Source organism: Drosophila biarmipes, chromosome 3L (genome assembly GCF_025231255.1).
Source record: "Drosophila biarmipes strain raj3 chromosome 3L, RU_DBia_V1.1, whole genome shotgun sequence".
NCBI lineage: Eukaryota > Metazoa > Arthropoda > Insecta > Diptera > Drosophilidae > Drosophila > Drosophila biarmipes.
This window is the reverse complement of record NC_066613.1, coordinates 14,983,234-15,459,227: the sequence shown is the minus strand read 5'-3', so window position 1 is coordinate 15,459,227 and position 475,994 is coordinate 14,983,234. Positions and strand designations below refer to the sequence as shown.

The 475,994-nt window shown below is 42.1% G+C and overlaps 29 protein-coding genes and 1 non-coding gene across 63 annotated transcripts; 15 read left to right on the top strand and 15 right to left on the bottom strand.

Annotated features, from left to right (window-relative positions):
* The first annotated feature begins 52,687 nt into the window (after positions 1-52,687).
* Positions 52,688-53,807, top strand: LOC108035610 (ubiquitin-conjugating enzyme E2 E3). Its single transcript, XM_017111295.2, has 2 exons — positions 52,688-52,745; positions 52,801-53,807. The coding sequence occupies exon 2, from the start codon at positions 52,804-52,806 to the stop codon at positions 53,749-53,751; it is 948 nt and encodes a 315-aa protein (XP_016966784.1). The 5' UTR covers positions 52,688-52,745; positions 52,801-52,803; the 3' UTR covers positions 53,752-53,807.
* LOC108035609 (dendritic arbor reduction protein 1) lies at positions 53,767-83,935 on the bottom strand. Its single transcript, XM_017111294.3, has 6 exons — positions 83,152-83,935; positions 63,128-63,740; positions 61,614-62,314; positions 60,656-61,343; positions 58,283-58,342; positions 53,767-54,499 (listed from the first exon to the last, which is right to left on the bottom strand). The coding sequence occupies exons 1-6, from the start codon at positions 83,212-83,214 to the stop codon at positions 54,312-54,314; spliced, it is 2,313 nt and encodes a 770-aa protein (XP_016966783.1). The 5' UTR covers positions 83,215-83,935; the 3' UTR covers positions 53,767-54,311.
* A 5,489-nt stretch (positions 83,936-89,424) lies between these two features.
* LOC108034668 (uncharacterized) lies at positions 89,425-90,044 on the top strand. The gene is made up of 3 exons (XM_017109606.3): positions 89,425-89,596; positions 89,660-89,727; positions 89,782-90,044. Exons 1-3 carry the CDS (start codon positions 89,500-89,502, stop codon positions 89,995-89,997), a joined length of 381 nt encoding a protein of 126 aa, XP_016965095.1. The 5' UTR covers positions 89,425-89,499; the 3' UTR covers positions 89,998-90,044.
* Positions 90,045-93,929: 3,885 nt separating this feature from the next.
* On the bottom strand, positions 93,930-95,338 carry LOC108034565 (lipase member H-A). 4 transcript variants are annotated; one of them, XM_017109495.3, is made up of 4 exons: positions 95,073-95,338; positions 94,509-94,973; positions 94,262-94,454; positions 93,930-94,172 (listed from the first exon to the last, which is right to left on the bottom strand). In XM_017109495.3, exons 1-4 carry the CDS (start codon positions 95,299-95,301, stop codon positions 94,100-94,102), a joined length of 960 nt encoding a protein of 319 aa, XP_016964984.1. In that variant the 5' UTR covers positions 95,302-95,338; the 3' UTR covers positions 93,930-94,099. The 4 variants fall into 4 exon arrangements, with proteins under 4 accessions (XP_016964984.1, XP_043950792.1, XP_016964985.1 ...); XM_044094857.2 differs by having other exon boundaries at positions 94,262-94,385; XM_017109496.3 differs by having other exon boundaries at positions 94,530-94,973.
* Positions 95,339-95,442: 104 nt separating this feature from the next.
* On the bottom strand, positions 95,443-99,122 carry LOC108035642 (fibrinogen-like protein 1). 2 transcript variants are annotated; one of them, XM_017111347.3, is made up of 5 exons: positions 98,804-99,122; positions 97,790-97,920; positions 97,046-97,257; positions 96,756-96,939; positions 95,443-96,369 (listed from the first exon to the last, which is right to left on the bottom strand). In XM_017111347.3, exons 1-5 carry the CDS (start codon positions 98,972-98,974, stop codon positions 95,610-95,612), a joined length of 1,458 nt encoding a protein of 485 aa, XP_016966836.1. In that variant the 5' UTR covers positions 98,975-99,122; the 3' UTR covers positions 95,443-95,609. The 2 variants fall into 2 exon arrangements, with proteins under 2 accessions (XP_016966836.1, XP_016966837.1); XM_017111348.3 differs by having other exon boundaries at positions 97,124-97,257; positions 98,804-99,121.
* A 3,918-nt stretch (positions 99,123-103,040) lies between these two features.
* Positions 103,041-202,145, bottom strand: LOC108034893 (cyclin-dependent kinase 14). Of its 7 annotated transcripts, none has more exons than XM_050886469.1 (12): positions 201,737-202,143; positions 201,083-201,381; positions 159,094-159,171; positions 131,830-132,018; positions 120,106-120,144; positions 113,880-114,097; positions 112,562-112,653; positions 108,779-108,953; positions 108,045-108,306; positions 106,217-106,429; positions 105,953-106,132; positions 103,041-104,181 (listed from the first exon to the last, which is right to left on the bottom strand). In XM_050886469.1, the coding sequence occupies exons 2-12, from the start codon at positions 201,300-201,302 to the stop codon at positions 104,117-104,119; spliced, it is 1,731 nt and encodes a 576-aa protein (XP_050742426.1). In that variant the 5' UTR covers positions 201,303-201,381; positions 201,737-202,143; the 3' UTR covers positions 103,041-104,116. The 7 variants fall into 7 exon arrangements, with proteins under 7 accessions (XP_050742426.1, XP_016965593.1, XP_043950818.1 ...); XM_017110104.3 differs by having other exon boundaries at positions 201,969-202,143; XM_044094883.2 differs by lacking the exons at positions 201,083-201,381; positions 201,737-202,143 and adding exons at positions 166,420-166,769; positions 169,269-169,388.
* On the bottom strand, positions 113,544-113,608 carry LOC122819094 (U7 small nuclear RNA). Its single transcript, XR_006368545.1, has one exon. It is a non-coding gene; the product is annotated as a U7 small nuclear RNA (small nuclear RNA).
* Positions 202,146-205,868: 3,723 nt separating the features above from the next.
* Positions 205,869-207,544, top strand: LOC108034610 (20-hydroxyecdysone protein). The gene has a single exon (XM_017109545.3). It carries the CDS (start codon positions 205,956-205,958, stop codon positions 207,312-207,314), a length of 1,359 nt encoding a protein of 452 aa, XP_016965034.1. The 5' UTR covers positions 205,869-205,955; the 3' UTR covers positions 207,315-207,544.
* Positions 207,545-210,939: 3,395 nt separating this feature from the next.
* On the top strand, positions 210,940-239,776 carry LOC108035055 (uncharacterized). The gene is made up of 7 exons (XM_017110435.3): positions 210,940-211,959; positions 216,762-218,316; positions 234,913-235,031; positions 235,093-235,230; positions 235,644-236,241; positions 237,013-237,983; positions 238,044-239,776. Exons 2-7 carry the CDS (start codon positions 217,110-217,112, stop codon positions 238,308-238,310), a joined length of 3,300 nt encoding a protein of 1,099 aa, XP_016965924.1. The 5' UTR covers positions 210,940-211,959; positions 216,762-217,109; the 3' UTR covers positions 238,311-239,776.
* A 1,852-nt stretch (positions 239,777-241,628) lies between these two features.
* On the top strand, positions 241,629-255,275 carry LOC108035172 (circadian locomoter output cycles protein kaput). 7 transcript variants are annotated; one of them, XM_044095468.2, is made up of 8 exons: positions 241,629-241,860; positions 247,354-247,634; positions 249,178-249,338; positions 249,398-249,579; positions 250,953-251,169; positions 251,223-251,579; positions 251,639-252,264; positions 252,687-253,808. In XM_044095468.2, the coding sequence occupies exons 2-8, from the start codon at positions 247,597-247,599 to the stop codon at positions 253,662-253,664; spliced, it is 2,559 nt and encodes an 852-aa protein (XP_043951403.1). In that variant the 5' UTR covers positions 241,629-241,860; positions 247,354-247,596; the 3' UTR covers positions 253,665-253,808. The 7 variants fall into 7 exon arrangements, with proteins under 7 accessions (XP_043951403.1, XP_043951399.1, XP_043951400.1 ...); XM_044095464.2 differs by having other exon boundaries at positions 241,676-241,860; positions 252,682-255,275; XM_044095465.2 differs by having other exon boundaries at positions 241,676-241,860; positions 247,330-247,634; positions 252,682-255,275.
* On the top strand, positions 249,799-250,815 carry LOC127010898 (microtubule-associated protein RP/EB family member 1). Its single transcript, XM_050886472.1, has one exon. It carries the CDS (start codon positions 249,925-249,927, stop codon positions 250,696-250,698), a length of 774 nt encoding a protein of 257 aa, XP_050742429.1. The 5' UTR covers positions 249,799-249,924; the 3' UTR covers positions 250,699-250,815.
* Positions 255,261-258,095, bottom strand: LOC108035173 (protein henna). Its single transcript, XM_017110638.3, has 5 exons — positions 257,962-258,095; positions 256,190-256,862; positions 255,864-256,126; positions 255,571-255,800; positions 255,261-255,509 (listed from the first exon to the last, which is right to left on the bottom strand). The coding sequence occupies exons 1-5, from the start codon at positions 257,989-257,991 to the stop codon at positions 255,347-255,349; spliced, it is 1,359 nt and encodes a 452-aa protein (XP_016966127.1). The 5' UTR covers positions 257,992-258,095; the 3' UTR covers positions 255,261-255,346.
* Positions 258,096-259,465: 1,370 nt separating this feature from the next.
* LOC108034904 (fibrillin-1) lies at positions 259,466-304,077 on the bottom strand. 10 transcript variants are annotated; one of them, XM_050886461.1, is made up of 11 exons: positions 304,001-304,077; positions 300,784-300,877; positions 300,606-300,658; positions 264,871-264,973; positions 262,760-262,838; positions 262,223-262,482; positions 262,054-262,162; positions 261,649-261,774; positions 259,981-261,573; positions 259,793-259,908; positions 259,466-259,731 (listed from the first exon to the last, which is right to left on the bottom strand). In XM_050886461.1, exons 5-11 carry the CDS (start codon positions 262,812-262,814, stop codon positions 259,645-259,647), a joined length of 2,346 nt encoding a protein of 781 aa, XP_050742418.1. In that variant the 5' UTR covers positions 262,815-262,838; positions 264,871-264,973; positions 300,606-300,658; positions 300,784-300,877; positions 304,001-304,077; the 3' UTR covers positions 259,466-259,644. The 10 variants fall into 10 exon arrangements, with proteins under 10 accessions (XP_050742418.1, XP_050742423.1, XP_050742424.1 ...); XM_050886466.1 differs by lacking the exon at positions 304,001-304,077 and having other exon boundaries at positions 259,466-259,726; positions 300,784-300,875; XM_050886467.1 differs by lacking the exon at positions 304,001-304,077 and having other exon boundaries at positions 262,402-262,482; positions 300,784-300,875.
* LOC108034908 (heat shock protein 27) lies at positions 270,011-270,784 on the bottom strand. The gene has a single exon (XM_017110142.1). The coding sequence runs from the start codon at positions 270,652-270,654 to the stop codon at positions 270,190-270,192; it is 465 nt and encodes a 154-aa protein (XP_016965631.1). The 5' UTR covers positions 270,655-270,784; the 3' UTR covers positions 270,011-270,189.
* Positions 275,739-279,113, bottom strand: LOC108034907 (uncharacterized). Its single transcript, XM_017110141.3, has one exon. The coding sequence runs from the start codon at positions 278,826-278,828 to the stop codon at positions 278,073-278,075; it is 756 nt and encodes a 251-aa protein (XP_016965630.1). The 5' UTR covers positions 278,829-279,113; the 3' UTR covers positions 275,739-278,072.
* On the top strand, positions 284,448-294,489 carry LOC108034906 (sensory neuron membrane protein 2). 4 transcript variants are annotated; one of them, XM_050886471.1, is made up of 10 exons: positions 284,448-285,495; positions 288,899-289,056; positions 289,115-289,262; positions 289,350-289,482; positions 290,281-290,333; positions 290,831-291,091; positions 291,162-291,594; positions 293,741-293,859; positions 293,919-294,044; positions 294,122-294,489. In XM_050886471.1, exons 1-10 carry the CDS (start codon positions 285,385-285,387, stop codon positions 294,296-294,298), a joined length of 1,719 nt encoding a protein of 572 aa, XP_050742428.1. In that variant the 5' UTR covers positions 284,448-285,384; the 3' UTR covers positions 294,299-294,489. The 4 variants fall into 4 exon arrangements, with proteins under 4 accessions (XP_050742428.1, XP_016965626.1, XP_016965628.1 ...); XM_017110137.3 differs by lacking the exon at positions 290,281-290,333 and having other exon boundaries at positions 289,350-289,487; XM_017110139.3 differs by lacking the exons at positions 289,350-289,482; positions 290,281-290,333 and having other exon boundaries at positions 284,450-285,495.
* On the top strand, positions 295,486-300,117 carry LOC108034903 (uncharacterized). 2 transcript variants are annotated; one of them, XM_017110131.3, is made up of 2 exons: positions 295,486-297,131; positions 297,197-297,365. In XM_017110131.3, the coding sequence occupies exons 1-2, from the start codon at positions 295,832-295,834 to the stop codon at positions 297,229-297,231; spliced, it is 1,335 nt and encodes a 444-aa protein (XP_016965620.1). In that variant the 5' UTR covers positions 295,486-295,831; the 3' UTR covers positions 297,232-297,365. The 2 variants fall into 2 exon arrangements, with proteins under 2 accessions (XP_016965620.1, XP_016965619.1); XM_017110130.3 differs by having other exon boundaries at positions 295,509-300,117.
* A 122-nt stretch (positions 304,078-304,199) lies between the features above and the next one.
* LOC108034829 (tonsoku-like protein) lies at positions 304,200-308,895 on the top strand. The gene is made up of 5 exons (XM_017109941.3): positions 304,200-304,572; positions 304,637-304,808; positions 304,918-307,431; positions 307,481-307,656; positions 307,720-308,895. Exons 1-5 carry the CDS (start codon positions 304,302-304,304, stop codon positions 308,805-308,807), a joined length of 4,221 nt encoding a protein of 1,406 aa, XP_016965430.1. The 5' UTR covers positions 304,200-304,301; the 3' UTR covers positions 308,808-308,895.
* A 260-nt stretch (positions 308,896-309,155) lies between these two features.
* On the bottom strand, positions 309,156-311,736 carry LOC108034830 (probable medium-chain specific acyl-CoA dehydrogenase, mitochondrial). The gene is made up of 3 exons (XM_017109942.3): positions 311,571-311,736; positions 310,221-310,577; positions 309,156-310,158 (listed from the first exon to the last, which is right to left on the bottom strand). The coding sequence occupies exons 1-3, from the start codon at positions 311,586-311,588 to the stop codon at positions 309,274-309,276; spliced, it is 1,260 nt and encodes a 419-aa protein (XP_016965431.1). The 5' UTR covers positions 311,589-311,736; the 3' UTR covers positions 309,156-309,273.
* Positions 311,737-313,131: 1,395 nt separating this feature from the next.
* On the top strand, positions 313,132-383,677 carry LOC108034828 (ankyrin-3). 2 transcript variants are annotated; one of them, XM_050886459.1, is made up of 35 exons: positions 313,132-313,863; positions 321,054-321,155; positions 321,215-321,667; positions 321,744-322,508; positions 322,631-322,834; positions 323,186-324,113; positions 324,286-324,378; positions 325,225-325,507; positions 325,760-326,166; positions 326,229-326,440; positions 328,091-328,295; positions 329,406-329,432; positions 331,478-331,637; positions 331,700-332,538; positions 332,659-335,118; positions 335,187-335,285; positions 335,348-335,428; positions 338,205-341,441; positions 342,000-342,223; positions 343,898-344,119; positions 348,584-348,695; positions 350,928-351,151; positions 356,174-356,731; positions 358,397-358,681; positions 358,721-359,100; positions 361,618-362,068; positions 362,285-362,842; positions 363,959-365,074; positions 365,633-366,190; positions 370,043-372,812; positions 375,643-375,708; positions 376,069-376,509; positions 376,687-377,010; positions 377,476-382,583; positions 382,761-383,677. In XM_050886459.1, exons 1-34 carry the CDS (start codon positions 313,384-313,386, stop codon positions 382,455-382,457), a joined length of 24,306 nt encoding a protein of 8,101 aa, XP_050742416.1. In that variant the 5' UTR covers positions 313,132-313,383; the 3' UTR covers positions 382,458-382,583; positions 382,761-383,677. The 2 variants fall into 2 exon arrangements, with proteins under 2 accessions (XP_050742416.1, XP_043951151.1); XM_044095216.2 differs by lacking the exons at positions 313,132-313,863; positions 324,286-324,378; positions 328,091-328,295; ... (22 more) ...; positions 377,476-382,583; positions 382,761-383,677 and adding an exon at positions 317,830-318,356 and having other exon boundaries at positions 326,229-327,320.
* On the top strand, positions 373,064-376,137 carry LOC108028282 (uncharacterized). Its single transcript, XM_044095218.2, has 3 exons — positions 373,064-375,274; positions 375,643-375,708; positions 376,069-376,137. Exon 1 carries the CDS (start codon positions 373,064-373,066, stop codon positions 375,146-375,148), a length of 2,085 nt encoding a protein of 694 aa, XP_043951153.1. The 3' UTR covers positions 375,149-375,274; positions 375,643-375,708; positions 376,069-376,137.
* A 1,006-nt stretch (positions 383,678-384,683) lies between the features above and the next one.
* Positions 384,684-387,626, top strand: LOC108028635 (uncharacterized). The gene is made up of 3 exons (XM_017100558.3): positions 384,684-385,189; positions 385,341-385,967; positions 386,027-387,626. Exons 2-3 carry the CDS (start codon positions 385,349-385,351, stop codon positions 387,133-387,135), a joined length of 1,728 nt encoding a protein of 575 aa, XP_016956047.1. The 5' UTR covers positions 384,684-385,189; positions 385,341-385,348; the 3' UTR covers positions 387,136-387,626.
* Positions 387,162-388,265, bottom strand: LOC108028636 (peptidoglycan-recognition protein SD). The gene is made up of 2 exons (XM_017100560.3): positions 387,576-388,265; positions 387,162-387,466 (listed from the first exon to the last, which is right to left on the bottom strand). Exon 1 carries the CDS (start codon positions 388,194-388,196, stop codon positions 387,636-387,638), a length of 561 nt encoding a protein of 186 aa, XP_016956049.1. The 5' UTR covers positions 388,197-388,265; the 3' UTR covers positions 387,162-387,466; positions 387,576-387,635.
* Positions 388,266-397,501: 9,236 nt separating this feature from the next.
* LOC108028828 (transmembrane protein 70 homolog, mitochondrial) lies at positions 397,502-398,459 on the top strand. The gene is made up of 2 exons (XM_017100817.3): positions 397,502-398,080; positions 398,139-398,459. The coding sequence occupies exons 1-2, from the start codon at positions 397,583-397,585 to the stop codon at positions 398,349-398,351; spliced, it is 711 nt and encodes a 236-aa protein (XP_016956306.1). The 5' UTR covers positions 397,502-397,582; the 3' UTR covers positions 398,352-398,459.
* A 60-nt stretch (positions 398,460-398,519) lies between these two features.
* On the bottom strand, positions 398,520-399,912 carry LOC108028827 (cyclic GMP-AMP synthase-like receptor). The gene is made up of 2 exons (XM_017100816.3): positions 398,784-399,912; positions 398,520-398,729 (listed from the first exon to the last, which is right to left on the bottom strand). Exons 1-2 carry the CDS (start codon positions 399,675-399,677, stop codon positions 398,520-398,522), a joined length of 1,104 nt encoding a protein of 367 aa, XP_016956305.1. The 5' UTR covers positions 399,678-399,912.
* Positions 399,913-399,934: 22 nt separating this feature from the next.
* Positions 399,935-400,610, top strand: LOC108028375 (ubiquitin-related modifier 1 homolog). The gene is made up of 5 exons (XM_017100169.1): positions 399,935-400,036; positions 400,092-400,159; positions 400,222-400,303; positions 400,357-400,405; positions 400,461-400,610. Exons 1-5 carry the CDS (start codon positions 399,996-399,998, stop codon positions 400,527-400,529), a joined length of 309 nt encoding a protein of 102 aa, XP_016955658.1. The 5' UTR covers positions 399,935-399,995; the 3' UTR covers positions 400,530-400,610.
* A 224-nt stretch (positions 400,611-400,834) lies between these two features.
* On the bottom strand, positions 400,835-453,674 carry LOC108028373 (uncharacterized). Of its 4 annotated transcripts, none has more exons than XM_044095403.2 (17): positions 453,537-453,674; positions 441,934-442,647; positions 441,119-441,406; positions 427,334-427,457; positions 425,935-426,645; positions 423,327-423,410; positions 422,806-422,929; positions 417,851-418,169; positions 416,439-417,092; positions 404,608-404,733; positions 403,948-404,537; positions 403,731-403,892; positions 402,941-403,673; positions 402,484-402,697; positions 402,295-402,411; positions 401,816-402,232; positions 400,835-401,559 (listed from the first exon to the last, which is right to left on the bottom strand). In XM_044095403.2, the coding sequence occupies exons 1-17, from the start codon at positions 453,654-453,656 to the stop codon at positions 401,363-401,365; spliced, it is 5,694 nt and encodes a 1,897-aa protein (XP_043951338.2). In that variant the 5' UTR covers positions 453,657-453,674; the 3' UTR covers positions 400,835-401,362. The 4 variants fall into 4 exon arrangements, with proteins under 4 accessions (XP_043951338.2, XP_016955654.1, XP_016955655.1 ...); XM_017100165.3 differs by lacking the exon at positions 453,537-453,674 and adding an exon at positions 453,001-453,489; XM_017100166.3 differs by lacking the exon at positions 453,537-453,674 and adding an exon at positions 448,895-449,812.
* LOC108028374 (histone H2A.V-like) lies at positions 415,554-416,356 on the bottom strand. The gene has a single exon (XM_017100168.3). The coding sequence runs from the start codon at positions 416,215-416,217 to the stop codon at positions 415,774-415,776; it is 444 nt and encodes a 147-aa protein (XP_016955657.1). The 5' UTR covers positions 416,218-416,356; the 3' UTR covers positions 415,554-415,773.
* Positions 453,675-459,632: 5,958 nt separating the features above from the next.
* On the top strand, positions 459,633-462,191 carry LOC108028056 (gamma-tubulin complex component 2 homolog). Its single transcript, XM_017099694.2, has one exon. It carries the CDS (start codon positions 459,726-459,728, stop codon positions 461,853-461,855), a length of 2,130 nt encoding a protein of 709 aa, XP_016955183.1. The 5' UTR covers positions 459,633-459,725; the 3' UTR covers positions 461,856-462,191.
* A 1,503-nt stretch (positions 462,192-463,694) lies between these two features.
* LOC108028837 (dynein axonemal intermediate chain 3) lies at positions 463,695-467,584 on the bottom strand. The gene is made up of 6 exons (XM_044095286.2): positions 467,263-467,584; positions 466,535-467,199; positions 466,320-466,482; positions 464,966-466,251; positions 464,492-464,891; positions 463,695-464,437 (listed from the first exon to the last, which is right to left on the bottom strand). The coding sequence occupies exons 1-6, from the start codon at positions 467,514-467,516 to the stop codon at positions 463,804-463,806; spliced, it is 3,402 nt and encodes a 1,133-aa protein (XP_043951221.1). The 5' UTR covers positions 467,517-467,584; the 3' UTR covers positions 463,695-463,803.
* Positions 467,585-475,994: the final 8,410 nt, after the last annotated feature.

Sequence of the window (475,994 nt, the reverse complement as noted above, 5' to 3'; positions counted from 1 at the left end):
ACAAGTGCCATGCAAATGTTGTTCGACATTAAAAGCTACAAGAAAAGAACAATTGTTTTAGTAGCAATTGTTTGTGCTCGATTCGGGCTGCCGTCCCAGCAGCTCCGACTTGCAAATCTCGGCCAGTTTCTTGGGCTGCCGTTCACGATTCGCATTGAAATGTTACTTTTCAGTTTTTCAGCTTTTCAGTTTCTCCTGCGGGGCCCCCGAACGACTCCCCTTTGTAAATGCCGTGACCGTGAATTGTTTAGAATAATTTGCAATTGCCATAATATTTATTATGATTTATTAAACGCATTCCCAGCTCGATTGGCCGCTGGTTGATTGTCCGCTTTTTGCCGGTAAGGGCCCTCCACTCTGTCTGCGCAATTAAACTGTTTACTTTGGCTGGCAATTTATTAAAAATGCATTAAATAAATAAATCGCTTGCCATTCAAGATTTCATAAATTTCAGCCGCCAATCGAAAGACTTGGGCAGCGAACTCGATGGAAATGTCATCGGAGCAATTTGTCCGAGGAATTATCGTTCCGCCCATTGGGGTGCGTTTATATATGATATAAAGTGTTTAGTTATAATTATATCAGCTTATAAAAAGATTTTTTAATGAGATGGTAAAAATAGATTAAAGGAACACTTTTTAATGGAATACTTATACTTTAAATAAATAAATTAGTTTATAAATTTTAAAATGTGAATAAAAATATGTGACGTAAAGTGATAAAGTTGCCTTTTATGCATTACCTAAATATTTTTGTAATAAAATAAAAATATATTTAGTTGCTCATTAAAAAGATACATTTCAAAAGTTTTATGATTATACCTTCTTCTATCACTTCTTTGTGATAAAGTTTTAGTACGTAAAATAAGATACTTTTTAGTTAACCAACACTTGTGGGTGAATATAAAATATACAAGGATTCCAAAAAAGATTAAATAAAATGAAAATGGTGTGTAAAAATGAATTCCCAGGCTCTTCGCCACTAATCCCGCTGCGGACTTAAAAGCACTCTTTAATGAAGAGAGGTTAAATCCAGTGAGGAACTACTAAATCCGCCTCCAGGTGCATGCATCATCATTCGCAGTGGCAGAACCTCCGTGAAAATGACTAATTGCCTCGCGGACGGCCCCTGGAAAATAAAGGAAAAGCGCTCACGCGACGTTCGCCACTTGCAACCTGTCTCCGAAAGGCCATAGAAACGACAGTTTGTTTGGCAGCCAAGATGTACTATATGCTCCCTGGAGCAGGGGACTAATTAAAAAAGTGTCATCGAAGTGCGGCCACCTCGGAGGAAAATAAAACCGTTGCGTGTCCATGGATTTTACGATCTCAGAAAGTGTAGAGGGGAAAAAGTATCTTTGCCCACTGGGTGGGCAAGGCGGCTAACAGCCAAACAGCAGCCGCAATATAAACAAACACATGTTCGGGGACTCTCTGGGCTATCCGTACGATCCATGCGATCCATACTTTGTGTATCCAGGCATACTCTAGCTATGCAAAACCATATTCCCATGAACATGGCAACCACTTGCTACAAATTGTCGAACAAGAGCAGCGCGCTCTCGTAAAAAATGGCAGCGTTTTAAACGGATGCAGATAGCGATCGTCGAACACAAATGGTGCAGAAATAAACACGAGTGTAGATGCAAATGATATGATAACGAGGAGGGTTAAGGCGAGGGGGGTGGGGCGCAGCTCCTGTGCTTAACCCATGGCTGCCCCATGTCCATCACGAGTGCAGCATAAATTGGCACTATGCAAATTAAATTATCAACCTGGTCGGTCGGATGAAAACTGCACAAAAAACAAGTTTTCCACTTGGGCAAATTACCGTCAGCGACAAGTCGCCCCAACTAAAATGCAATGAATGCGTCCCCTAATCGAATGGGGCTCCTTAACCCCCTCGCAGACCCTCGGGGTCCGAGTGCGCCCCAGTCACCACTGTCAATTATGTGTAAGACGGGCAGCCTAACCAGCTGGTTAAGCACATAAACGATACCCGGCATGGCGCATCATTATAATCACGTGTTGATTGCTTTTTAAACTCTGCCAGCCGGTTTGCTTCTTTTAACCCCTGCCAGCCATCCTGCTTTCTGGCTCTCTGGCATTCTGGCCTTTAATTTCCATCTCAAGGAGGCGCCAGCTCCATCTCTCCCAGCGAAAAAACAGGGGCAAAAACAAGAGCATTCTGCATTATCGCCGCAGACGAGCAGCTTGTTAAGCAAATGCTGATAATTAGATCGGGGCTTTGGGGATGGGGAATACTGGTTCACACATGGGATAATGGGTCAGTCGACGGAGGAGCGAAAAAAAAAAAAAAAACGGGGGGCAGGGGCCCCGGAAGCCCCGTTGACATCCATAGTTAGGGGGATAATCGGTGGCTACCACGGCATTTATAACTAAGAACACATTTAATCACTCCAGATTGCTTCATTGAAAGTTTACAAGCTTGACGAAGTCCTCGCTAATTGTAGTTTATTATTATAAATATTGCTTGGACTTTGATATTAACTACAGAAAATATTAAAAATAAAAATTCAAAAAACAAATCAATTTCATAATGCGAACTAACAATTCCGTTAATTCCAAAAAAAAATCCGTTAAATATTATTCATCATCCATTTTTAAAGGTTTTTTAAAGAGCACCCATCTTAACCGCTTTCAACTTTCCCCCTGAGAATCTCAGCCACAATTATTCCAGTGTTTAACCCGTCCCTGACCCGAGCCAACTGTGGCCAATTGCCAAAATAAAATGTCTTCATCCCGGCTGGCGAAGACAAATGCCGAGCTAGCCGGGCAATCTAAAACAGAAACCGCCCCGAGTGGCGGTCCCTTCGCATTTGGGCTTAACCAATTTTCCACTCCGGCGGCCCACGCTCCTTGGCCAGTGAAATTGTTTCACAAAAAAGACAAAAAACCACCTCGTACACATATCAACATATAGAAATTATAATGAAGACATCAACAACGGGCCAAAAAACACTGAGTAAATCGCCAGCCAGCCCACTTTGATTTTTATGGCCAACAAACACACACATGGGAGTAGAGATCGCAAAGGGGGTGGGATGGCTCACAGGGGGCCAAGGGGGAGGTACGACCTCTCACCGGCGGAATGGAGAATCCAGGCTTTCAAGGGGTTTTGGAGCAGGAACCGAGTAGTAGGTGGTGCCCGAAACAAATTGCAGGCAATCGCAGAGCCGTAAGTATGCTAAATTATCAGGCGTCGTCCGCGCTGATGTGGGAATACCCTGTATGGGAAGGGGTAGGCTCGGTGGAGCGGGTAACATGTCAGTAAAATATTATCATTCAAGCCTTGAAACTGAAAGACTGATCTATTTTATATACCTACACAATTTAAAATTGATCAAATTGTACATTTATTTATTTATAATATGGGATCATCCGTATCTCATTTCTTAATAGTTTGAAATCTGAATTTAACTTGAAGACTATATTTAAAAATTATATGTTGGATGCATTAAAATAGGGAAATTACTTAATCATGACTTTCCAATAATTGTAATGATGAAAAATATTTTTAAGGTTTTGTAAAACAAATAAGTACATTTATTGGTAAATAAACTCTAGTAAAGAGGTACAACAATTTATCAGACAAAGAGTATCCCCCACATCTCTACCCATCCCATTGTTTGTTTTAACATCAATATTTTTCGGAGTTTTTCCGGGACTTTTCAATAATGGACTTTGAGTGCTGGCGGCCGAAAAAACAAACAAACCGCAGAAAAAGCACTGTGCGCGGATTTTTTCGTTCGGTCGGTGTATTATTATGAGAAGTATTAACATTATTATTGGACGCTGGACAATTTCGGGCAATAAAAGACGCAAATTGCTGCTAATAATGATGCTGAATTGATGTCCCGCATTGGCTCAACCCCCACCGGCCTCCCCAGCCCGGTCCTGGCCGCACTGTTAACCCACTCTTGCCCCAAAGTCTTCGCCGACTGCAAGTTCGTTGCCTAAGTCTTTTGTTTTGTCCTCCTTGCGAGCGCCTGAGTGTGTGTGGCTTTGTTATTATTTTACATATTTTACTTAATGCTACGATAGTTTCATGCTTGTCATGTTCTGCGGCTAAGAAATTGAACTTTTTTGCCGTTTGCGGCTGCACTTTTTTGGTCGCTGTGAAACATTTGTCATTTTTACCATTTTTAGCCAAGCGTGACAAGCGTTTCTTGGCCATGTTGTTGCTGGTTCGCTGCCGTGTTTGTTGGCTGCTAGTTTCACCCACTGGCATGCAAATGCAACGAGACACCAACAATGGTACAGAATGTGTGTGGATTGCTTTTCGATATGCGATAAAGATCTCAAATATTGTTAAAACAAACAAGAAATTTATTGAATATGCAATGTTTTCGTTTTTTTGCAGCTCTCCGCTGCTTTGCATTTGTCTCTGGCCAGGTGAACACCACACACACCAACAATAGCCGGCGGTTTATTGTTTTACTTATTGTAGGTGAGAAGTCAAATATTTGTGGGTGGCACAGTCACAGAAGCGATTCACAAATGGCACATCTCGCCATCTTGGCAGGTTATTTTTGGATTTATTTCCTTTTATTTTCGCCTGCAGCCTCAGTCGCAGTCAGTTTTTCTTTTTTTTGTCAGGCGGATATATGCTTGTTGGCCATATAAGTCATAGGCGTATTAACGGGTTGCCCAGGCCGTGGAAATATGACTTGGACCCGAGGTTAATTCCAGCATTAAAAGGCAAGACAAGCCTCGCATTTATATTGGGCGGAATGATGCAATCTGCGATCTGAGATGAGAATGCTCAGATGGAGTCAGTGGGGTTACGCCGGTGATATATTGTGGGGGAAGTGTTTTCGTTATAGTCACAGATCATCTCGGAATAAGAGTTGAGGTTGTCGGAGCTATAACCGATTGCCAGGCATTTTTGGGGATTATTTTGCATATAGTTATGTATTACGCATAAAATTTCTTTTTTAGGGCTCTTATTTTTGCTTTCTTAAGGAACAGTTTCAGTACCCCGCCTGAAAGGTAAGTAATAACCTCCTTCCTCTTTCAACATTGTTGGCTTGATAGTCGCAGATTAAGCAGCGATTTAAAACCCTCTAAGAATCCCCACACACATTGATCTTCCGCCCACGCGAGGATATCATCCTCTTCTCGATTTCCGGCCATCTCAAGACCCCGCAGCCCCCGTACTCCAATCTTCTGGCACTTGTCTCCATATAATTTGCTGCACTTATTTAGCACCCACGCACTCGAAGGCAAGAAACAAAAAAAAGCCAACTGACAACGGAAAACGCAGACAAATTAGCCTGGCCAGACTTTTGGCCAGAGTCTTTCACACATATTTTTGGCCAGCAGCAACTTGCAACTTGCAGTGTGCAACCTGCAACTAGCAACTAGCAACATGCAACACGCGGCAGGCTGGCAAAGAGGCAAAAAGGAGACCCCAGAGGCGAGGTCAAGCAATGGAGCATGGGAGCGGGACAGATGAGATTGCACAACCGAAACCCGATTTGCATATGGCGATTTAGATTTAGTTTTGCCTTTTTACCTCGCTTTTTGCCAAGCTTAGTTTTTTGTTCCACCGTTTTCCCTGACTTTTTCCCAGCCGATGTCGCCAATCCACCTGTTGACTCGTAAAAAGTGGCATACTTTGCATATCAGAGGACTGGGTTTAATCAATGGGGTTTTTGAGAGAACCAAGAGCGTCAGAGCTTCAAAGGAACTCGGCTGTATCGGTTTCTGTTTTTTTTATTGTTTTTTTTTTTGGCCATGTCTGGTGGGCGTAGACCTCAGATATAAAACAACAACAAGAAACACATTGGCGGCCTAAGGAAGAGCTAAACAAAAAGCCAAGCGACGACGTGAGGCTCACCATTGTCTGGTGTAGATAATCTGTGATTCGGAAACTCCCACAGGTCAGGCGAGCACATCAATTACTTTGGCACAAGTCCAAGACAAGTCGGCACTGGGGAAAAACAAGCAGGAGGTTCTAACTTACAACTTCTGAGGTATCAGCACTTTCGAGGGATAAACTACGATCAGTATAAGTTTTTTGAATTTGAAATAGACACAAAAGCGTTTTAGATTTTAGCATTCTTTACTTGTACAGGCATCTAAAAATGTATAAATATTATTATTAACTTCTAACTATTGATTAAGAAAATTTATATTATCATTTATATACTAAATTAAAAATGGTGGGGAAAGGACTTTAGCTTGTAACTGCTCTATTTTTTAACAGTGATGCAGATTGCCCTCCTGGGATTCCTTGGCGGCCAGGAGGAGGACGCAGCCAAAAGTCTCGCATCGTGGCATCGCATCGAAGCGCCAGCGAATGGCAGAGAATGACCTCTCAATTTATTGTGCAGCCTTTATCCTTTTGGCATATGCGATTTGTATCGACTTAAGCACACACACACCCCCCTTAACCCCTCTGCGAGGCCGCTTAACCCACCAGAACCCTTTCTGCCAGCAGTGTTCCCTCGCTACGAGTGCCTTACGTTGATTGTTTTATTATGATGATGTTAAATTATTGTAATCCAGGCGCGCAATCGCAATCGTTGTCGACATCATCATCTCGCCGGGAATCTGCAAGGGGAAGCATCCTCCCCCAGAAGAGCCCCCTTGGCCCTCTGAGGCCCCCATGCCTTTTGTAGGCGTTGCTCGGCATATCCTTTGCGTATGCGCAAAAAACAAATAAATGCTGCGGCTCCATCTCACTCTTTCGCGCTCCGAAACACTTACAGATTACGATCGAGAGTCTTGGCCAAGTTAAGACTACGGCTATAAGCAAAGCTACAGCTGAGGCTAAAGACGGGCCCGATGCCAGGTCCGTGATAATTTCGGGTTGCACGCTTATTTAATATGCGAATTTTTACAGATAAATGGTGAGAAATAATTTGCGCTGCTCTGTCTCTTGATCTTGGCCTGCTCTTTGGTCGCGCTTTTCAGCTCTGCTCTGGGCCCGAGTCGGATCTCTATGGCTATATCTTTTTGTTCAGGGGCGTGGGCGTGCTGTTTGTTCAGGGGGGCAGGGGGCGTGGCCGGGGCAGCCCATGTGTGCGAGTGTCTGCCACATGTGATCATTTCATTTCCGTTTGCGGAGCAGGGAGCGTTAGCTGACCACGGAGCTGGTGATGAAATATGAACAGAACAGATTAAAGAATTTATCAAAAATATCTATAAAATTATTATTTGACTTGGAAATGTATATTAAGAATAATAAATTAAATTAATTGACAATTCCGTATTTAAGTAATTCTTAGGAAAAATAATTATTTTCAAACTCTTTCTATGTATTTCCGCATAATTCCTAAAAGAGGCTGTTCATTTTACACCGAAGTAAATGACCTATAAAAACTGAAACCCAGATGCAGAACCATCGATCTTAATCGCACCTAACCCAAATCGCGGCTCAGTGGACATGTTCATGTAGCCTGTCCACTCTGAACTTGTCCTTAGACTGTCGCCCCTCTTGCACTCGCTGCACCACCATATGGACCGCCTTATGCACCACCTACTCCCATTTAACCGCCACTTCGATCCCAGTGACTTGTCCACCTGGATTGGCCTTTGGCTCGAGTCGCTACACTTCCAGTCGACTTGGTCGCAGTGGGCTACTGGTTTTCACTTGGCATTTGCCAATCTGACATTTACACGAGGCGACAATCGGCGACAAAACTCCGGGCTGCTGGGCTACGCAGCACCCACGCTGGAAAACCATTGATCTGGGAAATCGGGGGACTCTATAGGGGCTATGGGCTCCCAGATATTTGGCATTGACATTCCTGAGCGGCGAAGAGGCGCCGCCTGAGGAATTCTCTCGTCTCGGTGACAAAAAGGCATTTTAATTGTGAGAACTGTGCGCCAAATCGGTGGGCTTGCATGCCGCTTAGGCAAATGTTGCATTGCAAATATTTCTGAGATGGCCGATATGAAACAGTTACACTCGAAGAAATGCCAGCCAGCCAATCTGACAATCTGGCTGCGTTTGGCGCCAAAGAATCTCGCCACCCCACGGGCCCAAATCGATGCCAACTTCGACTTGCGACTCGGACTTGCGACTCGGACTGCGAATGCTAATCAAGATGCCGCTGTCGGCCGGCCAGTGTTTGAGCACTGAGAAAAATATATAAAGGTTAATAAAATTTCTAAAAATATATGTATATTGAACAACATCTAAGACAGGTTTAATATTGTATTTTACTTTAATAGAATATTTAAAAAACTTTCAACTTTAGACATTTTAAAAAGGTAATACCTTTTTAATATTTTTGTTGTTTTAGTTGTTATTTAAATAATTTTTATATAAATACATATTACTTATTTAAACCCGAAATTTAATGAATTCTTTTGGATCCTGTACCACAAATTTTATTTTTGCACTTTTATTTGTATTTAAAAAAACACTTTTTTAGACACTTATATTTTGTTAACTCATTTATAAAACAGTACTTAATAATTGCTTTTTTTAAGGGTCGACTGTATTTCATCTTTAAACCCTTTCATTTTCCCCTGACAATTTATACTAGATAATTTCTCGCAGTGTCTCCCTCGATTATGCAAAAGCCGGCTCGATCGACCCTCGGTCGCCGGTCAGCTTCATGTGTGTCTCGGGATCTGCGGATTATTCGCTGCGGGGGCTGGCGTTTGCTTTTGTTGTGCTGTGTGATGCCCAAATAATAGCACATAAAACTATAATAGTAATTTCCAAACGGAGGAGAAAGAGCGATGCAATCGCTGGCTGGGCTTTGGCCCCAGTCAGTTGGCCATTTGGTCGCCAGTTAGCCAGTTTTGCCAGCTGTGCGGGCTTAGTCATAGAAAGGCTGAAAAGCTGAAAAATACAGAAAAACAGAAAAACTGACCACACAGCGAGCTCGGGGAATCGATGAGCTGGACACCGAGTGCTGGGCCTTATTTATGACCAGTCAATGCCACAAGCTCCAGACCCGAGCCGCGATCCCCGAAAAAAGAAACCAAAGCAAACACTTTCATTTTTCAAACTACGCAGAAATAAAAGCGAAAAATGTTTTAATTTTTTCGAGGCGACCTCACCCCCTGATGCTAATTTATTTGCCAGAGCCCGCAAAAGGTTCAAGTTCGCTCTGGGGCTTGGGCTTTTCGTTTTTCGAGTCCCGACTTTTGGTTTTCGGTTTTAAGTTTTCGGTCTCAGGTGTAAATTAAATACACTTCGCCTGGAAACACGCGACAGATCCGACTTCATTAGAAGCGGAGAGCCTTGGAATGCCGCGATCCTCGCCATCATTTAAATAGCTATAAATTAATAAGCATCCATTAATTTGGCGCGCGGGCGTTGCGCATAAATTTCGTGATTTTCGGGCTGTATCCGATGACCGATCCGATCTGCTGGCAGAAGTATCCTTGGCCGGGACTCGGCTGGGGGGTCAAAGTCAGACAAATTATGTGGTTTGCGACACACGCGCCATAAATTTGTCACTTATGAAAAAGCGTGGGGTTGGGGGAAGATTGGCTGCGGAGGGATCCACTTGAGGTAAGACGATCAGGAACACTTTAAGCGGCTGTTCTCATGTTCAGATATATGCTTTTAATGACCCCAAGTAAGCAGGTAAGTGTCGTTAACACTTTATGCTCATAAGAGCTGATGTCGAAGAAGAATTTAATATACTTAAGGTACTAATAAAACTTACCTTTCCTAGACCGTCCCTATAATTCCAGCTGGCAGGGAGCCCCATTTAGCGCTGCCAAGCTGACAAATTGTATTTTTCAAACTTAATTGCAACCTTCTAGAGATGATGACACTCCGTGGACCCAAAATCCAACTGGGATTAACATTTAAGGAGTTGACAACAGCGGGAAGTCCTAGACGAAAGGCCAGAACCAGGAGTGAATTATAGCCACAATACACGACTTAGTCGGTTGGCAAAAAAGCCAACTTGGCGCCACAAAATCCGAGATCTAAGCCCGCAGTTTATTTTTCTAAGCAGGTGTCAAGCTGTGCGTGTGCCGCCAAAAAGTGGAAAATGGGGAAAATAAACTAACATAAGTAAGTACATAGATACCAGACTGTGGCATACGCATTCATGTTGTTCCCACGAGCAATTAAAACGCACACCGAAATGCATGTAATTAGAACAATTAAGTCGAACGTCATGGCAAATGCAATCTCATTGGCAGATAAGACTGGAAAAACAGAAACTGAGACTCCAACGCCGAGACACTTTTTTAGAAACCCGCCCAGAGATGCCAACGCCGTTTCGTCACTGCGATCCATGCCGCAGCGAACCGATCCGAGCTGAACTTAATTTGCATAATTGCTGCGTAAATATTGATATTTGAATTTTGATATTGACCGGACCGCGCAGATATAGCTTATAGTACGAGCATGGCCGCTAATGCCCCCCGACCAGAATGTCAGTCTGTCTGTTTGCATTGCCCAATCGACTGTCAATAATTTCACATATTAAATATTGAATAAAACGAGGCGTTTAATCAAATGGCCCAACTGCGTGTGTGCGACACTCGATAGCGCGTCAATTCCCACGCTCCGCTGTCCGAGGTGCGTGAAAAGCGACTCACGGCAGCCGAATCGGATCTCCGATATGAAGACATCACGGGATTCGTATGTGGTCGACGGATCTGAGTCAGAGGTGTCGGGTGATAGTTCAACAACTTTGCCTGGGGCTCGGGGAAGTAATGGGATCACAATAAAAGGGGGAGAAACAAAATGAAAAACTTAAAAAGCCCCTAACATAACTCGTATGTATTTTAGCATAATTTCATTCTTATATAATATGCTGACACCTTACTCTAAAAGGTCTTCTTATATAAATATTAATATATTTGCTTAACTTAATTGTATAATTTGCAATTTATTCAGACACATATCTATTTAATCCAGTTAGATTGTAGAGTTACTTTATATTGTTTAAATGTTTATACTGTTTAAATTCATTATTTATAATTTCTTAAGAACCTTTACTATTTGATATTAAAGCTTAAACAGAATTTACTAATATATCTAGGAAGGTATATTAAAGATACTTTACTACTATTAACACCAGTTAACACACCCTCTTGTTGCCAAACTTTATTTCTATTCTTATAGCTAAAGGTTACAAAGCACAATCAACCCAATATTAAATTAAATATTGTATTTTTTCTTCAAAAGTTCAAAATGAAATTTATGCAAAATGTATCTATATCTGTAGATTCTATCTATCTACCCCAGTTCTGCTAAGAGTTTCCTTTTACCTACACAAAAATACTTGCAGTTTCCGGTTATTTTCCGTAAGTACCATTTTCCTTGGAACATGTACTCTACCACAATTCGTTTAGTAAGAAGCTCTTAATGCTCTCCCGCTGAACAAAATAAGTTGTTTGAGCCTGAGAGCGTTGTTGCGGCAACAGCAGCAAAGTACTCCAAGTGGTTGCTGCTCCTGCTGCAGTTGCAGTTGCTGCTGCTGCTGCTGCATGTGGCAGGCACATGTCCATGTGCCTTGTTGGGGGCAGCCGAAAACACAACGTGTAAATTATGCTCTAACACAATTAGCCACTTTAGAAGTGGCCTGAACATAGCTGGCCTCCTTCTTCTGGCCACTCGCGCTTTTTTCCCATTTTTTGGCATTTTTTTCCTGCCAAGGGGGTGGTGGGCCATTTGCCACTTACATTTTGCAACATGAAACTTGGCTGAAAATTTGCCACAGTTACCTAATTAAAAACTGAAAAGCGAACAAAAAAGATCGCAGCGCGGGGCTGACAAACAGGATGCTATGTGTAGGTTGTCTCGTGTGCTGCCGACTAAAATTAAATCAAGCAAATTACTTTTATCTCTGGCACGCATCTCAAAACGCAAAAGCTTAAGCCGCAAAAATCGGTTGAGCAGAGGCTTCCCCGCCGCCACTCCGGGGCCTCCGAGCTCACTGCATAAATTAAGGCCAACTAAGTGGCGGGCTTTTATTATTAAGCCCGCTGAGCTGCCTCAACTGCCAACTGTGCAGCTGATCGATAGCTGTCTATCTCGCGACTCCGCTGGAGTGCGACAGTTCCAGTGGTATGGCATGGCTTGGTAGTGCGGAAAATATCGGGGCAACTGGGGCTTATGGCAGGAGTCCCAGTCGCAAAGCAGCCGGAGTTGTCTTTGTCACACAGCCCCAGGAATTCATCATGCGCACAGTGGGCTGGGTGGGAAGGAAGAGGCATAAAATAAAATCTATTTATAAAACCAATAAATAAAATGAAAAGAAATAAAGATGTGCTTGCCACTAGTTTCACAAGTTCATTTTAAGACAAATATATTTTTAATATGCCATAAAGTTCCTTTATATAAAAATCATATTGTATTGTCCCAATATAGATAAACACCATCCAAAACTCCCTAAGTTTCACCCACTGTGTTATTTCCCTGTCTCCGCGTCAGTATCTCTGGGGCTATATCAACATATGTGTATAAGGCTATCCACGACACTTTGTCAGGGGCTCTGAGAAGGGGTGCTGCATCTGGATCTGGATCTGGATGGAAACCGAAGCTATACTTTTGCTGCAGGAGTGATGGCGATTGCTCGCCGGCTGTCAAATTAGTGGCATGGCTATTGAAAAGTGAAAAGCGAGCAGCGGTGGTAATTGCAGCTCTGGGCGGCCCCGCCCTCCCACATGCCGCCCCCTTTCCAAGGGGGCCTTGCTCGAGACTTGGGACTGGAGCACTGCAAACTTCAAACTTCGAGATACGAGATGCGAGATTCGTCACAGCTGTGTCGACGATTTTGATTTTGAAATTCATGCGATCGCAGACGACGACGTCGATCGCCGATTGTCGCTGATCGTCGACGATTGGCGACGTAATCGCATGCAGCAAACGAGTTTCAAGAATTTATTTTTATAATTTTGTACCCTGCCGCCGCGTGCAAAAGTGTTGCAGGAGCCTCTCATTGGGAGCCTTTGTTTTTGCAGAGTGGTTGGTGGCGATATTTATGGCATATTGATTAAGTTATTAACATTTTATTAAGGCATTTCAGAGAGCCGACGGCTGTGGAGCAGCCAAAACCGATTTTTAATTGTAACTCTGCGGCGCTGTGGCTCTGTGGAAAAGTCGTCGTCGTATTGAAATTGTTGAAATGATTGCGGCTACATTGTTGCCCCGCTCAAATGCCAAGAATCCACTTAATTTAACTCAATTTGTTCGCCGGCTAATTGCCGCCGCTGCACAAATGCACAAATATATATATTATTTATAAAAGCTTTGTTTCTTTATTTTATTCGCAATCATGTCGCGCGTCACTCCATTTCTAACTCTCCGACTTGGCGAATTTATAATTTATGTTGTGTGTAAAATGTCGGGCACACCAAAAAGTGACAGCGAAAATGTCAAATTGCTGTTGACAGGCCAGCTCTGGACAATGGATTGTATATGGTTCAAATGGCGTACTATTGTTTATACATACCTCGGGTTATGTTCTGGCACACGGCTTATAGGGGGTCTATCGGGTGTCTGGCATCACCAGACGACATGCCGCATTATATAAATCATTTCAAATGCCAGCTCTTAATAGGGCCGCGGACACCTCGACACTTTGGACATGGCCAACACGTCTCGCACTCAAACTCGGAATCGGACTCGGACTCGGACTCAATTTGGCCCAAACGGTCGGATCGACCAGCTGCCGCGATTACGCTCTCCCTCTCTATGGGTCTCGGGGAAAACATATATAAAGCTGATCCGGTACTTATCGCCTCCACGTCAATCACCGTCGGAGCCAGCGTTTAGCTCGTGATCAGAACTGTCCGAATTCCACTCCTTGACCATTCTTATACCACTTTCACTGCACCTATGTATATATATTATTCGTTGAATAATAATATATCATAGTAACACTGGAATTCAGAATTAAAGGTAAACCTTAGGGGAAAGACAGGGAAAAACTTCGATTATAACGCACTTAAAGCTGACAAGAAATAAATTTTTTAATAAAAAAAATAAAGGAATTTGGAATTTATTTTTTTTTTAACTATAGAATTGTAAAGGCTTTTCGATTGAAGTAATTTATACATTTTTATTTGTTTAACCTCCATAGACCTTCATAATACATTTAATTACAAAATAGTAGCTAACCATTTTGTACATATTACCTGCTTATTATTCTGCGTGTCTGTCTGTCTAGCTCTCAAAACTTTTGGGTACCAAAAAAAAATTAAAGCATAAAAAAACCTAGCCTGCTGAAGCGGTACTCGAACACGCGACATAGAGATTACACATGGCCATTGGCAAATGGTCCTAAAATTAACGAAGAGCTAAGGATTAAGTATTTTAATGTGTGCGTGGTAATACATACATGGTAATATTCATAAATTGTAAAGAACGCTCTCTTTCATTGGATATACATTATTGCATAACTTAAATCGTTATGGTTCTCTTTCTCTTAAATATTGAAAGCACCCCATGTCCTGCGCCCCATGTCATCCCAAATTCCTACACACAAATCCGAAAGCCCACCCAATAGTTTGCCATGAATTTTATTTCACATGAAGCAAGTGACAAATGAGGGACTTCCAGTTAGGCCACGACCTCCTCGACTGGAAGGCGCCGGCAGGATCTGCTCCGGCTGGCCGACTCAGCCGAAAACCTGGTAGTTGGCCTCGTCGGCCAGGTCCTCGTATCGCACCTTCTCGCAGTCGTTGAGCTGCTCGTAGTTCTCCAGGGCCATGAAGACCACCTCGCTGACGGAGAACTCCAGGGAGTGCTCCACCACGTAGTGCAGGAACTCCTCCAGGTACATCATCACCGGCGAGAAGCCGCCGTGCGGGTTGGCCTGGTACTTCTGCAGGGCGGACTTGAGGATTTGCTCGTTGGAACAGAAACCGCTGTGGGCCATCCTGACTCAGTGTGAACTTCTGGGGATTGGGCTTAGGATTTTGTTGCAAGTTTTTCTTTGCGGCGAACCAAGGGAACACAGAACGGAACCTGATGACAACTCGGGCAGAAATCTTGGGGTCAGGGCCTGCTAGGTCTGACATTTGTGAACCTAATTGGTTCCGAACTTTGGAATCGGAGTCGCTATCGGAATCCAAAGTGCCGAGCCTAATGAAAAGCCTCGCAACACTATGTAAATCGATTTGTCATACGAGGCGAGTCAAACTCTGGCTTCTTCAAATGAAAATAAAATCCGAATAAAAACGAGAATGAAGCCCGGTCTGAAAATGAAAATGAAAATAAGTGTGAGGAGCAGTTGGAACACGCTTGTAGGTCGTCAAAGGTCCTGCCGTGAATTGTCATTGTCGTGAGTTGCATAATGCCGCACAAAATCGACACAACAATGCAGCAACTAGCAACTAGCAACTAGCAACCAGCAACATCAGCCACTAGCAACCTCTACTTGCAGCCACTTAATAGTGAAGAAAAATAGTAAAAATACAACGAAGCTCTGGTGGCCTGAGCCCAATTCTCGAGCTTGCCTCATTCCTTTCTGGCCAATTTCAAAGCAATTTCCAAGCCCAGAGACCCAAAGAGGCATCAGTCGTAAATCAAACAGCATTTCAACACCTTCGCTGGGACCTTGACTTCAGCACTATAGCAACAGAAACCGAAAACGAACCCCAGCCCAAAGCCAAACTAAAGAAATCCAACTCCCAATCCGAGTTCAAATCCGAAATCAGTAGCAAATGCAGGGAAAACAGTGAGTCTGCTAATTTGGCTCATTTTGTCTTTAAGTAATTTGTGCGCTGGCCTAAAGTGCAAATTTTAAGATTCCGCCGACTGGCCGTGTCTGTGCAATATAATTAAGTTTCTGGCTTAGACCTTGGCTTGTGCGATTCTGATAAAATTGGCCCAAAACAAAAAAAGCACAGAAACAACAGCAGGAAAAAAGTGGTAAGGCACCGCCGAAAGAGGGAACTGCAAAACATGCCATTGACTGGTAGCTGATTTTGTCTGTCAGGGCAATGCCAACCAGAGCCAAATTAAAATTCAAAACTCGTGACTTATTTAATTATAATGAGTTTAGATTAGAACGGTTTCAAACGGGAGTCGGCAAAATGGCACAAAGTAAATCGGAGTCGAGGGGTTTTTTGGCTTTTTCGCGAGGGTTATTGCCGCGGAGTATGTGACCTGCTCCGATAGCCATCGACAATATGGTAATTTGTTCGAAAATTCGGTGAGAAAAGGTAACTAAACAGAGAAAAATAATTCGCTAATAAATGCCAAACAGAAAGAAAAAGAATATAAATATATACATAATAAAATAAAAAAAATAAAATATATATAATAACACTTATATAAATTAAAAAATAATGGATTCGATATTTTATTTAATAAACTAAAATATTTTATAAATTTACCCTTTAAAAATATTGGCCTTGAGCTGAAGGTGACAACTCTGAATTGTAAGCCTGAAAAGTAAATGTGACAACTCCAAAGCGTGATCCTTAAAAGTGAAGGTGACAACCCTAACTTCGATAGGACGTTGGTGCCTCTTCGGACTCTCGCAATTTTCGAGTGACCGACTTCGAATCAGACTAAAAATATTAAACTGCACTTGCATTCACCCATAAATGCTCCACTTTTCGCCCGGGCCCAAACAATTGTGCAACTGCCACTGCAAACTGCGATTGTCCATGTTCGCTTCGAGGTCGCCAATTGCAACATCTTCAATCAAACAAGCAGCCACATACAACACCTACGTGCGACCGGCGACAAAAGCCATAAATCCAAATCCCATTTGTCAGCATTAGAAAATTATGCAGCCAACAAAGTACAAGCCACAAAATCACAGAATCACAAGCGCACACCGAAAAATCACAAGCGGCCCAGGCTCAAATTCATAAATTAAATTACACGACAAGCACAATAATAATAAAAACGATTTGAGGCCCACACGCAACTGCAGAAAACTGCAGAAAACTACAAAAACTACGAAAACCACTGCGACCTGCGCAGAGATTCATTAAAGATTTGCCAGCAAAAAATGGCAAATAAATAATAACGAAAAAAAACGCAGAACAAGCAGCAGCCGTTTTTTTTATTCGATTGTTGTAATCTGCACAGCGACATGCACAAACCGCTGGCAAATCCTACGAAAAAAATACACAATTAAAATAAAATAAATGATGATGAGGCAGTCGCAGCGGAGTCTGAGTTTCTTACCAAGAGCTGCACGCATGCGCGGGCGCCATCATCAGCTGCCATCAGGCCGTTTTATCTGTGGCCAAATTTGGTCAGGTTTGGCCAAAAGCGAGCTCCAAGCGGAAGCCGGCCTGCAGAAGTGTCATTCATTCATTCATTTGCAGAAGCCGAGGCAGCCGGCACAAAACAGAAAAGCCATGGGAATCTCTGGCCAGCGAGTGGGTGCCAAAAGCTGGCTATAAGGTGTGTGTTCTCTTGGCCAAATGACAAATGCTAGCCCAGGCTCAAATGCAATAAATGCAGTCGCACACTCAGCAAAAGAGGTTATAAAACTGTAAAATACTTCAGGTAGTCCGTAAAATTATCTCAAAAGGAAATGAACATTTTTTAGAACTGGAAAAAAAATTGTTATAATAAATATAGTATCAATGCGCACCAACCAATGTGCAATGGGACTAAATATGGGACTACATTATGACTAAAAGTTAACACACTGAAATTAGGTTAACCATCTTTTGATTTTAATTATATAAAAAATATCATAATAAAATGATTTCATACTTATTTTTTAGTTTATTTCGTAACTAAATTTATTTTTAAAATTTTGTATTGTTTTAAATTAAGCATGGTTTATAACTCTTTTTCATATTTTAAACGAACATTTGAAGTAGTGTATTTGAAATTAACCTTTTATGATACCAAACAAATAGGGTGTAGTACTTAAAATCTGATATTTTCTTTCAGTACAGCTGCTGGCGCTGAGAACCAAATGCAGTGTGGCATTAAATCAAACAATCGGCTGACGTCAGAGCCGCGATTCGATCTGCAAATGAATCACCTTTGGGCTTGAGAGACTCGAGATCCTTGCCTTGAACCAGTTCCGCGATTGTTTCTGCTCTCGAATCGATCGAACGAATCGATTGCAATTACCAATCAATCAGGTCAGCAATTGTACTTCCTCGCCGCATGACTTCCTAAAAAAAGGTACAAGAGCTCACCTGAAGACAAAAATCAATTATATGCAGAAGAAACGAAAAGTAATAAAGCCAGGCTGACGCGCGTCACTTGGCCAAATCGATCAATGTCAGGAAATGATGGCAAGGTTAAGACAATTATCAACGGACTGGCAAAAAGTCATGCTAATTATGGACATCATCGCTTCGAAGGCAATTGCCAGAGCTATTGCAATTGCAGTGGCTCTAATGCCGAATGGAAGTTGCCCAAGTATATTAATTATACGCCACGTTGACCCATAAAGCGCAGCGTAAAAAGACTGCGACAATTGTTGGGTGCCCACAGATTCTGTTCGTTTTTTTTAATGCTATATTGTGGTGTGCATTTTTCTTTGCCTCACTTTGTGACTCACTGACCCCCATTGCTCCCCACCCGTGGAAACCATTGTGCGTTGCCAACTTGCAACTAAGGTGCGTTTTGTTTAGAACCCGGTTTTCGAGCCAGGCCAGGCCATTTATTGCCTTCATGGCACTCAATTTGTTTGGCCGGCGGCTGGCGGAGTCGCCGCCTCAGCTGGCTTAATAATAAAATGTTTTTTATTATACAATTTAGTTGCTTTAACTTGCGTGTAAATCGCCTTTTGCATATTGACACATAATCATTGTCTTTGCCAGGCTGCTGGCCAAAAAACAGTGAGAAGAAACAATGGGGCGGGTAAGTTTATGCGATTGGAAGATACTCTTTTAGTTGGCTGCCAAGAAAACGCTTAGAGGTTTCACTATAAAGTCAATAAATATTACCCTAAATATTCCTTTGTTTGCATTTAAATTTTAAATCTTGGGAATATATTGAACTTTATTACCACTATATTATGCCTATTTTTATTTGCTAGACTACTTAACATTTTCAGAATACCCCCTATCACGTGAAGGGCATTGAATTGAGACAACACTTATTACATGTTGCGCTGAAAACCGTTGCAAATCTAATGAACATTTTCATTTTCGAGCCTGCATTGTGTGGGTGGACTGCAGCTCTAACTTTTGGATTGGCTTGGAATGGCTGGAAAAAATGGGTGAAACTGGGGAAAATAAGAGAGTGTAGCTGCAAACTGCCATAATTTAACGATTCTAATAAGCCGAATGCAACGAATCTGCGATTACGCTCTCGTATTTCGCATTTCGAATCTGCTGGATGCATTCTTGGCTAAAAAAAAAATGCAGCTGGGAAAAGCTAGGACATTTGCATGAGAGAGATGCCAACGAGTTTGCCACTCCGAAAAGGAGGTCAGGCAATCAGCAAATAATTAGAATTTCCTGCACTTAGCAAATCTAGTAAACTAAACTCGGATGAGCAGTTAATCCGGCAGGCATTTAGCCATTTAAAATTCCCAGAGGGGCTGGCACTAGCTGGTTTATTCCCCATTTTTCTCTCCATTTTCCGATCAAAAGTGTCTGCTGGTTGGGAGTCGCTTGTTGCAAGTTGCTGGTTGCATGTTGACCTCGCTGAGGGGTGAGCAACGTGCGTCTGCTAAGATTGTGCAAGCAACTTACATGCTGCAAATGCCGCATGTTGCAGGCTCATAGCTGCATGATTGAATTACATTTTGCAGCAGCAACATCGGAGGAGCAGCATCAGCAGCAGCAGCAACAGCAGTGCTGCCAAACGGTAGCAGCTCTCCTGCCCCTTGCACGTGTTGCATGTTGCTGCCTGGCTGTTGCTTGTTGCTGCTTGGTTGTTGCCGGTTGCCGAGCTTGGTGCAACTAATTAGACGTCATTGTCTGGCCAGCGGATCGAGCTCGTTTGCCATTTTCCGGGCTGTCCAACAGTCCCGGCTCCATTGTTATCGCGGCCAGCGCTAAAAGGGGTCATTATGTCAAGGATTTCGTTGTGATCCGGGCTCTCAGCAGCAGACACTCCGCGAAATAATGGCATCAATACGGTCCGCAATCACATATTTCGTAGTCTTAGTAATTTTTCACCATTTTCCAGTTCTTCAGCAAAATGGTAACCCGAATTCCTTAGAACATGGTGGACCAATAAAAACAACTATTCCTTCAAGTATAAGAAAACGAAAATTCTTCAAAACAAGTGCAACCAATATACATCATAAAAACCTTTATTTAGTAACTATTATTTAAAACCATAAATTAATTTAAAAAAAAAAACAACAGAAGAAATATTCTAAAACTATGAAAACGCGAATTCTTCAGAACCATAATGAATCGAAAAAAATATCATATTTCAAAGTTAAGAATATGCCAGCAGATAATTGTGGGCCAAGTAAATACATAAATAAATGAATATAATATTGTATATTGGCTGCTTTTATAGAATGTTATTTAACATTTTAGGCCCCTTCTTTTTGCTCAGTGCTGGTTTTTCTGCCGGATCTCGGACAGCAGTCGAGTAGCTGTTGCCGCTGATAGGTTCGCCGGCTTCCTGATAGCCACATGGCCACCATCCACCGAGTGCAGCGGCAACGGTGGCTCAAAACTGTGACTCATGCCACCGATTCAGTGTCATTGTTTGGCTTTGGCTGGCAGTTGCCCATTGCCGATTGCCAGTTTTATTCGAATTGCCAGCTGCAATTAAGCGGCTGACAAAATGACTGACAATTCAACTGTCTGCGTCGCCTCCTGCGCCTGCCATTTTGGGTAATTGCTAATCCCGCTAACGAGGCATTGAGCCACTGAACCACCGCACCACCGAGCCCCCATGGAGTCTCGAGTGTCCAGTGGGCGTCGCATTAGTTTTCAATATCTCAAAAAAAGGAAAACAAAACGCAGCCAAGAGTGGCGAGTTAATGTGGCCTATGATTGCGTCTAATGATTGATTGCCTCAGATATGCATAGATTTTTCAACTTTTTCTTTATTTTTCCAGCGAAACGATAGCGAAATTGCAAACGAAACCGAAATTGGTCCGAGACGAACCCGCAGCAACTGCAAGTTGCAACTGGCAACTGGTTCCTGTGGATTTCTGGAGTCGCGAACGTGACGCTGCTGACCCACTGAACCCACCGAAACAGCCGGTGGGTGATGGGTGGCACACTCACACCAAGGGAAATGCCAGTAAACGGCCAAAACGACCCACTACCACCGAAAGAGCGGTGCAAATTGCACTCGGCGGTATCGAAATATTGAAATATCGAAATAGAAAACGCTCGTGCATAAAAGTTTATTGATTTTGCGCGATATTAACCCCGAAGTTGCATAATTATTTTCAGCGTAATATCAATTTAAATATATGCATTGCAGAATGGGGATCAGAGAGCGGCAATTTAGCTGATCATGAGATTTGTCAATACCACCAACAGGTGTATATACCTAATGAATTTTTACTGAAGTAGTATGAAAGTGTTTTTCATTTATTTTTTATATACCCATTTATAAATTACCATTAAATTAACTAATTATACTTTTAAACACGTAGAAAAAGAAGTAAAGTAAAGTGGATCCCCTTCACATCCCTTCTTTTTTCCACTTACCCCATAAATAGCGCCGAGAACTCGATTGGCCGCCCGGCGACAACTTCATAAAGAGTGCAACTGGCAACGCCAACAGCTAACAACATATTGCAATTTGGCCAAATTGCTGCGGCTAATTGGCACGTGTTCAAAGAGCGACGGCAGCGAATAAGAAACGGCCCAAATACAAATGAAGAGAATTCACTTAAAATGCAAATTCGGTTTCGGTATCGCACGGCTCCTCCGATGTTGCTGCTGCACGTGCAACATGCGACAAACAACCGCCCATAGAAGGTGTTGTTTCTCGTAATTTGTTGCCAACATGTTTACGCAATGGGGAAGGATGAGGTGCAGGGTTTCGGTGGTGCGGTGGTTCAGTGGGTGGCTGGCTGGTGGCTCCTCCAGCTGGATGAAGACATAAAATCCAGGTAATTGCCTGCAGTGCGTGTTCTCCTTTTGCGGCATGTTAATGGCTTCATTTGCCATTCCAGTGGGCAGATATTGAAAAATAGCAGAGAAAGCCTTAAGCCCGCTCCTAACTCTTTTTCCTAAACTCCGCCTGGAACTTGAGCCGAAGGCAGTTTATGCACAATACGTGTAAATAAACCAAATTGGTCACGTTTTGGCCATTGGAATTAAATTATTCACACACAGCGAAAAACATAAATAGCCACAATTTATTTGGCAGCAAACATAAAAAACATTTTCAACTACTTCTTCAGTTTGTTTCTCCTTTTTTTACAGGCGACTGCAACATGTGTTGTGGATGTTGCTGCGGGGTCTCCAGAGGTTAGCGGCTTTAATAATTTACCGAAATTTAATATAAAACACTTTGACCGCCTGCCCCTTGCCACATTCATATGGAGTTATCGGGGTTGTAGGCAGCACTTTAATGTAAAATGTTTAGTGGGTAAAACTGGCTCAAAATATAAAGGAAAAATAATATTTCCAAAGCTTTGATCAATTATTTTCGAGCAGAAGATCTTAAGTAAAAAAGTGGTATAAACTAATAAACTTATTTTAGAAAAATTTGGACTTTGCTAATTTTTTTACATTTATTAACAATGTTGTCGAGCTATAACACTTTTACCATTTAAAGCTGGCTGCATTTTGTTTGCGGTTTTTTTGGCTAAGCCGTCACCCCGCACGACTGACAGCAACAACAATTGCTGATTAGTCGCCGACATATGCAAACCGAAAATAACATTTACCATGCTTACACAATTAGCCATTTTGTAGCCGGCAAAATTTTTGTCACTCAGCCCGCGCGACGCGTTGCATGTGTAGCAACAATGTTTGTCAACACAATTGTTGCACTCCTGCGACTGACTGCAATTCGAGCTCGGAATCGGAATTGCAATTGGAATTTATGCAAATGATCGTCGGCCAATATGCGTTGACAATATGTCACATGTCACTTAGCCGACACACACACAAGTCCCGGGCAATTCGAGTCGATCGATGGCCAGATAGATCGCTCGATTTTTTATGTGGCCAAAGCACCCGCACGTTCTGAACCCGAACTCGAACAAAAGCCATTGGGCCATTGAACAATTGAACAATTGAACAAATGAACAACCGTGCTGTGGAGCCAGCACAAAAATAGCAAAGGTAAAAATCTGGCAGGCATTTGACCTCAAAAAAGACAACTTTGGACAGATCGAATGGTTACCCTTTGGACGGCAGAGTAATTCGGGTTTTATTATGGCCATGAGACACTTTATGGTATAATTAAACTAATTGATTCAACTACAATATAATAAACTGATTTAATAAAATTTTGGATATATATAAGATAACTATATTAATTTAAAGATATTTCTTAATTTTGTAATATTTGTAAAACCTTTACTTCTGATTGTTACTAGTTAAATCCACAAGAAAATATTTGTTTTTGAATTTTTATTTTATATATATTTTAAGTCACTTTTTCAAAAAATATAGAAATATGTTGTGTGTTTAATCACTATAACCTTTTTTTTAAGGTATTACCCAGGCCCGTATTTAAATTTTCTTCTTGTCCCCCAAATCCAATGGCTGACTAATGCCCCATTGTGGCTGCTGTTGTGGCAATTGATTAATTGTCAAATTGCTGAAATGAGTGCAAAGACTTGTTCGCCTGTCGCCCCGCGTAAATCACTGCAGTCCGCGAGTTTTCCACCAGCTTTTCCTCGCAGCCCGATCCTAATGAAGTCGTACGTTTTCCGCTCGTTCCACTTTGCACCCACCGGGTGAACCCACTGGTTATTATCCTTAGACGCGCGTGCGTGCTGTCTTTTTGGATGATTGCAATCGACAATCGGCCCCACTATATATACCACGCTCTGGCCACAAATGCTATGGTATAGTCGAGAGCAAACGCGACCCAGCTCGGGAATGATTTATGGGCAGGCGCAATCAGGCGAACGCGATATCCAGCGCCAGTGTTAGATTTTGATATATTGTATGTTTTGGGGGCACGCGCAGGATGTTGTTTTTGCGGTCCCCAATGCCTGCTGATGTTGCTATTTGCTGGTCGGTTTCTCTGAGTGTTGCTGTTGCTGTCGCGTTGCTGCTGCTGCCCCATGCCAACAATTAACGCATGCGTGCCACAAACAGGCGATAAGCATCGACCGCATTCGAGTCAAATGGGGTTAAGAGAATGACTGAAAAGGAGACTCGAGTCCCAGTGTTCGGTGGAGGAAAGTATTGCAAATTTCGTAATTCTAAATATCCATATAATCCATATATACTTATAAATAATATAAAAAATCGTACTTTCCATATATAAATCAGATATTATAAAGGGAAGTTTTTATAATGTGAAAACAGACTGATCATTTGTTTTTAACAAGATACAAACTTCGTATGATCAATTGATATTACTCATACGCTCCGTTGACCATGCTTAGATAAATAAGTTACATTTTCCTTAATTATGATAATTTTTTGAATAGTTCTAGAGCAATATGTCGCGCTAATCTTATTTACAAGAAGTAATATCATATATTTTTCATGGGATATATAACCCTACGTAAGCCTTTTCCCTCAGCGACCTATGGAACTCCCTCGAATTTATGCAGTTTCTACCCCTGAACCCGCGGTGGAAACGGGTTCACCCATATCATTAGCCCCTTCGCTTGGGAGCTGCTAAACCTTGCGCCATTATAACACAAATATTTGCTAACAATACGGCCCGCGGAACACCATTAGCTGCGCTTCAAGAGTCGAGCTCTGCTCGGAGGCTCAGAAACTCAGACGGGCAGCTCAGAAAATCGAAAGACGAAAATCGAGCCGGTCCAGGCCGAAAAACTGAACTCTAACCCTCATTTGCGATCAATTCGTGGCGATTTTGCCGGCGTCTGAATATTTGCGCGCGCTTTCGTGCTGCGAACGTGCAGAAATCCCAGGCCGGCGAAAATTTAGTTGCTCACTTTTATGTAATTTCCCTTTTCTTTGTGTTGCCTGTAGAAATAGTTGGGGAAAAAAGCGAAAAGCCAGGGGCCGCCCGCTGGTCTAAACGGGCCCGAAAGTGATTGCCAATAATTGCATAATCAGCCGCACAGCATTCGGGACTTAGAGAATTCGGCCCAACAGGTTGCAGGTTGAAAAGTGAAACTCTGACATTGGCTGCAAGGGAGGGGAAATGATGAATAAAAGTAAAACGTTTGCCCGGTGAATGGACGGGTCAACGGCCAGCGGAAAGTAAAACCAAAGTGGCAACAAAGAACTTATTGAATACTTTCGGCCCAGGACAGACATTCTCACACGAAAGACAAATAAAAGCGGATTTATCACGCACCATGACTAATTCCCCTGCGAATTTACGACACCATATTATCGGTTATACACTCCAGCACACTCATGCTCCCGCGATCGTAAAGGCCAAAAACAAAACAGAGTCCGGCCCGAGTTCCAGTTGCATTTACATTTGTGGCAATATTTGTTCACCCTTTTTTCGCCGCATTTAAATTCAATAAATATTTTCCATATTTTTATGGGTCTCGCAATTTGTGATAAATAATTGCGCAAGCTTGTTTGAGCGATGACTGATGCAATCGAAGCATGCAATCGATAAACGGAATTACGCGGAATAGGAAATTGTTATCAAAAATATTTTGAAGTGCTTGAGGGATATGAGTGCTTAAGATATGCAATCGATAAACTGAATTACGCGGAATAGGAAATTGTTATCAAAAATATTTTGAAGTGCTTAAGGGATATGAGTGCTTAAGATATGAAATATAAAATTTAAAGTTACCATGACAGGGAGTCGGAAATGAAATTGAAAATTATTTTTAAGAAAGGTTCTTTATTTTATATGAAGAAAAAGTTTATAAATAAAATGTATATACGCATAAATATATTAGGTATATCTTTTAAAGGCAATGTCAAATGAGAGTTGATAAAAATATTTTTAAGAAAGCTGTTTATAATATATTATTTATTATAGTTATACCAATATTATTTAAAACTCCCCAAGGCAATTGCAAATATTTTCAGGCCACAAACTAATTATGTTCGAGCGGAAAAACTGAATGAGAAAACCACTTTTGGCGCGGCTAACAAATATTGCCAATTGCAATGAAACACAGCCAAAGGTTCGGGGACCTGAAAAAAGAGCAGAAAATATCTGTTCGAAAATTGAACATGATAAATTCATAATTGTCCATTCAGCGAACACGAACTATAATTCATGTTAGAATAATCGAATCGGACGCCATTCAGAGAGGCAATTGAGGACGGCGACGATGGAAACGAATCGCGGCGGCGGCCAAAGCCCAGCGGCAACACAAGAAACTGCGGCAGCCACCGCAACTGCAGCAGCAGCAACACCAGCCACTAGCAAGACCAGCAATATGAACAACATAGGTCAGGCGTAACGAGTCATTCATGTTGCAGATATTGTTGGTATAATTCCGCCCGTTTTCTGTGTACTTCTCTTGGCACCCGCATAAGTCACACTCTGTTTTAAAATGGCAAGACCGAACACCGAGATTAGGAAATCGCCAAAATCATTTGCTGGCATTTTTTCCTCGATTTCAGGCAGCATCTTGAAATCAATTGGCGAATGAAATGCTTTCGGAGGTAACTCTATCCACGCCAAGCTGTTTTCTTCAGGGTTCGGGTCGGCAGGTGGCGCCACTCGATGGCCGTCACGTTCGCGGCGATTGCAGGAGCAACACTGCGCAGCAGCAACACTGCGCAGCAGCAACATGGCAGCACAGCAACCGGCAACATACCCAACAGCAACACCACAACTACACAGCTCGCTGCTGGCGATTAATACGCAAAACGCTTTGGCATCTTAAATATTGTGGCGTGAGATATTTGTTGATAGAGAATCTGGGGAGGGAGTGCTGCGGATCGGGGGATTCGGGAGATTAATGTGAATATTGGCAATCAGCATTTGTATTTGCGAGCTTGGCATTTGCAGCGAGAGGAGTGGAGACCGAATTCCTCATGGGGTTTTCAGATCCCAAGATACACGAGCTCCCCCATCCTTTTCGGCTCATTGTGTCCTTTTGCGTTTGGGATGCTCATGTAAACAAGCCATTAATTCTGAAATATGCTGTATAAGGATGGTCACTCTCATCTTAAGCTCGATTTTCAATTAAGCAAAACTAGTTGGAATTAATTGCCATTTATATAGTTTATTTCACCGCCTCGCTCACTGCAAACACATTCAATCAATGCCTGCGTAGCTATAAAATACGATCAACACTTACACTTAAAGAAATATAATCGAATCTTTTTATTCAATTTTTAGTTAGGTCGTTAAAAATGTAAATACATTTTAATCCATTAAATCGAAACGGTGCAATAAAATTTATCATTTTTGTAATCGATAAGCTGGATAATCTTTATTGCATGGTTTCAATTGAGCCATTCCAAAGAAAATCCCACATTTGTATTTTGGAGATTTAGAAATAATGGGAAAACGAGGCAGTAAAATTTCCATTAGTAAAAGCTGTTTACTTAAATGAATGTCTGAGTACATAAAACTAAGTTTCGCATTTTAATCGTTCGATATTTTTTCTTCATATGTAATCGATTTACTTTGATATTCTGCACACGCTAATAAATTATAATTCCCGAGCTGGTAATTCAATTATTTTCCCACCAAGCTGTCTAATTAGACCCCAGTCTTTGGCTCCAAGTCTTTGGAGTGCAGCTGGAGATTGCCCGGTGTCTCGTGCATATTTATGAACTCAGCGGAATAACAAATTGAAATTGTTTAGCAGATTTATTTGCCGCAATTAGCGCCCATAATTAGCGACTTTGGCCGTCGATTTGTGGGCCATAATTTGATGGTTCTCCGCGCTTTTCAACGGCAGTCAACTTCTGTGATTAGAGGCGTGTGGGTGCCGTGCCGCGAAATCTCGGCTGTCTGCCAAAATGTGCAGTAAATCCGGGGCCAAATATGGCCATCGATTAAATGATTTTCATGTGCCATAAACGACGCGCGCCTTTAATAAGCCCGATTTTAACGAGCTGCAGTTTGCAGTCTGAGATCTGAAGTCAGCGAACTAAAACCGAAATTGCTGCCGCCTCGCTTGCCCCTCTTTTCATGCCACTAAACTGTCGCAGACGTCGAGTCTCCAGTCTTCAGTCTTCGGTCTACGGTCCACAGTCTTTAGTCTTCAGTCTGCGGTCTTCCGTCTCGGCTCTTTTTCCAAACCCCGAACGCGACATGTTTAGATATGCGTTTGAGTCGCTTAATTGCAACTTTTATGGACAGTTCGAGTTGCAGGAGGAGGGATAATAACTTTAATGCATATTTGATGGATATTGACTGTGTGCCGGGTGTAAACAGCGTCGTAAATTCAGCGGAGTCCCGCCTAATGAATGGAAAGAAAACCAAATTGATAGCGAATTTGTCGCATAATGAAGCTGATCTCTGCGAAATCCATAGGTCAAATCCGGCATAATCGGTTTGCTATCGACGGCCTGTCATTGAATAATGCCACGCAATAGAGGCCCCTGGGAAACCCATTCACAGCAGTGTTCAAAAATGTAATAGTATGTTATAGTCATAATTTGCTAATCGTATTCATGAATAAATATTTTAAAACATACCCGAAAACATGTTAGTTACTAACTTACTTGAACAATTACCAGAATATTTAAATCATTTTCATTTATTCAAGAGAAAAGCTCCTTGGCGGGCTATTAAAAACATTGATTTATGGCCTGTAAAGTATGTATTCTTGGACATTTTACAAGTTCCACAACTATTAATTTGAACACCATTGTACATATGAAAATGCAAAATGCTTTCAAAGCGATATTTCCACAATTTATTAAAAATTGATTGTATTGCCACGCCACAAAAATGGCAATTGCAACGGGCAAACACTTTGAGCCTGGCCAACTGCACTTGTTGAGCGGGCGAACATGGAAAAAAATCGGAAAAAATATATACGCGGCTGAAATATGGGAAAAATAAAAGAAAAACCGACACTCGCTATGTGAAAATGGCGTTTTAATAAATTCAGATCGGGCTCTTTATCGGTGCCGCTCGTTCGTTGTTCGTGGCCCGGCGATATGAGTTCCATAAATGATTTTAATGCGTGAGTGGGCCAATAAATTTGCGGCCAGCTCTCGAGATAAGGCCCCTATCCGATCCGATCCAATCCGATCCAACCCGATCCTCCGGCTTTAATTAAAACCCCTGCACTTGACCCGCTTGCGAATTTATCGGGCGAGATTTATCTCTCGACTTACCGTCGTCTAGTGCCGCTTGTCAAAATACAGAAATAATTTCTCACGTTGCAGCACCGAAAATTATGACAAAATATTAATAAACATTTCTGTCGCTTTTTGCCCGGTCTCGAGTTTATTTATCTGGGCTCTATCGATTTGACCCGCTCTAGAAATGAGCACAAATCTAAGTCCAAATGGAAAAGCAACATACAGTTGGACGTTTGCATGTACGAGTTTAATTAAAATCCGCGCTTGCGTGCATATTTCATAAATAATTATTATCGCCCGATTCGCTGGCTGATTTCGTTGTTTATATTATTTATGAGTCGGCGGCGGCGGACTGAGTCTAAATCATGTTCGGATGCTGGCCGAAAAATAATATTAATGAGAAACCGAGAGATTAAGGTTGTTAACACGGTCGCCGATAAACTTGATTCGGGCTTTTCGGCTTGATCTATTCGAGCTGGAATATCTTGAGTGGAGTTTCTAAGATCTGATCTGATGCACGGCGAAGAATGCAGTTCGATGGGATACAACTTTAAGATACTTTTGGTGTTAAGCATATACCTTACACCTATAGCAGGACCACCATTTATAGGGTTTACCTCAAATATACCTAAGAAGAAATGAATTGGTAAAGGATTTACTTCAACCTTATGACACCAGAATACTCAGATTCTGTTTTTTTGATATAATAACCCATCATGACTGTTTTCTCTGTGTGCTCAACTTCTAAGAACCGTTTTTCATGTTTTGTTTCAGAGCTGCTTCATCGATACCTGGCAGTCATGCGATTCCAATGCATTTAATTAGCCATAAAAAATGTCTTCTGGTATTTGGTAATCTTTCCACTCGACTCGACTCCGCTGCCAAGTCTGCTCCACTGGTAAGCTGGCAAATAAAAATGCCTCACTTGTTCAGTGCGGACGCCCGATTAATTATGAACAGCTGAAAGCGCGCCATTAACATGAAAAGTCAAATCTATCTAAATATTTGCCATGGGCAACGAGTTGGCCCGGACTGTCCGACATTTTTTCTGCGGAGTTTGGAGGCTCCCCCAAAGCCGAGTCCGAATCCGAGCCCAAATCCGCCAAGAGCTCTTGGCCAAATGTGCAAGTTGGCAAGTCATTTTTATCGCCCCGCAGTAATCTGAGCTGCACGAATGTGCCGACGTTGGGGAAAAATAAAGGAGGACGGACGGAAAATATATAACATGGCATCATTTGCTGCCAGGCGCGCGTTTGCTTGTTGTACAATAGTTGGCTAACCTCCGATCCGATCCCCCTTCGCATAAACATATATATAGATATATATACCCCTCCGTCCAGCCTCTTTTATCGCGTCTCCTCCACAATGATGATGCAACTTTTTTGGACCAACAAGTGCTGCGAAGACCAGTTCCCCTTCGGATCTCTGCCTTTGGCCGCCTGCTAGAACATGTTTGCCAAAACAAGTTGGCTCGGACCTTTAACTGGGTCACTAAGCCAGCCATGAGCCGGGGTTACGAGGTGGAGGAGGGGCGGCAACAGGAGGATCGGATGGGGAAGGCGAGGATGTTGAAGCAGGAGCCTCCTAATTAGCACAAAAGACTTGGACAACGAACTTGGCTGGGGATGGAGGGGGGAAACACTTGGCCAATACACTTTTGAAAAGGGTTCAACGAACTTGGTGTAAAAATTAGTTTTACCTAAAAGCAAAATTAATAATATTTATAAGAAAATTTATATTTTTATAAATTTATATTTTTATAATTTATATACTTATACTTAACCTGCACAATGCTTAAAATGGCAACTAAGATAATCAATTTTTTATAGCACAACATCAAAATCCCATTTCGTCTAAACCAGTTACCTTGATCTGTATATTTTAAAGAATTATGAGCACTTTGAGCCAACATTATGAACTTCCTGCTTATGAAGAGCGAGGGTATTCAGTGGGCTTCCCACCCTGTAGTTAGGCATGTTTTATGGCGGGCCGCGAGCATGATTGTCAATTGGCCAGCGGCACATCCTGTCCAGATCCATGAGATTCCATGAGCCAGATCCCAGATCAGAGAGCCCAGATCCCAGATCCCAGAGCCAAGATCCCAGACCTCGGCACGAAGTCGAACGAGCGGCCGACGGCCTGCAGCTTGTTGTCTTTATTAGCGTTTTGGCAATAAATCAAAGCGCCAGCTCTCAGCGACGACGACTCACCTCCAGCTCACATGTGGCCCTGGTACTCGTAGTCGCACTGGAAATGGCCAGTTTGAGGCAAGTAAATCTGTCCCCCCGAGACACTGTACCTTTCTACTCCTCCGCCCGCCCCGCTCCGCTTCGTTTCGTTTACTTTACATGCGCATAAACGACGTTTGACTGGCCGGCAATATTTCAAAATTAATCCAACTGCCAGCGATGACGAAGTGTGGCTCACTTTCCAAGCGTCGCGTATTTGTCTAGTTCCCCCGATATTGCCCGATAGAAGAGAGAATAAATCAATTGTGAATTGCGGTTTGCCGGTTAGTTGGGCTATTACTCAATCTCTGCGGTCCCAGGGATCTCCACGGAGCGGTGGGGGGAGGATCGTTTACCGCCGCAGTTCCCTTTTATGGCACTCGGAAAAATTAATTGCCCGACTAATGAAGCACAGCACTGAGCAGCGATCGCACAATGAGATCTCCGATATCTGATATGGCCGCAAACTGTCGAGATGGCTGCGAGTGCAGAGATAAACGGCAGTCGGGCCAATTGAAAGGCAGAATGTCTGTTTTATCTGGCCAAAAGGGGGTGGGAGGGGTCGATGTGCCTTATAAGCCTGGCAAATATTAGAATAGTTAAGAGATGACAAGAAAGGAATACCCGAAAAATGAGCAAATGGTTAATAAAAGCCAATTTCTCTGACTTTTTGAATCACATATTAGATTAACGTTTTTGAAGAAATATATACCTATCTTTATAATTAAAACAATAAACAAAATTTGTATCTTAAGATTATTAATTATTTAAATATATTTAATAAAATAAATACATATTTAAAGTATCCTTTATTTTTATTTTATAGCTACCCTCACCCTAGTTAGGTTGACATTGTAATTTGGAATCGGGAAGTATCATAGCTCTTTCTCCAGAACCTATCCATTCTGAACCCTCTATACCCAGTTCTTAACCGTTTTCTGTTCCACATTTTGGTTTTTCATTTCAGTTTTTCTTTCCAGTCATAGGGGATACCATGTAGTGGGTCGTTCCTGGGCCATCCATCATGGCCCTGCATACGGTGCCGTCAGTGCCTGCCTTCATCTATCAGCATACTTGAAATGCCCCAGCATCAAGACCAAACTAATTGCAAGCCTAACTTCAACGTCATGCCTTAGTTAACTCAACATCGAACCTTTCCACATACGAAGGGGGGTTTCTTTTTCGGGGGGCGGATATCTGGAGGCACCCAACTGCGTTGCCCATGTCAATGGGTCCGTTTGTCGTGCCTCGAGACATGAAAAACGAATTCAAGTCAAACTCCGGCTCAAATCCGAAAAGCAAACGCACGTGCCGCACAAGCGAAACAACTTCATTTTCTGATCATTTGTGGGGCTGCAGTGGAAAACCCCCATCCCCCATCCAATACCCCTCGGAATGGAGGTTGTAGAGCACTATTTTTGACATTTCTGTGGCGCCAGCTGAACAACAACGGCCAAGATCCAGCTGACATGCGTCAAACAACAATCAAAATACATTCGTTGTTTGGCTTTTTTATTTCGGTTTCTTGGGGGACCTCAAAACGTGAGCTTGCTGGGCCGGCCATTCATTAGGAACTCGTTTTTATTTCTTTTTCGAGGCCCGAGAATCCAAACAACACTCCAGCACACATGTGACTGAAAATCTTTGGGATGTTGTCGACTGCCAATTAACCGAATGACCAAAAATGCGTACAACATCGTAGACAGCTCCATATGGCGCGGCTGTATGTTGTGTTTTTTATTTTATCACCCGCCTTGAGATCTCACTTATGAAATCCCCGAAATCATTAGTCTCCTTACTTTACGTGACAATTTTTAGCCAAACGATTAAATCAGCAAGGTAGAAAACATATGTTGTTTACCGATTAACTTCTCCTAAAAATGTTGTTTTATTAATATTTATTACGATTCCTAAATAAAATATGTTGGGACCATTTTAGGTGACATATTTTCTGTCCAACTGATAAAAATCAAAGCCAAATTGGTGGAGCAAAAATGCAGTTTGTGAATTATTAAGTTGTTTCCTCTGGAACTGCGAGCCACAGACTTAAGTTAATTAAAACATTTTTGATTTAAGTACGAGTTTCTCCCCTCTTTTCTGCCATTTCAGGCTTTTAGGCCTTTTGGCGCAACACTTTGGCCAAACAATTTCGGCGGAGTAATTTTCTTGAGTCGAAATCAACTGGCAAGAGGCCGCAACTCAAATGCAAAACAGGCAATTTTTCTATAATATTGTTGGGAGGATTTCACAGTACCCTCACAAGAAGTTCGTCGGGTAAGGGATGGTCTTGGCGTTCCGATCTTGGGAATCCCAGAGATAGGGTATCTCTTGATCCAGTGATTTTGTTAATATTTTCGATTTTCCCTCTTTTGCTGCGGCAACCAAAGATATTTGACTTTCAAATGAGCTGAATGCGCGGCCTGCGGCAGTTTTTCAGTATCTGTTTTTTTATGAGTTTTTCCGCAACATTTCCAACTGCCGCGATTTCTGTGGCAATTTGCAATGCAAAACTGCCGAAAACAAAGAAATGTTTTTCGGTCTGCCAAAACGGACGACAATAAAAAGCGACAGTTGACTCGTGTTGCAAGATATATTGTTGTTCCCATTGTTTGACAATGTGATGGGCAAAGAGCCACCGAAGTTAGCTTGGCTTAGAGCTGGCAGCCAATAGGTTTATAAGTCTTCGATTATATCGGTTATGTGTTTTCAAGGCAAAGATCGATGGGGTTTTAGTCGTTATAACTATTTTTAATCGATGTTAACTTAGGTTAACATAGTCCCTTATCATGAGGTTTAAAGGAATGGCTGGCCAAGACCGAGGCTATTATAGGCATAATGTATAAAATAAAATACTGTTTTGCAATCAAAATATATTTTCGTATTCATTTACAAATAAAAAGACATGTCTTAAATTATCTTTTTTAAAAACAATGAAAAATGTGCATCTTTAACACAACATGATATTATTTAAAAGGACTAACTTAGTCTTTACTTCGATCTTATGACCATCTCTAGCCAAAGACCTAGCCGGGAAACCAACTTAGTGGGTCAAAACGCATTCCTTCGACAAAGGCGACCACAAAAATGAATAATTACGGGCGAGCAATGCCGGATAATGGCACATATTTATGGCCCCAACGATGGAGTTGTCCCCTCGCCAAGAAATAAGGTAGTAAGTTGGTGAAGTAGCAACTGGTAGCAGAAATATGTCCCGGTAATTTACCAAACATATTATCACAACAATGTTGGCGGCATTAACGGTGCTCGCCATACGTGTAAGGCCACTGAAAAAGCCGCCTGAGAAGATGTTGGCTGCCAAAAACCGAAAACCTGGCCGAGTGAAATATTTGTAGCACATTAGCGCAAAGCGATTTCTAATGGCCGCCGCATTTGTTAGCCCGAAGTCGGGGATTTAGTCGGTGAACCGTGCAGTTTCGCCGAATGCCTGGCCATAACTCATCTGTTCTCCAGTTGGGATCCGATAATTGATAGTTGGGTATCGCCGCTGTAATGGAGATATTTTTCCCGAGAAATGTGTAACTTAAATGATTGCAATTTTTGGATCACAACTGCGGTCGTTGGGCAAGCTGGATAAATCGATGGGTACTTTAAATTGATTTTAGGGAGTGCTAAAAGTCATAAGAAGTTATGTAAGTCTACGATCATTTTAAGTACTATTTAAACTAGAATAAATATTTTTAAACACCATGTTTGGGAGTGTGAATAATCACGGCTCTTTCCGAATTCACCTTTGACTGCCGAGTGAAAGCCTGGCGATTTCCCATCGAGCTGCACTGCGTTTAAGTGTCTCCAATTCGGTTGAATGCCCACTGCACATTCCACATTCCGTTGACCAACTTCTGTCAAACACTCTGAATGCCTGGCACTAACATGAGCATAATTAAACAAATATTTACACACTTTAGTTGCCCAGTCACTTACCGTTTTGCTTCTGCAGATGTTGCCGCTGTGCAGTGGATGTTGCTGCTGTGCTGTTGATGTTGCTGCCGTACTGCGTGGATGTTGCTGCTGTGACATTTGTTTTCGTTTAGCCGCCGACCGAGTTTGCTAACGAAGTCTCGAAGGTGGAAACCCTTTGGGTTTGATTTTCCCTTTTACTCGGACGAAATATCAATATGCCACCGTGGAAAAGACAAACAAGCTGCTTGTCTGCGACCATGGTTTTCCTCTGATTTTCATGGCTTTATGAAGGGTTTTTTACGACTTTTTATTGGCTCAATTAAAACGAGAAAGGAAAAGAGACATAGCTGACCAGTGAGTGATATTCATAACCGAAATTCCAGCACGCTTTATGACGTCGCCCGATTTCTGTCCAGATTATTCACGGTTCCCCGCGACACTTTTTATACGGATTTTGTATGATTTTATATTTTTTTATATACTTTTTCTTATTGCTCTTTTCTCTGGAAATCGGCTTTCAGTTGATTTTTCATTGTGCGCGGCTCAGAGAAATATTAAAATGAATCTCGTTGACGAAATCTTTATCGCGGGTAACCCTATATGGCACACTTGGGACTACCGTTGGAACGCCAGAGTGCTTGACATCGTTTTGGGTAGCGAGTGAAATCCATCCATCCATTGTGCCCATTAATTTGTCAATGATAATTCGCCGTCTCTTTATAATTGCTGAATGATATAACTCGCCGTCACAATCGATCAATTTGGCATACATAAATTCGCTTTGTCCGCACAGCTTGGATCGAGTGAGTTATATATCCCCGTGTTTATATATCTCTTACCCGGGCACGATCTGCGATCGCCGTCATGTTGCAGTTGCTGCTGCTGCCACTGATGTTGCTGCGGTGCAGCAACTTGAGTGCTGCACAAATTGCCTGTTGCCTGCTGGCTGTTGGCTGTTGGCTGCTGCCCGTCTTAAAGTAGCTTTAATTAAAGTGTGCGTTTTAAATGTCGACGTTTGGAATTTATTAGCTTTTTATGCTCGACTCTGGCCGGGCACTCTCTAATTTTATTTGCTTTTACGTGGCCACACAATTTGCATTGTCCGTGTTTAGTGGCTCCATTGCCAGCTTCTCTCCTCCCGACCTCTGATCCATTTCCAATGCGCAGACCTATCCAATCGTTCTGTTTTTTATGATATACTTAATTGAACTGCCGCTGCTGCCGATGTTAAATTCGCGTTTAATTGTTCAATTGCAATCGTTAGCCAATTCGCGTTTCCAATTAGCCGGAGTGGATGCACGCAGCTGGTGGCCCATTAACCCCTGGTTGGCCAGCAGCAGATCGCGTTTCCCAGGGGCTGGGATTACTACACCATATACCATCACCCCAAGTCATCCAGTACTCGCATCCATCCCGAGCACCCAGCTCCGAGTGTCAAATGCCCATATTGCGCGCACTGATTTATTGTGTGTGTAAAGTGTCACGCCGGCGACAACAGCCACCGCTGTGAATGTGACTGCGATTGTGACAGTGACTGCCAGAGGAAACTGAAAAAAATCATTTTTATAGATCAGAATTTCATGAGCTCTCAGACCGTTTTGAGCCTAGGTCCACAACTGTTGTATAAATGATTTTAAGGACCTAATCACTTAAATATCTTATTGAAAAATGTGAAAAAAGGAAGTTTTGTATTACTAAATTTATTTTATATTTCAAAAAATAGTATAATAATATAATTCTCAAAACGTAGTATTAAATTAATTTATTATTTATAAAACTTCTTTCGTTAATTTTTTCAGGTGCCTCTTTGACAAGAAACGGCAGTCAGAAACCGCGAGTCAGACTGACAGCTGGAAATGTCATATTGCAATGCATATTAAACGCTGGCTAATAGGAATCTAACGCTCCGGCAATTATGGCCATGGCAAAAGGTTGGCCCAGACAAGCGATTGAAATCGCCAGGGTTTCCATCTTCGGTGTTGGCGTATTTCTTCGCCAAATGTGCGGGTGTGTGTCAGAGATTGCCAGCCGCATGATTTGTGGATGATTTCCCACGATTTGCAAATGCTCCTCCGAAATGTGAGTCATTTTTCAAAACAATAACTTGTAAGACCAACTGGCAGTGAGCAGCCGAAAATCTAGGCTCTGCCGATTTTTGTTTTGTAAACACCGGAGAGCCCGAAAATAACAACAATAACCGAAACTAAACCACAGAAATCAATAAGGGAGCAACAGCGACGAATATTGCGCAGGCGTAGCCTTCGTGGGGTTAGGGGGACTCCGCGCGGGTCGTCAGGGGTTAAAGGGGCTAAAGAGTGTGACTAGCTCCACAATTGAGCAATTGAATTCGCACGCTTGCGCGCCTTTTTTTTGCCAGTTTTTTTTAGCCTAGGCTGCCTCAACGGATGTCGCAGATGCATCTCGGAAGTTTGTTGTTGCAGTAAAAAGCCAAACAAAAATGAGTGCCAGCCAAGATATTACAAAAATCAATTACCAACACCTCAAAAAGTTGTTGCCATTGTAGCCGTTGCTGTTGCTGCCAGCACAGACACAGCAGCAACATTAACAACGACGACAAGACCAGAGCGAGCTGCAGAGAGAGAAAAAGTGGGGTACTTAAATGAAATTCATGAGAAGGTTTCCCACACAGTTTATAGAAGCAGATAAAAGTACAAAAATTAAAAAGGAGTTTATACCATTATCGTTAAATTATTTTTGTGTTGCATTAAATAGGAATTAATAATAGTAATAAGAATAAAACTGAAGGTTATTATAATATGGAAAATATATTTAAGTTTTTAGGATCAGGTAGCTTAAAAGTTTACTGAGAGAAAAAATCTAGCTGTATATTGGAGAACAATATTTTAAATTTAAGAACGTTTTATTCTTGTACATGATTCTTAAAATAGGACAAAACGTTCTTGAAATCAGAATGAGACATTTGACTAATTACCCGTAAACAAAGTGTACTCTTTCTTAATTAAAATTTAACCACATTTTTATAAGAGTTATTTAAATTAAATGACGTAGACAAATATTACTTTTTCTGTGTAGAAATCAAAGAAACCCCAAGTTGGCAAAGGGAACCGTAAATACCCTATAAATCTAGTTCCTCGAGGAAGAAGCCCGCTTCCTTCAGGAGTTTCATCCAACCCATAACCCAGCCTCCAAGCGATCAAACTCGTTTAAAAAGCATCCATGCCCCGTGTCATTGGAGTTAATTCGCAATACGGCAAACGTGCGTGGTTGCTGGTAATAGACACAATCATAAAAATGAAATATATCTGAGAATCTGCCATGGGAGACGAGGCGAGGCGACTTGCGCAACTTTGTCTCCGCCGCTAAATAAAAATAAAAAATAAAATAAAAAAACTGTGGCTGCCTCATCAGCAGCCGGGAAAGAAGCAGAAGAAGCTGGCAGGAGTGGTTAATACTTGCAACTCGAGAGCAGAAATCGAAGCTGGAGGCTGCCCGCCAGCGCTCGTCGATGTCGATAGCCAAAAATGGTAAATGGGATAAGCCCGATCCAAGAGAGAGCCACGCGTGGGCTGTCAGAGCTGGATCCCCTCTTCGGGGAACCCCTTTTGTCCCCCCAAGCCCCCTGCAAAACCCATTGCATAAGCCACTTTCGGGGGTGCTCACTGTAGCCCCAACTGCGACTGCAACCTCCCGCTGCTGCCCGCAAATATTTAAATTATTTCATCGCATAACCAAAATGGCCAAAAGGCATGGCCCAGTGGTGGGTGATCGGGGGCTCGGGCATCCAGGGGATCGCAGATATATATCCTGATCCAAGCTTCCTTGCCCCGCAGACCCATAACTCATGCAAACGCCAAAAGCCTTGTGCTCCACTCGCTTCCAACTCGTTTAACAATTATTATTGGTGATTAACACGGCATGTACAAAGGCTACAGGTGTTTTGAGGGGGGTTCCAGGGGGCTCCGAGGGGGTGGTGGTGCACAGGTGGTGCAAAGACAACCTTCGACACCTGCAGCCATGCCACCAAAAGCGGCGGCGGCATGTGGAGCACTCGGTGGCTCCCAGTCGCGACTCACGTTTGCCTTTTAATTAAAATATTAAACGAAAATGCAACTGCAGAAATGAAATAGAAATATATGCTGCAAGTGGGGCAGAAGGGGTTAAGGCGAGGGGTGGTGTTTGTTGTTTTCTGTATGGCAAACAAATAGAGAACCACTTCGATGAGATACAGATAATGGGGTAGCTGTGAGAAAACGCCATGAATAAATCGGAATAGCTGACTTACTGCATAAATTAAATATGTATGTTCTACTTTGATTCACTTAGATGTTATTAGCTCGGTAAAATAGGTTAAGAAATTAATTTGGTATCATTTGGGATGAAGATAAAACTTCATTTTGTCTTGAATATATAAATAAATATAAATATGTATTATTTTCAAAAATACCCTTTACCTTTCGATTAGTAAAACATTTTAAATGTGATTTAAAAGTCCCAAATTTTGTAATCCCTATATATTTTACTAATCATCAACAATTTATCTGACTATGCCCATGAATTTTAAGGCTACTTAATTTATGATTTATGTTGGGCCATCTTTCACCTCGTTCCTCCGCCGCTTAACACCTAGGCCCAAACTAAAATTTCCCCAGTGATCTCATGGGCGAGTGTGTTAATTGATTAACCGGCGATCAGGTTCATCGATCGATCGCCCATAAGTTCTCACTCTGGGCCAAACACACTTAAGCCGACACTCTCTCTGTGGCCCCCCGATCATCTATGGCATATCGATCTCCGATTAACATGCGCCGACAACTCGACAACAAATTTCCGATGTCTGTGGCATGAATAATGCAATGATCCGGCCGGATCGCGCCAGATATGCGAGGCATTAACCCAGGCGCACAGCACTATCTTAATTTCGATCATAATTTCGCTGACAACACTTGACTATTTCTGTTTCCACTCGTATTCCTCCTAAGGGGCGATTAGGGCCCACGCAAGACCTTTTGTTCGGACGCCGATTCTAGCTTCGATTCGGGTTCGGATCTGTGCCAGCATTATGCAAATCGAGGTTGAAAGAACTCGCCTCGGCGACCCCTGCTCATCTCTTTTTGTTCTCTTCGGGGGATTCAATCAATAAAAATTATGCTAATTAAATGCCATTTCATTGAGGGAACATAAAAATCCACACGCCACGCCATGGGCTCAGTGAAACTCGGCTTTCGGTTTGAGTTCATTCACAAAAATATTCGAGGGGGAAGGCACTGGAAGAAATAATAATAATAATTTTTAACAAGATATAATTGAAATAATAATAATAAATAATGACTATAAAATATTATATACTCGTAAGTCCAGTTAAGTTTTTATTTTCTACTGAAATCTAAAGATATACGAGTATTATTAGTTTTACTTATCAAGAACCAAATGATCTTAAAGTAAATATTATAGTATATTTATTTTGAACATCTTTTATCATTTTTCATTTTATCATTTTTTCTTTCAGTGTCACAATATAATTGGTTTCCATTTGGTATCCCAGCTCCTAAACGCGACCGCTAACAAATTCTTACGCAGCGCACAAAACACTTCTTGGATATGCCAGGTCGCTTCGTTTGGCTTTTGGATTGCTTCGGTTCGGTTTGGTTCGATCACCAGCTGTTTCTGAACTTGGCCAACTTTGCGGAGTGACTCATCGCAGACCCACAGGCCCGGGTTCTCCACTTTGGGCCCCATATCCAGGTGGAACAGGCACGGGGGAAAAGCAAAAGTGTGCCAAGTGGTCAGCGAGTCAATGGGCAACGGAAGTTTACTTGCCCGCATTTTTGTCGGCCGTCGAAGGCCAAGTTTTGCACTCTTGGCCAACTCAATCAATCAGCTGGTAATGAAGAGAGATATTTCTGTGGCTGGGGGCAGTCTTGCCCAATTCAGGTGCCAGGGGTTAGCCAGGGATCATCGACAGAATCGGAGGAGAAACCCATCACAGCTTTCGGTTTCTATCAGTTGCAGTTCCATGTCTCATAATGATATTGAAATATTTTCGTGATTTATGTTCTCTGATCTCTGCCGCCTGCTGCAATAAATCAGCCGCGCAGAAAACTGGTAGCCAATTGGGTGAGTTGCAAGTGCTGGTTTTTCGCACAACTTTTGGGGATATATTTAAGGCGATAGCAGCTAAATTCCTTTTATTATTGTCATTTTTTAGCTTAAAATAACTGGAGGGTTTTTAAAATTTTTCCTTACATATATTAAGAAGCAAGGCATTATAGCATAGGTATTCTTATAAAAATCAAATAAGAATCATACAAATATAGAATTATTTAGTCTTACACCTCCTCTTTGAATTCCTCTAAAAACATTCTTTCTTTGTTTAGAATTTTCCTGCCAACTTTCGTTAATTAATATACCAAACTAAAATGCAAATATCTACAAATAACATCTCTTTCTCCACTTATCCCAGAGATGGCAATCTCCCGCAACAATCGCCTTTCCCCCGCCAGTTGGCCAATAATAGCGCGTCAAGGCTTCCACTTTTTTGTCCCACTCCCAGTCCCAGTCGAAATCGAGGTCCACCTTGGCCTGTCTCCAGTATTTCTGCATTTTCGCCTCGTTAATGTGTCACCTTTGAATTGTGTCTCTGCGGTGGAAAATCGGACGTGCACTACTTTTCGCCTCGGTTTATTTTTATCTGCCCGTGTGTCAGCGACAACACAAAACGCCGACTCCTGGCGGCTCCCAGTAGTGGCCACTGTACAGTGTCCACTCGCCCCATGCACTGCACTGCCCCCGTTGATCAAACGTAAATGTCAGGCCAACTGACAGCTTGACAAATATTGACGACGCTTCGCGCAAGGCGAACCTCACGACTGCGGCTCCACTGCTCCACTTTATAGAGGTGGCTGGGATGGTGATGGTGGTGGTTCCCCACAGGGTAATTAGTAGCCCCGACTGGAAGGCTCTGGACCCACTTGCCGCCACTGCCACTTGCCACCAGCCACTTGCCACCGATCCAGAGGCTTTGATCTCCTCTGAATGGCCGACCAGTTGGTCTGCCTAAAGTGTGTTTGCTGGGGGAAAGGCCAAGGATTGCGGATTAAGTGTGTTTTATTGGGTAATGCAAATGGGTTGCCATTTCGAGCGGGAAAACGCTCTCCTCAGGAGAAAACTTTGATTTACAGTCGGAATCTTCAAAAAATGTATCTGTATTTTAAGGAATTTTTTTAAAAATATAGAAATATCAATATATATAGATAGATATAGATAGGAAATCAAAAAATATTTGATCCTACCTTTGTATTTTATCAGGGATAATTAGTCAAGGATTCAAAAATCAGACATAGTTCTTTAGGAAAATCTAACACAACATTTAAAAATCTACAAAAATACTGAACAAATAAGTGCTTGGTTTTTGGATAGTTTCTTACCATGGTTAGTTTTTAGTTAGTTACAGGTACTGGTTCACTCTGTCCAAATTTTACTGTACTGCCTGCCTGCCTGCTTGGCCCACTTGGCGAACTGCGGCATTTCGCCTTCGGATTGGCGATCTGCGATTTGTATCTGCGAGATACAAACATGCTTTTAGCAGCCTTATAAACATTTTGTTGCCCAACATTTTTGCTACTATTTGTCATCGCTAACGCATTCCGCGAATCAAAATCAAAATCCGATCCGATCCGAGAAGGGGCATTTTCGGGGATCTTTAATTGCTTTTGATAAATCGCCGCTTAATCCGCTTAAGTATTTCGACTGGGTTTTATTTTCGACTAATTTTTCAGTGCACTAATTAAACAAAGGACACACATTTTAAGCTCGCCATGCGAATGGGTTTTTTATGCGCGGACCTCGAATAAATTGGAGTTTGTCTGATTGGATTCGAATTGGCATCGGGGAGTCGTAGTCGGGGTCTGATTGGACTGCGGCTAATTAGCGTGGGGGGCAATCCATCATCGGGCAAAAGACCGCATCATCACTTCCCCATAAGGAGACCTCACTTCACAACAAACTCCCCCATTAATTCGGCATTAAATTTCATTTTCAATTGTGGCCACGGCTGAAATCCAAGTCCAAATCGAATCGGATGAATCGATTATTGGGCAATTTCGAGTATGGAAAAAATTACAACGTGTCCATTAGATTATTAACCTGGCACGAAAGCTCCGAAAAATAATAAAAAACCTGCTGAGCGGCATGTGAGTTCGGCTTTTCGGCTTCTCGGACCTGGAGTTAGCTCATTAAAGCGCTCCAAACTGAATCGAAGTCGGCCGTCGCGCCTCCTTAGTTCAATTATAAAGCAATTGAATTAGCCTACGAGTATCCAAATGGCTCTCCGATCCCCGGCCAATCCATCAATCAGGTAATCCAACGATTACGCAACTCCAGACTGCCAATTTTGGCGCGTGAGTTTCTTGGGCTAATTGAAGGCGAAGTACGCGGCGGCGTGATGTGCAAATTCGGGCATTTGATTTCTGTGTTTTTGTCTGGAAACTGGGTTACCGGCTTAGTGGGTTAAATGTGCCGCGCGGGTTAGGAGGTCTGCACAACGGGGAGGCTCCAGAAATTAAGTTTCGCAAGTGTGCCATTTGGGGGCTTCTCATTACAACGCAATCAAATCAGACATGTTATAATTAAATTTAGAAAAAGATACTGCTTATTTAATTAGAATATTCATAAGCTGTTTTGGAATCTATAAGATACATGTAAAGGGACCCTTGACCCCTTCAAATCACACATGTTCCCCGTCACCTTTTATTCCCTTTTCATTATTCTACTCTTCGCGGCTTTGTGAACGGCAAGGAATATGGGTATTTTGTATCCCTTAGTTGGAATATTGCGTGCTTCGTTGGAGTAAAAACCTTGCCCACCTTTCAAGTCCACCGGCACGCGCCTCGTGAAAAAACATAAACTTCAGTGTCGACAAAATGCGGCGTAATCATTTGGCAGTGAAATCGGCGGTGGATGGGGTCCCAAGTTCCCGGTTCCATGGGTCCATGTGCCATCGGAAAGTCAGACGGTCGTAAAAACAACCCCAGAGGTCAAACAATTTTGTGGCACAATTTTAACACCTTTTAGACCGGCACACGAGCCAACTGTCCGAAACTGTGGCGAAGGATCCTCGAGATATTTATGGGAAATGGGAATGGTATATAGAGGTAAAGCAGGGAGGACACTGAAGAAAATATATAGAACAATGTTACAAAAAAGATAATATTTTAAAATAAAACACAAATATTTATTTATATATATTTTAAGGTGCAGTTTAATGCACTTATGTAAGACCAAAATAAATATACTCAGGTTTTTGCAAAGATGCAATACGAACTGTGAGACAACTTTAACAAAAATTCAAATGAAAGTGCTCTTCGATCAATACTTATATCTAAGAGTACAATCATGCACCTTTTCCCCCAGTGCATGCATGCATTTTTATGTATTTTGAGTCATCCGAAGTTGGTCAGAAATCGTGGCAGGACACGCGACCCCGAGCGCATAATTTAATTTTCAAGGATCCCGCGCTGGCAAGGGGGTTGGAAAATGAAAATGCGAGGAACGTGCGTGTGACATATGGTTAATGAAAACGTTAACTGATGATAAACTGGGTTCTAGTCCCTCTGCATATTAGTTCCTGACATTATCATTAATTAGCGGCGGAATGGGGCCGGGAAAACGCGATAGGCGTAGTGTGATAAATGTTGGTCGCTCTTGAATTTAGCAATGTTTAGCATGCAACAGTCGATGCCGACTTCCAAGTTGGGTTCCATACTGCATAGACCACTCAGCTGCAACTGCGCCTGAATAACCGACGTCCAACGCATCTTCCACGGTGACTCAGTTCGTGGGCTTTAATGTGGCCCGGTTCTTTTTTTTATATTTTCTCGGCTAATGTTTTTCGCCTGCCCGCCCATGTGCCATGTGTTTTGGAGTTCTCTGCGACACTTTTTTGCTTAGGGTACTGCCTTTTTGTAATAGACCGCATAGCACTTGTATATTAATTTTTTAATACTTCATTAATTTTAAATTTTCTGTTTAAAGAATTGCTAGAAATATTATTTTATATTTTATTGAATAGTCGTTCCTATAAAAGTTCATATTTTCTCAACTTATAGTTCCCAAAGAAGTGTTCTACATTCTGAATAAGTTTAAACGATATTTGGGAAGTATCTATATGCTTCTAGAAATTATTGTTAATATTATTTACTATATTGTTTTAACGTGACGTTCCAGAGGGTGTTTCCCTATTCGACTCTCCTTGGCAAATCTTCCCCGGTTGTCTTAAAGTTTGTTTCTTCCATGTAATTGGTCTTTGTTTACCATTTGATGTCATGTTCTCTGGGCTTTGGGTTCTCGGTTCTCTGGGCTGATGTGTAGGCTGCAGGTTGTCTGCCGTCTTTTTATTTTATTTTTTGAATTTTTCTTTTTAGCCCGCAACGATTGTGCAACACGCAATTGCGATTGCTTTCATGGGCGCTGATTCGCCGCTCGCTGGCTGCCATTTGCATGGAAATGGAAATGTTTGGCCAAATTACGCGTGCTCTTGGCTCAGTTTATGGCCAATACCCCCCTTTTCCACCGTCCCTGTTCGCGTTTATTCGCGCTATATTGGTGTAAATTATTGCGGCTCCTTTGCAGCTCTCAAGCGGATGTGCGCAATTTAAACAGCTAGTTGCGAGTGTTAGATTGTCACTCGAATGTGGCTGAGGTGTTGGTCGTACGTTGGGCCAAGTTATGGTACGACAAAAAACAAATAACATGTTTCTTTAGGTCATTAGAAACCTAAGAAACATAATAAACGCGACTCTCCAAGGCATGTATCATATATGTAATTATAAATAAATTATATAAATAAGATGATCACTAATTTGTACTTAAACGCTTAAAGAGTTAAGATATAAACGAGAGATGAGAAATAATTATTTATAGGTATTTATCTTCTGGACCTTTTTTACACTCAACTACTGATGTAGACCGTAAAATCATTAACCTTCATAAATACCTTGCAATCATTACATGGCTTCAAGGAATAAATCAGCCAAATAAGGCGACTCCTCCGCGCAGTAGCTATCAGTTTAATTGAGATTGATTGTGGCCAACTTCCGTTCCATTGCGCTCTGCCCATCGCGAGTACATTCCCCAGAAGACCCGATACTTGGCCCCCGATAAGGGACCCTGTGTGGGCACCAGTCGCAGTCGCCCCGTGACATCTGCGACTTCTGGGGTCGACCAAGATTTATGGCTCCTGTCAGCCGCCTCCCTTCCGCTCCTTTGCCACACTTGCTCATCTCACACATTGCAGTTGCATTGATTTTTGTCACTTGGGGCAGCCGATTGGCATCGCATCGTCGCGTGCCCCACAATTAATCACGAGTAGCCACGGGTATCCTCCGCCTCCAGGACCAGTATCGAGTATCTGTATCGAGCTCATAAACGACAATCCGCCTGACATATGAAGAGTGATGTCCAAGTCGCCGGCTGCAGGAAGCGATTGCTCATTGTGCAACCGCACTCGCAGATGCCAATCGTTGAGGTAACTCTCGAAAATGTTCAATACAAATGAATAAAATAGAAAAGAATATTTTTCCTTACAATTCGTGTATAGAATATCCTTGAGTTTATTAGTCAATTACATTACCAACCACGAAGCAATGTATTTATCTCTATCTATTTGTTGATATATCTAAATGAAAAGTACAATTTGGGTGGAACATTTTTCAAAGTTTTTAAGTTTATATAGAAGTTTCATTTCGTTATGGTGTTCCAATTCAGCCTTCCTAGAAGATTCGTTGAAGTTGAAGAGAGTTGACATCTGTATCTTTTGAAAAGTACGTTTTACATGGGTGATACGTTTTACATCTCTGTATACAACTAAGAATTTTCCTGGTCTCTATTGAAGTAAAATTTGTTTGTTTAATTTGTAGAAGCTAAAACATCTGTGGGTACAATTATATATCAGTTTTATATTGTGTATATATATATTCCAGTTTTATAGTTACTTTCAACATCTCTGTATCCCGGAGTAGTATAGAAATGGTTGTCCTTTTTAAGTGGTGAAGTAGTGCGCAACTCTTAGGATCAATGTGAGAGTTCGGGATGGGTTCCTACGCATCAATACATGCAGCTTAGGATCCACTATCATGGCCATTACAAGGCGACCGTTAGCGATGGCCGGTCGACGGGATCTTCTTCTAATTCCCGAAGGGGTCAGGTCCACGTACCTCACATAACGTGGAATTATTGGAGTAGCAGTAGGGCGTCGCATTAGGATAAACCGAAACAAGGAATATGAGTACGAGTTACAAAGTGGCATCATGCGAGGGGGAGCTCTAGACAAGGAAGTCGAGACTATCTGGAGCTCCATCCCCGAATTCATGCGGACCCTTCTGCGAAGTGATTCCCGAGGCCTTGTATACAGGAAGAAGAGAGCTCGTAGGCGCCTCCGCTCATTCCGGCGGGGTTGCTGGGACATGGTTTCAAGTTTGGTTTAGACTTTAAGACAATATTTTATTTGTCAGAAAACTTCTCGTAAAACACACAACCGATTGCCTAACAACACTGAGATCGAATGCAACAATCGATTGAACCAGTGTTGTAAACCTCAGTATTTAAAGGGAAATAGAAATGTTGTAAGCAATTAGAGTCTGGTCTAATATTTTGCTTTTTTAAAAAAGTTTTCTTTACGAATGGTAATAATCATTTCGGGTTGGATTGTGTCACAACAAAAATGTCGAACAGTCACGGGTTCTGAAATAAAACGGTTAAGAAACTGCTATGTTCACAGGTTCTATAAAGAGAACAGACCATGCCTGATGTTAGTTCAACAGCTTTTTCACTTTTGACCAAAAGAAAAACAACTCAAATCGTGTAAATGACTAGGGTTGCCAGCCCAAGTGTCAGATCCTCTCACTATGCAACACTGAAGCTGCCAAGGTTGACACAGATGTTGCCGCGAAGGATAGGATTGCCAGCTTTCGGCGCTAAATATGGTAAGTATGGTCATTAGTTTTGGCCAAGCACGACTTGGTTTATTCGCCCCTTGGCCACTTTTCGGCCCATTGAGCCTGTTTGCGCCTGATTATTATTATGCTTATGCTTATTATTGCGAAAAAGCGATTTTGCCGCAGCTGCAGCTCATTTATTGTTGTTGTAGGTGTTCAATTAAATATGCAAACAGTTTCGCAAATGTGTCTCGACTTGACCGAGTTCAAAGTCTAGACTTTTGTCTTTTTTTCGCTGCGAAAAGTTCATTGCCAATGCAGCAACCGTTTTCATTTTTCTGCTTTCTGAGTTCGGTTGCCAGAGCCTCGGCTCGGATCGATCGGTCGATCAACTGCAGCTGCATTGAGTCACAAGCCGGGTTGAAAAGCCCAGAAACGGACAAGAAAGACCGGCGGACAGCGGCCAAGTTCCCAACCTCCAACTTCCCAACTGCTAACAGCTAACAACGCTTTTTTGTGGGCGGACACTGGCCAAATGGCTTTGGGTACCCTTTTCTAGGGGTCTCTTGAGTGGTCCATGAACTAAAATCCAACCATAAGGGTGGCCTAAAAAACAAGATTTATTAGGTCCCTAATTGATAGTTTCGAAACCAATTAGAGGTTTTTTTCAGCCTTTTCACCTAAGAACTTTAGAATATCAGGTTTGCTATTATGTAAAATATAGTGTTATATTGATCTCTTTGACTGATAATTTAGAATTCATATCTTCGATATTATTTTATTTTAGATTAGTAGATACTTCTAAGTATTTTATCTTCTATTTATTACAAGGGCAATCCCCTGTCGGTCATCCCCCACCTTGAGCTCCTTCTGTGTTTTCGATTTCAGTGTGTTCTGGCCTTTATTTTCGTTATAAATTCTGGGCATAAGACCATATCGTTTTCATTTTGATTTTGATTTAATTTACGGTTCTCGGGCCACGGGCTCCCGCTCGGACACTTTGAATAATGTTTGTCTATTTATAAATATGAATTATTTTCCAGCAGATTAGAGAGACCCGGGCATTGTTGCTTGTGGGTCTGTAGCATTCGCTGTGCGCTGCATTTTTAATTGCTAATTAATTTCCCCGACACACGAAAAACAATGAGAGTAAGCGATAAGTGCGCTTTAAGTTTTCAATTACAGAGATATCTGGAGCCACACCCCCCGAGCGCCCCGAAAAACACCTGGTTAGGCTTATTTATCGCGTTGAGATTCGCATTATAAATTTAATTTAATTATACGTGAAGTGGTGCGTGGGCGTCTGTCTCCTTTTTTGTCTTTTGCAGGGGGACACTCGTACGACGGCGAAAAGTTGCCCAGACTCGCACTAAACAGCAATTAAGCTTAATTATAGTTGTCGCCGTTTTTAGCCAGCTTGTCTTGTGTTCGGCTGTCTTGTCTTGTCGCATATTGTTGTATGCAAAGCAGGCGCACGTCTGGCCAAAAGTTTTGCCATTATACCATTTTGTAGTGGATCGTAGACCAGGCCAACGGCGCAGACTAGTTAGCCGCCGTTCCTGTTTCGCGGTTTTCCGTTTTTTCGGTTTTCGATTTCGGCGGCCGAAGGAGGTGCTCACTGAAAAAAATACGGTCACTTCGAATCCGGCATGAAGGACCAATTTTGAAAATCCTTGTATATCCTTGTTATAATGCTGATTTACCAGAACATGATAAGTTTAATGATAAAGAATATTAAAAAAATAATATTTTTGAGGATCAAAAACTTTTTGGTTTGTCCTTAAGTGATTAAACAGAGCTGTTTACGTTCCAGTACTTTGAGACTGCTAGTTTATTCGTTTCTCACTGTTGGTCTACAATTTTCTCTAATGATTTTAAAGGAATATCTTTAACTTAATTACAAAAGGTAGTCAAAAGTTCTCGAGGTGTACTGGTAGATGGCCGTATCCCCCGTTCCACCACTTGGCCAAATGTCTGTCACGATTACCAGACGGGCACGAGTGATGGCGTCTGCTGTCTCCCCTTTCCGCCCCTACGCCCCTGGAAATACACCCCGGGGGGGTCCTCCCCCATTTGGCTAATGGGCGCTTTTATGTTATGGCCTGGCTTAAAATGGATGAGCCTGCTCAGGAGTTGCAATATACGTACATATATCTGAATGTGGGTTTTGAGTCACTGTGGGTGTTGCGGCAGCTGGACTCGTGGCCCAAACGAAAGTAAAAGGTGTTGCCAAATTGATGTTAGTTGTAGAGGAAGTAGGAAACACCATAAAATAAGGGGACATATTGTAGAGTTTTAATGGGTTGTGTGTGGCAGTCACTTGCTCATATAGCTAGGATCCACAGTTAAACAAAAATTAAGTTTGAATACTATTTTTTTGCATTTTCAACAGGTACTATGTTATGTTTGACTATCAGATTCATTAGGTAATTGTGCCATAATAAAGATTCAGTCAATCAATAATAATTAAATAAGAAAACGAGGGTATACTGGTATATAAACAATTTAAGGCAAGGCATTGCCATTTCGTAGGAAAACTATAAATCCACCCACAAGGAAGTGGAGTTCTTAATTACTGAATCACCTTTCGAATCGCTGAACATCTCATTCATATCCATTAATTTGTTATTCGCTATTCACAATTCCCTGTTGATTCGCCCGGAATCAATCAAAGTTCAGACGCGGGCTTAATTAGCTGCAAATTAAAACATATTCTGTGTATTTCATTATAAACTCCACTGACACATTAGCCAAGCTGGCATAATGAGTGCACTTCCCCTCGCATTTCGCTCACAAATTAATTGAAATCATAAGATTTATCGCATCTGCGATCTGACTGAAATCGAATCAATTTCATGAGGCTTTGTTGCCCTCGAACAATATCCCATGTGGCCAAGTGGGTGCTGTAGACAAAACCTTTGTGCGACGTACTATATGCATAATACATCCAGTTGTGGGGTCCCATTCCTACACGTACTTTAGGTTTATCCGGCGATCTTAAGCCAATTTAATAAGCGGTTGCCCCGTTGTGGCCGCAAAGTTGAGCTGTCAGTCGCCAAATGATTAATCAGCCCGAAACGCACCGCAATTGAAGAGTGGTGCTGGAATGGCACTGGATGGATGGGGCTGGATGTGGCTGGGGATCTGGATGTGCCAGTGGATGCCGAGATGCTGCGATGAATGAATGGGGGCATGCCAATGTCTCAACGCCCACGGGAAGGGCATAATCGAGTGCTTACTTATAAACTTCGGTATTACACTTGGAGGAAAAATATACATTGCAGAACTAATTTTCTTAAAAATAATGTTGCAATCAATATTTTTTTACAGCAATTTTTTAAAATTTCTGTGTTTAATTCGCTGGCATTTTTATTTTCATGAATTGGTTCTCAGGCATAAGAAAACATAAGAAAATTAATATCAACTCTTAGATGAAGAAACTGCCATCTCCAACTCACAGATCATATGCATAATCCCCTAATTAATTGCTTTAAAAGATTCCTTAATTTATGGTAAGTCAAACTGGTTCTCTCCGAAAAGTTCGTTTAGTTTCTGAACTCTCCCCTATAAATTAATACCCTCTGTAAAGGGGCAAAAGCGAAATTACTTTTATCATCGCCCCAATCAAAACAACATGACGCGTTGGAATCGAAATGCAGGCAGACAATTGAAATTATTATTGTTATTTTTTCGGGTCGCTTTCGAGGTTTGGGGAGGGGGCAAAGACATTTGCTTGACATGTTTGTTTCGTGTACAAAATATTTTGATAATGATCGCGAGCCCAGTACAACAAAACCCATTTGAGTTCCAAGACATTTCGTTCGGCATGGGGTCACACTTATCGGGTTTACGTTCTCATCTAAATGAAATTATTGTCTTTTTAGTCAATAGAAAAACTTATGACGGCCCTTGTGACGTGTGGAGAGTTTCGAATAGATTTTGAACGGGGAAAACTTTCAATGATTTGTGTTTGCCTTGCCAGGCACGTATTGGGGAAATGTTAATAATTGTTTAAAGTCCAGGTGATTGCAATAAATAAGTGACAAACAAATCAAGCCGTGAATGACTAATAGAATGAGCTATTTAGTCGAGGTACAGTCGCGCCAAAGTCTGTTGTTAGAAATGTGTACAGTAAAATTAACAAGCTGGGATAAGTAATAACTAAATTGTAGAAAACATTCTGGATATTCCCTAAGCTTTGGGTTTGTTTAAGTAGCTGTGAACAGTAAGACAATGTAATATCTAATTTTTTATTACCACTTCTTATCTAAATTTGTAATTGGGGTAAGGAGATCCTAAAACTAACAAATATGATTTAAGAGGGAGAAGTAAGATAAAATGACAGCCCTGGTTTTCACCGTTTCAAAAGTATCGAGGAATACCCCAAATACCTCTCTATCGATGCTTGCAATTTTCATAAAGGTGACAACTCAGTTATCGAATTTCCGGGTATAATAAGCACGCTTGGATTTTGTATTCAATATTTTTCAGCTGCTCCATCCCCACCAGTGAGTAGTGAGACATATAATTTATAAATTTATTATTATATTTTGTGTTTCGAAGAAAATGCCGGCCAGACGAAGTGAGCGGATTCGGCTTCAGAGGGAACCCGGGAATGCAGCAAATAGCCCTCGATCCAATTCCCTTCCTGACAACAGACTTCACCGGACTCGCACTGCGAATGGCCAGGCCTCAGCAATTCGAGGGGCCCGTGCAGCCACCAGGAGCAGTGTGCTACCCGCTCGAATAGCAAATGCAGGTCGGGCCTCAACAGTGCCAACTCGTGGAGGCAGACGTGGAACCTTGAGGGGAAGAAACATTTCCAGACCCCCACCAACTAGAGCCGCACCGGTGCCCATTGAAGTTGGTCAGGAGAGCACAGATACGGACCCACCCAGAAACCCAGCTGCTCCCGAGGATCCTCCGCGGCGTTTCAGGGTCGTAGAAATGGTGATGAATTTTTTACACGGCGATCGCCCGACGTCGAGCAATCCAACGAGTCAAAATATACCCCTGGTGCTGAGACTTCAACGCATGGGCACCCGAATTCCCACCCAAGGTGACCCCCTCTCCACAGCCAGGCTGCAAAAGGAGATCGCCGAGTTCTCCAAGGGAAGCATAGAGGGTTGTAGCGTTGAGGTAGTGGATAACAACCTCTTCCACTGGATAGCCTCCATACCTGGTCCCCCGGAAACGCCCTATGAAGGCGGGCACTTCAAGTTGGAGCTGGTCTTTCCCAAAGACTACCCGTTCCAAGCCCCGTATATTGCTTTTATCACCCGGATTTACCATTGCAACATAGCCATGTCTGGCCACATCTGCCTGGACATCCTCAATACCCAATGGTCGCCGGCTTTGTCGGTCTCCAAGCTGCTCATCTCCATCATCTCCTTGATGGCCGATCCGAACCCAAACGATCCCCTGGAGCCGGCAATCGCCGCACTCTATAAGCGCAATCGCTCCCAACACGATGAGCATGCCCGCGAATATACCCAGAGATTTGCCAAACAGTAAGAAATTGCATGGAAGTAGTTTTTCAAATACATTTATTGGATGCTTTTGTGCCAGCACTTTTTGGTGGTTTTGAAACGGTTTACGGTTTACGACACTAAGATACATACGATAGTGATATACAAGTAGAATACATGGGACTACGGCTACTTAACCCACCTAGGTTCCGAATTCTGATTAAACATCTATGTAGATCTAGTGTCCTATATGCAAAGAAATAAGTTTATACATGGTAACGTAACGCTACTTTAGCCTAGTTCAATTTGTGATTGTGGTGCCGACGGTGTTTTTGCCTTGTGGTGCGGGTTAGTTGGTACATTAGGATGTTTGTCAAGCAGGTGGTAATTTCATTTACTTAGCCTACTTCGCGTTTGAGTTAATCGAGTGGGTGATGTCTGCCGTCATCCCCACCCCCAATTGGTTAGCTGTTCCTAGAGTAGAGTGTGTGTACCATGTAGTAGTTAACCTTTCAGCTAAACGAATTCATTTTATCTACGCTAAAGTCCTTTGGATTGTGGTATAGTTGATTCTGAAGCTGGGCTCGCTGGGACCCCGCGCCTTCCTCATTTGTTCTTGGGCAGGTGGCGCTTCATGTGCAGCGCCAGGTGATCGCTCCTCGCGAAGCTCCGCTCGCAGACGACGCACTTGAAGGGTTTGGCCCCCGTGTGCTTGCGGTAGTGCCGGGTCAGCTCGTCGGACCTGGCGAACCTCCACTCGCACTCCGGCCACTGGCAGGTGTAGGGCTTCTCACCTGGAAAGAGGAAATCGAGAGTCTCGGATAAGTAAGACATTCATATAGTATTTTTTAAATAAATCTATAATATTTATGAGATTGTCTGAGAGCTACTTGGTCTTCTTGGAATTGGATACATATTTTTTTGTAATGAAATAATACTCAAAAACATACATCCCCCGTCTATAAAGCTTTTCGCAACCCAAATTGATCTGGAAACATTGTGTAAATAATTGAGAAATAATTGAAACTTCATTGTTTGGCCATAGCAAAATGACAACAGAACGGCAGCTGCAGCAGTTTGCTTACACAAGTTGGCATGTTGTGTATTTTGTATTTTGCATTTGGTACTTTGTGATTTCCATTACAATTCCATTTGCCCGGCCAAAGACATTCGAATAAATTCCACCGGCCGGTGAGCGAAACTCTTTTTTATTGGCACCGCTCTATGACTAACTCAGACCCTCCAAAGTCCCCCCAAAAACATTCGTACGCGACACAATATACACATTCGTGTTGAAATTTAAATTGAAATTGAATGAAATAATTATGGCGGCTGGAGATTTGTGAGTGAACTTGACATTTTTGGTTGCCTGGCCGGGTTTTGTGGAGCGAATCGAATGGTTTATCCATGGACATAATCCAATTGGATTGGTTGGGGTGTGCAGAATTGGGATTTCCATTTCGGTGCTGAAAGGCAGCGACTCGAAGGGGTCTAGGGAAAGGGATAGGGAAATATTCTATATATTCTGTAAAGTACAACAATTGTTTTAAACACATTTGCAACCCCAAACCTCTTCCTCCCCGAACTTTCCCCTTTTTATATGGTTTCCAGAGCCTCTTGAACCCATCTCCCATCTCCAGATCTCAGTCAACATCAAAGCGAGTAGACCTGTGATTGTTGTTTATTATTATTTTGTACATCGAACAAACGCACAAATTTTGTTTGGTTCCCTCGGCCTTTTCGGGGGCCCTCGAACCCAAGAGATCTCGAGTGGCACTCAGCTGACACTTCGCCGGGGCTTTTCGGATAGAAACCCAATGCCCCTCGACTCGTGGCGTGACTTATTGGTTTATTTAGATCTCTTTTAATGAACTTAAGTGCCTCGAGATGCGAACATAATCGCGGGGACGGGGATCGCGGGCTTGGACGGACACGTGGGGCATTTGGATTCCAAAATGGCCATTCCAGCCGGAGTGGGTGAGTCATGCGGCCCAGAATGGGACATTAAAGACCTCCCCGGCCGTGGGAATTTAATTTGGCAATGATCACGGCAGCCACACAGCCGCCAACAAGGCAACAAACAAACGACTGGCGAACAAACAAAAGTTATGTAAATGTTGTTTTGTAATGTGCGATGAACGCAATGCGATAAGAGCAGCGGAATTACTTCATAATTTTACTTACAGCCGCGATAAGGCCACGGCGGCAATATAAATAAATTCAGGCTCCATCGGCGACTGGAGCTCCGATCCGCCGACTAGAGCCCCCAGGCTGGGCCGCACTGGACCACACTGGTCCATAAAAGACCTCCTCCAGTCGCTGGGCATAAAATCAAACTAATTTATGGCAGCGCGAACGTATTAGCAAACAAATCAGTACAAAATAAGCCAGTTCCAGCCCGAATCCAAATCCGAGTCCTAGGGCCAGGCCACGGACACTGGGATACTGGCCTGCAGACTGGAGACTGGCTGGGAGATATGGCAAATTTATGCGTTCGCCGCCTGCATAAAGATTAGTTACCAAGTGATTTTCTAATCGACGCAGCCAGATAAAAACAAAAAGCCCAAATAAAAATGACAAATTTACGAGTCTCGAGTTTGGGCGATGAGGTGAAGATGCTCGGAGGTGGGGAAATGAAAATGGGAAAAGGTTGGAGGCCGAAATAAACAAAGAAGGGGGTTGATGTCAAGAATACATAGTGACCTCCTAGTTCCGAATATTTTTTATTTAAATATTTTCCTTAGCTTAAAATATTCTGTAAATTTTAAACAGCACTTCCACAGACGGCCAACAGAATCGAGTGTTGACCAATAGTTTTTCCCGCGCTAATGGACCTCTTCAGTTCGCGCAAGCGAAAGACTTAGGAAACGAACTGCCGCCGACAGCTCGATGACTTTGGCAAATGTTTGCGGTGGAAATCTCTTAATCTCGCCACCTAGCCACCCCGTTCTACCCCCCAAAACTCTCGAATTCTCAGCCCGGCGTTGCTAATCAGCAGAGACAACAGCCCGGTGGCGCCTCAGAAATGGCATGAAAAATGTGTGTGTGCCTTGGAGCCGAGGGGAATATCAATGAAATCTATGAATGGAATGGGCTGGGCTCTGCCGGAACGCTAACTAACTCGAAAGCCAAACAAACCGACAGCCATCAGACGGTAGCAAAGCGTTTCTGCATCTCGGCCTGCCACTCTGCCACTTTGCCACTCGAGGAATTGCGAAAGTCGGCTTGTTTAACTTAAATCCAATAAGCCGGGCCCGGAATTCGTGTTGGCCCGAAGCTGGCTGGCCGGGTGCTACGATTTGCTCCACATCGCATAGAGAACCTTTGGGGACCTCAAGGGAACTGGAACCGCGTACGGGGTTAACCCAGAGCTGCCGACCTCTTGCTGATGGGGCGTTAACTTTATCAGCTGAGTGAAAATCAGCGCTGCGCACAAAAATCATAATAATAAAAATGTTTTTAAGGCAGCGCTTTAAGTTGCGCATAAATCAGCTGGTCATGTGCGATTAATAAAACGGCGGAGAGATGGGATTCTGCCATTTTTTGCCCTCTTCCTCATTTTAGTATTATTTTTCCCTCTTCCTTTGTGGAGGCATTAAACGTGCGGCCCATAAAACGAAGACAGGTGATCTCGGTGATCGGTGGGCAGTGGCAGAAACAGCAACAACCTCGGCCACGGATCGTCAAGTGTAATCCGAGCAAGGAGGAAATGCAGGCCAAACGTGCGCCCAGCTGATGGCGTTGGCGATTGGCGATTGCTGATGTTGCAACTGCCAACTTGCAACTGCAACTGACCACAGAAACGGGAAAAAACGTAGGATCGGAAAAAACGGAGCCAGAGCCGCAAAAACAAACCGTACAAATCACGATTTTCGCTGCGGTTGCCTCCGTGGCGCAGAAATTGAAAATGAACAGCACACAGAAAATAATTCCACAGATCAACGAGATGAGATTTCATTATCAAAATATATCATGGCAGTTTTAAAAATTTCATTAGGTTGAGTTGGGGTGAAAAAAGAAATTGCGATCACGATCAAAATTACTATTTTCCTTTTCCTAATTACTTTTTCTAATATACTGTGATAATCAATAAAAAATTAAATGAAAAGCAAAAATAAATACTCATCATTATTGTTTTTAGAAGCCAGCACTTAGATCAATTTGCTATGAAATTTTAATCTATCACAAAATATTATGGTTTCCGATAAGCACATCATTAAATCTCACTATTTTTAGGCAAAGCTAGAAATTATTCCCAGTGCAAGGCACTCAAAAGAAGGCGCTCGAAGCTCTCTGGGCCTTGGCAAATTATGTGCTGGCAACTACAAATATGAGCGCGCGAATTAATCAAAAGGCGACGGTTGCCCAACGTCCCGAAAACCGAGTGGTGCAGCTGTTCGCCGGTGGCTCATCGGCGGTTCAGTGGTGCAGTTGGGTCAGTTTTTTGCTCAGTGGTGCGCAGCCCACATGCGAGCTGAAGGATCGCAGTGGGCCAGTCTGCGACAGGGGGTCAAATGCGGGGTCATCAAGTGGCTGGTTGGGTTTTCAGTGGGCCGTTTTATTGGAGGGAAACTCACCAGTGTGTATCCTTTGATGGGCCTTCAGATGCGAGCTCTTCGTGTACACCTTGGAGCAACCTGAAATTAAATTAAGGGAATCAATAAAGAAAGTTATACCAGGTCCGTAATCTAATTTTATTGATAGAAAGCCTTTCTCTTATACCTTAATTTGATAAATAAATTATATGACTTAGCAATGGCTATTAAATCGATGGGTAAGCAAACATATTAAGTGGTAAACATCGATATAAAACCATAAATAAATATTTGGTGCCTAAAAAGAGCTGTATGGGCATCTATCTTTTAATAATTATAATTGATATCTTCGTTAGATGATTTCTTCTAAGACACCAACTAAACCCAATTTATGGCCAATAATTCTTAATAGCTTCGAGGCAACTGAAAGCCACAACATTTTTCGAGTGCACTTTGTTGCTTTTCGCGTTCACCAAAAATATCAGATTTACAGCGAGGCACATCAGAGGAGCCTCGAATCTGGGGTCCCGATAGAAGAGCCATTCTTCGAAAGTGGGTCAGTGGGCGTGGGCCTTTAATTAGCGGGTGAAAGTTGCACGAGATTCACTTGCAGTCCGCAAGTGCCCACTTGCAGCTTGCAACACCGCAGAGCGAGTGACATTTATGAGGCACTTTACGGCGGCGGCATTAGTGCCCCTTGCCCAAAAAAGGATTTCCCGGGGATCCCCGCACGTACGGCTCTAATTGAAAGCTGCCTGAGCAACGTGCCACGAAACACAATGCCTCGCTGCCAGTGAAGAATGCTGCTGACAACCAGCTAGCAGCAACCAGCAACTAGCAACTCGCAGCTTGCGGACTGGCAACCAGCAACATACAACCTGCGACTGGCAGCGATCGCCGACAGTTAGACAGTTGGAGATACCAAAAAGCGCTGCCGAATCGGAGGAACTCCTCCAGACATATCTCACTGTCTGGTGCGTGCGCTTATGGCATAATAACTTCATTTGGACAGCGTTTCGGCCGGAGTTGCCTCAAAATGGCCATGGCCAACGTGTCAGACAATTGTCAATTATTTATTAGTGGCAACGCACGTAGTCGGTCTCGAACAAGCGACATTGGGACACGGACGGAATGCGTCTGGCCTGGAGTTTGGATTTCTAGATTCGTAGATTGGTAGATTTTTCGATTTTCAGACAGCTTTGCCTTAAGTGCTTTTGGGCCGGGGTCCGCAAAAGTGATCCATCGATAGCTAATGGATACTATCTGAAGCGGGTGATGTGATCTCATCTTTACGTCGAACTTGAAGATCTTTAGCTACCTGCGAGTAATGGAAAAAATCCAACGCTCAGGAAGCTTGTTTACTTTATAGGAAGATGTTAAAGTGATTCAAAGCTATATTTAGATCCCTAATCGCAAAGGTGCTGTTGTATTTTTTAGGATTAGTTGCGAGCTTTGTGATCTTGCAATAGAAAATATCAGTGAATAAAATTGTAATAAATCCTTCTATAACTTAATTCTTTCATCAGTACAGATCATGTTTCGCCCATCGATCAAAGCTGACTCAACGCTCTAACGCCCACCTCTGACATTGAAAACGCACTTGGCCGGGCTGGAAACAAAAAATAAAAAGCATGCAACTGTAACAAAAGGCCAGGGAAGGTGCCTCGGAGCTCTTACATAAATATGGCAATTGGCTAATTAGAATTACAAAGAAGGCAATTGAAAAAGCGCCACAACAGCGACTGCGACACCAGAAACTTGGCAGCGGGAACTGTCAGTCGCACAGCAAGAAAACAGCACAGCAAACTCAGAAAGATAATAAATAAATGTATAGATAAATAGGGAATAAATAAATGCCGATTGGAAAAACGCGGCACGCATGCGCAATGAGGATCGCACGTGGAGTGGAGTTTGCTGGCTCGAAGGTGGGCGCAAAAGGGGGCGGCAGGGGACTTTGTTACGAAAAGTGTCGCAAAGCGCGCCAAATGATAAACGATACAGGGGCATGTGAAGACTAACAACGAGCGACGAGGAAGCGCATCTCCAGAGATCTCGAAGAAATGGGGTCTTTACGAACAGCGGTATAGCACTTTTTGTATACTAAAGATCTTCCCTATATTTGTGAACTTTATGCTGAGGAAATGCATCTTCAGACGTCTCAAAAATACGAAAGGGTCTCTCACTTAAAAATAGTTTTCAACTTTAGTAGCATCTTATATGTAAAATAAATTAAAATTTTTAGAAGAAGAACTTTAAAAATCCTGATTTAATCTGAAAAGTATCTTAGTTGCCCCAATGGAAAACTAGAAAAGTTCTTTAAAGTACTTCAAGAGAAAAAAACTTAAGGAATATATATAACCTTAACATAATTTAAAAAATAACTTAGTGGATTTTCTGAAATGTATCTCAACTCACCCACAAAATCACAGTGGTGGATGCGGCGCTTTTCCAGCTCGGGATTGTTGCGGCGGTTGTAGCGCACCGTTCGCACGCTCATCAGGCTGGCGATGTGGGCCGCCGTTCCCGGCTGGTGGTGCGAGTGCCGGCCACGCCTCCCGCCCCCCGAAGAGCGGGGGGTGGGCGGTGGCTGCTGCTGCTGCACTTGTTGCACCTGCTGCTGCTGCGGCTGCTGCTGCTGCTGGATGGCACTGGCGGGCGTTAGGGTGGTCAGAGTGGTGGTGGCGGTGGTGCAGCTGCTCCCCGTGACTGCACCCCCCAAGAGCTGCAGTGTGGGCGGTGGGTTGAGTAGGCCCATCACATGGCCCTGCTGATAGGGCGGTGGTGGGGTGGTGCGACGTTGAGCGGCTGCCGCGGCTGCTGCTGCCACCATGGAGCTGCCGGGACTGCCGGGATCCGAGCTGGGAGGAGTCAGGGGTGGCACGAACATATGGCGGCTGGCGGAGGAGGCGGAGGACGAGGAGATGGACGAGGAGGAGGCCGAGGGGGTGCTGGGCGCCGCCGGGGGACACAGCTGCTGCAGTTGCTGCTGCTGTTGTTGCTGTTGCTGTTGAGCACCGAGTTGAGCTGTGGGCGTGGCAGTGGCGGAGGCGGTGGCGGACGCAGCGACTGATGGCGGGTGTATTTGGTATTTGGTGTGGAAGGTCTGGGTTTTGAACAGGCAGAAATATAAAATGTTTTAAAAGTGTTTAATAAATGGGTATTGAATCGAAAAATATTTAAAATTTATGTAATAATTTTCATTTCAATTAATGAATCTTTTTTAAATGTGTTCTATATGATTTTTAAAATTTTTAAAATGTTTTCTATGATATTTAGGTTCTACAATTTTAAATAAATGTAACATTGCTGTCTTCATTTAAACTAAGATTTCTCCAAGTATATTTTTTAGATCCCGTCACTTAAGCTCACTCACCTGACTGCTGTGCCAGCTGTAGCCGTAGGAGTTGCTGCTGCTACCGTTGAGATAGCCGCCCGATCCGGCGACCAATTGAGATGCGTACTGTTGCTGATAGGAGGAGGTGTTGCTGCTGCTGTCGCCGGGGGTCGCCAGCTTGGGGCTGTTGCTGCTGCTGCTGTGCTGCAGATGTTGCTGCTGTTGTTGCTGCTGCTGCTGCTGCTGTTGCAGTTGCAACTCCACCATCTCGACAGCGGGTGGCAGGCCAGGCAGCGCCAGGCTGGGATGATGCTGGTACAAGTGCTGCTGCTGATAATGTTGCTGATAGTGCTGCTGCTGGTATTGCTGCTGCTGCTGATGTTGCTGCTGGTGTTGCTGCTGCTGCTGATGTTGCTGCTGCTGTTGTCGCTGCTGTTGCTGCTGCTTCTCGGTCTTTATCTCCAGGGGACTGAGCAATGGGGTCGCGAAAGTCTCGAGCAGGCTCTCATCGATCGCCTCCATCTTGACCTGCGGCAGCTGCGATGTTGCAGCTTCGCCGCTGTTGCTGCCGCCGTTGCCACTGTTGCTGCTGCCGCTGCCATTGTTGTTGCTGCTGCTCAGCATGAGCGCGTTCTCCGGATCGATATTTTGGATTGAGGTAGTAATATCGTCCCAGAGCACGGGTCGCTGGTAGGGATCGTCCAGCGGATCGGCGTATAGAGCCTCTTTGTTTTTGGTTTCTGTGCAATCAAGAAAAGACGGGGAGAAAAGCGCCTTATAATTGCCTGCTAACACATTATGCAAATCGCGGCATGGGGAATTATTAATGTACACAATGAAATCTCGCATATGCATGAAATTTCTAAACAGCAGCTCATTTGTTTGACTATTTTTAGAGCTGCCATTTAGCGGGGGGCCCACAATCAGAATTGAAACTTTTCGTCTAGGGTTCAGGTGTTTATTGATAGGCTTTGGTTCACTGATTGATGGAGGTGGTAGCGACTACAGTGAAGCTCGAAAAAGATAAAATGGAAGTAGTGGTATTTGGTAAGCTGATGATACAAACGCTCTAACATTTAAAATACATGTTACCAAAGAAATGTTTAGTTTTGGCTATGTAAAATGTTGGAAAATGACTGGGTTACATTAAACTTGTTTAAAGGAAGGCTGATAATATCGAAGAAATTAAAAAATAACATGTATTATTGGATCATGAATAAAATACATTTTTGTAAAATGTTTTTCAAATATTCTTCGATGATTTGTATGTTTTTTACCACAGCTTATTGCCAGTTCGTGGCGACCTCAATCAGTTTTCTGAGCAGGGTCTCCCGCTTGTCTGCGTTTTTTATTTCTTTTGGGCGGTTTCAGATTTCACATTTCGGCATCGAGCCGCAAACACGATGCCATCGCTTGTTTTTCTCTACTTTGCTATTGACTTGCGAGATTTCACCATGCGTGTAATTTTGTGTGCCCATCAGATGGGAACCCATTCCTAATTCCAGTCCCCATCCCCATCCCCATCGCCTTTTCCCCCGTGTAGATGTACCCACCATACAGATACTCCTTGTCGCTGGAAGTCGCACCACCCGCTGACGCAACCACCGCACCACCGTAGCCGAGTGCCACCTCGTAGGGCGCTCCATCGTAGAGCGGGGCACAGCCGTAGGCTCCGTTCGAGTTGGAATTCGGGGATCCGGCGGGCTGCAGTTGCTGCTGCGCCTGCTGGTGTTGCTGCTGCTGCTGCTGTTGCTGCTGCGTGTGTGCAACATCGCTGGCGTACGAGGGGGCGGTGAGGTGGGGCCACGCCTCCGATGCACCACTTTCGCCACTCTGCAGGCTGTGCGAGTGGTGCTGGTGCAGATGGTGGTGCTGGTGGTGGTGCTGATGGGAGTGGTGGTGGTGCAGGTGGTGGTGGAATTGGTGTTGCTGATGGCCTCCGGCTGTCAAGCTGTTGTTGTTGTTGCTGTTGCTGGTGGGTGTTTGGCTGCCGTTGCTGTTGTTGCTGCTGCTGTTGCTGTTGTGGTTGTTGTTGCTGCTGCTGCTATTGTTGTTGTTGTTGTTGGCGGCTGCAGCGGCGGCTGCCAGAGCCTCAAGTTCAACATCGGCGGGCTCGATTTTGTGCAGACGACCCATCAGCTCGTGCCGATAGTCCAGTTCCGGGGACTGCCAAAGAAGAAGGAACACAGAGAGAAAATTATTAAGGGAAATATAAAAACAACTAATCAAAAATATATTAACTAGAAAAGGTCTGCTTTTAGTTTGGTATCCGAAATACTAGATTTATTTAGAGCAGAGAATATATTTTTATTGTTACTGTATAATGATTAGTGATTTATCCAATTTTTACGGCAGTGATGGGTATAATAATCGTATGTGTTTAATTTTATAATATATAAAACTGATTTAAGGTTCAGAAAAGTCTCTTTTCAGGAGTGGATTCTAAAAAGAATTTGTTTCCTAGCTGCAGTTACAGCTCATAGACGTAGTAACTCGTGTGTTATATGGCCCATTGGCAATCAGAGCTCCAAGCCCCCCTCCCCTTTCTCTTCCTCAGCATCCACCTCTATCTGCGATGCCGCTTCCCTGCCATAAATTTTGATTAAACTTTTATCGCCCTGCAACACTTTCTGCTGCCACTTGAGCAATCTTGTGGGTATCCACTGCCCCCTGTCCGAATCACTCGGCTCTTATCTTTACGTTCATTTCTTTTCTCCGGCTTTATTTTTATTGCATTCTTCGCTTCAATTTCGTTTTGCTCGGCACCGAAATTTGTTGTTTGTAGATTTGTCGTCTGATTTTTATTTTTATTTCGATTTTGATTTTTATTTTTATGGCCCCGGTCGGGATCTTAATGCTCATGCGCTTTTAGGGGAATGCAAGTTCGTTGTCTAAGTCATTCGTTTTGAGTGGGGTATTTGTCGAATTTGAATATCTCTCGGCGAGCTGCGCAAACGACAACAAATAGAAACGCGCTAAATTTGTGGCCTTTGTCATGCTAAGAGTGTATGTTTTTGTTTATTTTTGTTTGCGGACCCGGAGGCCTACGGACTGCTAATTCTGGAGATGATTTACACATCGAGTTTACTTCCTTTGCTCCAGCACTTTATGCAATTTTCTTTGGATGTAGTTAAATAAAGTTGGTTACTTGAAACTTCTTCTTTGTTTTATCGACCTGATTGGCTTTTGTTTTATATCAGTTTTAGAGAACAGGGAATGGCTAATTTATGGCAACACTTAAGGCGGTTTAGCCAAACATAATAATCGTTTGGCAAATTAGTGAAATTTTTTATTCGACAACGAGCCGGGCTTTTCACATGCAAATGATGGGGCCAAGGGCCCATATATCAAAGCGACTGTCGATCGCCAGCGAAGGCTGGCCATAAAAAATAGCAGAAAGCAACGAAAATCTGACTCAAATTCGAGAAATGCCCGACACTGACTCACTCCCCCGAACAACTTGGAAACTTCGAAACTCCGAATCCCCGGCAACAAATGTTGCCTCGTTTCTGTTTTATGAGCTGAAAATTTACGAGCGTGGCAAATTATTTTAGCTGCAATATTTTTGCGCCAGCATTTTTCATTTTATTGGCTGCGGTCGCTTTATTTTCTTTCCTTTTTTCGGGCTATGGATTTTTGCCAGACCCACACGGTACTATTTGTGCTTTTTTTTTGGGTTTTTGAGTAATGTTTGCTCGCCGCTGAGGTCAACATGGCGTGTGATAATTTTAATAGATTTTTGTGTTTCATTGCGGGTCGCATGAGTAATGTCTGGAGCTGCCATTTTCCACTGCGGTTTTCCACGAACCGAGTTTTCCACTTGGCAAACGTTCTGAGCGGGGCTTTTCGTGGAGTGGGTTAGTTAGTTGGGCAGCTAGGGCGCATTTAGTGGGCTCCCCACGCAAATGACCTCATAAGAATGCGTGGAGCGTCGTCTGCGGAAGCCTCGCGGAATCTTTAAGTGGCTTCGATTGGACTTTGGGGCACCACCACCACCAGCCGAACGGTAATTGTGTGACAGCCCCCAGAACCACAAACATGAATTTCAATTACGAACTTTTGGTTCTTTTGGACACTTCTTGTGGCCGCGGTGAAATTATGCTCAGGTACTTATAATTTCAACTTTTTTCCACACTGTCTGGCACGCCAAAGTATTTTTATTTATTTATGATGCTTTTTTTGTTTAACATTAAAATGCCGTTGTCAATAATCGCTTCTGACGGCAGCGTCAGCAAATGGGTATTTGCATAAATTGTACTGGAGAAGGGAGTTCAAATGGGCAGTGTGTATGGCCCGCTTTCGTCTGGGAGTTATTCGCCCACTTGTGCCGAAGTCTTTGGACATTTTGTGCTATTGTTTATTGATTTGACCCATTTGGAGTGTTGATGAATTGGGTTTAGTGTCCAGTTTGGAGTTTGCTGCAGCTGCAGCAGTTATGTGATTCATATTCATGCGAGCATGATTTATTCACTACGAGAAATTGTAATTATTGAAAGGGTCAATTGCCTTTACAATTACTCTTTGAGGGGTGTCATTTGCCTGAATAGGAAATTGTGATTTAATGGTTGGGAAAGAGAAAAGTTTCAAACATTTTAATTGTCAAGGTGTCACTTGCATGGCTATGGAAATATTTTTAGTTTTGGAGGTGTCCATAATTATGATTTGTGAAAATATTTAGGGTGTGATTGGGTCAATTGTAAAAATTAGATATATTTATCAGTTGAAGAGCTCACCTTAATGAATATTAAGTAAGCCATTAAAATGAATTTTTCATTCCGATTTCCTGTAACATTATTTACGATAATTTATCCTAAAAGCTACAGCCCTCGTTCCACTTTCCCTCCAATTCCACCTGTCTACAGTCGCAAAGGCAAACAAAGGCTCCGTTTTCCCCAGATGATTTTAGTGGATTTTCTCATACTCCGCGTCTCGAATTCGCCATGCCCCGTTTCGAGTGCATTTTGCGGCTGTTTAGCGATTCGTTTTGGTGATTTTTCATAGCCATCTCTGACTTTTATGCGGACTGACAGGCGACGGCGATGACTGGTGGCGGCTTCTGCCGCAGATGCAGCACACAGCACCCATCACCCATCGCCCAGCAACCTGCAACATGGCTGGTGCAAGTGCAACTGCAACTGCAACTGCGACTTCAACTGCAACTGAGGTTGCTGCTTTGGCATTTCTCAGGTGAATGGCAGCCGAAACGTGAGGAGTTGCTTGGCTCTTAATGGCCAAGAGCGTTAAGTGCACAAATAAAGTTGTTAACTATTGTTTAACGCCACCGCCGCCGCGGAAAACAAGACATTGCTGTGGCAACACATGTTGGGGGAGCCCAAAACAAGACACAAAAAGGTAATATTTATATGAAAAACAAGCAGAAAGCATAAAAAATAATGACAAACATAAATATCGGCTTTACGAGTGCAACGTGACTTCATTTAAAATCGAACAAAATATGCAAAATAATCCGCTGGCAGTCGGATACGCACAAATACACGCCAACCGGTCGCACGTGCGTGTTCGTGGTCAAGAACCTCGGACTCAGACCAAATTTGGCACTTGTTGTGAGAAATGGAAACAAACGGGGAAGCAGACAAATACCCCTCCGAAAAATAAAGCCCATAAAAATTAATAAATTTGATGTTCCATTATATTCGTTGTTACTTTTATTGTTTCTGTTTCTGTGGCTGCTTTTTGTGTCTTTTACCCACCTCGGCAGCCGCTTTGCATTTTAAAGAGCCGTCGCTGTCCACCGCGAACCCCGTTCGCCATTCAATCGGCTGACATTTCTTTTCAATTTAACTCTATCTATTAACGACCATCAATATGCCAAAATAACTATATAAAAAAGATGTCAAATTGCCAACTGTTTATTTGGATATTTTTACCTCTATTAATGCGAGGCATTTTCTCAGCCCCCCTCGGTATTGAGCCATAAAACTGGCCATTTTGCGTTCGATCTTGGCGGCTGCGACAGCTGCGCATAAAGTCGCTCATAAATGTCGCTCCATAAAACTCGTAAGAAATGGGTCCAAATCATATCAATAACAAAGGCAGTTGAACTGCGGGAAGCGATAAATTAAATGCCTAAATGGTTTGGCCAGAATGGGGTTATAAAAAGTCAAGAGATGATGCCCACACAAAGGGTCCCGCAGATAGCGATCTAATTGGTGCTGTAATTCCCGAAAAACATCCAAAACACCATAGTCTTTACACCGAGTTAGGGGCTTTCTAAAGCGATTGCCCGACTTCATTAACGGCACGTGCCGAATATCAGTTCATCAGCTGTGCTAGTAATTCCCCCCACACACACCCAGTGCAAAATTGAAACAATGAAAGCCCGGCTTTTGTGATAAGGCCAACAAAAGGCTGCTCAGAGCCAAGTCAGATTCGTCGGGGGGATAAGCAGAAGCGGCCTTCAAAGCCGGCCAAAAGTAATTGCTAGGCCAAGACAAAAACGCCAGAGAGCCAGAAAGAAAGGCAAGAAAGCAATGGTAGAAATGCTATAGCACCAAATAATCGTTAAATAATCGATGGCGTATTGTTCGCGAATCCAATTGCCAATCGCGCCCCAGGGCCAGGCTTCAATTGAGTGCAAAAACAAAAAGAGATATGTATGGGTATAAAAAATATATTTCCTGAAATTTGTTTAATGAAACGACGGCTAATGTTTATTATCGCTCGCCAGTGAAAGTTTCCATTAAGGCAGGAAGCAATAGACTTGACACATTCAAGCGGCCGAGCGAACGCTCTGGGCCAGAACAAGTTCGCTGCCTGAGTCTTTCGTTTGGGGAGCGCGGCCAGAGCAAGTTCGTTGCCAGAGTCTTTCGTTGGCGCGTTGAAGCCAATGTCAAGTCCCAGGGCTGACCCTCTTCAAAGCCCACGGATCGTCGATAAGTCCCGCCATCGCCAGCGAATTAACCCCGAGCCCCGGGCGCCATAAAAACTAAACGCTGGACTATAAAGCCCCCCAAGTCGGGTCCAGAAGATCGTAAAAATAGTTTGGTCCAGCACATATGCATATAGACGGTTTGTTTTGGCCATGACTCAGGCAAGGAGCGAAAAGCGATTTGCATAAAAAATCGCTGGCAATTATTTTATTGGACCAACCGCACATAAATCTTGGCCAACGAGCAGCGGGGCAAGAGAGTGATGGAGGGGCAAAACTATGCCAACTATGTTTTTCCGCATTTTCCGCCGGCCAAATCAGCATGGCAAATCAAATTTGGAACAGTAGTTGGATCGCTCTTTTCCTCGGAGGCCTGCGACAAGTGCAGCCCATGCTCGACATGCGTTTTGCATCGTTTCGTTTCGTTTTCTCGGTTGCGAAATGGCCAACTCCCTGGTTTTCCCTCTTTGATTTTTTTGGCCAACTAAATGTCACCAGGGGACTTGAGGCCCATGTGTCTCCTCCGCGCGATTTGCAGTCAATTTCTGGGAATTGAATTTTGTGTCCACTTTGCATTTGCTCAGAGGAGGCTTTCCGCTGGCCGCGCCATTGATTTGCATCGAATGTCGAATGGAAAATGCCCTGTGGGATGTGGACCCACAAATTTAAGTTAATTTTCTGTGGAGACTTACACGCGAAAAAGGAAGCTTGAAAAGTAGGTATTTTTACATCAATTGTCAAACTTTGCATCACTATAAAAAAGGAATAGTACAAAAATATAGGCTATTTAATTAGGCGATTAATCAATCAAGTACGATTACTATGAGTTCTTCAAAGATGAATAAAGAACTACAAAATCAAATTGGTATTTAAATAAGATGAGAACTACTTCATATTTTTTGTAAAATCCTGGTGCATTAACTTCTGAAATTGGCTGAGTGTACCCCCTTCCTGTGGCCTAGGCTCCCCGCCCGTGGCATGCCACATGGGCTCTCGGCCGCAGGCAGGCGTGTAGGTATTGACAAGCCAAGCGCTACCTGCTATCATGTATTACCGAGCGGTACCTGCGCCTGGCCACACCGCCTCTTTGGAGACTCGGAACTCTTTACATGGACATTCCCCGGCGAGAATCATTTACACGCGAGCAAATCGCGGAAGGGGGACTCTGCGGGCTTTGATTCTGTTTATTTGCTTGTCGCCAGCCACAATTTGTCGGCACAGCTGGACGCGTCTCCTCCGCTTTGCTTTGGCACCTGCGAAAGCAAACAGCCAACAGCCAACTGCAAGATGGTCTTCCGACTTTATGTACAGGGAGATATCTGTTCAGTCCACCGAAGGCCGAACCGACTTTAACACCTTTATCTGAGGCGAACTCATCAATTAGGTAGAAGAGCGCAAGACGGGCTCATAAATATTTAAAGTGTATTAGGCTGGGGAAAACGAAAGGGCGGAAGAAGCGGAGAGGGAGTGGAATTTGGAAACTCTATGGTTACACAGAAAGAAAAAATATATTTGGTTTGGTTAAATAGTCCTTAAAAAAAATAATAATACGATTTACAAAGTAAAGATTTTTAAAAGTGAATTGAAACTATGCTTTTCTTTTAATGTTGCCACAGAAGGGAGAATTATTAAGATTAAGTGTAGTTTTTCCCTGTGTAGACGAGGCCTGGAGAAACTGCTGGGGGACACACAAGGTGTCAATTTGACATAAATGGGTCTCGCATCTTCTACTCGAGCCACGCTCGTGTCGTTTACATAATTAAATGAGGTCCACCCCTCGCCGCCCCACACCACCTTATTTTCTCCGCTTTTTTTCTAATCGTAAAAGAGGCGCTAAGTGGAAGGGCAAACAACACAGTACAGCACAAATCTCTCGAAAAGGTGTTAAAAGAAAAGCATGAAGCGTTTATCTTGAGATGCCCCTGCCCCTGCCCCTGCCCCTGGCCCTGCCCCACTCCATTTTCGATTTCTCAAAAGTCCATTAAAAAAATCAAATGTTGCTGGTCATCTTTAATAGGGGCAGCTGCAAAACACAGCAAATAACTCAGGATCATTCATCAGCTGCGATCAAACTTGAGATCATCATCATAAATTTAGCTCAGCTCGCCCCCATATCATCGTTTGAAGGATCCGAGACCTTAACCCTCCGGAGAGTTCGTTGGCAGCCTTAACACCCTCAGTTCCGTGTCGCTCTTCAACTTTGACGTCATTCGCCGTCAGTGTCTCTTTCATTAGCGTTCGGGTTATTAACCACCTTAACCCCTGGCACCCCTCGTCCTTTGGCTGGCACTCTGCCCTTTGGAGCAGGCATTTTAACACCTTTTGCGAAGGTGTTCCGTTGGCATTGGCGTGTGCGGCCGACGACGCGTGCGCGTCTTTAAAAAAATTAACTCGCAATGTGCGACGCTGTGAGTTTTTTCCGCCGTTTAAGTGCCAGTAATGAAGATGGGGGATAATAACTATTAACTAATTCCAAGTTTTTAAGAATTGTTGTACTTTTTTTGAAAGGAATAAACTCCTAAACTAAGATCAATAGATACCTTTGCCAGCTACAATTTGAAAAATATTTTGCAATACCAAAAAACATCTAAACAAATCAATTACAGTTTTGAAATCATAAAACACACATAATCGAAAATAAATTCAATTAAAAAAAGCTTTATACATAAATGCACCATAAAAGGCGGACGAAGCTTATGGCTTTTTTATATTAGGAGTAATAAAGAGAATCACTTAGTAATTAAAGGCACAGGTAAATTAAACTTTTGATTGAATAATTTTTATAGGGAGTTAATATGAGTTTTACAACGATGTTGATTATTAAAATGCAGAAGTTAACAAATTTTAGCTGGGGGGTTTATTGCTTCAGTAATTTTCCAGTCTCCTTTATATAAAAACATAAGTTATGGCAAAAACTTTGACTTACATCAGAATGGCATTGGGGGCAATCTAAGAAACTACTTTATTTATTCAGAAAAATGTCTAGAGCCGCTAAGAAAAAGTAGAAGTACCGATTAAATTTCCCATTTCTCAATCTCCCACCAAATATGCCAACTTCTGCTGACCCAGATTTTATTGGCGTGATTCATTCGAAAAGCTGCCACATGTTGCAATGCCCCGGCCATATACAATCTGTATATTCTCGATTGGCGATTCAATGGTCCTTTTCAAATGCCATTCATTATGCCACTAAACTTATTAGCTACAAATGTGTCTCCGCAATGTGTCAGTTGCAGTTCCCCAACGGCGGCATAAATCACTTGCCAAAACGGCAGCTCCACCAGAAAAACAGAAAACAGCCAACAGAAGCAACAACAATGGGAGCCCGGCGGAAAAAAACAATGCCGGACAGCCAAAGAAATGCGTTAATCAATGCGAGACCCAAAAAATAAAAAAGAGCTGGCCCAAAAATGGTCAAAAGACCAGCCCACAAAAGTCAGTCGCACGTGAGTCCCAGATGATTTGCGAGGGGCATTCGAGGGGCTTTTTCGACTCCGAGGGGTATTTCACTTGCTGAAAACATTTCGACTTCCTCATTTGGCGAGACCACAAAAATAAGCTTAATACACATTTGCCGATCTCCTGCGCCCGCCTGCGATTCTGAATCGCACTTCATTAAGCCGCCGAATATTTGTAAAAATAACAAAACCCAAAAAAAGGAAACAAAACGAAATGAAAGCTTAAAATATTTGCGCTTTTGTTAACGAGTTGCAAAAAGGCAGTCACAATGCGGCAGCAACGGGCATTTTGCGTTAATGATGCACATTGTTCAGTGGAAATGAGAGGCCGAGTCTGAAACCCGAGGCTGACACCTGCGTAATGAAGGATTTCAGATGCGAAGCTTGATTTTGGATGTTGTAAGCAAATGTTTAGATAAGGAAAATGGGCAAGGAGAAATGAGAAGAATGTAAAATAAATAAATAAATCCAAAATTTAAATAAACATTTATAGAACAAACCGCCACTAAATAAAAATGCCTTAAATTAAGGGTAAGTGTATTGTTGAATTTTAATTCATGAGTATTTTCTTTAACCCCTTTTTGCATATTCAGGAACTGCAGATTTTCGTCAACACTTTATTTAAAAATGCATTTTGTGCTGGGAAACCTGAAATGATTTTTACTCGTTATGTTACTGCCTTGGACACTTAATTCTCACTTTGATTTATGCACATCTCAGCCCACTCTGACGTCAGATTTAGCCCCTCTGCTCGCCGTTTTGCAGGTGGGCGTCAATTGGAGCAGCTGCATCCAAAAAATACAGCCCAAAAGCCGAACGACAAACGGCAAAACAAGCCACATTGATTGCCCGCTTCCTGCTCAAAAAAAAAACACACACACAAAATAAAAGTACTCGCAAAAGGGGGCGGGCAGCGAATTATGCACTAAGCGATTGTCATTACAATAAATTTCGCATATTGTGCGCATAAATTTCGCGAGTGCCTCCAAGGAGCCCAGCCAGCTGGGACATCCAAAACTGGAGTTGCCGTGACTCATGGGTTCTTATTGTGCCCGGAACTGGGTCAAATTGCGGCATACGCGAGTGCTTAGAAGACAATGAGTCAACGCGGCGTATACGCAATGTGGGCCAGGCAGTAACTTCTTCGAAGTGACATTTGCAGTGGGGCTTTTTTGGCCCGTTTCGACTCTTTTCGGCTATTTGACCGTATTTCCAGGCAGCTGTCAGGCTGTCAAAACGTTTGCCTTATCGACATTTCAATTAGGTCTTGCAGCAGGGAGAAGTTTGCCACATTAACGATATGAGTTGATAGTTGGCCTGTCAAAATCTTTTGGCACATATCTATTTCGTCCGACGGCCGTTCAAGTATCAGCCGCACTGGCAGTCGCATATGCAGATTGTGTGGCAAGCTGAAATGCCAGCAGACATCAACTGTTTAACATTTCTCGACTTCTGTTTGGATCGCTTTGGCTGCCCCCATCCAAAAACACATATGTCGGCCATATCGGCTGCTCATTCAGCAGTCTATCTGTCCAATTAAGCATTTATTTTGCGACATTTAATTAGGCGAGATAGAGCGCTTAGTATTTGAGTGCGGCTGAGTGGAAATATGACAGGGTTTGAGGAGTGGGAAAACTAAGTCAATCAGTAGTTAGTATATACAAATATAATATCAATTTAAATATGTTTTAAGGTGCTAAAGCCTCATTTTTATGCTGATTAGCCTGCAATCTCCCCTTCTCATCTGCCGGAATTCACTTTCATTTTCGCCAGGCACCTATAATCCGTACTAACTGCGCTTTGTTTATGGCTCATTTAGCTAATTTCACTTATTACCCCTTACAGCATCCCGCCTTCAGTTTGATTTATTTTAACGACCCCCCAAATGAGTTTAATTAAGCAGCGCAGGAGTATAAACAAAACAAGAAATTCGCTTCCCAATTATTCGCGTCGAGTCTGCTGTTTATTTGCTTAATTCCCGTGTTAAATGCATTTAATTCAGCTGTGACATATAAATTATCGGCAACCTTGGGCAATCCGCGTTCTATGCAATTAAATAAATTGCCGGGAGAGGGTGGCGGGACATGCATTGTGTGTGTTTTAAAAACAAATAAACTGAAGTAAGGATAGCCCGGGGGCGCAAATATTTTGACGATCGGCTTGCACAATTAATAAACGAAATTCGTACGGAATGCAGAGTACGGATTACAGAATACAGGGGCATAAATTATAAGGCTAACATATGTCTGGCCTGGACACTGCGGCCCGTTCCCCCGGCAACTGCCAAATGCAATCACGACTCGCAGAATCGGTTGGTAAGAAATCATAGCTCCCTCGCCTGAGACAAATGCGGCATGATGGCCCGAGGGGACGGGCCAGGCAATTACCCACAACTGGGAAATTAAAATGCATGTGCAGTGATTTTGGCGGGGGGCTACCAAGGCAGGGGGCTGTCCAGGGGGCACCGGGATGCGTGTGGGGCTCGCTGACCCCTTGACCGGCGGCGTCCCCCGCCCCTGACTGAGTCGCATAAAATATGTGACAGCTTTGACACCAACAAACAAATAACCGCAGCAGCCCATGGAGAACCCCGCATCCCCAAAACCATCCAATCTTTCGTATTCGTATTCGAATTCGTGTTCACTCCACCCGAGGTGAACATCATGTCCGACAAGATTTTCGTTTAAAACGCGAACAGGTTTCGCTTTTATTTTCCCTCTGCGTATGCCGCCTTTCGGGGAACACTGTACTTCAGGGGAGAACCTTTCAGATACTTTTACTTTTCAGTTCGACAGAAGTACCAACTAAATAAGTAGGAGTTGATCTGTACAAAATATATTATAAATAAAAACCTAAAAATATAAGTAAGCTTAAATACAATACTTTTAAATATTAAAGTTAACTTGAAGAACTTATATCTATAATATCTTATAAAATTATAATAATTTTTTAACTACAAGCTGTGATAGATATTCTGAAAAATATGTTATCTGGGTTTTTGAAATTTAAAAATAAATTGTGCTTAGTTGGAGTTGCAAAAACAAAATATTTTCAAATTTCTACCACAGAAAATGTGTTTCTTGCAGCCCAGTGTAAGCCCAGCGAGAAAGGCTGGCGCAGATTATGCTAATTTTCGGCATTTCATTGAGGAAAAAGGCTTCGTATCTTTGTATCTATGAGTCTGTTTATCGGCCTGTGAGTGTGTGGAGGCATTTCATTGAGGCCAGGCGATATTTACGCAACCAGTTAACAGAAAACTCGAATCCCAAGTGGACATGGCCGGCAGAAGTTTTGGGGCAGCGGGGCCCGAGGGGCAGACAGGTGGGTGAGACCTGGACAAAGAGTTGAAACAAAACTCCCAAAATAGATAAAAGTCCAAGAGGCAAAATGAAATAAATCAACGGGCTGGGCCAGACGACGAGGGAATAAACAATAATTTGGTTAAATTAGAAAATCGGTAACAAAAATCAATGATGCTGAAAATTTTCATAATAATAGCGTTAATAGCCATCATAACAACGGCCGAGGACCGAACAATAGACCAATATTTTCGTCTGGGAGGGAAAGGTGGGAAAAGATACTCCGCTGGAGTTGTGGACTGAAGTTGTTTTCGGGTTTTGTTTTTTTATTCGGGAAGAGAGACTAATAGTAGACAAATTGCTGAATGAAATGGATATGGGAATGGTAATGGTGCTGGGGTCTAGGAAAAAACTGAGCAGCATAAGAGGAATATGCCTGAAATGCAACATAAAAGAAGATTCAGCAATCGGAATATCGGTGATATGATTAATATTTATCTGCTGAATATTGACATCAGAGAGGAAGAATAACAATACGTATTTAAAAAATATGTTTACTCATTTAATTTGTTAATTTAAATTCAATGCCTTAGAATTCACCTACAAAATGAAATGACTCTGGCTTCTATTGTCTTTTAAATTTCAGAATTGTAGATACTTAAATAAACGCTAGTGTAGCTATAAACTCGATTTCAAAAGAGACTGGTATTTTATTGGTTTTTTAATCCCTGTTCAATCTACTTTCTTTCATTTTAGAGGCTGTTTTTATTGCTTGGCCAAAATGGCGACCGTAAAAATCGACATTTTCCGTTCTCGTTCTAGCGGTTTCAGTGCAATTGTCTTCCTAGGTACACACTGCCACAAGCTCAGATAGCCATTACATGGCCATTATGTGCACCCACTTATATACTTCCCGTTGAGCGGTACATGCGCAGTGTCACGCAGTCGCTCGGCTGTTCGGCTGCTCAGTCCACTCCGCTCGGCGGCTGTTAAGCACCATTAAGCAGCAAAACTCAACGTCGCCATGTTGAGAAGGCCCCCCCCTGCTGTCCAGCCACTGCCCCACCCCCTGACTGCCACCCACCCCTCCCATTCACCGCCGAACCCCCTTTCACACCCGCAGGTAGCGCCCAACCAAAAGTCGGCAGAGCTGTAGCTTAAGCCTCGCAAGCGCAGCAAATCAAAACACATTTCATAGCTTGAAACAAAACAACAAACTTAAATGGCGAGAAAAACAGCAGCAAAAGCTTGGGGAGTAAGGCCAGAGGTGGCGGAAGGGGGGCGAATATGTTTTGAAAAATATTTTTAAGTTCTTTTAACTTTAATATTTTTTGAAGCTTGTATTTATAGTTATATTTACTTTGCAAACAATATTATAATCATTTTATATTCAGGGATTCCAAAAAAAAAAATTAAAAGTTAAAAAATTTTTAAAGAATTCTTTTTTTTTGTTTTTATTACTTTACAAAAATATTTAAGATAGCTTTATATAATTAAGAAAATTTGTTTTAGACGAGGTTCGATTCCCAGAGGTACCTAAAAATCATTTTATCTAACATTCTAAAAATCTTTTTATATTTACTTGGCACTATAATATTTTATCCCACCCCCTAGAAGATCTCCCCTCTACACCTCTGCCCACTGAACATTGAAACATGCTCATACTTATGAGTGTGGAGTGAATAAATAAAAACGCAATGTATTTCTATTTTTTCGCCGAGACAGAGTTAATAGGAGAAACAAAAGCCGCTAAGCGTGGCTGCCGAAGTTCATCGCTGGCAGTGCGCCTCTGTCTCGCTCCCACCGACCGTACAGCGCGTACCGCTCTGGCCCCACCCCCCGGGTGGTTGGACCCCAGCCCCCCTCAAAATCCGCCCACCCCTCCACTGGCTCGACGCCATTTGCCAAGCGCTTTGCCCCACAGTTGCTGCCGTGTCGTTGGTGTTGCTGCCGTGCCGGCGATGTTGCTGCCGTGTTGTTGCTGCTGCCGCCGCCGTTCTGCTCATGTGCGCATGACGAATGACCGCAATTTGCGACAGTTTTTCTCCCCGGCTCTGACTATTTTATTTTTTAGTTTGTTTGGCTTCGCATACTCGGCCTGGCTGACTGACTGATGTTGTTGACTATTAGCCATCGATTGTGCCGTCCGCTGGTGTGTGTATCTATTTTCATTATTGGCTGCCTCTAAATGCGGCTCTTATTTGCCTTTGCCTATATATAAGTTTATTTATTCTAATGACAAGTCACTCGAAACCGACTGATATTGATATGGTTATTGTTGTCGCTATTTACTGTTCCCGTCTAGCGCGCCATTTTGCCATTGGGAGCGATTTGGTTTAGTGGGTTCTGCGATCGCCGCTCGCAAGCGGATTTAATTGAGTCTATGTGCGACCTAGCTTTGGGTTTTTTATGGGAAAAAACCATCTAAAATATTTATGTTTGATTTAAGTTTATTGATTTACTTGAACTTTAACTTAACGGTTAGGTATAAGTTTTTAAGATTTTATTCTATTTAATCGAAAAGATAGATTTTCTGGGATTTCCCTTTCTCAAACTAGATAGTCTTTATAAATTTATTGATTAAATGATGGTAAGATATATAGGAGCAGCAAACATTTTTTATTAAAAACCCTTTCTTTACTCATCCCAAAAGGTGTTTTTCCACAAATATTACACACATAGGGACACTGAAAAACAGCAATTTTCCACCACATTTTAGCACTTTCCTGGAGCCTCCTAAGGGATATTCCCCATAAGGCATATTCATTTTCCACCCCCGCGCGCTCATTAGCATAAAACCATTCGCACAGCTATTGCATATCACTGGGATATTGAATATCCTTGGCTGTCCCTGCGAAGGACAAACAGGAATGCATAATAAAGCATTAATTGACGTCGATGACGCGTCGTTCGGGAAATATTCTCACAATTTCACGCTGGGCAATCATAATATGCGTCGATATTGGGGTGGCCAGCGAAGCTATGAATAAAATACTACAAATAAACGACGCACAGGAAGTGCCCTGAAACCCAGGGCCTACAAAACCAATTTCCGATCAGCGCTGGAAAAGCGCTCAGCCATGTCGAGGGGCTCTTGGCCCATAGAGAACTGGCATGCGCAACATGTAGATTGAGTGGATTCAATAAAAATTTGAATCGAAAACTGTTGAATAAATGCTGATCGGTCGAGCACAGGATTTGCGGGCAATTAATTTGTGCGCTTTTCAGGAAATTCAAAGGGGATGGCTAGAACCAAAAGTTCAATGGCCAAAAGGCGTTTATTGACAGGGCCTATTAGTGGGTCAATTGCCCAAAAGAGATCTCAATGCTGGCCACTCGTACCTGGCGCCTCTGCTCGACCTATACGGATTTCGTGTACCTTTCTGTACTCTGGCAATTAGCGATCGATCGATCATAGAAATCTCGGCCGGGTGATAAAAGTTAAGTAAGCAAATAATGTGAATTGAAGTGATTTTCAGGCGCATGTTCGGCTGCGGATGTCTCCCATCGGTCCAGGGATTTCGTATAATAGTAGCTTACGAAATGTGCTGCCATTTCCATTTCGATTTCGATTTCGGTTTCAATTTAAATTTGCAATTTGGCTTCAAGTCGGGATGGTTTGTTTGAACCTTTGCTGGGGCTTTACGACTGCTCGATGGAGACGACCAGGCGGTGATGGCTTTATCATCGCACCCCGATCAAATGTGTTTTTTCTCACCTCGTTGTGGAATTGAGCTCGAGACCGAAATTGAAATTTACAGCTTCGCCATTTGACATCGGCTTGGGTCAACTATTCGGAGATTTCACGCAGATTTTGTTCCATAATCAAATAATTGATCTTAATGCGGCATCGGGGCCTTAAATAAAATTTATTTCATTCCATTCGCTGTCATCCGCTGAGCTTTTGATCCCATCAAACTCGCGACGAATTGCGCTTCAATGTTGCGGGGGTTTTAGCACCTCGGTGAGCATAAAAAGCCTTTTTTATTTTTTTCGGCCAACTAGTTTCCGCAATAATTCGCTGAGCCCAAACATGTTTCTTGTTTGGGCCTCAGGCCCGGCAATCTATCAAAAATTTAAGGTGATACTTTTGGTGATTTGAGAAAAAGCCAAAAGGGTTTGCTCACTCACGTGCCATAAAATTGGGGTACAAAAAGGGGAGAGAAAGGTTCCAATTGGGCTAAATCAATGGTGAAGATTCTATGGAAAAGCTGTTAAGAAATATCAAACCACGAATGATGGATAGTCCCATTTATGGTTTCAGACATGGACTTATAAAGCTTAATAAGATTTTAAGGAGGTGTTCGTAAACTGATTTATTTAAAATATATAGTATACTTTGTAATCCTACTTAAAGTTCTGATACATCATAATATTTTCTACTCTTTGTTGCTTGCAAATCAGGATCTTACCCATTGCCTGTCTTCAAGACCACAAAGTTCTGCTTAAACTCACTGGCTTGTGAGTGATTGATTCTGTTGCCCCGGTTGACCTCCAACTTGGCCAGGCGGCGAATCAATCAAAAGTGGCTGTAAATGAATGATATTTTTGTGCCATTTTTGGCGCATTTTGTGTGCCGGGTTTCGTTTTCATTTGCATGAATTGGCAAAAGCGAAATATGGCAAAGACCAGAGACTAAAATCGAAAAACTTGGCATTGTGATGAAGGAAACCGAAATTACTGGCGGGATTTGCATAGGAATCGATCATGCGATCGATCGATCGATGGGCGATCTCCCACTGGGTCTTAATGAGATTTTGGCCAACTGTTTCCACGGCTTACTCCAGTTAATATTTACCTGCCATTGTCTAAGGCGGTGTGTAATTGGCAATCGGTGCTTTGTTCGGGGGTCGATCCAATCTTGATCTCATTTCGAAATGGAAAGTCGGTCTAGTAGGGACATCATTATCTTATCGGGCCATTATTCCGCCGTTTTCTATCTAATTTGCCACGATTTTTTATGGCTCAGATGAGCAGACGACGGAGCAATTGTGTGGGGCCGTAATTCTCGTTGAATTTCAGCACCGATTTCGATTCTTTGAAGGCGGCCGCCTTTGTCAGACGCCGATTCGCGAATGCAAATATTTCCTATTGATTCAGATTGGCCATAAACTCACATACGATTATTTTCGTACATTGGAAAATACACTTTATTGACAAATCACTGGTGCGATTGCGGGTTTCGTTTAGTCCACTAAAGTAATTTGCATAAATCTTGTTCCCGTGCTGACAGTAGTCCCAAACCCAACCTGTGAGTTATCCGATTTTTATCTATATTTAATTATTTACGATTGAAGCACAATGGTTCAGGGCCATTAATCAGAGCTGCAAGAGTCGGGGCTATAACCGCGTGCCTACGTGCTTGATTAGTTCCATTATTCACCGAATGTATCGGATACTCGGATACCCAGATACTTAGACACTTGCATACTCATTGCCTGCTAATTCTCTGTAAGCGATCGTAAACCAATTTCGTTTTGAGCCATAAAATACGAAAGTTTTTCGTCATAATCGCCCTGAGTCGTGGGAATTACCTTGTCCTATCTCGCCGTATCTGCTAAATCAGTGAAAAACGGAAGAAGTCCGCCCCCTCATCCCAGACCTGACACTATCTGGAGGAAATAGAGGGGCATTCGAGGGGCCGTCGAGGGGCTTTCAGGGGGCAACAGCGCTTTGTACTTTTGCGACTGTCTGTAAATATTTGACAACACATGCCTAATTAGTGCAGCCATTGATGGTGACAGGCGGAACAAGCACCAACACTTGTCGAACACCCAGCTCTTTTACGACTCTCATTTTTTCCCCGGAATCGCCAATGTCTCGGGTTTCTTCATACTCGTACGCTTTTCTGGGCAGTCTCTTATCTTCTCCTAGGGGAAGGAAGTGTTCTGAAGAGTGCCAGCCAGAGGCACTCAACCCGAAGCTTTGTTGAGTAAGCCTAGACTTCCCCAGGGGAGAAATGGAACTTATCAATGGGCGTAAGACAGGTAGACTTCGGCGTGTAAGTTGTAAAGTTAAGGTGGTGCAAAGGGGGTATGGAGGACATTGGGATAAAGTTTAGTTATTAATTTTTGGAAAAGGAAATGATACAGAGGAGCCTTCAGGATTAAGGTAATGATATCATATTTGTGCTACACATTATTAGGATATAACATGGTATAATTGGCGTGTGTCAGTTAATAAAACCACTTAGTAATAACAATCTTTATATCAGTTCAAGATAAATGTAGATTAATTATAAAAAAACTTGCATTACAGTATTGCATCCTAACCAATCATTGAAATAACAAATTAACCTGCACATTAAATCCCATTTATGAACAACACAGTAATATCTCACTGGTTATATAAAAACTCCCCCTTCAAGGTGAACTATACCAAGAACACTCCCCTCCCCTCGATCGGTTCCCCTGCACTGAAACACTTATTGACACCCAGCGGGGTATTAATAAACAGGATAAACACTTCCCCAGAAATAGTATTACTCATACGCACCCTGGCCACTTGCACTTATGCCATAGTGTCCAATACCGTCCATCAATGCCGCCCAGTCGATGATCGACTATGTAGCCATATATATCCCTCTATAGGAACCATGACGAAAGGCGCTCGTCAGTCAGCTGGTTTGGGTCCGTGGAGAGGGGACACTTGGCACATTGGCAAAGTGTTGTGGGCAAATATTTACCCGGAGCTTCGCAAGTGAGCGCGAGTCAAACAATTGAGGCAAACAGGCCGGGAAAACAGAAACACAGGCTGCAGCCACGGAGGTGTCCGACAGGAGGAGTGAGGATCAGTGCAGTTGGGATCGGATCGGATCGCATTGCAACAGTTTCCCCGAGGTAGGGAGCGCGTGAAAAGTGTGGACGAGTTCAAAAGAGTTGACCGACCGTGTGTTTGGACACGGCTTAAAAGGCCCAGAGTTCCTGCAGGTGATAACGAGATTTACAAATCGATTGTCGCTTTTGGCAAACAGAAAAGAGGGAGAAGAAGAAGGAGCCCCAGGAACACCTGAGGAGATCCGAGGTGCTAATCTCTGTGAGCACACACACTCGAAATCACAAATTCCGCAGCCCGAGTCCTCATCTCAATCGATAATCGAGCTAATTTGTTTTCGGCTTTATTGTAATTTTCGATTGCCGCGTGCGTTTTATTTATACCCGCACTCGCACTCAGAAATCGACAAAAATCTGGTCCGCTCAAGATTTGCATTTTGATAAGCGGAAGTCGTGGGGCTTAAGGTGTTTTTCATGTGATTTGTGGTCTCTCGTATTTGCTTGGTGCCTGCTGGCTTATTGTTTGTCAAATTTGGCCAAAATTAATTTGCAATTAAAGCGGCTTAATTAGCGCATTTTGTTATAATTGCGGGCAGTAATGGTTTACGATGATTTCGCTTGAATTGGGTTTGACAAGGAACAAGGGATCTCAAATTAATTGGCTATCGTTTGGGTATTAGAAGGCAGGTAAATACTTTGTTAAACACGATTTTCTATATTTTTATTTATTATTCAGCTACGAAAATAAGTTAGTTAGGTTTTAAGCCCTGATTTAAATTTCAATGATGTTGAGTAATTAGACCAATATTTAAGACCCCACAAGGATTCGGTAATCACTTGTAAAATGAATCAGCCGTATCTCTTGGATTATTATACTTTGAATTATATACCTTGTGTCCTTAGTAGGATTTTGTAGTCAGGGCATTTTTTATTATAAAACAATAATTTATTATATTATATGTAAATTATTAAAAAATTGTTTTTAGAGCTTACTTTCTGAAATTATTTTTTTGTATTTTCCCGTTCTTAATGTAAAGGAGATCCAAAAGATTATGGAAAATTCTAATTTCTAAAACAGCTTCTTCTGAACTTCAGTCTCTAGTGTGTATTTTAAGCTCTCAATTCTTTTTCACCTTACTTTCTAGCCACAAAACTCACCTGCATCACCCAGTAGTTGTTGTTGGCGGCAAATTGGTCACCAATTATGATATCCGTATGCATTTAAGCGGCGTTTTTCGCATGAAGCTTCACTCGACTGGAGGGGCCAGGGGTAGTGCCTGGCGGGGGAGGGGTGCCGCCGGTTCTACCGATATTCTACCAATATTTAAGCCGACAATTCGCAACTGGGCTGCGTACTTTTGTTTGCGGACAATTAAATGGCGCTGCTCTGACTCACGAGTCACGACGATCAGTTCAAGGCACAGTGATTAATCAATTTTCGGACTGGGATTTGGGATTGAAATCGGGCTTGGGCTGGGGTTTCGGGAATTATTACTGAATACTTCTGCTTGACATGGCACTGCGAACAACAGACATTGCGGCACGTTTTCTTATTATTCAATTGCTTTTTGTTATTAAATTAATTCAATTTGCAAGGATATGCAAATGAAGGCACTCGATCACTTTCTCTCACTCTTTTGTTTCCCTTTGTTTGCGCACACTTGTGTATTTTTTATCCTTTGCGTTAATTGCAATAATTAATAAAAAAGCCGCCGGCTTTCGCTCACTTCCGCATTCGATGAGCTTCGGCTTGTATCTTTTTCGTTTCTGTATCTTTTGTTCCTGTCGATGGGCTGTATATATATTGATGGGCAGTAAATTCGTTGCAATATTCTAGAGACTATGTTAAGGCACTTGTGTGTTTTGATTTCTTTACTTTTTTGTTTTGCTTAAGGCGAAAATGAAGGTGTTTCACGCGCTCGTCGGCGAAGTTGTTACTGCGCTGGCGGGAACCGAGTTCGTACTGATTGGACGAGCGCGGGTTTTGCGCAGACGAGCCTCGAAAGTCGGAAAGCCAGTCAGCTAGCTGCCGCTTAACCCCCGCCGCTTAGCCCTCCACAGCCCGCTCTGCGCCGCTCTCACTCGCCTTTCGTATCTTTCGGATACGGCACTCCACCGCTCACCAGGTGTTCCGCTCACCTGGATCTCTCTCGCTCTCTCCCTGGCTGCCGAGCAACCATAGCCCAGGTGATCTCTGCCGCTCTTATACCACACTCTCAGGTGGGTTCCACTGCAGCCAGCTGATCTTATTGGAGGTATAAGAGCGGCGATCGATTTTAATTGAATGAGCCGCCTGGGATTCGCCATTTTAGATTTGACCTGCACCAGAGGTGGTTATGGGTATTTCAAATAGAAGCAAATATATACAAGGATTGAGAAATGTAAGAATTGTAGAGCTGTCACACAGGAAATGTCTTCATTTTTCGGAAAAGTACCCAAAAATAAAAAAATAATAATTGGCCTCATACCAATCCCTAGAAACATTAATGTAGACAAAAGAGAGGATAATATTGTAAGGGTAGTTTATAAAAGCAACATCTAAAACAAATACATTTTAAAGAAATGATTAATGTAGTTGAATAAAATAACATTAAAAAATACTTAATTACCAGAACTAAGTTTCCGTCTATCCTTTAGTACAATCTTTATTTGTAGAAACTGTACAATACGGTGTTCGTTTTAAAGAAATCCTGGTTTTAAAACCACAATTAAGCCACATAGTCATTAAAAAATAGATTTTAGGGACAAAATGTATGTTTAGAACTCGATTTAAGTGCTCTCTGGCCTAGAATTTCATAGCCGGATAAACATTTAACAACCCAAAGGAGTAAAAAATTGGTAGCCTTTGCAAGGGTAATAAATCACGGGACATGCCAAGCATAATCCTCGAAAATCCTCCCCCGAACCTCCAAAAACCGCTTTACTACACCGTTCATTAGGTTTGACACATTTAAGATAGTTCCTAGCCAAAATTAAAACGGCCCAAGTCACACGCGAATCTTTCACGGACCCCATGCAGTTTTAGACGGTAAAAAAGCATAATTAAATAGAATTAAAGCATAAATTAAGTCAGCTTATGTGCTTTCTTTGGGGGAAATCAATAAAGCGACAATTAAAAGGTATCTGTATCTACATATTCCAGGTGGAGGGCAGCGGAGGAAGCAGAAGGAGGGCTGTCAGTTCGCCGTGTAATTCCCTGAATCATAAAATTACCCCGACGCACGCCACACATAAAAGCCATTTTCATTTTGACTCATCCCCCTGGTTTTATTTTCCTCTGGCCATTAGGGAGCCACAAGTTTATGTTTTCCGCGGGCGGCGGATGGAAAATGGGGGGCCAAAAGTATCTGGAATAACACGCAAACGTGGTTTTCGCCGGGGGTTTTAGAGGTGTGGCCTCTCCGGCAAGCGGCGCAGACTCAAAAGCCAGCCAATCGGCGGTCGACAAAAAGAGCGAGAGATACAAGGTACAAGATACAGCGAGCGAGCGGGACGGGGCATTCGGTTAGACAGAGAGAGCGAGACACTTTTGCGTACACGGTGGCAGTAAGTGGAAAACAAAAACAACACCACACAGGTGGAATAACAAAAACATCAGCGGACGCCTATGCAAGATACAAAAGTATCTACTCAGTGTATCTACGCGAATACACTTGCAGTTACTTTCGTCCACACTCGACGTTATTGATAATTGACTGTTTCCCCCTGTATTCGCTATTGACTTCGTGCAAATTTGCCATTAATGCCACCGCAGACGTCTCGAGATACATGTTGAGATACTCGGTGCTCAGATACCCAGATACCAGCAGATACATTCGAATTTGTTTGTCTTCGCGCTTTTGTTTGCTCTCGAGCTGCTTGACTTACGTTTGGCATCCGTGAGATATGCCAAAGACACATTTCCAAGACCGTACTTGACTCCGTTGGCCAGTTGACAAATGTCAGCCCATTCATAACGCTTTTGGCCTAGAACGAAGCGGTTGGGTGCGAAGATATGCACGCTCTGGGGGATATAAATATCGATATTATGGTTGGCGGGACTTGCAATATTAACGGTGTGCTGAATTTATTTATTCTAAAAGTATGGGGTAGCAGTTATTGCTCTATTGAAAACTAACTATCTGCTAGTGATAAAAGTAATTTAAATGTACCTGAATTAGGCCTTTAAAAAACCTCTATAAAAAAAGATGAAGGAGAGTTATAATACTGAAGTAAAAAGTCCACTAGCTCTAATTTGTTTTTAAGTATGCATTGACTTTACAACTTATTTTACCTTGACTAAATATACTTCTTGTGATTCGATTGTATCACATTAAACAATATTTAAACGCAGTTAAGCCATGTACTTCCCTTAAAAATATCCATCACTCTACCCAAAATGTAGTTTCATTATTTTTAACCCTTCCTGTAAACACTTCCCAAAAATTTCCTCCTTTCAAACCCTGTAACGTATCAACTTTGGCGCTTTTATGTCGAGATCTGAACGGTTCTCCATAAATATTCAAATTGGAAGCGCGTATCCTTGCAGGGTAATTGATTTTCCGCCAGCGATATCTCCGGGATTTATTGGTGTTCCATCTCTTACCTCACACAAAGATCGTGGACGAAGGGTAGAACCCGGCGAACTACCTGTTATAGCTCCGGATCGGAGATCGAGGACTCACCCTCTCCCCAGAAATTCACCGCACTCGACCGAGCAGAACTTATCGGCCAGCTCGACATGATTAATTACCCACCAAAGACCCTCGAGATCAGTTCGTTTGAATTGTGGCCAAAATATTGTCACGCTTCGGAATCGGAATAAAATGAGAAACACGACCAAGTCGAACCGACAGTCTCCAAGGAAATGGCTCTGCGCTTGATTGATTCCACTTGGCGGCACTTGCCGATAAAGAAGGACAAGTTCCCAAATGATTCCGATTTATTCGGGCCGTGCACCGTCAACCTGGAGTTCTCCAAGACCCAGAGATTACGCGGCAATTTGTTTTGTGTGCGCACTTTCTGGGAAATATTTTCATAATTTCTTCGGCTTAACCTTATCTCTCGAATGTATTTGTTTGCATAATGCGAGGGTAATTGAAATCCCAGCCGGCAGAGGCAGGGCCACCTTGAATTCCGTCTAACTCGGCGGTTAGATCGGTGATATGGCTTAGAAAAACCGAATAATCGGGGCCCCGAAATCGGCATTCTATGCAAATTCATCCGAGCTGCAAGATGCAACTGCGAAATTTATGCGAATGCTAATCAAGTTAACACCGCAGCCGTTGTCGTCTGACAATTTTTAAGTGCGTATCTGTGTCGCGGCGGCGGCTGCGGCGGCTGCGGCGGCAACAATTATTAATGATTTCGCTAAATGTTACAGAAAATAATGACAGCCCAGTGCTGTGCAGCTCCACAAATTACAAATGCACACAAAATGCCTTTTGGATTTGGGACTTCGTATTTCGGTTTTGGTTTTCGCTTTGCCTTTCAACACCTCGCAGCCCACATTTCGTTCCCAGTTGAATGAGTGATTCGACATGTTCCGAGTGGGCGGCCCGCCTGAGGGCGTGTCATTTTTCAGTTGGGGGCGGGGGGCGTGTCAAAGGGGGCGGGGGGGGCTTGACTACGAACAGCAGGCGGCTGATTCTTCCCCAGCTTCACGGGCACTTTTTTGACATTTAGCGCGTGCGCAAACGCAGAAAGAAAGAGTCATGGTCTGAGCATCTAACGATCTTTGGCACGGCGAGAAAAATATAAAAACTATATAAAAATAACTATATTAATTTTCAATATCCTATACATTTTTTATAGACCATAGACCTATCGAACCAATTTTACAATTATTATTTTTGGGTCCAAATCAATTCTCTATTAATCACATAACTATCAAATTATAAATTGAGCAATATCAACCATATTATTTATACCCCAAATAAACCTTTTTAGTATGAATACCACAATACTATTTTTGGAAAATGTTTATTTTTGCTTTGAAAATATTACCCATTTCTTAGATCTGGTAACCATTTGTGGTACAATCGATAGTCTATTAATATTATCACTATTGATGACAGAATGTGTCATTTATACCCTAAATAAACCTTTTTAATATACCATTCAAAATCATATAAAAACTTTTAGAAAATTTGGGCCATTGAGTCACGGATCACTTGGAATTAGGATCAGGGGCTAAAATTTTCTCCCAGTGTTGGGCCTCCATAATATTCCCGTTTCCCTATCCCACTTCAGGTGTCGGAAAGATGAGCCCCCAGTGCGGTACTCCTCCGACATCATCTCTATGATCGCGTTAATCACCTTTCGAGCCCACTCGAGGCGAAATAAAACGATATGGCACTCGAGATCTGGGGATCTCCGTGGTATGGGCATGGGGATGGGGATGGGGGCTCCTTACGAGCGACATCATTGCTTACTCAGCAGGTTTCGCTCTGGGTCGCAACTATTTTGGGGGGGCTCGAAGCTGCTAATGATGCGACTGCACAATTGAAATGAAATTAATTTTACGCGGCAATTAATTAAAGCGCGGCTGTGGGCAGCAGACGCAGAGAAAGCCAAGGCCTCCCACGCCAAGCTCATCATCTTCTGGCTCTAACTACGGCCAATCATAATTATTAATTGGGCTAACACGTCTCTCCGCTTTTGGGGTTGTGAAATCTGTTGAAAGCCTCCGCTTTGCCTTGGCCAAAAGCCATAAACCACTGATACACCATAAATGCGACGACGCACAAAACAATTGCACCGAAATGATATAAATTCGTGTGAAATTAAATCATAAACGTAACAATAATCTGGCCAAACCCTGAAACCCACCAGCTCAACACTACGTCAGACCTCGCAGACACCGGCCAGACTTCAGACACTATTCGATTCGATATTCGACACTGACACCGAAAGCGAAAACAAACACAAATGCGGAGCAGCCGAAAATTTCCATAGGATTTTCTATCGATTTTTATGGCGAATCGGAAAAGTTTTCCAATGCCGAGAACTTTTCTTCGAATGCGACATGCAAATTATGAAATTTGTTTGGTGAACCCAAATTCCCACTAAATTTCCATATAAGGGCTGTGTTTCTTATATATTTGCTTATCTTTTTTGTTGTGTAGCGGTGATAAAAAGCCTTATCTGCGCGTTTTCGTTTACAATGCTCCCCATCAAACGATTTTCTGTTGATTTTTATGGGCAATCGGAAAAGTTTAGTTAGCGCCAATTCGCCCTAAACTTGCTTTATGGTTTGATTTTGATTGGGGGCCTGATAAGAGTGGTTTTCTGAAGAAAGGCAGCTGAGATCTTTTGTCTCAATTGGGAACACGTTTTCAAAAAATCATACTTCTAATTGGTTTTCCTTCTTTGGTTTACTTCAGAAGTTAGGATTTTCCAATTTGGACCCTTTTTCAAATCCATTTCATTTTATTTAAGTACAAGGGGCCTTGATTTTAGTGCTACTTCATACTCATTTCCTTCACAACACCTTTCTCTCTAGTCTCCTGCTTACAAAATTCCAAAATGAGTCCAAATTCACGGTGCTGCCTTATATTGCTCTTCATCGCGGTATCTTTCTTGTTTCTCCAGCTAGCCGATAATTACATAAAACATAAGGAGCGTGAGTTAAAAACTTGAATATTTAGAATAAATATATCTTATAGATATTTCCTTTCCCAAAAAGCCATTCTGGTATCCCACAGCCAAGAGATCCAGGAGATCCAAGACGACTTGGTCCATCGGGCAGATAGTGTAAGTAGTGAGGCTTCCTAAGAGGTTTCTGTGGCATCGCTAATCCCCCAAAAGTGCACCATAGAGAAACTGGTGGTCGACGACTCCGAGGAGTATCTGCAGATCAGTTGCCATGTGGATGACCTGCCAGAGGGCTATGTGAGGAGGCTGAAGCCCGTCGACCATGGCCGCAGTTTCTTCCTGAACCAGCGCATTCCAAAGCCCCTGAAGCGCCAGTGGAATTTCCGAGTGCCCACGGAGGCCGTGAATGGACTCAGTGCGCTGACTTGATTGATTCGACGACCCCGCTAGACTGATAAAGAAAATGTCAAAAGCGAGCCTATCACTTTGATTTCTTCTAAGGGCCTGACCACCGGGGGATTTCAATTAATCCGCGGGGTCAGCATAGAGGGAGCCGCTACCGAATGATCGGCAATGATCGGTGATCCCGGGGCCTTTGTCTTTAATGAGCTTATCCATCATCGCGGTCACAGCTCCCAGCCACTTCAGCTCATCTGTCACAGGGCTAATAGGTTTCATTAGTCATCTCCAATCGTCCGGTTTATCAGCTGCTCTTTTCTGGTCATTTCTCAGCGTCTCCCAAAAGCCGACCGGGGGAAAGAAACGTATTTTCTGTTTTGGTTTTTGCCTCAGTTTGGCTTTTTACCTTTGCCACCTTTTCGCTTTGGGGCCTTGCGTGTCGACAGCAATTTTCACCTTAATTATTTTTGGTGGCAGGAGTCGTCGGTGGTGGACGAGGATGTGTCCAGCACGCGCTAATGTTTAATATCCGCCAGGATAATGGAGGGGGTTTCTCGCAATGGAGGGCAGGGGAAAAGAGCACCCCGAAGAGGACACCCAGTCCAAAAGCAGACCAGACAGTTATGCAAATTTCCGACTTTATTTGTACACCAAAAGGAGAAAAAAACCGCCCCGCCAGGGGAATACCCAGTGACGCCCAGCAGTTGTGGAAAATTTTCAATAATTTCTACTTACGCAAATGTAATAAGTCAAGGTGTCAAGCTAATAAATATGAACCATAAATATCCAAAAAATATTCAAATTTATATTGCAGTTCAATAAATTGGCGCCATTAAAGCACATCGAATTTGTTATATGGCGAAAAAAATAAACAATAAATCGGTATTTGAATATTCATAAAAGCTAGTGCGTAAATTCTATAAATTATTTATATGAAAAAAATGAAAACGTACTTTGAAAACCTTGAAAAATGTATTAAAAAAATTGAAAAAATATGGGTAGGTTTCTTACATTTTTATTGTAACAATATTGTAGAACCTTGGAGATTTTTATTACAGATTGAAAGGAAACGAAATAGAAATGAATATGGAAACAAGATCAGCTCTGTTGGTTTACTTTCTCCGTATGCCAGCCATACAATTCAGATAATCTTCATTAGATTATTTTTCGATACTTTAAATAAACATTTATACGAACTAAAATACACCCTTGGTCCTACCTAAACCTTCTACTATCCAAATACCCCCGAAAGTCACAGAGCATCTGCAAAACGGAAGCGAAGCGTGTGCTCGTAAATTATTGTGGCCTCACACAGATACAAAGCACACACACAGACAGAAGCAGGGACACCCACAGGATGTCAGCTAGATGTTCCCCTGTGTGTGAGTGTGCCTGTGTTTGCTTGCCCATTTGGGCCATCGTCCTTTCGTGTCCTGGCTGTCTAACATTGTCCGTTCATTGTCTTGCCATGGCCTGTTTTTTGAGAGTTGGAAAGGTGGAAATGCGGGAAAATGGGGGCTGCAGGGCTGGGGGTTTCCTTTCTGTTTGCCATTCAATATTGGCGCCATTGCGGCCGCCTCCCGCGACTCCTTGCAGGACCTGGCCTCGCTTTCCTCTCTGCCATAAAATGTTCAATTAGTTAATGAAAAATTTTCCAATTGGAAAACAACATTCGTGTCAGGATGTGGGAGAGGGGTCTTTCGCCTTTGTAGAATATGCCTTCAGGTCGGAAATTTATGCATGTGATTTATGCACAACAACGATTGCCAATTACAATATCATTTCTCTTCTTGTCTCCTCGGCTTTGTGTTTGCATTTGTTCATTTTGTCCGCCTTGGGGCTCCTTTTTCTGCCTTTTTTACCTGTATCTTTTGCGGCGAGGGTGCGTGTGTGGGGTGCCATTAAGAAATGTGTCAAAACATGTGAGGAATTATATAAGTTGAAATGCGACAGCGGGGGTTAGCCAGTAAGAGCAGAATGGAAAGAGGACGGGGAACTGGCCTCAGAAATAATTGATTTTTACTTCCTCCAAAAATGTTGGTATAAACATGATCTTTGCAAATTTGTATTTCAAAAAAATACAAATTTCACGATTTTACTGTTGGTATGTCCTTTGGAAATCCATCAAATATTTATAGATTTTTGTATGCCATCGTTATTCCCCATATTAATGGAGTTTACCTTTGTCTGAGCTCAAGCTCGTCTCAAATCTGAATTAGAGCAGAACATTGGTCATTGGCACGAGCCCTACCAGACCTCTCAAGCCCCTTTGACCCCACTTTAGCCCCCTTAACCCCGGGCAGCCCCCACTGCTCGAACCATCCAACCATTCAGACATCGCCAGAATCAAAAGTCAACAACTCTCGCTTTGTTTTACTTTCCCAGCAAACAGAAATTAAAGCCAGAGGAAGAGCAAAACGAGTGGCGGACAGGAAAAGCCAACGCATGACACAAATTTCAGGGAAGGAAGGTGGTGGCAGAACAAAAAGCGGACTGCCGTGGAAATGGGGAAAACGCGACAAGGCAAATGATGGAAATATTGAGAACGCATATGAGAAGAGCAAAAAGCCAAATAAAAATATAAAAAACAGTCGAGACTTTGGCGCGCGGCATTCGGTAAACAAAGGAAAAACATTCAGCAAACAGAAACGGAAAACAGAAACTCGCTGGTTGACCGAGCATCAATAGAGCGGCTAACTTGCTGGATTTTCACTACGGAAAAGCTGGGGAAAAACAAAGGAAAAGCTCGGCGCAAATGCGGGAGTTTCCTGTGCAGGGCGGCTAATGAAGCCTGAAATCGATTTGTGGACTGGATGCAGAGCTAGGTGGGGAGGTGATCTTATACCGATCGATTGAAGGGTGATCGCCGCCGAACCACTGAACCACTTTATCCACCTGAGCCACCTGCTACACCTGTGCCACCCACCTTTTCCGCGGGTCTCCGGTGGGTATCCCATCGACAGCCAGCTGTTGCCATCTCGAAATCCCCAAATTTACAGCATTCCTCCTCCTTTTAGTGGCTCTGGCCTTTTCACCGGGAATTTACGATCGCTGCCTTTGTTTACTTCTCCTCATTGGTGCTCTTTTTATTGGCCTGTCCTTCTATATGCTTGCCTCAAGACGTGCCACACGCATTCCGAGCACTGAGGGAAAATTCTACCAATCATCAAGAAAGTTTACACTACTATTTTTGTAGTCGTAAACACTTTTTTATAGTAACTTGTCTTACCGCAATGGAAGATTTCCTTTTTATGGTAGTGAACTTTTTTAAATTCAATCTGAGAACTGCCTTAAAATATTCTAATTTTATGTTATGATTTCTGTTTCTGGGAACTTTTTTTTTAGTGCAATTGTCTGATTCCAACGCACAGGAAACAAAAGCGGGCCACAAGCACCACCGATCCGCCGAACCACCGCACCACCGAACCACCGAGGCCGAGGTGTCAAGTGCTGCGCGTTATCTTCTGCGGTTGCTGCCTCTTGTTTGTAGGCCAACTCTTCCTCGGGTGGCAAGTTGGGATCCAAGGGGCCAAGACCGCCGACGAGTCTGCTTCTCGAATTGCGTCAAAAATTATCGCCATTAAATGTAGATGAGCGTTTAGTTGTAAAGTTATTGGCCCATAAATAACCCCCGGCTCTGTAGTTATCCGCGTCCAGGGATCTCGAAGAATCCCGGAGAGGGGTTTGTTTGTTCTCTTCATTCATAAAATGAATGTGATTTATGAACCGATGGGCTTGCGGATCTTTAGATTGCGGGCTCTAATAAGGATGATGGTCGCGGCAAATTGAAAATCATTTGCTGATTGAGCAGGAATTTAGAGAAATAAAATATGGCTGGTCTGTGGAGGGGGCGGTGAAATTTGATTACTCCTTACCTGGCGGAAATTAGTGTGTCGGCGGGGCCGAGGGAAATTTTGTAATGAATCGTAAATGTAAGTGCCTTTAAGTAAAAAAGATAGAAGTGCTTAGATGACTTCTTTTTTATTGAGTGATATCTGGAAGTTCTTATTCATTGGAAATTTGTTTGGAAGGGGGTTTCCCCAATGATATTGCCAGACGGTTTGAAAAATAAGGATAGTCCACACCTAGGGGGACAGCTGGCGCCATCTGTTGTTGAAAATCAAAGGGAATACTAAAGCCGTGAGTTCCTGCCCTGGCCGTAGGGTGGCGCTCCGTTAGTTGCCAAATAATAATACAAGGTGGCGCTAAGAAGCGTTGCCAGAAGGAAAAAGAAGAAAGAGTGGCGCCTTAATTTAAAAATTCAAATGAAAATATTGCACATTTCTTTACTAACCTGCGACTCACATTTTCACCCATAAAAACACTATCTGCATTATCCGTATTATTAGCCTGAGATTTTTCCCTTAAGCAATCCTCAACGTGTCGACTCTTAATGGCCTTCAAACTGCAACGAATCGCTGGAAAATTTTTGGACATTCCAATTGATTCAGCGTAAAACATAACAGCTCTGTTATGACTGCAACTATCTAATAATTATTAGTAAAAAATCATAAAAATAAAAAAAGGCTAGAAAATCTTACAAGCCTCATGAAGTAGCTTACTGGCTGCAACAACATCCACATTTTCGCATCCAGGTTGAGGAGCAAGCCCGAAATTCGGGTAAAAGTCCACAGTTCCTCGGGGTCTTATGTCCCCAAACAAGGGATAATCCGTGTGTATGACATCCACGAATTGGGCAGCATTCGAGTGCAAACTGTCGTCCGATCGACTGGAGAAAAGCGGAAGAGCAGGATCCAAACCTGTAACTCTGCCCAAAGTTCCATTGAAGTAACGTCCAATTAGTCCGGCGATGTGAGCCCCCAAGCTGTGACCTATGATATGGACTCCTTCTAGGTTTATGCCATGTCTCTGAAGGAATTCCTCCAGTAATTTCGCCAGAACTCGAGCCACTTTCTTCACTGCCAAGCGCGAGGTTGGATAATCCAAATTGGCCACTGGACCCCAGTCAGCCACTAGAACATTCTCAAATCCCTGGGCAGTGTAAGCTAGTGGATTTTGAAGTTGTAATTAAAATCAACAGATCAATAGTGATCATTTCACTTTACGAATTTCTTTCTTGATGCTGTTCCTCCCCAAATTCTTACCATTTCTTAGAGGCATAATAGAGCCATGGGTGCGCGATCCCAGATAACCGTGCACAATCAACTTGACCGACTCCACCGATTCCACATGATCCACATTCTCCAAGGTGACATCGGCAGAGGCTTTCAGATAGTAAATATTACTTTGACTTAACAAAGAGTCCAGTAAAGCAGCTTGTAGTCCCAGAAACTGGCAGATCATCGGCACCAGACAAAAGCTGGTCTTGGCCATGTCTGGAGAGAGCAACGAATCCCCATGGAATAACTATGCCTTCCAACCGAACCCCATCCATTTATACCCCTAAACCGGCGTGCGTTTCGCTAATCGACCGATTAGGGGAAATCTCCCAGAGATGACGTACTTCCAGGCGGGTAGTTGTAACACTACTGTATTAACTAGGTATTAAGTAATTTTCCATAAATATTACACACACACGCACGGAGAGATTCAAAGCTAAAGCTAGGGTTAAAATGCATGCAAACGATTGTGGATAGTCCCTGATGTCGGAGATGGCAGTTGGATACAGATGGTCGTCCATCCTATCGCCTGTAGTCGTCCGAGGATTCGGGCACGGGGCGTATCATCCAGCGGACGCTTTTTAGGGAATCCTGGCCCGAGAAGGTGTCCCACCACATGCCAGTTTCCACAGCTTGACCCTGGTTCCGGGTGATATACTGGCCGAACAAGTTGCTGGTGGCGCAGTTAACAAACCACCCGGCTCCCTTGTGCTTCAGGGCGCAGTTGCACTCGATGCAGTTGTCATTATCCTGGTCCACAGTGCTGAACCTGGCGCCGGCATGGTAGGACAGGGAGTCGCCCGCCGGCGTTTCCGAGCCCTCCTGGAAGTGGCCCAACACACTGAGGGGATACAGCTCCCTTTCGCTGCCGATGGCAAAGACCGAATATTGCGCAATCGCCTCGTTGCCCGCAAAGTCCTCCAAGACGATCTGCAGTTCGTGCAAAGACGAGGCGGTCAGGGCATGCAGCTTGTTTAGGCCAATGAAGAAGTCCCCGACCAGGTTGCCGAAGCCATCTCGGTAGTCCAGCCAGCCGCGCTCGAAGCTCACATTGTCGGAGCTGCGACTCATGATAACCGTCCAGTCACCATCGCACATCACGTAGAAGGACTCCGAGTCGGGGGACAGTCGCAGCTTCAGGATCCCCTCCTGGCTCTGGAAGCCGTTCTTGCAGCTGCTGGGCAAATTCTGGCCAGATGCAGGACCAGTTATTTCAGGCGGACCGTAGAGGACTGGCGGCTGTACTGCATTCGATTTTTTGCCTTTTCCCCGAAGTTGAATTCTAAAATATAAATATTTGTGTGGGACAGTTTTAGTATAAAATACATGAGGTTACATTTTACTTTTCAAAAAAGTACTGCATTTCTATACTTCCTTACAGTTTTCTTGATGATACATTTTTTATAGACTTTCTTAAATAAATAAAGAACGAGAGAGATTGGCATTCCCTATTTTTTTATTTTTTTCCCAAACAGAATTCTTTGCAAAACTTGTTACTATATTTACTTATTTCGTTATCATGGAAATTGGGCTGTTATTAGATAAGAAGCCCTCTTGATAACAACCGAAAATGAGTAAAAAATGTATAATATCGCATAAACCAAAAACTTTCCTTCATTGATTTAAAAAAATATTTATATCTTCAACTATTAATTTCTTGTTACTTACTTAATAAGCTTTGCAAGGTTGCCTACTTCAATCTGCGTGGCTCTGCCCTGCAGTGCAGTGGAGGTCAAAAGAGTGGCCAAGGCATCCAGGCGCTGCGCTACACTTATGCTGGATTCATTGAATACAGGGATTCCCGATTCGGAGTACTGATCCTGTGGAGCATCACGTTCAGTCCGCGATAAATCTGTTTAGAAATATTTTTGGTTACTAGAAATTATGATAATAGGAAAATTAAACAGGCTGGGAGACAACAACACAACATCTAACATAAACATCAGCTACTAAGTTACCCTTCATCTTTAAGCGATTGATTAGCTTGTGTTTTAGCTCCCTAACAGGCCGGGAACCGAACACTTTATCGGTTTCACCTTTAAGCTCATCCAAGGTGTTCCTCGAAAGTCGTTGGATGTGCTCAAAGCTGTCTAATCGCTGCTTGAAGTCCAGTTGCTGGACCTTCATAGATTCCATTCGTGCAGAACTGCTCTCCACCAGCCGGTCCAATCTGCAAAAATAATAATATATATAATACATATATAAATATATGTATAAATACATATATAAATAATCAAAGAGCTTTGTTTTCTATAAGAGTGCCCCAATTAAACGAATTCCCATGGGTCCAGAAACTGATAAAGCTATAGGAGATTTGTTTAAATGTTTAACATTTCCAGTTTTTTATTTCTAACAAAAATTATCGATTGGCGGACACAAAGAAAGTGATATATTAGCTAAACAATCTTAACGATGAGAACCAATGTATAAACACTCTGCGGATGCGAAAACAAGGGAATCAGCAGGGGATTTCTGCGAAGCAACCAATTTGACCCAAAAAGATTACCAGATGGTGCTCAACGATGACTTCATACGAAGAAACATAATTAAAAGACTGGCTGTTTGAACATCACTGCACACGAAATTCCTATGCCAAATTATTCGCAGTGTCACAGAAAAATTTCCAAAAGGAATTGGCTAGACGCTGTTTTGTTTTACCGGTTTTTACGAAAATATTTCTATGCTAAACCAGTTCCTCTCACTTCTGATCGATCACTTCCAGGCGATGGCGCTGGTCCTCGTCCAAGGTCACCAAGATCCCAACGCGATCGTGCAGATTGGTCATCATCTCCTTGTAGTCGCATTTCGGAGGACTCGTGGGGCTCGTATAACTCTGGAGTTTGGCGAAACAAAACAGGGAGACGATGTATTAAAAGCAAACACGAGGCCAGCGCATTGAACTTGTTCTGGCCCGGCCAAAACGAAACCTGCTGGCCAAAAGTCAGGCGAGTCACCAAGCTTGAAATTCACATTACAGTAGGCGATCGAAAGAGCCAACATCTCGTTATGCTAAATGGTTTTTTGCAATTCGAACAAAGGTATCATTTACTTATACGTTTCTCTCCAAGTTTGATGCTTGGCAGGCCACTTAAATAAAACACTTTGGCAAGCTTTTATATTTGGGTCTTTTAAATGATTTTGACGTCGTTAACATTGGTTATTCTTAGCTTTTTTCTTTCATCATTGTCAGCATTAAATATTGCTCAATCTTTGGACTTTTACGTATAACGTGGTAAATAACAAATAAACATTTCGGAATGAAATTTGAAATTATTTATTATTGTTTTTATTTTTTAAATGCATTATATTTTTTATAAACACTGGTAATTTATAGCCTTATTTCTTTTTTCTTCCATTTTTTTTAAACAAATACCAATCATTTCTATATAAAATTATACATTGTTTTTATTTCGTGTTTTGTATTTTAAAGCATTATAATTTATTTGTTTTATTCATTTATTATTTATAGCACTTTTTCTTTCATTATTGTCCGCATAAAATATTGGTTCAACTTCAGACTTTTATTTATCACTTGGTAAATAATAAACAAAAAGTTCAAAAGAAAATTTGAAATTATTTTTATATTTCCTAAATGATTTCGAAATTTGGTCGTTAAATTTGGTGACCTTTGGTGTTAATTATAATTTTTTGTGTTGAAAACACTATTGCTAATTAGTCTTCCGATCGTCTGCCTTTTGTGTATCACTGTAACGCACTCGGAAGTTGTTGCGCATGTGCGACCGTGTTTGGTTGAGTCGGTGGTTACGAGGTGGGAGCGGTGGGCGCTCAGTTGCCTCGGGGACTTCTAGCACGGATCCCGAGCCAAAGCCGCAGATGACCGCCAGCACCATGACGACGGCCATCGCCACTAATTGGGGCCTCATCATGTCACTTTGTTTACGTTTCGCTACAAACAAACAAATCACTGGCAATCATTCAAGACTTGGCACCTATCCCTGGTTTCACGCAAGATCTGTATAGAACAGGAGGTCTATACGACCGTTTCGGTTAGTATTCGCGAAGAAACTGATTGTTGTTTAACATTCATTCGATGATCGCAGCTCTTCGAGTGGAGAAGCTTTTCTCGCAGAAAAGCTTTTTTGTCAGATGTTTGAAGAGTAGGTCTTTTTCAGAGGGATCATCTTTGTTTATACACACCTCGGTCTTGCAGTCTCGGTAAAATCCCCGTGGTGTTTTGGCCTTTTTGGGATGTCAATCAGTCGGTATACTACTGAACACTTCGCTCACGGCATAACGATTCGCAACTCGTCTTGTAGAGAACTATGAACACGAGCTAAGAATTATAAATTGACTATGCAAAAACGAGGGGGATCGAAATACCTCTAAGAACTACTAGTCTTGAGCTCAACTTTACTCTTTAGTTCTGGTAAAATTTTAATGCTAATTAGTTAGGCCAAGATTAGCTCTTGCATCAGGTATGGTAATATTTCGTTATTAACAATTATAATTAGCTCGTTTAGCATCACTTCTAATAAAATTTAACGCTATTAAAGACCAGCTCTAAGGGTACAAAGAATAAGTGAGTATGTATAAGTGAAATATGATAACATATATTATATAATTATATATTACACAATATTATTTATTAAGAAATAATAAATTTTTAGAAATTAATCAGCAGATATAATATAAGTTGAGAAAAAAGGTGTGGAAAAATCTGCTAAGAGAAAAAGCAGCTACAAATTAATTCTGACTTAAAATGTAAAGTAGTATATTTTTTGCACAGACACCAAAGATATTATTTTGTACTCATAATTGTTAACACAAGTATTGATTATAATATTACAGAAAATCGGATTGTTTTAAACTTGAACTACTAGCAAGCATATCTAAAGTGTCATGCAATTCTGTAGATTTTTTCTTGTAAATTGGGTAAAATGCGTAAAATTTTTAACTGGCAGTAAACCTACTTTTAAAGAGCTCCTCGTGTTAAGTCATTAATGTTAAGTGCTAGATTATTTTACTGCATGCCACTGAAGCTACGGATATTCCTACCTCACCGTCAAGATTACCTACGCAGTTTGAATGCCAATAATATGCAAATCGCATTCATTGACCGTTTCAGTAAGCCTGCCTCAACTTGGCGTCACTTCCATATATTAAACCACATATTATAGAAAAGGGCATGCCGCAGTATGCGATGAGTAATCGGAGGTTGGGAGATGCATTCAGACACTCAAGACATCGCCCCCTGTGATTTTCCCAAGACGTTGACATTATATTAATAGATTTTATGCGTTTTGGATTTATACGGATTTTGGCCTTAGCCGTCATCGGTTGGAAATAATGAAAGACTCACGACGAGCAAAATAAATATGGATGCAATTGCCTTTTTCAATCGACTTTACAACTTGTTCACGAGCTTACCTTTGATTTTCCGCCTGTTCCGCCTGTGTCACTTGTAATTGTTCAGCTCAATTACAATGGTGATGAGTTTTGTGGATTTCTGAAGGTTTACAGCTGCATCGGACCTCGGAAACCTTTTCAGATGGCCAGCTGCGAGTAATTCGTGCTGCGATGAGATGCTCGCCTGCAGATACCAAAAGTCAGCCCCAAACCGAAGCTCATCCAAGTCTATTTGCGGCCAAGATGAACTGCCGGGCTGGTGACGCAATCCGTTGGGTGGCAAAAAAAGACGATTGAGAGAAAAAGTTTCTTTACATCATGTACAGTGTGCTTGCCATTTGGCAGTGCCCGAAAAAAAGAGTTGTGTCATTTACATAATTAATGCTTTTGGGTCCCATGGAAGCCACCCATTCTTCCCGCCGTCATCATTGCCTCCGACTTGTCAGCCTCTTGAATTATTTCAATTGCTCGAATTGGGGATGAGTTAATTTCAAGGCACGCCAATCAAAATGAATATAGCTGTATTTGTTTGTATTGTTATTTATGGAAGGAGGACCGCCCATTAATCAATCGACAAATTCTGCGAATGAAACACACTATTCGGTACTTTTCATAGGCCTCGGCCGCTTTTTATTTAATATTAAATTATTGTACAGGTTGAACTTATTCAAATTGTATTTAGTTGCCATCCATTTGTGAAATTATAAACATTCAATATTTTTTCCACTTCAAATACACCCACCTTGTGTCTGCTACTCGTTCCGAATATTGTTTTGTTCGTCTTTCGCTACTTAGAAATCAACTACAAATATTTACAAAATTCATCGTTCATCTTGGTTTTTTCTGGGGGCTTTTGGGGGCGCTTCACCCGCTTTTCGTTTAACTATACAAAAATGCTTACGAGGTAAACATAAAAATTGCATGCTCCATCTAAACTATCGCCTAACTGCATCGAGAGTTCGTAATTAGTGTTAATAGATTTATTTTGTTTTTAACAAAGGTACATTAAATATTTACGACAAATTCAATGCATTAAAAATATTTAAGTTTCATATCGTTCCAGCCCCCAGTTAAATGTTTTCTTTATTTTTACCTTTCGTTCCCCAGGGTTCCGAGGGAGGGATTACCCTGCCGCTTAGCTAATCTATATAGAATACGTTCTGCTAAAAACATTCTTAGTTTATTTACTCGTTTCGATTACGTTAGGGATTAGCTTAGTTTTCTCCAATATCTTTTGTTTGCCTGCTCTTCTCTCGAATGTTGTGCAAAATAATCAATTAGAGTTGCTTTCTTGTTTTGAAAATGCCTCGAAAAATCATTTCAGTTTGTATCTGATAAAATTGCATTCAACGGAAACGCAAACGAAAACGAAAACCAGTTCAATCTTGGCTAATTTCGTTCGATACGATTCGATTTGTTCCATTGGCTCATTGGCTTATAAACTATGGACGTAACCTTCGGGATGGGAAAAGTGCAAAAGTGCGTTGCCATGCTTCGTTACCTTTTGTTTCGCGATCCTACAATAATTGGGTAAAACTCGCGGAAAACTAAAAATATCTGAGAATGGGTAAACATCCTCGCTGCTAAATTTTGAGTGCGTGCAAAATTTTGTTTCGGTCTAAAGTACTTTGTATCTTGGCTAGCAAATAATTCTAAACAATTTCGCTGGTTCAGCTTCTACAATTTGCTTCTCTAAAGTGCCTAATTCTTTTTCTTTATTAAGTTTTTGTTTACTCTTCACTGTGCTAACCTTGCAGCAGTGTTTATTTTAGTGTGTGGTTTTCTCTCTTTTTTGCATACTTTTTTCATAAATCACAGAAAAAGTTTATTCATTTGAAATATTTGGTTTTGGATTTTAAATTTGACCTTTACCCTTTGCTACAAAATATAATCTGTTTGTGGAACGCTATTAAAACGTGGCCCTAATCGAGCTATTTTGCGGGCTTGATATCTCCTGGGAATCGTGTCTTACTCAGAGAATCTTAGCAATTTGATTGCCTACAACTCAAATTGGCTCGTCGTTCTCATAGATTTATACGATATTCATAATATATTTTGTTCTACGCTTCAGTTAGCTCTACTCAAATCGATTTTGATTCGTTTACTTCTTTCAAAACCATGTCAAGTGTCTTTGATTTTAATTTGCACATTTGTTAGCTCTCATTTGAACTTCTCTTGAATGTTTGTGGAACCCGGAGATGGCGGGCGTCCTCTCGTTTTGGCCAAATACGTTACGTTTCTTAGATTATGGAAATGGATTGGGCTTGGTTTCGATTCTTCTCGCTACGAACTCTATGTAAAATACTTGGTTAGGTTACTTTAGTGTTTAGTTGATGGCTATTTTATCTCGAATTTACTTCTGGTTGATTGCTAAAATTTGATTCTACTATTTTGCGTTCTTTGCTAGTTTAATTGTTTATCTATTCGCGTAAGTTTGCATCGAAAATGTTATGACTTATGATCCGCCAGCCTCCCTCCCAACCTTTCTTTACTTTTCACTAATGTTTCTAGGAATTCAATCATCATCCACGCGGCAGCAAATCACTGGGAAAAAACTGAAAATTTTAATAATAAACATAGGAAACATAAATGGTATAAATGGTTTAAATTTATTTGTTTTACATATCTTTTAAGATTGATTTACTTGCTTTTTACATAAATTCATTTAATAGGTATAAAATTATCACTTAAACAGCGCGGCGAATTTGATGTATTTCATAATGACAAAGGAAGCGTTACAAAATCATACAATCAAACAATTAAAAGAGCTGCGAGTGGAAATAAGGACTAAAAAATAATTTTGATTCTTTGAATGTTGACTGTGCTTCTCTAAATTTGAAAATATATGTAACTTTAAATTTGTATAATTGCTTGAAAATAATCGTACTTTTTTGAGCACTTTTTGTTGATTAATTGATTCGTTTTTTTTTTTGGGCGCATTACCGCCAATCCATTAATTTGTATTAATTGCACTCTATTAAAGCAGTTAACCAATCAAACATTTTTATTGACAATTTAAACAAACGCTCGACAGTCGAACATTCGCGTTGAAAATATCGACTAAAAACTAGGGTGAAAGAATGGACACGAAATACACACGATTGCTATTACATAATGTAGACATGATGATGATTATCTCTCACTCGTTGCAAACGAAAATATTGCGTAATCCGCAGAGGCAATCCACTCACTAAAAGCTACCTTTAAACGTATATGTCCTTCTTTTTTAGCTTACAAAAGAATACAGAAAAACATGTCTGCGCTGTGACTAAACTGAGTATCCTTTTCGACGCGGCTGCAGGATGGCGAGAAATCTAAACTAACTTTAAGCAATTTGACTGAAAATAAAATGCCGCCGTTGCTGGCTCTGTGTGTGTCTTCTTGTAAACTCACTGCCTCGGCTAAACTCACTGCGAAATCGAACTAATAACTAAAAAGTATCATAGAATTATAGTACAAAACTTCTGCGCGCGCGAGAAGTTCCTTCTTCTGCTGCTCCTTGCATTTTATATGGCTGTCGATTGCTGGATGATGGTGCGATACAGGTTGATTGATTGACGGATTGAGAGTCCGGGAGGATGGTGATTGGGTGATTGGTGTCGAGGACCGGGATCCTAACAGTAGAAACGTACGCCATCCACGGAGAGGACTTGCTTTAATTTTCATTTATTCTGTCGATTTGGCTCCGTGTACAGCTGCACGCCTTCCACGGTGAAAATTGAGGTTTCTAAGGGAGAGAAGGACATTCGTAATTAGTAAAAAATTAAAATAATATTTGTGTAATTAAAAAGTTTGAGTTATGACAACATGCTGCACTCTGACCATGACATAATTTAATTTACGGCCATCGACGAGCGAGCGGCAATTAAAATCGCCATTGGCGAAATTACATTTTCCAGCCACACAAGATACACGCACACAGTTGCCGGGCAGCCTAACCACTCACAAAGTTGACACGGATGTGTACAGTGGGACCTCTAATGAGTGGACAGGTTGTACAGTATAAGTCATTTGTTAAAAACTATGCTTATAATAATTTTCAGTCCCCTAAAGAGGTAATTATCTGATGGATACATTTTGTATCCTTAAGATACATTGTATTAAGCTGTGTTCGCCAGTCCCTACTGTACAAGCCCAGCGTGTGTATGCCAACCTAAACCGCAAAACCTCATGCGGGGAGTGATGACCTTTTCCTGGCAATGATAAATGAAGCGCATTAGTTGCGTTTTAATTGATTCTATCTGTCGGCGCTGCGTATACGCAATGTTTCATGGGCAAATACCAGGGAAAATCCCCACCTCTTCGTAATGAGCTAGGTTTTCAGTTTTTCCCAGCGACTGTGATTTAGACAGAAATTAGCATGGAAACCCTATCTGTGTGTAGGAAAAAATAGAACCAGTTCTGTGTAAACAAAACACGCGTTAATCGCATTTTAAGCACTCTTTAAGCTGCCCTCGATTAAGTGCAAGTCCTGCAAGCGGAATTTGCACTTCACTCATTTATATTCCGGTTTTCCACTGCACTCTCGAGTGGCTTTGTGCCCCTCTATATGTATATAGATGTATTTTTTAAACCCTTTCCATTGCAGCTCAGCAGTTTTTCCCCGGAAAAGCTTCCTGCATTGCATTTGCCAAATTGCATAGTCCACAACTAGATGCTGGTTTGTGGGGACTGACCCTTAAATTTCCCTCCTTCGGAAATGTTTCCATTTACCGAGTAGCATCCGATTGGAGGTCCTCTGCTAATGAATGCAGGCCCTCAGGAAAAACGGAAGTTAGTATGCAATTTATTTTCTCGAAAATGCAGGCAAGTTGCAGTGCAAGTGGTCAGGATAATTGGTTATAGATACACGGCTCCAAATTAAGTGTATAATGCATAAAATGTTTACTTATACCATGAAGATATAAATAAATATATAAATGAGAGAGTTAGGTATATTTTTTGTACATTTTTTCTATGGGTGTATGCAGATGGGTATCAGATTGTAAAGCTGGCCATTTTGTACTTTCGGCTGTTCACTTATCGCAATCTAATTAGTGGACCAACTTGATTTTCTGTAGCCCCGTATTTGTCCAACAAGTTTGTCCCTTGCATTCGGTATTTATTTAGCCCAACTTGTTGCAAACTTTTGCCACCACTTGAAATACAAATTAAAACTGGCAAATGCAATTACTGTTAACTACACCGCGGAAACACTCGCAAAGCAGGCCCCGCCGTCCAAAAGAAAAACTGCTCGAAAGGCAAACAAATTGTCGCGAAACTTAAATGAGTTGTCCTGCACAATGAATGGTCTACGCGGGTCTACCTTCACGGGAATTTTTCCCTGACTTCCTGCCAACTTTGAGCAAATGTTTCATCCTTTCTCTGCCCCTTCCTATACCATATATATATATGGCTTTGTTAATTGGTTTTCTTTCCAGGCAACACACAGACAATGGCCGAGGAAAGTTTTGGGGCCCGTGAATGTTTAATGCACTAATTCAATTTTCAGGACTCACCGTCTGGCAATTCGTAGAGTTTCTTTGGCAACTGCGCAAAGTACGGATGCTGCAGTGCATCATCAGCGCCCAAACGCTGCTCCGGATTCAGCTGCAGGAAGCCGTTCGCTATCGTCTCGCCCTCGATGATGTCGTACAGCCGTGGGAAGTTGTGACCCAGTTTCCGCGGTCGATAGAAACCTGAAGGTAGCCACACACAAATTAGCTTTCAGCTCCTGGCTACCGTATTTTTAAAGCCCCGTCCATGGAGGGCCAATTACTTACCCAGCTTGTGCGGCTTGTAGCCGGGAAAGTGGGTGACCCCCGGCCACGTGTCCTCGGTGGGCGTGCCCAGCAATTTGAATATCTTGTCCAGCTGATCGTAGGTATCACGTATGCCCGGAAACGTCGGCATCCCGGTCACCATCTCCACGAAGATGCAGCCCACGCCCCACATGTCCAGCGAGGTCGAGTACTCCGTGCTGCCCAGCAGGACATCTGAAATGGTCACGAACTCCGGGGTAAGTAAATGCACTTCTCTGCTCCTCTGTTTTGTTGCAAAATAAATTGCCATTTAAATAAATAAGTAGTGGGGGATGGCGAGAGAGTTCAGAGTGGAGGACCTGCCAGTCCAGGAAGAGATAGCCCTGCACTTCCTGTGCACCTTTGTGTTTATCTTTGCTGCCGCTTTTGGCCAGCAGCTAACAAAGTTTAGTCCTCCCAGGGGCACACACGAAATTCCGGGAACGGTTTGGGTGTATTTTTCTTTAAATAAGAGCAGTTAAAGTGACCTAGATCCCTCAGGGAATATTAAAGTTGCCTAAAACCATGTTTTACAAATATAACAAGTTCAAGATTTATAAATCCAACTTCAATATAAATATGTCCTGGTGTAATCAAATAATCTGTGATCTTTAATTAATAATGGCTAAAAACCAAACCCAATCCTTAAAATATACACATCTACTTAAATTCTAAACTAGATTTTCATAAGGATATTAGAATTTGGGAAGTTCATTAATGACAGTAAAATGTTTCTGCATTTTTAAAATATTATAACTTTAGAAAATGCCTATAAAAAATTTTCCTTACTCAATTATAATTTATTTTTTACTTTTGGTATGCCTAACACACCTATATAGTTTTTTAAGAGTACCAACATATGCAGCTGTTGGCCACCCACACCGATTTTTCCGAGCAGGTGGCGCGGGTGCCCATGGCAACCACATCCGCATCTGTATCCCCATACCCATCCCCATCCGCTCCTTGCCCCTTTGTTTTTTTGCCAGCTTCCGCTTTTGCCCGTCGGCGTTGTCTGCCAAGAAGTGCAGATTAAATTTGTTTAACATGCTTCCAAACTGTTCCCCAGCTGACGTTGATGGCGTCCCGGGCTCAGGGGTCAGTAGTTTGGGGCTGGTGAAGCAGCTCAGGTATTCCTTAACCCCACACAAAGTGTTTTTGCCCAGGGAATTGCATATTAGAAAGAAATTAACTTAATTCCCCTGGGTCTCTATGCTCTCTTTTTACCCCACTCGCTTTAGTTTTCCATTTAGCCGGCTCGCAAATTGATGGAAAAATCTTTGCCAGGCAAAATGGATTGTTTACCCATTGTCAAGGGCGGGGTCTTAGTGAGGCATTTTAATTTAATCCCACTCAAGCTCCTCTGGTGAGCTAACAATTTTCAGCCTCTATGGACGCCAATTAATTGGCTTCGAGTGCACAAAACAAACGAAATAATTTAATGCGATTTTCAAATTGGTTCGACTTTGGGGCTTGGGCTAAGCTTCAAACTGCAAATTGTTTGCGCATCCGAAAAGTGATTACTAGTTTTTCCTGTTTTTTTTTTTGTATGGTGGGCTGGCTGTGAAAAGCTTACATGGAAAGGCTCTTAAGTGTTTAACTTTAAAGGGATTAAAAGAAGGAAAAATACAAAATTCGCATGGCAAAATTCAAGCTCTTCTATGAGTCTTTGCAAGGGGAAACCGAAGTGTGATAAGAACAAGTTCTTAAATTGACTTAAAAAAACTAAATTGAGATAAAAATGTTACATTTTAGGGAACGAACTCTCCTCTCTCTGCCCAGTTCACCCAGCAAATCCCTTTGGAAAACCCACCTGGAGGGCGGTACCATAACGTGACCACCTCGTGGGAGTAGGTGTGGCTGGGCACGCTCTTGGCCCTGGCCAGTCCGAAGTCGGCCAACTTCAGTTCGCCGCAGTCGCTGATGAGCAGGTTCTGCGGCTTGACATCCCGATGGAGGACGCGCCGCTTGTGGCAGTAGGAGAGTCCACGGAGCAGCTGGAAGAGGAACAGGCGCACGTTGCGATGGTCCAGGCCGCCCGGATGCTTCTCCATGTATTGCGACAGATCCGTATTCTGGAATTGGGATGGGGAATATCTGGTATTAGCAGGGGTAACATAATTAAATAGGAAAAACGATCAGCAGAAGGAGTTAAAACCATTTATAAAACCTTTATGGAACTTTAAAAATCATGTTCTATTAAAATATACATAGAATTCATGATTTTACTTATTTCTATTAGCGCTGAGAGTTAACAGACTTTTAGGAACTTAATTTTGATTTATTTAATGCTTACAGAAAGCGTATGAAAGCGAGTTTTTGTAAAATATTTAAAAGAATGTTTTAAGACAATCCAATACATTTATGTAGGATTCATAAAAACAGTTGTATTAAATAAAATATTCTATATAACTTTCTTAAAGATTACAGTTTTTTGACCAGAATAATTTAATATTGATATATTTTTTCCATCCTACTACGCTTTAATGATAGAATCTCCATTCCTTTGATCGTTTCCCCTTCTTGGGGCATATCTCAGGTACTCACCACATATTCAAAGACAAAGGTCAGCGTCTCGCGCGTGTGGACGATGTCGTGCAGCGTGACGATGTTGCTGTGTTTCAGTTCTTTCAGCAGCGAGGCCTCGCGAATCGCGGTGAACGGAGCGCCCTCCTCCTCCTGCAGGCGGATCTCCTTCAGCGCCACCCGCTGGTAGGTTAATCTGTGGGCCACAAAGGAATGGGGGGAATTAATAAAATAAATACTGGAGCGGGAATGTCCGGACAAGAACAACAATTGCACAGCTGCCGGCGAGGCAACAAAGAATTAGGCTCGCAATTTGTGGTAAGAGCCCGCCCACAATGTCGTCCTTGCCAAAAGTCAGGATGTGTGGGGTGCTTGTGGGTGGGCTTTGTATATTAAACAGACATAACGACCCAACACGCAGAGAAATGTACGGCAAACACTTAAATTAGGATAAGGGACAGGCCACAGGACATGGGAGAGTGGAAAGGACACAGCAGCCCAGGCAGTGATGGCAGCCCAGCTTCTTTTTTTGGTCAAAAACGGTTCAGATTGTGAGGGGAAAATGCTTCTAATACCTTTAAAAACTTGAAATATAAAAAAACTTGGCTTTTAAAATTAGAAGAAGTCATTAAAAATTATATTTAATTCCATAAACACCTTTATTACCCTTCCATATACTCATTTATTTTATTAAAAATGTTTAAATACAGAAACGCTCTGTGAAATCCCTCCCAGCTAAAACACCTTATATCTTCTAGGAAAAAGCGTCAACACTTAAGGGAGGACTCGGAAAAGCACAGAGGAAAGGACACGGCGGAGGACATTTGAAGTGTCAAATTAGGTTAAATTATTTGACACTGCCGCACAGACGCTGGCAATTTATGCGGCTTTCTCGCATTGCCAAGGCAACATTCTAATTGGCAAGGCCAGCACCACCCAAAAAATAAGAAAAACCCAGCGCACAGAAGGAAAATCTTGCCATAAAGTAGATGGCTTTAAGGGCAGAAGCTAGAGTGAATTTGCGAAAGTTTTTTTATGGCTCAAGCACGCCGGCATGAAGATGTCACTCGAATATGTCAAAGTGCAAGTTTTTAGGAGCTAGAATTTATCACGCCACCAGCTAATTGGGCAAGCGAGGGTTAATGATGATGATGAGGAGCAACTCAGGCGCATCAATTTGTCGAGCAGCCTCGTAAAACGTTGGCAAAACCAAGTAAATATGCTCAAAATATCCTAAACTTTTTTATCGCATACATAAAAATTCACAGACTTCTCCCTATATTCCCGAACAATATCTTCGAGTTGCGGCGAATTAAACCTTTTATGCCATATCGAAATGTATTCTAAAACACACTCGGTTAATAAACCTTCATCTAGGAGCCCGGAAAAATGCCATAAAAAGCTTATGTCCTTACCGCATCCTGAGCAATTTCCCTGTAAACGAAAAACAGCTGCCAGGCAACGGGAGATTTTCCCATGAAAATTTTACACGAAAAAGAAAGAGATTCATTTAAGACATTAATTCTTACAATGTTAGAAAAGTTAGAGCACTTTTTTACCTTAAGTAGATTATATTTAATACTTTATTTTTCTAAAATATTAAATTTAAATAAAACATTCCTGAGCTCATCAGCTTTATTATTTCCTTCTGTGCCTCAGGAAAGCCCCTAAAATGCTAGAACATTTTTCAAGTGGCAAATGTTGGGGGATTGTGAAGAGGATTTGCTGGCTGAGGCAAAACTTTGTCTTGTTAATGTTAAAATAATACGATTTAGTTAAGCATAAACCGAAAATTGCGTGTGCCATAAAAGTTGGGGAAAACTTTTCGCAATCGAAGTTCCCCCCCGACAGATTGACGACTTTTTGTGACAGCTGACCTACTTAATGCTAATCAGCAACTTGACTTTCTGCTCCAAGGCTCTTAGCTTGATTTCTTGCCCTTTTCACAGTTTTTGCATAGGTAGGAAATAGTACGAAAACCCAAAAAAAAAAAAAAAATACTATGAGAAATACAAAGAAAACCAGGACAAGGCAAGGGAAAACGAAAGTCAAATAGCAGGGAAATCATTCATGAAATCTTTTACAATTGACAAACGGAGCAGGCTCTAGAGCTGGGGGACTTATTCAGCAGAGGATGGGGGCGATGAAAAAACAGTCCGAGAGGAAGCATAAATCTTGGAGAAGGAAAGTGACCTAAATTTCCATTTGAAAAGAAAAAAACAGCAAGGAGTCGCAGCGAAAAGGACTCTAAACAAAGCCAGGCCCAAGAAAAGTAAAAGCCCAAAACTGAGGGCTCACATTTCCATTTGGCAGATAAATTAGAGCGAATTAATTGCATTTCGCATAAACAAAGGCTAATTGGAACTCATTTCGCATGTAAGTGCCGTCGTGCATAGCAAATGAGAAAAGGAAAGCCGGGAAAACTAGGCGCTGTAGGGGAACAATAAGGAGGAAAGGCGGGGAAAACTCTTGGATCCAAAGAGGCTGTCAAACGAACTCTGTTCGTTTTTCACGTAATGCCATTGTTAAAGGAGGAACTTCGAGGCAACACCAGAGCAAATGATTGTCAAATAAATCAAAAACAAAGGGAGACAGCAGATGAAGTGAGTGAGGGATGAGGAAGTGGAAAATGGGGTGGGAAAACCAGGGGCAAGTGGCAGTGACAGGCGCAAAAAAAGGGGACTGGGTGGCATCTATCATCGGAAAAGCGGACAGGGCGAGTCCTGTCAAAAAGGTGACGAAGCTGGCTCCCCCTATCCCATTTCCCAGGCCCATTTGTCACAAATATGAAGGAAAGACCCCAGAAACAACAACTCCAAAGCGTTGGAACCAAACTCCAGCTCCTTAAACAACTGAAATCAGTGCCAGACGAGGCGCAAATGAGGCAGCATTTTGTAATGCCATGTTCTTGGGGCCGGGGTGAGGGAAAATAGGCTACGGAAAACCCAAGGAAGCCAGCTCAATTGTGGGGCAAGTTTTCAGAAAAGTGCGTGCTCCGGCACTGAGGGAAAATACTAATATTACATATTAAAAAGTGTAAGATAAAAAAGTAAGGATCACAATGTTGCAAGGCAAGGGCAAGCCTAAATAAACTAATTTAGAACTTTGTTGAAGGTAAAAAAATATTTTTTTAAATTTAAATACCCTACAAAATAGGGTAGTAAATAGGATAATCCACTTTAAAAATAAAAAAAAACTTGTTATGCCTTCGTTTGTTTACAATTGATGACTTTAGTAACTTGATTTTCTAGTCTCAGCCACGATTTACTGAACTTCTCCATAATTTATCCCAGTGTGGAGTTAGGCCAAGTTAGCAATTGGGGACAAAGGCAGAACAGGAGCCGGGAAAAGGACATTCCCGCTGATCCTGCTGCTGCCACTGCAATCTCCTCCTTTTTATCCCGCCGGGTGACCCACATTGCCCCCGGAAAACCCCGGAGCACTCTTTCCACTCCTCTGGCCGTGATTGATAGCCACATTTGCATGGCTCTCTGGCTGTAATGAGTCTGCCAACGGGGACAAAGGAATATGGTTTGGGTTTCGGGTTCGGGAGCCCAAAAAGGAGAGCTCCAAAGTAACCAAGGCGAAGCGACGGAGCACGAGGGAAACTAGCGAATAAATCAAGGCAAAATGACGACACACATTTTTTCTAGCTTAAAAAAGCGAAATCCATTTTGATCGGAGGGGTCCATCTCACAAAATTCAAGCTGAGTGATGTGCTGGCAATAATTTTTTATTTAACCCACTGACACGGCAACCCATTTCCGTTTTTTTTCTCTATTTTTTTTGGGGCGTGGTACTCACTTGCTAAATCCTTTGTAGACCGTCGCATAGGACCCTTCGCCCAGCGGTTCGAGTTTTACATAGGCCTCCTGCTTGCCAAATGGGGAGTCGCCCTGCGGGAAAAAAGGACGAAAAAATGTTGAAGATGGGCGGCAGACCAGTGGAGTTGAGTGAAAAATGTATCATGTTTGTTAATTAATTAAGCAAAGTTAGTTAGCTGTGCGGTTCGGAGTTCGCATTACATTAGCGCGTGATGTAATCAGCGGGAATGAATACCCACTTCGGGAAAGCCACATGTTTGTTTCCAGTTTGTTTTTCAATTACGCTAAAGCTTACGTTGTTTGGAGTGAAGGCATATACAGGGGAATATTTTCAGCCTGTTTAATTAATTACTTAATGTGAAGTTGGGCCAAAGAGTCAACAATTGTTTAAACTTTCCATTGTTTGTTATGCGTTTAAATTAGTTTGTATATTTTTCATGGACGCTCTTATGAAGCAGTCATTGGGGGAATATTTTTGCCTTTTTAATTAATTACTTAATATGGAGCTGGAAGAGCAAACATTTGCTTTTGAAAGTTAATTGCTTTTAATTTATGAATTTCAGTTGAATACATATTTTTTAGGGGCCCAAAAGTAGGCTGTATATTTTTAGCTGTGAAGTCTAGTTCACCAATTGGCCGTGGAATTTGCAAGTGGCGCAAGAATGAAGAAAAGTTTGAAAAATACTAATAGATCTGTCTGAAAACATTATAATTTTACATTTTAAAAAAATAAGAACTCTATAAGTTTCAACTTGTTAAAAAATACTATTTTACAGTAATTCTTCCTTAATCCAATAATGATAATATCAATCCCTATTTAGTTCTTAACGCGGTAAAATTTAAGAAGGTGCTCTACTATTTCAAAGTATAAAGTTACGATATAATTGGAAAGATTATTACAATTATAGTTATTATATTATATAGTTATATATAATTATAGTTTGGGTAATATTTATTATAGAACGGGAACACTCAATGCCTAGACAAAGGGTCCCAACAAGACAAATTTCAAAGAGAATAAAAATTTTCAATTTTATCCCCGGCTCGGCATGTTCGACTGCACGCAAACGCAGCCAGAAGCAGTTGGGAATTATAGGGGCAGTCGAGGCGAAAAACGAGAGCACACATAGGTATGCTATACAAAAGTAAACGTAGTTCAAACTAGAGGTGAGTTATAAAGGTCCTTAGACATCGAGTGCCCCGGATTAATTGGGAGTACAAAAAGATAGTATCTTTAAGTGAGTTTTTCTGCCTAACACATAATGTAAACCTTGAAATAATATATCAACCATACTTACACCAAATGCACTGAATCGTTTGCGTCGCGGATGCGTTTCCTGCTTGTTCAGAAAGACCTCGGACTTGGGTCTGGGCGGCTTCTTGGGACGCATGACCACGTGCGAATGGTACTTCATCTCCTCGCGGATGTCCTCGTCCAGCAATTTGCTGTCGGAGGACACGGAAAGCTGTCTCTGGACGCGATCATGGTGGTCGGTGCTGTCCGTGCTGCGCCAGTCTGTAAATAGTCGGAGAGGAGAAAACAAAGCGGAAACGGAATACTTGAGTAACAGGCCAGAACACAGTGAGGGCAGGTGCGGCAAGGACCGCCCAGCCAAAGGCTGCAATGCAAAGGAAGAGCCGCTTAATGAGCAGTCGCCGGAGCAGCAGCAGCAGCAGCAGACCCACTTAAAATCCAAATTAGTGGCCCCGACAACAGCCCACAAGTGAGTCGGAAGTGGATGGCACAGCCTGCTCAAAGGACTATTTATGTGCACTCGCTGAAAAAGGCTGTCTAAAATCGCGTTTACTGAGGGTTTTCAAGATGCTAGAGGTCTCGAAGTGCGGCATTAAAAGCGGGATGACTGTTTAGTCAAATATGAAAAATTATATCATAGTTCCCAAGAATTTATATAATATAAAATACAGAACAATAAAAATGAAACTCTTTTTGGGTACTTTTTATTGTACTGAAGAAGAGTTTAGTAGGTTCTATTATAATATTTAGGTACTTTTGATTTTATTACCTAAAAACAGGTACTTTTACCCTGAAAATTCCATAAAACTGTGCACAAAATAAGCAGAAAATTTTATATATTTTTATTGATTCAAGAATGTCTGACTCTTACCCATCTTCCCTCTCTGAATGCATTTTTGTCAGCGTAAGAAAATAATTGCTAGATGTATTCGGCATTTCTCATTTCCTTAATGAGCACAAAAGGTGCACAGACGAACAGGAAAAATTCCGGCAGCCAACTCATTATGCACATCATCAATATAATGAAGGATGGGAGGATGGCAGAGTTCCCGGGATATTTGGCTGAAATAAATCGAGTTTGGCCAACCTTGAAACGGCCGGATTGAATGAATGCGAAATCGGGCAGTGGAAAATGTGTCATGTTTACCTCGGCCGCCTCGTTATAATAAAATGTTTCAAAAGCCACCGCAGCGGCAGCTGGCGAAAGTTGGTCTAGGACAAAGTTTCAGCCAGAGGAGGTGGATCGGAATGGAACGCACAGGTGAGCTCCAGGTGCGAATTCTGGGACTGGGTCACCTAGTAACCTGCTGATGATATTTCTTCATTCATTGACTTTGCGGGAGCCCTGGGTTTTCCATTTTTTTTTACTTTTCTTTGGTTTACCTACGAGTTCACGCCCGCCCAGCTGCGCGCACTGTTTGTTTCGTTTTCTATTTGAGCACTAATTACATTTTAAATTATGTTTGCTTTTCCCCACAGTTGCAGTTCGCCACGTAACCGTGACTGACTTTTCCTAGTGCGGTAAATGGAAAAAGGGGTGGGGGGGGGGGGGGGGTGTACTTTTCCCAACTCAGGTGCTGCTACAGCGAGCATCATCTGCTTTCGTTTGCAATATTTGTATAACAAAGTTGCTGCAGCGCTGTAAATTGCTTGGCCTTAAAGAGATGGCTCTTAAAGATTGAAACTTTGCGCGAAAGACCCAAAGACACACATAGCAATAACACTAACATAAATACCGAAATATCTGGAAATATTTTCCACTTGTGAATTCGCAACATGTTTGCCATTCGGCTTTACTTTTTCACTTATTTCTTTTCAGCCGCCTTCTCTGCGCCTCCCGCCAAATCATAAAAAATTTAATATTCGCTCGCAAGATGTTCTTCCGGCAAGAGTTTCCTTATTCCTGCGGAATGCTTGAAAAATTACTAACATAAAAATTAAAAATTCAGCAGCAGCTGATTGTAGAAAAGCAAACTTTGAGCGGCCCGCAGAGAGCAATAGACGGGGTGGGGGCAGGGATTTTCCAGAGGGTACGGGGTGGAAAAGAAAACCCGACGAGCTGCCGCTGAAAGATGATCCAAAGCCCACGGCACGGAAACCAAAATAGTTTTCTTTAATTTAGTTAAAACAAAAGTGTTTGAAGATTTCATGAAAGCTAAGAATAATATTTCTTCCTTTTTATATATTAAAAAAAAATAAAATATATTTTCCAAAAATGTAATAAGGTTTTAGTTAGTTTATAAAGACCTAGATTTTGTTTTCAGTGTCCCTTAGAAGGATTCATATCCTTAGCCCCGCATGCTCTCTATGCTGACAGCGATTAAATGCGCAATATGTGCCATAAATGAGCCAAATAAAAGGAAAACTTCAATAAAACAGCATATACATTTCAAAATGTTCGCTGCTGTAGTCCTCCTAAAAGCTCCCTACTCTCTATGTATAGTATATCTTGTCTAGTCGCTCGAGTGGAATGGCATTTGGCATCGCCCTTTCATTTTTTTATATTTTTTATCCCAGCAAATCAGCGGAGGAAAAACAACAAACGATGGCAAGCATTTGATTTGCAAAATTGACTGAGCATTGGAAAAGTGCCTGTAAAATTGGAAAATGAGAGCGAGCTCAAAGGGGAAAGGGCAGGGCCCTAGGAGGTCCTTAAATTGAATGGCCACAGTGTGTGTGAGTGCCAAGAGCAGCCAGCAAGTGTCAGCCAGCGAATATGGCTTTTTGGCAACGATAATTGGATACGAGAGTGGCAATGCGAAAGTTGCCGTTTCTTGGCTTGGATATTTTCGGGTCATCAAAACGATTATTATTATTTCTTGGATATATTCTTGGATATAGATATCGATTTTGGATGTGGCAGCGAATTAGGGCAAAGAATGAGCTAAAGTGCTGTACGGGTTTTATTGTTGTGTGTGAAACTTGGCAGGGCGGTTTTTGGGGCATGAAAACTATGATTATTGTTATTATTATCTTTCTTTTTGAACAAGGAAACAAATGCTACATTTACATTTCCTCACGAAATTTTAATGCCTGAATATTTTGCGGAGGCCCCTTATCTGTACCTGACCCACTTTGGTTTTATCTCGCTGCTGCTCCCTTAGTTACCTTTCGCCACACCCCATAAAGTTATTTAGTATTCCATTCTCTCCACTCAACTCTTTTTATCGCCCTCGCTGACTGCTCCTCCCCCATATTATGTTTCAACGCCTTCGTATAAAGTTTTATTGCTGTTCCCTTGCACATATCTTGCCACACAAAAGAGGAATAAAATGTGAAAAATCTGTGACGCGAAAATCTTGAAATGCAAACAGAAATCAGCACAGGAAGCTGTCGCCAAAAAAAGTGGAGGAACTAAAATGAAAGAAGATAAGTTGAGGGAAATTCGCTTGTAAAATGAAAACAATGAAAATTATGCAAGCGCATCAAGGAGAGAGCACTTGCAAAAAAAGATAAAAATAGCACCGGGGATTCTGGGCGAGTTCCAGGGGATATGGGGGATATCTGGGGGGCAGATGTCCGCGGAGGCTGTCGCTGATGTCTGGTATTCTCCTGCCTCCCAACTCGTCCTTCGACCAGGGTCTCTTGTTGATATAGTTATGCAAATGCTATGCAAGGATGTCACGTCCTCCCGCTGACTTAAAGCCACGCACACATGGGACACACACAAAGTGAGTGTACCAGGGGAGTGGCGAGCTTTCCAGCCTCCTCCAGTTTTTGGTACACTGCACAAAACTTAGCTCTTCAAACATTTAGAGCATGATAAGAAAGCTCATGTGTATATTTTCTAGGCACCTTCTGTATATTCAGTCGTAGAGAAGTGCTTCAGTGTGACCATAGCTTACAAGAATATTATGCACCTACAAAACATATCCTCAAACATGAAGTAATTAATTCACACTATTAATAAAATACTTATGTTTTCAACTAACGGTCTCTATACAAATTTTAAGAACGTACAATTTGAATATTATTTATTGGGACTCCCTTATTCAAGAACATGGAATTCAAAGTGTGGTTTGGCCACACTGTACAATTATTCTAGAAAGTATAACCTATCTAATAGAAAAATCTAAAAAAAAAGCTTCCTACAAAATATGTTTTTTTTTTTTATTTTGCCAATGGTTATTCCTTAATTTCAATTGCTACCCAAAATAAAGTCATAAAACTGTTTCGAGTGCACCTTATTTGTTCCGAATGTGTGTGCTCCGAGTCTGCGGCCCGTCCGCTGTTGTCCTTTTGCATTATTGCATATTATTGTAATTTCTGTTTACTATTTGTTTTTGGCTTTGCAACAATATTTATGTCTCTCGGGCCTGTCTGGAGGCTGCATAAATGTCATAAAAAGAGCGAAATCACAGCGGCTTGTTGCATAATGCTGAGTGGGTCAGCCGGAAGCCACGCCCAGCCACCACAGTAGTGGTGTGCCATAAAAAACCATAAAAAATGTGCACATAAAAGTTTTTACTTTTCATTTGCGTAAGGATGAGAGATGGGGGACTACCCCTCCAAGTGTTATTCTCTTTTTTTTTATAAGTGCGACTGTATATATATTGTTATTCACATGCGCGTGTCGAGCATTTGCGTAAAAATTTAATAAAGCGACACTCGAAACTCGACACATCCGCTTCGCTTTCGCCCACTTCCGTTCCCTTTCCGCTTCGCAGGGTTGCCTTGGACAGGAAATGGCATTTCGATAGGAGCGATGGCAACTCTGGTCGGCCATCGGCAGCAAATTTGAAATTGCCCAAAAATAAAGGAATAGAAAATTGTTTTTTCCCTATAATTATTTTTTCCCCCAAAAAGGCATGTATCCATGGGGTTTTATCAGGCGACATCTCGGCCTTCTCCCTTTTTTTCGCTGTTTATGTTTGTGATTTATTATTCAAGCAAGAAATTAAATTTTCTCTTTTTACTGCAGTCCAGCATCGAACTCATCCCTTTGTGGCCCCCGCCTACAAACTGTCTGCACGTTTTGGCATCGCTTTGGACCCCCCTTTAACCCCCTGTTGCCGTTCGCCTTTTCCGTTTAGTGCCTAAAATTTATTGTGTTGTTGTAGAATTCAATTACAATACAGACAACGAAGACCAAAAGGCGGCAGAGAGACAAAAATCGACTTAAAATGGGGGAGTTTTTGGGGTCTTTAAGGGAGGAGGGATGTGCAATGTTGCATCCTCAAATATTTGCTTTCCATTTCCGAAGCCCCAATCATAAACTCAGTTAGAAATGCCTGATTAAAGTGAAATTAAATTCTGACAAAACTGGCATTTCGATATTTCTTAGGGAAACTCTCCTGCAAGTCCAATTATAAATTGCGTTGTAAAGCCTGGTTAAAGTTGAATTAATTTGATACCCAACTCATCTGTTGGGCCAAAGGAATGGTATTCTATGAGGGTTTTCCTGATATATTTGAATAAAGGTACTTTTATTTTTATGATTCTTAAAAGGAAAAAAGTTTATCCGATCTGTTAAAATTAGCATTTAAATTGAACAATTTATACTTTGTATATCTATTCATTTAATCTCCTTTAGAGGTCTTAAATTCTATCTGTATTTCCAGCAGATGTCTTCATAAATATTTATTCTCCATTTTCCAATATTAAACTTAACAAGCTGAGCATGAATTTAGTTCTAGTACAGCATAATGAAATAAGAACCAAAGTTGCTAATAAATTTCTTAACAGTTTTCTGAAAATCCTTTTCCTACTGAAAATATCCATTTAGTCTTTGGGAAACTTCATATTTTAATGGCCACCCCCTTGTTTAGTATGCAAGATTTATAGTCGTCCAGAATTCAATTACGGCGATGACAACCTTCTGGTGGACTCAAGCCCAGACTGCATCCTTGAATCCTCGGATCCTCGAATCCTTGAGTCCTTCGCTAAGCCAATGGGCTTGTGCAAATGTCTCAATATGACAATGGTGGCCCGCTGCGTTTTGTCATTACTTTTGGGTGTCGCCTGCACTCGTCCTTCCCCAGGACTCACTTTTATCGACAAAGGGATACGGATCCTGCGAGCACAACAAGCTCCGACTGCTTGACATCTATTTTAATGACATTCTGAAAGCTTTGCCGCATAAAATATGGCAATTTAAATTGCTGTCCGAAGAAAACTATTAAAAGTCTGGGATATTTCCGGTGTCAAGGGATGGGGCAAAAAAAGGGTTAAAAAGTCAAGTCAAGACGTGCTGCTGCTACTGCTGTGTGCAAATAAGAATATTCAAAGTAACAGATTTAAGGGGGGAATAATAATAAAAAGCATTTTACCTTGTGGTTTGTTATTATCATTTTTCGCAGACTCTTGTGCTAAAAATAAACAAAATAGAAAGAAATGGGGGGAAAGTATTAAATTAAAAAAGTGTTTCATTCAAGCAAGCAGCAAAAAAGTTTGCGCAACTACAACTAGGTAAACAAGTATTAAAGTGTAGGGGGTAAAAAAGTGGTTAAAAGTGCATTTCAAATTATTTATGGCTTAACCCAGTAAGGCTCTGGTTTTTTTTACCACGGAGTTTTTCAAAATATGTTTCAGATTTTCATGATTTACAATCAATTAAGTGTGTGGGGTTACGACGTTTACGAGGGTTTTTGCCCTCTGAACTTTGTTGACAAATAAAAGCATAAATCGCGCGTAATAATTGGCCGAAAACAGGAAAAGTCAAGCCAGCGAAAGGAAAGCACATTTAATGGCTTTTACACAAGCGCATTGGACATGGTCAGGAAAGGAGGACAATAAAGGCCAACAAAACAAGGAAAGTAAGCGAAGGAGCACATAAAAGTCGTTAAAAGATTTACTCTATTCCCGGTAAACACACTGGAAAAAACCACTAAAGTAATGCTAAATAAAATGAATTGTTGATTAAGCACATTCCATATTATTTAAAATTTATTATATGTAAGACAGGATATCATTTAATTGAAATTAAAATATATTTTTAAGATATATTTTAGTTTAAGTCACTTTAATATTGCTTAGGGATAAAAAGGTTTGTTTTTGAATATTTTTAAAAATTGAAAAGCAAAACTTGTTTTTAATTGAATTCCAATAACACTTTTGCACTTTCATTTATTTTTAAGCATGATTATTAAACATTTTTCTCTGTACACACAAAACCCACTGTAATACGTATTTATTCCTTTTTTCGCACTCTTCCTCTAGTACAGAACTTTTCTCGTGTGTTTTCGATTTTTATTGAATAAGGAATTGACATTTGATTAGAGATTTCGGGTTTTCTGCTGGGACTTGTTCTAGTTTCTGGGCGTGAGCGCGTGTCTGGGATTTAAGCTCCTGTCCCTGGTGTTCATCACTTCCAATTACATTCTTATTTATTGCCAACGAAAAAGTGCAGGAAAATGCTGGAGCTTCGGCAAATTGATTTGTTTGTTTGGATAAGCAGGGGTATTTTATGTCTGGTTGTTCAAGGACTTCCCAAAAACTCCTGTGGCTGCACACTTGTCACTCGATGGTGTGTTAATTACTCAAACCCGTTTGGAAAACAATCGATTTCGGTTGCGAAAAGCACTTTCCAATTAAGCAGAGGAAAAAGGAAACCCGGAGAATGGCAAACGAACACGTACAAACAATTTTGAAAACGTGGCAAATTATTAATTGCTGACACCGAAAGTCCCTTATTTTTTCGGATTCTTGAATTAATTACCCACTCCATCTACTTAGTAACTCTATTAGTGCGGGAGTGTGTGTGGGGAATGTGCCAGATTCAACACTTGAAACCATTTTTGGACAGAGAGATTGCCACATCAATGGGTAAATCCCTCACAAAAGGCTCAAGACTTCAGCTGCAGACATCGACCACTTTGATGTTTTGTAATTAAGGCATACAAATCCTTCCTCGTTCGAACTTTTCCTCCTTTCCGCACTTTTCCACACGCCACATCCTGGCGAGACGGGCAGACAAACACCCACGGAACTGTGTGTATTACTTAACAAATTACATACAAATTACTTTACTCCGTTTTCCTCATCGGAGAATGAGAAAAGCTTCCCCGCTCCACAAACAAAGAAAGTGGAAATCGCTTAGCGTTTATAGGGAAAAACGGCTAGTGATGGGGGTTTCGTAGAATAATAACCAAAATAAGCTAAAATTTTGTATGAAAAATCATTTTTAATGTGGTAGACCAACCATATGCTTGTTAAATTCGTTTTTTATCAAAAAATATTTAATATATCCGATGTCAGACTAAAACCTATAACAAAAACCCTATATTTTCTACAAAATCCCCTCACGATACCATCCCTAATATATCGTATATCGCTTAATATGCCGCCTGCCATGTCAAAATGTTTACTTTTGTTGCTCTGGGTAGGAGGCTTCAACTTATTCTTCCTTCATTCTTAGACATTTGTTTGTAATTCGCAAACAAAAACAAAAAACAATTGGCGGCTCATCATTCATCATGTCATGATGAGCTTTTTTCGGGGTATGCGGGGTGGTTGATGGAAAACATATGACAGCATATTTGTCTGAGAAAGGCAACCCTTCCACTTCTATGCAGACATTTAAATTGGCTGGGGAAGAACGCTGGGAAAAATCTGAGAGGCACCCAAAATGCCACGCAAAACTGACGTTGATGGTAATTAAAAGCGAGTGGTTTTCCTTTTAAAAGGGTTGAGTGGCGTCGGCGGCGGCAGTGTTGGCATGAAATGAAATTACTAACGGAAAATTAGCGGCATGGCACACATGGCGTATGCTTAATTTCCTGCCTTTTCCTTTGTCCTTTCGGTGTCCTGGCAAAAAGCGTGCAAAGGAGCGCGCTGCAAATTATGCTCATCATTGTGACACAATTAGCGGGGCGGCAAAAGCGGTAAAAGCTGCACCAGCGGCAGCAGAAGCGCCTTGCAACTTAACCCTAACGGATGTCGACGCGTCGCCCTGCGGTTTGGTGGCAACTCTGGTCAGAGGCACTGAGAGAAATCTGTTCAGATGTCGGAAAAAGTTGGTTAATCGAAGAATAGTAAAAATTGTTTTGGAATTTGAGGAATTTAAACTATGCCCTTCTTAAATGAGCATGAGTAAAAGTCTAATTCAAAATTCAGTTTATTAAAAAATAAATAAATATTATCATTAAAAAAAGTTCCGAATACTAATGTATAAATACAAAATTCTTTTTCTTTGAGTGAGTTTTCAAAGACAGAAGATCAATAATTTGAAAAGCCCCTTATAACAAAACTACGAAGATATACAATTATTACCGCTTTACGAGAGAAAATTTTAAATATTTTTTTTTATAGAAAATCATTTTTATTTCATCATTTATTTTGCCAGTGCATTTCCAGGAGACAGGAGAGGCCAGGATACGCTGGGCTAGGCCATTGCGCACACACTGCAATTTTGCCATTTTCCTATGAAAGTCATTTCATGCATGCGGAATTAGTTTATGTGCGCAATTTCAAAAGAAGTGCCACAACGAGGAAAATGGCTAGTGGTAGTGGGAAAATTTCACACTAAACGCTGGTTATTAGGCAACAATGTTGCCGGGTGTGAGGTGGCCCAAAAAAAGAGAAAGAAAAACGGGAATACGAGGTGAAAATGCCTTACAAATATTTTAGGAGTTGCCCACACAGCCACCAACCAACTTCTTGCCATTTTTAAATTAAACAGCCCCAGCCAATCAATTCTTACCCTAAGCCAGATTAATTCCAGCCAACTTCGTCTTGACCAAGCCTCTGCGACCAAATTGATTTGTCACAAATGCTCCGTCAGAGAAGATTTACAACCTCAATTTGTCGTCTATTTACTAGCCATTTCTACCCAGACCCACCTAAGACGTATCGGAAATTGCACAATAGAAGTGAAATGAATTGATTTCTAATGCGATTCTCTAGCCACACTCATTTTTCCACACAGGCTAAAGAAAAAGGTGAAAAGTTTCGAGGGCTAAAGACGTGGTAGCAACAGGAATCCAATTTATCTGCTGCAGCTGCAGCTCCTGCTTTCCTTTCCAGTCCTTTGTTGGTGCCAATATTAATAAGCAGTAAAATGGATTTTTCCTCTTCACTTATTGCCATCGGAGATAAAGATTTATCAATAATATTTTTACAACCGCTCGTAAAAAAATTAAGGGCCATGAAGAAGAGCTGCTTGAGTAATTGAAAACGCTGGCTGCTGGCTCTCGTTTTAATTAACTTCAAAAGGTTTGTGCTCGATAAACAAGCCCCGCAGGCATATCCTCTTGTGTCCTGCATATGTGCTGGAAAATCTTTGCCATCAGATTTCATCCCAGCTATTGGCCACTGATTTGCGGCAACTGCAAACAAAGGCGGTGGGCGTGGCAGCACTGCAATATATCATCCGTTGTTTGTCATTCAGGGCAGACGAAAAAAAAGGGGAGTGCAAAAAATGATATATACGCAAGTGCACAATACTCCCGATTGGAGTTACTCTCGTCATACAGATGAAAACGCCGCATTGTTTGCCCGCTGCGAATCGCTGAGGAAAATAGCAAAAATAGAGCAGGATCGCTGGGCAATAACACCCCGAGCTATTGAGCGGATTGGGACTGAGGTTTCCACAAAGGACACACGTAGACAATTTTAGCCCACAAAGCGGGCAATTCAAAAGAGATGTTTGGTCAGTAAATAGGCCTCGGTTTTGGTTGGAAGAGCACTCTCGCGATTGAAGTACCACTGATTGATCCACGGGAAGTGACCATGTAGAGAATGACAAAATACCCTTTAATATTCATGTTCATGTACCTAATAATTTACAATTTTTTTTTACCATTCTTTAAATTTCTAAGATAAGAAAAAAGAGAGATTCTAAATATAAAAATATTTATATTAGAAATTAAATATTTAGCATGCTTGAAATCCTTATTTGTTAGCCTTAAATTCCTTAAGTTATTTTCTATTGTTAGCCACATTTCAACCAAGTAACAACCCAATTATAGGCTAGTAATTTAAGTTTCTTAATGCAAATTTTCAGGGTTCTGAAATCAATACCAATAGATCAAGTTCAGCAAATTAAATGCCTCGACGTATCGTCTTAAACAATCCCCAGGCATTAAATATGCAAATGAAACCGCACATCTAATGATAAAATAATCGACGACTGATGGATAAATTATTGCAGAAATCAGAAACTAAGCTTGATTGCCCCATTGCAAATTGACCAACAGCTATTCCTATTCCAAAACTCAATCATCCAGTGAATGCCTGTGCCCTCAGCCTCTGCGAACCCCTAGTATTCCCGTTCCTATGGTCCTTGCCCTGCGAAATGTAAACGACAATCAACTTGAAATGCAGCCCTCCAAAAACGTAATGGGAATAATTTGCAGCAATTTCATTCGAAAGGCCGCTCACATAGATACAAACCCACACGCTCCCAGTCACGTAAATGACAATCAAAATTTGAAGTAGTCTGTGTGGCAGGAAGGAAACGGAAACGCCGGCTGACCAAATGAAATGCGTAGGCCATAGGTAAGCCAGTGGACCTGGGCCGGGGATGAGGATGGGGATGGGGGATAAAACCCGACGATGGCTATGGTCATGACTATATGACTGTGTGGCCATACGGGCGATGCATGGCGATGCCCCAAGGCTGTCACATTCAACACACAGAACGGACGTTATCTGCTCCGAAGGCCAGGACAGGCATATGACGAGCCCGGAGCGAAGGGAGGGGAATGGTTCCGAGGACCTGGAGGATATACTGAGAAAATTGGATACTAAAAAATATAATGGTATTTTCAAAGTCAATTTGTAACCATTATTTATTATATTTTATAGACATTATATATAAATAAATTGGAATATATATATTTCGAGTTGAAAAATAAATTTCTATTTAGGTTGATAAAATCATCTACCATTTTGCAGACTATCAAAATTCTGACATTCGTATTTCCCAAATTAATTTTAATAAGTTTTATATAGGTTCATTTTCCCGCTACCAAATTTTTCTCTCACTGCAGAGGTACAGAAGCCGATTGTCGGCCGGCTTTTCCCTGTGGACCAATACCCAAATGTATGAGAATGCCAGCCTGCGTGAGTGTTTGTAGGCGTATCTATGGGGACAACCACATTTGCAAGTTGCTTATAATTTACGCACACCTAGGCCATAGCTGTGAGAGTGCCTTCCGAATGTGTTTCAAGGATATCGGTTGGCACACACACACATACAGACAGCACAACCTTTAGTTACAATTTGGCTACCACCCAAAAGCAAAGCCCACCCCGATAAGCAAGCATTCGCCACCCAACCACTTTGTCATATTATGAATCCTAATTCTGCTTTTGGGTTGCGGGTTTTGGGGCTTATGACCCGAGGTCCTTCGATGACGTTATGGATACTTCAGCTGTCAGTCAAAATGCGCGTTGATTGCAACAGAAATGCCCTCGAGCTATCCTAATTCTCATGATCCCATTCAAAAGGTACACAGAGAATAATTACAATGATAAATATGTAAAATGTAAAACTTAAAAAAAATGAAGGCCATCATATTATTTAATAGATATTTTCTCCCTGTGCATCTCCATCGCATTAACAACTTAAAGAAGTAAAACCTTTTAAGGCTCTCTTGTCTATTTTTTGTTGTTTGTTTGACCATTATTATTTTTTTATTATATCTAGCCGTGTTGGCCAAGGAATTTATAATGACAAGCGAGAATTTTAATATTGTGCCACTTTCTTGGATCAGGGGGCGTGGCACTGTCCATGGGGCATTGTTAGCCACAGCAAGATGCAATAAAATAGAAATGCTCATCAAACCAACGGGGGTGATGTCTGGGCACTATTAAAAAGTTTTCCAGCACATTTTCAGGATCCGCCCTTCGGTTAAGAAATAATAAAGACCAAAAAAAGAGAAATAAAAAAGGATGTTCTCTGCGCTTCAAGTTGGCCATAATGAGCTTAGTATGCATAAAGCGGTGAATTGTCAAAAGATATTTTCTGGACAATTTTCTTCCTTTTTTTTGCCATACAAACGGGAAGCAGGGTTGTATGAGGAGTAGGACAATGGCGAAAATTGCCAGTGGTAAGCCAAAAGTTGGTGGGGCGTGGTCCGCCTTCTGGATTATTATAAAGCTTTCACTTTGCTTAGTTGGGCAGACAAAGTTTTCAAAGAAAATTGATTGCATTAGTAAAGGGGGTGTGCGGAAGCAGGAAAATTGGGTGAAATTTTATAGACATGGCATTTGAGTTTATGGTGGCGAAAGGAGAAAGCTATTTTAAAGTTTTAACTTTGTTTCATTTCTGCTTTACATCTACATACAAATTTAGGGACTTCTTAGGCATTCAAGAAACAAGTTGGCAACTTCTTTTTTTATCGAGTGGACAACAATTTCATTAGTCATTTTTGGCCAGTAGGCAGCTCCACTTTTATTTCAGATTGGAGTTAGTTTAAATTGGAATCCCATTTTTTTTTTAATTTTAAAGAATGGTTCCTCAAATGCGTACTTATCTAAAGTTGGCACCCCTATCCTCAGCTAATGAATTGAGTTTGCAACTCAAAGAGTCGTTATACTTGTGCACTTGCCACAGTTATCCACTGTGGCAGCTCTTTTTAAACAAGCCAATTAGCAAACTTTCCATTTATCAAAGCTTAAAAAAAGCCTTTGGCCTTTTGATAAGCTCACACTCCTTTCTCTCACCCCATCTCCCCAACTTCCATCCCTTCAGACGTCATGCAAATGCTGTGTAGTGGCCGGAAAAACACTCGAAAAAAGGGAAGAGAAAAATCAAACGAAGAGAAAAATGCGAACCGCAAATTTTCCATGTCATTGCATAAGTCGCTTCATTAGCCCAACCAAAAAACGACCGAAAACCGCCAAAAAATTGTCTCACGCAGAATGACATCAAACAAAAAGGAGAAACCAAGGGAAAACCAAGGGAATTTCCACCGAAAAAAATAAACTAAATCATTAAAAACAGAGAGAATGGTTTCCGAATGGCGGCGGCGGAAAAAACAAGTCGACGAAGGCGACATGTTTTTGCTTCGTTAATAAACTGCAACGATTCTGACAGGGGGTGGAGGTTATGACCCCAAAGGGGTGAGTGGGTGGTGGGTGGTTGGGTGTCTTCCTGGAAGCCACAAGAAAGATGCCGCCCAAACCGCAAGGCGTTGGGAAAATTCTGTGCAGGGATTCCGGTTGCGGCTGTCAGTTAGAATTTTAAAATGAACCGCAAGAAAGACCCTTAATAGACGTGGAAGGTATAAAAACCAGCACGAAAATTGTCAAAGGGTTGCTAAAAAAAATACACCACCCTCCCAGGACACGTTCACAAAACAAAGTGAAACAAAAAGATTTACTTTAAGTATTTTGCCAATAAATTTAAATCACAGACAGTTGCGTTGCCCAAGGAACGAAAAAAGGGTGGTAAAGAAAAAAAGGAGGGGCTACGAAGAGACCCCAAGCGGCATTAAAAACAAACAAACGCACAGGATCCTGTGAGTCAAAGTACAAAATAAAAACAAACAAAAGCTCAAAGGAGGAAGGATGGCCAAGGAAAGCGCGTCAGAAGGCAAATAAAGCGTTAAAAGGATTTATGCGCCAGTTGAGTAGAGTTTATTCCAGAAGGTCCTTCTTCTTTCACCCCCATAAAAGTAGCTTACAGGTGGAATTATGCGCCTTTAAAAAGAATCCGGGCTTCACACAATTTATCACCGAATTCAAAGTCTTCCTTTCCCGGGCAAATTAAATTTATACTTTGTATTTGTGCTTCACGCATAATTGTAAAACATGATTTACCCTCGCTTTTCGGGGTGGCATTAAACAGTTTTATGCGAATTCTTTTCGGCCAATATGTTTTTCGCCATTTTACACAACAGCCCATGCTCGCATAATTTGCGCATATAAACAATAATCTTTTGCGAAAGCGTTGAACATAAATTGTTCACATCCCCAGATTCTCCCCCTCTAATGGCAAACAGCGTTGTTGTTGTTGTTGTTTCGGTGAAGATAACTTATAAATCATGTAATCAGAACAGCAAAAAAATAAAATGGGAACAGCATGAAAAACTGAAATTGCTTTTTGCTGATAGGAGAGGGGCTGGAAAATTCCGGGGGAAGAACGGGAGGATGTTCTGTGCTAACTGTGGGGAATTTTCTCTGCTGCCTTTCACAACTCTGTAATTTATTGTGCGTTATATAACTTTATGATTGCGTGGGCAGTGGGTGGCTTAAAAAAACTTTGCAGAATTGATTTGGATGGATAAGGGAATTAAGAAGTTTGCATCGATAGTTTTGCGAAAAATGACAAAATAGTTGCAGAGGGTATTAAATTTTCTCATCTTTTATTTTTTTTTTTTACAAGAAAACTTATTAAATAAAAGTAATTTAATTGGCTGACCTAATAATTATTGTGCGAAGGTTTGACTATATTTATCATGCTTAAAGCTGTCTCCTTTTTAAAGCGGCACAGTTACGGCCCTGTTAAAATCGTTTAAAATTGTTCACCAACTCGGTAAATACCTGGCAGCTAACAACATTCGTGCCATGACTTTCCAAAAACACTTTCCCCGCCCCTAAATGCACTTCCCTTTCACAGGAATAGTTAAACGCCTTTGTTCCACAATAATCCCGACAACCTACCGATAGAATTCAATGTCAGACGGGGTCATAACTTGAAGGAAAAACGGGGAGCTGGAAAATGCTCCTCCATGGCAGTGAAACAATAATGGCATTGAGTTTAAAACCCCGGGAAAGATATATGGAGCATGCACAATTTCCATTTGGCTATGAATAATTCCCTTGTTGCTGTGCACTTGCTTGTTAATATTTCCATTTCCGTTGTTTTATGGCCCGATTCCGAAAGGCCTAGACATCGGGAAGACAAAGGATATATATGTATATCTACAAGGAGGTGTAAAAAGGGAGTATATTCGAGTTGAGTGCCCCGCTTTACAAGGACAATAACAAGGAGCAACAGCTTCAAGTGCACGAGCAACAAATGGAGCCATTACATTCACAGGCTTATCGGCAATGTCAACGGATCCACGGGGCTACCTCACATTTTGCGCCACCCCCTCACGGTCGCCGCCCATTGTTTGCATAAAATTGCAATTTACAATTATGAGAAAAACAGCAGAGAGGAAAATGATGACAGAGGGCCGCGCTTATCGGGGGAAATTTTCGCTTAGATAAGCTCAAGCGGCGAAATGGAACAGAAAAAACTTGTTTGCATTAGCTAAATGAGACAAAAATGTGATAAATTACTGAAGAACAGAAGTACACTTGAGAAAATTCGGAAACTTTATTTATCAAAAAGGAAATAGAAATGTGTTAAATGTCATAAGTAATATTACCTAAACAAAAGGTAATTTTGCAGTATAAAGTAACAATTATTTTAGGCGTGGAAAAATAACCCATTATACTTTTATTTATAGTAACTCCAGTCTGTTTCTTTTCTGTGTAATTATAAATGTTAAATCGAAGTAAGGGAATTCCCCAGATGCACCAAGGGAAAAGGAAAAGCTGGGAAACTGGAACTCGCTTCCATAATTAGACACGCTGCTCACACAAGATGGAGGCATAAATTATTGCCAGTCAGTCTTGGCGAAAATCGGAGTGTGAGGGTCCTGGCATCTTATCATTAAATTAGTTTCGGTGGAGGAGGGCAGCTTAAATGAGAGATTATTGCACAAGCGGGCGATAAATTACGCAAAGCCTTATGAATGAGCCTATTCGGGGCTTAGATTCGCTTTCATTCTGGTAAAATGTTTGTAAGAAAACAAAAACTGAAATATATAACTTCCCTTTCTTCAATTCTTTAATTCCATTAAAAAAAAAAATTAAAAATATTGTTTTAGTTAAACAAATCCCAGTGAAATAAAAATTGTTTATTTCTATGGAAAACTTTTTGGAAGTTTTGAAACCAGAATTAAACCACATACTGTTTGAGTTATAGCTAGGAAGAGCAGTTTTAAGTCACTATTCTGAAAGTCCTTGGATTCACGGAAAAATATAACAAGAAAATGGGTCAAAATGTTGATCCTCGTTAAATATATTATTTTAATATAGGACTGCAGAGAATGCAACCAAACGAGATCCAATTATTCAAGATATGGAATTTATAAGTTCAGTTTTAGGTCCCTGTTTGAAAGCCATTGGCATAACGAAAAAATCAAACATGAAAATAGGTTAAAATTTTGACTTTGGTTTTTAAGTGTCTGTTCTGAAAGCCATTTGCATTACGTAAAAATCAAACATGAAAATAGGTTAAAATGTTGACCCTCGATAGAGAGATATATTTTAATGCAGGTTTATAGAGAATTAAACCACAATCTCATAGAGGTATCCCTTATTAAAATCGGGTTTCATTTACTCAAGATATCAAATCTGGAAGTGCCATTTTAGGGTCTCATTTGAAAACTATGGAAAATAAATAAAAATGGAACATGAAAATGGGCTAAAATTTCGACCCTCTTGTAAATTAACAATTTGAATGCAGAATGATGGAGAATCGAAACACAAACTCATAGAGGTATCCCACGTTAAAATCGGGTTCCAATTAATAAAGTTATGAAATCTGGAAGTACCATTTTGGGGTTCCAATCTGGAATCCATTGAAAATACCTAAAAATCTAACATGCAAATGGGCTAAAATTTCGACCCTCTTGTAAATTAACAATTTGAATGCAGAATGATAGAGAATTGAAACACAAACTCATAGAGGTATCCCACGTTAAAATCGGGTTCCAATTAATAAAGTTATGAAATCTGGAATTACCATTTTTGGGTCCCATTTAAAAACCATGGAAAACACATAAAAATCGAACATGAAAATGGTCTAAAATATTGACCTTCTAATCAAAGAACAATTTGAATGCAGAATGTTAGAGAATTCAACCACAATCTCATAAAGGTATTACACGTCTAAATCGTTATCCAATTGACCAAGCTATAAAATTTTGAAGTTCAGTTTTGGGTCCCTGTTCTGATATAATGAATGATGATAATGGATTACAATATTGAATCTTTATATTTTACGGAATTAGTTTTCAGAGAGCTTAGCTTCAACAAATTGCATAACTCACCTCCATATCTGCAATTTGTCTTGTCAGCGGGTATATTGCCATTCGGTTCGAGTCGGTCCAAGTATTCCTCAGAATTGTAGCCGTTGTATGGAACTTTGTTACCGTGGTTGTGGTGCCCACCGTGTCCACCGCGATGGTGGTGGTGGTGATGATGGTGCGTCGACTCGTCTCCATCTTCGCGGGAAATTGCTGCAAGGAGAAGAAACAAAGGAAAGGCCACAGTTTAGTTCGAGTTCTCTTCAGGTTCAGGAGTTCTCCGGGGAAAAGTGTGCCCTAATTAAATTACAGGGCCCCGGCCATTGAGATGTCAATATCCATAAACGCTCAAGTGGCAGGAAAGCCACTTCAGTTTTTGGCCCGCCCACCCAACACTTCACTTTACAGTTTTCCCCTTCGAGCCATTAGCTTTGACAGTTAACTACTATAGGTGCTGGGGGAAAGGAGGAGAATTTCCGGGTTTCGGAATGCCAATCAACGCCTACTGGACAGCCTCCCTCTTTTTTCGGGTCAATATGCCAAGCTCTTTGTGGTCTGTGGCTGTGAAACCACAGGATTGTGGTCCTCCTTTCCTGACTCCTTGCCCTGAATCTGACATTTGCTTGCAAATGTTTACACTTTATTCCAATCAACTTGAGGCTCCAATAGCAAATTTATAAAATTAACCCCTAGGCACAGGGAAAAATAATTTAAGAAACAAAACACAATTTTAAAGTTATTTTTGTGAGAACTGTAATAAATATTTAAAATTAAAGTATTTTATTAAAATATTTTAATATTTTAAATTTTGAAATGTATCTTGGTAATTTCTTTTTGAAACCCTTTAAACCTTTTAAGGCAGCTTAAACCCAAAGACCATTTATAGTCACAGCTCATAAAAGGGAGAATGAGGATAAATGGTCAGGGCCTTTTTCGGAGGGTGTTCAGGGCAAACATCAAGGATATTTTGAATGCGCCTAATATGCAAATGAATCGACGACGAAGCTACTGGCAAACAAAAGGCGAAAAAATTGCCTAAGCTTTTGTACAAATTTATATGGCAGCGCCGGTAAAAAAAAGGACACGAAACGGGTGAAATCAGAAAGGACACTGGAGAGGCGGTACGCGGTGGTTTTTGCCTTCCAATTTCTAAAACGGAAACACAAAAGGCAGAACCAGCAGGGCCATGTTGGCCAAGTTTACCTGGTCTGAATGTATCCCCTTGACAGGAAAAAAAGGCAAGGAGAAAACGCGAAACGAGTCAAACGGAAATTGGTTGGATATTAGCTTACCGCCAACACACACTCGCAAATCCTTTTTTCGGGTGTCCTGGTGAGCCTGCAATTTGCTAACGATATGCATACAAGTGGGCGTGCAGCAAAGTCGCCAAAAAGGCAGGGAGTTGGAGGAAAAATCCAAGAGGATTTCCCTGGCCAAAAGTCAATAAATTCTAATCAAGCAGAGTGAGCGGCCACAAAGAAAGTACCCAGAAAAAAGCTTAATTTTCTCATCTGATTCTTTGATTTGGGCCGTATCATGTACTCCCAGTAATGGTCATCATCTGGCAGCAGGCAAAATAAATTATGGCAAGCCATAAGCTGCCAGTCAGAGCAGCAAATATGTATGTTTAATTAATAGCAACCCAAGGGAGACTAAAACACAAGACCTTCGGAGCCACCCTTGTGGCAAAGAAATGATGTCACCCACCACAAATCACAAAATTACCGCAAATCGTCGCTACAAATAAGCAATTTATTTGCCAAGTCAACGGGGGAATGAGTCTGGGGAGTCGAGAATGCATTGCGAAATGCCCCAAAATCATCTTGCAGGGGTGATGGCCAAAGAAATCTCATAAAGTTGTGCCAAAACACGTCGGAAAAGTGGCCGGAGTTGGAAATGTTGGAGCAGGGAAATGTAATCAATAAAATATGTTCAACATAAAGTACGAACCAAAAGGGGGTTGGCTGATTTTTGAAAAGCGGGGGAAGTAAAAGTTCAAGTCAGTAGCAATATAGTCTTCATAAACAATATATTATCATGCCAAAGAAATCAAAAAATTTATAAATTTCCTTTAAAGGTGTTCAAAAGTATGCAACAAATTTTTTACTTGGATCTTATTTTATTGCATATTTTTAAGCACCCTTATATGTGATTTTTGAACTGCAGTTCTTTTATTCTTTTATAAGTATTCTTATATTTTGCGCTATCATTTCAGCCCCAACTGTATGCACATTATGCAATCCTACCGCAAAACCCAACTTGCCACACAGCATTACATCAACTCTGGTTATGTTCTTCCCTCAAATTTATGGACCTCACTCTTTTCAGTCGGATCGCCAGGGCAAAATATGAAATGAGCATTTTGTGGCAGGCAAGTTGGCTTCGCTGCCAAACGGAAAATCCCTCTAGACGTATCCCAACTTTAAAAAGTGTTCTTCGCTTTAGAGACCCCGGGTGATTTAAACGCCAACACCCAAACAAATACCGCTGACGCATGAGTGACAGGACAGGGCGAGAACACAGGACTCGGACATTGGCAGCAGGACCTCAGGAAAGCCAATTGAACAAAGCTCGCAAATTGCAGAAAGAGATGGGGCCAACTGGACGGATAGAGACGGTGATAGAGACAACAGCAGCGGCCAGCCAAATTAAATCAAAGCAAAACCACAAAAGGAAAAGGCCAGCAGAAACGAAGAAAAAGTGTGGAAAACTTCATCGAGTAAATGCAATAAATTTGCAAGGATCTGGAGAAAGAGAGAGAAGCTGTCAGAGCGAAACAGAGATATATGGTTAGAAGGAGAGCACAAACGAAAACCTATTATGCCTGGGGCACATTGAATTCGCTTCTACTTCTATCCCAAAGGACTTAACGGGTACTAAAACCTAAAAAGCCCCCGAAAACTTCCAAAACTAGGAAAGTGTTGAGCTGGCAAAGGATTGCCAGCCTTAGATAGCCATAAAATCGGTATCGAACCGAAACGCCCAAAGATTATGACGAGCCAATGGGTAATCAACTGGTTAAGGCTGGGCCATTTCCGGGAATTTTATGCGATAAGTTTGCCACTGTAAGAGGGATTTACAACTTTACACTTGGAAAAGTGTGAATATCACACAAATTTCACAAATATATTAAGAGGAAGGAAGGATGGTTTTCATAAAATTTACAAGAGTAAATCTTTGAACTTGTAAATCTTTTGTAAAAGAGATTCAATCGATGCACATTTCAGTTACTTTTTGTATTCCCTATTTTCTTGTTGTGTATCTATGAAATCGCTTTTTCAGGATTAGACCGCACTCAAACCTCCGCTGACCGATGGTAACTAACGCAGGCCACGCAGACAATAGACGAAATCAGTAATTTATCCTTCAAATTGGCCACCGCACTCGAAAGCAGCAGACAAAGCTTAAATCCAATTGAGTCCGGAATCCAGGACCCGGAATCCAGAATCCGGAGCTGATGTGACACTTCAATTGCTGACAAAATACATCGCATTAACGAAGCTTCCTTGGAATCGGGCGACAATGGAAACAGCGGGCAGTGCAATTTGCCGAGTCAAATTAAATGTTAAATTTCAAGAGAGATTGCACTCGGCGTGACGACTGATGTGGTTCTGCAATTAAGGCTTTTTTGCAATTTAATCAATTTATCAATTAAGCAAAAAGAAAAAAGAATGCCCGAGGAGGACATTTTCAGCTGCTGTTGCTGTTCTTTATTTTTCATTATTCAGCTTGCAGCTTCTGCTTTAAAAGGCAATTTCATTAGCATTTCAAAGTGCCGCTTGTGGCTCCTCCCCTCTTTTCCACCCATTTCTCCCAATGTGCCGGCGAACAGAGTCAATAATGTTGTTAATTGCCCTCCTCCAAGTGGGCGTGGCTCTTGTTGAACAATGCTGTTGCGCGTCGGCAATTAACTTTTGTAAATAATGCATAATTGTCGAGCGGAATGTGAAAAAATAAAATAAAAACAGGGAAACAAGGGGCGAAAAAAGTATAAAAAATATATATAAAAACAAGTACAGCGTCCAATGAACTGTTTAAACTTTAAACTACTGGATGCCCGGGGCCAAAGGGTTCTCGGCTGATCAGTCTGCCGAGTTCAATTGAATCAGTTGGCCAGACGGGTTGGTTAATTGTTTAAATGATTTGCATATTCGAGAACAAAAGAAAGATGTATACATGTCGGGTTTCGAGTTGTCTATTTTTTGATGCACATGAAAAGCTGTTAAAGCCCTTTGGTTTATAAAAATTATTTGTAAAAAACATTTCCAAAGCTCAACTTTGCTCTAAAACTCCAAAACCGCTCTCAAACTGTGGCAACCTCCCACTTCAATTAATCCTCCATATTCCCAATTTTATTATACTTTTTTCACAGCATAGTTTGCATGCTGACGAGCTTATGAAAAGTGTGAATGGATGGGACATCCACGACAACGATGGCTGTGAACTTTTTAATTTAATTAATAGACGCTGCCGCTGCCAACAAAAACGACAAAGTACAAAAATGAGACACAGACGCCCGGGAAAAACAACAATGTTAACGGGAGGAAAGCAAAGGCAAAGGCATTGAATTACACAAAGTTCAGGGGGGTCAGGAAAATCAGGGGGCGGGAGTTATCAACTGAGGTGGGCGCAGGCTGCCATGCCAACGCACTTAAAACTTATTATTAATTAAAAATAATTTTTGCAGCCGAGGCGTGTGGTAATTTATGGATTCGAAGGATTTAAGGAGCTCAGTTTTCGGCGGCGCACCGCAGAAATGTCAACCACTCAAGCATTGCAGGTGTGGTTGCACAGAAAGAAATTTATTAGACTTTACAACTACAATTTTAAAGCTGACATTTAACGAACAACAAAATTAGCAAATAAACTAAGTCAATTTGATTTTTGAAGGATTTAAAGTACAATGTTAAGATGTAAACTTATTACTTAAGATTTTACCCTTTATGTACATTTCTTTCAGTGCCTTCGTAGTTGCCGCTCCTGTTTTGCTCTTATTCCCCACAATTTTCTTCACTACACAATTAACTTTAATGACTGTAAAAAGAGCCATGTACCGGGGCACTTAAGTGGAGAATTTTTGGGTGAGGTAGATGTACCACAGACGGCAGACAGTTGAAATTGTAAAATTGTTTGTGGCATTAAGTGCGGTTAAGTGGTTTTTACCAAGGTGTCCTGTCGCCTCCGTTCACGTTGGTTCTTTTTGACAGAAATTGAAAATTACAACAAGCTTTCATACTCGCCGTCGTCGTCTTCTATTCACGGCACATCAAAGTGAGTGAGCTTAAGTCAGTTGCCAGAAACCGATTTATGCTTTTGTCAGCTGAATTTGAATTGCAGTTCAGTTGCCAGGCCCCGAGGCTCCCGAAAAAGGTGAGCAAAAGAAACCAACGCCGACTTGTAAATCTTGGCCAAACAAGTTAACACTTCCCCGGGACATTTTGGATACCGAACGGAGTGAGGGTAATACGGAGTTAGACAGCCAGACAATCAGACAGGCCTGCCGGCTATATAAAGAGGATTTACCAGGAGGGAGGATTCGGCGACACAACAACGGGCAGAAGGTTCAAATACCCGACATCGAAAAGGCGCAAAATATGTATTTCAAAGGTTGGTGATAGACTTCTGTAAATACACTAAAGTTTGGTGCGCATAACAAGGAACCCTCATGAGAAAGGACCGAAGAAAGCACTACCTATGGAAAAGGGTTTTTAAAATATTAGATCTTTTCAATTTTATGCCTTCGATTTCAACTTTTATATTAATTCCTTAAAAAATAATAGTATTTAACCCTTTATCCAGTTTTAAAGAGCATTCCTTGTTAGACTTTCCGCAAACCCTTGGCTCCAGAGAACTTTATCCAATTCCTGTCAATTGAACACGCAACATTTGGGCTCCGAAAAGGATATCCATTGGCAAATAAAATATTTAAGCCAAACATTGCGCCAGGACATGGCCAAATTGAAGGCTCAATAAGGGCAACTTTTCCACACTTGCCAACTCCACTCCAAATTTTTCTCGGAAATTTCCCCATTCTCGCCACTAAACCGTTTTGCAAAAATTGTCAGAGGCCTTTGGCAAAACTTATCCCTTTGCCATAACAAATAAGAAAAGAAGAGCCAAGCCTTTTCGACAAAAATCAATAAATATTTGAGGAGCCGGAAGGCAGGGAACAATCCTCGAGATTGCATTTAATTTAAAACTCATAAATACGAAATGCGCTCGCTGCCTTGATAATCATAATAAAACTGTGAATAAATTGCAAAAGAGATTGCTGTGTAGCGAAAAAAATAAAACAATTTGTCTGGGCATCTCCCTCTGCCAAAAAATCAAAGATGAAATGTTATGGAAAATTATTGAAAATTCCTCAAGTGTAATTGAGTGTTAAATGCGACTCATCGTTCGTGTTCAAGTCATCCAAATGTCAGCAGGAAATAATTAAGAAAATATTTAGCCAGTTTTATTCGAGGCAAATTGAAATTGTTCACAAAACTTGAATTGAGCAGCAGGAGGAGCGGAAATTAGGGGGTAGAAGCCGAGGAAAAGTCCTCAGCAGACACAATTGCCGCTCTACTTGAGACACTATTTTCTCCGATGCTGGATGGGAATTATAATAGCTCCCTTACTGTCTGTTAACTTGGCAGATGAGCATGCTCCAGGATTTCATTTGTTGGAGCCTTCAACTTGTACTTCAACTTCAACTTGACTCGAACTTCCTTCTGCTCACGCATATTTTAAATGCACAAAATATGCTTGAAAGGGTTGAGAGGGGAGAAAGGGCTTTCTCCTTTGGTAAACATTTTTGCTGCAATTTAATTTGCTCCTTTGCATAACAATCAGCGGGGAGCATTTCTAGCTGGGATAATCAACGTTTTCACTCATATTCATTATCAAGTCGCTGACTTTTCTACGTCTCCTCTCTCGTTTTATCCCCTATATATATATATGGAGTATTTTCCTATCTGTATCTCCGCGCCTTGAAGTGGCCTCTAGGGTCTTCAGCTAATGGCCCGCGGCGCCGGAAGTTTTTTTGTGTAGACTCCGAGCTTCGTTTTACCCCAACTCCACTATTTGGGAGTCCATAGTGCACTTGCCTTTACACAATATAAGGCAACTCTTTCAAAGCACAAGAAAAAAAGTTGTTTATAATCAAATAAACGTAGAAAGATGCGTAATTTTTAATATTAAAATGTTTATAAATTACTTAATAGTGAATTTATTAAGTATACCTCTAAAGAAATTCATTCAATAAGAACTGTGTAAAATAAAAGATCTATAGATTAACATACATTTTATCTATACAGTTCGTTATAATAATTCTAAAATAAAAATCTCCTCATACTTTATATTTAACTCAATTATTTTCTTTTTTAAGAACTTCATTTATATTTTTTCCTGTGCATATTTCCTTCCGCCCTTTATCATTTTGGGTTGGAGTTTGTAAATATGAAGTTTGATAAGTGGGCGGTTCTGGAGGGGAGTGCCTAAGTGTTTGGCCTGGTTTAGGGGGAAACTTGGCAGCCTGAAAGGGAAAAGGAGAAACCGGGGAAAGGGTATCTCCACTTGACTTGGCGCAGACGGCAAACGTCGCCGAAAAAGTTCCTCTAGGTGCAGATGCTTTATGAGATTACTTGCCTGCCCAAAAGATATGAAAATGGAGATTCTCGCCCCATAAAAAAATGTGCAGTTGACAGGGGGTGCGGCACCGACTTTCAGCTGCAAATAATAATTTCAATGAATAAGAATGGCTGAACATTCCACGAAATCCGCGAATTATTAAAAGGAATTTATCTAATTAAGTTTTGGGCTTCTTGTACCACCCAGAAATGCTTCCTTCTTTTTTTATTTTCACGATTTGAGCCCACTGTGTTCCTAAGTTTCTTTGCCACCCAGTCACGCACTCACCCACACCAAGCTCTTATTGCCAAACAACTTTAGCAGAATGCTTTTGTTTATGTTCTCTTAAAATGGCAATCGCTGACTCCTCTGGCTTTTCTTTGTGTCTTTTTTTTGTAGGTTGCCACAAATGTCGTTACGTGCACAAGTTGCGCTTTTAAAATAATTACAAAAGGAGACAAGCTGAGAGTGCAGTCTGTTCTCCCTCAGCAAAAAAAATAACGAAAATGAAAATATGGTCAAAGTTTCCAAATAGCAAAAATGATGGGAAAAAAATGTAGCAAGCTTTTGTGCGATTTTTCTTTGGGGGGCAGGGTGAAGTTTGAGAGCCACTGCACGAGCAGCTGTTACACAAGAAAATGTCTAAAAAGACTGCACTGTATGGTTTATATCCATATAGATTGCATAACGACATCAGTTACCGGTTGACTCGAAGAGGAAAAAGAAAACCAAGCTAAACCAAGTGTGGCTAATGCGAATAGGGCGGAGATAGAGGCTTTCGGATTCAGCGTCTTGGAAAATATACTGCCAGCACTTCCTACCACATGTCAATAACTTCAGAGCCGAAAAAAAAAATAATACATATATTGCGTAAGAAAAATATGCAGCAACAGCTACAAAATAAGAACAACCAAGGAGCTTAGACAAAATGTATTATGCACAGACGATAAAACGTTTTGTGTTCGCGGGGCAGCAAAAAATAGGACAACAAAAAACGCAGGAAACAGTAGACAATGCAAAGCCTGTTAATATTTGGGGTGGCGGGAGGAAATGGCAAAAGGTTTCCCCGCATTAAAATGCCGCCAACGCAAGTTGACACTATTTCTTCAGGAAAGAGAGGAAAGTAATGGGGAGTTTGGGACAGGTGGTCCTTGCAAAAAAAATGGTTTAACTTTAAAGATGGAGAGGTAAGTTAAGAAGTTTTAAAAGTTATCCATATACCAAATAGAAGTAACCCCAATTTTTTAGATATTTAAAATCATTTTTTAAAATCCTAGAATAATTTTTTTATTAGTTGCAAAAATACTAAAATTATTATACAACTTTATAAATTTGCATTGAGTTGGTCTATGTTATTTTAATATATTAGCCTAGAACTAAAAAATGTTCATCCAACTTTTTAAAAGGCAACCTTACAATTTTTTTCAGTGTTCTCGGATTTGGACAACTTTCAGCCACGTCATCAGGCAAACATTAAGCCCAGCAGCAGCCAGAAACTGAACTGGGAACTGAGGCTGCCTTTTGTGGGGGCGTTAATGGGTTAAAAGTGCGCTTAGAGCGTGTATAGATTTTATAATGTGTTTGCTCTGAGTCAAACCCCCCTTTTTTCCCCACCTTTGCATCTTGCATGAGTTGCAGTTTTTTTTGCATCAGCCAAGAGAAAGGAAAAGAGGACGACACCTGCAAGCGGCATTTTTCTCACTCGTCCTTTGCCATTTTCACTTCCGCATTTCCGCTGAGCCGGCAAACTTTTTCCCAAGTGTACGCGTGTGTGTGCGTAAGTGTAGTGTGCGTACGTATGTGTGTGTGGGTTGATTACAAAATACAGTTTAATGTTGATTACACATGCAAGGAGCACAGCCTGCAGGCCAAGGAGCTACACTCGAAAAAAAGATTACTCGTTTTGTAAGTCCAAGAATGTATAGAATTAGAGTTTTATAATATTATTTTTATTTTGTATTTTAAAGCCACGAATAAATCGAAAGTGTGACTAACTAAACCCGAGATACAGTTTATTTAAGAATTTAAAATTGGATAAACGTTGTAATAACTTAAGCTTGTATTTTTTAAGGCCTACAGCTATTTGTGTATTTTTTTCTCTGCAAATACGGGCTGTTGCCGATGGTGACTCGACTTTTGCCGTAACAAAAGGCTTCTTCTGCCAGTGACTATCCATCTATATGTCCCTATCTCTTTCCGGCAAAGTCTTCCCGTCTCTTTCCCTGGAGCTCAGTTGCTCTTAAGCCTCATTACTCATACAATGTTGACACTAAACTAGTTGTCTGGCATGCATGTATTAATATAAAAGTGCGAAAAATGTCTGTTCTTCCTTGAAATGGCTCTGGAAATGATACCAAACAGCTTGAACTTGCTTTAAGTAAATCTGGGAAATGTTTAGGGCTCTTAAGCAAGTTGAAGAATGATAGAAATATCCGAAACATTTGAGGTAAAATGCAGCACAGATTTTTCATAGTTAAATATCTCGGTAAGCACAGTCAACAGTTTGACATTTACTGATCAATCAGACCCGTACAAAACAATCACGCAATCAACTTAAGTATGCAAATTATTATAAATTTGTTTTGTTTATGAACTGCTAATGATTTGGTTACGATTTTTATGTGTTTTGCTGTTTTTTGCTGCCGCTTTTCGTTCTGTTTTTGTGTGTTTGGCGTGTACAGGAAATGAGGAAAACTGTCGCAAATTTGATTTACAACACGCGAGCGAATGGGAGGAGAAAAAAATTGTTGCAGCAAAATTTCCATGTCACCCACAGAGTCTGGAAAGACTTGACAATTGTCATGACGGATTATTCATTATTCAACAATGCGCGGCGAACGTGATGTAGCGCTCGAAAGCAAATGATGGCGATAATGATAATGATGATGCCCCGCCGAACGAGCGAGAGTTGCAAATTTGATAATCACAAAATTATATTAAATTTAATGCGATTTGGCTAAGTTTTAACACACTTTCTGAGGACACACGTAAACAAAGCTACTGGGCCGCATGAAAAAGTGAATGTTGGCCATGTATTCGAGTCTTAACACCTATCCGCCACTCAGTAAGTTTATCTCGTTGGCTCACGAAGGTGTTAAATGGAAATCGTATACCATTTTCTTTGTCATGCAATGGTGGTTTTAATCGCTGCAGAAATATCAAAAATATCAAATTATATAAATGGAAAGTACTGGTCAAACCATGGTACTTTTTGAGGTACATATGTATAAAAGCCTTAAATATTTTTGTGGAATATATTTTCACAATTACCTTTCATAAAGTTTAAAACCTTTAGATATTTTGGAAACATTTTCTACAACTTTTTCACGGGGAGGATTGTACTTTTCACTCCCCTCCCATAAACGTCAAAATTTCCCTTATTCATTAGCCAACAATGGCCCATGAAAAAAAGAGGCAAAATCTGTTCGTATCTGTTCCTGAAACTTTCCCCCATTACCTGAACATGTCAATCTAAAAGGACCACCCAGGAAGCGAAAAAGAAAAGAAATTCAATTTCCAATCTCTCCACCATTTTTTGATAAATGAATTTAAAACTTTCGACAGCTTTAATGAAAATAAATATTAATTTGTTTTTCGGTCCAACGCAAAGCCTTCTAGCCCGGGGATTAGCTTGTCGGGTCTTAGGTAGCTGCCAGTTTCGACAACTTTAATGGGTTTAAAATTAGAAACAGCCCTCAAAGTTGAAAAAATAAATGCAAACAGAAGGTTAAATGGAAATGGATAAAGTGTGAAACAAAATATTTTGTGACAATTTCAGGAGTGGGATCTTTGTAGAAACACACCCCGAATTCACATCAATGGCTGTCATTGGCAACCGGGAAATTTTCTAAATAAATCATAGGCGAAAAAACGGGACAAATAAAGGGAAAACAAGGCAGGCGAGCTCGCTTATCGAGTATTTAACTTGGGTTTGGGCGTTTTGCTGGTTGTTTTCAAGAGGCTCAGAGTGGGGTTTCGTTTGGGAAATCCACCTTTGGAGCTGGTCAAACAATGGTGTGCCTACCACAAACTGCAGAGGGTTCCCTCGTATCGATTGCAGGTCCTGAAGCCCCCCAACTTACCCACCCAACCCACACCACTCGTACATTATGCAAAACCACCCCCAGCAACAAGAGCGCCGCCTGGCTGATAAGCAACAAGGCAACAAAATGTTGAATGTTGCAAATGCCAACGTGTGGCAGCTTGTGATAGCAGCGCGAAGACTCCCAAAAAGGGGGTTGCTATTTGCTACACTGGAAAAACAAGTTAACTCCTTTATATTTTATTTAGTTTTAAATTATGAAGATCCGTTGGATACCTTTTAAATCTAATGAAAATTTTTTGATTTCTAAAATTTGTTATATATTTCAAAGTGTTTATTTTAGATAGAATGTCACCACCAGTAATCAGATTATAATAAAATAAAATAATATTTTTTTTATACATAAGCCTTTTAAAAAATATTTTTTTACAAATAGGTTTTTCCTTCTGTGCATTTTGTTATGCCCATTTTGAGTGATGTATGGGAGGGGGGTTGGTGGTTTGGGATGGTGAGTGGTTGAGGTGGTGGTTTCAGGTTTTGTTGGCCATGCAAATCCGTCACGGTGCGTCCGCCACTGGTCCAAAATGAACCCCCGAAAATTTCCGGACCATGCGAAAAAGTAGAGGCGACGACAACTGGCAGGCCGGGTGTGAGCAATATTTTCGCAGCGACTGTGCGAATGTTAAACCATGAACCGTGGACTGGGATAAAAAGCCCAGCGTGGCACGTGTCTGCACTTTGAGCTCAAACGAAGCAGCAGCCAACTCCATTAGCGGTGTTCAGGGGCGCCGAGGATTAAGGGGGCTGCAAGATGCCTTCACCTGGGGCCACCGGTTATCGAGGGAGTCCTTGTTGCACGATTGCTGCCTTTTTTCCATTTTATTTTCGCCCAGTTCCTTCATTTTTTCCAAGCTGTTTGTTACCTACTGCACTTCAAATGCAGTCAGCCATAAACCGGATTTGGAAGAATGATATGGGTAGGGATAGCCTAGAGTTATTGCTTATAGGTAAGGGAACTTTAAAATGTTTGAAGCAATTTAAAAAGTATTTAATACCCTATTTTCTAGTGGAATATCTCATTTACTATCACAAAATTATAGTACATAATCATATAGCTTATCTATTTATTTCTTACTCTCTAAGTCTACCCTCAAATCCTGAAATATTTAACGAACTTGAACTATTTCCCATTCTTTTTTCCGGTTGTTTCACCAGCTTAAGTGCCTCTCCATCGATTCTCAATTTCGAAGATATTTCCTTTGGCATTTTCTCATTTTCAGCTTTGCTGCCCTGATTTCTAAGCGTTTTCCGCCCCTAAAATCCCCCCATCTTGCGCTCACGTCTTGGTTCATTATTTTTTATGGCCCAGGCCATTATCTATTTACATATGTCTTGGCTATACGCCGTGTCTCCTTGGCAGCTTTTCTTTTATTAGATTTCGCATTTCCATTTTATTGGCAATTCACGTGCAGTCGCTGTCAAACTGTAAATTCGCATTTAACGCGAGATATTCACACTTCTAGTTTGTGTATTAAACATCCTTCAGTGGCCTCCTCCCATGGCAAACAATTTAGCTTGCATTTCCCTTGCCCCATCGGCAAATGCTGGCTCTCAAACAGATTTACATGCGATTTGCATAAATTGAGAGCTTCCTTTGAGGCCGCCGCTGATGACGATGCGGATGTTGTCGTCCCAGCTCTTTGGAGTTGCTCATGTCCCGGTCCCCGAGGCCACTTCCTCGGATCTCCATCCCCGCTTAAAGAACTCCAGACAGGAGAGCTCCCTTTTCAAATGAATTTAAATCTCTGACAAAGAAATGGGCTGACGTTTTGCAAAAGTTAATGTTTCAATTATTCTATAAATTCAAAGGCAAAAATAAATCACTGAGAAAAATGTTTGGAATATATGAAATAAAAAATTGAAAATAATATTACTAATTTAAGGGATTTAAATCACATTACAATTGAATAACTATATTAAACAATTTTTAATACGCAGAAATGTTATGATTTATTCTGAAATCAAATCTTTTTACCAGATTTTAAATAAATATATTCAAAGTTATTTAAATTATGACAATTTAAAGATTACCAATTTGTATTTTCCTCTTTCCCAGCAATTAGTTATGAGCCAAATGGCCTCTTTCAAAAGCACCCCTATTGATTTCCGCCCGCTGGGAATTATTTTGATTGGAATTCTTCTTGATTTCGGTCACATTTTGTGGGGCCATTGAAGGGTTAAGCGTTTATTCTTTGCATTGAATTTTCCGGTGGCCTGAGAGTGAACAATTTGATTTGACATAATTGGGGTAAAGTCAAGCGGAAACGATTATTGTGTGCATGTGAGTTTGGTTTGGGGGAAAAATGGGAGGAGGTGTGGAAAGTGGGCGTGTGCACAAGCAAAGTAATTCAATTTCCTGGCTTACAGCACTCTTTTTTTGGCTGCTGGTCAAGGGAAAAGAGAAGGGTTTGCTTTGGCTGGCCATGTGTAGCCCGGGTTTTTTTTTGTACATTTTTTCTGCTGTCGCATTGCGTCAGCGAATATGAAGCCACCCCCATATCACCCACTTAACACCCTCTTTTCACCCACTCACCTGCTGCCACCCCATTTAACCCACCCAGGCAGTTAGTTTAAACTTGTTTGCTCCCACTTTTCTATTTTTTTCGTTGCTAGCTGGCCTTTGCATTAAAAATGCATGCGAAAGTCGTTTGACAAAAGTTTTCCACTACCAGATAGACAAAGGGGGAGGCGGAAAAACTGGGAGGGGGAAAAGGGGCCTGGGTGAGGAGACACCTTGAAGGCCAAAGGCAAAGTTGCCCTCAAGCAAAGCTGACAGTTACATGCGGGTTAGACAAGATTCTCCCAGAGATTTGCTTTAAAATGCAAGCACTTAAGGGAAAAGCGGAAAAGGGCAAAGGGAAGGGTTCTTACGACACAAGCCAGACAATCGATAATTTTCCAGCAATTCAATTATGGGTTTCCAGGACACACACATGCCACAACAAATCGAAATTCCCACGGCCATTGAAATAACTTCAAGGCGAAGAAAATATTATCAAATAACAGCGAAAAACATCCGAGTTATGTCACACAAATGAACAAAATGATAAAGAAAATTCTGAAGGGGAAAAATACTATGGAAAAATTCGTTGGCAAAATGTCAGGCAAAAATGTTGACATTGTTTGGCTTAAGATACAAAACACACGGACTGCAAAAAAAAAGTCAGGCATTGTTGGGCGAAGAAGTTGACAAATCAAGTTTTCCTCCTTGGTATTTTTCTTGTGCATAACGAGCTCAGAAATGTGTGTGTTTGGATTGCAGCGAGCGAAATGAAAAGCAAACGAAAAGGAAAATTATGAAAATGCACAAGATGCAGATTCTTCTAATGGAAAGGCTTAAAGCAAGCCAACTTGTCAAGTGGAAATGGGGAAAAGTCTATTTAGTTTGCGAGATATATGATTCGCATTTGCAAGCAGAAATCATAAAACTAAAATTTAAAATCCCCAAGCAAATGTAGCAAGGAATTTATATTTAAATAGGCGAGCTAAGTTAAAGATACTTGATAGTATGGATACGTTTTGACTTTAAAATCTCAAATATTAACACATAAATGTATCCTGAAAATGTCTATATTTTCTTATGGATATTTTTTAACACAGAAGTCCTTCAGAAGTAGACTAATCCGGCTAAATAAGCTAAGCCCAGGACTTGGGAGCTTAAAGTCTCATCCGCAATCCATTAGAGCCAGTCAAAGTGCCATAAATAATGCCCTCACAATGCATCACCGAGGGCAGACACAAATACAAATCGCCAGGGGCGAGGTAAAGGATTCGAGTTGGTAGCAAAGAGCACATGCTCACTGCACACCCATCCAGGCTTTTATTCAAATTGTCAACTCGAAAATGGGCTGCAAAACAAAAAAATATAAGGGGAAAAACTGAAAATCAGCACGCCAGAAAAGAACAGAAGCTGAACAGATCCAACTGCAGAGTTCAACTGAGCGTATGTGCAATGTTTGCGAATGACAATTTACGAGTGGCCAGGAAAGGACGAATGCCAGGACTCACTTGCTACGGCACTTCTCCGCTAATTGCCAGCAAAACAAGCTCTCAAATCAACTTTGCACACACAGAGAAAAATTCTAAAAATCTTATATAGCACTATAAAGTGCATTTAACTTCCATTTTAATACTTACGTAATTTTCTCTGTGTACCCTACACATATTTTACTGCCAAATAATAAGTACCAACACTTTTTAGTATTTATTTGCTATTTTCCAGAGCTCACAAATTTTTTTTAATTTTTTTTTTTTACGAAGCCCGATAGACTATGACTCTTATGCTAATTTCCAGCCACAACAAATGTTTGTGTCCCAACTTTGCACACCTCCAATTTAACCCACCGACAACACCTGTCCCGATGACATTGAACGATATGCCGCCTCGTTTTGCAGGTGAAGGGAACAAGATGTTGGCCCACTGGCTAGAAACCTCAACACTCCCTCTTTTCACCAACTTTGATTGATGGCTTTAACAACTTTTCCTTTGGTTTGTCTGGTTCTTTTGTTTCACGCTCTTCTTTTTTGTGGTAACACTCAAGGACATCCGAGAATAACCGGCGAAACACCAAAAAGCTTTCAGTCAAATGAGTAACGACACTCACGGAAATGCCGCAACACGAAAAAAAAGGAAAAGTAATCTATTTGAGGTGAAAAAGTTCGGCAATCAGTGCACATCAAAATTCAGATTTTAAAAAAGGAAGCCAATATAATACTTAATATATGATCTCTTTCCTTAGAATTTCAATTACAAACTTTAGAAGCCTCTAAATTTTGGTCTTGACAACTACAAGCCAAAGTTCCCGAATTATTTATCATTTGGCCAGCAACTAGTTCCGCAGCAAACTTCACTTTTTAATAAGCCCTAAAGTTTTTAGAACTTTTTTTTATGTAATTTCAAAATTTACGACTTCGTTGTCGAGACCTAAAACAAAACCTTAAAAAATATGCCCAAAGAAGAAGAGAAGTAATCCAAAAGGAGCACACACAAGTAAAATAAAAAGCAAAAACTTGTTTATGACTTGCAAATTTCCTGTTAAAGGCGAAACAAGCGCAGTCCTAAAAAAAATTGCTACTAGAAATGAGCAAACTTGTCCAAGAAGCAAATCCACTTTTTCGAACTGGGAGGGATGCGAAAAACGAGTGGCTGGAGGAGGACGAATGACAAACGAACTAGAAATCCCCGCACTTGGGTAAATAACTAAGACGGAAGTGTAGCCATTCGACCGGAGGCCAAAAGGCAGGACGAGATGAGATGAGGTGGGTAAATGAACTTTAAAATGGATATCCCCGAGGTGGAACGCGGATCCGGGGACTCGCAACTAATGTAATCAAATCAAAATGAAACGCCAGCCAAGCAACTAACCAAAGGCAAATTGCCAGCCAGAGATGACCGAGTTAGGAAAGAGTTTGTCAATGATATCTAAAATATTGTTAAAAAAAAAGTTCTCAAGTTACTTTCAGGACAGTAATTTTATCAAATATGGTAAACTAAATTGAATAATTTTTCAATTAGCTTTTTTTAAAACTAGAGGAACACAGTTGTTCCAAAACACTCACAAATGAGTAGTAAAATAAGTAACTTTATTGAGAAGCGCTAAGAGAGGGCCTATTTATCTGTTACTACATGGGCTAACGAAAATTCAAAGAATAATTAAGTACCGCATAATATTATGGTATAAAATGCGTCTTAAACAATTTTTCAATTTACAATTCGTAACCAAGCAATTAAAACCCATCAAATCCACATTAAAAATCGAATGACTAACAAAATGTATGATCTCATCACATTGTGTCGATAAACCAATTTCATACTTCCTTACGTAAAACAAATTAAATTGAAAATGTAATTCCCATATCGCTGGCCATCTCTGGCGACCGGAGAGCATTGGACTCGAGGCAATCGGAAGATGGCGAAAGGAAATATTGTCATTGAAATGCAAGTCCTGTGCCACCGCTCCTCCACCTGGGCAAATGCAAATTGAGCGGCAGTCGGGAGATGGAAATGGAGATGCAGAGACAACAACCATAATAATAATAATAAAAATAAAAATAATTTGCAACAAAAGTCAGTCAAGTGCTTGGCGGTCGAGTTGGTTAACCGCAGAAGAGACTTTTTGCTCCTTGTTTGTGCCATTGTCAATATTTGCCACCGCCGTCTGGTTTGTCATCATCATCGAAGTGATGACTTCTCCGCCCCATCTTCATCGATATGCAGACGACACAGAAATCTCAGGGCGAAGACAAATTTTTTCTGTATTTTCCTTCTCTGCGATTGCTTTTGAGGATATAACTGCGAGGCCTCAGTCTTTTGATAAGCAACCAACGCAGTGCACTTCATTTGCAAGCTATCATTTGTTTATTTATTTGTAAATTTACTCTGAGAGTTTCTGCTAATGGAAACGATAACTTTTTCCCAGAACCCTCTTGCAAGTTGCTAATTGAAGTAGTTGCCCAGAGGGAAGTTGAGTCATGGTTGGGCTCAGGTTTACTAATTGAAATTCGTCTTGGCTAGTAAATTTAAATCAACATTTCTTCTAACTTTTCTACCGAGACCTGAAACACTTTCAGGTTAGGAAATAACTGACCCATGGTCAAAGTAAATGTAAAAAAATAAAGGAAAATAATTTTCAATTTGCCTGGGTCCCTCGACTTTCCAACAATTTATTGGAATATGTTTCTCGACCCTTCCTGTTCTGTTTCTACTTTCCCCCACTCAAGATTTATATGCACAACGGTAATTGTAGACGCTTGGTATGCGCCGCTCGTGGTTTATTATTACCCCACACCACTCGACTTTTCAAGCTGCTTTTCCCACTCCAAGTGTGTGTTTTGCTCTTCTTGAGCCAGGCAGCCAGCCAAGCAAACATTTCCAGCAGAGGAAACACACAATAATATGTGAAAAAGGGAACAAATATATACATATATATAAAAATGAAAATAAAAGAAAAATGCTGGCCAGACCCTAACAAGCGAGACAATAGCCAAAAGCTGTAAATTGTGGGCGGGGCTGAGCGGCAGACCAAACAACAAACTAGAACAATGAACAGCATACCGGCTGTCTAGAAGAATGTCTACTGCCTTTTGGATCAGTTTCAGCAAAACTGTAATTAAAACTGTGCCCGCAAAACTGTGCAGCCCCAGAGTCAAGAGTGTCAAGAGCAAAGATATGGAAAAGCCATTTCCAAGGCGAAAGCTCACGGAGAACTCAGGCTAAGAAGGAAATCATTTTACGGCAGCATGACAGGCAATAAACGAAAGCAGGAAAACCAGGAGGGTTCGTTGGGCTGAAGGTTGATGGAAGAGGAAGAGTACAAGGAAGCCATTACCTCGATGCAGGTGCCACATTTGCTGTGAGCACACATGCTCAGAGTCAACACCTTGAACCAGTTTAAGTGAAAAGAAAGGAGAAATTATGGCAGAGTGAGAGGCGCTGGGAAACTCAAAATAATGAAGTGCGAGGGCGCCGACACTGACATTTTCCTGAAGACCGGGAAAGCCCCACGATGACAAGGAGGCGACCTGCCCAGCAAGCAAAAGTCATTAGCGAAGCACATGATACGGCCAGAAGGGCACAGTGGTTTTTGGGCTAAGAAATATTAACTGAAAATATAAAAAAAAAACTACAAAAAAAATAGATTATATAAAGTAAATATTAAAAAAAAATAGCAAAATAGATAACTTTATGAAACTCGCGGAGAGAGGCCCTTTCGTTGGATTTCTCACTGAAGCACCCAAAGTTCTTAATCAAACCAGTGTACAGCTGGGTGGGCTTTTTGGCTAGATTTGTGGGGTAAATGCCGACAGTCGGAGGTGTCAGGAAATGCAGCAAAGTTTCCAGAGCCTAAGGCTGAAGAAGAAATTCTAGACGTGAGTGGCGGCCACTCCTCTGCAATCTCGCCTCCTGTTGTCATGTGCCCCATGTCAAATATTTAACACTTGGTTTATTTTGCATTTGTTTCGCTCCCCGTGGCACATGGAAATTAAATGTTTACGCTTTTTGTGGCAGCAAGTGGGCGTCGACGTCCCCAACTCAAGGAGGCAGAGCTCAAGTGGATTTCATGGGGTCCCAAACAAAATGGCAACCAATTTGCAGAACTGCCCCCCGAAAGGTCCCCCTAAAACTCCACATTTCCATATACAGCTCCATTCGCCCACGCAATCAATGCGGCAGAAATATTTCACACTTGCAGAAATGCAATCAGAAATCAGGAATCGAGATCGGGAATCGAGCCAAATGCCGACCAAATCACGTAGCATAATATTTTGTTATTTTGTCGGTTTGCAGCACTATGTGTCTGCATTGCATTGACAGGCATAAGTCTGTGAGATATGCCACAGCATGGAAATCTATATGCGAAAGCAGATTTTCAAAGTCACGCGCCACCAAACAGCGGCGAGCATGGGTTAAGACCCGCGCCACCACAAATGGCTAAAAGTCAGACAACAATCGATGATGAGCATATAAAGGGGTAAGCGGCGGGGCTGTGCGGCATAACATAGAAATTTTCTGAATGCTCTTTGGCAAACGAGCTTTGAATTCAACTTTGATTAAAGTGGGAATAATTTGAAGAGGTTTATTTAAGGCTGCTGAAAGGCTAGGTAAATATTTTGAGAAGCGAAGAGAGAGGCTGTTAGTCGATAAAGTTTGTTGTAGAAGGTGTCTGTTTTGATAAACTTAATGTTTTAAATTTTTTTTTAAGAATATTTCCATGTATTTCTTTTTGAGGAATCCCACTGTGTCTTATTTCATATTCAATATACCCATAAACCATATAGTGTACCCTTTATAAACTCCCATCCACAGCCACAATAAGAGACATCAGTTGAGCCTGAGACTTCGTCGCCGCGCAAGACGCCAGAACATTTCTATTAAAATGCGAAAAGCCTTGTGGCCACCCCCCACCAATTTCTTTGTATTTTCCGTGTTTATGCGGTGTCTAGTCTGGCTGTGTTTATCGCTGAAGCTTCTGCTTTTTCTGCTGCTGTTGGCATTGCACTTTGCATGCAAAAAACATAATAATCGGAAAGGGAAAGAGATAGTTGCGGAGAAAGGGAAAAAGCACGGACGTGTTAGTGCCTTCCGATCACAAATGTCGTGAACGTTGTTTGACGTCAGCGTAAGCCACCGAAAATAAACAATACAGCTGGGAGAAAAAATGCAGCGGCATAGATAAACAATAAACAAAGACACGAACAGCATCAGCAGAAATGGCAAATTGAAAACTGCATTAAGAAATGGCAAAAGAAAGGAGAAGCAAAGGGAGGATCCCTTGACATTCAGCACAGAATTAGAGTCGTTGAACGAGCAAGTGACAGCAAAAAAAAATTCAAGAATAACCTTAAGATGCCAAAAATAAAGTTGTAGAGGAAATAATGGGAACCAGACAAACAGGCGGCTGGTTTCCCAGTCATACACTCTAAACTATTTAAGATTTATATTTGTTTAATTTGAATACAAATAAAATTTTGTCATGGGTCAATGCTTACTTGGATATTATGAGAAGCGCAGAGAAGAGTTTTCTTAAAACTTAATTCAGCAAACAAATATTTTGAACTATTTTTCTCTCTGCAGCTAATTGCGAAATGACTCTTAAACTATTCCAGCCTAATTGAATTCTACGCGCGTTGCCAAACAACAGACAAGAAAAAAAACAGTACACAAACGCCAAAGAAACCAAACAACGAACATAGTAAAAGCCGCATTGAAAACAGAATTTTTACGATTTACGTCGGTAGGTTGTGAATTTCACTTAAAATACTTTTATTATGGGCGGTGAGCCTCTAAAGAAAATAAAGAGGAAAAAACCAAGGGCCCCTGCTCGCATTCAAGGCACGTTTTCCAGGCAACGTTGACGCTTGGCCTGGCATAAAAAAGCTTTGGTTTTTTTTTCTTCAGCTCCAGACAACACATGTACCTGTAATGGGCCCATTCGACAAGAGTCGAAACAGCAGCAACAATGAGCCGTTTAAAAACAAATTATCGAACATGTACGAAACGCCTGTCACCGGCAGTGGAGTAAAATAATAAAATGGAAAAGGAGAAAAATGTTTATGGACAGTCAATGATAGTCGGCGAAATGCAGAATAATCCCAAGCACGATGCCCCAAGGGGTTAAGCTGTCTGAACAGGGAAAATGCGTTTGGGGATCGGGGAACAAAAGATAAACACGTATAATTGACAGAAGTAGAACAAAGTCAGTGATGTAATGCAACTCAGGGACTGCCAGGTAAATGCTTAAGTGCTTCTAGTTGTCTTTTTATCAGTAAGCAGAATTCTTATTTATTTGTAAACAAATCGCACAATAATTCCCGATATTACTCATTTTATTGTCTAAATTAGTTTAAAATTTTAAAAAGCTGGTGATATATTTAATATCTGCAACCCAAAAATTTTATAAATATTTTATTTCCCAACATTAAATAGGTCTACAAAAATCTAAATCAAAACTAAAACATGTAGTTCAAATTAAATTATTTTTTATTTTTTCCTAACCTTACCCAACCCATTTTCCATTGCCCCAACCTTTAACCCCTTCACGGCGCTGTACCATTAACCCCACACACAGTTCACTGCCCAGTGCCACTCATCAATGTCACAAGCATAAGCACGGAAAAATCGAGGAAAACCCTCCACGTTGAGAGGCCTCACTAAATTGCTCAGAAATTCAGAAATACAGAAATTCGCGTAATAAAACACAGAAAATACCCGCATAAATTTCTTTTCAACGCGCTGAGGGCGTAAAAAAATCTTCCGGTTTATGGATTTTGCGCTGGTAACATATATGAGAATTTTCCCACCTAACATGGTATTTAATAGTGCAACATTTAGTGGAGGGTGCGGATAGAACTGCATTAAATGTGCTTAAGCGAGCGAGAGGTCATGTGCGTGATTACTCGTACGACGTGTGGCCGTCGCGGATATCATCTCACATGCCGGAAAATAAAAATGAAAAGAACTGAAAGAGCGTTTCATATCAATGACATGACATATTAAACGGGCCACCAAAGCGGATTTGTCCACATATACGTACTTCAAATCTTCAGATAAGTTGGGGCACGTTGGGGCGGAAGGTTAGGGGGATGCTGGTGGGCGGGGCCGATGGCATCTGTAGCGTTCTCTGCTCTTCACAAATCAGAGCGTAAATACAATGCTGAAAGGCGATGAGAAAGCGAGACGAGAAGCGAGAAACGATGCGTGTTCTGATAGCGGAATCTGCTCAGTAGCACTTGAATGGACTGCGATGGTACAGTGATGAGTGGAGAATAGGAACAGGCAAATAAACTGATGTATTACAAATTTTAGGGTTACAAAAATTTTATTTTAGGAAGCATAAATAATTTTTAAGAACGAAAGAACAAAAATATCAGTTAAAAGAAAAGAAATTTCAGGGGATATTGTTGTATTAACTTGAATTTTTAATAATACCCGATGCTCGTACAATAAATAGCAATAAAAACATATTTTGTTTTGACTAACTATTTAAGATCGAATCATTCATTAAAGAGTTATTAGCAAATAAAGTGTTCAATCTTCGGAACAGTCGCTTTGCTGCTTGCATATCCCCATCTCTCTCGCACTCCCCTTAACGGCGTAACGGATAAACAGTCAATCAATTTATAATTGATTTTTAATCACTTCTAAGCGGTTTACCGAAACAATTTAAAGCTTAAGACCCGCATATCTCATCAGTGAAACCTTGCCATGCCATGAATCATTCGCAAAGCGAACAAGAGATCCACTCAAAGCGGTTATCACTGTGACAGCAGCACATATGCGGGCAGGGTCCAGTTTAGCCCATCTGTGGGCATTGAAAAGACTCGGGAAGTGAGTGGAGGAGATACTATACCATATAGATGGTGGGTGGTGCGGAGTTCTGGGAGATAAAAGCGAGGAGGAAGCATCAACAGTCGGCGGCCATTAGCTGCTTATCGCGCTTCGTCTTCGGCTGCTGATTCTTTTATATAAATTTTCTTTTTTCCATCTTGTTTTTTTCCACATTGAGTATACTCCTCCAATAGGACTGAAAATAGCAGCGACAGTGAGCTCAAGTGTAAAGTTATCAAGTGGCTGCGACTGGCAGCCAGATGGACGGACACCAGTCAAGGGTTAAAGCCATAGACAACGTCGAGTGTGTTTGGCCATGGCTTGTGACATAAAATGTTATCAGAAAGGATTATGACAAGCCTGCGAAAACGGGAAAAACATAGTAAAGAGCGAGGTGAAACACTGTCGAGAATTGTAGAGAACTGTATCACTGGCACAAAGAAATAGAGACGACGACGATGATGATGATGATGATGAGATGGCGACGATATAGCCGACAACCAAGTGTCAAAGTCGGACATTCGACGCCATAAAATATTTACACCGAATAGGAGCAAAGGAGCCTCGAGTTATCTCAAGAATCTCACTTCAGTCAGGAAAAGTTATCCTATCCTCTATTTCTTAGCGACAGAAAGGGGAAGGAGGAATAAGTGTCACAATAGTTGGTTAAGTAAGTTGAGAATTTCTCACTTCAGTTTGGAGGAGTCTGTTGCTTCTTCTAAGTCGAGTTCGGCTGATTTAAGTGGTTTTAGTGAGGTTTAAAACACAGATTACGAATTTGTGAGCAAGCAAAAGTGATACTTCAAAGGTTTAAGCTACACTACTTCGCTTTTTATTCTTTACGATGATTAATTGTACAAGTCCCTAGAATTCAAACAATATACAACTGCCAACATGTTTTCTTATCGTAAAACCACTTTATAGCCATCATCTGGGAACACGATCACAAGAAACACGACTCCAATGAATCATTGCCAGTTATCTACAGCTCAACGAGGAGAAAAAACGCAAGATGACAAAGAAATCTCGATCGCTGCAAGTAAACATACATATGTATATGATACACTAGTGTGTATGGGATTCCGGTCTTTACTTTACCGATGGAATGCACTCATCAAAAGCTGAAGAGGAAATGCTGTGAGTTCCCTAGTTAACGACAAGCTGCACAGGGAAAAACCTCGAAATAAATGTAATGTAATTCAAGAACAACGGAAAGCGCCCCTCTCCGCGATTCTCAAATTGTTTAGCTGATATATACACACATTGTAATGCAATCTGGAAACTATTTACTGATCAACTTCAAATTACATGCTAACATTAGATATCTAATCGTATAGTTGTTTTTCTCTACGTGTAGGTACTTAATTTCTTGTGCAACGTCTTATAACTTCATAACTTTTATGGCCGGCGAATGAAGCAGTTTAGAAGGAGCCACAGTGAGTTACAGACTCAGAGCTGGGTATAATTAAAAACGAGGGAAGACAACCGGCAGCTCGTGCGGCAATTAACGATAGTTAAGCTGCAAGTATCAGTTCGCTGACAAACAACCAAGACAAGTCCAACAACTAGCAACTACAGTTAGTGGGTTGTTGTAATGGCCTTGGCAGCCAACTTGCTACTTGCAACTCGAGTGACATTCTTTGGTTTTAGTTTTTGTTTCCCCTCTTTTCAGTTGCATCAACAGCTGCTACTGTACTGCACAATACTCCCCAATAATGCAATGATAACATTTAAACTTCAGCTGAAATAAAGTCAACTTTACTAGTTCTTTTTTTGGGGGTAATGCAACATTTATGAGCCGAGGCAGAAGCAGAAGCTCCCAAATGGCAAAATCGTGAGAAATTGTTTCAATGCAAGCTCAAGTTGCATTTGAAATTGTTTCCGCTTGAAGGATTGCCCAATTGTTGATGGGGTGGTTGCATCTCAGAGGAGAAAACGCTGACATATTGGGTGTGGTGGAGAAAATTCGCTGAAAATTTCATCTTTCATCGAAATGAAATAGTAAAATTGCTCACTGAACATGAGTTGAAATGTTGTAAAATGGGAGCAAAAGGGATTTAACGTTCAGGGTTTGATTGATGAAAGGAAATCAGTTGGTAAAATATGGCTTACCAAACACGATTTTGAATCAATAAATTTAAATAGGGGATGTATTTTAATGGTAATCTGTAATTACTTCCTTAATATTTTGCTGATTTAACAATATTTTTACCGCTACTATTTTACCGCCATATGAAACCATATATGGTGCATATTTTCGATATTTTAAACAAAAGGCCCGACACAAAATGTCAATTAAATACTCTGGCCAAATATGGATCGATTTCCAGCCAATCAAGACCATTAGTCAGCTATTCAGGGGCTTACCTATGGCGACCAAACTATATTTTACATTTTATATCGCCATATCTTTGACTGCGCCCCTGACTAGCCTGCCAAACACACAAAATCGCTCCGATTATGGGAAGAAAAACAGCTGTTCGCCGAACTAGTTTCTGGAACAAGAAATGAAGGCAGTAAAAAAAGCTAAACAAAATCGAAAATAAAAACCGTTTGCGTGGGCGTTGAAAGACAATTAGCCGCATGCCGCAAAACCAAGCAACCAAAACGGGTTTTTCAGTGAGTCAACATGGTGCAAACTATACGGGTTTCCATGTCATGCCCAAATAAACCATCTAAAAATGCATGGCGAATATTTGTGTGATCCAAAAATTAGTGGGGGAAACATCACACCACACACTCGCATTCGATCAAGTAATTCATCAAAATTTGTTTACACTTCCCGCAATTTTTTGGCATATTTCGGTCTCTTTTGTCTGTAAAATTGCATTTGACTGGGAACGAGTGCATTCAATTACCCCACCGAAAAGAGCTGAACTGACAAGCCATCAAAAATGTTTTTTAGACCATTAAAAGCTTTTGCCACCATGCCAACGCAGAAATCGATAAGTTTCTGTCTGAAAATGCGAATTTGTTTTGTATTTTGTATTTGTATCTGTTGCGGTCTGGGAAACAGAAAAGTTTTTTAACTAAAAATTGCGTTTTCTCTTCTTTTTTCTTATTTGCGAATTGTGTTTTCGGTCAGAAAAAGCTGAAGGACAGAGTAAAAGAAGTGGAGTTTTTGTTCGTTTAAATGCAAAAATTGGAGAAGGAATGAGTCGATGGGTTTTTTCGAGGGGAAGTTGATTGAAGTTGGGGTTCTTTAGGGCAGGAAATGTTTTGAATTCAGAAACAGCTATGAGAAAAAACTTGATGTTTTGAATGGGGAATATTGAGGCGGAATCGGTTTTTTAACGGTGCAGTTACAGGTATTAAAAGACAGCACTTTGTAATAAAAAAAATAAGTTCCAGTTGAGAGTAAATTAAGTAGAAATGGTTTTACATTTTTTAAATTCTTTTAATTAACAAACAATTACTGCACTTTGTTTCTTCTGAGCTTAATTTTTTTAAGCTTAACTTCACCTTTGTCATTCGACATTTTCTGCAACGCCGGTTTGATTAAAACAAGTTTTTTCCGAAGTCGCAGCTTCGATTGCATTAATACATACATATATATATAAAATTTATCTATAGACTATTGCATTACCATAACTAACTATTGTTTGAAAGAAACTGCACCCACATGAAACACAAATCACAGAGTGACTCAACTCATTGAAAGATTTTTCCTGGGAATATTGACAAATCAAGGCAACACTTATAGAAATACTTAACTATACAATGTATATTTATAGTTTCTACTCACTTAATCTGCCGAAACTGTGCGAAAGCCTCTTCTTGAGCTTTTGTAGGGCTCCTCCCTTTTTCTCGCGCATTGTAACGCCTGAAAATAAATGGGGAAAATAAACATAAATACATTAAAGCAAACAAATCACTTAATTGCGCTGAAATGTGAGAGATTTATTAAGTGACATTCAGTGATTGCATAATGATGGCTCCAATCAAGCTGTCTGTTTTCTATATTTATACATGTGTGTGTTGGGAAAACTTCAAAACAAACAAACAAACGGGGGAAACAAAACGCAGATTTCGTTGTTATAAACGAACATAAATCAGCCGAGCGTGGTCTCACATAATAAACAGGGTGACCCCAGAGATGGAAAATCGAGGGGACTGCATTTCCATTTCCCCCAAATGAATAATCAACAAATTTTACACCAACCAAAAATATTCGGCCGAAAATAGAAAATGCATTTCTCGGTTTATTTTGGTATTCGAGGGGGAATTTCCCATTCCCCCCTATAAGCCATCGCTATAATTAAGTTTTCTTTCTAATTCTGTTGTTTGTCCCAATGATCAAATAATAACATTTAGCAAAAAGCCCCTTTTTGAGTGTTCAGTGAGGCATGAAAATTGTGTTGTGTTTTGCTTGTTTTAAGAGGCTTTCAATGGGAGGCGTGTCTGGTTTTTCCTGGTTTGTTGATTGCATTAATGATTTCGGTTTTGTGTTTTTTATTTTTCGCTATTATTAGAACGCACAAAAAAAGAGTAATTTTCGTGAAAATAAAGCAAGTGGCTCAGCAGCAACGGCTTTATATTTATAATGACAAGCAATTATCAGACTTAAATAAAGTATTATCATAAAATATATCGCAACTCCCACATGTGGCATTCGAAGTTCCCCGTTTATACTTCCTCATCCAAGACTTCTTGATCATCCAGCATTTTCATTTGGCCTACCACCATACAAATAAGGAAATTGGCACTTGAGCCATCATTTGTCAGACTCTTCACAACTCTTAAGTCGCTGCATTGACACTGATTGAGATGACCACTCCAAAACGACCTCCACAAAGCCCCTACATCCAGTACGTAATATCCGCTCCATTCCCCGGCTGCCCACAGAATTAAACAACAACTTGGAAACCAGTTTTGTCCGAGAATAAAGGCGACTTTGACTATTGCATACAGAAAATAACTAAAAAATGTCTTTCTCCCTCACTCGCAATAAAATTCGTTTCTCGTTATTTATTTACCCCATATGTGTGAGTTGTGTTAAATCAGGCGACAAAGTGCAAGCTGCAGTGCCGAGATAACTTCTTGTTCGATCCCCTCGAGTATTGTTTGGGTTGTTGTCGAAAGCAATTTGGCCTAAACAATGCAAGAAGCAAGTCAAGCCCAAGCAATTTATGGCCATGGAGTGCTTTGCATAAGGCCCTAAGTACCTCCATCCCATTTCTCCCCACTCTTCGGCTGCAACTCAATTACGGGGGCCATCGGAGTCATAACTATAAGCTGTTGTTGACTTCTAAAATGGCTATTCAAAAACATAACCCGGGGCTCCAAAAAGGGGGAGGTGATTTGAGAACAAAGAACCGAGGGATACAGGGAGAAAACGGGGGAGTATCTGTTTCTTATGTCACAAAGGACAATAAAGATGTCAAATTTAAGTGTTGTGTAACAGAAAAAAATAGTATAACATAACATTCACTTCCAACCTCACACAGAATTTTAGTGTTGTGTAACAGAAAAACTTTCACCGTAGGGGATTACAAAAAAGAGTAAAAAAAGTAGCTCCTATAACAAATTGGTATGAGTTTTTCTCGGTGTGCATACCCAACAAAGAGGATCATATAGTTGGCTTGCTTTTGGTGTTGTCTATATAAGTGAACTGGAAATATGATTATGATGGCGATGCCGATGCTAATGCCGGTTGACAGAGCCAGACACGCCGAACCGGGCGATTGCATATAAATGACACTCACTGTGCACAGTGATTTGCATAAAATGGCGCCAGCCTTAATAGTTTTTGATAAATTGTTGTCAATATTGCAAGAGCCAAGAGCCCCACACCCAAAAAAAAGAAGAAAAACCCCAAGTTGTTAACACAAAACTTATTTAATTAAATGCGTGGAGGAAAAGTTTCTGCTCCCTGTGCAACGATAAAGTTGCAATGGCAAAAGTGGCATTGCATTAATGAGTTGCATATGCAAACATCAAAGTTTGCAATCAAAATCAATGTCAGCGCCAGACGACGACGACAAATTGTGGGCACCCAAGTTCCAGATCAAAGGCGAGCGATATGGCGACGATATACAGACAGGTAGAGTTGAGTGGCATTGGATGGGTTCAATAGCCCAGAGGTTCCACAACGCCCAATCGCCCCTGATACTCGATGATACTCGTATCTCTGGGCTGGGGGCGTGGCCAGTCAGGCGTGCCACGGGCAAAAATAGCAAAGGCACCGAGAACTGAACAGTCACTCCTGGAAATGTTCGTTTATGTCTGTGACATCTAATTAGAGAACAAATAAAGAGGAGACGCCGAGAAAAGGCAAAAATAAATAATCAAAAATGCAAAAGCTAGCCGAAGAGGTGGGTTCTATTGGGCGGGGAGTTCGTTCTATTGGCTTGCCATTCAAATAAGGAAACGGTTGGGCGCAACTGATGGATTGGATAACCATTCCCTTTTAGGATAATTATATTTGTTTAGGAGTTCTATATCAAACGCTACCCAAAATAGTTCTATAACTAAAAGGTCCGAATTACAAGTGTGCATACTATGTAGTTTTAAGTAGAGCACCTTAATAACGCACTCAAAGTCCTTCAAAATGTGCGGAAAACAAACAATGAAGCTAATTTATTTTACTACAATACACACACTTTGTAAACGTTTACGTAGAACTCTTTCCCGGAATCGCATTTCTCGAAAATATCTGCAGATTCTATGATTTAAATTAGCTCGATTTGCAATGCCTAATAGTTTACAATCTGGGCAAATAATCTGCTCGTCTTTGGCTCGAGCAAAGTGTCTCCTTTCGAAACGCATTTATTACCCCCAAAAGCAGACCGGCAATTACCCCTTGCAAAGAGCAGCAGCCAAACAGTTGACACAAGCCAAAAAGCAAATGATATGACGGGCACTTTCCAAATTTCTTGTTAATGACGTAATTACCTTCGGTCGAGCAAACAAAAGGAAAAGAAGAGCCAGCCGGCGAGGAAAAGTGGAAAAGCGCGAGACAGGCGTGAAAATCGTGAAGGAGGCGAAGCAGATTCGGTGGCAGGCCACACGACGTATACGTGACATTTTGGCCACGACACACGGCAGCTCATCCCACAGATATGTGCAAAATAATAGGACTAATATTGTTTTTTATCTAGTAAATAATAAATATTTTATTCGCCTTGAGAGCATTTACGCTTTCTATAATCTATAATCGTATCTTATCATATTAACATATTATGTCATACCGTATCAGACAATTTCTAATCAAATTATATCATATCAAATATTATTATATAATATCATATTATATTATATCATATAATATTGTATTATCATGTCATCTCATATGATATGATATATGATAACGTCTTGTCATTTCGTACCATAACATATTTTATAACCTATTAGCTGAACTATTAAATTTAAATTCTCAAAAAAGAAAAACATACAAGTTATGATCCTATATTTTTAAACACATCTGTAGTTATATATCCCCTCCCCGTTTTCTCCATCCCCTGGCTTTTGGCCAACTTGCACACATTCTCTGATTCAATGCAAGGGAAAATAGAATGCTGAGTAAAAAAAGACAAATAATAAAATAAAAGCAAATAAGGAAAGCAAATCTGTTGCTAGCAAAAATATTTTGACACTTTTCGGCGACAAGCAGCTGACTAATTGCGAGAGTTTTACTCTTTTGGAGAATGCCTGCAAAAAGCCTCTAAAAATAGAGGAGGGGCGACTAAAATGCAGTAGCGACAGCTGACGGAACTGAAAGTCCAAGAATGCTCGATGATTAAATGGCTTACAAATGCCAGCACAAAAAATTCTGGGCCAAAAATAGGTGAATGATGGCCAAAAAATTACGCAGACACGTGACAAGTGGAGGAGGTTGAGCCACAAAAAAAGGGCGCAAATACACAGACTCAATCGATTTCCACCCTTTGCCTCAGTTCATGACCTATGTAAACTCGACTGCAAATTGAATTCGAAACTTTTATAAATTTTAAATTTGCTGGACAAACAAGATTTTACACAAATTTTATTTGTTTTGCGGTTTATTTTAAATGCAGGGGTGGGGCTTCCAAAGTGTCTGTTTAATTAAAATGCATTTGTAACTAATTAAATGTGGAGTAATAACAATGGAATTTTTAAAGCGGCTAAAGCTTAAACTAATTAAAATAACTCTAAGCCAGAGGCAAATAATTAAAATATGAAAAACTATCAGGACTTCGCTTAACAAATTAAAACATATAATAAATTCATTAAAAAATATTCATTTCTGGAATTACTATCTGATATTAGTGCCTTTCAAATTTTATTTAAATGCACAACTTCACGCCAACGTAAATTTGCAGTTTTCGCTGGCCTTAACCCTTGCTGGCCAAGCTTTTTACGCCTTTGGCAGCCATCCATCCATCAGCGTTGCTATAAAAAACGCATCATTTATTCAGCAGGCAAATAATAAAATTAAAAAACCATCAAAAATACAGCCCCAAAAAGCGTGATAATTTAGCTTTTCTGAAATATTCATGCACGCCCGAGGGCTAAACACAAATTTTATTACCATATAGAACTATTTTTTATCGCCAGCCCATCAAATCTAATCAAGTTAAAGTCGGAGAAAGGGAGAGTTTCCTCGAAAGATGGGGCGTGATGGATAAGAAAACAGGGTAGGAAATTAGTCAACCAGTTGCATGTTTTCGTAATGGAAAAGTATATATGTTCAAAGTTGGGTGAGTGTATTGGCCACCTGTTTTAATAGTTTTTGCACACGGCAAAGTTGGTTTTTTGACTGGAGTTGCGTGTTCACGAACCGTTCATCTGAAACTTGCCAAAAAGCAGAAAACTTGGCCCCTGCCAAATCCGAGCTTAATTAAAATTGAGACGTGTATTTTTAAAGAAATCCCTTGGTGAAGAAAAGCAAAAACAGCTGGAGAACTAAATTACATTTAACACTGACTAATTAAACAAAAACAGATTTACATAATTAATTACACTTTTGACCGACTTAGAAACATGAAAAATGTGCTGATAAGAAAACATGTGGGTTGAGTTGCATGAAGATAAGAAAACAAACGAGGGAAATAAAATCTCTGGGCTATAAAAAACAGATTGAAAAAGATATAAATTGGGTAAGAGTTCATATTTCCACTTAGTATATTGATAAATGCCGTAAACTGATTTGCACTCATTTTTATTGTTCAAAATTTGAGTCGTAAATAAAAAAGCAATCTTTCAGATGCTAATCAACCCTAAAGCTACAATAAACAATTGCAGAGATTTTGTTATTTGAATTAAATGTTGATTTAAGTTTTAAATTTATTTTAATTAAATGTTTATTATGGTTTTAAATTGCCTCTGTTTGCCATTTCTAAGGCTCCTGTTTTATTTGATTAACCTGAAATGTGTACATGTGAGTTATACCTTTTTTTACTAAAATCTTTCAGATGGTAATCATAAACAGTTGCATACACTATATATTTTCATTACTTTAATTAAAACTTGATTATATTTTAAATTGCCTCCGGCTGCGCTTTTAAAAGCTCCTATTTTATTTAATCAACCAGAAATGTGCATCGTATGCAACAGATTTCAATATGGCCCGTAAATCTAAACTGCGTTTCGATCATAAAATAGCCACAAATCTCTAATTGATTTAGCCATCGGTTGGCAGCCTCAAAATGTAATCACTCTGACATTGTGCTCGGCGATGTAAAGGCGGCTCTCGTAACTAGACAACCGAAAGCGACTTGGGAAATAATTAAATTGTATTTAGCCTGAGAGCAGCACGAAAACTAGTCGGCCACAATCCGAACGAGTTGCACTAATAAATCAGACGCAGATAGGAGCCGATACTCCATAATGAGTTTCGGATGCGTTTGTTTCATGTTTGCTCTACAGATAAAATGGGCCTGGGTCTGGGTCTGGGGATTGGGCCAGGGGGCTTATCGCTGCCGTCCATAAAGCATAATGTCTGATTAAATAAATGATTTCGATTTGCCGCGGGCCGTGACGTCAGTGGCTGGTCGCCGGCCAACGTCTTGGGTTCAATGTTCCCTAATAAACAAAAATAAAGTTCAATTCGACTTGAATTAATATCAATTGAGGAAGGAGGAGAAGTCGCTTCTGAAACGGGTTCCCGAGAAAAACGAGGGAGATATGAAGGGCAGGAGAACTGGATTGCACAATTTTTCAATTAAATGCAGTTTCTGCTGCTGGCAGTTGCATTTACACAACTCTTCTCTTTTATTTCTCCCCTGCTCGTGTCAAAATATTTACGCTTAATTTTAATAAAATTTACTTTGATGCCTGCCATTCTTCTCGGCGTATTTGTATTGCATTTTAAACGAGGCTTTTGGCGCATATTTTAATTCATGCATTTATTTATTTGCTTTTTAAGGCAGTGCACCAAACGAATAAAATGTTTATATGCATTTTTGCTGATTTTTCAAGTGTGCATGGCCGAAAAGGATGAACGGCAGGAAGTTGGAGATTTTTGTGTGTGTGCTGGCATTTAAATTGAGAGCTGAATTTATGGCTGAATTCTTTTTTTATTCCGCCAATATATGCGAATGCACGAAGGGGGAAGTACAAATAAATTATTGACAACTCGCAGAGAAATATTTAAGCTTATTGGGGATTAAAAGAGTGACGAATACCTTTGTGGTCTTAAAATATACTTGTAAACGAAAAAAAAATAGTTTAAATAAAACCACAGTAAATAGAATAGTTTATGACCTCAAGAGGCTACTATTTGTTTTAACTATTTAATAAAATTCTTAAGTGCCCTCCCAAAAGTTTTCCGTTCTGTTTTCCAGTTTTCCAGCGCTCACAGAACCTGTTTATATTTTAAAAGTCTATAGAAACAAAATAAACAAACGCCTTTATTACTCTGTGAATTCCGCTTAACTAAAAATAAACCGAGAAACCATAACAAATGCCAATTAGAGCCAAATCAATATAAATAATTTATAAAAAGTGAAACATCAACTTTTTGTTTATGTGCGAAAGAATTCCTCTCGAGCAGGAAACTCAAGTACAGCCGAGGAATTTTGTGTGTGCTTTGGTGATCAAACAAAAAAGATACAGTCATGTTATGGGCATTATTTATGATGTGTATACGCACCGGCACCAAAATTATTGTTGTTAATTTTAGTGGGCTGACTGATTAATTCGGCCATTTTGCTGGATTTTAAGACGAAGAAACGCTCACAGTTCGGTTAGATTATTTCAGTGCTGTTCAATTGATTATTTGCTTGGGCCAACACTCCCGGTTATGGCACGCATTTCTTTGGTTTTTCTCTGGGCTACTCGTAAATTTCACTGGGTTCTTTGAAATCCGATGGAGATATATGAACTCCACTCCACGCTGCACACACAGAACACACTCTCGAGCGGAATATATGTGGGTTTATCAATATTTTTTATCAGACGACGACGACGCCGGAGTTGCAGGCAAACGAGGTCAAATATTATCTGCAGACAAAACAACAATAAATCCAGCGACCACAGACAACAACAAGCAGCACAGAAAAAGTTTGCCGCTCGAAAGACACTTTTTTCTGGGGTGGTTGTTTGTTAGGTGTGGTTGTTGATTTTCATGCTTTTCAAAGCGGACTCAGGTTCAACTGGAAATCATAAAAAACATAAAGCGGTAGTGTATTTCTAGCAAGCGCACTTTTTCACAGTCTATTTGGCAAATATTTGTAATGCAATCACTGTGGTATCAAGTGAATATTAGTTAAAAAGTCACTTGTTTTTACAATGTTTTTTTAGTTAAATGCTTCAAATAAATATTGTAATAAAACACACTGTTCTAAGCTCTCCTTTTCCTTGATAATAAATGCTTTTATATCACAAAATAAACATTTTTTCTTTATCTAAGCTCTCTTTTTCCTTGATAATGACTGTTTTTGTATCACAAAACAAACGATTTTTGCCGTACTGAACGTCACTTTATTTTTTACACAATTTTTATTTTAAAAAATCCTAATAAAAGTATAAAATATGCACTGTTTTTACACTTCTTTGCTGTCTAAACTTCGCAATTTCGGGTGCTTTTTTCGGGACCCTTCGCCGGGTCGCACAACCTGCCGCCTTGGATTTCGCACACGAAATGGGGTCAACGAGAAACGGGACAAAGGACGTCGACTGCGGCCGAGGCGGCAACGCCGACGCCGACTGCAGCGTCGGCGTTTTTACGTTACGCCTGGCGAGGAAGAAGAAGCAGCAGGAGCGGTGAAAGTAGCGCAAGGGCGACCACCAGTGGGCGGTGGGTGGTGGGTGGCTCCGAACTGCTCTCTCTCTCTCTCTGAGAGCTAGAGGGAGAGAGGGCGAGCGTACAAGCCGGCTTGTGGAACCTAAGAGCGAGCGAGGAACGCGCTCTCTTAAAAGGGGTGGCAAGTGTCCTGTCTTACACGGCGTATACGCGATATTACATGATTCAGGTCTTAAGGGTGAGGGCAGGTCGCGACTCGCAGAGAGAGGGCGAAACCCAAAGAGGGTGGCAAAGTTGCAGAGGCGCGGGGTGGGACTGCTTCTGCAGCCTAGCTCTGGGTCAAAGGCAAATCTCGTTAGGAGATCAAATCAGAATGCAGCTCGAGCTGCACAGTTTGACAGCCACTGCCACTGCCACTGCAAGCATTTGCGTCACACTTTTCCGGCGATGCATGCAAATTGCTTGAGAATTGAGGGGAAACAGCTCAAGTCAGCTGATGAATATCGAAGCTGGCACTCGCCTAGTGACTTGCTGGCATCCCAGCTTTGGTTACCAGTCGCTGCGATTATCTTTAATAGGTCTATTTCGGCTCCATCTCCCCTCTTTTTCTGAATTCTAGTGGCATTTTTCATTCAGCTTCTGCGTAGCCGAACACAAGTTCATTATCACGATTATCTCGCATTGCCGCCAAATGTTTACACTTCAAAGTCACGCACCGCCTTGAACTCGAGCGAATTATGATACATATTTATTTTTGGTACAGTGGTCACTTGGGCAAAGACAGTTACATGCCATGAATCATTTTAGTTGGGAAACTTTTGTGATGATAAAACTGTTTAGTCAGTGCTTGAATTTATAATTTTTGTAAGATATTGCCCTTTAGGAGCAGGTGCTTTTTTAAAACATTATTAAGTAACTAATCCAAACTATTTATTTAAAAAAAAAACTTTCCAAAAACCTCAATAAAACATTTTATCAAGCGGAAAACTTTGAATTTTATTAATGCAGATTGCTTGCAAATTATCGTAAATACGTTATCAAATATCTAATGGCCATAGACCATTAGCACATTTAATGACCCTGCTAAGTGATATTCATTTTTGCTTCGAGCACTTTACATACTGCTCTATAATTGTGCGAATTTCCAGGCATTCAAAGCTTTCTTTTCTTCTCCAGTGACCACTGTATTTAGGTTTTTTATGAATTGGCCCTCGCTTAACTGGGCGAATCGTAAATGCCAAAAGCAAAAAAAAACCCGAAGATAGCAATAATAATAAACTGCTCCGGCTTGAAAATAACCTTCAGTTTTGGTTTCCTTTTCGCAGCTGAACGCACTTCAACCCGTGCAAAGCCTCGCAAATAAGCGGAATTCAAATAACTGCGGGGGTGCTGTGTGGTCTCAAGGGGTTAGGCAGGGCGGCGCGGGGCGCCTACAGGGGGTTAAGGGGGCGAACTCGGACTTCTAATTGAAACTAGAGATCGTATTTGGTCGGGGTGAGCACTTCGCGGCTCCGGCTGCTCAAATAGCAAACAATTCAAATAAACAAACACAAAGCACACACACGAGGCAAACAAATGAATAAGCTGCAACACACACACGGCGGCAGCAACAACAATAAGGGTGCACGAATTATTAAATATGATTATTATATTTATTGCGCCCCGTTCTATTGTTGCTCTCGCCTGTTTGTTATTTAAGCTGTGATTTATGAGGCTGCGACAAAAATTCAAATTCAGCCAGCAGCAGTGTGACGTACAATATTCGCAGTTTGACAGCCACTGGCGGCGAGCGACAGAGAGCGGTAGACGGCGCGCGAAAGAGACGGGGACAGAGGGAGCGAGCGAGAGCGAAACGTCAGCCGCGGCGAACGTTCGACTGTAAACTGAAAGGCACGACAGCAGCACCAACGCTGCGGCAGCAGCACGAGGCAGCACGGCAGCAACATCGTAGCAGCACGGCAGCAACATTGCAGTGCCAGCAGCAACATCGCTGCAACACGGCAGCAACAACAGCACTATCGCGGCGACAGCAGCAACTGCAGTGCCAGCGACGCCGGCGACGACGCCGTGGTGAGTTTTCCACGCTGATTTCTGCTACTATGAAAATTCATTCAGCCAAAAAGAGGAAAATAAAAGAAAAGCGCAGCCGGCAAAGTTTGAACAGCTGAAGACGAGCTTTGCGTTCCGGTTTAATTCGCTCCGCTCGGCTTACGTCACAAACGAATACAGAGAACTAAGAATCGAAGCCGTAGATGCACTGAAAAAATAGTAAAACTTAAAAAATATATGATAGATAAATGTTCGTATTTAATAGAAACCTAAATGCTATGAATTAACTTAAAATACCATTTTTGTTTGATTAGACATCAAAAACAAAACCTTGTTCCGACTCACAAAAATGAAAGGAAATCTTAAAATAATTACTTTTATTGATTAAAAAATCATAAAATAGCTTAAAAATAAAATGTTCGATTTTAAGTGCTTTTAAAAAGTGGTTTGTTTAGTTTCTTCGGTCCTCAAAACATTATAAAAATCTGGTATGTTGCCCAATTCCGCCCATTTAGCAGTCGAAACAAAGCACAGCAAAGCAAAACCAAAAAGTAAACAAAATAAAATAATGAAAACAAAACAGAAGCGAAGAAAATAAAAGAAGGGAAGTACAGATAAGAAAGAGAGGGAAATGCTGATGTAGCTGCTACGAGGAAGTGTTGGCGAAAATAAATAATTTAAGAAGCAGCCCATTGTTTAATGCAGCAGTGGCCAAAAAGCATGAATCATCGGCCAAGAGAGAGGGAGACGGGGCTAGCCGGGCCGAGGGAGAGGGGGCTATGGCCAGAGAAAGAGAGGGGGCGAGTGGGACAAGTGCAAAGGCATCCACAACAGAGAAACAGAGGAGAACGGGTGTCCAATGAAGGAATGTGGCCACGCAACAAACAAATGAGAGTCTAAAACTCTCTCAAACAACTTAGCTTCCACAACGTTTTCACCACTCTACAAACGAAGAGAGAAAGAGAGTTTGAGGGGGTTGAGAAAGGAAGGGCACCACACATGGGGCATCGCATATTTTGGTGCTCTATTTTAAATTATTAATGAGCGGCTTGTTCAGTTATTAAAAGCCTGCGAATATCAGAGGGCTCCCCAAAAGAGAGGCGTTCTCTCTCTCTGCCTCACCCCCGGTTTTCTCCCTTTCTCTGGGCATTTCCCCAGCGAGTGGATTTTTGGAACAACACAAGCCAGGCCAGAAGCTCGAGTTGCCAAAAAAAATTCGTTTGATTATGTTTAGCCCTCGGTTTGTTGAGCTTTGTTGGCAATAAAAAAGGTAACAACTGCTGCAACATAGCCTTTCCAAAAAAGGATACAACCATATCATCCACTTAGGGATAGGTTAGGTTGTTATAATGTGGGTTTATTGGGTTGGCATAATATTTATGTTTTATTTGAGAACCATAGATTACATAAAGTTGATGGTTAAACAGTATAATCTAATGATTATAAAGAGCTCTTTAAGGTATTTTTATTTTTTTTCTTGACCATGGCATTTTTCTTTTCTTCATAATTCTATTTCCAAATATAATTTGCTTTTTTAAACCACTTTATAATAAAAATAAAATTATATTTAAAAGTTATTTATTAAAAATTTATTATTATTATTTATGTTCTTTTTCCATCTGTCTAGACCTCTTTTATAATAGAAATAAAATTTATTTAGATAAGTTTCCCCTTTCGGGACCCCATATCTTTCACCATTTTTCATTTCGCAATACTTTTTCCCCCCCGAACACATCGAAAGTCATGTAAACATGTCAAAGCCTAGCGGCTAGCCGTTTTCCACACCCTCAACGCTCGGGAACCCTTATCACGAGTTTGCCGCAAAAAATATCAATCATTTCCACCGAGCTGGCTTTTCACGCAGGACCTGCCCCCTCTGCACCCCCGCCGTCCATTTCAATTACCCGAAACCGGGCTAATTTGCATTTGGATCGCCCTGAGGCCTGAAAAACCGTACCGCAAAAACCGCACCTGGAAAAACTTTTGCGGCTGCCATGCGAGGAAAAATAAATTTTGTAGTCATGGTGTTCTTCTCCGCTTGTCGTTTGGGCCCCGAAAGTGTTGCATTTGTTTAGGCCGGCGAGACACGCACTCCCCCGCCCGAGAAGTCCTCCTCGATTTCCCGCCAGGAAAATGGCCTACTCCTGCCCCCACCCCAGGTGACTTTTCCCCAGGTGACCAGGAGCAAGCAGGGCGGAGCAACAGTCACCACCGGCTGGGCAAACAACAGTAGGCTAAAAATTGCGTGCGAAATGGTTTTAACTTTTGCTTATTATCTCCACTGTTGCAACGGCACGTGAGGGTCCTTCGGCGCGGGTCCTTAGAAGTTACGCATACGCCGTGTTAACCGACTCCTGCTGCCAGTTACCAGTTTATTCTGCTTTTATCGTATATGCCCTGAGCTGGGAAGGCGGAAAGTTTTCCCAGCACTGAGGAAATCAACAGTGGATATGGGGGTTCTTGAGAAAATGGCATACGAATATTTAGGGAACTGAATAAGTCAGGATAGTAAATAAATATTTTATTTTTTGGTATTTCACTGATACTAAATATTAAATTATATGTCATTGTAATTTATTATGTTAAAAAATATTTAAAAAAAAACTTATGACTGAGTAAAGGCAGCAAACACATAAAATAAAAGATATTATATCTTTCACATTGAAATATATTTATTTTTAGCATTCGTCAGATATTAGTAAATAATTCTTTTCTTTTTATTTTTAATAAATTTTGTAATGAAAAGTTTAATGAACTCTTGACTAAGCACATATAACAAGAAGTATTATAATATATTTTATAGATTTCTAAGAATAATAATTTTCTATTCTGTTCTATGTTTTTTTCCAGTGCACAGGCATGTTCTCAGGAAGCTTTTCTTGCTTTTTTCCCACTTTTCATCTGGCGTAACCCAACGAAAAGTAAATCTTCTTCCCCTTGTTGTTTCAGTTGACATTTTATTTCTTACTGTGCGTAGGTAAATTTAATGGAAAACGACGTGCCCTTCCACCATTTCCTGTCATGCTGCACAAACTTTCAGAATTCGAAATGAATTTTGTTTGAACTCGAAACGGATTAGGGGCACAAGGAAAATAAACTCCTTCGATAAACCAGCCAACTGGCCAATCAATTCGGGATCGGGGGCGTGTGTTCCAGGGGGCGGGGCAAACGGACCGGCCAACTTAATTGACTTTTGAAGTGACTAACCATCAATCCTGGACCCAAAATGCCCCCCACATCACATGTGGAGCCCATAAAATCATTTAAATAATAAATGCTGCTAAAAGTTTGTTCGGGGTAGCTTAGCATGTAATCAAAGTTGGGCTAATGAAAACATTTGCAAAATGTTTGCCCCAAATTCGCCCTCTCCTTGTGTCCCCATTTTATGGGTATGTGGGTCCATAAAATCAATAAACTTAAATAACTACAAATAACTGAGAAATTGGGCCACAGCCCAAATGCAATTACCTCCCGAGTAATCCTCCCTTTCCACAGGATTTTGTGGACTACGAGATGAGCTGCAATTTCCCACACGTACGCTTTCCACTTTATTTTCCCCCCTCAATATACATATATACGAGCATATTTGCTAATGAGATGGATTAAGGACCAAAAAGTTGTGGACAAAGTTGAGCGGACATTCTGCCTGCCCAAAAAAAAAGCAAAAGGAAAAACCGCAATAATAATTCATGTTTATGTCAGCCAAATAAATATGCTAAATAATGTTTGCTTGTGTTTGTTGTGGTTTAGTTTTGGCTTTTGCGGAAGATGGGGAAGGAAATTGACAATTTCCTGTGGGGAGAGTTTCAGCGGAGGGCATTAAATCGGATTTAAATGTGTGTGGGAAAATATAAACCAATTAAAGGCATCGGATTGGATTAAAAGCACACGAATATGAACCGGAATGGTTGGGAAAATCAATATACAATTAAATAAGGGTTTAAAATATATTTTTTCTATATAAAGGATGGGAATCCATGCCCTATAAATGTATTTTTTGACCCCCTTGACAAAGTTTCTTTTTTCTTTGCAAAGAAATACACCAAAGAACAGTAAAAACTAAGAAACAAAAATTATAGAAATTTATTTTAATTAACATTATATATTATAAAAATATTATAGGGAACCCAAAAAATCTCAACACCCCCAAGATCATTAAAAAATCATTTTATTCAAATCAATTAAAAGCATCACTTACATTTTATAGATTCTTATCGCTTTGTTTTATAGATTAATGCAGGGCTCTACTTTATAAATATAGGTTTAAGCCCCCTTGACAGTGACTATTTCGTAATGTAATTTAATATACTCAAGCCCATTAAAAATGAAGTGTTTTGTATTATAGTTCAAAACTTCACACACTCCCTGGAACCCATAAAATTCCGACACCCTCAAGATCATTAAAAGCCAGGCAATCCAATCGGAGGGACAATTAAAAATCCCACTCGACAAAGTCGGTTTATAATGTCATAACATTCCGAATACGCCATATATTCCGCACATGGGTTTCCTGCCCTCGATTCCTTTGCCAGCACAGTCGTCTCTAACATTTCCCTCTTGAATAAACCAATCGACCGTGAACTGCCCCTCCTCAAAGGCCCCCAGGCCCCCGACTTCCCATCCCATATCCCATATACATATAGGCGAGAATGCCCCTCCACAAATTCCGGCAATCAACAATGAGCGAAGCACAAACTTCCGGTCTCACTTTCATTCAATTCTGCCCTGCACTTTTATTGCAATAAAAGCAAGAAGAACAAAAAGCAGCAAAAACAAACGGACAAAATCGCATAAAATGCAAAACGTTCTCGGTTCCACTAAAAAGGTCTATAAACATTTTGAGTCATCAGCTTGGTTCTTTTTCCGCCGCGAGAAGAGTGAGATCCAATTTACAGCCATGCCCAAAAAGAAAACAAAATTAAAGCAAACAAACAGCACGCACAAGCATTTAATGGAGGCCAGAGACGAGGGAAAATCGCGTCTGATGATGATGGAAAAATAGGAGGAAGAACCTCAACTCGGCACACACATGTGTGCGAGCTGTGCAGCGAATCGAATTGGAATAAAATGGGGAAAACGGAAATCATCTGCCGTGGAAAGTGGCAAGTGTCTCAAGTGCTTTAATTGCCCGCAATCCGACAGATAGTTTTCATTACACACAAAGCTAATTTGAGGGCACAACTCTCGAGTGGAATTAAATATATGAAAAATCGAGGGGGAGAAGTGCTTGATGAATGTCTCAAGTGCTTCAATGGCTGGCTAATTTGTTATAGATAAAAATCTAGCAAATGCAGCATTCTGCAAAAAAATTCACAATTTTTAGATTAACTTTTTTAAATAAAAGAAGGAATGTTATTCTACAGAGGTCTGTCAAAAACCATTACTTAAAATTGCACAAAAAATTTCCATATTATTTACATTTCCAGAAAAAACAACAAATAATATTTAATAATGCTCTGTAAAATACCATTACTAAAAATGGCACACCCCGAAATTTCCATAAAATTCATTTCCATATAAATTGCCCAAAAACTAATTAAGTAACAAATATTCGCCGCACTTTTTGGTGCGAAAATCTAAAACCCCAAATGTTGTATAATGTTATTAGACAAGCAAACAGAAAGTTTGAGGGGGATATTTTATTTTTAGTTGGAAAATGTTCCCTATAATTTAATTGCCTGCAAAGATCTGCAAACATAATTTGGCCAAACTAATTTGACGGGCAACTTTGTCTTGCCGACTAGTGTAAAGTAAAGTTTAGTTCACTTTAAAATTTGCATAATTAGACAAAAGAGTTTTGGCCAGAGAGTTGAGTTGAGTTGAGTCAAAGTCCTTGCAAGGAAATGAACTTCCTTTTAACTACGAGTATCTACCAACCCCTTTTTCCCTGCTCTTCAAACATTTTCCATTTTGCATTCTGTTTATTTTGCGATTGAAGATGCAACTTTTGTGGCTCACAAATCTTTTTTGTTTCTTGGTGGTTTTTTGGGCGGTCCAGAGCTGCAGTTACTTATTTATTTGGCTTTTTGTTCGGTCTTCCAGCTCAGCCAACAGCAAAACTTGGCTGCCTGTATTGCTCGAGTTATGAAATTTATTAGCCTCAAATGCTACATTCCCATATTTCTCTAGTTTTAATTGGAAGTTGCTGCACAACATTAAAATAAATTTTCTTAAAACAGCAATTTCTCGGAATATCTTGTGTGTCTGTTTGCTTTGCCTTGTCGTTTTATTTTGATTAATGGATATGCGAGAACAAAACCCAAACATTTCTTGAGTTTCTGTTGAGGGGGGACGATGGTAAGGGATTTCGAACAGCGGGAGTTCGCATAGTTTTGATGTTATTTGAGTTTTCAGGTTGATTAGCTCCCCTTTAGAAAATGTTCGGCTCGGATTTAATTAAGTTATTTCAGGTTAATTACAAAGCAAACTCTGAGGTGATGTCATCAATGCAAAGCCATTGATTTAATTTGGCCAGGCCACTTGAATTCATTTGGCAGGCAGTTCGTTTGTCAGAAGTTAATTAAGCAACCGACCCAAGATGAGCAACGTACGTGTAAGTAAATTCTTCGTTTACCTTCATGCAGACCCGGGAATTTCATCCCAATGGCCAGGAACAATGGACAAAAAGGAACCTGTGGAAAAATGAAATAAAAACAGGACATGCAACCATGGCAATCCTGCTGGCAGGCGGCGAGCAAATTAAAACGCGTCGCAATGCACAAAAGGGTTAAATGGCTTAAGCGGTGGGCAAGTGGGCGGTGGGCGGCAAGCCTAAAGGGGGCGTGGCCGTTGCAAAGGCCAATAAAACTACGTGAGTAATGTGGCAAATGGCGGCAGTCGAGCGAGTTGCAGGTCATAAATTGATTGAAGCAAAATGGGAAAATTGATATAGCAAAGGAAAGTGCTGGAGAAAATTTGCAAGAAAAAGAAAAGGAAAAATATGCAAAGAAAAGTGCACCGAAAGAAAGTGTAGAGCTGCTATAGTATTAAAGAACTTTCTAAAATATCTCAAAAATAAAAATTGATATAATATTAATATTTTTTGTATTTATAAGCAATACTGAGCTTGTTTACTTACTGAAAATATAATAAACGCCAGAAATAATATTCGCCAAAATTGCTTAATTATCAAACATTCTATCTTTAAAACTTTATGGCTATTTATGTAATATAATTTTAACATAGCATAGAAAACACTCCATTAATTCTAAATATTACATTTTCTTTCCCTGCAGATTTAAACACCCCAGGCAGTTGGAAAAGCGAGAACAAGACAACGCCAACTGCCCAACACTTTATGTGTGTGCGATACCGAACTGAGCCCACGTGGCGTATGAGTGACGTGAATTTATGTAAGCTGTCCGAGGCAGGAAAGGCGGGGCGAAAGCCAGGGGAAAAGCGGGGAAAACTGCTTAACTTGCCACACGTTCTAATCAGTGAATGCAACTGCAAACATTTTGTTTGCCTGCCTTTGCTGCCCAAAGTTACTTCACCCGGGGAGCGTGGAGAGTGCCAAACCGGTTTCAGCTGCAGTTGTTCACCTTCAGCGTCCTTTAAGCCAGTCAAACGAGAGTGACAGGGGGAGAAGGGGGTTTGCAAGGGGGTTTCAGGGGCTTATGGGTGTTATGCGGACAGGGGGAGGGACGGCAGCCATCAGCCCGGCCAATGTTGCATGCCACACAAACCCAAAGCAAAGTAAACCAACACACAACTCACAAAGCGAACCAAACAACCAAACAACCGACAACTGAGACTGCAGAGCCGAACCAAAACAACAACGGCGAGAACAACAAAAATTCACCCAACGAGAAGAACAACAAGAAGTGTTTGGAATGCACAATTGAAATTGAGATTTATGTGGCCATCAGAGATACCCTATATCAAGGAGGCAAAAAATGGGTTTAAGAATATATTGTTCTTGATATAACTTTTGGATTTCTTATCCACATAACATATTTTTTATATTCAGAAAAAATAAACCATCGTGTTTTGTATAAAAAAATATTAATTATAAATTACTTAAAATTGACGACAATATTTTAATAATTGAAAAGGGATTTTTTTATTCAAAAAACAATTGTTTTCTGATTAAAATATTATCTATGTTGTTTTTAAAGTTTGAAAGGTATATAAGTAGCTCTCACAAGAAAACCAAAGAAACTAAAAACGAGGTAATGTAGCCAATCCAATTTTAAGACGAGATTTGCACCTGATAAATAAATTACTAGTGACACCTCTGACTGCACATGTATCTTTTATTTCTCCTGTGAAATACCCTCTTCTCACTGATGCCACCCCCCGAAAAATGCAGCTACCCTGCAAGTCACAAATCAGCGACTGCATTGGCCAAATGCTTGGCATGCTGCTGCTGTTGTTGGTAACTGCTGGCGCACAGCTTGGAAAACTCACAGCTCGGGGGGAAAACCCGGGGTCGGAAAATGGGAGGAAGTCGTTGGAGAGGGGGGAGACACAGCTGGAAAACACTGTGTATGCTGGTAAACCAGTTGAATGGCAGGCGGCTGGCGATTCTCATTCCGCTTCCAATTCCAAACTCCCAAATCGGTGACACAACAACAATAAAGCACTCTAGCTGCTTGATGGAAAGCGGAAAAGTGGGTGGTGGAAAAGCGGAGGTACAACGTCGGCAATTACAATTCAATTAATGCGCTTAGTGCAATTCTTCTTCGCCTTCGCTCCTGCATTCTTCGCCTACTTATGCCCACTTATACTTTTTTCGCAGCATAGTAAACACATGATAAGAAGCAGGAAAATTGTTCGAGGGGAATGGGATGGTGGAAAAAGGGGAGGGAAAACCAGGGAGGCTTGTGAGTTGGAGTCCAAGAACTTGGAAATTTAATCGCCGCCGCACAAAGTTAAACGACCGCGCAAGTTGCTTAAGACGCAAGGCGCAGACATGGAAAAGTGGGCGGCGGGAGGAGAGGCCAGGCGGACTGGGGGCGTGGCATTTGGCAGCCCTCGTTGTAATCAGCTCATGTGTGAGCGTCTTGTTTTCGCCAAGGGTCCAGGAAAATGTTAACCCCTGTATAACCATTAAAGAGCATTTTACAGTATACGAAAAAAATAAGTTATTTACTTCAAAAATATATGATTTGGAAAATATACTTTTTACTATTTCAATAAGTTTTATAATTTTAATCGACACCTTTCATCTACTTTTTAGTACATTTCTTTTCCGAGACAATACCATTATTTTTTAAAACAATTAAAATGTTGTATAAAATATTATTATACAGCGTTTAGTTTATTTTTAGACGAAATACTGCGTCTCTAAAATACAAAAAAAATTCTATCTACCTTCCTAAAAATATATTATTATAAGAAAGTTATATTCACTTACATATTATAAAGTAGCTAATGCAAATTCCTTACAGTTCTCAAAGTACTCAAAGTAAAGGTTAAGAAAAAGCACTTCCTACGCTCATTTTGCCCCCTAACTTCCAGTTAACATTGCATCCTTATAGGTGCCCACACGGCGAGTTCTTCTTCTTGTTCGCCTTCCCCACGTCATGGGTGTTGTTTTTCAGGTTGTTAAGGGGCGCAGAGAACGTGAGGTGGAAAGGGGTCTTTGTTCCTTCAAGAAAAGGCAGCTATTGCACAATGAACGGTTTTAAATTGCATTTTATTTAATTAAGCTGAAGGCATAACAGGAGAAATTGAGACGAGGCAGAGTCGGAAATATTCTTGAGAAGTTTTCCTTATTTTCTTTAAACAAGAGAAGTTCCACAACTTCCTTTGCGTCTGCAGAAGATTTGTTTTGTGGGATCGCTGAATTTGCTTTCGACTGCACAAAAAGTTAATAGGAGAAAACCAGAATAAAAAAGAAAAAGTCTACAATGAATTAACAATGTCTGAAAGGAATCATGGTGAGTCCTTTTATTAAAAAAAGTTTTTAGTGAGTAAGGATTGTTCAAGAGTGAAATAATATTAATTACGCTAACAAAGAGTTATTTGTGAAAGATTATATTGTGGGTTTTCCCAATTTATTGGGCAAAAAATCTAGCAGCCCCCAATGACCTTTAAGTGTTATAAAAACCATTTTCATTTAGTATTGCTCTACTATTTTTTTTTGGTTTGCCAAATCTCACTAATTAGCAAACAAAATCATTTTCTCATCTCAGTTGGCAAAGGAACGACTTTTCGCTAAAAATCCTCGTGTTGTATTACACTTTAAGCAAATAGAAAAGAGAGCTGGACCCTCCGTTTTTTTTCTTCCTTCCTCTCAAAGGTCACGTTAGACGAGACGAGTCCCCGAACTAGCATTAAAGTTACATAATAAAACTAATAATAATTATCAACGCCATTGTCAGGACATCAGCAGAACGGCAAACCAAAACAAACAGAGAACAGGCGAATGAAAGCCGTAGAGAAGAGAATAGAAAGTTGAATGTAGGCGGAGGGATTCGGATGCCAAATACACGGTAGAAAAATGATATAAGATATGAATTTGTATAAAAAAAGAAAACACCAAAATGAAAAGGTTTTAATAAACATAGTATCAAAAAATCATAATAAAATCACCTATGGTCTTAAAGTATTGGATGTACAAACAAAATAACGTATGATACATTCCCAGATCATTTTCCTCTGTGGAACCACTAAAACCAACTTTCAGTTGTCAGTGTTTGGTGACATGGTCTGAAGGAACCGCCAGCAGCCACCATTCGCTTGTTGTTGAGGTCCTGGCAGAATCCCCTTTTCAATTTTCGCCTTTTCCCGCCTCGTCTGACATTGCTGAGGATGCTGGAGATCCCGATTCTGGATGGCTTCGCCTGCCCATCATCATTGTCATTGTCTCCTGGCAACAACAGCCGGCGAATCAGCCACAATGAGCGGCGCAAATGGCAACCAGGACAATAAAATGTCATAATGAAAGTTTCCTTCTCCTTTTTTTTAATGGCATAAAAGGAGCGAGAGACGACATTTTCGAGAGTTATAAATGGGACAGACTAATGGGTTTGTTGACTGGTCTATATGGCGGCTATGACCGACTATTTTATGGCGCGTTGGTCTCCTGTTTCTGGTCTCTGAATGTCCTTGACAATGGACTCGAAAGGCTTACCAGAAAGTATGATATATTTATGACAGTTGAAGAAGTAGTTTGGTTCCGCAGAGGGATTGAAAACTTACCTAAAATAAAAGAAAGGGGAAATATTAGTATGAGGATATCATGCATGGATATTACAAATAGAAAGAGTTTTTAATAAATACTGTATTATATTAGCAATCCATCAACAGACTATAAAAACTAAACGGAATGAAAGACATCATTACAGCTCATTAAACTTGAAATATTAATTCTGATCATTCCATTTAATCCCTTTAATTAATGCCATAACAGCAATCTGTTCCATTAACATATACACATTGTAATGAATTTCCTTTGTGAATGACAATGGTTTGTCAGCAAAGCATGGAAAGCGTTTTATTGCTGAACAAAAATTGAATTACTTAACCCTAATTAGTATTGGCATGACGGTGAGTAACTGAAGCTGCAACTGCTACTGCTAACTGTGAAATTTTCGCAGTTGATTAATAATGAAAAGGCATCCCAAAACTTCAGTCATGCAACACGACTTGCAGAAGGCTTCTTTCCGCAGCTAACCTTCAGTCTTGGCTTAGTTCGTCTTCGGTTTGGTTTTTCCATCTCGGGTGTTGAGAGTGGAGTCCCAAGTCTGGGACTGCCTTCACATCAATTAGTGGTTTCATGTTGTGCATGACAGGCAAAGTTGCTCTCAAGATTTATATCAAGCATATGTATAACTTCCCTTACGATTCGCAGCTATCTCTTTCATGCACTTGAAGAAATTGGCGAATCAAAACTATTTTTACCCATTCCATTCAGATAAATTTACTTATAAAAAGGCAATTCTAATCACAGAAATCACTTTCGTTTCAAAATCAGTTGCAAAAGTATCTTAAAGTATGCTATAAAAAATGTATTCTTTCGGATTGCATTCACAGACCTTACGCAATTAAAAATTAAAATGTTGTATACTTTTTGACACTCCTTGATAAAAAAGGTGTTTGATTATTTGTTTGATTTCTTAAGATTTATTATCATTCTCTTTTCTACTGTTAGATGGTTCTCTAATGTTCTTTCAATAACTAAGTAAGCAATATTTTTGTCCGTGTAAAAGTTGCATGTTGTCTTGGCACTCAAGGACTGCATTCTGTGCCTCCGACGAGGCTGTCGTTCATCACCGTCTTTCGGCAAGGAGCGTTCGTCTTCGTTTTCATCTCAGGGATTTTTGGGTCTCGCAGGTGTTGCTCGCTGTCTGCGATTCCACCTGATAGACAAAGTGTCAAATGAGTAATGCAAATTGCAGGCAAAGGCAGCCAAAGGAGCTGCCAAAGGACCTGCCAGAAACGAAGGGTTGTGGGGCAGACATTTGCATATGTAGACCAGTGCCTTCTTCCTTTTGGCAATTTCTGGGTTCTCAGTGCTCGGCGCTCGGTGCTCTGGAGTTTCTGGTTAGTTAGTCAGTCACTTTGGCAGCGTTTTGCAGCTGTCATGCATATGGAAGTAGGTCGTAAATCTCTGCCACTTTCGGCTGGCTGCAACGCTGATTCTGATTCCAGTGCCTTTGCATATTTGATGAATACGAGACGGAGGACGCCCTTTTGATTAATAACTGCAAATTGCCATAATAGTTCACATGATTTGTTCACTCTTCTATTTATGTACGTCTGTTGTGTGTGACTCATGTGAATTGCGAAATATGACGTTTGTATGGTGTGAAAATTAGAAGCTGGTGTTGAAAGTTGGAAAATAAATCAAAGGCTTAGCAACTCGGTGAGAGATTTGTGGGAGGTATCGGAAGTCGTTAATAATAGATAAACATTTTTAACAATGCAATTACAAAGGCAATTAAAATGTCATTAAAAATGGATATATTACACCCTGCTTTAAATATTCCACTTTACATTTGCCAATAACAATAAAAGAATGATTAAAAAAATGTTCTTATTATACAAAGTTGCAGGGCGAAACCCCTTTATATTCGTCCTTCCCCACTTAATCTTTTTAATATTTTCCCATTTTCCTCTGCTCATTGTTTTCTCACGTTCGTAAAACAGTATTAAAATATTACTTTGCCCCATTACCTATTTATTTAAGCATTTTTCCCACAAAAGATTCCGTTTCAGCCCATCTGCCTTCCGCTCGTCGTTGCTTTAAGCTGCAAAAACTGTGTCAGTTCACTGGTTCAACATTGGCACAATCGACCTACAATCCGCAAAACCTTCAACATCCAGCTCAACCTCAAACCACCACCCATCCATCCGTCCATTCATCCATCCATCCATTCGGCCAGCCATTCGGCTTTCTCCTGGCTTGGCAATCATAATTGGTTGGACAATTTGCCTTCGGCAAACATTTACAACATTTTACATGTCGGACGGCTTCCATGACCTCCTCTTTTTGGCCCTCTGCGCTCCCCGTTGGCCCCCTCGATACTTTTTAATTGAATAAAGTGCACTTTGAACCAGCCAACCCAGAACTGCCCCTGGGCTACACGCCCATCCAGCTTGTGACACTTTCATTGTGCAAAATGTCCTGCAAAGGAGTAAAGCGAAAGCGAGCTACAGGGAAAAAAGGATTTTAAATTAAAACTGTTTAAAATTAGATAATAAGTTTTATAAGAGGAAAAAAATTCATTAAACCAAAGATTGCTTCCAACAACAAGCACATATATATTAAATTTTTAGGTAACTTTGGAACCAATGAGTATGGGTAAACAAATTTTTGTATAACAATTTAAAAATTTTTTTCATAAGATGTATGCTCACACAATAAAAAAACAAAAAAAACCGAGTAGTCTTAGTTAAAAATAATGTAAAAAACATTTTGTTAAAAAATGGGTTTCTTGTAAAAAATTAATATTTATTACAAATTATATATCAAAGCAGCAGATATTTTTGTAAGTGTATATAAAGCTGAGAACGGAAGCCAGGCCAAATGAAGCATGAGAAGTGAGAGAATCGTGCGACAAGCAATTTTTCTGGTAATAAAAGTGCGCCAATAACCCACTGCACTTTGCACCACTCCGCCCAGAAGGCCTCCTCAGAATCCACCTCCCCCTTTTCCTTTGGGCCCACTCTTCACTTGCCACACATAAAAAGCCAAGGAAAGGGAGGCGGCTAGATTGAGTTGTGTGTAGGCCACTCTGCTGATGCCCCCAGCCCGTATCCACCATTCATTTCTGTTAATTTATTGCCCTGTGATAGCCAAAAATGGCAAAAAAAAAAAAGAAAGAAAAGATGAGGGGCTAAAGCTGTCTTGCCGGGGGATGGGAGGTGGGTGTTAGATGGTGGGCGGGGTTAGGGGTTAGGATGAAGAGGAAGAGCCGGGGAAAACCATTGCACGTCGCAAGTGCCAATGCTTAAAACTTTTTGCTACGTGACTCGACAAGTGGCCAAGATGGCAGGAGAAGGCGTGAGGAGCTGAAGGGGGGAGTCTGGAGGTTCTGGCCAGAACGTGGCTTAAATATGCACGCACGCACACCAAGAAGCATGATACATTGAAAAAAAAATGTTATAAAAAGGTAAAATTAAAAGACTGAGCACTACAATATCTGTAAAATAAGAAGAACCACAAGGGAAAATTGTCTAACAAAGTTGTTAAAGGAATAAAAACCACAATACTTTCATTAATTATAAGAAAATATAATATTTTAAAGAAAATCTTCTTTTAGATCAATGTACGTAAAGTTAACATTTAAGCCGAAAATGTATACAGTTATTTTGTTTGACCACGATGACAGATTTTGTCGAGTTGAAGATAAGTTAAGATATACCCGAAACTTGAAAAAATATCATTCAAGGATTTGATATGAGGCATGATATTACATATACCTTTTTCTAGGAATCTTCACTGGGGTTTAACTTTATATTTTGTGCTTTATTTTGTTTTTTTGGTTATACTTTTACCTTGATAAATATTTATAGACGAGTTTATTTTCAGTGGAAACTCCAGCAGACTGTTGCCATCTTCGTGATATCTTTTCTCCAGTTTTTTTTTTTGTTTTTGGCCTGCCTAATTTCTTTCCCGCAGCTTCACCACCCTCACACAGATACTCACGCACGCACACATGTGCACTTGCCGGGAGACACCGACACGCATACATATACATAAAAATCAGGTCATGTTCGCTGCTCAAAGTAATGGAATTTGTAATGCGTTCTCCCGCTTTTCCGACCCTGCTTTTCCTCCCAGCCAACCCCCCTTTGATTGCCGCGGAATGTCGTTTTGTGTGCTCGTCTTCGTCTTGGTTTTCCCCGGCTCCCTACCGCGCAGCCCCCTTTCCCAGGTTCTCTCAAACTCCTTCCGTCCACCCGAAAAAAGCAGAAGCTTTTCCCCATTTGCCAGGGGAAACCCCCTTTTCCCTCTTGATTTTGCGTGCCCGTCGCTGCAAATTAACTTCTTCTTGGAGGGGGACGGAAAATGGAGTGGGAGGAGAGGGGCCAGGATAAGTGGGTGGGCATCTCAAGGTACAGGAAAATACGCCTGTCAATGCTCGAGTGGCAGGGCAAGAGTGGAAACTTCAGTAGCTTCGCTTGTTTGCCATTATTAACAATCTTTGTTGCCATTTTGTGCGCAGACTGCCATGTGTTTCAGCCAACTTGCCACGCCCCCTCCCACACCCACTGGCCCCCTTTTTCTCAAATGTATTCAATTAGTTGACTGAAGAAAAATTATATCATTAGCTGGGGGCTCGAGGGGTGGAAGGAGGAAAAGGAGGAGGACAGGAAACGCTCGAGAGGTTTATTAAAATTAATAATTGTCCTGGCCTGACATTAAATAGAAATGGTGATAAGGACCGGCGAAGATGGCCTTTAGGAATGGGAATACTTGGCAATAATAATAGAAATTTAATAGACTTGACAACGATGAAGGGGAGTTCCGAATTTTTGCATTTACATTTGTGATTTGCGACTCAAAGAACATAATTGAAACTTGACTTGATTGGGAGTTACAAAGGATTTCAATAATAAACAGATACAATGTGACATTAAACACTCAAGACTTAAGGTCACTTTTGATCTTCGGCTTTACTACACTGTAATAAACCATACTTGAGGTAATAAAAAGCAGTAGTTAACTCTCAAGAGGTTTATTGTGTGTAGTAAAAGATTTATTTGCTTCATTAATTATTCAACATTACAAAGGATATAAAAAATAATTTACTTCCAACATAAGAAATGTAAATGAGGTTTAAAAGAAGCAAGATGCCTGAGTTTTATTGATAAATTCTTTTCACTTTCCACCTAGTAAACCCATATATTATGTATAGTTCATTATACAGAACTCGATTTTGGGTCGCCCCAATTAGAATTCCTCCCAACTTCATTATGGTTGACTTCAAAGTTGATCAGCCCAGTTTCTTGTCAACTTCAGCTGACTTTCATCATAATTTAATTAAATCGAGTGAATGGAGGACATGTCCCGCCCGTCTTTTGTGGTGTCCCCGGAAAGTCCTCCACTAAGTTCTAGCCAATCGAGCGACACAAGCGACTGGGGCTCTTCATTATTTGGGTCATATTGGAGGGAAAATTCCGCACAAGAAAAAACTTTTCAATTGGCCTAATGACGAGAAACTTCCTGGCACGAGCACTTGACTCCCGACTGGTTGGCAAATTGGCCAGCAAAATGAGCAAAAACTTACTAAAAGTCGATATTCTGCAAGTACACAACGCCCACAGCTCCGCCAATTGCATTCAAGTACGACGAAGTTTCGGCGTTTGGTAAAATGTTTTAAAAATACCAAAATCCAAGTGCGGAAAGCACCAAGGAAATTAGGAAAGCAAACAAACAAACAAGCAGCAGCGGGGCAAACAACAAGAACCACGAAAACAAACCGAAAATGTTGCATTCCATTGCTGGGCAAAAAGTTTTCTATTTTCACACATTCGTTGGCCAAAATCCAAGAACTATAACCGAAATATGTGTGCTTTTTTATACATCTATATCCAATGTGGCATCAAAAATCGCGCAAAGTGCTGGGAAAATTGTGCAAGAAGCTCGCCAAGAAATAAATGCAATGGGAGTGGTTGGAGTTTGTGGCGAATTATATGTGAGACATGTTTGAAACTAGAACAACGATAAAGCAAACCCATGTCTCATGGTTTAAATAAGGGATAAATCAGAAATGCGAATAGCTTTTTGGACTCTGACCTTACAACTGGGGCCAAAACATAAGAAGGAAATATATGGCCCTTGTGAATATAATTAAAGGCTTATAAAAATGCATTATGCTTACGTAAAGTCCTATCAAAAATTCTTTAAAAATACCCAAAATATCCCAATTCATAATCAACCCGATTTCCCTATTCAACCTAGTCCATCTTAGTTGATCCTGCCGCTTTTAAATTTCGATTTTTGGCATTCATCCCAATAAAGATTACTCGGTTTTGCGCTCAAAATGCAATATGCATGCCCCTTAAGCCCCATCTAAATCAGTCGAATGGAGCCCCAATGATCACACCTCCTCGAAAAGTGCCAGACAGAGTCGCACAGACGCATCTGCTTAGCATATCAATGGGGAGCGATTTGCATTTAGAGCTGCCACCAACAGATATTAGCACCATTTCGGTGAGGGAGTCTCCTCGAAAAAGTCTTAGGTGTTTGTTATTTATGCGTCTGTTTGCACTAATTCCACTCGTACAGTAAAGCCACCTAAAGGGGGAACCAGCCAGACATGGACAAAGGTCAGTGAGCAGAGGAAGTACACGGTGTGATGTCCATGAAGTGAAGTGAAGTGTCGGTCTGCAGACTTAAGCGGGCTTATCAGAAATTCTAATTGAAATCAACAAAAGAAAAACAAAAGCAACGAAAGTGAAATATAAATTGAATTACATATTTTATGCAAACAAAGACAGGCGGACATCCCGTACCATAACCCCTTACGCCTCAACCTTTAACCCCTTTCAGTGTGATTTGCCAAAAACTTTTGCTTCGTGTCAACATGACGCCACATGCGGTGTCCGCAGGGAAACTGAGGAAAAAAAGGCTGAGAGAACATTCTGAGAATATTTAAAAAATATTTCAAAATAGATAAATATTATAAAAACCAATTTTTAAAAATAAAAATAAATTTAAAAGATTTAGTAATCATTTATAACACCATATTTTTCAAGAATATTTTGCGATTTTCCATCTTTCACACCGTATTAAAGAAATTTTGTATTAAAAGAACATTGTTTTTATAAGTGTTCCAGCAAACTGTTTCACTTCTTTGTGGAGGCAAAAAGTCAAAAGGCTACCCCTGGATTTTCCTGGAAGCACCCCATCCACTTTGGAACCCTTATTTGCCAACATGTGTCCTTGTTTATTAAATAGTTTCAGTGCAAATCCTTTGGCACTTGCTTTGTGCCTTGTTGGGGATTATTGTGCATGCTGATCTCCCGGACAACCCTTCTATCTTGTCCATCAATTAGTGTAGAGTGCAACTATTTTTATGGCTTACAGAGCAGTTTGTAACAAATCCAAGGACTTTGTTCACTTGTCCACAGCAGCAGGGATTATTTTAAGCTATTTTTTGTTAACTGCAACTTGACAATGCTGCTACTCTGGGATTTCTGCTCACGTAGTTGACATAAATTGAAAAGTGCAGAGGTAAAAGTAAATAGAAAGTGCGCAGAATGGTATTTGGATTGGTGCCTGCAAAGCTCTGGGAAAATTCTAAGAAAACAACCGTTTTATAAATTGACTCCAATATCCAATTCATAGCAATTCCATTTTAAAACCAACAAATCCCATTCACATATGATAATAAGGCACGAGTTCTCGCCCGTTTTTTATTTTCTTATCTAGCAACACCTTTTACATATAAAAAAGAAATGAAGGCATAAATTAAATAAAAATCAGATATATATCTGCATAATTTCGGAGACAACGTGAGGCGCCTGACAAAGCTCACAGCTCAATTTGCATAGAACAGAAATAACAGAATAATAATGAAATCAAATCAAGTCCGAATGGAGTGCAAAATCAAATTAAATTTACCTGCATATGGAAATATTTTACCCAACTAATTCAATTAACAGCACAATGCAAAAAGGGCAAAGATATATACGGTGTGTGAATGCGGTGTATATGAAAGGATACTCCTTTTGTTGGGCTTGTTAGAGGGGGGAACCACGACGAAAAGACGGTCGGTGGGGTCCTTGCCCTCGCCTCGATCAATGGGACTTCGCAGGACAAAGGGGCCGAGGCCAAAAAGAGCCGGACCAAGGTAAAATTTCCGTATACAAAACACGCGCCACATGTGCAACTGCCTGGATCCCAAGGATGTGGCTGGGTGGCGACAGGATGCTGGTGCCGCTTGCCAGGACGCTGATGGTGACTCAAGAGCACTAAGCTCCAAGCGGCAACATCCGTTTCATAAACGCAATAGTTAGAAGCCCGAGACCAAAGCCAACTTACAGTGGTGGAAAATGTAAAATACACATAGAAGTGGATTCAAGTGGATAAATTAAATGTTCGTTTAGAAAAATATTAATTATACATTCATTTTATATATCTATGATCGGAAAGCAGAAAACTACAAATAATTATAATAAATAATATTACAAAATCAGCTCTGAATAAAAAAGGCCCCACGTTGGGCGCCAGTTTCTATTCCAATGCAATAATCGTTCATCAAAGTAAGTCTGTCTCTTATGAGCATCATTAAAACAAAAACAAATATTTACTCATAAATTTTGTCATTAAAGTTATTTTGCATTTGCCTAAGCCCTATTCCACAGTGCAACTTCTTTTCACATCAGGCCAGAGGGCCAAACGACCTGCCACACAAAACCTTGCCCAGGAGTCTGTGAACTCTCTGCTGGCTCAAGTTCCTGTGAGCCTGTGTGACAATTTTCCATGACCCCTTCCTGGCTTTTCCATCCGCCTCCTTCTGCATACCGCCCCCTCCTCATTTTGCCCCCATCACCTTTTGTGTGCTATTTTCACGCTTTTACGCCGCAATTGTTGTGGCAACGTGGAGTCGAGAAGGAACTGCATTGAAAGAGCACAGAGAGAGAGCGACTTTGCCTAACCATATGAAAGAAATTATGACTTTAAAACTAACCTACAATTGCCCAGAAGCCGACAATTTGATGGAGTTCCATTGTGGCAACAGTTTGAGAGCGATTGCGGGCAGGAAGTCTATTTAGGCCGGCGTCTATTGTGCAGAGGTCACTGAATTTGTGTGCTTTATGCCAAAAGTTCATGAACTTTTTCGATGGCAAACAAACAGAACAAACGGCAATCGAACGCCGAAAGGCGGGAAAAACTCATTAACAAATTGCAGAAAGTGTTTGCTGTCAAGCCAATTTTCCTCCACCTGACCATGACGTGAATAAGAGAGCAGTTCTGTGTGTGTACGCCAGAGACAATCGCAGAATAGTCAGACATGCTCCACATTTGTCTCGGGTTAACATGTCACGAAGTCGCCACGTCACGACTATGACAACATTGATGGGAATGAGTAACGAGGAACGGGGACTGGGGACTGGGGACTGGGAACTGGGAACTGGGCTGGGTGTTGTTCTGTTGGGCGGGGATGCACAGAGCGTGATGGAACACTTAGAAACCATTAATAACTGGGTTATGTAATCGAGACAAGAACCCAGTGAATGACAGCCCTAGAGCCACGGGAAGCGAAGCGAGGGAGGTCAAGAGAAAGCTGGCTGCGGCTGTCAATGAATGAATGTGGAGCATTCAATTGTCAGTCTACACTGAAAAGGCTTCCTTAGAAAATTACAGCTAGGTAATTATTAAATGGCGCACCCGACGAGGGTGGTTTTCTTAATTATGTAATTTTTAATTTGTAGGAAATAGCAAGGAAACCTTTTTCTTTTAATGCTGTAACGTAGAGACCCCCAGATGGAAATTTGGTTTATAAAGTAAAAAATTCGTAACCAAAATATAACAAACACAAGAAGAATGGTAGTTCTAAGGTAGAAATTATAAATATGTCAGGTAATTTTCATGTACTAAGGTTTTATTCAAGCCCCAATCTTCTCAAATGCTTTGAGTTGAATAGACTTTTCAAGTGGGTTCTTTTTATATATCTAGCTTGTTGAAATTCTTCGTAACTTAATATATAAATACTATTCCTTCTCCAAGTGAATCGTTTGCAGTGTTGCATGGTTACCAAATGCAACAATCACCGACATTTGATTGCCTTGGGGACTCGGCCTGGCCACCGACTTTGATGACTTCCCTCCTTCCCAATCCCCATTATTCCTTCAGAACAGGCGTTTCCCATAATTACGACCATTTCAATTTTGATTGCCTAGGCAGAGGGTGTGACAAGTGTCAACAATTATCAAGTATACGCCACCTGATCACGACTGCAAGCCACACCAAAGTCCAAGCCCAATCCACGCTGCACGACACACGTGCGTCAATTGCCACCAAATTAATTGAGCGCACTCATGAGACTGTCAATTAGCAGAATCAAGCAAATTTATGGCCAACGAGCGAGGCAAAATGTAAGAGCAAAAAAATGTACGAACAAATAAAATTCAAATCAATAAATATCAATAGCCAAATGAAAACGGAACATCAAATGCGACTGTCGATTTGTGTGGACGACCAGAAAACGCGCGTCCAACCCATAAAAAAAAGATGCTAACAAAATTCTCAACGAAGAAATATGATAGAATTGGAGGCAAAAAATAAGAAAAGAAAGATACTTTTGTGAAGAGCAAGAGAATGTCAAAAATTAGCAACGAAAATAAATGAGCCTCGAGAGATAGAAAAAGACATTCTATAGAGAAAAGAAAACTTTTCGTGAAGTTTATTATTTTCTTCTTTTTTTCTGCCCTTCCAAGCAACTCTTTACACATTTTCGCTTTGGTCGGGCAATTTTAGCCTTATCTCCGCTTTCGGCCAACAAAAGAAACCAGAGAAGTGGTCCGCGCGCAAAAAAATATATTAAAAACTTGTCGCTAATTTTGACAACAATTTGCAATTTAGCCCTCCTCCGTAGCGGCAAGTTTGTTAAGGCGTCTTAATGATGGCTAATTAAAAATCTCAACTGCCACAAAGTTACGAACAATATATGTATCTATTTTTTCCATCTACCAGGCTAAAAATAAGAGAAATACGAAAAATATAAAACCAGATAAGTCTGTCATGGCAATTAAACAAAATCATTTTGTGTTGTACGCTTTGTGTTTGTTTGGAAAACAAAAGATTGTTTCGGCCGTGTTTAAAAATAGCTCGTCGAGAGGGCCGAAAATAACCCAAAAGTATCTCGAAGATATGTGCTGCGGCATGCGGATAGACAGACAGCCAGTCAGACAAGTGCTTTTCTTATTTCAAATGGAAATATGCTCGAGAGCAGCAGCTGAAAGCAAAAGTTGCCGTTGCCGTTGCCATTGCTGTTGCCCACGCTTTTTCCAGGAAAATCGGAGCAGGGAAATTGGGGTGTTCTGGGCGGAAAAGGAAGCCGCAAACAAATTACTGCCTCCCAATGACAGCTGCAGAGGAACAATTGCAACGACAAGCATGCCGCAAAATAATCTCGCCCGCCTGTCCAGAGAACTAGAAATCAAATTTTGTTTGGCATCGGAAAGTCAATAAATACTCAGCTATGCAAATACCCTAGAAAATTAGGGAAGTTACTAAATAAATATTTGAAGAGAGGGGGTGCTTTGCTTGCTTCAAAAAGAAAGCTCTCGGAAAATGATTATTATACCAAACAAACGGTGCTTGTAGAATTTTGATTTTTTTGTAAGAGAGAAGGATCTTTAAAAATCACCAATAAAATCGTCACAAATACTATAATTACTAATATTTTTGCAATTTTATACGTTAGGTTTAATAAATAATAAGAGAAAAAGTTATGTTTCTAATACAATCACCATTTTAAAATGTCAATTTGTTGTAATTAAAATATTTTTTAAAGAAACTATTCAACCCTTTCAGAGAGCAAAACCTTCCAACCGAAAAGCAACCTAGACTTTCTGTTTCCGCAAGGACATTTCCCCATTGAAAACTAGAATTCGTCCGGCAAAAACTGGGAAAAAACACAGAAGTACCCGAAGAGAAAGACCAGGAACACAATAACAAACAGAAAATGGCATAATAGGCTTTGTGGGCGTTCGCCAGTGGGCGTGACCACGAAAGGAGGCGCCGAGGGGAAAAGCGCAATCAAGCGTTTCTACATAGTTTTGCTGAGAAACAAAAAAATTACAACAAATTTTCTACTACAATGCCTGCAAAACACTACCAACAAGGGGGAAACAACTTTACACAAGGCCTCAACAGAAAAAAAGGTAAAAAATCATCAAAATTCCAACGAATGCGAGTGGATAAAACGCAATGCTCATAAAAATTGTTACGCACATTGAGCAAAAGGCAGCATGTGTGTGCGTCCCAAGGATCTCAGGGAAAAAGGACCCCACACCTGAGTTGAAAAACAGAAGGATGCCGGAAAGGCACCTTCTGTTGCGCTATGCAAAAATTGAAAAAAATACAAATTTCCCCATTACAGTTTCCCATTTCACTTCTGCTTCCCTCAATTTATTTTTTATTCTCTTGCAATGCCTGCAAGTGGCAGTAAAATTAAATGAAAATTTTAGCCTTGCGTGGCAAGCGTAGACAAACCGAAATAAATATAAATTATAAATGCTGGATAAAGGAAAACTAGATGAGCTGGCAGCAGAGATGAACATTTTACATTTGCATTTAATTAATGTTCATTAAATATTTACAAATTGTGGTAAATTACGCAAAATGTTAGGGGATGCGTCGGGAAATGGTGTGAAATGCTGGGAAATCAGAGGGCGTGGGCCAAACAGCAACTGCGGTACTTTGTCCATTCAGATGGATGTCAATGGACACTAGGGTGCTTCGCTGTTTGCACAAAAATATTTTCACAAAATTATTATTTTCACAATTTATTTTCACAAAATATTTTGGAGAAGTTTTGCAAAGTTTATTATTCTAATTTTATATAAATTTTAGATTTGTCCCAAACTATTAAAAAAAAAAATTTCTTCAGTTTTTTATATTGTTGTAAAATTATTTTGGAATTTTCGAAGATAATGAAGCTTTTCAAAGTGGTTGTAATAAAACCTTGTTTTCAGTGTATTTAATATTTACTTAGCACTGATTTTTATACTATTTAAGGCTCTGTATTTCAAAATCAATGTACTTCAAAATCAATGTAGTTCAAACTCAGCACACCCTACTGATGGTGCTTGAATACCTAAGTGAGTGTGTCCTCTGCTTTTCACATTCTGCCGTGGCATTTGGTTCAGGGCGTGCGAATTTTCGGTTCTATTTGGTTCGATTTGATGCGTGTTCCGCTGCGGTTGGCACTTGGAACCGTCATAGATGTTGGACATGGGTCCTTCGAAGGGTCGTGCGGGGTCAAGGGCCCGGGTGTCGGCTCTGTGCAGTGACAGTGGTCAGTGTTGTTTGAAATTTCGGTTTTCGTTATTGGATTTGCGGTGAAGGAATCTCTAATGGGCGAAAAGTCACAAGCAAACTGACCAAAAATTAAGTTCAAGGAGAGTTTCGTTTGGATTTAGAAATGGTAATAATATTTTAGAGAGATTTAGGGATATATAGAGGCAACTTGTGAGGTTTGGCAAATAATTTAAAGATTTAAAGTAGAAGTTTTTTCTTAAACCTAACCCACAGTTCATTGGCATTAGGCATTCGATACGCCTGGCATGCCTTAACTACAAGTTTAATTAGTTTGAGGAGGTCTGCACATGCAATTGACAATCTGCAGCATCCTCCGAAGGGGAATTAATCAATCAGTGTCCCTGGCAGGTGATCAAATAAATTAAATTTCTCAATTATTGCGGGGAAGCCGGAGCGTAGACAAAGGCCATAAACCGTAAACCATTTTGGAGTCAGAACCGTAGTAATTGCCATGAGTGAGCAGATTTTCCAGCCCATTTGGTAGTTGTGCGTCGCTCGCGAATGGCGAACTTAATTTGCGAAATATGCAAAACTTAATAATAAATACTGAATTTTGGTTCGCCGCGTATCGCAATCGATTCGCCACTCAAACTGAATGCGATGGAAATGAAAAACTGCCAAGGGAAGCGCAAACAGAACCGAATTGCGAGTTTCCCATTTTGGCATAACGATTTTTCCTTTTTTCCTTTTCGTTTTTTTTTTGGCATATTCTTTTTTGTCTTCGATGACAGGCAAAACGAGGCGAGCGACAATTAAAAGCGAAATAAAAACAAAAATTCAGTGAAATTGTTAGGCGGTGATGTCCGAGATGATTCCGCACGATACGTCACAGAACATTCAGCGTTATTCGAGTGGAAACTGTGCTTCACCTAATGAGAGGAGGTATTCCCCCCCTGAAAAAATGGTGGACCGTCTGTGGATACTTTGGGTTGGAGATCTTGGGTCTACAAGTGTGAATCATGCCCACGAAACTCGTGATCTGGAAGCAGGTAAGGGGATGGGAAGTGTAGGAAATCCATTTCCTGGTCATTGAAAAGGAATGTGGGTTCTAGGTAGGGAAGGAAATGCTTGAGATACAAATATAGGTATCTAAAGAAAAATGTTTTTAAAACATTTCAAGGCTCATTAGTGGTTAAAATAAATTATAAATAATTTATTACAAAATCCTATTACTCGAATTCACGTTGCCATCCCTAAACGGAAGGACTCAGGCAACAAACCGACTGAAAACAAATTTTATGCGACCACGCGCCATTTGATTTCCCTCGAAAAAAGGCGAAAAACCAACAGAGAGCCAACGAGTGAAGTGGAAATTCAAATGGAAATACTTGAAGCAGTTGCATCGACCAGAGTTTATCAAAAAGATGCTCCCGAAAGATTTCGCCCCCTCGAGTTATGCATTTTCTTCTAATGAACTCCGGGCCTTTCAGCGCTTTCTTCACAGCCTCCGCCCGTTTTTGTTTTATTTTTCCCCATTTCTGTTGGGCAATAAAATCGTAATGAAGCGGGCAACATAAAACAGAACGCCAGAATGGAGGGCAGGCGACTTTTGGAAGGGGCTAAGGTGAATTTTATGCGCGTAATTAGCAGCAATTAGGGCGGAGGGGGCGTGCGGATATTCAATATTCGGTAAACAGAGCTTAGCATGGACTCCAGGCCATTCATTAAGGTCTGACAGCAAATTACACTTTTTCCTGCGTTTGTGCTCGCCTTTTTGTTGTATCTCCCGGCTGGCTTTTTTTTACTTTTTATTCGCACGCCTCGAGTGGCATTTGCGAAATGCAAATTACGCTAAGCAAATTAGCGCGGAAGCGCCAAAGTGCAAGGTAAGAAAAAATAAAAGACATGTAGAAGAAAAGGGGGGAGTGAAATTCAAGCGAGGTGTGTGCCAGGGAAATGCAAGACAAATTAGCTGGGAAACGGAGGAGCCAGGCGCAATAATGCGCCATGTGTGTGCGGGTGTGCGGCTGTGCGGGTGCACAATGCCAAATGAGCTGCGAACGCCGGTGCAAATAAGGAAACTAAATACCCAAAGTGGAGATATTTATGGAAATTAACTCAGGTGACGCATTTGGCCAGGAAGTGGAGGCCTGCAGCTCGTGGGAGGGCTTAAACAGGGTTAATGCTTGGCATTTTGGTAGCCGCAGAACGAGTCTAGATCACATCTTACAATCGTTTCATATCATTTTAATAATTACTTCCTGACAACTTCGTGTTTTTTCTCATTATATAACAACTAAAATGCCCGAGTAACCCAAGCCAAAACTGCCACAATGCACTTTTAAAGCATTCCAGTGCTCTTGAGTTAACTTCTTGACACCTCGAAGTCGTTACAATTAAATGTGAAATATAACCGGGCGGCAGGCTGTGCAGCTCGCAGCCTCTGAAGGCCCAGTTAAGTTGTTAGAATGCACAATAAACTCATTCATAAGTCTGGCGAAAAGTCTCACAGCAATTTAGCCAAAGTCTTCACACCGCGACTGACTCGCCCACAAATCAAATTGCAATCCCCAAGAGCCGGGGCACAAACTGAGCCGGGTTGAGTTGGGCTTTAGCTGAGGTGGGTTATATTGCTGCACTGGAAAAAATAATTACAGCCAGAAGACTAAGGAGCAAATATATACATACGTTTGGAGAAAGTTTAATAACAATATTTTTATTCAAATATTGAGATTTTTTAATGGTAGTTAAAGCCAACATTTTTAAAATACAATTTCAAATAACTTATGACACCTGGTGTTTTAATGGTTAAATATTATTTTGTAATTAATATTTATTATTTTTAAATTTAAAGGAGACTTTCAATAAGCATTTTACATTTAGGAAACACCCTTTTTTTAATAAATAACCACTTTATCTTAAGAAAAGCATATATATACCTTTAAAATACAACATAGAGCGCTAAGTTTTCCGGAATTTTGAATAGGTAACTTTAATTTTGCAAACTATTTTTGCAAGTTCAGGGCTATTTATTTCCCGAGTGCAGCAAGGGGAACAGGAAACGCGATGAGCAGGCCGACACCTGGCCCCTGCGCTCATGACAAACTGCCACTCCAGGCGTGGCTGGGAAAGCGCTGGGAAAGCCGGGGAAAGCGGTGGGCAAGGGCGGTGGGCAATTGAAAAATGACGCCCGGCCAGCCGGTGGAAATGCATTCAGCAAATGAAGCCGGCCCAAAAGCACGTGAAGCGGGCAAACAAGACACGCAAAAAGGCAGCATCAGCAGCTGTGGGAATTCAGTTTGAATGCCACCGATATGTCAATATGCAGACTGCTGTTTGAGTTTTATTCCATTTTTCCCCCTTTTTTCTATGGCCCAACATGTTTTATTAGCGATCCACTAATTGCAAAAATTTGTTTCGCATTTATACGGCCAGCCAACGACAAATAAAAGGGCCACAGAGAGCTCGCGCGTGTGTGGTTTTGCTGCCTTATGATCATTAAATATTTGAAAAAGAGTTATCTGCGATTCGGGTTCTCGGTTACCTGATGCTGAAATAAAATTATAAAGCATTTCGTGTTGACCCTCAGGCTCTGGGCACTAATTGAAAATGGCAATGGGCTCGGGGAAAAAAATACCTCACTTTTTCCATGCTGTTTGTTTATGTTATTTGCCATGGGTAAAGTTGCATTTGCTGCGATAAGCAGCAAAATCACAACTGATAAAAGAAATAAAAGTCAAATGAATAAACAGCCCAGACAAACAGCAGAATGTTAGGTAAATAGTAATGAGATAAGGGTGGAGAGTTGGCAGATAAAGGAGTTGTTCTTCACTTTAAAAGGTCAAAATTAAAGGCGATAGACAAGGGTTTAAATGCTATCATTAAAGAAAATAAAAGAGATCTAACCATATTTTGTAAATTAAATGTCAAATGCTTACTAATACTTATTTCCTCTACTTGATCAGCTCTCACAAATATCGCTAACCCAACTTTATTTACCCATTTCCAGATCCCGAATTGAATATTTAAACAATACCCACTGTTATTTACTTCTCGAGGGCATTTTAAATGATTTTCCTTGTTGTGGGAAGTATTTGGCCTGTATATGCCATAAATATTTACCCTATGTATTGATTAATTTAAGTGAGTAACCCAAAGTCCACTCGCATTGTCTATTATTTGAGTTCACCACTCAAATGAATCACGTTTCCCGCTGTGTCACTTGGCTTATCAAACATTCCTCTTTGTTTTAGTTGATAAGAAATAACACAGAAAATTACTCCGAAATGAGAATGTTGGGATAAAAATGGCAACCAGCTAAATTGGCATTTGGGCAATGTTATCGTAGCAAAAAAAAAAAAGAGACAAAACAATAAACCAGACCTTTTGGCCAGGTTTTATCGAAGAAAACCGCTAGCTGACAACCGTTAGCTTTGATTTAATTAGAAGATTTTTGTTGGCCTGCTACAGTTTATCAAAACACGATTTTAGCATCAAGCTGCGACCATGGCGGGTTTAAGCTCTGTAGCTTTGGCTGTGGCCCATACCTTTTCGTGTGTTTCTCTTACTGGCTTTAAAGCAGGTTTTCCATTTGGCCTTTGGCATAAGCCACACACTACGCTGAACTACTCGAGTGCCCAGCAAAAGCCGCACAAGTCGCTCTCTATATGTTTGGCTTTGTGTGTCGGTGTTTGGGGCATACAAATATGAATAAGGGTACAGTGGGTGCCCGGTAAATCAAACTTTGAAAAAGGCAAAAAATATTCTCTTGAACAAAAACAGTATTAAAATGGTGTATAAATTAATGATGCGTTTTGTTAGCGGTTTATTCAATAAAAGATTAACAAAACCAAAAAAAAAATCTTCTTTAATGTCATTAGAAATTTTAATATTTTAATCTTCCTGTTATAAAAGCCTGTACAAATATTTAAAATTTTAAGACACTGTATGTGATTTGTTTATTATATTTAAATAATTATTATTAGACTTATTATACACACAAAATTTAGTATAGATTCTACAAATAAAAATTTTTTAAGGCTTTCCTTTACAAATTTGGCAAGTTTACAGTTCCCTAGAAGTTTTTGTTTGAGCGAAGGAACACCACTGATACACTATAAGTTACATATTTCGAATGACTACTGTACGAAGTAAGGTAAAACATTGGGCACAGAGAAATATGCATGATGTTGTAGCTGCTGTTGTCTTCTGTGATTATTCCTCTCTTTTTGCGGCTGCTGCGTGTAAAATCAATAAATTCGAGCGGGTTCAGAGGTGACGACGACGACAACAACGTCGAAAATGCCTGTGACCTTCAGGCCCCTAGCTGACCTTCGGCCCCGCCCTGCCCCTTTTTCTTGTCCCCATGTTACCATTTTCCCTGCCTTGGCAATTAAATTTTGTGTGTAATTTTTACACTTTTTGCTGGCCTAGCCGGCACTTCTTAATTATCGCTGTTAAGCTGGTTATGGTTTGTTTTGCTTTTGCTTTGCTTTGGCTGCTTTTATGCCTCGCTTTTTGTTGGAATTTATCCCCCAGCAGCAGCAGCAGGGGCATTCATTAATTTCTTGCCTTATTTGCTGCCCTCGCTTCGCTCTTATGGTTATTGATATTAATAAAACTTTTCTTCCTCCAAAAGGCCAGAAACAGATCCGCCAGCAATCGTTGCTCAACAAGTTACGTCAGAGGCGTTGGTGGGGATTTCTGAGTGCTTCTCTTTGGTTTCTGCCCGGATTCCAGAATGCTCGTACAAAACAAAAGATTAAGCTTTGAGGGATTAGGATTACAGCCCTTGTGTACCAGGCACACAAGTGTGGAAGTCTTTGGCAACGTAAAGATAAGCGAGGGAACCATGAAATTTTAGTTTTATAAATCTCTATTCCTTCGTTAAACTCAGTTAAATGTTTTACGTTTGGGGTTTAAATAGCCTATTAAATGTTTTTTCTTTTAAAATAAAAGTCCCCCTGATGCAAAAGTAATAATTATAATAACACAACTATACTTAATATAAAAAATGAATTTAATTTTTTTATAGATTCTATACTTTATGTTCTATTCTACATCATCTCACCTATTTTATTTATATTTTGTTTCAATATATTTCTTGTAATTACAATGTTATGACGTATTTTTAAGAGATAATTAGACTTTTATTGCTTTATAATTGCTGTCCGTTTTGTACTTAAAGGTTGTACCAAACTCTACGCAGACCAACTAACTTGGATTTCTTTAATTGCACAGTTTGACATTGACTGGAAGCCGGCACTTTAAAATGTTCGCCTGCCTTGAACTTTAACCGAACGATTGTCTTTGCATATAGACAGCCTTGCATTGGTGCCTCGGTTTTTTGTAGGTCAACTTATAAGTTTATTTTTTCGGGGATTTACTTGTCATATTTGGGGTAATGGCTTTATAAGCAGTGGGTTATGATTAATTACAAGAGAACTTTTTTCAATTCCGGCAAGCCAAGTAGAGGTACTTGGCTAAACACTATAAGATCATGATTTAATATCATTACTATAAGTTATTTAAGAACTGTTTACAATTCTGGTAGGTCAATACTCGGCTAAATATTATAAGATTATAATTTAATATTAGTATTATAGCATAAGTTATTTAAGAACTGTATTAAATTCTGGTAAGTCAATACTCGGTTATTACTATAAGACAATGATATAATATTATTATGCCATAAGATTTTTAAGAACTGTATTATTACTATAAGATCATGATATAAAGTGTTATTCCTTTTGTACCCCTGCATTATTAAATGTTTCAATCTTTAAGTTCATATAATTTATGTTTTCAATAGATTTTTGATAAGTTCCTAATAGATTTTTCCAGGGGATAGCTACTGAAAGTAAGGGGGTCACCAGCTACTCTCTCGAGGTGATCATATTGATCATATTAGTTATTTTGATAGCTTTTTCATTCTTAATATTAGTTAAAGAAGGATCATGGTCTAGTAAGGGTTCTATCTTTTTTAAACTTAACCATATAATAAGCTCCTCAGAAACCATTTATATAAGGAAAACCCTCTGCATATTTGAACACCATTTCTCAGGGCCACCTCTTAGGAACCTGCTCCCTATACAGTACTATCCCTAGATCCTTTGGGCACATATTACTTACCATCCTTAGCATTTGTTGCCGCCGTCGTTGTTGTTGTTGTTGTGGTGGCCATAGCTTTAGTTTTTGACTTTGTTATTGGTGTTGTGCAGACTGAGGCCGCTGCCGACGCCGACGTCGCTGCCCTGTAGAAGCCTGCTGTTGTTGTCGATGCGGATGACGTTAGCGTTGTTGTTGTTGCTTCCACGGCGACAGCAGCTGACAAACTTCGCGAGCAGTGCATTAGTCACCTGTTCCTTGCAGGTGCAGGGGGTGGGGTGGTTGGGTGGGTGGCAAGTGGGTGGTTTGTATATGTACGTCAGCTGATAAGGGGGAAACGCGAAATTCTTAATCAACTTGGGTAAGGTGGGGTTAAGTAAGCAGGAAATGCACAAAAATAATAGGAGGTAAACACAAAAGTTTAAAAAATATTCTGAATTTGTTATAAATTTTAATAGATTATTATATATTTGTAAGTTATTTTTTAATTTGCAGAGTAGGTTGGTTAATTTATTACTTATATTTGTCTTAATTTTTTCGATTATTTTTTGTTACTTTTGTATATATTTTTCCAATCTATTTATTTATTTATTTATTTTTGGGGCACTCTGGCTTCGTTACTTTGGTTCACTTTTTAGTGGGCCATAAACTTTCCAACAAACATTTTTCCGTTTTTACTTATTTCTCTGGCCCGCTGGCAGCTGCCTTTATTTATAATTGCATTTATCAAATTTATTTTTGTTATTATTTCGCTGCCTCCTCTTTGTTTTTATTTTATTTTTGTTGCATGTGCGTCGGTGTTTGTGTGTTGGTGTGCGCGCGTGTGTGTGCGTGCTCGTACGCGAGTGTTGGTGCACTGCGTGTTTGTTGTTGTTGCCAGTGACGCGTACGCGTGTTCGCTCGCTCGCACCTGCACGTTTCCGCGGGCCCGAACTGTTGCCGCACGCCTCTAGCAGCCGCTGCACATGTTCTCGTTAATTTTCCGCTTTTATTTGTTTAGCTTCTTGTGTAATTTCGCAATTGTTTTTTATACGGCGACTCGCGGAGCGAGCTCGAATTTGGTCACATTTTATGTGGCCAGTTTGGAGGGGGCCAATTATCCTGCCTTTTTACTTCCGCTCTCGACAGTATTTCCCATGGGCCGCGCTACGGTCACACCGAAATGTGTGACGTAACGAGAGAGCGTAAGAGTCTACGTAGTGAACTTGCGATTTGGTCACACTCGCCAGATTTGGATTTGTTTGGCGGGTAAAGTTTGAAAATGGCGGGAACTCTGAATTTGTTGTATACATTTTCCGGAGCTTTTATTGTTTTACTTTTATGTAAACGGAGAAAGGTATTTTAAATGACATTTATATTTACTAATGTACTATATAATTATTTTAGCCCAGTCAAAGCCAAAGCCCAGAATCATAGCCAAAAATACTAAAATATATGACTTGGAGAAAAATACTGATTGCGCATAACAGCACACCCATAACAGCATTCTTTTTGGCGGTTTTTTCAAATTTAAATTTGAAATTCTTTTGGGACTGCACAAGTACCAGTTTTTAAACACAATATAATTATAAGAATTAGTCATAGTGTAAGCAATTTGTATTGTTAATTTTAGTGTTATTTTATTATTGTAATTTTTTTTACTCATTAAACAATAATTTTTTGAATTTTTTTCATTGTGTGTTGGATAAATATTTAAATAGGAACATTTGAAAAACTTAGTAAATACTTTTAAAAAAGAGTAGTTTATAAAGCCACTTTTAAATTTGCTTACAATATATAACTTTTTTTTAAAAATGTTTGAATTTTATATTAATGACAGTAGGCACAATTTGGAGCCACCCAGAAAATATTCAAAATGTTTTAATGTAATTTTCTATAGTCTTTTCATAGGAATAGTGTTCTAGAAATCACTTTTTATAATGGTTAACATCTAGTATAGTATCAGCATTTATTATAAAATGTAGTTGTTTTCAAATATTTAGAAATTTTAAAGTTCCCATAAAATAAAACGACCTTGGTGGACACATTTTTCACACTTGTCCCACAATTGTCTCGGGCAAAAACCATATTATTTTACAATTGGCCAAAATCGGTGACCTTGACAGCAAAATATGGCACAAATATTGCGACAATAAGAAACGGCCACAACAAGCGGCTTAGTTTGATAAGTGAGGTAATTCGGATGACGAAGATCGCCCGACTTCTCCCACACACTCCCTGACTTCTTGTTGTTGTCACCCACTTGGCACGGGCATTTACTTATGCTTATTTTTTGTTCATTTTAAGTATTCCGCACGATTGTTGAGTGAAAGTTGCCACCGTTTAGAGTAATGCTTTTTGTTGCTGCTGCCACGCCCCGCCCGCCTTATCGCCACCTGTCGCTGGATGTGAGTGAGGTGCTAATTCGACAGTCAATTGTGTAAAAAAGAGCGCGGCTAGCAATTGCGTAATATCAGAGCTGAAACCGAAACTCGAGCAAATTTTAATTTGGGCGCCAGCAACAACACGAGTGGAGAAGAAACGATTAACCAACTCCAAGAAAAGCCATAAAAATCGTCAGAACCCAAATGAGTTTGGGGAAAAACGTGTTCTTCTCGTGCTTAAAATCGATTCGGCGCCGCAGAATTAAAACCCTCGAGTTGGGGGTCGTAAACAAGCCTTAAAAAGATCGCTTACAAGATCCCAGAGTCACAAGTCAATGTCCTTAGCAATCCACTGCGATCTTTGATTTCTTTCGATGCCCTCGAAGAGAGAGTTGGAGTTTGCTTAAAAAACTTGCACTAGTAGCATAACTTGCTATTTTACATTTTTATAAAAAAGGTTCCATTAATCAATTGGTATTAAAATTCTTTAAAATATATGGAGAATAAAAAATAAGATAACAAAGAATAAGTGATTCATTCTAGTACGATTTTATATCATTTTCATCACATATAATAAGAAATATTGTTTTTTAAATTCATAGAATAAAAGTTTTAAATAGATATTATATTATACCTATTATTAAAAGATAAAAAAACTATTTTATTTATTGTTGAGAATTACTGTTGATTGCTTTAAAATTGGTTATTTTTAACGCATTTCAGTGAACTAAAGCGAGGATAATATTTTTTATGAGCCTTTTTACTGATTTTTAAGGGTATCCGAGCCCTGTTCCCAGAATCTGTGCCTCCTTACCTTACCTCTTTTTATTATCATCGTTTGGTTGTGCACACATCGTCTTGGCCTCGCAGGTTTGGCCTGTTTGCAGAGCTCTTTTTAGCCAAAAGGGCCCGAGAACGAGTTCTGCCGCAAATGGATCGACCCATCGATCACCATATATGCATGTGAAGGTACCATACGAACAGGAGATACATTTGCCTCCTATTCACAGCGGCGTTTCTCCACTCCACAGTCGTTTGACCCATTTAACTACATTTAAATGCACTCATTTGCATAGAAGACATTTCGACTTTTGTGGGCGTTTTGGTTCGGTTTCTGTGCATTTCTAATGAATTATTAACCCAGAACCGGGGTGAAAATGCATCCCAGCGATGCATCTTCCCGGCCGCGACGGTCGGACCAAAGCTAATTGACTCTAAAAATAGCCGGAGCAGGTTTCTCCGTCCAGTCTGGGTCTGCATCTGAATCTGAATCGGAACGGGTTTCCACCGCAGAAGACCAAAGACCACAGAGCCAAAGACTCGAAGATGCACCATCAGGGGGCCCAAATGGGTTTCTTGTAGGAGCGTTTAGCCAAACAAGAAAACGAGAAAAATCCGCCGATCAAATGTCGCTGCCTGCCGCCGAGTCAACAAGGAATGAGAGTGAAAAAAGGTGGAAAAGTGGCAGGAAAAGGGGGGAGCTGCATATACTTACAAGTCGATGATCAGGGACAGACTGAGGCGAAGACTAATCGCCAATCGCTGCACAGTTGGACAAAGAGCTCTATTGTAGAAGGGAATATTTAAAATATATATTATAATTCTAATTCTAAATTTAAAAAAATTAAACGAGTAAAGGAACCTACAAAAACAGGTTATAATAAATTGTTACAGAAATCATTTGTTTGTTTAGGTAGATATACAATAAACGCTTCCACGAAATACCTTCTTAACGATTTCCTTAAATCCCAAATAAATAACTCAACCAAATCCTCAGCTTAATACCCTGAAAAGGATTAGTTTAACAAGTTGTTTATGAGATAAAATTGACAGTCACCAAATCAAAAAGGAAATATTTACTTAGGACGGAGTATCTACAAAATCCTGATTTAAAAACCAAGAAAAACTAATTTAAATTTATGAAAATTTTTGAAAATATTTTGTCTTTGTTTCAAATATAAATATATTTAAAAAATTTCTTGCACATCTTCAAATATTTTTTATTTTAGTAAAAATGTTGAGTTTTCTATCAGTCTAAAACCTTTCCAACTTAACAGATTGCCTTTACAATTCTGCCATCTGCCCTAAGTAAAGCAAACACAGATAGCCGATAAGGCAAACATGATCGATGATGCCCCCCGGTTTCGGCCCTTTTTCGAGCCCATCCCAACCACTTGGCCAATTACAAGTGCAGCTTCTTGTGGAACCTCTGGGCCAAGACCCTTTTGAATCCCGATCGCCGACTCCTGCGAGCCACTCGAGTCCAAGTTGGTCCAGTTCAATGACATTTAGGACAAGAATTGGCCAATGCGATGGTCGTTGATACCACCACTTTTCTCCAACTCCCGGGTTTTTTTTAGCCCTGCTCGCTTGTTTGCCTGTTGACTTGGCTTGTTGACTGCGACTGCGCAGCCGGCGGTTTGTATAAAATGCGTTGGGCCTAAAGAAATTACCAACAGTTGCGGCCGTGAGGCGCTAGTGAACGCATCTTAATATCGAAGAAAGTATCTGTAGAAAGTATTTGAAGCGCGAAGATGAAGCCCGTAGCCTTGATCCTGGTTTTTCTGGCCTTAAGCCAGGGCAGATCGCTGGATATTCGCAGGGATATTGATATCCCGGTGACCATTGTCGAGGACAAGGAGTCGCCAGTGGCCTTACCTCTGGTCAAGGAGGAGGCCAACCAAGAGGAAATAAAACCAGTTGCTCTGGAAGAAAAGGCTAAGGAAATTAAGCCAGAGATTAAGGAGGAAATTAAACCTGAGGTTAAGGAGGAGTTAAAGCCAGAAGTTAAAGAGGACATTAAGCCAGAGATCAAGGAGGAGCTCAAGGAGAAGATTGAAGAGCAGATTAAACAGCAGATAACCGAGAAGCTCAAGGAGGAGTCTCTGGAAATCAAGAAGGAAGCCCAGGAAATCGAGGTAGAAGCTCAGAGGCCAGAAATCAAAGAGGAGACTCCGGAAATCAAGGAGGAACCGGCTAAGCAAATTCTAAAATCTCTGCCAGCTGAGGAGGCGGTGGTTGTGCCCGCCGAGGAGCCTTCGCCCAATCCCTTGGACCAGGAGCAGTCGGAAAACCAGGATCCCGCCCATCCCCAGGTGCGCCAGGCCACCCAGGCCACGCCCACCCAGCAGACCACCACGCAGGGCAACTTTGTGCAGCAGTTGATCCAGAACTCGCCCATTGGCCAGTTCCTCAATCAGTTCCAGCCCCAGCCAGCTGGCAATGCCCCAGCGGCGGCTCCGGGCCAGGTTCAGGCGGATGATGCAGCTCCCGCCACTCCGGCTCCCACTGTTCCCGGTTTCCTCAATCCCCAGGCGGCCATCACCTCCGCCCAGCAGGCTGTCCAGAATGCCGCGCAAAGTGCCGTGAACGCCACCACCCAGGCCTTCCAGGGCATCCAGCAGTTCGCCAGCAACCTGGGCAATCAGTTCCAGAACACCCTGTCCAGCCTGACGGGTCAGCAGCAGGCGCCGGCGGTGTCCACCACTCCACGTCCCCCAGGTCCCATCCAGCAGTTCGTGAACAATGTTTTCGGCGGCAATAGCAATGCCACTGCTGCTGCTCCTGCGGCCCAGCAGAGCGGCAATCCGCTCCAGGGAATCATCAACTTCCTGGGCGGCAATCGTCCCCAGAATGCCCCAGCTGCCGCTGCAGTAACCCAGGCCCCCGAGCAACCCGCCGTCGATGATAAAATCGATCCTGCCCAGGATGAGGCGGCCGAATTCGTCCCCGAATCCGAGAATGAGGTGCGCACGAGTGGCGAAACCGTCGACGATTCCTTCGAGGAGGCCGGTGTGCCGGCCAACGAGGTCATCGTGGTCAACGACGATGCCGGAGAGGTCGCCGATCCTGTCCAGAATCATCAGCAGGCCACCGATGCAGTGGCTCTATAAGGGGCCTGCACAGATCCCCCTGGTTAAGTTCACACCACAAAACCGACTGACGCCATTTTCGTCGACATTTTTCGATTTAAATTGAGAATGAAACTGGAAAATGCTTCTTTAGTTTTCTAAGTGCATGCACCGCAACAAATTATTTATTTCATACTCAGCCCAGGAATTTATCTATAATAAAAACGAGACAAATCAAATCATAAATAAAACAAGTAACATAAAAAGAAAAAGCGTTTTTATTGGAAAAATTACAATAATAATAAAAACAAAAAGAATTTTTAAGATTTTTTGTCATTTTGGTAACTCTAATCACTACAGTATCTGGTAACTCCATTCTCGTCTGGATCAGCTCTCGCTTTCTGCGAAATTTAAAGCGAAAACACTTGTTCTTAGGAACCTTAAATATATACATACATATATCTAACAAAATACATACTTTTATTTTAATTTGGAGAATAGATGAAAGAAGTAGATTTTTGATGCTGGCCCAACTAAAACCCAAACTTTTTGGCGCGTAACTTGGCTTTACAACTTAAAGAAAAATAAACACGGCATACTTTTGGGCATTTTTAGTAAGTCTCATCAAAATGCCTTGACTTCGAGTTAAGCGTTGAACTAAAACCAAGATTACCGAAAACTAAGGCAAAATGACAACGAGTGGGCGATGAGAGATTAAAGTTAATTGATCAACGAAATTTTTTTAAAAAGAATTTATTTGTTTTGAGTCGATACTTAAATGCACTCGAACAGAAAAGTAGCCATTTGCTTTAAAAAGTCCTTCAAATCAATGGCTTCGTGAAATTTTAGAAAACAAGTGGGACATATTTTATATTATTTACTTGCGTAAAATAATGGCAAGTAGTGGCTATATAATATATATATATTAAATATATATATATAATATATCTTCATTATTTTTTTAAACTAAAAAAATATGGCAATAGAAAACTACTTTCTCCAATTACCTGAAACTATTGCATAATTTATGTATTTTAAAAAAGACTTTTCACTAAATAAAGTATTTTAAAAATGTAATTTGGACAAATAACAAAAAGAAATTGTTAAAAAATTTTTGGGGGTGACAAAAAGTTATGTTTTATGGCAAACTTTGTGACAGAAAGAACAAACAATAAAGGTTTAAATGCAAATTTTAAAGCGAGAGAAAACCGAGTAAAAAATTAATGCAAATTCTTTTAATTTCACTCGATTTTATGTGGTATACTCACAGGTAAGTAAGTTTTAAAGTTACTATAGTCTACCTTTTGGATGCATCCGCTGGTTAAGTGGTTGGCCTTCAAGGCAGCTGGAATACTTTTTTTGAGGCACTGGAGGTCAAGTTGATTGCATAATTGGTGAGTGGGTATCCTCTTTCCAACATACTATACTAAGGGAAACTGGATATGATATGAGCTGTGGAACAGTTGGCTGTAAGTGACAGGCTGTGTAAATAAAACGCCGGAAGTTCAAGAACGTAATGTGCTTACAAAAAAGGTAATATTAATATTTGTATTTATAAGATTTAAATTATGGTAAAAAGTTGTTCAAAGGATAAAGAAAGCTATAGTCTTAGTTATTATGCATTGTTTTTTATCAAAAAAAACTTGTAAAGCTTTTAAGGCCTATTCATTTCCGCTCCCTTTCGATCACAAATAAAACTCGTTCGGCTTCAATTTATATTCATTACCACTATTCACCTACGAAAAGAAAATGGTAAAATGATTTGTTTGCCAGTCGAACCTTTAATACGAAACGGAGATACACCTCTGTTATGCAAAAAACATAACAAACCAACGAAAAAAACTTCAAACTAATTTCCTCATATATTGCTTACAAAATAAACAGCTGAAACATGAAACTCGCAGCTAATTTCCGTTGATTAACAACAAAAGCAACAGCGACTGTTTGAGATATGGGAGCTGCATAACCAGTGCACAGAGAAAAAATATGGTTTCTTTTTTAAAATTTTAATAGAAAAATTTGTAGTTTATTTATATTTTTTGTTGAATAAACTTCATTTGTTTATTATTCTGAAAATAATATTTAAAAATATTTCGTTTTAATCTAAAAATAAATATCTGGAATTTGCTTTGGTAAATATCTATTGAAAAATTTTATTTTTGAAAATATCTCTGAAGTATTTTTGAGCAAATAACTATAGAATGCAAATTTTTGAATGGGATTTTTTTATGAACACATTCGTATGGTGTATTTTTTTGGTTTGATTGATTTTTTGGTTTATTTTGTATTGTTTTGAAAACCTTTTTGACTGTATATTTTTAAAAACAGCCATCTGAAATATATTTGAATACACATTTTTATTGAATATTTTTAGGAAAATATGTGTTGTTGTGGTATAAAAATCAGTTAGTATGTGTAGTATTATTTTAAAGACTTTTTTGACTGTTCAATATACGCCAGAGCCAGAGCTGAGGCGAGGCACTTCGATTACTTCCCTGTGGGGAAATGTGGCAGTAAATGCGAGCAATGCCCGAACATATGCTGCTTCCCCTCGCCGCCGCGCATATTTTGAGCCGGCCAACACTTACGAAAGCGAAAAGTGAGTTAACAACGACGGCCGCTGAAAATGTTAATGCGAGCCAGCCGCCTGAAACTGGTAGTGTGCAGGCAGCCGCCGACAGACAGCGTTGAACTTGAGCTTGAAATACAGCCGAGCGGAGCCAAAGGGAAAGACGGGTGGAAAGCGGCGAAAGGGGCGGGAGGGGGCGGCGCTTAGTTCGAGCCAAGTTTGTCGACAACTGCATTTGTTGATCAACCCAAATGAGGTCAACGCGTCGTATACGTAATTTGCGTTAAATGACAAAACCACATGTAAGAGCGGCACAAGGCTTATGAAACGCAGAAATTCGATTGCAGTCGAACATCTGCGGTTCCAAACTATTGGGACATCTCAAGTGTAGGGTGAAGGAGGTGGCGGGAAAGCTCTTCAAGTGCTTAAAAATATAATTAAAACTTTTTTTTAATTTTTTAAATTTGTTTTATTCGACTTTGTCATGATCGTCGTGATCGATGTTATAAATGACAGTCTTTTGTGTGGTTTATTTTAATATTTTTAAAAATACCTTTTAGATATATACCTTATTTAAATATATTTACTTTATATTTTAATTTTTGAGCAACAAAAATATGTTGTTACCCTTTATTATAATTGAATATTTTGATTTTGTGTTAAATTTTTAATAAATTTTACTTAAATAGAGGGTTTATTTTTTGGTTTTTACACTTTTCTTATTCATATTTAATTTTGTATTCAATATACTTTATATATGTATATAATTTTGTAATAAAACTTTATATAATCCCTTATAGAAAAAGTGCTGCTGTTAAATTTTTTAAGGCCAACCATTTTGAAGAACTAAATCTTATCACAATGGTAAATAATAAACCTAGATTTACAGAATATTTACTGTATTTGTTGTCGTTACTGATGTTTGCACTGCTGTTGTCTGCCGAATGGCGCCGGAAATGCGCATCATACGATAAATGACGCCCACTGGCACCACCCACTCTGCCCCCACCACCCCCCAGTTTTCCAAGCACCCCCTAGCCCCCTCCCGCCCATCGCTGTGCTTGGCGTCGCCTGTTTTGACAGTTGACGTTTTGCCGGCAAATTTTTCGAAAAAAAAGAGGGAAAACGAGCCCGTGAGAGAGAGAAGCGGCCCGAAGAGCGGCGCTGGCCCCAGCAATTGATGACGCAACAGCGGCGTAAGAGCAGCCAGCCCCAAGTGACATAATATTCGAGTGCAGGCGCGCTCTTGGGGCGCCAAAGAGAGCCGCGCTTGGGGCTGCCAGCGAGCGACTGGCCGTTCGCACCGTTCATTCGCTGTTGAGCAGCGGCCGTGGCAAGTTCAGACAGCGGAGAGGCGCACGCAAGGCAGGCGCCGAGCACAGACAAAAGGCCAAACAGTGAAAAGAAAAATTATCAAAAAGATGAATAATAAAAAAGGCAAATAAAAAGCAGCAAAGTGGAGCGCACCCCATGAGCAAATCAACGCCGAGACACTCGAACACGTTGCCCTGGCTGCTGCTGCTGCTGCTGCTGTCTCTTTCGCCCCGTGCGCGCCCCCTCTCGCTCTTTCGCGTCGCGTAACGTAAGCGTATTACAAAACAAACGCCAACGTAACCGAGGGAAATAAATAAAATAAAGGCGCTCGCTCGCGTGTTTCGCAGTGTAAATAAATGAAATAAATAAATTAGTCACAAATTATTGAGCGGGGCTCCAAGTGCAAGCGCCAGCGCCCCCACCACCTTCCCGGGTTGCCGCGCACCCCTTCGCAAAAAAAAAAATACAAATTAACCCGTGTGTGCGGCGGGGTTACGTAAAGCCGACGGACAAGCGCCGTTCCAAGTTCTTACAAAACAAAAAATAAATATTAGGGGCAAAAAAACACATAACAGCGAATGTATCTCCCAATTCGTTTTTTCGCACGCGTGTGGCTATAAATTTTTGGCAAACAACAAAAATACACAAAAAAATTTAAATAAATTGCAAGAAGAAGAGGGAGAATTCTGTGTTGCCTTTTGAGTGTGTGTGAGTGATTCTCGAGCAACAGCCTACCACCGCACCCCCCGCGAAAAACCGCCCCTTTTTTGGGGAAAACAAGGAGGCGCGGTTCAACAGCGACAGGTAATTGCCACGCTCTTCGACCCTCTCTTCGACCCTCTCTTCGCCCGCTCTTCGCCCGCCTTCGCCCGCTCTTCGCCCTCTCTCGGTGCGTGTTACGACATCGTGCCACAGGCCTTCCCCATGTGTGCGTGCCTCGCTGCCCCTGTGTGCGTGTCCAGTGTGAATGAACGCCCAACAAAGTTGCATTCTCCACAGATTGGCACATTCAAGTCTCTCTCTTAGCTGGCGCGCGCTCTCTTGTGCGGGGGAAAACAGCTTTTCACTTGCCATCTGCCGATTGTGAAAACAAAAGTGCAGCTGCAGCGGGGGGAAAATGGGGCGGGCGGCTCTTACGTGTTGCCGTATTTTTAAAGGCATTACTAAGCGTTTTTTCTGCGCCGCTTGTTGACGTTCTGCCTCTGTGGCCAATTGCATTCGGCCCGCACTTGATAGTCGCTTATTTTTAATGCGAGATAAAACCTTCGCGGAAAAGTGTATCTTACCGATTCGCGATAAACTGGCCCTGATAACCAGACAAACGAACTGTGGGCTCTTCGTATATTTGCTTTGATTTGGCTTTGTCAATTTGGGAAATTCCCTTTCTAAGTTATAATCAAGAGGTATATTTTTCAATTCAAAAATATATTTTTAATTTGAAAAATGTAAGCTTAGTAATTATTTTTATTTGACAAGCAAAAATAAATAAAAAAGTTTGAAAAAACTTGATTTGAATAAAAATTTATAACTACAATTTTGTCAATATTAAAGCGCTAAAAAGTTCAACACTCACATCGTAAATTGAAAATAAATAAAGTTATAATTCTTGTATAATTTAGAGGTTTTAAAAGTTTAAATTCATTTATAAGATAATTACATTTGTTATAGTGGGTTTTTTTTATAAAGGTTGTATTAACGTAAGGCCTCAAATTAATATAACAAAAAAGAATGTATTAATATTCTAATGATTTTTATATTTTATATTATACTTATCAAAGTTAAAAAGGAAAAACAAAAATTAGTTTTCAAATTAAAAAAGCATTTATTGCTATTTTAAATATATTTTTATTTGTCTTACATACTTGTTCTAAAAATGTTTAAGAAATGAATGGTTTAAAACTCAAATGTGTTGCCTTTCAAGGGAAGTTATTACTTTATTTATTGCTATCTTAAATATAATTTATTTTCCTACATACTTGTTCTAAAAAATGTTTAAGAAATGAATGGTTTAAAACTCAAATGTGTTGCCTTTCAAGGGAAGTTATACCTCCCATACACCTCCCTCGGATCCGTGACTCACTTTCGCCATTTTCTATCTTAAAGATGGCAGTTCCAGATAATCTACTGAAATTCTGCCCTCTTACCGCCACCACCCCTCTCGCACGCTCGACGCTCGGCGTTACGACACGCAATGTACTTCGAGTATTATGCGACGTTTGCTGCCAATGAACGAGCCATTCGGGCGGTTCGCCCACTTGGCCCAAAACGAAAGGCCCGAAGGGGGCGGGGTACAGCGAAAAGCGGCTGGCTGGGCTGGAGGAAAACCCCATTTGCATACGTCATCGGGCGAAAAGGTTCGTCATGAGTCAGAGTCGAGCATCGAGGAAGCCAGACTCCGGCAGATCGATGTTATATAAGCCAAATCAAACACCGCACTGGCGTTACGTAAGGCCCCAAGGGACTGGGACTGGGACTGGGCCAACGAGGGGCGGTTCTTGTGTAATCAGTGTGAAATCAAAACTAGATATTTTGGTGGCTAATTGGCTTGCCCCAATAAATTCTTCAGCCCGGTGGCCGTTTTAGTTGCTGAGCTATTTATACGAGCGTTTATCATCGTCGTCATTGTCGTCCGAGTCCGCATACAATGTCATAAAAAAAACGACAAAACAAATGGGAAACCAATAAAACAAAAATCAAAGAAAAAATCAAAATACACATAAACGAGCCAAGGCAATGAAAATTTATGCGATTTCGTAACTGCGAGTATGATTTCATAATTACCGGGAAAATTACCATCGGAGCATAATCAATCTATGGCGCACATTATTATGCAATTTAATGGCCTATGTGGGGTGGTGATAGGAGCGTGATTAAAGAACTTTATCGGAAGCCCAAGGGGATTTTTCAAGGGTTTGCTGGGGCTCAGAACGATCAGGGGAATTGGGTTCTCAACTGGAGAGAACTTTAAACGAACTCTTGGGGAGTAAGTTCTGGCTTGTATCCGAGAGATACGCCGTTTTCAATCAGTAATTTACAAGGTTCTGAACGGCTGGTTCAACGTTTGCCCACCATCACTTATCGTACTTAAGGCAAACAAAGCCTGCATTCAGCTGACTTAGAACACCAGAAAAGGCTGTTATAGCTATAGTTATGTGGCTATTACATGTCATCGCTTTGTCACCGCTGCCACTTAGTCTGGTTTGGGTGTGACATTGCATAATATGCTAAGATATATAAGGCAATCTGCGAGCTATAGTGCCCTGAGGGCGTGTTCGCCTGGGAACGCTTATCGGCCATCGGATTATGCAATGCCACTATAGCCCGGAGCCACGATTGCAGCTGGATACACGTGCAGTTATATGAGTCGTATACATAATTTGAACTTACGCAAAGCCAAGCCGAAACTATCAACGACAACAGGAACAATTAGAATCGAGGGCCTGCGAGCTTGTTTACCAACTTTTCCCTCGCACAGTGTACCACAAAGTTTCACAATGCCAACTGATATAAGCAGCTGGGGCTCCCTATCTCAAACGCCCTCTCTATTTCTATATATATTTATAAGGTTCCCAGCCCGAGAGTTCTGCTTAAAACAATCTGAAAGTGGTTTTCTCTAGTGCTATGTCAGTAGAAGGTTTTGAAAGGGAAATTTATAGGAAGTTTATTGAGTAATACATTGTAAATAAAAATGACATTAGGCAATAAGTTGAGAATAATGATCATGGCAGTTACTTAACATTATACAGATACAGATAGATAGTTTACACAGATATTTAACAACTTAAAAGTTCCATAACTTGTATTCTCTTCCTAAGAAAATTCAATAACTGCCCAGACTAACCCAACAAACTTTCCCAGATCTTATGTTATTAAATAGATACAGATAAGGGGATTGCAGATACCTTAGATTTGTAAAAGTTAATCTCTGGATATATAACGTTATAAAGGTTCCATAACTTTTATGTCCCCCTGTAAAAATTCAAGAACTTCCCAGATCTTTTGTAATAATTACCTTAGATTAGTAAAAGTAAGTAATTTAAAAGTTCCAAAGCTTCTATTCTCTTCCTAAGAAAATTCAAGAACTGCCCCGACTAACCCAACAAACTTCCCCAGATCTTATGTAACCTGCAGCCGAAATTCTATTCCGAATATAACATGCGTGTTTCATTATATTTTTTGGGTCGCCGACTCGATCAGAAAGGCCGGTGTAGATCGTATATCTGCAGACATATAAACACACCCTTGATAGATTCATTTTCTTGGCTAACTACCAACTTATAAGATATTTCGGCATTACTTAACAAAGAGATTTATGCAAAAGCAGAAATCGCGCGATATAAAAACCTGTGTGTGCGCGGTTTTATATCTCTGGCCGATGAGGAAAACTACAAATTTCATTTGCACGCAGTTCTGTAGTTTCATTTCGCTTTGGCACACTTTGATTGCCTCTGCCTGTGCAAATGTAAACAAATTATAGCCCGAAAAAAACGAAAATAATATGGGCAAGGAATAGAGATCTTGATGCCGGGCGGACGACAACCAAAAAGATTGTTTACATAACAAAACCAGAATGCGAAGGCAAAGGCAAAACCGAACTCCAAACGTGTGTGAGTGTGTGTGTGTGAGGGCGGGTGTAGTTGTATCTGTGTGTTATGCCGGCATTGTTTATCTTCAAGATACAATACGAACGACGTCAAAAGCAAAACGTGCGCACAATCAGAAAAAAGCGAAGAAAAACTACCGAAACAAGCCAAAAATCAAACAAAAACAAAAACACACTCTCTTTCGCTGGCTTTTTGTATCTCGCAAATACGTGTCGCCCAAGAGTTCTCGGCAAGAGAACTGAGAGCCTAAGAGAACGGCCGAGAGCGGCTGGTTGCGCCCGAGTATTGGTGGCGAAGTATCTGTGTGGCGATGATTTTGATTTCGTTACTTTAGCCAGCGTCCCCGTCAGTTTGCTCTATGTGATTCAGTGTTAATTTTCATAATATTATGTAATAGCATGTGCCGCCGTCTGTGGGCGAACACATTCTATGCCCCGCCCCAGCCGCAACTATGGCCAAGTATCTGAGGGATTCAGCTTGGCTCCAGCTTCGCGGAAGTTCAATGAACCCGGTTCTTTTAGTCTTCCCAACACTTATATAAGAACAATTAGCCGTGTGCTAAGGCGACGAAAGTCACGTCATCGGTTTCGGGGTCTGGTGGTGCGGGAAGTGCATTGGCGGGCGAGATATCCGACATTCTCCAGTGGTTAAGTAATAGATACAGTTCTTCCTCTTCGCAGTCGAAGAGCGCCGGAGAGCCGCGGCTCCTGGCGCTCTTTCCCCGATTTCAGTGTGGGTTTGGAATTATAAAACAGAATCAAAAGCTGCCTCTGAGAATCAGTCGTTTCACCTCGCCTGCCTTATTTTCGCCACGGTGTTTTCTGTTTTCTGTTTTTTGAGCGTTACGTAAAGCGCCTATCTTCTTCTTGTTCCGCTTACTTCACACTCTCCCCTATCTCTGGCCGGCTCTCTTATCCCCGTATCTGTGTGAGTGTACTGCTCCCGGAACGCCGTCGAAATCAAAATCCAACTCATATTCTCTTTGTTCTCTGTGCCTTTCAGATGCCTTGCTGCTGCCGCCGTCAAAACTTCTTCTTCAGTTCGACCAAAACAGCCAAAAGCAGAGCACTCAAAAGATTAATTCATGGCGAATCAAGTGGAGAAGTAAATTAAATTGAATCTATGGAATATATGCATGTAGCTCCATGTGTGTGCCAGTGCCAGTGCCAGTGAACGAAAGTGAAGTGCTTAGTGAGATGTGAGACATAGATATTGTATCTGAAAGATAGATTCTACCGCGGGGCAACGACGCAATCTGTTGCATACGTGACTGCAGGCAGCTACGAGAACAAAAATACGACTAAATAATAATAATAACAGCCAGTCGGGGGAGTTCCATCGGATACAGCGATGCCTCTGTCGCAGGGCTACTGCCGCAAGCCCTCGCTGCGCGCGATGAAGGTGCTCCGCCAGGAGCAGCAGCAGCAGCAGGATCAGCACCAGGACCGGGGTCACCACCTGCCGCCCGGCAGCCAGCCGCTGCAGTCCTACCTGCCCTACAGCGAGAGCCAGAGCGCCCTGCACTACCTGTTGGCCGAGTCCTTTGTCAAGGTGGGCAATCTCGCACAGGCCTTCGATCTCTACGACCTCATAGCCAGCCGGCAGTTCGATGGCCATGTGCCGCTGGACAAGCTGAACACGCTGGCCAGTGCACTGACCTCGCAGATCCGGCAGATGGGCGGCATTACGCACGGCAGCAGCAGCACCACCACCACCACGCCCACCGCCAAGAGCCCCAGGATGTCGGAGAGACTGGACATGATGCCCTGGTCGCGGTACCACCACCACCAGCAGGGCAGGCACAGCCAGGCGGAGCAGGTGGAGCTCCTCAGGGGCGTCGGGGGTGATGCGTCCATGGCTGAGGCAGCCAGCGAATCCCCGCTGGATCTGCACTCGCCCACGCGAGAACCAAGAGTGCCCAGCCCCACGGAGGACTACGATCCGCTGCTGTGCCCCCTGTGCTGCGACATCCTGCGCTGCCCGGTGACCACCAATTGCGGGCACACCTTCTGCCGCCAGTGCTGCGAGACGATCACGCAGTGCAACATCTGCCAGGTGCGGTTTCCGCGCGTCCAGGACTCGGTGGCAGGACCTCCCGGATCACCGGCCTGCGCCCTGACCACCACCATGGCGAGCGGAGCGGGTTCCAGCTACTTCACGGCCACCTCACCCTCCGCCCCGGCCAACCTCAGCCTGATGAGCTTTCCCGCGGGCTATGGCGTCCAGCTGGCCTCCAGTGTGCACCGCCTGGCCGCACCGCCCATGACAGTGACCACCACCACAGTGGCCTCCACCACGGCCACGGCCACCACCACCATGGCGTCCACTTCGGCGGCAGCCAGCCTGGAGTTGGGCGGCTATCTGCCTGTCCACCGGCAGGGAGGCAGTGGCTCCGCCGCCATGAAGTTCATGCCCGACGTCCTCGTGCGCCGCCTGGTGGAGAAGTGGTGGGGCCCCGACCTGCAGGCCAAGAAGATCAGCGAGAAGGCCAGCAGCTGCATGCACCTCAATCTGCTGGACGACGCGCTCAAGTTCTGCAATGCCAGCTTGGAGAAAGGTGAGTGTTGTTTAAAGATATTTTGCAGTAAGTTTGGGGGAATATCTTATATAACTCAGTTTGCTAGAAAGTGTCTAGTATCTTTTTTTATCCAATACCACTTCTTGAACAAATCATAATCATTGATTTTGGAAAATAAATTTACAATTTGAATTGTAAATCTTCATCTAAAAATCTTTTAATTTTTCTTGATTGCTGCCTTCTTTTGGCCTCATTTTTCTGCCAGTGGAGCAGCCATCCTCTTCGATTCGCCTGCAGTAGAGGGGAATTGAAAAATCAATAGAGGGCAGGGCAGAAAAAGGCAAGGCTCAATAGACTCCGCTTGCTGACGTCAGGCGCAACAAGTCTCGCCCCTCAAAGCCGCCCACTCTTAGCCCCTTGGAGCCCAGGCGGCGTATGCGTATTTTCTCCACTGCCTCCGCCTCCACTCCCAGACCCGATTTCCGCCCACGAATGTCAACTTGTTACTCTAATTGTGTGTGCTCAGCGCGCCAAATGGCACTGGCAGAGGCGGGCCAAGGACCACTTTATCCCATATTTATAGAGCAAATTCAAAGTAAATATAGCTTCGCAAATTGTATCTGATGGATACGTGAACTGCGGCACGCGCAACCGAATTGATATTCTCAGAATTCTCTCAGTTTTTTAATGAAATATTGAGGCGCTGAGTCAGTCACTTGAGCTCTAGAGGCTTTTCCCCTTCATTTGGGGTTGGAGCACACCGAAGAAATATCGAAACCCAGAACAGCCAATTAATCATTTCCATTTTCCCAGCGACACTTTTGTTGTTGCCCGTCGCGGTGTTCTAGAGAAAATAGTTTTTCTATTTTTTCGAAAGAGCAACAAAATCACAGCGACTTACGCACTTAGAAACCCATCAAACAAAATGTTTCGAGTGCCCGGGAAGGGGGGAAAAATTAACAAAAGACAGCAGGCATTAGACGAAAAACACTTGACTCGTCAAGAGCTCTTTTTTTTCTTTTCCTGAGCAAAACAATGAAAATGATGGACAGAATTAGGTGGCAGTGGGGTGGGAAAGTGGAAAGCCCTGGCTAAAATTAACCAGATCTCAGATCGGTAAACTTTGTTGGCTGGCAATTAATAATTTCGAACGTTCTTTGAATGACTTCGAGGTTTTCCAATCTATTTCGGGGGCCAGCGGAATTTTATTTTATATAATTAGCAGGTCTGTGTTTATTTGTTTTGTACCTTAGTAACGCATAAATTTTGTATGTTAACGTCTCTATTTTCTGGGATCTTTTCATTGAATGACTGGTAGATATTTGTCTAACCAATTTTTCCATTTACCGACTGTTTGGGTCAACGTAATTGCATCTATTTGGTGTTTACCAATCAATTTTTGTTTCTGTTTGCTCGATTTTCCGCTTTTTATTTCTCTGTTTACTCGGGGAATACAAAGTTAGATGGGCTCCTGAGCTGGTTCTTCGCTCCCCCGCCTTTTAGAGAAATTCTCCTTCTGCCTCTGGGGTGAGTCAAAGTGTTTTCGCTTTCGCCGGGGGATAAATGCATCAAGTTGTCTGGCATTTCTCGGGGTATTAAGTCGTCTTTTGTCGGCACGTGGGCGGTGTGTTTTTCACCTGAAACACACACTCTGGGCGGGCGGGTCAGCCGAAGAGCGGCGTTGCTTTCATAATTGTCATTATCAAGGTGCAGATACTTTGTCAGCGTGTTGGTGATTAGCCGAATTGTGTGCTGACGCATCCATCGTACGACTTTGTTTACCCCCGGGCAGAATAATTAAGAGCGGGGCATTGAAACACCAGCAACGTTCCAGCTGACACGTAAACAAGTAACACCAGTCGTTCTATTTATAAGGCATGCTATTCCATAAGCTCTTGTCTTTTCGGTTATTTCTTCTCCCCCAGTTCGAACGCCACAATCAGTTATTGACTCTTGCCGATAAGGGCAAGAAAAGAAAAAATCCCACACCATTTTTTCGGGGCAGTAAGGTAACGAGAAGTAAGACTTTTGATAATCAAACTGCCGAGTCATGGCTATAAAAAGTGCCCAAAGCCAATGCAAATCGGGGCAATTAAGTGGCCAAGTAAAGCGTTTTAGCTGGCAAACATCGAAGCCGGGCTCGAGGGCCGTCAGCACATCACACATACGCCGGGTGGGCCAAGCCAAGTGCCCCACTTGACAATGGAGATGTCAGGACAAAGTGTCAGCACTCTAGAATTTCCCTCCCCCGGCAGGGATTTAATGTCCTGCTGAAACGAGCTCTGCTCCCGAGACAGACAGGCACAATTTAATTTACGTATACGTAATGCACACACACGAGTATCTCCCAACGACCTGAGGCTGCTAATGTAGTCGTTGACCTCATCAGGAATTTCCCTTCTTTTTTGCCAAGTACACAGAAAATAATTAACAAAAAAGCGAAGCTGGCTAAGTGGAAAGAGTTGTTAAATGAGCCGCAAGGACTTGGCCCGAATACATATTTGGTTAGCAGGCGGCCACAAGAAAATGTAATAAAAACCTGGAAAAGGCAGGGGTTCCATTAGAATTATTGCATTGAAAATGCCTCTATGTCATGCAAGGCTTTTCTCCTTTTAGTACGTTAATACACGTATATGTGTTTGCATTAAATGTATACGGCTTACATTATATGGTCGACCGTATAATTATATTGCGTGTTTTCGGGCTGACCAGTCGACTGCACTTAATGTTCCCTTTTCGAGTTGGGTTTTTTTCGCTCCTCGGAATGAAAGAATTTAGCACTAAACATGCAATTAATTTGGGAACTTTTTTCGCCACGTGGCTTCGGCGCCCCTGTTTCCAACGCTTTCCATTAGGTTTTATGGCCCGCTGGATTTTTTTGCGCTCCAAATCATTCTTTTAGTGGTTCATGGAACTCGAAGGCGACTTTTTGGTCAAATTATTTCAATTTATTCGCCTAATTAAATTGTAATTTCTTGGCAATAACGGGGGGCGGCAGCTCGAGGCGTTGACTTCTAAGGAATTTTGGAGCAAAGAAATTCCCAAGAATGCGACCTTATCAGGGGGCTTTATGGGTGTGTCATATTTTTTTTGAGAACTGATAGTAATATGTAAAACATGCTTAGGGCTTTAAAGGTATTAAGTAGATGGAATAGTTTAGATAAAGTAATTTTAACTCTGGGAAAAATGATATTCGATAAGCAGACCCAAAGAAAAAGGTATTCTAAACGTAAAATGGAGTACATAAACTGTCCTTTTACCATCACCAGCTATACCTTTTTTGCTTTGCTGATAAGAATTGCACTTTCTGATTGCGATTTCTAGACCCCCTCTCAAAGGCGGAACCCTGAACCCCAGACAACTCAGCCTTTTCTTTGTTCTGAGCTATCAGACTGAAGGCCAAACAAAGGCGCTCCCCGCCGGACATGTCCGATGCGATATGGCGATGATGGGGTGGCGAATTGGGTGAATAATATATCCATTCATGTGATTAAGTCGTGACGCTTATCGCACCAGCACACGGGGCCCGCTTCGCCCAATACACCTGACAAAGCCCGTCCATTAGTACTAGGTACGGGCATTAATAGGCGCTCGATTTGTGGTAATTGCTCGAAGAGCGCCTTGATCTTGTTAGCTTTGCGGTGCCCGAGGTCGAGGGCCCGTCCCGTAGAACATTTGCCCGCCTTCATTGTCGTCATTCCCCTATTTTTAACAAGAACCCAAAGCCCCCGCCCGCCCCGACGCCTTTTGCAATCATTCAGAGTGACTGCACTCATTAACATTTGTTTCTGGCCATTTCTGACTGTGCTTTTGATTTCTGCCTTTTTTCTGCGGCGGCTAACATTTTTTAATTAGCTAAACAAGAGCTGGAAACAGTGCTCCTGATTTTTGCGCGCACTGAGAACAATGGAATCGATTGTAATTGGGCTCTAGTAGTTGGATAACAAATATTTTGATTTAGATTAGAAATAAGATACAAATGATATTAGGTGATATTTAATTTATTAAAACTTGGCTATTTTAAATACAAATAAAAGAAAGCTATTAGATTGAGTGCCCCTTGCCTAGTACTATTTTTCCTAGTGTACTCAAAGTGCAGGCAGCCAAAAATTTATTGCGCATTTTGAGGTCGTTGAGTTCTTTCCGTGAAAGTGAACAAAGAGAACCCGCAGCAGGGCCAGGAAGGGGCGAGGGGAAGAAAGTGGGAGAGAGTTTAACGACCACAAAATTCAACTGGCCTTGGGAAAGCCAGTTGCCAATGCCCGTCACAGATACAGGAACACACACAGATGCAGATACAGATACGGATTTGCCTGAGAACGTGTTAATTTTCGGCACTGCTGTGCGCTTTCTTTTGAGATATTATTAAGTATGTGCGATTTGATTTATTTCTCGCTGCGTGTGCTTTCTCCACCCCCGCCCGCCGATTTCCTTCCTCGCAGACGCCATGCGTTGCATAGCCGGCATTCCCCGTGTTCACGTATCTGATAGATACTTTTTGGCATGCTCGTCGCTACACATAGCCCCACCCCGCGACAAGTCTGGCGCACATTTCTGAAATGCCATCGCACATTTCACTGGCCCAGCACACTAAGTAACAAAAAACTAGAAAAAAGTAGGAATTTACAATTTACTTTCGAATGAGAATTTCTAACCCGAAAGGAATTGTTTGTGCTTTCGCCCCAAATATTCATTTGCTTTGGGCCTGCCCAATGCTGGGGTCCATGAATGCAAACTTTTCCCATTTCCAGTCAAGTTTTGGGTATTTACTTCGGGAACTCAGTTCACCCACCGGGCGAACCGTGGGTGCTGTTTGCCTTGCGGGCTCTACGTGGGTTCTCTTTGAAGTCGAAGACAGAACCAGTTTTTGGGTGTGGGCGGGGTTAGCCGAGTGGAAGCTGTGCATCGGTGTTTGAGCGGTTAGCCAACTTGGAAAAATCTTGGCTAAAATATTTTAGGGTGCAGAATGTATCTCTTATTAAGAATATCTATCTTTTAGTTTACTTCTGAAAAATGTTTATCAGCTTATTTACTATTATATCACTTTAAGATATTACCTAATTTCACCCGATATTAAGTAGGTTGCGTTTCAATTTCACAACCTCTGAAATATGACATAATACTGCCCTGTAAGCGTATTCCCATTTATTTATTTGGTTATGAAATGCTGACATGCACAGCCCAACCAATGACATTTGACACTTGAGAAGCATTCTGCTGGGCAAAACAATAACAAAGGCCCTTGCATAACCGCATGGAAATTATTGTATTGAATAACTCTATCAATTATTCACTGTTTCACAATAATGCCGCACCATAAAAAGCGCAACAAGCAAGGAAAAGCGAAGTGCAAGCCAGGCTTTTCCCCTTCCCGGTTTGGGCACCCACAAGTTCTGTCAAAACAGGCAGAATGATGTAATAATCAGCTCCCAGGCCAGCACACGACTCGGGTTCCAAGGAAAAAACATTGAGCATATTCCTAATTGAGATGTTTGCCCTCTCGCTCGGCCAAAAAATGGGTAAAAAATATGCAAAAAATTAAGTTCCTGTCGTTCGTTATTTTCTTGCCGCCGTAATTGCATAATGAGGCCAGTTTGCGGTGGCAATCGAAACGGAAAAAGTGCAAGCGTGAGTCATAAAAACAAGCGCTGCCTCCAGATTGTTGTCTATTAAGTAATATTCTATTGTAAACTGTGAATTACGATTCGCAAAATTCACTTTCAACGTATGCGAGCGGGCAGCGGCAACAAATCAACTGGCAGATTACTCAATTGACTGCTGCAATACGGCGCTGTGGCGATATACCTATGGCAAAATCAAAAGTAAGTCGCCCGCTCACTTATACAAGCGGCTGCCTGTGCCTCGTCTCTTTCTAATGGCCTGTTGCCGTCTCTTTCGGCCGGCGCGGTTGCTCTCTGACTCGTTTGAATTACAGTTATGTCATAGAACGTAGGCAAAGTTGTTGCTGCCGGGTGGTTGTTGCTGCTGCTGCTGCAGTTGCTGCTGCTGCAGTTGCTGCTGCTGCTGCTGCTGTTGTCGCTCGTGTTGCGCTTTATCGCGTTGCCCAACAACAACAGCAACAACAACAATAGCTGCCCACAATCAGCAATCAGCAAACTGCAAACTGCAAAACTGCTAGCAATAATTTGTAAGTCTATTGAGTAATAGACACGGCTCCAGACATCATTCCACTTCGCCCAGGTAGTTTTTATTGCTCGCCGCCCTCGCACCCTTAACCCTTTATCCCAATCAATCTATTGAAAATTACATCAGCCTGACATTTTCCGCACAGCGAGTAAAATCCACAAAACAATTTCCACGGGGCGTGACTGCGCCAAAAGACAACTCGAAGTACCCAGAGATTTGCGAAGATTTTAGAGTCAAGCGCACGGAGGAAAAAGGGCATCCATTCAAAACAAGCCATCTTTTTAAATATTTTACTTATATATAGTATATGTATTTTTGAAGTACAACATTTCTTTAAGATACAATGTACTTCACTTTATGCCTGTAATTTGTCATATAATTTGTTTATATTAATAAAGAGCCAAGCCAAATTGAAAAATAACACAGACAACAAATAAGATATTAGATACACCCAAAAAACTTGTAGATACAATATTTGGAATTGTCAACTACTAACTATTATTTATTTTACACTTTTTCAACAAAGAAATAGTTTTACTATAAAATGATTCAGTACTAACCTTATCTTACCATCTTTATTGGTCAATTTTTACCATAATATTTATTAAATGATAAATACAATAATGATTTTGATTGGTGCAGCTATTAGTTGTCCAGGAAAATCAGCCATCCTTTTTGCATCTTCATCGACCACACCGACCAAGCATTTTCTCGCAGTGCAGTTATGCAACAATTACCGGGCCACATCGTCATCAGGTTAAGGGGAGTGTTGCCTAATTGACGGAACGAAGGCAGAATGGAATTTTAAAAGCAAAGTTCAGCACGATGACATAATTGTTTTGGATTTGATTAGCCCGCTGAAAGGATTTCAATTAGCATTTAACCAGCAAAAGCTGTTAACACTAAATGATAAGTCGCCAACTTTTCCACTTGGCCAACGCGGCTATTTGGGTCAGGCCGTCAGGAGCACTCGAAACTTTTTTTTATTAACAAGCCCGACTGAAACTAAAATGTTTTACACCATTCCTCATTTTTTCCTTCGCCTCAAATAAAAGTTTTCCCCCAAAAAAGGAAGGCAAAGGCAGGCGAAACTTTTTGCATTATCGTTTTCCTTGGGCGAAAATTCGTTCTAGCCAGGTGTGAGTGGCACCTGTAAACAAATGCTCAAAGAAAGTGCCGTGATGCAACAGTAATTACATAACTTAATTTGCTGCGCCTACATTTGTTTTTCCCAGAAGTATAACCGATATTATCTAAGGCAATTTAACAGATTAGAGGAGCTTTGGTAAGCAATAGTTGCCAAGAAAATTACCTAAGGAATTCCGTGTTGTTTTTTTTCCTGAGCTTTAAGCGAAAAGTATTGACATGTGGGCCATAAATGTTAATTGGGTGTATTTATTTTAAGCGTAAATGATAAAATTAAATAAGGAATAGAATAATGAACTCCAGTTCTATTCTGAGATTCTTCGATTCCATTGGAAAGAATTTAAGTTTTAAAATATTTCTAAAATGTTTATTAATTTGTGAACCTATTGGGAAATCTCAAAAAACATTACTGACATTTACTGGCAGCCCAGAATGACCCAGATCCCCGGCAACCACTTTCAAAAACCTCCTATTGTAATAGTTGCCACACACCGTTGATTATTTAATCGCCGAAAGGAGAGGCGAAAAAAGTTATTACAAAATTGCAAAATCCTCCGTTGTGGCAAGCAAAAAAACGAAAAAAAAAAATTAAAAGCGAGACGAAAATTTGAGAGCATTTACAAATCACGATTTAATTTCCACACGGCAACAACAAGCCGCAAAGCGTTGAAATTGGCAACAAACAAATGAGCAACAATGGGTTTTCGGGGGCGGCCCCCGGGGGGCGGCAGACTAAGCGTGAAAAAGACAAAAGACCAAGGCGACCACGACAAACACGAGCAAACGGGGGAAACTGAGGCAAATCTTGGGCCTGTGGCTTAACGTAACCAACAACAGTTGGCCGCTGGGCCTTACATAAGCCAAAGCAATAAGAAAACACCACAGAAATACCAAAAAACGAAGAAAACAGCTCCACTTACCAAACAAACATAATAAAAGTCGACGTCGACGTCGACGCCGCGCATTTGACTTTGACATACTTTCCGACTTTGCAGATGGTAACCAATGTGGCCCAAAGAGAGTGCCAGAGCTGGCCGAAAGCGCCAGGGTCCCAGAGTCCCGGAGAAAGAGCATCTGTCAAGCCGAGCCTTCTCCGCCAGCTCTTAGCCATGTTCAGTGCCTCTTTTGGCCAAGATAAAAAGCAAAAAACTGTTGCTTGCTGGCCTTTTGCCTCTTTGGCTCTTTCTCCCCTCGCATTCTCTCTTACTTTCCGCGGATTGCGCAAGTCTCCGCTCACGCAATGCTTAAGCCATGGCCAACACCCCCCGCGCCCCCTCCACTTACATGACTTTACTCATATTTTTGGCAGCTTTGCATAAAAAAGCCGGTTACGTTGGCCATATTTTTTCAGCTCTGTCTGCTTATCGAACTGCGTTTAGGGGCTGATTGGCGTCTGCGGCGATTACATAAGAGAAAAGCGCACCGAAATAGCCGTGCGACAGGGGAGAACATTCGAAAATAGATCTGGAAATGAGGGAAAACATGGGGGAAAACTCGGCGCAACTGATGGGCTTTCAAATAGAATTTCGCTCTTATAGGAAATGGAAATTAAATGAAAATAAATCAAATGGTTACAGAAGAAATCAAAATATTTTGGTTTGCATTTCGAAAAATTCTTAGGTTTACCAGGGAAAAAAGGATATCCGCATTGTTCATTAAATTTGTAATATATTAAAATTAAGTAGCTATATCTATATTGTTTAGTGAATTTGGAATATATGTATATTAGAAAATTTAAAAATATTATTGGAAATAGTCTTACAAAAATAAGTATTGGTTTAATGGTTTTAAATCTATAAAAAAATAATAATACTAAAATTATATTATATTTATATTATATTTAGTAAAAAATAAATGATCTTTAGTATTATTTTTTTTGCCCCAAACTTATCTTAGATGTTAATAAATTCCTAACACTTAAATCAATATTTTTTTTATTGAAATATAAAGAATATATTTTTAATTTATTATAATAACCTTAAAGCAACCATAAACTATAAATAACTTAAATACTGATGTACACTCCCAATTTTCCTCAGTCGATTGGCCACCCCAACCCGACTTTTAAGTGGATTATTGCCGTACGCTGTCGCCACCCCAGCACTCGCCCCCCTCATAATGTAATGCATTTCGATGGTTTTTGGTTTTCGGTTTCGACCTCGCTGTGTAAGGCTTAGCCGTCGTTCTGCCCTGGTCAGGTCAGCCGAGAGTTGGGTTTTTCCGACCTGCCCTTCTGTCTGGGAAATCAATTAACTGCGCGTCAGACGCGCGTGTGGCGACGGAAGTGGACGTGGCTCTGGGTGGGCATGTGCGGATGGGGATGTGGAACATGGATGTGGGTGAGCATTTATCAAGTGACATCTGCGCAGGGGACACCATATGGCCCAACAAGGCGGACACTTTCCGAGCCAACATATGGTAGGAAAATAGTGGGAGTGGGAGTGTAGCCTTGTAAGTGGGTGGAGTCATTAGCCGAGGGGAGGCAAAGCCCCTTCATATGCTAAGCCTTGGGTGATGGGGTGCTAATTGGGTCCACTTCAAAGAGCTTCTACTTTATACTTATACTTTAATCAGCTTTAAAGGAGTTTATAGGAACGTATTGCTCTTAAAATGTTGCTAGTAAGCTCCGTAAATATTTTAAATATTCCCTAAATTAATTTTACTGCAAAAAAGGTATTCAATTGGATAAGAAATTCATTAAAAATTGCCAAGTCAATCCTATCTCACAAACTATTATTTTAAAAGATAGGTAATTATTAAAGATATAAAATACTCTACCTAACTATGCAGAACTCATGCTAATACATAATCCTGTTAGTAAGTCCCATCTCAAAAAATATTATTGGAAACGTTAGGTAATTAATAAAAATAAAAAATACACTATCTAACTATACAGAACTCATAATAATAATAAATAATTCCCAATAAATCCCATTAGAAAATATTATTAACCAAAAAATAAAAAAATAATCCTCTAAGAAAACTTTCTTATCAATTAGGTCATAGAGGTATTACCAACTTATTTATTTATTTTCTCCCACCCATTTCGAAAATCTTTAACTTTGCTTTGAAGTAGTCGGCCTTCCGTTCCGAATTTTTATTATATTTAAGTCCCACCCCTGTTTCACTGCATAAGGCGGCCGACTTAGCAGACAATCAACAGAAACCGCCCTAAAAGATGCATAAAAAACACTTGTATATGGAAGAACTTCTTTATGTCTTACGCCCCACATAATGTGAGACTTCCGCACTCGGTTGGCCCCCACAGAGACCAGAATACCCCAGCCCCTGCCGCCAATCTTGGTCACCAGTTGACCTTCGGCCCACTCGACGAGTTGCTGCTCGGTGAAGCGTTTGGAATTGCTGCTGCCGTTGCGGTGAAACATTTTCGAATATTATGGTGCGGCTCATAAAACCCACGAATGCCTTGGCATTACAGACGAAACTGCAAAACAACAATATATAAATATTTTGCGCTTCACACATTATCGGAGGAATGTTTTTGCCTTGTTTTGGCCGAATGAAATTTGTATTTGATTTTACTTGCGTGCTTGCGATTGAACAGCATTTTTTCGGGGTAAATCGTGTTTATATTTTTTTGCCGTCTTGCTCCACTTTGCCCGAAGGTTGCGCTTGGTTGAGTAAAATGAAAAATAAACAAAGCAGGGGGCTTATGTAAGACTTGGAAATGAAGTTCACTTCGCTGAATCTCTCATTCTCCCGCTGCCTTACCTTGAATTATTTTTAAAGTGAAGTTTGGCAGGCGTATCTGTGGGGAACACAAAAAATTGTATCTTAAAAATAAATATATTTTTGATCGTAGTTTTGCATAAATGGGTTCAACCACCCTTGAATCTATGCCTCCCACTTAGCCCGAAGTTCTTTTGGCGTTTCCCCGACCTTTTAGCTTGAATCTCTGAGTAATTGTCAGCATCGTTGTCACCACTGGGGGACATCGTCCTTGGCTCGGTTTGAACCCCGACATTTGATGTTTGCGTACTTGTCTTTTGTCTGGTTTTTTGCTTTTTTGCGTCTTGTTTTCCAGTACCAAAAATTTATGCGACATGGCGATATTTCCCAGATGTAACCCGCGCAACAGCGGCCACAAAAATCTTCACAGTCGGTTGGTTTTCACCCCAAAAAAAAAGCGGAAAAATAGAGCAAGAACGGAAAACAAACTGCAAACAAAGTTCCAGCAATTTAGGGGGTTTTTCATGACGCTGACATTTTACAGAACGAGTTGATAACGCCCACATGTCGCAATAGAAGAAGGGAAAACTGATTTAAGGACTCTAAAAACAATAGATTTAATTAACTTTAAATCGAGTGAAAAACAGAGCGTATGGTTCTCAGAAAAACAAAAACTACATATACGCTTAACAGCATATTGGAATAATTTACACAACAATTGCCTGTCAGATGGCCTCGTAAAATTTATCATAAAAATGCATTTTTATAGAATTCTTTACCCAGAATTTCTGTCGCAGATTTAACGCCAAGAGCCGAAGGCGAAATGCTGAATAGTGAAAACAATGCGACTGCCTGCACTTCCTGAAAGTGAATAATGATTATTTGGCCTATATTATACTCGGGCATTTCACATTTCCGTCAACAGCCTCAGAAGTGGCCAAGTGAGCGTTCATTCATGAAGACAATTAAAAAGGCGAATTAAGCAGGGAAATGGTAGGTGAGTTTTGTGGCAATAAATCTGTCTAGAAAGGCGGGGATTTCGACAAATTTGAGTTTAACAAGGAAATCACAAGGGGGTTTTTATAGAAATTAATTGGGGGTATTAGCTCAGGTGTGGATTAAGGGAGCTTAGGAAATGGTAGCCATTATCTTTATATTATTTATCGAATTGTGGCAAATTCCTGAATTTAATCGTATAAATTTCTAAAAGGAAGGAAATATTTGGCCTAAAATGCGGATATTTCCTCTCATTTCTGGCCGAATTACCCAAAGCGTCCTTTGCCCACTTCCCTGCTGGCATTTCCCTAAATTCGCGTATTTATTTCGCTGCTACATCGGGCGAGGGCACTTTACGAGGGTCATAAACTCGACTCCGCACAATTAGCTTCATCTGCATAATGGTCATATTTTATGCGAGCGAATGGAGTGTTAGCCAAGGGGGTCTTGGTTCGGTCTCCTTGCATTTATTTGCTCCGCTCCAGTTATCCCCCATCAGGCCGTCGTAGACATCAAAAACGGTCAATTTCCCTACGGGTTTTGGTTTCTATTCGGCTGCGGATTCGGCAACGGCGATGAGAACTGGGATCTTGGAACTCTGGGAACTCAGAAGGGGGACCATAAAGTTTGCCATCTTTTTGCCGCTCGTTTATGGCCGTCCGTTTCCCGTCTCACTTGGCGCGGCTTTATGGGCATTCATTTAGTATTTAGGTCAGTTTTTCGCCACCCCGTCAGCCTTGTGACCCCCTCCCCGCGCCTCCATTTTCCCTTTACATAATAATCCAGTCGGTGTGTGTGTGCGGGTCTATGTGCCCGACCATCAAAGCTCGGACCATGCGGCGTATACGCAACGCGTTTATTTTTAGCAAATTGTTTGACGACGATTTAAGCACAATTGAATTGAAACATTTGAGGGGACATGTATTCTTTGTTCGCTACTTTGTTGCCTGGCATTTAAAGATAAATAAATCAAATGATTCACCTATTGAATCTGCGAAATGCCTTTGTCTCTATGTCTCTCCCATGCTCGCGCCGTCTTTATGCGGAAATCAAAATTCTAGGATTTTTGATTTCATTATGCAATCCATGCCAATGCCGGCCGTCAGCCGCCAAGGAAAATTCGCTTCTCTCCTCAATATTCTTTGCGACTTTTTGATTTTTTCTGTCGACGGTGGGGATTTTGCAAGCGATTTTTAATGTACGTGACGAAATCTGATTTTGAGTGCACACACACTCGCCAAGATCGCCGATCGCCACACGTTGGCATGAAATAGATATATACAGGGAGAGAAAAGTAGTATACCATCTGTTTTTTGGTATTTCAGTTCGGAAGCATTTTAAAATAAATTAAAATAAACTAAATTGGTGTTGAAAATTTACAATGGTATATTTTACTTTGTATTACAGAACACCTTTTAAAAAATTTGGATTCTCCTTCAATTTTTTTTCTCATTAACATTGTATGTTTCCTAGAATCTTTACTTTTTTTTGCAGTGTGTATATTTTCTAAGTGCCTAAAAACTAAGAACTTGTTTCAATTTAATGAAATATTTCCAAGTGTTCCCGAAATTTAAATAGACACATAAAGGGAAAGAAAAATAATAGTTTGGTATTATTATTTTAGTTTTGGCATATCAATTTGAGAAGCCTTTAAAAAATAAAAAGTATTTAAATTAAGAGATATTACTAAAAATTAGTTTACAGTTTGAGATCTATTTTTTTTGTGCATTATGTATTCTGTTAAATCTTTTAAAATTTGTTTTGCTTATTTTTGCATTTTTTAAGTACATTTCTATATATTGAAAATGAAGTTACATTTTTTTAATGATTAAAGGGTTCTTTTTTTGCCTAATTAACCGAATTTTTGTCAAGTGCACCCGACAAAATGTATAAACTGCACACACATGAGCCTAGTCATATCTGAAGCCAAATGCAATTTATCAACAGTTGGGCTTAAATTGTCTGCAGCGTAACGGAAACTTGGCCCCGCGTGGAAGATGTTGCTGAAAATGTGAGTTCGGGGGCGGGCCGGAAAAGGGGGCGCGGCGAGGGCGTACGTAGAGCGTAAAATCCTCTAATAAGTGCAAATTTTTAGCGGTAGCAAACGCAAAAAACACAAACAAAGTGCCACCACAACAGCGACGGCAGGCCGTCAGCGTTTGGCTTTGCAGTTTAATTGAATTTGTGTTTCTTTTTTCATATACCTTTATAATTTTGCCACTCGCTGGCTGGCTGTAAGTAGAAGTATCTGATGGATACGCACACATATAGTCGCAGATCGAACGGGAAGTAGCTGGGCGCCGAGAACGTGGTCGCCCTCGGGGTGATATAATGTAGAAATAAATATAATTAGTATGCATAATACATATAGATATGGCTCTGGACGCGGTTGGCAAGGGGATGTGGAGGGGGAGAGGCTGGAGATCGACTGGTGCTATTGCATAACAAACAGGGGAATCACTGCTGAAGCGGGAAAAACATGTGGGAAAAGTGTTTAGCTGTGCATCAAAAACAATAATATTCTTGGCACCGAAGGCTGTTCAAAATATACTTTTATATCAAATAGTATTACTTTAGCATTAAAGTGCGATTCGCATAACGAAATATACTTCAACAATTTTATTGTTTACTGTAAGATAGCCGCAATATGTCAAGGTATAAGGAAAATGAAACCTTCCTATCTCCTACAAAAAAACAACTCAGAAAGCGTTTAAGGAATAATAAGTTAAATAACATTCTCCCCTTATCTGGCAGGCGCAGTGGAGTGTCGTTATGTTTTGGCACCTTCATTCACATAACGCTTAGCCGCAAATCCAATCACATAAGCGTTATCAGGCAAACAAACCCCTATCTATCACTGGTATTTTGCTTTCGGAGTCCATTTGACACCCTAGCAAAAACCATAAAAAAGTCATAATGAGTAAACAATGAAAACACAGAATTTTATAAAGGAATTAGCAGAAAGATATAATAGGGAAATTATTCTAAAGTGCTATATTTAAAAATAATGATAATAAGCCAAATAAAACCTCATTATGTTGAAGTGAAAAATATTTATAGCTGTCTTGTATATGAAAAAGATACTTTAACATTCTTTAAGGAAAGTATAACAATTAAATAAAATAAATGAAAATAAACCAAAATAAATACAAAAAATATGGAAATTATATATTATTTAATATTGTATTCAATTAATTAGACAATCAAAAACTACAGAAGGCTTTAACAAAATGTAACAACTTAATTTATTTATTTATTATCGCCAATGGATAAATCTATAAATCTATCTGGTTACTTAAATCGATTATTACAAGTTTATTAAAAAGTATTCCTTAAGGGTGTACCTTAACGTATCTTTCTTGTCCCCCCAGCTGAATCTTACAGCTATAAAATTTGAATGAATAACAGTGGATAATATATCAACTTGTACATAATTTAACTCTATAATTGGTTGTTGCGACAAATGTGGAAAATGCAATTTAATATCTGCGTTGGGAAATTTTGCACTGGGCATGTAATCACTTTTCACCAATTTGTGTAACAATTGCCATTACAACAATAACGGTTATAGGGCCTAGCACTTAATATTATTTAGCTACTATTTTGTTGTTGCTGCTGCTACTGTCGCTTGTTGTTGTTGTTGCGCCTCTTAATGTTGCGTAATGTTAGGCTACATAATCGCGTTTTCTGCCTTAACAGCAGCTGCGCGCGTCTTTTTAACATTTCACAGCTCTTTTGCGTTAACAGCAGAAGAGTGGAGAGTAAGAGAAATAAATAATAACATGCTGAGGGGAAAATTCAACAGAAATCGAGACTGTTAATTTGCCACAAACACTCTTAGGTTCTCTTAAGATGTTGCAATGATGCATGTTGCTGGCGGCATGGCAACATTGCCTACAAGTGGCCTACGTGACGTAGCGAGGGGAGATCAAAGTGTGAGGTGGTGGGGGTGGTTGGGCTGGGAAATGCCTGACCTAGGCACTGCAATGACATGCTGTTCTAGGTGTTTCGCGCTCTTACCTTGATTTCACTTTCACACTGCATTTACCGATGGTCGAACATCGCGTTTTTAAGCAGTTATTATAAATAAATAATAATGTTTTTAAGTGGTACCTCAAAAAAACCTTCAATCAGAACAAAACATTTAAAAAGATAGCCAAACAATTCAAAAAGTCACCAACTTTTTATTTTTTTCTTACTTTTAATACCAAAAATATTTCATTTTTAAACAGTATCTTTTAGTTCGTGACATTTGACTTTATTCTATTGGCAAATTCTTGTTATATGTAGCTCAGAACAACACTTCATTCTTGACACATTTTACTTACATTGTTGCAATAATGACTTTTAAATCATTGCTCTTTAATCGTTAATTAACCTTATCACTTGTACGGTGACTCAATGTATTCCAAGGAAGCCAAGCTTTTTAAAATCTAAGAGAAGCCTTCTTCCTACTTTAAAACATAAAAAAGCGACTAATTATTTTTACAAGAAGAAGTGGAATAAGATATACAACATTTCCCTCATTTAATTTGGCATCTTGACATTTTACTCAAGTCGGAAGATGACATTCATGGGGATATTCTTGATTTACACCGCCCATTTGTCGCAGTAAAAACTAACTAAAATGCTTGCAATTTCTATCTCATTTTCCAGCGCCTGCAAATTTCAAGAGTCTCTGCCTGCGTGCCGAAGTTCTCCTAAAGTTGAGCCACTATCAAAGTTCTCTGGCGGACATCGAGAATGCCCTGAGAACGCGCTGCACTTCACCCAAGGTACGTTTTTTATTTTATCTCCTTAAAATGAATTGAATTTAAATTTAATTACACTTTTCAGGCCCACTATCTGAGGGCCCTGGCTTTGAGCGGTCTTGGTCGACTGGAGGAGGCTCTGTACAACGGCTTTTTGGCCATTTGCCTTGATAAGAAAACAAATCTCAGCAACTCGGAAATATTTCAACATGATCTCGCCAAGGTAGGCAAAGCTAATACATTAAAATGCAGTGTGTCTACGATAGAATATTATAATAAAAGTTTATTAATACTCTTAATGTGTTCAAACACTTTGATCACCAACATCATTAAAAATGCTTATACTTGCTTTCAAGAAACAAGAAATTCGAAGAAAAAATTAAAATTTCAATTAAAAATTAATAAAAACCTAAAAAAAGGACATTTATTACTAAAGAATTAAAGAATATAATTATTAAAAAAAAATAATTCAGAAATAGTAAATGGAATACAGTATTTTCTTTTGTTAAACGATTATGTAATGAAAGTGTTTAATCACTGTATTTTTCAACAATACAAAAATATTCTATCCTGTATACACTTCTATACATTTAAAAAAATCAAAATAAACTCACACACATTTTTTTCCCTGCACAGATTCTCCAACGTCTCCTGGCCCAAATGCCGAAGAACCGTTCCTCGATCGGTGGCGCCACGCCCCCCGTTTTCCAGCAGCAGCACCGCAGCTTCGCAACCTCCCGGGCCCCCTATCCCCTGCTCTGGGAGCAGGTGCGCCGGCGCAGGAAACAGCAGCACCACCACCCCCACCACCACCATCACCACCACCACCATGTCCACCTGGACGACGTGGAGGACGAGTTCGGGCACTACGACAACTACATAATGGCCGGCGACGACATGGAGGAGGAGGTGGAGGTCGAGGTGGACGGCGGGGAGCCGGGATCCCTGCACCTGGACGGGGACTTCCTGTTCCCCAGCGCCCTGGACTTCATGGACCACCACCGCCACCAGCGGCACGTCTTCGAGCAGAAGCAGTTCGACCTGCAGCCGCGGCGCCATGCCAACCGCAAGCACTGCAAGCGGAAATGGTCGGCGGTGGTGGAGCCCCTGGGCGGCAAGGTCGTCGAGGAGGAGGACGTGGACCAGGCGGAGGCGGCTGGCGACAGTCAGCGGTGCAGTCGGCTGTTCGCCGGCGTCCTGGAGCGGACGCAGCAGGAGCTGCAGCGACTGAGAAGTGAGTTTTTTGGAGGGAAAGGAAAGGGAATTCGAAATTAATAGCTAATAGTTAGATTTATTTGGGAACTTACTTTAAATAAAATATTTAAAATTTAAGACTTTACTAAATATAATATTTGCCGAATTTTTAATGGAGATTTTTTTACCAGGGAACTTACTGTTATTATAATAACTAAATTAATGAAAATCTTTTTGTTTTTCAAATATGTATTTAGATCAGAAAAGCTTTTGATGTAAGCAAGTAGAAACCTTTGTATGTTCAGATCATAAATGTATATGTTTTCCAATTTTATAAAAAGGCAGTTCAAAATTTTAATTTAAATGAAAAAAGTGCCATTTATTTACTTACTTTTTCACACTTGGCAATACTTTCTTAAATGTTAAGTCGATTTCTTTAACCTCTCCTAATAGCTTACAAACGATTTTAAAAGTATTTTCAAAAAATATTAATCTTATTTGAAATACTTAAAAAAATATATATAAATTTCATATTTTAAGCTTATTTAACTTATATTAACTTGCTTAAAAATTTAATTGGATATTTAGCTTCAGTTTTGGAAGTATAAAAAGAAGTCTTTAATGTAGGTACATCACTAGAATGATATTCACATTTTTGATAAACTTATAATAATTCTTTCTATAGGTAGTTTTTAACAAGTGTTATACAGTGGTCTTTTTTACCCTTGAGGGTACCTTTTTTGGGCTTAAAAATTATTTGTAATACATTTTCTTTCCCTAACTTTTACTCATTAACATTCCTCCCTTCCAGAGCTGGACGGATCGGCTCCATCGCTGGCGGTGAGCGCGGTGGCCGGGCAGCTGATCGACGCCAGCGACTTCGACTGCGTGGTGTGCAGCCGGACGCTCTGGAAGCCGGTGGTGACCCCCTGCGGACACACCTACTGCCTGGTATGCTTGGATCGTTGCATGGATTACAACTCCCCGTGTCCATTGTGCATGTCGCCACTTGTGGAGTTCAGTGTCAATGCCAGTCCGAGTGCCAGTGCCAGTGCCAGTCAGAACCCGAATCAGAATCAGAATCCGAATCCGAATCCAAGTCAGAACCACCTGCATCCGGGCTCATCCTCGCCAGTTCCTTTCGCGCTGGCCAAGCGGCCGGTGACGAAGTTCCTAGAAGCCGCAATGAAACGATTCATTCCAGACCACTACGAGGCGCGCTTCCGCCAGGAGATCGACCAGGAGCCCTCGGTGCCGGTGTTCATCTGCACGGCGGCCTTCCCAGCGGTACCGTGTCCGCTCTTCGTCTGCGAGCCTCGCTACCGCCTGATGGTGCGGCGGGCCGTGGAGTCCGGCGACAAGACCTTCGGCATAGTGCAGCCGAATGGCGGGAAGTCGCGCTACTACGACGTGGGCACCATCCTGGACATCCGGGACTGCGTGCAGCTGGGCGATGGCTGCTCCATCCTGAGCACGATTGGCTGCAAGCGCTTCAAGATCCTGGCGCGCAACGAGAAGGATGGCTATGAGACGGCCAAGGTGGAGTACATCTGCGACGAGCCCATTGCCGATGAGCAGGTGAAGATCCTGGCCGGCATGCAGGGTGTGGTGCTGGCCAAGGCCAGTGGCTGGTTCGAGAGCCTGAGCACGGAGCAGAAGCACGAGATCCTGCAGAGCTATGGCCAGATGCCGCCCCTGGAGCCCAACTGGGAGCTGATCAGCGATGGACCGGCGTGGGCCTGGTGGGTCATAGCCCTGCTGCCCCTCTCCCAGCAGCTGAAGGTGGGTCGAATGCCTTTTGATATTTCCTGGAATTTTTATTAACTTTTATAACTACCCTAGGTGGACATCCTGGCCACCACCTCGCTGGAGAAGCGGCTGCGCGCCATCGACAAGACGCTGGACTGGCTGCACGACCTGAGCCACCCGCAGCAGCCCACGCACCACCCCCTGAACCACCACCCCCAGGCGCCCCAGTCGCCGCAGCAGGCCCATCACCTAGATCTCGACTGCGAGGAGCAGGAGGGCGCCTCTTCCGGCTCGGATGAGTGCTGCCTCTTTGCGGAAACCGGAAACGAGCCGCACACGGACGAGGAGCTGCTCCTCTAAGGATGCTCGTCCTGTGGAGCAAACCGATAAGGAGAGAAATTAAAAGTCAGATATCCGCCTGAAGAAGGAGCAAAACACACACCTTTCTATGTAAATTCTGTGTCTAAGCCATTTCGTTTCGTAATCGAACGTTACATGTTAATCCTAGGGGCCAAAACCGAAAGCGAAGCAAATTTAGCAGAACCAAAATTATCACTAGATCAGCAACATAATCCTTAGCTCTAGCCTAGAACCTTGTGTGTGTACTGTATATTGTAAATGTGTATTGTGTGTGTAGAGCAACTAGAGAGCAAACTAGAGATATTTGTTTAGGAGCAACCCAAGTGTAAGAGAACGTACCCGAAACACCAGTGAAACAATCAAAAACTTGCTTTTGGCTCAAGCCCTTGACCCACTTACCCATAAACGCTAACCTAATTTCCCTCGACCGATACAACCACATTCCACAAATCTAGAAAACAGCTGAGGAAAGGAAATAGGCAGGAATAAATAGCGATAAACTCTAACAAGCAAAACTCATGGTTTCTACAAACAAGATACACAAATTTTTGAACATAAAACAATTTTAAAATCACTAAGGAAATACCAAGTCAAAGGCCAACAAACATACACCTAGAGAACAAAACCAATCGGATGGGAAAGAGCCAGGGAAACAAACTCCTGAGGAAAAAGTTCAACTTCTTTTCGTTTACTTTGTATAAAGCGGCTGGAACTCTAAGACAATCTGCAATATTTTTTTGATATACCTAAACGAAACTAAAGCTAAAAACTATATATACAAGAAGTAATTAAATGAAAACTGAACTAGCAACTAGTTATGAACGAAGCGAGTGGGAGAACCAATGTGTAAAGAAATTTCAAATTGCCTTTTGTTGATTATAGCCCCTTCACTACGAATCCACTCTTAACTCCGACCCTCTCTATAGCACCCCTACTCTCTCTTGATTATGCCTAGGCTAACTAAATGATATGCTCACCTATATATACCTACTATACAACGCTAATGCTTAATGCTTGTTTCTGTATTCGTATCTGTATCTGCATCTTCAGCCCGCATTCCTATTGAAGAGATAGCTCTGATATAACTCTGAGAGCATTAGCTAGATCTTCGCGTCTTTGATTTCTACTTCTACTTTTAAGCCTCACGCTCATTTTGTTTATTCTTTCGAAGCCTTTCGAGCTCTCCCTATAAAGCAAATAAATTTTAGAAACAGCATTTGCTTTATCAGTCGGCACATCTTTATCTTTGTAAATATCTTTTATCGGATAATTCTTAAATTATATGTACATCTTCTACGTTAACTATAGAACACGAATTTAATTTTCAGCTCAACACAAAACCAACAAGAAATCAAATAAATTTTTGTCAACTAAATATTTATGTAATTTTATACAAAATATACACATATGCTAAATTAAATCATTTTGTATTTAAGTTTAGAAACTAAACACAAAGCAACCCAACATTTGACGAAATTTTTTTTGTGTCCACTTTATATGGAGAAATTATAGTGTAAATCGATATGAGAATATTATTAAAATTTCTTAAATTCTTAAGAACAAAATCAGCAACACATTTTTTCTCTGCGTTTTTTTGTGCTAAACATTTTTTTACTTGTACTTCTTAATTTAATAATGATGTAAAATAAAGAGGAAAACAATTGAAATATAAAATAAATGTCAAACATAAAATTGGGTTTTTTCGGATGTGTTTTGGCTTTATAGATACTTTTGGTATCAATTCCAAAAATCTCTGCTCAAGTGCAGTTTCAGGTTGATCCAAAAATACAGCTGACTACTCCACTGGGTCGCTGGAGAAACACATATACATCCTGCGCGTTGCATAAACCTATAAAACTTTCAAATCAAATCAAGAAAACTTGTAAATTGCAAATCGAGTGCTGAAATGTTACGTAAGCATCTAATAAATACGAATTTCTAGTGCTAGCGGTTCGCGATTAGGCAACTGAGGAATAGGAATTGGGATTATTAGTTTATATGCTGCATTTTCAAAAGCAGAGGTCGTAGTGCTCGATTCAGAGTTGAATTCTTTTCGAAACTGAGGATAATGGAGGTGCAAAAGGTAAGGCTGGGTAAGACTTTATTATACTATTCTTATACTTATGAAATATTCATGGAAATTTGCATACGCATGGAATAAAACAAAAACAAGAAGTTTCCCTGTCTATATGAACTTTAAAAAACTGAGTTTTTGCACTAGAATATAATTATCATATTTTCAAGAACCTTGCAAGAATAAATATTTTATTTATTTTAACAAATTATAGGGAGTATATAATACTTAAATTAATATTTTAAAATAAAGAGGTGCTAAAGTCCTTAAATATAATTTAAGTCAAAAAATTTAATTTGTAAAATATTTCTGCTTATTTCATTTTAGTTTTAAATATTTTGTAACACAATAACTTTAATATTCCAAAGCTAGAATAATAAACAAAATTAAATCATCGGCCATTAATGCCTTTATATATTTATAATTTTTCTAAAATAGGAAAAAATTAAATTTGAAAAAAATTGTGTATTTTAAACTATTAAAATTTCTAAGTGCTAATTCAGAAATTGTGCTGCTTGAGATGGGACTTAAAAGAAAGGAATACTTTAAAATTAAAAAATAAAATATTTACGATTTCCTTTTAGGGTCGAATTCGTATTCCTTTATTAAATTGATAAAAATATATAGGTTCATGTTTATACCTCATGTTCATGGAAAACCCCTTGCCTTCTCCACAGCACAAATCTTTGCCACCGAATAGAAAAACCTCCCCCTGGGTTAGGCCTTGAACTTTATTCGTAGAAGGGCAAACAAAACCCGTTGACTCACCGCCTGGGCGGCCAGAAGAGAGGCCCTTATATCTGTAATCTCCAGACGGAATGCCAGAAAATCGGGCAACAAACAGAAAGGTTGAAGGAACACTATGGGAGCCCATGATACCATTCGGGGGGAGAGCGAACCACTCGGAGAAGCCCCTCTACGAGCTGATAGTTTGACGGAGCGTGATAAAGACTCGACTCAGGCCCGCGATCGGTGCAATTGAGTGACTTGTGGGGTTCTGAGTGGGGAGAGCGGTTAAATAACAGCCGAGTGGCCGGGCGCAGTCGGTCAGTCAGGCAGGTAGCGCTCGGATTGCTCCGCACATCGCGTATACGCCCCGGCCGGCAAAAGGCGCAGAGACCGACTTGTAGACCCACTCTCGCACTATCTTTGTATCTGTGAGAACGCTTCTGGGGAGCCGCTCGCGTTCCGATGCATTTCGCATTTCGCGGTTTTTCGTTTATCCACGGGCTTTTTGCGTCTGTAGTTTTTTTTCGCGAGCTTAGAATTTTCAGTTCTCGTGCCTTTATTCAGTTTGAGTCCAGCACGCGCAGCGTCAACGAGCGGATCTCTCTCTTTTTTTTTTTTATTTTCCGAATCGGGTTTTCGGATTACTCGTATTTTCTCCCGGTTTTTGAGCGTGCACTTTTTATATTACAAGTATTTAGCCGATGCAAGGCAAAGTCAAGCCGTCTGTCGTCGATATCGTCTCTGACTGTAACTCGATCGCTAATCACACACCTTGTGCCTCTTGGATTCTGTTTCGGTTTCTGGCTTGGATTCCAAATTTTGTTTGTCACTGCCTCGCGATTCTCCAGAATTCCAGCTTTCTTTTTAGTGCTGATAGTGCCCAAAAAATAATACGTTCTTTACCTTGCCATGAGTTAAGACGTCCGCAGAAATGCCTAAATGTTTTATTTTTGTTATTGGATATCTGTTTCTTTTGTACTCGCATATATGTCACAAAGTGCAAGCCGGTGAGAAGTATAAAAAAAGAGCAAAGCAGAACGGGAAAAGTTATTATGTAACCTTTTTAAAATGTTTTGCGCACACGCGCTATAATAACAGGAAAAAGTGAAATAATTCCCAAAGAAATAAAGTGCAAGGCAGGAGGAAACAGAAGTGGATAAGCCGTCGAAGAGGAATATATGGATGTATTTAAATAATATAAATAAAACTGGGCGTTTTTATAAGCCAATTAAATGAGTGTAGTCATAAATAAATGTGAGTGATGTTGTAATAAAATAAAAATGCGGTGTGCCAGTGTTTGAAAATCTTAATAAAATGATTTGTTAAGAAAATAAAATGTCTCAACGATCGCTTAATACTCCAAAAATCATGTAAATACCTCGTTTAAAGTTCTGAAACATAATAACGAATTTTACTACTAATTACCAAAGCTGTGCGCCTGGTCCAAATTGTGAAATGTGCCCCATAAAAAATAAAGTATAGCAAAATTAAGAGAGAAGTGCATTTGCAGAAACATCCGCAGTGACAAAAATACTACTAGAAAAATGAGGCACCAAAAAGATAAGGAAATAGCCAAGGCAAAGATACGGGGAAAATGAGAGGATAGATTTCTCGCGAACAGCAAAAGTGCATTCAACCAAAGGCTAAAGTAAAACAAATTTTTTGTTCCAGAATTATAACTCAGTTTAAAACTCTGGCTATGTGATAGCGCCTGTGCAATACCTCAAATAAATTAATATACAATTTAAATATAAAGTTAAAGGTATCGGATGGCTTGGTGCACTTGTGCTATTGCATTTTTTAGTTGTCAACGTCGCTTTTTATCTCAATAAAGTGGAGATTGGCCTACGTATACTGTTTGTGTTATTTATTATCAGGTTATAGTGAATTTCTATCTTAAACGACCTTTAGGCGGGTAATTTGGTAGAACATCAAAATTCTTTTTCTTAGTTACTTATCTAAAATACACTTGCCAATTTAAAGAAAATAGCTACAAGTTTTTATAGTTTTTGAACTAAAATTACTACATTTTTAGATAGTTTTTGTTAACAAAACTTTGTTAATTCTTACAATTTTTAGGTGCCCACGACTACAATTTGCCATTTTAAATACTTTTACATATCTTAGGATTTAACAAATAAGTTTTTATTTTTAAATTATAAGGTTCACTGCCCGCCAAAACCCTTTCAACACCACAAGGATTCGTATCTAAGTTTAAATTAGCGCGAAAGAATTTTCGTGAAAACAACTGGCTAGGTGTTTCCCCAGTCGCTTTTTCAACCCTACCTTTTCCAATTGTTTTATTTGAATTTTTTTCGTATTTTTCTCTGTTGGCTGACAAGTCTCAGGTCTCGGATCTGGCGTCTTTTTGAGTTTTTGAAACGTCATCGTCAGCGTTTGACTGCCCCGAGTATCTGTGTGCGCCAGCCTGTCTCTGTGGGAGTGCATTCGCGGCGGTGTGAGTGCGCGTGTGCATTTGTGCAGTGGTGTGCGATCATGCGGCAGCCGCACACGCTCTCCGTAAAAGTTATTTCAATTGACAACTAAAAACTATAAACACATGCAAAACATTAGCGATTCAACTCTGTTGTTTTCCGCTCGTTTTGGGTCGAATAAAATGTGGGACAACTACGAAATGCCACTAAACAATCGCTGCACTCGGCCGCACTTTTCAGGCATTTTCGCTGGGGCTTGCAGAGCGTCTACTTCATTTTCAGTTTGTGCAAATAGGTTGTTGATACGGTGAGATAAGCAACTGATTGACACTGTCTCAGGTTTTTTTTAGCAAAATTTCGCTAGTTGGAAACAAAGAAAGATAACTAAAAGAAGAAGCTTTCTTTTGTTTGTGGTAATTTTAAGTAGGGCTCTTAGGTATCTAATGAGTAATATTAAACAATCTTCGAGTTAAAATAATTTATACCCCTTTGAGAATGAAAATCATTTTATCATATATTGATTTTAATTTAAATTTGTCCATAAACCAATAAACATTGCTAAAAATTACTTAGAATTATAAAGACTTCCAACAAAGTCGTTGAGTATTTCCACTTGGCTATTATTGCTTTTCAAGTTCTATGAAATTATTCCTTACTTGGAATTTAAAATTCCTCTTAAATTACATCTAAATGTTGTAGCTTGTAAATCCCTTAACATAGCTCATTGTTCTGCCTTACCAATTTTAGAGTATCCCAGACTTAATCGAGCCCACTAAATCATGACGAGATGATGTGATGATATTGAGCAGGCGGGATGCTAATGACTGAGTGCTCATCGCATCTGTAGATTTATTGTTGGATTGCTAACCGTTTAGGGAAAGGCAAACCAAGATCCGTTTGGTAAATGATTTCCATTTAAAATAAGTACAACTGCCTACTGGAAAACCAGTTAAGTGCAGAGGCCTTTAACCCTATAAATTATGAAATAGTCTACAAAATAAACTATACCTAAATCGTTTGTGGGGGAAGATTAGGGCGAACGAACGCAGTGGAAATAAATCAATGAAAAGATAAAAATAAAAAGATAGTGGAAACGTAATTAAGTCAAGTTTAAAACAACACGAGAGCGAGGGAGACGGAAGGAATTACAAGTTTTGCGGAAAGAGAAAGAGGAGGAAAAAAGCTGTACAACGGGTCGTATGAGTGCTCGGTATTATCACTCACACACCGACACTATGCTGTAATCGCAATGCAATTAGCAAAAGCTCAAGTTCACTGACAAAGAAATCAAGAGAGAGAGGGTAGCACGCATACATACAAACGTGGGTAGCCCACACACGGGTGCTATGCGATAATGTCTGTAACTGAGCGAAGCTTTACAAATGCAATCAAATGACGTTAGTGGCCCCCTCTGCCGTGAGCCGGAGCGAGACAGCAATGGGTGGAGAGTGCAAGTGAGCGGGACGGGGCTACCACGGTCGAGAGAGAGGGGCAGAGTTACAGCCACCATATCTCTTTTCCCCACGCTCGTGAGTAGGTCAGTCAACGATCTTCCGCGGGTTGAGTAAACCCGCTCTCCAACCGGCTTTCTGTGCTTTTCTCTATTCCGTACTCCCCAAAGCATGCTTTTTGATAGCAGCTCGCTTCCGCATTGCAAAATCACATATCGCGACGATTGTCAATGCCAAATGTCTAATAGTTATCTTGCATCTTTGATAGATGATGGGTCAAAGACGGTGGCATTAGCCTGTTATGAAGTATATCAATTTGGATGATATAATGATGATTTTAAGTTGTTTAAAGTAGTTCAGTACCTTGGGGTAAAGGTCCAATAGTAATTGCAAAATCTGAGGGGAATAATAGCCGGATGTGAAGAATTAATTCACTTTGGTATATCATAGTACTAACAATATTACAAACAGTTAGTACTATAAGTTTAGAACTCAGTTTAATATACTTCTTAATATTCCTATATTAGGAAGACTCCAATTCTATATAAAAAATTATATCAGCATGCATAATTTTTAAAGGGAAATTCATCTCATATGTGATTGTCCCAACTTTTTAAATTTTACATCACAGACTCTTAAGGTTCCTTAGTTTCATAAAAAACAGCAGCCAATTTATTTAGTAAATTAATATTAAAAACTATAATTTTAGGAGCTTATAATTTCTTTGACACATTAGAAATACTCTATTTTTTAATCACTAATGATATGTTTTATGTGGGTTTTTATTGATAAACAAACAATCTAAAGATCACCCAGTCCTATCACTTTGAATAGAGATTAATTAAGCTTGCTTTTTAGAAAGTGATTGATGATCTTTCCTAGTGTTCCAAGTCAATGAGCCTATGTTCAACTATTCTCAAGCCTTAATAATTTAATTATGGTTAATGGAGAGAAACTGCTTTGCAGGTGATAGTGCAGGTCTCTTATAAAATTAGTTTCAAGCTGCTTTGAATTTATGTGATGTCTGTCACCCAATAATGCTGGAACTAATAAGCGAGACAGTAATGTTGTAATTGGACCACATTCCTCGGGGTAAGGCTGGCGCATTCAATAAAAACACCTGACACCCTCTCTATACGTCTCAATCCTAACCCCTTTCTGCGATTTTTTCACTTGTCCACGAGACAAACCAACCGCACTAATTGCAACACGAGCCATTAAGCGAGTCATTGGCAATTATCTGGCAGCGTTTCAGCTCTGGGTTTGGGCCAACAGCTACTTACGGTTAACCAGCAACACTTGGCCAAGGAACGGCCGGTGGCCACCTTTGATGTGTGCTTAAAATGCCCTCCCTCGTGCATATGGGAAATTATGGTTTTCGCTTTGGGTCCCGGGTCAAACGGAGGCAAAACGGATTAATTACAACGGCCACGACAGATGGAAAGCTGTGTAATTTTAAGCTGCTTTGCACATTTTAATTAAACACTGATTTTTCGTCAATGTAGCAGCTTTAAATGGGTTCGGCTCCCGCGTCACCGGCTTTCCGGGAATCAGGTTTACAACCCATTCCCAGGGGGGAAATGCATTTAACAGGCTTGCAGAGCCATTGACATTTCCTCAAAAGTTTTCAAGTTGTTGTTTGGCAAGAAATTGCTTTTCGCCGAAGCCCGTTAAATGCCTTACCCTCAATTAACAGGGAATAAATTTGCGTGCGTTGAAGAAAATGACTTTAGCTGCAGGAAGTACGATTGAGGAGTACTAGAGCAGGGCGAAATCAATGGAAATTTGAATGAAAACTGGGGGTTATGCAATCGAGCTGGGCTTAAATATAGCTGGGAAAAAGCGGCAGCATCCGTAGCCGAATTGCGGCTGCAGTCAGGCAATTGGCTGGCAGCCGCCCCACCCACACTCGCAGAGGTCTGCAGCCGCAACCACCCAGCCACCCATCAGCTCGGCCACCCCACCAGCCACCCACTCCAGCCAACGAGTGGTTGTTATGGCATTCGCTGAACGCATTTTGTAACATGACAAAATAGCGTAGCATACATTTCAGGGGTTGCAAATGTGCAACATTGATTGGCACGGCCAACTGGCAAATTGGCCACGGGGCCTCCGCTTGGGGAGCCTGCGCAGGCGCAGCTTACGGTGTTACATAACCCGGCCAGAACCAGGGGCAGAGGCAGAACCAGAACCGATTCGAAAAGGATGCTGGCAGTCGTCGAAGCCGAAACAGAACCACAACTGCACTTGTTGCTGACACAGCGCCGCGTTCGGCGATACAATTCGACTTCAAAAACGCGACGGGAAAAATAAGATACCCTATATCTCAGCTAAAGATAATATCCCCCTTGCAGACCTTCAAAATGTGGCATATTGAGCATATGGAAATCAATTGTTGCGTGAACATTACCTGAACTTCAAACTAAAAGAAAGAACCACTAATGAACAAAACTATGTGAGCGTGCAAATCATCTGTGGCATTCGTGAGCAAGTCTTCAAAAGAAGTTGAAAGTTTGGGACTTTCTTCGGTTCGTTCTCCTTTCGGCAGTAGTTTAAAAATTGTGCGGTCCGAAGTGGATTATCCGACAGACGCGAAAATGGACGACGAGAGCGATGACAAGGATGATACGAAAAGGTAAATTGACTACACACTAAGCACCCACACTCATATATCGCTGGCTATTCATAAATAGATAGCACAAATTCCCGTGGACCATCCCATCTGCAAGTGACAGTTGACAAGAAGTGAAAGAAAGACGTGTATATGGCGTTTTTGATAAATTTTCCACAGGCGAAAGTGGAATGTCCCCCCTTGACTATTATTTTTCCCATGAACAACTGTATTAAGAAACCGCCGCTGTCGTCATAAAATTGCAGGTAGCCCCAGACCATTTGGTCCATTCACACCCCCAGATTCAATCAATGAAAAAACTAAGTCGTGGTAACTCGATTCCCTGATCGGCCAACTTCAATGAGCTGTAATCCGAGTGCAAATTCGATTGGCTCGTGTCATAATTAATTTCACCCGGCCTCTTGGCAATTATCACATAATTGCGAATACCAGAAGTTATGTCCCCTGTAATAAAAATAAATACTGAGCAACAACATTGATTTATTATATTGATTTAAGCAGTCCTTCAATTTAAAAAATTAGGGATGATAAACACAACTTTACTTAATCTATGGGTTTTATGTGACTGCCATATTTAATTATTTTTGACTCAACTGTTTGAATAGCAATTTGTATCTTATTTCCGTTCGAATTTATCTTAACATTAGACTAGCTGACTGGTTTTATTTAAAAATTAATACAAGTAATATAACAAACATTGGTAAATGGTAAATTACAGCACACAATAAATCCACTCAGTGAACCAATATTAACGAAAATTTCCTATAAGGCTTGCATATTTCAATTTATACCCAAATTAAAAGTATCTATAATTTTAGAATTTAAATAGAATAAAATATTTTTAATGAAAAAGAAAGCTACCGATCTTGAGAAGTAACGATCTTAAAATCTATAGAGCTTTTTAGTATTTAAAATAATATTAAACAGTAAAAACTGTATAAAGCTGTGTGTTGATTTAACGTATTATTTATAAACAAGGTTTAATTGTTACTCTTGAATGAGAGTATGACCTGAAAAGGCCAATAAATTAGAAGTAATTTAATCATTTTTATTAACTCATGTGACTATTGAGTCATTTGACATGTAACGTAAAGTAAAGTGTACCCCGCCTATAAGTAAGTCCTTCCCTCGACTTATTTAAAAGTATATTCAACTCATTGCCCTTCAATTAACTCTTAAGACACTGCTAGACATATTATGCCTAAAAAACTGGCAACAATAATAAGCCCTAAGCTGCGCCCATCCAGCAGCTAGTGACATGCAAATGCCAATGGCAGGATGGAAAAAGTGAACTGTAGCGCAGAAAATTGAAAGTGACAAAGGGCACACAACCCTCGGGGTGCTTGGGAAAATCCGGGACGGTGATAGCATATGGGCATATGTGGCTAATCAACGCCAGACAATGCCTCAATAGAGGCGGCACACGTGGGTCACCAGCCCACTCACCTGGGGGTGGCAGGTCCCTTTATTATGACATACTGCCAGGCAGCGAACGTCTGACGTTGCTAACCGTGAATGCCACCCATTGATTATGTTTAACTCGTAGCTTCCTTTGCAGGAAATCGCGTAATCTCAGCGAGAAGAAGCGGCGGGATCAGTTCAACTCGCTGGTCAACGACCTGAGCGCCCTGATATCCACCTCCAGCAGAAAGATGGACAAGTCCACGGTCCTGAAGTCCACGATAGCCTTCCTGAAGAACCACAATGGTAGGCTTTCCTCACTCCAAATGCTAACTTGCTTTTAACTCCAAAAAGTGTCATATCAGAGGCCACCGACCGCTCGAAGGTGTTCGAGATACAACAGGACTGGAAGCCCACGTTCCTGAGCAACGATGAGTACACCCACCTGATGCTGGAGTCCCTGGACGGCTTCATGATGGTGTTCAGCAGCATGGGCTCCATATTTTACGCCTCGGAAAGTATTACCTCCCAGCTGGGCTATCTGCCGGTGAGATACCTACTAAAGATTCTATGTCCTTCAGCTCAGTTAGTAAGGAATATTAGATTTTTAAGAGAAATGGTTTGGGCAGTATTACATAGCTATACCTAATATAAAAGAATGAAAAATATCTAAAATAACATTCTTTAAAAGTCCTTTAATCGGTTTACCCTTACAATTTAGATTACATTTTAATAAAAATCAAAGTCTATATCACATTCTATGTCATGAGTTCAAGATAACCCTAATAGCAGGCCAAGACATACCAATCAGTAACAAAAATTCATTGAATCAGTCATTTGATTCTAAAACAAGTCCGAGTTACTATAGAAAAAAAAAATTATTTTATAAGTGATGTCGCTCAAATTTCAAATGGCTGTGAACGTGTACTCCACCAACGTGTCCTCAGACAATCCCTCGCGCTATGACATGCTGACCTGGGTCAACCAGATGCTGCAGACGCAGTTCTCCAAGGTCGAGGAGATGTGCACCGGAGCGGCTTACTGCCAGTTCATGGACATGATGTTTCCCAACTCGATTCCGGTCAGGAGAATCAAGTTTCACGCAAACCTAGAGCACGAGCACTTGCAGAACTTCAAGCTCCTGCAGGCGAGTTTCAACAAAGTGTCTGTGGACAAGGTCATTCCCATCGACAGGCTGATCAAGGGTCGCTTCCAAGACAACCTGGAGTTCCTCCAGTGGTTTCGCAAGTTCGTCGAGGCCAACTACCATGGCCGGCCCTATGATCCCCTGATGGCCCGCAATGGAGTTGCCATGGGCTTGGGCTCGGGTCCCATCAGCCCTAAACTCCAGAAACAATCGCCTAGCTCCACTCCTCGAAGTGACACCTCCGAAAAGTCCTCTAAGTCCACTAAGCCAGCTCCTGAGGAGACCCAAGTAAACGTAGAAAATGAAGAGCAATACTTGGCACTTTCCAAGGAGTTCCAGTACTATGCGGAATTTATTCCGGAGATGGTAAAGGAACGAGACTTCTACTTTAACAAATTGAGGAACATCAAGAACCTTTGCCAGAAGTGCAAGGTAGCTGACCCCAGCCTAAGACTCTTTTCAGACAAGATTATTAAGATTATATACGCTGATAAAGACGTCAACCGAAACACCCATTGAATTCTATTGAAAAGCTATTCAAAATTTTTAGTTATTTTCCAAGTGCTTATAGTTTTGTTACGCATTTATTTATATATAGGAAAATTCCGACAAAATAATACACAAATTGTATATTAAGTAATCATTTTAAGGATAAGGCAAAGAAAATGTGGAAAGGGGTTATCGAAGTTTCATGGGTAAGATTAAATGCTAGCAAGTAACTTAATTGATTGATCAAGATTCAAGCTCGGTTCTTACTAAACTTGGTCTTCCAGCAAGATCTGTACAACATGACCATATACGACCTGGCCTACGAGATGGACCACGAGGCGCTGCTGAACATCTTCATGAATCCCACTCCCGTCATCGAGCCCCGCCAGACGGACATTAGTTCCAGCAACCAGATCACCTTCTACACCCACTTGCGGCGCGGCGGGATGGAGAAAGTGGATGCCAATGCCTACGAGCTGGTCAAATTTGTGGGTTACTTTCGTAGGTAGCCGTGTTGGGAGTTGTGGTCATCTCCACTGATGCTTATCCCTTAGGTAACGATACCAACACCTCCACGGGCTCCAGTTCGGAGGCGTCGAATGGCTCAAATGGACAGCCCGCAGTGCTGCCGCGCATCTTCCAGCAGAATCCCAGTGCGGAGGTGGACAAAAAGCTGGTCTTTGTGGGCACGGGACGCGTCCAGAACCCTCAGTTGATCCGGGAAATGAGCATCATCGATCCGACTAGCAACGAATTCACCTCAAAGCACAGCATGGAGTGGAAGTTTCTGTTTCTGGATCACCGGGCGCCGCCCATCATCGGCTATATGCCCTTCGAGGTGCTGGGCACTTCGGGCTATGACTACTACCATTTCGACGATCTGGACAGCATTGTGGCGTGCCACGAGGAGCGTAGGTTTCAGTTTTGCCTATAACCTTTTCTATTGCCATAATAAAATTCCTATTTATAGTAAGACAGACGGGGGAGGGAAAATCCTGCTACTACCGGTTCCTCACCAAGGGCCAACAATGGATCTGGCTGCAAACGGACTACTATGTGAGCTACCACCAGTTCAACTCGAAGCCGGACTACGTGGTCTGCACGCACAAGGTGGTCAGCTATGCGGAGGTCCTCAAGGAAAGTCGAAAGTCGGAGGGTGAAAAGTCGGGAAACAGCAGCAGTAACAATAACAATGGTAGCAGTAAGGTGATAGCATCCACGGCGAACAGCAGCAAGTCGGCATCTGCCACCACAACTCTGAGGGATTTCGAGCTGAGCAGCCAGAACCTGGATACCACATTGCTGGGAAACAGCCTGGCCAACTTGGGCAATGAGACGACGGCCACCTCACCCGCCGTGGACTCCTCCCCCATGTGGTCCGCAACGGCTGCCCAACCCTCGGGCTCCTGCCAAATCAATCCTCTGAAGACTTCGCGGCCCGCCTCCAGCTATGGGAACATCAGTTCCACGGGCATATCGCCGAAGGCCAAGCGGAAGTGCTACTTCTACAACAACCGGGGGAACGATTCGGACTCCACGTCCATTTCGGCGGACTCTGTTACCAGTCGGCAGTCCATGATGACGCACGTCAGTACGGTGGGTATAGCGAACAATGTAGGGAAAAAGATCGAAGGAGTAAATCTTTACCAAGCAATTATGAGAGTTTTTCCAAAATCATCGAGATTAATAGTGCAAGAGTAGCCAAGAAAATATAGAAAACTTATACAATCCAACATCTTCATCATAGGTATATTAAAATAAGCCCACTGATTTGAGAGAATCGTGACTAACCGCTTGAAAATGAGTCCATCTGAAGGTCAGGTATCGGGAAATCAGCGAGTGAGAATTGGTATCTCCTTGATGTCCTGACACTTGCCACCTTCGGGGGATAGATTCACAACCAACCGCCATTAAGGCTTTAATTTGGTTTAGGCGTATATTTTGTACTCTCTCGATCATCGAGTGGCTTTCCCAAAAGCAGTCCCTCTAACTAACCCCCTGTACTTTCCTCAGCAAAGCCAACGACAGCGATCGCATCACCGAGACCACCATCGAGAGCATCACCACAGTCAGTCACATCATCACCTGCAGCAGCAGCAGCAACAGCAGCATCAGAACCAGCAACACCAGAGCCAGCAGCAGCAACAGCAGCAGCAGCAGCAGCATCTGCAGCTGCAACAGCAACTGCAGCATACAGTGGGCACTCCGAAGCTGGTGCCCCTGCTGCCGATAGCACCCACGCAGATAATGACCGGAAACGGGTGCCAGTTCCCGCAGCCCGCCTACCCGCTGACCAGCTCCCAACTGGTGGCGCCCACCTTCCTGGAGCCACCGCAGTACCTCACCGCCATTCCCATGCAACCTGTGATCGCCCCCTTTCCGGTGGCGCCCGTCCTGTCGCCCATCCCGGTGCAGGCTCAGCCGGATCTGCTGCCCGACACCGTGGTGATGACGCCCACGCAGAGTCAGCTGCAGGACCAGCTGCAGCGGAAGCACGACGAGCTGCAGAAGCTGATCCTGCAGCAGCAGAACGAGCTGAGGATCGTCTCGGAGCAGCTGCTGCTCTCCCGCTACACGTACCTGCAGCCCATGATGTCGATGGGCTTTGCGCCCGGGAACATGACTTCCGCGGCAGTGGGAAATATGGGGGCAGGTGGTCAGCGGGGACTGAACTTCACCGGCAGCAATGCCGTCCAGCCGCAGTTCAATCAGTATGGATTCGCCTTGAACTCGGAGCAGATGCTGAACCAGCAGGATCAGCAGATGATGATGCAGCAGCAGCAGAACCTGCACTCGCAGCACCAACACAACTTGCAGCAGCAGCATCAGAATCACACGCAACTGCAGCAGCTCAATCAGCAACAGCAGCAGCAGCAGCAACAGCAGCAGCAACAACAACAGCAGCAACAACAGCAGCAGCAACAGCAACAGCAGCATCAGCAGCAACAACAGCAGCAACAGCAGCAGCAACAGTTGCAGCTGCAGCAGCAAAATGATATTCTGCTGCGCGAGGATATCGACGATATAGACGCCTTCCTCAACCTCTCACCCCTGCAATCCCTGGGCTCCCAGTCCACCATCAACCCCTTCAACTCCAGCAGCAACAACAACAACCAGAGCTACAATGGTGGCGCCATGAACAACGGCAACCAGAGCAACAACAACCGCAGCTCGAATCCGCCGCAAAACAACAACGAGGACTCGCTGCTGTCCTACATGCAAATGGCCACCGAGTCGAGTCCCTCGATCAACTTTCACATGGGCATCAGCGACGATGGCTCCGAAACGCAGAGCGAGGACAACAAAATGATGCACACTTCCGGGGGCAACCAGTTGCAGCAACACCAGCAGCAGCAGCAGCAGATCCTGCAGCAACACCAGCAGCAGTCGAACAACTTCTTCAGTGCGAATCCCTTTCTCAGCAACAGCCAGAGCCAGAACCAAAATCAGTTGCCCAACGACCTGGAGATACTGCCCTACCAGATGTCCCAAGAGCAATCGCAGAATCTGTTCAACTCACCCCACACGGCGCCGGGCAGTAGTCAATAGCCAGGCCCCACTGTATATAACTCTCTGTAGCGATAGGGTCGATTGTAGGAACTCCCCGCTTATCCGTGTACTATCAAGTTTGGCCTCTGGCGCCCTTTATCGAACCTCCACCCCCACACACACATTGGAAACCCAGAGCTAGTTGTAGATCTCAACAGACTGAGTATTGTCCCATCCCCGAGTCGCGTGTTGTACATAAGCCTAGGCGTAGCAGAGTTCTCAAAACATTCCGCTGTAAGTAGTTCTTAAGCACTAATTTTACGGCTAGTTGATAGCAAGAGCCCATCGTTTCCATTAGTTAGCCTTATCCAGTAAGTGCCATGGCGGCGCAAACAGGGATCTCTGATACGTAATCGAACCTTTAAGCCTAATCCTAAGTTACTTGTATTTACAAACACACCGAGAGGCGATTAGCTGGCGCACGCGTTGAGCTTAGCTAATCCGATTCCATATTATTTTCAAGACTGGGCTTCGCCATCGAGGTCAAACAAGATATTAATCTTACGAGTTAGTGTTTATTCTGTATGCACATAGGATACGTATATGTATAGTTCAAAACTCAGGTTGAGATTGCAACTGACATTTATTTCGCTGTGAACATATTCCTATAAGTTTTCCCCCCGGCCCGATCTTTTCCGGCGGTCGAAATACCTTTAGTTCAATTGTTATCCCCGCCTTCCTTGTATTACCATTTTGCTGTCGGAAAAGTTCGTTCGAATATGCTTCGATCCTCAGCTGATAAAGAGCCAAATGCTTTAAGCTTAGAACTTGTAAATGTGGAAAGCAACTATCTTAAACTCAACTAAAACTACCTTACTAATACTAGGTAACTCTGTGTTTAAGCTCTGTACATACCTATAGGTCAAGTCGGTAGAACTTGCATAAGCCTGTAAATAAGCGTTCGAAGCGACGATAATATAGAACTATTTTGTAAATAACTAAATGTTTTTATGTTTTTCAAAACATGCTATCAAGGAAAAAACTGAACAACCTAATCAAATCGGAAAAAACGTAATCGAACGTAATAAAACAAAAAAAGACGATTATTTTGGATGGTATTTATTATGCAATTCGTACTTAATAATATATAAAGAGAGGGAGTAGTTCATATGTAGTATATCGATTTGAATCAGACGCGCAGCTTGGTAATGGCATTCTGGAGGATCTGGAACTCGGAGTTGATGTTGTCCATCAGGTTCGATATCTGGGGCTTGGAGTCGAGAACCTCAACACTCTGGGTGTAGGCATTGTAGCGCACGCCAAAGGGACGCGGAATCGAGTTGGCGAATTTACTAAAAATATATTTAAAATTTTAAAAATATCTAAAGGTGAATATATATATATGTATCTTACATGGTCTTCTCCTTGGCAGTCTCAAAACTGTCGGCCACGTAGTAGAGGGGTTGGAACTGCGTAATGGGATACTTGGTGACGCCAGTTACCTCCGGCTCAAAGTCCTTCAGCTGGGGCTTGTCCGTGAGGCAGTACTCGAGTTCTCCATAGGAGGACAGCAGGCCGGCTCCATAGGCCTTCAACTCACCCTCCTGGCGGCACAAACCGTACTCCACAGTGAACCAGAAGATCTAAGGGAGAGATCAGTGATTGAAGGGGTGCACCTAATGAGCTGTACCAAAAGGCCATCTCACAGTGGACAGTTTCTCAATATAATCATCGGGAGCTCCCAGGGAGGCCAACCCAATCTCCTGGCAGAACTGGGCAAAAGCTGGATCTGCAAAGAGTGGCACGTGGCCCATCAGCTCGTGGCAGACGTCCGGTTCCGGGGTGTACATGGGCTTGCTGGGATGCCTGATGTACTGGGTGGAGTGGAAGACGCGGAAGGCCAGGCCAGCCAGGAAGTCCCGGGAGCTAAGAAGTCCAGCCACAGGACGCAGAGTGAAACCAGTACAATCTTCGAAAACAAAATGAAAGAAATGAAAATTAAATTTTTTTAATAGACACGGTAGAAACGCACCTCTCAAAAAGTTTGAGACATCCTCCAGCTGGGGGATATTATCCTCCCGGAAGCCGCAGTTGTCCACCAGCAGGGGGAAGACGTGGTTGTACTCGCGACAGGCGTGGGTCTTGTACAGCTTCGTTAGGTTCCTGAAGATAATGCCCCAGGTCTCGATCTCCTCCTTGGTGTAGTCCACATGGGGCAAGGGCTCGCCGTGCTTGTAGTTGTAGGCGATGTCGGCGAAGTACTTGCGGCGCTTGCGGTATTCCGGATCGGTGAAGCCAGGATGATCCGAGTCCAGTTCAGAGCCATAGCTCAGAATCTGATTGGCGAAGCGATCCAGGTCACGTATGCGCCGTGGGAACCAGGGCACGGCCGTGGCGTTGTCCTTGTAGTCCCGCGAAATGATGTTGAAATAGCTGCACTGCTCCTTCACATCCTCGATGGCCTTTCCCAGAGCCCCGGACTTTCCATCGGCCTCCACGAAAAACTCGTAGCCGGGGACACGAAGCGAGGAGCGCGATTCAATGTGCACCAGGTTGATGTCGTGCTGCTTGAAAATGGCCAAGATGTTGGCCAAGGCTCCGCTGGACAACGAGGAGTCCTTCGGCGAGAACAGCAGACAGGTGTTCCTGGCCTCCTTAATATCCACACCCTCGACGATGTAAGCCGAGTCCTCAACGCGCGTTGGCTATAGTAAATGGGGAGATAAGTAATAAATGGGCGGAAAAAAGCACTTGTATCAGTGGACTGTCGTGATAGGACCTGGACCTAAGCAGCATCATCCAAAACTTGAGAGACTGACACTTTGTGACCTGGGCTCAACCCAAGTGCACATACATAACACTGGTAATCTGATGTTCGCCATTGACACCTAACTAACTAACTATGGTGACTTTGAATTACCTAAGGCCAAAATCGGTTAATTACTTAACCGAAGCCTTATATGTGCCATCGAACTGTAATTGTAGTACCTGCATAAGACTAAGATCTTTGGGGTTGCATAGAAGGTTTAGGTCTGACCGCAATGGCAATCAGCGCGTATTGCCAAGGGGTCGACCTAGAACTTGGTGTGCTATGTCTCTGAGAAGGTCTCTAGGGTAGTAGGCTGTGCAAGATCTTGAAAAATACCAAGGTCCATTGTGAAAACCAACTGTCTCAGTAGCAACGATTAAAAATAGAACTTTAGGAACAACAAAGATTTAATATTCTTAAGGTTCCGAAAAAATCTCGTTAACCAACGAACAGAAGGCTCAATATCCAAAGCTAGAAAAAGTAAGTTTGTATGATTATTTTTTACGAAAAGCTACATATATTTACACAGCATTTGAATTTGAAATTTAGCTAGTTCGAATATATTTATTGCCCAGAAATTAAATTTATCCCGTTACGCCAACAACATTTTATACGGGTTTCATTTCTAGTTTCTTATGAATAAAGAAATATGCAACTTCAATTTCGATGATCTTGCCATAAAAACTATTGTTGTTTTGATACCAAAATAAAAATTCCACTCAATCCAGAAAAACAATCTGTATTTCTTTGTTTAGAACTAGTACGGACTAACCCAATTCCATGACAAGCTAATCGATTGTAGATCCGCTTTCTCACTTAAATGAAATTCACTAATGTGTATTTATTTATATATTTTGTGTTTTTCTTTTTCAAGGCTGGAAAAAGTTAAAGATAAGAACGCAAAATAACAAACTTGTTGTTGCTTTCAATTTAATAGCTATTTTACGGTTCACTTTCTATACGCTGTGCACAGAGGACTTGTTGACCCAACAAACCTTATCGAAGGAGACCTGCCGCTGGTACATTCTCACAAGATTCTCGGGTATCTTCACTAAAACAATACAATCGAACGATCCGCTCGGCACACGATTCAAAACTGATTTGAATCCCCAGTTAATCGCGCGCTTAAATAGACTTTCTGCTAGGCCCCATAGCTGAGCCAAAACGAAAACGAAAACCAATCCGAGCTGAAACCAGTAAATAATACAAATAATATCGCGGGCAATCGGGCGAGTGAATGATCTTGGAACGGCATCCACATGCGGTCCAATCGCAGCACTAACTGCGGGGTTATCAGTGCCCCGTCTCTATGGGCCTAAAATCTCATTCCATCTCGTTACAGAAGCCGCCGATCGGCTAGACGGTAAAATCTAAATATTGAATTGTATTTACAGTCGATCCTCTATAGACCGAATTTTCGAAAACGGCACTTAACTTGTGTCGAAAGATATTGAAATTTCTAATCGAAAGAGGAATGAGTAGGCTCAATCGGCCCTCGAAAAATAAACTTTTTTTATAAAAACTAATTCTGTAAAATATTTTAACATGCACTGGATATTAGAAGTTACAAACCATTATAAAAAAGTTGCTTTTAATAAAATAAATTTAAGCATCTTGTATTTACTTCTTGCAGTTTCCACCGTATCGTCGAAATACTATCAGCTCGTGGCTCTGCTGGGGTCCATATTAACAAAACATTATTTCAGCTAGTTTTAGAAACCTTTGTTTTTGCAAAAAGTGGAACCGTATAATCTGGACTGTGTTTTCCTAATGACAGGTTCTAACCAAACGAGTTCAACGGCATTTCAGGGCAATTATTTCAGTAGTGAGCAGCTCCAAGTGGGCCTGGCACGCGCTGCTTTTGTTGTTTCATACTTACGATCCACATCAGTTTGATTGGAGTCACTTATTTATTTTTTCAATCAGTTCACTCACCTGATTTTTTCTTACACCGCTGTTGAATTAATTATCCCAAGTTGCTATTATATCGTCTATATAAAGTCAGTCTGTGCCCAGATTAATCGGTGGAACCCATTTGTCTCTTTATTTTTCTCTGAAAATGCATCATTGTGCTTCGCTTACACTTTCGTGTCGAGGGTTCAGTCGACTTGTGACACGCCTACTGATAAAACCGAAATTTAAGCTGATGTAATTTTACAACAGTTTACAAAAGTCAAAAAATAATCACCTTCTCACATTTTTCTACCCGGAAACATAATTGTTGCGTACATTAAGAAACTTACTTTCTTAGTTAGTTAGTGCCCAGAATATCTTAAAAAAGTCTTTTGATGCAAAATTTTTTATTTATTTATTAATAGAAAGGGTAATTGAAAAGGTACCAAATACCTTTCGTTAATTGGAGCTATAGCTATTGTGGCCTTAAGCTACGCTTATTTTATAATTATGTAAATTTGTACATTTTTAGTTTTCAAATGAGGTGGTATAGATTTATTGCCTAAAGGAATTTCAGGGAAGCTAGGATATTAAAGGTGCAGAATATTTTCTTGGAAGAATTTTTATTTGTTTTCGTTAAATATTTTTATTTATTATCAGCGTCAGCTCAACGGTATTCCGACCCGGTCATAGGATGTACTAGTATGTCGCATCGAAGCCATACGTCTGGGTTTTGGGCCTTGCAGCTACAGATATAAAAAGTTAGCAAACATAATTGAAGTACTTTAGAGAACATCCCATTTGCGTTGATAATGGTTCTTAAAAATAATTTGATATGCCTTTACACTTTGTTCAGGAAAAAGGAACCTTTTCTTAAATATAAAAAGCAAGAAAAGGTTTTAATATTGGGATACTAAATTATTTCAAACTTACCTCTGCATCATATGAATAACTAGAATAACTTTGTGTTGATCGCTCTGTATTCTGGGGACTGTTAAATATTGGCCTAATGACCTGTTTGTAGTAACTGGATGGCAGCATTTGAATACCTTAGGACAAATATAAAAATTAACTGACACAATCCCACAAAACCAAACATAAAGCACCAATATATTACTTACCAACGCAAACAGAATCTGAACCATTCCAAATTCCTGAACGACCACAACTCCTGGAACTCGAGCCTATTAACGCATAACCCACGTCGCAGATAAAATCGCAAACGTAGCTATTGAACCCGTGAAGAGTTTTCAATTCTCTACAAATAGCCCTGCCATTAGGCGGATGCTGCATGGGAGTACATATTTTCCAAGAAGTCGCATAATCAATCTGCTGACAATTAATTCCATTCGCGGATCTTTTTAACCCTGGGGAACATGGGTCCAAGGCACAACTCCGATTATCCTTCAGCAGATGATAACCCCTCCAGCAGTGACAGCGGAACGAGCCCTCTGCATTCTCACACATTTGCTGACAGGGATGATGTTTTGGGTTACTTGATTTCATGAGTTTGCATTCGTCGATGTCTTGACACCTGGTACCATCAGCAGACGGTGTATAGCCAGGTTGGCATATGATGTTGCGATCACAATTTTGTTTATCCTTGCGTAGGTGATAGCCCTCCTTGCAGTGACAAATATAGGAACCATTTGTATTCGTGCACCCGTGATGACAAATACGATTCACCAATTCACACTCGTTGATGTCCTGACACTTGAGACCATCAGAGGATCTTTCGAAGCCCGGCGGACATGGGTCTAAGGCACAACTCCGATTATCCTTCAGCAGATGATAACCCCTCGAGCAGTGACAGCGGAAGGAGCCCTCCGCATTCCCACACATTTGCTGACAGGGATGATGTTTTGGGTTACTTGATTTCATGAGTTTGCATTCGTCGATGTCTTGACACCTGGTACCATCAGCAGACGGTGTATAGCCAGGTTGGCATATGATGTTGCGATCACAATTTTGTTTATCCTTGCGTAGGTGATAGCCCTCCTTGCAGTGACAAATATAGGAACCATTTGTATTCGTGCACCCGTGATGACAGATACGATTCGCCAATTCACACTCGTTGATGTCCTGACACTTGAGACCATCAGAGGATCTTTCGAAGCCCGGCGGACATGGGTCTGAGGCACAACTCCGATCATCCTTCAGCAGATGATAACCCTTCGAGCAGTGACAGCGGAACGAGCCCTCCGAATTTTCACACATTTGCTGACAGGGATGATGTTTTGGGTTACTTGATTTCATGAGTTTACACTCGTCGATGTCCTGACACTTGCTGCCATCAGCAGATGGTTCAAACCCGGATGGGCATTCTATGGCCTTAGGGATAATAATGGCCGGGCGGTTTCTGCCATTCAGAGCACAACTCTGACGATCTTCGAGTAGGTGGTAACCCTCCGGGCAGTGGCAAATGTAGGAACCTACTGTGTTCTCGCACTTGTGCCCACAGTAACGGGGAGATTCTCGCCCGGTTTTCGAGTCCTTATCTACCAATTCGCACTCATTGATGTCCTGACACTCGCTACCATCGGGCGAGAGCTGAAAGCCGGACTTGCACAATACTTCATCAGAGGGAAACCCGTTGATGTCGTTGAGTTCAACTCTGCCCACCATTGTGGGGCGACATTTATATGATCCCACCAGGTTATCACAGCCAGCTTGGCAGTCCGCAGACAGTTCAGGATCGGCGCACTCATCAATATCTGAGGGGTTTATCGCAAAAATTAGAAACTCCTTATCGTACATATATAGTAGTTACAAATTATTGTACTACCCACCGACACAGGTGTGTCCATCTTCTTCATCTATTTCATAACCATCATTACAGGTGCATATGTATTCTCCTCTCATGTTGTGGCACTTATGAGAGCAACCGCCATTCGATTCCTTGCATTCGTCGATATCTATTGAAAGGTAGATTAAGTTTAAAATATATAAATTTGTATAGTTTGTCGTGAAATTCTCTTGTGTTCTACAATAAAATTCGTATTTTCAACGATGTTTAAATTTTTAACTCATTTTCATGTTTGGCTTTTAGAATGGGGATCCAAAACATTAATTTTGTAACCAACAAATTAGTTTATATATTCCGATTTGGAATATGAATACTTTTATGATCTTTCGATCTTTTAAAGGTAGGTAGGTGAAGGGGATATATAAATAAATAACATCTTTTTACCAACCTTCACAGCTCTTAAAATCGGTGGAATTTAGGGTGTAACCCTTATAACATTGGCATTTTCCGGTTTCTCCGTTGCAAAAGTGGGAACAACCTTCATAAGTTTCACAGTCCTGAAAGGTAGGTAATTTATAATTATCTTGCAGGCTGAGCCTTTTTCGAGAAAATTATACTTTAAACTCAGAGTCATCGTCCGCCAAAACGCATTCAGGAATGTTACCCAACCAAAGTCCGTTCATGCAAAACAATGTCCTGTCTCCCTTAAGGTTCAGTTCATAATTATCAATGCAGGAATAAGTAGCCGCCATATAGGAATTTCGGTCGCTCCATTCGATTGTAACTAAGGCATTACCATTTCTAATCTCTGGAGGATCTATATCATAGCAGGTTTCATCAAGCCACTCTGCTATATTGTCATCGATAGAATTGTAAGCTATAAAATAAATGAAAAGTGTATTAAGAAATATTTAAATCGAAAAAAAGAGATATGGGTTGGGAAAGAAAATTATTTAGAAGGCACTGCCCAAAAGCTGGCCACTACTTTTAAAATATATTGAAATCGTGGGTAGGTGGCGCTTTAAAATCTCTCTTTACTGCTTCTATATCTCCATCTCCCTTTTGCTCCTTCCAGCTAAGTAATGGGTATCTGATAGTCGAAGCACTCGGCTGTAGCATCGTTTTTTTTACTTACTATATATGGGTAAACTTACCTGTGGAATATGAAATGCACGTTAAAGCGCATAACACCATATTCAGTGGTAACATTCTGCAACCTCTTTAGTTGTTTTCCTTAAATAAATGAGAAAACATTAATAGAATATTTTGATTTATTATTTCAGTTTGAAGTTTGCAGCGCAGTGAAGGAGACGTTTCCTACCCCATAAAGTATATACATTCTTGATAATCATCAAAAATTTATTGATAAATCCAAAAACTTACATAAACAATATTCTATTTTAGCTTAGTCGACGTCCTCGGCTTTAGGTCAGAAATCTCGCAGTAACCATAGCTGAGTAAGGGATATGTGATAATCGATGATTCGGACTATATAGTTTTCTCTTGCTTATTATTTTTTAGATAAAACTTTTCGATGATTGATCCGATTAAACCTTTTTTTTTTAGAAGAATATAGTACACCCTTTTTATTATTTAAGTAGCAGGCTTAAATATTTATCAAAAAAACACCTCTTAACAAGAAAGGAAGCTAATTGACAAGCCAAAGATTGTATACCCTTGCAGTTAAAAGATATAATCAACGTTAGTAACACCGTGTGAAATTTTTAAGGGTTGTTGCTGGCTTCAGTGATACTAAAAAACTGTATTTCATTATTTCTCTGACCGTTTTTTTGACAGCTTTATGTTATATGTTTAGTTTTAATCCGAAATTTTTAAAAATATAAAAATGTTATTCCACATTTTATAAGATAATATGTCAAAAAACACCGAAGCTATAATTTGTTTCATTTTATTTTCAGCTATATGATAAAGTCGTCGGATTTTGATATTATCTAATTCGAATTTCAGAACTAATTTTGAATGTTATTTCCAAGAGCAGGAGGTTATATGCCGAAAAAGCACCGAAGCTATAATTTGTTTCATATTATTTTTGATAAAATTTAATTCGAAATTTAAAAGCATTAAAAAATGTTATTTCCAAGCTTAGAAGGTTATATGTTAAAAAACACCAAAGATAGATATTTTTTTAATTTTTCCCCGATAGTTCCTATGGGAGCTATAAGATATAGTTGAACGATCCGGCTGGTTCCGAATTATATAATACCTGCAATGGGAAAATTTCAGCCCGATAGCTTTAAAACTGAAAGACTAGTTTGTGTAGAAACGGACAGACAGACGGACATGGCTAGATCGACTCGTCTAGTGACGCTGATCAAGAATATATTTATTTTATGGGTTCGAAAACGTCTCCTTCACTGCGTTGCAAACTTCTGACTGAAATCATTATACCCTCTGTAAGGATTGTTTATTTATAGTATTACCATCTCACGGAGAACAATAAATTCTTTGAAAAGCCTTTGGGATTAACGGGTTTTAAATTTAGCGCATATTGAATGTATTTAACACATATTTTAAAGCAAATTGATGAGAGAAACGGATGCGTGTTTGACAATTTTTTAGCTTCAACACATTTAGTAATTAGAACCAAATAATTATTTGATGAATTTAGTACTTTTACACAAACACACAACATTTTAACTAACAGTTTTCTTGTTGGCCTAAGGAAGAAATATTGAAAATTTGTTTAAGAAACAATCGCGGTGTTCGAAAGATCACACAAGACTGGCGGGCACAGAAGATGATCTTTTAAGAAACCTATAAATACTTATACTATTTTTATACCCTTGCAGAAGGATATATATCGTATAGAACATCGTTTTCGAGAAAGATTTTCTTGTTTATAAACATTTTTTGGTTTGTTTCTGCAGGAAACCGAATAATCCAAGAAAAATTTGTTTTAATTCGTCAGTTCATTAATCAGATTCGTTGAAAAGTATTTATAAAAACCACACAGAAAAACAAGAAAGGAAGTTTAACATATAACCTTCTGGAAATCACATTTTAAAATTAGTTCTGAATTTCGAATTAAATTTGATCAAAATCGAACGACTATATCATATAGCTGTCATAGGAACAATCGGGAAATTAGTGGAAAAATAATATGAAAAAATTATTTACTAAAGTTGATTATTTCTTATAACTTCCTTTCTTGTTATTTTCTATTTTTAGTTTTTATTATTTATTTACACATATTTTATATTCAAAGCGTTGTTACACATTAGCAATCGGTTATATATTTATTTACTTATTAAATGTTTTTACTAAAGTTGGGCTCGAATCCCGCATTGCTCCCTGACACAAGAGATGTGAAGCACATGGCTGTCGTCTTGCGAAAGTAAAACCGCAATCTGAAATCCAAAATTATTATGAAATTAGATTATTAATTATGTCTTTTCATTTGTGTGTACGTATGTTAGTCTATGCCGAGCGAAAAAACAGATTTTCATACTGATGTGCAAATATAAGTGCACTAACTAAACTCTCCATATATTTTAAAATTTAAAAATCAAGTAGGCCAAATCGAATTTTAAAAAAGTCTATTTCGCTTCCACTCACGTAAATAACTTCGCCATATTGATATATCCTCTCTTTTTCGATGTCAAGAAATATTCAAAAAGATAGAATTCGAGAAAATGATATTTTGTGGTATCAATTGACATTATTTCATGGTAAAAATAATATGTGTCGAAAAAACACAAAGTTACCATGCGCATATCAAATTGATCATGAATCGTTTTTTTTTTCTGTGTATCCCAGCCAAGCTGCACTTTTCTCATTTTGACAATGTTACGGTCCAATCGACTCATTGTCCGGTATTTTTAATTCGATAGATCGCAATTTGATTGACAAAACAAATAAAAAAAAAAACAAACTAAGGTTACAAATAACTGACATTGACTCGGGGATTGACAGACAATTGAGCGCCACTTGGCCACTCTGAATTGGGTGTTCTAAACAATTTTAGTCGTTTTCTCGTGGGAGTGTTAATGCAATAATTTAATTAAAAATGAACAAACACGTTTTTCATGCTGCTGGTATGGCCTAGAATTTGTAGACATTAAAGATACAATATTCTTACATTGCTTCGGGTATTAACTTCGTAACTCGGTCTTTCCGGCATCTAACTAGAACCTATCCAAATTTCAGTTTCTTTTTACTTTTTACCGGCGAGACGACACAACTGTTTTGGGTGAGGTAAATAACTGAATAAAAGAAAGCAAGGAAAGGTGCTGCGAGGTGGCCCGTCTATGGCATTTGGCAGATAAGAAGCGAGTAAGTTCACTAAATAAAGATTGCAATCTTTAAAAAAAAATTAAAAAAGCTGATAGATAAAGACACGTATCTTCAGACTCACCTTTTCTATGAAACTCAATGGAAAGGTATTTTTACTTCTACTATATTTTCCCTTAGCAAAAATGCACCAGATAAATTAGACTTCCCCACAACGGAACTATACTTTTGGTTCTGAAGTAAACTTTCGGTATCATTTTATAAGCCTTTGTTATTAAGCAATTGTCAAACCCAAACTTAGTCAAAAGCAAAAATAGTTATGATAAATTTATATTTAACTAAAGTTTAATTGGTACGACTGTAATCAGTTTCGGTAACTAGTTACTAATGGTTTGTAAATTATATTTATTTAGTTACTCAATATCAAAAAAAAAAAATTTTATTTTATCTAAAAGTGAAAAAAGAGTATCTTATAGTCTTATAGTCCCATAGTCTTATAGTCGTTAATCTAAACAGATTGTCAATCACCATGTGTTAAAATATTAGACGCTTGCCAAAAATAATAATGGCTTTTTTCTTTCAGCGTAAACAAATTTCTCTTGTTTTACGCAAATCGAAATCGGAAACAATGCAAAGAAAGATAAAAATACGTAATTTTTTGTTATACCCTTGCAGGGGGTATAATGATTTCAGTCAGAAGTTTGCAACGCAGTACGGGAGACGTTTCCGACCCCATAAAGTATAGATATTCTTGATCAGCATCACAAGACGAGTCGATCTAGCCATGTCCGTCTGTCCGTCCGTCTGTCCGTTTCTACGCAAACTAGTCTCTCAGTTTTAAAGCTATCGAGCTGAAACTTTCCCAAAAGTCTTCTTCCTATTGGAGGTAGAATATAAGTCGGAACCAGCAGGATCGGACAACTGTATATCATAGCTACCATAGGAACTATCGGGGGAAAAATTTAAAAAATATATATCTTCGGAGTTCTTTAACATACACCCTTCTAAGCTTGGAAATAACTTTTTTTAATTAGTTCTGTATTTCGAATTAAATTTTATAAAAATCGGAAGATTATATCTTATAGCTGTGGTAGGAACGATCTGAAAATTGGTGGCAAAATAATATATAACAAATTATAGCTTTGGTGCTTTTTGAGAAAAAAAAAATATATATATCTTCGGTGTTTTTTAACATATACCTTTCTAAGCTTGGATACAACATTTTTAAATTAGTTCTGAATTTCTAATTAAATTTTATCAAAATCGGACGACTTTAGTGGTAAAATAATATGGAAAAAATCTTCGGTGTTTTTTAACATATATCCTCCTACGCTTGGAAATAACATTTTTTAATTAGTTCCGAATTTCGAATTAAATTTTATTAAAATCGGACAACTATATCATATAGCTGTTATAGGAACGATCGGATTATTGTTGTGAAACAAATTATAGCTTTGGGGCTTTTTGACATATTATCTTATAATATTGTGAATATAAATTTTTATACTTTTAAAAATTTTGAATTCAATTTAATAAAATTATTGATTATTTTTTACAACTGCGAGGGTGTACAAACTTCGGCTTGCCGTAGTTAATTTCCTTTCTTGTTATAAAAAAACAACAAAAACCATGAAGAACGATAAGTGTTGCGCTTATCAACACACTATACTTGCACAAAAAACAAAAAAAATACCCTCCCAGTAAAAAAGTTATGTAGTCTTATGTACGTGATTGTAGGCATACATACGTACGTATGTATTATCGCAAAATCGCATGAATCTAACGTGACTCACAAAAACGGCAAATTCTTTTAAAACCAACGGAAACGTTCAAAGTACAAATTTTTAACTATTTAACATATATTTATTTATTTGTACACTGTTTCCAAAAGTTTGAACTTAAGGTACAGGGGGGGAATCGGCCATAGTTGCTAAGACTTTCGGCCGTATTAAATTATAAATTTACAAATTTATAAGTGATAAGAAATAATCAATTTTTGTAATTCCATGTGAAATTTTTAAGGATTTTGCTCACTTCAGTGATATTAAAAAAATATATTTCATTCTTTTTTTCAGACCGGTATATATTTCAGTAAGAAGTTTGCAACCCAGTAAGGGAGACGTTTCCGACCCCATAAAGTATATATATTCTTGATCAGCATCACTAGACGAGTCCGTATTTTCTTCGTTTCGACGCAAAACTTTGATTTTCATTTACTATGGGATATTAAATATTTTAACTTTTCAGAACTATGAATTTAATTTCCCACAACAAGAGTATAAAAACTTAACATGGTGTTACTAACATTGATTATTTCTTATAACGGCTAGGGTATGCAAACTTATGCTTTCCGAAGTAAACTTCATTTCTTGATTTTTGTTGTCTGGTTTTTTTAACTGAGTGATGGCCAAACTGATGTCAACATAATTAAACGTAATATAATTAATTTTAAACGTACATTTTTCGTATTAGTAATAGTTCAGATATTATGCCATTGTTTAGTATGTTGACTACAACTTGAATTTCGTAAAATAAAAAACTTGGGGTACAAAACTGCAAGTACTATTTTTGCCGAGCTTCATAACACAACTGAAATTTAAATTCAAGAACACTAGTAAGACGCAAAGGTCGCTCGCAAAGATCGCTCGCAATAAAACAAAAAAGAAGTTACCTCGGCAAGCCGAAGTTTATATACCTCTGCAGTTATGAGAAATAATAATATTAGTAACGATATGTAAAATATTTAAGGACTGTTAATAGCTTCAGTGATATTAAAAAAATTTTTTTTTGTTATTTCTCTTCCCGTTTCTTTGACAGCTATATGTTAGAGTAGTCCGTTTTTTTTAAATTTAATTCGAATGACTCAAAAATATAAAAAATGATATTCCCAATATTATTAGATAGTATGTCAAAAAACTCCGAAAGAAAGAAGACTTTTGGAAAAGTGAGAGAGCTTTAAAACTGAGAGACTAGTTTGCCTACCCTCTCCAAGGGTATAAAAACATAAAAACAGCTATTAAAAGTCGCCGTTTCTATTCGAAACATAACAAAACCATTAAATCTTTAATAGTGTAGCTCCTAGTTACACACAAAAAATAACAAGAAGTAAAAATTATACATTGTTTTATTAAAATTTACTTTAAACTCCTTATAGAGTGGCTTAATCATAACTTTTTAAAGTTATTTGTAGGTTCAACTGGAAGAGCTCCTATGGGAGCTATAAGATATAGTGGTCCGATCCAGCTGGATATACTACCTGCAATTTTAAGAATATGCTGTTATTAGTTTTAATAATTCTTAAAATTTCAGGTAGTATATCCAGCCGGATCGGACCACTATATTTTATAGCTCCCATAGGAGCTCTTCCAGTTGATCCTACAAATAACTTTAGAAAGTTATAACTGGATAAATATATATATTTTTAAGCTCAGCTTTAAATTTGGTTTTATGTCTAATTTGGGCTCCCTAAAGATGCGTTAATCATTTTCAAACATCTTTTTTGAAATATTCGCTAAAGAAACTTTTTTGATGTTCTTGTGGTAAAAGCTTACATCTAAAAGTCCAATTATTCAACCATTTTTGTGTTTTTTACGTTTTTTTTAGTTTTATTTCGATAACGAGAAAAGTAATGATGGTCGGGTTCAGACCAGTTTTTTTAATGTATTTAGTTTCATTACTTCGATAGAAATTGAGCTACGACGTTGGCAAATCGCCTTGGCTCTGTTGAACTTATTGTGGGCGAGCTATTACACTCGATGCTCTATACTCAGCATGGTCAGTGGATTAATATCTCGAGCTCTATTTTCTGACGACTTGTACGACACTTTTCCCGCGTAGGCTTATGCTCAAAGCGATTCTCGTTTATTGGCCCATTTACATTTCGACCTAACCATAGTTGGCAAATTGCGGAAATGGCCCGAGGGCGTGGTGTCCACACATAGGTTTCTGGCTAAAACGTGCTCTAGAGAAGGGATAGTCTCGGAAGAGAAATACTATATAGCGGATACTCTTGTGTGGTCAGTCGTTTTCCACTTGCGTCAATTTATGTTGACATTTTCCTGGGCATTGTTCAAGCTTTGAGCTGAGTTGGGCTGAGCACATCCGCTGGCGCTTGGGAGAAGTAAAGAAACCACTTCCAAATAAGGCAGCCTGAATACATTATTAATAAATTAACTTTTATTTTATTTAACTAAACAAATGTTGTCTTGTTAATTACAAAAAAGAGTCCAATTCTAGTCTTAGAATTATGTGCATAACTTTTGTCTCTCAATTGTTGCTCCAACAGAAAAGAACTAAGAACATAACGCGGAATTACGATGCTAGGGACCTGGGGTTAATTCTTGATGCTTAGATACGAGGGCCCCACTTGGCGGACGTACACGCTCCGCTCGTTGGTCAAATACGGCGGACACTTGACGGTGAGTATGCCATCGGAGGACAGTTCCGACCGCACGTCGTTGGGATAGTATCCTCGGGGCAGGACGAACCGCTTGACGATGTGGCGGCCCACGAAGGTGTCGCCGTCCCGTCGCTTCTCGTGCTTGGCCTCCACCACGACCGTGTCCCCCGAGGTCTTCACACTGATCTCGTACGGCTTGAACAGGTGCACATCCACATTGGCCTCGAAGCCATCCTTGCCGACGATGACCCGACTGAGATCGGGCGCGGACCCAACGCGGGACAGCGACCGCTTCCAGTAGGGCAGGTCCCAGTCGTTCAGGTCCCAGTCCCTCCACAGCCGACGACGGTAATCCCAGTAATCCCAGTCCGTGTTGTTTGTGGCCGGCACCAGAGCCATTTCGGTAGCTTAGAGTTTATTTCCCAAAAAAAGGACGGACAGCAACGCAGGATCGTATTTACTTTTCACTTATCGCGTTCTCTGACAGACGTCCACTCGCGGTTCTGCTCTGAGCAAATTAACTACCCATCGAACGTAGTCGTCGCTTTTATAGCCATAAGCTTCGCCCAGTGGGATCAGCTCGGCTCAGCGAGGTTCTAGTCTAGAGCCAATGACAGTTGTGACGTAGCGAGCACACATGAGAAAAAATTGGATCTGGGGTCTGAACAGGGAACCCAGAAAATGGTAACTGATGGTAAGGAAGAGCTTGCTTACTCAAGACCATCCTAAAGGGTGCTTACTAAATCAGATCTCACTACCACTTACGAAGGAAAATTCCAAAAATACATGTATCTTCACAGTTATCAACACATTTAACATAAAATGATCTTAAATTATTGTATTAATTTTTAAATAGTGCTGGTCTATGCTCTGCATGGATTATACAAGTTTCAAAGCCCCTGTTTTATTAGATCACTTATATATATATATATTTATATTTTACTTTTGTTTTATTTCATATTTTTTCGCTCAGTGCAGCGTTATTAGTTGCGATTGCTATAGAAGCTGGGCGATGTTTTCGATTGTTTATCTTGGCGCATTGGCTGTGTTTTCGCTGTTTTGTATTGCAAAAGGGGGCTGTGGGTCGAAAATGTGTCTTTGCCGTCAATGGAAATGCTTCGATCTGAATGTCATTTCCTTGGTGCGCTTGGCGACATTATGTTGGGTGGCTTGCACCGCAAATCTGCTTCCGCAGAATGGTTGTACTGGCAGAACTAGCCAAGGTAATTACTACTGGAATTGTTTTTTCCAATACTTTAGGTTAATCAAAAACTGAACTAGAAACCATAAAAATTATTTTACAAAGCACTCGGACACAAATTATTATTTTTCGAACAAATTTCATCTGATTTTTCGGCACAATCCATCTGGTACAAACCATGATACATATAATTATCTTTCACATTTTCGTCAATAAATCATTTAGATGCCAGATGTTTGTGCTTTCTTTTTATTTCACCCACGAACCTTATTTGTTTACGTTTTTCACTTTCATCTAAAAAACCAGCAATGCATTGAAAACGGTGGGAACAGGCCAAAAAGCTTGAAATTAATTACTCTCGTTTCCGCTTGGAAATTAAAGTATCAACAGTTTTGAATCAAAGCAACAAGAGCGAAGCAGTTCCAAATAAAAGCATATACATTTCTTTGCCGGAAGTTCGAACATCAGAAAATACTTTTCACTTTTTGACCCAATAAGGCTTTAAAAGTTGTGTCTGTGCTGTGTTGTTCTTTTTTTCAATTTAAGCGCCAGAAGATACAAATCAACAGAGATACACGGATTACAGATACATAAAGGGGGGATTCAGTTTGCCATGACAAAAAGGGCAATTTGTGAATTTTCGGACGATTTTGCAGAGCAGATTAGTCGATAAAAGCGACAGAAACATATATGAACATGCACTGAAATGTCTGAACAGAGACATCTACGGAACATTTATGGGCCTGACCTGCCCACCCCTCTTTATAAAGCCCGTGCCCATAGCGAAACACAATCATCGATTTGGGTTGGGGTTGGATTGGGGCCCACCCCGATGTACGACTAATTGTATTTTGTTGTCCCAGCGTTTGGTGTTGTTATTGCCGCTGTCGCAGTAGATTTTGCGTGTATTTTATAATAATTATAACAAGCTTAGAAGCAATTTAGATGCCATTTAAGCCTGTATTTGTACATAAAGTCATTTGCGACCGACCGAGTTCAATAGATTTGCGATGGAAAAAATCTGGGAAACACCCGATGACATACAAATAGAACCAGGGAATACTGTAGCCTAATCTAATCTTTTAATAATCAAAATCCCTCAAAAACGGATCGTAAACCAGTTATTTTAAAAAACAATTTAGATCTATGTTTTGGATTTTAGATGCAACCTTCTTGAGTACTACCGGATTTTACTTCAAATTAACAAAATCCTTGGAAAAAACCATTTTACTAATTTTTAAATTTTTGATTTTGGTTTATCTTTAAACTTTTTTTTTTTTACTTTTTTTCTATTGATATTTTATTTTTTGTGCGACAAAAGCACATTACAAATTCTTCTGTGTATAAAAAATAGAATTCTGTTTAGCGTTAGTAGCATTCTCGTTTGAGAATCAATCAAAGTGCCGCGCAGCTGGCGAAGCAACAATACATTTGCAATTAAAGCTAAACAAAGCAATCAACTAATTTGCTTGAGTTTATGGCAAAATCAAATGAAAATCCGAATCAATTTTCCAGTGGTGTGGGTTGTGCACAACTTTCTTTGGAACCGTTTGTGTGCTGGGCATTATCTAAGAGAAGACTTTCTATAATCGTATATCTCATTAGCATAGCGGGTTGCTCACACACCCACCAATAACGTGTGGAGAAATCAGAATAAAATATATTTCAAAATGTATTAAAAACATTTGACCACGAAATGTTCCTTACTATATACTGACGTGTCTACGATACGATACCCGTGTCTCTGTTAAAAAATTGCCATTGAGTGCCGCTTCTGATTCAATTTTAGCCGAGTCATCCTAAATATTTTACTCCTAGTGACTAAAGATACCTGACCAGAATGAATATTTTTTTAAATATATTTATATTCGTCATCATGTGAAGAGCAGATGAGTGTGGTTTCAATATAAGCTTTTCAGTTTATTTCAAACGTGAAAATTTTAATGTAAGGAAAAATAAGATATATAACTACTGCCTTTAAATATGCTTCAGAAAAATAATAATGCGGAAATATTTTTATAATTATAGTTTCTTTGCGTTTCATTATGTATAAAATGCAAGCAGAGGAAAGACAATTATGAATTAGCAAGCACAAATGTCTGATTTATTTTAGCACGTACCCCAAAAAAATGGAAGGTACTAAGCAATACATAGCTGATAAAACCGTTTCCCGCATTCAGCCCGAAAGTGTGCTACAAAAGTTTGAGGAAAGCACGGCCAACGTGCCGTATGCGCAATACCTGTGGTTACCGGTGGCCAGCAGAATGGCCAGCAAATTAAGTCTGGGAAATCAATAAGGTGCACTGCTCGCGGCGCAAATGGAGTGAAGTCGCCGGGCGGTGAAGTCGAGTGTAACAATAAATGGCCGCCGAGACACTAAGCAGTCAGCCGCAAAAGGGCAACAAGCAGGTGCAGTCGACCTGGCCAAGAGGCCACTGCAATGCGACGCCTGCCAGGGGAAAAAGAGAAATTTCGGGTGAGGAAGGCACAAGGCGCGGCCGAAACGAAAGCAAAAGTTCAAGTCGAAGAAAGAGACAGGACTTAAATCCGTAATTGGCCATGCGAAGTGAGCACTGCAGGTCGCAGGTCGCAGGTTGCTGGTTCCAGCCCTGAAGAATGAGTCCCCAAAAGGCAGCCACAATAATAGTTGCCACAACAGAACCAACAAACTGGCAAGTTTTCCCAGGGAAAGCCAGAAGAAAAGGACCAGCCAAGGGACCCAAAGTCGATCCTGATATACTCTTGGGGCAGAAAAACCCTCGAGGATATACAAACATTAATTATATATTTATTATCTCATTTATTCACTGTTATTTGATCATTTAAAATATTAATAAATCAAATAAACATCAAATTGGAAAGAGTCCTGGCACACTTCTAGGTTTAAACGCCACTTGACTGTCACATTTAAGCATACCCACTGCATATTTAATTAAGTTCAGTCAGGTAGAAAATATGTTTTCATATTTATCTGAAATAAATAAATAAATATCACATTGCATTTAACCAACGAAGTGAAAATCAATAGATGTAACAGAAAACGTATACCTCAAAGTACGCACTTTATGTGGAAAAATAAATAAAACAGGGCACCCAGTTATGATTGCCATACAAATCATCAATTTCCTATCTCCACAAGTAAACAAAATTTTTGTGGAAATATTTTTAAATCACTTTTAAGTCTTTTTTTACTATGGAAACTTATAAACTATTAATGTTTATAAATAAGTAAATATATTATAAATGAACTTTTAATTCAATCCAATCATTAATATATTTTTCGCTGTGCAAATTTGAAAAAATATTTTCAGTCTGCTGTAAATTTCCCCACATGCATCCAGATAGTTATCATACCCAGAGGCAACCTTCAACAAATCCCGAGCTGCAACTACATTTCCAAACTCGCCCATTATGCCGCCAGTCACGCCCACCGAAGGCAAGGATATTCGCCCCTTCGTCCTGTCGCTGCACTTGTTTGCATACGAATGAGGGATTTATTTATAGCGGTGCGGGCAGGACTCCGCCGGATCGAGGATTGGGTATTGAGGAGGCGGTGGCCAGCAGGCGAACAAACAACGCTTGCCCCGGCCTATTATTCTATTTTTGTTTTGTGCTATTGAACCCAATAGACGTGATGGCTAAACAACGCCAAACACCGAAATGGAAAGTGCACCCGATGGCTTGGCAAGTGCCTTCTGCTTTCACCCTGGCAGGCTACCTCGCCCACTGCAGTTAATTTAAAATTCCAAGACGAACTTTATGACGACACATCCTTGGGCGAGATGCACACGGCCTAAGGACACTCTATACCAGCACATGCTCGGCCTCATGAGTCACCAAAGGTCAGCGCTTACAATACAAAAACCCGCATACTTGCACTTGAAAATTTGTAAATGCCGACGGACAGTTTTGAGTGTCACTCGGCGAAAAAAGCGGCAAGACAGCCAAATTAATGCAAGTGACAAGTGTTGTGTGAAGGACGCACTATGACCTTGCATGTCCGTCTGCCAGGGCCAAATAAAAGAGGAGTTTTGTTGGCAATGAAAACGGTTTCCTAATTTATGTTAAATTGGGCAAGGTTGCCTGGTAAATTAATCACCCAAAAGATATCAAAATTATTTGCAAAGTTTGAGAATCTAAAGTACTACTTGATAAAATATAACATTCAATAACCGACTAGAAACAAAAACAAAAGTACTCAGCATTATACTTTATCATTTTTCATCCTATAAACATTATTACCTCAATTTCCGCTCAAATAAAACACCTCAGCCTCTTCATATATATTTTCTCATATTTATTTATTGAATCTCAAGTTGAATACGATTTAGCTGAAATCTATTGTATTGGAATGATATGCGTTGAGTGTGTTCTTCGTTGATAAAGTATGTGTTACGAGAGGTTTCCTTTGCCATGCAAGTGATCGAGTTCTGAGGAACGTCTAAATTACTTTGGTTATATCGGTTAGATGAGTGACGGCCGAGTTGGCCAATGTTAAAATGCTTGTCCATCTAGATAAAAGTTTTGCGAGAGCTACTGGCAAAAATCGTTAGTCCAAACTACAGCTAGGTAATTTTTATTAACATTTTCATTGTGGCTTATTTATGGTTTCGGTTTGGAGCTCTTAGATTTTACATTTATCCGAAAGATATGATGCTGAGTTTTGGATTTATTTCGTTTTCGTTGCGGTAAAGCTATGATTTGTGATATATTTATAGATATACTTTCGGTATTTTTACCTTACGCCTTGTTTCTAAACTCTGAAAAGTGCAAACAGTGTGACTACACATTAGTATACATATATATAAAATGTTCTTCTTGATTAGTTGTAAATACATTTGAAATATTTTCGTTTTCAACATTTAGAATACATTTAGAACACGCAAGAGAATATCTGACTACAAAACTATAAATATATATTTATTCTGTTATATCTGTGATCCAGTTCTTAACCGGACGCAAGCCCCGCCAAAGTTTTCCGTTTACAATTCTGCTGGAAAATCTTTCTTTGCGCTTCGTTTTTTTCTGTTTTGCTTTTCTGCTAATTTGAAATTGGGACCAAGGTCTTCTGTGTGTTTGTCCTTAGTCGTAGTTCGCTATTGACTTGTTTACAGTCCCCCGAAAAAAGGAAATTGAAAACATGTTTCACTTTTCATAGGGCTTACTACCCCACCAACCCACCCTTTTGCCAAAACACTTGCCCACATTGTGCAAAAGTTCCCCCAGCTTTACTAAAAATTTCCTGTTTTCGCCAACATTTTTTAGTTGGCTGGGGGAAATAGGAAAAAGCCAAACTTTCCTGTGTTTGTGTGAAAATGAAACATTGCTATTGGTGTGTTGTGTGTGCTTTCCAGAAGACCTATTGAATTAGCCCGCAATTTATTTGGCTTAAAACAGCTAACAGCTTTTATAAAATTGTGCGGAATTCCAAACTCAACCCATACCATTATTCGATAAATAGCAGAAAATAAGGTGTTATAAAAGGTTCCCTGAAAGTAGTATACCCCTTTCGTTAAAAAATACCAAAAACTAATGTGGAAATATAGGTATTGCCAAAGGGTTTTGGTTGAGCTTGCATTCCCCTGACTTGATTTAATTAAACTTCCCAGTATTAATATAATATCCGTATATAAGTTATATCTTTTGCTTGGTATCAAAAAATCGTATAAAAAATGTTGCTTAACAAATTCTTGGTATCCCCTTAATTTGGTATAAATCTGGCTTTAAAAATTGTGTGTGTTTGGTTTGCAAAAATTTTATCGGTGTTGGTTGAAGAGTTTTTCTGTATTTATATTCTAAACTAGAATTTCCTTTACTTGTAATATTATTTGTTGTTATAAGCTTCGATTTGCTTTGGCCTGTAGTTGCTTGCACATTGCGGTTAGCAAATGTTTGCACTGAGTAATCGTTTACATGGGGTTTTCAGGGAATCGTGTTTAATAAACAGAAAAGTCGAAAAATGTTGGTTATTTTATGGTTACGTTCCTGGAAAAAAATAGAAGCGTAGTTTGTTGCTGCACAACAACGCATTCCAAATGAATCGATTTACATACCTATATGTTCGCGTTAAATGCAGTTTTTGGGTTCAAGGTTGAATACAAAATTCAAGAGTCACTTTGGAAGGAAGGTACAATCCTTTAAACCTCTAGGGCTTCATTTAGTTTTAATTCAAAAGTAAGTAACTTAAAAAACTCCCCTCCAGTGCAAATCGAAATCGCTAACCTTTCAAAATCCTTTTCGATAAATTCCATTAACTTCAACATTTAAGCCAGAGGTTAAACCAGTGCCAAATCATATACATATCTACCCCTGACTGCGAATCGGAGTCGGACGACGACGAGGCGAGGGCCTAGTAGGCGATCCTGCCCAGACGCGTCGCTGGCAAGGAGGCGGGCTCCGAGCTGGGCAGCTCCCCGCACCGCTGGAGCCAACTCCAGGCCTGGCCACACACGACTCCGACTCCCGCCAACATTCAGAAGCAGTTGCTCCGCCGCTTCGACGTGGTCGTGTCCGTGTCCAGGCTGGCATTGGTCACGGCTCCACTGGTGGTGGCCGTGGAGCTAATGGTGGTGCTGGTCCTGGCGGACAACGCTGCTGGCAGCAGCCTGGCCGAGTTCTATGTCTTCTTCAGCGGCTGGCCCACGGGCACAGTGGCCTTGGGGGTGCGCGACTTCTTCACCAGGAAGCAGGTGAGGAACTCAATGGGCGAGGGTATCTTCTGGAGGCTCTCCTCCGAGCTGGAGCTGGACTTGTGGCTCTCGGAGCGCAGGTTGCTGCACTTCATCTTGCCACTGGCGCCGGGTCCGGTCTCCAGGGCATGGCGGTAGTAGTTCTTGCAGCACTTCTTGGACAAGTTATACATGCGCACCGTGCGATCGATGTTCTCGTCGTCCTCCTCCTCGCCGGCCTTGAGATTCAGCCCCAAACCGCCCACGCCCACATCGTGGGAGTGCGAGTTGACCATGCCCAGTCCCTGGCGAGCGGGTGGCGCTGTGGCCGCTCCATTCGATGCCTGCTGAGCCTGCGATATCGTCTGGTTGTTCTGGGGCACCAGCTGTTGGGGCAACTCCACCTGCTCCACGGGCAGCGGCTCCTCCGCCGGCTGCTCCTCCTCCTCCAGATTGTTCTGTGAGTCATCGTAGAACTTGTAGCTGCGATAGCGACTGTGCCTGTTGCCCGCCGCCGCCTGGCCGGACCAGTCCCGACCCGATCCCGTCCAGTCGGTGCTGGCGGGCAGGGAGAGCTGGATGGTCGGAGTGCGGTAGTACTGGCGGTGCGGATGGAAGCCCAGGCCAAAGTCGTCCATGTAGGACTGCGAGTGTATGTTGTCCAGCTCGTCGGCGACGCTCAGCAGGAAGGGCAGCGTCGACATGGTTGTGGATACTTTCTCAGCTGCTCAGCTTTTTCAGTACTCCGTGCTTTTGGTTTTGGGACCACCAAAAGTGTAGGTATCTAGGTGTAACTATGCTAGATCCGAGGGATTAATCTTCTTTCTACTCAACACTCTCCCAGCGAAACTGCACTTGTTTGCTATTTACTTTTCTCTATTTCTATTTCTATTACTGTTTTTATTTTCTCTGCTGTGCTCTGTGCTTTTTTTTTTGTTTTGCAAGTTTTCCTCGACGCTTTTCACTCCGGCCAACACGACTGCACGGACTCGAAACTGAAACAGAACTGAAGGAAAATGCAATTTCCAACTGGCACACGACGTCGCATTTATGTTCATCGTCGTCGTGATGATGATGATGATGGGGAAACTCCGTCGTGAGTGAGAGAAAGCCTTTCTCTCGGCACTCTCTATCTCTCTGGCTCTCTTTCTCTCTCTGTTTTGGTCACGCGCTGAGGAAAACCCGATGCAGTCACTGGATTTGGGTTTATGTTTTGATTTCGCTGCTGCAACGCGGCGTATGCGTGATGTTTTGTTAGGCACCCGAGGCAAGGCGGCGTATGCGTGATATTCGGTGGGTGGTGCGCTGGGTGGTTCGCTGGGGGGCTCGCAGGGTGGGTCGAGGGACTTTCCCAGTTCGCGCCTTATTGTCATTAGTCGGAGGTTCTGGCCATCGCCAGCCGCCTAATTTCGTTTTGGCCTCCAGCGTCTCTGCAGCGTTTTTATGTTTCTCACGTTTTTCATGCCTTTTCAAGCGCGTCCCTGGATTGCATAGCGAAGGACAACGAAAGGTGGGTGGGGGGCGATGTCCTGCGGCCCTGCAGCCCTTTTGTGGGCTTGTATTTGTGAGTGTGTGTATCTGTGTGACGAGGAGAGGGGTTGCTGGCGAAATCTTAGTGCGCAGTAAATCATTTGTTGGCACAAGTGTGAGCTGCGAAGGCTGCGTGTTTGGGAATTGCCAGCTAAATCAATTCAATTTTTGCTCGTTAAATTCTCACTTAATAGGGGCCATAAAGCGTACGACTAGGCGCTTTTCGGATGAACAAGAAATTTCTGGTAGCTGCCAGGTAAATGGTCCGACCCACCTAAAATACTTAAAAATAGTTCGCCCAAAAATAAAAAGCTGCCTTCAAAAAATACTTGTCTGATAGTAATAATCAGAAAAGAAAAAGCACAAGACTTTTCTAATAATAAATGGGTTATTTTCTTTGCTCTTTTTAACAAAATAAACTTTGCAATGCTAGGCTAGCTTACAGTGTTAAATTTAAAAGAATACCGAGCACTGTCTACGATGTCCTTAGACTCTACGTATTAATCGAATGTTTACATAAATCTTAATTTAGTTTTGCATTTAAAGCATCCATACTGATACCAAATACTTAGATAAAAGGGCTTTTAGCTTAATAAAGCAACTTATACTCCGCAAATTTTTTCCTACTCAATTTACTTTTTATAGACTATAGACTAGACCTCAAGTTCAGCAATGGACTGGATTATCCCTACTTCATATGACTTCATACGGGCCCTTGCCTTATTCATGAGCACAGTCAACTGGAAGAAATCGAGAGATGGAACGGAAAACAGGATATTCGAGCTCTAAATTGGCCTGGGCCGAAAGGACATCACAGCAGCCCCGGAGCGGGAAAACCCGGTGAAAAACTGCAGCACAGCACACACAAAGGTAGGTTACTGTGAGCAGGGGCTGATATCCAGTTGGGTGTCCTGGCTGGCAGTTAGAGACACTTAAGCCTGCGGTGAGCGCCCGTCGCTCGTCCTTTGTGCCACTTATTGAGAGCAATAGACGGCGAGAGAACGAACGAGAGGCCCAGCTGGAAAAGGAGGTGCAGGGCATAAATCTTTTAGCACTTTATTTGACACACTTTCGGGCCGGAAAGCGGACGGAAAGTCGGGCGGACACATGTACTATACGGCCGGAGAGGCATATAGACAGACAGTCCAAGGGCCAGGACGGAACGTCACATGCTCATCAATCGGTCGCTCACATTTGCAACAATGCAGAGTGATGTCCGTGCACCTTGGAGAGGCGTGCACAGATGAAAAATGGGGGGCTGTTATAAAAATATTTTTAAATTAAGTAGTGCAGAAATGTAGGGGTATTAGTACTAAGTTCATTTTATACATGCAATATGTTTGCGAAGATTTTAAATGACTTCATTTTTAATAGAAATTCTAAATGTAAACTTTAGTTTCATGTTTTAAGTGCAGAAATAATATGATTTTTACAAGATTTCAATAGTAAGTAATTAAGATCTTTAATTTTTTGTTATTAGTAGCTCTCCTATGCCAAAAAAAACGTTTTTATGAATTAAAAATGACATTTTTTGAGTACACTTGCACTTGGTGAAACCTAAACCTTTTCTCCCAGTGCACGGGGGTTCAGAGACTGGCAGACGATGACAGTTGACGATAAGCGGTCGAGTGGCTGAATCCTTGTGCGCTCTGCACCTCTTTTTGCCCCTTTGCCGAGCCCTCGAATGTTGTGACTGCCTTTGGCTTGTTGTTGGCCAAACAAACAGTGACGAGCGAAAGGCGAGGAGAAAGCGGAGAAAGGCGGAAGAGTGCCAAGAGAATCAGCAGAACCTTCTTCACGTTGGCCTCATTTGACTGCAGCCTTTTTCCTCGCTTAATCCATTTAATTGCATTTTTTTCGTACTTTCTGCTGCTGCAGTTAAGCCCGCCGCCTTTGTTCTTGGGCATTCCGGGGCACACGGGTCGTATGTGGAACGTGGGAACGAATTACGCATACGCCCCAGTAACCCCCGCCCAGCGGAGCATTCAAATATTCATTTGCAATTTGGGGGCTAATGAAAATTCGTTAGAAATGCATTCCGAGAGCCGCCCTGCAGGCAAACACACCGCCCCCCAGACTTGTCCTTGTGCCACTTTCAATCCAACTCTTCCGCCTGAGCGACTGTCTGACGTTTCGTATCAAATTATCTATAAATTGCGATTGCCTAGGCACGCCATCGATGCAAGGGAATATCCTGCAGCGGAAGCGGAGGTGGGGCCGGGTATGGATAAATCCAGTTCGTGTTCGCTGATTGTTCCTTTTTGCCTTACATTGTCGTGTGAAGTTTTTCATATCACTCCATTGAACACATGCACGGATAGCCAGTGGTGGCAATTCCCTGGGTAGTTGTACCCAAGTAAATAACATTTGTATCTAAAAGATACTTGGGTACATAAATATGATACTGGCTTGTTTTTAGACAAATACAAATATTGTAATAGTACCTTTATAACTTGTAAAAGGGTGAAACCCCCTTCTATATTTAGCCTATTTTATAAATGTGTAAGTTCTTGATAACGTTCAGCTATAAATATTTTATGAATTAGTAATTATCATTCGTTTTTAACATTAAATATTCAATAATTTTAGAATAAATTACTATTTCCCATCCCATCACTGCGTACAATATGTACTCACATACTACTGCAATCAATTTGCCAATGAGAAAATAAACAAGAAAAATACCTAAAAAAAAAAGGAGAAACAAGAATGTAAAACAGCCTGCTGCCAAGTCTTGCCATTTGCCCGAGATTTGAATTTAATTTTGAGGTCAGACAAAGGCAAAGCGTTTTGGGCCGAGGAGGTTGTTTGTGCCTCAAGTGTTGCCTGCATAAAAAAATGCAATAAATATTTAAATTACTGTATCCACATGCTGCACGCAAATGGAGAACGATTCCCCAAGAGCTTTTGCCCAAGGATGGGGAGACTTCTCTAAAAACTAGGCTAAATGTGGATCGCACTACAAAATAATTAAAAGAAATGTGGCAGAGAAATTGAAATAAGTGTCGAGTGTGGGAGTCACATGAAATGCTAAGGAATTGGCAAGTGAATCGTTTTAGTTCACCAGGGTGTTATGGGGGACTTGAAAAGAAGATTAAATCAGTTCTAATGATTTCAAAAGGTATTTCATATTTTTCTACAGCTCCCTAAGTAAGTACATTTGTTATCACGATGGTGATCATTTAGTTTACCCTCTTAAGGACCATTGACATACTTTTTCAATACAAGCTATGATTTAAATATTATTCCCAATTAATGTTGGTCACGACTCTATTCTCTGTCGCTTTAAAATTGTTTATATTTTGGCATCCGTTTAATATTTAAAGCTTTACTTTTTTGCACAATATTCAACAAATTTATGCGCAGAACAACAGCAACAAAGAGTAGTGGCAATAACAAAAACCACATCGAAAATGAATGGGCCACAATCGTGTCAAGTTCAACAAAAGCTTCACCCGCAGTCGAATCCGAATCCAATCGCTTTTGTTTTTGCCTTTGTTGTTGTCTTACAAGTTTTTACATATAAATTTCACGGCACGCACAGCCAAGCCGAAAACCGAAAAACCTGTTAATGCGTTTGGCCAAAAATATATTGGGTGCCAGAGGGAGGGGTCTTGCACCCACGCCAACTTCAAAAGAGAAGGGAAAAGAGAGGCTTCCGATACGAGGCGCCGGAGAAGAGAGTATCTATGAGATTGGCGGAGATTTCAGTCCCTCAAAGGGCTTACTCATAACGGTGCCAGATAACAATCTTAAAGATAGATTTTTGTTAGGGTCTCTTTTGAGATATATGCCAATACATGGAAGTTAAAAAGAAGACTACAGTTTATCTTTAAAGCCAAAAATAAACTTTTGAGCTAAAACTTAATATTAGTAGTATACACTTCGTTGTACTCAAGGACTTCTGCTGAAAATACTTTTATCCTTTAATTTACAAGCTAAAAACTAGAATTGGTATATTCATTAAAGAAGTAATTTTAAATTATATACTAAAGCTTAAAAAATTAATTTTTATTTTCACTACCAGTACCATTGGGGTATTGATGACCTTTCCTTTTTGTTCTAGTCATGGTGAATAGCCTGATATCTTACTAATACATCAAAAAGGATGTTATAAAATATTACCCTTTTGAGCCTCAACTCAATTAACCAAAAGCAGCTGCTCAATAACCTCACTCTAATTCTAAATAAAATATAGCCAGTCCAATTAGGGAGAGTGCATCATTAGAACCTTTAGATGCCAGATAAAGCGAGGCAAAATATTCCATAGAGATGCCATACAAATGACTCAGCCCTTAATTCGGGCGGAATTCTCACGTTCTACATTAATTTAAATTCTAACCGAATTCAGCTCATAAATCGCAACCCTTATTATATGCCAAGGTCATCCCTTCCACCCACAAGATACACCAGTCGAGGGGAACTTATAATTTGGCCAAAACAAATATGGCTAAAAAGCGGCGAGGCAAAAACTTGCACTAATTTGCTAATGAGCGGCTCATCCATAATTTAAGTGAAATAAAAATGTATTAATATATTACAAAAGCAGAGCAAAAAGTCGAGCAACTAACTGCAAACCCGTTGCTCATCAGCGGACCAAAAACTTAATGAAAAGCCCTCGACAAAAGTTTCGAGGAGCGTTGCGCATGCGCTCTGCTCTTTGGTTTTGCCCTCTCTGCGATCGCTTGGCTTAGGGCTTTTGGCCAAAAGACCTAAAATCTACTGCTGGCCGCCGAAAGCCATAAGTCACAGCATTGTCATCGCAGCTTGGCCTGAACTCTGTCAGTCGTCAACGGTTGTTCCGAGCGGTTGGATCTCCGGTTAAAAAATCTCGAAAAAGCGAAAAGTAACCCAGCAGCGAGAAAATCTCAATAAAATCGCACTTAGGGCCGACACTCAATTACAAAAGTGCGCTGGAAATTGTTGTGTTATTCTGCTGATTCACTCCGCTTTGTGGCGGAAGTTTTCCCCATTTTCCCCTCGCGTGCGGCCATTAATGTAAATGTGCACCTGATTTCTATCGCCACCGCAAGCCGCCCACCATTTTCCGGCCAAGTTCGCCTGCCAAGTTACGTTAACCGAGAATCAAATAAATATGTGCCACCATTAACCACCGCTGTCATTTGGCCGGCGATTCCTCGATGGGGAAGACCAGGGAAAAGCTACTCCTTTGGCGCGTGTGAAGTTGTGACTCGACCCAATTAGGCAAAAACGCAAATATAATTAACGAAAATATTTTAATTGTACCAGCTGATGGCGGAAAAAAGCTTTCACTGCAACACCACAGCCAAACCCGTTTTCGTACTTAAAAAACCTGCACATATACCGCGTCTACGAATACAGAGGTTGCTCTTACTATAAGGGACATATAATACGATATAGTAAGGCGGCCGCATCGCATCGCATTCGGCAACTTGTTTATTTCAAAATTATATATAACAAACACCAAAAAAAGCCCCAAAACGGGTATCTTATAAATAGTGCGCTTTGTTTCGGCACACAACAACAAGATCGACACCCCAACAACTGTGGCTCTCACTTGACGTAGGTCAGGCCAAAGCTCCGCTCGATCAAAAACCGAAAGCCAAAAAAAAAAAAACAAAAAACCAGAAAAAAATTCCATACCTGTTGCCGGCGTTTTGATCGAGAAAAGAGAGCGAGCCCGATAAATGGGTCTCGACCCATCTGCGTAGACCTCCAACTCGAATCCGTCAGATCGCATCCGCGAAAATGCTCCACTGGTCCCTCATAGTCAGTGCCCTGGGCGTCTGCGTGGCCGGCTTGGGCGGCTACTGCGGCTGGATTCTGTTCCCCAACATGGTGCACAAAAAGGTCGAGCAGGTGAGTTCCCCCAAAAGGTGATGAAGAATTACACAAAATACGAAGAATTTTAATGGGAAAAACGAAGTACAAGCGGCCTTGGGTTTAATTCTCCGGAGGAAATATGTGATTTACTGCACCTAAAGAAACAGGTTTTGAAAGTTATCTTTTTAATAAACATATCTTTATGGATCTTTGACAATATTTGATTTGTTCCAAGACTTAAATTTTTGGATTTTGGTTAAAATAACTATTTATTTATTATTTGGTTGAACTATTAGCGACTCACACAAAAAATTCCCAATACTAAACTCACAGAATCTTATTTATAAAACCTTCCAAGATATTTTTTTTAGTCTCTGACAAGCCCAGCCTTTCATTAGAAACTTAAAGTGGCAAATATTTTGCTTCCAAAGTTCACACAGATATTTTCTCTCACTAGCCAAACAATGGCGAAAAAAAGATTCTATTGTTGACTCTTGCTAGCTGACAAGTGGCAAAACGAAAGCTTAGCAGTGATTATTGAATGAGTTACGAAGAATTATAGTTCGTTAGACTAGCATGACTCAAGTAAAGTTCAAAGTTCGAAGCAATGCATAATAGATTTAATAACGTAGGCGTAGAGTACCAAACCGGTTTTTCCAATTTGCAAGCGTAAAAGATCTTTAAGAAACTAATATTTATACTGATAATAATTTCCTTAATTACATTGGGTGCCTGACCATCTGATCAGCTGTCGCAATTCGTTATGCAAGGGATACCAAATCGGACGTTACTGATCTATAAGGTCGTGGTCTAGGTAATAGCACGAAAGACCCACATTAACTAGCTTATCCGTAATGACATCGCAGGCCAAATAACCCAACGAATGTAAGTTCGGTAACAAGTGTAATTGCTGGGCCAACAAGTGCAATAGAATCTCATTTCCCTCAAATATATCCGAATTTGACACGAACTAATTACACACTCGTATGGAACCAGAGAAGCGATCCCTTGGGTCACGCTCTAAGCGAATGCCAAATGCAATTGAAATGCCACGGGCAATGCGAATTAATTTGTCAGCCAAATGCACTTTATTATTATTGGGTTTTCCAGCCATTAGAGCCAAAAACAAACGCTTCAATTACGATGCATGTTCTTGTCCTTCCACGCATTTTATTTATGACCATGTTCAAATGCGCGGCATTGGGGTGGCCCGAAACACAATGATGTGAAAAATACTTAAGAAGTTGAACTTCTTTTTTTGTAAATTTAAACAAGACTATTAAAAGAACCACTTACAAAGTAATTCTATTTGTTTTTTTCTCAATTATAACATCTTTGATACAACTTACTTGATGCTTAAGTTAAATATACATAGTCACGGAGACTTAATTATTGTTTATAATATTTTTAACCAAACTAGTTTCCCTTAGCTCACTGAATCAAACGTGACTTCTTCGGCGCTCATTGCCAAGGCGACTAAGAGTACTTGGCTTGACTTTGAGCCGAGGGTTTGTTTTTTATTGTAATTAGAATGCAAACACAGGGTTTTATCTCTTTAGTCGCCGCGTTTTCGTGTAGTGGCTGTGTTTGCTCTTTTTAATTGTTGTATCCAAGCCAAGTTAATTGCCTTTTTTTGTGGCTCTGCCCCTGGAACTTGGCTTGCCACCCATAACGTTGTTGGGCCGCAAAACTCTGTTTACGAGCCATCGTTAGCAATGAACTTCCGTGCGGACGCGTTCGAGATCCAATCTAGAATGGCCAAAATACCCTCCAAATCGGGGGCCTTCAACTTGAAGGTGGTCCGTCCCTTGCACATTAACCATCTCTATTTGGGATTCAAATGCAGGCGCCAAAGACACAAAACAACTGGCCAAAACAAACGAGTCATGAATCGAAATTGAAATTCGAAGCAATTGAAGTCTGTTCGATGGTCAAAACAAATAATGTTGTGCAATTTGGCCCGCAAGCAATGCCAAACAAAAGTACCGCTCTCTGGGCCTTTATGTCGGACATTTACCATTTCTTTCCTTCATTCTGACCCATATTTGGGATATTTTAAGTGGTGTAATATTTGAACAATTTTTAACATTTTTATTTGTATATTTGAAATTAATTATTAAACTTGATTCATAGTTTAATCCATAATTATATGCTATTCTAAAAACCTCTGAGTTAAAGATATTTTAAAGTTGTAAATAATGGCAATAAATATGATAAATATTCTTAGGACTTTGAATATATGTTTCAAATTTAATCAAGCCCTTCTCTATTTTGATACCTTCAGAAAATTACGCATACGCCCCTTTGACCCAGCACATTCTTGTCCCAAATTCAAGCCAAATTAATATTGTGAACACGTTTCGATTTGGCCTGTCGCTTTGCCAAAACCGCTCTATTTCGCAACAATTATTTGTAGTTTTTTCTGAATGAGTTTTGGGCCATTGTCAGCCGAATGTCTGAACCCTCTTTGGCTCTTGAGGTTAATCAAACGTTTTGTATGCTCTTCGATATGCTGAGCTGAACAGTCCGCTTGTGCATTGACCTTGGGATCTGCCTTAGTCATATAGATATATGCCCAGACTCGGGTTCAGCTCTTTTGACAATTCTTCAATTGTATCAAGTGCGAGGGGCAGACCGTAAAATTATATTGCTGGTCATGTTTTGAACTTGTTTCTCACTTTTATTTATGTTTTCTGGTAGACCTTTTTATGTTTTGCCAATTTTTTTCTGTGAATCGTAAATATTTCTCTGCCTACTGGGTTGTAAAAATTAAAATGGAAGGTTAACAGCAAAGGTTTTTTAGCATGGGAATATTTTTTGGGCAAAGCACAGAGACGCAACTTAATTAATCGTATTGTTTTGATCAAATGCAAAATTAAGGCAAATAATTCACGTGGTCAACGATCTTTTCTGTCTGCTAATAATTTTCAATTATAATTAGCACAATAACAAAAGAAGATTAGGCATGGCTTGTGGAGAAAAATATTTTTCAAACAAAAACAGGTTTAGCTTAGCTTCAGGTTAATATTTGTGCCGGTATTTTTGATTGGATTTTTATTGCCACTACGACGTCATAATGTCATAAAAATCGACTTAGTTGCGTGATAAACAACGCTAAAATGTGCTCTGATAAAAATTAATATAACTGAGCACAGGGTATAAAAATTTAAAACTCCAGTTAAGTCAAATAAATAATAATATGTATTAAATAATATATATCAATAATTTGTACTATGCTTGTATGAGGTTGAAGACCAGCGATGTTAGAACCACTTTAAATTAATCTCATCAGCATGGATAATTTATTTGCAAAGCTTAGGGTAATATTTAAAATAGTCATCAGCATTCATGTTATTCTCATTATCAAAAACATAAATAAACTTAAATATTTATGAGTGATAAACCAATTAATTTGGCTGACTATTTATTATCTTTGCAGAGCGTCATCATAGCAGATGGCTCGGAACAATACAAACGTTTTGTGAACCTGCCCCAGCCATTGAACTTCAAAGTCTACATATTTAATGTGACCAATCCGGATAGGATTCAGCAAGGTGCCATACCCATTGTAGAGGAAATAGGACCCTATGTGTACAGGTGAGTTGAAGCTAATTAATGCCAAGAATATTTTATATATATCTTATGATACTTCTAGGCAGTTCCGTCAGAAGAAGGTCAAGCATTTTTCGAGGGATGGATCGAAAATCTCCTATGTGCAGAATGTGCACTTCGATTTTGATGCAGATGCCTCAGCCCCTTATACCCAAGACGATCGTATAGTGGCGCTCAATATGCACATGAATGTAGGTATAAATACGAACGCATAAAACATATACATTTAAATATCGAAATACCGCCAAGAAATTACAATTTTTATAATAAATTTACAGGCATTCTTACAAGTATTCGAAAGAGAAATCACAGATATCTTTCAGGGATTTGCCAATAGGCTAAATTCTCGATTGAATCAGACACCAGGAGTACGGGTCCTGAAACGATTGATGGAACGTATTCGAGGGAAACGTAAAGTAATTTTATCCACTACTAATTTAAACGGGTGTAAAACCCTCCCCACTGGTGGTGGTCTTCTGTTCAATAGAGACTGCTTTGCCCATATAGATACTGTATGCAAAGATTTACTCAGTTGCATGGCTTGGTATATTTAACTTAATGGTAATGGCTTTTCACGGTTCTGCGATGGACGATACCATCGCCCGGCTCTGTTTGCCTTTGTTCTGCTTTAGGACCAAACCAGCGGCTCCAAGCTATTTATTATTATCTTTACTTACCGTTTTAAGTTCATTGTTTATTAATTATGATTTTACCCCAGACGTGCGTCATTGGATATTGGGGATCTTATGGAGTGACTGCTTATAGCCCATTAAGCTAACGATTTTTTTTATTACTGATTTATTGCGCCGATTGCGTCGACTTAACTTTGATTGGAGTGGGATAGGTCGGGATTGGACCAGGTTTAATGGATGCTAACTGAATTTAGAACTAGAATTAAACAGTAATACTCGTATTATTATTTTCTTAAAAGAGTTTGGTAATTTGAGATAATCATTAAAATACAAATATTAGAGACCACTCTTAACTAAGACTTATTCAAATACGAAATCTTAGATGACAGCCATTAATTACTATGTGAAATATGAGAAAGTACGCAGATGTTTAAATTAAATGTAGATAAAATCGAATGAGACATTCACATAATAAATAGCTTTTTATTGCAAACGGAACTATGATTCTGTTTGAGTAAGATATTATAAAAAAAAAATATAAAAATAAACCGAATTAATGACCTCAAAACTTATACAGCGCCCTTTAGCTGGGTACATGGCATCATGATCAGCATTGTCGATGGTGTCAAAGTAAGTTGACCAGCTTTTCAGATGCTCTGACAGCTTAGCAACTATTTAATTATATTAATTGCAATTCGGAGCATCTCCTACTCAAAACTAAAAACTTCAAACTGCCAAAGTCAAGATCATCCACATCAGACGTAGAACAGCAAAATTTTGATTGGCACTCACCTTGGGTTTCTCTCGTCTATGTAAATATTTTGATAAATTGTCGACTCGATCTAGCGACTGACGAGGAGAAGTCAATGGAAACGGCAGCTGAAAGCCGAATGATTGGAAACGTCAATTTTCACACACATCGCAACGCAAAAAACATAATTAATAATAACAAATTTGAGCTTGTGCTTTGCTACTAATTTATGGCTAACCGCCCCGCCTGCTGCTAATGCTTTTCAAAAACTTTTAAATACTAAACTTTTCTGCCTTGCCCTTTAGCTCTGGTAATCACCGAGTGCATGTTCCTCAATTAACGATGTGTGTGTTTTCGAAATCTATAATTATTTCAGTCTGTCCTGCAAATATCTGAGAACGATCCTGGCTTGGCTTTGCTGCTGGTTCATTTGAATGCCAATCTGAAGGCGGTCTTCAACGACCCGAGATCGATGTTTGTGAGCACTTCCGTGCGGGAATACCTCTTCGACGGAGTGCGATTCTGCATCAATCCTCAGGGCATTGCCAAGGCCATATGCAATCAGATCAAGGAGAGTGGTTCGAAAACTATCAGGGAGCAAAGCGATGGCAGCCTGGCCTTCTCCTTCTTTGGGCACGTGAGTACAACTTGAACCTAGTAAAATGTTAAAAAGAAACCCCATACTTATACCTACATTCCTTCCGAAGAAAAATGGTTCCGGACATGAGGTCTACGAAGTTCATACCGGCAAAGGGGATCCCATGAGGGTGTTGGAGATCCAAAAGCTAGACGACTCGCATAATCTGCAGGTGTGGCTAAATGCCAGCGCAGAGGGCGAAACTTCGGTCTGCAATCAGATCAATGGAACCGATGCATCGGCCTATCCGCCTTTTCGCCAGCGAGGGGATTCCATGTATATCTTCAGCGCGGACATCTGTAGATCAGTGCAGCTCTTCTACCAGACGGACATTCAGTACCAGGGAATCCCGGGATACCGGTACTCCATCGGAGAAAACTTTATCAACGACATTGGTCCGGAACATGATAACGAGTGCTTCTGCGTTGACAAGTTGGCCAATGTGATAAAGAGGAAAAATGGATGTCTATACGCGGGGGCCTTGGACTTGACCACCTGCTTAGGTGAGTTTCTATATTAGCTCTAAGCTCTCCTTTTTTGAATTCCAATTTAAATTTATAAAAGCATTTGGTGTTTCAAAAATGAAATGCTAATGATATGTCAAGCGATGATATTATCAAGAAGATCTGATAGTTTGATTTCCGTATTTGTTTTTATAATAATAACAACGTCATGGAATCACGCATATATGCACAGCTAAAAGTGTCGCATTTTTTCCCCTTAGACTCAGAAAATATTTAAACTGACTTCAGTTATGTTATCTTCCGCTTATCTGTAGTTCCTCATGTTATTTCACAGTATAAACAAAATTAGCATATCAAAAAATTCCCATAAATTGAGCACATCAAAGACTTCTGTGTTGCCGATCTACTTTTAAATACGCATTATTGAAGAGTATTTTAGCTCTAGCAATCTTTGGGTAGGTCTTAGGAAAACTCACATATGGTAAAGACCATTAATATAACATATCAGGATTGTTTATAACCAACATAAAAATACCACATTACAAGTTTTGTTTAAGTTATAGTGCATGATATTTAAATTTATTTATAAAGAGGGAAATCCCCTATTCCCTCCTCATGAATGATTCCTACAAATAAATCCCCTGATTTTTTTCCACAGAAATTGGTTAGAGTATCAATAATGTGATTCAACGCTATTCGAATGTTTATCAACATTTTGTTTCTTGCTGGAATAATACTGATTTAATTTAATGAGCATTTTATTTATGTTGATAGTTTAGGTATTTGACAGTTGATTGTGATCTTGTATTTTGTGGACACTTAACTCAAGTTTTAATGATAGTTTGAGCAGTTTCATAAAAACTTTATCGTTAATTGGAGCACTGCTAGTCTGACTACCATATGGTCAGCACCAGAAATAAACGAAAGACTCAAACAATGAACTTTCCGTTTTGCTGAATTTGTGTGATAAAAATCCGAGGAAAACCGGAAATATTTGGAATAATATTTGACAATTTTTGCTCTTCGTATTTTGTTATGCAAATGAACCTTGTCATGGAGGTTTTGTGTTTGTTTTATGGCGATTAACTGGTGAGGAGAACAACCCCAGAAGACACCTCTCGAAGCACTCGCCTTTGTCATCAGGTTGTGCTCGATTACCTCAGTAATTATAAGGCAGCCTCTTATAAATCTTTTATTACCAATCACGCTATCAGAGTTGGTGCCAGGTCTAGTTTGGGGTTTTAATGCGTTTTATATGCAAATCAACTGCTTGCAAGGTGCAAAGCGAAGGCATCAAAAACACGGCTAATAAAATTTAAATCAAACGCTAAACAGATATAAAAATCTGGAAAGATCTCAATAAACACGCGCTGAGTTCGATCTGACAAATTGCAAACGCTTTTCGCTGGGACTGTGGTTTAAGCATAGATTCAGATGCCGATTTTGATATCGAGTCTGTGTGGGATGCTTTGATCTTCTTCGATTGTTTAATTTCTTAATTAACACTTGAGATTCGTGAAACCAAAAACGTTTTGCTTCGCATTCTCCATTAAATTCCCCCAAGGCATTGCGCATCTGAAATCAAAAGTGTTGCCCCTCATTGAACTAGGGGATATAATGAGCTCTCAAGTTATCATTATGATGTTCTCGAGTGCTGTGAACGCTCTACAAATTGAAGCATTAACTTTGATTTTTATTATACCTTTTTTCTAAACTTTTTTGTTTGGGTGTTTGCCGATCGCGCACGTTTCAAACTTGAGATTCTTTTGGCGATGCCTTCCTTTCGACGGATTTTTTTTGTTTAATTGTTGAAACGTGAGTTAACAGTTTCAGTAATGAGCATTTGAAATATTTCGTCTGATGAGGAAATTCTTACAAATTGGTTCAGACATCACAAGTAGTTAAGTAAATAAATAAATGTTGTTCCACGAAAACGTGATGAGGGGCCAAAAAGCTTCCGCGAGTTGAGGAAGATCTTCCAATTATTTTAATTAAATTAAATTTAAGTAGCTGCCTTTTTGTTGAGGTCACATAATCCTGTTTTTCGGAATAATATCAGCAATGTAAACAGAATAATTAAAATGGAATGCAGTGAGGCGTTCAAGGAGCAGGTTATGCAAATAAAGGAGTCTGCTTATAATGTATCTCTTAAGTAATATATATTTTAATTACAATCTCCGTCTAGATGCCCCTGTGATTTTGACGCTGCCTCATATGCTGGGCGCCTCGAATGAGTATCGTAAAATGATAAGAGGCTTAAAGCCAGATGCCAAAAAGCATCAGACTTTTGTGGATGTGCAGTCGGTAAGATACATATATTTGTCCGATCTGGAAAAATCTTATAGATATATTCTCTTCATCAGCTGACAGGCACGCCCTTGCAAGGCGGCAAAAGAGTTCAGTTCAATATGTTCCTCAAGAGCATTAATCGAATAGGGATCACCGAAAATCTACCCACAGTTTTGATGCCCGCCATTTGGGTAGAAGAGGTTAGTTATAGCTCAACCCACTTGAACTTTTGATTTTTTTTATAAAAAATATTTCTTTACAATGCATTTTTCCTTAGGGCATCCAACTCAATGGCGAAATGGTGGCCTTCTTCAAAAAGAAATTGATAAACACACTAAAAACCCTCAATATTGTCCACTGGGCGACCTTGTGCGGCGGCATTGGAGTGGCGGTTATCTGCCTGGTATACTATATCTACCAGAAGGGGCGTGTCGAGGAGCCGCCCGTGAAGTAAGATATTAATCATAAATACGTATTTGTTATTGAGTGTTATGTAAAATGTATTTTTATGTTATTATGATAACTATGGATGTAACACAAGCTGTTTTTGTCTACGAATTTGTATATAATTTATTTTTTAAATGTGATTCTATTGTATTGTGATTTAGCGTTTACTAAAAAAAAAACAAGAAAAACTACTACGAATTATCAAAATGTTGTTTTCATTTGAAACTTGAAGAAGCTGGCTGCTCAAATAAAAGCATTAGAATATATTTATGGTCTTATTTATGAATATCCCAGCTTATAAATTTTTGGATTGCATTGATTACGAAATATAGTTAGGAATTTAAGTATTTCGATTCAAATGCTATTTAGTCGCACTTATTTACGAATTTCTTTTAGGTGCCTGGACTTATTATATAACCTGTTGATTTATATTTCTCAGAAAGCGGCTTTATAGCATGACTTGTGGCTTTATTTAGGGAGTTCTCATGAATATCCCAGTCAAATATGTATGGTTTCCAAGGAGAAAAAGCTTAAAAAATTATTCCAAAACTTCTAAGACAATGCTAACCACAAAAATCACTTTGCTTGGCCGAAGCCTTGATCGATCCGCCTCCCTTCTGCCTGGCAATGACTCAAGTTCAAGACCAGTTAATGAGGGAACCCGGGTATTAATCAATCAGCAACAGTTTTTCGGCCCAGCAATTTGCACAAAAAAGCGGCAATTAAAACACAGTTTATATTGCATCAAATTGGCTATCGCAGAAACACCAAAAACTTAGGCAACGGAGGCGAAAATAAAAAGGCGACTTGGTCAATCGGAGATGCAAACAAAATATTTCGCTCGGCAGATAAACAAAGCTCATCCAAGGTGTTTGTTTGCATTACAATGCGATTGAGACACTATCTACGGGGTGGGGTCCGCGTCTCAGACTCGGAAATTGATTGACAGCCGCAAATCGCGCCTGTCGATTGCTTGATTGAGTCTTACGAGGCGATTAAAAACGCGTGAAAAGCGCTCGAGACTCGCCAGTCGGCTGTCCCATAAATACGGGTGTTTCGAATTAATTCCATTTGTCAAATGGGCAGCTAATGGGCCCAGCGACTGCAGAACTTTCTAACTAATTTTTTACGGCTGATTCGATAATGTGGTAGTCTTTCGCGCTTCCAATCTTTTGGGTTCTTGAGTGGCCGAGAACCTTTTGTCAGCTCGGACCGCCGCAGTAATTATGCAATAGCCACAACCAGTTTTTGTCTCGCTCGGCAGTCGACGTCGTCATATTCAAATTGACTTTGGGCTGAAGATGCGACCGCCAGAGACTTCAGTCGTCAACGAAACGTCCAAACGCCCACAGCCATTTGGAAATCAAAAAAATATTTAAGAAAAAAGTAGCGAATACAAAAACCGATATACACGCGCTCGAAATCGCTGTACAATTTGAATTTCAAATGACCTAAGGATCTTGCTCCAGTTTGTTGTGTGCTTTCTGTGTTCTCTATAAAAGAGTGATAGCTGCGGGTTCGAGTGTCAGAAATAATCAAGATGCTGAGGTGGCCAGTGGTTTGCCTGCTGCTCCCGCTTTTGGCCTCGGCCAAGATCTTCGATCGCTGTGAGCTGGCCCATTCGCTGCAGCAGCGTTTTGGGCTTCCTGCCGCCCAGGTTGCCACCTTGGTGTGCATAGCCCAGCACTCGAGTGACTTTAACACGGCTGCCTTTGGCGGCGGAGCAGGACTGGGCGGTGGCTCCCACGGACTCTTCCAGATCAGCGATGTCTACTGGTGCTCGCCACCGGGCCAGGGCAAGGGGTGTGGCCTGAGTTGCGCCAGCTTGCGGGACGATGACATCGCCGACGATGTCCTGTGCGTGAGGAAAATCTATGCCGAGCACCAGAGGATCAGCGGAGATGGCTTCACCGCCTGGCAGGCCTATGGCGCCTACTGCCGCCAGGATGCGGCCTCTTATGTGGCAGGATGCGGAGGTCCTGGCAGCACGGCTCTCACGGTGGCCGCCTCCTACCAGAAACCCCAGCAAGTTCAGGTCCCCAGCTATCCTGTGACCCAATTTTACCAACAGGTGGCCCAAATCCAGCCACAGGGAAAAATCTACAGCCGCTGCGAGCTGGCCCAGGAGCTGTATTACCAGCACAAGCTGCCCATGCCGCAGATTCCCACCTGGGTGTGCATCGCCCAGCATGAGTCCTCCTTTAACACGGCGGCTGTGGGCCGCCTAAATGCGGATGGCAGTGCGGATCATGGTCTCTTCCAGATTAGCGACCTCTTCTGGTGCACCCACGATCAGAGGGCTGGAAAGGGATGTCACGCCACCTGCAATCAGTTCCTGGACTCCAGCATAGCCGACGATGTGCAGTGCATCCGCAGGATCCATCAGGAGCACACACAGATCTCGGGAGATGGCTTCAATGCCTGGACCGTGTACCAGAGGAACTGCCTCAACCAGCACTACGAACAGGTGGCAGCCTGCTTTGCCAAGCCTCCGATTCATCAGCAGCACCCCAATGCCATTGGCGGCGGAGGAGTTCCTGTGAAGCCCAAGGTCAGCTATGCCTATCAATATGGCCAGGTGCAAGTGCATCAGAGCCCGGCTGTGAATCAGTATTATCGACCAGCGCAGCCCGTTCTCAGTTACCCATCCAATGTGGCTGCCTACTCGGGTAATCCCTTCCTGCGACCGCGCCCCGTTAGTCCCCCCAGGCAGCATCCCAATGCCATTGGATCCCCCCTTAAGCAACAATCCCCCGCTAACCCCTTCTATAGCCACAAACAGTCAGTACAATATCAGCCACACTATCAGACACACACTCAAACACACCAACAACGCACGGGTAAAGTTTACAATCGCTGCGAGTTAGCCCAAGAGTTGTATTTCTCACACAAGTTTCCCATGCAGGATTTGGCCACCTGGGTGTGCATCGCCGAGCATGAGTCCTCCTTAAATACGGCAGCTGTGGGTCGGCTGAATGCGGATGGGAGCGCGGATCACGGGCTCTTCCAGATCAGCGATCTCTACTGGTGCACCCATGGCGATGGGGGCGGCAAGGGCTGTCACATCGACTGCAATCGCCTGCTGGACTCGGATATCACGGATGATGTTAGGTGTGTGAGGACCATCCACGAGGAGCACACCAGGATTTCGGGAGATGGATTCACTGCCTGGACTGTCTACAATGGGCACTGCAGGCAAAAGACTAGAGCAGATATTGCCGGCTGTTTCGAGGGCAAAGATCTGCTCGGGGAAGTTGCAAAACCACCTAAGGCAAATGATCTTGTCAAGAAGGCATCTCCACATCCGAAGGGAAAAATCTACAATCGCTGTGAGCTGGCCAAGGAACTTTACCATAAGCATAAGATACCCATGAAGGAGATTCCCACCTGGGTTTGCATTGCCCAGCATGAGTCCTCTTTCAATACAGCAGCTGTGGGAAAACTAAATACAGATGGCAGTGAGGATCATGGTCTGTTCCAGATCAGCGATATCTACTGGTGTTCCCATGACCAGACGAGTGGCAAGGCCTGCCACATTGAATGCGATCGTTTGCTGGATTCAGACATATCCGATGATGTGCAGTGCATCCGCACAATCCACGAAGAACACACACGACTATCGGGAGATGGCTTCAATGCCTGGACAGTCTACAACGGACACTGCAGGAATCAGAACTTGGCCCAGTTGAGCGACTGCTTCGAGGGAAATGAGATTGCACAGGCGGATATGATCAGTCCTTATGGCGAGAGGCCCCAAGTGAAGCCTCACCAGACGGTTCTCGAGGGCCCACAGCAAAAGATAGCGAGCAGTCCAAATTATGCGGGAAATCCCTTCCTGCAAGCAGCCAAGATACCCCAACCCACAAAACTCACAAATAAAAAAACGAATAATATATCAGCTCCCAAGGAGCCAGAAACCCATAAACTATATGCAACCAATCCATTTTTCAACAGCCAGCTCCAGAAAAAACCTACTCTCCCACCCCAAAAACCCAACTATGATCACAATCCCTTCCTGAAAGCCCCAGGTTCAATTACACCCACTGCTATTACCTCACACACTTCAGAAGAAATCAAGCCCCATGACAGTTTATCCTATGCCCAGAATCCGTTCCTCAGTCTACTTGGCAAACCAATTGTACCCGCTCAAGCACCCATCAAGCCCAAGCCGAAGCCCTCCAGCCCATCTAAGCCCACTCAGCTGGTCAACAGACCCTATGTCAGCAGCGACAGCTTCCGCAATGAGGTGATTAAATTTACAGCCACCTCTGCGGCAGCAGCAACAACTTTAAGCGTTACAAAGCAATCTGTAACAACAACCACACGAAAACCTTTGACAGCGGCCGCTAGAAAACCAGTCTCAACTACGGCCAAACCAACTAGCTTGCCGTTATGGTCATGGCAAACTTCTACGACCGCTAGGCCCACAATATCAGAAAGTAGTAATCGCTATACGGCCACAACGAAAGCCCCAGCATATTTGACAACCACTCGTTCGGTGATAACCAATAGGCCTACTACTCGTCCAACCATTAAAGCGATTACTCGAGCAACTACACGGTCCACGGCTCAGTCAACTAATGGGTCAATCCGCACAACAACTCGTCCAAATATGTACTTAGGCTCTCAGCCAACTACTCGTCCAACAACACGGTCTACTTCTCAGCCAACGCGACATCCGGTTTCAACATCTTACCAACAACCATCAACAATAACGAGACCAACAACAGTAAGCAAAACCACCACTCGGCCTATTTCAACTGTTCGACCAATTACAACCACTTACAAACCTATAATAACCAAGACCACAGATAGATATGCTGCCATATATTCAGCTACATATTCTCCAAACTCAAAAACAAAAACTACAGCCCGATATGCCTCTACAACCCGCCCAACAACCCAGTCCCAATACAACTATATATCTGTTTATAAACCCACCGCGAAGCCTGCAACAGTAAGCAAAACTACTGAGAGATCAACAACACTAAGTAAACCCACTAATCGGCCTACTACTACTATTCGGCCAATTACAACCACTCATCAATCTTTTATAAACAAGACCACAAATCCATCAATCGCCTTGCATTTCCCATATGGGCAATATCCAACAATAAAAACTACAACTCGTTATACCACTACTACCCGCCCAACAACCAAGTCCCAGAGCCACTATATATCTGTAAGGACACCCACCACAGGATCAACTGCACCTACTCGTTCAACCACAACTCGTTACTCACCAACAACTCAGAAGCCTTCGTCAACGAGAATCACCAACCGCTACTCACCAACAACTCAGCACTCAACTACAACGGCACCAATCTCTCGTCAAGGAAGCACCACACCAAGGCCATATTTATTTACCTCAACAACGAAATCAAGTGCCACCACTAAGAATCCCTTCGACCACCCGTTTTTCCAGAAATTCAATGCCAAGTTCGAAAAAAAACCAGCAACTCAAGCGCAAAATCAAAAAGCGACCACAACATTAACCATTAATAAAAATCAAACTACCATCAGCCCTTTTCATGCCAAATTTGAGGAGACCAAACTTAAAACAGGAGCCAAAACCATTCTTTCCTATGAATTTGGCCAGAGAACAAATACAACGAGGCCAAAAAGTGCCTTCGATGTTTACCTGAATTGGAACAAAAACTTGGCTGGTAACCATTAGGGTGACACTTTCGAGACTTGTAAATATGCGTTAATAATCTATGTAAGACCTCTAATTTAGCATAATGACAGAATACTCATGCATTATTAAACCGTAAGCCTTATAAATAGGATTTAGATAATAAAATAAAAGTAAAAACCATGCGAATGCGAAATATACGAAAATAATTTATTTTCAGAGACTGGTTGGCGACCAAAGCTAGCAACGCGCCGAACGTCGCCAAGTACGAATAGATCGTATGTATCTTTAAGCAGCGACTGTGATTAATTTGGTTAACCCGTTCTTGGCCGACTCTTGTTAACATAAAAACCGAGCACATCGACAAAGACAAAGTGGTCCAAAGAACTGCCGAGAATGTATCTCGATTGGGTTCCCCAATAATGTTCTTAACATTCAGCAAGTTATCAATTTGTATTCTTGATGTAACACCTGCTGTGCAATATCTTTCTGTCATGATTCTTCTCGAAAATTCTTTATTTAAAATGTATAAATTAAAATTAAACATTTTTTTGTTGTTTTTTCTTATATAGTTTGAGTTTAGTATATGAGTTTTAGATTTTTATGTATACAATATAGGATGCTTTTTGATACGTTGAAAAAATATATTCACCAACAAATTAGGGTTTTACTCACGTACGTGCGCGCTTTAAATTTTGTTGTCGATCCCGCAAAAATTCGTTTAAAGCTAGGCTGGAATAGAATAAAATGGAATTTTTAGTATTAATGAACTATCAACGCATACGGAATTTTATTCTATGCTCCGTAATAACATAACAATCGTTAAAATAAAGTATTATTCTCTTTTCGCTACTTACCTTTTTTAATCCAAACAGTATGTCTTACTTTTAAACTACTAGTTTACTGTAAACTACACGGTAGGTAGCTTTAAACTAGTAAGCAGAGAAATTCCTATTAAAAGCAGATGAACAAAATTTAATCATTATATACTGCTGAAGAACTTAAATATATTTCCGGTCGAATGATTGTTGAATTACTTATCATAAGAATTACTAAGGAAAGGAAGTGAACTCCGGCAAGCAGAAGTTTGTGTACGCTTGCAGTTCTCAAAACTAATCGATGTTAGAAACACAGTATTAAATGGTTTAGGATTGTGGCTAGCTTCATTATTTTCTGACCCTTTCTTTAAAACCTTTATGTAGAGTCGTCCGATTTTTATTTTTTTATTTTTTATTAAAAATACAATCATTTTCCAAAATATATAAGATAATATGTCAAAAAAGACCGAAGCTTAATTTGTTTCATATTATTTTCCCACCAATTTTCCGATATAGAAGTCCGACTTGATTCCTAACCAATAAAAAATTGTATTTCCCAGCGCTGGATGTTGAATGTTAAGAATCATGAAAAATATAAATATTTTGAATTTTTTCCCCGATTATTCCTGTGTGAGCTATAAGATATAGTTATCCGATCCGTCAGGTTTCGACTTATATACTACCCGCAAAAGAAAGAATCCTTTTGGGAAAGTTTCAGCACGAGTAACGGGTGTAAAAATTAATTCTGTTTGTCAGTTTAAATAGCTACATTTCAAACACCCTTAACTTGCGAACTGCTAAAGCTTTGGGCTTGTGCTATGTGTCGCTAGAAAGGTATTTCGAAATACAATTTACACCTTTCAAACGTAATTCTTAATTACATATTCTTAATTCCCTAATTTAAAAATTATGGGTAAAAGTTTTTTTTATTCCGATTTTATTTAGCTCTGCTCCGATTGCTTTAAAAACGGCCCTAAAGATTTCAACTTAACTTTTAATCTGTATAGTTATTGAAATTACCCAACATTTGACGTACGATCTACTAAATAAATACATTTTCTTATTTATTTACATTTGACCCGCCGCTATTCAATATGCTTGGGTTTAGCTGTACGATTTTGATAAAGCGTGCCGAATGTAAAAAAATTAAGAAAATGTATTTAGTATACAGTATAAGACATTTTTGTCTCAAAAGATGATATCAGAACTTTTGTTTGCTGTGGGTGCAATCGTTACTAGATTTAGCTCGTTAAAAAGTGTTTTTGTTGGATCATATATCAACGTACACAACATTAACAAAAGGAACTACCTTTCTACAATTTTTTTTTAATTTTAAAAATGTGTATTTTATTGGAGGAAGTCTTATAGACACTTATTTTGTACCTATACCTTACCTTATTACTCAGTTAAACAAGAAAGTAGCTCCGCACCGGTAAGCGGATGAAATACTATTGATCACGAGAAACCATGAAATCATGTCGCCTAAAACAAATTCTCTGCGAATTCTATTATGGCTTGTTCTAAAAGCAGTCAAATGTATAAGCAAATTCCAAATCTTTGTGTCATAAAAGCCAGATTTGGGCGTTAAATTGGGTGCATGAGTTAATATCACACTTAAAAAAATATTATTTGAAAGGCCTAAATGCAGAAATAAAAATCAGCACGATTTTAAAGTTGCAAACTCCTTTCAAGGAAGTAGTTAACTCAAAAAAATGTTCTATTCGTTATTTCTGCTAAACTAAGTAAGATAAAAAAAATGTAAGTGCCTTAATTTAATAGGTAGTGTTAAAATGTTTATTAGAGGACTACACTTCTTGTCAACTCATAACATATGTATTTGTTAGTATCTAAAATTATGAATTAATACAAAAATCTTGAAATTTTAAGACTAAATGTTCTTTTTTTAACATTATGCATACTGCACAAAAAAAGCTGCGGCATGGAAAAGCCTGTAAATGTTTTTTTTTTCTAGTAATTGCTTTGTTCTTATTAAATAAGAAACAATAGACAAACAATACTGTGAACACTTCAATTTTAAAATTAGAAGAAGTTATTACAAATAAAATTTCTTTTATGTATACCGAAAGTTTTACTCTCTTATACTTTCAAACAAAAACAAACCTTTGTCTGAAATTTATATTTTTTGTTGTTGATTTACACTTGACTGTGTACCAAGCCGACTCAATTAACCTTTGTCTCGGTTGGGTTGACTTGTTAATGGCTGGCATTCATTCATTTTTGGTGAACACGCATAATTCGAAAAAACTATAGGATAGAATAAGCGGGAAAACTAGTTTAAGTTAACTTTAAGCATTATATTGTCATCCATTTCTATCTGGTACTTTAGCATAGAAGATCGGAAATATGTAAGCCTCCCTCGCAGTATTACATAGTTTTTACAAAGAAATTAATTTCCTTGCAACTAAATAAGAAAATAATAATAATTAGTATAAGCTATTCAATAGAGAGGAAGTGTACAAGAAAAATTTCTCAAATGATGTACTGTACACTAATTTCTTTAACATAACTATTCTTTAGGAAAATATCGACTATTTGAGATTTTTTAGGGAGAAAGCAAAATGTTGATTTGGCAACACTGTGTGAAATAATAAATAATGTATGCAACCAAATTATCGCCGGAATAAATCTACATATTTGCCTATTTATATGAAGTCAGATAATTTTTAAATCAAACATTGCAATTTTTTAAGCCGAAAAGAAATTGAAAAACCGTAAAGATGAAAACATTTTGCTTATATATGTATGTATGTAAGTATGAATGAATATAAGGGTGGCCAAAACAAAAACAAAAAAAATAGTCCCTATTTTTGGGAAGGTTAATCTTACCAGACCAAGTAATTTCACTTAAAATATTAAATTAAAAAAAAAATGAAAATCCAAAATTATTATAGGGCTAAATATTCCAAATTTTTAAAACAAATTTTTGGCGCGCAGAAAAGGGAAGTTTTAAAGTTCCGTTTTTTAAACCTTTTGAGCTCCACCCTAATGCAAACACGTGCTAGCTAATAAGATTACCAAACCTTTCAAAAATAAATATTTGTTTAAGATATATTGCAATATGTAGCATTAAGCACAAGCCTTTTATTTTTTTCGCATATTTAATGACAAACGACCGAATGAATTCGTTAACCATTAATTAACTCAAATTTAGTACACAGTATAGTACAACCGACCATGTGATATATGTACTTTACAGACACATGCACTAGAAATAATTCTTGATGGGCACCCTTACCTAATATTTATAATTCTAAAAGACTGCAATTTTTTTAACACAACTTTTCTTGATCAAATGTCACTTTTCTGAAATCAATTGTACTTCTATCGATATTTTGATATGATTCGAGAAAGTATCGATGTGGCCCAATTTGTGGCAGGATCGATAGCACAGACAACAAATCATCGTTTGTCTCATCCCTAATTCGCGCCGATCGCAACAAACAACAAAATCGATATCAGGTGGTCGAAGTTTTGTTAGTTATTTTATTTTTTAGCTTTGTTTTGTGTTTTTTGAGTCCGTTTTGCGTATTTGTTTAATGGATGAGAAGCGCTACCTGAAGCGCAAGGAGAAGGCGCGCAGCGACGGCCACCGAGATCAGTTGGCGGTCAGCTGCAACCAGCTGGGCGACTTCTACAACCAGCAGGGCAAGTACAACGATGCGGTCAGGGAATATGTCCAGGAGGCCCAGATTTACGCCTCCATGGGCAAGGAGCTGGAGACGGCCAAGGCCAAGAGGATGGTGGGCGAGATGTACACCCTGCTGTGCGACTACGATGCGGCCAAGGATCACATAGGCGATTACCTGAGTGAGTTTTTAGGCGCACTTCGTAATTTGGGACTATCCTGTATAATCCGTGTTTTCCTCCCCAGAGATCGCCAAGCGGCTAAAGAACCAGGTGGAGGAACAGCGGGCATATGCCACTTTGGGTCGCGTGCACCTTCTACATGGACAGGTTCTGGCGGACAGCTCCGCCTCCGGAGCCATGGAGCAACTGAAACTGGCGGAAAAGAGTTTCCTACGCAGCCTCCTGCTGATCAAGGAGTAGGTTTTCTTTATAGAAACATAAGATATCCCCACAGAGATTTAAGAGCAGTCTCTTCATATATTTTCTCTCAAAAGCATGACACCTACTAACAACGCTATTTTACAGACTTTCCGGCCAAATTTCGAAATTGGAGCAACTGGATATGCAAGCCCGGTGCTACCTAAACATCGGCGTGGTTAAAGAGCACATGGAGGCTTTCCAAGAGTCCATAGAGTACATCGATAGAGCCATAAAGATCAGTAAAACACACGAGCTGTGGGACCTGACCCACTTGTGCTACATTTCGATGAGCTTGCTCTTCAACTGCAAAAAGAACGACGCAACGTCGGCACTTCGCTACTGCAATATGGCCTTGGAGGTGGCCAAGCGATTACCCAATAAGGTGAAGAAGATCTGCGAGACTCTGATCACCAAAGCGGAGATACTGATCAAGGCGGGAGACTTTGCTAGCGCCAAGCACATACTCACTAAGGCGTACAAGAAGAACACACCGGATGAGAACGATCGAGGGAGCATTGAAAAGCAGCTAAGGATCGTGGTGAAGATCTGCCAGACACTAGACGAACTGGTCCTGACCAGCTCCGTGGACTACGGCAAGCTGAAGAGTCTTTACGAGAAACTAGGCGACGGTTGCTGTCATCTGATGAACTACGAGAAAGCTTTGACTTACTACCAAAAAATGTTGGCGAGCGCTGAACTGAACCAGGAAACTGGAAAAAGCCTAGTGCCCATCTATGTCAGTCTCTATCAGACTTATCGAGACAACGGGCAGTTTGACAAGGCCTTGGAGTATCTGTGGAAAGAGTTTGAGGTAAACCAGGATGTTCCCTCGGAGGCGTTCACCACCCTCTGCACCATTGCCGAGATATGCGAGCAGCAGTCTCATCCATTTTGGACCGTCCACGACGCATATCAAAAGGCTCTCCGGCAAGCCGAGAAGGCCGGCAGCTCCTCTGACAAGCTTGTGAAGATTGCTATGGTGAGGTTGCGGCGCTTGATGCTTAAGCATAATATGCAAGTTCTAGTTGAAAGTCTAGAGGCGGAAGCCACAGCCAAGGGGATTGATTTGGACCAGGAAGAAAGCCTGGGCGACGATGATGAAGATGCCGAAGCCGGTGGTGCTGCCTTGCAGCAAAACACTCCCGATTGGGACGACGACTTCGACCTGACCACTCTCACTGACTCGGACGCCAGTGACCTGGATGAGAGCGAGAAACCGCGCCCGCAGAGAACCACACGAGGAAGCAGGTCCCTAGTCATCAAGAAGAACAATAAGGGCGAGACGCAACTGCATCAGGCGTGCATATCTGGCAACCTGGAGCTGGTCAGACGCCTTATTGACCAGGGCCACACTGTCAATGTAAGGGATCACGCAGGATGGCTGCCACTGCATGAGGCCTCAAATCATGGATTTCGGGATATTGTTGAGCTGCTGCTGGACAAGGGAGCGGCATCTGCCATCAACGATAAGGGAGGCACCAGTTGCGATGGTATAACTCCTCTTTTTGATGCCTGCTCAAATGGTTTCCTGGATGTGGCCGAACTCCTGCTGGACCGAGGAGCGGATGCTACTGTGCGAACGGACTACAACGAGACCTGCATTGCTGGACTAGATAAGTGGCGCGAGGGAGCGCAGCTGGTGGATGGAGAGCAGGCACAGTATGCCCAATTACGAGAGCGACTCCTCCGCACGCTTTCTAAGGTGGGCATCTGCAGCGACCGGAATGCCCGTCCCCTAACCAATGCCAATGTTAAAAGAGCGAGCAGAAGTGAGCGGGGAAGCTTACCAGAGGAAGAAGATGAAGAGGAGGCCCTGCAAGAGAGTAATAGAAGATCCCTCAGCCACAACCGTTCGGTGAGTGAATATGGTTCCAAGAAATCCGGCAGCTCAACGCAACCTAGTGCTAGCAAGGAATACAGAACTGTTATGGCGCAGCTTAAGAGACCCAATCGCATCAACGATGATCCTCCCAGCACCAGCAATATCGGCAAGCAGAAACGCAACGCTTTTCTTGACGAGGATGAGGTGGATGCGGATAGCTGGCTGATCGATGACGTGGGTCCGGAACGAAAGCGCAAGCGCATCAACTCCGGAGATTTTTGCAGTCGCCCCTCTAAAGAGAATTTTCAGGACTCTGCATTGTCACTGCCAGCAAACTGGGAGGAAGATTTACTCCAAAGCACTCCGGATATGGAGAACTCGCAACGTCAGAAGCAAATGCGAAAACTTACCCTCTCCCGCTCCTCCAGCATGAGTAGTAACCATAGCAGTTCAGCTGCGCCTAGTCGAAAAAAGCATCAGGCCACCCTGATGGACAGCGGCTTCAGTAGGTTCCGAAGCGAAAGCCCCTTGGGAAGTGAATCCTCGCAGGATGGCGCTGCATCGGTAATAAGCCTGCGCACCATTGAACCCGATTCCACCACGAGCACCATACAGCTGCTCATATCTCCGTCCAAATCGTCGCCTATAAAGGTACAAACTACTCCAGTTCTTTCCACTACTGTGTCGTTTAAAGTCAAAGTTCAGGACGAACTTTTACTCGTTCCCATTGAGCGAAAGAAACTGCAGGATATTAACATTCGCTGGTTGGCTGAGGAAGCCGGGAGGCGTTATAATAAGTAAGCTTATACACGTCTTTGCCAAAACTAATCATAATTCTTTTACCAGGTTGACTGGACTAACACCTCTCCTACGACTCAAGACGGCGGATGGCTTTGCGTATGAGGAAACAGATGCGGTTAGTGTAGCCCTTGAGCAAAACATGCTGATGGCCACCATTCTGGATTGGAAAATATCACCCCTCTCGCAGAGATACGAGGAAATGTGCCATCAAGTGCAGAAAAGTAAGCATTTATTTAAGAATCCCTTTGTCTCCTTGTGTACTCAAGAAATTGTTTAATTTTTAGCTGTGGACAGCAAGGTAAAGCTTCTCCTGGAGCGTTCGCAAAACACTCAGATGCTAGAACTCTCAGGCATGTGGATGCGGCCACAGCAAACAGAGCCTATATTCAAAGCATTGCTCCATCAAGCGCGTCTCACAGTTCTGGATCTCTCTCGCAACTTTATTGGTAACGAAGGTTGCCAGCAGTTGGGCAAGTCACTGCCCACGTTGCTTCAACTTAAGGCCCTGCGTCTGCAATGCAATGCAATCGGCTCCCAGGGATTGGAGGCCCTGCTTTGCGGTCAGGGCATGGATAAACTGGAGCTGTTGGAAGAGCTTCAATTAAATCAGAATCCGCTGGGTAATGCCAGCCTGCGAATACTCAGTAGGTTTTGTGCCAGTCCTGCTGGTAGAGCTCTGACTTCACTTTATATTGCTCAATGCGAGCTTACGGAGCTTCAGGACTTCGACCTAGGATTTAACCAGTTGACCCGATTTGATATCAGCTTTAATCAACTCACCCAGCAGAGTGTGCGCCGTTTGACAGACCACTTGAATAGTTGCCGCCTAGAGCAACTGAACCTCAGCTATGTGCGCTGGCCCTTGGACGAGGCCAGTGCATTTGCTTTGGGAGAGCGACTAGTTTCTCTGCTCGAAGGTGGCACCTGCGAACGATTTATACGAGTGGAGCTTGCTGGCTGTGGCTTGAACGATGCGCACCTGTACCAGATAACCCAGCACCTGGCCAAAGCCAAGCAACTGCAGTGGCTGGATATCGGCGACAATGCCAGACTTAGCGGAGCTGCCCTGGGATACCTACTGGACGAACTACCCCAACTGCACTCCCTGTTGGCCACCAATTGTACAAATCTTCTGGACGACACTCGTCTCCACAAACTCGAGCAACAACAGCAGGTGCCCAGGCGCTTGGACTTGTCGATTGACGAAAAGGTGTTCGCCATGCCAGGTGTTCTGGAGACACTTCAGTCCATTTGGCAGCTGAAGTTCGGAGATAAGGCTAAGATGCTGACCGCATCGAGTAGACGGAAAAGTGGCAGGCGGTACAAAGGTCTCCTTAAGCTTCTGGCTGATGGAAACGATGCGGAATTGTAAAGTCTCATCATGTTCAACTGTTTTCATTATGTTTTATGTCCCAGAGTATTTTTTATTGTTTGACAATTATATAGCAAATCTGAGTATACCCTTTATCGCTTACTTGATAACAGTACGCCGAATAGCTGAGCCTAAGTAGGACAAGCACTCAGCCCCCACTGGGCTTATCTTATCGGCTGGGATGATAGCTGGCGAAATTATTTGCGATGGTCTAGACTCTAGACTTTTGGGGGTAAGTGCGCACAAGAGCAGGCGAACTCGAGCGGTTCAGAAGATTTGAAAATATTCTTGATTGGGGTTTACTTCAATACTTCTGCTTCCTTAAGTAGATTAATGATGGACACTTCCTTATGTTTCATGTAACTATTACTTATTGTACTTTATTAATCGGCTTTGTGAATGTGTCGACAATGAGCATGGCGGCGACTGAGGTGAATGATGATGAGGAATCCTTATTAGCACTGGCTTAGGCGTTGCCCTTGGCAGCCTCGTACATGTTTCGCGAGATGATGAGGCGCTGGATCTGGGAAGTGCCTTCGTAGATCTGGTAGATCTTGGCGTCACGCATCAGCTTCTCCACGGGATACTCGCTGTTGAAGCCATTGCCTCCAAAGATCTGGACGGCATCGGAGGCGATCTTGTTGGCCACATCGGCGGCGTGGCACTTGGCAATGGAGGCGTAGTAGCTGTTGCGACGTCCCTGATCGATTTCCCAGGCGGACAGACGCCACGCTAGGCGGGATGTTTCCACGCCGATGGCCATATCGGCCAGCATAAACTGCACAGCCTGGTGGTAAGCGATGGGCACGCCAAAGGTCTTGCGTTCCAGCGCATACTTCAAAGCCTCATCCAGGCAACGCTGTGCCAGACCCACAGCTCCAGCGGCCACTGGAGGGCGCGTCTTGTCGAAGGTGCCCATGGCGATCTTGAAGCCGGCTCCCTCACCAATCAGCACATTCTCTTTGGGCACACGCACATCCTCGAAGGTGATGCCACGCGTGTCGGAGGCGCGCTGTCCCATGTTCAGCTCCTTGCGACCGGGCGTCAAACCGGGAGAGTCGCGCTCCACAATGAAACCGGTGAAGGCCTTGCTGGGCGGGCATTTGGGATCCGGATTGGTGCGGGCCAGCACGAAGTACCAGTTAGCCACACCGCCGTTGGTGATCCACATCTTCTGGCCGTTGATGATGTACTCATCGCCCTTCTTCTCGGCGCGCGTCTTTATGCCGGAAACATCGGATCCTGCTCCGGGCTCTGTGACACCGTAGGCGGCGACCAGCGGCTCCTCGAGCAGACGGCCCAGGTACTTCTTCTTCTGTTCCTTGTTGCCGGACAGGATCACAGGAGTTTGCTGGGGATAGTGAATGGATTTAGAACATCTTTCTGTGAGCGAATTTGATTCGAGTTACTTACGCCCAGACTACTGGCCTCCAGGGCGGTCATGATGCCGGTGCAGCCGTAGGCCAGCTCCTCGGCCGACAGGCAGGTGGTGAACACATCCAGGTCCAGGCCACCAATGTCAGCGGGAATGTGGTTGTTCATGAGGCCCAGCTCCCAGGCCTTCTTGATGATGGGCCACGGGTACTCGCCGCTCTTGTCGTACTGGGCGGCCACTGGGATGATCTCCTCGCGGGTGAACTTCCGGGCCAGTTCCTGCAGCTGCAGCTGGTCCTCGGTGAGGGCGAAGGAGGTGCCATTGGGGGAGACGTGGGACACGGCGGCGTAGGCACGGCTTTGAGACACCAGCTGGCGCAGAGCAGGCGCAGCAAGCTAGATTATTAGAAAAAAGAATATATAAAATAAGTTTCAGAATCAGACTCGACTTATCAGTGTTGTTACTTTGTAATGGAAGATTGATAATGAAACAATAAATCTTATCAATCAAATTAATCTTAACAACTGACATTAATGTTTTTTCTGAAGAAGAATATATTTTTAATTATTTTTAATTATTATATTATATATTATATTTGTAAAAACCCAGATCTTATCTCATTTTTAAACATAAAATCAGACACCAGCTGGCGCAGAGCAGGCGCAGCAAGCTAGACTTGTTAGAAAAAAGAATATATGCAATCAGCTTAGTCGAATCTCGGGGTTGTTACTTTGTAATAGAAGATTGATAATGAAACTTTAAGTCCTATCAGTATACTAAAATCAACTAAAACTTATGCTTTTTCTGAAGAAGAATATATTTGTATAATACCCAGATATTATTTTATATTTAAAGCACTAAGCTGCTGATACTGTTCTCTGAATTTTACTTAGTATGAATAAATTAAAAAATATGTAAATCTAGCACAACTATTATTCTACTTAATCATTTAAATTCAATCCATTAGATTAATTTTAAACATGATTAAATGATATATGAGGTCGATCATATACCTCATATACTTTTATACTTTGTTCCGGTTCTATGTGATCCCTTATACGTTTTCAACAACAAAGGGAAATTTTATAAACTTTAGTCAGGCCTGCCAATAAAGTGAATCGAGTGCAAAAACAAGCCGCCATTAGACGCCGCTAATAATAATTTTCCGAGGGGGGCAAAGTACAGATGATTGCCGCAGATGGGCAACAACAAATGTGTTTACGAAACGGAACCCACTCGATTATATGTATGTTTGTTTGAAGCCAAATCCCAGACGATCAACAGTTGCTGTCGTCACCAATCTGCGAGAACTTCGAACCTTCGTACACAGTATATGTGGTTCTGATGTGTTTTTCACTTTCACCGCGGCTTAAACTAACTATGCTCACCTTGTTGAGGAACGCCATTGGCTTGGGGTTTATTTTCGTATTTTCCTAAGTTTTAACTAGGTCGCCTTAACTCGTCGGTGGCTGGCAGCGAAATGATCCAAACGAGTTGCCGATGCGCCGGTATAGCGGAGGTATATGTACAAGGCGGTGGAGCAGCGCCGCTTGGACATTGGACTCTGTTGCGCTGCGCTGGCAGTGGCGAAAGCTACAGAATCGCGGTGACGAACGGCCACAGACGTAAACATATGTACCCATATGCAAGACGTTGAGATAAGGGTAGATTCCCTCGACATTCGTATGCGCTGTCCATGGAAAGTTTTTAAAAACTGCTTACTTTAATTCCATTTCAAAAAGATATAGTATTTCAAAATCAAAAGTGGTTTTGATATGATATGATATGATAAATGATATGATATTTTCAAGATTTTTTTAAGGGACCATTTTTATTTCAACATAAGGACCGGTTAAGTATATATATAAATATATATTAAATATATATATAAAATAATTTTTAATAATTTTAGGAATTGAAATTCATAAAAAAACAGGTTTAAAAAAAGAGACACACCCCCTTTTTTAAAATATCAATATACTCTTATAAATACCCTAAAAAAAGCTTATCAAAACGTAAGGTTATGTATCGTAATGTTTAGTAAACTACGTAAGGAAAAGCTTTTAGTTCACAACGTAAGGCACTCTTTTCGGTAATAGGTATAAAATGGGTATACTAGGCGTACTAAATTAAGTTAAAAAATCCATAGAAGACCTAGAAAGTCCCCATTCGAGTCATTACTACGCTTGTGTTAATTTAAATATAGTTTTAAAATTAATAAATTAGAATAATTTAATAATAATAATGGTACATGATATTTTTAGATAAATATATTTGAAAATATTTTAAAAATCAGGTTTTTTAAATGAGTTTACTTTCAGTTATCCATATAAACATTTTTCTAATAATTCTCAATAATAAAAGATTTAATTTAACCTGTTCCCTTCTTTGTTTTTATTTAGAAATATATCATCACTTACTTTTCCAACAACAAAACCGCAGGATAACTCCTAGTCGAAAGCCCCGCCTGCCACCTGTAGGCCCTTGAAAATTGGGGCATACTTTCGCGCTCGACACAAATAGATGAACCGTGTTCCTCTGGCTGCGTTAAAAATAACAGAGTGATATACACAGAGTGCCGCCCCGCCTCCAAGCCGAAAAAGAATCTCCAGCGAAACGAATTGGGAGTCCGTGACACAGTTGACAGCGAGATACTTTGTATAAAAAACAGAGCACTTCGTGGCCGGGCAGGGAGGCATCATTAAATCAGCATCCGCAGCCATCCAAAATCGCAATCAGCCGCTGGAGCGGGGCATCTCTTATCAGCCAGGCGCATAAAACTGGGTCCGGTTAAAGCTCTGCCGACAGGACGACGACGACGACGAAGCCGACCGGGAGCCGAAGTGGTTCGGGCGGTGGTGCGATGGCGGGTGGAGAGTCCTGTGTGGCGTCTAAGGCCCAACTGGGATAGCTGTAGCTGCTCCTAGTCAGTCATTTGACATTGCTCCTGCGAGAAGGTTGTCCACGCTCCGAGCCCAAATCCTCCGTCGTCCGCATCGCGTCCGCAGGCCAGCCATAGTGTGTGTGTTTCCTGTGCTACCCACTCCCGCTTCTGGGATACATATAAAAGTGCCACCCCCCACTCAAAATCCTTAAAGCCCCCCCGTAGAGGAAGTGAAAAATTAAATAGGTGTTACCTAAGCCCAAGCCAGGCAGACGAGCAACAAGAATCAGGGAGCAGTAGCTGAAGGTTGCGGCAAGATGGCCCAGTTTGTGACCCACATCCAGCCCACGCTGATGGAGGCGTCCCAAGGTCATGTGCCCCACCACCACGGACATCAGGTGGGTGTGCAGCACTCCTCGCACCTGCCCCACAGCGGTCACAACATGCCCTCGCCGCCCACCCACAACCACCATCACGGCCATGGACATGGCCACCACACCACCACCACCAGCAGTGGTGGTCATCATGGAGGAGCAGGTGGTCACCCGCAGAAGCAGTCGCACCACAGCACCAGCGGCCACGCCTCCAAGGCCCAGCACCACAGCCCGCCCTCGAGGATCCACTCGCCGCCGACGGAGCACCATCCAGAGCACGTGGGCCACTACGAGTACTTCCAGCATCAGCACGAGCAGATCTTCCACCACGACGGAGCCAACGGTGGTGGCAACCACAAGCCGCAGCAGCAGCACCACCATCCCAACAAGCACGAGCACTGCCCCACTGGACACCAGAGTGCGGTGAGTAGTCCTCCCGGGGATTACATCACTGGATTGGGCTTTGGGAAATGGGTTGGACCCTCTTAGTACAGATAGTCACGTGATCAGCACTCCAAGGGGACGAACTTAGAGGTCACACCTAGTGGCCCGGGGGAGTGGGAAAGGGTTGGTGTCGTTAAAGTTAGAGTCACTTCTATAAGTTGTCATATTTTTCATCCACTTTGTTTCAAAGGGTCCTAGAGGAGGCTCAAGTCGTAAAACTTCAATTATCTTGTGTGTTTCAGGGGCCTTGTATTCCCTTTTTATCATCCTCATAAAGTCCAAGCGATAAAGAACATTTGGAGGTCATATCTAAATTGATATAAATGCTAGCCTCTTTAACTAAAGGTCAAAAGTAGCAGTAGGCATTTATTTTCCATATATGTTAATTGAATTTAGGGAAAACCTAATGAAACGAAATAGTTAAAGGGATGATGGTGCTATTATTTAGGGTAAAGAGGAGAAAGATTATCAACTTCGAAATTTATAATAAATCCCTTTCCTGAGGTCACCTCTAAATCAGTTGGGTAATGATATTATAGTACATCATATGATATCATAGCATATCCCCAATCTTCACGCAGAAGTAACTTTCCCAGCTAAACCGACAGAAATCATCCTTGAAAGCAACTATGAATCACAACTTTTTGGGGCTTCATCGCGGAAACATCTTGGAGTGAAAGCAGGGGCCAACTCATCTCATCACATCCCATCCCAGCGATGACGCAAGTGTAATCCTTGGACCGACTGTGTCCAATGCCTAGTGAGTCATCGGCAGTGCGCTTCCGTTGTCCTTGCGGGGGCATTAACAACTCCTGCTGGCGCCGGGCGTCTCCGAGGCATCAAATCTCGGGGCTCCTCTGACGAGGGAAGTCCTGGGGCCGCCTCACGGCCAAAAGCTCATTTTCGCAATCTTCTCGGCTCGTTTGGGCCTTTATAAATAGCCAAGTTGGCTAAATGTTTCAGCCAAACGTTCTCTTTGCGGCACTCTTTACTTTGGCATAGTACGATGATGTGCGCTTGGGGTCTCTGTTCTCGGTTCTTGTATACTGCCATCTGTTTTCGGGGGGCCCTGGTTCTCTGGTTCGGCGAGGCGCATTCGAAAATAATTCAGAAAACGACTCAAATCGCTCGGTGCGGCTGCCGCGCGCGAGGCCCTCTAGACAATATTTAGATATATACGCGTATATATTTCAATTTATTGGCCCCGACACGTTCGAATAACCGGGGGTGAGCTGGGCAAATGGAGACGCTGAAGAAACGCTTCCCATCGCTGCAGAGTTTGGGCGTAAGTTCCGCGACACCTTGGTCTTGAATTTATGTAATGCGGTCCCCGAAAAGCAAAAACAGAGCCCCGAGCATGTGTTTTGGGTTGCCCTATAAATAAAGCCAAATTGGCCAGCGAATCGTGCGGTGAATTTTTTACATTTTTCATCATTTTGTGCGTGTGCCATACCTTGCGTCCCCTCGGGTGCAGTGAACTGAACACGGCGAAAATGTTTCCATTTTCTGCTCCCATTTCCCAGGAATTTCCCACGATATGGCGGCTTTGGCGTGCTCAATTTGCGTTGCGTTTTTTGGGGTCGTCGGAATTATGGGCAATCAGCTCATCTAGCTGGTAATTTACTTAAGGCATTGCCCCACTACATTCCTGCCACTTTGGGTTTCAAGGGGCTCCGGGGGGTCATTGTAATATCATATTGCTGGCGACAAGCCCCCGCGGCATCGATGCTAACACAAATATTAACTTAAACGCAGGGAGGTTTAAAGAAGTTTATCGCAGCCCTGACTTTGGGATACACTTTTTGGGAGTTTCTTATAAAAACTAAAATAAAGTGAGAAAGAGTGAAGTGTTCAAGAATTGTTCCTATATTCTTGGATTATTTTCATAGCCTTCTGCTTGCTGAAATTTATGCTAAGAACTTTGTTAAAAATATACAAAAATTCATATATTATATAGCAAACAATCTATAAAAAAATAAATTTAATGATGGTTAAACATTACAGTTGAAAATGATTTTTTCATTCTCCTGAAAATACATAGAACCAAACTGAATTGCCAAGCTAGTGCCACAGTTCCCTTGGGCTCCAAGCAGTCCGAGGAAGGAAAATGTAATTAAAAACCTATCAATTGCATGTGAACGAAGGCAGAGGAACCCTTTGAATTATTAATTGAGCCATACACAAATGACAATAGCCGAAGGCATTGGGAGAGTATAACCATTGCTGGAGTGGCTGGTAGCATGCGAATATGCCATTTGGATTTTGGGCCCACCCTGCCACCAAGCTCGGTGGGCTTTTGGCTTTAAAGTGCGAGCGGAAAGGGCCGTTTCGGCTGGTGAAAACAAAATAAACAGGGCCGGTCGTTTGGCCAGGGGATGAAGGGCTTCTCTTTAAGTAAATTCAAAATGTGGCTGCCACCTTGCAGGCCGGCTTGCCACCCCGTTTAGCCCATTTAATTACCTGCAACGTGATTCACACACACCCATTCCCCCGTTTACTGCACAATTTGTCCCGGTCACGATGCAATTTGAAATGCAATTTTATGCAACCGCTCGAAGGGGTGGATTTGGCCGGCAGCAGGGGCTTCTGCTTCCTTCCCAGAGGGGTGGGTTTCCTGTTCCTAAGAAACCGAATTAACGACAGTGCCTTACTTGGCACAACGTGACCGGGAATGCACACGCATCCGATTGGGATTTTCGACCTTTGAATGCGGTGCCCAAGGGGGATGGTCTAGGGGTGTGCTTTTCGAACTGCGCGAATTGCGAACCCGAGTTCGAAACGGGAAGTAAACAACATCCAGCGGAGCGGTGCGTCTGCGCAAGGGATAATCCCCAGCTGGAAGGAAACCTTCCCATCAGCCGTCAGCCGTCAACCAACTGTGGATTGTGTGCACAAAGGCCCGGCCTTTATTTACTCTCGGTCAACAGAGTTCCGGGCCAGGAGATTATCTAGGGGTAGGACCACTGGGCCATTTCCACGTTCGTTCTAATTAGTCTAATGTGCTAACTGAAACTGTCGGTGGAATTTAATGCCTCGGATTCATTGTGCGGGAAGATTAATGTGGGTCTTGTTAGGATAGTTATTGTTATAGTTACTCCCTGCATGGGATAATTGCAACTCGGATAAATGTTTGTGTGGCAAGCGGGGTGTGCTTGGTGGGGCTCTTATTGGGTTGCAAAACAAGTAAGACAGTCTTCTGAGGGTAATCCTGGAACAAAATAGCGCTTATAGGGATGGATTAATAATGAAAAAGTCTTATACTATTGTAGATATTATTTATGTTTTTCAAAAATCATGTTACAAGAAATGACAATTTTTTGCGTTTTATCTTACAACCTTAAGGCTGGAATTTGTTCGAAGCAGGTTTTGAGGTCTGGAAAATAGGGTGGAATGGTTTTTTAATATTTCATTAAAAAGTTTGTGAAATTGTAGCAGCTTTATAAGGGTTTTGTGTATCAAGGAAAATACTCCCTTAGAACAACTTTGATTTTTCGTAGGGATAATATTATCATGCTTCAGTTCCTCTACTAGAAAGGGCCATAAATCTTCGTTTGTCATGCACCAAGATTCTCGAATTTCCTTAAAACAAGGCTGGATATGCATGCCTATGCTAGAAATAAAACATTAAATCTTTGAAATGCGTCTTGAATGAATTAAAAACCCCCATTCAGCCTCACAATAGACCCCTGAACGGTTTCTTTTCCCCTAAAGCACGTGCAGGCGTCTATAAAACGTCAACAATAACAAAGGGCACGTGCATGATGGTTCGCTTACTCAGGGCCCTGCCTCTTTTTCTGGCTTCCGCTGGCACTTCCAGTCGAAGTCCCGGTTCCAGGGGGCGAACTACCCCCGGAACTTTGGGGGTGGTCGTTCCAATTGGAACGGGCGAGTGCGCAGGTCCTTCGAAGTCCTGCCAGTTGGAGTTTCAACCACTCGGGCCAGGACTTGTCGCGTCCAGTCTGGAGTTGAACATCGAAGAAAACGGCAGCAAAAACGAAAACTGCTCCTCGAAAACCGTGAATTCAGAGGGGACTGTGTGAGAGCAGCCAGGAATCCAATCAGACACACACACACACGCCCAGAGACATTCACACCCATACACCGACACTGACACGCACACAGCCGAATCGGTCGCCCGTACGAACACACCCTCTCGCACACACCCACTTGCACTCGTGTACATATAGCTTACATAAAGTCTAAGGAAAAATCGATAGGAGTGCATTAAAAATTCAGCGAAGAAAAATCGGGAAAAGGTCTCGAGCAAGCAAATCTCCGAGTAGTGCGAGTTTTCCTCTTAAGCCAACGGCGAAGAAAAGTCCCAGGCCCCGTGAAAAATATGACTAATCTGCAGTGACGACATACACCGCTTACACAATTTCTCTACACCCAATCAATCGAAGAAATAATCTCGAGACGGACATTTTCCCATTGGCAAGCGTTGAAAAATGGTCACCGAAAATGGAGCCCAGGTAAAATGAAATTATCATCTTGCTTTTCACACTGTGTGGGGTGTACTTTTCGGGGCCACTGTGGAGATTCTGGGGGGCAGCCATGTTGGCGTCCATTTTGCGGATTATCGATTTTTCGTTGTCTGGCTGAAAAAGTGCAACGAAAATGGGGAAAAATCTGGTAAAAAGAGGTTTTCACCAGGGAGTTGCAAGAGATAGCACTATGCTTTTCAGGGTAGTAACCCTTCTTTCGTGGCAACAAAGTTTATTGATTTTTCACTCCACTAAAATACCCCAGTTTATGGGCGATTCTGATTTAAGCCCGAACAATGGTCTAAAAATAATTGATGTACTAACCAACGGCAACTGGGGCCAGGTGGTGGCTCCCAGTAACCACTGGCACCACCATCTCCACCACCTACACCACTGTCCTCTTTAATCGCAACTGGGTGTGGTGCGTGCGTGTATTGTTGGCAGGCAGTGTAAGGTAATCGAGATTTAGGTTAAACCTAATGATGACATGCGACACTGGTGCCAAGATGGGGAAAAATCCATATTCCATGACTCACTTTTTCATCCCACAGCGAGCTGGTGCTGCATTAAGAGATTGTTTGTTGCTCCTGCTAAGCACAGCCACTCGGACTTCGATTGGCTTTTAAGCCCCAAGTTGGCCACACAAGTTCAGAGCAAAGCCACTTCAAGGCGAAACTCCTTTGGTCGAGCACCCAATTTGCCCCTCGTTAGTTATACAATGACGAAAACGGAGAGAGGGAGCGAGGCCGAGCCCAAGAACCTTTGAACTTTGGGAACACGTCTGGGAATCACCTCGCCCTACAGGCAGAGAAAAGAGTGTCGAGATTATAAACAAGAAATTATAATAACGTCATTCGAGTTAAGGGATAAAATTATAATATAAAGGGACTTTTACTTTGCTTTAATAAAAGATTTAAATTCTTATAAGGAAAAATTAGTTAGCTATCAAAATAGAATATCATACTTTTCTTTAGTCTGATTATTTAATATTTATTTACAACTTCATAATTAAATTATAAATTTTATAAAAACACCAGCTTTTTAAAGTAGTTCTTCTTATGATTTTAAGATTTCCCAATGATATCCTTGGTATGAACAATGAGAAATTACTTATAAACGTTTAAAGTGCACTTTTTATATCTCATTCATCTCAGTTACTAATTATACCATTCATAAGCTAGGAAATAGAAGAACCCACCATTCCTGGTGATATATTTTCCCTGTGCAGCCGAGCAAACAGAGTTCAGGAAGTAGACGGGGCAAACAAGTTCTTTTGAATTCGTGTGTATGCCCAGGGCATGTGAAATGAGTTTTTCCTTTTGAGCCGCCTGTGTCTATGCTTCACACACTTCCTTGTTTGCCACAGGGCGGTGGGTGGATTGGTGGGTGGGTGGTTGGTTGAATGCGTGGGCAGTGCATTGGATTGGGCGGATATGAAGGGGACTTAGCGCCCAGGAAGCGGGTCTGCCGGGTGTCTGAGCTGCGGTCACTCTCCAGCGACTTTTCGCTCACTTCCAGTGCGAAATTTTCCGATTTGCCGACTTCCAGTTGCAGTTTGAAAACGCGGCGACATGACGTCATTTTCGATATCGAAAATCCTGGAGAGAAATGGGGGAAGAAAAACATAAACAATACCACCATCGACAGCTGAGCTCCGCTGAGTTGGTGGGTGGTTGGTTTTTCGCTTCGGTGGGTGGGCGTTGGCCATTAGACCGAATTGTACCCGTACACCTGCGCCCAGGGCCGGAAAAGCGAGTGTTGACCCCTCGCCTTGACCGCCGCATCGTGGATTGAACTTGAGGCAACGAGCAGGTGCATAAAAGCAATATGTTACCATTGTTCTCCCTGACGGGACACCAAACTTCGAGTTGCGCAACCTAGCAACGATCTATAAAACTCCGAGTCCCCCTTTTATTGCCACCCCCAAGGCAGGTGATGGATACGCAACAGACACGCAACTAACTGAAAAGTAGATGTTAAGTTTCCGGGCAACGTGGCAAAGATATATTGCACTGCTGTTGATTAGCCGACAGGCAATTACTCCTGGTTGACCTTTGCCTCATTCGATATCTATGCCAACACAAAGGAAATTACAGTCCAAAGAGATTATTTATAGCCTTGAGGTCTGTCTTGCATTTTCGAAAACCACCTAGCTGTATGGTACTTACTAATTACAGTTTATCCAATAAACTGGGGCTGATTTCTCAATGTCATGTTAAGACTGAAGTTAGATAGTTGAAGAACACCTATTCATTTTCTCAATGTGGTGTTCATTTCGTCTGCCAAAAGAAAAGTAAGGGAACTTTTCTTTGTAAGTTTTGTTTTGCAGGACAAAAACATTAAGTCAAACTTTGCCTCTAAATAAAATATTTCAGACAGATAAAACATGATATTGGCAAACTAAATGATTCCGACAAAGCCATTAAACTCCACAACAAAAGGTAACATGACATTGAGAATTTGTCCTAAACTCAATGACAAACATTAATATGACATTGAGAAATCGAATGTATATATACGCGTTTTACATTAAAAGTTAAAAAAAAATTATATCGATTTTTTTTTTATTTCCTGTTAAAATTCATTTGTAAAAGAAGCTGAGTGGAACTTAAATAAACTTCTTATTCTTATTATTCATTTTTAACGACACTATATTAACTGGTAATTTCGTTCTTATTTTTTTAGGGCGATGGAAACACCTCCTTCCTGCGTGCCGCTCGCGCTGGAAATCTGGAGCGAGTGCTCGAGCATTTGAAGAACAACATTGACATCAACACCAGTAATGCGGTGAGTTTACATAATATCTTACTCAAAAATAGATTACTAACTCAATGAATTCCCCTTAGAATGGCTTAAATGCCCTGCACCTGGCCTCCAAGGATGGCCACATCCACGTCGTCTCGGAACTCCTTCGTCGGGGGGCGATTGTGGACAGTGCCACCAAGAAGGGCAACACCGCCCTCCACATCGCCTCGTTGGCTGGTCAGGAGGAGGTGGTGAAGCTTCTGCTGGAGCACAATGCCTCGGTGAACGTGCAATCCCAGAATGGATTCACGCCTCTCTACATGGCCGCCCAGGAGAACCACGATGCGGTGGTGCGTCTCCTCTTGTCCAACGGGGCCAACCAGAGTCTGGCCACCGAGGATGGTTTCACCCCGCTGGCGGTGGCCATGCAGCAGGGTCACGACAAGGTGGTCGCCGTGCTCCTCGAGAGCGACACCCGGGGAAAGGTCAGGCTTCCAGCGCTGCACATTGCCGCCAAAAAGGACGACGTCAAGGCAGCCACCCTGCTGCTAGATGTAAGTACACAGCAAGATTTAACAATCCCTTCCAAAAGATTTTAACTACTCACTTTATTCTCTCCTCTCCCTTCAGAACGACCACAACCCGGACGTGACTTCCAAGTCTGGGTTCACTCCCCTCCACATTGCCTCGCACTATGGGAACCAGAACATCGCCAACTTGCTCATCCAGAAGGGCGCTGACGTCAACTACTCGGCCAAGCACAACATCAGTCCGCTCCACGTGGCCGCCAAGTGGGGCAAGACCAACATGGTATCGCTGCTCCTGGAGAAGGGTGGCAACATCGAGGCCAAGACCCGGGACGGACTCACCCCGCTCCACTGTGCCGCTCGCTCGGGACACGAGCAAGTGGTGGACATGCTGCTCGAGAGGGGAGCTCCCATTTCTGCCAAGACCAAGAACGGCTTGGCACCCCTCCATATGGCCGCCCAGGGCGAGCACGTGGATGCCGCCCGCATCCTCTTGTACCATCGTGCTCCCGTCGACGAGGTGACCGTGGACTATCTCACCGCCCTCCATGTGGCCGCCCACTGTGGTCACGTGCGGGTGGCTAAGCTCCTTCTTGACCGGAATGCTGATGCCAATGCCAGGGCCTTGAACGGGTTCACCCCGTTGCACATTGCCTGCAAGAAGAACCGCTTGAAGGTGGTGGAGCTGCTGCTGCGACATGGGGCCAGCATCAGTGCCACCACGGAGAGTGGGCTCACTCCGCTCCATGTGGCCGCCTTCATGGGCTGCATGAACATCGTCATCTATCTGCTGCAGCACGACGCCAGTCCCGATGTGCCCACTGTGCGCGGTGAGACTCCACTGCACTTGGCCGCCAGGGCCAACCAGGTGGGTCGGGGATGATGATGATAAACATCATACCGAAATATATTACCAAGTTAAAGTTAAGAAACCCCACATCTGTAGATAGATAAGTAACGCTCTTTGCTTCTCCGCCTGACCCATTGCAGACCGACATCATTCGCATCCTGCTGCGCAATGGCGCCCAGGTGGACGCCCGTGCCCGGGAACAGCAGACGCCGCTGCACATCGCCTCGCGGCTGGGAAACGTGGACATCGTGATGCTCCTCCTGCAACACGGCGCCCAGGTGGACGCCACCACCAAGGATCTGTACACTGCATTGCACATCGCCGCCAAGGAGGGCCAGGATGAGGTAAAAGACCTGATTGCGAAAAAGATCACCGACCACATCGACACCGTTTACCTGATGCAGCTTTTTTGGATACGCCATCGGGAGTTTTTCATTTGATTTTAAGTTTTTCACACAGCCTCTTGGTTTTGTACTTGTATCGGTATTATTATTATGGGTTGTTTCTTTGACTCTTGTGTTGTTGTCTCTTTTTGGCGTTTTGTTTTCGAATAAATGTTGCAACTCTTCTTTTTTATTAAGTATTTTGGTATTATGATTTTTTGTGAGAAATTTTGGTAATTTGATTTTCGGCACGTATTGCAGTGAGATTACCTGGTAATCTTATTTATGTGACTTCTCTGTAACTTTCTGCAGGTGGCCGCTGTGCTGATTGAGAACGGCGCCGCCTTGGACTCCGCCACCAAGAAGGGATTCACGCCGCTCCATTTGACAGCCAAGTATGGACACATAAAGGTGGCCCAGTTGCTGCTCCAGAAGGAGGCGGATGTGGATGCGCAGGGCAAGAATGGAGTGACTCCATTGCATGTGGCTTGCCACTATAACAACCAGGCGGTCGCCCTGTTGCTCCTGGAGAAGGGAGCCAGTCCACATGCCACGGCCAAGAATGGACACACTCCGCTCCACATTGCGGCCCGGAAGAACCAGATGGATATAGCCACTACCCTGCTGGAGTATGGCGCATTGGCCAATGCCGAGAGCAAGGCCGGCTTCACCCCGCTGCACTTGAGCAGCCAGGAGGGTCATGCCGAGATCTCCAATCTGCTGATCGAGCACAAGGCCGCCGTCAATCACCCGGCCAAGAATGGCCTGACACCAATGCACCTGTGTGCCCAGGAGGATAATGTGAATGTGGCCGAGATTCTGGAGAAGAACGGAGCCAACATCGACATGGCCACCAAGGCGGGCTATACTCCCCTGCATGTCGCCTCTCACTTTGGACAGGCCAACATGGTGCGTTTCCTGCTGCAGAATGGCGCCAATGTGGATGCGGCCACCTCGATTGGATACACTCCTCTGCATCAGACCGCCCAGCAGGGCCATTGCCATATTGTCAACCTCCTCCTGGAGCACAAGGCCAATGCCAATGCCCAGACGGTCAACGGACAGACGCCCTTGCACATTGCCCGCAAGCTGGGCTACATCAGTGTCCTGGACTCGTTGAAGACCATCACCAAGGAGGACGAGGCAGCCGCTGCCCCCGCCCAAGCCGAGGAGAAGTACCGCGTGGTGGCTCCCGAGGCCATGCACGAGTCTTTCATGTCCGACTCCGAGGAAGAGGGCGGTACGTATTCCCCAATGATCCACTTTAACCCTAACCATAAGCCACGAGATCACAAGACCACCGCCCAGCTAGTCAGCCAGCACACAGACACTGAGCACCACCCATAGATTACATAGTTTACATAGATTACGATAGTCTTAAGTGAATCCCCGCTCTTTCATGTGTGTGCCAGGCGACACTAACTGGCAACTGGACGCTGGCTACGAGTACGGCTTTGGCCCGGTCTATCTGCCGTACTACCAGGGCGACAAACTCTGTGTCTCCAGTAAGTGCCCAGGGCCACTTGGAAACCCCTATTCGTATCCGTAACCGTATACTCGTATTCGTATTCATATCTTAAGTGCTGGCCGTTATAAAGTGCCTAATTGGCTGTGATTGGATCGTGATTGGCTTGCAGAATTGCCCACCAAAGTTTGGCGTACCCATGGCACTTTATATGGTGCTAGGATGTATAAATGTAAACTATTTCTTGACGTTGTAATTGGGCAAAGGGGTAATAACTCCGAACTCACCCATTGCTTTTATATATATATATATATTTTTAAAATAATCTCCAAAGAGAAACCGAACAGGAAACCCAAGCTTCAAAATACTTATAGAAAAACATCACTACGAAAGAAACCTAGGGTCTTTTGACTGGATTGTCAGATTCAGGCCGAAGAAAACCGAAATCGAATTTGCTTGAAACCGCGGCATGAAAAATGTACTCTTCTGTGTCTGTACCTATACCACCACTGTTATCGTATCCATGTAATATGCTCCTACTTAATGGTCATGCTAGCTTTATATCACCCCTATTTATATATATTTATTATAACGATTATAATATGAAGCATGTGAAACTTACGAAATTTTGTAACTAAAATCAAACTCATTTGCATTCTTCTACTTTCAATGCACTGCGCTCTCATCTGCAACTCAACAAAAACCTACCAATCAACAACTATTCCAACACTTTAACAACAACCAACAACACCAAACAACAATCAACAATAATAATATCAACAACAACTACAACGCTATATGGCCAATTGGACTGTCTTGTGCTTAAACAAAATGCAAATGCTGCGGAATGCCCTCGAATCGCATCGAAATCGAATCAAAACTCTAGGCGAAGACAATATGCTATCAGATCAACCATACCGCTATTTGACCGTTGATGAAATGAAATCCCTAGGCGACGACTCGCTACCGATCGATGTGACCCGTGACGAGCGCATGGACTCCAACCGGATGACCCAGAGCACCGAGTACGCCTCTGGAGTGCCGCCCACCATCGGCGAGGAGGTGATCAGTCCCCACAAGACGCAGGTCTACGGCAGCTCCCCTAAAGCCACCGTGGATGGGGTGTACATTGCCAATGGGTCTGGTCACGATGAGCCGCCGCATGTGGGGTGAGTTTCTGAGCTGGAATCCTAATCAATTTTTATTGGTCCCTTTTCTTGTTTCCATTATTAAATGATTATATATTCAAATCATTCTAAGACTTAAGAAGTGTTTTCATATAACTTCAAAGTTTAAAATAAAAATTAGATTAAAAAATGTTATTTTTTTTAACCATAACAAATTGTATTAGATATATAGGGTCTTTCATAGCATAATCGATTTCTTTATTTTTCAAACTAAAATCCGTTTTTATTTTGTAGCCGCAAGCTGAGCTGGAAGAGCTTCCTGGTGTCCTTCCTGGTTGATGCCCGCGGAGGAGCCATGCGAGGCTGTCGCCACAGTGGCGTCCGCATGATCATCCCCTCAAGGTCCACCTGTCAGCCGACCAGGGTAACCTGTCGCTATGTGAAGCCGCAGCGCACCATGCACCCGCCCCAGTTGATGGAGGGTGAGGCCTTGGCCAGTCGTGTCCTGGAGCTGGGCCCCTGCTCCACCAAGTTCATTGGGCCGGTGGTCATGGAGGTGCCGCACTTTGCTTCGCTGCGCGGCAAGGAGCGCGAGATTATAATCCTGCGCTCGGACAATGGGGAAACATGGCGGGAGCACACCATCGATAACTCCGAGGAGATCATACACGATGTCCTGCAGCAGTGCTTCGAGCCAGAGGGTAAGTGAGAGTGTGATTTATCGTAGGCCTACCTGGTCTATAACTGGAACTCTTTGCCACAGAGATCGCCCAACTGGAGGAGCAGGCTGGCAACCATGTGTGCCGCTTCGTCACCTACGACTTCCCCCAGTACTTCGCCGTGGTGTCGCGCATCCGCCAGGAGGTCCACGCCATTGGACCGGAGGGCGGCATGGTGTCCAGCACCGTGGTGCCACAGGTGCAGGCCGTCTTCCCACAGGGAGCCCTCACCAAGAAGATCAAAGTCGGCTTACAGGTAAACCTCTTTAAACCGCGCAAGGGCGTTGCGCCTGAGAAGTTGCGCAAAATAAGCGTTAATCATGTGCCCAAGAAGAAGCGCTTCTCGCTCATCTGGTAAACCAACCAGGGCAATTATATTAAATACTTAACTGAGAATCCAAAAATAGAAATCCAAACCAAATATGTTATCGGTCGGCATATATACTCGAGCATTTAATCTACAACTTCCCCAAAAATATCAAAAAAGAATGCAAAAGATGTTTTCCAAAATGAAAATGAGCATTTATAACCAGTAATCCTATAACCAGTAACTAATAACCGTCTATGTTAACCCGCCCCACAAATCCTGTGTAGTGAAATTTGGTAGATCGATCTGCCCGAAGTTCGTTTACAATGGTCCGAAGGGACTGTATGTGTCCGACTAAAACCATTGTAAGCCAACTTCGGAGCTGATTTTTTCAAATGTTATTACTCGTATGAAATATGTGCACTTTGTTTGATTATATTGAGACACTTAATAAATTTTCGGCACTTTGCTTATGGAGCCATTGTGGAATCGGTATCCTCGTGCTAACCTAATCACGAATGCTATGCAAAACAGTGACATACAATAATACAATTATACGAACCGATTGAATTTGATCATGGATCAAGCCTAGTCTGTCAGATCGCAGGGTTTCGGCAAGCTTAAAAACAGCGAGAGCAAGAAAAATGTCCAACTTGAAAAGACATATGAAATACATATATCGAATATTATGATACATTTACCTATATGCTAACTACTCTTAACTATTCATACATTATTTATGATTATTATCTACCTATGCATAAGATTATACTTACAAGTTCTCTGAAATGCAGTACTACCCAATAAATTTAGTTCGACAAAAACTTTATGCCAATGAAACTGTTTTAATTACTTTTCATTTGATTACTTTTCATTCAATTGCTTTTTCAAAAAAGAAAAGAAAAGAGAAGAGGTGAAAATACTTAGAGAGTTACAATTGGGTCCGGTTTGGAGTGCCTAACGAAGTTGTAACATTTTAGCCATGCCGTAAGCAAAAAACGATTTTATAATGGCCCCACTCATGAGTTCCAATTTTCGCACGTTTTATTTGCATTTAACTGATATCTGTAAACTTCTACATTTTCAATAGTTTTTCTTTCCTTATCTGAGTTCTGTACATTCTATAAAATATCTTGTGTTACCTTACCGTTCTAGCTCTTCAGTTGTAGACAGAGTTTTTTTGATAACTAAATTTATTGGGACATAAATGGGCTCGAACATTGTTTTCGTTTGTAGTTAACTTATGCTGTAACTTAACTGAAACATGCAATTGCTCAATACAACAACCATGAAAACGATATGCATAAACATCCGACCTATAAGCATTGTACAAAAACACAAAAACCGAAAAAACTAAGTGTAATCGAATCGATAATGTTCACCATTTAGCCCAAAGACTCATTTCATTTGCATTTGTTTTATTCGTTTCCTTATGACAGACAAGAAGCGCATATTTCGTATATAAACTTTTGTTTGTGAATTTTGGTTAAGTTTCCGTTTCTTTCGTTCATCTCATGATTGTGTGTATTGTGTATAAGCGTGGCCGGTAAATCGATTTTTGTCTATAGTGCCAATCGAAATCCGTTACACTCGTTCTAGGCCCAGCCGGTCGATCCCGATCTCACCGCCAAGCTTTTGGGTCGCGGCGTGGCCGTATCGCCGATCGTTACGGTCGAGCCGCGGCGCCGTAAATTCCACAAGGCCATCACCCTCAGCATGCCGGCCCCCAAGGCCCACAGCCAGGGGATGATCAATCAGTACTCGGGCAACACGCCCACCCTGCGACTGCTGTGCTCCATAACAGGTAAGTCCCAGCCGATCCATTACCGATCCGCCGGCTACGAGCCGGTCTTTTGTGTTGTTTGTACGATGTGATCCAAGCAGTTTTAATACCAATTACCAATTACCATTATGACTATTACGAAGTATATCCACTTACATTTCCATTACGTTAGTTGATGTTTTTGAGTATTACTGATCCTCCTTGGTATCCCTACTTCCTCATCCTCTCTATATCTCGCTCTATCTCTATATAAATCTGTCTCAGGCCTTCATTTACTTCATTCCTGTTTATGATTTCTTGAGTGTAACTATATATGCTTTCGTTGAGTTGAGTTTGGTTCGTGCTTCCTTTGTTCGTTTTGGTTGTCTATAACATTTAGAATACAAGTATCTCATGTGCTAAAACGTAGTACTATATATATACCATACATGCCATATATACTATATCCAAACCTGTACAGTGGAAATTGCCGAAATCTAAAGAGAAAGTCGGGGAGCACTCCCTTGTTTAAATTTAAAAATTGTATTGATAATGAGATTGAATTGAGAACAAATTCGATTGTAGGTCCCATCCGATTCGAACTGAAACATAGTGCTTGTGTCTGTGTAGTAGATGCGTAAACATAAGTTATTTGAACGGGTTTTTCCGGTATCGTATCGAATCCTATCGTAACTCTTTTGGAATCTAGACAGTTGTAGAGTATTCGTCACCACCACCTCCGATACGTTCATACATCCCAGACACCCATCCACTACACAAGAACAGATGAAGATACAGCAACAAATACATAACCAGAAACAGATACAGATACTCCACACCTATATCTCGTACCTCAGCTCGATCCCATCTCAGATCAGTGTCATGTTCAGTGTGTCTCTTCATTGTGCCAAACGGTGTTCGTTCCGTTACCTTTTGTTCGATTTCAGTTCCTTACCGCTTGAGTTCGTTCTGATAATTTTCGATGATTTCGATTTGTACTTCGATTTCGTGTTGAGCAAAAACAAACCCAAACAAAACAAACTTCAATTCAATTCTTGATTGAAAACCTATTTAATTGTTCTATAATTTCGTACTAATGCGTCATTGCATACGTGTGCACGCATTCCGTTCTGTTTTCTCAATCCATTGAAGGTGTGTTTCGGAAAAGGTCTCTAAAAGGTAACTAAAACTGACTCAAACGTCACAAATACTAAAATAAATAATACAAAAATTCAGAAATTCACAAACATGTATGAAGTTTCAAATTGAGACTGTTTACAATATAAAATCGTTATTTGTTCATATTTAGTTGTTTCGTTCTATGCCAAGCAAAAACCAAAAAGAAATAATAAGAATAACAATATTATTGTGTTGCAAAATGAAGCAACAAGCAAATTCAAGAAGAAAAATTGACATAAAATTTGAAAATTCTGCATATTTTACTTATGATAAATTCTCTTGTTAAGAAACTATTGCAAATATTTCAAACAATTTATTTTTCAAGTTCTAAGCCTTACGTCCTTGGTTTTTAATCTCTTTCCTTGAGTTGTTTCTTCTTTGGTTGCCCCCTTTATTTCCTGAGTTTCGTTGAACTCTTCGCTTAAATTCGGGTTGCGGTGCGTCTTTGGGTTAACTAACCAGATGCCCAGGGTTAACTTTCTGTTTGGTGGGGCCTGCCCAAGACCCCACTCGATTGGCAATGTTCTCTAAGCCAAGATATCGCTTCCAGCTCAAAGCAGCTTAGTTTTTGAAGTAAGCCAACTTTCCAATTTACTTTTACGAACCTTAAGCTTGTCATGCAAACGTCTTTGCCGCCTTCTCTTTCTCTCTGTCTAACCTCTCTCCCTCTAACATACAATAATATGAATTACCTAAGCGACTTTCTGATTGCACGCGGTTTATTGCCAAATATATAACTAAACTGCACAATTTCATTAAAGAGTTTGTAGGTTTTGTAAGCTAAACTAAACGCCAACTAAAGTTGCTCTTTGGGCCATTGAAACCGTAATAAAAAGGCCACCAGATTGTGCCAGATTACCTTGAATTGTTTGGTTGTTCATTTACCGATTCGAATCTTATTCTTATGCCATACTTACGTATAATAATTGTTAAGGCTCTAAAGCTTAAAGTTTATTTTTTAATTACCGTTTTCGGTTGGAATGCAGTGCACCTGGTTGTAGTTTGTTTATCTGATGTTTATTGAGCGTTAAATCTTTGTGTTGATTGCTATTATTTCGTTTAAAATGCAGAATTATTATCTACATCTATTGATTTTCCAAAGAAAGTAAACCCAATATGAATGATCAATTTAGAATTTCGACTGTTTGTGGCACCAAAGAGAACTTTTCTGAAACCGAATAAATGTCAACAATTGAGGAAAACTAAAGTCAAGCGAATGCTGTGGCGAGCTCAATAATATCATATTACAATGTTTGATAATGTACCATACAAATATAAACATATAAAAATATATTAAAAAGTTGACGATTCTTTTATACATTCCTGTTCAATTTCGTTTAGGTTCCTATGATTTCTTGGTTTGTTGGTTTTGTTTCGTTGGGACTTTTGTTAATCCTAACACATTTATAACAAGAAACACGTGACACGCTCACTTATTTTCATTCAAGATAAACCAAAACTTTGTTTTTCCAAAATATTAAGCATGTTGTTTCGAAAAGGCTTCAGTGTAAGCGTCACAAGTACCCTAGTACTTGTACCTCTGTAAATGCTACAGCCCTATTAAATTAACCAAATATATGCTTGAAATCAGAGTGCTTCATCAACTCACACACAAAACCCACAATTCAACATTCTACAGACCCCATTTACATTCTCACATTCATACCATGCCATAGATAACAACAAGATATTAAATATTTCTAATACATATCGCTAAATACAATTTTAATACTATACCATAAACTATATACAATAATAATTTTTAATAATACTCCTATTCCATCTAATTGCTTTGTAATTAACACACACAATCGTAATTCTCTCTGTACAAGTTTTTGTGTTGAGTTTATGGTTTCGTTTGTGAAATTAGTTCAACAATTTTGAAATTTAATTCAATATTTATCTGCTAATGAGACAACAGTAGAGATTTTCAAGAGTTTTTACATACATAAATGTAGTCTATGCGTAAACCCTATTGTCCGAGACCTGAGACCCGCAATTAACGTTTTGGTTTTCCGTCTTCCATCTGACTAATCCATCGCTAGGCGGACCGTCCCGAGCTCAATGGGAGGATGTCACCGGTTCCACGCCCTTGACATTTGTCAACGACTGTGTCTCCTTTACGACCACTGTGTCAGCTCGTTTCTGGCTGATGGATTGCCGCAATATCTCGGATGCCACCAAAATGGCTACTGAGCTATACAAGTATGTGGTTTTTTATTTAGTTTTTAAGGGCCATATTAAATGTTACTGTTCCTTGAACATAGGGAAGTTATTCATGTACCGTTCATTGCCAAGTTTGTGGTGTTTGCCAAAAAGATTGAACCATTCGAGGCTAGACTTAGAGTCTTCTGCATGACTGACGATCGTGAAGATAAAACCCTAGAGAAACATGAGCTCTATACGGAAGTGGCCAAGAGCCGTGATGTCGAGGTCCTCGAGGGTAAGCCGCAGTACATCGAGATGGCCGGAAACTTGGTGCCCGTAACTAAATCGGGAGACCAGCTGCAGTTACAGTTCAAAGCCTTCCGCGAGAACCGACTGCCCTTCACTGTTCGGGTTAAGGATCAGCATGCTGACATAGTTGGTCGCACTTTGTTCATGAAAGAACCGAAGGTGGCCAAGGGTGAGCCACCGCAGCAGCCCATCTGCATCTTGAACATTGTACTTCCGGAGGCCGTAATCCCCGACTCCACTACCGCCTTCTCAGACCGAGTCACATCTACCTACAGGACCTCGATGTTCAGTTTGAGCAAGCATCAAAATGACCACTATATTGGTGACATTCGGATCGTTGATCTGTCCAACCTGTTGGGTAAGGATTGGATTCAGCTGGCGCCGGAGATTGGCATCACCGCTGAGGAGATCGACGAGATCGTCAATCAAAACACAGATAGCATTGCCAGGCAGGCTCAGAGCATGATCCGCCTTTACAAGGACAAACCCAACTACGATATCCTTTCGTTGGAAACGGCTCTCAAAAACATTGGACGCGACGACATTATGAAGAAGTGCAAGAGTGGGCGACTATCGCATTCGCGCGAGTTTGATGAGACGGACATCATGAAGAACTCGGAGTCCGTGGAGGAGCTTGTTCGCAGAGAAAGTAAGTAGAAGTGTGAAACCACTTACATACAATCTTACCAGTTCGTTATAAAGATCAAAATTTGTTTTTGATCTCTGAACAATTATTTTGAACATCTTCCCATTGAATAACCCTTTTAAGCTCTTCCCTCAGGCAAGCGAATCCAGCAAATCAACGAACGCGAGGAAGTCAAGTACTCTGCAGAGGAGAAGGAAGTCGAGGAATCAGAGTCCGATGAGGAAGCTGCCAAGCGAACAGTTGCCGAACGGCGGGAAAAAATAGTCAAGCGTCTGTCCGTGGAGCGATCAATTCCTGCCTCAACCCAGAAGAAAGAGATCACCCGCGAAATAACCGAAATCAAGCGGAAAAGTCTAATTGAGGACAAGAAGGCACACCACGAATCCGAGATTCTGATGCAATTGCCTGCCGATAACGTAATCATCAAGACCGCCACTGTACCCGACCAAGTCATCAAGATGAAGATGGGCAAGATGGACTCCACCGAAGTGAGCAAAAGCGAGTTCGATAAGGAACTGACGCACAAGTTCAAGACATCCGGGCGCAGCTCAGAGGAGGAAGACCAGCCCTCATCCCCAGATCAGACTGACAAGATTGTGCAGGACATCAGTGCCGCCGAGAAGAAGGAGAAGGATGTCGTGACCTTCAGCAGGGTGACTACAATAACCCGTCAAGAAGCTCGTGACATGACCGAGGACTTTCTGGAGATGGAGAAGCGCAGCCAACTCCCAGCAACTTCCACCACCGCAACAGTTCACGAGAAGTTCGTGGAGGAAGTCAAGGAGAAGACCAGCCCACTGGCCTCAGTACCACAGGAAACCGTGAAAGAGGTCCAGCAAGTCATAAGCGAAGTAACCGAAATTGCTAGCAAGAAGGTGGAGAACATCATTAGCTCCTTTGAGAGTAGCAAACCTGTAGAAGTAACTGCAACTCTGCCCACTCAGACATCTGTCGAATCATCAAAGGTCAGCGAGACTATTAAAAACCTGGAAGAAGCCAAGACTGTGACTCAGGAGCCAGTGAAGCATGTCCAAGTCATCGAGAGCTCAAGTATTGAGGAGACGATTGCGGAGTTCGAAGCCAAGAAGGTGAAATACGACTTCCATGGCGGCGAACCCAAAACACAAATACCTAAGTTCACACGTAAGCCCAGCGAGGAGTCAATGAAACCCACGGCTGCACCACGTGCAACAGTTGAATCCGAGATTGATTCAGTCGTTGAGGCTAAATCCGAGAAACCCATCTCAAAGATTCCAGTAAAGACAATGCCAACAGAAGCTCAAAAGGTTAGCGAAGTGGATGCACGAAAGATCACTCAAGACTTCTTGCAGGGCGAAAAACTGGCTGCCGAACCCAAGGCAACGCCAGCGGCTAGCAAAATTCCGAAGGTGGAGCCAAGAAAATTGGTAGAGAAGCAAGTCGATCGCGATTCAAAGATCCTGGATGATGTGGTTGCCTCTACTGCTACCATTATGACCGCAGGTCTGGGGGCCGAAAAGGTAAAACAGAAACCCGTCGAACAGTCTGAGATTATCGCCAAGGCCGAGACTGTCACCGAAAAGGTAACCGAACTGCTTGACACATTCCACAAAATTGAGGAGAAGGTGGTCAAGTCTGAGAAGACCTCAGAAGTTTCCAGCAAAGTGGAGGAGTTAGTCAAGGTTGAAGACAAACCGCTTGCGCAGACTCAACCCAAAGAGGATAAGGTGGCTGAAAAGGTGGCCGAAGTTGTTGAAACTTTCCACAAGATCGAGGAGCAGATCACTACTGCCGAAGCCCGCAAGCTCACTCACGATTTCCTCAGCATGGAACAGCAATCCCAATTGCCGAGCATGCCACAAGCCCATGAGAAACTCATTGAATCCAGTCTGACATCCACAAGTGCATCAGAACCGGAATCAATTATCACAGCGAAAGCATCTCCGCCAGCCAGCAAGATACCTGTGGTGGAGCCCAGAAAGTCCCTTATCGAGGAAACTCCAAAGCCGTTGGCCCAACCTGTGCCCGTAACGACTACTGAAAGGAAACCTCTGAATGAGCGACAACTTACCGCTGATTTCTTAAGCATGGAGCAGCAAACGCAATTGGTTTCCGAGCCTGCCAAAACACTTGTTGAGGAGGTTACCAAAGCCGCCGAGCAAATTGTGGAGCACCCTATGCAGCAAAAGCTACTTAATGAACGTCAGCTTACAGAGGATTTCCTGATTATGGAACAGCAAACACAACTGCCGTCAAAGATGATCAGCAGTGAGTCCAAGACGACAGAAAAACTAATTGATGGCATTGAGTCAGCGGCTCCTGTTGGTGATAATGCTTCACCATTCCACACACCAAAGGTGAATACCAGTGTGGTGACCCAGGAGCCACAGAGCCTGGTGACGGAATATGACAGTGACACCTTTGGCAAGCAGGCCACAGTCCCACTGAAAGAGTTTATTAAAGAGGAGGGGCTAAGTGCTCCAATATCCGTTGAGCCAAGGAAGTCACTGACCGATGCCGAGTTCTGCAAATCGGTTGGTGAAACAATTACCAAGAAAATGAGTGTAGGAGTGATTGAAATATCAGATGAGCTCAAGAAAATGGGTAAGATATCCTAAGCCTTTTACCACCTTTTTATACCTACTTTTATAATTTATATCGTATTTCCTCAGAGAGCGAGATCCCACACTCCCAGACTCCACCACCCACACCAAGTGACACCAAAACCGATAAGCAGAACGAGGGGCCAGAACTGATCAGCTTAGAACGTGGTTAGTTATTAGACTATCAATTTATTTCAAAAGTTTTGAATATATAATCATTTTAAATACAGATTACCTGGCCGACACTGTTACCACTTTGCATACAACCACAGAGTCGACACTTGAACGCGTCTCTGCCATTACCAAAATTGGTAAGTGCGAATCCTAAAATGGGTGGCTGCCTCTATGCTCAATTTCTATGCAATTTGTAATTGTTATGTAAACTTACTTTATATATTTTCCTAAGTTCTCTTTTTCGGTAAAAGAATATAAATATGTTCCCATTTTTTTGTACACCCCTTCTTTTAACTTGAATATTTTCATTTGTTTTTTTTTTTCGCCACAATCCGTAGTGTTACTTGAACTGTCTTTCAGTTTTATCCCATTCCGTTGCTCCCACTATTCTCTGTACCTTGATTTAAGTCTAAAGGCTTTTTGTATGCAAAGTACCATTCAGCCATTAAACGATTGCGATCTAAGAACTATTAGTTAGCTAACTGTATCTATTAAAGCGAACGGCAAACTGCTACTGTGTGTATCTTAATCAAAAAAGTCTGTAAGTGCGGCAGTAAACGTGCCATAAATCGAAAGAAACAGGGGATATTCCGATCCTCAGATAACACCCGCAAAACTGAAGCGCATTGAATGAATAAGACAACACAAATCACGCATATATTCACTTGCACCAAAGCGAATGTCGCTAAGTTGCCAGATAATCCAATTACGTTAACACTGACGAAAGGTCGTAGAAACACAACTAATTGTTTGTCTGGCGCCGTTCTGCGCAGTGCAAGCATAACATTCGGAGGTGTCAATGTCAGTGGGCCAGCCAATCGATGGATCGAACATTTAATCGATTTCGCGTTACTAACTTGAACTTGTTCTCAAAAAGCTCTCCGCTCGGGGATAATTTCTTGTTGACCGGAGAAAGCCTATTAGTCCAATAGTCCTCGGAAGATATGCACAGTTAATAGCATTTTCCGGGGGTTCTTTATATAACTTGCGGCTATTGAATCCACCGCAGGGTGGTGAAAAACAGACCCCTGCGCAGTTATGTCATAGGGCCAGGGGGCAAATAGCCAGCGAAACCCAAGCGGTGGCATATACCTAATTTAATTTGCTTCTGGCATTCTTGCAGTACAGCAATAGCCGCACTTTTCGGGCAGATTTAGTCTCGAATTTGAATTTCCCAAGTACGCGCGACTCGGAATTTAGACAGAGGCACGTCTCTTTGGTCAAAGTAGCGACTACTAGTTTATCTGTGTTAATTTGTGTTTCAAAAATACAGATACAGGAGGAATAACTTTTAAGAAGTACCTTAGTGTTGATTTGTGATTGTGGTTTATTCAATGCGCAACGGAATAAACTATTTAAAATAAACTTAACCAATCACTAAAGTAACTTTAAGTCTATTGTACTTTAATGGTAAGTTCTCATGTATAAAAACAATCAATTTGAAAAGTTGCCACAGTTTTAGGACCTATGTTTATACATCTATGATGGGTATCGTTTTCTGATAGATCTATCTCATTGTTGTCCTCTCAACTCTCATGGTATACGAATTACGTTTGCAATTTTAAACAAATATTTAAGCAATTGAGTTTATGTTTTTCATTGAACTATTGCAAGCTACCATTTAAAGAATTCGATTTGTGTTCAACCTATGTAATTACCTTGTTTACTATACTCGTAACTGTGATCTATGGATAAGCCAACGCATATAATCTACAATACTACTTATATTAACATTCGTTTAGCAATTACTAAGATTTTTTTCATTAAGATAAACACTTTTGGCATACTTTTGGATTTCCGAAATTGAACAAAATCAATTTGAAGCCTCTGCCATATTGGGATCAGCAAGGAGCTGGGCGACCACCAGCCGTCTTTCGATCTCCATATGAAATTCTATGACTCATCGAAGAACACTCCAATGAACAACCATGGCCTTCAGTTTGCAATGTTTATGTTTGATTTGGTTTTCGCAAATAATTATGTGTTCTGTTGCTTTTCGTAACTTTATCAATCCTTAACGAAAAAGCATATACTTACAATATATATTAGAATAATAGTGTACTATAACTGAATGTTAAGTCAATCCACATCCAGATCTCACTGTAGCATCTCTATATAGTATATAGCATATCAAAATCGTATTCGTACCATTTGTCATTATTTGCGAATTTACCAACAGCCACAATTATATAAGCCTCACTGTATAATCAACAAATGATTTGTTTGCACCCAGACCCACCAGCCCAGCGTGCTTTTTAATGTAACTGGTTGTTTATAGATCACAATCAATATCGTACGAGTATGTGACATATGATGTCGTGGTTTGTTCTTAAACTATGCAATACTAGCTTATTTTGCCTTTTAATTTTATAATCGACATAAACATTGCTTAAGTATTTGCGAAACAAAAATATGCAAACGTAATCAGCTCAGTTTATGAATTTTACTCGAAGCATTAAGTTTTGTTCAGCATCCAAGCAAGCAGAAACGGGCCCAATATTCCACGACCTCATATGCAGCATCTGTACGTATGTTTCTGAATGAAGCTCAGCTTATCCTATCCCAAACTCGTAATGGGTCGGTTTAGCCAAGCTCCATCTGGCATCTGTTAAATGCGAAACAGATATTTTGATTTCGCTTCTCAACTTAAATAAGCATTAAGTGCATGTTTGTGCCTGCGGCTGGGTTTTTGGCGTAAAGCTTGTAGAAAGAATAAATGCATATGTACCGTCCTGTAAGTACGTACGTATGTATGTTGGCAACTCAATTGCACTGTGTACATAGACTAACCCACCATAAAGAGCCTATGGTTTGATTTTACATTGGTGTTAACTGTGTTTATATTGCCATGTTTTCTACTCCACTCTACTTCTAACCAAACTCCTTTTGCCATCCCTGGAATGCCTCAAACAGAGCACTTCAGTGTTCATAATGTAAAAACCGAAACCTTTACAAGAACAGATGAACCTGATAAGCTGCTTCATAGTGTGGTAGCTCTCCCCGATATTCCGAAATTGTACTCACAAGACACTACCTCATTTACAGAAATGAGTACAAGTAGTCAAACCCCGAAGATGACAACAACGACGACCCTGACAGCACAAATAGATCGCACCAATGTAGACTTGACTATTCTAGAGAAAGATCAGCTGAAGAAGGAGCCAAAGGATCAGCCCACAGTAGATGTAGATGCCGAAGCAGAGAAAACTGCAAGTGATAGGGAGTACTTAGAGCAAATTATGGGCTGTGGTGATGTCAGACGCAAAATTATGCGTTTGGAAAGCAGTGGCAGCACAGAATCAGTGGATTCAATTGGCAAGCAACCCGCTGTCACTCAGAAATACATAGGTGATAATGTGCCAGTGGTGCGAGAGGTGGTGCAGAGCATTGAGGATAAGATCTGCGGTACAGTGGTGTCGGCTATTCCATTTACAGTGCAGAAACGGCAGCCTTATAAAGATTACGAAGAAACAGATGTAGAAGAGCTAGAAAAGCAAATACTAACGCCAGCTGATTTGACCCTGGAAAAGTTGACCAGGTGTGAGCTACCTGCTGAGGTGGTAAAGATTTCACCCATAGAGGCCATGGCTATTGGCCTTAAAGAGATTGATGAAGAAGTTTGTGAAAAAGTTTGCGAAAAACGCAAGTCCTTTGTGGTAGCTGAAGACTTATGTGAAACGGAAAAGACTTTAACAGAACAGGTAATAGATTTAAATAGGGAAGTAGAACAGGTACCTGCAAAGATTTTAAAAGAAGCTGTTGAGAAGCACTTAGACTTAGAAGTTAAGGATGTCAATGAAGATTTACCAAAGGTTAGAGAAGTCGTGCAGGACATTGAACGTAGGTACCCCACTGCGATCCTAGAGGCAAAGCCATTTAGTCCTCGAAAACGCTCAACCCTAGACCGTAAAGCTGATGTTTCGTCCATAGAGCAACAGATTTTAAGCGAAGCCGATTTGATTTTAGATGGTTTAGATTCTAAACGCATTCCAGAGCAAAAATTTTACACGCCTGTTTCATCCACGTTAAAATCGAGCACTAGTACTGAAAATCTGGAAGACGTGTGTGAAAAGAAGTGCTCAAAGCGTACAATCTCAGATATGGCAAAGGCCTTTGAAAGGCAAGGTGACGCAGAAATTTTACCAGAAATTAAAAATGTTAAGACGACAACGACCAAGTTCCTAGAGCAAGAGTCCGTAGTATTCGATGTATCGGAAAGTATTAAAGAGTTTGAAGCCAAGAGTCTTTTACATGAAGGCATAACAGAAATGGCAGAAAGTCAAATTAAGTTCTTAACAGAATGTGATAAACAAGAATTTCCAACAGAATCAAATAAGGATAATAAACTCGTAGAATTTCCTAAAATTGCACACACCCTTGAACGATTACATTCAATTTCCAAATCCGACGTTCAAGATACAAGGGAGTATGTTGACATCGCTAATAAATATGAGGCAAAAATAGAAAAACTCGTTAATCAGAGTGAACGTCTTAAAGGTGACGAAAACTTGGAAATGAAGGTTAATATCAAGTTTCCAACTCACGAAAAATTAGATGCGATTCAGGCACATCAGTACTTGGCCTCCAAGAACTCTGAACTGGTCAGAATGACTGATTACAAGCAGAAAAAGTTTCCTTCGGATGCAAAAACACATTTAGATAACAAACCAATTGAAAGTGATAGTGACGAAGAGCTGGACAATTTAAAAAAAATAAACAAACTAAAACATTTGTCGATAATTGAGAATATATCTTTTACAGACGCAGCTAAGATAGGCGAAACTACTCATAGTAAAAAGATAACCAAATTTCCGACAGCAGACGATATTTCCAAAGATTCTTATGGCAAATCCAAACCCGTTACCTCAGATGAAATCCCTCTTAGAGATGACGTTAAGCCAAGGGACGTTACCACTTTCACGGCCGAACAAACTTTAGCCACAACTCAGTCCAGCACTAAATCCGCAAGCACTATACTTGAATCGGTAGATAGCAAGGTCATCCAACCATTAGATCCATTTGCACTCCCGAAAGATGATAAGATCCCAACTTCTTTAGGAGACAAACCCAAGTCCCCTATTGAGACAATAAAAACCATTCCAAAAGAATACTCTGAAGACGAAAGTGACAAAGAGTTTGGAGTTTCTAAGCCCCTAGACAAACATGTTACCCAACCAACTCCATTGACAAGTGGGGCAGATAAATCCCCTGTTCAATTTGATGACAAATTAAAGTCTCTTAAACAGAAAGTCGAAAAGGTCCCCAGTATTCTAGAAGACAAGCCCAAGTCACCGCTTGAGTCAGTAAAGCCTAGTCCAAAAGAGTATTCTGACGATGAAAGTAATGAAGAGTTTAAAGTTCCTAGGCCCCAATACAAACCTATTAGTGAACCAACTCCTTCGGTAATTCCTTTCACTGGTGCATCGGCTAATATCCCTCTGAAAGATGACGCTAAGCCCAAGGACGTTGCCACTTTCAAGGCCGAAGAAACTTTAACCACAATACAGTCCAGCATTAAATTCGCAAGCACTATTGTTGAAACGGTAGATAGCATCGTCATCAGACCATTAGATACATTTGCAATCCCAAAAGATGATAAGCTCCCAACTTCCTTAGCAGATAAACCCAAGTCCCCTATTGAGACAGTAAAACCCAGTCCAAAAGAATATTCTGACGATGAAAGTGATGAAGATTTTGGAGTTTCTAAGCCCCAAGACAAGCATATTACCCAACCAATTCCATTGACAAGTCCGGCAGATAAGTCCCCTGTTCAACCTGATGACAAATTAAAGTCTCTTGAACAGAAAGATAAAAAGGTCCCAAGTATTCTAGAAGACAAGCCCAAGTCACCGCTTGAGTCAGTAAAGCCTAGTCCAAAAGAGTATTCAGACGATGAATGTGATGAAGAGTTTGGAGTTCCTAGGTCCCAAGACAAACCTGTTAGTGAACCAACTCCTTCGGTAACTCCTTTCACTAGTGCTTCAGATAACATTCCTCCTAAAGATGACATTAAGCCCAAGGACGTTACCACTTTCAAGGCCGAAGAATCTTTAACCACAATTCAGTCCAGCATTAAATCCGCAAGCACTATTGGTGAAACGGTAGATAGCATCGTCATCAGACCATTAGATCCATTTGAAAAAACGAAAGGTGATAAGCTCCTAACTTCCTTAGAAGACAAACCCAAGTCCCCTATTGAGACAGTAAAACCCATTCCAAAAGAATATTCTCACGATGAAAGTGACGAAGAGTTTGGAGTTTCTAAGCCCCAAGACAAGCATGTTACCCAACCAATTCCATTGGCAAGTGAGGCAGATAAGTCCTCTGTTCAATCTGATTACAAATTAAAGTCTCTTGAACAGAAAGACGAAATGGTCCCCAGTATTCAAGACGACAAGCCCAAGTCACCGCTTGAGTCAGTAAAGCCTAGTCCAAAAGAGTATTCTGACGATGAAAGTGATGAAGAGTTTGGAGTTCCTAGGTCCCAAGACAAACCTGTTAGTGAACCAACTCCTTCGGTAACTCCTTTCACTAGTGCTTCAGATAAAATTCCTCCTAAAGATGACACTGAGCCCAAAGACGTTACAACATTCAAGGTCGAAGAAACTTTAACCACAATACAGTCCAGCATTAAATCCGGAAGTACTATTGTTGAAAATGTACATAGCAAGGTCGTCAAACCATTAATTCCAATTTCCCTTCCGAAAGATGATAAGCTCCCAACTTCATTAGAAGACAAACCCCAGTCCCCTATTGAGACAGTAAAACCCAGTCCAAAAGAATATTCTGACGATGAAAGTGACGAAGAGTTTGGAGTTTCTAAGCCCCAAGACAAGCCTGTTGCCCAACCAATTCCATTGACAAGTGGGGCAGATAAGTTCCCTGTTCAACGTGATGACAAATTAAAGTCTCTTGAACAGAAAGACGAAAAGGTCCCAAGTATTCTAGAAGACAAGCCCAAGACACTCCCTGAGTCAGTAAACCCTAGTCCAAAAGAGTATTCAGACGATAAAAGTGATGAAGAGTTTGGAGTTCCTAGGTCCCAAGACAAACCTGTTAGTGAACCAACTCCTTCGGTAACTCCTTTCACTAGTGCTTCAGATAACATTCCTCCTAAAGATGACATTAAGCCCAAGGACGTTAACACTTTCAAGGCCGAAGAAACTTTAGGCACAATTCAGTCCAGCATAATATCCGAAAGTACTATTGTTGAAAAGGTAGATAGCAAGGTCGTCAAACCATTAGATCCAATTTCCCTCCAGAAAGATGATAAGATCACAACTTCCTTAGGAGACAAACCCAAGTCCCCTATTGAGACAGTAAAACCCAGTCCAAAAGAATATTCTGACGATGAAAGTGACGAAGAGTTTGGAGTTTCTAAGCCCCAAGACAAGCCTGTTGCCCAACCAATTCCATTGACAAGTGGGGCAGATAAGTCCCCTGTTCAACCTGATGACAAATTAAAGTCTCTTAAACAGAAAGACGAAAAGGTCCCAAGTATTCTAGAAGACAAGCCCAAGACACTCCCTGAGTCAGTAAAGCCTAGTCCAAAAGAGTATTCAGACGATGAAAGTGATGAAGAGTTTGGAGTTCCTAGGTCCCAAGACAAACCTGTTAGTGAACCAACTCCTTCGGTAACTCCTTTCACTAGTGCTTCAGATAACATTCCTCCTAAAGATGACATTAAGCCCAAGGACGTTAACACTTTCAAGGCCGAAGAAACTTTAGGCACAATTCAGTCCAGCATAATATCCGAAAGTACTATTGTTGAAAAGGTAGATAGCAAGGTCGTCAAACCATTAGATCCAATATCCCTCCAGAAAGATGATAAGATCACAACTTCCTTAGGAGACAAACCCAAGTCCCCTATTGAGACAGTAAAACCCAGTCCAAAAGAATATTCTGACGATGAAAGTGACGAAGAGTTTGGAGTTTCTAAGCTCCAAGACAAGCCTGTTACCCAACCAATTCCATTGACAAGTGGGGCAGATAAGTCCCCTGTTCAACCTGATGACAAATTAAAGTCTCTTGAACAGAAAGACGAAAAGCTCCCAAATATTCTAGAAGACAAGCCCAAGACACTCCCTGAGTCAGTAAAGCCTAGTCCAAAAGAGTATTCAGACGATGAAAGTGATGAAGAGTTTGGAGTTCCTAGGTCCCAAGACAAACCTGTTAGTGAACCAACTCCTTCGGTAACTCCTTTCACTAGTGCTTCAGATAACATTCCTCCTAAAGATGACATTAAGCCCAAGGACGTTACCACATTCAAGGCCGAAGAAACATTAACCACAATACAGTCCAGCATTGAATCCGCAAGCACTATTGTTGAAACGGTAGATAGCATCGTCATCAGACCATTAGATCCATTTGAAAAAACGAAAGATGATAAGCTCCCAACTTCCTTAGCAGACAAACCCAAGTCCCCTATTGAGACAGTAAAACCCAGTCCAAAAGCATATTCTGACGATGAAAGTGACGAAGAGTTTGGGCTTTCTAAGCCCCAAGACAAGCCTGTTGCCCAACCAATTCCATTGACAAGTGGGGCAGAAAAGTCCCCTGTTCAACCTGATCACAAATTAAAGTCTCTTAAACAGAAAGACGAAAAGGTCCCAAGTATTCTAGAAGACAAGCCCAAGTCACCGCTTGAGTCAACAAAGCCTAGTCCAAAAGAGTATTCAGACGATAAAAGTGATGAAGAGTTTGGAGTTCCCAGGTCCCAAGACAAACCTGTTAGTGAACCAACTACTTCGGTAACTCCTTTCACTAGTGCTTCAGATAACATTCCTCCTAAAGATGACATTAAGCCCAAGGACGTTAACACTTTCAAGGCCGAAGAAACTTTAGGCACAATTCAGTCCAGCATAATAACCGAAAGTACTATTGTTGAAAAGGTAGATAGCAAGGTCCTCAAACCATTAGATCCAATATCCCTCCAGAAAGATGATAAGATCACAACTTCCTTAGGAGACAAACCCAAGTCCCCTATTGAGACAGTAAAACCCAGTCCAAAAGAATATTCGGACGATGAAAGTGACGAAGAGTTTGGAGTTTCTAAGCCCCAAGTCAAGCATGTTACCCAACCAATTCCATTGACAAGTGGGGCAGATATGTCCCCTGTTCAATCTGATTACAAATTAAAGTCTCTTGAACAGAAAGACGAAAAGGTCCCAAGTATTCTAGAAGACAAGCCCAAGTCACCGCTTGAGTCAACAAAGCCTAGTCCAAAAGAGTATTCAGACGATAAAAGTGATGAAGAGTTTGGAGTTCCCAGGTCCCAAGACAAACCTGTTAGTGAACCAACTCCTTCGGTAACTCCTTTCACTAGTGCTTCAGATAACATTCCTCCTAAAGATGACATTAAGCCCAAGGACGTTACCACATTCAAGGCCGAAGAAACTTTAACCACAATACAGTCCAGCATTAAATCCACAAGCACTATTGTTGAAACGGTAGATAGCATCGTTATCAGACCATTAGATCCATTTGAAAAAACGAAAGGTGATAAGCTCCCAACTTCCTTAGCAGACAAACCCAAGTCCCCTATTGAGACAGTAAAACCCAGTCCAAAAGAATATTCTGACGATGAAAGTGACGAAGAGTTTGGGCTTTCTAAGCCCCAAGGCAAGCCTGTTGCCCAACCAATTCCATTGACAAGTGGGGCAGATAAGTCCCCTGTTCAACCTGATGACAAATTAAAGTCTCTTGAACAGAAAGACGAAAAGGTCCCAAGTATTCTAGAAGACAAGCCCAAGTCACCGCTTGAGTCAACAAAGCCTAGTCCAAAAGAGTATTCAGACGATGAAAGTGATGAAGAGTTTGGAGTTCCTAGGTCCCAAGACAAACCTGTTAGTGAACCAACTCCTTCGGTAACTCCTTTCACTAGTGCTTCAGATAACATTCCTCCTAAAGATGACATTAAGCCCAAGGACGTTACCACATTCAAGGCCGAAGAAACTTTAGGCACAATTCAGTCCAGCATAATATCCGAAAGTACTATTGTTGAAAAGGTAGATAGCAAGGTCGTCAAACCATTAGATCCAATATCCCTCCAGAAAGATGATAAGATCACAACTTCCTTAGGAGACAAACCCAAGTCCCCTATTGAGACAGTAAAACCCAGTCCAAAAGAATATTCTGACGATGAAAGTGACGAAGAGTTTGGAGTTTCTAAGCTCCAAGACAAGCCTGTTACCCAACCAATTCCATTGACAAGTGGGGCAGATAAGTCCCCTGTTCAACCTGATGACAAATTAAAGTCTCTTGAACAGAAAGACGAAAAGCTCCCAAATATTCTAGAAGACAAGCCCAAGACACTCCCTGAGTCAGTAAAGCCTAGTCCAAAAGAGTATTCAGACGATGAAAGTGATGAAGAGTTTGGAGTTCCTAGGTCCCAAGACAAACCTGTTAGTGAACCAACTCCTTCGGTAACTCCTTTCACTAGTGCTTCAGATAACATTCCTCCTAAAGATGACATTAAGCCCAAGGACGTTACCACATTCAAGGCCGAAGAAACATTAACCACAATACAGTCCAGCATTGAATCCGCAAGCACTATTGTTGAAACGGTAGATAGCATCGTCATCAGACCATTAGATCCATTTGAAAAAACGAAAGATGATAAGCTCCCAACTTCCTTAGCAGACAAACCCAAGTCCCCTATTGAGACAGTAAAACCCAGTCCAAAAGCATATTCTGACGATGAAAGTGACGAAGAGTTTGGGCTTTCTAAGCCCCAAGACAAGCCTGTTGCCCAACCAATTCCATTGACAAGTGGGGCAGAAAAGTCCCCTGTTCAACCTGATCACAAATTAAAGTCTCTTAAACAGAAAGACGAAAAGGTCCCAAGTATTCTAGAAGACAAGCCCAAGTCACCGCTTGAGTCAACAAAGCCTAGTCCAAAAGAGTATTCAGACGATAAAAGTGATGAAGAGTTTGGAGTTCCCAGGTCCCAAGACAAACCTGTTAGTGAACCAACTACTTCGGTAACTCCTTTCACTAGTGCTTCAGATAACATTCCTCCTAAAGATGACATTAAGCCCAAGGACGTTAACACTTTCAAGGCCGAAGAAACTTTAGGCACAATTCAGTCCAGCATAATAACCGAAAGTACTATTGTTGAAAAGGTAGATAGCAAGGTCCTCAAACCATTAGATCCAATATCCCTCCAGAAAGATGATAAGATCACAACTTCCTTAGGAGACAAACCCAAGTCCCCTATTGAGACAGTAAAACCCAGTCCAAAAGAATATTCTGAAGATGAAAGTGACGAAGAGTTTGGAGTTTCTAAGCCCCAAGTCAAGCATGTTACCCAACCAATTCCATTGACAAGTGGGGCAGATAAGTCCCCTGTTCAATCTGATTACAAATTAAAGTCTCTTGAACAGAAAGACGAAAAGGTCCCAAGTATTCTAGAAGACAAGCCCAAGTCACCGCTTGAGTCAACAAAGCCTAGTCCAAAAGAGTATTCAGACGATAAAAGTGATGAAGAGTTTGGAGTTCCCAGGTCCCAAGACAAACCTGTTAGTGAACCAACTCCTTCGGTAACTCCTTTCACTAGTGCTTCAGATAACATTCCTCCTAAAGATGACATTAAGCCCAAGGACGTTACCACATTCAAGGCCGAAGAAACTTTAACCACAATACAGTCCAGCATTAAATCCACAAGCACTATTGTTGAAACGGTAGATAGCATCGTTATCAGACCATTAGATCCATTTGAAAAAACGAAAGGTGATAAGCTCCCAACTTCCTTAGCAGACAAACCCAAGTCCCCTATTGAGACAGTAAAACCCAGTCCAAAAGAATATTCTGACGATGAAAGTGACGAAGAGTTTGGGCTTTCTAAGCCCCAAGGCAAGCCTGTTGCCCAACCAATTCCATTGACAAGTGGGGCAGATAAGTCCCCTGTTCAACCTGATGACAAATTAAAGTCTCTTGAACAGAAAGACGAAAAGGTCCCAAGTATTCTAGAAGACAAGCCCAAGTCACCGCTTGAGTCAACAAAGCCTAGTCCAAAAGAGTATTCAGACGATGAAAGTGATGAAGAGTTTGGAGTTCCTAGGTCCCAAGACAAACCTGTTAGTGAACCAACTCCTTCGGTAACTCCTTTCACTAGTGCTTCAGATAACATTCCTCCTAAAGATGACATTAAGCCCAAGGACGTTACCACATTCAAGGCCGAAGAAACATTAACCACAATACAGTCCAGCATTGAATCCGCAAGCACTATTGTTGAAACGGTAGATAGCATCGTCATCAGACCATTAGATCCATTTGAAAAAACGAAAGATGATAAGCTCCCAACTTCCTTAGCAGACAAACCCAAGTCCCCTATTGAGACAGTAAAACCCAGTCCAAAAGCATATTCTGACGATGAAAGTGACGAAGAGTTTGGGCTTTCTAAGCCCCAAGACAAGCCTGTTGCCCAACCAATTCCATTGACAAGTGGGGCAGAAAAGTCCCCTGTTCAACCTGATCACAAATTAAAGTCTCTTAAACAGAAAGACGAAAAGGTCCCAAGTATTCTAGAAGACAAGCCCAAGTCACCGCTTGAGTCAACAAAGCCTAGTCCAAAAGAGTATTCAGACGATAAAAGTGATGAAGAGTTTGGAGTTCCCAGGTCCCAAGACAAACCTGTTAGTGAACCAACTACTTCGGTAACTCCTTTCACTAGTGCTTCAGATAACATTCCTCCTAAAGATGACATTAAGCCCAAGGACGTTAACACTTTCAAGGCCGAAGAAACTTTAGGCACAATTCAGTCCAGCATAATAACCGAAAGTACTATTGTTGAAAAGGTAGATAGCAAGGTCCTCAAACCATTAGATCCAATATCCCTCCAGAAAGATGATAAGATCACAACTTCCTTAGGAGACAAACCCAAGTCCCCTATTGAGACAGTAAAACCCAGTCCAAAAGAATATTCTGAAGATGAAAGTGACGAAGAGTTTGGAGTTTCTAAGCCCCAAGTCAAGCATGTTACCCAACCAATTCCATTGACAAGTGGGGCAGATAAGTCCCCTGTTCAATCTGATTACAAATTAAAGTCTCTTGAACAGAAAGACGAAAAGGTCCCAAGTATTCTAGAAGACAAGCCCAAGTCACCGCTTGAGTCAACAAAGCCTAGTCCAAAAGAGTATTCAGACGATAAAAGTGATGAAGAGTTTGGAGTTCCCAGGTCCCAAGACAAACCTGTTAGTGAACCAACTCCTTCGGTAACTCCTTTCACTAGTGCTTCAGATAACATTCCTCCTAAAGATGACATTAAGCCCAAGGACGTTACCACATTCAAGGCCGAAGAAACTTTAACCACAATACAGTCCAGCATTAAATCCACAAGCACTATTGTTGAAACGGTAGATAGCATCGTTATCAGACCATTAGATCCATTTGAAAAAACGAAAGGTGATAAGCTCCCAACTTCCTTAGCAGACAAACCAAAGTCCCCTATTGAGACAGTAAAACCCAGTCCAAAAGAATATTCTGACGATGAAAGTGACGAAGAGTTTGGGCTTTCTAAGCCCCAAGGCAAGCCTGTTGCCCAACCAATTCCATTGACAAGTGGGGCAGATAAGTCCCCTGTTCAACCTGATGACAAATTAAAGTCTCTTGAACAGAAAGACGAAAAGGTCCCAAGTATTCTAGAAGACAAGCCCAAGTCACCGCTTGAGTCAACAAAGCCTAGTCCAAAAGAGTATTCAGACGATGAAAGTGATGAAGAGTTTGGAGTTCCTAGGTCCCAAGACAAACCTGTTAGTGAACCAACTCCTTCGGTAACTCCTTTCACTAGTGCTTCAGATAACATTCCTCCTAAAGATGACATTAAGCCCAAGGACGTTACCACATTCAAGGCCGAAGAAACATTAACCACAATACAGTCCAGCATTGAATCCGCAAGCACTATTGTTGAAACGGTAGATAGCATCGTCATCAGACCATTAGATCCATTTGAAAAAACGAAAGATGATAAGCTCCCAACTTCCTTAGCAGACAAACCCAAGTCCCCTATTGAGACAGTAAAACCCAGTCCAAAAGAATATTCTGAAGATGAAAGTGACGAAGAGTTTGGAGTTTCTAAGCCCCAAGTCAAGCATGTTACCCAACCAATTCCATTGACAAGTGGGGCAGATAAGTCCCCTGTTCAATCTGATTACAAATTAAAGTCTCTTGAACAGAAAGACGAAAAGGTCTTAAATATTCTAGAAGACAAGCCCAAGTCACCGCTTGAGTCAGTAAAGCCTAGCCCAGAAGAGTATTCAGACGATGAAAGTGATGAAGAGTTTGGAGTTCCCAGGTCCCAAGACAAACCTGTTAGTGAACCAACTCCTTCGGTAGCTCCTTTCACTAGTGCTTCAGATAAAATTCCTCCTAAAGATGACATTAAGCCCAAGGACGCTACCACATTCAAGGCCGAAGAAACATTAACCACAATACAGTCCAGCATTGAATCCGCAAGCACTATTGTTGAAACGGTAGATAGCATCGTCATCAGACCATTAGATCCATTTGAAAAAACGAAAGATGATAAGCTCCCAACTTCCTTAGCAGACAAACCCAAGTCCCCTATTGAGACAGTAAAACCCAGTCCAAAAGAATATTCTGAAGATGAAAGTGACGAAGAGTTTGGAGTTTCTAAGCCCCAAGTCAAGCATGTTACCCAACCAATTCCATTGACAAGTGGGGCAGATAAGTCCCCTGTTCAATCTGATTACAAATTAAAGTCTCTTGAACAGAAAGACGAAAAGGTCTTAAATATTCTAGAAGACAAGCCCAAGTCACCGCTTGAGTCAGTAAAGCCTAGCCCAGAAGAGTATTCAGACGATGAAAGTGATGAAGAGTTTGGAGTTCCCAGGTCCCAAGACAAACCTGTTAGTGAACCAACTCCTTCGGTAGCTCCTTTCACTAGTGCTTCAGATAAAATTCCTCCTAAAGATGACATTAAGCCCAAGGACGCTACCACATTCAAGGCCGAAGAAACATTAACCACAATACAGTCCAGCATTGAATCCGAAAGTACTATTGTTGAAACGGTAGATAGCAAGGTCGTCAAACCATTAGATCCAATTTCCCTCTCGAAAGATGATAATACCACAACTTCCTTAGGAGACAAACCCAAGTCCCCTATTGAGACAGTAAAACCCAGTCCAAAAGAATATTCGGACGATGAAAGTGACGAAGAGTTTGGAGTTTTTAAGCCCCAAGACAAGCCTGTTGCCCAACCAATTCCATTGACAAGTGGGGCAGATAAGTCCCCTGTTCAACGTGATGACAAATTAAAGTCTCTTGAACAGAAAGACGAAAAGGTCCCAAGAATTCTAGAAGACAAGCCCAAGACACTCCCTGAGTCAGTAAAGCCTAGTCCAAAAGAGTATTCAGACGATAAAAGTGATGAAGAGTTTGGAGTTCCTAGGTCCCAAGACAAACCTGTTAGTGAACCAACTCCTTCGGTAACTCCTTTCACTAGTGCTTCAGATAACATTCCTCCTAAAGATGACATTAAGCCCCAGGACGTTACCACATTCAAGGCCGAAGACACTTTAACCACAATACAGTCCAGCATTAAATCCACAAGCACTATTGTTGAAACGGTAGATAGCATCGTTATCAGACCATTAGATCCATTTGAAAAAACGAAAGGTGATAAGCTCCCAACTTCCTTAGCAGACAAACCCAAGTCCCCTATTGAGACAGTAAAACCCAGTCCAAAAGAATATTCTGACGATGAAAGTGACGAAGAGTTTGGGCTTTCTAAGCCCCAAGGCAAGCCTGTTGCCCAACCAATTCCATTGACAAGTGGGGCAGATAAGTCCCCTGTTCAACCTGATGACAAATTAAAGTCTCTTGAACAGAAAGACGAAAAGGTCCCAAATATTCTAGAATACAAGCCCAAGACACTCCCTGAGTCAGTAAAGCCTAGTCCAAAAGAGTATTCAGACGATGAAAGTGATGAAGAGTTTGGAGTTCCTAGGTCCCAAGACAAACCTGTTAGTGAACCAACTCCTTCGGTAACTCCTTTCACTAGTGCTTCAGATAACATTCCTCCTAAAGATGACATTAAGCCCAAGGACGTTAACACTTTCAAGGCCGAAGAAACTTTAGGCACAATTCAGTCCAGCATAATATCCGAAAGTACTATTGTTGAAAAGGTAGATAGCAAGGTCGTCAAACCATTAGATCCAATTTCCCTCCAGAAAGATGATAAGATCACAACTTCCTTAGGAGACAAACCCAAGTCCCCTATTGAGACAGTAAAACCCAGTCTAAAAGAATATTCTGACGATGAAAGTGACGAAAAGTTTGGAGTTTCTAAGCCCCAAGACAAGCCTGTTACCCAACCAATTCCATTGACAAGTGGGGCAGATAAGTCCCCTGTTCAACCTGAGGACAAATTAAAGTCTCTTAAACAGAAAGACGAAAAGGTCCCAAGTATTCTAGAAGACAAGCCCAAGACACTCCCTGAGTCAGTAAAGCCTAGTCCAAAAGAGTATTCAGACGATAAAAGTGATGAAGAGTTTGGAGTTCCTAGGTCCCAAGACAAACCTGTTAGTGAACCAACTCCTTCGGTAACTCCTTTCACTAGTGCTTCAGATAACATTTCTCCTAAAGATGACATTAAGCCCAAGGACGTTACCACATTCAAGGCCGAAGAAACATTAACCACAATACAGTCCAGCATTGAATCCGAAAGTACTATTGTGAAAAAGGTAGATAGCAAGGTCGTCAAACCATTAGATCCTATTTCCCTCCCGAAAGATGATAATACCACAACTTCCTTAGGAGACAAACCCAAGTCCCCTATTGAGACAGTAAAACCCAGTCCAAAAGAATATTCTGACGATGAAAGTGACGAAGAGTTTGGGCTTTCTAAGCCCCAAGACAAGCCTGTTGCCCAACCAATTCCATTGACAAGTGGGGCAGATAAGTCCCCTGTTCAACCTGATGACAAATTAAAGTCTCTTGAACAGAAAGACGAAAAGGTCCCAAATATTCTAGAAGACAAGCCCAAGACACTCCCTGAGTCAGTAAAGCCTAGTCCAAAAGAGTATTCAGACGATGAAAGTGATGAAGAGTTTGGAGTTCCTAGGTCCCAAGACAAACCTGTTAGTGAACCAACTCCTTCGGTAACTCCTTTCACTAGTGCTTCAGATAAAATTGCTCCTAAAGATGACACTAAGCCCAAGGACGTTACCACATTCAAGGCCGAAGAAACATTAACCACAATACAGTCCAGCATTGAATCCGAAAGTACTATTGTTGAAAAAGTAGATAGCAAGGTCGTCAAACCATTAGATCCAATTTCCCTTACGAAAGATGATAAGATCACAACATCCTTAGGAGACAAACCCAAGTCCCCTATTGAGACAGTAAAACCCAGTCCAAAAGAATATTCTGACGATGAAAGTGACGAAGAGTTCGGGCTTTCTAAGCCCCAAGACAAGCCCGTTCCCCAACCAATTCCATTGACAAGTGGGGCAGATAAGTCCCTTGTTCAATCTGATGACAAATTAAAGTCTCTTGAACAGAAAGACGAAAAGGTCCCAAGTATTCTAGAAGACAAGCCCAAGTCACCGCTTGAGTCAGTAAAGCCTAGTCCAATAGAGTATTCAGACGATGAAAGTGGTGAAGAGTTTGGAGTTCCTAGGCCCCAAGACAGACCTGTTAGTGAACCATCTCCTTCGGTAACTCCTTTCACTAGTGCTTCAGATAACATTCCTCCTAAAGATGACATTAAGCCCAATGACGTTACCACTTTCAAGGCCGAAGAAACTTTAACCACAATTCAGTCAAGCATTAAATCCGCAAGCACTATTTTTGAAACGGTAGATAGCATCGTCATCAGACCATTAGATCCATTTGAAAAAACGAAAGATGATAAGCTCCCAAGTTCCTTAGCAGACAAACCCAAGTCCCCTATTGAGACAGTAAAACCCAGTCCAAAAGAATATTCTGAAGATGAAAGTGACGAAGAGTTTGGAGTTTCTAAGCCCCAAGTCAAGCATGTTACCCAACCAATTCCATTGACAAGTGGGGCAGATAAGTCCCCTGTTCAACGTGACTACAAATTAAAGTCTCTTGCACAGAAAGACGAAAAGGTCCCAAGTATTCAAGAAGACAAGCCCAAGTCACCGCTTGAGTTAGTAAATCCTAGTCCAAAAGAGTATACAGACGATGAAAGTGATGAAGAGTTTGGAGTTCCTAGGTCCCAAGACAAACCTGTTAGTGAACCAACTCCTTCGGTAACTCCTTTCACTAGTGCTTCAGATAACATTCCTCCTAAAGATGACATTAAGCCCAAGGACGTTACTACATTCATGGCCGAAGAAACATTAACCACAATACAGTCCAGCATTGAATCCGCAAGCACTATTGTTGAAACGGTAGATAGCATCGTCATCAGACCATTAGATCCATTTGAAAAAAAGAAAGATGATAATCTCCCAACTTCCTTAGCAGACAAACCCAAGTCCCCTATTGAGACAGTAAAACCCAGTCCAAAAGAATATTCTGACGATGAAAATGACGAAGAGTTTGGAGTTTCTAAGCCCCAAGTCAAGCATGTTACCCAACCAATTCCATTGACAAGTGGGGCAGATAAGTCCCCTGTTCAATCTGATTACAAATTAAAGTCTCTTGAACAGAAAGACGAAAAGGTCCCAAGTATTCTAGAAGACAAGCCCAAGTCACCGCTTGAGTCAGTAAAGCCTAGTCCAAAAGAGTATTCAGACGATGAAAGTGATGAAGAGTTTGGAGTTCCTAGGTCCCAAGACAAACCTGTTAGTGAACCAACCCCTTCGGTAACTCCTTTCACTAGTGCTTCAGATAAAATTCCTCCTAAAGATGACATTAAGCCCAAGGACGTTACCACATTCAAGGCCGAAGAAACATTAACCACAATACAGTCCAGCATTGAATCCGAAAGTACTATTGTTGAAAAGGTAGATAGCAAGGTCGTCAAGCCATTAGATCCAATTTCCCTCCCGAAAGATGATAAGACCACAACTTCCTTAGGAGACAAACCCAAGTCCCCTATTGAGACAGTAAAACCCAGTCCAAAAGAATATTCTGACGATGAAAGTGACGAAGAGTTTGGGCTTTCTAAGCCCCAAGACAAGCCTGTTTCCCAACCAATTCCATTGACAAGTGGGGCAGATAAGTACCCTGTTCAATCTGATTACAAATTAAAGTCTCTTGAACAGAAAGACGAAAAGGTCCCAAGTATTCTAGAAGACAAGCCCAAGTCACCGCTTGAGTCAGTAAAGCCTAGTCCAAAAGAGTATTCAGACGATGAAAGTGATGAAGAGTTTGGAGTTCCTAGGTCCCAAGACAAACCTGTTAGTGAACCAACTCCTTCGGTAACTCCTTTCACTAGTGCTTCAGATAACATTCCTCCTAAAGATGACATTAAGCCCAAGGACGTTACTACATTCATGGCCGAAGAAACATTAACCACAATACAGTCCAGCATTGAATCCGCAAGCACTATTGTTGAAACGGTAGATAGCATCGTCATCAGACCATTAGATCCATTTGAAAAAAAGAAAGATGATAATCTCCCAACTTCCTTAGCAGACAAACCCAAGTCCCCTATTGAGACAGTAAAACCCAGTCCAAAAGAATATTCTGACGATGAAAATGACGAAGAGTTTGGAGTTTCTAAGCCCCAAGTCAAGCATGTTACCCAACCAATTCCATTGACAAGTGGGGCAGATAAGTCCCCTGTTCAATCTGATTACAAATTAAAGTCTCTTGAACAGAAAGACGAAAGGGTCCCAAGTATTCTAGAAGACAAGCCCAAGTCACCGCTTGAGTCAGTAAAGCCTAGCCCAAAAGAGTATTCAGACGATGAAAGTGATGAAGAGTTTGGAGTTCCTAGGTCCCAAGACAAACCTGTTAGTGAACCAACTCCTTCGGTAACTCCTTTCACTAGTGCTTCAGATAAAATTCCTCCTAAAGATGACATTAAGCCCAAGGACGTTACCACATTCAAGGCCGAAGAAACATTAACCACAATACAGTCCAGCATTGAATCCGAAAGTACTATTGTTGAAAAGGTAGATAGCAAGGTCGTCAAGCCATTAGATCCAATTTCCCTCCCGAAAGATGATAAGATCACAACTTCCTTAGGAGACAAACCCAAGTCCCCTATTGAGACAGTAAAACCCAGTCCAAAAGAATATTCTGACGATGAAAGTGACGAAGAGTTTGGGCTTTCTAAGCCCCAAGACAAGCCTGTTGCCCAACCAATTCCATTGACAAGTGGGGCAGATAAGTCCCCTGTTCAACCTGATGACAAATTAAAGTCTCTTGAACAGAAAGACGAAAAGGTCCCAAATATTCTAGAAGACAAGCCCAAGACACTCCCTGAGTCAGTAAAGCCTAGTCCAAAAGAGTATTCAGACGATGAAAGTGATGAAGAGTTTGGAGTTCCTAGGTCCCAAGACAAACCTGTTAGTGAACCAACTCCTTCGGTAACTCCTTTCACTAGTGCTTCAGATAAAATTCCTCCTAAAGATGACATTAAGCCCAAGGACGTTACCACATTCAAGGCCGAAGAAACATTAACCACAATACAGTCCAGCATTGAATCCGAAAGTACTATTGTTGAAAAGATAGATAGCCAGGTCGTCAAACCATTAGATCCAATTTCCCTCCCGAAAGATGATAAGACCACAACTTCCTTAGGAGACAAACCCAAGTCCCCTATTGAGACAGTAAAACCCAGTCCAAAAGAATATTCTGACGATGAAAGTGACGAAGAGTTTGGGCTTTCTAAGCCCCAAGACAAGCCTGTTTCCCAACCAATTCCATTGACAAGTGGGGCAGATAAGTACCCTGTTCAATCTGATTACAAATTAAAGTCTCTTGAACAGAAAGACGAAAAGGTCCCAAGTATTCTAGAAGACAAGCCCAAGTCACCGCTTGAGTCAGTAAAGCCTAGTCCAAAAGAGTATTCAGACGATGAAAGTGATGAAGAGTTTGGAGTTCCTAGGTCCCAAGACAAACCTGTTAGTGAACCATCTCCTTCGGTAACTCCTTTCACTAGTGCTTCAGATAACATTCCTCCTAAAGATGACATTAAGCCCAATGACGTTACCACTTTCAAGGCCGAAGAAACTTTAACCACAATTCAGTCCAGCATTAAATCCGCAAGCACTATTTTTGAAACAGTAGATAGCATCGTCATCAGACCATTAGATCCATTTGAAAAAACAAAAGATGATAAGCTCCCAACTTCCTTAGCAGACAAACCCAAGTCCCCTATTGAGACAGTAAAACCCAGTCCAAAAGAATATTCGGACGATGAAAGTGACGAAGAGTTTGGAGTTTCTAAGCCCCAAGACAAGCCTGTTGCCCAACCAATTCCATTGACAAGTTGGGCAGATAAGTCCCCTGTTCAACGTGATGACAAATTAAAGTCTCTTGAACAGAAAGACGAAAAGGTCCCAAGTATTCTAGAAGACAAGCCCAAGTCACCGCTTGAGTCAGAAAAGCCTAGTCCAAAAGAGTATTCAGACGATGAAAGTGATGAAGAGTTTGGAGTTTCTAAGTCCCAAGACAAGCCTGTTAGTGAACCAACTCCTTCGGTAACTCCTTTCACTGGTGCTTCAGATAACATTCCTCCTAAAGATGACATTAAGCCCAAGGACGTTACCACATTCAAGGCCAAAGAAACATTAACCACAATACAGTCCAGCATTAAATCCGCAAGCACTATTGTTGAAAAGGTAGATAGCATCGTCATCAGACCATTAGATCCATTTGAAAAAACGAAAGATGATAAGCTCCCAACATCCTTAGAAGACAAACTCAAGTCCCCTATTGAGACAATAAAACCCAGTCCAAAGGAATATTCTGACGATGAAAGTGACGAAGAGTTTGGAGTTTCTAAGCCCCAAGACAAGCCTGTTGCCCAACCAATTCCATTGACAAGTGGGGCAGATAAGTCCCCTGTTCAACCTGATGACAAATTAAAGTCTCTTGAACAGAAATACGAAAAGGTCCCAAGTATTCTAGAAGACAAGCCGAAGTCACCGCTTGAGTCAGTAAAGCCTAGTCCAAAAGAGTATTCTGACGATGAAAGTGATGAAGAGTTTGGAATTTCTAAGTCCCAAGACAAACCTGTTAGTGAACCAACTCCTTCGGTAACTCCTTTCACTAGTGCTTCAGATAACATTCCTCCTAAAGATGACAATAAGCCCAATGACGTTACCACATTCAAGGCCGAAGAAACTTTAGGCACAATTCAGTCCAGCATTAAGTCCGCAAGCACTATTATTGAAACGGTAGATAGCAAGGTCGTCAAACCATTGGATCCAATTTCCCTCCCGAAAGATGATAAGATCACAACTTCCTTAGCAGACAAACCCAAGTCCCCTATTGAGACAGTAAAACCAGATCCAAAAGAATATTCTGACGATGAAAGTGACGAAGAGTTTGGGCTTTCTAAGCCCCAAGACCAGCCTGTTGCCCAACCAATTCCATTGACAAGTGGGGCAGATAAGTCCCCTGTTCAACGTGATGACAAATTAAAGTCTCTTGAACAGAAAGACGAAAAGGTCCCAAGTATTCTAGAAGACAAGCCCAAGTCACCGCTTGAGTCAGTAAAGCCTAGTCCAAAAGAGTATTCAGACGATGAAAGTGATGAAGAGTTTGGAATTTCTAAGTCCCAAGACAAACCTGTTAGTGAACCAACTCCTTCGGTAACTCCTTTCACTGGTGCTTCAGATAACATTCCTCCTAAAGATGACAATAAGCCCAATGACGTTACCACTTTCAAGGCCGAAGAAACTTTAACCACAATTCAGTCCAGCATTAAATCCGCAAGCACTATTTTTGAAACAGTAGATAGCATCGTCATCAGACCATTAGATCCATTTGAAAAAACAAAAGATGATAAGCTCCCAACTTCCTTAGCAGACAAACCCAAGTCCCCTATTGAGACAATAAAACCCAGTCCAAAGGAATATTCTGACGATGAAAGTGACGAAGAGTTTGCAGTTTCTAAGCCCCAAGACAAGTATGTTACCCAACCAATTCCATTGACAAGTGGGGCAGATAAGTCCCCTGATGACAAATTAAAGTCTCTTGCACAGAAAGACGAAAAGGTCCCAAGTATTCTAGAAGACAAGCCCAAGTCACCGCTTGAGTCAGTAAAGCCTAGTCCAAAAGAGTATTCAGACGATGAAAGTGATGAAGAGTTTGGAGTTCCTAGGTCCCAAGACAAACCTGTTAGTGAACCAACTCCTTCGGTAACTCCTTTCACTAGTGCTTCAGATAACATTCCTCCTAAAGATGACATTAAGCCCAAGGACGTTACCACATTCAAGGCCAAAGAAACATTAACCACAATACAGTACAGCATTGAATCCGAAAGTACTATTGTTGAAAAGGTAGATAGCATTAAATCCGCAAGCACTATTGTTGAAAAGGTAGATAGCAAGGTCGTCAAACCATTAGATCCAATTTCCCTCCCGAAAGATGATAAGATCACAACCTTCTTAGGAGACAAACCCAAGTCTCCTATTGAGACAGTAAAACCAGATCCAAAAGAATATTCTGACGATGAAAGTGACGAAGAGTTTGGGCTTTCTAAGCCCCAAGACAAGCCTGTTGCCCAACCAATTCCATTGACAAGTGGGGCAGATAAGTCCCCTGTTCAACGTGATGACAAATTAAAGTCTCTTGAACAGAAAGACGAAAAGGTCCCAAGTATTCTAGAAGACAAGCCCAAGTCACCGCTTGAGTCAGTAAAGCCTAGTCCAAAAGAGTATTCAGACGATGAAAGTGATGAAGAGTTTGGAGTTCCTAGGTCCCAAGACAAACCAGTTAGTGAACCAACTCCTTCGGTAAATCCTTTCACTAGTGCTTCAGATAACATTCCTCCTAAAGATGACATTAAGCCCAAGGACGTTACCACATTCAAGGCCAAAGAAACATTAACCACAATACAGTACAGCATTGAATCCGAAAGTACTATTGTTGAAAAGGTAGATAGCATTAAAACCGCAAGCACTATTGTTGAAAAGGTAGATAGCAAGGTCGTCAAACCATTAGATCCAATTTCCCTCCCGAAAGATGATAAGATCACAACCTTCTTAGGAGACAAACCCAAGTCTCCTATTGAGACAGTAAAACCCAGTCCAAAAGAATATTCTGACGATGAAAGTGACGAAGAGTTTGGAGTTTCTAAGCCCCAAGACAAGCCTGTTGCCCAACCAATTCCATTGACAAGTGGGGCAGATAAGTCCCCTGTTCAACCTGATGACAAATTAAAGTCTCTTGAACAGAAAGACGAAAAGGTCCCAAGTATTCTAGAAGACAAGCCCAAGTCACCGCTTGAGTCAGAAAAGCCTAGTCCAAAAGAGTATTCTGACGATGAAAGTGATGAAGAGTTTGGAGTTCCTAGGTCCCAAGACAAACCTGTTAGTGAACCAACTCCTTCGGTAACTCCTTTCACTAGTGCTTCAGATAACATTCCTCCTAAAGATGACATTAAGCCCAAGGACGTTACCACATTCAAGGCCGAAGAAACTTTAAGCACAATACAGTTCAGCATTGAATCCAAAAGAACTATTGTTGAAAAGGTAGATAGCAAGGTCGTCAAACCATTAGATCCAATTTCCTTCCCGAAAGATGATAAGATCACAACCTTCTTAGGAGACAAACCCAAGTCCCCTATTGAGACAGTAAAACCCAGTTCAAAAGAATATTCTGACGATGAAAGTGACGAAGAGTTTGGAGTTTCTAAGCCCGAAGACAAGCCTGTTTCCCAACCAATTCCATTGACAAGTGGGGCAGATAAGTCCCCTGTTCAACGTGATAACAAATTAAAGTCTCTTGAACAGAAATACGAAAAGGTCCCAAGTATTCTAGAAGACAAGCCCAAGACACTCCCTGAGTCAGTAAAGCCTAGTCCAAAAGAGTATTCAGACGATGAAAGTGATGAAGAGCTTGGAGTTCCTAGGTCCCAAGACAAACCTGTTAGTGAACCAACTCCTTCGGTAACTCCTTTCACTAGTGCTTCAGATAAAATTCCTCCTAAAGATGACATTAAGCCCAAGGACGTTACCACATTCAAGGCCGAAGAAACCTTAACCACAATACAGTACAGCATTGAATCCGAAAGTACTATTGTTGAAAAGGTAGATAGCATTAAATCCGCAAGCACTATTGTTGAAAAGGTAGATAGCAAGGTCGTCAAACCATTAGATCCAATTTCCCTCCCGAAAGATGATAAGATCACAACCTTCTTAGGAGACAAACCCAAGTCCCCTATTGAGACAGTAAAACCCAGTCCAAAAGAATATTCTGACGATGAAAGTGACGAAGAGTTTGGAGTTTCTAAGCCCCAAGACAAGCCTGTTGCCCAACCAATTCCATTGACAAGTGGGTCAGATAAGTCCCCTGTTCAACGTGATAACAAATTAAAGTCTCTTGAACAGAAAGACGAAAACGTCCCAAGTATTCTAGAAGACAAACCCAAGACACTCCCTGAGTCAGTAAAACCCAGTCCAAAAGAATATTCTGACGATGAAAGTGACGAAGAGTTTGGAGTTTCTAAGCCCCAAGACAAGCCTGTTGCCCAACCAATTCCATTGACAAGTGGGGCAGATAAGTCCCCTGTTCAACCTGATGACAAATTAAAGTCTCTTGAACAGATAGACGAAAAGGTCCCAGGTATTCTAGAAGAAAAGCCCAAGTCACCGCTTGAGTCAGTAAAGCCTAGTCCAAAAGAGTATTCTGACGATGAAAGTGATGAAGAGTTTGGAGTTCCTAGGTCCCAAGGCAAACCTGTTAGTGAACCAACTCCTTCGGTAACTCCTTTCACTAGTGCTTCAGATAACATTCCTCCTAAAGATGATATTAAGCCCAAGGACGTTACCACATTCAAGGCCGAAGACACTTTGGGCACAATACAGTCCAGCATTGAATCCATTGTTGAAAAGGTAGATAGCAAGGTCGTCAAACCATTAGATCCAATTTCCCTCCAGAAAGATGATAAGCTCCCAACTTCCTTAGCAGACAAACCCAAGTCCCCTATTGAGACAGTAAAACCCAGTCCAAAAGAATATTCTGACGATGAAAGTGACGAAGAGTTTGGGCTTTCTAAGCCCCAAGACAAGCCTGTTTCCCAACCAATTCCATTGACAAGTTGGGCAGATGAGTCCCCTGTTCAATCTGATTACAAATTAAAGTCTCTTGAACAGAAAGACGAAAAGGTCCCAAGCATTCTAGAACACAAACCCAAGTCACCGCTTGAGTCAGTAAAGCCTAGTCCAAAAGAGTATTCAGACGATGAAAGTGATGAAGAGCTTGGAGTTCCTAGGTCCCAAGACAAACCTGTTAGTGAACCAACTCCTTCGGTAACTCCTTTCACTAGTGCTTCAGATAAAATTCCTCCTAAAGATGACATTAAGCCCAAGGACGTTACCACATTCAAGGCCGAAGAAACATTAACCACAATACAGTCCAGCATTAAATCCGCAAGCACTATTGTTGAAAAGGTAGATAGCAAGGTCGTCAAACCATTAGATCCAATTTCCCTCCCGAAAGATGATAAGATCACAACTTCCTTAGGAGACAAACCCAAGTCCCCTATTGAGACAGTAAAACCCAGTCCAAAAGAATATTCTGACGATGAAAGTGACGAAGAGTTTGGAGTTTCTAAGCCCCAAGACAAGCCTGTTGCCCAACCAATTCCATTGACAAGTGGGGCAGATAAGTCCCCTGTTCAACCTGATGACAAATTAAAGTCTCTTGAACAGAAAGACGAAAAGGTCCCAAGTGTTCTAGAAGACAAGCCCAAGTCACCGCTGGAGACAGTAAAACCCAGTCCAAAAGAATATTCTGACGATGAAAGTGACGAAGAGTTTGGAGTTTCTAAGCCCCAAGACAAGCCTGTTGCCCAACCAATTCCATTGACAAGTGGGGCAGATAAGTCCCCTGTTCAACGTGATGACAAATTAAAGTCTCTTGAACAGAAAGACGAAAAGGTCCCAAGTATTCTAGAAGACAAGCCCAAGTCACCGCTTGAGTCAGTAAAGCCTAGTCCAAAAGAGTATTCAGACGATGAAAGTGATGAAGAGCTTGGAGTTCCTAGGTCCCAAGACAAACCTGTTAGTGAACCAACTCCTTCGGTAACTCCTTTCACTAGTGCTTCAGATAAAATTCCTCCTAAAGATGACATTAAGCCCAAGGACGTTACCACATTCAAGGCCGAAGAAACATTAACCACAATACAGTCCAGCATTAAATCCGCAAGCACTATTGTTGAAAAGGTAGATAGCAAGGTCGTCAAACCATTAGATCCAATTTCCCTCCCGAAAGATGATAAGATCACAACTTCCTTAGGAGACAAACCCAAGTCCCCTATTGAGACAGTAAAACCCAGTCCAAAAGAATATTCTGACGATGAAAGTGACGAAGAGTTTGGAGTTTCTAAGCCCCAAGACAAGCCTGTTGCCCAACCAATTCCATTGACAAGTGGGGCAGATAAGTCCCCTGTTCAACGTGATGACAAATTAAAGTCTCTTGAACAGAAAGATGAAAAGGTCCCAAGTATTCTAGAAGACAAGCCCAAGTCACCGCTTGAGTCAGTAAAGCCTAGCCCAAAAGAGTATTCAGACGATGAAAGTGATGAAGAGTTTGGAGTTCCTAGGTCCCAAGACAAACCTGTTAGTGAACCAACTCCTTCGGTAACTCCTTTCACTAGTGCTTTAGATAACATCCCTCTTAAAGATGACAATAAGCCCAATGACGTTACCACTTTCAAGGCCGAAGAAACTTTAGGCACAATTCAGTCCAGCATTAAATCCGCAAGCACTATTGTTGAAAAGGTAGATAGCAAGGTCGTCAAACCATTAGATACAATTTCCCTCCCGAAAGATGATAAGATCACAACTTCCTTAGTAGACAAACTCAAGTCCCCTATTAAGACAGTAAAACCCAGTCCAAAAGAATATTCTGACGATGAAAGTGACGAAGAGTTTGGGCTTTCTAAGCCCCAAGATAAGCCTGTTTCCCAACCAATTCCATTGACAAGTGGGGCAGATAAGTCCCCTGTTCAATCTGATTACAAATTAAAGTCTCTTGAACAGAAAGACGAAAAGGTCCCAAGTATTCTAGAAGACAAGCCCAAGTCACCGCTTGAGTCAGTAAAGCCTAGTCCAAAAGAGTATTCAGACGATGAAAGTGATGAGGAGTTTAGAGTTCCTAGGTCCCAAGACAAACCTGTTAGTGAACCAACTCCTTCGGTAACTCCTTTCACTGGTGCTTCAGATAACATTCCTCCTAAAGATGACAATAAGCCCAATGACGTTACCACTTTCAAGGCCGAAGAAACTTTAACCACAATACAGTCCAGCATTAAGTCCGCAAGCACTATTGTTGAAAAGGTAGATAGCATCGTCATCAGACCATTAGATCCATTTGAAAAAACGAAAGATGATAAGCTCCCAACTTCCTTAGCAGATAAACCCAAGTCCCCTATTGAGACAGTAAAACCCAGTCCAAAAGAATATTCTGACGATGAAAGTGACGAAGAGTTTGGGCTTTCTAAGCCCCAAGACAAGCATGTTACCCAACCAATTCCATTGACAAGTTGGGCAGATAAGTCCCCTGTTCAATCTGATTACAAATTAAAGTCTCTTGAACAGAAAGACGAAAAGGTCCCAAGTATTCTAGAAGACAAGCCCAAGTCACCGCTTGAGTCAGTAAAGCCTAGTCCAAAAGAGTATTCAGACGATGAAAGTGATGAAGAGGTTGGAGTTCCTAGGTCCCAAGACAAACCTGTTAGTGAACCAACTCCTTCGGTAACTCCTTTCACTGGTGCTTCAGATAACATTCCTCCTAAAGATGACAATAAGCCCAATGACGTTACCACATTCAAGGCCGAAGAAACTTTAGGCACAATTCAGTCCAGCATTAAGTCCGCAAGCACTATTGTTGAAACGGTAGATAGCAAGGTCGTCAAACCATTGGATCCAATTTCCCTCCCGAAAGATGATAAGATCACAACTTCCTTAGGAGACAAACCCAAGTCCCCTATTGAGACAGTAAGACCAGATCCAAAAGAATATTCTGACGATGAAAGTGACGAAGAGTTTGGGCTTTCTAAGCCCCAAGACAAGCCTGTTGCCCAACCAATTCCATTGACAAGTGGGGCAGATAAGTCCCCTGTTCAACGTGATGACAAATTAAAGTCTCTTGAACAGAAAGACGAAAAGGTCCCAAGTATTCTAGAAGACAAGCCCAAGTCACCGCTTGAATCAGTAAAGCCTAGTCCAAAAGTGTATTCAGACGATGAAAGTGATGAAGAGCTTGGAGTTCCTAGCTCCCAAGACAAACCTGTTAGTGAACCAACTCCTTCGGTAACTCCTTTCACTAGTGATTCAGATAACATTCCTCCTAAAGATGACATTAAGCCCAAGGACGTTACCACTTTCAAGGCCGAAGAAACTTTAACCACAATACAGTCCAGCATTGAATCCAAAAGTTCTATTGTTGAAAAGGTAGATAGCAAGGTCGTCAAACCATTGGATCCAATATCCCTCCCGAAAGATGATAAGATCACAACTTCCTTAGGAGACAAACCCAAGTCCCCTATTGAGACAGTAAAACCAGGTCCAAAAGAATATTCTGACGATGAAAGTGACGAAGAGTTTGGGCTTTCTAAGCCCCAAGACAAGCCTGTTGCCCAACCAATTCCATTGACTAGTGGGGCAGATAAGTCCCCTGTTCAATCTGATTACAAATTAAAGTCTCTTGAACAGAAAGACGAAAAGGTCCCAAGTATTCTAGAAGACAAGCCCAAGTCAACGCTTGAGTCAGTAAAGCCTAGTCCAAAAGAGTATTCAGACGATGAAAGTGATGAAGAGTTTGAAGTTCCTAAGTCCCAAGACAAACCTGTTAGTGCACCAACTCCTTCGGTAACTACTTTCACTGGTGCTTCAGATAACATTCCTCCTAAAGATGACAATAAGCCCAATGACGTTACCACATTCAAGGCCGAAGAAACTTTAGGCACAATTCAGTCCAGCATTAAGTCCGCAAGCACTATTATTGAAACGGTAGATAGCAAGGTCGTCAAACCATTGGATCCAATTTCCCTCCCGAAAGATGATAAGATCACAACTTCCTTAGCAGACAAACCCAAGTCCCCTATTGAGACAGTAAAACCAGATCCAAAAGAATATTCTGACGATGAAAGTGACGAAGAGTTTGGGCTTTCTAAGCCCCAAGACAAGCCTGTTGCCCAACCAATTCCATTGACAAGTGGGGCAGATAAGTCCCCTGTTCAACGTGATGACAAATTAAAGTCTCTTGAACAGAAAGACGAAAAGGTCCCAAGTATTCTAGAAGACAAGCCCAAGTCACCGCTTGAGTCAGTAAAGCCTAGTCCAAAAGAGTATTCAGACGATGAAAGTGATGAAGAGTTTGGAATTTCTAAGTCCCAAGACAAACCTGTTAGTGAACCAACTCCTTCGGTAACTCCTTTCACTGGTGCTTCAGATAACATTCCTCCTAAAGATGACAATAAGCCCAATGACGTTACCACATTCAAGGCCGAAGAAACTTTAGGCACAATTCAGTCCAGCATTAAATACGCAAGCACTATTGTTGAAACGGTAGATAACATCGTCATCAGACCATTAGATCCATTTGAAAAAACGAAAGATGATAAGCTCCCAACATCCTTAGAAGACAAACTCAAGTCCCCTATTGAGACAATAAAACCCAGTCCAAAGGAATATTCTGACGATGAAAGTGACGAAGAGTTTGGAGTTTCTAAGCCCCAAGACAAGCCTGTTGCCCAACCAATTCCATTGACAAGTGGGGCAGATAAGTCCCCTGTTCAACCTGATGACAAATTAAAGTCTCTTGAACAGAAAGACGAAAAGGTCCCAAGTATTCTAGAAGACAAGCCCAAGTCACCGCTTGAGTCAGTAAAGCCTAGTCCAATAGAGTATTCAGACGATGAAAGTGATGAAGAGTTTAAAGTTCCTAGGTCCCAAGACAAACCTGTTAGTGAACCAACTCCTTCGGTAACTCCTTTCACTAGTGCTTCAGATAACATTCCTCCTAAAGATGACATTAAGCCCAAGGACGTTACCACTTTCAAGGCCGAAGAAACTTTAACCACAGTACAGTCCAGCATTAAGTCCGCAAGCACTATTGTTGAAACGGTAGATAGCAAGGTCGTCAAACCATTGGATCCAATTTCCCTCCCGAAAGATGATAAGATCACAACTTCCTTAGGAGACAAACCCAAGTCCCCTATTGAGACAGTAAAACCCATTTCAAAAGAATATTCTGACGATGAAAGTGACGAAGTGTTTGGGCTTTCTAAGCCCCAAGACAAGCCTGTTGCCCAACCAATTCCATTGACTAGTGGGGCAGATAAGTCCCCTGTTCAATCTGATTACAAATTAAAGTCTCTTGAACAGAAAGACGAAAAGGTCCCAAGTATTCTAGAAGACAAGCCCAAGTCAACGCTTGAGTCAGTAAAGCCTAGTCCAAAAGAGTATTCAGACGATGAAAGTGATGAAGAGTTTGAAGTTCCTAGGTCCCAAGACAAACCTGTTAGTGCACCAACTCCTTCGGTAACTCCTTTCACTGGTGCTTCAGATAACATTCCTCCTAAAGATGACAATAAGCCCAATGACGTTACCACATTCAAGGCCGAAGAAACTTTAGGCACAATTCAGTCCAGCATTAAGTCCGCAAGCACTATTATTGAAACGGTAGATAGCAAGGTCGTCAAACCATTGGATCCAATTTCCCTCCCGAAAGATGATAAGATCACAACTTCCTTAGCAGACAAACCCAAGTCCCCTATTGAGACAGTAAAATCAGATCCAAAAGAATATTCTGACGATGAAAGTGACGAAGAGTTTGGGCTTTCTAAGCCCCAAGACAAGCCTGTTGCCCAACCAATTCCATTGACAAGTGGGGCAGATAAGTCCCCTGTTCAACGTGATGACAAATTAAAGTCTCTTGAACAGAAAGACGAAAAGGTCCCAAGTATTCTAGAAGACAAGCCCAAGTCACCGCTTGAGTCAGTAAAGCCTAGTCCAATAGAGTATTCAGACGATGAAAGTGATGAAGAGTTTAAAGTTCCTAGGTCCCAAGAAAAACCTGTTAGTGAACCAACTCCTTCGGTAACTCCTTTCACTAGTGCTTCAGATAACATTCCTCCTAAAGATGACATTAAGCCCAAGGACGTTACCACATTCAAGGCCGAAGAAACTATAGGCACAATTCAGTCCAGCATTAAATACGCAAGCACTATTGTTGAAACGGTAGATAACATCGTCATCAGACCATTAGATCCATTTGAAAAAACGAAAGATGATAAGCTCCCAACATCCTTAGAAGACAAACTCAAGTCCCCTATTGAGACAATAAAACCCAGTCCAAAGGAATATTCTGACGATGAAAGTGACGAAGAGTTTGGAGTTTCTAAGCCCCAAGACAAGCCTGTTGCCCAACCAATTCCATTGACAAGTGGGGCAGATAAGTCCCCTGTTCAACCTGATGACAAATTAAAGTCTCTTGAACAGAAATACGAAAAGGTCCCAAGTATTCTAGAAGACAAGCCGAAGTCACCGCTTGAGTCAGTAAAGCCTAGTCCAAAAGAGTATTCTGACGATGAAAGTGATGAAGAGTTTGGAATTTCTAAGTCCCAAGACAAACCTGTTAGTGAACCAACTCCTTCGGTAACTCCTTTCACTAGTGCTTCAGATAACATTCCTCCTAAAGATGACAATAAGCCCAATGACGTTACCACATTCAAGGCCGAAGAAACTTTAGGCACAATTCAGTCCAGCATTAAGTCCGCAAGCACTATTATTGAAACGGTAGATAGCAAGGTCGTCAAACCATTGGATCCAATTTCCCTCCCGAAAGATGATAAGATCACAACTTCCTTAGCAGACAAACCCAAGTCCCCTATTGAGACAGTAAAACCAGATCCAAAAGAATATTCTGACGATGAAAGTGACGAAGAGTTTGGGCTTTCTAAGCCCCAAGACCAGCCTGTTGCCCAACCAATTCCATTGACAAGTGGGGCAGATAAGTCCCCTGTTCAACGTGATGACAAATTAAAGTCTCTTGAACAGAAAGACGAAAAGGTCCCAAGTATTCTAGAAGACAAGCCCAAGTCACCGCTTGAGTCAGTAAAGCCTAGTCCAAAAGAGTATTCAGACGATGAAAGTGATGAAGAGTTTGGAATTTCTAAGTCCCAAGACAAACCTGTTAGTGAACCAACTCCTTCGGTAACTCCTTTCACTGGTGCTTCAGATAACATTCCTCCTAAAGATGACAATAAGCCCAATGACGTTACCACATTCAAGGCCGAAGAAACTTTAGGCACAATTCAGTCCAGCATTAAATACGCAAGCACTATTGTTGAAACGGTAGATAACATCGTCATCAGACCATTAGATCCATTTGAAAAAACGAAAGATGATAAGCTCCCAACATCCTTAGAAGACAAACTCAAGTCCCCTATTGAGACAATAAAACCCAGTCCAAAGGAATATTCTGACGATGAAAGTGACGAAGAGTTTGGAGTTTCTAAGCCCCAAGACAAGCCTGTTGCCCAACCAATTCCATTGACAAGTGGGGCAGATAAGTCCCCTGTTCAACCTGATGACAAATTAAAGTCTCTTGAACAGAAATACGAAAAGGTCCCAAGTATTCTAGAAGACAAGCCGAAGTCACCGCTTGAGTCAGTAAAGCCTAGTCCAAAAGAGTATTCTGACGATGAAAGTGATGAAGAGTTCGGAGTTCCTAGGTCCCAAGACAAACCTGTTAGTGAACCAACTCCTTCGGTAACTCCTTTCACTAGTGCTTCAGATAACATTCCTCCTAAAGATGACATTAAGCCCAAGGACGTTACCACTTTCAAAGCCGAAGAAACGGTAGATAGCAAGGTCGTAAAACCATTAGATCCATTTGCATTCCCGAAAGATGATAAGATCCCAACTTCTTTAGGAGACAAACCCAAGTCCCCTATTGAGACAGTAAAACCCATTTCAAAAGAATATTCTGACGATGAATGTGACGAAGAGTTTGGAGTTTCTAAGCCCCAAGACAAGCCTGTTGCCCAACCAATTCCATTGACAGGTGGGGCAGATAAGTTCCCTGTTCAACTTGATGACAAATTAAAGTCTCTTGAACAGAAAGACAAAAAGGTCCCAAGTATTCAAGAAGACAAGCCCAAGTCACCGCTTGAGTCAGTAAAGCCTAGTCCAAAAGAGTATTCAGACGATGAAAGTGATGAAGAGTTCGGAGTTCCTAGGGCCCAAGACAAGCCGGTTAGTAAACCAACTCCTTCGGTAACTCCTTTCACTAGTGCTTTAGATAACAATTCTCTTAAAGATGACGTTAAGCACAAAAACGTTACCACTTTCAAGGCCGAAGAAACTTTAACCACAATTCAGTCCAGCATTAAATCCGCAAGCAGTGTTGTTGAAACGGTAGATAGCATCATCAGACCATTAGATCCATTTGCAATCCTGAAAGATGATAAGATCCAAACATCCTTCGGAAACAAACCCAAGTCCCCTATTGAGACAGTAAAAGCCATTCCAAAAGAATATTCTGACGATGAAAGTGACGAAGAGTTTGGAGTTTCTAAGCCCCAAGACAAGCATGTTGCCCAACCAATTCCATTGACAAGTGGGGCAGATAAGTCCCCTGTTCAACCTGATGACAAATTAAAGTCTCTTAAACAGAAAGACGAAAAGGTCCCGAGTATTCTAGAAGACAAGTCCAAGTCACCGCTTGAGTCACCAAAGCCTAGTCCAAAAGAGTATTCTGACGATGAAAGTGATGAAGAGTTTGTTGTTTCTAGGCCCAAAGACAAACCTGTTAGTGAACCAACTCCCTTTGTAACTCCTTTCACTAGTGCCTCAGATAAAATCCCTCTTAAATATGACGTAAAGTTAAAGGCATCCCCTTTGAAGTCTTTCCCTCAAGATGCGTTAATTCCAACGAAAGACGACATTTTAGGGACTTCAGACACTATAATAGACTGTTCTTATCGCGGAGAAAATAGATCAGTGCAACAGATTGTGGAGGACACCATTAGAGCTGGTGATGCTGAGGTACAAAAAATTGTGGACGAAACACTTAAACAACATTCTAAAAATTTGTGCAGTTTTAAGGATCAGGTCATAGATGAAGAGAGATCGGTTGAAACAATTGTCGAAGAAACACTAAAGAATGCAATGTTAAACATTGATATTGCTAGGGACGATAAAACGTGTTCCACCAATAAAAATGAAATGGTAGCAAAAGAAGTTCGTCCGGTTGCATACTTTGTAAATTTAGGCGATGCACCGAATTCGGTAATTCCCGCTAAAAAGCAAGCTGTGAGAGCTCAGCCAAAAAAAGCCACTAAGTCCGAGCCGGAAAAAATGTTACGGGATGCCAGCGTTAAATCGACAATTAAAACTACCATTAGCAAACAAAAAGTTGGTGTTAAAGAGAAACCTAAGAAATATGTTAAATCCACGTCTGTTTTGCAAGCTAAGGAAAAGACATCTACCATTAGGCAAACTCCAATCAGAAAAACAATAGCTACTGACAAAACGAAACTACCAAACAAAAGTGAGTCAAGACGTTCAGTAACAAGCTCAACTTCAACTACCACAAGTTCAGCTTCAGCAACGAGTCGCATAATAAGCGAAATACATTTCGAGCGGTCTGCAAGCCCTGCATCGAGTTCCATTTTCTACGAAAGTCATCCGCAAGGTGAAGGCAGCCGTTCTACCACCCCCAGACCTAGGGTAAAGACTGACGTCACCCAAATACCCTACAACACTTCAATTCGATCATTTAGCCCCCAACCACAAGCCACAAAGTCAGACAAGAAAGTTTTAAAACAAAGTAAAACTACTGCCCCTCGATCTACCAAAGAGCTCACAGAAAAGGGTTTAAAGAAGACTGAGAGAATCGGCAGCCAAGAGCGTGTTGAGAAAAGGAAAACCCCTACACCGTCTGCCACCCACAGATACATGCAGCCCACCCTGGCCCACAGCATGCGATACGGATTAAATGCCGATGGGGACGTAGGCCAAAGTGTTTCGCCAGTACCGCCAAAGTCACCAGCCCCACCCAAATCGCCGGCTTCGGCCCAAACCAAAACTACTCAACGAACACCTTATATAACAAGTGCCTTGACCAAGTCTACATCCCAGATAACAAAGCAAAAAAACACGATTGCCGAGAAGTCACCAACACAACCACGATCCCAGATTAAAAGAAGCTCACAGAGTGATAGCAAGGAGTCCCTGAAGAAAAGCACCGACCGCCTATACAAACGACAAACATCCAAAGAAAATAAGCAAGCAAACGTGATAGGCTCCAAGAGCCAAGCAACTAAAAGCATGAAGACACAATCAGCTAATTCAGCCAAGACACTTGCCTACAGAACTTCCATAGAGACAGAAAACAAGCTTCAGAAGAAAATCACAGCCACTATACAGCGCACCAAAGTTCCGATTAGCGTGTCTTCCAGTGCAAGGACTGTAGCAAAGCTAAGCAAGAGTGATGACGCCGACAAGAGACCTCAGGTAGACAATAAGAAAACAGTTAAGCGAACGGTAAGCAGGACAAGTGATGGCGGCGGCACTACCACCACCACCACCAAATCAACCAGAACCGTGCAGAGCTCCATGGAACCCAAGATGCAAAAGAAGATGAAGGATACAATGAATGAGTCGAGTTCGAACTCTGGTAGTGGCACCACCAGTGCCAGTGGCTCCTCGAACAGTACGCGGCGAAGTGTGCGATCCGTTAGCACAGTTAGCCGCAAAACAGACAAGGACCTGACAAACATTCGGCGGGCAGCGGGTGCTGTCGCCTCTACATCGACCGTACTGGTGCACCGGGAACCAACTGCAACCACCGGCGCTGTTAGCACCGTGCTCGTTGATGACGACTGTGAGGTGATAACCATACGTTCCATTAAATCAAGCGATAGTACAAAAAGTTCTACCTCATCATCCTCCGGTAGCGGCAGCAACAGTCGCAAGGTGCTAACCAGCGAGGTATTCACTAAAACCTTCGGCCCCGACAGGCCGCTCGAGGTGGTCTACCGACAGCCCGAGTTTGATGTAGAACACCACACCGTCATGTCCATGCGTCCGCCATCCACCACTAGCAGTGATCAGCAGCGGTGTATCAACGAGTTCGATGTCAGCTTTATCGACACCACCGACTCCAGTCTCTCGGATTCCGTTGCCTTGCCCATGTTCGGCTCCGGCGATCCGGAGCGTTTATTGGCTGCTAGTCCCGGTTCACCCAAACCGACTCGCAGTCCCCTGGCCCTTATAGAGGAGACCCTGCGCCGCCAGCAACAGCACCACCACCATCATCAGCACCACCATCACAGTAGCATTGTTACAACCGGTGGTGCTGCTTCCCTCGATCCTTCTCTACCGATGCAAGTGGCTTTTGGAGAGGGTCAACGCGAGGCGGAGGTAGAGATGGAAAAGAACAGCTCTTCAAGAGGTAAAACATGAAATATTTTCGTTAGTTCTAGAGCACATTGATATGTAAGATAAGCTTAGCTACGATACCCATCATATCTAGGGCTAAATTAGCAACTGCAACTTTTCTTATTGATATGCTTATATATGAAATGCTTTTACTTAACCCATTTTTAACTTATTTTCCACAAATAGCAAACATAAATAACTAAATCCGTCAAACTAAAGCCATAAAACACTCAACTACAAACCCACCAAACTAAACCCAACACAATGTCCAAAAAACTCCCAACCATATCCGTAACTGCCGACAAGCGTTCCACCCACTCCGATTTGTCCTCCTCATCGTCATCCCATGAAACAGATAGCAATGACATGGATTATGGGCGCAATGGCGCCGGGGGCGTCACTGATGTCGAAGATTTTGACAGCCAAGTGGAGGTACTGAAGCCAAGCTCCCGGCGGAACTCCAATAATTCTTCCCTGAAGCCCAAACCCCATTCTAAAGCGAATACCGGCGACAACGATGTGACTGATGTGGAGGACTACGATACAGAATCGGATGATGATGAGAAGAGCACGGCCTACCCAGAACTAAAGCTGTCGCTGAGGGAGTTTCTCCAACAGGGACTTCAAAACCAAGAAGCAGTCGATAACGATGCAAAGGAGAGCTGTGAAATAAAAGCCGGAGATTTCGTGCAAGCACAAAACCTAAATGGTATGACAGACTATCTGACTGACTGCGAGGACTACGACACGGATTCCGAAGTGGGCTATGGCTGCGAGAAATCCGTCTGCGTCGATCTAGATCATGCAATGGGAGATCAGGGACGGGTTAATATAGCCGATGGCGAGAAGAACCAGGACGACTCAGATCAGTACGAAGATGTATCTGTAATCAGTGACATAAGCGATTTAGCCTCGGCCATGTCCGATTGCACCGGCATAGGGGTACGTGGAATGTCCGAAGATGAGGTTTTGGAGGTATCCGAGAGTGGTCATGAGGAGGTTTGCCAAATCGCCTGCTCGGGATCCGATTCAGAGTCAGAGGGGGCCGCAGCCTGGAGTCGAAGTGAAGGTGACACCAGTTTTCCACAAATCGATGTGGCCTTTGTTAGTGCCAGTGGTCAGCCGCGACGTAACTCCAAGTCCAGCATGCCCGTGCAAAAACAGAAGAATTTCCTTCAGCTTGCTTCAAAACACGAAGAGGTTCTAACAGACGTTGAGGGCATCGACGACTCGGCAGCCGAAGATAGCTTTGACAATGAGGAAGAGGACGAGCAGCCTATACCACGAGCCATTATCCTTGCGACCGGTGATGATGGGACCTGCCTTACTGATGTAGAGGACATGTTTTGTGACGACACGTCGCTGTCCACTAGCGCCGAACACGATGTTCGTTCAATCTGTTCGGGGGCCTTACCAGTGCCGCATCGAGAGGTAGTGGTACTTAAGGAGGACAAATATGGGGACACTATTACAAATGTCATGCCTATGGACAGTAACTACGAATTTGGCATTTATAACCACCTAAAGGACATGATCCACACTGATTCAGAAGACTATTCGTGCGCCGATGAGTTTAGCCTTCAACATTCTCTTGCCGAGGATGCTGCGATGGGAGGACCCAGTCTTATCGAAAACGAGGTAATAGTATCCAATGAACTTTTAAAGCAGCAGCAGAACAAGCGCCTTGAGGTTCAGAGCAACGCAGAGTCCGTAACAGATGTCGAGGAGATCTTCGTGGCCGGAACAAATCGCCGCAAGAAGCTTAAGACCCGCACTCTAAGCAAAGGCAAGAACAAACTACTTGAAGCCGTGAAGGGCAAAGAGGAGGGAGTAACAGATTGCGAGGACATGGACCTTAGCGAATGCGGCTTACCTTTGGGGGTTAAGCGCGTGGAGCAGCTGAAACAACAGGCTAAGGGCTCGAATGCAGACAAGTTCTCTGATTCCGAGGATGTATCCACGGATGATGTGTCCGATATATCAGATGTCTCTGACGCTCCACTACCATCGGCTGGTGACAAAACCAGCGGCAGGACAAAGCCCCAACCGCTTCAGTTCCGTCTGCTTAAGGATGATATAGTAAATCAGCAGCTCACCGATGTTGAGGACGTTCAGTTGCCATCGGAAGCGGAGGACGCATTGGAACCACCGACCGTACCAGTTGCTAATAGCAATAGTAAGGAGCTGAATGATATGCTGAACGAGAGCTACACGGTAGTGCACGAGAAGAGTGGTCGCAGTTTCAACAGCGAGGCCGAGAAGCTGCATACAAAAGGCATGATCCGAGATGCCCATACCGACGTTGAGTATGTTGAGTCCGACGAGTCTGCCGCCAGGGGAGGCAATTAGCCTGCTTCCCGTGTCCTGATCCAATCCGACTCGATTCGGTCCCAAGCTGTTGCCAAAATAAATCTCAACAATAGTTAATAAGTGTTCATAGATACGAAAAACCCAACACACACACTCAAGCATTTTGTAAGTAAAGCCAACAATTACAAAACATTTTCGTTCAAGTTCTTACCACAATCAAAGCAGCAAAAAGCCCTAAATCTACTCGCATCGCTCCCATACGCCTAACCTCTGTGCCCGTGCCATACTAACAGATTTCTAAACGTCACCTAGGCGTCGTTGTACTAACATTCACTCTATATTGTTAATCCTAATTGTACTTGATGCTAACAAAAATGTTATTTGGACTTCGTTTCGTTTGTTCTTGTTTCGATTGTCTGTAAATCATTCATTATCATTTCGTTTGTAGAGTAATATAATGTAGTCCTAGGTCACTTTTATGTTTGCTTCGCACACAATTGAAACCTTTCTAATATTGGTCTTGTTTATTGCAGAAACCCTTCAGGAAAAGAAAGTAGACCTATCCATTTTGGATACAGCAAATATCTCACAAGAAATTGGTAAGTTTAAGTTAAAAATATTGAACTTTAGCCTTTCATATTTATTGTAATGCGTAATGCTTCATTAGTATGCCAAAATAATCAGTAGATCGTATTTGCAAATGCAATTAAAGCTCATTGACAAACAAATTTTATTGGCCTTTCGTTTGATATAAACTTTGGCTCAGTGCGTCAGATTTCGCTCACATCACCAATCAATCTCACCGCCATCAGCTTTCACACTCAAACTTGCACAAAACTTCTCGCTTCTCATGCTATGTGTAAATGATTTCAAAGTTTGCCTTACTTTTTCTTGCTGACTTTCTTCCATTCAATCTGTCCAATTTCTATCTACCAATGAACTGTGCAATTGTTTTCCAGGTGATGTTAAAGTTGGTGGTGGTGATGATCATGGTGATGGTGAAGATCTTGTGGCACGCATTCGCGAGGAAGCCAATATTCTGGTGGATCGCGTGATCGAAGAGAGTGTCGAGATCATTGAGAGTCACGGCCATCAGGCCAATGGCCACGAGATCGCTAAGCTGGACTACAACTCAGAAAGTGAGAATTATGCCATTACATGCGACGATATCGGCGGCGTCGATGTTATCAAATCGCCCACCATTGAGTCCATGTCGGGCAAGTCGTTTGACGACAACATGAGCTTCACCGACGAGCACATACATATACCATTGCATGCCCAGAACACGACCACCACCATGACAACGACAATTACCACTCAGTTCCAACAGCAGCAGTCCCAGGTGCAGCTGCCCCAAGCCATTTCCCAGGCTGCTGCCACAAGCACATCGGCGGCAAAAGGTAACATACCATATAGAGTCAAGCTTTGAGGTAGTCCTATGCTAGCCTAGAAGTTAGGATAGTTGCTCGAGGCGAATTAGACTCCCTACTTGCTAAGTCCGTTGGCTATAACCACTCTCCTGTATCGTTTGCTTTTTGCTCCCATCCCGCCCTTGCCATGTGTCATGTACCATCCAGATCCAGTACCAGTACTCGAATCCGTTCCCGTACCCGTACCCGAACCTCTAGAGAGTAGTCGAGAACAGGCAGAAGACGGGAGTGAGGCGCGGGCGAGACGCATCGATCGGAAGATCGAGAAACTATCCACGGACATGGACGATGTGAGCGCCAAGTTCGATGAGGCGTTTGAGATGTCGGTGCCCGAGGACGAGATTAGTGCCCTTCAGGGGGACTTTTCCAAACTTAGCTGGGATGACAGCGTGTCTCCCACGACCAATACCATGGCCGATATGGCCCAGAACCAAATGACTCCCGATAACGATGTTCAAGATCTCATCGCAGGTACAACGAGCTAAAGCGAAGCGCCTAAAACTTAACTATGATTTCATATTTCTTTGCCTAGTTTAATGCCGTTGACAGAGCGTAAAGACTAACTCTAGATGTATGTGCAGTATTCGGTTTGATTTATTTTGTCTTAGTGCTATGGCAGATCCAAAACGGTGGCCACTACTAACTTTTTGTTTGTTCAAGTTGAGCTCTAATTGCATTTAAATTTTCAAATTCAGTTTGTACTCATATTAACTCATATGAAATATGCATGCCCTCCTATACTACCTACCAATCTATCTAACTCTATAAACTTATGTTTCCTATGCTAACCATGTACTCGAATGCATTAACCCTTTCTCTCACCTGTTCTTTTCCCCTTTTCTATCCTGTAATCGTGTTTACTCTTCCTCATCTTCTGTTCTCGACTTTCACAACACTTTTAAAATTGCTTTCGTTTTCACACCTATTGTTTTGTAGAAACAGGCGGCGATTTACCAAACTCAAGTGAAACCGAAACCACTCCCGTACCACCGTCGAAAGAATCGGAAACCAAAACCGAAACTGAGCCGACGGTAGAATCCAATGCATTCACTACCACCAGCCACGATACACCCACACCAAAACCACGAGTACTCAAAGCAAGCTCCCCAGTCTCTGAAGGCACTGATAGCACTACCATTCCTGGCCCAGCGCCGAAATCCGAAATACCGATTGATCTAAGTTTTGATGCCGCCGCACCGGTTCCGAAGCCACGAGCTCCCATCAAGCACACGGAACCCTTCGAGAACCTAGCTGCCCTAGCTGAGCAGTCCGATAGCATTAGTCTGAGGAGCTTTGAATTTACCGAGGATATTTCCAAGACAGACGAGCCTTCCACGGAGCTCTCGATTCGATCCCAATTACGTGACATAGTCACCACCACCACTACTGCTTCAGAGGACCACACCGAAAGCTTTGAGCCAACAAGTGAAATTTCCGTCGATGATGCTGACACTGAGAAGTCGGAGGGCGCCGAAAAGACCACTAGCTTTTATATTGGGGAATCTAGCCGTAATGTTATCATCAAAACCTCCACAAGATCCGCCAGTGTTACGCCGCAAGAGGAAGAAGCTCAGGGCGAAATTGGTATCGATGCCAAGGATATTTCTTTAATGAAGGAGGTATCTGTCGATTCTGACGAGGCCAACGATGTTTTCAAGGAGTATGTAACAATGAAGTCCGACGATGCTGCTGCAGTGGACAGCAAGATAATCAGACAAGGTTCGGAAACCAGAAATGATATACTCGAATTTGAGAATGCCGATAAGGAGAAGACAGGGGAACCGAAACTTTCCAAGGTGACAACTGAGGAAAGCTTAACCACGTCGACCGGATCCAGTGGTCGTGCCATTATTGAAATAGCTCCTTCCAGCAGCGAAGATCCCGATGAGTCCAGCAAGGAGATTCCGGAAATAGTAAATACAATCTCCGACAAGACTGCTTCCACCGATCGATTTGAACTGCCATTGGAAAAGAGTGAGTGGGAAACATCAGAGAAGGAAATTCCAACTGCGGGAAAGCCAAAAGTAGTTCATTCGCCTCAGCAACCTCAAGAAAAGGACATAAAGAATACGATGGATAAATCTATTGTAGGTGAAATTCTTGCCGAAGAGCATGAATCTGTGCAGAGAAGTGAGCACATGAGCCCGTTGGAAACCAAAGATTCCATCGAGAAGACACAATCTGAATTAGGATTTACCACTACTGAGATCGAGGATATATCATCATTTATTGGCATACCCGAGGGAAGCATGCAAACTTCAACAATAGATAGTACACAGCCTCCCGAAGGTCTGTTCGATACAACAATCAAAGAGACCCTCAACAAGCAAGCAGCGATGGCTCACTATTCCCAGGATGTTTTTGGCAGGGGGGAGAGGCGTGATGATCATGGCTCCCTAGGTTTTATTTCCACTGGTACAGCTGAAGAGTTAAGCTCCATGGAAGAGCACATGGCAAAGGAGGAGCAAGCCTCCCTGGGCTTCGTTTCCACTGAAACCGCAGAAGACTTCAGCTCTATGGAAGATTACTACTCCGAAAAGTTGGCCATTGCTAGTGTGGTAGCAGAAGAAGTTGCTACTGACAAATCAATCACCACTAGCACATTTGAGGAGCTCTCTTCCGATCAATCCATAAAGCCAATCGATGTGGTGGTACATCGTCTAAAGACCGAGTCATCGCCGGATTCCATCAACCGTTGGTCTATTCCCGATGTAGACACCTCAAGCTCCAGTGAGAGTTTCCACAAGAGCTTCGACAGGACCCAGAGTCGACCTCTGTCCTCAGATATGGAAAACTTAATGACAGGCACTGGCACAGGTACTGGCACCTCAAGTGAGTACCAAACTGCCCGGGAATTCAGCACTACTGGTCGTACAGAGGGAACCGAATATATTAGTGCAGTCAGTACCCTTGGCAGTAGTAGTTTAGATTCTCATTCAGAGACTTCTGCCAACTTTGCCAGCATTGATGTTTCTGAACTGTCAGAGACACTGGTGGCCTCTTCCGCTGAAGCAGATGCTTTCGAAGCTGACGAGATGTCGCGGCTGCGCGATCTTCGGGCTGATGACGAGGACAGTGATGAGAGCATTGAACTGCCTGGAACTGCTTATCCAACCAGCGAACAGCAGAGCCTGATGAAACGATCCCAGGAAATGATTTTCAAGCCCAAGCCTGAGGAAGAAGAGCCACTGCCCGTCGAGGTTGTGCAGATCGAGGAATATCCTAAGCCAAAGGAGGCGGAACGCACGTGGGGCTTAGCCTATCCTCTGGAAGACAGCAAGGCAGATAGCCCGCGGGAAAGCGAAAAGGGCGAAGATATCCTGTTATATCATGGAGACCCACGTCGGTCCATTGACGAGTCCAAACTAGCCTCAAGCCTAGACGAAGGCAGCATTCTTTCGGTTAGCATGTCCAGCACATCTAACATTGATACTGTCGTAGAGAACTTTGATGATGTTATCGGATCGGCGGGATCTTCCTCGCTGACTGGGATTGAAGGTTTCCAGTATGGCCATGATGAGTCGATTCCATCTGCCTCAGTACCCGAAGACGCCACATTTATGCTGGAAATGGAGAGCAAGGAGCATTCGCCACAGGATTCTAACGCCAGTACACCACCAGGAGGAGAATCAAAACGTCGTGGGCACAAGCGAAATGAGAGCATCTCAGGGGATGCGTTGAAGAACTTGGACAAGGAGGTAGCCCTTCTGGGCGAAGGCAAGGAATCAGAAAGCGAGTCCGACACGGATCCCTACGAGTCGGAATATGCCCGGCAGTTCCGTTCTCCCAAAGAACGAAAGAGTAAAAAGAAAAAGCAGGCTGCAGCCGAAATGGATCACAGTGGCGAGCTTGAGAAGCGTCCGTTTACCCCATCCCAGCTGGTGGCCGAGGTAATCGTGGAGGACAGTGCCACCGAGGAGCTGGAGGCAGAAGCAGCTATGATCGAAGAACGTCGACCTTCGCAGAACATGCAAGACTACTCGAACATACCCGACATAATGGTCACTGAGGACATCAAGTCGCCAATCTTGGAGGAGGAGACCGACGAGTTCCCCGAAAAGATTCTGTACAAAGTTCGCACCGAGGAGGAGTTGCACAAGGCCAGCGATACCGCCGTTTACCAAAAGGCCAAGGCCGAGGAGAAGGAGCAGGACTTTCAAAGAAGAGTGCAAGAACAGTACCGCCAGAAGCTCGAAGAGCTAAAGCGGGCTGAAGTTGGAGCCGAATACGATGATCGCAGGGCTCCCGATTCGCCAGACTCCTTCGAAATGGTTGAACAGCCCGATATCTCGGATGAGTTTGTGATCATTGAGGAAGTGGCGAAGGAGGCCAACGAGGTCGACCTTGGAGGTCAGAGCATCAAAATTAAGCCAACGAAGTACGAGCAGAAGCACGACGAAGACGTTGAAAAGATCATCATCAAGTCAGCGCCAGCAGATCCCAAGCTGGGCTCACAACTCTACAAGGACGATCTGAACTTCGAGTTCGAGGAAAGCCCACCGACGGGAGCCAGCAGCAGTAGCGAGCAGCAGGAGGAGAGCGACTCCAGCGAAACTGCAGCGGCCAACAAACGTTGGGTTGAGATGCAGTTGACAGATAACCAACTGCGGTATCCTTACGATCTAGCCGGAGCCGTACTGGAGGACATTAAGGAGGAAGACGGCGAGTTCGAGGTGGGCAGCAGTCGCATCAGCAGTTTCAAAGACTCCTTCTCCAGCACGCCGGAGTACGATGTGGCAGCTCGTCGTTATCATTCCCGTGGCGAGCACGACGACGTCTCAATGAGTAGTCTGCAGGAGTTCGAGTCCCTGGAGCAGGCCATTTCCCTAGAGAATCGGAATCGCACCCACCAAGGCTCCACAGACTCCAGCAACGGAAGTTTCACCCGCCGCTATGTGGTTCGCCACAGTGCCAGTGGAGCCGCCCCTGGTGACGATGTATCGGTCTCCAGTCTCAAGGACTTCGAGGGCCTTGAGAATGCCTGCATTGAAGCCCACCTGATAGAGATCAAGGCCCGGGAGGAAGCCGCGCTGCTTTCTCGCTCTGACGAGTCCAACAAGTCCAATGGCAGTGACAAGGGAGCCACGGGTAATGTGGTGGTGACCAAGGTCACACGAACCGTAACCCGCACCGAAGTGGTGCCCTCCAGTCAGGCGGAGAACATCGAAGCCCTGCTCAAGCACAAGTTAGAGCGGGATGAGGGATCTGCCCAAGTGAAAGTCACCGACATGAGCACCACGGAGTTGGAGCCCAAGTCGAAGATCGACAGCCAGGACTCGGAGAAGGACAGCATTGATAGCATGGAGATTAGCAAGAGTCACGACATGATGACCAGCAGCATAGAGAGCTTTGACATTTCCAAGGATGCCACCACGAGATCGGACATTGACTCCCTGGAGATCGACAAGCGGCACTCACGTCAGGAGAGCATCGAGTCCTTTGGCGACGAGCAATTGGACCTGATGAGCAAGTTCGTCAGCGGCGGAGGGGTGACACTGGGTGATGGGCTGACCACGACCACAACCACCACCACCACCAGCACGGATGCCGATGGACACGAGCACACGGTGACCAGGGTGATAACCACAACAACGACCGTGGGCGGTGGCATTCAGGAGCTCCCGCTGGATGAGTCCGGAATGTCGAAGGACGTATCGGTGGATTCCCTCAACCTCTGCATAGAACAAACCACCAGTTCGGCTGGCACAACGGCCACCTACCAGACCAGTGCTGGTAACTCCCAGATGTCCGGGAGCGTCACGAGCTGTGCATCCAGCACTCTAATGGAGGATTCGTTCCCTGGTGTGGGTGGCATGTCGTCGTCGCAAATGTCGGCCAGTTTTTGGTCCCACGATGAGTCCACGGTGGTCGAGGACGAAGGACACGATCCCGCGAAGAAGCCGCACCAAGGCCAGTAAGCGCCACAGGGGCTTGAGAGAGAGAGAGAGAAAAAAAGAGAGGGAGAAACAGAGAGATATAGAAGAAGTCACGCGTAATCCTATATGAAAATGGGGCTTGAACGGTGACATAGAAAATTCGGCTAGGTAAGCATCACACGGCAAGGCTGCGCGGCTTTTCGTTTTACTTTTGTTTTGTGTCTTTACTTGGTCTTCGACTTAGAAGCAGAGCTCAACTTTGACAGAGAAAAGCAATACTCGCCGCCCCACTTAGACCCCGACCTGACTTTTCTCAACGAGACTTTTCTTCTCTTGTTTTTCCAGACAAGGCGCTCTTCTAGGCGCTGCACTAATGGATTAATCTGTGGCCGGGGAACGCATCTTCACCGGCTCTGAACATCACCGATTTCAAATCGAACAGCCAGAGGGATTTATTAATTAGCAAATTTGACATTCTCATACACACACACATTTTTAATGATATTGAAGTGCATACCCGAGTTTTTAAAGGCAAATATATATATTTTATATATTTATAAAAACTATAAAATCGCAAACATGCATACGAATATGAACATGGCAAGCATAAGCCGTTCAACGCATTTTCTTATTGGCTTTAATGTTTAAAAATTAACTAAAACTAAAACAGAAACAGAAATCTTTTGTGCTAGAGCGTGGTAATGAAAAAATCCTTTGCTTTTAATTTGATGTAGTTATTATATATGTACATGTACGAAGGATACTTATTATTAAATGAATCGCTTATTATTGTAGTTTAATTTAAGCAATTATACAAACGCATGTGAAAAGGGGACGTAATGAAATAGCCGATGCCTGGCAAGTGAAATGCTTTTAAAGTCTCATTTTTTACAAGAACCAAGCAAATTTTTTCGCTTGCATTTTTAACAGTGAAATATACATAAATATACAACCTGAAAAAAAATGCATAGATCAAATTTAAAAAATATATGTACTAACAGATATGAAATTAATTCACTTAGAAATACCACAAAGAGCCATGAAATGTATCGCTAATTTTCGTAAAGCACATCTTACGTGAACGAGTATTCGTCAAGAACCTACTTATTGAAAGGATTTAAACGTTTTAGCATCACCACTGTAATGGGATATAAATAAAAATAATATTTGTGTTAAAAACATACAAGAAATATTAAAAAAAATAACATTATTGTATTGTAAACCCACACGCGTATGATAACCAAATAAAATGCTTAATAAAATTTGCTGTTTGGGATTTTAATATATAAAGGAACAAGGACACATTTTGGGGTTTCGAACTCGTTTGTTTGGTAAATGTCGTGCCTCAATATGAATCACTTTAACTAACCTTAAAAGTCAGTGTTTTGGCAGGTATAATGCTAATAAAGGTCGGAATTAGGAATGTCGTGCCTGTTGAGCTCGCAGTTTAATTTCCAATCTCTTTGCATTCAACCCTAAATATTTTTAATTTGGCTGATTTTCTAAAAAAAAAAAAATAAATTTTTCTAAGAGTGATGAGGATTGTTTGCATTTGTTGTAAGCTGTTTAAAACAGCCGGTCTTTTTTCTGTACGACTTAATTTGGCTAAAGTACAATTAAAAAACCCTTATTAAAAAAGATTTTTTGACTAAAATTTGAATCACTTTTACCACTTTTAAAAGTCAATGTTTTGGCTGGCATAACACTAATAAAGCTGGGAATGAAGTGTCGTACTTCGTTGAGCTAGTTTAATTTCCGAACTCTTTGCAATTAAACCTAAGTAATTTGATTGCCATTTTTCTCTAAAAAGTGGTAACACCTTAAAAGAAAAGAAAAATTGGTGAGAAAATTTTGTTTAATTAAAAAGGATTTTTACTATTTTTGGTAAGCTGTTCAAAACAGTCGGTCTTTTTTCTGTGCGACTTGAGTCGGTTAAAAAACGCTTATAAAAGTATGATTTTTGGACCTAAATATTGTTGATTGTCAAAATGGGGAATGTCATTCCTCAATGATATCGTAGTCTAACTTCCAACCATTGAAACCTGAAAATGTTTAATTTTAGTCGTCTTCCGTAATAAAAATAGACAAATTCAACAAATTTATTATTTAAGAAAATAATATTTAAAATTCAAGTCGTTCGTCACCATGTCATACACGCCGGTACAAATTCCCAAACGGTCACCCCAAAATACCAGGGTTGTGTCTCCGCTGCTGTTGGTATATCTAATGAAAATGGTATTTTTGGTATATTCGAACGACTGGCAATGGTATAGAACCGAGCGGGCACACTGGGGGAGGGCAAAAAGGAAAAAATTGGAAAAAAGAAAGAATTGGGGAAAATGTGGTTTTTGGTCAAGTGATAGCCGCATCGCAGGTGAGCTGGGCCGAGGAAAATCGGATTCGGAAAAGCGCCAACTGGCCGGAAAACTCCTTGGCTGGCCTCCACGGGATTCCTGGCCCCCGAAAGTTGTCGACGTTCGGCTGCTGCTGCTGCTGCGTTGTTGTTGTTGTTGTTGTTGTCGCTGCTGATGGCTGCATTTTCGTATTGGCATCGGATTTTTCTTGGGTACTCTTCGGTGTACTTATGAGGTGTACGTGCCAGTCCGGAACCGATAAACGCCCAAAAAACCAGCCAGGGAAGAGCAGCTGAGGCAGACGCACAGTGCTGCGACGGATATTTCTAATTATACAACCCAGGCGGTGGTAAAAACGTATTCCCCCGAACATCCGAAACTGGTTATACACACCATCGCAAGGAACGGGTGGTTGGGAGGGTGAGTAAAATCGATTTGTTGCACAAAACACACGACGAGTGGGCGAAAATCGGGGGCCGAAAAGTGGGGTGCGGCTATACGGCCATATAGCTATAGATTCTAGGTCGACCTGGGATTATAGTACAATCTGGCGATACGTTTTTCTTCGCAGGCTGCTCCATGGACAAAATCAAGTTAAAGGTTATTGGCGTGCTTCGTGAACGCGATGGTGGCAATCGTAGTGGTTCCGGCGGATTGGGTGCAACTGCTGGAGGATCTGGCGGAGTGACAGCCTCCGCGGGCCATCAACTGGCCAGCTCCGCAGCTGTGGGCGTGGCCCAGCCCGCGATTGGGGTCACGCAGGATAATAGCAACGAAGGCAACGCCCCTGGCGCTGGAGTGACATCGTTGGAAGCCCAGGCAACGAGCGGAGCTGGCCCGTCGGGCGGAGTGGGCGGAGCCGCTAGAACCTCGGTTCTGTCCAGACCCCAGACCTCCAAGATCAGCGCTCTCGACCTGGCCGGCATACTCAACACGCGGAGACGACTCGAGTGGACCAAGGAGTGGCTGCGCAAGAACCAGGCCGAGTTCCTCAGCAAGGAGAACCTGCTAAGTGAGCTGCAGTCGCGGAAGGACGAGTGCTACCACTTGAATTACTTCCTAGCCATAACTGAGAGCCAGTTTCGGTATCTGGTGCAAAAGCTGGAGCCCATCATTAGCCAGTATGCGCCTCAGCGCAAGAAGAAGTCCTTCAGCGCCGAGGAGCGGCTGGCCATAACGCTCAAGTATTTGGCAACGGGTGAGTATTAAAAGCCCTGCAATACATTTGCCACAATTATACTGAAAACCCCTATTTAGGTGAAGTACATTCTTGTCGAAACTACTGCTTCCGTGCCTCGAAATTTGTGATAAACGAAATGATTGCCAATATCTGTCTGGGCTTCTACGAGCACCTCAAGGACCAATACGTGACACTACCAAAGACTGACGATCAGTGGCGCATCGCCGCCGAGGAGATGGAGCGCAAGCACAACCTGCCCCACTGTGTGGGCAACCTGTTCATGCGCAGCATCCAGCTCCAGGGCTCCGGCTCGGGGTCCGGTTCGAATTCCGGAGCGGCGAGCAGCGCTTCCGCCGCTGGCGACGATCGCAAGCGGGCGACCGTCATCTTTACGGGCATCGTCGATGCCGACAACAATTTCCAGTACGCAAAGGTGGAACGGGCGGCGAGCAGCCGGCCCAACGACATCTATAACCAGACCACTGCCGTCGAGCTGATCAGGCACAAGATGCACGCTTTGGAGGAACAACAGTCGGCGGAGATGGACCGACAAGGCTATTACTTCGCTGGCGACTCAGTACTGCCAGCCACCTCGTATCTGGTGACCACACGCAACCTGCCCAAGGATCGGGCTGTCCTGGAGGCCCTGGAGCAGGTCAACGCCCATGCGGACCAAACGATGCGGATACTCTGCAACATGTTCCCCATTCTGGCGCAGCCGCTGCGCATCAGTGACAAGCACATCCGCGAAGTGGTGCTCGGCTGTGTGGCGCTGTACAATTTCCTGCGCAAGACGGACGACTCCTTCCGGCGCACCAGCGACAGCATTGTGCAACAGAGGGCAGAGCAGCAGCAACTGGCGGCGGCCTACAGCGTCGATAGCGATGAGATTGACGACGATTGCATCATGCTGGCCACCGAGGAGGAGCTGCGCGAGCGAGCGGAGTTCACGCCCAGCGTCGGACTGACCACCTGCTTCCAGCCGCTGTGCACGCAGCGCGGCGAGACGCCCGAGGGACTGGCCAAGCGGGACTGGCTGCTCCAGCTGGACTTTGGCCAGCAGGGCGGCAACGGAGGCGGCATGGGCATGGGCATCGGAATTGGCAACGGCAACATGAGCGGAAACGGCGGACTGGGCGGCAGCACAGACAGTGCGAGCGGCAGCTCGAACGGGAGTTTATATTAGTGCAATTTACCTAAGTACTTTACGAATTTTGTATAGTTCCTTGTTTTATATTTTCTAAATCTGTAATCTGTAACAGCATGTGTTGCCACGTTGCCGACTCTTGTTTACCTCTCGTTTGGCGCATTCTTCTCTGCATACCATTACGATTACGTTCACGTTCGTTCCATCTACGTTCCGTGCTTCATCTAGGGTTCTGTATAGTTAGCTTAGTTTCTTGCGGAAGTTCCGGTTCGGTGAACGATGCTATGTGATGTCTCAAATCTCTATAGTGGCCCAGTGCACTGCTCCCGGGGAGCAGGCCCCTCAATTGGGCCGGGCAAAAAGGCGGCAGCTGACAAAATGTGCGAAGTCGACGAAGTACATCGGAAACAGATCAACAAAATTAAAATTTTAGTATTCGTATTTAAGCAAAAAAACAAATTATACATAATTATATTTACAAATAAATGTGTAAGGAGTGGTCTTTACGTGTCGAATCCTTAAGGAATAAATTGTATGCGTTATATTTGCTCAGACCAGTGAGGCCATTGTTGAATGAGGGTGTAGAGTGCTTCTCCGGGACTCCGGGTGGCACTGACTTGGCGATGCCCCAATAGCTTGTAGTTCTCCCCCAGCTGAGACTCTTTCACAGCGTGTTCGATCAGCTTCTTGGCGGCATCCAAGGCCTCTTGGGTGGGCGCCTGTTCCTCGAAGTTCCCAATGAAAGCAATGCCCAACGATCCCTCATTGTTGGGGGCGGCGAACGCTCCCTTCTGGCTTGGACTCCTGCCCGCGTACACCTTGCCATTACCTCCGACCAGGTAGTGATACGCAATGTCAGAGAACTTCTGTCTGGACATCTGGAAGTTTTGCAGATTGCGCATTTGCTGGGAGCAGGAGACATCGTCCGTGCAGCCTCCGCCGGCGGTATGGGCGATCACAGCCCGGGGTAAGGGAGTCTCCATGCTGTCCATGGGTCCGCTCGCGGGTCGGGCGTTCCACTCGGCCCTCGTCACTATCGGTACTTCCCCCTGGACAGCAATTGCCGCGAGGCAAACAACGAGCACAGCGATCCAAGTCATTCCACCTAAGTTTCTGTCTTCCGACTGAGTTCGGACCCGGATCGGTGCGGCAGTTATTTGCGCTGATAAGGCGTGTGCCCCCTAGACCCCATACACATTAGCTTGTATGTACTTCAGATGAGGGGGTTTTTCTTGGCAAGGCTTGGGAATGCGAAGAAGACGGTTCATCAACTACTTCCATACTTTGATTTATAGAAACACCATTAAATTTATCTTACATATGTTCCGTAAAACACTTATGAGTGGGTAGGTATATGTGGGGTAAAAACCCCTAAGATTATGAAAGTAAGGGGATTTTGGTTAGAAATGGATTCCCCCAATATTGGAAGTACCAAATAACCACAAATTGTAAGTAGAGAAAAAGTGTATAATATGGGTAGGAGGTGATGATTTCATTTCGCTGGGGGAGCGGAAGTTTGTGTAAAAACTAGACGATAAATAGTAATGTCCGAAATAAAATTGTATCTTTTATGTACGACTAGAGCATTTTTAAAATTAAAGAATGTTTTTAAAGCAGTAAATTTAAAGTAAAATTTATTTTATTCCATAATTCGTTCGGCTAAATCTGTATTCTCCCTTCAGCTTATTAGAGACAGTAGAGTGATGAACCTACTGAAACATTTTTAAAGATATCCTTGATATTTTTTCCTATTTTTTTGTATACAGTAAAATAGATTAGTATTAATATTTGTAAAATGTAATTAAATTGATACAAACAATGCAACAAAAATAGGAGACACAGTTTGTAATAACTCTTCAAATTAAAAATCCTAGAAGTGGGGATAGGTGAAGTAATTGATATAAAATTTTAAAAAATATATATTAAAATATCACCGCATTTCCGAACTCTCCCACTGGCATTAGGCCCTCGATACATTCCATAAAGTTCATACGAGCCCCGAAAGCCTCGACTTGACACAGATGTTCCAGGCAGTGATTTAATTAAAAAACTTTTGCAATTAAATGCAAAATCGCAAAAAACAATGCGGAGTGCAGGCCATTATGCCCGAGCGAGGGCCTGATGAGGAAGTGAAGTCGCAAAGTGACAACGAAAATGCAAGTAAGCGCCCTCAATTAAGAGCCAAAATGAATATAAAGTGCGATGGAAAAGGAGGCGGCGAGCAAAGCCGCAACAGCCGGGGGGGCCAGAGGGCCAGAAGGCCAAAAAGCCGGGCCAAAACCGAGGCCAAAACTATGCGCGGCTGGAAAAGCCAGCTGGCAGCGGGAAAAACCCTTGTCCGCGGCCGTTAACTTGATTTTAAGTGGCTTCTGGGGACGCCCAAAATAGCTTGTTGTATGCTTATTCGATTTTCAAAATATCCCCAGCGGGAAAACATATTTTTTTCCAAGTCCCAGCCTCAATTTAATCTGCAATTTTCGGCGACGACGACGACGAGGGCGCCAAGCTGGCTCATTTGCAAAATTGTCAGATTTATTTCGCTAATTGCTGCTCATCCGTTTAATTAAAATTAAAAGAACTCGCACAAGTTTAGGGCGAAAGTTTTTATGCGAATTCTCGCAGAATCTCGCATTGGGCACGTTTAGTTTTCCTCTCCATTTTCCACTCTCCATTTGCCACTTTCCCCTGTGTTGCTAGCACCATGTCGCTTGAATTGCTGGGAAACTTGGAGGGAAAACTCGGCGTAGGCCTTCAGCTCTGGGCAGCACACAAATCAAGCTGCAGGCTCCGTTAAAGCTGTCGCAGGATCCCAAAAGGTGTCAATCGTGCAGGCCCGGAAAGTTGCGGCTAACAACAACTCTTGTTGCACGCAATTCAGCAACATCTGCTGCCTGCCACGCCCCCCTTGCCCCGCCGCCCCCGGCGCATTTCCACGAAACAGGAAAGAGCAAAAGTTGCCTGCAACTGCAAGCCACAGTGCGGATTTGGATTTCGGCGAACTTTGCAGTGCGGCCTCGGACTGACGCCTCCTTCTGCGGGCTTCCGCCCCCGCAATGCGAGCCGGGGAGGGGGCGTGTCAATGGGGCGACATTTTTATGACAACTTGCTTAAATTCCATAACAAGAACTCGAGCAGAAAGGGGAAAACTTATTTCGTTTACGAGTCGCGCAACTTGTGTCCTGATATTTTCGGATTCCCAGGCACCTCCGCCCCATGCGCTAATGAATAAAGTTCCCTCGGCAGGAGTTCGGTTTTGGGCTGGGAACCTCCTGGCCGCCTTAAAGTTTCCCCAGGTTTGGCTGTCACCCAATGGGCGAATTTTAAACAACTATGGACTAGGGAATTAGCTTTATTAGGTGAGGGGTAGAGTGCCCTGCAAGGCTCTAAAGGAGTCTTTAACTTAAGCTGTAACTAATAACCACTTTAGTACTTGTTGGTATGTAACTGTGACCTATTTACTATCTGTACTCATAAATTACCAAGGCTAAATTAGCTTTAAGGCAAATATCAATAAAAGAATAAATGCCTGATTTAAGGACAAATAAAAACATTTTGGATATGATTTAGTGATGTTTTAGGGATCCGTCTTGGTGTTTGACTTAGTGATTTATTTCGAGATTTATTTAGTGATTTATTTATGGATTTATTTAGTGATTTTTACTTAACAGCCAACCGTTCAACAAACTAAAAAAGTTTCAAATAATGCTTTATTTAAGAGCTGTTTAGTAACGTTGCATTAACCAAAATTATGCCTTTAGGAATTAAAATAATCATTTGTTCAGCACTTGAACATAAACTTAAAATTTATGCATTGTTTTCAGCCCATCTAATGGCCAGCCGTTATTAGCCCATAAATAAGCCCATATAAATTACTGAAGTTCCATTTTGCAGCATCATATTTAAAACCCAGCCATTTATATGGCTTCGCACTATAATATGCATCTGAAATTGCAGTCTTTTGTGCACACTTTGGCTCTTCTGACACTGCACTTTTCGCCGCACTATTTTTAATATGCCACGAGAAATGTGCGCAACAACATGACGCCTTATAGAGGCCAAACGATGTGCGTAAGGCAGCCTCGTGGTCGTCCTGGACCCTTGGTCGCTGCCGGTTTTGTCGTCCCAAAAACCGACTCTTCTCCTGCTGACATCTTGTCGGCAATTTTCGAGCTGCCGTAAGCTGTTTTCATGCACATTTGCGGGCCCTTTTGCTCCTCACAAACACTTCAACTTTCGGCTTCTAGGATGCGTGTCGTAGGGCTGGGGACAGGAGCCAGTTTCCAGTAACCAGTAACCAGTTTCCAGGATCCGATCCCGAAAGGCGGGGCAGCCAGTCAAAGTGCCGGAAGGAAGTGCACTGGGGGAGCCCACGATACAGGGGCCACTCTGTAACTATAACTTTTGATATATGCTGGCGAAATATTGTGGGAGCGCACTCAATCGTGGTTGCCAGTGCTATTTTCAGGGGAAAGCCAGAGGGTTGCGAGGGGCTGCTTGGCTGGGATGGGGGTGCTGGCGCTGCCATCAACTACTTAGCGTCAAAACGCTTAAAGTTGAATTTGCAACGCTCGAAGTGGGGCGACGGTCTAATGCCAGTTTACTCATCTATTTTTATTAAGCCGCCTCGGATGCACACACACTTTTCCTCATCGCCAGCCCGACGTTACGCATACGCAGCGTGGGAGGTCCTGGGAGTCATAGGGCATCATCAAGAATATTATTTATTGGCAACCTAAAAATTATTCACTTTAAACGAATTCTATAGACAAAGCACACATTTATTGATTTATTTTAACTGTCTTGTTGAAAAAGGAAATTCTTTTCTAGATTAATTTAAATTATTTGCCCTTCGGTGAAAAATATAAGAATACATATATACATATATATATATATATATATAAAATATTATTTATTGGCAACCTAAAAATTATTCACTGCTTTCGGAGTTCATTTTTAATTTAAACGAATTTTTCTAAAGGCAAAGCAAATTTACTTCTTGATTTATTTGAACTGTCTTGTATAAAGCGAATTAAATTCTTTTCTAGATTAATTTAAATTATTGGCTTTGGTAAAAAATATAAGAACGTTTATTTTACATTTTCAAGAACTTATTTAGCTACGAACTCAATTGGTACCGAAGAAATCGTTTATTACGTATACGCAGTGTGGACCTGCAAAGGTCCAGCTACTTATGGCACCCAAAACGGATTATATACAGAAAAATGAATTTTTAAATTAAATATAATATAATTATCTTCACTATTGAGTCAGTAAAGCCTCTCCCCTTCCCCTAGCTTTTCTCATTTCCTAGCTGCAAGACAAGAAGTAAATAAGATGAACCATAAAGCTGCAATTAAAGGTGAAGCGTTCTGTGCGAACTCCCATCGATAAGCGTGTACAATGGAACTCTCCGTAATATCTTTGAGAACCACTTGAACACACACTGGCCAAGTGTGTGGCGATGGCAACGAGGAGGCGAATGACTTGGAGCCCTGATTGCTGCAGTCCAGCTTGGTTGCAGTCCCAGTGGCAGCTGCTCGGCACCCCCACCCCCAGCTCCCCTCCCACTGCAGCTTATTTTCGGGGTTTAATTTTGATTTAAACGCTGGCAGACAGCTGGAAGCCGCTGCGTGCTGAGCCGGAAGCACAGCCATGCTCGTTCACTCGGACATGGCAGTGCGGCCCGACTCTGCAGCGAGTTTGCCCACTTCTCGGCCCCATTGAAATTTAAGTTGCACTTTCTGGGGTGGGGCTGGGGCAGTGGGTGGTTTCTGGGGGCGGCGCGTGCAGCGGGCGGAACTGGGCTAATGAAAGGACACTTTAAGGCAGCTGGGCCCCTTACCAATCGATGCTCCCTGTCAGCCATTTAATTTTCATTAGATTAAGGTAGCATCTGAGTGGGCGGGGATTGAGGGGGCGTGCCTATACGAGAAAAAATTACAAGACTATTCGCTAGAAAATGCCTTTTTAAAATTGTAGCTTTCAAAAATTGCTTAGTTTTTATTAGTATTTAATTATTGAAATTGTAGTTCTAGGATACTAGCAACTAAATTCATATAAAATTAAAAAACTTTAAAGTTTTTAAACAAATGTTGAATATGATTTTTCATTCCTAAAATCTACATACATTATTGTAAATTTAAAAAAATAAAAATTTAGCCTAAAGAAATATTTTCCAATTTTTAAGCATTTAATACAGCTACGATTATATTAGAGTCGGAAAACATTTAATTTATTAAATTTATTTATTTATTTTTCTCTCTTATCTTATTTAAAATTAAAATAAAAAGAACGACTTAAATATATTACTATTATTATTTCTATGAAATGCTTTACGATGTCAGCACTTTTTGTGTAATGCATTTCTTTTAAATTTAAAGATGTCTAATTTATTAAATAAATAGCTTATTTTTCTGTCTTATCTAATTTAAAATTATATAAAATGAACGACTAAAATGTATTTCCTTTCTATGAAATGTTTTACGATGTTAGCACCTTTTGTGTAATGCATTTCTTTTAAATTTAAAGATGTCATCTACTTTTCCAGAGGTTCTTAGGGCTTTCCTGTCAGTGTCCTCGAGCAATTGGCATCGGGACGTTCCAGACGACTCCCGGCTGGCAATAGCTGCTGTTGCTATTGCTGTTTGCTCTCGTTCTCGTAAATGTAAAAGTTGCAACTTGTAGCCTCAAAATAACCACAAAGTAAACACCAGAGTGGCGCAGTCACAAGTCCGTGGTCCGTGGTCCGTGGTCCGTACTCCTCCGTCTTCCGTCCCTCGTCCAGAGTCCTGAGTTCCTGGGTTCCTGAGTGGCTGATTGGGAGTACGCCAGTTTGGGGGAGGGGTGCGTCTATTTGAATAGCCGGCGAAGACATTGCGTGCTCCCGCCCACAGCTGCAGCCACGGACAAGGACATTGTACGTGAGAACAGGACACGGCAGTGGCGATGGCCATGGCGATGGCTATGGCGATGGCGATGCGTCGATGTCCTTCGGCCAGCTCCACCGAGCCGAACGGAGCTGGCCAAAATAAATAAGTGTGTAATTTAATATTTAAGGCTTTGCCAGTAATTATTACAGCGCAGATGGCGCAACTTTCCCTTTGTCGTTGTCAGGGAGATGGCAGAGGGTCCTTGGGATGGGATGGAAGGGGGTTGGCTATGAGCACACTCCCGATCGGAGTGCACCGCTGCAGCACTCATAGCTCAGGGATCGCAGGCCCCTTTGCCAAATTGACCCACTCGCCTCACATTTGTCCTTATTAAATGCGCAAAATTGCGAGTTCGCGAGCGTATAAATTATAAACCAATTTAATAACCAGCCAGGCACAAAATGTGCTCGAAATGAACTACCAATTTGCGGAGAACAACGGATGGGAACACAATAATGGCTCCGGGTGAGCGTGAACATGAATTACGGGCACCCAGAAGGGCTCCATGGCTGAATTGGGGGTACTTGGCATTAGGAGTCGAAGTTCCCTGGGGAAACACCTGTGCGAGCCGGGCTCCCCACTCCATTATTCAGCGATACGAACGAATTCCCTCAACTTCTCACTCTGAATATGCGCATAGTTTAAGCTTGTAAATATTCCAGCATTCAGTTTAACATTAGGCCACGCCCTCGCCCTGCCATCGCCATGGAAGTGGCGTGCATTTTCCCCCGCCGCCTCCGCCCCTGGAAAAACTCGAGTTCGCTGCGTGCGCGTGCTAAAGTGAATTTGAAATGATTTATTGCACATCTAACCAGACCACTGATACTACAAATTCTACAATTACAGGGCCCTGCAGCTCCGCTCGCCCCACCTCCCTGACCTTGCTCCTCGCACCCATTTTTCTCAGACGCTTTTCCGGCTTTTTCTCCTGGTCTCGTTAGCATGTTAATTGCAAAGCAAGCGTGTCCTAATTGCATTCTAGCTGCAAAAATGAGTCCAGGTTTTGTCTCGGACTCCAAGCCCTAGGTCTGGTGCTCCAGATATGTTATTATATTTTTCAGAATTTTATACATAAGCTGGTTAAGGGTATATGGCATTGGTTTTATTACTTTCCTAAGCTCAATGTGAGGAAAATGGTATTTTAGTGCTTCGTTTAATTTTTCTAACTTGAAAATATATTTAACAAGAACTAAATTGTAATTTAAGTACGATTATTTTTTAAAATTGAACCACTTATCTTCTGTATAGGTTAATAGCAAACATATAAAGAAGTAAGGAGATACCACTCAAATGTGGTGAGGGAGCACTTCCAACTTATACAGGGGAACTGAGTTTAATTTCGAGTAAAAGCAAAGAGTGGAACCTATTGGGGATACAATGTCGAATCAAACCCAAATGAAATCCGCATTCAGACCAGGTTTGAATCCTTTTCCAGCCCGCAACTCCAACTTAATACGCGTTTCATTCGAACAAGTCTCAGTTGAGCGTCGAACTCTGCAAAAATAAGCTTCGAACTTTGCAGAAGTGAGTGACACTCAAGTAGAATTTAAGAAGCGCCGTTCGAGTGACTTTTTGGAGCGGCTGGTGAGCGTTTCACGATAATTATTAATTATGTTGCATAATTTGATAAATAAACAGGGCCATTAAACCGGAAAGGGCTGACCAAAATGTAAATTAAACGAATTGAGCAAACTGCCGGCTGCAATCGGAAATCACATCGATCAGGCGGCTGGAGCTCGGTGGCGAGGTGGCATATTTATGGGTGGTGGCTGTGGCTAAAAAGGTCGCCGCCACAGCGTAAAAATAAATTGATATCACAGCGAATTTGAATGAGCAATATGGTGTTCCTGCTGTTTTTCCTGCCCTGCCACTCGATCATATATCAGCGCTGCTTTTTTGCGATGAATTATTTTGTCCGCTGCATGTGAGATTTTTGCCAAACAATTGCAAGGCAGCAAGTGCACTTGGAAAAATTCATAGAATATCAAAAAAATCCATTAAATATCCTTTATGGCAACACGAAACCCCTCGAGATTTTTATGCAATTTGAAGATATAAATGTGCCAAGATCTCTTCAAGAACTTCCAACCATATACCATACCTAGCCCAACTCGGTGGTCTGATTTTTTCGCGTGCAACCACAGTCGTGGAATGAATATGATGCATGAAATAACAATAATGAAATGACAACAAAAGGCAGGGATAACAAAAGGATTGCCGGACTCGGGGATGATGGATGCAGAGGGAGATGCGGAGCCACACGACTGGGGCAATTCAAAATCAAATGTGATTTTTGGTCACTTTGAAAATTGTTGATTAGTGCCGCCTGAATGCAGCCCAATGAAACCGGAGGCCGCTGCATTAAAGCAATTTCAAGATCTCCGCCCGCCTGTCACTCAACTGCCGGACTCCAGGGGGGAGTCCTTGGGAAGTGGCCGCTGGGAGTGGGTGTCAGATGGGCTGCGATGGGTGGGGATGGCCCACTGGACATGGACATGGTTCTGAAAGTGCAGCGCAGTCGGGCGTGCACTTGGCACACTAGTCCAGCAATTGATGGGGCTAAAAAATAACATTCAACCATGGCGGAGAGCTGTGTGTAACCATAGCCTCGGCGAGTGTGCCATTCCATTTAAACAATTAAAGCAACATAAATTAAAAATGTGGTCAGGCGCCGGACACCGCCAACAGCGACAAATTGCATGTAGCAGTGGTAACTAGAGCCCCAGCTGCCACGCCCCCGCCGCAGTTGCCATTAATTCGAGCATATTAATTCGATTCCACATGCCAGTTTTCTGTGTGCTTTCGGTTTTCAGATAACACCGCAAAGGGGGCGTGCTCCCGCCCCCGCTCATTGTTAATCAATTACGATCTGCAGTACGCACTCGACCTTTGCCAAATTATTAGCCCTATTGTGGCAGATTGTTGGTGAAAAACGCACTCTCAGGCAGAAAAGCTTTTAAGTGGGTCAACAATTTAATGAGTTTTCCAAATACCAATTATTGGGAGCAAAAATACAATTATGACGGGTGTTTTTCCGACTGAAGCTTCGACGTTTTAAAATAACTTATTTGATTTCCCTTGTTGTTAGGGTTTCACCTTTGGCTGCTGTTTATTGACATCTGTTTATTTTACTAAAAATTGATTGAGGTATAATGCACTAAGTGAAATACATTGATTGTAGGATGGCTTAGAGTTTAGTTTGCCAGCGTTCTACGCAATCGTTGTACACAACGTTTAACACTGCTCTTGTATCACAGGCCTTCAATTGCTAAAAAAAAGTAAATGAACTGAAGGAAAACATAAATTAGCTTAATTAATTTCCTTAGAAAGAAGTGGAGACTTATAATTATAAAATCCCTAATAGCAATTTCCGATTTTAAATTTCCGTTGCGAGAACAATATGCCCGTATGCTTTTTGGCACTTAACTCAAGCTGGTATATTTTTCAAAAGTACATACTCGAGCTTGGTATTTTTTAGTGCCTTACCACCAGCAGCTCGTGTTATTCAACGTTCAAAAAACATCTGTTTATTTCAATTAAAACTAGAAAAACACACCATGCTAAGCTTACGTGCGGCGCTGCCAAGAGGGAGGCAATTCGCTCTGGCCCTGGGCAATGCCTCCCGTCAGACTTCCCTCCCGCAGAACCGCAGATGCATCGCCGGCTTCAGTCTCCCAAAACCCCTGCCACTACAACCAAAAAACATCGAGCAATACAGGTGCCTCTCGTCGAAATCCACGAAAACGGAGTCTGAGGATGCGCTGCAGCGGATTTACTACGGGACACTGGCCCCCCGGATGAAGGTGGTCAAGTTCTTTTCTCTCAGCACCAGTCTAGCCGGCTTGGCCGCCCAGCCCATTCTCCTCGAACAGGGCATGAAAATCGGTGGAACTGGAATGGCCGTGTTCCTCTGCACCATTGGCGGATTCTTCACCTTTGTCACCCCACTGCTGCTGCACTTCATCACCAAGAAATACGTGACCGAACTGCACTACAATCCGCAAACGGAGGAGTACACGGCCACCACGATTTCCCTACTTCTGCAGAAGGTCAAGGTGGGTACATGCGTGGTTCTGGTTTACATCCCCAAATAATATTGCATTTCTTCTCCAGACCAAATTCCGACCCAACGATGTGGTTGTCCCAGAGGTTCCCGGCATGTTCACCTCTTTCCTGGTCAACAAACGACCGCTTTTCGTGGATCCCGCCCTTTTTGACGATCCCGAGCACTATGTTAAGATCATGGGCTACGACAAACCCATCGATTTCAAATTGGATCTGAGCTCACTCCCCGAAAAACAGGCAAAAACGAAGGAACAGCAATAAAAGAGGATGTCACGTTTCACTTTTGGCGCATAAACCTTTGTTAGCGAAGCTCTTGTACATATAAAAAATTAAAAATGAAAGGCTTCTGTGAGCTGGAATTGAACGAAATTGGATGTCATTTGAAACCTATAAAACACACTGAATGTGGCAAAATAACTAACTTTGTCGCTAGTACTGCATTCCGAAAATAAACTGCATATCATCTGGAGTCATGCGATCGCGCTCCCGACACTTGATAAGTCGTTTTAAGATGCTGTATAATATTTTCAAATAATCCCTTCTCTGCTCGACGCCAAGGTGCTCCAAAACGCTGGCATCCGGCACCAAGTAGAACGGGAGAAATCCCCTCCGAAGGAACCACGTCATACAGACAAGCGCCTGGTCGAAGAGCATACAAATAAAAGATCAAGTCTGGTAGTCAAGAGCACTTACTCGAATTAGAACTTGTCCTGGCGATTGATTATAGTTTATCATTCTTTTCTTGGTCGCGTTCAGGAAGAGACTCTTGATGGTGTAACTGAATATCATGGGTATATCGTTGGCGTCCCGTGAGGCTTTCATAAGCCGCAATCCGTTCTTGAGGTGCTGCTTCTTCCTCAGGACCATTCGCTCCCAGTGAGGAGCACAGACGACGAAAGAACGAGGATCGTCCGGAACATTGGGCGTTCGGATTTTACAGGGCACGGCGTACCAGTTGCAATCCTCATTTGGGTGTTGGGGGAAAACACGCAGCCACTGCGATGCCAGAAATTTAAAAGCGGGCACAAAGTCGAAGCATATCTTCCGACTGGGGTCCGATAGGCAGGTAGCCTTAATGGTGTGGGCTACATGCCCGCCACTTATGTTTTTGAGCTCGTAGGTCCGCCCGCCTTGGCAGTGGATGCACTCCACTTCCGGAATAACTTCGTTGACGTTGTCTCGGAACCAGGCCTGAACCTTGCGACGGCTGATGTAGTTCTCTTCTCCCTGGCTGTTCACTAGGTGATAAGGGGTATTATCCCCTCTGACCCGCAGCAACACGTAGTTGGGTTGGCCGGTCAGCCGCACTGGCTCCACTTCACAGGGCAACTGGATAGTCGTCAGCATATCGAACTCATCGGGCAGATTGATCTTGACCTTGTCCAGGTTACTGCCCGTCAAGGACAGTCCACGGAAGGCCGAGGCGAAGAAGGGATCCTTGCGGGAAATCGCCCGTATGAACTCATTTTCGATTTGCTGGGCATCTTCCATGAAAGTTTGTCGGTCCTCGTCGTCAATGGAGATCGCACCGAGCACGTAGTCAATGCCCGCACCGAACTTTAATGGTTCTTCAAGGGGAGTTTCCATTATTACCTTTGATATTTTTTTATAATGGGAATCAACTTTGAGTATGTTGTTTTTACTTCTTGATGAAAGTTTAAATAGTTTTTAAAACACTCAACAAAAAGAAGAACCACGTTTATTTTAGGCGGGCAGTTATCTTCCTTTTTTGAATATTACAGGTAAATTCCCCGAAAATCCTTTGAACTTCTTTGGAAGTTCTGAGCTTGAGTTGCCAGACTGTTTGGGGCTATCATATTTTCGGCTTAGTATTTTTTGTAGAGAGCAGTAATTTTCGGTTTGCATGGAGGCGGTCACACTTTTATTTACTTTACATCAAAACATATGATGGGCACGCCGGAATTAAAAATAATATTGGAACTCGGGTAGGGAAATACCTATTTGAATTTATATTTTAACCTATATGAGCTTATTTATTAGCGCTGGGGCTGAGCTACTTTTTGGTAACATCAAGCGGCGCGAACTTGCCTTGGATGGCAATCAAAAATGTAAGTTTTAGAATCGTTCTGGGAAATGTTTATAATAATAATAATATTATATGTTCTTTGAGGGACCATTGCCAACCTGCTGAAGTGGATGCATGCCAATATTTTAACAGAAAGACCGGAACTCTTTCTTCAAGGAGACACGGTGTAAGCTTCAAATCAATGTAGTTAGGAATTGCTGATCAATCTCTTCCTTGCAGCCGACCTGGAATCTTGGTTCTGATAAATGACACAGACTGGGAACTGCTGGTGAGTTCAAGTCAGGATATCTAGGGAACTGTTCTCTATATAAACACATTTGCAGGGGGAACTGGACTACGAGCTGCAGCCCAACGACAATGTGCTCTTTATATCCACTCTACACGGCGGTTAATGGAGTTCCCCAAAGCTAGTTAGTCCTAAACGAAGTTATTTTTATACGACCTATTAAACTGTAACCGAAAAAAGCAAAACAGTTTTGGCTGAATCAGAATTACGTCCCTTTACCGAATCGGCAAAGGCCCACACGATGGTTCGGGTAGTAAGGTTTTCTTCATATCATCCAGAGACTGTAAGAGAGCGAGGGTTCACCTTTTATACGAGCACCTCGGCAAAAAAGCACTTGGGAATTGTAAGCTGGCCATGAATAGAACCGACTCTCCTTTGGCGGGCTATTTGAATCGAAGGGAAAACGATCGATTGACATTGAAGCAACATTTATTGGTTTAAATTTTCGCTTATACTATCTATCGATTTAATGTAATGTTTAGATATATTTTTATGTTCGTTTACGATTATTCTAGATGTAGGCACTTAGGTTACATATCAACTAACTGTACGTAATGAACTTCGATTCAGATATGCTGGGCATCGGCCACGCCCCTTTCCGGGTGGTGCTCATGGCTCCCATCGATCTCTGTGTGTGTGGGTGGTGCGGATCTTTCGATTGCTTGGACTAAGAACTATTTGTGAAACATGCTTCGACATTGACACGCTGAATTCAATAATTTCAATTGAGTTTCCGAAAGAAACCAAGGCCAAACCGAAAGCAGCGACTATGACAAATTAACGAGAACTAAAAATGTAATAAATAATAAATAACAAAAATAATGAATTAAAATTAGGGATCGAACGCAATGATAGAGTGTGGATCCGATGAAACCGTTCTGCTAAAGCTATAAATGGGGATTCCTATGTGTATATCTAGATTCGATGCTCCAGGAGCTGCTATTTGCCGCTGTCCGGACTCGCGGACTCCGCCGCATGGGCGTAGGATCGGTATCGCCGCAGGATCACCGTGGAGGCGCTCGTCGTCGAAGCTCCGGATGCCGTAGTCGTCGATGTGGACCAACTGCTCCGGCTGCTCTCCGCCGCCGACTGCTCCTGATCCGGGGTTACGCACATGTCGGAGACAATGCCGCTCTCTGAATGGGGGCGATATTTACACACATTGGACATATTATATTTCGGAACAGCACACTAAAGCGGCAACAAGAACATAGAACGTGGAGGAACAAACATGCAGCACTCGACAGGCACGGATTATGGGTTAGGTTTTGGTGTTGGAGTGGTGTTGGGATTATATACAGTAATACTGGGGGGCTCTGCGAGATTATGTACAGGGATCAACTACTAGCTACGGGTGCGTCTAGAAGAAGTAGCACAGTTCAAGCTCTATACCCATGGACAGCTGGCTGACAATGGTGGTCGATCGTTTGTGGTGTCGTTTGCTGTTCCCGAGTCCGTTTCCGCTTCCGCTTCCGCTGACGTTTCCGGCAGTGCTGCCTCCCTCGGCAGCGGTGTCCGTCCCCTTGATGCCTCCTCCACTCTGGGATTTGCCCAACTTCAGGGCCTGTGTTTCGTTGATCAGCTCCAGGGTGGCACTGCAGTTGGTCGAACTGGTGCTGTGTGGTCCGGGCAGCTTGCCAAAGTGCAGGCTGTGCCGGCCACCGCCGTCGTGGTGACCCGACGAGGAGCCCCCGCTGATGGAGGAGCCACTGGTGGTGCTGGTGCCGCTGGACAAGGAGCTCTCCGAGATCAGCGAGTTGGGCCGCCGCATGCTGCCCTTTCCCGGCTCCGAGTGACGCAGCTTGGGAGCTACGGAAGGGATAATAAGGGGGTTTTTGACTAGGAACTAAAAGATTCCTAACCCAACTTACTCTTGTTTAGCTGGGCCAGAGGAATGGAGCGATCGCTGATCTGGTTGTTGCTCGGTCGAATATCCAGGCAGGGCTTACTGCCAATGCCCATGGAGGACATCTCCGCCAGACGAACTTCTGCAAGGGGTAAGGTATTTATTATGAATACAATCTCAATTTCAATCAGATTCTTGACTTAGTCATACAAACCTCGGTTTCGTTTCGCCTGCTTCCAGAGCAGCTTGGAGATCTCCTCGGTCCAGGCATTTTTAATATCCTCCGACATGCACTGCAGCATCCAAGTGTCGTCAGGCTTCCGTTTCCGGAACCAAATCTCGAACTTGGTGGCCGAATCGCCAGTGTGCGCTGTGAGGCCAATATCTGAAGTTTTTATGCTGTTCTTGTAGATGTAGATGTCCAGATTCTGTTGGGTTATATTTAAGGAAGCTTATGAAAAGTTCTTAGTTTTTGGGAGAATTTTAAAAGGTACATTAAGCCTTTCAAAAGCTGCCGTTTGATGCATAAGTATTATATTATATTATATAAAAAATTAATCTTTTGTCAAAATAAAATAAAATAATATCTGAGTCTACTGCTTCTACTATGGTGAAATTCATTTAAGAAGAAAGCATTCCTTCTACTACTTCCAATCCTTTCCCATTCCTACCTTATGATCTGGAAAACGACGAGCCTTGCTAAAGAGCACCAGTTCTTCGAAGAGAAACACCTGTCGCAGGGTCTTCTTGCCACCGCGTCCCTGCCAGACGAGGAACTCGTTCTGGCGCAGGAGCCGTCCCTGCTCCTTGACATTCACGTCGCAGTCGCGCAGGGAGTCCATGGCCAGCAGGTCGTTTCCATGGCGCAGCTGGAACTTGACCATCTCCTCTGCGCGCTGCAGTTCCTCCACATCCGCGGCGATTTCCTGAAGAGCTGCTCCCTCGACTCCCTTGCAGGCCTTGACCAATTGCTGCAGGAGCAGGGCGTACTTGCCCATCCTCTGAACGGGCTTCAGGAGGTATGAGGCCAGGTCCAATTTATCCTGGAGCTGCATTTGCTTGGGCTTGAAGAAAGAGCTGCCATACTCGCTGAGCAAGGTATCGCTCTTGGGCTTGTTCTTATTGTAGAGCGCATACAGGTAGAACTTGGACTCCATTTCCAGGAAGGCAGCTCCCACCTTCAGGGGATTCCGCTCGTAGCGCTCCAGCTCGCCCAGGAAGTGCGAGTTGTGGAACTCGAAGATCTTCTCGATGTTGCCGAAGATCACATTCCTCTGGCCCCTCAGAGGCTGGGGGATGTCCTCGCGCAGCAGCTCGTCTATGTAGTTCTCGATCACGTAGTACAGGGAGCGCACATAGTCGCGTTCGGTACCAATCATCTCGCGCATGATCAATAGAAGCGTTCTGGTGGAAATCGGTATTTTAGAAAGGGTTTTTGTTTTCCTTTGGCTTGCTACTCACTTTTGTATCTTGGGGTCCAGGCAGCTGAGCTCCTCCAGCTTGGGCAGCTCCAGACTGGAGCCATGGCACTGCAGATGGGCATTCGCCTCCATGGGCGAGTGCATGTCCATGTACCTCTTCGAGGGTCGATCGAAGCACTCGTCCTCGAGCAGCTCGTCGTGACTGGAAGGGATTGGTATAAGCTATTGCTCACGATATTTGATTTGCAATTACCAACCTCTTTTCGTTGAGGCTTTGGCAGGAGCAGATTCTGGCCAGCTTGGGATTGCGCTCGCAGTTATCGCACACGCCCACTCCGGAGTCGGCAATCTTGGACTGCTGCTCCTCTCCGTCGCCACCGTCGCAGTCGTGGTCCTGCTCCTCCTCCTCCTCCATCTGGTCCATGTCCTCCAGGTTGCGACTCTCCCGCCAGCAACTGCAGCTGCTGCTGGAGGGACCGCCTTCGAAGGAGCTGCCACTGGCCGAACTGCAGCGATAGCTCACCCTCTTGCCGGCGGTTGGAGCAGGAGTGCTGCTGGCCACCGGCAGCGAGTGGCTCTTCCTCATCGCCGGCCAGCCGTGCTTCTCCAGCAACGAGGTGGCGCCCAGCTGCTCCGCCAGACGCTGCAGCTCCTCCCTGGCAGCGGATTCCCGCTGGTGTTGGGTGAGCAAGTGCAGCAGCCGGCCGGCGGCCTCGAAACGCTCGTGGGCCACCTCCAGTTTCTGGCCAAATTGATCCAGGGCAGACTTCAGGTTGTTGGCGCTGTCACTCAGAACAGAGACTTTCAAGGCAGCGGCATGCAGATCCCGTCCTTTGGCCAAATGTTTCTGGGGGATTTAAATAATATTTAAAGAATTAAAAGAAAGTTTAAGGCATATATGATATTTCACTACCCACCATTGCTATAAAGTAGTACTTCTCAAACTCCTGTTCCTGGGTCCTCAGCTGCGCTTCATTGTCCCATTGCAGCTGGGAAAACTTTTGCAGATTCTCCGCTCCATCGCTGCCCAGCCAAGAGGTGACCTTAAAAAATAGGAGACGAAAACGAAAATCAGTGGGAAACCTTAAACTCGCTGCAAACAAGCCCACGCGCCAGGCCAAGGTTCCCCATTGCCATGTTCCACTTCGTCATCATCGTCATCATCACGGTCTCCTCCCAATTTCCAATTCCCAATTCACAGCGCTGAAAAGTGAAACTCATAGAAATGATCGACGCTCTAATTAGCCTCCACTTTACAAATTAAAATCCAATCGAACACAAATCAAATAAAACGACTCAACTATGGGTGTTTTCGAGGCAGCTGAGCCTCCCAAAGGTATTGGAGACCACAATATAAGCCAACCGCACAGGTAGTCATGGCATCCAAGAAAAGGGGAAAAGGGGAAAAAACAACAGCCACGGGCAATCAACGATCTCACATTGATAATTTTGTGGCTCTAACCAATTTTTAATCACCTGCTGCGTCCAATTGAATTGATACAATCGACGACGCCGCTGATGATGATGATGCTGCTACGGAACCGAGCTAACCAGCTCCCATACCATCCCATCCCAGAAAGCGCCCATCCACCGACTCCAACTCCAAATTCCCAATTCCCAGGTCGAGACGCGTGCACCGGCGCGTTCACTTTCCGTTTTTGGGTTCTGCCTCAGCTCTAGATGTGCACAGAGAGAAAAGTATACCCATAGCTTTAGCTAAAATACCAATCTATAGGATATTATTGGTCTATTTAGAAATACATATAAAAAAGATAAGTATTAGGCTATGAACTTATTATCACAGAAGTAAAAGGATAGGAGCCTTATATCATATAGGAAGTAGAATAGGAACCTATTATCACATAGGAGTAAGGTAGAGGAACCCTATATTACGTAAGAATAAGGGTGAAACATATTGTTACACAAGAATTAGGATAGAAATCTGTTATCATAGAAGAAAAAGGGTAGGAAGAAGAATAGGAACCTATTATTACACAAGAGTAAGTTAGAGGAAACCTATATCACTAAGAATAAGGATGGGAACCTATTATCACATACGATTTTGGAAGAAACCTTTTATCCTAACTACCATGTTAATTTAATACATTTAACATAGAAACTTCAAAAAGTTATTTATTGATGGTATCTCTTTCAAGAAAGAATTAGGATAGAAATCTATTGTCATAGAAGAAAAAGGATAGGAACCTTATATCATATAGAAAGTAGAATAGGAACCTATTATTACACAAGAGTAAGGTAGAGGAAACCTATATCACTAAGAATAAGGATGGAAGAAATACTATTTGGGAAGAAACCTTTTATCCTAACTACCATGTTAATTTAAAACATCTATCATAGGAACTTCAAAACGTTATTTATTGATGATATCTCTTTAAGAAAACCCACTTTAAGATATTTTTTGTTTATATAAAGTGAAAAACGATCTCGTTTTTCTCCGAGTGGCAATCTCTATCTCTGCGATCCACTATCTCGAACCTCTTTTGGGGCATGTCCACGTCTGCATCCCACCCAATGAATGAAAATAACGTCTCTGGGGCTGCGGAGTGGGAGTTGGGGAGCTGCGGAGCTGGGGAGGCTGTCTTGTGGGGGATCTGGGGCAGGGGCTCTAAACAGCTGCTCCAGTTTCACAGTCGCAGCACAATCGGCTGTCGGAGACGCTGACTCTTCATGCTCATCAGATATGGCAGGCACGGGTTTTAGCGGCGTTGCTTATTCGTATATACACATCTAAGCCGTGTACAGGGTGAGGCAATCGGCTTGATTTCTTAATTGACTTCGTTCTTTAATTAATCTAATTTTGGAACTGAAAGCTTTGGCCCATTCGATTGAGCATGGCGGATTGATAATTGCCCCGAGTGGTCCACACACCATCGGTTTTTATGAGAGTCTCAAGAGATACTTTAAAGAACTGACGTTAGTTTTTTTAAGAACCCCGTATATAATGGAAATGGTAGAAACGTGCAAAAAATTATCTTTACTGAGGGGCCTGGAGTGTTGGTTTACCTACTTAAAAGATTCTTTATAAATTTTTATTATTTTTTTATTGAATTCCTCTTTTAAGTATACAAGATTTTTTATATAATCAACAGGTATATACAGAGCACCTAGTTCAAACAAGAAGAAAACGTTGACTCACATGTAGGTAGAAAGGTATAATCTGAACAACAGAATAAAGCTTAAGTGAATCACAGATTTTCCATTGTAAGCAACAAAAACAAACAAGAGATTAAAAATACACTCTTTAAATATTTAACTGCCACAGTCGTGTGTTTGTAAGCTTGAAAACACAGACGAAAAATAATTAGCCGGACATTGAAATCGAACCTTGAATTTCTCAATTTAGTGGCTCAACTATTTCCAATCACATAAAACAGAACACAGTGCACAGATCGATGATGTCATGTAAGTATGTCAAAACAAGCACTCTTTACGATCGATTTGAATGGGTCACAGATGAGGCTCCATCATAATGGATCGCACATACTATGCAGAACCGACGACACCCTGTACTCCGAAGACCGACTGAGCCGGCTTGCTGAAATTGTTTACATTGAAAGCGATCGAGGGGCGGGGGAGTTTGGCCTTTTTGGCTCCGGCTCCATGTGGTCGACCGGCAGATTGCTTCTCGACGGCCATAAATTAATTAATTGACTTAGTAAGCCGCGGCCCAAGTGCATTTTCACTGCTAACCGATGGCGATAAGACGTGGGCTGATCACTGAACTGTGAACTATTAATAGCTGACGCGATCGCCAGATCTTTCCGAGGACCGACTGACTCACATAGTTGGCCATTTCGGCTGCCAATTCGCCGGCGCTTGGGTCTTCCGCATTTGGCCAGGCCATGATGGCGCGATTGTTGGTAACGAAGTCCGCCAAACGCGTCAGAAGCTGCAGCAACATGCCACCGGCAGCTCAGAATCGCGACTGGATGTGGAAGAGCCGAGGCAGCCGCTCCGCGTCACCCAGGCCCACGATCTTCTGTGTAAACAGCCGTATATACCCAAGTACTCGGCTCGGCACATAATGAGCCATTTTCAATTTCATTTCGGTTTTCCGTCCTCGGCGCTGGCAGGCGGCACTCAATGAAATTCAATAAAATCAAAACAATTAGCAACGTAAACAAAAAAAGGCGAAGAACAAAATAATGGGTTAGACAGGGAGCCCCGGCACCCACGACGAACCGATGACGATGTCGCCAATATCGGCGGAGTGGTTTCTTGGCTGTGGCTACACAGCGAGAAACAAAAGAACAAAGATTTTAAAAATACCTCTAAGCATTATATAGGTTTTTTGGTTTGCCTTATGCCTTCTCACTAAACTGTTGCTCGATTTTAATTTTGAGATTTAATTATTTAGATCTTCAGGTCAGGAACCTCGATAATACGATAGATATGATATCTGATGTTTCACATAAAAAGCTAGGGATCAAAGATATCATAGGAATAACTAAAAATGGTCATTCTTATTATATTTGGGGAAATCTTTTTAATCTTTAGATTAAGAGTCTGGCAAATATAATATTTAATAATATATTGTAATGAAGGTACAAATATTGAGTTCATACGATGGAGATAATGCATTATTGTAAAAGATCGGATCCCGAACAATCTATTTCAACAACACACAATAAGAAAACGGAATTTTTTTTGAAGCACCTTAACCTCTTGTTAGTTTTTTCGAATGACATTGAGAAATCGCCTTGAAAGTTGTAATATTTTACGCTATTTTTTTTTATATTTTTCTCCCAGACTATTTCTTTTCAGTGCACCTGAGTAAATAGGCAAATGTCAACCATCCGCCTGCGCTGCGTCTTCGGTGGCAGCAGTGGCTTCTGCGGCGATAAGAACGCGTCCATCTATGGCGGATGTGGAACTCTCCGCTGATAAGCCACTGCATTCGAGTTGACTGCACTCTGTTCTCGACGGGACGGTCTTAGGAGCAGTTGCGGCTGCCGCCTGACATAAAACGCAAATTTAACGTGACAGTTTAACAAGTTGATCGCATGCGCCATAAAACACATGCAACACCTACAACAACAACAGCTGCGGCCACTACCACGGCGGCTAGTTGTGAGCATGCGTGGCTTCCAGTGGTGGCCACTCCCTCCTCCAGCCTCCAGCCTCCCGATCCATGGTCCCAGCTCGCAGCTCCCTGCTCCCTACTCCCGCCGCTGTCGTGTAATTTACACAAATGTCGCGCATTTATCTCATAGCCATAAACATTTTTTAAGCCACAATATCGAATTTATTTTGACACTTTACAAAGTTGTCGCCAGTGTTGCAGTTGTTGTTGCTGCAGCCTATCATAGACAACCAAAAACAACAACTATTGGCATTTGGCTTACCCTTCAACAGGGTAATTCGATTTTTCCTGGGGATCTGGAGCGCTTTTTGGATCTCTAGTCTTTATCATAGCCAACACATGTTGTCGATCTGCTTTTTCTGAACTCATGGTTTCCTGTAGAAGTTCTCCCTTGGTCATAGTTTCCGCTTTTCAGTAGATAATTAGTGGAATCTATATCATATGTTGTGTGTTAGGTTTATTTCATTTGTCATATTTCATCATCATTACCCCTTTAAGTGGGGGTAAACTATCAAAACACTAGTAAAAACTTTATAATAAACGTTCAATTTTGTTATCATTTCTTTGGTGTTGCTTGCATTTGAAAGGGTCTTTAGTATTCGGTTTGCCTTGGATTGTGGAGCTCCGACTGGGATTCTGCGGATTCTGCTTCTATTTCTGGCATTGGGTAATTTATTTGAAGTACCTCTTAAATGATATGCTTTTGCCATTTGGCTGTCTCATTTCTTGTTGGCTAATTTGTTCTCTATGTTCGGTTCTTGTTGATGGTGATGTGTCTCTTTGGTTCCCGAAGCATATCGCAGCCGGCTTATCGCTGGCTCTTAAGTTCTTCAGCTCTTGTCCGGCTGTTTTGCATTCGAATTTATGGCAGCACGTTAGAACTTATGGCGGCGATAACTGGCTGGCTTCAGAAAACCCAACTAGTTTGATTTTAAAATAACATCATAACATCACATAACAGTCATTACTAGAATGGTTCTGATGTAGGATCGTTAAAAATTATGCTTTAAATTGATCAAAGTATTGTGGGTTAATACAAAGTTTTTGATGCCTAAATAGATATTATTTTTTAAAGGAAAGTATGCCCTAGGAAACCAACTGAAGCTATCGTGATTTCTCTGAGTACACCTCTTTCCTACCGCCAAACGTGATTTATTTGGAACTTTATTGCCCTGCTAAGCGGGTCTGCGATCCCTTTGGGCCCGCAACCTACATTCGACGCCCCACTGGGCCAGTAAGGGGTTTACGTATGGCAAGCGCTTGGCACGCACGGCTGCACTCGTTCCCGAAAGTAATAAAGCAATTTCGTTTGACTATTTTACGGCAAAGGCGATTACAATTTTACTTATTTTTCACTTTCCAAACCAGCCAAGTCGAAGCCAACCCAGCGGCAATCTCCCGGCCGAGTCCCATGGCCCAGGTCTCCAGATTGTGCGACACGCACAAAGTCATAAATAGTGGCCACAAAAGGCCAAGACGTTAATGTGGTGACAATATTGCATGCAACCGACCGGGGCACCTTGGCTTTTTTTCGTCAGTTGCTGCTGTGCTGGGGGAAAAGCAGCTTTGCCGCCTGCTTTGGCACAGCAAGTGCATCAGGCGCATATCTCCGAAGGAGCGGGGCGCGCCGGGGCCAGGGGCGTGGCAGCTTATCGCCGATCAGGCGACGGCGACACTGTCCAACTCCAATTCAAACTGCGTCCCCAACTCCCAACTATAACTCCATTTCCACTGCACTGGGGAGCGGACGTGACGACGCTCAAAAAATGATGACAGCTGCTGATGAAGTTGACGATTTCTAAAAATGCGTGTAAAATTAGTGTTAAAAAACATGTCAAACCCAATGTGACAGTTACGTTTTGACATGACAACAATTACACTTTGTCTGCCCGCCAAGAGCAGTTTATAAATATAATGCTGGTCTTGAGACCGGGGCCCAGAGCGATACCATGACTCTAAGACCAGGACCCCGGCCCGTGTTAATTCAATAACCTGGACATTCTGGCCAAAGCGACGATGCCATCGGCGATGGCCGGCTTGCTAAGCGTATGATTAACGTCCGTTTTGATGACACAGCCAACATGGAACCATGGAGTCATGGCGGAGGAACGACTCTATACACATGTGCATGTGGAGGATCGGGAGGAGGTGGAGCTGCGGCCACATCTGCATTGTTTGTTTGCGTGGAACATTTGCATGCAACAATCTCAACCGGTTGGGATTGGCGGCACTTGCGGCAAGCATGTGTTCGTTTCGCTGGAGCACTCGTATCTTGGTAGCCTTTCGGTAGAGATGACAGCGGACACGGGTGCTACATGTCATCACGCACGAGGCTTTGGGATTGGAGATAGCCAAGGATCCGCGTAAAGACTGTTACTTGAATTCAAGAGCAACTGGCTCTAAAGTTTTCGAGATAAAGCGTTTTAAAGAAAATCAAAGCAGTCTCGATTTTGAGAATTTAGGATCTTGGCTGACTTTTGAGATCAAGGGAACGGTGTTGGGTACTGATTTTTCTGCTCTATAGCATGTAGAAAACCGAAAGTATGTTTATTTCAACAGAGTTTTTATCTGCATAAGCAAATAAAATTCCTAGTTATAATTATAAGCAGCCTCGAGTGAAGGAGAACAACCCATATTAATTGGATTCGCATAAAGCTTTTTTAAGGCCTTAACTGGAATGACCATTAGATCTCAACTTCAAATCCTTTTAAGCCCCTTGAGCTTCTTGTCGGTCAAGTTTTGCGCTTGGTCCACTTAAGATTTGTCAATCTGGCAAAGTGCCTATGAGCTTATTTCCAATTCTCGGTTTCTGGTTAGCATTTATCCAAATGTCAACGGCTAATCGACAGTTGGCTAAGCAATTGAGAGACAGATAAATGCGTCGAGGGGAAAATGAATAAAACCCGAAATCAAAAACTAATTTTCCGCCGACTAATTGCAATTAAGGGTAATCTTAATTTCCAGTATTGCAACCCGTTGTGTATTTTTTTCCTTGGCCGCTAACCGGTGGGGGAAATTAATGATAGTTTTATGTAATGGGGTCTGTAAAACCGACTCACAGGTGAGTGAAGAAATTCTGAATAACTTGGGTTAATTACGAAATAAACTTTAGTCCATCTCTATTGGGCGGAAAAACGTATAATGCCCGCGAGGGCTAATACAGGCGGTTATTATTAATGCCCCTGTGGATGGGGTCCCGTGGTTCGAGGTTGCCGGGGTTCCAGGGGCTTCCAGGGGGTTCGCCTGGCCATGTCGACAGTAAATAAGCCTTCATTTTTCATGGCTCTCGCCTGACCGAATTCTATGCAGCCAGTTCTTGGCCAAAGCAGCTGGCAGTGCGGTTATGCAAGCTGGAGGAGGAAGCCAAAAGACCAAAAAAAAAGTGGGAGAAAGGAGCTGGGGGTACTGCCACCGCATTCCTGGCCCAAAAGACAGCCGGTCAAATGTCAGGGGCCATAAATAAGCTGGCTTCCGCGACACAGATGCTCCTCTGGACAGCCTCCGCAGAAGCCGCTTCGCAATCCAAATCGAAATCCCCACAGCTCCTTATGGCCGTTGCAATTCAAGGCGCGAAACAATTAAACATAGTTTTCATTGCACAAAGACGCCGACATAGCGCAAATTAATTTGTGCAAAAAAAACACAGAAATAAATAAAAAAGAGCAATCGTCTCAAAGAAAGCGCGCTAAGCAAATCCAATTTCACCGTCAGCAATGTTTATTTATCTGTCGCCGCAGCTGCATTTGCCTCTTTCTCCGGTCAGCGCGGCAAACACCCATAATGGCCATATTTGTGGAGCAATCCACCTTCATCTCGGGGACCCCGATCTCCGAGAGACCACAGACCAAGCTGGCAAAGCCACCTAGCCACCAAGCTGCCAGCTAATGCAGCCGATCAACAATTTAGATACAATATCGCATATCGCATCATAATGTCGTCGTCGTCATCCTCTTGGCCAGCAAAATGGCGACACCACAGCAGCAGCAGCAGCAGCAGCAACAGTTGCAACTGCGGCAGCAACAGTTGCAGGTACGGCAGCAACATCAAGCACGGCGGCATCTTTTTTCGCACCTTGTTTGAATGCTCGCGCCTAATGGACGACAGCAACATTAGTTCGCCGGCCGGCTGGAGACGCTTTTTGTGGTCCAGTTTCGTGTGCTCGGCTTGTTTTGGCATCGCAGATTAAATATATTTAATTAAAAAGAAACAAGATGAGTGCGCAATCCATTGACACGGCCGGCGGGGGATACACTATCCGCGGATCTTGGTGATATTTTCAGATAGATAAGGAGAAACCCTCAAGAAGTATGCTAATTCTTCAAGGGCTGGGAGTGCAGATTTCAAACCTTTCCCACGAGTCTAAACTCTCTTAAAACCAACCTTCACACTCTAAATTTGGATTTAAATAAGAAAAATCAATCGATTTTAGATTGAGTTTTATGGCAATAGAAAGAGAAGGTAAGAAAAACTAGAGGAACTTTGAAATTAGTTGAAACGTGTTGCCAAAAAACATATATTATTATTAGTAGTCCCATAATAAAAGGTTTTTTAAACCTAATATTTCATTAAACGTAAAATATTTCTTATATATATATTTAACTGATTTAAAAGTAATTTTTTTTTAATGTATTTAAATCGAAAGAAATGAGAAAACCATGTGAACCCCATATAAGAGCACTTGAAAGCGACAGACAAACGCTGGAAACAACAACGATCTGCACAAAATTGGTAGCTGTCAACGCCTTTTTAATTGAAAGCGTGTTGGTGTTAAATACTCGTAAGTATCTCTTAGTATGATTTTTGCGCCGATCGCGATATGACAAGCGGGACAACTCCGACAGACGGACGGCCTCTCGAGCGGACAGAAAGACAGCTGGATGGACAGACGGCTTCGGCTTATCGGTGAACTACTTTTGGAATGGAAATGAATGAAATCAAATCGTTTGAATCGGAATGAAGTGAGCAGAGTCAACGAATCGAGTCGAATGCGAATGCGAATCAATGGGCGCCCCAAACCGCCGACAAATCGATTGGAAAATCACACACAAAAACAAACAGCGCAGCAGCGACCGGGAGGGAAAAATAAAGATTGCGTTTAATTTCTTTAACCTTGCTTTCACTTTTCTCATTAACTTTTCGTTGGCAATTAAAATTCAATTTTTGCTCAAAAATCAAGTCAGATAAATGGCCGCACATTTCTCAAATCTCGAAACGGAGCGGAGTGCGCGGGAGCGTGTGAAAAAGGCCAAGACGCCGCGTTCGAGACGTTAACAAGGCTCGGCAAATTTTTAAATGCCAATTTCCGCAAATTATTAAATGAAATTGAGGATTCCGCACGGCTATCTATACATCTTTGGTTATGGGGAATTCAATCGGCCGTGGGGCCTTATATGGTGTGTGGTACAGAGAGGAAAATGGGGTACTAAATGATCAGCTTTTGGGGTTTTTTATAGGCTTTAGTTTAATTTTGAGTACAAATACATGACTTAGGGATTTTTGTTTCAGCTAAGCGCTTCTATAATACGTAATTTATATATATCCATTATAATATTTTGAGATTTAAATATCTATTTATCTTTGACACAAATACTTTTCAAAATGTAAAGAGAACCTTTTGATAAAATTTTCTGGATTGAAATGTTGTTCACGGTAGTTATTAAGATCTTAAAAATAGTAAGATTTTATTTAGCTAAATCGCACCCCTTATTTTCTGTGTGTATCTGCGTGTTGTGCATTTGCAATTTGACATACTTTTGTTAACCAGCAACTGCAACAGCAGCAGCAAAAAGCAAAAGTAGCGGCAGCATCTTGCCGCAGCATCAACAATCATAATAATAATGGCAAAACTTAATAGTGGCGCGAAAGTATGACGAATATGTAAACTGCAGCTAATCCCGCAACAAATGATTGCGATTAATCAGCGGAATTGCATTAGCTGGGCCAAAAGGAGTCGCCCCGATGGGCGTAGCTGCAACTGTCACAGTCGCTGATTAAGCGAGATTCCCAGTGGCAGATACGAAGACGAGTTGTGGGTGCGTGCGCGTGCAATTATGCGCACGGCGCGCACGGTAGCCCAGGGCATGCGATGTGGGGATCCCTTTCCCCGAAGCCGGGCCAAAAACTCATTAACAAGTCAATTAAAAGGCCAGGAAGTGGCCGCTGGCAGATGCTTCTCCACTGCCAGCCGCGGCTGCATCTGGATGGGTTACCGCCGCTTATCTAACGACTCCATTTGGCCGCTGACTGGCAGCTTCATCTCTCAATCCCAATCTGCCGACCGATCCTGAAACTAATGCGAAGGCGCTCCGCGGAGCGGACACTAAGCGGATGCGCGTAATAAATTAATAAAGCCCGCATTAAGCGCAATGCATATTCAATTAACAATGTCAGTGCGCCGCGTATCTTGCAGATACATTCGGTATTCAGCATTCGGCATTCGCAGTCACATTCGCTGCATTTCGCTGCGCCCGCCGCATTTCCTGTCAGCAAAAAAATGAAAATCAAATCCGAGGCCACGGCTCATTACAGCTTCGAGGCTACAAAGTTGCCGGGAGAAACCAATTTTATGGGTGTTGTAAATCGTTCGGCGAACCTAGGGAATAGAGTCGTCCACAGATGGGACTGTATCTAGCAGATCACTGTTTTATAAGCTCAGCTTCTGTGGGTTTCAGGCGGATAGAACTCTGTGGCTTAAGTTATTTAAAATTGTTTTAATTTGTAAATAACTTTTTAGGATAGTTCCTTTTTTCACTCACTTCCTTTTACATATCCTAATATTTGGGATTTTGTTTTTATTTTTTTTTTTAACAATTTAACAAACAATTTCAAACAAAGTAACTGGGAGACAAGCTAAACTCTTCGTTAAGTTCGTTTCTCATTTTGTAAATTCTTCCGGCTTGGGTTTTTCTTCATAATGTGCAAGCTTTCTTGAATGGTGCAGAATGGTGCATGTCTCTTTTAAAATCGGAATTAATAGTTCTTAGTGAGTCTGCGACTGGGTGCTTCCGCCTGGTGGCTGTGGATCCTTCACCTTTTCATCCTTATCGCCAATCAGGGCCTTGTGTATGTGCGGTACCACTCCGCCGCCGGCAATGGTGGCACTGACCAGGCTGTCCAACTCGGCATCTCTGCGAATGGCGATCTGCAGGTGGCGCGGCGTGATGCACTTCACCTTGAAATCCCTCGCGACGTAGCCTGCCAACTCCAGGATCTCGGCGTTCAGGTATTCCAGGACGGCGGCGGTGAGCACGGCTGCAGGGGCTCCGATCCGCATGCGGGATGCGTAGCGCTTCCTGAGCTGACGGCGGATGCGGCCCACGGGGAACTCGACACCAGCGCGCTTCGATTGCGATACCCTTGACTTCTGGTTGGCCCTTGGAGCCGCGGACCTTCCCGCGTCCTGATCTGCTCTATCGTCAGCCATTTTTGGTTAACCGTATTCTGTACCGATATCAATGTTTATTTTTGATGTGAAGGCATTGATTGTAGGGCCTCGACTGATCGGATCTTGAAATGTTTTCCGGAGAGTTCAGAATTTTTTGTAACCGACTACTATGATTTTGATTTACCTTTATCGTATTTTATAAGGATTATAAACATTTTTCCCCCTCCCATTTACCCCTATTGTATATGTAGTAGACTCACCTCACTGATCTCATCCTCGAGGGCCCGCTGCCTGGTCAGTTGCCTGAGTCGCTCCCTGCGCTGCTCCGTCAGCTGCTCCAGTCGCTGGGCCGCCCGGTCCACCTCGTTGAAGAGGAGCGTCACCTTGCGCAGCTTGCAGGCGGCATCCATGTTGAGGAATGCCCCCGATGGGGATGGTGACGTCATCCGCGGCGAGGACGGCGGGACAGGGGCAGAGGTGATGGCCCTGGCCAAGTCCTGCAGCCTGGCCAACTGGCCAGCACCCATCTTGCGGAGACTGTGGAGCTGGGAGTCCATCAGCGCACGACTGAGGGCGCGATGCTGGCCATAGAGCTGGCGGCGCGTGGGCAATCCCTGGAGATCGGCGGCGCGTATTTCGCTGAGGGCACTCACCAGCCGACCGCCGGCCGTCGAGCACTGGCGCTGGAAGGCCTCCAGTTGGGCGAAAAACTCCCGCCACTTGGTGGCATCGTGATGCCGCTGCCCAATCCCGGCCAGCGCGGCCAGGGCGGGCACGGAGGGCAGCAATCCAGCGGGCAGCTGCGATGGCGCAACACTTGTCGTGACTTGGTCCACGCTAATGAATTTAACCAAATCCACTGGCGATGGCGATGGTGATGGCGATGGCGACGACGACGACGACGACGGCGGCTCCTGTTTTTTTGGGGTCAGAGTCAGAGCAGAGGGAAACAGCGGATTCGTTGTCATTAGTGGACAAGTTCTGCTTTTTAAGCCCGGCCGGTCATGTCGGGGCGGGTTAATTGGCTGGGGATCAGCCTCGCGGGGGATCAGGCCGGGGCGTTAGCCCGCCGCCTGGCCTTTCGATCCCACCCTCTGACAGAGGCACGGAGAAAAATGCCTACAACTTTCTATTTCATTTTGATTTTAAAATAATAACCATGATTTATAAAGAATTCATGTCTTCCAGGTGATAACAAATGTACATATGATATTGTATTGTATCATGGGTATTTTAATCAGGGAATAAACATAGCAATATTCGAGGTTTTTACTTTAAGATAAAGATAGTTTGTAAAAGATTTTGTATAGTTTACAAATCTGCAGCAACTGAATTTATCAAAATCAAACTGAAAAGAGTAGGTCAACGCTATTTTAAATAAGATATTTTTTAATTCAATAAAAAGGGATCTTTAAAAAAGTACAAGTTCTTTAGTTAGAAGCAAACAATTTTGCACTTTTTAAATCTTTAGTGACTCATGATTGACTTAACATACATGGGTTTAAAATGAAATTAAAACTTGAATGTTGAAATGTTGATTCTACATCTCTTACCCATAATACAGTTTCTTACAGAACTGCCCAATTTCCAAAGGGTTTTCTTTAATTTTTCTCTGTGCCTCTTTGTGCAATCTGAAAGGTCAGGCTGCCCAAACTCTAAACTCTAAACTCACCGGGCGATCACTGTTATTGTTCTGCTGGCGCTGCTTCTGCTGCTGCTGCTCGTTGCACAATTGCAGCAGACTCGAGTCGGAACAAACGGCCAAAATTTCACAATTGCCAATTTGCTTGGCCAAGAGCCGCAGACTTTGGCAAATTAAGTCGATTACGCATAAGTGCTGAGACTTCTCGATGGCAATTAAAATGGTAAATGTCTGCTGGGCGGGTTGTTGTTTCTGTTGTTTCTGCTGTTTCTGCTGCTGCTCGGTGCTTTTATGGCCATTGATTGTGGCCGGCGTTCCGGGTGTCGCCGGGGCGGGGAAGGGGCAGGAGCTGCAAGAGCAATGGAAAACGAGCCATGAGTTGTGGTCCAAAGTGGCCGAGAAGGTGCACGGTCAAGTCGCATAAATAACATCAAAAGTGTTCGCAAGTGTTTGCTAGCTGTCGATCAGAGGTGGGCAAATGGCAAGGATCGGGGAACTAGTTCGATATAGTTAATATAAAAAATATTATAAACCTAAATATTATAAGAACTATATTATTAATAAAATATTAAACTAATCCTTAAACCATTTAGGGAAATAATATCCTGATTGTGTCAATAAAAGCATTGTAATATGCTGAATTTTAATGAGCTCAAGTAAAACAAAAAAAAAACATGCAGAAATTTGTTAAATTTTTAAATAAATAAATTTTCTATAGTATAGTGATTTTAAGATGTAAAAATATTCTTAGAAAATCTCTAGTATACTCTTTAAGAGTCCCACAACAGCAAAAATTCCACAAAGCCATTAGTTACTATTTTATTGCATTAAACCTTATAAACTTGGTCTTATCACCCATCTCAGCATCTAATAAAGTAATTATCTTTAAAAAAGAAATTATAATTTTTTTGCAATTGCCAAGTTCTCATCATTTATTTTTTCCCCCCAAATCAGAACACCTTATTAGAATTGTTAAGTTTAAGGTGCCTTCAGGCCGTAATTTCCCAATAAATCATTATAATCCCGCCGTGCATTTCCCGCTGATTCCCAGGCTTCCATGTGAACCAGTTCGCATGTGGGCCGCCCAGCTCCGGGAGATAAAAAAGAAATAAAAGCACACAGTGCCTGGGCGGATTGGGTGGTGGTGTCCGTTTGGGGAGCAGAACACACCGACTCGGCTACGCCCAAAACAAGTTCACTTTAATTGGCAATAAGCGGCCTCTGCACTTGGACCACGGCTTCCACTCGCGACCAGATGAAGCACTTTGCCTTTCGGTAACTCGGCGGGGAGGAATCACGTAACTATGACAAGTTGGTAGCCACTTTTAATCAGCGTAAATAAAATTGAAAATTGCTGCTAATGGCAGCTGGTGGGCATTAACAGAAGCCAAGAGCCAAGAACCGAGAGCCGGGAGCTAAGAGCCGTGTCCTAACACTTTGGCCAAAGTTTGCACAGCCGCTTGGGAAATTCTTGAGCGGCCAAGTGGGGCTAACTGTAAACGCATGCCAGGCCAGGTTCTCGGCGTCTATGTGCTCGATTCTCTGGCGGCCTGAGCCACACGTCCACCCCCAGGTTGCAACTCCAGATGCAGTTGCTCTGCGAGCTGCAGTTGCAAATTGCACGCAATGCTCACGGGCCCGAGGTCCGCCGATGTGGCGTGTTTCTGCGGAGTCTTTGGGCCTCAGACCGCGGCCTAATGATGCCGCACAGTGCGCTCAGGCTATAAAGAACGCCCGGCATTTTGATACCGCGGTAGCCTATATACACGCTCGCATAGGCAGCCGCCAGCTGATCTTTGTAATTTTGTCACGTCGAGGTGGAAAGTACCCTAGCTAGAATAAAAACTACTTTCTTGACTTGAAATGAAGGTATGATCACTATCTTGGACATGAAAAAACGAATTCTAAGAAAGATCTAAATAAGTCATTAAAGACCCTTCTAGAGAGAGTATAGAGTAATATTTAAAAAAAATAAAAAAAAATCCGAAATAAAAATATTGCAATATTTAAATACACCTTCATATAAATTATATTTCAGGTAGGAACTAGAATATGAAGCTCAGCAGCTAGTAAAACTAACAACTAACTAACTAAAGAAGTAGTTTAAATAAATAAAAGTTCGACTATAATGATTTTTTTAGAGCTAGTCACATTAACTAATTTTTAATGGAAACAATAATGTGATAATAGCCCCTATATGTTTGTGAACCCATTTTTGCGAACCCATTTTGTGGATCACCTGAGAGGCTTTAACCCCGTTAAGACCCCAACAAGCGCAATTATAACCCAAAACCTCGGGTGATTTGAAATGCATTTCGGTTTCGGGGACAGCCGCGCATGCTCTCTCCGTCGATTTTGTAGGGCAAGACGCATTAAAATATGAGCACAGTCCTAGGTCGAGCGTGTGTAACCCGAGCTTTTCTTTTATATCCGTATTATGCGCGGGCATGCATATTTATACCCCGAGAGGGTACGGGTACCTTTCGCAGCCGAAGATTCCGAGAAGTGCAGCCCGCCAAACGGTGTCCATAAAAACAAATTTAATTGCAAGCTGTCACACACACGATGGAGGGAGTTGTGGATTGGCATCGTAGATGGGCTTTGAGCTGTGGTATTTCTGTTTTTTTCGGAGCCAGATAGTCGGGGAGTCGGGGAGTCGGGGTGTCAGGGAGTCGTAGTTGGAGTCCGAGGTCAGACCTCTGGCCCAGACAAATGATGTAAGCTACGGATAAGCCAAGTGGCCATGTTGACACTGACGCAGTGGTGAAAACTGAGCGAGGAGCCAGCCAACATCTAATATTTGCCGTCCATCTGGCTGGCATTCCGAGTTGGACAGCCAGCTAATGAATACCTTACACATGTCGGCAAACAAACGCAAATAATGTCAATGGTCTGGCAGATCCAACTCGTCATGAGTCAGGTCGAAGAAGAAAAACACTGGCCCGGACGGGATGGATTTGGATTCGGATTCGGAAGAGTCGGGCAGATGGGACGCTGATAATGATGATGGTGATGAGGCGGCTACAGCAGATGTGCCAGTTTTCAGCTGCTGCTGCCGCTGCCGCTGCCGCTGCCGCTGCCAATGTTTGTCAAAGAGTTTTCTACACGATTTGGCCGCGTTTTTACCAATTGGCATTGAAGCAATTAACATCAGCATGCAGCTGGATTTCCAGCCGAGTCTCTGGCCAAAACTGGAACGGGAATCGCACTGGCAGCGCTCAGAACTCTAAGTGGCCGCCAGATGCGCGATACGAGTGTTCGCCTCTCTGTCGATTTAGATTTCACAGATCTCTGATATTTCCAGGAATCGTGTGGCAGTTGGAACCTGGATCTCGGTGCCGGGAACCTTTTGCGGAGAACAGCAACCAGCAGTGCGGAAAAATAGAAGTTCACATCATAAATTTTAAAGTGTCACGAATCTGTCTGGAAAAAAATCATTCATATGCCTGCAGTTATCGCCGCCTCTCACTCCCTCCTCAAAGGGAAGCCGCACACAGTCCCGCGAAAGACGTGCCCGCAAAAGCCAGCCCCACAAACATTGGCAGCCAGCCTGAGTGGAATTCTAATTTACACTAAACAGCAGGGCAAATGGCCTGTTCGGCGCAGTTTATTGGGCTTTTCCAGAACTTTTCCCATGGCCTTTGGGATGGACCGCTAAGTGGGGAGCTCGTTAATACGCTTTTAACGCGCGGTGTGGCTGGAGTTCATTTCCAGACTCTTATGAATGGTCTTTCCTCAAACGGGTTTCAAACTTCTTAACTGATAAATGCTATTTCGATCTCTAGAACATTTTATTAAAGTTCATTATTATATGGCCTCTTACTTTCACATTATCTTTGGCTTATTCTTTGATAAACCCCTCTGTACTTGACCCTGTTGTCGAAACACTCACTCGAGCTTACTTACTTATTTGTTTACCCTGTAAAACACCCATTCACTCGCAGATCTGGGGCAGATAGCCTACCCTGCTGGACAGTGTTTATCGACTTTTAGCCCAGACTTTTGTTCTATTTTCTAAGGCTAAGTTCCCGGCTCACAATGCAAGTGCTGTTCGATGTTGCCGTTGTTTCTTCTGTTCTGTTCTGCTTCTGCTGTATGTTTCCTTTTAGCCAAAGTGGCAAATTGACTGACGTGCATTCGGGCCAAAACGAAGCGAAACTCCCGGGGGAGTGGAGGTGGCATCGGGGGCCCCGACTTAAAGGCTTAAATGCAGCTCCGCATCGTTCCCAGCGCCATTTGGCCGACTGGCTGACTGGCTGGCGCATTTGCATATCGGCTCGTAAATATGGATGGGCCGACGGGTCTCCCGGGTCTGCGAGTCTATGAACTTATTGCCAGACAAATTGAAATGCCTGATTCGGCTGCAGATGCAGATTCTGCGGATTCTGGGTACTCCGGGGGAGCGGGTTAGTACTCATACTGGTTCTGGTTCTGGCTCTGCGATTGCCCACAGCTGCTCGTTGAGCCCATTCCCATGCGTTACTTTGACACTAAACCGATGAGGCTGATTCTAATTCTGATTCAGATATGGAAATTGAGATATGCACACGGGAAAAAGTTCTCAAGTACTCGGTACATGGTAAATCTTTCAATATTTCTGTTACCTTATGGAGCTAATCAGGTTCTGGTTTCTCTTTTATCAATATCTACAGGTCGACTTATCATAAGGGGTACTTAAGATTGTAATGGAATACTTAAAAGTCCGAAAGAAAAACAAGTATCTGCTAATTTAAGATCACTATGGATTTTAAGAACGGCGTTAAATTTTACTTAGTACTTTCGCTCTTTTAACTTAAATAAAATTTTTAAATTTCTTAAGATCATATTACAGCCTTAGAGCTCTAATTGTCAAGTGATGATCCATAGTTTTTAGTTGGCTTGTTGGTACACCTCCCGTGACCTATCTTACTACAGTAAAAACACCCAAGTCTTGACCGACTTATGCGTTCTTTTTCTCAGTGCCGCCCAGTGGATCCCCCACTCACCTTCGCTCGGGAATTGTGCTGTAGTAGAGGAGCAGCGTGGCCAGCTCGTAGCAATTGAGGCCGGCGGACGCCACACAGGCCGCGTCCACGCTCACAAGTGGGTCGCCTTGGAGGGTGCGTGTGCCTGGAAAGGAGTCGGAGAAGGAGATCACGGTTAGGAGATGGGCTATGAGAGATCTCGAGATGTGGGAAATCGCACTGCGACGCGGTCTCAATTGGTGCGCCCTGGGTGGCCACTTCGCCTTCGATAATGTGCGAAAAAGCGTGTGCACATTAATTGAAAAGCGCCAACTTTATGCATTTCCCCCACCGCTTTTCGCCTATCGCCAGGAAAATGGCCAGCGGCAAATTGCCTGGCGGGGCGTTACAAAAGCGATTCCAATTTATAAGCAAATTTTCGTTCGGATTTCGGTTCAGTGAAAGTCTAGAATTAGATGAGATCGGGCCCGGGGCGCGGCGAAAATGGAAAGTTTGTCACCTATGTCCACCGCTTGCGGATGGCCGGATGGATGGGTGCTCACCTGGTAAATAGACGCCGCTGGTCAGCAGTTTCTCAGGCAGCTCGCCAATCGAGCTGGGCGGCAGTAGTTCCGTCTCGCAGGTCTCTGCAGAGGAAAAAATCAAAAAGAGATTTTTAAATATTAAATACGAACTGATTCACCTAAAAAATAAACGAATATTTATAACTATCTAATATCTTGAGAGGTTTGAAAACTACTGTAATTCAGATACATACTGTTTGTTTGATATTTAAAAAAAAGGAAAATATATGCTAATGTAATCTCGCATTAGAAAGAGTGTCTTTTTAAATCTTAAATTTATCTTTTTTAATCCTTTAAAGAACTAGTGCTTTTCTGCGTGAAATCCCTAAAGATTACTCAATCCCAAACAAACATTTTAAATTAAAAATCGAATTAAATCGTCAAAATATCGTCTTTATTATTAAGCTTATTAACATTTCTCCAGGTGTTGAATTAGTTACCAGAAAAGACTTGCGAAAACTAACACGAAAATAAAGTGCACGCAGAGGGGGCTAAAAATATGGGTTAATTGTATTTTAAACGCTCGACGGAACCTTGAAAACTGGTCCAGGATCCACGCCGTTTGCATAATAATGTCATTTGATTAATTTCGAGCTGCCGCACGGCCCACACCAGCTCTCTATCGCTGGGAAGGGGCGTGGTCGTCGCCGCCCTGGCTGCGGTGCCCCAAAAACTAGTTCGTCATAAATTGCTCGCCTGCCCCGGGGACTTTCGCGTGCGACAAATATTTCCCAATGATAAATGCGGCGCATTTCAGCGTCTCGGGAAATTCTGCACTCGACGCAGTGAACTCCGGCCACCTGTTGCCGCTTTTCCAATGGCTCCATGGCTCCACTGGCTCCGATGGCAGAGAGCCAAAAACGAATGCGACCCGCTGCATTGTAATTCAATAGCCCGACCACAATAGCCCCCGCACTTGCCAGCTGATTTATGCCCGCTTGCAAATTGCACCCACACCCAGCCCAGATAGGAGTTGAACGCATTCCAGGAACAGTGGCAAGAATTCGAGGAAAAGATACTCCAAAAGGGGTTCTTTTAGAAGGCTTAGTGAGTGTTCTTCTCTATATTTTGAGAATACTTAGGGTGTCTTTTCTAAAAAAGTTGTTAAAGTTAAATAAAGACATAGAATATACAAATAAAAATAATAAATCTAAATGTTTTCTATTTCAGACCTTTTTGTAAAAGGTCAAAACCTTAGAGAAAATATACTTATACTTTGGATTCTATCATCTATTATTACAACCGTAGGATCTAGTACAACCGAATGGACTAAATAAAATATCTTGTATATATATGTTTTTAGATATCAAATATACGTAGCTCCCCTCACTTCTGTTGGCCATTTCGAACCACTGTGCCTTCGCACCGGCATTGCTTTGGTTTCTCATTTAATTTTCATATTTTAGGCTTTGACAAATTAAAAGGCATTTGCACCGTTGTGGCTGCCACAGAGACAACGATATTTTGCGGCTAACCACGTCTCGCCGGATGCCGTGGGTTGTCGATGTTAATGGCTAATGGCTAAGGCCACTGCTGCCGGCGGACCTCCTCCTCTCAGTGGAGCGTTTCGAAGGGGCATTTTCAGCCGGCAATAAAGAACGGCTTTTGAGATTTCTCACAAATAAATGGGTACAGATAGAACTGACAATTTTCGAGCATTGCCAACTTAATTGAGTGTGCTTTTGGCATTTAATGGATTGTGTTGTCATGGCTTTACGTTTTCGGCAAACTGTTAATTAATCATGTGGCATAACCGAAAATTAAATGGCATTCCCATCTCCGCAAAAAAACAAGCCAAAGACAAATCCAAGCCGGATGGATGTAATGCTTCAGATCAAATAGAAATATCAAAAAGTAAGTCAACATTTCACTCTCTCATACTTTCGCTAGAATTCAGGGCAACAAACTGCGTCCATCTCGCGACAATCTACGGCGATTAATTGATTTAAATGTTGGCCAGTGCTTATGAACAGCAAATATATCAAATTAGCGCCAAAACCGAGCGCTATCTAAGCGTTCCATTAAAAACCCCACCCCCTGAAAACGATCGACTTCAAAGCGCCGTTCGAAATGAACGCAAATTCGACTCCAGTTCGGGTTTAACCGACTTTTGGCCGCGGGGCGTTTAATTGAATAGTTCGGGCTCACAGATTTGCATACGATGCAGGCCACGGAGCTAAAACAAATAAGACAAATCACGCCCAGAAACGGAGATAAGCGAGCCACGAACTGGTCGCTCTGTTGCAACTGCTGCAGGGTACACTTGGAAAAATTCAGGTGAATTTCGTGCAGAAGGTAAACAACTTTTTCCAGTTCACATAGAGAGAAAAACAAACGTATTAGGGGGAATATAGGAAGTAAAAGGGATATTTACACATTTTTAAAGACACTCGCACAAAACTTATTAATATAATAAGAGTTTCTTGGGTAAGCAAAACTACCTACATTTATTTTTACCCACTAAGCACATTTTTCCAGTGTATTAATAGCGCAACAAAATGCCGACCATATCAGGAGCAATTTCTGCATCCTGCGGCCATCGGGGCGCATGCGTAATGCGATATTACGTATACGCTGCGTGGCTTACCCAGACTGTGGTGTTTCCCCGGTCCGATGCTATCGCCGGGCTCCTCATCGCTGTCGATGTGCGGAAATGAGTTGCCCAGACAGAAGAGGGGCAGTGCCGGCGAGGTGGAGGCACCACTAGCCTCGTTTCCTCCACTCTGGCTTCTCTTCTTGGCCTCCGAGCTGCTGGTCAGCAGCTCCTCGCCGGCACTCGAGCTGGAGCTGCAACTGGAGCTGCTGCTCCGGTCGCTCACGTTACTGTTGCCCGACGAGGTGGAGTTCATGCTGTCCTGCCGGTTGGTCAAACGCCTCAGCATGTAGCGGCTGTTGAACAGTTTGTTTTTGGTAATCAAATCGCTGCGCCGCAACGCGCACTTGGGCGATCCCATTCCCACCAGGCTCTGGCTATTATTGTTGGCCTCGTCGAGGGCATCCTCTCCGGATCCCTGAAGATGCTGATGCATTGGCATCTGCAGCTCGTTCAGCGAAACGCGCTCGATGCTGCGCTCCACGCTGACCAGCAGATTCTGCAGCAGTTGCGGCAACTCGCCGCAATCCGAAGCCAACAGTGCCGCCGCTGCCGTGGACATTTCCAGCTGGAGCACGCTCAGGGGCAGCTGGCCGGGATTCTCGTGGTCGATGCAGTGGCTCTGGACGCTCTCCTCCTTGCGGGACGAGCGCCAAACAGCATAGAGGCGCGGGGTGCAGTCCGCGTCGTCCTCCGCTGAAGATTCTGTAAGTTTGAAAGGAAAGGAGATATAAGTTACTATATGTCATTAATCTTAAGACAGAAATACTCCTTAAACGCAAACGCTTAAAATTCCCACTCATATTTGATTAAATTCCAATGTAGGTGTCTTAATCAATAACAGGAAAGGTCAATTGGCTTGCATTTTCGTTTTACAACTGAGGTCAACCCATAAAAAAGTTATTACTCATAAACTTATAAGGTTTGTGATGCCAATAAAAAGTCATATATGCATTCAAGTATTTTAATTTATTATGCAAAGCTAGTTTATTTTTAAGGAAAACTCACATACAATAAAACACTTAAGATGTTCCTAAAAACCTTATTTTAACTAACGTACCTAACTCAAAATCTATTGTATTAAATCAAATCATTACAAACGAATGTATTAAAGTATTTGTACATATAGTGTAATAAATTTTATTAACTCTGAACAAAACTTGCTAAGCCATATCAAGATAAATACCTGAAAGCCTTGTGCCCCTTTACTCCATTCTAGACCCATTTAAATTGATCCCGCCTGCCCTAGACGGCCGTAAGTGATCGATTACTTTGATTAAGGGGTAGTGGCGGTGCTCGAGCGCCTCCCAGCCATAATCATAGCCATAAGAAGGGCCACGCTAGACCCGACCGGACCAGACCAGGTCCCCCCGATCCCGGTCGACCCACTTACCCAATTTGATGCAGAGATACAGCTCCGCCGGACGAAGTGCGTGCGCGATCTCAGCGTCGCTCAGCTGCAAGACCAGCGCTCCATTGGATGTTGCCAGTGGCCAGCCGGGATGCCATAACCAGGACTGCAAGACGATAAGCGGAATGGGTGTAAGTGCATGGTGTAAGTGCCCGATTGCAGATTGAGTAACGAAATCATTTGCAAATTTTTATTATTACCGCGATTACATGTTCGGCCAGAAATTGTGCAGGCCACAACACCCGCAAGTGTTAAGCTGCGGAAAGGAAACCGAAAACGATAAAGAAACCAGGGCCCGACTGAGCCAAAACTCAAACCTAGGCTGGCTGTGCCTGGAAAGCGCATTAAAACTGGCCCAGACTGTCCGACGTCAGCCGTCAGAGAGCTGGGATATTTGGATTTTTGGAGGCCTGAATGTTCGAGGTCTCCCCCATGTTTGTCCGCCAGTTGGCCATATCGGAGATGGCGAGTGTGGCAACTTTTTGGCCGCCTCAGTGCCCAAAGTGCACAGGAAAATATTGGTAAGATATCTAATTTAATTTACTAAAGACTGGAAATTGTTCTTATTTAAATGGTACAGATTAAGTTTGATTTTAAATTTATTTGTATTGTATATTATAGTCAAGAATAGAAAGTTAAATTAATTAAAATCAAGTGAAAAGTAAAGTTTTTTAAAACAATAACTCACGTTCATAAATGGTTTATTTAAGTCTCTATGTCTTACAGGCCAAAGAAAGAGTATTGTAATGATTATAAAATTATAAATGGAAAAAGAATATATTGTATTATATGGTCAAGTTGTTTATCTCATAGACGATATAAGTTCTATAGATTACAGACATTTTAACATTTTGTTTGTGTGTATTCCCAAAAAGACCAGAAAAAAGCTGGAAACGGCACCGCCTGGCGATGGCGATGGAAAATTATAGATAAATCATGCAAGTCAAACTTTTGGCAATTTTTGCTAATTTTTGGTTATTACCCTCAGCGTTTGTGCCAAACTGAAAAGACTGAAAAGCAGAAAGCCCAACGCAGATTTCACCCCTACGGGAATGTGAAATCGAATTTGAGTCCCGCGACTGCAAAACCCGAAAAAACCAAGCCAAAGAGAGAGCTCCTAGAGATCCCAGCTGAAGCCCGATCCTTTGGTCAGCTATTAATTGTTGCAATGCGAAAATGTTTCTCCACATTGTTGCTAATTTGCCAGTTGCTCAGATTTTTGAAGCATTTGATTTTTGCTTTGTTTTCGCCTCGCTCTTTTGGAAAATCGGACAGGGGAAAAAAGGTGCGCACTGGCTTGATTTATAGCGCCTTTTGACTCAACACAAAAACTTGGATATTTTATTGGTAACAAAGCGATCGCAGTTGTTGTTTTTACTTTATTGCACATGCCACCCAGCCGGGAGGGAAAGAGACAGCGATTGAGGGGAAGAAAGAGAGAGACGCGAACATAAATCAATTGTTGTCGCTCTAGAGGAGGCATTCGATGGGGGGTTTCGGGTTTTTTGGCTGGATTTCAGGCGCTTCCAGGGGTTTCGAGGGGTCCCGGGGGCTGAAGACGGCCGCCGACCGAAATCCATTCAAACAGAAAATGATCAATTTTGTCATTTGATCAAAGCCGCAGCAACGATCGCAACGCATCGTTTACAATCGATTGAACAAAGTGATCATCGCCGATCAACCGAACCACACAACGACAGCAACGCAACCACTTCCTCCGCTCTAAAGTCGTCTCCTTCCCCCGACCGCGTCTCACTCTGTCTGATATTTCGGACCTGCACTTCAAAAAATTAACATCTTTCGATTTTTCAGAGCTTATCCATCCATTTCACGCTTTTACCTTAGAAGAAAAGCTATGTTTCATATGTTATAAAGATTTTTCCCAGGACTTTAGGAAGCTCTAAATATGTGTTCATCACGGCTCTACAGTGGGGAATTACTTGTTGTTTTTATCAAAAGTTCTCCTGTTTTTCCCCGTGTGATTCAGGGAGGTATCGTTGTATAAGCCCCTGTCGCCACATGCTAAAATAATGATTTTCGTAACATTTTCTGCATGATTGCGCGCAGCCCCGGCTCCAAGCCAAGTTCCATGTTCCATTGGCGGTGCCGGTGCCGGTGCCTTCGCCATCTCCATCTCTGATCCGATCTGAACTGTTCCGATCGGATCCAAGCCCGTCCAATCCCATCCGAGGGGGTTCTAAATCATTGGAAGCGTTTCAGTTTCGTCGTCATTGACCCAAATGCGTGCGTCGCTCGGACGCCGCTGTCATTGTCATCGATGTTGTGTATTGTAGTTTTAGTTGTCGTTGGTTTTTTTATTGGTTTTGATGGTGTCGCCTACACTGAACATCGAACCTACCCTCTCTTTGCGGCCGCACTGTCATATAATGTTCGATTTTATGTCCAAAGACAAGTTAAACCATGGAAATCGTTATGCAAAGAAAAACTGTGAAGGACACCTGGTGGTCGAGTACTGTGAGTGTGTCGTAATTCTAAATTCCTACATCACCAGAATGCAGCAACAGAATAGCCATTAACTTTTAAACAAAGTAATGCATTGGCGAATATATTTTATTTAAAACGACCTTGGCTGGTTATGAAAATATCCCGGATATTTAGCGGCCCTGTTCCTTCCCAGAATTGTAGACACAAAAAGAGGCAGCCGTTGGTATTTCACCACAAAGATGCGAAAGTATCTTTTCTGTTCTGGGCCCTGGGTTGCTTTCAGTTTGTTGCGGGGCGACAAATTTTCGGTCCATTGGCGGCTTTCGGCTTTCGAGTGCCTGGCCATAAATCTGCGGGCAGATTTTGTCGAGGATTTGTCTGAGTCCTGGGCCCGGATCAGCGCATATATCACTCCATCATTGTTGTGTTTTTTGCCCATTCCCACGCCTTTGATGTTGAAAACTAAATTACCGACCGGCAGCCGCAAAGAGAAGCGAAATGAAACAGAAACCAATCAGCAGGCGGCGAAGTCGGAGGATCGGCGGACCGGCGGACCGTGTATATGAGTAATCAAGCCGACATGCCCGGCATTAGCATATATGCAGATATAAACATATCTGTATCTGCATATACAATGTTCATATACACGTTGGATGGATGGTGTGTGGCCGAGGAGCCAAGTATGAATGGCCATGTCCCGGCGTGTGGCGCCCAGCCCCTGGCAATTATTCAATGCGGGTGCAGTCGTACACGGACTTGGATTTTGGACTCCGCCGGGGGTTTGTTTGTCTCGCTGGATGGCCGAGGAACCGGGGACCACCTTCGGTGCCAGCTAAATTACGCATGCACAGGGCGTTGCACAAAAATAAATAAATAAAATAAAATAAAGTGAAGCAAAGTAAAGCCAGCGACACACTCATCGACACGTTTACATGCACTTGGCATGTTTTCTCAGCAAGTTGTGGGGCGAAAATGTGCGCAGTTGGGGCTCAAATTTCGGAGTATTGCCAATTTCTGGCTACACATACGTCTCCTAGTTCCTCGAGCTCGAGCCATAATTAATTTGTTGGGAAAAAAGGGCCACACCTGGTCAAAAGCGCCGCCAGCGTTGGATAATTATGATGTGTAAGCGGCGGCCTCGGCCTTTTTTATTTCCCACTTTACTTTGGGTGTATGTCGAATGCCTGAGATTTTCGCTGGCCACAATCCGTTACTTTTGGCCAAATCGTGTGTGATGGCCAACAATTGATATTCGCCTGTTTGTTATTTAATTTTTAATTTGCCGCTGTGGGTTGAGCAAAGAGGCGGAATTTCATTAGTGAGCGAAAAATGGCTTCGAAATTGAATAACACACTTCTTTGTCGGCAGGAACTTTGCAGAAGATGATGTAAAGCCCCCGGGCAATTTGATATATTAATAGCGATAAATAAACTTTCTAAGCGGCTATTTGTGTTGATAAATAAACATTCAACAGGCAGATAAATAGGCCATAAATCATCTGGTAAAGCTGTAAAAGTTTAATTTGAGTGCTTATTAGCAATTGGTTTTACAAATTATTTATATGATCGTTTTGAAAAGTTATAGCGGAGTCATAAATACGGGCAATAAAATTGTCAATTGTTGTTAGTTAAATTTAAATTTATAATAACACTATGCTATGCCTATTAATATTTTTTCATACTGAATTCTTTTGAATATATATTGTATATTCTGCCAACCAGGAATTACAGAAAGCTGTAATTGTTTACTATAGCAGTTTATCGCCTGGCTGCTCCAAAAACGGAGCCATAAAAATCACCGATCTTTTCCTTTTTGAATGGAATAGCTGGCTATTTTCGCCATTTCCTATCTGGCTGCTGCGATTGATTTCCTGCTCCACATGCTTCCCCTGTATCGATTACCATGCCCAATATTCTCGATAGTCTAATAATAGGCGTGTTATTTGCACTCCCTCCCACCCACATTTTCTCTTCTTTCCACATTTTTCTGCAAGCTTTGAACTCTTGCATCAACAAAGCGATTCACTTTATATTTATTGCCGTCAACGTCACATTTCCGCTTGATCTGGCGCGGAATGGCCATCAACGGAACGTCATTGGCACCACCGACATTTGCAGTGGGATCCGCAGTGCACCACCAGCTCGAAAACAACAACACATCCATATCCATGAACACATCCATGACCACGTCCCTGTAGATGCCACATTTGATTCGGATCACTCCGGCCACACCTACAAATTGTTTGTGCTCCCCCATAGTGGGTGCATGTGCGACACGGGGGCGGAGGAGAACCGCTATATACTTGTAAATGTATAATAAACACTGAGAGAAATTGGATGTAAATCACTAGAAGATTAGATTTAAATTTAAGCATGATAAAACAGGCTTAAGTTAAAGTTTTATGATATCATTTCTATCATTTCATAGGACTTAGCTTTATGATAGTATCATATAAATATGATAAATTGTTATTCTTATTATGGAACTTGATCTGGGATGTAATTTCTTAATGCATCATATTATTTGTAATGACATGATACAGTTCTTTTAATCAAAATGATCTGGTAATAAGCTTCCATATACTTTAGGTCTTGGGACTTTAATTATTTCAGACTTTGAAAGTTCTATACTTAATAGGACTTGGTTTCTCATCAGCAAATAATGATTCTTCAAGATTTTCTCAGCCTTTCTACCTCGAGATCCCTGGAGACCTCTGTAGTTATGGCAGATTGGCTTTTTCCAGTGCTCCATATATGCACCGCCTGTGTGGGGCAGATTTTTCGCAACGCTGGGAGACGTGGCACCGGGAGCGAGACGAAAATAGATCAGGTCTAGGCTGTCATGGTAGCTGCACGGCCGGAATGCCACGGCAGCAGTGTTCTTGGAAGCCCCACACTGCCCCACTGAGTGTGCTCTGCAAATTGTTGTTTGCATTTCGGTGCAACGATCGGTGCGGCGAATTATTTCGTCTGTGGATGCAGGAAGTTGCTGCTTACATTGGCCCTCGATGGGGTGTTGAAATGCCATCGGGAATGCGAATCTGAGTCCGCATCTGAATCTGAATCCCAATCTGAATCTGATTCTCAAATGGAATGGGATCGAATGGGATCGGATGCACGGGCTGCTGTCACAGTTATGGTTTCAGGCGGAGGGCTCGGGACAACAAAGCCCGTTCCGATGTTGTAGCAACTTCAAAGGCAGTGTGCTGGGGCAGGCAAAAACTGTTGCAAGTTGTGCAGTGGTGCTGTTACATCAGCACAAGACTCTCTCAATTACGAGTGCAATTGGCGGGGCACGAGTAACAAGTAACAGCAAAAACCGGTACCAAGCAGAGGTTCTTCTGGGGCCCGCTGCTCCAATCAACCACTTTCAGTTCACAGCTGATCATGAACTTCGGCTAAATCAGCTGAAAACGAGTTTTTATGGCATAATAACCAAACGGCCGGGGAAGAAGTTAAGGCCCCAGCTCGGAGCTGCACAACAATGATGACGATCTGATCTCTTGTCTGTGTTTGCTCAACCGCTTTTCCAGCCCGGACTGGGACTTCGACGGGGACTGCGCCTTGGAGTCGGACTGGGTAATTGAAAAAGTTGTTAGCCACATCAATTCCAAAACGGCCGTAAACTTGTTAATGCAACCCAGCCGGCCCGAAAACGCATTAAAACACCAATAGCCGAAGCGTAGAGCCCCATAGAATGGCCATCGAAGGGTCTCGACATTCTGCTCTCGAACAGATTGTATTGGCCAATAAGGAAGTGTACGAGGGAAACGAGTAGCTGAAATATTTGCTTTTCCCGTGATTGTTTTTCGGGGGAAAATTCTCGGAAATATTCTAAGTTGCGACCACGAAACGTAATTCCTTGGAAGCCGCGGTTGGAAAACTCGAACCCGAACTAAGGACAACTGCAGCGACAACAACACGGCGAGGCAAATCGAAATAAACTTTATGCACGTAAAATTTTAATGAGCACAGCACGAAGTCAATTTCAATGCTAATCCGGCGGCCAAAAGCCAGACGATGGACAAATGGACACCGGGACAAGCGGACTTTTGACCAGGAGTTTGGGGGACCACCGAGTTGATGTTGCTGCTGTCGCTGTTGCTGGTTGCTGGCTGCTTGTTGCAGTTGCTGTTTCCATTGTTGCACATGTGCCCTAAAGCCACAAATCACGAAGGTGGCGCGATCTGACATCCTACTCACAGCCGAGGCCCTCAGGCAAGGTGTCGCTAACACTATGTAGCCAAGGAGGGGATTAGCCGGCTCCAGCTCCTGCTCGGAACAAGGGAGCCATAAAAAATGGCCATAAACTCGGAGTATTTCCGCAGCCGTATGGGCAGCCATGTGTGGCATATGGTCGAAGGAGTTCAAAGTATCAGCAAAGTGTTTTGCAGCCTACTAGAAATAGTTGAGCTTTCTCAATGGCTTTATAAGGTTTGCAAAAAAGCACTCCAATTAAGAAGTTCGGTAAAAATTTAGCACTTTAAGAAATTTGTATGTATTTAAAAGAGGAAATGTGTTATCTTAATACTATTTAATTGAAAAGTTAGGTATTAATTGGAATTCCTGAGAAAGTATTATGCTAACACTGATAATATATAGCATATTAGGTTAGGTTATATGGAGTAAATCTCTTTATAATAGTAATGGTTCAATAATATGAGATGGTACGGATAGTAGATAAAGTTGATATAAATCTTTGCAGGACGTGAATATGCCCAGATGCATATCTTTTCTTATTCGATTGTAAAGATCGTTGAGCTACCAGAAACCTGCTGGCTAGTGTAAACAGAGAGTTACGCTTGAACTTGACAAATGCCCAAATAACGTGATGCCGAAACAAATCCTGGAGGTGAACCTGAACCGGGAGGTAATTTATTATTGAACCATTTATTAGAGCGTGTCGTTGTCGTGGTCGTGGCTCTCTGGCTCCATGGCTCTGTGGCCGTTGCAGTTGGAGCACTTTGTGGCCAAGTCCGCACAATTGTCGCTAGGGCTTGTCAGTCATTCATGGGATGATTTGACGGCTTCGTTTGTTCGCTGCACAATTTATAGGTAACTATTTGCTTTGCCCAGAGCGTTTCTGGCATTTGAAGCAGCCGATTCCCACCGACTACGGGGGATTGGGAACTGGGAATGGTAGTGGGAATGGGCCTGGGCCTGGGACTGGGACTACGATTGGGTACTGGATGGGACGCCTTTGTCTGGCTCTACCTGTTGGCATTGCAGGAAGCGTTCACCTCCACGCACACAGCAATAGAGACATGCTCATAATGAGGATAATCACGATGGCGATGATGACACAGAAGACAAAGCCAAAAGCAAACAAATAAGCAAACGGCAGACAGAAGACAGCGATACACAAAAAATAAAGGAACAAAAGTATCCATATATGCATGAGTGTTTCTGTGAGCGCCGCGGATTCGGATTCGGTGTCTGCCACTTGACGTGCCTGCCCCATACCCATACCGATCCCCATTCCAATCCCTATCCCTGCCCAGATCCCAATCCCCAGCAACGGCAAGACGAGCCAAGCCAAACCGCGACTCATCGCTGTCCTGCGGCTTTTGTGCTGGGTTAATTACTAAGCGAGTCACACGCGCTTGAATTATTCAAGGCTATCTTCTGGATGCATTCGTATCTATTGCCAGCTGCGCTCAGATACAAAAGCCTGCAGATGCACAGAGAAAATTCTTTGAGTCAGGGTTTTTATTTAACAACATAATCTTCCTCATTCACCCTAAAAATACTTTGAAAACACAAAGTTATCTATTGGACTGTTACAAATATATTGTGTAAGGACTTTGGTAATGCGAAAATAAATATAAAATAAAACAATTTGTATTATTTTTTATCAGTATTGCAGGGGTTCACCCCAGAGCAGTTCAAACCTCATCTGAAGACCTGTGTACCCCAGGTAACACGCGTCTTGTAACTCAATCTGTTGGATTGCCAGTGGGGGAACTCGGAGGGGCTAGGCATCTGGCTTTGTTTTGTTCGGGGCGACAGCATTTATGACTAAGTATTTTATAATGAAGTGGCAAATGTGTAGCTGCGGAGTTGTCCGGCTAAATAATTGTTAACATTACACTGCAGATTGCTTGCATTTTTTTTCGCTTGAGCAGGGGGAATATGGATGGCCAGACATACCGAGGAATTCATACACACCATGGTATCTATAGCGAAAAACTATCTTTGTTTGTAAGTACCACCCAGAGGGGATTTTATGACAGCTTTATAAGATACGTTTCTGGGCAGGGCTCCCAAGAATAAAGTAATTAAAGGGTTTAAAATAAACAGACAACGGCCTTAAAGTCTGCTTAGTGAAACAAAATATGTACCTAACTTATAATACTCCGACTTATTTGGTCATTTAATAATACAGTGCCTATCATAAACATATCTTTGAAATAGACTCCACCCAGAATCGGTTCTCTAACTCCCTGGACTTGGGCTCATTGACCCATCAAACGTTATCTTTACGCCGTGCCACATATTTCTGTCAAAATAATGGGCAAGCTGCGCACATTTTGCTGCATATTAATGAACCCGTGGCGGGCATTTTATTTCGAATGTTTGCTCATTGGCGAGTCCAGCCACATATCATCCATATCCTGAACAGCGACTTCCTCGGCGATCGTGTGCCTATATGTTTGTATATATAGACGGGCGGTTCGAACAACACGTGTTCGAATGGCGAATGCACTCACATGAAGGCAAACACAGGGAGACAAACAGGCGGAGCGAGTGAATTTTACAAGTTATTTTATGCAAGCCATAAATATGCACTTTACACTTTGCACATTTCCCCCGTGACTCCACTCCTCCACTGCTCCACTCCTCCACTCTGCGGACGTCTAATTCCCCGTTTGTCTTTCGCTGGGCGGGCGAAAACAAACCGCAAATGCCTTGGCCAGATGCTCTTAGTTAGACCAACACAAATACCATATCCAGCCATTCAGACACCCAGACACTTGGCAGACGCCATGCTCCTCGGACTACGGACCATGGTGCGCCATGGAGCACCATGGATACCACGGACTACGGACTCCAGAGCTGAAGTCCATGAGTGGCGGCCCCCAGAGCCTGCATACAAATTATGTACAAACATGTTTTCAGAAATGTTCAATTCATTATCGCTAACAAATGCCGATCATGTTGTGTTCAACACAGTTCAAAGCACTTTTCTGCAAATTATTGCGCCGATCTGCCGCTGGATTGATGGCCCGTTTCAAATGCAACTCGGAAGCACGGCCACTCACCGCACGGGCTCTTCTGCCCCTGCTTTTCGCTCCTAATCGTAATTGCTGTTCGGCTAAGTGATATGCCGTGTTCCGAGATTCTCAATTACACGGCAAGAAATGTTCTGACTTAATGAAGGCAGGGGCAGCTGGGCTAAATCAGTGCAGGGAAGGAGCTGGAGTGGCTACTTGAAAATCTTCAGCACTGGGATTGATTTATAAATACTTTTAATAAAAGAAAAAAATTGAATGACATACGTTTTCAGTAGTTTTTAATTTATAGGAAATATTTTGAAAGTAAAAAAATTCTGGTTAAAAAAGTTAATATTTTTCAATTATTAAAACTTATGTCTTACAAACGACCAATAAATATTATTTCTTGATATAGAAACCAGTATACAAATATACATACGCTGTTGCATAGGTTTTTGGTAGTGAAAAGTACTTTTTAATTTCTGTACGCTTATTAAAAATATAAAACATCACATATATGATAAAAATATTTAGTTTAAGTAATTATTATTTAATAAAATATTAAAAAAACACTGTTTTTTATAACTTTCAAATGTAAGCCTCCCATTTGTATCTGATAATAGCAATTTCCAATATTATACACAACAGTTATAAAAGTTTCTGTTTATAAGGAAGTCTATATTTTATAATTATTAGCACTTTAAATGCTTTACTGCTGCCCAATTAATAATAATTTCATGATATTGTACCAGCTTACAATATTCCTTGCTAATGAACTTTGTTCTGTAAATTTATTACTTTTTAATGCGTATACTCAAAGGGATGTTTTTTTAATAAAGCTTTATATTTTATTCCTTTCTAGAACAAAATCACATATATGATAAAAATATTCACTTTAAGTAATTATTATTTAATAAAATATTATAAAAGTTTTAAAATCTTTGAAGCCTCCCAAAATAAGATGAATTTGTTGGCTTTCTTAAAAACCATTTGTATCTGAAAATATACATTTTGTTTTCTGCAGTCTGGGTATTTCGAGTTAGGCTGGAATCTGTTTGGCAGACCGTACGGCTGTACCCCATCGCTCCCTTCGCTCTGGAACACTTAATACACAATTTCCGCTCGCGGACCGGGCACAGGGGGAAATCAAAATAAAACCAATCCGAACGAAACAAAACCCTATGAAGTACTCGGCCGCGCGGCTCTGCAGATGAGAACGCTGCTGCGTCTGCGCACAAAGGCGACTTAAATTACAGAACGTGCCCGGCTGCCGGGGGACTATGGAATCGGGGATAAACAGTGCCACAACTCGACGCAACTTCCATGGGGTTTTCCAGGCGGCCCTGCCACAGCTCACAAATTAAATAGCAATTAACATGCAGGGGCAGCGGCAGAGCCAGAGGTAGCTGCCACTGCGAATCGAGTGGCCACAGGTCAAGTAGATGTCCGCGAGTTTACGACTCCAAATCAGCGGCAAATGTGCGCCTAGCTGATTGATTCAAATAAGTTTATGTGGCCGGGCCTAAGTGGGTCACGCCGAGCACTTTGCAGCCGTTTTTTACTCATTTTCCAGCTGCCTCCCATGGCCGGAGGCACCACATGCTCCACAGTGCGTATGCGTTACGTAAATGATTATAAATTACACTGCAAACGGAGCTGGCGAGCTGATAAGTGGACCCAGAACCTCTGACAATTCGATTTAGAAGGGGCACCGAGCACACGGACAGCCCACACTTGCCACCACTTTGTCATTGAAACGGTTAAAAAAAATGTAGAAAATATAATACAAAGAGCTGTCTTGGCGACTTAAGCGCAACTATTCTAACGAGTCCGAAAAGCGTAGGCTGACCCGAAGGACGCTTCCGTTGCTGGTCTTTCATCTTTCATGGCTTTTGTCTTCGGCCTTTGGCCGTGTGTAATAAGTATGCAAATTCGAGGGGAAACAATTGATTTTCAACGAACCCTGAGGTCAGGGCCGCCAACAAGCACTGCACACAAAACACTCGACAATTATTGGCCATAAATGATAATGAACTTCGGCCAGCTAGTAAAATGTGAAACCAGAAATTACCTCAAACTATTTGGCGAGGAAATCCACTGATTTACGCTGATGTGACGGCTATAAAGCGTTAACTTCTAGGCGCAGAGATATATGTGGCACTTGGGCTGGGGCGGGAGTATTACGAGGCTGATTCGCACTTTAACGATTATTTCTTGCGGATTGTAAAAAGATCACACATTAAGGCACTTTTATAGCGTATTTGCAGGCACTATTCGGGCATCACTCTGTCGCGATTTCGATTTATTTGCGTGCTAATTCGCAGATGCTTCGCACATTTCTCTCGGCACACTCTGCGTAGCACCCCAGAAACTCAAAAATGCGGGACTCCGAAACTACGAACTATTCGCCAGTGGCCCTCGGTGGTTGCACTGGTCACTTTTCTCAGCCACTCTGGAGATTCGTCTTCGAGTCGCCTTTCTGTGGGGTAGTCAGTCGCTTTTGCCGCTCGCAAGACTGCGCGCCGCGAGTTCAAAGATTCGAATATTCAACCGACTCCAGAAGTGCGAGGCACAGACCTGTTAACAGAGGCGTAGCAGAGCCAATAGCAGAGCTCCGACATGCCACAAGCTTAGCAGCTGCTAGCGCTGCGCGTCGCGCTCTCCGGCGCTTTGACAAAGCATATTCACAGAATGTCACATTCCAATTATCAATTAGGGAAGGCGGATTCTTAACTTTCATCAAGGAATTTTTGAATATTTAGAATCCCTTAAAAACCTAAGTGTACTCAAACGTCAGTTTAATCAATGTAATCAAACATAACAGAGTCTCAGAGAGCGGAGAGAGCCGTTTGCAGAGCTTCGGCATGCCGCAAGCTAGCCAGCTGCTAGCGCACTGTTAGTTTATACCAATTTTAACAGGGGCTGTTAGCCACCAGGGCTGCACAAGCAGCAACTGTAATGTTACTCTAATTGGGGGGAATTCGAGTCTCTATATTGTTCTCATGAAGTAATCAAGAAATTGATTACCTTAGAAGGCAATAAGAAATGAAATATTTAAAGGGGACTTAAATAAAAATATGAGAATTCTTATTTCTTGTTGGCTACAATCTTTCAACTTCTTTAATAGCGATGCAGTTTTATAAACTTAAAGGGACTTGTTAAGGAAATAATCTACTTTTGCATTAAAATGATAGGCAATGCTGAACTAAAATTAATTTTGTAGTATAAATATTATTATTTAACTTTTAAGTAGACACAGAAAATGTTTCCAACTTCTTGCCCTTTTTCTTTGTTTTACCAGTAACAAAACCTTATGCCGGCTTAAAAAAGTAGACCTACTTTTGTAGTTTCAACAATGCAACATGACTGAGCTTTTATCTTAAATTATTTATTTGTAAATATTTTTTCTGATAGTCATATACGGTTTACTCAACAAGAGGACTTAAAACAATGCGAAAGGGGATTCTCCGTTGTCTTTGGCTTGTTGATAAGGGAAAACCTCTGGCGAGATGTGGGTGATATAATCTCTAAAGATTAATTACGAAGACGAGGAATGTGAGCACATTGAAGTTCAATATTGTGTTGTTGGATTGGATTATCATTGTAATTAATTACAATATATTGAGTGCAGGTCTGCGCAACTTATGAGTGTTATTTACTACCAAGCCGAGTAGGTATTTCATTAATTCCGATGGTATGTCGGTCTTTTCGAGAAATAAAAAGCAGCCAGAGTAAGCACCCCATCCAGGCAGCTGTGATTGTTTTAATTAAGGTATTTATTGGGAGCCCCATTAGCAATACCCTTTGGCGAGATCGTAAGCCACGACCAGCTCCACTCTGTGATTTTCTCAACTATTTGCTCCGCAGAACACTTATCGCCCGATGATCGCCTCCCGATGACTCCCCAATTTCCGCAGCGATTTCCCGGCGCAGTTACCCAACAATTTCTCCCTGGCGGACAGACCAAAGCAAACTACTTAGCCGCGATCAAAGAACTTCATTCGGGGAGAGTCGAACAAATTGCGGCTAATTTCGCCTGCTGCGAGTGACTGCCTTGTAAGTGATATCGCTAGGTTCTCTACGAGTATGGGACATACGGGGCAACATACCTCGCCGATTTGATGGGCCGTGCGGAGAGCCGTGGCAATCTGCGCGAATTTGCATAGGAATCGCTGCTCGAAGCGGGCCAGGCTGCCGTCGAATCCGCACACGAGGCGCTCACGTGCCTGCTGGATTAAAATCGCACGCGTGCGTGCCCAGTAGACGGGATAAATGTGCGACAGATGGCTGTCAATCAGCCGGGCCAGCGTGGCGTCCACGTCGGCGGGAAGTCGCGCTGGCACCGGGATTCCTCCGGGCCCGCTCTGCGGAGGAGCTGCTGGGGAAGGTTCCGTCAACTGAGGACAACAGAGAAAGAAAATATTAAAAATGCTTAAATAAAACGAGAGAACTGCTCAAAGGATCAAAGGATCCATAGAATATTAAATTAGACTTTAATAAATATGAATACAAAATACAAAAACTTTTACTACGGATTAGAAATCTAAAGTGTATTGTTCTTCTAAAAGTAAGAATAATTGGTTTTAAATTTATATCTAAAGACCTTTAAAGAAGATTGAATACAATTTACAATAAAATTGCTGACAATTCAAAAATGTTTTCGAAAGTCGTAGGAATATTTGCTACTATTTTAAAATTCTACTAGTTCTATTTAAAAGTTTAACTTTTTATAAAACCAGATAAGACTATTTTGAGTATCAAAGTAAAAGTAAATTGTCTAATGGGATTCAAAGTAACAACTGATATATCACTAATTATTTTAAAAACACCAACATTAAATACTCTTTTATCTCCTTTTCTTATTTTCCAAAAAGCCCTTTTTCTAAATTATATTTATTTTGATTTTTTCCGTGTTGTAACCTACCTCTTTCTCCAGTGGGACTTCCACTTCCTCCTTTGGCGGCTCCAGCTCGTCGACCGCCTGCTGTTGCTCCTCGGCCATGCTGGCACCCAAGCTGCACTCGATGGGCAGGGCGTCCGTATAGGACCCGTTGCTGCCCTCCGCCAGATCCTCCTCCTCCTCCTGCTCCTGCTCCTGCTCCCCCAGTTCCTCCCGCTCCTCCTCGGATTCCCTCTCCTCGATTGTCGTGGGTGCTGGCTCATTCCTGATCAGGGTTATCGTGGTCGTGGTGGTGGCACTGCTAGCTGGAATCTTTGGCTGACCCGTTAGCCGCTGCTTGCACTTCTTGAGGTACTTTTGAACCCGCGACTTGCTGCGGTTCAAAGTGGCTGCTGCTGCTGCTGATGCGGCAGAGGTGGAGATGGAGGCGGTTCCCGGGTATCGACAGCACACGTAATTAGCATTCGTGGACAGCTGCTCCACCTCTGCGGGCTCCTCCTCCTCCGTATCCTCCGCCTCCTGATCCTCATCGTCGCGAGCTATGGGCGCTGCTCTGGCCTCTTTCATGTCCCTGTCAGTGACCGCGGTCGCTAGGCTCGGGATCTGCCCTCCTGGATTCCCCCCAGCCGGAACATCGATTTGCGTGTCACTCGGCACCAAGATCTCGGCTAATTCCGCTCCTGCTCCTGAAGCAGAAACAGCTGCTTCTGCTCGCCCTGCCTCGATGTTCGTGTCAGCCTGGAAATGCAGAGGAAAACACAAGGAAAGACCTCAGACACGTGTGGAGTTCAGAGTGCGCTTGTGTATCCGCCAGATACACAATTGCCGCATTTCAAATGGGCCAAAGTTCTCTGCTCAGGCGAAGGCAAAAGCATTGGCCAAAGCGAGAGCCGCATTAAACATAGTTAGTTCGGTTGCCACCGGCAACAGGGGTTAACAGTGGGGCAAGTCAGTATGTCTAAGAAAAAAACGTTACACAAAAAACTGCAACAATTAAGTGCAGCAATACTGGGCCTTTAAACCAGAATATGTTAGGAAAGTTATTCTTAAAGTAAAGTATTCTTAAAATAAAATAGTCAAAAAACTTGTTACCCTATTATATGGTTTGTTCTATATTATCTGAATTTTACACTGGGTTGATAGTATCTGCAGACCTCGATAAATACACTTCCTGAGGAAAAAGCTCATTAAATTACAGAAAATTGTGGGATGGATACTGCAGTTGAGGGAATGGATGTTAATGTTATAGTCATCCGCCTGTGAGTTCCAAGTTTCGATCCACTTTCCCATACCACACCATTCCATCCTATACAATGTGCTCAGAGGGATGGGAAGCGGCCCGGGCCGCCTTGTTGCATGCTAAAAGTTAAACAGAAATCAATTGGGGACAGCATTGATCCGAGAGACAAGACTAGGGAAAGGGAGTGCGAGGGGTCGCCTTGCATGACAATCAAACGAAACGTCAAGCGTTCGCTTCCAGTTGGTCTTAGTAGTTAGTGGGGCTGTTGTTTGGCCGCTGCCTCAGTTGTCGTTGTCATAGGTCAAGTGTAGCACAGTAGAATTCACTTTCTTTCAGATACGAGCACACACAAATTTCCAGTGAAAGTGGATGTGGTTTTGGTTTCGGGTTCGGGCTCGGGGATGCGGATGCGGATGGCATCGGGCTGGGGATGCGGCCTAGCAAATAGCCAAACTTTGACCATAACACACATAACAAAAGCCTGGCATGTTGGGTTTTTCGGCTGCCGAACAGAAATACTTTTGGTCTGCGGCCAACAATGTGACATTGTGCGATGCCGGCGCTTTTCCATTTATTTTCCCATTATCCACTCACTCGTCGTTCCACGCCCAAACGATTTAAGCAACTAACTTGGCCAAGGAATGTGGCTAGCTCTGCAAGTCCTGCCAGGCGGGCAGCTTTTGGTCCTTCGTGGCGGCGAACCGAGCGCCAGCGATGGCCGCCAGATGTCGCCCCCAGCACCTGCGCCTGCGCAATGAATGGGCCGCAGACCCGAGCTCGAACTCGGACGCCCCTACTCCTCGCTCATGGGCAGGACGGTCGCACAGAGACACAGATTTCTGCTGTCGAAGCTTATAAATTTCCACAATTTGTTCAGGCCGGGCTTTTTGAAGTGCGGCCGAAGCGACGCCAATAAATACCAATAAATATATCATCAATATTTTCTTTTTGGGCCAGGCACTGGGAGAAAAGTTGGCCAGGGGGTAAGCAAAAAATATGCCTCCAAGTACTAAAGTGTTCAAAATGATCAAAAATGAAGTGTTGAGTAGTAAAGAGTAAAGAAAATTGAAAGGAAATATTTTTTGGAAATTTATTAAGTGAAAAACAAAAGTACTCAAAATACTTTGAGGGTCCAAGTTATACTCTTTTTAAATGACTAATAATTTAAAGGTATAAAAAGAGGTTTAATAAATATATGGAATTAAAATATTTTAAAAGGTAATGCCAAATGAACTACAGGAAGTTCAAATTTTTTTTGCATTTTTTTTTAAATGTTCCTAATTATTTTTTATCTATTTTTTCACCCTTTCTTGCAGTGCATGATTCTGGCGCTGCATTCCGGCGGCTGACCGCCGCTTAAAGATCACTGCCCAGTGGCCATGGCAGTGGCACGCACGATCTGGAAAAGGCAGAATCAGAGGCAAATGCAATTTGCTGTCATGCCAACTCTTGACCAAGTGCCGGGCACTGCTCATCAATTAATTGCCCCGGCTGGTCTGGTTTTCGGTTTGGCTCCGCTTTGGAATGGCTTCGGCCCGCCCGGGGGCGTTTTGTCGGTGGGTATCGGTGGGTTTTCGGTGGGTTTCGGTGGGTCTCGTCGGCGGTGCGTGAGTCTTGGGCAGTGGGTCGGTGTGTTGGTCGGTGGCTGAGCTGCTAGCCCGCTGTTCGAATTATGGCCGCGCGTCAAAAGGAAATCGAAAATGTTGCACTAGTTGGCTGGACAAGCCATTAAAGGAAGGTCGCCTCACTGCACCGACAGCACAACCTTGGGGCTATGCCATGTATCTAAGATACACCGATCTCCGATCCCATCCAGCACTCTCTCACGCATCTACGGTTTCACCTAACGCCGCTGTGACCCAAATCGGCACCGGGCATCCACATCCACCGTCTAAATCCACTCCCCTTTGATTTAGTGGACTCCAGACAAGATTGGAAATTAATTTTTATGCATCTCTTGTCACATTTGTGTTAATCAAAACATTATGACTGCGTTTTCTGCGTTTCTTTTTTATTAATTGGACAACCTACTCGGGCAATCTAAACACCTGCCGAGGAGCCAGAGAGCCTAAGAGCCGAAAAGCTGGAACTGTCATTGCCATTGCCATTTGGACGCACTGCCTCTGCCCACAAAGCAAATTAAATTTATTGCGTGTGATTTTGATAGCGCAGAGATACACAGAAATATTGCGTCAGTAACTAATTTGTTAGCAGACTGACTGCTCGTTGGGGATTGTAAGGGGGTGCCACATTTTGGATTAGCTTGTAGTAAAGAAATCACAGAAAAACAGGTATAAAATGATTTAGATCGATAAGTTACAAGCTTTAAGTTAAAAAATATATCTATTTTAACTTGTGGAGTAGTGATATTACAGTATTGTGTGTTAACATATTTGGATTTTATTTATTAACAAACTCAGAGAATGAAGTGTGGCAATCATATAAATTTAACAAAGAGTATCAAAATTTGTATGTTAACAGCTGATAACCGAATTTATGCTTTATGTAGGCACTTATAAAGATCGTGTGGGTGGGGAAAATTGCAACTTTTGGAGGCGAAGAGAGAGTGTGCGTGCGTATCTGTGTGAAAATGCGTGGGCTGCAACTGCCACTGCTCCCAAATTAAAGTGACAGCGGCAAGAAATTGAAAATGACTGTGAATGCGTGTCGTTAATGGGCTGTCCTAACCCCGGACCAAGGTTAAAGAAAGAGAAACTGAATGCTGGACAGGAAAGCGGGTAAACAGGTAAACAGCGGGGGTGGCCAAAAGGAAAATGCATCTGCATAGGAGGCTGCCTGAGAAATGGCAGACATAAAAGTAATAATCGTATTTGATGGCAGGGTTAGGCTGTTGATGACGGGATTCTTTATTATTGGTTATTTTTAAACTTTTTAATGAAAAATATGACTCATAAATTACCAGGCATAATAAACATGTAATAAAATTCGTTTTGGCGACTGTGTAAAACACTCCATTATAAGTTAAGCCAATATTGAGCAGTTAAAATCAAAAATTTCTTTAAAAAAAAAAGTTTTTTTTTTATATTTTTGCCATGTTATTCTGTAAGGTTAATCAAATTGTTAAATAAGCAACATAATTAAATAATCGAACAGAGCTATTCCCTGTGCCCCCTTAATGGAAGGATCGCTAGCGCTGCCTTAAATACATTGTTTAATTCCCCCAACTGAGCTGTCATAAGCCTAAAATATTAGCCGAATTGTTACTTAACAATCCCGCACTTAGAGACCAACCAAGCCAATGCACTTCCTTCCACTTATAGGTCAGATCGGCTCATTCGATTACAAAACCCATTTCCTATATCAAATTTGCATCTCGTGCGTTGAATAACAGCCCCTGCCAATTGTGGGAGGTTTTTGAAAGGTTCAATGTTTCGGCCTCCTCGCAGACATCAGACATGGCAAATGCGTTGCAGTTTTGAGTTTTTGGTTTTCAGTTTTCAGTTTTGAGTTGCATTTCACAGTCAAAGACGAAGACGAGCTCCGAGTCGCGGGACGAAAAAATTCCCATGTCGTGCGTGAGTGCGCGGGAAAATATTAAACAGATTTTCATGTCGCTGTGGCCGTCTCTGTCTGAGGAAAACATAGGGAAAATCGCTCTCCAGCGCATTTAACAGCTTTGGAGATTCGATTTGAAAGCCGTTCGTCGTCGCCGATTTTTTGATGGCATCGCATGTCGCGGCGTTTTTGCATGATTTCTAGTTAAAATGCAAAACTCAGGCTGCGATAAATAAATATGCATGGCTGCGAATGCGATGCCGGCGAACAATGTGGTGGAAAAAGGCAACCGAAAGCCGAAACTGAGGCTGACGAGCAGCGGATGCACAGCCCCCATCTATCCCATTCGATTCGGTTCGGTTCGATTCGATGCCACACCATCCCATCCAGCTATTTGGAACTGGCCAGCGAGCCAAGTTAAAGCGGCAAAATCACCGAACAGGCGGTGCAATTAGCCACCGCTGCTAGTTGCATTTTTTATTTGCTCCTTTGGTTTATTGGCCATTGAATGCACTGCTCCCCGTCCACCTGTCCGCCCGTCCATCCGTCCGGCTGTCCGGCCAACAAATGAGCCACTGATAAATATTATTAGCGCACGGCCAGTCGCAGTTGCACCACCGAATCCACCGAAAACCAAGTGCAAGACCAGGACCTGCACCCAGAGTACACTGGGAAAAAGTCTGATACCGAGCTGATATTTTCTAAGAAAGAAATTATCACAAGGCCTTTATGCCGAAAGGATATTTTAGAGCCTTTTCCGTTCTATTATAGATCAATATTTATTTATGTACATCTAAAAATTAAAGGATGTATCTATAATCTTTTTCTCAATTTTTAAAAAGTTTTTAAATATCTAAAATGTATAGTCAACATTTATTTCCCTAATGAGGGATGATAAATAATGATTATTTTTTTGAGATTACCTTTTTTTTTCTTATTCTTTTTTCGATTTTAATTTATTAAAACATTTATTTTTAATAATTCTGCTATATCCACTCACACGTTATGGGTATATTTAAAATATTTTAATATAATAATAAAGTTTGATATAACATTTACATCTCTCGTTTTTGCCAGTGCATAGATCGGCGCACTGGCTGCCACATTTGCGGCATAATCGCAATTTATTTAAATGCAACAGGGGGCAGCGGAGGAGCTGGGGATGGCACTATTGGCCACTACTCGAATTGTAGTCCTACCGCAAGTGCTGCTACCGCTGCTGCTGCCAGTCTGCAATTAATATCGACATTTTAACACTTTACGTTGAATTATTGCATCTCTTACTTTTCCCGATTGTTATTATCAATGGGGGCAGACAGTCCGTTTAGCTAGTCTGGTGGTCTCGGGTCCCAGGGAGCCGTGGCTCTGGGACCCATCAATGCCGCCGCAACCACTTTTTACTTTGTCCAGCTTATTTTGGCTCCTGCTCTTCAGATCCACCGAATCTCGGCTATTTCCTTCGCATTTTCACTATCGTATTTCGTTAATGGGCGGGAAATGCAACTGTCGCCGCACTCGAATGTCAGGGAAAACAGCGCCGCAAGAGAGTGCCCTGGTCGCTGATTGAATAACGCCAATCGAGGTGTGATCGAACTAGTTCAGTGTCGGAAATTGCCAATCCCAAGCCTAGGAAAAACTCGTAAAGCTGCTCCTTTGGCTGGTCAAGAAACGCAAGAAAGGATTTATGTGGCAGTAGACAGATAAGCAGCTGGAGATAAAAAGCGCTCATTTGGGGAAGTGCATTAAAGACAGAAGCGTTTCAGATTAAAAGGGGGTTCTAGCAAACCCTAAGCACATTTCATATTTAGATATTTTCCATAGGTATTAAAGGTTCAGTCAAAATGCCTTGCCTACATTTTTCCCAGCTTCTCACACATCCCAAAGCTCGAAACCTGTTGCTCGCAGAGAGTTCCCAAAACTCCATGAAATGTGCAAAACTTTCGCCAACTTCCCTTAACGAACTGGCGGCCGTTTAATCACAAATCAACTTTCACGCCCCCAAAAACCCAAAGCTCTCGAAGACCGCGCGAAAAATATGGGCTCTCGTCTTGAGCGCTCACTTAAAGCTGGGGCTAGCCCACATTAATCTACAATTACTTTGTATGCCCCGCTGGCCGATGGCCAAAGCGGCGAAAAATGACTCAATTTAAATCAATAAAGGGCAGGGAAGCGGGCCAGAGAGTACGTGGTGACCCCGACCGGCGGTGCAGGGGCTAGAGGGTGACCCACCTTCGGCGGCTGGATGGCCGCGTACGAGTGCCAGACCAACTTGGGGCTGAGGGGCTGCGGATCGTAGCGCAGGCGGGCGTACTGCTTCACGAATATTTTCCAGATTACATAAGCCATCGTCGAGGCGTCTCCGGTCATAAAGATCGATATCCACATGCAAATTATATGCGTGCCAGGAAACCGCCGGCACTTCCCAGCCAATCCAATCCAGATTCGGACCAGGACTGCGTCTGGGATTTTGGGGGCCCCGGCTCAATGCGTAGTTTGTTGTGTTGCGTTTATTGTTTTCATAAATAAAGAAAAGGCACTTGGAAATTTGTCGGCTTGCATTATTATTATTGTTCCTTATTATTATTGTTGCGATGGCGATTCACTTGGCGATCGGCGGACCGGCAGACAGATTCACTTCATTTTTCACAGCACAAGCGCAAAAAATTGAAAAAAGATGGAGAAATAAGCGATCCGAACGGAGCTTAAGCCCAAAACCAACAAAGGCAGAAGGCTGGGCGCATACAAAAGGAAGGCAGTGTGGCAGACTGGCGGCTCCCCCTGCTCGTGATCTTGTGTATTATTTTAATATTTATTTACATTTTGAGCGTTTTGCATAACGCGCGGGTCACGACGGAAATCGTCGGCTGGCAATTTATCAATATATAGTTGTGTGGCCTAAAGGAAGGAGCCGCGGCTCAGGCCGAGTCAGGGAAGGAGCCCGAAAGGTTCACAGACACAGCGAAATCAAAACAAATGAAAAACGCGCCAAAAAATCAAAACGCGCACAAATTTTGCATCGCTGGGCGTTATTTTTTCGAATTGGTTGCGGAGATCAATACGGAGGAAAACCTCAAAAACCCCCTGAGAGTTGTCCGTCTGTCCGGGAAACGAGTTCAAAGCGTTTGCGGCGGCCGCTTTGCACCAACTAAATTGAAATGAGCGGAGCGCGAAAAGCTGTGGAAAAGCCCCGGCGATTCGAGGGTGTAACTCACAGATACAGATACCTGGACAATTTCCACTGCAGGCTTCAATGATTTTCCATGCGTGCGAACGGCCATTTGAATTTGGCCTGGGCTTTTCGCGTTTTGCGCTCCGCTCGCACTCGAGCCCGGCTCAGCTAAGTCAGCCGAACCGCCTGATTGAATGGCCGGCAGAAAAACGCTCGGGGAACATCAATGGCAGCAGCAACAATAAACACAACACACCCACAATTATCGGTGATTTTTGGCGATACGGCCAAGGATACCTCAGCTGTGACAGGCGCTTGGTCACCGGTTGCATTAGAATTCAGTCAGGGAGAGAATATTTTTACATACATCAAAGAACAGGGTTCTTAAAGATATAAGTCAGTAGGGAGCACAAAGTCCAATTATATTAGGTTTCAGGAGCAATTGGGTTTAAAATAACATTTCAAATTCGTTACCATCTAATTCGAAAATATTATTTAGGTTCATTTAATAAAAAATTGTCTTTAGCTCCAAATGTTATATTATTTCATCTGATTTTTATGCCAAGATCGTGATCTAGTTTTATAGTTACCACTTTCATTACAAAGAGTATCTCAAAGTTCGCCTTGCCGTATCCAAAAGCTTCGCTCGCTTCCATTTAGTCAGTACTTCAGGCCTGCGACTGGGTCTGTTTTAAGCAAAATGTTATTGTTCGCCCCGCTCCAAAGCCGCCGCCCCTGTTCCGGGCCCATCCCTCCGTCATAATTGTGAGCACAAAGCGTCATATAGACATCCTCAACTCCTGCCTTGAACTTGGCAAGTTCCCATGTACGAAATAGAGGCATGTACATAGGGGCTGTCCATATACACTTTGTTTGCTACTCTGTCGGCGTTTAGCTCATGCCTTTTGACAGCCATTTGTTTATGAGGCCAGACGCAGGTTTTCCTGAAACCTCGGGCTGGTAACGCTAACGAGCCGGGGTTCCAGAGTTCCTTGGGTTCCAGGGCCCGAGATCCCCATGCGATTTCGTTAATCGGAACACGCGATGAGTGTTTACTCCGCTTCAGTTTCCTAAAATCCGAGCAGTCGCTGGAACTTCGAGTGGTGAGAATAAACATTTGGCGGCGGGATAAACAATATATTTATGGCCCGCACCGAGGGCCATAAATACAAGTATTAAGTGCCCTGCCCGGTGGGTCTGCCATATTTTCGTTTGTAATGCGAACGAGCATTAGAATAAAGTTTCATCGCCAATCGGGCAAGAGCCATGTGAGCCAGAGTATCAATATTTCCGCAATCAATTAAAGTCAATTAATCTCTAAGCTTAATGCAGGGCGATTGTGAGTCACTAGTTCGTGATTTTATACCGGTTTTATGACTACCTATATGAGTTCATTTGCCATTTGCAAGTACCATTAAACTGTCTAAACTAATATACATTAACTTCGTGGGTACATGCGAGCTCAGCCCCCTGTAATATAAACATTTTCAGTTAGCCCATCTACTTTATAAAATCAATGGCCCCGCCTGAGGCCATTAAAATAAAACACCTATTTGCAGTCTATTGGCTCATATCGGCTGCAGCCCAAATATTAGAAAACTCCTTAATATGCCAGGGGCGTTCAACTTAACCCCTACGTGCTCTGCTTGAGATCCGCATTGTTACAGACACGAAAATTTCGAAATCGCACAAATGCCAACTACAAATAATTGCCAAAAATCACCGGCAAAGTCAACTTTCATAAAACGGCATTCAATTTGATTTGCACAATTTGGGGGCCTCTTAGCGGCTCCTCGACGGTCGGTTGCTTTTCACATTTGTGGCATTTTGGCGTTTGTTTGAATTGATAACAGGCTGGAAGTGCCTTTCAGCCTGACAGCCATAATCGCTCAACGCCAACTGTTTGCCGGCAAGGAGTAGTCGGGGTGTTTTTGGGGAGCCTTGGCTGCCAGGGGATGAAGCATGGCCCGGTGCAGAACCAAGCCTATGTCTCCGGCAGGTCGATGGACACACCCACCCGGCGGAACCGGCAGAATGCGGAAACGGAACAAAGCCTCAGACAGTGGGCACCTTGGCCTCCGACCACTCCACACTCCACAGTCCCAGCCTGTGATGGAGAAATTATAGCCAGTCACGCGAGTGCGAAACTTTTCTAACCCTTCCTCGGCCGGCTGTGCCCCGATTCACAGGAAAACCAGAATTAGCTAAAAACTGCACCGAAAGCCCGAAATGATTGTATTTAATTGAATTTGCAGCCGGGCTGAATAACTTTTAATTGAATTCCAGCTAAAATCTAAGGGTTGTGATGACCCACTTGGGATCTAGCGCAGGATGAGCTGCTCAGGGGGAAATATTAGCCTAATTGGACAGTCCACACCAAGACAGCAAGCAAATAGATTTGTATAAATGTCTATAGAATTGTATTTATTTATTATGGTAATATAAATTATATAAGCTCGTACAGAGAGTAATAGAGTACTGACTTTATTGACTCTAAAAAAGTGCTAAACATTAAAGTAATGCAAAAATGTGGAATGTCATTTTAGTGGGTATTTGCCATTAATATAAATGACGTGAGATGCTTTTTTGTAGATTAAGGGAGTTCTATAGGTTGCTTTTGATTTTTATTTTGTCTATGATATTTTGCAAAAAGTTTAATTAGTTAACCCTTGCATATTTGTATCTGTCTTATAGTGTTAGAACTTAACGCAATCCAAGAGAAACAGCTTAAAAACAGCTGTTTAAAAGTGTTACAAAGCTGAAAATAGCTTAAATAGACTTATAATAACAAAAACCAATTCAGTTTGGGTTTGCTGTTTAAAAGTGAAATGTGGTCTAAATGATAAACTAATTTTAATGCAGTGAATACCCTTATTGTATCACATTTTCACAACGACACCGTAACGATACACTGTAAAATAAGTAACTAGTGATCTCATTTGCACAATTCATTATAATATTTAACTTTTACGTTTAATAAATTTCAAGAACCCTCAATAAAGTGCACTCTACCAACTCCCTAAAGAACCTGAAACTAAAACTTATTGTTCAGCTATATGACAGCTGTTTTCAAATGTTTTTAAGCTGAAATTAACTTTAGTAATCTAGTGATAATAACAAAACCAAAACCTATTGACTATCTCCCAATTTCTTGCGGTGCACTCACGTGACACTGCCTCCTGGCCAGGCGGCGCTTTATCCACTTGAACGCCTCCTGGCGGCGGCGGACGAAGGACATGCTGGAGCGGTGCCACAGGTGCAGGAGGATGACGAGGAGGCGCTGCACCCAGACTCCGAACCGCTCGCTCACCTCCCTGCGCAGCTGGAACATTAAGCACTGCACTCAAGACCGACCTGCCCCGGAACTAAGTACCATCACTTTCGGTGGACAGTTCGCGTGAACTCGGTTGGTTTCTGGTTAACTGCGGCGATATGGGTGATATTCCTGGGTGGATGGGCCTGGGACCCTGGATCCGATAGAATTTCACTTTTGTTTTGGGGCGGTACGCGGCACGGACTGCGGACTGCGGACTCGTTGTTACTTCAGTTGGGCTTGTTGTTTGACTGAGAATGCCGCCGAGCTTGCTTCGCCGCCCGGGCGAACAAGTGAATAGGTGTGAGCAGGAGAGCGAGACCCGTCGGAGACTTGAGACATGAGACGGAGAGAGCCCTGCACTTGCGATTGTCACCGGTGATACTCACCTTTCTATTCGTTTCTTCTGTTTTTTCGTAGCTTTTCGCGTTTTGTTTATACAATTTTGTGGAGCGGCCCGCGTGCGTGTGGCTTACTGAGAAACCCAGAAAATCGTACGGCTCGCACATCGCACATAAATAATGCAATAAGTTGGGGCCCAGCCCCAGTGGAACGAGACAAAAACAGAAGGCGGAAAAAATTGGAAAAAATCGAAACCGTTTCTGCATTCGTACCGCACTCACATCGCACCTCTGCCGCTGTCCGCATACTCGGCCTTTAGCCGAGCTTTGCACTCAATTTGATTGCCGGCAGACGCGGCTGCACAGCCCAGAGTCAAGCGACATGAGCACACGCAGGGAGGCAATTTCACGGTGAGGGCGAAGGTGTTGCTGTTGTAAGGCCCGGCCTAGGCACAGTGGGTGGAAACCAGCGGAAAACGTTAGAAAATTCTGCAGCTAAACAAGCCCTTTGTGTCATATTATCCACTTAAAGAAGTGGGTGAGACATGGTAGAGACTACTTTACATTCCTAAGCCTGGTATTCAGATCGGCTAACAGCTCGTATTATCTGTAGTGTTACCGAAGTTTTTGGTGCTCACTCACATACTAGCAACATGGGTTACTATCAAGCTGTTGGAATATTTAAGAGATTGAGATCCAATGGATTCCAGATTGAAACCCCAAGATTGAATTCCCAGAATTCATAACTTTGGTAATTGGAACCCGATTTTAACGTGGGATACCTCTATGAAGTTGTGTTACAATTCTCTATCACTCTGCATTCAAATTGTTAATTTACAAGAGGGTCGAAATTTTAGCCCATTTGCATGTTCGATTTTTAGGTATTTCCAACGGATTCCAGATGGGAACCCCAAAATTGCATTTCCAGATTTCATAACTTTGGTAATTGGAACCCGATTTTAACGTGGGATACCTCTATGAATTTGTGTTACAATTCTCTATCACTCTGCATTCAAATTGTTAATTTACAAGAGGGTCGAAATTTTAGCCCATTTTCATGTTCGATTTCTAGGTATTCCCAATAAATTTCAGATTGGAACCCTAAAATTGCATTTCCAGATTTCATAACTTTGGTAATTGGAACCCGATTTTAACGTGGGATACCTCTATGAATTTGTGTTACAATTCTCTATCACTCTGCATTCAAATTGTTAATTTACAATGTTAATTTACAAGAGGGTCGAAATTTTAGCCCATTTGCATGTTCGATTTTTAGGTATTTCCAATGGATTCCACATTGGAACCCCAAAATCGCATTTCCAGATTTCATAACTTTGGTAATTGGAACCCGATTTTAACGTGGGATACCTCTATGAGTTTGTGTTCCAATTCTTTATTATTCAGCTTTCAAACTGTTAATTTACAAGAGGGTCGAAACTTTAGCCCATTTGCATGTTTGATTTCTAGGTATTTCCAATGGATTCCAGATGGGAACCCCAAAATCGCATTTCCAGATTTCATAACTTTGGTAATTGAATCCCGATTTTAACGTGGGATATCTCTATGAGTTTGTGTATCAATTCTCTATCATTCTGCATTCAAATTGTTAATTTACAAGAGGGTCGAAATTTTAGCCCATTTTCATATTCGATTTTTAGATATTTCCAATGGATTCCAGATTGGAACCCCAAAATTGCATTTCCAGATTTCATAACTTTGGTAATTGGAACCCGAGTGGGATACCTCTATGAATTTGTGTTACAATTCTCTATCACTCTGCATTCAAATTGTTAATTTACAAGAGGGTCGAAATTTTAGCCCATTTGCATGTTCGATTTCTAGGTATTTCCAATCGATTCCAGATTGGAACCCCAAAATTGTATTTCCAGAATTCAAACCTTTTGTAATTGGAACCCGATTTTAACGTGGGATACCTCTATGAGTTTGTGTTTCAATTCTCTACCATTCTGCATTCAAATTGTTAATTTACAAGAGGGTCGAAATTTTAGCCCATTTTCATGTTCGATTTCTAGGTATTCCCAATAAATTTCAGATTGGAACCCTAAAATTGCATTTCCAGATTTCATAACTTTGGTAATTGGAACCCGATTTTAACGTGGGATACCTCTATGAATTTGTGTTACAATTCTCTATCACTCTGCATTCAAATTGTTAATTTACAATGTTAATTTACAAGAGGGTCGAAATTTTAGCCCATTTGCATGTTCGATTTTTAGGTATTTCCAATGGATTCCACATTGGAACCCCAAAATCGCATTTCCAGATTTCATAACTTTGGTAATTGGAACCCGATTTTAACGTGGGATACCTCTATGAGTTTGTGTTCCAATTCTTTATTATTCAGCTTTCAAACTGTTAATTTACAAGAGGGTCGAAACTTTAGCCCATTTGCATGTTTGATTTCTAGGTATTTCCAATGGATTCCAGATGGGAACCCCAAAATCGCATTTCCAGATTTCATAACTTTGGTAATTGAATCCCGATTTTAACGTGGGATATCTCTATGAGTTTGTGTATCAATTCTCTATCATTCTGCATTCAAATTGTTAATTTACAAGAGGGTCGAAATTTTAGCCCATTTCCATATTCGATTTTTAGATATTTCCAATGGATTCCAGATTGGAACCCCAAAATTGCATTTCCAGATTTCATAACTTTGGTAATTGGAACCCGAGTGGGATACCTCTATGAATTTGTGTTACAATTCTCTATCACTCTGCATTCAAATTGTTAATTTACAAGAGGGTCGAAATTTTAGCCCATTTGCATGTTCGATTTCTAGGTATTTCCAATCGATTCCAGATTGGAACCCCAAAATTGTATTTCCAGAATTCAAACCTTTTGTAATTGGAACCCGATTTTAACGTGGGATACCTCTATGAGTTTGTGTTTCAATTCTCTACCATTCTGCATTCAAATTGTTAATTTACAAGAGGGTCGAAATTTTAGCCCATTTTCATGTTCGATTTCTAGGTATTCCCAATAAATTTCAGATTGGAACCCTAAAATTGCATTTCCAGATTTCATAACTTTGGTAATTGGAACCCGATTTTAACGTGGGATACCTCTATGAATTTGTGTTACAATTCTCTATCACTCTGCATTCAAATTGTTAATTTACAAGAGGGTCGAAATTTTAGCCCATTTCCATATTCGATTTTTAGATATTTCCAATGGATTCCAGATTGGAACCCCAAAATTGCATTTCCAGATTTCATAACTTTGGTAATTGGAACCCGAGTGGGATACCTCTATGAATTTGTGTTACAATTCTCTATCACTCTGCATTCAAATTGTTAATTTACAAGAGGGTCGAAATTTTAGCCCATTTGCATGTTCGATTTCTAGGTATTTCCAATCGATTCCAGATTGGAACCCCAAAATTGTATTTCCAGAATTCAAACCTTTTGTAATTGGAACCCGATTTTAACGTGGGATACCTCTATGAGTTTGTGTTTCAATTCTCTACCATTCTGCATTCAAATTGTTAATTTACAAGAGGGTCGAAATTTTAGCCCATTTTCATGTTCGATTTCTAGGTATTCCCAATAAATTTCAGATTGGAACCCTAAAATTGCATTTCCAGATTTCATAACTTTGGTAATTGGAACCCGATTTTAACGTGGGATACCTCTATGAATTTGTGTTACAATTCTCTATCACTCTGCATTCAAATTGTTAATTTACAAGAGGGTCGAAATTTTAGCCCATTTCCATATTCGATTTTTAGGTATTTCCAATGGATTCCAGATTGGAACCCCAAAATTGCATTTCCAGATTTCATAACTTTGGTAATTGGAACCCGAGTGGGATACCTCTATGAATTTGTGTTACAATTCTCTATCACTCTGCATTCAAATTGTTAATTTACAAGAGGGTCGAAATTTTAGCCCATTTGCATGTTCGATTTCTAGGTATTTCCAATCGATTCCAGATTGGAACCCCAAAATTGTATTTCCAGAATTCAAACCTTTTGTAATTGGAACCCGATTTTAACGTGGGATACCTCTATGAGTTTGTGTTTCAATTCTCTACCATTCTGCATTCAAATTGTTAATTTACAAGAGGGTCGAAATTTTAGCCCATTTTCATGTTCGATTTCTAGGTATTTCCAATGGATTCCACATTGGAACCCCAAAATCGCATTTCCAGATTTCATAACTTTGGTAATTGGAACCCGATTTTAACGTGGGATACCTCTATGAGTTTGTGTTCCAATTCTTTATTATTCAGCTTTCAAACTGTTAATTTACAAAAGGGTCGAAACTTTATCCCATTTGCATGTTTGATTTCTAGGTATTTCCAATGGATTCCAGATTGGAACCCCAAAATCGCATTTCCAGATTTCATAACTTTGGTAATTGGAACCCGATTTTAACGTGGGATACCTCTATGAATTTGTGTTACAATTCTCTATCACTCTGCATTCAAATTGTTAATTTACAAGAGGGTCGAAATTTTAGCCCATTTGCATGTTCGATTTCTAGGTATTTCCAATCGATTCCAGATTGGAACCCCAAAATTGTATTTCCAGAATTCAAACCTTTTGTAATTGGAACCCGATTTTAACGTGGGATACCTCTATGAGTTTGTGTTTCAATTCTCTACCATTCTGCATTCAAATTGTTAATTTACAAGAGGGTCGAAATTTTAGCCCATTTTCATGTTCGATTTCTAGGTATTCCCAATAAATTTCAGATTGGAACCCTAAAATTGCATTTCCAGATTTCATAACTTTGGTAATTGGAACCCGATTTTAACGTGGGATACCTCTATGAGTTTGTGTTTCAATTCTTTATTATTCTGTATTCAATTTGTTAATTTACAAGAAGGTCGAAATTTTAGGCCATTTGCGTATTCGATTTTTAGGTATTTCCAATGGGTTCCAGATTGGAACGCCAAAATTGCATTTCTTAATTTCATAAAATAAAAAAATAATTTATGTTCAATAAAATCTTACATTTTTCCACATCCCATAACCACTGTTCTTGGCCAGTTCGTGTGTGGGCGTTCCTAGGCAATTCCCTTGCACCGGCCTCGTCGAAGTGCAAGTGCCGCTAGGCGACGAAGGCAAACAAGTGTTTTGGGGCCTGCTGTTAAGGCGGGGAAGACAAAAGCCCATGGAACATGGAACGTCCATCGGAAAGCTTTTGGACCGTGGATTAATGTTGCTGGTCGTGTTGTTATTTTGTTATTTACTCGCTCGTTGCCAGTACGGTTATTTATTTATTTATGCTAATGTGGTTGGCAGAGCCGCTGACGCTGCATTTGCATTGTTTAGAATGAGAACAGCGGCAAAACGAGCCCAGCCAACAAAAAAGGGGGCAAAGACAAGATACAACAACGATTACAACAAACTACAAGCTGCAACAGTAGCAACAAAAACACGACAAGTGGCACTCACGCGACAAAAGCCCATAAATAAAGAGTTCTCATGCTTATCTCGACGGCCGTGCGATATTTTCGAGTATCCAAAGTGCAGAGGGAAAAATATTCCGGAAAACATTATAAGATCAATAAAGATGAAATATATTTCCATCAAGCATTATGCAATGTATTAGATATTATTCAATAAAAACTAAAATTATTTATTTTTTAAAGAACAGGTCCATACCAACACCTAAGTTTTTTCATTGTGTTACATTTTAAGTACAGGCACATAGAAAGTGCGGAGTTCCCATAGCGGAGAAATTGATGGAAAATTCTCAGCACGTTCGTCTGCTGATTCTCCAGCTCTCATTGATAGACAGCCGGGCGTCCTAACACCCAGCTAAACTTATGACGGGTTTCCAATGAAACTCGAAGATGTCACTGCTGGGTACGATGGGCTACGTGGATCCAAATACCAACCACCGTTAGCTGGATAAAAACTAAAATAATTAAATTAGCTGGCAATCGGAACCGAAATGAATGAGGTACTTTCACCATGATATATTTATATTACAATCAGGGTTAGTACATCGGAGTTCCTAACTAATAGGATATTAAAAACAAAAAGTTTGGTAGCCTCTTTCTTATAAATGGTTACTAAAAATCTTAGATAAATATTTTTTTTAAAACTATTCTTTCACAATGTTGTAAGAATAAGAAAACTATAAATCTTAAAATAGCCCTTGAAAAACTCCTCATTCAGTTGACATTGTTGTTCACAACCACCAATTTGAGTTTCGAAATCGGAGCGCTTTTCTTTATATATTTTCTAACTCGCCCTTCACCATGGATCCTCCCAATGTTGGTAAAGATTTTGCGGACAAGGTTCGCTTTCATTTGAGTAAGGATGAGTTGGAGCGCCAGATGCGGAAGATTCACGAGCGGGGTGATGCTCAGAACCGGCCTTCAGGAAGCGGGAGCAGCACGAGTTCATCGAATAGTGCGCCTCAGCTGGAGTCATGGATCTTCGAGAGCGTTGGGGGCTACTATCTACCCAATGAGGACCTGTCTAAGATGCCGCTGCCTCGTCAGGAACAGTTGCTAATAAGGGATCTCATCTATGCCTTTTCGGGGGTACCCACTTCCCACGTCAAGCCCGATGTCCAGCTCGAACAGATCTCTGGAATGAATTCCGTGGATATAGCCAAGGTTCGCTTCCGATTGGATGACGTCTTCAATGCGGCCTTCAAGGCCTTGGCCAATGAAGTGTTGCCCCTGATAGGTTACTACATAGGTGTGCAGAGCTTTATTGAGGAGATCAACATGTCGCCGAATTGTGGGAGAACGCGACTGGCCTTGGCCACCGCTCTGGGTGACCAAATGCAGGACTACTACGATCTCCAGTCCAAGTTGGAGACTGATTTGCAGGAAAAGAAGTTGAATCTTAAGGAACTGGTGCGTCAGGTGCGTCCATGGCTGTCCATCTTAAAGGTGCTTTCCTCCATGGCCAGCAGCTCGCGGGGAAAGTTGACCAGCGCCCAGCTGCTAACACTGTTGGATCAGTTCTACCGGGATCAGAAGGCCTCCGAACCGGATCTCAAGGAGAGGGTGACCAAGATCATGGCAGCCGTAACTCATGTATACATGAAAATCGTTCAGTTGTGGATGCAAAAAGGTGTTCTATACGACACGCAGCATGAGTTCTTCGTGGAGGACACGGAACGCTCGAATGTCATGAGTAGTACGCTTTTGGCGCCGGAGAAGTGCTGCCACGCCTACTGGGCCCAGCGGTACCGCCTTCTGCCGGACCGCTTGCCAGCCTTCCTGCTTCCCCAGGCGGATGAGGTGTTTCTGGCCGGGAAGTACCTGAATATCCTGCGGCAGTGCAATGTGACCATGAAGCTGCTGCAGCTGCCACTCGCCTATAATCCTGGAGAGGCAGGACATGAGCAGATAATCAAGAGCAGCTACGATTTGCCGGCCAAAAAACTTCTAGATGTCCTAGCAAAGGAACACAGTCTGGCCTTGCACATTCGCAATTTGAGGTGCTATTTCCTGCTGCAGGAGGAGGGATTTGTGGAGACGCTGTTGGACAAATGCCAGGAGCAACTGCAGTGCAATGTGGACCGGCTAGTTCCGGAGAAGCTGCAGACCCAGCTGACGGAGACCCTGCAAAAGTCCAATGACTTCTTCAAGGACTTGCTGCGCTGCCAACTCAAGGATTGCGATGTGGCCACTCAGTTGGGCAGGCGGCACAGGCTGGGGAAGTCTGTGGGAGGAGGTCGGGAAAGGGAGAGCTCCAGTGAGGATGAGCCACCGGCGGTCCTCAATCTCTATGGCTACGAATCACTGGCTCTTCGCTACGAAGCCAAATGGCCTCTGAGCTTTGTCCTCTACCCGGAGATCCTGGAGCAAATGCAGATCCTGCAGCGGGTCCTTCTCTTCCTGCACTATGTGAAGCGCCACCTGACTGTCCTGTGGCAAACTCCTTCCGAGGGCATGGGTCTCAAGCTGACCAAACGATCGGGTGATCTTCGCCAGCGGATGCTCATGTGTATGTTGAATCTGGAACACCACATTACCCAGGACACTGCAGAGCCTCGATGGCAATCGTTGACCGTAGCCATGGACAAGGCTCGGAATATCGACGATGTGCTGAATAAGCTGGAGACCACCGTGGATGAGTGCCTGCGGTTTGCACTGCTACCCTCTGCCAACGCCTTTGTGAAAGCCCTATTCACCCTGGGACATGTGTGCCTCAACTTTTGCGGCTTTGTGGAATCCCCGCCAGATGGAACTTCCCGGGAGCTCGAGCAGGGTATTTCCGAGTACGAAGAGGAGTTCGACAGCTTCATGGCCAGCATCCTGGAGTTGGTGGGCGAGTTGGCCAAGTCGAGTGGCCACGGCGAGCGGGAGTCTTGCAAACAGTTGCTCAAACGTCTCGAGGGGTTCTGCAAGCCTTCCGAAATGAACTAGGATGATGCATCCAAGTTTTAGTAACTTTTTGTTGGTCACACACATTTCATAGTGGGTCAAAAGCGTGTCCAGCAGCTTTGAAAATCAACCGTGCCAACAAACCTCTTACCACCGAAACATAAAATATTTAAGCTCTGTTTACACTACTCATCTAGGCTTTTTTTCGGAGACTTAAGACGTTGTATACCCCGAGAAACACGTAGAACTCGTGTAAAAATATTGTTTGAATACAAAATTAATTAAACTTTTGAAAGGGTAAAAACATCAGTCTGAAAATATTCTTTACTATTGGCTGTTACTTCCAAAAAAATTTAATAAATTTTATCTAAACCAAAAGAGGTGTGGAAATTTAAATGGGAAACCTAATAATTTATATTTTTCGGTTCCTCAAATATATTGATGTGTACTTATTAGAATTAGTGGCTCATGAAAAATGCGATTTAAATGTTTAAATGGGGCCTCGAAATAGTTTAATTGAACTTAAACTTTTACCACTTAAGAAAATAGTGTTTATATTCCTTGGAGGATCCAAGCAGTGCCAAAACCATGTCCATCCAGTGTGAGCTTGGCACATGGGAGCGACACCTGTGGCGGGACTCCACCTTTGGGTTATTGCTCACCGCCGCACAACGGGCGTGAACAATCGATGTGTGCGTTTAATTTCTGGCCGACGAGCATTATGTCGAGTCACGGTGGCAACTTTGGGGGCTAGTGCAACGAAAGCGGTGATTTGCATAAGATCGTAAATTATTTTAAATGGCGGCAAAGAGATTTTAATGCAGTCTCGCCGGGATGGACCGATTCGATGGACGGGCCAAGGCGCGCTGCCAATTTGAATTCAAAGGCCAATTGTTATGTAAATGCACTTGCCTCAGTTGCAGACGCACGCAAGCGCACGAAATTTGTGTTAATAAATAAGAAAACTCGAGTGCGGCTGTCCCGAAATCACTTAATACTTATCGCTTTAAGGACAACAGGTGGTCGACAACCGCCGTTGATGATGCAACGAAAATGCAGCTCCGATTTTGCATTCAACTGCCCAGAGCGGGCCAATAATAAAATTATGGTAAAGTTCAGATGCATTGCTTCCGAAATGTATATCATTACCTGCTTGCGAAAATGATGGACTGCCGCTGTCGGTTTGCATTTACCCCAGCTGAATGGCTGCATGGAGTTTACCTGCAGCTTACTTGGAGCTTACTGGGAGTACCTTGGAGTGGAGTGACCAGCGCTTGGCCGTGGGAATTCCCCTAGTTCGGCTTGCGACTCGCGACTGACGGAGATCGCGGGCTTTCCACCATTATGGGGGCAGGTTCATTAAACCCGGGACACGCCTTTCCGACGGGATGACTTCATTTGTGCACACAAATGCCTAGAAATGTCATAAACTTGAACCCGCCAGCCAGCTGGCCGTCGAGCGGAAGCGGCTCTTCAAGGTTCAACGGGCCCCTAATTGAGAGCCGAATTTTATTTGGCAAACGGCCAGAGGCAGTCAACCGTTTAGCACGGTGGGTGGGTCACTTTAAATGGCCAATAGAGTAGTTAAAATAGGGGAAAACGAAAACACCATCTGAAACTCGATATTGTTTACCTAAATAAAGCTTAAAAAAGGCATCAAATTGGAGCCAAAGTCAACACATTAAATTTTTGTTATCATCGTTTTATAATGGAGTTTATTTTTATAGGGATTTAACTTTCTTTCTGCTTATAAATAAGTTTCTGCTCTCTCTTGGCTAAGATACTTTTTGAAATCATAAGTTCAAATCAAAGTTTACTTAAGATACTGACGGCCTAAAGATCAAGATCCTTAAGAGCTTTTATTGCTATAAATATATATAATACTTTTTCAATTACTTTTTTATTGCTCAAGCTAAAACATTTTGGTATTTAAAAAATATTTAATTCGCTGACATTAACCAAGAAAGAATCGAATTCATTAGCCTTCAGATTATTCTACTATGGGATCTGCAACAATATCGCTGGCTGATCCCGGCAACATAAACTTGGTGGCCGTAAACTCGGTTTGACTCGACTCCTCCGCCTGAGTTCCACTGACGGACTCGTAGCCGAACTGGCACTCGCCCAGTTCGCCCAGCCGGACCCTCTCCTCGTACCACAGCAGACGATCTGTATTCCCACCCAGGGATTGATCCAACAACCGACGCCTCTGGCGACCGCGCTCCAGGAACTCAATGTAATCGATCGACTTGAACTCGTTGAACTTGCTCAGTATCTCAAAGGAATCCTCGCACACCTGCTCGTAGGTGTCAGCACTCTCCACCTCTCGCTTCACCCGTTCCGCGATCATCTCGCTGCGCTGCATGTCGGGGATCTCAGCTGGAAGGATCCTCGCCCGGATGGCAGCGATATCATTCTCCACCCTGGCCAGGATATCCGAGTGGGACTTCTTCTTGGCCGCCTCGTAGGCGTGCCGCTCCTTCTCCAGCGCCGTTTCCCGGGCCAACTTCTCGGGATCCATCTGTTTACGGGACATAAGGATGGTCATCATCCGGTTTAGATTCAGTTCGTCCCACATCACGGCCATTTTCTCGTTGTAATTAAGGCCGCTATAGGGCTTTTTTCTAGGTATCAAAAGTTGCGATTAGTAATCAACTATAGGTAATACCTTAACCTACTTGTGCTCTTCTCCTCCTCCACCTCCTTCCTCAGCGGCCTTGTGCCCCTTTTTCCTGGTGGCCAGCTGCTCCTCCCTTTCCAGCCTCTCCATTTCCTTACGGGTCTCCGCCTCCGCCTCCCTCTTCGCCTCTATGATGTCCTTGTTGAGCTCATAGTACTTCTGTTCCCACGCCTGGATGCCCACCTTGCGGCGCTCCTCCTTCAGGACGTAGTTCATCAACTGCTGGAGTTCATTGGGCAGCGGCACATCAAAGGAGTGCGGCAACTTAACCATCCTGATGCTACTATTATAGTCACCGATGCCCAAGATCTTATAAGGAAGCGAGGGCTTATGCTCTGTGATCCCAGTTATAATACCACCGCCGAGGATCTCCGTTAGGCAGGCGTCATCATCGCGAGCTTTGTTTGGGAAAAAATATTGATTGATATAACTACTAAACCATAATACACTTGTAATACTTAGGTGTACTTACCCAATATATCCCAGGCCTCGAGAATACCATCGATCCTGGTCAGATACAAAACCGCCGGACGAGTTTCACTCCAGGCGACGGCGGTGAGGTCGCAGGCTCTCTGCCGCCAGAAGATGGGTGAATAGTTGTAGTCCTCCTTCCAAATGGCCAAAATAGTGCGCCCAATGGAGGCGAATAGCTCCGGGTAGAAGGGATTCTTCTTCACCATCACCACGGGTCCATCGTGGACCATGGCAAAGGGAGTCGAACTGTTGATCAGCTCCGTGGGTTCCCCCTCCGTATAGGTGCCCTGCCAATCGATCCGGCTGACATGACCATAAAAAGTGGACACTATCATGCTCTGGCGCATAGTGGGCGGGTCCTTGGCAATCGTCTTAATGGGATAATTCGAAGGATTGGCGTGAATCAATCGCGCAACTGGGGTTAAGCACGAAAAACACGAGGTGTCCGCTATGATTCCCGTGAGCGGTTCGGGGAAATAAAGGTTATAGGTGGGCTTGATGGCCAGCGACTTGAAGGCAGACTCGCTTTGGGTCAATTGCTTGGGCAGCATTCGGTTGCGCATCTTCTCCTTTCCACCTTTCGCTCCCTTACCATCGAGATCCCAGAAGCTAATGGTGCCATCGAAGGCGCAGGTGACAAAGAACTTGTGGTGGTTCCGGATATCCGTGTCATTGTAAACCTTTCCGAACTGACTCAGATATATCGAACGACCCAGCCAATAGAATCCCGTGATGGCACCTTTCGGGGAGCAGTCCAACGAGGAAATGGTGGCCGGGGCTATGACATTGTCCTCTATGTCAATGGTCCAGTTGAGGAACTCGCCAATCATCACCCGGTACTTGGCCTGGGCAGCCGTCAAGTACTCCTCCTCGTCCAGCTTCTCGCATCTTCCCTGCAGATCCCACAGCACCACCTGACCATTCTTGCTGCCTCCCAGCAGGATGTCCCCATTGAAAGGGCAAAAGGTCAGGGCTGTGTTCTCAATGGGAGCCTCGAACTCCAACTTGTAGTTTAGGTTATCCGAAAAGCTCCATAGCAGCACGGGATTGGGCTCCAGAACGGCTCTCTGCACGTAGTCCACCCGATTGCTGGCCTCATTTATGGTAGCTGGCGTACTGAAGGCATAGGACACTGCTATCAGTCCGGACAACTTTGGATACCAGTCGTAGCCCGCCACAAAGCGCTTGTTGCTCTTCGAGATGTTCGCAAAACAAAGGAACTCCTGCAAGTACGGATTTGTATACTGAACCACTTGCCTCGAGGATATCATAGTATAGTCGTCGCTGTGGAGGTATACAGATAGGGTTCATAACTATGTTAGTTAACTCCCTAAACGGTGAGGATGACCCACCGGTAACTATCGATCTGATTGAACTCCAGGGTATTGAGCAGCATTTCGATCTGGGCGGACATTTCGGGCGGTGGTTTCTCCGGCTCCACATAAGTTCCCGGCTTGGCTTGGGCCTTCTTCTTCTCCTCCTCCTCGTCCACATCCGTTTCGTCCAGCTCCAGGTCTTTGAATAGAATCAAAGTTACAGTGCGTTAAGTTAGGAACCCTACACCCACCTTCATCATCGATCTCATAGAGATACTGCGACCAGGCGTTTGAGGGAAAAGTGGGATTGGTTTGCTGTTCCCTATCGATCTTGGGGGGAGCGGACTGGACCGACACATTGATCCTCTTCTTGATCACATTGTCCCATTTTATATTTTCGTTGGGCAACAGCTCGATCACTCCATCCCTGACATCGCGGGTCATCCTGTAGTCGAAGGCCACGTGCCGCGGCATCTGAATGGGGTAGACGCTCTGGATCTCCACGTCGATGGGCTCGTCCTTGAAGCGCTCCACCAGGATGGTCATCTCCTCATCGGTGCCATGGCTGACCCAACGACGTGGCTTCTTCCTGAGGCGCCGCTGCATCCGCCAACGGTCAAAGTGTTCCATGTTCTGGATAATACTCAGCGCCATTTTGGACTCCTTGATGCTCGAGTAGAAGATGAAGGGGTCGCCCTCGGGAGGATCATCGTCCTGTTCGGTCAGCAGAGGACAGAAGCCCATCAGAACATAGTGGTCCGGATTGAAGTTCTTGAACTTCTTCATCAGCTCGGCGGAGTTCTCCAGTTCGTCGAAGAGCACGTCGCGCAGATCCTTGAACTGCACCTGCTTCCATGGGAACTCCTGGGTCACATTGATGCCCACCTCGATCTTCAAGGCCTTCTGGACTTTGTCGCTGTATAGATGGGATGAGGCTCAAGATAGGATGAGGTGTGCCTTAACCATTTCTGTGACTTACGAAACCATGACCTTTTGGCAACTGGACAGTGACATGAGCGTTCGCCAGGACTCCTGGACATTGAAGAGGTTGCGCGGATCGCCCACTTCCTCATCGGAGTCGGGTTCCTTAAACTTCTTGAAGTAGGGCTTGTTGCGCCGCGCTGATAAGGGGGCCGCGGCCATGGCTTCCGCCACCTCCGATTCCCCGGGCAGGCCCTCGGGGTCACCGTCCAGTTCCATCTTGCTCGGCGGATCCATATCCGTGGCCGACATGGTCAGTGGCTTTTTCTATGCGGTTCCCCTCAAAAAGTTTCGTCCGATTAGTTTGTTTATCTGTTTTCTCTCCACTGACAACTGGGAAACTCAAATTCTGTCATGGCAATCGGGGAGCATGCGCAGGAACTAAGTAGGTCTGATACCTGTTTATCTAAACTATTGGTTTCATTTGTAAAATAGTGAGGTATGGAATCAGGGAATTCCTCAAACTAGGCAAATCAGAAAACCAATTCTAGTGAAGAGGTAAAGAATCTCATGATCAATCTTATTAACATCGTGCCACTTTAATATAAACAATGACTTGACTAAGTCAACGAATTATTATATATTTTAGTTACCAATCTATCTATCTATCTATCAAACATGCAACTCTACTTCTTACACGTTGAAGGTGGATACTATAATGATAACAAATTAAATAAACTCTTTCGTAGACCTTGTTTGTTTTCTGGTGAAAAGTTAAGGCGCGAATGGAGTTTCTCTCTCAACCTGGCGACTGGAAACCCTGCCGCACGTGAACGCACATAAACAGAATTAAGTTGAAACATTTTCACTCATTTACATGGACGAGTCGCGTCGGCCTGGCAATTTTTCCTCAACGATTTTTGAGTGGGTGATTGCCTCGTTGTCGCTGCCGTTGCGCCTTCGCCGCCGTTGTTTCAGGGATACCATACGCCGTGGCCTGTTGTTGCTGCATTTCACATCATTATCTTTGACCAAATACGGAACTATGCGCAAAAAACGCAATTGTGTGTCACTCACAGAGACTTCAAACCCGAACGAAAAAGCTACGAAATATGTGTTTCTTGTGCGATCTGTGGCAGTTGTTGTCCGAGTCCCAGTCCCAGTTCCTGACCCTCCTCACGTCTGTGATCTTTGCGGGCACGGAGAGAAAAATAAAGTCAAATTCATAAATATTTATTTGATTTTAGGAAACATAAACATCCCTTTCACCAGCTTAAGTGCGTTAGTATATGTCTAGATTTGACTCAACTACAATTGAGAAACCTCTAAGCAAATGAGTACTTTTGAGTTAAGTCTGAATACTATTTTTCCGCACTAAAAAATCACAGCTTTGCCTGTCATTATGCTCATAAAGGTAAGAATGAGGAATGTAATATGTCGTTGAGTTCGTCGCTTAATTTATTGGCATTAAAAAATAGCAGTTTTTATTATTAAATTAAAATATATTTTCCTAAAAGAGACGAGATTCGTTAGCATAGGTTGTAAAATTACGCCTTGATTTCGCTTTCGAAAAAATAGTCAATTAAAACATAATTTTCGAATAAGTTCTGAGTCCCATTTTCTATATAAGGTATTTCAAATTGTATTTCAATTTCATTAAAGTAAGTTTTTGGCATAAAAGATTTCAAGTTGTGAATTTAAATTTATAGGTATAGTAATAGATTTGTGGTGTTTCAGCTATAATTTTTAACTTTAAAATATAAATTTAAGAGCGCTATAAAACCGCTATAGTTATAGCCCCAAAAATGCCCAATTTTTGGGATTTTTCTCAGCGTACCCGAGATCGGTTCAACAAACGCCACAATGGAAAGTCTGCGAGTTGACGCACTACGCAATCGAAATCGAAAGTTCTCTGATGGACAGCTGCGAATGCGACCGAGACTGCCGTGGTGCAGAGTGCACAGTACAGAGCAGCGAGTCAATGCACCACCGCGATTCGCTGGTGGCTCGGGCTCAGCGGTGGCGATGGTGGTGGTGGTGGTGGTGCCACATGAGTGGCACACATTTAATGGATGCACGTCGCTCACTTTCATTCTGGGCGTCTGCCCAACTTTCGATTTTAAATGCAATTTATGCACCTGTCACTCAGCCAGCTGATAACTGGCAATTCCGATTAGCCGCGGCCATTGTGCCCACTGTTGCCAGTTGCCGTGCTGCCACGCTGCCCAAGTTGCCCATGTTGCAAGTAGCTTGCAGCGCCACAAAAGCCAATAAATCAGTGGACAAATTGTTGACAAAGCATTTCGTAATTTAAATAAGAGAAAAACGCGACAAGCTGCCGATAGTCGCCGGCCGATAGTTGGTAGCATGCCACAAATGCAGCCCAGTCCAAAAAACTTCCTCATCCGTCTGGAGTCCGCGAGGCGGCTCCGCCAAAACAACAATGACAACAGCCCCACTCTGGCAACGAAGAAAAAAAGAGCCACAAAAACAACAGTGGGGCTGATAGTTTTCTGATTGCCAATTGTGCACATGTGTGTATCTGTGTGACAGTAAAAAACGAAGTTTTTTCTTATCCAACACCTCCTCCACCCACAGCTCCCCCTTGACCTCATAGGCAACCCCGAAAACATAAGGTTATGTTGACAAGTCGAAGATTAGATACGCTGGGTAACTACTCTCATTGTTTTGAAACTGTAATTAAAATATTAAAAAAGCAATTTGGTTTTTAAATTAGCGCCTCGAACATGCAACATTATTAAATTATTTATTTATTCAATTTGTTTTATATGACTACTTATGGCCTGATGATATAATAATTTAATGCATTGGTTTTTCTGTTTTAAAAATAAGCCGCATATTTTATATGATTTATTTTTAAAAATTTATTCTCTGTTCATATCCTGTCCCTCAAGTTGGAGCTACCTTTTCAAATATCATTGGAGAACTTAAAGATATTAATATGTACATGTTGACTATTATACTCTTATCTCTTTCCTGAAATTTTCAATGGTTCTTACCCAATGCATTTGTATTCTTACAATCTGAATCCTTTTAAATTGAAAGTTAAAATCTTTATAAGATCCATGTTTTCCACAGGACAGCTTTAAAAACAAAAGTGAAATCAATTTATAAACCTAATCCAATCTGCTTGGAAAATGCACAACACCTCCTTGGGACACCAAGTCATCCTCGAAGATGGATGGCTGCGAGGTAGGTGTTAAAGTCTCATAATCCCCTTAGAGGGTATTACAGCCGCTGAATCGCGACTCGGGCTGGGCTGCCATCATAATCGTCAGAGCCAAAAAGTCGTAGGCAGTGGCCAGCACGGTGCAACATCGGCAGCATTTGGCATTCGGCAGTCGGCATTCAGGAGTTGTACAACTGGCGACAAAATGTTGCATGTTCGTGGCGCTGTCACCGGAGCTTGGCAGGCTTGGGGTTTCTCATTTTTGCCGGGACCGGGGGGATATGTATGCAAAAAGGTGCTAAAAAGATCAGAGGCAGCGATTTATCTTCATTTGCATTTGACGTCGCTGGCTGTGTGTCAAAAAGGTGTTAAGTGCCAGGCGGCGGCCCAAGCCGATCCGAGGCTGCGACTGCGACTCCGACTTTCGGCGCCGCGTTTGATGGCGGCCACAGTAGCCGATGCGCATAATTTTCTATATTTTATAACTTTGCGGTGGCCAAAAAATACCAGGGGAGGCTGTTCACACAGAGGCACATCAATCCGCTGAACCGCGACCGCCCAATAAGGCGAAAACCCCCCAGCACGAACCGCTATTATGGCCAGGCAAATTTGCCAAAAAAAATATAGACCCCGACCAACAATGGCCACTTCTAGCCGGGCCAGCGGGCAGGCCGAATCCAAAGCCAAAAATCCTCGAAAACAGAGAAACAGAAAAACCAACCCAGGCCGAACTGAACTGAGCCGCTAAGCGTTAGATAGTCGCACCGATAAAAGGGACATGAAATTCAAATTTGAGTGCTGCAAATTTGCCTGGCGACTTATCAGCCTGGTGAAATTTGCGACCAGAAACGGCTTCCGTATTACGGCGTTTTGTGAATTATGTGAGAAATTTGTTTGTGGGCTAAATACTCCACTGATTTCTGCCGCCACACACTCGCGCTGGCGCAACACGGCGTATGGGTGATGGGGAGAGCGATGAAATGGCGATTACAAATTTCGTCTGCCAAAGCACCATTCCCTTAAAGGAGTTCTCCTTTTTCTCCTTTTTTTATCCGCATAACCCAATTGCTTATCAATTTTCCTGCCCAAAAGTGCCGCAATTTTCCCGTTTCCCATGAAAAACTCAGCTAATTGCTTACAAGTGTAACAGCCAACAGTCTGTGAAAATATAGCTTCATTTTAATAAGCATCTGGCAAGAAAACACTGCAAAATATTAATGAGAGGAAGCGCTTAAATTGGTGAAAGGGAAACTGCCGACAAACGATGTTGTGCCTGTCCCTCTTGTAACTTAATATGAAAGAGCAAAAAAAAAAAATAACTTGTTGACTTTACTGCAAACCCCAACAAAATAAAGTATATGATTTATAGGTTTGTGATGGGAAATCATATTACCTATCTACCTCAAATAAAATATATTTAAACCTTAGACTTCCGATATACTATAAAGGTTTCTTGATGATGGTAAATGGAGTCTACAGTGTATAGAGTACTTTTGATAGACCTACTTTTAAGAATCCTACTAACTTTACGACCCAATCGGGAGCTCTACACTTTCTCCTTCTTTCTACTGCTCGAAAGGTGCCGGGCTGAACCCTACAATTAGAATTTCCCTGTGCCAAAGCTACAACCGCATCGGATCGCCATTGGACCCCTGAATGGAGCCAGAGATCGTGGCCGATCCGAGACTTGGTGGCGGGAGTGTGACAGTGATAATCCCCCGAGAAATATGCACACAAATTAGGCATGCATGTGGCCGGGTAGGATGTGGTTTTTTCTTTTCAGGGGTGGGGACTCCAGGCCTTAGTGGCTTTTGGCCATTGTTGGCATATTTAAAGTTGTAAAATAGCAAACCAAACACGTTTGACCGACATTCGTGACCAAAGTGCGGCTGCCGATCCGTTTGGATAGCCGAATCGCTGGCCGGGGCTAAACCAGGATTTCAATTTCAATTTCGATTTCGCTTGGGCTGGCGACAAATGTGGTCCGCTCCCCAGGTCCCCGGATCCGCAGATCCCCCTGACCAAGCCGACCGTGTGACTACTTTGGCAAATGAAAATGCTTAGAAGAAAAATAAAAGTTGGGCCGAGGCGAAATAATTTATGATGCACTTTTTGAGACTCTGGGCTGGGGTCTCCGACTCCGACTCCGACTCCGACTCCGTCTCCACTTGGTATGGCTTGGATAACTTGGATTACTATGGCTCTGTGAGTCACGGGCCGCTCCGCTCGCAGCCAGGTGTCGCTCAAACAAAAGTGAAACCGTTCTGGTCCCTACAGTCCCCCTCTTTATCGGCGGGAAACAGCAACAAAGCCACCTCGGGGACCGCAGAAACCCTAAAATATGGCGCTTTTGATATTTATGAATGTCTGCGTCTTAGCGTTTTAATCACATGGCCGGGGAGCACTGACCTGCCGCAACCTACGTACTGCGGCCAGCTACTTGCCGGCTACCGAATTGCGGAGAAAATCCATCGCAGTTGGATTAGCGGGGCACTGGCAGAAATATTAGTATATATATTAAAGAATTGCATTGATACATTTTGACAGCCCCCAATTATAAATAAAATATCAACCAATCTTCAAATTGTTATTTTATTGATAAGAAAAACCTAAAACCACAATGCTTAAAATACTTAGAGAATATTCTATATTAAAATTTTTTTACAAGAGAGCTCGACAATTTCATTTGTATACTGAAGAATTATTAATACCATTGCTAGAAATTTAAATAAAGAAATAAAGAAAACCTATTTAATTTTATTAGGGCCTAAGGTCTGTTTTTACTGATTTAAGGACCGTTTTGTGACTCTAACTAATAATATTCTTACGGAAAAATATATATTTCAATTTAATTTGTAAAAATGTACTCTACATGAGGTCGATATCCAAGTGGCATATTTTTCTCTAAGTGGGAAAGGTGGCCCACGGCCCAGCTAACTATGTTAAACAGCGAAATCAGGCTCGGGCCAAGACTGAAGACTGAAGCTGAGGACTTAAGACTCAAGACCAGGTTGGGGCTCATGACTCCCAGCGTCATCAAGATAAAGCGCATGACATACGGCGACAAGAAGCTACCAGAGCGTGCTCCATCCAGCGCCTTTTGGCCAGAAGGAGGTCGCCCCATCGCCCCACCATCAGCGTCACGGCCACAGCGGTGGACCAGGCTGGAGAAAAAAAGTCCTAGCCACAAAACGCTGTGACCAAATTTGGTCAAACGTGCAACATTTCAGCCGCACGCTGTCAAAGTTTTGGCGTAGAAAGCGAAATTTTCGCGACTGAGGTAATCCAGGCAACTGGTGACGAGAATTACGAGAATGTGGCAACCGAAAAGGAAAGTATTTGGCAGCCCAGCTTTCCGCTGAACTCTTTTGTGGCAGCCGCGGCAAATCGTCATCGGTGCACCCATCGATCTTGGGGTCTCTCAAGGTCCACATGGGCCAGGCCATTTATTTTATAATCGTTTAATGCACGCTTGTTTTTCCGATGACATCACCTGGAGTTGGCTGTCCATACTATATATCTTTCGGATCATTATGATCTGCTGTATGGCGATTCCCTCGCTTGGCGACGTGGCAACATCAGCATTAACGCGGCCCACGCGGCGAGTGTGTAATCAATCAACTGGCCATCGCAGAGGCCAAGTCGGGAGTGGTTCCCCTGTCCCATGCCCATCTCCATCTCCCCCCATCCACCCAGATCTTGGCCAGGTATCGCTAATGGCTGCCACACAGTGTCAGGGGCAGATTGCATGTGGCAAGTTGCAGGTTGCAGGTTGCGGATGGCAAGTTGCCGGCTGCAGATTGCAAGTTGCGAGTTGCCCATTTGATAGACACCAACGGCTGATGAGGCCTCGCACTGCCGCATTAGAGGGCGTAATTACATTTTTATTGAAGCCTCCGCAGCAGGCAACGCAGGTGCTGCCTCTTCTTGGGTTATTTCATCGCAGGCAGCCGAGGTGCCAAATGGAAAACTCCCATGAAAATTAAGCCTCGTTTCCGGCGTGCGCAAAAATCGAAAATTTACATAGTTCACCGCCCCCGATGGCAATTTTAATGATTAATTTTCTCAGGCTCCAAATAAAAGGAAAACCCATTGACGACAATGACGGCCAAATTGGTAACAACAGGAGCTGGCGGGCAAGCAGCTAAACGATATTTAAATGCCCTAAGTGTAAGCAAATAAATAAGAAGTAAAAGGAAGAAGTATTATTTTACTCTAAAGTTAGGGATCGCTGTTATGTCTATCTCCAAAATAAATGTTAAATTTTCTAAGATATTAAGAAGTTTAAAATTTTAATAATTAATCTTAGTTATCCCTAGAAGTTCTATGTTACCTGTGCTCAATTAAAGTATTAACAAATCAATTAACTAAAATCAAAGTTCTTAAGTCACTGATGTCTTCAAAAGAGCAAAGTTCTCTATTATCCACCGAGGGTATCGCAGTGCCTGGCAGTGTTTGCAAGTATTTGGCCAGGGCGACTGAGATCGATATAAATCTACAATTTTAATTTTATTTGGCAAGAATTCGCAGCAATATATGAATGCGACTGGCGATAAACATCGGCGGGCACGACTCATGCCCGTTGCCAGTGGCAGATCTTGGCCAGATCCGATCCCAGGCCCAGAACTGGCTGACATTTTCGTGGGTGTGGGCCGTGGATTGGCGGCCGGGACCGACAAATAAAAAGGTCAGCAGGCAGCAATCAAAATAACTGAAAATAACTCAATTTTCTGGAGCAATTAACATGCTGCCGCGATCGCAGATAAACCCACACACACACTTTTTGTTGGGCGGCAAACTTGAATAATCCGCGCAGATGCAGAAAAATGGCATGTAATTAGCAGTTAATAATCAAAAATTACGTATACGCATGCGCGGCCGAGTCGGGGCAATTAATTTGGCCATCGATTTCGTCGGCACTCGGTGGCTTGGGAGCCACATTTGGCCTCCCTGACATCCAGTGGCAGCTGGGAAGATGGCCAAGAGCCAGCGGCAGCCTCACCTCACCCGCAACGAAAGTTTCGCATTCTTTTCGGCGAGCGCGGTGAGTGAGTGAAATGAAAAGTGAAATTATTTATTATTAATGAAATTAATATATAATCATGTTTTGGGTGCGTATGCGCTTTGTTTTTGCGCGACAGCAGCACGTACATATGTTAAATCACAAAAAAGCGACGATAAATAACCAACAAAACGCCGGGACCCACGACCAAGACCAAGTCCAACACGTTTCGCAGCATCCAGCGAGAAAACCAAAATCAAAAATACAAAAAAAAATAATACGAAAAGATACTTTTGGCCAGGCTTTAAAAGTTCACTTTCGTTTGTGTCCAAAAAACTACGTTGTACATGCTGCATCTGCTCCCAGCAGCAGCAGCAGCGTATGATAATGAACACGTAAAATTGGGGGAAAATGTTCGAAAATTGTGCAAAAAACCAGTTGCTGCGCCAAAAATCATTGCAAATCGCCGGCAGATGCTCCGAAGAATGGGGATGAGGATGTCTCCTGCGGAGGCTGACAGGCTGAAGGTCGCCGGTGTCGCAGAATGTGTGTTCAGTCATAAATACGGCCTGAAATATGAACTGGCCTCTGAGAAATG

Excerpts from the sequence above, each read along its gene's own strand:
- LOC127010898 (XM_050886472.1), top strand. The coding sequence starts at position 249,925 with ATGTCGCTCAAATTTCAAATGGCTGTGAACGTGTACTCCACCAACGTG.
- LOC108028373 (XM_017100165.3), bottom strand. The coding sequence starts at position 453,165 with ATGTTCCAGCTGCGCAGGGAGGTGAGCGAGCGGTTCGGAGTCTGGGTG. Across the intron at positions 442,648-453,000 it reads TGGCCAGGAGGCAGTGTCAC|GCTGACACGAACATCGAGGC; the intron begins GTGAGTGCACCG and ends CTGCATTTCCAG. Across the intron at positions 427,458-441,118 it reads CGGCCCATCAAATCGGCGAG|TCCTGGTTATGGCATCCCGG; the intron begins GTATGTTGCCCC and ends ATCGTCTTGCAG.
- LOC108034829 (XM_017109941.3), top strand. The coding sequence starts at position 304,302 with ATGGATGAGAAGCGCTACCTGAAGCGCAAGGAGAAGGCGCGCAGCGAC. Across the intron at positions 304,573-304,636 it reads TCACATAGGCGATTACCTGA|AGATCGCCAAGCGGCTAAAG; the intron begins GTGAGTTTTTAG and ends TTTCCTCCCCAG. Across the intron at positions 304,809-304,917 it reads AGCCTCCTGCTGATCAAGGA|ACTTTCCGGCCAAATTTCGA; the intron begins GTAGGTTTTCTT and ends GCTATTTTACAG.
- LOC108035055 (XM_017110435.3), top strand. The coding sequence starts at position 217,110 with ATGCCTCTGTCGCAGGGCTACTGCCGCAAGCCCTCGCTGCGCGCGATG. Across the intron at positions 235,032-235,092 it reads CGCGCTGCACTTCACCCAAG|GCCCACTATCTGAGGGCCCT; the intron begins GTACGTTTTTTA and ends TACACTTTTCAG. Across the intron at positions 237,984-238,043 it reads CCCTCTCCCAGCAGCTGAAG|GTGGACATCCTGGCCACCAC; the intron begins GTGGGTCGAATG and ends TAACTACCCTAG.
- LOC108028056 (XM_017099694.2), top strand. The coding sequence starts at position 459,726 with ATGGATCCTCCCAATGTTGGTAAAGATTTTGCGGACAAGGTTCGCTTT.
- LOC108028837 (XM_044095286.2), bottom strand. The coding sequence starts at position 467,516 with ATGTCGGCCACGGATATGGATCCGCCGAGCAAGATGGAACTGGACGGT. Across the intron at positions 466,252-466,319 it reads AATCAGATCGATAGTTACCG|CGACGACTATACTATGATAT; the intron begins GTGGGTCATCCT and ends ATACCTCCACAG. Across the intron at positions 464,892-464,965 it reads CGAGGCCTGGGATATATTGG|CTCGCGATGATGACGCCTGC; the intron begins GTAAGTACACCT and ends TCCCAAACAAAG.
- LOC108034904 (XM_050886461.1), bottom strand. The coding sequence starts at position 262,814 with ATGTTACCACTGAATATGGTGTTATGCGCTTTAACGTGCATTTCATAT. Across the intron at positions 261,775-262,053 it reads CGATTTTAAGAGCTGTGAAG|ATATCGACGAATGCAAGGAA; the intron begins GTTGGTAAAAAG and ends ACCTTTCAATAG. Across the intron at positions 261,574-261,648 it reads AGATGGACACACCTGTGTCG|ATATTGATGAGTGCGCCGAT; the intron begins GTGGGTAGTACA and ends TAAACCCCTCAG.
- LOC108035172 (XM_044095464.2), top strand. The coding sequence starts at position 247,597 with ATGGACGACGAGAGCGATGACAAGGATGATACGAAAAG. Across the intron at positions 249,339-249,397 it reads CTTCCTGAAGAACCACAATG|AGGCCACCGACCGCTCGAAG; the intron begins GTAGGCTTTCCT and ends GTGTCATATCAG. Across the intron at positions 252,265-252,681 it reads TGATGACGCACGTCAGTACG|CAAAGCCAACGACAGCGATC; the intron begins GTGGGTATAGCG and ends TACTTTCCTCAG.
- LOC108034903 (XM_017110130.3), top strand. The coding sequence starts at position 295,832 with ATGCTGAGGTGGCCAGTGGTTTGCCTGCTGCTCCCGCTTTTGGCCTCG.
- LOC108034830 (XM_017109942.3), bottom strand. Across the intron at positions 310,159-310,220 it reads TGGAGGCCAGTAGTCTGGGC|CAAACTCCTGTGATCCTGTC; the intron begins GTAAGTAACTCG and ends CACTATCCCCAG.
- LOC108028828 (XM_017100817.3), top strand. The coding sequence starts at position 397,583 with ATGCTAAGCTTACGTGCGGCGCTGCCAAGAGGGAGGCAATTCGCTCTG. Across the intron at positions 398,081-398,138 it reads TACTTCTGCAGAAGGTCAAG|ACCAAATTCCGACCCAACGA; the intron begins GTGGGTACATGC and ends TTTCTTCTCCAG.
- LOC108028635 (XM_017100558.3), top strand. The coding sequence starts at position 385,349 with ATGGACAAAATCAAGTTAAAGGTTATTGGCGTGCTTCGTGAACGCGAT. Across the intron at positions 385,968-386,026 it reads GCTCAAGTATTTGGCAACGG|GTGAAGTACATTCTTGTCGA; the intron begins GTGAGTATTAAA and ends ACCCCTATTTAG.
- LOC108034893 (XM_050886469.1), bottom strand. The coding sequence starts at position 201,302 with ATGCACTGCTCGCGAAGTTTGTCAGCTGCTGTCGCCGTGGAAGCAACA. Across the intron at positions 108,954-112,561 it reads GTCTACAAAGGATTTAGCAA|ATTAACCTACCAGCGGGTGG; the intron begins GTGAGTACCACG and ends TGTGGCCCACAG. Across the intron at positions 106,133-106,216 it reads CTACAAGCCGCACAAGCTGG|GTTTCTATCGACCGCGGAAA; the intron begins GTAAGTAATTGG and ends GGCTACCTTCAG.
- LOC108035609 (XM_017111294.3), bottom strand. The coding sequence starts at position 83,214 with ATGCATACGGATATCATAATTGGTGACCAATTTGCCGCCAACAACAAC. Across the intron at positions 62,315-63,127 it reads CGACAAGGAGTATCTGTATG|AAACCAAAAACAAAGAGGCT; the intron begins GTGGGTACATCT and ends TTGATTGCACAG. Across the intron at positions 58,343-60,655 it reads CCACCACTGTGATTTTGTGG|GTTGCTCCAAGGTGTACACG; the intron begins GTGAGTTGAGAT and ends ATTTAATTTCAG.
- LOC108028636 (XM_017100560.3), bottom strand. The coding sequence starts at position 388,196 with ATGACTTGGATCGCTGTGCTCGTTGTTTGCCTCGCGGCAATTGCTGTC.
- LOC108034610 (XM_017109545.3), top strand. The coding sequence starts at position 205,956 with ATGAAGCCCGTAGCCTTGATCCTGGTTTTTCTGGCCTTAAGCCAGGGC.
- LOC108034565 (XM_017109495.3), bottom strand. The coding sequence starts at position 95,301 with ATGGCCAAGACCAGCTTTTGTCTGGTGCCGATGATCTGCCAGTTTCTG. Across the intron at positions 94,974-95,072 it reads TATTATGCCTCTAAGAAATG|CTTACACTGCCCAGGGATTT; the intron begins GTAAGAATTTGG and ends AAAATCCACTAG. Across the intron at positions 94,455-94,508 it reads TAAGCTACTTCATGAGGCTT|ATAGTTGCAGTCATAACAGA; the intron begins GTAAGATTTTCT and ends AATAATTATTAG.
- LOC108028827 (XM_017100816.3), bottom strand. The coding sequence starts at position 399,677 with ATGGAAACTCCCCTTGAAGAACCATTAAAGTTCGGTGCGGGCATTGAC. Across the intron at positions 398,730-398,783 it reads CAGGACAAGTTCTAATTCGA|GCGCTTGTCTGTATGACGTG; the intron begins GTAAGTGCTCTT and ends CTCTTCGACCAG.
- LOC108035173 (XM_017110638.3), bottom strand. The coding sequence starts at position 257,991 with ATGTACCAGCGGCAGGTCTCCTTCGATAAG. Across the intron at positions 256,127-256,189 it reads TGTCTCAAACTTTTTGAGAG|ATTGTACTGGTTTCACTCTG; the intron begins GTGCGTTTCTAC and ends TTGTTTTCGAAG. Across the intron at positions 255,801-255,863 it reads ATATTGAGAAACTGTCCACT|ATCTTCTGGTTCACTGTGGA; the intron begins GTGAGATGGCCT and ends TCTCTCCCTTAG.
- LOC108034906 (XM_050886471.1), top strand. The coding sequence starts at position 285,385 with ATGCTCCACTGGTCCCTCATAGTCAGTGCCCTGGGCGTCTGCGTGGCC. Across the intron at positions 285,496-288,898 it reads TGCACAAAAAGGTCGAGCAG|AGCGTCATCATAGCAGATGG; the intron begins GTGAGTTCCCCC and ends TTATCTTTGCAG. Across the intron at positions 291,092-291,161 it reads CCTTCTCCTTCTTTGGGCAC|AAAAATGGTTCCGGACATGA; the intron begins GTGAGTACAACT and ends TTCCTTCCGAAG.
- LOC108034668 (XM_017109606.3), top strand. The coding sequence starts at position 89,500 with ATGAGTCCAAATTCACGGTGCTGCCTTATATTGCTCTTCATCGCGGTA. Across the intron at positions 89,597-89,659 it reads TTACATAAAACATAAGGAGC|CCATTCTGGTATCCCACAGC; the intron begins GTGAGTTAAAAA and ends TTTCCCAAAAAG. Across the intron at positions 89,728-89,781 it reads TGGTCCATCGGGCAGATAGT|TGCACCATAGAGAAACTGGT; the intron begins GTAAGTAGTGAG and ends ATCCCCCAAAAG.
- LOC108034828 (XM_050886459.1), top strand. The coding sequence starts at position 313,384 with ATGGCCCAGTTTGTGACCCACATCCAGCCCACGCTGATGGAGGCGTCC. Across the intron at positions 324,114-324,285 it reads CGACTCCGAGGAAGAGGGCG|GCGACACTAACTGGCAACTG; the intron begins GTACGTATTCCC and ends TGTGTGTGCCAG. Across the intron at positions 331,638-331,699 it reads ATGGCTACTGAGCTATACAA|GGAAGTTATTCATGTACCGT; the intron begins GTATGTGGTTTT and ends CCTTGAACATAG.
- LOC108028374 (XM_017100168.3), bottom strand. The coding sequence starts at position 416,217 with ATGGCTGACGATAGAGCAGATCAGGACGCGGGAAGGTCCGCGGCTCCA.
- LOC108028375 (XM_017100169.1), top strand. The coding sequence starts at position 399,996 with ATGATGGGCACGCCGGAATTAAAAATAATATTGGAACTCGG. Across the intron at positions 400,304-400,356 it reads TTTCTTCAAGGAGACACGGT|CCGACCTGGAATCTTGGTTC; the intron begins GTAAGCTTCAAA and ends TCTTCCTTGCAG. Across the intron at positions 400,406-400,460 it reads ACACAGACTGGGAACTGCTG|GGGGAACTGGACTACGAGCT; the intron begins GTGAGTTCAAGT and ends ACACATTTGCAG.
- LOC108035610 (XM_017111295.2), top strand. The coding sequence starts at position 52,804 with ATGCCGGCCAGACGAAGTGAGCGGATTCGGCTTCAGAGGGAACCCGGG.
- LOC108028282 (XM_044095218.2), top strand. The coding sequence starts at position 373,064 with ATGTCCAAAAAACTCCCAACCATATCCGTAACTGCCGACAAGCGTTCC.
- LOC108034908 (XM_017110142.1), bottom strand. The coding sequence starts at position 270,654 with ATGGCTCTGGTGCCGGCCACAAACAACACGGACTGGGATTACTGGGAT.
- LOC108035642 (XM_017111347.3), bottom strand. The coding sequence starts at position 98,974 with ATGATGAGGCCCCAATTAGTGGCGATGGCCGTCGTCATGGTGCTGGCG. Across the intron at positions 97,258-97,789 it reads CTGGAAGTGATCGATCAGAA|ATTGGACCGGCTGGTGGAGA; the intron begins GTGAGAGGAACT and ends TTATTTTTGCAG. Across the intron at positions 96,370-96,755 it reads AACCTTGCAAAGCTTATTAA|AATTCAACTTCGGGGAAAAG; the intron begins GTAAGTAACAAG and ends TTTATATTTTAG.
- LOC108034907 (XM_017110141.3), bottom strand. The coding sequence starts at position 278,828 with ATGTCGACGCTGCCCTTCCTGCTGAGCGTCGCCGACGAGCTGGACAAC.